At 27.1% G+C, this 576,716-nt stretch overlaps 2 protein-coding genes across 3 annotated transcripts; one reads left to right on the forward strand and one right to left on the reverse strand.

Moving 5' to 3' along the window:
• Positions 1-17,546: 17,546 nt before the first annotated feature.
• Positions 17,547-401,350, reverse strand: LOC122509142. Of its 2 annotated transcripts, XM_043622955.1 has the most exons (6): positions 399,802-401,350; positions 377,775-377,960; positions 288,468-288,570; positions 27,671-28,038; positions 19,155-21,669; positions 18,736-19,035 (listed from the first exon to the last, which is right to left on the reverse strand). In XM_043622955.1, exons 1-6 carry the CDS (start codon positions 400,417-400,419, stop codon positions 18,869-18,871), a joined length of 3,957 nt encoding a protein of 1,318 aa, XP_043478890.1. In that variant the 5' UTR covers positions 400,420-401,350; the 3' UTR covers positions 18,736-18,868. The 2 variants fall into 2 exon arrangements, with proteins under 2 accessions (XP_043478889.1, XP_043478890.1); XM_043622954.1 differs by having other exon boundaries at positions 17,547-21,669; positions 399,802-400,440.
• An 82,546-nt stretch (positions 401,351-483,896) lies between these two features.
• On the forward strand, positions 483,897-489,839 carry LOC122509235. Its single transcript, XM_043623107.1, has 5 exons — positions 483,897-484,093; positions 484,429-484,506; positions 486,352-488,957; positions 489,048-489,289; positions 489,703-489,839. The coding sequence occupies exons 1-4, from the start codon at positions 484,015-484,017 to the stop codon at positions 489,252-489,254; spliced, it is 2,970 nt and encodes a 989-aa protein (XP_043479042.1). The 5' UTR covers positions 483,897-484,014; the 3' UTR covers positions 489,255-489,289; positions 489,703-489,839.
• Positions 489,840-576,716: the final 86,877 nt, after the last annotated feature.

The raw sequence follows: 576,716 nt of genomic DNA on the forward strand, positions 1-576,716 counted from the left end.
TAGTCAAATTCTTCTCCAAAATTCAATTATTTAAAAAAATTTAAATAAAATTCTTATCAAAATTTCAATTATCTTTAAAATAATAAATAAATACATAAAATTCTTCCCCAGAAATCAATTATTTTCAAAAAATTTTTTTAAATTCTTGGCAAAATTTCAATTATTTTTAAAAATAATAAAATTCTTCTCCAAAAATGAATTATTTTCAAAAATTTTAATAAAATTCTTTACAAAATTTTAATTATCTTTAAAAATAATAAAATAATAAATAAATAAAATAAATAAATAAATAAATAAATAAAATTCTTCTCCAAAATTCAATAATTTTCAAAAATTTTAATAAAATTCTTGGCAAAATTTCAATTATCTTTAAAAATAATAATATTCTTCTCCAAAAATCAATTATTTTCAAAAATTTTAATAAAATTCTTTACAAAATTTCAATTATCTTTGAAAATCATCAAATTCTTCTCAAAAATTTTGAATAAAATTCTTGTCAAAATTTCAATTATCTTTAAAAATAGTAAAATTCATCTCCAAAAATCAATTATTTTTAAAAATTTTAATAAAATTCTTGGCAAAATTTCAATTATCCTTGAAAATCATCAAATTCTTCTCAAAAATTTTTATAAAATTCTTGTCAAAATTTTAATTATCTTTAAAAATAATAATATAATAAATAAAATATAATTTTAATCAAATTCCTCGAAAAATGTAATTATTCTTGAAAATTTTTTTAAAATTCGTAGAAAAAATTCAATTATTTAAAAATTTGTTGATAATATTCTTTATGAGGATTTAATTTTGAAAAACATTCATTTATTCAATAAATTATTTATTTTTGTATTTACATAATTGAATTCTCTTAGAATTTTCTAAAAATAATTGATTTAAAAATGAATTTTAGTTAAAATTTAACATAATAATTGAATATTAAAAGGATTATAGCTTGAATTTTCAAAAATAATTGAATTCTTGTAAAGAATTTTTATTAGGTCCATTTTGTTAATAATTAAAGTCTTGTGAAGAATTTTATTAATTATGTCAATAGTTCAATTCTTGCAAGGAATTATTATTAATTTTTTAAAAATATTTAAATTCATTTAAGAAATTTTATTAAAATAGTAGATTTTTGAAAATATTTAAATTTCAGCGAAGAATTTCATTATTTGTAAAATGTAATTGAATTCTTGCAACAAATTTTTGATTATAATTAAGGTTTTTGAGAAATTCATTTAAAATTGTATTAAAAGTCATTGAAATCCTATGAAAAATTTTATTATTTATGAAAATAATTGAATTCTTAATTTCTTAGAACGAATTTTATTACATTTTTTTAAATAGTTGAATTTATGTGAAAAATTTTGATTATTGTTAAAAATAATTTAATTCTTGGGAAGGATTTTATTAAAATTTTTGTAAAGTTTAATTTTTTTTTTGAAAAATTTTATGGAAATTAAAATTATTACAAAACATGAAGATATTCTTATAATTTGTTGAATTTCATAAAGGTTTGAATTTGAAATTTTTTATGATAATCTTAATTCCTGTGGAATAATACCTAATTAAATATTTATTTAAAAAAGAATTTATTGGTGTTTTTAAATAATTTTACAATTAAAAAAATTCTTATAGAATCTAATAATCTTTTTGTTTTGCAAAATGCATATTTCATTTAAGTTTTGCAAAAAAATTGCAATAAAGCTTATTATTAGGACTCTAATCATAATAGAAATGTTAAAATAATATTAAAATATAAAACTTACAGAATTTCCACGGAATTTCTAGGAGATGCTTTCATGGAATTTTCCAAAGTGGGTAATAAGAATTTGTAATCAGGAATTTCGGATAAGTTTAATTGGTTTACTTTTACTATATAATTATATCTTAATTTCAGTAAAAAAGTAAATTATTTTTAAGATTAGATCAATTTTAGAGCGCATTTCTAGTTTTACAAACGAATTAATAAAAGTGGATTATTTGAAAGATCGAAATTACTTGTATTGAACTCCAAAATTTTCAATCAAACTTTTCTGTGTGTGATTAGAGATCGCACTGTTCTCGCGCAATGAACCTAAACGATTTATCCTTTGGTCTGTTGTTTTTATTATCAACCGAGAATTCAAAAGGATGTCTCTTAGTTTATTGCGGCATAAAATAATAAAAAAAAGCCGAAGGTAATTGTCGACTATTCTTCGTGTTTTATAGGCGGTTTTTTCCCCAACCTTTAGGTGATTTCGAGTCTGTCGCTGATGTAATTGTGAGGGATCCCGGGGCGTTTCAGGTGCCAATGGAAGAGATCCTGGATCCTGATTAGTGCAAGCACGCTCCTCTTCTCCTAGATCGTCTTTCTTGCAGCAATTCCGTCAGGAGGCTAATTCAGTTAGGTAGCCGACCGGATGGACTACGACATGTGCACGACTCCAAAATTGCCGTGCAAGATATCTATCTAGTCGAGATACCATAAGCCGATATTCATGGTTCGACATGGAACTTCGCCCCACAGTCTCTGATTAAACGGACCACTGACTACATAATATTGTAACGTGTAGTTAAAAGACCTTAGGTGAAAAGCATATATCCATATAGAAATATGACAACGCCGAAAGTTACTCATATTGCCTTTGCCTAATAACATATTATGGCTGAAATATAGACACGTTCGAAATTTACATATCTACCATTGTCGGCATAAATTAAGGTCCTTTTGTGTCACTTTTTAAATATCGAGTAGGGTGTGTCAAAACGGTGTTACTTTTTCTTTTTCTCCTGAATACTAATTAGTTACAAGTGTATTTTAACCAGAATACAATTTTTTCGATGTTTTAATTTTTTTTAAATTCGTTCGTTGACTGCGTATTATATATATATATTATTATACCTATTTACATATACTCAGACCTTCCAATTCGGAATCATACTATTTCTCGGGAAATTTTATAAAACTTTTTTATTCTTTGCCTCTGTGCCAATTGTGAAAACGAATATTGTAATTTACCAACGTGACGGCGTAGTAACTCATAATTTGTGGGAAACACTAGTAAAGTACTTTTTATTTTCAAAGTATTCCATAAAAATAAGTGTAAAATGATACCAATCTGTGTAAATTTTATTAAATATAACTTTATAATAGCAGTAATCATGAAGTAAATAAAATAACTTTATGAATTTAATTTACCTTAAGTCCTTAACACAACTTTATTTTCTTTTGTAAATTTTTTAAATATAAAGTTCGGTTTATTTATAAATTTGTACATAAAGAAACAAATTTTTTTTGTTTACAATAAACAACATTTCTTTGACTTTCAATTGGCGAGCAGAAGAATTTCTTATATGAAATTAACTCAATTTTTTTAATTTTCTTTATACGTTTTCTGACCTTATGAACTCCAAAATCATAAAAGCTATAAAGAGACGATTTTTTTTAAATTGTAGATCACAATTGGCCGACACATAAGTTTTGTATTTTTTTGAAATATTTGACTTAATAACAACTAAATAAATATGTATTTAGTTCTACTTTCAAAATTTAAGTTTCTCTTTTGGAAAATATTTCAAATTTTTTTCACAACCAAACGCTTTAATCCATCTAAAATTAAATTCACACCAGAAATGATTAAAATAATGCATTTTGGTGTTATTTCACACTATATGAATAGAATTTAACTTCAAGTCAAGCACTAAGTCAACTACTTCCTAGTTACTAGCTACTAGTTATTAAGTAACTAATTTACTAATCTACTAATTTATTACCTAACTTAGTAACTTACTAACTTATAAATTTACAAACTTACTAACTTATTAACTTACTCATTAACTAAGTTACTAACTACCTAACATACTAAATTATTAAATTAATAACTTACTAACATATTAACTAATTTAATAACTTACTAACTAACTTAGTTACTAATTACCTTACTTACTAAATTATTAACTTAATAACTTACTAACTAACTTAGTTACTAACTACCGAACTTACTAACTTACTTAATTATTAATTTACAAACTTACGAACTTACTAATTTATTAACTTAGTATAATTAACTAAGTTACTAACTACCTAACTTACTAACTTATAAATTTATTAACTTAATAACTTACTTACTTATCAATTTATTAACTTACTTAACAACTTACTAACTTATAAACTAACCTAATAACATACTAACTAATTTAGTTACAAACTACCTAATTTACTAACTTACTTACTTATTAATTTACTAACTTACTTACTTATTAATTTACTAACTTATTAACTAACTTAATTACTTACTAACTAACTTAGTTACTAACTACCGAACTTACAAACTTACTAACTTACTAACATATTAACTTACTAATTAACTAAGTTACTAACTACCTAACTTACTAAATTATTAATTTATTAACTTAATACCTTACTAACTTATTAAATAACTTAATAACTTACTAAATAATTAATTTATTAACATAATAACTTACTAACTAACTTATTAACTAACAAACTTACTAACTAATTTACTAACTAATTAAGTAACTAACTTATTAATTAACTTAATAACTTATTAACTAACTTAATACCTTACTAACTAACTTACTAACTTATTAATTTATTAACTTAATAACTTACTTACTTATTAATTTATTAACTTACTTAACAACTTACCAACTTATAAACTAACCTAATAACTTTCTAACTAACTTAGTCACTATCTACCGAACTTACAAACTTACTAACTTACTAACATATTAACTTACTAATTAACTAAGTTACTAACTACCTAACTTACTAAATTATTAATTTATTAACTTAATACCTTACTAACTTATTAAATAACTTAATAACTTACTAACTTATTAATTTATTAACTTAATAACTTACTAACAAACTTAATAACTTATTAACTAACTTAACAACCTACTAACTTATTAACTAACTTAATAACTAACTAACTTATTAACTAACTTAACAACCTACTAACTTATTAACTGACCTAATAACTTTCTAACTAACTTAGTTACTAACTACCAAACTTATAAACTTACTAACTTACTAACATATTAACTTACTAATTAACTAAGTTACTAACTACCTAACTTACTAAATTATTAATTTATTAACTTAATAACTTACTTACTTATTAATTTACTAACTTAATAACTTACTAACAAACTTAATAACTTATTAACTAACTTACTAACTTATTAATACACTAATTACCTAACTTACTGACAACTTACTTACTAATAAGCTTACAAACTTATTAACTTACTAAGTTATGAACTAACTTAATAACTAACTAAGTTACTAACTTACTAACTAATTAACCTACTAAATTAATTAACTTACAAACTTACTACACTGAAAAAAAAAATTTATTTGATTCAAATAACCGAATAATTGACTATTATCAATTAAATATTTACTTGAATCAAATAATATTTATTGGTGTCAATTAAATGGTATTTGTACTAATAATTTCAGTATTTGAAGCAAGTACCATTTAATTGAATCCAAAAAATATTATTTTATTAAATTAAATATTAAATTGATAATAGTCAAGTTATTGGTTATTTGAATCAAATAATTTTTTTTTCAGTGTATCTTACGAACTTAGATACTAACTAACTTACTAACTTATTAACTTACTTACTGACTTAGTTACTAATCTAGTTATTTAGTTAGTAAGTTAGTTAACTAGTTAGTAAGTTAGTTAGTTTGTTAGTTATTGTCTTAAATTGAGTCAGTGAAATTTCACTGCATACCAAACAGTGACTTACTTCTGGCTACCTGAATCAGTCAAATTTCACTGATTAGCAGTGAAAATGACTGCAAATCAGTAAATTTTGACTGATTTAGGTAGCCAGAAGTAAGTCACTGATTCAATTTAAGAGAATAGTAAGTTAGTTAGTTAGTTAGTTAGTTATAGTACACTCTAAATCTGAATTAGTGAAATACTGATTCTCAGTAAAATTCCACTAATTAATTAAAGAAAACTGGGCCACTGAATTGAAATCAGTGAAATTTTCACTGATTCAGATTTTTTTGAAAAAATATTAATTGGTTTGCAATAGGTGTTGTAATTATTTTAAATAAACTGTTAATTTCATAAATAGTTTGCATGTATGTATATTTCAGTAGATGATTATAATCAATAGCACGTGCTTTCTTATTCTACACTACACATTCAAATACTTTCAAACCCAGATAATACAAAACTGACAGTTAAAAGTGTTAGTAATTGTCTTGTTAAAATGCATTTTTTAATAAGAAACAATTTTTCTACTATTCATAATATTTGCATTTCATCTATAAATATTATGCTATAAACTTAAACACTGAAAAAAAATATTCTTGTTTTAAGAGGATTCCTCTTATTTAAATGCATATTTTCCTCTTGTATATGGCTCAAAAAACGTCCTCTTATTTTAAGAGGATTATTCTCCACTTAAGAGTAATTCCTCTTAAAAATAGAGGAATAGTCTCCAATGAAGAGTAATATTCTTAATTCAAGAATAAAATGTAAGAGGATTTTAGAAGAGGAATTGTCCTCTTAAAATAAGAATATTTTTTTTCGGTGAAGAAATACTTTATTTAACAATGATTTAAGATTTCTTGGATTTAAAGATTTCATAATATTTCATCAATAAATTTATGATTAATTTCTATATTGAACGTATTGTTGATACGTCAATTAATTTACTTTTTGCATTTTCAAAACAATCTCAGGTTTCATCAGCTGTATCGTTTTAATTTAGGATAAAAAAATTCTCAAAATCAGTTTCAAAAAAGTGTTGGTTGAAATGATACACATAAAAAATTCAAAGAAAAAACTTGAAAAACAGATCATCAGAAATATACGTGTTGTGCTCTTCCCAAAGAGGACGACTTATGAATAATTCCGGCACACATTTTTTTGAAAGCATTTATTGTTGAAAGTAGTTTTCGTATAGTCTTTAGTGGCACGGCAATTTTTGTTAACGACTGGTCTAGAATGACTCAAGTCGAAAATGTGTGTTTGGAAGCTAGTATGGTGGCCGAAATCGATATAGGCAATCGAGGTGGGTCACAGTTTTTCGGGGTCTAGACAGAAGCCAGGTGCCTTTTTGGACATTTTAGTAAATAGGTAGGTGTATCACACATTTATATATATACATGCGTGACCTATGGAGAGAATGCTCAAGCACGCGTGGACTCACACACATGATCACAATGGTACAAAATATAGTTTTATAGCTGCCTATTCTTTATAGTTTCGACACGCCCATTCACATCATTACAGGGTCTACTCCTAATTTCCAAACAACCGACACGTTCGCTAAAGCGACTCGACCAAGTTTCGCCTCGAGGCGTTTTGTGACTTTATGAACCTGCCATTTATGAATATAGTCGTTGTTAGGAAGAAAAAATTTTTCATTTCTCGCGAGATTGGCAGCCACAGCAGCAGTTGCACTCCCTTTTGTATATATGTGAGTCCGCAAGTTCATATATATAAGGGAATTATTACGTTATGTGTCTATGAAATTTCCTGTCAACTCACCTATATACTTAAATACGTAAAAGTGTTGGTAATAACAGTATTGCCTTATACATTTCTAATATGGCACTTATTGCCTGGGAAAATAATAGGGAACTGACCGATCGGCGAAAATGACGCGCTGAAAGCGAGAGCGAAATGTAGGAAAAGTCTTTCATCTATAGCCGAACTTCTTATTATATACATGCAAGAAAGGAGTTTAGTGAGAAATCAAAAGTAACTTGTTTTCTTTTTTGGAGAATATATATTATTGGAAAATCAACTAGTTGTGTAAATTTTATTATACTAAAAAATATCAACCCAAACAGCATACACAATCTTACGGCAAGCTTGCCATACAAGGTTATCAATTTTGAGGTATGAGCTTGTAGCAAGTTTACCGTAAACACAAAATTTCGCACCTATTAGCATACCGTAAGATTGCATTAAAAAAACTTTGCCATAAGGCAATCTTGCAAAGGTAATCTTGCCACTTATTGCAAGATTGTAAAATAATCTTTGCTATAAGTTTTCAACAAAAAATTTTTTCAGTTTTTTCTATTCTTTTTTAACTCCTTGACTGTGAATGACAAAGATCTTCGTCATTTCGGACTTTTCCCAGTAGACTGCGGCAAAAGCGCCATCACAGTAAATTGTGAGGTATATTAAAAAGCGTTGCAGTTGCAGATTAAATTAACACCAAAAAGGATTAAAATAATTCCATTTCGGTCCAATTTTTTGCTGTGACTGAAATATCATTTCAAATCAAAACCAAGTCAACGATTACTAACTAATTAACTAATTAATTTAGTTGCGAACTAAATAACTAACTTAACAAGTAAAACTGCCCAAGTGTAAAACTGGGATCGACTTCTACCTTGGACCATTTTTTAGGGAATTGAAAAATATTTTATACGTATTTTTGTATTTTGTCAAACATGATATTTTAGGGTTAGAAAATAAAAAAAACTCAAATATGTGTCAAATTTAAGTTTAGAGCATTTTTTTAATTTCAACGGATTCGCTTGATTTTTTAGGGTCTTTGACTACCCGTGTGAAAATCTGCCCAAGTTAACCCAGTTAAAAAGTGGGGGGCCAGTTGGGCTTCCCATTTTTTTTTAAATATTAACGTTAAAATAAAAAAAGTCTTAAAATTAAATATAACTATTGATAATAAATTATTCTACAATTAATTCATAACAATATTAATCATTATATGTTTAAAAACAAATTATTATTGTTAATTATTACCTTTTATTGTAGTACACTAACAGACATTTAGTTTTTGCGAAATTTTGAAAATCCAGCTGAATTTATTTATTTAATAATTAACTTATTAAAGCATAACGGTTTTTTTTATACATTTTGATAATTATTTAAACAAATAATTATTGTTAATTAAATAACTCTTGACACAAACTATCTAGAAACTTGCAGCTTTTTTTCTAATTTTGCAATTAACTAATAAGAAACACATGAAATAAAGATATTTTATGGTTTTAACAAATCAGAAATTGTTTAAACAAATATTTGTTGTTATTTACTAACTCTCGACACATAACATCTAGAAAGATGCATTTTTTTGCTTATTTCCAATTAGCTAATCAGAGTAGTTGTAGTAATAGCAAAATTAGAAAAAAACTGCAAGTTTGTTGGTTGATTGTGTCAAAAGTTAATAAACAATAACAATTATTTCTTTAAACAATTTCTGAATTGTTTAAATCATAAAATATTTTTATTATATACTTTGCAGATTAGTTAATTGCAAAATTAAAAGGAAACTGCATATTTTTTAGGGGTGCTTTGTGTCAGAAGTTAGTAAATTTCAACAATCATTTGTTTAAACAATTTCTAAATTGTTAAAAACATAAATTATCTTTTGTTTAAATAATTTTACGTCCGTTTATTAAATATTTTGTCAAATAAATTATTTTTATTTCATGTGGTTCGTATTAGTTAATTGCAAAATTAAAAAACTTGGGTAGTGTTACTTGTTAGTTACTAAATAACTAGCTTACTAACTACATTACTAAGTTACTAACTAACTAACTTACTTATTAACTAACTTACTTAATAACTAATTAGGTAACTAACTTACTAATCGATTAACTTAATAACTTTCTAACTAACCAACTTTCTAACTAACTTACTAACTAACTTTCCAACTAATTTACTAACTTATTAACCTACTCAATAACTTATTAACTAACTGAACAACTTACTAACTTCCTAACTTACTTACTTATTAACTAACTTTATAACTTTCTTACTAACTTAGTTACTAATTACCTAACTTATTAACTTACTAACTTATTAATTTACTAACTTACTAACTAACTTTCCAACTAACTTACTAACTTATTAACCTACTCAATAACTTATTAACTAACTCAACAACTTACTAACTTCCTAACTTACTTACTTATTAACTAACTTTATAACTTTCTTACTAACTTAGTTACTAATTACCTAACTTATTAACTTACTAACTTATTAGTTTACCAACTTACTAACTAACTAATTAATTAACTAACTAACTAACCAATTAACTTACTTACTTACTTAACTTAGTTACTAACTAACTAACAAACTTACTAACTAACTTTCTAACTAAATAACTTACAAACTTACTAACTAACTAACTTACTAACTAAGTTACTTACTACCTTACTAAGTTAGTTAGAAACGGAGTTTGTAATTTAATAAGTTAATAATCGATACTTATTGTTACTAGAAGGATTTCAGGGGTAGCTGATTATACGAATTTGAAGTAAATTTAATATTTACATAAACCTGCGCAGTATAAATATTAAGTTTTAGAAAAATGTAGAAACTGAATCGTATGCTTTTATCCCGGTATTTTTTCTATACAACGCATTTTACCACAAAAAGTTTCAAGAAAATAAACTGTGAAGCTTTCAGAAAATATTTAATCATCCATTTTCAATTTCTTAAAACTGGCATCAAAATTGCCATCAGTGATCTCGAAAAACTTCGAGTAACAAAAGTTTCGTGTAAAATGGTGAAACTTTTAAAAATTCATCCGCCATTTTTACTTTTTGAAAACTAATATCATATTCGTGATCAGCATCTCCGAAAACTTGCGAATTTTTAAATAAACTGACGTTACTTTTAGAAATTCATTTGCCATATTGGTTCCGCCATTTTGAATTTTCAAAAATTAACCACAAATTTGTAGTCAGCAACCCGAAAACCCCTAAATACAGTCAACTCTCGATAAGACAAACTCGAAGGGAGACCGAAAAAACTTTGAGTTATCGAAAAGTTTGAGTTATCAAATGTTAATAATGCTTATAAGGAATGAACGGGACCCAATAATTACTTTGACTTATCGAAAAATTTGAGTTATCGCGCTTTGTCTTATCGAGAGTTGACTGTATATAAAAAGTTTTATTGTAATGAAAAGAAAATTTTTTTTACGCATTTTAGTCACTTTCTTTGAAATTGTAGCCGCAGTAAAAGGGTTAAATTAATTAGATTAGTTGGTTCTTTTCGACTTTTTAAGTTTATCAATTTTGAGGGAGAAAATAATTGAAAACTTTTCAAGATTTTTGGACAAGTTGAAGAGCATCGAAGATGTAAAGAAGTTCACATATATTAATGTTCTCGCAATTACTGGGAATTTGGTAAGCAACATTTCACTGTCACCATATTGAGTGTGTGCAGTATATTCGAAGGTGACTACGCGAAAGGTTTAGGTGGGGTTGAATGGTATTCCAGCGACGTCGGGGGTAAGAAAGGGTAGGGGACCAAGAGGGGTCGATGGGCGGCCAACGATAACCGAAGACCGCCTTCTCGTTCTCGTGGAACTCTCTCTCTCTCTTTTCAGTCGTCTTTTGCCTTCTATCTCCAGAACTCCCCTCTACTCCCCGTGTAACTCTTCTCTTCTCTCCTCTCCTCTCATTCTATCCATCTTTGTTCACCTGTCTTTCTCACCCTCGTTCTCCCACGCTACACCTGTCGTGCGCACGACGAGAGTCAAGTTAGTAGTGGAGCTCTAGGCGCGAATATATACATATACTCAATATCTTGCTAAGGTCGATGCCACGACAAATCCATTTATCTTTCATGTAAGTTCACATCCATGAGCTTGTAGCCTCTGTCTATAAACTTGTAGAAATTTATACTTCTTTATAAAAAAAGAGAGAGAGAGAGAGAGAATAGAATGCAGAACTGGACTGACTGTCTAATGCATTGTAAATAGAAGGTAATAAAAGAAGGAGAAAGCTTCTGTGGAATTCCGCAATATAGAAGTATCAGTTTTAAATAGTTCTACTGTTTTATTTATTTTTGTTAAAAGTTGGATTTGTTAATAGATTTGCATCTGAATTAAGAGGTACCAATGTTTTGGTATGTTGGTGCCGAAACATTGTGCCAGACATGTTTTAAAATAAATATTATTGAGCACAATGAATTATATTAATTATTCAGTGTAATCCTGATTTTTAATTTTCTTATTGAAAATAATACAATAATAATTACTGGATGGAATCTAATCAGCAAGTTTTATTAAATAGTTTTTTCTAGAAAAAGAAACTAAATTCCTATAAAAGTTTACCTGATGTTTATTTTGAGAACATTTTGCTACTTGCAATCGCCTTGCACTGCAAGTTTCCTGAAAACTTACACTTTTCCTCAAAAGATGAAAAGTGTAACTTAAACTTATTTGGAGCTACATCTTATAAGATCAGTCTTGAATTCAGCACTGTATGATTCAATGTTAAATCCTACAAAATCCGTTACGTAAATTCAGCACTAACTGTCTTAAAAATGTTGCATCTTAAATTAAGACTGTTTTGATGCCTTAAAATAAGACTTTCTGTTTACTGTGTAAAGTACCTTTAGTTTATAAATATTTTTAATACTCCCACAGCACCTAAACTTGCAGCAACATTGACAACATTGCTGAAATTTTCCCAATATTGAGTCTATATCGTCTTTGGGTCGCCGATTATACGAATATGAAGTAAGATTTTTAAAATTCAAAATGACGGATCCAATATGGCGGAAATTTTTTTATATAATGATCGAAATTGCTTAAAACTTGTTATTCAGGGGTTTTTGGGGTCGTTAATAACGAATATGAAGTCAGATTTTCAAAATTCGAAATATATTGCTACATAAAAAAATCTACAGTTACCAATATTAATTGTGAAGAATTTGTCGTCTAAAATGCACCAGACATTTAATGTTTTCAAAAGCTGAATTCATATTTGTAATCAGCAACCCCAAAAACCTCCAATTGTAACAAATTTGAAGTGATTTCGACTAATTTAAATAAATTCGTCCGCCATATTGGGTCCGCCATTTTGAATTTTGAAAATCCGATTCCAGATTTGCATTTAGCGACCCGAAAAACCCACGAGTAACAACATTAAATCGAATCGGTTCGATTTCTAAAAAATAAGTCCGCCATATTGGATCCGCCATTTTGAATTTTTTAAATCTGACTTCATATTCGTAATCACAGCGACTCCAAAAACTGTCTAGACATGATCCTCAAAGTACTTTATATTGTTGGTTAGACACAATTACATTTATTGTAAATAAAAAACGCTTTATTTAATGTTTATTTATTTATAAGTTATAACATTTACTTTATAAACAAAAATTTTTTCTCTTCTTTGTTATAGAAAGGAACTTCCCGAATTATTATGTTATTTAAATAGTTTTTTCCTCAAATACTAAAATTATTCTTTTAACTACATGCAATTTATTTGGTTTAAAAAATTATTTTATTCAAGTAAATGTTTATTTGATAAACAGGCAAGTAATCGGTTATTTTAAATAAAATTTTTTTTTGAATGTAGAGAGAGCAGTTTTATAATATGATTTGGAGAAATTTTAAATATTCTCCGTTTGTTGAATTAAACACGCAAAAGATTAGGGATTATGAACTATTTTTAGTGAGAGTTTTATAGATACAATAAAATTCACTTTCATTTAATGCGGGATGAGACAAAATCAAGTTCCTGTTTCAAAATCATTTCAACTGGAATATAAGTACTTTTTTCTAGAGTTTTTTTTTTTTTTTTTTTTTTGGTCAATATTTCTAATAAGTCGTTATCAATATGAAAGTACAAGAAACTGACTGGTATCGATTTGAGGGTAACACCTGTTATTACTTGCCAGCGAGAGCGGAGGCCTCTCGCTCGAGGTGTCGGATGAATCGAAGGTGCTAATCTAATCTCTTTGGGCGATTAAAGCCCTGGCAATATAAGGGAAAGCGAATTGCAAAAGAAACTGAGGGAGAGAGAGAGAGAGAGTTAACTTACATGTAATTAAGTATCCTGCTCAAATTACTCGTGGACCGAGATTCACTCCTAATTATCGTGGTCTCGGGCCAATGTCAGTGCTTATACTTTTTGTTTGTTTGCAGAAGAATTTAGCAGTGTTTTTAGCGATACACAGCGAGCCACAGCCGCACTCGCTATAGTTGGGTAGGCGTCATCCGAATTCAAGCCCCAAAGGAGATCACTGATAAATGAGCGGTTATTTCTCATTTCCGAAAGACTCTCTCGCTGTGGATCTTTATAAAAATGAGGGCAGGTCCTGGGTCGATTGTAGGCGTGTTCTTTCGATTTATTTCGTTCGCGACCTTGGCTCAGTCCTCTGAAAACTTGTACTTTTCATAGTCATAATAAAATTAACAAACAGAAATATTAACATTTCACAGTATAAATTGTGAGGTATTAAAAAACGAACTTACAGATTAAAATTAACACCAAAAAAGATTTAAATAATCCACTTTGGTGTTATTTTTGACTATATATGTATGATTATTTGCTTACTTACTTATTTACTTTCTGACTTCCTTAATTTCTTACTTACATATGGTTACTTATTTGCTTACTTACTTATTTTCTTTTTGTTTACTCGCTTACTGGCTTACTTCCTTCTTCATCACTTTCTTACTTTCTTTTTGCTTCCTTGCTTACTTACTTATTTACTTTCTTCCTTATTTTCTTTTTGCTTCCTTGCTTACCTACTTTATTATTTCCTTCTTGCTTACTTTCTTCCTTATTTTCTTTTTGCTTACTTACTTGCTCACTTACTTACTCTCTGATTGCTTACTTATTTGTTTACTTATTTTCTTCTTGTTTACTTGCTTACTTCCTTCTTCATTACTTTCTTATTTCCTTTTTGCTTCCTTGCTTACTTACTTATTTACTTGCTTCCATATTTGCTTATTTTCTTTTTGCTTACTTGCTTATTTGCTCACTTACTTAATTCCTTAATTGCTTCCTTACTTGCTTACTTATTTGATTACTTGTTAACTTACTTGCTTATTTTCTTGTCCCTGGTAAAGATAAGTTCGGTGAATTTTAGATAGTAAAATCATTGACTTGGTTATGATTTGTAGTATATTTTCATTCACGATAAAAAATAACATAAAAATAGATTATTTTAACCCAGCTTGTTGTTGATTTAATCCTAGAGGGATTAAACTGTTGTGGATTATTTTAATGTTAATCCATTCTGATGTTATTTTAACACCTTACGATTTTCTATGCTTTTAATCATTAAATATACTTTGAAAATAAACGAAAATTGCAGACAACTATAAAATAACAAATATATAACAAAAATGAAATTAAAAATTATACCAAAAATTTTAAACTTATTTAAACGATAAATACACTAGAAGAGAAAGAAAATAAAGAGTAATTTTCATATATAGATATTTATTTTCATAATGATGAGTGTTCTTTATAATTGTTCTATATAATATACATCGTAGCGTTTCAATTTTTATACATAATTACAATTGTAGACTTTTCGTTCGTTCTTAACATTTATAAGTAATAGTATTGAAGTCGATTTGTTCGATATTATGCGCGAGATAACGTAAAACTCAAGTAAACACGTTTTAATATGAAAAATTCTCGAAATTTGATACAAATTAAAGGCGTATTCCATATTATATAGTGAAACGGAAATATAATATTAAATATATACATTATAATTATTATGTGAATTAAGAATTCTTCGAAAAAATTCTTTAAAAGAATTCCTCTTTTCTTCATATATGTATATATATTGTTAACAAGCTTGGCTCGTGATTCAAGACAATAAATAATAATAATTAATAATAATAATACATAGCACCAAAACAAATTTTGTGTCCGATTTTCAATTCTTGTATAGTACGTGCTACCACAAAGTTTACGATTTTATTTCTAAAAGGAGGAAGTTTTCGCGGCAGTGCCCGCTACTGGCCGCTGGTTTTAATCAAGAGTATCGTGTTGCAATAGGCTTGCTAGGAAACAATAAATAAAATCTATCTATTCTCATTTATCTATAGCGTGAGACGTCCGTCCGTCACTTTGATTCACTGGTAGATCTTTTTCTTTTCTTTTGTTCTAGAAACTGCACGACTTAGGACCATGAAACGATAATATATAAAATAATAATTATATATAATAATAATACATAATTTCTTTCCTTGTAAACTGATTTATTTTGAGAAGCAATATTTAGTCTTTAGAAGATTAAACAAAAAAAAAAGATTATTTTAAAAAAATTTTATCAATAAAATTTAAAAAAAACAAAAACTTTTATTAAAATCACTATTTAGAGATTTTTTTTTTTTAAAGAAGTTTGTTAAAAATTTTAACCTAGGTCACTTTTATTATATTTCATAGGTCAAAAGTTGAACTGTTTCCTTTTTTTCTTCCTCTCAACATTCTTTAAAATATAAACAAAAATTCGACTTCTTAACGAGTACATTGTGTCGTTTTTTATTTCTTTATTTTACAAAATAATGCAATGATCAACGCATTGCATTTAATGGATGTCTAGCCTAGTCTTATTACTTTATAATACGCGGATACATCGATTAGGTAATATATACAAGAGCAGTGCTAATTGTTTTAGAAGGATTAAATATTAACGTATTTATTATTATTTATTTTTTTTTTTTTACTATAACGTACGTTATCACAACGACGATAAATTTACCGCGCGCAAGTCGTGACCCGATGCGGGGAAAGTAACGACGCGTCGCAATTATCGCAATCTTCTTTCTCTCATATATCTCCTGCCTTTTTTTTTCTTCTCTTATCACGACGCGCTATAAACAAACGAGGGAGTCACGAAATCTAGTCGCGAAATTTTTTTTTTTTTGGGGGGGGGCGTTTTTTGGAGAACAAGATTTACATACACATATTTATATATTTGCACCGGAGAAAAAATCTTCGTTTGAAAATTTTTCTTTTCTTAATAATCTTAGAGATTTTTGAAAATAAATAATAATGAGAATTCTTACAGTTAATTTGCTTTTATATAAATTAACTTTCCATAATTTTTGAGTTTTTCTTTTTGATATCATGTATATTGTTGTGGAAAGAAAAATTGCATCGAGAGATTCTTTCAAACGAAGAGAATTTTTTCTATGTATGCAAAAAAAAATAAAATTTTTGATAGGTGGTCACTTTTTCTAAAAAAATATTTTCGTATCCTTTTTGTCTAAAAACAAAGCGATTTCTAATGAAATCTGTTTTCTAAAAAAAGTTTTTCTACCAAGCTTTGATTTCTAAAAAAAGTTTTTCCAGCAAGTTTTGATTTTTAAAAAAAGTTTTTCTAAAAAGTTATGATTTCTAATATTTATTTTCATAAAATTTCTAAAATTTTATAATTTTGATAAAAGTTAGAAAATTGGAAATTATGATTAAGAAATTGAAACTATTTTGCATATTTTCTGTTTCGCAATCACAATTTTGTTTACAAAATTATGTTTCTTTTCGAAAAAGTAGACAAATTTTTATAAAATTACTATTTATTAACAAAATTCTGTTCTTCTTTGAAAAAAAATAATTTGCATAATTTTTATACTAAAATTGATCGTCATTACAAAAATTGAATATTGTTATGGAAATTTTTTTTTTTGAAAATTACCTTTATTAGAAAAAGACATTTTTAGAAATTTACGTTAATTAGAACAAAGAAAATAAGAAAATCACCTTCATTAGAAAGATTTTTATAAAATCACTATAAATAGTGATAAGAATAAAATTTTGTTCTTCTTTGAAAAAAAAATTAATGTGCATAATTTTTATACCAAAATTGATCGTCATTACAAATGTTGAATATTGTTAGAAACAAATTTTAAAAATCACCTTTATTAGAAAAAAAATTTTTTAGAAAATAAAAATTAGAAAATACGTTTTAGAAAAACTGTACCCCAATCAAAAATTTTTAATACAAAAATGTAAAATATTTGCACAATTCAGGAATGGACATTAAATTGCTACTTTTTCTTCCCTTTTTCTTAATAATCTCATAAGGTTAATAACTTGTGTTTGGGGATTAATACCGAGAATTACATCAATATTGAACACAACGATATGTCGAAAGCAATAAATTTTCGGCTGGACAATACATAGTTTATCCATTCCTGATTACAGCGAAAGCAGAAAAATTTTCCCCGATAAAAAGAAATTCTATTAGCTACACACGTCTTTATTTTTGATATTGCACACGACGAGGCGGCTTTTATTTTGTGGAACAAAAAAAAAAAGGTTTAAGCCATTCGGGCGATAAAATTTTGGCATCACAGCAAAGAGTAGTCTTCTCGGCCGAAGGCACGATAAGACAAAAGTGGTCACGAACCACTGGTCGAAAGTATCGGTAGATCTCGATGAGCTTGTGGATCTCTGGAGTGAGCGTCGCGAACAGCTCGTGAACCAAAGACCCTATTGCAACCCGGGATGGTGCACTTGGCCTCCTGCTTCTGATCGTCGGGAGTGGGTGAGGAGATTGGAGAACCGGGTCTGATACCTGAGAGGTTGAGTTGATTTAGATGTTGATGAGTGAGACCATTCAGACCGGCGAGGTGACTGGCGAAGGTTGAGAGACCTGGAAAGCCAAGATGGGGAGGAAGAAGAAGGGGATGGGGCGGTGGAATTCTGGCGGCTAGGTCCATTGTGGATGATAGTCCAGTGAGGGGGAATGTGCCCAGAGCACCAATGCCAGCGTCGGCGTAGAGTCTCGCTAGGAATTCGTTGTGCAGTAGGGGATTTAACTGCGGGTCCTCGATTCTCGGTGAGAGACTTGATGGTAAGGTGGTGATTGGAGGACTTGATGATGTGGACAGAAGTTTTCGGTGGAGATTCAGATTGGCTGAGTGACGGTCCCGGGATCTTTTGGACGGGAAGGCGGCATTGCAACCGTCAACGCTGCAACGGTGCATCAGCTTGAGATGGACATTTTGATAGTGCGTCTTTACCCCGAAGTGATTCTGGAACACTTTGCCGCAGGCGGTGCACCGGCGTGGATTGTCCCGGTCGAGTGGCACCTCCTGAGTGCTGACGAAGCCGCCGTTCTCATAGCGAGCGTAGGTGATTAGGCTATTGTCCGTATCCATGGCCACTGGGGAGGGCGAGCCGCTTGATGAATGAGAGCCATGAGAGGAGTTGTCGAGGGTTGTATCCTGGTGCATCGTAAGGCTGACGGGGCTGGTAGAAGCTCGGCCAGACCTCGAAGGCTCCGGCATTCCCATGTACGGCATGCGACCCTGCGACAAGGACTCGAGTTGACGCAAAGCATTCGAGGAGTCGAGGGAGAGGTCGTCGGCAGTGGTTGGATGGCTGTCGATCGAGCTCGGGGCACGGGGGGGATCATCGGGACGCTCACCTTCTTGATTGCGTAGCGTTGTTGCGACCTCCTCATCCTCCTCGATCTCCATCGGCTCTTCGGCGTCGAGGTCCTCGTCCCCTTCCTGGTCCCTGATGATGACTTCGGACTGCCTCTCCTTGCTGCGGTCAAGGGCGATAATTCTCGGGCACTTTTCCTCGGGTTCTTTTGCGTCCTCTCGCGATGGCTCCTCCCGCGATGGTCTGGGGGAGCTAGCTGCCTCAGGATCGGGAGTATTGGAGTGCTTTGGTTCTGGTGTGGCTTGCCGTTTCGGTGACCTGACACTGCTTGCCCTGGAACTGAGATCTCTGGGTTCGTCCTGAGGTTGCTCGTCGCCATGATTGTCTTCCGAGGACAGAGTTTCACGACGGTGTCTAGCAGTCAGTATATCTCTGTCCCGTAGCTCGGGAGATCGAGAATTTGATTCGTTGTCGAATGAGCCAGATGGATTTCTGGGTGAAGGTGATGTTTTTCTTTCCTCTGCTTCGAGTCGGGACATTGACATGTCCTCGGGTTGATCTTGGAAGACGGCATCGTTAGAAGAGTCGCCGTCAGTGGAAGAGGAATGAACTTCCGCGGGAATGGTACACCTGGTTGGATGTTGTGACTTTCTTTTCCGCACCCCTCGACTATGGAAGTTTGAGTTTATTGTGTGGGGATTGATCGAGAACATATGTTGATCAAACCTGCTAATAGAGTCATTGTCTTCATTACTCTCTGGATTGCTGACTACTTCTTCATCGGGATTTTCTCCCAAGGACAGCTTCGTTCTTCCGGCTAGACTAAAGTCAGCAGGCTGATCGTCATCGTCGGGAAGGGACAGTCTTGTGGGTAAATTGCACTCATCCTCGGCTACAACAACGATACCGCCGTCGTCATTATCCTCGTCGTCGTCATCTTCCATCATTCCGGCTGTTTGTGAAGAGGGCGAGACGCCTGATAAACTTATCGTACTCGTCGACCCCTTTGACACTGAAGACGTTGTCGTCGTTGTCGAGAACGCCAAACTTGTTGTACCCGATGTGGCGTTCATCGACACTCGTTGCTGTAACGCTTCTTCGTAGGACCTTACGTTCTGCGATGGATCAAGATGTTTGAAATCGAGACCACAAATTGAGGCTGGTGAGCGGAGGTCTGGTGGTGGTGTGAGTAGAGGAAACGATCCGAAAGACAGATGATTTAGCCCACTTGGAGGAACGGGAAGGCCCACTTGAGGTGGTAGAACCAATGCGTGTGCCATGGACGATCTTCCGTCATGTGGCGAGATCTTTCTTCTCAAATGAGGCGAGTGTAACTTTGGATTCGGATTAGCACTGTGTCGATTTCTCGATCTTCTGGAACTGAACATCATGCTGCAACCCTTAACAGTACATTGATGCATTTCACGTAGATGGACCGCACTGAAGTGGATCTTCAGCGCTCCCTTGTCACAGAAAGTCTTGAGACACACATTACACTGAACCCTCTTCTTTCCAGTTGCTGGATTGATAAAAGGTGTTCCCAGATTAGGAGGCATGTTGTGAGCAGCTCCCCATTGATGACGTTTCCCAGGAGAGTGCGGTTTCCTGCCATGGATACCGGAGGGTCTTCCCAGCGAAGATGCTTGAAGAGATAATGACGAGAACCGATGATCCGCATGTTTAGATCCAGAATCCCGTCTGCTGAGATTCAAAGCGCTTCCCGAGTTCTCCTCGTCGTCTTCTTCATCGTCGGAACCGAATTCACTACTTTTCTCGCCACCACTATGTGTGTCCATGCCTGAGCCGCTGATGCCGCTGCTAGTGCTGTTTGCTGAAGGTTTGCTCATCAGTGGGTACGGACCAGGAAAGTTGGGCGGCAATGCTCCTGAGGAAACCGCGACTGCCAGTGAGTGGCCGTAGGTGAGAGCAGCGGTGGAAACTGGAGCAACTGGTACAGGATGCCTCAATTGTGATGCGGAGGAGATTTGACTTGGACTCTGTGGACTGTGTTGATGTCTCGACTTTCGAGATTGGTGGTGCATCATCGACTCGGATGGTGGTGGAGGTAGGGGCGGAAATGCAGGCAGACCCAGAGTGCCCAGTTTCCGGAAATCGAAGGGCTGCATGCTTTGCAGTCGATTGAGGGGCGAGGAGAGATGTGAATTTGATTCTAGGTTTCGAGGTGGCGAACTGGCGATGCTCGTCGGTCCGTGATTGCCCGCCGGGGTCGAGTAGTGCTTCTGGGTTGTCGGCGACATCGAGTGGTGAGACACTGGCGGCAGTGGCGGTGGCAAAGGGTGTGGCAACCTCGAGCTGGGTGGCAGGCCACAGTGAAGAAGGTGTAGAGGTGGTGGTAGGTGTGCTAGCGGCATCGTCGGGGGCGAAGGTCGTCTGCTAGGTGACATAGCATCCGAACCTGGCGTTCCCGCGGCCTGTAGCAGATGTTGCACGAACGGACGCGTCTCGGCGAACTTGAGGAACTGCTGAAGGACCAGCGGTTCCTCTTCAGCCGAGCAAATACTCCATCGGTCCAGCACCGGGCCGTTCTGCGAGTCCTGAAACAAAAAATTTAAAAGCACTGTTAATTGTTAATTTCGAAATTTGACAAGTTTGCGAATTACATGCGTAATTCTCTACTTATAATAGTAGAACGTGGAAGTTGAAATAAATGTTTCTTTTTGTTTCTGAAACTGAAGAATCTCACGCGTTAATGGAATTATTCATGACGAAATAATTATTCAATGAAACTTGCCGGACATAATTTTTAATGATAGCGTCTCCTTCGGATTAGAAGACAATGAAACGGGAAATGGGTAATTTGAGGAGTTATATACGCAAACGAGAGAGACGGGAAACTACAAAGTCAAGTATGTAAGGAAAAGATCTGTTATGCTTCTTGGAAATTTAAAAGACTAACTCGTTTTCTAAGAGTTGTATTTAGATCCCCAAGATTCATACTTTATTTTGGTGTGTCTGATGCGTACAGATATAAATTGAAATTATTGCTTTGGGAAATTTTCGCTGAAGACGTGACGCGAGGTCCTTTATAAATTTCGAATACCCTCTTCTCTTCACTTTCTCGCAGATCTCCTCGATGCTTTGTTTATTTACGCATTCCGGGCCGACTCGACGCAACGCAGGACGCCTCGCGCCGCGACGCTTTTTCGTCTCGCTATTGTATATTGCTTTAACGGATTCGTATAAGAAGACCGCACACGATTTTAGCCCGTGCGCGCGTGTTTTGAAACGGAAACTCTTATAATCCCATTATGATTTCCGTTTGCATAAACTATTTCTAGACTCGCGCAACTAATTTCCGAATTGATAAATATAATTGGACGAATCTATATTTGAACAAAAGAAGAAACAAAATTATGAATCTACATTTTTTCTTTTGTTACTGAATAGAAATTTGAAAGGATTGACTTTCCCATAGTGTTTTAGTTATTCTTTTGAGATTTGGATTGATCGGGCGGAGGTGCGTGACGCGCACCCTGAGTGATTCGCAGGCTGAAGAGTTCCGCGAAACGGCTAAACGCCATCGTTACGTAAAGGTAGTGGAGGAACTTAAACGACCCCAGTCTGAGAATGCAAGAGGACTACTGTACCGTGGGACTTGAATTTCAATCTCGCACGCGAATGAGGTTCCTTTCAGAAAACGGCAGCATTCGTCACGCGCGACAAGAGGCTCGAGATGGAATTCGGGTCGCACGCTGTGCCTCTCTGCGCGTATACATTTATTCTCAGCAATATCGAAAATTACGCTGACTCATGCAGGAATATTGCAAATTCAATAGTCGGCTTCAAAATTGCGTCAACAATTAAAATAAACATCAATTCGAGATAACAGATTAAATTAAAACTTTACCAATATATTTTCATTTAAATGCGTAGTTGAAAATTTATTCATTTTCTATAAACTTAATTGCATCAGTGCAATAATAGTAATTATATTATTATTGTAATTCGCAAAGTGAAATTCAATCTTCATCGTGAAAATGGAATATGTATTAAAAAAATTCGAATATTATCTTAATCCAGTTTCGATTTTAATTTTATATAAGCCAGAGTCTATATAAGATAATATTCAGATTACCTAAGACTTATAAAATTGTTATCGTCATTAGGAGTGAAGCTTCCTTTGATCAAATCTGTCAGAATTATATGTTGCGATCATCCAATTAGAGATAAAATCATCCACTTAAATGTTTATCGTTAAGATGAAGTTTGCCGTCGGGTGAATCAATTGACTCATGAACATCTTTGCGCGCAAAGTTTTCTGTTAAGAGCGCATTTGTTATAAGGATTCGCCAAAAGAAAAATTGTGTAAATTTCACTAAAGAAAAAATGTGAGACTAAATTTTTACACATTCCATACTGCGAACATGTTTTTAATTATACATGGTAGCTTTTTTGTATGACAATAATTAACGTTTATCTGCGGAAAAATAGCAACAAGGGAAATACGCAAAATAGAAGTGGTTTAGAGAAATATTTTGAAAGAAAAGAAGAAGAATTTTTTCGAGTTGCATTCTAATATTTGTTGTCACGAAAGTTCCAGTTGGTGGCGCCAACTGGCGGTTCGCGTATGTGACGGTGACTCTAGCGAGCAGAGAGTTGAGAGCAGGGAGCGTTTTCCTTTGCAAGAAAGAGAGGCAATCGAAGGTGCCACCCGTGACTGGACATTGCATATGATTTTACGGTCGCTGATTCTGTCTTATTCGTGTGTAGAAATCGTGAAGATCTTACTTGGATATCCGCCTTTAAATTGGATTGCAACCACCGCGTCCCTCTCTCTCTTCTCTTCTTTCCCGTCATGGTCTTCCTTCTTCATATATTCGTATTATATTTATTCCTCTAGACACGTCATGATTCGTCGCTCATTACGAATAATCAACTGACAACAATTTTAAATTTTAAAAGCAAAAAGAATTCCATTAAAACAAAACAGTTTTGAGAAACGAATTTTTGTCCGAAACGCAGAATATATTATTTAAAACTAGGGCCTCGGAAGCGGAAACGGAAGAGATAGCGCATATTGTACCAAGCGGAGCGAAAATCTGAAAAGAAAAACCTTTCGTAATTTCAGATGATCTTTTCCGCGTTTTAGGTAATAACATATACATACGCGACTAAACGAGGGTATTTCACTTTTTTCCCCCCAACAACCAGCGTCGCACATTGGGAAAGGCATTTAATTCTCCAATGTCATTTTTACAAGAATAATTTTCCGTTTCTTTCCGGTAACCGCACGGCTGTAAAGATTTATTATCCCCGTAATAGCAATGTGCGCGTTTAAATCGTTAAATTTTATTATCCGTTGAGTATATTTTTTTTTGAAGTCAGTTTTCTTCACTGAGTCGCGTTTCTTTCCTAAAGATGAGAATTGGTTCCTTTTCGCACACGAATCGAGAATATGTAGGTATATCTCCGCAAAGAATCAACTTGTACACTTAATATTGATATTACCATGTGATAGTATAATTTTATCAGCCGCGGGCGATCCCTTGATATACACGTAACACCCATAAGACTTGAACGATATAAGGTTCACGTATCGCGCTCCTCTCTTCCCTTGCCACCTAAAAGACCGCGCACCGATCATTTACATATAAAACGCGTTTTTTATTCTCGACCTCTCGCTCTCCCCTATAGGCATATATTCGTTTTATGCGTTTCGATTAAAAACACTTTTTTCCTAATTAGTCCAAAGTAAACAACCATTTATCAATTTTATTCCGTTTCTCGTAAATCTATTTTTAAATCAGACACAAAATTTATTGTGAAAAATTCTTTGCGGATTTAATTAACTTATTAAAAAAGTAAGAGAATGAAATCGAAACTTGAATACCATTGGAAAAAAGTTCAAAGAAGAAAAATGAATAATGAGATGATTGCAGAAATATAGTGATAGCTTATAGTTCTAATTTATCATGCTTATAGAATTTGTCACACAAAATAAAGGAATAAGAAAGTTCTCATGCAATTGGACAATTTTCAAGAATCCTCCCGGAACTGGATCGTTTTTATCTTCATCTTGGATCCGTTATTAGGTTCTCTCTATATAGAAGCAGTGGAGGGAATCCTATTCAAAATTCCTTGGGGTTTTATCGCGCAATGCTGGAAGCACCGCGTCGATTCGTGACGCGTATACAACGAGCGTAACAGAGTCGATACATTCGCTCGTAAATCTCCCCGGGAGTGGAAAACGCGACTCTTCCATCCGCTTCTTGGATGGACCAACTCCAACCGTAGATATATAAATGGCCACTTTGCCGCGTGTAAAATCTCTGAATTCCTTCACCAAGAAGCTGTTACTGATGTTACTCTCGTGCGAAACTGGTTTTGCACCTCGTGATTCCTTCGCATCGACATACCGCGCACCACTTACTTCTTTTCAAATCTTTAAGTTCCGCTTCCGGTAAACATTTTAACTTCCACGAAGTGTAAACTGTGAAATTTGTTTTTTTTTCTTCATCAAGTTCAAAAACAAATGCGCGGAACATTGATTTGGGAATTCCTCTCACGTATATCCTGGACCAGAGAGATAAGATAAAATTGCAGGATCCTCCTACGCTTTTCATTTAGCATTGTAGTACAAGATGAAGGAGATTAAGAAACTTCTTTTTTTACCTTATGGATAATTCTTATCGTCGTACAAATTTTCGACATATATTTCTCATCATATATACTTGAAAACTGGCGAAATGTTATAATCTTGATGATAAATTCCAACCGGCAGGTACACTGAGACAAACCAGTGTATTATATGTACCAAGAAACCGGTTTTTCATACGCTTAATTTCACGCTAACTTCAACGCAATTCAGTTTACATGGATACTCCCCGTTTTCTAATATTCCTCACGTTCCCTCTTGTATATAGTCCTCTTAAGATCGAAGTGCAAGCTTCGAAGGGCATGAGAATCCTCGGCATTCTTTGATCATCTCGCGTATGCGACATCCAATCTTTGACATGCCAGAGGTCTTTTTATGATGATCCAGTGTGCAGCAATCATTTGGCCTTTGCCACAAGAATATACTTTCTTTTTGATACTAAATCGAGTATTTTATGTCCCATGCAGGTGTTGTCACCATAGATTCTAATAAAGAAAACTTATTTTAAAAGACATTCTTGAGATCCTCTCTAGAGAAGATCTCGTTTATCTCAAAAGAGATTTATTATAGTTTCCATGCGGTTCGGAATAACAATACTTGTTTATATTTTTGTTAAGCTTTAATGGTTTGCTTGATAATCTTATGCTCCCTATTGTTTGCTGTCACTAATTTTTCATCACTTAAAGATGAGACACTGCTGACGCGGTATTATTTAGAAGGGTTGATTCTTTATTTTCGTATATTTGTTGAAATCATCCGTCACTCATCTTCTTTAATTCCATCAATCTTTACAATGTTTGCAAATGTGAAAATACCGGAGAAGTCAATTGTCCTTTTGAGTTTCTAATGTTTCTATCATGGTTACTTAATTTCAATTGTGAAGTTAATTCCACAAATAGGCAAGTTTTGCGAATTTTACCACAATATCGAATAGATCAAATATGTCGCAAACCTTACATATTTGTGTAATTATTACTGAACCCAAAAAAACTGTTCCATTAGTGTTACAAATCTGTTCCAAATCTGTAACAGTTATGGAACAGTTTTTTTGGGTTCAGTGCAGACATCTAATTTTTTGCCTTTCTATAGAAACCGAATGCCCCGATTATTGAAAATGACACTAACAAAATTAATTCGACTGTAGAATTTTTGCGAAACTGTTGGAAAACACTTTTTTGATGATTTTGTTTACGAAACGGCAATTTTTCTTTCAAACTATAGTCCCTATTTCTGCAATTTTTTCTGATAATCTCATGACATAATCCTTGAAGAGTTGTTTTTTTCCTGGACTTTTGTCCCCGTCATTAATGTGTCTTCTTCTTTTCCTCGAACAACCAGTTTTTAATCTTGATATATGTAAATCCAACAATTGCACATAATTTTTTTCAGTAATACTTTGAAAATGTTTCAAAACTCCGAAAGGTATAGGGGAAAAATCCTATCAAACTTCCAACATTTGGACTTGATGAAGAAACTTAAAAACAACCGACGGGTGATAAATCCATTAGTTTCAGGTGTTGTCAATCCGTCGCATTTCTTATGATGACACGCGGATTCTCAATTTTAGAGTTTGTGGATTAAATCCCAACACTTGCACAAAGTATTCACTTGCACTGTTTCTGTAACACTTGTGTTATCTTCAGCATGGGAAATGTCACTCACTACACAACACTTGTCCATTTTTGGTCCTTTAAGTCCTTTAAGTTTTAGTTAGTGAAAGTTTAAAGGAAATTAGTTAGTGCACCTAAAAGAAGAGATTAGTATTTGTCGGTGAAGAAATAGAAAATGTTAAAATAGTGAAGAAAGGATAGGATGGGAGTGAAGAAAGGTGTGATAGGTGAAGAAAGAAGTACAAAGAGAGATGACTGTCATGGAAATTTGTTAAAAATGACAAAATTAGAAGAAGGGAAAATTGTGGAAATGGGAAAGCAAAATCTCACCTGCAGTATGTATCCTCGAGAATAATCCTCGTGAGTCCAGCCAAAGGTGGCTAGTAGTCGCGTTACTTGTGCGTGAGGCAATTGGTTGAACAACTTATCGAGGTAGTTCTTAAGCCGTGTGGGTAAAGCGCGCGAGCCGTAGAGAACGAGAGATGCAACGTCAAACGCGGCCGTCGGCTCGACAGTCTCTGAAGCCGGTGGCCTCTCCTTCTTCTCCGTGACATCAGTCGGCTCCCCACCACCAGCGCCACCGGCTGCTTGCCTTACCCTCCCGCCGGCGCTTTTATCCTCCCCACCAGGACCTCGTGGGCTGGAGGCGACATCCCCACCAACGCCGCCTCCGCGGAGGCTTGACAGTCGCGCGAGCGCTGCAACACACAAGAGAGGAAAAGAGAGAGGTTAGGTTTGCGTGTGGATTTGACCCCCCACCCCCTCTCTGAGTCTTCTCCCACGTCCACGCTCTCGACACTGTCTCACGCGGCTCATTCTCTCTTTCTCTCTCCTTTTCTATTCCATTGCAAGTCATACACACACACTCACTCTCTCTCTCTCTCTCTCTCTCTCCCATTCGTATCACTCTCTTTTTCACCTGTTTTCTCTCTTTCTCTCTGCTACTCGGTGCCACCTAGGATCGTCGTAAAGAGTCGTGCCATACAGATACTCACTTACCCCCACGCCCTCGAGATGGCCACCCCCTGGACCCCCACTACCAACACTTTTGTCATCGTATCCCTACCACATGGATTTTCTCATGAGAAGACGGCATCCATCAACCTGCTGCTGCCCCCAACGCCAATGGACCAAAGGAGCACCTTTCGATGCCCCGACACTTTGTATTATTATAACATTTCTTCAGACACACGTCAAATTCATTTCTTTGCAAAGATTTTTAATTCATTTCACAATATTTTTTATATATTTTAAGCAAAAAAACTAATTCAACAATATTTAAAGAATATTTCCATGTTTTTAAAATTGACCGGGATCAAAGACCCACTTTGTGTTTGAAAACAGGTGCCCCAAGTTCAAATTGTCTAAAGATATACTATCGTATACTTATGTTATATAAAGTTATAACTTTTGATTGAAAGTATTATAACTTGTACTTCAATTATTTAATTTTTTTTACACTGAAAGACTTTGTGTTTTAAAATTTAATATGATCATTTCAAACAGGGGAAAACGGTACGTGTTTTTATGTTACTCAATCGTATGAACGTATCAACTATATTAATATAATATGATTCATACTAAAGATTGGTACCGACCATACTAATTTTTTTGTATTATTTTGTCAAAAACTGATACTGTCGTACGGTTAAGTAACGTAAACACATCGTTTTACTCTGTTTGAAATGAACTCTTTTAAGGTTTGAAATGAATTATATTAAATTTTGAAATTAATTTAATTTTTATTTAATTTTTAATGTATTCTTAACCACACTGAAAAAAAACTTCTAGTTAGGGTAAATTTAACACTATACATTTTAGTTAAAACAACCAGAATTCTGATTAAATTAACTAGAATTCTGGTGAAAGTAACTGAAAAAAATCTAGTATAAGGGCGCATAGTTAAAACGAAACTCTATAGTTAAAAACAGATTTCCTGGTAATTCCAACCAGAACTTTTTTTCAGTGCAGATTAGAGTTGTTACTTTTATATGTACAATTTATCAATTAATTAACAAAGTTTAGTAAATATTTTATCCAAAATTAAATCAAATTTAAAGTCCTTACCACTAGCGTCAGTAGTAAAAGTCATGCGTCTGTCTAGCAAGTAGTAAATGACTTTTGTCAGACATATCATATATGATTATACAATTTATACAATTTATTATAATTGTACAACCAAAATCAGTAGTTAAGGTAAATTTTGGTCAGACAGAATTTTTAACAATTATAATTGTACAACCATAATCAGTAGTAAAGGTAAATTTTAGTCAGACAGAATTTTTAACAATTATACAACACCGTCCGACACGATTTTTCACACACAAAAAATCAAACATTTTCGGAAACTAGGACCAAAAGAAAAAAATACCCGTGTCTGGCCGTTTTGCTAGATCAAGTCGTTTGTGGCTTCTAGGGGTGAAAAGAACCCTTAAATGAAAAGTGACAAGTTATATTTTAAAAATAGATTCAATTTGCCTAAAACTCGTTACTCGGGGGTTTTTGGGGTCGCTGATCACAAATCCGATGTCAGTTTTTCAAAATTCAAAATGGTGGTTCCAATATGGCGGCTGTCAAAATAAAAAATTGATCGAATTCGCTTGAAACTTGTTACTCGGGGGTTTTCGAGGTCGCTGATAACAAATATGATGTCAGTTTTTCAAAATTCAAAATGGCGGATCCAATATGGCGGACAACTTTTTAAAAAAATGATTTAATTTGCTTGAATCTACATTTTAATCCAACACTTTGAATTTTGAAAATCTTACTTAAGATTCGTAATCAGCGACCTCAAAAACCCCCAAGTAACAAGTTTCAAGCGAATCCGATCAATTTTTTATTTTTACAGCCGCCATATTGGAACCGCCATTTTGAATTTTGAAAAACTGACATCGGATTTGTAATCAGCAACCCCAAAAACCCCTGAGTAACGAGTTTTAGGCAAATTGAATCTATTTTTAAAATATAGCTTATTTTTACTTTTCATTTAAGGGTTGTTTTCACCCCTAAAAGCCACAAACGACTTGATCCAGCAAAACGACCAGACACGGGTATTTTTTTTTTGGTCCTTTTATTTTTGTGTGTGTGAAATGAAAAGTTAAATTTTGTAGGACGGAATTTATTATTTATATTATAATTGTACAACCAAAATCAGTAGTTAAGGTAAATTTTAGTCAGACAAAATTTTTAACAATTATAATTGTACAACCATAATCAGTAGTTAAGGTAAATTTTAGTCAGACATAATTTTTAACATTTATACAATTTATTATAATTGTACACCCATAATCAGTAGTTAAGGTAAATTTCAGTCAGACAGAATTTTTAACTTGTAACAATTTTCTGATTTCCCCGTCTTGGATCCTCTTACAATTTTTTTAAATGACTTCTAACATTTCATAAAATGTTATTAAAATGTTTAAAATACTCGTTTCATTACGTGAAAAATTCGGAATAATTTACCCCAAAATCAGGTTAAAATTTATACTTTTTTTTTCTTGTGAAAGAAAAATGCAAAATCTGAACCACTTTTGCGAAAATTTAAATTAAAATAAAGTCGACCATAAGTTTTAGGTTCTTTTCATGCGGACGATACGCATATATATTTCTAAAAATTGGACTTTTAAGGCAAAACTTTTAATTTGTCAATTTCTATCAAAAGTATAAAGTAATATTTTGCTGAATTTTTTTTTTATTTTTAGTAGCATGAACCGATTACACGTGCTTATAACATTGAAATACACGCAAAGAGCTGTGAATAGACTCGTGCGCAAATGGATGGATTATTTGTTTTTACAAAGAGCCATCGTATATTTAAAAGTCCAGTGAGGATTTATAAATATACGAGTCTACCAAGAGGAACAAAAAAATATTGCGGATTTTTTTGCAAGTCCTTTAATACCGAAGATTAATTGAGTTATTAACTTGTTCAATTAGAGAGGGGGGAAGAGGGGTGGAATTGATGAAAAAAATTACAAATTTAAAAATTAAATCAAATTTTGCTAAACAAATTGAAAATTAAAATAACAAAGTAAGAAAGTATGCGCGTATATATACGCGCATACTTCCTTACTTTGCTATTTCAATTCATATATACGTACGGAACGTGGCGCCATCTGCTCTGAAAGTTCTATTTAGACACTAGTTCGAAACTTTTCCTCAAAAAAACTATAATATTAATCTGAGTATAAATGTTATAATTACAATTATTTTAAAAATGTCTCGAAAAATAATAATAATTGTATAGGATCTATAAATATTATTTTTCAGTTATATTTCTCTTTAATTGTATAAAAGTAATGTTTCCTATATATATGGTTGATGAACTCATGAGGGGAAAAGTATAATATACATAAACATATGACCATGCGTCCTTGTCTGACGATATACAATATAAAAGTCGTCTTGAAGGCACCTGGACGCTTGAGGCGCTTTCCCTCGAGAACCGTCACGCTTTTCGCGCGTTACGATTCCATCGCGAAAGGCACGAAAGTTTACGGACCCTTCCGCCGCGCGTAAGAAGCCAAGAAGGCGATATTATCGTTGCCGTTATTCATTGCGATGAAAACACCTAATCGGATGCACGCGCTAATCTTTTTCGTTGAATGTTCCTCACACTCGTATCACGCTATCGATCTTTGCCTTCAACTTCGAGATGTTCCTCTGACTAACTTGTTCGCGCATCGCTCCTTTCATCTCTCATTCCTCACCTCTCCAAGTGTTCTCCAATATTTTGATAACAAAATTAAAACATTTTGCAAGGATTTTTTTTTTATAAGTATGCCAAGAAATATTGAGAAAGAGATATAGTTTATAGTTCATATAAGAATAACTGTCAACTATAATTTTAAATAGAATTTCTATTAAAAGAAAAATGTAAAGTCTGAAATACAAAAATGGCTGGCAAATTAATTATTTATAACAAATTAATCTAAAATTCAATTATTTTCAAAAATTTTAATAATATTTTCCTTAAAATTTCAATTATCCTCAGAAATAATAAAATTCATCTTTGAAATTCAATTATTTTCAAAAATTTTAATAAAATTTTCAATTATTCATAAGAAATAATAAATTATTCTCTGAAATTCAATTATTTTCAAAAATTTTAATAATATTTTCCTTAAAATTTCAATAATTCCTAAGAAATAATAAAATTCTTCTCTAAAATTGAATTATTTTCAAAAAATTTAATAATATTTTCCTTAAAATTTCAATTATTCCTAAGAAATAATAAAATTCTTCTTCAAAATTCAATTATTTTTAAAAATAACATTTTAATATTTAATTTAAATAATATTTTAATATTTTCCTTAAAATTTCATTTATCCTCAGAAGTAATAAAATTCTTCTTTGAAATTCAATTATTTTCAAAAATTTTAATAATATATCTTTATTAAAATTTCAATTATTCCTAAGAAATAATAAAATTCTTCTCTAAAATTCCATTATTTTCAAAAATTCGAATAATATTTTCCTTAAGATTTCAATTATTGCTAAGAAATAATAAAATTTTTCTCTAAAATTCAATTATTTTCAAAAAATTTAATAAAATTCTTGTCAAATATTAAATTATTTTCATAAAAAAATAAAAATTTCACAGGAATTCAATTATTTACAAATTTTCTAGAAATTTCTTCACATTAATTCAATTATTTTCATAAACAATAAAATTTTTACAGGGATTCAATTATTTTTGTAAACAATAAAATTCTTCTGTAGTAATTCAATGATTTTCATAAATAATAAAACTCATTGCAGAATTTCAATTATTTTCAATACAATTTTAAACAAGTTTCTTGAAAATTGTAATTATTTTTAAAAATTTTGTTAAAAAAATTTGTCAAAAGAGTTCACTTATTTAAAAATTTATTTGATAAAATTCTTTATAGACATTCAGTTGTAAGACACATTCAATTAATAAATTATTTATTTTTTTATTTAAATAATTGAATTCTCGTACAATTTTCTAATAAAAATTAATTGATTTAAAAATGAATTTTAGTTAAAATTTTACATAATAATTCGTCCAATGAATTTAATTATTTAAAAAATAAAATTTTTTTTAAATTCTCCTTAAAATTTCAATTATCTTCAGAAATAATAAATTATTCTTCTCTGAAATTCAATTATTTTCAAAAATTTTAATAAAATTCATGGCAAACATTTAATTATTTTCATAAAATAATAATACTTATTGTTTAAAAATTTGTTGGTAAAATTCTTTATGAGAATTCAATTTTAAAAAACGTTCAATTATTCAAATAAATTATTTATTTTTTTATTTAAATAATTGAATTCCAGTAAAATTTTCTAATAAAAATTGAATTTCAGTTAAAATTTTACATAATAATTGAATATTAAAAGCATTATAGCATTAATTCTTTAAAATAATTGAATTTTGAATATTTTTGAAAATAATTAAATTTTTCGAAGAATTTACTTACAATTGTATTAAAAATAATTGAAATCCTGTGAAGAATTTTATTATTTAGGAAAATAATTGAATTCTTGTAATTAATTATTAATACCTATAATTATTAATACCTGTAATTATTAATATTTTTGAAAAAGTTTAATTGATTTTTTTAATATTATTTGAAGTTTTTATTTTCTAATGTATATTTAATTGAAGAATTTACGAATAATATTGAATATTGTCAACAAATGGATTCGAAAATTATTTTATTTTTCAAAAATTATTTGATTTAAAGAAGAATTTTAGTAAAAAATTCTTAAAAATAATAATTGAATTGAAATGATGAAAATGATTTTAAAGAAGTACAATATTCTATTATAATATAAAATAATGATTTTATCAATTTAACAAATTTAATTATCATATAACATGAAGACATGATTTCTTCTTGTTTTATAGTTATATGAAAAAATTTAATTTATAGTTTTAAGTAAAATGTTGTCTTATTTGACTTGGACTGATGATTTTTGTCAGAAATTGGTTCGTAATTTTTCATCTTTGGTCCGTAAAGTCTGTATTTTTAAATACTTTCACTGGTTCATAAAAAATTTGACATAGTTAATTTATACAACAAAACTAACAAAATTTTAAAATAAATAATAAAATATAAAACCCATATGCAGTATAAGTATAAGTCATATATGTACACGGACAACTTTCATAAATTGGTTTACTTGGCACATTATTTATGCAATTGTTGACTGTCGACCCTTTCGTACATTCGCTACCTTCTCTCATTAAAAAAAGGGTTTTGATTACAGTCTATTTTTGAGGCTGAATATAAGATGTAAACAGCCTCGCTATATAGACAAGTATAAAGGACGCAGATTTATGATCCCCATCTAATTGACAAGATTTACATAAAATGTACATGTATCATTTCTTTTCCCTACAATTAACCCAGAGACGAACCCAAAATCTATATTATATAACTATACAGCCGCACCTTAATATTTTATTTTAGATGCTTTCGATAATAAAAGAATTGGATCAATATAGAAAAAGTTTTCTGTCACAAACTGTATATCTGTATTATAACCTAAATTAAATAGTTATTATCGTATCAAGGGTAAAAGTACTTTTGCGCCCGCTCGGGCTAGATGAAGCGGGCGCAAAAGTACTTTTGCGCCCGCTTGTGTGACGTCAGCGGGCGTAAAATAACTTTTGCGCCCGCTTCCCCGGCCCCAGGCGAGAATCAGTTACTTTGCGCCCACTTTAAGTGCCCGAAATGACATACTTTTCGTGCAGGTAGGACAAAAAATCCTATTTTTATGGTCAAATATTAAAAATAGAGTATTTGACCATAAAAATAGGATTTTTAATTTAGGTTATAATATAGAATGATACAGTTTGTGACATTATAATGTCATCTTTTCATTATAATGAAAAGATAAAATGTATAAATATCCTTGAGCGCAAAGTATCAAGGTGCTTGTAGTGTCAGCAGGTGTTAAGGGGTTGTGCAGGTAATTAGACTACAATCTTGTTTGGAATAATCATCACATTATGAAAACTTTTTCTGAGTAGAACTGCTGCTCATTTACGCATAGATTGTTTGAGGGGTTCAATATACCTTGAACTACAACATATTACCCTGAGTGTATAGACGAAGTACGTCAAGTTATCTGCGAGGGCTAGTGACGGGAAGAGCATAGTATTATATTTCCTCTGATACAGACAACGAAAGCAAGACTTGTGCTTTAAGTTGTGGAAAGAGGAAGCAGAATCTCTTCAAAAGGAAGTCTTTAGGATTGTGAGGACTTATGAGATCCAAATAGTCTTCATCATAAAAAATTATTGGTTACCTCAAGGCTATATATACTTTAAGGCTAACTCATCAGTGCTAACTTATTGCTATCTTAAAACTATCTTAAGGCTGTATCTCAAGGTTATCTTAAGGCTAGCTGAAGAGTACACCTCTAAGATATTAAGAATTGATCTTAATTGAAAATCATTACTAAAATTTTTGGAATAGAAAACTAAAATTTAATATTTCTTCCTACGACAGTACAAATCATTCAAATTATTTTATACTCAGTCCGAAATCTGTATTTTCATTTTTCTCCATGGATGCGATCAAATTTTATTTGTCACGGATCAGAAATTTACCACTTGTCCAAAAGAAATTCAAGTTGTTCTAAATCTTTTTCTCTTTGTCGAAAAGAAAAATGATTATGCAGCATTGAATTTCTTTTTATTCTTAAAAATATCTTTTGTATATAATAAATGATAGTTTCGATAATTAGCAGTTTTCTTTTGAAATGGGGAATCTCCCTTGTATATATAATAGCGATTGCATGCGTAACGAGCGTGACGAAAGACCCACTTGTGGGATCTATTCAAGTCCTTCAAGTGTCAATGGACCTCGATTTCAGCAGGTGCAACGCGTTATTGTCTAAAAATGCAAAATAACTTTTGGGAATTGCGCGCGATTTGTTGGGACGCGGCGTGACTCTAAGGTTGACAGGACTTTCCAACAATGGACGGAAGTGCCGGTAACAATGGTTCACTCGTGAGACAATACGTCGAGGTTGTCAGACTGAAATCGAGATCCGCATTATATATACACCATAGAAAAGAATAAAAATGAAGAAAAATGCAAATTTTATGAAGAAAAGAAATCCTGGTGACAGTTTATATATATATATATATATATATATATATATATATTTCTTTTGCAGTATAGTGACTTCTAGGCCCATTGCATAGTAGCGCTACACTCGACGAATACAATGCAACCAAAAAGGATGGGTGGTTGTCATTCTTTTCTCAAGTGCACAGTCCATAGAATTACAATGGCTGCATTCTCGTCAAGATCATGCCCTGAAATTCGTCTTTTCTCGGATGTAATGCAACCGAACCTTTTACATTTTCCAAAGACTCGCATTGTCATCGAATAATCACAATATTTCTGCTTCAACATAATGAAATTCTTTCAAGGATTTAAGGGACACGTTTCATTCTTCAAATGCGAACATTTATCTTAAATTTGACTTTAATTCACATATCCTTCGATTCATTTTATGTCTATTAGATTTTCATTTGTCGTAGGTATATCACAGTAAATCGTGAGGTATTAAAAAGTGTTGCAGATTAAAAACTAAAACCAAAAAAGATTTAAATAATAAATTTTAGTGTTATTTTTTACAATCAATGAAATTTTAGTTCATTACATTTTTTTATAACTATAAAACATGAAGATATCAATAACTCCAAGTCTTCGACTCGGAGTGATCGATTTCTTCATATTTTATAATAAACACTGTTCGACAAAATTTTGCTACAAGAATAAACAAAATAAGTGATTCTTACAGGATTTTCAACGTAGATTACGAATCTGTAAGTGAAATTGTCCCATCACTTCTCAATTTTGAGAAAAACGGGGTCAAAGTGCCAAAAAATTTAAATTCAATTATTATTTTCCAAAATTTTTAACTACAATTTTACTTTATATCAATTATTTTTAATAATTTTCGAAAAAGTTCTTTGGCAATTTTCAAATCCATTTGTTTACAATATTCAATCTCACGAAATCTCAATTACTCCTAAATTATTTAACAGCATGTGATTGTTACAGAATTCAATGTTAATTTTTTCGACCACTTTTCTCTTAAAATATTAAATAAATTAAGCTAGTTTTTTGTGAATAACTCTAAAATATAATAAAAAAGGGCAGTGATGTTAAAAAGTTTTAATATTTTTAAAATTATTTATTAAAAAATAACTTTAAAATTATCAGTTCTCAAAATCACTTTTAATCAATTTTTCGTCTTTTCCTATTTCAAAGTATTTTTTTATAATTTATTTTAGAATTATTAAAACTTTTGCACATCACTGCTCTTCTTTATTATATTTTAGAGTTATTCACAAAAAACTAGCTTAATTTATTTAATATTTTAAGAGAAAAGTGGTCGAAAAAATTAACATTGATTTCTGTAACAGTCACATGCTGTTAATTAAATGCATATTAGAAAATAAAAAACTTGAAATAATATAAAAGAAAATTCAATTAAACTTATTCAAAAAAAGTAATTTCAAAATTCAATTATTTCTAAAAATTCACGCTATATTGCTTTTAATATTCAATTATAATCTAAAATTTTAACTGAAATTCATTTTTATGAAATAAAAATCAATTTTTATTAGAAAATTCTACAAGAATTAAATTATTTAAATGCAAAAGTAAATTATTTATTGAATAATTGAATGTTTCTCAAAATTCAATTCTCATAAAGAATTTTAGTAACAAATTTTTAAATAATTAAATTCTTTTGTCGAATTTTATTAAAACTTGCATGAACATAATTATTTTTTTCAAAGGAATTCAATTATAATTGCATGAAAAATAATTGAAACGCTACGATGAGTTTTATGAAAATTTTCAAATTCATTGGTTTACAATTCAATTTTACAAAATTTCAATTATTTGGAAATTCTGCAATTAAATATGAATTAAAAAATAAAAACTTGAAATAATTTCAATAAACATCCTATTAAACTTTTAAAAAGAATTATTTCTACAGAATTAATTGTCAAAAATATGAAAAATTAAGAATTTCAATGATTTTAGTTTGAAACTTTTTCAAAATTTAATTATTTCTAAAAATCCACGTTATAATGCTTTTAATATTTAATTATAATCTAAAATTTTAACTGAAATTCATTTTTAAAACCATTTTTATTAGTAAATTCTACGAGAATTCAATTATTTAAATACAAAAATAAATAATTTATTAATTTCATGTTTCTTGAAATTAAATTCTAATAAAAAATGTTATCAACAAATTTTTTAAATCATTAAATTCTTTGGACGAATTTTAATAAAATTTTTAATAATAATTACATTTTTCGAGGAATTTCATTAAAATTGCATTAAAAATAATTGAAATTCTGCAAATGTGTTTTATTATTTATGAAAATAATTGAATTCATATAAGAATTTTATTATTTATAAAAATAATTGAATCCCTGTAAAAATGTTATTATTTATGAAAATAATTGAATTCCGAAAAGAATTTTATTATTTATAAAAATAATTGAATCCCTGTAAAAATGTTATTATTTATGAAAATAATTGAATTCCGAAAAGAATTTTATTATTTATAAAAATAATTGAATCCCTGTAAAAATATTATTATTTATGAAAATAATTGAATTATTGTGAAGAAATTTATAAAAAAATTTGTAAATAATTGAATTCCTGTAAAAATTTTTATTATTTATGAAAATAATTGAATGTTTACGTAGAATTTTATTCAAATTTTTTTTAATAATGGAATTCTTTTGGAAAATTTTCTTGAAATAGTAAATATTGAAAATTATTGAATTTTAGAAATCTTTTGAAAATAATTGAAATTTTGACAAGAATTTGATTAAAATTTTGTAAAATAATTGAATATGAGTGAAGAATTTTATTATTTATAAAGAAAATTGAAATTTTGACAGGAATTTTTAAAAATTTTTGAAACCATTTTTATTTGCAAATTCTACAAGAATTTAATTATTTAATAATACAAAAATAAATAATTTATTAATTTCATGTTTCTTGAAATTAAATTCTAATAAAAAATGTTATCAACAAATTTTTTAAATCATTAAATTCTTTGGACGAATTTTAATATTTTTAATAATAATTACATTTTTCGAGGAAATTGATTAAAATTGCATTAAAAATAATTGAAATTCTGCAAATCAGTTTTATTATTTATGAAAATAATTGAATTCCTTAAAGAATTTTATAAAAATAATTGAATCCCTGTAAAAATATTATTTTTTTTTTAAAATAATTGAATGTTTGCGTAGAATTTGATTAAAATTTCTTTTAATAATGGAATTCTGTTGGAAAATTTTATAAAAATAGCAGATATTAAAAATTATTGAATTTTAGAAAACTTTTGAAAATAATTGAAATTTTGACAAGAATTTGATTAAAATTTTGTAAAATAATTGAATGTCAGTGAAGAATTTTATTATTTATAAAGAGAATTGAAATTTTGACGAGAATTTTTTTAAATTTTTGAACACAATTGAATTTAGTAGCTAAGTTAGTTAGTAAGTTAGTAACTAACTTACTATTCTCCCTGGAGAAGCTAAATTCATTGAATTTTTACAAATCCTTGACTTTGGTGTTTTATTTAAAGTAAAATTTCATTCATAGTTAAAAATAACACCGCAAAATAGATTATTTTAATCCTTTCTGGTGTTAATTTAATCCTAGAGGGATTAAACTGTTGCAGATTATTTCAATCCATTCTGGTGTTATTTTAACACTTCGCACGTTTTACTGTGATTTACAATACAGCATAATGATTCACAAAAGAAGAAATTGTTTATTTGAAAATGATGACTATATACATATGCCTCGTCATTAAATAACAAAATTCTCAATTATTCTCAAAAAAAATATTTTTTCTACACATTCTAAATTGGTTTTACAACATTTCGTTCACTGCTGGCAAGAGAAAATTGCTTCCAAAAAAATACGCCATTAATTTGAAACATTCTTCAAAAGTCCTGTCAAAAAATTCATCACAGTGCGCGCGAAAATAAAAAAACATTTGTAGAATCGGATTTCCAAATTGAAACAAGACCGTTACACTGCAGTAATTAAAAGCAATGAATTGGAGAAGGGGTGGTAGGGAGTATATATATATAGTGACAGATACTCGAGACACATATATAGAATTTGCAAATCCGATATTTGGTTACAACGGTATGGACGCACATTGCGTTATTCTCTCTACGATGTATATATATATGTATATATATACAAATTGGGAAAATCTGGCTTTTTCTGTACATGAGAGTAAATCCTGAGCGCGCCATCGGGTAACTCGATATTCGCATATGGAAAATTCAGTGTCCTATCACGCCGCAATATGTTCTGGATGCAAACCAAATGAAAAAAACATATACCACAACAAAAAGAAAATACAAACAATTCAGTAAATTGTGGTTGGATGCCTCTACGTAATCCTGTTTGTTTATTACACTGTTCGTGGAATACGATTTTGTCTCCCTCTATTTCAACCCCGCGGCGTTTTTTAATTGGAGCACTACATTTGCCATGGCACGTTAAAGCCATTATCCACCGCTATACAACTTTTACTTCTATTTAACGATTTCTACATTTATATATATATATATGTATCAAAAATATAGTAACGGAAAAAGTAAAAACTTTTGCCAAAAATGTTATAGTGTCATAACAGGCTTCACACTCAATAATTAATTTTAAAAAATTATCAAAAAGTAGGGGAGTGTGTCTAGGTTTTGTTTTTGACCTATAAATTGTAAATGGCTAGACGAAATTGTAAATAAAATATACCGTTCGAAAAGTAACTTAAATTCGCAACTTTTATTCAAAGAAAGTATAGTGTGATTGATTTTCGACAAGTTTTTGGGAATAATTAAATCGTTTTAAAGATTTTTTGTTACAAGTTTTAGAATTATTTTTTTTATTTAAACTATTAGCGAATTTAAAGTGATGCAAATTTCCCCCAAATGAAGAGTAGCTTTTAGTGTCATAAATCTAAAAAAGTATACAAATAGTAACAAATTGTAAAAAATGTAGTAAATAGTAGATATAATATAATATTTTGTAGATGAGTGCGAAGCATATATACATAATAAAAAACGAGATTATTTCCCAAAAAACTTAAAGTATATAAGTACATATTTTTTTTTTGCACGTTTAGGACATTTGTAAATTTGTTCTTTATTTGCAACATGAACCTTCCGAGTGCGTAAAGTAATTATAATAAATATACTCGAAAATGATGCAACGCAAGATAAAATAATTAACAATCTCACCGGAATTTCTTTCTGAAAGCGACAAGGTGCCTTCAAAGGCATACATATAGGTGGCGAGATCGTCATCGCGACTTTAATTAAATCGAAAATCGGAGAGTCATTAATGACAAGTGGCGCCCAATCGGGATGACTCAATGTTTTCTATTAGGAGCGCACGCTGTGACTGTTGAGTGGATTGGGCCCTGAACGGACCCGACGCAACACACCAATAGCACGATGACAATAACAGACGGGCTCTAGCAAAGACCATTTTGTAAGATACACGTACCGCACCTTCTTTCAATATACGTTGTCCAAATTAAAAAAAAAAATAACACACTTTAATTCCTTTTTTTTTTGTTTGTGGAAAAAACCCAATCCAATCTATACAAATCGTAATCGATTTTCTTAGAGATGTCTTACGATTTCTTTTTTTCTTTGCAAAAAGAACCTTTTAAAATGTATAATTTAAAAAAATTTATTATTCTCCGAGTTATTTAATTTATGTTGCACGACATTCGAAAAATCACAAACTTTTGTTTTTTTCTTCATTCTGTGGAAGTACTATACCAGACAATAAAGCTCCGTAATAGAATGACCCTGAGATTTCTCACAAAATAAATTTCCAATTTCGGACATGTGGGTCTGGTTCAATAAACAGACCACTTATTTTTTTGTGTGCCTGTGTTATAGTCAGTATGGGACTCAGTACTAGACTTGTTTTGGACTCGGCCCAGGGAGCCTATCAATATGTTCAGTTTGCTTTGTTTTGCGTATAAGTGTGCATATGAACGAAAACATGTTAAACCTACTGATGTGTTTTTAACCTTTTACTACCGATTTCATACTTTTTCATTTCTTGTATACAAGAAATTTTCGAGTCCAGTACAAGTGATTTCGATCTCATTTCCAAACTTGGAAATGAGATATCGAAATCACTTGTACTGAACTCGAAAATTTTCAATTAAATTTTTCTACATGTATAGATGATGAGTAGAAATTGTACAAAAGACATAAGAAATTATTATATGGAATAAAGTAATAGAAAATTCATAAATATATAGACTGACTGGCGCCGAGAAAACATTTATAAAGAGTGCGGCGATTGATGTGTGGTAATATGAAACGCGTTAACTCATCCTATTCGGGATTACAAAAGTAAGTCGAATTGGATCGGTTGAAAACGCGGTGGACAGAATGGGTCCCCGCATCTCATCTCCTACGAACAATTATTTTGCGGGTCCCTCTCTCGAGTCAGAATCCCGCAGCGCGACTCCTCCGCCAACGCAAGAAGACAAATGGCTTCGTGACGTCGGCGATATTACGTTTTAAAACTCGCCTAATCGTCGGCTTTCGAAACAAGAAAGAAACTCGATACACCGGACAAAATCGGGCACATCGTTACACCAACAGCAGGTTGTTATATTCCAATGCGGATACCTGCGCGCCTCGCGTATATTAAATCTCTCTCTCTCTCTCTTTTTCTCTTGTTTATTTCATTTTTGTCTCATTGTTGCCATTTTTCATTTTTTATAAGGCTACTCGTGTAAATAATCAATTTTTTGACAATTTCTAAAAAAGTAATGAACAAAATTAACAATATACCTAGATTTTTTTTATTAGTCGCATTTTAAGCCCATAGTTTATTAAAAAAAAATAATGTTTAGGAGTAGTGACAAATCAATTCTGGGTGGTATAAATAGGAACGGCCTTATTAACACTCCTTTTACATTAGTTTTAATACGATTGTCATTTTAATTAACGAACCTAATGACTAATGTTTATTTAACTATGATCTATTGTTTGAAAGTAGATATTATTTATTAGAGAAAAAATTAGTCATGAAAAATTTTACTTATAAATATAATTCCTTAACCCTCCTTAACGCCCCTCTGGGACGTTAGAATCCCACCTACAAAAAGCTCATTGTCAGTATAACTATATTTTAATATTTATATATCTATATGTTCAAAATTTTTTTTAAAATTCTCATCAAAATTCCAATTTTCTTTATAAATAATAAAATTGTTCTCTGAAATTCAATTATTTTCAAAATTTTTAACAACATTTTTGGAAAAATTTCAATTATTTAAAAAAATTTTCCTCAATTCAATGATTTTCAATATCTACTATTTTAATAAAATTTTCCAGAAGTATTCAATTATAGTAAAAAAAAATTTTCGATAAAATTCTGGGCAAACATTTAATTATTTTCAAATATAATAAAAATTTCACAAGAATTCAATTATTTAAAAATTATTTATATAAATTTCTTCGCAGAAATTCAATTATGTTCAACAATTTTTTTAAATTCTTATCAAAATTACAATTATTTTTATAAATAATAAAATTTTTCTCTGAAATTCAATTATTTTCCAAATTTTCAACAATATTCTTGGTAAAATTTCAATTATTTTCAAAAAGTTTCGTTAATTCAATGATTTTTAATATCTAGGTATATACTATTTTGATAATATTTTCCTAAAGAATTCAATTAGTAAAAAAGAAAAAAATTTCGATAAAATTCTGCGCAAACATTTAATTATTTTTATAAATAATAAAAATTTCACAGGAATTCAATTATTTACAAATATTTATAAATTATTTCTTCGCAAAAATTTAATTATGTTCAAAAATAATAAATAATTCTTGTCAAAATTTAAATTCTCTTTATAAATTAATAAAATTCTTCTCTAAAATTCAATTATTTTCAAAATTTTTTTAATTCTTGGCAAAATTTTAATTATTTTCAAAATTTTTTAAATTCTTGGCAAAATTTTAATTTTTTTCAAAAACATCCCTCAAATAATAAAACTCATCGCAGAATTTCAATTATTTTTAATACAACTTAAATCCAGTTCCTCGAAAAATGTAATTATTCTTCAAAGTTTTATTACAATTTGTCAATAGAATTAAATTATTTAAAAATTTCTCTATAAAATTTTTTATAATAATTCAATTTTAAGAAAAATTCAGCTATTTAATAAATTATTTATTTTTGTATTTAAATAATTGGATTCTAGTAGAATTTTCTAATAAAAATTAATTTAAAAATGAATTTTAGTTTAAATTTTTTAGAGAGAAAATAATGAGATTTATTATTTTCTGAAAAAAAATTATTGCGACTTCCAAACAGTTTTAGCGGACATGAAACCTCTTTTGGAAAAAGTTCTTTTTTTCATCTAGTAATCACACAAAAATTTTAAGAAAAATAAAAAATGATGTTTTTGAGAAAATTGACTTTTTTGATTTTTCGGAAAATGGCCGCCATTTTGTTAATTTTCAAAATTTTTCAACTTTTCACGTTTGCAAAGAAAAAGTATCAAAAACACTACTAAAATCAAGAAAAAAAATTGAAAAATATTTATTTTTGCAAAAGTTAGAAAGATTTGAAAATAATTTGTTAGCTGTTTAGCTATATAAATTCACGATATGTCCTAAAACTTTTAAACACTCATAAATCAGCTAAAAATTTTTTTTTCGCTATATAAAAAAATACGTGTTTCTTTATTTGTCCTAAAGAACAAGAAAAATTACTTTTAACTTGATTTAGAATTTTTAACCTATTCGCCCTGCATGAATTGAGATAGAGTCAGCCTATAAACAAAATTAATATTTTTTTTAGATTTTTAAAAAGTCCTCCGCCATATTAAATCCGACATTTTGAATTTTGAAAAAGTAATGTCAGATTACTAATCAGACTTCAAAAACCTTCGAATATCAACTTTCAATCTAAATTGAATGAATTTTAGAAAAAAATGTGTTCGCCATATTGGATCCGCCATTTTGGATTTTATGAAACAGACCTTGAATTCGTAATTATTAATTAACGTGTCTAGTCCCTAAATATCTCTAAGAATTTTAAAAGTAAATCCATAAATCTCTCTAGGAATCTAAGGTCTGTAAAAATTTATAATTTTCTACCTCCCTTTCCTGCGGCAATAAAGGGTTAATTTTAATTATTTTCGGGAATTCAATTGTCTCTTTAGAAAAATTTTTGTGAATAATTGAAGCAGTAAATTTCTATAATATTTGTCAGTAACTTATTTGTAAGTAATATTTTTTTCAGTAACTCTAATTATAAAAATTAGTAGTAGTTTACTGATAATTAGTAAAATTTTATTATTTTACGAATACAAATTTAGAGACTGTTTTGTTATATTAATTATTTCGAAAAAAGTAGAAAACACTAAAAATTGTAAATTAAATAAAAAGTACCCTGTATAATTCCTTTTTCCCCTTTATGTAGTGTGTGTAGTTATTTATCAAGTTGTAAAATATGGAAAGTTTGAAGGTTCGTTATTCGTTGGACTAAAACTTAAGTTTAATCAGAGTGGGTTTGAAAAAACAGCAGGCGGTGGAAATTTACTCTCTCGTATATAGAGGCTGCAGCGAGAGTTTCTAAAACAGCCACAACGAGAAATTCACTGGACGAACACAAGAGATGCGAGTAGTGTAGAATGAGAGAGAGAGAGAGAGAGAGAGAGAGAGAGAGAGAGAGAGAGAGAGTGGAAGGTAATATCAATACGTTTATACGAAGGCTTGGAATATACATAGTCGCATCTGATTTTCCGAGCGCATCGGCACGTGCATAATGTTTTAATGGAGTTTGTGGAGCACGCCGCGCCATGCCAGGGTTGAGGCCAAGGGTGAAGTCGGGACGGTTTACATACCATTTACTCGCGCTCTGTAAGCTCCACGGCCCCTGTTTACAGTGCTGTACAAACCGAACCTCCAATTGGCAGATAGATACCTATATATACATATATATCAAGTCTCACGCTCTTCTCCCTTAAATCTTGAATCGACACACCTAATAATTCTACTGTCTTTCAGAGGAAGACCTAAGAGTAAACTCACATTTAGAAAGATAAAGAAAAGGGATGTTTCTCAAATAGTTCTATTAAATTACTTTTACTTGCGTGTATATAAAAACGGGCCTCGACCTTGCACCAAAAAAGAAGCAATTCTACTATTTTATAATAAAATTTTTCAAAAGATTTCAATTATTTAAAAAGAGTGTTGATTAAAACTTAAAAGTTTACGAAATTCAAAACAACCCGTGTAGAAATTTCCCCATTTGTCCCTATCTCTAGTAGGGACCTCGCTAGATTCTGACTAGAATCTCTAGTCTAGAAAAACTAGTCGGGCTTCAATCAAATTCTAGTTAGATAATTCAGACTGGAAAAAACTCACTAGGACCTTATCGATTTCAAACTAGACAAACTAGTGTACAAGTATGACATACATAAATTATCTTTCTATAGATATAAATAATTCAGATTAATAGATAGAAAAACTTACTAGCATTATTTATTAAAAAATTTTGCATATTATTTAATTATTTAATTTTTTAACATTTTTTAAACAAAATTTTAAATATTGTAGAATATTTTTACAAAAAATTCCAATAAAGCAATTTTATTAAATAAAAATCTTTTATTTAATATGTAAATTAAAAGAATAAAACATAAATAAATATTAATTATGTGGGTATAACTAATTTTTATTACCTAAATATTGTAATATTATTCGTAAAAATAATTTTTTTTTAAAAAGATATGTATGTGCAATTATACTTTAAAATGTTTTTCACAATTAATGCAAGTATTTAATAATAATAATTAAAAAGATGCTATAATATTATAATTACAATAATAAATTGAATAATATAATTATAATAATTATAGTAAATATAAAAAGCACTGCAATTAGTAATGTTTAATTTTTCAATAATGTCATAATTAATTATTATTAACTATCATTAGGAATGCAGAGTTAAATAAGAGTGATGAATAATAACTCCCTAAAATTCAAAATATTATGAATTAATTATATCTATAACGTTATTGAAAAATTAAACATAACTAATTTATTACATTACTTTTTATATTTTTATATTTACTATAATTGTTTTAATAAATAATAATAATAATAAATAATATAATAATAAATAATATATTACAATATTTAGTTAATAAAAATTAATTATATCCACATAATTAATATTTATTTATGGTTTATTCTTTTTTAATTTACTTAATAAATAAAAGATTTTGTTTAAATAATTAAAAAATTAAGTAATCAAATAATATGCAAACTTTTTTAATAAATAATGCTTGTAAGAATCATCTAACTAGAATTAGATTGGAACCCGACTAGTTTTTCTCGACTAGAGATTCTAGTCAGAATCTAGCGAGAGCCCTACTAGAGATAGGGACAAATGGCGGAATTTCCAAACGGGATGTACTTTAAGCGGAAGTCCATCCAACCTATCATGGCCGAGAGGTATGTGTATCCGTCTGGTGTCCCCAAGGTCCAAGGTTCGAACCCTCATAGGCACGAGATTTTTCGTGTGCAACAATCATTAATAATGTTAATATGAATGGAGAATTCAATTATAAATAAGTTAAGTTGAAAAATAATAATTTTTAAAACCGGTAGAAGTGAACTAGAACTTCTAGTCGGGGCCCTATCAACTAGAGCGTGACAAAATCGAGTAGAACCCCACCAGTTTCTCTAGTTGGAGCCCTTTTTCAAATGGGGTAAACTGGTGAGGTCCCCACTAGAACCCGACCACCATTTCTACACGGGAAAGTATACTTTGTTTTGAATTTCGTAAACTTTTAAGTTTTAATTGTGTATTTGGAAATATTATGATTTAAATTAGTCACGGATTAATGAAAGAATAAACAAAAATTCGAAATAATAGAAAAGGGTGGATGAGAGATTTAAATAAATAGCTTCATGATTCATTCCTATGGAGGAATTATCATGAAAGGGTTAACGACTGTATATCCTATTAACAGGATGCCTGCGTGCGATTTTTTATGCCTTTTTTGCTCCATTCATTTCGTAACACTTTTAAAGTCGAGGATAAAGGCCATTACGCAAACGGCAGTCATTTAACCAGTTAAGAATCTTCTCGTATATATGTAAACACTGTGATTAACGCTCGTGACGGTCAGAACGATTTGAGTTTCAAATTGAGGATTTCGAAAAGAAAAAAATTATCACTTCGGAAAATCAAGATTGTCTATAACTGTCGCGCATTGCATATAATCGTCATATATGTTAAATCTAGTAAATTTTTTGTAAGTTACATTACTATCTTACAACTATATTAAGTTACATTTACTATATCTTTCTGTCTACCAAGCGATTTTAATATTGATGTATATACACGGAAGCCGGTGTTTCAGCTTTTTGTAAAAGTTTTTGTTAACATCCAAAAAAATTTTCTGGTGCATTGATATATATACAAACAAAAGCGATTGAAAATGGTAAAAGTATGATAATTTCTTTTTAACAATAAGTCAACTAGGTTTGTTCTAAAAAAATTGGCTTCAGGGTATGTATATATTTCTCTCAAACACAGTAGAGGACAGAAGAAAAAATCTAGTGGAAAATCCGGCTAATCCAGATTGTTGATGTTCTTAAGAGTTGTCAAGCAAAAGAAAACAGGAGAAGAAACGCAAAACAGAAAAAAAATATTAGAAACCTTCGATGCAATAAATGGAGAATGATTTTGGTGTAAAGATGTGGAAAAATTGAGAAAGACATCGCTCTATAGATTGTCTGTGTTTCCAGTCAATTTAAGAGGGACATAGTTTGAGCTTCAAACGAAGTTAAACCTGTTATTATCATACTCAATCCCCCGTAGTGAAAATGTCAAACGGCCTTCTTGCATCAACGATTCAACTTTCCTGAGGGGATAATACAACACCAACAGGCGGTTTCATCAAAGCTATGGGCAGCGTTCATCTCGCGACCGTCACGCGACACTCATATACACAAAAAACATGGGAATATATAATATCTACCTGTGTGTCAGTTTTACCAACTAAGTCCAGACCATCCAGAATACAAACGACTTGACTGTCAAGGCAAATTGAGCTTAATGATAATAACCCTTTTAAAGGAGGAATCTTTTCCACAGACCCGCTTTTTGACAATGAAACGTTTTACTTATACATGATTTTAGTTTCACTAAAGACACATCTTTCATTTTTTTTTCTTCCTTCGTTTTTTTATTACTTTCAAATGTGTCTAGACTTTGGAATTTCCGCTCTTTGCGGTTATAAAGATAATTATTTAGAATAATAGAAGAAGCAACAAAGATCATGTTTTTGGTAAAATGAATTTTATATTTGCTTTCAAAGAGAACATTTTATCATGTTGCTGATGGATAAAAATTGCACATTAAAAATGATTTTTGATTATAGTTTGTTCTGCAAAGTAAAAACTTGTTTCCGAAACATTATTGACAACACAGTATGTAAATCGTGAGGTATTAAAAAAGTGTTGCAGATTAAATTAACACCAAAAAAGATTAAAATAATCAATTTTGGAGTTATTTTTTACAATGAATGAAATTTTAGTTCATTACATTTTTTTATAACTATAAAACATGAAGAAATCGATAACTCCGAGTCGAAGACTCGGAGTTATCGATTTCTTCATATTTTATAATAATTAAAGATGACCAAGTAATAAAATCATTATTTTATATTACAAGAATATTATACTTCTTCAAAATTATTTTCATTATTTCAACTCAATTATTATTTTCAAAAATTTTTAACTACAATTTTACTTTACATCTATTATTTTTAATAATTTTCGAAAAAGTTCTTTGGCAATTTTCAAATCCATTTGTTTACAATATTCAATTTCACGAAATTTCAATTATTCCTAAATTCTTTAATTAAATGCATATTAGAAAATAAAAAACTTGAAATGATATAAAAGAAAATTCAATTAAACTTTTACAAAAAAATTAATTTCAAAATTGAATTATTTCTAAAAATTCACGCTATATTGCTTTTAATATATTCAATTAATATAATCTAAAATTTTAACTGAAATTCATTTTTATGAAATGAAAATCAATTTTTATTAAAAAATTCCACAAGAATTTAATTATTTAAATGCAAATGTAAATAATTTATTGAATAATTGAATATTTCTCAAAATTCAATTCTCATAAAGAATTTTAGTAACAAATGTTTTAAATAATTTGAATTCTTTTGTCGAATTTTATTAAAACTTGCATGAACATAATTATTTTTTTCAAAGGAATTCAATTATAATTGTATGGAAAATAATTGACTGCGATGAGTTTTATGAGAATTTTCAAATTCATTTGTTTACAATTCAATTTTACAAAATTTCAATTATTCGGAAATTCTCCAAATATATATATTGAAAAAAAACTTGTAATAATTTCAATAAAAATCCTATTAAACTTTTAAAAAGAATTAATTCTACAGAATTGTTTGTCAAAAATATGAAAAATTAAGAATTTAAATGATTTTAGTTTGAAACTTTTTTAAAATTTAATTATTTCTAAAAATCCACGTTATAATGCTTTAATATTTAATTATAATCTAAAATTTTAACTGAAATTCATTTTTGAAACCATTTTTATTAGTAAATTCTACGAGAATTCAATTATTTAAATACAAAAATAAATAATTTATTAAAAAATAGAATGTTTTTTAAATTGAACTCTCATTTAAAGAATTTTATTATCAAATTTTTAAATAGGTAATTAAAATTTTTTTTAAGAATTTCAATAAAATTTTTAAGAATAATTTTATTTTTCGAGAAATTTAATTAAAATTGTATTAAAAATAAATGAATCTTTGTAAAAAAAATTTAATAAAATTGAGAAAAGTTTTTGAAAATAATTGAAATTTTGCCAAGAATTTTATTAAAATTTTTTTAAATAATTGAATTTTGAAGAAAAACTTTATTGTTTATAAAGATAATTAAAATTTTGACGATAATTTTTTAAAACTTTTGACCATAATTGAATTTCTCAGAAGAATTTTATAACTTTTGAAAATAATTGAATTTTGATAAATTACTGAAATTAATTAAATTTCTACGAGGAATTTTATTAAAATTTTTTTGAAAAAAATTGAATTGTTAAAAAGAATTTTATTAAAATTTTTGAAAATAATAAACTAATTAATTTTTTAAGAAATTCCATTAAAATTGTATAAAAATAATTGAATCTTTGTTAAAGATTTGATTAAATTGAGAAAAGTTTTTGAAAATAATTGAAATTTTGCCATGAATTTTATTAAAATTTTTGAAAATAATTTAATTTTGGAGAAAAATTTTATTATTTATAAAGATAATTGAAATTTTGATGAGAAAGTTTTTAAACTTTTGACCATAATTGAATTTCTGCGAAGAATTTAATTACTTTTGAAAATAATTGAATTCTTGAGACAAATTTTAATATTTCTTTTTAAATAATTAAATTCTTTTGTGAAATTTTATTGAAATAGTAGATATTGAAAATAATTTAATTTTGATAAATTATGGAAATTCATTAAATTTCTACGAAGAATTCTACGAAGAATTTTGATATATTGAAATTTTGACAAGAATTTGATTAAAATTTTGTAAAATAATTTAATATGAGAGAAGAATTCTATTATCTATAAAGAGAATTGAGATTTTGACGAGAAGTTTTTTAAATTTTTGAACACAATTGAATTTATTAACTATGTTACTAAGTTAGTTAGTAAGTTAGTAAGTTAGTAACTAACGTACTAACTTCAATTTTCCCTAGAGAAGCTAAATTCGTTGAATTTTTACAAATCGTTGACTTTGGTGTTTTATTTAAAGTAAAATTTCATTCATAGTAAAAAAATACACCAAAATAGATTATTTTAATCCTTTCTGGTGTTAATTTAATCCTAGAGAGATTAAACTGTTGCAGCTTATTTTAATCCATTCTGGTGCAATTTTAACACCTCACGATTGACTGTGATAATGAAATCGAGTGATTCAAACAGATTTTAATATTTAAATAAACTTTTAACGTTTATCCTCAAATATATAATTAAAATTCTAAGAGTCCGACAAGTGGCATCACTTGACATAGAATGTTCCTAAACACACTGATTGTCGATTCATATGTACACAATTTTTTTTTTTTCTTTTGAAAGAAGCGTATCGACATTCTTTAGATGTGATACAAAAGAAAACAAGACTGTTAAAATACTGATGCCGGGGAGTGAGCCAGGCCAGGCCACTAGAATAGGTGTCACGGTTCTTAATTTCTGCTCTCGAGATTTTTCGAGTGTTCCCGAACGAGTTTTAGATCATTTTCTTTTCTTTCTTTTTGTGCTGAGTCGCTGGCTCTATCGTCACTTATCCGGCAGTCTTCGGCCCCATATATATAGTTATAGTTGGTAGACAATGAGAAACAGGGGCCGAGGAGAAATCAGAACCGAGCCTAATAAAAAGATATGGAAACGATAATGCAGTCCCAGAAGGTCCTTCCGAGACACAATGGGGTGTATCATGCCGGGATGACACGGCTGTTTCTGTCAATGGCTACCCACAGACTTCGCATTGTACTTTAAGTCTTTATATTTCCACTCATCTTAGCATCTCTGATAAATCACGTATCATCCTGCAAATTCTCTCTTTCTCTAATGACTTTCTAACTTTTTGGGAAAATTAAAGAGACAGTTTTCAAAAACTGTAGTTTCACTCAAAGTAAAGGGACTCTATTAATAACAACAAGAATTTAAAAAAGTCATGTGATTATTTATATGAAAATAAATTCTTGTTGTTATTAGTTGAGGCATTATTTTTGTATACCTCCATCAAATATTATTAAAGATCAAAAAACAACGAAGCAATAGTGGATTTTCTAAAAAGTACTTTAAAGTATTTAATTGTTTATAAATAATTAAAAAAATTTCGAAAACGCATTCTCTGGTAAAATAATAACAATACAATGAGAACACGAACTCGACAGTATCTGGGTATGTACATATAGGTAACTTGTAAGTAGGAGGAACTTACATTGGGTCTGGGGTAATAACGTTCCTACATAAGTTTTACTCAGTGAGAAGATCCGTATCTTTCTCCTCGGAGCCGTTTCTCGCTGCGTGCTCGTGTTGCCAGAGAGATGGAACGCCGACAGCTTGACAAATTACTCTCTGATTCGCGTTTTCGCTAAAATCAATCACCCAACGAGGCCTCTTGTCACCTTTGCACTTCCCGAGTCACGATAATTGCTAAATTTTTTCCTATCTTCCGTCATTAACCAATTGCCACTTAGCCTTAAAATGCCGGAAGGCTATTCGCGAAATTCCACACGTTTACGCTATCATTGAATCTCAACAATATTTATCATTAATTAATTCAAATCGAGAAATGTAAATTGTTTTCAAACCGCATTTTCATTAAATTCCGAATTTGCTAATAAATTTTTTTTTTTTTTGGTTAGTTTTACCCCGAGTGTATTTAAATATAGTATATATTTAAAATAAATTGACTTTTTAGGACTATGTTAAAATATTTTAATTTAAAAAAATGGAATTTACAAGAGATGATCAATTAAAATGGTAATTGGAAACAAAAATTACTGTTTGAATATATAATATATATGCGAAATAAGGAAAGATGTGAAATTGGATATATGGGGTAATGAAGTATGAAAAATAAAAAAAGAAATTTCCTGCAGATGGGGTATAGCAAACCCATATTCGATAAATCGACGGTTTTGCTATTAATATCTATTATCAGTGCCGGAAGCAAAGAGCGTCGGTACAGATGGCGTGTGTGTGTGACGTCATTGCCGGTCAACTACAAGTATTTCGCATTAGAGCGACCCCCCGAGTCCGATGGTGCTGCTAATTAATTGGGTTAAAAAGACGTTAGGAGAATTGATCGAAACTATGCCGTTCATTCAAAGTTTCATTTCAAATGTCCAATTCTTTTCAGATAAAGTTATTATTCAGCCATTTCTGACAATTAAACTATATCGATACGCATATTGGCCAAATCGATATTTCTCTATCAGTTTATTTATCCAGAATTATCGTGGGAAAAGTATAAACTTAAATTAACTTGAAGAAAAAAACACTGTTTTTCTGCACATATCAAAATTGAGACAAAAAAACGAATCAAAAGTCGTGTTGTCTCAATTTGATATCTGCAGAAAAAATAGAAAAATAATATTACAATAATTTTCAGTCTATATTTCTTCACTGAATAAACACACCTGATTATTCAAAAAAAGAGGTAGAAACTAGAAAGAATAAGAAAGAATAATAAACGAGAAAAGAAATGAATCGATGAACCCAAAAAGCTGAAATTTCAAGGTGGCGTCTGGTTATGTTTGTCCATTGGGAACCAGTCTCGCGAATAACAAATAACAAAAATGACAATGGAATTAGCAAATTACCGAAGAGCGACCAATGCATTATGCCATACTGGTGGAACCAAAACACTCGGGCGGTATTTCATCTTCAAAAGGCACCCCCTGGGTTGTCGGGACAATTGCAGCCCGCTGCTATGAATTTTGGAAAACAGTGAAGCGCCCGCAAAAGGCCCCTTGGGACCTATAAAAAAAAACCATTGTCTACCTGTCACCGTGCCCAGAGGGATTCAAAAGGATCGAATCTTCCTTCTATCGGCATCGTTCAAAAGAAAATCATATGTCCGAAGTCGAAAACCAATTGAAAACCAATTGAAAAAATACAATTGTTGTAGGTACACAAAATATTACGTGTAAATTGTGAAAACAGTGATTCTGTATAATAATTTTCCATAGAATTACTTCTTTTCACTTATGCTTATATATTCAGTAATTATAATTTTTCCATAAGAATTAAGATTCTAAAAGATTAAGATTTTAAGAAAAAGAGAAACCTTTTTGAAATTAAACAAACTTATAAAAAATTTGTATAAAACATGAAGAAATCGATCACTCCGAGTCTTCGACTCGGAGCAATCGATATCTTCAGGTTTTATAATATAATTAAAAATTACCGACTGATAAAATCATTATTTTATATTATAAGAATATTATATTACTTTCAAAATATTGTTAACTTAAATTCAAAATTACTTTCATCACTTCAATTCAATTATTGTTGTCCAGAATTTTTAACTAAAATTCTTCTTTAAATTAATTATTTTTAATAATTTTTGAAAAATTTTTGTGCAAATTTTCAAATCCTTTTGTTTGCAATTCAGTTTTAGGAAATGTCATCAATTATTCGAAAATTCTTCAGTCAAATATATATTAGAAAATAAAAACTTCGAATAACTTAAAAAAAATTCAATTAAACCTTTAAAGAAATTAAATCTACACAATTTTCAGTTAAAAGTATGAAAAATTCAAACATTCAATAAATATAATTTGAAACCTTTTCAAAATTCAATTGTTTCTAAAAATTCAGGATATAATACTTTCTCTCTAAATTTGAATTAGTAAAAATGTTTACTAATTAGAATTAGTGACTGACTTTTTGCTATTCAATTAGCAGATTTTACTAATAAATAGTCATTTCTACTAATTTAATAGTAAAATTTACTAATTCAAAATCAAAAAGTCAGTCACTAATTCAAATTAGAAAACATTTTTTACTAATTTAAATTTAGAGAGTTTAATATTCAATTATTATTTAAAATTTTAACTGAAATTCATATTTAAATCAATTTTTACTAGAAAATTCTACGAGAATTCAATTATATTTAAATACAAAAATAAATAATGTACTGAAGAATTGAATATTTTTTAAAATTGAACTCTCATTTTAAGAATTTTATCAAAAAGTTTTCAAATAGGTCAGTAAAATTCTTTTGACAAATTTCAATAACATTTTTAAGAATAATTTCTTTTTTCGAGAAATTACATTAAAATTGTATTAAAAATAATTGAATCTCTGTAAAAAAATTTGATTGAATTGAGAAAAGTTTTTGAAAATAATTGAAATATTGACAAGAATTTTATTAAAATAATTGAATTTTGGAGAAAAATATTATTATTTATTAAGAAAATTGAAATTTTGACGATTATTTTTATAAACATTTAATCATAATTAAATTTCTGCCAAGAATTTTATTACTTTTCAAAAGAATTGAATTCTTGAGACGAATTTTTTATTTATATTTCTTTTTAAATACCTAACTGAATTCTTCTGCGCGAAAATTCAATGAAATAGTGGATATTGAAAATAATTGAATTTTTCATAAATTATTGAAATTAATTAAATTTCTACGAAGAATTTTATTAAAATTATTTTGAAAGAAAACGAAAGAATTTTATTAAAACTTTTGAAAATAATTTAATTCTTTCAACAAATTTAATTAAAAATGTATTGACAATAATACTTAAAAATTCTAATAAATAATTGAATTTCTTTGATGATTTTTAATAATATTTTAAAGAATAATTACATTTTTCGAGAAATTCCATTAAAATTTGTATTAAAAATAATTGAATCCCTGTAAAAAATGTTATTTATGGAAAAATTAAATTTGCGTAAAAAATTGGATTATTTATGAAAATAATTGAATTATTACGAAGAAATTTATAAAGAATTTGTAAATAATAGAATTTCTGTGAAATTTTTATTATTTAATTAATCCATTCAAAATTGAAATTTAACAAAATTAAATTAATTTTGAAATATTTAAGAAAAACTAGATTTCTAGAATAAGCACATTAACTTTCTTAAAAGTTATTGTAAAACAATGTTTAAAAAAGCATTTGGAAGGTGATAAACTAACCTTTTAATTGTATTGCATGAAATATTTGTAAAAACCATAAAAATAATGTCTTTTTGCATTTATTTCGGTAAATATTACCAAAAGAGCTTTAAACTATAATTTTTAAGGTTTCTATACCATAGTTTTTACCATGAAAATGATCTAAACGTCAAATTTAACAATGTTTTTGGAATCAGTGCATAAAGTTTCGTAAGTATATACATAGAAAAAAATTAAAGGTTCAGAGCTTTCCAAATTAACAGATTTGACTATTAAAAATCGACTAGGAATTGAACAGTACCAAAACTAGATCAAGCCAAACCTTCCACACTATAGCGATACTAGATGCTTTCTAGCTTGCGCCAGGCTTAACTCTAAACATTCCAAAAGATTTCTTTACACGGGATTTTATATTTTATGCGAATAAAACATTAAACATATGTGTTCCTTTAGTGATGGAATAAGAAACAGAAGTCATAAAAAAAAGTAATAACCAGGATACTGATCAGAGAAAAATAGAAAAATAATTTTACAATTATTAATTTTTTTCAAGTATATTTTAATGTTGACGCGAATAGTGTCGACTTAATAGCGCGAGCTTAATAGTCACTAATAACAAACCTTGCGTTTCCTATTTGATCGTTGAAACATCGCGTATCATGAAAAAAAATTATTGTTTTCCGCGTGTAAATTCAAATTTACATATACGTTCTTGCAATGACGTCTCGGCTCGTTAATTTTCTTGATGTTTAACTACATTCACATAAACGCGCAACTACATATATATGTACGCGTTCAAACACCATTTTGACTGTGCTAATTAAATATCACATATTGGACACTTGTATAGTTGTGTGAGTTTAAGAAACGTTCACGAATCACGCATATAGTAAAGGATTCTTATCTGTGCTTGTAACATGGTGTCAAGAAGTTAGTCGACACAATGGGGGGTGTTTGAGGGTTGAAAAAAGTGAGTCTCTGAACCTTTTTCCGGAAACCCCCTGGTGTCTTCGCCACAACCATTAGCACCCCTATACACTATCTTCAATCAAAGTTTATTAAAAATGAAATGTGATGAAAGGCGACCATATACATCAAATATTGATTGAATTTCCTGTGTGTCTTCGACTGCCGTCTGTCAGAGTGAAATTTATTATTTTTGTCTTTATTTTATAAAGAAAAGTCAGTTTTTCTAAAAAATATTTTCTAATCCTTTTCTTTTAGTCTAAAAAAAACGATTTCTAGGTAAATCTTTTTTCTAAAAAATATGTTTTTTCACAAGTTTTGATTTGTAAGAAAAGTTTCTCTAAAAAGTTTTGATTTCTAATATTTATTTTCCCGGAATTTGTGAAATTCGATAATTTTAATATAAAAGTTAGAAAATTGTTAAAAAATTAAGATTATATAAAATAGAAACTATTTTGCATATTTTCTGCTTCTCAATCACAATAATTCTTTTCACAAAATTACATACGAGTTTCTTTTTGAAAAAGAAGAAAATTTTGTTTAAATTCTTATTTCTTATATCACAATTTTTTAACAAAACTCTGTTCATCTTTAAAAAAAGAGAAATAATAATTTGCATCATTTTTATACAAACATTTCCAAAATCAATATAGTTATAAAAAATTTTTTTTAGAAAATTTTAAATATCTTTAGGAAAAAAATCGAATTATTTGATTTAAACCGAATTATTTGATTGAAATTGTCATTAAAGAAAAGGGAGAATAATAAAATCTATTTTAACGAAAAAAGGCAATAAATCTATGTATACAATATGTATATATATATATGTGTTATATATATATGCGGTGGAAAATTGATTCTTTTTTGTACGTATATAATAAAAAAAAAGAAGTCTATATAGTGAACTCAAGAGCAACGTTGAATTCAACCCCAAAAAATGGTTGGTTCGATGAGGTAAAAAAAGGGAGGAATTTTACAGGGTCCTAATTGGGATGACAGAGACATCAATGGCGGCTGCGATCAAAGCCGCACCGTAAACGTTGGTTACGGGTGTAAACTCACTATTTTTAGTGTCACTCGATTCTTTTCTAGCCCTCATAACCTCCACTGTTTATGACATTCTACAACCGCCCCCGTAAAATCTAATGCGTATTTATTTTATAAAGACCTTCACCTAATTTAGTTCCAGGACCAGAGCTTCCCTAAACCGTAAATACGAATTAACGCACGCTTCCATCGTTGTTGTATTATACCTAAACACACATGTGTAGTAAATTTTTTTTTCTTCTCTGAGAAAGACGCTTGATTTTTAAACCAAAAAATTTGTCCTTTTATTTTCTTTCTGCTCATTTTGTTTTTTTTTCTCTTAGCTAAATTTATATACTGATTACAATTATTTTTTGTGGAAAATTATAAGAGAAAAATAGAATAAAAAAAACCACGTAGAAAAATTCCATGGAAAGTACCCCCCTCTGGAAGTTCCGTGGAAATTCTGCAAGTTTTATATTTTGATATTATTTTAACATTTCTATTATGATTAGAAACTAATAATAAGCTTTGTTGCAATCTTTTTTGACAAACTTGAATAAAAAACGCATTTTGCAAAAAAATTGCAACAAAACTTATTATTAGATTTTAATCATAATATACAAATGTTAAAATATTTTTAAAATAAAAAACTTACAGAATTTCCTTGACTTTTCCCTGATTTCAGGGCAAAATTTTTCATTTTTCCCTGACCCTAAAGAATAATCTGGATTTACTCTAAAAATGATAGATACTCAAAAAACTGTTTTATTATATTTATAATTATACCTATGAATTTTTTTTAATTGTAAAATTATTCCAAAACACCAATAAATTCCTTTTTAAATAAATATTTTATTATTATTATTATTATTATTATTTCATAGGAATTAAGATTTTCAAAAAATTTCAAACTATTTACAAAAATTTCAATAAAATCCTTCCCAAGAATTTAATTATTTTTACAAGTAATCAAATTTTTCACATGAATTCAATTATTTACATAAATAATAAAGATTTTCACAGGATTTCAATTATTTTTAATAATTTTAATACAATTTTAAATTTTAATTAAATTCCTTAAAAAATTTAATTATTTTTAAAAATTGTTTGCAGGAATTCAATTACATTTCACAAATAATGAAATTCTTCGCCGAAATTCAAATATTTTCAAAATCCACGATTTTAACAAAATTTCTTAAATGAATTCAATTATTTAAAAAAAATATAATAAAAATTTGTTGCAGAAATTCAATTATTTTCATAAACAATACAATTCTTTACAGGATTTCAATTATTTTCCTAATTAATAAAATTATTCACAGGATTTCAATTATTTTTAATATAATTTTAAGTAAATTCTTCGAAAAATGTACTGAAATTCATTTTTAAATTTTAATTTTTATTAGAGAATTCCACGAGAATTCAATTATTTAAATACAAAAATAAATAATTTATTGAATAATTGAATGTTTTTCAAAATTGAATTCTCATAAAGAATTATAGCAATAAATTTTTAAATAGGTAATTAAAATTCTCTTGACGAATTTTCTATTAAAAATAATTGAATCTCTGTAAAAAAATTTGATTGAATTGAGAAAAGTTTTTGAAAATAATTGAAATATTGAAATGAAATTTATTAAAATTTTTGAAAATAATTGAATTTCAGATAAAAACTTTATTATCTATAAAGATAATTGAAATTTTGAGGATTATTTTATTAAAAATTTGACCATAAATGAATTTGTCCTAAGAATTCTATATTGTTTTTGAAAATATTAAATTCTTGAGATGCATTTTTAATATTTCTTTTTTAAAACCTAATTGAATTCTTTTGGGAAATTTTATTGAAATACTATAGATATTGAAAATAATTTAATTTTGATAGATTATTGAAATTCATTAAATTTCTACGAAGTATTTTATTAAAATTATTTTGAAAAAAAATTGAATTGTTAAAAAGAATTTCATAAAAATTTTTGAAAATAATTTCAATTCTTTGAAGAAATTTAATTAAAAATGTATTGACAATAATAATTAAATTGTAATAAATAAATTATAGGACGGCTTTATTAAATAATAATTGAATTTCTTAGATGAATTTTAATAAAATTTTTAAGAATACTTTCATTTTTTGAGAAATTCAATTGAAATTTGTATTAAAAATAATTGAAATTCTGCGATGAGTTTTATTATTTATGAAAATAATTGAATCCCTGTAAAAATTTTTATTCATGAAAATAATTGAATTATTACGAAGAAATTTAAAAAGAATTTTGTTTATTGTTAACTGCAGTTATGGAGAGACGCCACTTTTATTTTGACCCCTTTCAATTTTTTTGACGAATTTTAATAAAATTTTCAAGAATAATTACATTTTTCGAGGAATTCAATTAAAATTATATTAAAAATAATTGAAATTCTGCGATGAGTTTTATTATTCATGAAAATAATTGAATCTCGGTAAAAATTTTTATTATTTTTGAAAATAATGTAATGTTTGCTTTAAATTTTATCAACACTTTTTTTAAATAATTGAAATCGTTTGAAAAATTTGATTACAAAATAGTAGATATTAAAAATGATTGAATTGAAGAAAATTTTTGAAAATAATTAAAATTTTGCCAAGAATTTTATTAAAATTTTTGAAAAGAATTGAATATCAGAGAAGAATTTTGGTTGGTTTGAAATATAATTGAAATTTTGACGTGCGGCATTTTTAAAAATTTTTAACCATAATTGAATTTCTGCGAAGAATTTTATTACTTTTGAAAATAATTGAATATCCGCAATCATTTGTAACTTGTTATAAATTCAATTTTTTCCAGGGGGTACTTCAATGGAATTTTTCGACGTTAGGAAGTAAAAATTAGTGATAAACTTCTTTCAACACAATTCCTACAATAAATAAAAAAAATATCGAAGTTTTATTTGGTTTAATAAAAATAAATAACACCATTTGGAAAATATGAAAGCAGTATAAATTAAGATATTGTTGAATTGTTATTTCCTTACAATATATGTATATTCTCGATGAAGAAATTCGTGTCCATATGGACGTGAGAAGATATACAAATATTGTCTTCGAATGGTCTGAAAGCATCGCAGATGAAATACGGCAATAATATAGGATGAGGTAGGACCAACTGAGCGGACAGAAAAAATGTTTCTTGTAATTAGAAATTTATGCACTAGCTTGTCGCCATGTTATTCAAATGTGATACCACAGTTTGGTTATGCCGGGACAACATATTGCAAGAGTGTCATATTTATAACCATAACGACGCGACTCATTAATTATCCTGTTAATGGACCCAGCGACATGCCCTCGACTCCCATTATAAGAGGTAATATGCAGTTCGATGATTTTTTTTAACTTTCATTATCACTTCCTCAACATCTCTCAATTGCATGCATTCGATTTCTTGCGTCAAAATCAATAATAATTATAATAATATACTTTCAACTCGATCATTTCATTAATCTTCTGCCTTATATACACGCAAATGATCTTTTAACTATAACAATTCTGCAAAATTAATTTTTTTGAAAAAGTTTATTTGAATTTTTTTTCAAATTGAGGGCTCGGATCGAAGAACCGACGATTCGCAATGTTCTGTGCGTTTACATTTTTACAAGCGTCGGTTCTTCGATCCGAGCCCTAAATTATATTAAAATCATGATAAATTACTATACTACTTTTGTAGTAAAATATTTCTGGTAACTTTTACTATATACTTTCGGAGTAAATTTTGCTACGTTCGAAGTAAATTTTAATATACGTTTAAAGAACATGTAAAAATTAGTAAAATTTACTTCGAAGGTAGCAAAATTTACTCCGGAAGTATAGTAAAAGTTATACCAGAAATGCTTAAACAGAAATGTTTTACTAAAAAAGTATAGTAAAAGTTACTTAATATTTTTCTCCATGTGTTAAATTAAAAGCAACAGGTACAACGCATGTGCTCAATATCAAACTAAAAGAGTCAACTTTGACCTTTCAGAAAACAAATTATTTTGTTTCAATATATAAAAATAATAATCTCTCTATGAATAAATTTGATATAGAGATATATTCTATCAAGAGTGTATAAAATAGAATAAAACTCGAAAATCCAATTTATAAGGTGTTGCGCGTTGGAGAGAAATTGCAATCTTGTCAAGATTATTGTATTTTGCGAAAAGTAGAGTGAATGTGCGAGATTAGAAATTCAAACGTCACTGTATTCATCCATAAAGGTATAAATATATATATATATATATATGTGCGGTAACCTTTGGAGTGATTTTCTCGCGGCGGCAGGTCGAAAAAATACAGCAAGAATGAATCGCGAGTATACACTGCGGGGGTCTTACCGCGTGCACCAACAGAAAACAAGATCTCATCTAGATAAGAGGAAGCTGTGTATATTGACTATACAAGTATAAACGACGAGCGCCCTGGCCCTCTTCTTTGCAACTGCCATGCAACCCATTAAATGATGAGACACACTGTATAATAAGGAAATTCTGTTAAAAAAAAAGAAGATATATATTTATATACATATATACGATTATGAGCTAGTCACCGTGCTCTTTTTTCTATGCCGGTCGATGAATTTTTCACGAGATTCTTTACCATCGAATACATAATTAGGGGGCTTGGTCTCTTCAGTCATTATCCAGCCAGCTGTGAATCCTAATAATCATAAAAGAATACAAGATCGGAAACTGTTCTTTGTCCTTTTTCGGCTTTTGTAATTAGAGTGACAAAGACCTTTGATAATATCATATATACTCGATATAATAAATTGTGTGAAGAAAATAATAGATGCTTCTTCAAGTTTGTCTTCTTGAGTATATATAGATTTATAGTCGTAGGGTTGCCACGCAACGTGAAAACTTAGAAAATCTGGAAATGTCGCAGGGAATTTTATAAACTTTGAAAAAATCTGGAAAAGTCAGGAAATTTTGATCGAAATTCATCAAAGAAATTCAATTATTTTAAAAGCCTTTCTATAATTTATTTATTAGAATTTAAGTATTATTATCAATACATTTTTAATTAAATTTCTTAAAAGAATTAAATTATTTTCAAAAATTTTATTGTAATTCTTTTTAACAATTCGTATTTTTTCAAAATAATTTTAATAAAATTCTTCGTATATATATTTAATTAATTTCAATAATAATTTATCAAAATTCAATTATTTTCAATATCTACTATTTCAATAAACGTATAATTGTCTCAGAACCAACTAGACTTTTTATTTGTTTTAAATAAAAATTTTATTCGACATAAATAAAACATATATTTGAGCCAAATAAAATTTTATTTAAACCAAATAAAAAGTCTAGTTGGTTCTGAGACAAATATACCATTTCTCTGGGTGCAGAATACATTATTTGAAAATTTATTGGAATTATTTAAGTATTTATAATGTAAATGTAATTTTAAAAGCCTGTAAAAATTCCCTTTTTTAACATATGAAGAAGTCAGGGAATTTGAAATGAGCAAAAGCCACGACCCTGCAGTCAGTAGAGGGAATAAAAGTAATCTATTTTTGCCCTTGGGGAAAAATACACATTCTTCATTTTTTTCCTCATTTCATTTTTCCTTGTTAAAAATATTTGTCAATAATATTTCGAAAAATCGTGTGAGGAAATTTACTGTGACAAAATGAAGGTCTATGCGGAATGATGCACAGAATGGAGTATAAGAGTGAATCTCTCGAATTTATATGAGATGTTATCTGATTTGGTGGGAGGAATCAAACTGATGTGTATACAATATGCTCTATAGCGAGGAATATTACAGCCTTGACAAATTGCTGTGCTGAAGGCCGAGCCCTGGTAATTATGGGGCAGAAGAAGTAGATATGCCCCTATATATGTGGATCCCTATATAGTTGGTAATACACTGAATCTACCGCAACTATATAACCAACGTTCGAAATCGACTCTCAAACGTGTCTTATATATATATATACCTTTTCGACGCTGATTGGCGTCAATTTTTCCTCCTGCGGAAAATAACATTTCATCCCTCTTCAAACTTTTTTCAAGAATTGCCTTTTCTTTGAAATTCCATTTTTTTATTGCAAATCATCGAATTTTGTCGGGAATTCTGTTTTTAAAAATGCTCCCCTTTTTTAACGTTAATATCTTACAAACATATGTCGCAAAATATTTTAATAATAAAAAAATAATATTTAAATTATTTATTAGGCATCTTTCTGTATTAAAGATGAAAATCTGTGTCTTTAGAGTTTAGACTTCGTTTAAAAACAAGTTTTCGAGGAAACGATTAAAGTAAACATGGATTTTGACACTTCTGTTCTCTCTCAAATCTGAATCAGTAAATCTTTTGGCTGATTCTATCTCAATTCATGCAGGGCGAATAGGTTAAAAATTCTAAATCAAGTTAAAAGTAATTTTTCTTGTTCTTTAGGACAAATAAATATTAATATTATTAATATAATAATAATAATAATAATAATAATAATAATAATAATAATAATAATAAAATAATATAATAATAATAATAATATAATAATAATATAATATATTTTTAATTTAGCGAAAAAAATTTTTTTAGCTGAGTTATGAGTGTTTGAAAGTTTTAGGACATATCGTGAATTTATAGCTAAACAGCTAACAAATTATTTTCAAATCTTTCTAACTTTTGCAAAAATAAATATTTTTCAATTTTTTTTCTAGATTTTAGTAGTGTTTTTGATACTTTTTCTTTGCAAACTTGAAAATTTGAAAAATTTTGAAAATTAACAAAATGGCGGCCATTTTCCGAAAAATCAAAGAAGTTAATTTTCTCAAAAACATCATTTTTTATTTTACTCAAAATTTTTGTGTGATTACTAGATGAAAAAAGGAACTAATTTTAAAAGGTTTCATGTCCGCTAAAACTGTTTGGAAGTCGCAATAATTTTTTCCAGAAAATAACAAATCTCATTATTTTGAGTAATGTATCGGCATATGTATATATTTTGCATGTTTATGTTTTTCGATGATTAGTAGTGTTTTTGGTACCTACTTTTTATTTGCAAACTTAAAAATTTTGAAAATTAACAAAATGGCGGCCATTTTTCAAAAAATCGAAAACTAAAAATACTAAAAATAATTGAATAAAAATATTCATTTGGAGGTTTTTGGGATCGCTGAGTTAGAATATTTGGTTAAAATTTTATAATTCAAAATGGCGACCAAAAAATTTAACGGTCGCCATTTTGTTAATTTTCAAAATTTTCAAGTTTGCAAATAAAAAGTAGCAAAATTAACTGATTTTCAGTGAAATTCCACTGATTCAAATCGCGAGAATAGAGTCACTGATTTTTAGTCAAATTTCACTGAATTTCAGTGGAATTTCACTGATTCAGATTTAGAGAGAAAATAATGAGATTTGTTGTTTTCTGAAAAAAATTATAGCGACTTCCAAATAGTTTTAGCGGACTTGAAACCTTTTGGAAAAAGTTCCTTTTTTCATCTAGTAATCACACAAAAATTTTAAGAAAAATAAAAAATGATGTTTTTGTGAAAATTAACTTTTTTGATTTATCAAAAAATGGCCGCCATTTTGTTAATTTTCAAAATTTTTCAACTTTTCACGTTTGCAAAGAAAAAGTATCAAAAACACTACTAAAATCAAGAAAAAAAAATTGAAAAATATTTATTTTTGCAAAAGTTAGAAAGATTTGAAAATAATTTGTCAGCTGTTTAGCTCTAAAATCACGATATGTCCTAAAATTTTCAAACACTTATAACTCAGCTAAAAAATTTTTTTCGCTAAATAAAAAAATACGTGTCTCTTCATTTGTCCTAAAGAACAAGAAAAATTACCTTTAACTTGATTTAGAATTTTTAACTTATTTGCCCTACATGAATTGAAATAAAATCAGCCTTTTATTATATTTGAATTAGTAATTTAGATTTTAACTGCGCGAAACTAGTGGAAATTTTTTGTTCAACTGTTAAATTAGTAACAAGAAAAATCAGTTAAAATTTACTGTTTCATCAGTACAATTTTTTTATTTTTTACATTTATTTATATTTAGATATTTAAGTAAATTTACTGTTTCATCAGTAGAATTTTTTTCTTTTACACATTTATTATTATTTTGATGTTTAAGTAAATTTTAACTGATTTGAAATTGACAGCAAAAAGTTGATCATTGATTCAAAAATCAAAATTAGTTAAAATTCTAATAAAATAAATAATAAAATGAAAACTGATTCAAATTTATAGAGTCAGCAAGAATTTTCAAGTGATAATATCGTTCCATCTGGACATAACTTATGTTTATACAATATGTTTCTGCCATTAAATTCAGATGACCCCAATTTTAGAAGTTTTGCAACTGAAGATATATACTATACAATAATATTTGGGAATTAATATGTCAAGATAATTTTTTGAAGGTTTATTTGTTGAGGACTCAAGGATGGGAAGATGCGAAAAAGGAATAGAATTGAATTCTCGACATGTTTCAGAATTCGTGGAGGCGTTGTTTACACGAAAATCGAACCCGCAAACCGAACAAGTTGAAAGTATATTAGAGGGTGTATATAGCATGCGAAAGGGTCACGGAATTATTACCTGCGCAACGAACCGTTTTTTTTTCTCTATATATACATATATACTTTTCCTATTTTAAGTGCGTGACCTCGTATAGGTCGACAGCTTCCTCTCTCTTGAATTTTCGATTAAAGAAAACCGAATAACGAATTTCATCTGTACAGAAGAAAGAATGTCCTTTCCCACATCACAAAATTCTATGGAAGTACCTCCTGAAAATTCCATGGAAATTTTTTATTTTTAATTTTTTATTTTAAAAATATTTTAACATTTCCAGGGTATAAGTACAATTTATGAAAAAAATAACAATTTAATAAATTGTAATACTTTTTTTCATTCATCAGAAACAATCAAACATTATTTCAATAGGATTTTTTGATTAATTTTCTTAATCAATGACGATAAGAAAAATATATTTTACATTTTTTTTAATAGTTATTGAATTTTTAATGAATTTTTAAAATTCTAATTGTTATTCACAGAGGCATTATTTTTGCATATCACTATCAAATATTATCATACATTTTTCCCAAAAAAAAAACAACGAAGCAATAGTGAATTTTCTAAAAAGGTACTTTAAAGTTTAATTGTTTATAACTAATTGAAAAATTAAAATCTTTAAAAAAGGCATTCCGGGAATGTTTTTTTACCACGTAACGAATTATGTACAGACATAATGCAAATTTAAAAAGTTTTGCCCAGTTCAGAAATTTGGACTCTTATCGATGACTTTTGTATCTTTTGTATCTTTTGGAAAATTGAAAAGACAAAAGATAAAAATTTGAGGGAAAGGTATAGAGCGATGAGTATAGGAAAAACTAATTTCGAATTAGTTTCTGCGAAGACTGCGGATGCGTCTTCGATTCCAAGAGAGCGTGAGGCGGCATATAGTGTACGAGTAAGTTTTCCTAATAAGTTGGGAGGGTAGGGAACATCGCGTGGCAGAGTAACGTTTCCTATGGTGAAACGAAACGCTTTCGCGATAAGACCTTTCGCGCTATTCGTACCTACCGTATATGTACCTTATTTAGATATATACTTTCGAGACTTACTTCCTTTTTTTCTTTTTTTTGCTCCACCTCGAGAGAAGAAAGGAAAAAAGGATGAGAGGTGCGGTAAAAAAAACGAAGGGACTCTTAACCTCCATTCGAAGGCCACAATGACCTACGACTTTGCACAGAAGTTATAACCCAACCGTATTTTAGGAAAAGTATAGAGATCAAAGTTTGTTTCGAACTTTTGAACACCTCATTTGGCTAAGTAAGAGAATTTTGTTTTTTACATCCTTTTCAAGTGGAAGCAATATCTAAACTAAAATTATTGGGGGAAGTAATTTAGAGAAAAGACACTTTTTAAAATTTGTTTAAAGTTCATTGTTTTTTTTCTGTAATTTACTTGAAAATTATTTGTAATTATTTCTTTCATATTCCTAGCCTAGACTAGATATTTGGAATTTCCCCTTATTCTCATTATTTCTGTAAATATTATAATTAACACAAATTTGTTCTTTTTCACGATTTTGTTGCTAAAGAAATTTTCAAACTGAAAATAATTGTTTTGCTCTTTGTAAATTTCTTGATTAGGATCATTCTTACCAAATTAGTAAGAAAGAATCTTAAGAACCACAAAGATTATAAAGAAAAGAATGAGAAACGATAATTTATTTTTAAATCAAATACAAAAATATGATAAAGATTTTAGAATGAAATGGCTGCGAATGCAAGAGCCATTTTCTGTCACCAAACCGAAGGGCTGGGTGGTGTCACATATCGTATTCCTATTGGGTGGAATTCTGAGGAGAAAGCCAGGTGTGTTTTGGATCGTGTGACGTCATTAATCCACCTATATATATATGGGCTTTTTTTCGGGGGAGTGAGGCCATTGTATAACAAGCGGGGGATGCTATTCCATATATACACGCAGCTGCTAACAAGGACGGGTTTCACCACTCTCTCTCACACATACTATATTTTTTTTTGGTATATATACATTGTATCCTCACATACTTATATGAATTGACGAAGACATGAATTTCAGCAGGGATTTCAAGCTCGAAGAAAAATGGCGGTCCTTGCTTCATGATATTAAATCTTCCTCGACTATGGTTTTATCGTTTCATATAAGTGAAGTTTAGCACGTTTTTATTTTATGCAAGCAGCATCTGTAGCCAGCTTCTCATTTTCGGAATGCTTTCAATCTTCATGTTCCCATTGTTTTATATCTAACAATAATACACAAGAATTGTTGCGAAAAACTCTTAAAACGTCATTTGGGATTTTAGCAGTCGAAGCATTAGAGGATTTTTACAGCAATACTTTTTCCCTTAAAAAAATAGCAAACAATATACAATTTAATTTTCATCTGTTGAAAAAAGAAGACCTACAGACCACAGAGTAAATTAATTTTTATATAATAGAAATGATTTGTCGCTTGAGAGAAAGAAGAAAGTTAATAAAAAAAATGGGTCAGGATCACACGGCGCCATATTTGAAAAGATAAAAATATTGTTGTATGATAGTGCATGAATGAAAGAGGATCTGGGATTTATGGGAAAGAATCACGCGCCTTTTTCAGTTGTTTTTCTCTCTATTGAATAACGGAGAGATATAATTTTTAGGACATGGCAGATTGTATATAACGCCATCGTGACAGTGGTCGGTGGGACGTAACTTGTCAGAGAAACTATATTGGGGTGTATTGTGAGGGGACAGCAGAGAAAATATGAGGGAATAGGGAGAGCAAGTGGGAGAGAAAAAGAGAGAAGCTTAAGGGGTCTCTCTAATGAAAGAGAGCTGAGCTCCCACTCAACTACTTCTCATCTGTCTGCTTTCCCATGCGAAATAAAATATCGCTAATCACTCGTACTCGCGGGGTTGTAAGTATCTTCCCATATAGGAAGCCCCCAATGTTCGCGTGCATCTGCTTTTATACACATACACACACACACATATACACACACACATACACATGCGAAAATAAATATATTAATACACACGCGTCTATGGCATACATTCACAGACGCACATATAGATCGTAAGTAGAAATATATACACATAAATACACCAAAGATTTTCATATACGAATACAGTACACATACGATTATTCTTATGGATGTAAAATGTGTGGAGTATTATAAGTCTTTCATTTCATGTCCCTCCGCAGGACGACCCTCGATATGGATGATGGCAACTTTATTAATTCACGATCCGCATCGAACCTTTCGTCTATCTTCACTCTGGATATTAAATATCAGAAGCCCTTCTAGGTTTCTATAAATGCATTGGGAAATTATAGATATCTAGTGCTTCTTCTTCGGTCATGGAATACGCCATCGAAAGATTGATTTATTGAAAGCCTTCAGAACACAAAATGCAATGACGATGCTTTTACATGCTACTTTATTAATCTCAAAAGTCTGGAATCGGGACTAAATTTCTGAACTGGACATAAATTTGCATTACGTCTGTATACATAATTTGTTACAGGTATAGTACAAAAAACATTCCCGGAATGAGTTTTCAAAAATTTTAATTTTTCATTTATAAACAAATTTAAAAAGTTTGTTTTAGGTGACCCCTTGAACTTTTTGCCTCGTAAAGAATTCTAATTTTAGAAATATTTATATACAAATATTTTTTGTCCAATGTTTACAAAATTACTTATAATAGAAGCAGATTTGTCGACCTGAGAAATGGAAGAATTGAGAAAGACCAACAAAAAAAAAAAAAAAAAAAACATATTGTGAAACTTAAGAAATGGTTTCAAAGTTTGTCTGGTACTCTAAACAGTTCCGTAAGCATAAACCGAAGTGTAAATTCGTTGTAAATTGACAATTCGTGTAAGAATGCAGGATTTCGGATTCCTTTTCTTGTTTTTTGTCCTTAATTGCATCGTCGTACCGAAACCTTTCGGTTTTTGGAACACAAGTCCATCAGATTTGTTTGATCAGTCTTCCATGGGGGCACACAATAATTGTGGGTCGCTTTTACGAGTTCATTGTCACAAATGTTCACAATATCGAAAAATCTTCTTCTTGTGACACTTTTATGAATTTATGGCCCTCAGCGGCTTAGGCCTCTCTCTCCTCTGTAGACCTGCGGAAGCTGAACAGGTACCAAAGTTTTTTTTTATATTAGACCTACACATTGTTAAGTTCTTTGAAAGAGAAAAAGAGGAAAAAAATATTTATAGATAAAAAGAAAAAGTAAAGAGTTGGGAATTATTATTATATATATCATACAACCTACGCATCACGATAGGATGTAATTTTCACGTAATTAAGATATATACAAGACCGACCAAAAGCTTTCCGGAGTTGTGAAAATCTTTAGAAAACTTTTCAGTTTGAAAGATGGATGCAGGAAAGAGAAAGGGGTCGGGACTCGTCGACGCTGATGATGCATAAATTAAGTTCGCTAATGGCGAGGCCGAGATAACTCGAGGAAAGACAAGGAAAATTATGCTCGCCCCCAGGACAATTGGTCTGCAGCGTCGAGACGATTGATTACACCCGATTTCAATTTCATCCACTCTCGACTTTCCCCAAAAAATAAATAAATACTTTCTTTACTTTTATTTCCTCTATTCTTCATCATATACAAAAATTTTATTTCAAAAATAAATATTAATTTCATTAGTAAAATTGTTCCTGATACTTTCAAAATGCAAAACCCACGTCGAAAAATCACATGGAAGTACCCCCTGAAAAATCCATGGAATCTCCGTGGAGATTCAGTGAAAATTCTGTAAGTTTTATATTTTAATATTATTTTAACATTTAATAATTTAATTTAATAATTTAACATTTAATAATAAGCTTCGTTGCAATTTTTTTGCAAAATGCGTATTTTATTAAATATTTTCAAAAAAAATTGCAACAAAGCTTATTATTAAACTCTAATCATAATAAAAATGTTAAATGTAAAAATGTTAAACCCTAAAGAATATTCTGATTCACTCTAAAAAAGATTAGATACTCAAAAAACTGTTTTATCACATTTAATTACAAAATTTTTTTCATTGTAAAATTATTCCAAAACACCAATAAATTCTTTTTTAAATATTTATTCATTATTATTATTCCATAGGAATTAAGATTTTCAAAAAATTCCAAATTCAAACCTTTATGAAATTCAACAAATTATAAGAATAATAATTTAAATATCCATAAAATTTTTATAAAAAAATTATACTATTTACAAAAATTTTAATAAAATCCTTCCCAAGAATTCAATTATTTCTAATAAATGTAATAAAATTTTTCACATGAATTCAATTATTTAAACAAATTTAATAAAATTGATTCTAAGAATTTATCTATTTTCATAAATAATAAAATTTTTCATAAGATTTCAATTATTTTCAATACAATTTTAAATAAATTCCTCAAAAAATTTAATTATTTTCAAAATTTTTTTGCAAGAATTCAATTACATTTCACAAATAATAAAATTCTTCGCTGAAATTCAAATATTTTCAAAATCTACTATTTCAAAAAAATTTCTTAAATGAATTCAATTATTTTAAAAAAATTTAATAAAATGCGTTGAAAGGATGAAACTATTTTCATAAATAATAAATTTCTTCACAGGACTTCAATTATTTAAAAAAAAATGTAATAAAAATTCTTTACAAGAATTCAATTATTTTCCTAAATATTTATTATTTATTTATTTTTTTAATACAACTTTAAGTAAATTCTTCGAAAAATGTAATTATTTTCAAAAATATTCAAAATTCAATTATTTTCGAGAATTTATGCTATATAATGCTTTTAATATTCAATTATTATTTAAAATTTTAACTGAAATTCATTTTTAAATCAATTTTTAATAGAAAATTCTACGAGAATTCAATTATTTAAATACAAAAATAAATAATATATTAAATTAATGAATGCTTCTGCTCAAAATTGAATCATCATAAAGAATTATATTAAAAAATTTTTAAATAATTGAATTTTTCGACAAATTTGAATAAAATTTTCAAGAAAAATTACATTTTTCGAGGAATTTGATTAAAATTGTATTAAAAATAATTTAAATTCTATGGTGATTTTTATTATTCTTGAAAATAATTGAATCTCAGTAAAAAATTTTATTATTTTTAAAAATAATGTAATGTTTGTTTTAAATTTTATCAACACTTTTTATTAAATAATTGAAATCTTTTAAAAAATTTGCTTATAAAATAATAGTATAGATATTGAAAATGACTAAATTAAGAAAAAATTTTAAAAACAATTGAAATTTTGACAATATTTTTATTAAAATTTTTGAAAATAATTGAATTTTGGAAAAAAAGTTATTATATTTTTAAATTGAAATATTTAAAATAATTGAAATAATTAATTAATTGAAATATTGACAGAATTGAAATTTTGACGTGGGATTTGAAAAAAATTTTTAAACATAATTGAACTTTTGCAAAGAATTTTATTACTTTTGAAAATAATTGAATTTTTGCTTCAATAATTTGTAACTTCTCATAAATTCAATTTTTCCAGTACTTTAATAAAAATCCCTGACTTTTCCCTGATTTCCTTGTCCTAATGTACGACGGGGATAATTCTATAAGTTTTTAAAATTCAATTATTTTCAAAATATATATTTTCGGAAAAGGATAAAAGTTAGGAACACAACTAAAAATCAGAAAAATTTTTGTAAAAATTCCCAATAATAAACGACTGCTTCGAGTTTTCTCGTACTTTAAATCAATTGAAGCTTATTTTTTTTCTGTTACACTTCTTGAAAAGTTAAGAAATTACGCGTACAGTATAAAAATATTACAGTTACAAATAATATACAACTGATGTATTCTGCCGTCTGCGCACTTTCAAAGAAAAATTGTGCCAATTCTTAAACATTTTCTCAAAAGAACTCAGTAGGGTCAAGAACAATGAAAAAATAAATTATATAGGCGCATATAGTTTTAAATTGAATCCTTACATTTTTTAAATAATGAAAGTGCGCGCACACTGTATTATGTATAATTATATAAATAAAGATCGTAGGTATATGGGAATCCTTTATAGATATAACTATTTCATAAAGCATAAAAATTTCATTAACCCTCTTGAAAAAAAATGGGAATAAAATAAACTTGATTGGTTTTACAAACTAGATCTTAGATTTTAATTAAAAATCCTAATGAATAACGTAGCGATAGCAATTGGGTCGAAGTAATAAATTGGGTACAAGAGTGTATATTGCATGATCGTATAGAAATGCATATATTAAACTGAGTCGTACTTGATTTCGCATTTATGCCTCGATTCTAAATTCATAATGAAACAAATTAAAATGTATTGGGTCGACACAAGGCAGCAATTACTAATTCTCCCGCAATTAGAATAAAATTTATTTCGATCGTTACTCATATAAATATTTCTTAAGTTCATTGTCTGCGATTCATATAAATATTTTTTTCATCACTAATGAAGAATCTGTAATTAGCGCTATACGACTAAAAGTTATGTATTTTTTTTTTAAATATTTTAATTTTTGCAATTAACGTATAAAAAAAATTGGATTAGGAAATAATGAAATATTGGTGATTATCAAGATTTGTACATAAAGGAGTAACAAGATTTGTATTGACAAGCAATTAGTTTTATTTAATATTACATCCATATAGAGAATTTCTATGCGCTTGCAAATTAGAAATTAAATTCATCATTCATTAAAAAGCGCATAAAGTATGTTATAAAGTTTTCTTGTTTTAAAAAAACTTGTCATGATACGACACGAAACTAATTAATTGAAATTTCACTTGTTATTTATTCATTCACTTGTATCAATAAGACAAGAATTTTTTATGAAATATAAAAAGAATAGTTTTTCTTCTTCCAATGGTTTGCCATACTTTGCCCACAGTTCAAAATTTTGACAATTAGTTTTAAAAACATAAAAAAAACTTTATTTTTTCTCTTCATTTTACTTTGCCCATATATGGTACAAAGCTTGAAAATATTGAAAGTTTTTGAGTTTATAACAGTTGATATAATGAAAAATTAATTTCGTTTCCGAAATCTTATTTGACGTAATAGTCACTTGACATGAAACCATTTAACATACATTTCATTTGACATAAAATCTATTTGGTATAAAAAACATTTAATTTAACATTCATTTGACATAAATTTCATAAGACATATATAATTTAGCATAATTTCCATTTAACGTAAAAATACACTTGACCTGACTTTTATTTCAAATAAAAATCACTTGACATAAGTTTTATTTGACAGAAAATTCATTTAAGGTAAAATTTGTTTAACATATATACGTCATTTAACATACAATATATTTGACATAAATTTCATTTTGACCTAAAATTCATTTGTTATAAATTTCATTTGACATAAATTTCACTTGACATAAATTTCATTTGGCATAAATGCCATTTAACATCATTTTTATTTGACATAAACTGCATTTGACATAAATTTCACTTGACATAAATTACATTTCGCATAAATGCCATTTAATATAATTTTCATTTGACATAAACTGCATTTGACATAAATTTTACTTGACATAAATTTCATTTGGCATAAATGCCATTGAATATAATTTTCATTTGACATAAACTGCATTTGACATAAAAGACATTTAACATAATTCTCATTTGACATAAAAGTCATTTAACAAAAATTCTCATTTGACAGAAAATTCATTTTACAGAAAAATATCGGCGCGAATTTTAAAAGTAACTAATTAGATATTATTAACATTATGATTAGCCAATTTTGAAATTCGCGCCTATATTTTTATGTCAAATGATCTTTACGTAAAATAAAATCCATGTCAACTGAATTTTATGTCAAATGAGAATTATGTTCAATGAATTTTATGTCAAATGAAATTTATGTCAAGTGAATTTTATGTCAAATGAATATTATGACAAATGAAATTTATGTCAAGTGAATTTTATGTCAAATGAAAATTATGTTGAATGACACTTATATCAAGTGAATTTTATGTCAAATGAGAATTATGTTATAAGAATTTTATGTCAAATGAGACTTATGCTAAATGAATTTCATGTTAAATGAAATTGATGTCAAATTAATTTTAATGGCAAATGAAATTTATGTCGAATAATTTTATGTCGAATAATTCTATGTCAAACGAATTTTATGTCAAATAAAATTTACGTTAAATGAACTTTAGGTCAATACAAATTTATGTTAAATGATTTTTAGGTCAAATATTGGAATCATGTTTTATGAGTTTTATGTATAACATAAAATTTGTGTTAAATGAATATTATAACAAATAATGTTCATGTGAAATTTAAGTTAAGTGGTTTTATATCAAATAACTATTTTGTCAAAAAAGTTTTCCATTAGTGTTGCTTATTCTAATTGCGTTTTTTCTTTGCAAAGATATTCAACTCTTCGAATACTTTGGCATTGATATGGATAAACTTTTTTTTCAGAGATCTTTATGGAAAAAAATCACAGCCTATACTCTCGCTCTAACTTTTCTTTAATATTTCATTGTGTTCGGAATTCTTGAAAGATTCTTCAAGTATAATACAGAAATTACAAAAAAACGTGTATTACAGAAACGTGCAATTTCTCAATTCTTCGAATCAAAACCACCATCATCAGAAAAGAAAACAATCACCCGCCTTGATATCGATCCGGGTCCAATTTGTCGATTTTAATATTCGACACAGGCGAATGAGAATAGGAGGGACAGTGATTTTACATAATGGCTGAGATCGCGGCCGATTAGCGTTCGCTCTACTTGGCATTGGTGCCCTTTTCACGTCAATGTCATCAGCGGCAGAAGAATCGTTTTTTAAGCCATGTGTCGAGATGAAAAAGGGGCGAGGGAGTTTGCTGAGGTTTTTTTTAGTTTCTGCAGAGACCCAGTTAGTTTGGAGAGCAAAAATAAGAGAGAGAGAGAAAGAGAGAGCAAAAAATAAAGTGAGAAATGGTTTCAATGAAGAGAGAAAGAGAGAGATGATGCTTATATAGTAAAGAGCTTGCTCTGTGATGGCCGCTTTCCTGTCGGACGAATAAAAAATTCAGTATTAAAACGAAGGCAGCAGTGGCTCGACAACCCTTTGTGTAGGACATAAGGGCGCCCCTTTCGACAACAGTACACAATGCAAAGGGCGTGTGTCTCTTCGTGTGCCCTATTTATTCAACGACAGAGCCCACACCCCTTAAACCCCCGCAAGGCCTACTCTTGTAAAAGCACTGTGGACAAACCCATAATGCATTGTGGGACCCCTCGAGCGATCCCAGCCAATCGTCTCTCCTCACGTCGATTTTATTGTATGATGAAAAAAGTGAAACGATATAGGGTGCTTCGAGGACCCTATATATTGCCATGAACACCGTTTTTATGTCCCCACTATATATGTGTTTATGTCGTCTCTGATGCTAAATGCTCCTAACAAGAACTGGAAATAAAAAGAGCTGCAAGATTACTTTCAGGAGTTGAGGACCTGTGTGCAATTTTGAAGATTCTCATCATCGTGACAGGCGTTTTGTTGATGAAATTAAAGCACTTTCTTTGTTATAGGAGATTTATAGAAAATAAGGGAACACATGGTAGAAAAATTCCGTTACCAAAAGGAGTGTCCTTATTCAGACTAGATGCAAAATATTTTTTTCTTGTAACTAAAAATAATCGAGCCTAATGTTGACATTCATCCGACATCTGTTAAAGAGGCATTTTCATAAATTAAAAACTATTTCCATAACTTAACTCAAATTAACATAGACACAAATCAAATCAAATTACGTAACACAAATCAGAAATTGTCGTAAAAATTACAAATATATGTTTTACTACAAGGACATTGCAATTCTGTTGAAAATTTTAAAACAAGCTACTGATCTGAAAAAGCAAAGATCCGGTATGGATCTTGAAAAGGCGGGTATATCGTTATATTAACTGGTGGGATGTTTACGAAAAGGGTTATTGTACCGTCCTGCAAAGGCACCTGCCGCCACTCCTCGCGATCGATGAAGGATGATAAATAATTTCAAGTTCGATGCTTTTCGTCCCTTCTTATTTCTTAGGCACGTACATACATATACACAACACTAATACACTGTCTCTGCAGGAATATTCCATGTTCTTAATGCGCTTCTTACACTAATACAACAATGCATCTTTATAGCGGAAGCGATAGGCATAAAAATAATAACCGGGACCGATTGCCACGTGTCATCTTTCCGGTGACGGTCAAACATTCTTACGCTTGCAAGGTGGGCCGTAAAAAATCAAAACTCTTCATCTTATATTTTTTTCTTTAAAAAAAAACCCATTCGGAGTTTATTAATTAAGAGATAAACTGAAAGTTTCTTTCACTTTTTTTTTCCCGCAAGGTTAAAATTAATGCTAACGAGTTTCCTCCTTCTCGCGCTTCCTTCAAGATTCATAAAAGTTAATTTATAATCGGTTATTTAATTTGAGAGTCTGAATCATCGTTTTGGGTTTCATATATTCGTAAAGTCTTCTTAAATTTAAACCGGAATTTGTACATATTGTCACCATGATGCAAATAGTAATAAATTTTCGACATCTGAATAAAAAACATCAGAAAGAGGACTTTTTCTGCCTATAAAGATTTTTAGCCAGCAATTAAATTTTTTCAAACATTGTAGTGAAAATGTTTTGAAGAAATGCAACTATGGCCTGCTGACAATAAACGATTATCAGTGAAGAAGAAAGACCACAGGACGCCTGTCGTCAGTCGTGCTCTGAAAAAGCAAGCAACCATATGCGCCAAAATACAAATTATTAACTCCTTCGCGACATCTGCTTGGCTTTAGCTTCACGACTCGTGCTTTCCGGTTGAAAAATAACCTTAACTGTTTCAGTCCGGCCCCGCATTTTCGAAACAGATAATTAGAGTCCTGAGTAATTGAGCTTTAAACAGTGCGTTTCAGAAAAAAAAAAACTTTGAGCTGACAAATTTTTAAAAATCTCTTTCAAACGTCCTGCTGTCACTTTTGGAAAAAGAGGAAGTGACTCAATCTTCTCCAAATGATACACATTTTCTGCTGCTTTACGGAAATTACTGGTTTCTTATGGTTCCGCAAACTCATTAAGAATCATGTTGCAACAGTTGAACTTCAGGATATGTTTCGCAAATGGGAATTTTAGAAAAAAAAATTTCTAAGCTGATTTTGCCAAAAGTTGGTGAATAAAAGAATTGTTTTTCCTTCTAAAATACTAAAATAATAAATAAAATCTTTGCTTCTAAATTACTGCAATTATATATGCGTGTCTTATTCAGGGTTGTCACAAAAATATGATTCTGTTTCTTCCTAATTTCCAGATAGAATTTTGACCTTTTTCCCTGATCTTGATAGTATAACTTCACTTCTGACTCTTTTTGCAAAATTCAATTATTTTTAACCCTGTGCGGCAGAAATTACATTTCAACACTAATTTAAAGAACAAAAATGCTTCTGGGGGTTTTTGGGATCGCTGATTACAAATCTTAAGTCATTTTTCCAAAATTCAAAATGTCGGATCGAATATGGCGGAAGAATTCTTAAGAATTAATCGCAATCGCCAGAAAGTCATTACTCGGGGGTTTTCGAAGTCGCCGATTACGAATCTGGCATCAGATTTTCAAAAAGTCAAAATGGCGGATTCAATATGGCGGTCAAAATTTTTTTAAATTGGTCAAATTCCATTGGCAATCGACAATTTTTTTTGTTTTCTTAAAAATCTTCAAAAACTCCCAAGTATAATAAATATTTTTAGACAAATTCATCAACTTTCAAAAAATTAGGTCACCATATTGGATGTACCATTTTGAATTTTGAAAAACGAACATCAAATTCGAATTCAGCGACCCCAAAAACCCCCGAGAAACGAATTTCGATCGAATCGCATCAATCCTGAAATTATCAGCCACATTGGGTCGCCATGTTGGATCCGCCATTTTGAATTTTGAAAATCTGACATCAGATTCGTAATCAGCGACCCCGAAAACCCCTGAGAAATGAATTTTCGTTGAAACGCTTCAATTTTTAAATTATCCGACATATTGGATCCGCCATTTTGGATTTTAAAAAACTGACCTCAAATTCGAATTCAGCGAAAATAATTTTTTTTCAATGTTAATCTTATTCCTAAAAATTTGGTGCGGATAATAACAACAATTATTGTATCTCTTCTTAAAAATATTTTGTTAACTGAAATTCTGAATATTCGAATCTTGAAAAATTCAATTATTTTCAAAACTTTAAAAAATGAGAAATTTTTGTGAAAATTCAATAAATGGAAAGTATACATATACAATTATTAAAAGTCGCCTTAAATTAAATTATTAAATATTACTATTAATAACATTGTTAAATTATTATTTAAATAATTATTTTATTTATTTGAACAAATTATTGACAATTTTACAAAAAACTAACGTTTCGGTATACAAGTTGACTACCATCCTCAGAGTTTTTCTAAATAATAAATAAATAAATTTTGTTTAACATTGTGAAAAAAAGAAAGAATAAGAAACAAAAAATATATTGCTAAAAAACTCACCAAAAGGTCTAAAAAAATATTAATATGTTAAAATATAAGTAGAAAACATAAAAAAGACTATTAAACGTAAAAAACATAAAAATCTTTAAAATTTAACGTAATAAAGATAAAATAAAAATCTAAAAAGATATCCAAGCGTTAATTAACAATTTTATTAATTATTATTATTAGTATATTAGAAAAGCTTCTTATTCTGTAAGTATACTAACTGATTGATGGCTTTCCAGATAATAATCTTTCTTAAAATTGATTCTCATTAATTATGCTTTGTTTGTTCTATTTTGGAACTTAACATTCATAAGAAATATTTTGGAAATAAATTAGGGGACTGGGATTTTTGCACTCGGGTTAGAGGAACAAAATTCAAACACCCTAACCAACAAGCTAACCACCCAAATAATTTGAATTAGGTGACTGACTTTTTGCTTTTGAATCAGTAAATTTTACTAATAAATTAGTAGAAATTACTGTTCATTAGTAAAACTTACCAATTTTAAAGCAAAAAGTCAGTCACTATAATTTTAATTAGAAAGCATTTTTATTAAAGAATGTTCACATCAAGAAAAATATAAAGTAACTTTTACAACTTTTATAGTAAAACATTTCTGGTAACTTTTACTATAATTTCGAAGTAAATTTGACTAATTTTTACAAATATGTTCTTTGAACGTAGTAAAATTTATTTCCAACGTATAGAAAAATTTACTCTGAAAGTATAGTAGAAATTACCAGAAATGTTTAACTATAAAAGTAGTAAAAAGTTACTTTATATTTTTCTCCGTAAGAATTCTGAGGGATATTTAAATTATTTCGTTCATTTGATTCTTTGTAAACTCTCAAGATTTCTTTATTTCGTTTCCAACCCCAGTCATCCCCTATCATTATAAAATTATTTTCCTACTTATTGTTAAAATTAATCCCCATAATTGAATCATCTTAATTCCATGCACATTATAAAATTGACACATTCAATTCGTGTTCTCAAGACATGAAGTTAAAATTATGTTTTGTAATTAGTTGCGCGTTTGGAAGAAAAGACCGCGCGCGCACTGTACATAAAATAATAATTATTTGAATTAGTGACAGGTTGGGGTCTATTTTTCGTTAATTAAATTGTTCGCGGGACGTGTGTATCGTGAACTCGTTGGTAACTTTCCTCCGTACGTATATATATATATATTTTTACATTCATGTGTGTTGTTAACTTATCGAAACAAACGGACAGACGTTTAATGAGTTTTGTTCCGAGGTTGTTGTTCCCGTCGTTCGCCCTACGGGCCCCCGGCGCAAGATATATTCGTGATTGCTAATATAGGAAATATTCTCTGAACAAAATTAACCAAGTCCTACCCGGAAGACACATCACGGCACTCCAATAACGAAAAACAGTCAATCCCCCCGTGAATTATATTTCAAAAGTAAAATTCAAATGAAAATAATGAATCTCATAATTCATTTTTAAGACACTACGTTTTGTATATATATACGATTGTTGTTTTTTCAACTCGGGGGATTGAGTTAAAAATCGATATTCAATGTATTTTTCCGTATAGACTTCTAATATTGAAACTGTCAGGCTTGTATTTTATAAATCACCGGCGAAAGGTCAAGCGAAGATAATTGAAGTTATGCGTCGCGTGAGAGCCTCAGGTTCTTTTTAGGGCGCAATATAAAATTGAAAAACGCGTCATTCGTGGTCGCACGATCCTGGTGGTCGGGTACATGTCACATGTCTTACACAAAAGGGATTCACCAGTTTTTAAAAGATGGACTCAATACCGAGAACGAATTCACGTGGATATATCGAGCACCGCCCATAATCTTCAGGTGACTTTGGGTCAAGGAATGACTTTCTCTTTTTATCTTTGGAGAAAAGTCATCAACGACGACAACAAAGATTTGCTGTTTTTAACTCGAGGAAAAATAGTTTTTACATTCTTTTTTAAATTTAATAATACTTAAAAGGTTTAATCTAGACGTTTTAACTCTTAAACTCCTACAAAACTAAACAATTTATATGAATTGTTATAAATAATGATAAATTTTAAATCTACAAGTTATAAATAATTTAATGAACAATTTTACTTAAAAATTTCAAAATTAATTGAATTTTATCCGAGTTACGATTACAAATTTTCATAAATAGTTGAACTTCAAAAGGTTTTGATTTTAAATTTTATAAAGTTTTAATTTTGAATGAATTTAATTAAAAATTTTAAAGAACTTAGATTTTTGAAAATTTTTAATAAATTCAAATTCTTGTGAAAATAGCTATATTTTTTAACATATTATATTTGACTAATTATTAAAAATAATAGATCTGTAGAAGAATTTTAGTTAAAAACACTATAAATAATTGAGTGTTGGAAAAGTTACAAATGATTGTATAGAAATTCAATTATTTTTAAAAGCAAAAAAATTTTTCGCAGAAATTCAATTATATGTTCAAAAACTTTTTTAAAATTCTCATCAAAATTTCAATTATTTTTATAAATAATAAAATTGTTCTCTAAAATTAAATTATTTTCCAAATTAGCAATATTTTTGTCAAAATTTTAATTATTTTAAAAAAATTTCCTCAATTCAATGATTTTCAATATCTACTATTTTAATAAAATTTTCCAGAAGTATTCAATTAGTAAAAATAAAATTTCGATAAATTCTGGGCAAACATTTAATTATTTTCAAAAATAATAAACATTTTACAAGATTTCAATTATTTAAAAATTATTTATAAATTTCTTCGCAGAAATTCAATTATATTCAACAATTTTTTTAAATTCTTATCAAAATTACAATTATTTTTATAAATAATAAAATTTTTCTCTAAAATTCAATTATCAAATTTTACACAATATTCTTGGCAAAATTTCAATTATTTTCAAAAAGTTTCCTTAATTCAATGATTTTTAATATCTAGGTACTATTTTGATAAAATTTTCCAAATAAGAATTCAATTAGTAAAAAAAAATTTCGATAAAATTCTGCCCATTCATGTAATTATTTTCATAAACAATAAAAATTTCACAGGAATTCAATTATTTACAAATATTTTATAAATTTCTTCGCAAAAATTTAATTATGTTCAAAAATAATAAATAATTCTTATGTCAAAATTTCAATTATTTTCGAAATTTTTTAAATTCTTGTTAAAATTTCAATTATTTTCAAAATTTTTTAAATTCTTGTCAAAATTTCAATTATTTTCAAAATTTTCTCAATTCTTGGCAGAATTTCAATTATTTTCAAAATTTTTTAAATTCTTGTCAAAATTTCAATTATTTTCAAAATTTTTTAAATTTTTGGCAAAATTTAAATTATTTTCAAAATTTTCCCTCAAATAATAAAACTCATCGCAGAATTTCAATTATTTTTAATACAACTTAAATCCAGTTCTTCGGAAAATGTAATTTATTCTTAAAAGTTTTATTACAATTTGTCAATAGAATCAAATTATTTAAAAATTTCTCTATAAAATTTTTTATGATAATTCAATTTTAAGAAAAATTCATCAATTCAATAAATTATTAATTTTTGTATTTAAATAATTGGATTCTAGTAGAATTTTCTAATAAAAATTAATTTAAAAATGAATTTGAGTTAAAATTTTTTTTAAAAAATTTTAATAAAATTCTTGGCAAAATTTCAATTATTTACAAAAATTTTCATTAATTCAATAATTTTCAATATCTACTATATTTTAATAAAATTTTCCAAAAGAATTCAATTATTAAAAAAAAATTTCGATAACATTCTACGCAAACGTTTAATTATTTTCATACCAAACAATTTTTCTATACACTGGTAAAAGGCAAAAAATAAAACATATCATTATATCCGTTAAAATGACAGAACCGTCTTTGCTTCAAATTTATCTTGCGCAAGAGGAGTGCTGCTTAGCAAAGGAAACCGCGTTTTATAATAAATTGCTAATTCCCAACGAAAGACAGGTTTACAAAAAAATTTTGATCCTGCCGCAATATTGAGCTGTCGTCGAAGATAAATGTATTTTGTCATATACTAATATTTAGCAGTGCATCATTTTTTTCAGCTGAAGCTGTTAATTTTTTGTTGCCTCGCTAGTTGCCTACAGTCGTTAAAATCTCATTGTCAGAGTTGCCGTGACAACGCTCCTCGAGTCGTTGACGAATTGCCTCAGGCAATCTTATGTCATACCACAAATTTAAATTTAAATTCGATGACACAGAATTCCAAATGGTTATATACATATACATATATATACTGTATTGACGAAAACGAAACAATAAAAAACAGATGAAAAGAAAAATCTTGAACCTATACCTGGTAAAGATTGATAAACATTTCAAAATATAGATTCAAGGTTCATGTCAATAATTGCTTTTTATATTCATTCCTAGTAATTATTTTTAATGATTCGAATTATTATCTAATTATAGAAAGTTTTTTTTTTTTAATAAAACTAACAAATTTCTTAATTCTTAATTTCCAAAAATGTTGAAAATCAATTTAAATATTAAAATTGAATTATAGACTTGACTATTTATTTTTAGCCTTTATGTCTATTCTTTCTTTTAAAGTTTGGTCAGGAATTATGTTGTTAATTTCTTTTTGAAATTTACATGTCAGCGCGGGATTCATAATTTTTCTTGAAATCCGTCGACTTGTCCACGAGATGAACGCGTGACGAACATTATATACGATTATGAACGGCCATCGTAATCTGCCAGCACGTTTAATGCGACCTTATTACGTTGAAGCTACGTACCCAATACTTTGAGTATATTGATGCTCAGAAGCGTAATTCCAAACTTAAGAAAAAATTAATTTTAATAAAAAAATCACGATATGTCGTATTCATATCAAAGTTATCTGTGACTAAGACGAAATAAATGGAAAATTGTCTCATGACTTTTACCGCTAATATCTGAATGTTGCAATTAACACAATTTTTTTTTTTAATTACCCTAATAAAGACTTTCATTTATTTAAAACTTTGGTCCTGCTATAGTCATATTTTTGGATTTAGAAAAATAAATCCAAAAATAGGACTAGTAGGACCAAAGTTTTCAAGTACAGCGTTTTTCTAACCTATAAAATAAAACTATTTAAAAAAAAAATTTTTTTTAAATTATGATTTTTGGGATTTTTTATAAAATGTTCACTTTTAATTTTGAAAAATATGGAATGATAGTAAAGATTCCATTCGATTGAAGAATTTTATAAATATTTGAAATCGTGAGGTGAGGCGTTTTTTTAACAAATTGGCATTTCCAACAAATATCTTGAGTATCTATTAAATGTTCATTTTTTTAATAATCGGTGAGAAATATTCAAATATATACGTAAAATGTATTTTATCGCAGTAATTTTTCTATACACAGTATATTGGAACTACGCCGTTGAAGTTGTTTATCGATGGACTATGGATAGGATAATAACAGACGGTGGGAATTTAATATATGCGCGATGTGCGTATATGAGACCTCGTATATTTATACACATATATATGTATATACACTCGACATGAAGCATCAATCAAGAAAACTTGATCAAGCGCCGCATCAGGACACATAGTCACGAATAAGTCGCGTAACTTCCGAGCACTTTTGCCGCACACGACAATCTCCATTTTCCTGAGAGTAAATTTTAGAGAGCCTGACTCATTTTATGTCCCCAGTTTGTGCCTCGCTCTCATCATCAAAGATTGCACGTATATGATTTTATTGTATCTCACTTTTGCCATTGAAGAATTTTTATAGATTCAATATTTAGAAATTAAATAAAAAAAATAATATATTATAATAATAATAAAACGCCTATATATTTTGATCTAAAGAGAGTAAAGTAAACTTCTTAATTATTAATTTTCTATTTTTCTAACTCTTCCCTGATTTGCTGAAAATTTTTTAACTTATTCCAATAATAATACTTTACTTCTAAGTTTTTGTAAAATTTAATTATTTTCAAAATAATTTTTTTTTCGTATTTTTTAACATTTCTTCTCAAAAATACGATTATATTTTTCAAAAATGTAATAAAATTTTTTCTAACATAAAAGTTTTAATATAATAAAAATCGTAATTATTTACCAAAAATTGGGACTGCAATATTATTATTCTAAAATGCAATTGTTCTCAACAATTTTTAAATAAATTTATTCAAAAATTTAATAATTTTTAAAGAAAATGTATTTAAATAGGTATTATTATTTAAATTTTAAAAAAAATTTAATTTTGAAATATTCTGAATTATTTCTAAAAATTGCTATATTTTTACTATAAAACTCTTTTCTAAATCAATTATTTAATAATTTTGAGAAAGTTCTTTGAAAATTTAATTATTTAAAAAAACTTCCGTTAACCCTTTGAAACATATATTTTTCTATAGTCAAGGAATTTAATAACCAAGTACACTTTACGGGGGTTTTTAGGGTCCCTAATTCAGAACCTAAAGTCAGATTTTCAAAATTTTCAAAATTCAATTTGATGGACATTTTTTTCAAAATTGCTTATATTATTCGCTCGAAACTTGTTATTCGAGGTTTTTCAGGGTTACCATTTTGAATCTCGAAAATCTGATTTCAGATTCGTAATCAACGACCAAGAAAACCCCCGAGTAACAAATTTTATGCAAATTTGAGCAATTTTTCAAAAAATGTCCGCCATATTGGATCCGCCATTTTGAATTTTGAAAATTTCGAAAATCTAACATTAGATTCATAATCAGCGACCCCAAAAACTACCGATTAACAATAGTTTTAATAAAATCCACTGGCTGGGTTTCAAAGGGGAACGAAAGGGTTAAATGGATTTTGGTTTTTTGTTCTAGATTTTAAATTACTACTTATAATAAATAATTTGATTATTTGAATCTTTTTTAATTAAATAACGTGTATGTTAAATACCAAGCTACAAAGTATTCCACGTTAAATTATTCGTTTAAGATATGACTTTATCGTAATTAAAACAACTCATAATCTTCTTATTAATTTTTAATTAACATCACAGTTTTTTTAATATAAAAAATTTAAATCAATTTTTTATTTAATCCACATTTTTAGTATCAATTAGATGCAATTTTATACTTTTACGTTAACATTGATGAAAACTAATATTGTTGATTTGATCTTTAAACCCTTTTTTCTCTAAATTAGGATTTTGTTATACTTCTAAATTTGAATCTTCGACAATTTTTTTTTCAAGGGGTTTAAAATCACACAAATATTGTTCTAGAATAGGCTAAAATGGGCCCTTCTCATGTGGTCGTTATTAAAAAATTCAAATAATTTCAAAAAAAAAAATTGAAAAAATTGAAAAAATTTTTCTAAAACTGAGTTTTTTGTAATTTTTAATTAAAGTTTATTAAAAATTCCCAATTTGTCATTGTAAAAGTTCATAGTAATGTAAAAACGAGTCTAACTAAAAAATGATATAGGTATACTTGTGCGATTAAAGAAAACCGTTAAGACAAAATAGTAAACGCAAATTAAATAAAAATTTATAATTGAGAAAATGATATGGATCAAGTTTGGAGCACACAATTGAGTATATATATGTACACTGATAATATATTTATGACTTGTTGAAAGAATATTTAAATTACACTTGAACCGAGAGTAGAACATTCATCAATTTATTCATAAATAAAAACATTTATAGCTGATCGAATGAAAAAAGTTGTGCTTACATTTTATGACTTATTATCCGACCAATGTATAAATTATTAACTTCTATATTTCACTGGGTTGTTTTATATATATGATATATTGATCGTCATAAAATTTCCTTTTTTCACACCACACACAAATATATATATATATATATATATAACTTGCATATATGTTGAAAAAAATAATTTTCTCATTATAAACTTCACATGCAATATTATTTTTCTGAAAATTTCTTTAAATGCATAAAATTTTACTGAAAAATTCTTATCCTAAAAAGGGTAAAATTTCACAAGATACTTAAAATTCAATAAACTTTGTAAAAACAAGAGACTTATTTTTTTATTTGAGATAAATTTTTCTGGTACTTAACAATCCTTAACTATAAAACTAGATTTTACGTCACTTTTGACGTAAATTTTGACGCGTAATATCGAAACCTTAGAGGGTCCTCAGGTCAAAAAAAGCGACTTCATTAAGGTCCTTCAAAGGGTTATTATATAATATTATTATTATTATTATTATTATATAAGAGAATACTCTTACGTCAAAATTAAAGTAAAATTTTACATATTTTCCAACCTACAGGTCAAAAAGAGGCCTCTAAAGGGTCATTACCATAGGTTAAAATTTAGGTCAAATGTGACTAATTTTTAATCTATAGGTCGAAGAATGGATCAAATTTGACCTAAATTTTGACGTAAGGAAACAAATCTTTAAAGGACCCTAACGAGGTCGCTTTTTTGACGTGTAGTTTAAAAATAGGTCAGATTTGACATACATTTTGACCTAGGGTAATGACCACTTCGAGGGTCCTTATAAGGCCTCTTTTTGACCTGTAGGTTAAAAAATAGGTCAAAATGGACCTATAAATCGACCAGGAGTTATCTTCAATATACTATAGGGGGCCTTAGAATTTGACCTGTAGGTTAGAAATAGGTCAAAATTGACCTATATTTCGACCTGGAGTTATCTTCGATACACTATAGGGGGCCTTAGAATTTGACCTGTAGGTTAAAATTAGGTCAAAATTGACCTTTATTTTGACTGTTAAAAAACAGGTCAAAGTGGACTTATATTTTGACCTGGAGTTATCTTCGATATATTATGGGGGGCCTTAGAATTTGACCTGCAGGTTAGAAATAGGTCGAAATTGACCTTTATTTTGACCTGAAGTTATCTTAAGTATACAACAGTGGGCCCTTATAATTTAACCTGTAGATTAAAAAATAGGTCAAAATTGACCTATTTTTTGACCTGGAAATATACTATAAGGGGCCCTTAGAAAATCCTGACTCTGCGGCGGCATATATGTTGAAAAAATATTTTTCTCATTATAAACTTCACATGCAATATTATTTTTCTGGAAAATTCTTTAACCAATACATATAAAATTTTACTGAAAAAAATTCTTATCCTAAAAAGGGTAAAATTTCACAAGATACTTAAAATTCAATAAACTTTTGTAAAAACGAGAGACTTTTTACACTTGATGCATATTTAGGTGATGGAATATAAACAAGTAGGAAAAAGTGAGAAGGAATGGGGGAAAAAAACGGCGGCTGCTACTTGTGTGACTTTAAAAACGACGGACAGGTTACAAAAGTGTGGCGCATGGTGAACGCAATATATATAGCCGCGTATATGGAAATGGCGGTCTATATGGCATTGTATGGAAATTGCGTGTTTGACGTAGGAGCAACCACTGTGACCAACTGGTGGATGGCCAGCCTGCCTACCTGTACGCAACACCTACCCATCTACCTGTAGCCTATGCTCGTAATGTCCTTGTCAAGAAAGCGGCAAGCTTCATACTCGCACGAGGCTCATAAAATCGGATGGCTTGTCGAGCATGGCGCACGACTCGCGTATATATATACATATATATATATATCCCACACAAAACTATGAGTTTTCTAAAGTCGAGAAAACAACCGACTATTATATTTTCACGGCTCGCGTCCTGACATTGCAATAAAAGAACATCAAAGAGACCCATAGGAGTGAAGCAGTTACTCTCCGGACATTGCGAGCTGGGAGAGCAATGAGACCGTTTCAAGAACAGCCATAAAGGGAAATACTTTTTCTTGCTTATTTTACTCTCCGGATATGTGCATTGTTCGTTTGGAAGCGCATTCCATTTGAGAATGTATGTTTGCTCTCTTTCTCTTTTCTAAAGGGACAAACTTCTGCGATGTCCATTTCTTCCTTTATAAACAAACTGATACTTCAACAAAATTTTAAATCCTCAACTAACAAGAAATTAAAAATACATGTTTCACACTTTTTCTATAGAAAAGAGAACTTGAGGCGAATAATTTTTCCAAAAACAAAGTGAAGAAAAAATGGCACTTGACTATATACAACATGAAAATAAAGGTAACTAAACAATGTGACCTGAAACTTAATTTATCCAGATGTTTTGAAATAGTTCAGTTCCAATTTTTCCATAATTGCAAAAATTGACTAATTTTCATGAATTTTGTAAAATTTAGAGAATATCAAACATGCGAGGTGAGGGGAATTTCGCACGCACCTAATTATCGTGTGATTTCTCTCTCTAAGGGTTGACACGTAACCTATATGGAAAACCTGGAAATGTCAGGGAATTTTAAAAATCTTGAAAAAACTAGGAAAAGTCAGGGAATTTTGATCGAAATCCTGGGAAGTAATTGTATTGTGTTTATTCTTAAAAAATCTAATTTCACTTCAATATTTAAAAATTAATTCAGTTTTATAAAAGAGTTGCGTTTACAATTTTTATAAATAGATTATTTAGAACACTAAAACAAATTGAATTTTCATACAATAAGAAATGATTGCAGAAATTCAATTATTATTTTTTAAAGTAGTAAAATTCTTCTCAAAAATTCAATTATTTTCTAAAATTTTAATTATTTTAATTAAAAAAAACCCCCTAAAAGGATTCAATTCGTTAAAAAAAATTTTAATAAAATTCTACGCAAACATTTAATAATTTTTATAAATAATAAAACTCATTGCAGACTTTTAATTATTTGTAATACAATTTTAATGGAATTCCTCGAAAAATGTAATTATTCTTAAAAATTTTATTAAAATTTATCAAAGAAGTTTAATTATTTTAGAAACCTTATTGTTACAATTTATTCATTAGAATTTAAGTATTATTTTCAATACAGTTTTAATTAAATTTCTTCAAAAAATTAAATTTTTTTCAAAATAATTTTAATAACATTTCACAGAAGAATTTAATTATTTAAAAAAGAAATTTTTATAAAATTCGTCTCAAGAATTCAATTATTTTCAGAAATTCAATTATGTTCAAAAATTTACAAAAAATCTCGTCAAAATTTCAATTATCTTTAAAAGAAATAAAATTTTCGTTCGAAATTCAAGTATTTTCAAAATTTTTTAAATTCTTGTCAAAATTTCAATTATTTTCAAAATTTTTTAAATTCTTGTCAAAATTTCAATTCTTGTCAAAATTTCAATTCTTGTCAAAATTTCAATTATTTTCAAAATTTTTTAAATTCTTGGCAAAATTTCAATTATTTTCAAAATTTTCCCTCAAATAATAAAACTCATCGCAGAATTTGAATTATTTTTAATACAATTTTAATGGAATTTCTCGAAAAATGTAATTATTTAAAAAAAATTTTATTAAAATTCAGGAAAGAAATTCAATTAATTTAAAAGCCTTTGCTACAATTTATTTATTAGAATTCAAGTATTATTTTCAATACAGTTTTGATTAAATTTCTTCAAAAAATTAAATTATTTTCAAAAATTTTAATGAAAATCTTTGTGACAATTCAATTATTTTCAATGTCTTGTATTTCAATAAAATTCCAATTCTATTCTATTCAATTCAATTCAATTATTTAAAAAGAAATTTTAATAAAATTCGTCTCAAGAATTCAATTATGTATTTTCAAAAATAATATTATTTCTTGCAGAAATTCAATTATGTTAAAAAATTCACAAAAAATCTCGACAAAATTTCAATTATCTTTATAAGTAATAAAATTTTTTTTCGAAATTCAATTATTTACAAAAATTTTAATAAAATTCTTGTCCGAATTTCAATTATTTTTAATACAATGTTCATCACAAATTTCTCGAAAAATGAAATTATTCTTAAAAAATTTATTAAAATCTGTCAAGAGCATTCAATTATTTAAAAATTTGTTGATAAAATTCTTCATGAAAATTCAATTTCAAAAAACATTCATCTAATAAAATATTTATTTTTGTATTTAAATAATTGAATTCTCGTAGAACTTTTTAATATATTTAATTGAAGAATGCCAGAATAATTGAAATTTCGTAAAATTAAATTTGAACGAATTTTATTTCATTTTTTTAAATAATTAAAATCCTGTGAATAATTTTAGGTATTATTTAGGAAAATAATTAAATTCTTGCAAAGCATTTTATTACATTTTTTTTAATTACCTAATTGAATTCATAGAAGAAATTTTATTCAAATAGTAGATTTTGAAAATATATTTGAATTTCAGCGAAGAATTTCATGATTTGTGAAATGTTAATTGAATTCTTGCAAACAATTTTTTGAAAATAATTAAATTTTTGAGGAATTTATTTAAAATTGTATAAAAAATAATTGAAATCCTATGAAAAATTTTACTATAGTATTTATGAAAATAACTGAATTTTTAGATCGAATTTTATTATATTTTTTAAAATAATTGAATTGAAAATTTTTTATTACTTTTAAAAATAATTGAATTCTTGGGAAGGATTTTATTTATATTTTTGGAAATGGTTTGATTTTTTTTTGAAAAATTTTATGGAAATTTAAATTATTACAAAACACGAAGATATCAATAATATCAATAATGATCGGTATCTTCATGTTTTATAATAATATTCTTATATGCTATTGAATTTAAAATTTTTGAAAATCTTAATTCTTATGGCAAAATAATGATTAAATATTAACAAATACCAAAAAGTGGATCAAAGCATAATTCGATCTCAATTTTTGGTATCATTTTGATCCAACTGAGTATCAATTTGATACTTTTAAGAAAACTGTGCAAAGTTTTGTCTGTAAATCAGGGAGTTATCTAATTTGGTAAAATATAAAAGTAGTTTAAAAAATCTTCGAAAAATTACGTTTTTTAACCTGGAAAACCTGGAAAAGTTAGGGAATTTGAAATGAGCAATGAGCAAAAGCGCGACAACCCTGACACTCTATCTCAACAATGTATAAACGCGTGTGTCTAGAAATACGACGACGACGAAGTATATACAAAACTGTTTGGATGAAAAAATGGTTTATGAACACCGTAAATTATCGAGCAGATGTGCGATAAAAACCACCGAATAAAATTTATAGGACGTTTTACGGAGTCGGTGAGATTGGTGTCAGGAGGAATCGAACGAGACACCTCGTTGCCGCGCGAAAGGTCAGGCATCGCGGCGTTTGGACCTCCTGCGGACACATCTACGCAGTTGGATGACTGCGCTCATCGTAAAAGTCCATTTTACACGCCTGGCAATAAGGGACAGGTGACCATGGTTGACGTTGAAAATAGAATAAAAGCGCAAGTGAAGGATATTCTCTCTACACACACACACACACTTGACAGCAAAAAGAATAAAATCAAACGTCTCTCTTTTTAAATGATCGCGAGTGAAAGGTGTGCTCTTTAAACTCTGATTTTCTACGAGAGTTTTGCAGTAATTGCTACTTTTAAGGATGTGCCTTCGATTATTGTGCATTACTTCCAACTGTAAGTCTGTAATAAATAATCCAGTGGGAAATTGTCAGGAAAAATAGCAGTTAATTACTGCGCGCATATTTCCAGTTAAGTTGCGCTAATGATACATCAAGGAAAAGAGAAAATAAGAAAACTGTATATACTGTTCTGATAATAATCTTTCGATGTACATTTTTCATATATGTGGAAACATTTTAAAAATTAAAAGAGATTATTTCTGTAAATGAAGCAAAAAAATATGTTTCAATTAAAATTAAATTTGTCTGACTGTATAGCAAAGATATTTTAAGTTTGATTTAAAATTTGTTTCAATCAAATACAGTTTTGCGCCATACCTCCTTGTAGCTCCTTACGAGAACACAATTTTTCTAAACTGATGGTAGTTTTTGCAAAACGAGACTCGTTTTTGTTAATATCGCAAGTGATTGATTCCTGACAAGGACTACTGACCTTTTCTGTTTCTCTCACAGCTGTAACGTCACGACCCAGAAGATGTGCTCGGTCCTTCGAGTTGTTGGTGTATCATCGAGATTCGAGAACCTGAATTGTATCCTTTTTTCGGTCGCCGGAGAGCAAAAGGCAATAATCTGGATGCTCGCCAATTACGTTCGTCTCGTGGCCATCTGCTCTTTGTACCCAGGAGACCATCATGAGCGTTCCTTCGCTATCATTCTCATCTTTACTTCTCCGATTCGCCACCTTCTGACCGATCGTTATTGCCCAACCGATATTTCCAAAGGGAGAGAAAGAGAATTTTAAAAACACTTTGACAATCTTTAAAGATTGTTGATGATCTTTAATCATTAAGAAAATTCAAGAAACAATTCGAATTCATTTCACAATTTCATTATTCTTTAAAAAAAAAATGCCCAAATGATGATATAAATTCCATAGATGTTTTTTTTCTTTTAATGGGATGTATTTGTGACCGTGGTCGTAGTCGCATCGGGACAGACATTCGGACGTATATAATTATGCCGAAATCGTAGTTGGGGTACTCGTATACCCCCCTATACACACTGGGGCTTGAAAATTGATCACGTATACTTCACCATGTACCGGTCTCTGTTATTATCGGGAATAAAAGTCACCGCTACCAAGAGAAATTTGTGCGGCGACAATCCGGTGATTCTCTCATTCTCTTATTTCCATCTTCTCCATTCCTTCTCTTCTGCGCTTATATATCCTTTCATCAAACTAATTCTCTTTCTCTGTTTTATACAATACAATACTGATGATGCCCTCCTATTCTATACGTGCCGCAGGTGGTAACTCTATATTTCCTTTTTTTTCCACTCTCCTATATCGAAAAAGGTCCTTTTTCAAAGAGAATGGAGAAGAAACGATGATAATCGAATTGTGCGGTTCTACGTGATCTTGTCGTTGATGTTCACGTGACACACACACACATAGCTTTGTTGTAAAATTTTGGCTAAATATAAAATCGAAATTTTCTGTAATGTTTTTCTTTTGTGTACTCTTCAGACTATGATTTTACTTATAAACGTCGAAAAATTCCATGGAAAATTCGAAAAATCCACGAAATTCCATGGAATTTCCGTGGAAATTCTGCCAGTTTTACATTTTAATATTATTTTAACATTTCTATTATGATTAGAGTCTAATAATAAGCTTTGTTGCAATTTTCTTGCAAAACTTGAATGAAATACGCATTTTGCAAAAAAATTGCAACAAAGCTTATTATTAGATTCTAATCATAATACAAATGTTAAAACATTCAAATAAAAAACTTAAAGAATTTCCTTGACTTTTCCCTGATTTCCGGACAAAATTTTCAATGTTACCCTATAACCCTAAAGAACATTCTGCGATTCACTCTAAAAATGATTAGATACTCAAAACACTGTTCGATTACATTTAATTACGAATTTTTTTAATTATAAAATTATTCCAAAACACCAATAAATACTTTTTTAAATAAATATTTTATTATTATTATTATTATTATTATTATTATTATTATTATTATTATTATTATTATTATTATTATTATTATTATTATTATTATTATTATTATATTATTATTATTATTATTATTATTATTCCGTAGGAATTGAGATTTTCAAAAAATTTCAAATTCAAACCTTTATGAAATTCAACAAATTATAAAAATATTATTATAAAACATGAAGATATCGATCACTCCGAGTCGAAGACTCGGAGTTATTGATGTCTTCATGTTTCGTAAAATTTTAAATTTCAATAAAATTTCAAAAAAAAAAAAATTAAACTATTTCCAAAAATATTAATATAAAATTCGTTCTAAGAATTCAATTGTTTTTAATACAATTCTAAATAAATTCCTTAAAAAATAAAAATATTTTCTAAATTTTTTTGCAAGAAATACAAATCTTTTAAAAATCTACTATTTTAATAAAATTTCTTAAATGAATTTAATTATTTTAAAAAATGTAATAAAACGCATTGCAAGAATTCAATTATTTTCCAAAATAATAAAATTCTTCACAGGATTTTTATTATTTTTAATAAAATTTTAAGTCAATTCTTCGAAAAATGTAATTATTTTCAAAAATATTCAAAATTCAATTATTTTTGAAAATTCATGCTACAATGCTTTAAATATTTAATTATTATGTAGAATTTTAACTGAAATTCATTTTAAAAATCAATTTTTATTAGAAAATTCCACGAGAATTCAATTATTTAAAAAAATTTAATAAAATTCGTTCCAAGAATTCAATTATTTTCATAAACAATCAAATTCTTCGGAGGATTTCAATTATTTTTAATACAATTTTAAATAAAATCCTTAAAAAATTTAAATATTTTCAAAATCTACTATTTTAATAAAATTTCTTAAATGAATTCAATTATTTAAAAAAATGTCATAAAAATTCTTTAAAGGAATTTAATTATTTTTCTAAATAATAAAATTCTTCACAGGATTTTTATTATTTTTAATAAAATTTTAAGTCAATTCTTCGAAAAATGTAATTATTTTCAAAAACTGTTTGCAAGAATACAATTACATTTCATAAATAATTAAATTCTTCGCTGTAAATTTAAATATTTTCAAAATCTACTATTTGAATAAAATTCCTTAAATGAATTCAATTATTTTTTAAATAAATGTAATAAAAATTCTTCCTAAGAATTCAATTAGTTTCCTAAATAATAAAATTCTTCACAGGATTTCAATTATTTAAAAAAATGTAATAAAATTCGTTCTAAGAATTAAATTATTTTTATAAAAAGTAAAATTTTTCATAGGATTTCAATTATTTTTAATACAATTTTAAATAAATTCCTCAAAAAATTTAATTACTTTCAAAAAATTTTTGCAAGAATTCAATTACATTTCACAAATAATGAAATTCTTCTCTGAAATTCAAATATTTTCAAAATCTAATATTTTAATAAACTTTCCTAAATAAATTCAATTATTTAAAAAAATGTCATAAAATACGTTGCAAGAATTCAATTATTTTCATAAACAATACAATTCTTTACAGGATTTCAATTATTTAATAAAAAATTTAATATAAATTCGTTGAAAGAATTGAACTATTTTAATAAATAATAAAATTTTTCACAGGACATCAATTATTTAAAAAAATGTAATAAATATTCTTTAGAAGTATTCAATTATTTTTCCAAATAATAAAATTCTTCACAGGATTTCAATTATTTTTAATACTACTATTTTAAGTAAATTCTTCGAAAAATATAATTATTTTCAAAAATATTTAAAAATCAATTATTTTTTAAAATTTGTGCAATGATACTTTTAATATTCAATTATTATGTAAAATTTTAACTGAAATTCATGTTTAAATCAATTCTTATTAGAAAATTCTACGAGAATTAAATTATTTAAATAGAAAAATAAATAATTTATTTAATAAATGAATGTTTCTCAAAATTCAATCCTCATAAAGAATTTTATCAAGAAATTTTTAAATAATTGATTTCTCTCTTGACAAATTTTTATAAAATTTTTAAGAATAATTTCATTTTTCGAGAAATTTGATGAACATTGTATTAAAAATAATTGAAATTTTGCCAAGAATTTTATTAAAATGTTTGAAAATAATTGAATTTTGGAGAAGAATTTTATTATTTTAATATTTTTAAAGATAATTGAAATTTTGACGTGGTATTTTTAAAAATTTTTGAATATAATTGAATTTCTGCGAAGAATTTTATTACTTTTGAAAATAATTGAATTTCTGCAATCATTTGTAACTTCTTTATGAATTCAATTTTTTCCAGACTTTAATAAAAATCCCTGACTTTTCCCTGAATTCCCTGACCTACGACAATCCTGGAAATATTAAAATATTTTAAAAATAAAAAACTTGCAGAATTTCCATGGAAACTCCACGGAAATTCCATGGAGAAGTTCCATGGAATTCCCAGGGGGTAATTCCATGGAATTTTTCGACGTGGGTATATTGTCTGTAAAAGAAGTGAGAGAGAGAGAGAGAGAGAGAGAGAGAGAGAGAGAGAGAGAGAGAGAGAGAGAGAGAGAAGTCTGAACTCGAGAGATTAAAGCAAAATATCTTTTGCTTTGGATGAGAGTAAAGTTGATAGTTTTCTCTATGTGCGATGTTATTGATATATCGTGCAGGAGTGTGAGAAGAGACTACTTTCGAGCGTGTCCGTCGAAATTCGTCGAGCGTGTCTATAAGTTCGATGTCTCAACCGACGTGAAAGTGAGACACGGGTGCAATTCCTTTGGTGCAGCAGTCACCGTCATTATCATCCACCTCATCATCATCATTGTCATTACTATCGTCACGATCATCGGCCGTTTCGTTTTCACACGCCAATGCCCCACGACCAACACTTCAACTCGAAATATCTCCCTCTGAGCTCTTACGCAATTGCGGTAGTCAGACATGCTCCACTTCGATTCGTTTCATACACTAAATTGCGCCACAATACCGAATTTTATCATCTCTTTACTTTATTACCAATGATGGTATTGTCAAATGTATTTTTATTCTACTCAACAGCATAAATGTGACTGTTAGAAATTCAATGTTAATTTTTTCGACCACTTTTTCTCTTTAAATATATAATAAATTAAGCTGAAATTTGTTAAGAAAGTCGAAAATATAATAAAGAAGGGCAGTGATGTGCAAAAGTTTTAATAATTAAAAATAAAAATAATAATAAAACACTTTGAAATCGGTAAAGAAGAGAAATTGATTAGAAGTGATCGTGACAACTGGTAATTTTAAAGGAATTTGTAATAATTTATTTTTGAATTATTAAAACTTTTGCACATCACTGCCCTTCTTTATTGTATTTTAGACTTTCGTACAAAAATTTCAGCTCAAATTATTAAATATTTAAAGAGAAAAGTGGTCGAAAAAATCACCATTGAGAACCTAACAATACATACAACTTTAAACCAGTTCCTCGAAAAATGTAACTTAAAAGTTTTATTAAAAATTTATCAAAAGAATTCAATTATTTAAAAATTTTTCTTCGGATCACGTCACATTTAATGCAATTTCTTTCGCATACAATGTATATTGCGTTCAAGAAATTTTTACACCTCCATCATTTACTGATTTCTAATCATTAAAAAGCACCTAATTTCCCAAAGAAGCTGATCCGTAATTGCAAAAAGGGGGGAAAAAATGAATATTTCATTCCGCTTTAAGTTATAGTAATTATTGACTTTGTAGCAAGAATTGCTCTGGGCTCGTATCTTTTCTTGAAATTAAATCACAGGTACACACGCACTTTGGCACGCGATGCTTCTCGTCGCCTCGTTCCTCCGCAGTGGTCAACTCGAATTTACAATTTACATTTACATACCTACATTAGTAATTCTCATTCTTCTTAAAATATGTTTGCTTCATGGTGGAGAAATATAAACGCAGTATACAATTTACAGAAAGTTCATAAAAAAAATTGTCAATTAAATAAATTAACATCTCATATTCCGTTTATTATTTGTAATAAAAAAAAATTTGAATAAAATTTTTTTCATTTTGTTAAAAGAATATTTTTTGCTTATTAATATTTTACTCCCTGAGAAAATACAATTTGCGATTCAGAATCTGATGATGGAATTTCAAAATATAAAATATTCAAAAATATATTTAAGAATTATTTCAAATCTCTAATAAGAAATCAGACTTTGGAATTTAAAAATACAAAGTGTTGACATGGTAAAAATTTCGAAATATTTTTTCCATGAGACAATTTTGACAAAAGATTGTATAGATATATACGAATCATTACTCTCATCTTCTGTTAGAAAGAATTTTTATAGAAAATAAAAGTAAACTGAACATAGGTATGACAATTTATAATTATACCTAATGTTTCAGTATTTTTGGGAACTCGTGGTATTTTTTGGGATTAAATCATATGGAAAAGTAAAATAAAAATTGAAACGAAGAAAATAATTTGAAATTAAGAAAAAAGTTTTCCAGTATATATATGCAGGTGAAGTAAATTTTCAATTTGCATTACTATTTTTATACTTATATTCGATCCCACGAATCCGTTAAGAGTGCACTTTTGCCCATGTTACTATGGCGCATAATGCACACCTACATTCTTGGAAGCTTCTCACCTATATATGCCGATATGCATATTCATGCAAACGCATGATCCGTCTAAAATGCGTACTACAGTAGAAACGGGAATTGGTTGGAAAATTATAGACGTCAATTCATACGAAGGGGCGTACGAGGAAAAAAACTGATTACAATGTATCGGTCGAATACAATTATCCAAAATGCATATTATAATATGGGAATAGTTTCTTTTTTGAATTATATACCAAGAGAGAGGGAGGGAGAGAGATCCAGTATAAGAAAAGAATCACCATTCAATCCAATTCTAGGTTAATGTCCAGCGAAACTCATTACCCTTTATGGATAAATAATATGCTTGGAACATCTTTTCTAAAACGCGAGAATCAACCTCCCGAAGCTAATTATGAATTAATTGCTTAATGCATATTTCATAACATATATAGTTTATATATGAACATTGAAAAAATGCAGGATTTTTCACATTTCATTTATTGTGAAGTTGTACATATTTCGATACAAGAGCGAAATGTTCCAAGTTTATTTATATTGACATCTTAACGAGGATATTAAAAACAATTCAATAACTATAATCTTGAATTTGTTTTCTGGTCTTTATATTACATATAGAAAATTAACTTCAGTGTTCACGTAAAAGGCAGAAACAATAGATATATACATATATAGCTATGTACATAATAAGGTTTTCAAAATTTTTTAAATTCTCGTCAAAATTTCAATTATCTTTATAAATAATAAAATAGAAAAAGAAATGTTAAAATAAAAAGAGCACTGCAAAAAGAAGCATCTTATAATACATTGTAGTCACTTTTAAGATATTTATTTAAAAATTAAAACATTTCATTTTTCGACCCTTTCATATAAAAGATTAATGCACTTTAAGATGCTTTTGATAACTTTTTCGAAACAACTTATTAGAAGTAGGGGAATGTAGTCAAGGTTGGTCTACTGTCTAGGTAGGCCACTCGCGTTTTTTTGTCAAGTTCACTAGCGCCACCTACGCGCATTTTTGTCGAAGCTTGTCTTAGTGAAACCTAACTTTTTGTTCAATTACATTTTCGGAAAATCGAAAATTGTGTTTTCTGTGACGTCGGTACAAAAAAAGCTCAAAAAAAGTTTTGTGCATAATGTGAAAAACCATTAATAAAAGATAAAAAACAAATTGAATCGTCAAGGCAAGTATGCAGAAAATTTGTGGGACTCATGGTTGAAAGGAAAACAAAGTAAAAAATCGAATCCCGAAACGTATTTCTTTATGGTTACAACAATTCGGTAATGTTACTTACTGTTAAGGTCGGCCACTGTGTGTTTAAAATGCGCAAAGCTGAGGACGAGCTACTTCATTTGCAAAAACTGCAATTCTGTATAACTCATAATATAATTGATCGTCTTATTAATATTTTTATTTAATTTTATTAATATTTTAGTGCAAAATTTTTTTTTATTTATATTTATTTTTTTATATTGTTTATTGTTATTATTTTGTTATTTCATTAAGTTACAAACTGTAAACAATAAAGAATCAATTTTCCGTAACTCCAAACATGATATTTTATTTTTTAAAGATTAATGCCCTTTGAATTTTAAACATGGCCGACCTTGACTGTAATGGCCAACCTGGACTACAAATTTTTTTTTTTTAAATCTTTATAACTTTTTCATTTTTAAACCTGTCAATTTACTTTGTACAAAAAAAATGTTCCTATTAAACAGGACTTTCCAACCATATACTTCAATTGTCCAAATTCATTTTTAAAAAAAAGTTATAAACAAAAGTCAAAAAGGTGGCCGACCTAGACTATGTTCCCCTAACTATATCATATACTATATATATATTGTATCTTAAATTGAAATGCCTTACTTTTACAGTGCGTGAAGAGAATTAAAATAATTTATGAAAAAATTGTAAAAAGAACACAAAGAAAATAAAAAATTGACAAAATTTTAGTGATTTTTAATTAGAAAAATTATAAATTTCGTGAAATAATTTTGTTAACATTATATTATTGTATGATTACTACAGGGCTCAAATTAGATCCGTAAATCTCGTAAAGGTCCGTAAATTTATACTTAAAATCTGTAAAAGTCACTTTTTTGTGCCAAAAGGTCCGTAAAGTCTGTAATTTGATTAAAAGAGGACGAAAAGTTCGTGAATTGTACGATATAATTTGGAGAATTTTAGAGAAATTACAAATGCTTGGAAAAATTCAATTATTTTCAAAAGAAAAAAATTTCTTCGCAGAAATTCAATTAGGTTCAAAAAAATTTTTTAAATCTTTGTCAATAATTTCAATTATCTTTATAGATAATAAAATTCTTATCCGAAATTCAATTATTTTCAAAAATTTTGAAGAAAATTCTTCGCAAAATTTCAATTATTTTCCTCAATTTTCCTCAATTTAATGATTTTCAGTATATCTATTATTTTAATAAAATTTTCCAAAAGAATTCAGTTATTTAAAAAAATTTTGAAAAAATTCTACGCAAAATTCACAAAAATTCAATTATTTACTTTCTTAAAAAAATTCTTCGCAATATAATTCAATTATTTGTATATAAATAATAAAATTATTACAGGGATTCAATTATTATTTTTTTGAATAATAAAATTCTTTCTAGGAATTCAATTATTTTCAAACATAATAAAACTCATCGAAGAATTTCAATTATTTTTAATACAATTTTAATGAAATTTCTTGAAAAATGTAATTATTAGTAAAAATTTTATTAAAATTCGTCAAACGAATTCAATTATTTAAAAATTTGTTAAATAAAATTAATTATGAGAATGCAAATTTTAAGAAACATTCAAATATACAATAAATTATTTTTTTGTATTTAAATAGTAAATACATTGAATTCTAGTAGAATTTTCAAATAAAAATTGATTTAAAAATGAATTTCAGTTAAAAACAAATGAATTTGATAATTCACAAAAAACTTTTTTGAAAATTATTAAAAATAATGGATTTATTGAAAAATTTTAGTTAACAATAGAAAAAAAAATTTTATTTTGGAAAAGTTGCAAATTATTGTAAAATTTTAATTTTTTTCAAGGAGTAATAAAATTATTCGCTTATGTTCAAAAATAGTAAAGTTCTTCTTAGGAATTCAATTATTTTCTGAAATAATAAAGCTCAATGCAAAATTTCAATTATTTAAAAATTTTTTAACACAATTTTAATCGAATTTCTCGGAAAATGTAATTATTCTTAAAAATTTTATTAAAAATTATCGAAAGAATTCAATTACTTAAAAATTTGTTAATGAAATTTGATTAAAATAAAATTGTATTAAAAATAATTGAAATCCTGTGAAGAATTTTATTAATTAGGGAAATAATTGAATTCTTGCAACGCATTTAATTACATTGTTTTTTTTAAAGAATTGAATTCATAATAAATTTCATTAAAATAGTAGATTTTGAAAATATTTGAAATTCAGCGAAGAATTTTATTATTTGCGAAATGTAATTGAATTCTTGTAAAAATTTTTTGAAAATAATTAAATTTTATGAGGATTTTATTTAAAATTGTATTAAAAATAATTGAAATTCTGTGAGAAATTTTATTATTTATAAAAATAATTGAATTCTAAGAAGGAATTTTATTACATTTTTTTAAATAATTGAAATCCTGTGAAGAATTTAAGTATTTAGGAAAATAATTGAATTCTTGCAAAGCATTTTATTACATTTTTGTAAATACCTAATTGAATTCATTTAAAAAATTTTATTGAAATAGTAGATTTTGGAAATAATTGAGTTTCAGCGAAGAATTTCATTATTTGTGAAATGTAATTGAATTCTTGCAAATAATTTTTTGCAAAATAATTAAATTTTTTAAGGAATTTATTCAAAATTATATTAAAAATAATTGAAATCATATGAAAATTTTTACTATTTATGAAAATAATTGAATTCTTAGACCAAGTTTTATTACATTGTTTTAAATAATTGAAATCGTGTGAAGAATTTTATTATTTAGGAAAATAATTGAATTCTTGCAACGCATTTTATTACATTTTCTTTAAAGAATTGAATTTATTTAATAAATTTTATTAAAATAGTAGATTTTGAAAATATTTTGATTTCAGCGAAGAATTTCATTATTTGCGAAATGTAATTGAATTCTTGTTAAAAATGTTTGAATATAATTAAATTTTTTGAGGATTTTATTTAAAATTGTATTAAAAATAATTGAAATCCTTTGAAAAATTTTACTATTGATGAAAATAATTGAATTCTTGGGAAGGATTTTATTAATATTTTTAGAAATAGTTTATTTTTTTTTAAATTCTATAGAAATTTAAATTATTACAAAACTTGAAGATATCAATAACTCCGAGTCAAAGACTCGGAAATCCTGATAAAATATTTTAATTTAATTTTAATTTTAATTTTTTTTTAATTATTATTATAATTTGTTGAATTTCATAAAAGTTTGAATTGGGAATTTTTAAAAAATCTTAATTCGTATGGAATAATAATAATAATAATAAATAAATAAATATTTGAAAAAGAATTTATTGGTATTTTAAAATAATTTTACAATGAAAAACATTTGTAATTAAATATAATAGAACAGTTTTTTGAGTATCTAATATTTTTACAGTGAATCAGAATATTCTTTAGGGTCAGGGAAAAATTCAAAATTTTGTCCCTCTTTATATAATTTTTATAATCAGCAAATGATAATTTTTCTCTATATGAAACATAAGAATAATATATTTAATTAATTTTCCACGAGGGGAATTTAATAAACGTTAAATTTTCCTGAAGCTCTTTTAATGATTTACAACAACACGCCGCGCTCGCCGTATGGATAATTTTCTCCTCTATTCCGCATGTGCAATTCGAAAACGCTTGCGCGCACCTTTTATAAAGTTTATACAGTTTATAAAGTTTATAAAGTTTATCTATATACCATATATCCATCAGAGAGTCTTGGATTTGTGAAATTGGTTCATAGATCTCTATACGCGTACATTGCATACTCGACGTGTATATTATGCGTGTATATGCGCCACGAGTGCGCGGGTATTATAATAAGAGAAAACCGTGTGTGGTCATTTGGGACTTTATATTAGCCGATTAAGCAGGGGGATCATATATATATATAACTTGTACGCGACCGTGCGCGACTCTAACATTATAAATTTATCAGAAAAAGAACATATGGGACGACCAAAAGAAACGCGTTGATCGAAAGATGGAGGTATAGGGATGTTCACCTCTGACCCGCCAAAGTATTTCGATATACGCTCTCGTGCCGCGGAGATATTTACTGGAGATAATTACAAGAGCGGTCGTAAAGTCTTGGACGGGCCTGTTTTCTCGCGGGGCTGATATCTTACACTCCGAACTGAACGCTCATCTTATACAAGGTGTCTACTCGTGTACTTTCATCAAATAAAGAAACAAATTCAATTATTTTTATTCTGAAAGATATATGTTGGACACTGTTGGACACGTCCCTCTATTAACTGATCTTCAAGATGCAATTTCCTGATTCCTCAAATGGGGTTAAAACGATGAAAGTGTTAACGAAAAATGTTCTTCTTCTTTCAGAATTCCGCTACCTTGAGTTTATGGAAGTCCTGTGGCAGTCTGAGAGAATTGATAGGTGTTATTAATTTCCGTTTGAGAATTACACATGTAGAGATAATGATTAATTTTTTTTTTTTGCGAACACCCTGTATAGGTATAGAAATCATTGAAGGCGAAGTGGTTGAAGATAGCACCCGGATAGCAAAAGCAGCCATGCAACACGTGGAATGAAAATCGATCAGAGAACCTGGGTGCGAGGATCGAGATGATGCATCGATATCAAAAGTTGTAGAGTGGTTTCACGCGCTGAGCTTCTTTCACTCACTTCACTCTTCTCCACCTCTTCCTCTCTCGTTATCTGTCCGGCTCCCCTTATTTCCCTCTACTATTCCTTTCCTCTGTCCTTTTATATACCTCTTCTTTTTTTTTTCTCTCTCACGATAACTCTCCTCTCAACTTCCAGTAGGCGATATGATCCCATGCTCTTTGTCCGAGGCAATTTGATTTTCAAATTACATATTCGCAATTTTCTTCTCCTCCACAAGTGCAAAAGGGTTTTTTTTCCCATCAATATAATATATACAAGTTGGGATTCGTTTAATTAAATAGTCTCGATTTCCCCCGAATAATACTTCGTTATGTCATAATTAATAAAATGTAATTTGATTTTCTAAGGGGTTCATTTCTAAACAGCCCTACAGTTTATTGCATTCTCAATTCTCAATTTAGGGTCGAACTGAAATAGAATAGGAATCTCACTACATAAAATTTTCCACAAAATTTATAGGTATAGTACTTTAAAGTTTAATTGTTTGTTGAATGTTCTTTCATTCTTTCATTCATTCACTTTTTCTGTCCCTCACACTCTGAAGTTGTCTTCTATTTATATTTTTGTTTTTGTTATCTTCAGATAAATTGTATATTATAATATTACTAGAAAATCTTACGCGCGGAACGTGATATTCAATTTATTATTGTTATGCAAATTACAAATGTTTTTAATCTTCAAATATAAATTTTTTAAATAATTTCATAATCAAAATTTAAAAAATTCACTTATTATGAGTACAAAATTAATTATTACTGTTCATATTTTCTAAAATTTTAATAAATCCTTTGAAAAAATTCAATTATTTTTATAAATAGTAAAATTCTTCACAAGAATTAAATTATTTTTAATCAAATTTAAATAAAATTACATGAAAGAATTTAATTATTTTCAAAAACTTCCATATAAAATGCAATTTCAACAAGAATTTAAAATTCTCTAAAAATAATTCAATTATTCTCAAAATATTTTTAAAACATTTTATATAAAAATTAAATTACTTTCAATGCAATTATTAAATACATTAGTCAAAAAAATTGAAAGAATTCAATTATTTTCAAAAAAGTAATAAAATTCTTGTGATGAATTCAATGATTTTGAATTATACATAATTTTAATAAAATTCTTTAAAGAAATTCTATTATTTTCGAAACAACTTTAATTGAATTCCTCGGTTGAATTCAAATATTTTTAAATATTTCCATAAATTTCAATTATGTCCAAAAATTTTAATAAATTCTTCGAAACAATTTTTATAAATAGTAAAATTCTCCGCAAGAATTCAATTATCTTCAATTCACTTTTAATAAAATTCTTCTTCATAAAATTCAAATGCTTTCAAAATTTCCAATTAAAATTATTAAAGAAACTCCATTAGTTTAAAAAAAATACAAAGAAATTCTTCAAAAGAATTATTTAATTAGGATTTTAAAAATTTTTAATAAAATTCTTTGTGAGAATTCAATTATTTTCCTAAATAATAAAATTCTTTGAAGGAATTCTATTATCATCAAATTTTTAGATAAAATTCTTTGCAACAATTCGATGATTTTCAATATATTAATTTTAAAATTGAAAATATTTGAAAAGAAAAATTATCAAAAAGTTAATACCTAATAATGCAATTTATTTTGCATTATTTTTGTTCATGAATCACAATTTTAAAAAAAAAATGATTATTTTGTTTTAGAAAAAGGAGAAAAATATTTGCAAAATTCCTTTTTTTTAATCTTATTTTTGGAACAGGATTTTTCACAGGAATGAAGACATTCAAAAATTTCGAATTTAAACCTTTTTTAAATTAAACAACTTATAAAAGTATTTGTTATAAAATATGAAGATATCGTTTGCTCCGAGTCGAAGACTGTTAATGTATTTCATCAAAATTATTTTCATCATTTTAATTCAATTATTATTTTCTAGAATTTTAAATTATTTTTTATGAAAATAATTAAATTTCTTTAAAAAAATTTATTATTTTTAAAAATAATAATTGAATTCCTGTGAAATTTTTATTATTTATGAAAATAATTAAATGTTTGCATACAATTTTATTAAAATCTTTTTTAAATAATTGAATTTTTTTGGGAAATTTTATTAATATCTATAGTAGATATTGAAAATCATTAAAATTAGAAAAATGCATTTTATTTTTGAAAATAATTGATATTAGGACAAGAATTTTTTTGACATTTAGGAAAATAATTAAACGTTGGAGAAAAATTTTGTTACTTATAAAGATAATTGGGATTTTTACAAAATTTTCTTTCAAATTTTGTACATAGTTGAATTTTATAAGAAGAATTTTATTTATTTTTTTTTAAATAGTTGTATTTCTGCAATTATTTGTAATTTCTCCAAAATTGATTTTTTTTAGTGTTTTCAACAAAAATTTGAATTAGAAAGTTTTCAAATTCTATTATTTTTTTTGAAATTATTGCTAATTTTATTTAAAAAAGGCAGTAAGAAGTTAGCCGCGCGCTTTAGCGCGCGAATTGTTGCTAGTTAGAAAATTAAAATTTTTGAAAACGCATTCCGGGAATGTTCACCTTTAACAAATGCAAACATAAAAAGTTTGTTGTGTCCCAGTTCAGAAATTTTGACTTAGTTATTAATTTTTAAAAGTGATGAAATAAATAAAGGGTTTGACAAACTTTATAATTTTCTTCTTGTTGAAGAGCTGCGATGATGATTAGCTGATGCGTGACGTATCATCAATTGAGGTGAATGAACGGTTCCCTCGGTGACAGAAATAATTTAAGTAAATTTCTGGAAGGCAATTTCACATGTCCGTGGAGTCTGCAATTAAAGTCAATGTGAAGCCAAGCCATTTAACCTGAAAACGACTTTTGGATTTCGACAAACGACACGCGATGCAATCCCTCCTCGTATTTTTGTAAAAAAAAAATTGTACGCTACCCATCCATAACTATACGCATTTTCATAATTTCATAATTATTAAATATTAACATAGGCTTTGAACTTGTAACAATAAATATATCCTTTTCTTGCAATTAAAATTGAAATCAAAGCCCTCGCTCGCGTATAAAAAATCCATTATATTTAAATTACAAATTCATTTTTCCACAATTACACCTGAACACGTCAACTTGTCACACACATGATTCTTTATGAAAACGGCTTAGAAAATACAACACTTATAAAGCTCGTTAACGTGATCACCACGCTTCGTGAATTTACTCGCATATATTTTTACTTAAATTCATTATATTACACCTACGTGGAAATAAATTATTGTATATGTGCGCATACATATACACGCACATACAGATGCAATTAAAATATTCACATAAATTTCTGCACAGTTAGAAAATGATGCGAAATTACGTTCACTCCTCACACGCGAAAGGATATGACTAAAGGATCCCTTGAAAGTAGAGTTCCTCTAGGCTCGTACCTCTCTTGTATAAATATATATAGGTAATGTTAAAGATAATAAAAAAAAAATAATAATAAAATAATATTCTCATCATCTCTAAGAGGTATATAGCAGACCTGAAAATTGCCCTTACCAATGGCAAATGGGGAAAGTTTCACGTGCATAAAAGGCCAGGAAAGGTGTACACGCCCTATATGGGTTGTACCCTCCAAGAAACCGTCGCTGAAAACCATTGTCACACAATAAAGGGTGATTGAAACGAGCATGTAAAACACGTTTCAGAATGGCTGAATATGTATAATGTATACCAGTAGGCAAATACGTACCCGGAAAAAAGTACAACTCATACTGGGAATTTCTTTCCTATAACAGCTAAATATTTCATAAAAAATAAACGAGTGGTATTGGTAATATCGCCAGAATAGCGATATTCAATTTTACTGAAAATACGTCATTTTAAAGTGCGACAAATATAATTAAAATTATATTTATTATGTGAAGAATAAAAATAAAGAGGCTCTCTCAGAAATAGAATTAAACAGACAGTTGATTTATGTTATAAAACTTGGTACCCATACGCCCAGGCGGAAAAGTCGGACGAATGTCGGAATTTACAACCGGCTGGGATCCGCGCCCGTACAGACCGCAAGTACCGACGGTCTGTACCGAATCGGATCTGAAAAAGCAACCGGCGCGGTACAGATTATGCTCCGACTGTCGGAACCGTTTTCCCACTATTGTCAGTACCGGCTCGGTACTGGATTTCTTCCGCCGGCGGATCTTATTCTTCTGCGGCGTCGGAAGAATGACGGATATGTTTAGTCTGTACTGGCTCGGTGCTGGGCCGGATCCGACTGCGGATGTCGTCATTTATTGTCACATTATAAATCACATTATAAATTTATTTTCAATAAATGTGTCATAACTAAATAATTATTACAATAATTAATTGCATTATTTTAGAAAATAATGATTAATTAATAAATGAATTTAATCAAAATATTAAGTAATTATTTATTGAGACTTTTTTCAAAACTAAACAATTAAAAAAATTTGTTGTGCACTTATACTTTATAATTATTATAAATAAATTTATACTATTAATATAAATTTATTATTATTGAGATATTATTAATTAATATTATTGAGAATTAATAATAAATTATTAATATTAATAAATATTAATAAATATTAATATTCATGTTAATAATTTATTATTAATTCTCAATAATATTAATGTTAATTAATAATATCTCAATAATAATAAATTTATTATTATTGTGATATTAATTAAAATTATTAATATTATTATGTTCAATATTATTATATTGAGATACAATTATTTAATATATTAAATAATAATAAAAATATAGCTGTAGCATTGACGCGTAGTTATTCGACAAGTTTTATTTCAGCTTGTGACACTTGAGAGTATTTAAGATTTGAGAGTCCCATGCGAGCGTAGCATAGTGGTTAGCGTGCGAGATTTCGGTGCGTAAATATTCGGTTAGACGTAGGTTCGTACCCCCAAGCGTTAGGATTTTTCAAATGTCTATGTAATAAAAAATTGCGTTTAAGTGTATAAAGAAATAAAAAAATGTGTAAAGTGAACTGTCAATGAATTGTCATCCGTATTTATCTTTTGCAATTAATTATTATTTTTTTTATTGATATTTGTTGAAATTATCATTTGGATCCGACCCGGTTGCCAGTCGGTAGAATGCCAGCGCTCAGCTGGCTATTAAATGGAAAATCCGCGGTCGGTAGAGTGCCAGGTCCCAGCCGGTTGAATTATGCACGGAACGGCTTCTCCCGGCCGGTCAGCGGGCGGTAGAATGCCAGTTCCGAGCCGGTTGCCAGCGCGCTCCTGGCCTAGTCACTATTCGGTAGAATGCCCGTTCACATTCGGTTGGCAGGCGGTTCCGAGCCAGTACAGTTACACCGGCGTCAGTACGGGCTAGGATCCGCGCCGTTTGGAAATTTCCGCCTGGGCGTTAAAAAATCCCATGGAAGTATCCCCCCCCCCGGAAATTCCATGAAAATTCCGTGAAGATTCAGCGGAAATTTTGCAAGTTTTATATTTTAATATTATTTTAACATTTCTATTATAATTAGAGTCTAATAATAAGCTTTGTTGTAATAGTTTTGCAAAACTTGAATGAAATACGCATTTTGCAAAAAAATTGCAAGAAAGATTATTTTATTAGATTCCAATCATAATTAAAATGTTAAAATATTATTAAAATAAAAAACTTACAGAATTTCCTTAACTTTTTCCTGATTTCCGGACAAAATTTTGAATTTTTCCCTGACCTTAAAGAATATTCTGAATTACTGATTCACTCTAAAAAAGATTAGATACTAAAAAACCTGCTCTATTACATTTAATTACGAATTTTTTTCATTGTAAAATTATTCCAAAACACCAAAAAAAAATTTTTTTTTCAATAAATACTTAATCAATATTATTAATTGAAGAGGAATTAGAATTTTCAAAAACTTTCAAATTCAAACCTTTATGAAATTCAACAAATTAGGAATATTATTATGAAACATGAAGATATCGATCACTCCGAGTCGAAGACTCGGAGTTATTGATATCTTCATGTTTCGTAATAATTTAAATTTCCATAAAATTTTCCAAAAAAATCAAATTATTTCCAAAAATATTAATAAAATCCTTCCCAAGAATTCAATTATTTTTAAAGGTAATAAAATTTTTCTCTTGAATTCAATTATTTAAAAAAAATGTATAATAAAATTCGTTCTAAGAATTCAATTATTTTGACAAATAACAAAATTTTTCAGAGGATTTCAATTATTTTTAATAGGTACAATTTTAAATAAATTCCTCAAAAAATTTAATTATTTTCAAAAATTTTTCATAAGAATTCAATTACATTTCGCGAATAATGAAATTCTTCGCTGAAATTCAAATATTTTTAAAATCTACTATTTTAATAAAATTCCTTAAATAAATTCAATTATTAAAAAAAATGTAATAAAATATGTTGCAAGAATTCAATTATTTTCATAAATAATACAATTCTTTACAGGATTTTAATTATTTGAAAAAAAATGTAATATAAGTTCGTTGAAAGAATTGAACTATTTTTATAAATAATAAAATTCTTCACAGAAATTAAAATTATTTTTAAAAAATTTAATAAATATTTGAAAAATTCAATTATTTTTCTAAATAATAAAATTCTCCACAGGATTTCAATTATTTTTAATACAACTTTAAGTAAATTCTTCGAAAAATGTAATTATTTTCAAAAATATTAAAAATTCAATTATTTTTAAAAATTCATGCTATAATGCTTTTAATATTCAATTATTATGTAACATTTTAACAGAAATTCATTTTTAAATCAATTTTTATTAAACAATTCTACGAGAGTTAAATTATTTAATAAAATGTAATATGAAATTCGTTCTAAGAATTCAATTATTTTCATAAATTATAAAATTTTCATAGCATTTCAATTATTTTTAATACAATTTTAAATAAATTCCTCAATAAATTTAAATATTTTAAAATATTTTTTGCAAGAATTCAATTACATTTCACAAATAATCAAATTCTTCGCTAAAATTCAAAAAAATTTTTTTAATCTACTATATTTTAATAAAATTTCTTAAATAAATTTAATTATTTTTAAAAAATGTAATAAAATACATTGCAAGAATTCAATTATTTTCATAAATAATACAATTCTTTACAGGATTTCTATTATTTTTAATACAGTTTTAAGTAAATTCTTCGAAAATTGTAATTATTTTGAAAAATATTGAAAATTTAATTATTCTTGAGAATTCATGCTATAATGTTTTTAATATTCATTTATTATGTGAAATTTTAACTGAAATTAATTTTTATATTAATTTTTATTATAAAATTCTACAAGAATTCAATTATTTTAATACGCAAATATAATTAATTTATTGAAAAATAAATGTTTCTTAAAATTGAATCCTCATAAAGAATTTTGTCAAAAAATTTTTAAATAATTGAATTTTTTCGGCGAATTTTTGCAAGAATTGAATTAAAATTTCAGAAATAATGAAAATCTTCGCTGAAATTAAAAATTTTTCAAAAACTACTATTTTAATTAAATTCCTTTAATAAATTCAATTATTTTTAAAAAATGTAATAAAATACATTGCAAGAATTCAATTATTTTCATAAATAATACAATTCTTTACAGGATTTCTATTATTTTTAATACAATTTTAAGTAAATTCTTCGAAAATTGCAATTATTTTGAAAAATATTGAAAATTTAATTATTCTTGAGAATTCATGCTATAATGTTTTTAATATTCAATTACTATGTGAAATTTTAACTAAAATTAATTTTTATATCAATTTTTATTAGAAAATTCTACCAGAATTCAATTATTTTAATACGCAAATATAATTAATTTATTGAAAAAATGAATTTTTCTTAAAATTGAATCCTCATAAAGAATTTTGTCAAAAAAGGTTTAAATAATTGAATTTTTTCGACGAATTTTAATAAAATTTTTCAGAATAATTATATTTTTTGAGGAATTCGATTAAAATTGAGGGCGTGGAACGGATAACTGCGCCTGCAACGCATGGTGGAAAAGGACTATACCAGTCAGACAACAGTGAGCGCCTCTAGGCCTCTCACTGATGTCTGACTGGTATAGTCCCTTTCGACTATGCGTTGCAGGCAGTTATCCGTTCCTCGCCCTCAATATTGGATTAAAATTAATTGAAATTCTATAATGAGTTTTATTATTCATGAAAATAATTGAATCTCGGTAAAAAAAAGGTATTATTTTTGAAAATAATTTAATGTTTGCTTCAAATTTTATCCAAACTTTTTCTTTAAAATTGAAATCTTTTGAAAAATTTTATTATAAAATAGTAGATATTAAAAATGATTGAATTCAGGAAAATTTTTGAAAATAATTGAAATTTTGACAAGAATTTTATTAAAATTTTTGAAAATAATTGGATTTTGGAGAAGAATTTTATTACTTTCAATGATATCACGGTAAATCGTTAGGTGTTAAAATAACACCAAAATGGATTAAAATAACACTTAATTGGATTATTTTAATCCTTTTTGGTGTTATTTTAATACCTAACGATTTACCGTGATTTAAAATTTTGATGTTGCATTTTTAAAAATTTTTGAACATAATTGAATTTCTGCAATCACTTGTAACTTATAAATTCAATTTTTTCCAGTACTTTAATATAAATCCCTGACTTTTCCCAGATTTTCCTGACCCATAACAACCCTGGAAATGTTAAAATATTTTTAAAATAAAAAAACTTACAGAATTTCCATGGAAACTCGACGGAAATTCCATGGAGTAGTTCCATGGAATTTCCAGGAGGTACTTCCATGGAATTTTTCGACGTGGGATATACTGCTATAATAGATGCCAAAAGTTAAAATATGAATTTTCATAGAAGCCAAAGATTTGAGATAAATGAGAATCGTTGAATACTAATAAAAAAAATTTAGGAACAATAGCAGCAAACGCTGATTATTATTTTCCTTGAATATATATACATATATAAAAGCAAACTCCAATTTTACTTGATGTTTTCTTTATACATATATATTTATCCATCGGTTTCAAAATGTTTCGTGCGTGTGGCAGAAAATGGAACGTAGGACGAGATATTTGGTCCAAGCATTATTGTATAGCAGACGAGTAGCCGAATGACTCATTATTTTGACGGTCCTTCATATATTCATATTGTATAGTGGACCTCAATATCAGTCAAGATTCTTTCTCTCTGTCTTTTCACTCGGACCTCCATTCGCGACAGACAAAGACAAAATGCGAATTTTGCCGAGACCCTTTTGATTTGAATTCGGCACTGGTATTATAATTTCAATAATCCTGGCTTCCAGCGGATTAATAGCCCACCAAGAGATATCTGCAAAAAAGAATCTCGTCGAGTATTCTTTTTTCCCCATTGTTCCCTTCTGTATTCTCTACTTTTAATTGTTATGCGTGCTTTAAATAATTTTCAAATTAATTATTAATTTTAAGTATATAATAATAATTTAAAACATAGTTTTATTCTTGTTTCAAATCATTTTTTTGTATTTTATTGATTGTATTTGTAATTAAAAACGAGATTAGCGTTGCTTTAGCGCTGTCGCGTAAGCGCAATCTGATTGGAATTCTTTTTGTTTACATTAATTTCGAAAACTGTATGAAATCAAAGTTTAAATTATTTTAAAATTCTCATAATGAATTTTATAAAAAATTTACTGCACAGTATTGTCACTTTTTTTTAAATTTAATTATAAAATATAAATAAAGTATATGATAATGCTCTTGCAATTTTATATAATAGAGACGCGAGGAATAATATTATATCCTATGCAATTTTCTTCTTATTTACAATAAAAGAAAACGCGCGCATTGTGTTTTAACTAATTCAACGGTAGTAAAAAAATTTTTTATCGACTACTGCGCGAGGAGAATGATATTACCCAGAGCTCACGATCCACAGACGGTAAGTAAATTGTCGTTATTTCGTAGGAGCAGAAGCGTATCCAACGTCATTTTCTTCTGGCTGCAGCTTGTAGGGTTCGATCGTGCGAAACAAGAACTTTATGATCCGCAAAGAGGAATCGCTGAATATAAGTCGCTTATACGAATAGAATGTAACGGTTGAAAACATACTTTTCTTTCGCATTCTATGTATAGGGTCACATAAAATATATAATACAATTTTTTTTTTAAATTTGTTTTAGAAAAATATTTCTTTTGTTGATTTTCGAATTTTTATCGCGACATGTTATTATTTTCATGTTAATAGTCAATAAATTCATAAAGTCTAGAAACATAAATGTCAACTTGTTTTTTTTGTTTCAAATTGATACAAATCTTGAGCTTAAAATCAGCCTTTATAGTCTTAGGTTATATTTTACATAACAGTTTTTAAACTATTTTAAAAATTTAAAAATAGTAAAGTTATGTAACTTTCAGGTAACATTTTTATATCATGGTTTGTTGGGATTAGAGACGACTGAGAAGTGCATCTTCTTTTCAATTTGAAGATTGGAAGGTGTAATTCGGAACAAGTGCATATATTTTCTCGTGGCAGCCGCGGGCAAATTGGATTACGTGCGGAACCCGCAGTGTAACCGCACTTCAAACGCCGTTTTATATGAACTTTCTCTCGACTCCCTTGCTTCCCTCGATAAAATTGACAATTGACAGAATTGATACAGAATACGGTGCGCGGCACGTGTGCGTTAAAATATATAGCTCCAGGGCTTGCCCGGCTGATAAATTTTTCCTCAAAACGCAGACTTCACTTATCAAAACTCATCTTTTATATATCACATAAGTACCGTTTTAATAAAAATCATATATTTCACGAAAGAAAGTTTCTAAAAAAACGCTCTAGTGCGCTTTTCAAAATTTTAATCAAAGGATAATTTCCCTTTTTTTTGCAATGAAAATTCAGTTTATGGAAAAATGGGATTATTTCATAAAATATGGTAAAAAAGCAGTTTTACAGGATCCATAGAAAAAATGTCCTCATTAAAAATCTAAATAACTGGAATTGACGTATTATTTTCTTATGAAATATAATGTATTATAGTAAAAAAAAGAGGTACGGAAAAGTTTGCGTTAATAAAAAATAATATGAAACTCATTCATTCGATCCTTGACCGCTAACGAAGAAGCACAATAAAATTGGCGGGAACACGCTTCAAAAGCTTTTCATTCGAGGGTCATTCGCTCCTCAAGTGCTGCCGCTTCAATGGAAATTGGTCAGTAATTTAATTAGAGGCCAAGACATTCTAAATGAATCGACGAGTGCCATTCGACAAAAAAATCCCCAAGATATAAAAAGCAGTCAAATATTTTCTTCTATAAGCGCATTTTGTAATATGGTGAAAAATTAATTAGGATCTATTTCGTTGGAAATTAAAAATTTCATTCTCTTTTTCTTCTTTTATTTCTATTCAGAGTATATTTGACATTGGCGCGCTCTGGTGATAGCGTCTGTCAACTAAAACCTTTACAAGTTTCCTTTCATCGAAACAACTAAACAAGTTTTCAATATGACCAAAAAAAAATAGTAATTACTGTTTGAAACATCATAAAAAAAATAATTAGAATAATTATTTTTAACATTTTTACGTAACAATAAAAGAAAAAATTTGCAAGAGCGAAAAAGTGTCCCCTTCTTTAAACAGTAGAATGTAGATTATAAAAATTGGTCAGAAAATTGCACTTTATTGTGGATATTAATTCCGAAGATGACCCGTTACACTCGTAAACGAAACTATGGGCGATCATTGGAGCGGCATAAAGGATTCAAAAGAGGGCAGAAATTCCACAACAGCGATAAATAACGCAATTAGAAATCACATAATGTCGATACAGAATCCTAGGAAGGATTTTTAACGACGCGATAAAACCGGGTGACAAGTGTCAACGAGGACAGTGCATAAACGGACTGGTTATTTATTTTTTTTTTCATCCATTGGGTTGTATATACAATAAGGACAAATCCTTAGTTCGTCGGCACTGTCTCGTGGTCATATTTTAACCGAGCCTATGATTCTTCCAGACTGTCAGTTTATTAAACGTATTCCCAGGAAGCGTGATCTTGCTACCGTCCTTCGCCTCGCTGCGATCAGAGATACTTGTTTTATGACGCCAATAAAAAAAATATCTATGTCCTGTAATCACCCCAACTGATGAGCTTCGCCTCTCTCCTTAATAACCGTCTTCGTCTTCGTTTTATTTTTTCATTTTCAACGGAATTTAAGCGACATAAATTTAGGATTTTCGGATCCCATAACAGTTATATATACTAAGTCGTATTTCATTTGTCAAAATTAAATATTAACCTTCCACAATTACAAGTTTCATGCGCAGAGTTCTATTTGGAAAAAAGTGTTTCCTAGTAAAAATTTATTTATTTTTTTTATTGAAATTAGAAATAAACGAAAAAAACAGATGTTAAAGGACTTAATGGACTCTCGAATGATAAATTGAACGCGACATTATTGATATTTAAAATATTCAAATCTACTTGGAGATAAATTAAAATGTAATTTAACATGAAACTCGAGGGATATATGCGCGTCTGATATGCGTCAATCAGGAAACACTTCTCTTCTTTTCAGTGAGCTGTAAAAATGAGATTACCAATATATCCATGCGACTCGGTCCCGACAGAGAATTTTCGATTCACCCTCGAAATTATTATACACGAATCCACTTTGGGCTCGCGCGGCAAAGGACATTTGAGTCCCTAACAAAGTCATCCCACTCCTTCTTCCCCTATTACAGTAACAATTGATCTCCCGCAGAATATGCTTTGCGATTTAAATTTTGTCGCGAGCTAAATTGCGAGGCAAATCCGATTTTCACTCTGATATCAATTCGTTCTTTTTATTTTTTTTTTTAATCTCTCTATTGTATGTTTCATATATATGTATATACCTACATATTTAGAACAATAATTTTACACCGCAAATATAAATAGATCGCAAATAAATAATCAGGATTGCCACAAAAAATTAATTTTCTTTCTCCCTGATATTTCCCTGATTTTCAGACAAAATTTTAACTTTTTCCCTGACCCAAAAGAATACTTTAATTCAGTCCAAAAATTATTATATACTCAAAAAAATGTTCTATAACACTTATTTATAAATTTCTTTAATTGTAAAATACTTCGAAAACATTAATAATTTCTTTTTTAAATAAATATTTAATCATTATTATTTTTTCATAGGAATTAAGATTTTCAAAAAATTCAAATTTAAACCTTTTAAAATTCAATAACTTTTAAAAATATTATTATAAAACATAAAGTCGAAGAATCGGTGTGATGGCTATCTTCATGTTTTATAATAATTTCAATTTCTATAACATTTTTCAAAAAGAAAAAAAATTATTTACAAGAATTTTAATAAAATCCTTCACAAGAATTCAATTATTTTTTGTAATACAATTTTTCATATCAATTCAATTATTTTTAAAAAATGCAATAAAATTCATTGTAAGAATTAAATTATTATCATAAATAATACAATTTTTCATAGGATTTAAATTATTTTTAATACAATTTTAAATAAATTCCAAGAAAAATGTAATTATTTTCAAAAAATTTTTGCAAGAATTCAATTACATTTCACAAATAATTAAATTCTTGTCTGAAATTCAAATAATTCAAAAATCTACTATTTTAATAAAATTTCTCAAAAGAATTAAATTATTTAAAAAAAATTTAATAAAATTCGTTGCAAGATTCAATTATTTTCATAAATAATAATATTCTTCACAGGATTTCAATTATCTTAAAAAGAATGTTATAAAAATTCTTTGCAAGATTTCAATTATTTTCAATACAATTTTAAGTAAACTCTTTGAAAAATGTAATTAATTTAAAAAATTTTTATTAAAATTCTTCGAAATAAATAAATGAACAATTATCAATTAATTTAAAAATATTTTCATAAGTTCCTAGAGAATTTTCAAATCCATTTGTTTACAATTAAATTTTACGAAATTTTGATTATTCGGAAATTCTTCAATTAAATATTTAGAAAATAAAAACTTGAAATAATTATTGCAAACAAAAAAATTCAATTATTAAACCTTTTCAAAATACAATTGTACATCTAAAAAATCACGCTATAATCCTTTTAATATTCAATTATTATCTAAAATTTTAACTGAAATTGATTTTTTAAATTAATTTTTATCAGAAAATTCTACGAGAATTCAATTATTTAAATACAAAAATAAATAATTTATTAAATAAATGAATATTTTTCAAAATTCAATTCTGATAACGAATAAAAGAATGTTATCAACAAATTTTTAAATAATTGAATTTTTTCGATGAATTTTAACAAAATTTTCAAGATTAATTACATTTTTCAAGAAATTCGATTAAAATTGTATTAAAAATAATTGAAATTTTATTATGAGTTTTATTATTCATATGAAAATAAGGAATATCTGTAAAAAATTTTATTATTTATGAAAATAATTAAATTAATGCGAAGAAATTTATATAAAGTTTAATTCCTGTGAAATTTTTATTATTTATGAAGATAATTGAATTTTGAAGAAGAATTTTATTATTTTTAAAGTTAAATGAAATTTTGACTATAGAATTTTTTTAAATTTTTGAACAAAATTGAATTTTTGCAAACATTTATAACTTCTCTAAACTTCAATTTTTTTAGTGCGTTTTTAACTAAAATTCTTCTATAAATCCATGATTTTTAATAATTAATTAAATATATATATTAAAATATTAATTAAAACTAATTTTGAATCCTGCAAATTTAATTTTTTCCAGGACTTTTAATAGAAATTTGTCTAAAATCATTTTTAAATAATTTTTCTAAATAATTTATTCGAAATACATATACAATTAAAAAGAACTGTTCTGTGCGTTTACAAACGTCGGTTCTTCGATCCGAGCCCTGAATTATTCAAGTTTTGACGTTAAAAATCATTAAAAGTTCCGAGAAATAGAAAATAAAATTTTTGTGACAACAATAATTATTTTCTAAAGAAAAAGAAAAAAATTTTTTTTCAATTGAAAAGAATTAAAGTATACACATTTTTATTGAAAATCATTATATCAAACTTAAATTAAAAAATTTACAATAATAATTATCAAAGTAAAATGAAACGCGTTATTTTTATTTGAAAAGAAGGGTTAAATCTGAATTTCGGCAATGTTAATATTAATTACAAATTGTTATTTAATGACCTGAAAGGTATATGATGGGAGGAGAGGGGGGGTTGGGGTGAATGATTTAATTCTGAGTAATTATTCAATTATCGTTAGCCGCAAGCTGAGAGCGATCTTTAACAATCGAGATGAATCTCAGTGTGTATGATGCACTGCTGCGAATATTACTTATAAAGAAAGACGGAGAGAAGTACCCTATTGTGGATCAACATCTGTAATTAAGACCTTTCTCTGACCACAGGCCGGAGTTTGTAATTAGGGAACCACGCGTGCGTGTATATAAGCGTATATTATAAAAATATAACGATACACATTTTCTACAAAATCATATATACATATATATATATGTATAAATGTCCATTATTGTAAAATCTTTTATTTATTATGTTAATTATTTCAGCATCACTTTAATAAATTCTAAATCGCGCGCACGGCACAAGTGCAACACTAGAAAAAACATACTAATTAATGACAAGTTTTTAAAGATGTCTGTTTTTGAATCCTAATTAATTGTTTGTTAGTTTTAATTAACTCTTTGTTCATTTAATTAAGTTTCTTAAGTTCAGTTTTTTTAATTTATTTTCATATTTATTATACGAAAATAAAATCATAAATATTTATAGTTACTAAAAAATTCAAAAAATTGTGTCTTTCATCATTATAATTGATTACAGGACAAAAAATCCAATTCAAAAAATCCAGATTGAAAAATCCAAGAAAAAGAACGAAAAAAAAAACAAAAAATTCAAAATAAAAATATCCAAAATTAAAAAATCCAAAATAAATAAAAACGTCCAGAATAAATAATTATACTTGTAATAGACACGTTTTTACTTTTTACGCTATAAAATCGGAATTTAAAATGTTAATGTAAAAATCGCAGAATTTTAAATATTTACATAAATAATAATTAATAAAATTATTCACAAAAATGCAATTATTTATATAAATAATAAAATTCAAATATTTTCATAAATAAAAAAAAATCTTCACAAAAAATTCAATTATTTTCATAAATTAAAACAAAATTTTTGCAAAAATTCAATTATTTTCGTACCTAACTAAATAAACAAATTTCTAGAAAAATTTCAATTATTCTAAAAAATTTTTTAAACAATTATTCCAAGAAATAGAAATTATTTTCTCAATAATTTTGATAAAATTCTTTACTAAAATTCAAATATTTTCATAAATTAAAAAAAACTTCACAAAAATTCAATTATTTTTGTACCTAAATAAAAAAATTTCTAGAAAAATTTCAATTATTCCATAAAATTTTTAAAACAATTATTCCAAGAAATACAATTATTTTCTCAACAATTTTGATAAAATGCTGTACTAAAATTCAATAATTTTCATGAATAAAGAATATCTTTACAAAAAAATTCAATTATTTTCGTACCTAAATAAAAAAATTTCAATTATTCCAAGAAATACAATTATTTTCTCAACAATCTTGATGAAATTCTTTACTAATATTCAAATATTTTCATAAATAAAAAAAATCATAAAAAAATTCAATTATTTGCATAAATTAAAAAAAATCTTCACAAAAATTCAATTATTTTCGTACCTAAATAAAAAAATTCAATTATTCCAAGAAATACAATTATTTTCTCAACGATTTTGATAAAATTCTTTACTAAAATTCAATAATTTTTATAAATGAAAAAAATCTTGAATAAAAATTCAATTATTTTCATAAATTAAAAAAAATGTGCATGAAAATTCAATTATTTTCGTAAATAAAAAAATTTCTAAAAAAATTTCAATTATTCTATAAAATTTTTAAAACAATTATTCCAAGAAATACAATTTCCAAAGTGAAACTATTTTGTTTCTACTTTTTTGGATTTCAATTAGTTTGGATTTTTTGGTTTAGACTTTTTGTTTATTGGACTTCTTGTCCGGATACCTATTATAATAATTACTCATTTGATTTTAATTTTGTATATTTTTTTAAATTTACTTTTACTTTTTAATTTGTCTTTCCCCATTGTTTTTATAATATTAATGTACAACTTACTCGTATTTTCCTTTACATTCATTTTAGATTATTAAAAAAAAGAGAATAAACAAGAAAAGTTTCTCGAGAGAAAAAAAAAGAATGCACACCAGTAAATAGATCGTAATCAACTTTTCTTCTTTAGGGGATTTTATGTGTTTAGTCGTTAAAATTCTGGAAAAGCCATAAAATTCGTGAAACCATCGAGAACAAGAGAATTGCATCGTAGAATCTCTTTCCGCACACTGTATCCGATTGGATTTGATGACCTGCTTTTGCAAAAGCTTTGAAAGTTTCTTCAAGAGGCTTGAAAAGTGCAACCATATAGTTTGACAAGGAACATTTTTTTTCCTCCTCGCTCTTCTATTTTTGAAGAATTTGACCATGTTCCATAATCCCTCTAATCCTTACCACAAATTGCCACCATCCATGAATCACTTCCGTAATCCAAAACATATTTTTCTATCGTCCCTTTCTCGTTTTATTTTTATTTCTCTACAAACAATTTTTTTTTCGCCATACAAACTGCCGCCGGTTCTCTTTGATGAACTCTGTCGCCGGAAAACTGTTTTCATTCTAGAAAAAAAATGTTTAAATTCATTTTTAGTAACAGATTTTTCGAGACGGAACGTTTTATTGCTTTATTAGAAGGGTCCGACAGTGGGTCACGTTCAAACTATATGTGTGTTTTTTTCGATTCGTTGGAATGTGAAGAAAATTTTTTTTCACATGAAAAGAGTTGATGAAAGGAATTGTCCTTTCATCAACTCTTTTTATGTGAAAACAAATTTTACTTTTCAAAATATCAACTCGCAACTCCATTAAGAATAATCAAATATTATGAATTGTATTTGTATGAATTGTATAAATGCTGATTGCGAGGATGAAATTACAATTTGAATTTATATGAATCGATGGAAGATTGCTAAGTGAAGACACCTTGAAATTCCTAGACGTGATGTCACATTCAGCTGGTGGTGTCTAATAAAAAAAACGCCAGGGATTCGTTGACCCGTTGCAAAGGAGCGTCATTAATAATGAGTATTATAGAAAGACATGCAAAAGTTACTGCAAAAGAGACTAAAGAACCGGAGGCCTTGTACATGAGAAGTAAAGGTATAGGTCATCAGAGTACGATCGTCGATCGTGACTCATTGATCGACGACCCTGGCAGTAGCTCTTCTGCCTCCGTGAAAAGTCCACCTAAGAAGCAAGCGCGATAATCCACTATCGCGCCTTTCCACCCAAAGTCTTTTATCAATGTTATGTTGTTTTTAACAAATAAAAGGGGAAAAAAAAAATTCATACACACCGCAATGGCAATGCTGATTGATAAATCTCTTTCCTTTATATGTCAGATTAATCGATTTCCGAGAAAGATTTACTTGACAGAAATAATTTTTTATGATCAGTGAATTGACTCTGTACAGGTGTGGATATACGTGCGTCTTCAATAAATGAATATATGCGTAAATTGTGAAATACGTAATTTCAGATAAATTAATGTGAAAGTTCTCTTTTGAGATTATTTATTTAATAGATTAACGGCAGTTAGAAGCTTCTGTTTATAATGATTTATTTCTAATTTGCAAATTTCTTCAACAGAGTTCTTGTATGTTTCCATTTTATTGCGATAATTAAATAAAATGTTTGTTTTTAAACTAATTAATTTAAATATTGCTTTAATTTTAACTTTTTCTATGTTTTCAATAATTACAAATATTAATTAATTAATTTTTACTTTTATAAACCCATGTCGAAAAATTCCATGGAAGTACCCTTTGGAAATTCCATGAAACATTTCCATGAAATTTCCGTGAAGTTTCCATGGAAATTCTGCAAGTTTTTTTATTTTAAAAATATTTAAACATTTCCAGGGTTGTCATAGGTCAGGAAAATTTTTATTAAACCTATTAAAGGAAAATTTTTATCAAAGTTCTGGAAAGAATTGAATTTATAAGAAGTTACAAATTATTGCAGAAATTCAATTACTTTCAAAAGTAATAAAATTCTTCGCAAAAATTCCATTATGTTCAAAAAATTTTAAAAATGCCACTTCAAAATTTTAATTATCTTTAAAAATAATAAAATTCTTCTCCAAAATTCAATTATTTTCAAAAATTTAAATGAAATTCTTGGCAAAATTTCAATTATTTTCTAAAATTTTCATCAATTCAATTATTTTCAATATCTACTATTATATAATAAAATTTTTTACCGAGATTCAATTATTTTCATGAATAATAAAACTCATCATAGAATTTCAATTATTTTTAATATAATTTTAATCGAATTCCTCGAAAAATGTAATTATTCTTTAAAATTTTATTAAAATTCATTGAAAAAATTGAATTATTTAAAAATTTGTTGATAAAATATTTTATGAGGGTTCAATTTTTAAAAACATTCATTTATTCAATAAATTATTTATTTTTGTATTTAAATAATTGAATTTTCGTAGAATTTTCTAATAAAAATTGATTTAAAAATGAATTTCAGTTGAAATTTAACATTATAATTGAATATTAAAAGCATTAAAGCATGAATTTTTAAAAATAGTTGAATTTTGAATATTTTTGAAAATAATTATATTTTTTGAAGAATTTACTTAAAATAGTATTAAAAATAATTAAAATCCTGTAAAAAATTTTATTATTTCGGAAAATAATTACATTTTTTGAAGAATTTACTTAAAATTGTATTAAAAATAATTGAAATCCTGTGAAGAGTTTTATTATTTATGAAAATAGTTTAATTCTTGCAACGAATTTTTATTAAATTTTTTTTTAAATAATTAAAATCCTGCAAAAAATTGCATTATTTATGAAAATAATTGAATTCTTGCAACGCATTTTATTACATTTTTTAAAAATAATTGAAGTTGAGTGAAGAATTTTATTATTTATGAAAATTGTTTAATTCTTGCAACGAAGTTTTATTAAATTTTGTTATAAATAATTGAAATCCTGTAAAGAATTGTATTATTTATGAAAATAATTAAATTCTCGCAACGCATTTTATTACATTTTTTCAAATAATTGAATTCATTTAAGTAATTTTATTAAAATAGTAGATTTTGAAAATATTTTAATTTCAGCGAAGAATTTCATTATTTGTGAAATGTTATTGAATTCGTGCAATAGATGTTTGAAAATAATTAAATTTTTTGAGAAATTTATTTAAAATTGTATTAAAAATAATTAAAATCCTATGAAAAATTTTATTATTTATGAAAATAATTGAATTCATCTGAAAAATTTTATTACTTGCAAAAATAATTGAATTCTTATAATTATAATTATAATTTATTATAATTTGTTGATTTTCATAAAGGTTTGCATTTGAAATATTTAGAAAATCTTAATCCCTATTAAATAATAATAAATATTATGTATTTGTTTTAAAAAGAATTTATTGGTGTTTTGGAATAATTTTACAATTAAAAAAATTTGTAATTAAATGTAATAAAACAGTTTTTTTGAGTATCTAATTATTTTTAGAGTGAATCAGAATATTCTTTAGGGTCAGGGAAAAATTCCAACAAAGCTTATTATTATTAGACTCTAATCATAATAGAAATGTTAAAATAATAGTAAAATAAAAAACTTGAACAATTTTATCGGAATCTCCACGGAAATTCCATGGAATTTCCAAGGGGGTACTTCCATTGAATTTTTCGACGTGGTACTAAATATTATTATTATACCCAAAATTTTGTTGGGATAATAAAATAATTCGCTTGGCACACTTTAAAAAATTTTTGGAGTAATTTTACGAAAAAATGTTTTTGAAGTAATTTATTTACACCATAAAAATTTGTGGGTAAAAATACACAAAGTTTTTGGTATAGTTTTATCCAAAATTTCTTTAAAAAATTCCTATTAAGTTGCACAAGATTTTTAGTCATTTTACCCAAACATTTTGAAAGAAATACCTAAAAGTTCTTGGGTAAAAATACAAACATTTTGCTATCTTTTTTTTACACAAGTTTTTGTACTTTTGCCCAAATTTATGTGTAGAAATACCCATTTAATTTTAGGAAAAATATACAAGATTTGCGAAGTATAACGAGAAATTGACAATCGCACTTAACATAATTAAATTTAAATAGAAGTATACTAATAATAATGAAAACTACATTCTGTGATTGAAAAATATTGTTAATTATGAAAAAAAAAAAAATTGTCAGAGAACATATTATGTATTGAATAGTTTTTGCTAAATTATTTGAAACTCTGAAGCTATGACCTTTTCCAGGTTTTTATGAAAATTATTTTATTCATCGAAATTCATTTTAAAGAAGCTTGTGAAACGACAGTAATGAAAAAATTTAACGATGCACTTAATGAATATTAAATAACTATAAATAATGATAATGATTAGACTCCTTGCCTTGTGCCGTGTGTGGAGATGCAATTATTGTATGAAATTTGTTTAAACGCAAACTGAATATTGTTAATGGTTGAGTGTGTGACGTAAGTCATAAATTCATTTAACAGAGAAAGACGACAGTGAGAGGGATAGAGAAAGAGAGAGAGAGGGATGATGACTGGGAGTTGCATTTAGAAAATTTCTTTTCTTTTCGTACCTATACAACATCCTCTCTTGATTAGTCTTTTTGAAATCAACTCTGTATAATAGCGAATCGGTAGCTTAATTAAAATTACTAGTCTTATTTGTGCAATTTTTCACGATTTTTTTTTTTTAATTATGTCATTTTCTCAATTTTTAAAAGTACTGGATTTTTTTTTAAATTAAAGTGTAGAAAACAGATTTTTGTAGTTTTTGAATTTTTTAGTAATTATTCCAGAAGTCACTTAAAGTAATTGTTTAATTAACGAACAATTTATTTTGCATAAATAATCATGAATTTTTTAAATTCTTGTTAATAATAGAGGCGTTATTTTTGTATATCGCTACCAAATTTTAAATTTTATCAAAAAACAACGAAGCAATAGTGGAATTTTCGAAAAAGGTACTTTAAAGTTAAAGTGTTTGTAACTAGGTAGCATAAATTTTCAAAAATAATTGAATTTTGAATATTTTTGAAAATAATTACATTATTCAAAGAATTCACTTAAAATTGTATTAAAAATAATTTGAATTTCTGTGAAGAATTTTTATTACATTTTTTTTAAACAATGAAGTCCTAGGAAGTATTTCATTATTAATAAAAATAGTTCCATTCTTGCAACGAATTTTTATTACATTTTTTTTCAAATAATTGAATTCATTTAAGAAATTTTATTAAAATATAGTAGATTAAAAAAATTTTTGAATTTTAGCGAAGAATTTCATTATTTGTGCGAAATGTAATTGAATTCTTGCAAAAAATTTTTAAAAATATTTAAATTTATTGAGGAATTTATTTAAAATTTTATTAAAAATAATTGAAATCCTGTGAAAAATTTTATTATTTATATTTATGAAAATAATTGTATTCTTAGAAGGATTTTATTACAATTTTTTAAATAATTCAATTTATGTGAAAAATTTTATTATACTTTTGAAAATAATTGAATTCTTGGGAAGGATTTTATAAAAATTTTTGTACATAAATAGTTTTAATCTTCATGTTTTATAATAATATTCTTATAAATTGTTGAATTTCATAAAGGTTTGAATTAAAAATTTTTTGAAAATCTTAATTCCTATGTAATAATAACAAGTTGTTCATTTCATGATCATTTAGCTTCCTCAATATAATATATACCAATTATATAATTTTTTTATTTTACAATAATTATTTAAAGGTGTTAAGATGAAATTTCAAAAAATAGAAAATTTAATTTATTTGTGAAAAATTAAAATATTTACTAATTCTATAAATATTGATAAAGTATACACTTTATAGAATCAATTCGTTATTACATATGTCAGGAATGCAATTTTGACAAGAATTAATGAAAATTTTACTATAGACAAATGTTATTTCAAAAAATACAAAACTTAATATTTTCAAAAATGTGGATCTGCTATTACATTAAAAATTCTCTATATTCTTCAAGATTGTGTATAGGACTCAGTCCTTACTAGAACTCTGGTAACTTTCAGATGATTAGAATTATTAAATTTGTAAGAAATAAATATTTATTTTCGTTCTTACCAAATTTCGATTGTCTGATAGCGTACGGGTGAGGGTGAACTACTTAAAAATTGAAATAAAATTCTCTATTCTTTAGAATTGGGTAGGGTTCAGTCCCTACCAGAACTCTGGTGATTTTCAGATGATTAGAATTATTAAATTTGGAAGAAATAAATTTTTATTTTCGTTTTTACCAAATTTCGATTGTCTGATGGCGTACGGGTGGACCTGCTACTACTTAAAAATTGAAATAAAATTCTCTATTCTTCAGGATTGGGTAGGGCTCGGTCCCTACTAGAACTCTGGTGATTTTCAGATGATTAGAATTATTAAATTTGGAAGAAATAAATTTTTATTTTCGTTTTTACCAAATCTCGATTGTCTGATGGCGTACGGGTGGACCTGCTACTACTTAAAAATTAAAATAAAATGCTCTAATCTTCAGAATTAAGTAGGGTTCAGTCCCTACTAGAACTCTGGTGATTTTCAGATAATTAGAATTATTAAATTTGGAAGAAATAAATTTTTATTTTCGTTTTTACCAAATTTCGATTGTCTGATGGCGTACGGGTGGACCTACTACTACTTAAAAATTAAAATAAAATGCTCTAATGTTCAGGATTAAGTAGGGTTCAGTCCCTACTAGAACTCTGGTGATTTTCAGATGATTAGAATTATTAAATTTGGAAGAAATAAATTTTTATTTTCGTTTTTACCAAATTTCGATTGTCTGATAGCGTTCGGGTGAGGGTGCTACTACTTAAAAATTGAAATAAAATTCTCTAATCTTCAGGATTGGGTAGGGCTCAGTCCCTACTAGAACTCTGGTGATTTTGAGATAATTAGAATTATTAAATTTGGAAGAAATAAAGTTTTATTTTCGTTTTTACTAAATTTCTATTGTCTGATAGCGTTCGCGTTGAGGGTGCTACTACTTAAAAATTGAAATAAAATTCCCTATTCTTCAGGATTGGGTAGGGCTCAGTCCCTACTAAAACTCTGGTAACTTTCAGATGATTAGAATTATTAAATTTGGAAGAAATAAATTTTTATTTTCGTTTTTACCAAATTTCGATTGTCTGATAGCGTTCGGGTGAGGGTGCTACTACTTAAAAATTGAAATAAAATTCTCTAATCTTCAGGATTGGGTAGGGCTCAGTCCCTACTAGAACTCTGGTGATTTTGAGATGATTAGAATTATTAAATTTGGAAGAAATAAATTTTTATTTTCGTTTTTACCAAATTTCTATTGTCTGATAGCGTTCGCGTTGAGGGTGCTACTACTTAAAAATGGAAATAAAATTCTCTATTCTTCAGGATTAAGTAGGGCTCAGTCCCTACTAAAACTCTGCTAACTTACAGATGATTAGAATTATTAAATTTGGAAGAAATAAATATTTATTTTCGTTTTTACCAAATTTCGATTGTCTGATAGCGTACGGGTGGACCTGCTACTACTTAAAAATTAAAATAAAATTCTATAATCTTCAGAATTGGGTAGGGCTTAGTCCCTACTAGAACTCTGGTGATTTTCAGATGATTAGAATTATTAAATTTGGAAGAAATAAAAATTTATTTTCGTTTCTACCAAATTTCGATTGTCTGATAGCGTACGGGTGGACCTGCTACTACTTAAAAATTGAAATAAAATTCTCTATTCTTCAGGATTGGGTAGGGCTCGGTCCCTACTAGAACTCTGGTGATTTTCAGATGATTAGAATTATTAAATTTGGAAGAAATAAATTTTTATTTTCGTTTTTACCAAATCTCGATTGTCTGATGGCGTACGGGTGGACCTGCTACTACTTAAAAATTAAAATAAAATGCTCTAATCTTCAGGATTAAGTAGGGTTCAGTCCCTACTAGAACTCTGGTGATTTTCAGATAATTAGAATTATTAAATTTGGAAGAAATAAATTTTAATTTTCGTTTTTACCAAATTTCGATTGTCTGATGGCGTACGGGTGGACCTACTACTACTTAAAAATTGAAATAAAATTCTCTATTCTTCAGGATTGGGTAGGGCTCGGTCCCTACTAGAACTCTGGTAATTTTCAGATAATTAGAATTATTAAATTTGGAAAAAATAAATTTTTATTTTCGTTTTTACCAAATTTCGATTGTCTGATAGCGTTCGGGTGAGGGTGCTACTACTTAAAAATTGAAATAAAATTCTCTAATCTTCAGGATTGGGTAGGGCTCGGTCCCTACTAGAACTCTGGTAACTTTCAGATGATTAGAATTATTAAATTTGGAAGAAATAAAAATTTATTTTCGTTTTTACCAAATTTCTATTGTCTGATAGCGTTCGCGTTGAGGGTGCTACTACTTAAAAATTGAAATAAAATTCTCTATTCTTCAGGATTGGGTAGAGCTCAGTCCCTACTAAAACTCTGCTAACTTACAGATGATTAGAATTATTAAATTTGGAAGAAATAAAAATTTATTTTCGTTTTTACCAAATTTCAATTGTCTGATGGCGTACGGGTGGACCTGCTACTACTTAAAAATTGAAATAAAATTCTCTATTCTTCAGGATTGGGTAGGGCTCGGTCCCTACTAGAACTCTGGTGATTTTCAGATGATTAGAATTATTAAATTTGGAAGAAATAAATTTTTATTTTCGTTTTTACCAAATCTCGATTGTCTGATGGCGTACGGGTGGACCTGCTACTACTTAAAAATTAAAATAAAATGCTCTAATCTTCAGGATTAAGTAGGGTTCAGTCCCTACTAGAACTCTGGTGATTTTCAGATAATTAGAATTATTAAATTTGGAAGAAATAAATTTTAATTTTCGTTTTTACCAAATTTCGATTGTCTGATGGCGTACGGGTGGACCTACTACTACTTAAAAATTGAAATAAAATTCTCTATTCTTCAGGATTGGGTAGGGCTCGGTCCCTACTAGAACTCTGGTAATTTTCAGATAATTAGAATTATTAAATTTGGAAAAAATAAATTTTTATTTTCGTTTTTACCAAATTTCGATTGTCTGATAGCGTTCGGGTGAGGGTGCTACTACTTAAAAATTGAAATAAAATTCTCGAATCTTCGGGATTGGGTAGGGCTCAGTCCCTACTAGAACTCTGGTGATTTTGAGATGATTAGAATTATTAAATTTGGAAGAAATAAATTTTTATTTTCGTTTTTACCAAATTTCTATTGTCTGATAGCGTTCGGGTGAGGGTGCTACTACTTAAAAATTGAAATAAAATTCTCTATTCTTTAGAATTGGGTAGGGTTCAGTCCCTACTAGAACTCTGGTGATTTTCAGATGATTAGAATTATTAAATTTGGAAGAAATAAATTTTTATTTTCGTTTTTACCAAATTTCGATTGTCTGATGGCGTACGGGTGGACCTGCTACTACTTAAAAATTAAATTAAAATGCTCTAATCTTCAGGATTGGGTAGGGCTCAGTCCCTACTAAAACTCTGGTAACTTTCAAATGATTAGAATTATTAAATGTGGAAGAAATAAATATTTATTTTCGTTTTTACCAAATTTCGATTGTCTGATAGCGTACGGGTGGACCTGCTACTACTTAAAAATTAAAATAAAATTCTATAATCTTCAGAATTGGGTAGGGCTTAGTCCCTACTAGAACTCTGGTAACTTTCAAATGATTAGAATTATTAAATGTGGAAGAAATAAATATTTATTTTCGTTTTTACCAAATTTCTATTGTCTGATAGCGTTCGCGTTGAGGGTGCTACTACTTAAAAATTGAAATAAAATTCTCTATTCTTCAGGATTGGGTAAGGCTCAGTCCCTACTAAAACTCTGCTAACTTACAGATGATTAGAATTATTAAATTTGGAAGAAATAAATATTTATTTTCGTTTTTACCAAATTTCGATTGTCTGATAGCGTACGGGTGGACCTGCTACTACTTAAAAATTGAAATAAAATTCTATAATCTTCAGAATTGGGTAGGGCTTAGTCCCTACTAAAACTCTGGTGATTTTCAGATGATTAGAATTATTAAATTTGGAAGAAATAAAAATTTATTTTCGTTTTTACCAAATTTCGATTGTCTGATGGCGTACGGGTGGACCTGCTACTACTTAAAAATTGAAATAAAATTCTCTATTCTTCAGGATTGGGTAGGGCTCGGTCCCTACTAGAACTCTGGTGATTTTCAGATGATTAGAATTATTAAATTTGGAAGAAATAAATTTTTATTTTCGTTTTTACCAAATCTCGATTGTCTGATGGCGTACGGGTGGACCTGCTACTACTTAAAAATTAAAATAAAATGCTCTAATCTTCAGGATTAAGTAGGGTTCAGTCCCTACTAGAACTCTGGTGATTTTCAGATGATTAGAATTATTAAATTTGGAAGAAATAAATTTTTATTTTCGTTTTTACCAAATCTCGATTGTCTGATGGCGTACGGGTGGACCTGCTACTACTTAAAAATTAAAATAAAATGCTCTAATCTTCAGGATTAAGTAGGGTTCAGTCCCTACTAGAACTCTGGTGATTTTCAGATGATTAGAATTATTAAATTTGGAAGAAATAAATTTTTATTTTCGTTTTTACCAAATCTCGATTGTCTGATGGCGTACGGGTGGACCTGCTACTACTTAAAAATTGAAATAAAATTCTCTATTCTTCAGAATTGGGTAGGGCTCGGTCCCTACTAAAACTCTGCTAACTTACAGATGATTAGAATTATTAAATTTGGAAGAAATAAATATTTATTTTCGTTTTTACCAAATCTCGATTGTCTGATGGCGTACGGGTGGACCTGCTACTACTTAAAAATTAAAATAAAATGCTCTAATCTTCAGGATTAAGTAGGGTTCAGTCCCTACTAGAACTCTGGTGATTTTCAGATAATTAGAATTATTAAATTTGGAAGAAATAAATTTTTATTTTCGTTTTTACCAAATTTCGATTGTCTGATGGCGTACTGGTGGACCTACTACTACTTAAAAATTGAAATAAAATTCTCTATTCTTCAGGATTGGGTAGGGCTCGGTCCCTACTAGAACTCTGGTGATTTTCAGATAATTAGAATTATTAAATTTGGAAAAAATAAATTTTTATTTTCGTTTTTACCAAATTTCGATTGTCTGATAGCGTTCGCGTTGAGGGTGCTACTACTTAAAAATTGAAATAAAATTCTCTATTCTTCAGGATTGGGTAGGGCTCAGTCCCTACTAAAACTCTGCTAACTTACAGATGATTAGAATTATTAAATTTGGAAGAAATAAAAATTTATTTTCGTTTTTACCAAATTTCAATTGTCTGATGGCGTACGGGTGGACCTGCTACTACTTAAAAATTGAAATAAAATTCTCTATTCTTCAGGATTGGGTAGGGCTCAGTCCCTACTAAAACTCTGCTAACTTACAGATGATTAGAATTATTAAATTTGGAAGAAATAAAAATTTATTTTCGTTTTTACCAAATTTCAATTGTCTGATGGCGTACGGGTGGACCTGCTACTACTTAAAAATTGAAATAAAATTCTCTATTCTTCAGGATTGGGTAGGGCTCAGTCCCTACTAAAACTCTGCTAACTTACAGATGATTAGAATTATTAAATTTGGAAGAAATAAAAATTTATTTTCGTTTTTACCAAATTTCAATTGTCTGATGGCGTACGGGTGGACCTGCTACTACTTAAACAAGTTGTTCATTTCATGATCATTAAGCTTCCTCAATATAATATATATCAATTGTTTAATTTTTTATTTTAGAATAATTATTTTAAAGTGTTAAGATAAAATTTCAAAAAATACAAAATTTCAATTTTTTGTGAAAAATTAAAATATTTATTAATTCTATAAATTTGAATAAAATATATACTTTATATACATGAATCGATTCGTTTTTATGTCAGGAATGCAATTTTGACAAGAATTAATAAAAATTTTAATATAGAAAAAAGTTATTTCAAAAAGTCCAAAAATTAATTTTTTCAAAAATTAAAAAATTGTTGAAAAAAAATTTTTTTTTAGATATTTTTGAAAATCCTTTTGTCTGATTTTTGGTATTCGTGACCGTAATACACCTACAAAATTTTATCAAAATCCCTCAAGACGTGTAAGAGAAAATTTGTCCACAAGAATCGGTGACATACACACACACACACACACACACACACACATACACACACACACATACATACATACATCTGGACATTTGTTCCTCTCGACGAATTATATATACTACACTTGAAAATTTGTAAAAATAATTGGTTCTAAAAAATTCGGAAATCGACATCACTATAAGGCTTCCTTTATGAGGAAGCAATAATTGAATATTTATTTAGAATAATGTTATTGATGTTTTCGAATAATTTTACAATTTAAAAAATTCGTAATTAAATGTAATAGAACAGTTTTTTTTTTGAGTATCTAATCATTTTTAGAGTGAATCGCAGAATATTCTTTAGGGTCAGGGAAAAATTCAAAATTTTGTCCGGAAATCAGGGAAAAAAGGAAATTATCTTTTAGAGTTATCCAAAAGCATAACGTGATCCATGAAGACATTCCCCCAACAGTCCAATGAATTCTAATTTAAAATCTTATTATGAACAATTAATTTTCCGTGATTAATTCCAGCTCGTAAGTGAACGTGATTGTTATCAGCAATAATCGATGGAAGACAGTATGTCTATTAATTGCGTGGGATAATTTTAGAGGATAAATTTTTCTCGAAGATCATCGTGGCGCCTCTCTTGTCGGTTGTAATAAAGAGATGAGAGAGCGCGACAATGTTTTAATGCGCACTTTATAACCGCAACGAGATTTCTCCCTGACTTCTTCTCTCAATATGAAGGAGATTTATCCAGCCGAAAGCAGGTTAGCGCCATTTCTCAGAATTTTCCGCCTGTGTCATTGATAGCGGGTGTACATCAGCCAATATTTCTCGCATCAGGTCGTCTGGAACTCTGGAGGATCGTTTCAACACTTTTTTTTTTCCTCTTGTCAGGAATAAATATATATATTTAAACTTTTCTGGTTGGCTTTTCTACGGCATATATATATAAAATTAATAGCCGGGAGATGCCATGGATAAATCCTTTTGATATATATCTTATTAGCATATATACGTGTGCAGATATTTTAACGAGACGCGACGTGTAGATGGCGATAATGCCGCTCGCGCGTATAGATGCAGATAATTGCTCGGATGTTAATGATATAGTTTGACCTCGCGCAAAGAGCAATTGTGTATTAACACGTTACGACCTTCGATCGATATATGCGCAAACGATCGTCGATCCCGCGCTGATTGGAGGCAGATTCACTCGCGTGGGGTGTATCGTTTCCAATTTACCGATTATGGTTTTCAGTGACTTTTTTGGATGAGTGTATATATTTTTTACGTTATTTTATATATTAAATCGATATTCTTATCGGTCTATCGACTATTATATATTTATGAGGATCTTCATACTGTTCGTCAATAGGTGGACTATCCTTTTATTAAGCGGGTTCCAAAGAGTTTACCTTTTATGATTTCTGATGAAAATCTATATATTTTCATTTTTTTTAATTAGTTTTTCTGATTAATTTAGTAGGAACAAAACACGGGGCAGAAAAGTGTAAGAAACAAGCAATGGGAGCCTATCATTATAGGTGCTATCTTCACTTTCCGCAAGTGATGCGCGCGTCTATGCGTTTATTTTATAAATCATTGTAGATCCAGCCTAATTTATGTCTTTACTGATTCTTTACGTTCAAATGGGTTAAAAATGTAAAACTCCTCAAAATAAATTAATCACCATATGAAACTTAAATTTCTTTGCTATCGTCTTCATATTATTTCTTAGATCGCTTCTGAATTAGATCTATAATTCTGAATATGATAATAATTTAAAAGAAGAAAATTGTTAATATTTTGAAAATTATTCCCACTTTCTCAAAATACTATATGATTAAAGAAGAAAAAAATTTATTAGCCTATAACAAAAAAAAAAGTAAAACGAGAGCTTTTTTTTATTATTTTAAAATCGATTGTAATAAAAATCTATATAAGCCATCCTTTACATAAAACATAATAAGCTGCAAAGTCATATTCGTGTTTCATTATCCTGAAGGAAAATTGTTCCTGGAATCGTAAAATTACAGCGATGCAAATTTTTGTGACAAGATTGTGGATGAACGTCAGTGTGTCGCGACGACGTCTTTCGATTTCTACTCATAGCTTCCTTCCGCTAATCGGTCGTGACGAAGAAGTCGTAAAAAATAAGGTCGCTTTATGAGTAACCAGAGATAGGAGAGTGGCCACGTTCGTGGAAGGGTTATTCCTTGTGTCACGGAAGGTGCCGAGTTCATAAAAGTATATATGCATCACGCGAACTCTCCTTGTTACAGGTGCACGTTATGCTGCCAGTTTGATCGTAAAAGGCGACCCGAATCTGTCCCACACATTCAAGTAGTACAGTTCATTTCACGACTTTTAAAATGTCACTTTTTTTTTTTACTTTTTTTACTTCGGGCACTTTACCCTTCTTTCAAACAATAATGTTTGACAACATTTTTTTTTCTTTCACATAATAATAATAATCGACTTCTCTTTTATAAATTACTCTCCCTTTACTCACACAAGAGATAAAATTTCTGAACTGGGGCATCTGAAACAAACTTTTTAAATTTGAATTATGTCTAAACATAATTTGTTACAAGTGGTACAAAAACATTCCCGGAATGCGTTTTCAAAAATTTTAATTTTTCAATTAGGTATAAAATGCTTTTAATATTCAATTATTATGTAAAATTTTAACTGAAATTCATTTTTATGAAATGAAAATCAATTTTTATTAGAAAACTCTACGAGAATTCAATTATTTTAATACAAAAATACAAAAAAATGAATTATTTTCAAAACTTTTTTGCAATATAATTCAAAACTTTTTTTGCAATAATTCAATTACATTTCACTAATAATGAAATTCTTCGCTGAAATTCAAATATTTTCAAAATCTACTATTTTAAAAAAATTTCTTAAATGAATTCAATTATTTTTAAAAAATGTAATAAAATGCGTTGCAAGAATTCAATTATTTTCATAAATAATACAATTCTTTACAGGATTTTAATTATTTAAAAAAAAAATTGATAAAAATTCGTAGCAAGAATGGAACTATTTTTTTTTTAAATAATAAAATTGTTTACAGGACTTCAATTATTCAAAAAAAAAGTATTAAAAATTCTTTACAAGAATTCAATTATTTTCCGAAATAATAAAATTTTTTACAGGATTTTTATTATTTTTAATACAATTTTAAAGTAAATTGTTCGAAAAATGTAATTATTTTCAAAAATATTGAAAATTCAATTATTTTTTCAAAATTTAATCCCCATAACGAATTTTATCAACAAATTTTTAAATAATTGAATTTTTTCGACGAATTTTAATAAAATTTTCAAGAATAATTGGCTGATTCTATTTCAATTCATGCAGAGCGAATAGATTAAAAATTTTAAATCAAGTTAAAGGTAATTTTTCTTGTTCTTTAGGACAAATAAAGAGACACGTATTTTTTTATTTAGCGAAAAAAATTTTTTTAGCTGAGTTATGAGTGTTTGAAAATTTTAGGACATATCGTGATTTTTAGAGCTAAACAGCTGACAAATTATTTTCAAATCTTTCTAGTTTTTGCAAAAATAAATATTTTTCAATTTTTTTTCTTGATTTTAGTAGCGTTTTTGATACTTTTTCTTTGCAAACTTGAAAATTTGAAAAACTTTGAAAATTAACAAAATGGCGGCCATTTTTCGATAAATCAAAAAAGTCAATTTTTTCAAAAACATCATTTTTTTTTTTCTTAAAATTTTTGTGTGATTACTAGATGAAAAAAGGAACTTTTTCCAAAAGGTTTCATGTCCGCTAAAATTGTTTGGAAGTCGCTATAATTTTTTTCAGAAAACAATAAATCTCATTATTTTCTCTCTAAATCTGAATCAGTGAAATTCCACTGAAAATCAGTGAAATTTGACTAAGAATCAGTGACTCTATTCTCGCTATTTGAATCAGTGGAATTTCACTGAAAATCAGTTAATTTTCGTACTTTTTATTTGCAAACTTGAAAATTTTAAAAATTAACAAAATGGCGACCGTTAAATTTTTTTGGTCGCCATTTTGAATTATAAAATTTTAACCAAATATTCTAACTCAGCGACCCTAAAAACCTCCAAATGAATATTTTTATTCAATTATTTTGAGTATTTTTATTTTTCGATTTTTTGAAAAATGGCCGCCATTTTGTTAATTTTCAAAATTTTCAAGTTTGCAAATGAAAAGTAGGTACCAAAAACACTACTAATCATCGAAAAACATAAACATGCAAAATATATATATGCCGATACATTACTCAAAATAATGAGATTTGTTATTTTCTGAAAAAAATTATTGTGACTTCCAAACAGTTTTAGCGGACATAAAACCTTTTAAAATTAGTTCCTTTTTTCATCTAGTAATTACACAAAAATTTTGAGTAAAATAGAAAATGATGTTTTTGAGAAAATTAACTTCTTTGATTTTTCGGAAAATGGCCGCCATTTTGTTAATTTTCAAAATTTTTCAACTTTTCAAGTTTGCAAAGAAAAAGTATCAGAAACACTACTAAAATCAAGAAAAAAAATTAAAAAATATTTATTTTTGCAAAAGTTAGAAAGATTTGAAAATAATTTGTTAGCTGTTTAGCTATAAATTCACGATATGTCCTAAAACTTTCAAACACTCATAACTCAGCTAAAAAATTTTTTTTCGCTAAATTAAAAAATACGTGTCTCTTTATTTGTCCTAAAGAACAAGAAAAATTACTTTTAACTTGATTTAGAATTTTTAACCTATTCGCCCTGCATGAATTGAGATAGAATCAGCCAATTACATTTTTCGAGGAATTCGCTGAAAATTGTATTAAAAATAATTTCAATTCTATGATGAGTTTTATTATTAGCAAAAATAATTGAATCTCGGTAAAAAAATTTATTATTTTTGAAAATAATGTAATGTTTGCTTCAAATTTTATCAACATTTTTTTTAAATAATTGAAATCTTTTGAAAAATTTTATTATAAATAAATAGTAGATTTTGAAAATGATTGAATTGAGGAAAATTTTTGAAAATAATTGAATTTTGGAGAAGAATTTTATTATTTTTAAAGATAATTAAAATTTTGACGAGGCATTTCTAAAAAATTATTGAGCATAATTGAATTTCTGCGAAGAATTTTATTACTTTTGAGAATAATTGACTTTCTGCGAAGAATTTTATTACTTTTGTTAATAATTGAATTACTGCAATCATTTGTAACTTCTTATAAATTCAAGTTTTTCCAGTACTTTAATAAAAATTCTTGACTTTTCCCTGATTTCTCTGACCTATGACAACTCTGTAAATGTTTAATTATTTTTAAAATAAAAAACCTGCAGAATTTCCATGGAAACTCCAAGGAAATTTCATGGAAAAGTTCCATGGAATTCCCAGGGGATACTTTCATGGAATTTTTCGACGTGGAAATAGTGGAAGGAACATTCTAAATATCGGATTGATAAATAAAGGAATAATCCCTCGATATGAAGTATATTTAAAATGTGCATATTCAGATTTCAGATTAATTATAAACAACAAACTCTTTGCAACTCAAAGATATGTTTTTCCATAAAGACGGCGCGCTAGAGCTCCAATCGAATACAGACGAAATAGAAAATGAATCCTGTTTTTGGCGCCAAGAAGATGCAACATACATGAATGGTGAACTGCGAATGCATGTATCTTGAAACTTGTAAAGCAAAAGCGATCGTTGTCGCTAATCATCTTAATTTTTTTTTAAATAGGTATTTAATCAGACGATATTAATAATCGGCAGTCGTTATATTTGCTGAGATTCGCGAGCGAGCGCGCGCGCGCTCGTTTTATAAACGAAAGAGAGATTGGAGAACGTTCTCACCCGTAGCGCGCGTCCTGTTTTATGCAAATGAGACATATCGCGCAGGAGACATTTATCCCACGATATCGAGGCGCCATTAATTGCGATCGTGAAGATCACAAGTCGCTATCACGTAGTCACGACTTTTGTTGCGCCTTACGGTGTCACCATTATCGAAGCAGCGGGCAAACTTTATATACATATAAAGTCTTATCGTAATGGAACCATTCACTATCGATTCATGTAATTTCAAGGACAATTGCCTCCACCATTTGCGCGGACAAATCACAATTTTACCATACATACAATATAACCCAAGAGCCTTTCCCTGTGGGGGTTTGCTTTATGCTCTTTTCGCTTTCATGCAGATTTATCGTATTGATCTTGACATTTTTTTCATCTCTTAAAAAAAAAAATTGTTAATGCAGTCGAGAGATTACTCACCAGTAATTTATGATCGAGATTAAACCTTTCAGATCGTGGCAATTAAAATCGTTTAGCATTGTTGGAATGCAAGTGATACGATTGACACGTTAGTGAAATGTTATAGAAACTTTGAAAGATTTCGAGTTTCATGTTTCTTAAGTGCAATACTTATTGAATTGTGAAAAACAGTTAAATTATAAGAACTAAAGTGAAATTCTGCGTAAATAGAATTTATTTGGAATGGTTTTGATGGGGAAAGGTTTATTAGCGATGGGATGCTCTCATTGTTACGGGGGTTTTGGTTATCAGTTTTGAAGCAGCTCTTGGAGGCATTGGAGATGCAGACTGCAGAGTCATCTCTCCCGGTAGAAACCTCGGTGGCATGGATGTATTAGCATGACAAAGAGACGCTGGGACGCCTTCTCCGCGCTTCTGCTTATACACAAGAGGGCTGCTGCTGCTGCCGCCTCTCAATTCAAATGCGATGGGCGTATGCTATGCTAATATTTCTGATCCACCGGCGTTAATGCATTATCAAACGCGACGAGATGTGAGTACGTACACCATGACCTCATGTAGTAATCCTGTACATTGATGGGATGCATAAACACACAGTACCATGTTATGTAACTATCCGACAAATTCTACTGATTATTGTTCTCTTTCTTTGCATCCTCATATTGCGAACACTTATAATAATAAGTTAGTCTTATATTGTATGATTAATTTTTATGCTATACAATTACTATTGTTACTCTTATTACCCTACACTGTGTAAAACAGGTGCACTTCCCACATAGCACAGAAAGTTTCATGAAAATTAAAATTAACCTGACTGAACATTAAAAAAAACAGTGCAGATTTAAAGAAGTGCTTTCCAGGTGGAAATGTTAACGTTAGTTAACGTTAGCTAATGCTACTAACGTTAGACTAACGTTAACTAACGTTAGACTAACGTTAACTAACGTTAGGCTATACTAATCGTAAAAAAATTGTTTTGTTCGATTGGTAATTTTACTGTAAGCCGCCAGGGGTTCACGTAACTTTCACTTTCACTCAAAAAATTTTCACTTACACGATAGAAAAATCTTTACTTTTAATTTCACCCCAAAATGTTTCACTTTCATTTTCACCAAAACAATTTTTACTTTCATATTCACAAAAAAAAATTTTCACTTTAAAATTCATTTATAAAATACTTTCACCTTCAAACAAAAAATTTTTACTTTCACTTAAAAATTTTTACCTCCGCACTGAAAAAACTCTCAATTCTCTTTCAATTTTGCCAAAAAAATGGCACTTTCAATCAAAAAATTTGGATGAAATGGTGAGTGGGAATTTTTTCAAAGATAATGAAAATATTTTGAGTGAAATTGAAAGTGAACATTTTTTAATTGATGGTAAAAGTAAATTTTTTTTTGATGAATGTGAAAATATTTTGGGTGACATTGAAAATTTTATGATTGAAAGTAAGAATTTTTTGAGTATATAGAGGTGAACATTTTTTAATAGTGGAAATTTTCTTGGTGAAAGTGAAAATTTGGGTAAAATTGAAAGTGAACTTTTTTTTTTAATTGATGGTAAAAGTAAATTTTTTTTTTTTGATGAATATGTGAAAATATTTTGGGTGACATTAAAAATTTTATGATTGAAAGTAAGAATTTTTTGAGTGGAGATAAAAATTTTTTTAGTAGTGGGAATTTTCTGAGTATGAAAATGAAAATTTTTTTTATGAAATTGAAAATTTTTTGGGTAAAATAAATAGTGAAAATTTTTTTGAGTGAAAGTTCGTGAACGCACTCCAATAATTGCTTGCGCGAGAGACGTCGGTAGAAATTGAGTATATACCAATGTGAAACCTGATGATGACCAATGTTCACAAATTTATGAATCTTGTGACTAAAATTAAAATTTACAAATATAGTATTATTTTCTAGTGTGAAAAATCATACGTTGTAGTCGACTTATTTATACGCATAGTTGACCAAATACAAGCATCGACATTATATTGAGTTAATTTTTGCAATCGTAGAATTGCAATGATAAATAAATGTGAGACGTTTTCGGCGCCTTTAAACATTTTGGGTCGGAAATTTCAAAACCAAAGAGTATAATGCAGAAAGACATATTAGGCATCACATTACAAGGTATGGACTTTCTTGAAATGGAAACCAGTATGTACTCAGTTACGCTCCGTTTGTGCCAAAGTTACGTCTCGTCGGTTCTGTGGAGCGTCTCGCCTCGGTCTGCCGCCTCGCGAAACGATCGGTTGACAGTTGACATCACTTTGACACCACAACGCATTGCGCCATTGTTCCGAGTCGTGTAAGCGTTGCGGGATGGCATTGTTGGGGCGTCCCCTCCCCCTTTCCCTCCTCTCTTTTCCACCCTCGCACTTCTCCATCTCTCACTCCTCTCTTGGCAACTATCGTTTCCCTCTTTTTTCGTTCTACACACAACACGCAGAGATGAATAATTTAGCGACATGGAGACTACCACGCACTATAACTTTTCACCCCAATGCACACAAAAAACGGGGAATAATATTGTAAAATGTATATTTCATTCTATTTATATAACCTATGATAAAGTTTCTCTCTCTAAATGTGTAAGATTGCATGGTAATATTGCTTATTAACTTTGAAAATTTTATCTAAAGTTAATACAGGTCTATTTCGATGTCCTTTTAACAACAGTCATTTCAATAGATTTACACTCGAACGCCGGTTTAGCGGACTGTCTGGGGGAGTCGTCTGTTAAAGTGAACAATACCTTAACAATACCTCTAACGAGGCAGGACCAAGAAAAAATCGCAAATCACAACCCAAAAAGTCCGCTAAACCGGTGTCCACTAAACCGGCGTTGGAGTGTATGCCTAAAAATCAGTAGAAGAAGAAACACAGAAAATTGTGAGGTTTTAAAAAGCGTTGCAGATTAACTTAACACCAATAAGGATTAAAATAATCCATTTTGGCGTTATTTTTTACTGTGAATGAAATTTTACTTTAAATCAAAACCAAGCCAGCGATTAATAACAATTAACTAACAAACTCACTAACTAACTTGGTTACGAACTAACTCAGTTACTAAATAACTTACTAACTAACTTACTAACCACCTTACTAACTAACTTTCTGACTAACTTACTAACTAATTAACTAACTAACCTACTAACAAAGTAGCTAACTAACTTACAAACTTATAATTACTAATTAACTTACAAACTTATTATTAATAATTAACTTACTAACTAACATACTTACTTAACTTAGTTACGAACTAACTTACTAACTAATTTAGTTAGTTACTACCTTATTAAGTTAGTTAGTAAGTTAATTAATAAATAAGTTTGTAAGTTAGTTAGCTAGTTAGTTAGTAAGTTAGTTAGTAAGTTAGTAAATTAGTTAGTAAAGGTGGAATTTTTATTATTTATGAAAATAATTAAATGTTTGCGCAGAATTTTATTGAAAATTTTTTTTTTTATAATTGAATTCTTTTGGAAAATTTTATTAAAAGAGTAGATATTAAAAATCATTGAATTAAGGAAAATTTTTGATAATTGAAATTTTGCCAAGTATGTCGTTAAAAATTTGGAAAATAATTGAATTTCAGACAACAATTTTATTATTTATAAAAATAATTGAAATTTTGATGAGAATTTAAAAAAATTGTTGAACATATTACATAATTGAATGAGGCGCATGAAAAGTCTCCAATTTTTATTTTCCGAATCTTTATTTTATCGAAATTCTTTTTATCTAATAAGAATTAATTATAATTTCTTTTAATCGAAAGAATAATTATCAAAAACATTATCTTTTTGAATGACTAATTAACAGAATGTTTAATACTGCGAAAAAAAATTTTTTATAATCTTCAAATAACTGAATTATCATTTCTAAAAATTATTATTTTTTATATTTCTTATTTACACTAATATTTTTATTTTCTAAATGTCAATTTTGATAAATATTATTTTTTAAATTTGTTAATAACTATAATAATTATATTCCCGAATTATTATTCAATATAATTCAAATAATACCGAATTACCAATTCTTAAAAAATTTATTGTTCCTAATAATATTTTTTTAAAATGTGTAAATGTTCTAAATTCTAAAGTCTCTAAATTTTGTTTTATCGAAATATCTTTTGTTATAAAACTTTTTTCTTATAAATGTTTTTGAAAATAATTTTAATTTTTACGAATTAACATTACTCATAATTTTCTTTACTCCTAATCATTCTTCTTTATAATTACTATATTTTCTAACATGTATTTCTTCTAACTATAACTTTACCGAATTGTCACTTCTCATAATTATTATTATATCGAAATAGTATTTTTCAAAATTTTTGTAATATCTAATAATTTTTTATACAAATTTTTTTATTTTATAATAACCAGTTTTTATAATTTTATTTTATTCGAATAATTATTTTGTATAATTTCTTTCTTACCGAAATTATATTTTAAATAATTTTTTATTAATCAATTTTTTATTTTTCCTAATGTTCATTTTTCCAAATAATTCTTTTTCATAATTTTTATATTTCCTAAATCGTATTTTACATAACATCCATTTTTTCTAGCATTTAAATTCTCTAATTTACTCTTTTCCTAACCTATAAATGTCATAATAAGAATTGCACAGAATAGTTATTTCACATACAAAATATACGGTTTCGACGTTTCCCATCTCTGAAGAATATGGCGCCAAATTTGAAAAAAGTTCATTATTTTATTATTTAAAAATTATTAATTATTACAAATATTGTTTAAAACAATTAAATATCATTAGGAAAATTGTTTTAAACAATATTTATAATAATTAATAATTTTTAAATAATAAAATAATGAACTTTTTTCAAATTTGGCGCCATATTCTTCAGAGATGGGAAACGTCGAAACCGTATATTTTGTATGTGAAATAACTATTCTGTGCAATTCTTAAGTCCAACGCACAATAGGTTCGCGAAAGTCGTTCGCGAACGAGACGCATGAGATAGACAAGGACACAAATATATCTCTGTCCTTTTCTAACTCATGCTTTGCGTTCGCGAACGACTTTCGCGAATCTATTGTGCTTAGGCCTTTATTATGACATTTATAGGTTAGGAAAAGAATAAATTAGAGAATTTAAATGCTAGAAAAAATGGATGTTATGTAAAATACGATTTAGGAAATATAAAAATTATGAAAAAGAATTATTTGGAAAAATGAATATTAGGAAAAATAAAAAATTGATTAATAAAAAATTATTTAAAATATAATTTCGGTAAGAAAGAAATTATACTAAATAATTATTCGAATAAAATAAAATTATAAAAACTGGTTATTATAAAATAAAAAAATTTGTATAAAATTTATTAGATATTACAAAAATTTTGAAAAATACTATTTCGATATAATAATAATTATGAGAAGTGACAATTCGGTAAAGTTATAGTTAGAAGAAATACATGTTAGAAAATATAGTAATTATAAAGAAGAATGATTAGGAGTAAAGAAAATTATGAGTAATGTTAATTCGTAAAAATTAAAATTATTTTCAAAAACATTTATAAGAAAAAAGTTTTATAACAAAAGATATTTTGATAAAACAAAATTTAGAGACTTTAGAATTTAGAACATTTACACATTTTAAAAAAATATTATTAGGAACAATAAATTTTTTAAGAATTGGTAATTCGGTAATATTTGAATTATATTGAATAATAATTCGGGAATATAATTATTATAGTTATTAACAAATTTAAAAAATAATATTTATGAAAATTGACATTTCGAAAATAAAAATATTAGTGTAAATAAGAAATATAAAAAATAATAATTTTTAGAAATGATAATTCAGTTATTTGAAGATTATAAAAAATTTTCTTTCGCAGTATTAAACATTCTGTTAATTAGTCATTCAAAAACATAATGTTTTTGATAATTATTCTTTCGATTAAAAGAAATTATAATTAATTCTTATTAGATAAAAAGAATTTCGATAAAATAAAGATTCGGAAAATAAAAATTGGAGACTTTTCATGCGCCTCAATTGAATTTCTGCGTAGAATTTTATTATTTTTGAAAATAATTGAATTTCTACAATCATTATTGTAAATTCTCCAACACTCAATTGTTTATAGTGTTTTTAACTAAAATTCTTCTACAGATCCATTATTTTTAATAATTAATCAAATACAATATGTTAAAAAATTTAGCTAATTTCAAAAGAATTTGAATTATTAAAAATTTTTAAAAATCTAAGTTCTTTAAAATTTTTAATTAAATTCATTCAAAAATTCAAACTTTATTAAATTTCAAAACAAAACCTTTTGAAGTTCAACTATATTTTATGAAAATCGTAAACGTACTCTCTAAATCTGAATTAGTAGTTTCATAGTAAATCGGGAGGTGTTAAAATAACATTGCAGAATGGATTAAAATAATCTGCAACAGTTTAATCCCTCTAGGATGAAATTAACACCAGATAAAATTAAAATAATACATTTTGGTGTTATTTTTTACTGTGAATAAAATTTTACTTTAAATCAACCAATTATTTACAAATTTTTTATAAATTTCTTTGCAAAAATTCATAATTACGTTCAAAAATTTTTTTTAAAATTCTCATCAAAATTTCAATTATTTTTATAAATAATAAAATTTTTGTCTGAAATTCAATTATTATCCAAATTTTTAACAACATTCTTGGCAAAATTTCAATTATTTTCAAAAATTTTCCTTAATTCAATGATTTCCAATATCTACTATTTTAAATTTTAATAAAATTTTGCAAAAGAATTCAATTATTAAAAAAATTTTTGGATAAAATTCTACAAAAATTTAATTATTTTCATAAATAATAAAAATTTCGCAGGATTTCAATTATTTACAAATTTTTTATAATTTTCTTCTCAGTAATTAAATTATTTTCACAAATAATAAAATTCTCTTTAGGAATTCAATTATTTTTATAAATAATAAAACTCATTGCTGAATTTCAATTATTTTTAATACAATTTTAATTGAATTTCTCGAAAAATGTATAATTATACAAGAATTCTATAAAAATTTGTCAAAAGAATTCAATTATTTAAAAATTTGTTGATAAAACTAAAGGTAATACTTAAAAAAGTTGTGTAATGATTATAATTATATTATGAATTATTTTTTTGAATATTTATTTTTAATAATTAAAATAATACAAAATTATTATGTGTAAAATTTTTAGTCATAGTTTTCACTTTGTCTTTATAAGTAACAGAATATTTGGCACTGGCATTGATGTAGTAGATTAGGAGAGTGTTTAGTTGTTATCCAGTGTTCAGTGGTCGTGCGGTTTAAATGCATTTAGTCAGGGGCAGGGGGACGTGAGTTCGATCCCACATGCGAGCGGATATTTTTCATTCTAAGCGTTTTGTAAATTCAAAAATTACTATTTAATCTGTATAAATGTTATGAATAAAAATTGTAAAAATGTTTGTAAATATTGTTAAAAGTCTGTTAAAAAATGAATGTAAAAAATGCACTAATTAACGTAAATTGTTTTTTTTTACTAAAATTATTTTTCAATATTATTATTTTAAATGACATTTATTGTTAGTGTAGTATATTATTTATATGAAAATAATATAATTATTATAATAATAACTTATTGTCATTAAATTTATACACACACATATATGAATAAAAATAATAACAACAATATTTATTATTAATAATAGAGTTCAAGTTATCGATCACCCCGAGTCAGGTGATCACCCGACCTGACTCGGGGTGATCGATAACTTCAACTCTATTATTAAAATTTGCCGAGTGATAGCTTCAATCATTAAATAATATTTATTATTACTATTATTATTATTATTATTATTAATCATTCATATATTCACATTATATTGAATAAACGTGAGAAACGAGTAAATTTGGGTAAATTAGGCATTATAAATTAAAAAACTGAAATATTAAAATCAAACCTAAAATATTTAATATTAGCACTGCTAATTAGACGGTCTTTCTAGCTTCTGTCTAGAACCCAACAATTTTTCTACACTGGGTTATATTTAAGTAAACTTTGCATTTATTCGAAAAATGAAAATAAGTTTTATAACTTTGGAGTTGTGAAATTAAATAAAATATAAAGGCATGATATTAGCATGACACCCGAAACGCTTTGCATGCTTTTAGTGTATATGGTACTTTGACATGTGGTGCTTGAAAATTCACGTGTCTGACGTGCGTGTCGTGACGGCATTCGCCTTTTCGCCTCTTTACATTGTACACATGAAATAACGTCACAAGTCACTCTGTGTCACATTATCCAACGTTCAGAATCACTTTGAGTAGAATTTAAAGTCTATTGTTGCAAAATTATGTTACACGCATCATATATATACGGTTTAAAGTATAGTTATCAAAAATTTTACAAGATATCATTATAAATCATCATATTTCATTGACTTTTTCATTAAGTTAACTCCATGGTTAACTTAACTCGATTGTTGAAATTTATGTAAATTCATTCTACACATTCATGTTGATAATTGGTAATATTTCTTTCATTCATTGCATTTTTTATCCACAAGAAAAAAAATTCTGTTTAGATAAAGAATTTAAAAATTTTAGTTTGAGAATTTAAGCAGTATATGATGTCTTTTCCTAAAATGTTTGTTTTAGATTTCATAAAGTGTCGTAAAATTTTTTTTTTTCTAAAATGCACCACATTTTCTGTTAATTGTATAGACAAAAATCTTCAGTGAAAGGCATGTTCGAGAATATAGGGATAAAAGCGCTTTTAGGAGTAGAATCACTTTGTCAACAATATCTTCTTTAGATAAAATTGAAAAAGTTTACCCTTGTATTAGACACAAAATTCCATAAAAATGTTATACTGCGGTACAATTAAATATTTATCTTAAGTGTCGTATAGTTAAACTATCCCTAATTTTCAAATGGTAGCATGCTATGTAGTTTATTTAAAATGTAACTGTAAATATTACTTTAGGGTTATAATGTTTTCTTCAAATATTACTGACACACTTACTCTGATTTTTTTTATTTCGTCTTTTGTTTGAATAAAATTTCTCGTGTTGAATTGATATTTTTTGTACCCACATGTAATTCACTACTGTTTTAACAATCATTAGGAAATATTTTCATCTTTAAAAAGGCAAGCATCGCACAGTAACTTTTATCCTTAAAAAAGGAGAAAAGGGGAATTTTTTTCATCAAAAAGGGAACAAGAAGGGGACAAAAAATTCACTAAACAACAAATTAAAAATTTAATTAATTTTTTAAAAAATAAAAATTTATGAAATTTAAGAATTTAAATTATTATACATTAAATTATTTAAATAAATAATTAATATTTAAACTAACGTTAGACTAACGTTAATATTAGTGATCAAAAAATGTCGTTAGAAACGTTATGTGCGTTATAGATGTTTATTGAGTAAAAAAATCATAGTCTAAATCTTCTTTCTATGGTATAAATTTTTTTCAATTCAAGAGGAATAATTTCAAAGAAGATGAGAAGAAAGATTAAAATGGTTAAAAAACTTTCAAATATAAACAAAACTGCCTCTTTTTTGTATAGATGAATATTCGTTTATTGGAAATAAAATGTAAGAATAATTGTTAACGGGAATTTTCTTCTCACTTTGAGATTTCATTTTTTTTCGGTGCAGAAGTTCAAAAATCGTATTTTTTAAAAATGTCATGTGTTTGTGTGTAAATATCACATTTTCACAAATATCTCGAGATTATGGCGGATTGAAGTAAACTATTTGGGGTGCAGTATACCCCAGTGCGGGGTCCTAGGGTGTTTACACTTAAATACAATTGAAATTAGTCATAACTAAATTTAATTTTGAATTTGTCACAAAACGTTCTCTGCTTTATTATTTTTAATTATTTTATATTCTATCAGAATTTGCTTCGGAAACAGGAGAAAATTTCACCTGTGGAATTTGAGCGGAAATAAAAATTGCGCTCACTGTAAAAGGTGTTCCTGCAAATAAGACTAGTACTATGTATCATAAAGTGTGCAGTGGAGTGTGATAGTCATAAAATACACACATATGACTCAGTCAGGATTTCTTCATTTTGCATTTCACTTCGCCGTGTGTCTTTCGGCCTGCTTTACCCGTAATATCAGCATTCTTCGCGGAGACAGGCGTGAAACCAGTTACTCGACGATCGTCACACGAGTTTCCCATATAGTTGTTATAGCGATTACAGAGTCGAGACATATAGACGACTCGCTTATCAGGCGGTATTCGAGAAAACGTGAGATCCTCCAAGATCGATTCGATGAAAGTGTATTTACTCTATACGTTAATGTTATAAGCAACATGTTTCTGGGTACAATGTCCGTAAAGTACATCTAATAGAATGGACGATTGCGAGAAGGTCGGTCGTTCCTCGAGGTCTTGGAGATAGTCCTTGTGCACGCGTATTACCTACACCACGGCTTATATGTATATATATCTACTATTCGTAAGGCGAACGCGTACATAAATAAACCGGAGGCGCTCGAGCGTGGGTGTGTTCGGGTCGAAAGCCCGTCGAGTGCGGATTGACCTTTCCAAAGTATCTGTTGCAGTATTAACATCGTACACACCAGAATCCTACATGAAAAACTTGATTACCAATTTCACCCAGAGTCCTAAACTACTTTAGCTTCTCACATTTCTCACTGTATATCTCTCTTTACAATATTTTCCGGTGAAGCGCATCACGACTCTCGCAACTTATTGTAAAGTCCATGCGTCAAATTTGCCAGATTAATCAATGAATATAGTGAATGCTATATAATTTGATTCACGGATTCTACCCCTATTTTACTATCTAATTCTCTTCAACTCACGATCATCATATTCTAAAGAGAAAGTACCATATAGTGTTAAAATCTTAATCTACTAAAGATCAGTAAAATTTACTATTTTTTAGTAGAATTCTATACTAATTCAGGTTTAAAGAGCAGAAATTTAATATCTGAATAACTTTTTATAAATATGGTAAAACAGGGTTGCCACAAGTCAGGGAAGTCAGGGATTTTTATTAAAAGTATTTAAAAAAATTAAATTTTTAGAATTTATAAGAAAATTCTGAATTTTTGTGTCTTTTTTGTTTGAATTTAAATAGAAATTTTAAGAACTGATTACAAAAATTCAATTATTTTCAAAAGTGATGAACTTCTTCGCATAAATTCAATTATGTTGAAAAATGTTTTAAAATCCTCGTCAAAATTTCAATTATCTTTATAAATAGGTAATATAAAACTCTTCTCCAGAATTCAATTATTTTGAAAAATTTTAATAAAATTCTTGTCAAAATTTCAATTATTTTTAATATCTGCTAATTTAATAAAATTTTCCAAAAGAATTCTATTATTTAAACGAAATTTTAATAAAAATTTAAGAGGAATTCAATCACTTACCAATTTTTTGTAAATTTCTTCGCACCAATTCAATTATTTTTAATTTTTCAATAGAGAGAATTGAAAAAATATAGTTCTAAGAAATTAAATTATTTCAAAAAAATTAAATAAAATTATTTTAAAAGTTCTATTATTTTAAAAAATTTTGACAACATTTTTTACAAAACTTAGTTAATAAAATTGCAATTTCAATAAAATTTTCCTATACAATGGAATTATTTTCAATACAATTATTCTTCTTAAGAATTCAATTATTTGCGTAGACATTACATTTTTTTATGGAATTTCAATTATTTAAAAAAATTCTAATAAAATTCTTCGCTAGAAATCATAGACTACAATTATTATTTTCATAAAATACAACATTCATCCTTAGGAATACAATTATTGACAAAAATGTTTGTAAAAATTTTCGAAACAATTTAATTATTTTCGCAAAGAAGAAATATTCTTCGAAGCAATTTAATTATTTAAGAAATTTGAATAAAATTCTTTTCAAAACTAAACATTTTCACATGAATTCAATTATTTAAAAAAAAATTTTTTTTAATTCTTTATCACATTTCAATCATTTTCAATTTTTTTAATGAAATTTAATTAAAATTATTTAAAAAAATTTTTTTTATATTCTGAAAAATTCAACTATTTTTAAAAAAATTTGAATAAAATTCTTCACAAGAAATGAATTATTTTCATAAATAATATAATATTTTCCTCCGGAATTCAATTATTTTCACAAATAAAATTTTTCACGGGAATTTAATTCATTAAAAAAATTTTTAATAAAATTTGTTGCAAGAATTCAATTATTTTCAAAAATAACAAAACTTATCGCAGAATTTCAATTATTTTTTATACAATTTTAAATAAAATGATAGAAAATTGCAATTTATTTTTACAATCTTTTTTTTAAATTTGTCGAAAGAATTCAATTCTTAGGGAGCGTTCACAAATGATGTCACGCAATTTTTGGAGATTTTAGACCCCCCCCCCTCCCCCCTGTCACGCAATTTTTGCAATTTCACATGAGAAAAATACATTGTGTCACATTTAGTGGAACCCCCCCCCCCTACCCCCAAAAGCGTGACATTATTTGTGAACGCTCCCTTATTAAGAATTTTGATAAAATTTTTCATAAAAATTATATTTTAAGAAACATGCAATTATTGAATAGAATATTTATTTTTGTATATAAATAATTGAATTCTCGGGAAATTTTCTAATAAAAATTGATTAAAAAATGAATTTTACTTAAAATTTTAATTTGTAATTGAATATTAAAAGCGCATTATAGCGTCAATTTTTAGAAATAATTGAATTTTGAAAAGGGTCAAAATGAAAATCTTTGAAAATTTGAATTTATAGTTTCAATATTCTTATGATGAGAAATAATGATTTTATCACTCTGGCATCTTAAATTTATTATTATATTCAAATTTTATAAAATAACATTTTATAACACACGATTTAAAATAATATTTAACAAAAATAAATCGGAAAGAAACAGAAAGGAACTAAATTTTTAAATGACGTGGGAAAACTTTGTATGAGATAAAGACACACTACTTTTCGAAAAGGCTAAGCAAATAATTAAGGTTTTTCGTCTCCCATCCATTTTTGCATTTAAACAATAACGAAACTGCTATAGAAAAAGGTTCGTTTAGTACATTATCAAATGACTGTATCTCCGATGAAGGCAAAGATCTTTGAACGCAAAGTGACCCTAATCAGATAAAGAATGCTGCGATCAGAGACAAAAAGAGAACGCATTATAAGGTATTAGGCAACGTTCACTAATTACTTTCCTTTCCATTTCAAAAGTTAAAGGATACACGAGTCTCATACACATTTCCAAGAGTCACTCTTTTTTTTCCCTTACTTTTTAATTTCGTTCTTGAGTCGTTATAATAGAATATTAACAAATCGTGTTAAATTAAAATTATTAAATTGATGTCGCACACATAACATATTCAATGTCTGCGCGTTTATATTAATTCTTGTCACTATAATGCCTATTTGACAGAAATTACGACACTGTTATTAATTTTTAAATTCGGTACACTCATATAAATTATGTGCTTTCCTAAGAATTTTCATTGCGAGAGACTTACTTATTATATCTTTTTTTTTCTATTCCCTTGCGGTGAGAGAAGACGCTTCTATGTTAATCGAAACGTTTTTTTTGAGGACGAACCTCGGGCTTACCTGTAACAAAAAATAAAATTGAAATTAGTTTTTTTTGCTTGCTCTTAATTGATAGGGACATTAAAGAATCGTTAGAATGTAATTTTTTTTAATACTTAATTTAAATATATTTGTCTTACAAAGTGGGATGGTCGTTGATTTTTTGTGAGTCAATTATTTAAAAATATTATATTAAGTGAAATTTAGAAAATAAAATAAGTGACAAGATTTGATCATTTGTAGAAAAATTAAGAAAGTAGTATTTTTTAGGATATTCGCAGAACATCTTATGGAGATGTCCTTAGGATATTTATATCCTTAGGATATTTATATCCTTAGGATATTTCAAGGACATCCAAATGATATTTCTCTCAGGTCACGAAAATTTTATTGTTAATTTTGAAAATAAATACCAGAGGAATGTTTAATGTCACTGTCATTTTTTTTTCCTTTGACAGAACGCAACTTCTTTTAGAATACAAAGGACTGTTTGTACTTCTATATTGTCAAAAGTCACTCTCAAAAATGATTTCTTTCATAGTTGTCGAATTTCTTCTTAAATAATAAACTGAAACTCCTGAAATTTGCCTTTCAAAATAAAATAATTTTTTTTGTAAAGGAGGACTCTTAGTCAAATGTTATTCAAGAATAGGACACACGCAATACAAGTCCAAAGTTTAACCTTTAAATCTCAACTTCCTGTAAAGAGGCGTGACAGATCAGATTCTCGCGGTCAAACTCGCACTTGTCACACAATGCGAATTATGTTTTGTGGTCAGGAGACAACGACAGGGTCTGCAATCCATAATTTAACAATGGTGTCCCCGATGTTATTATTGGGTTAGGTATACTTGAGCCAAGACTACCTGTATACCTGGACAGGTGACATGGCTCGACAGTTTCCGCTTGCTTAAACACCGAAATTCCAAATTGAAGGTAATACTTATTCAATCGTGCATAAGTATATTTTTTCCCTGGATTCTTGATTATATACACATCGGAGGAAAAGTTTTTTTGAATAAAGACTAATTTCAAAGAAGATATCGAAGGGGGACTTCAATATCAGACAGACCCTTTTTTTTTTGAAGACTTGAGGTGAAACGAATCCGAGTCACTGAAGGTTGAATTGAAAAGGCAGTGACATCATGTTACTGCGATTCAAAAGGGCGTAACAGGATTACTTCAAGTGGAGTTTCACTCGCTCTAGTGAATTAAAATGTCCTACTATATAGGATTTTATCGTGTCAACGATTGCTAAGGAGGATTAGGCTTTGTTGATTACAATCTTGACTCTTTACACTTTTGGAGTAAGCGGTTTTTTTTTACCAAATAAGACAGATTCTTGGCAAGTGGTCTCTTGTCTTTCTCATCAGATATTGTACCTAAATTAAGATTTTTAACTATGCTCCACTTGCTCCTACCACTCAAAAAATTAAGAATTTTCACTGAAATTTTTCATTCGATTTAATTAGGCCTTAGAAAATCTTAAAGCTTCGTCCGATTGTAAATCAGTAGATAACTAACATTCAATCAGAAGAAATAGAAACTGCTTAAAAAATCCCCCCGTCGAAAAATCCCATGGAAGTATTAATAATAAGCTTTGTTGTAATTTTTTTCAAAACTTGAATGAAATACACAATTTGCAAAAAAATTGCAACAAAGCTTATTATTAGATTCTAATCATAATGCAAATGTTACAATATTATTCTAATTATTTAAATTTACATAAAATTTTTTTTTTAACAAATTAAACTGTTTACAAAAATTTTAATAAAATCCTTCCCAAGAATTCAATTATTTAAAAAAATGCAATAAAATTCGTTCTAAAAATACAATTATTTTCAATACAATTTTAAATAAATTCATGAAAAAATTAATTATTTTCAAAAATTTTTTGCAAGAATTCAATTACATTTCAGAAATAATGAAATTCTTCGCTGAAATTCAAATTACTTTCAAAATCTACTATTTTAATAAAATTTCTTAAATGAATTCAATTATTTTAAAAAAAATGTAATAAAATGCGTTGCAAGAAATATTCAATTATTTAAAAATTTGTTGATAACGATTTTTTATGGGAATTAAATTTTAAGAAACGTTCAATTATTCAATAAATTATTTATTTACATTCTTGCATTTAAATTTGTATTTAAATAATTGAATTCTAGTAGAATTTTCTAATAAAAATTGATTTTCATTTCATGAAAATGAATTTTAGTTAAAATTTCAGATAATAATTGAATATTAAATGCAATAGAGTGAATTTTAAAAAATAATTGAATTTTGTAATTTATTAATTTTTTTGAAAACGTTTAATTGAGTATTTTTAATATTATTTTTAGTTTCTATTTTCTAATATTTATTTAATTAAAGAATTTACGAATAATTGAAATTTCGTATAATTGAATATTGTAAAGAAATGAATTTAAAAATTGAAATTGTCAAAGAACTTTTTCAAAAGCTATTAAAAATAATCGATATAATTGTTGTTATGAAAAATTAAATTTCTAGTTTTAAGTGAAATGTTCTCTTTATCCAATTCGGCCTGATTCTATTTTTGTCAGTTGATCCCTAATTTTTAATTTTTCGTCCGTAAAGTCCGTATTTTTAAATACTTTCACTGCTTCGAGCCCTGTGTATATTAAATTAAAATATAGATAATTAAATACAGGTACTCTATTCATTAGTACATGGATTTTACTTTAGAAGCAGCGATAATTTATCTTATGACGTATATAGAGTGCGAAAAGAAAAACGAAAAATCAAAGTTATATTATTATTGAATTTAAACATCACCTTCTATATAAATCGTTTTGAAAGATAATAAATCAATTATTAGCCATTATAATAGAAGATTTTTTTGAAGATTGCAGATTATACCAAGGGGAATGAATAGTTCAATGTCTGTAGGCAATGTGATCCAATTTTCTCATGGCCTATAATATTTCCACTGCGTCATGGATGCAGCGATATATAATGAATCGGTAAATAAATCAATAGAATCAATCAATAGCATTTGATATTTGTATATACAGTAATTGACAATTGTATTGTATATCAGTTTGAGAAAACTAATTTGCCTGCTTACAAATTGACCCGAGAGCCTGCGAACTTTCTAAATCGAAATTCAACGGTAACCGCCCGCTTATGGATATCAACGTCCACCCAAACGTCCGCGGCAAATCTCCGTGGATGCCTACGCTATATACTTAATCCCCCCCTGTATATAGCTACAATTAACTATATATATTCACTAGAATTTTGACGGCGAAAAAAGTTTCGAATACATTTAAATATGTATGTACACAGTTATCCGTCACTCGTGTGTCACGAGACTTCGTACACCCACTGAGGGAATTATTATGTCTGCAAAACGGCGCAGCGGTACATTCCGCAAGTAGAGAATTAATATTCCCTATAGTGTGCATTGGAAATTCGAAAATTCTGACAAATTGTTATCTCTATTTAGATTGCAAGATTTCTCAATTAGAGGATAGGAAGTAGCTTTTTCTATTTCTTCTGATTCAATGTATATGAGTTATCAACTGATTTACAATCGGACGAAGCTTTTAAGGCCCAAGTCAAAAAATTTTTAAAATGCCACGTCAAAATTTCAATTATTTTCAAAAATTTTAATAACATTCTTGGCAAAATTTTAATTATTAAAATTTCTTGGCAGAATTTCAATTATTTTTATTACAATTTAATCAAATTTGTCGAAAAATGAACTTGAGGGCGTGGAACGGATAACTGCCTGCAATGCATCGTCGAAAGGGACTATACCAGTCAGACAATAGTGAGCGCTTCTAGGCCTCTCACTGATGTCTGACTGGTATTGTTCCTTTCGACCATGCGTTGCAGGCAGTTATCCGTTCCACGCCCTCAATTAATCTTAAAAATTTTATTATTAAAATTTGTCAAAAGAATTCAATTATTTAAAAATTTGTTGATAAAATTCTTTATGAAAATTCTATTTTAAGGAACATTCAATTATTCAATAAAATATTTATTTTTATATTTAAATAATTGAATTCTCGTGAAACTTTCTAACAAAAATTGATTTAAAAATGAATTCCAGTTAAAATTTTACATAACAATTGAATATCAAAAGCATTATAGCATGAATTTTCAAAAATAATTCAATTTTAAATATTTTTGAAAATAATGACATTTTTTGAAGAATTTACTTAAAATTGTATAAAAAATAATTGAAATCCTGTAAAGAATTTTATTATTTAGAAAAATAATTGAATTCTTGTAATGAATTTTTATTACATTTTTTTTGAAATAATTAAAGTCCTGTAAAGAATTATATTATTTATGAAAATAGTTCCATTATTCAACGAATTTTTATTACTTTTTTTTAGATAATTGATATCCTGTAAAAAATTGTATTATGAAAATAATTGAATTCTTGTATTGAATTCTATCAACGAAATTTAATAAAATTTTAAAGAATAATTACATTTTTCGAGAAACTCGATTAAAATTGTATTAAAAATAATTGAAATTCTGCATTGAATTTTATTATTTATGAAAATAATTGAATTCTTGCGAAGAATTTTATTAATATTTTCAAAAATAATTTAATTCTTGTAAAAAATTAACAGGAATTCAATTATTTTGAAAAATTTTAATAAAATTCTTTGCATAAATTAAAAAAAAACAAAATTTTTAGCAGACATTCAATTACTTTCAGAATTTTTAATAAAATTTTTCGCAAGAATTTAAATATTTTCGTAAAATAATAAAAATCTTTGCAGAGATTCAATTATTATCAAATGTCTTAATAAAATTATTCCTAAGAATTCAATTATTTTCAAAAGTGTCAGAGTTTTAGCAGAAATTCAAACATTTTAAAAAGTTTTGATAAAAATTTTTGGTAGAAATTCAATTATTTTAAAGACAATTTTTAAAAAATGTCTCGATAAAATTCAATTATTTTAAAAATTTTAATGAAATTCTTCGAAAGAATTTAATTATTATAATCTAAGATTTTAACTGAAATCTATTTTTAAATCAATGTTTATGAGAAAATTCTACCAGAATGCAATTATTTTAATGCAAAACAAAATAATTTATTGAATAATTGAATGTTTCTTGGAATTCAATTCCCATAAAAAATCGTTATCAACAAATTTTTAAATAATTGAATTCTATCAACGAATTTTAATAAAATTTTTAAGAATAATTACATTTTTCGAGAAATTTGATTAAAATAGTATTAAAAATAATTGAAATTCTGCATTGAATTTTAATATTTATGAAAATAATTGAATTCTTGCGAAGAATTTTATTAAAATTTTCAAAAATTATTAAATTCTTGTAAAAAATTAACAGGAATTCAATTATTTTGAAAAATTTTAATAAAATTCTTTGCATAAATTAAAAAAAAACAAAATTTTTAGCAGACATTCAATTACTTTCAGAATTTTTAATAAAATTTTTCGCAAGAATTTAAATATTTTCGTAAAATAATAAAAATCTTTGCAGAGATTCAATTATTTTCAAATGTCTTAATAAAATTCTTCGCAAGAATTCAATTATTTTCAAAAGTGTCAGAGTTTTAGCAGAAATTCAAACATTTTAAAAAGTTTTGATAAAACTATTTCTGGTAGAAATTCAATTATTTTTAAGACAATTTTAAAAAAATATCTCGATAAAATTTAATTATTTTTAAAATTTTAATGAAATTCTTGTAAAGAATTTAATTATTATAATCTAAGATTTTAACTGAAATCTATTTTTAAATCAATGTTTATGAGAAAATTCTACCAGAATTCAATTATTTAAATGCCAAAATAAATAATTTATTGAATAAATGAACGTTTCTTGGAATTCAATTCCTATTAAAAATGTTATCAACAAATTTTTAAATAATTAAATTCTTTGGACGAATTTTAATAAAATTTTTAAGAATTTTTTCGAGGAATTCTTTTGAAAATAATTGAAATTTTGCGAGTGATTTTATTAAAATTTTTGAAAATAACTGAATTTGGTGAAGAATTTTGCTATTTATTTATAAATATAATTGAGACGTTGACCTTTTTTTTTAGATTTTTTGAAAATAATTGAATTTCTGAGAAGAATTTTAATATTTCTAAAAATAATTGAAATTTTGACAAGAATTTTTAAAATTTTTTGAACATAATTGAATTTTTGTGAAGAATTTTATTACTTTTAAAAATAATTGAATTTCTGCAATCATTTGTAATTTCTCTAAAATTCTCAAAATTATATCTTACAATTCACCAACTTTTCATCCTTTTTGAAGAAAATGACGGACTTTACCGGACCTTTTTTTAAGAAACAACGGACTTTTACGGACTTGAAGCAAAGTTACGGACTTTTCCAGGATTTACGGACCTACTTCGAGCCCTGTATACATTTAATTAAATTGTAATTAATTACTGTACATATAGCAATAAAAGTAGATTTTATTAAAAAATGATTTAAAATTTTAATCATAATTTTGTTCATGGTTGAGGGTTTGGTTGTTTTTGCTTTTATGAAGCAAAAGAGCGTGTGTTGTATATAAGTGTGGACGAGCGGTTCGTGTTTCCAAAGTTGGAGGAAAGTTGATGGGTCGACATGACAGGATATGAAAGACAAAAAGTTGTCGGATACGAGAGAGCTTGACAGTGATGAAATCGGTGGTTTTAGCGATTATAAGGTAGGGTTCGTACTGCAATTAACTTAAATGAAGCAGGAGTGCCGTGACACGTATACTCTGTCGCCTAAGTCTTCTGAACCTTATGAATCGTAAGAGACAATAGCTTCTGAATTTACCATTAAGGTTCATTATTATCACTGACATAATGAAAATTTGTTCAAGCTATAAATCAAATCAGTCCGAAATGTAATATCGTTACCAATTTTTGCAAAAAATTATATATTTCTAAAACTTCTTCAATTGTTTGGAATTTATAATTTTTTTAACAAAACTTTTTTTGATTTATGAACTGTTATCAAAGACTTTTAATTTTTTATTATTTGGACAATGATTTTTAATTTAAAAATGTTGTAACCGCGATTCTTTGATCGGGACTTTCAATTTTAGACATTTATAATAAAACTATCAAATCAAATATTAATAAAATCAAATAATTATAATCAAATCAAATAATCAAAATCAAATATGAATTACATAAAAGAAAAACTTACATATAAAAATATGAAAACATTTATAACCTGTACAATTTCGTATCTTTTTATTTTTTACGATTTTATAATACAAAAAATATTTTTGTGTGCGTGATTATGTCCGGTAGGACTACGTGATTGTCGACAAATCGAAAAATAAATAACGCTATCGAAGAGTATATATATAGTGGAGGACTATCATTCCAGCTCAGAAGGTATAAAATGAAAAGTCACTAATGTCGCAACTCATACTATGAACATTATCCGATGGGATCGATTCGATCAGGCTGTTCGTCCTTCGATCAAGGTCGAGTTGTAACCATCTACTGTCGATGTTCGTTCCAGCTGCATTTACACTTTAGAAGCGTTTTCTTCTTGTATTGCCAGACATAACTTCACGTTTCAGTGGCCCTTGTAACTCTTCAGACTAAATTGTTGCATTGAAATGATTCTATTTAGCAGAAACTATTTCACGAAGAGAAAATAAATTTAAACTATATACAATACATTGTAGTATAAATTCTCATACTAAAAAATAATATTTTCTTTCCAAAAATCAGTTGAGAAAGTTTCAACAAAATTTTCTTTTTCATCATTTAAGAAAAAAATTAATAACTCAAAACTGTTTTGCTAGAAATGAATGGTGATTTTTTTGGTGGTCCACTCTTTTAAACTGCGGACGGAATGAATAAAAGAATACGGAGATTAATAATTTTATTATAGAGTTAAAATTGTGATATGGGACAGAATTCAATTTTGTAAATGTCTGAAATCAATTTAAATCATTATACCATATTTGATCGTGTGTACACGATGAGAATGTTGAAATAATTTTTTAATTTTACAAAAAAGTTATTTTTTTCCTTTTATCAAGCATCACACGTTATATACAAAGTGAACAATCATTTGTCATGTATTATCTCAACGTATATAAAAGCAGAACATAAATTGCTCATGAAAAAAACGACAACATACAAATGATGTAACAAGTACACTTAATCGACGACTGGCCGCGATCATGTATATGAGGGATATTAATGGACAATCATGACGTTGTATTAATCAGAATCAATTCTTATTGAAAAGTCGCGCAGGTGATTTTAAAAGCGGAACGATAAACGTGTATCTTTTTGAGGCAAAGCAGGCAAAGCAGGCAAAGTGTCGCCGACCATTTGGTTAAAGTGTGATCGTACGCATTCCAAGATGGCGTTTAACGATATATATTCGATCGAAATCAATACCAGTTGGGGTCCTCTTTTAAGCGGCAGATACGTCGTTTAGATAAATGTCCCAAAGATTTTAGTGGTGCTGAGGGGTCGGCGATCGCTTAAAGAAAATCCAAAAAGGTATCGATGTATATATGTATATGCAAAATGGGTGGGGGAGATACTTGATCTTTCGTCTTTTTCGCCATCTCTGCTTCTTCCTTCGAGAAATGTGTTAATCTGATAATGTAAACGGACTGAAGCTGGCGTGGCACAGCATTAAACATAGATTTCAATAATGACAGGTCCTGGCTACTAGCCTCGAGGCATACACTGTATCATCAGTGTGAACTTAAAGACGTCAACCGTTTGGAATATTTTCGAAAAATTAGTTCCACGAAAGAAAAGAACGCGCTTTTAGTGGTGCGGCATATAATTAAATTGAATCGTGAACTCTAAGAGCGCGCTACCGGTTTAATTAACCATTATCAACCTCTATTCACTAAAACTTTAAAAAATTTTTAAAGACGAATACATTAAATATAGAGGAAAAATTGTTAAAGTCCCATCATTTTATATTTATACTGTCAGTGAAAGAAAAAGTGCTTTCATTGACAGAACTCATCTTCATACATAATTATCCCTTTCGTTAAAATATACTTAAAATAAATTCTCTTTTAAATTGATTTCCATCTGGTTAAAAAATAAAATTTCGGGCTAAATCAGGGCTCGAAGTAGGTCCGTAAATCCTGAAAAAGTCCGTTTTTTTTAAAAAAAGGTCCGCAAAGTCCGTAATTTTATTCAAAAAGGATGAAAAGTTGGTAAATTGTATTACGATATAATTTTGAGAATTTTAGAGAAATTATAAATGATTGCAGAAATTCAATTATTTTTAAAAGTAATAAAATTCTTCGCAAAAATTCAATTATGTTCAAACATTTTTTAAAATTCTGGTTAAATTTTCAATTATCATTAGAAATATTAAAATTCTTCTCCGAAATTCAATTATTTTCAAAAAGTCTAAAAAAAAGGTCAACATCTCAATTATATTTATAAATAAATAGCAAAATTCTTCGACAAAATTCAGTTATTTTCAAAAATTTGATTAAAATTTATTAAAAAATTTCAATTATTTTCATAATTAACAATATTTATCACACGAATTCAATTATTTTCTAAAGTAGTAAAATTCAATTATTTTCAAAAATTTTTATAAAATCCATTGCAATATTTCAATTATTTTCAAAAGTAATAAAATTCTTCGCAAAAATTCAATTATGTTCAAAAATTTTTTTAAATTCTCGTCAAAATTTCAATTATCTTTATAGAAAATATTAAAATTCTTCTGTGAAATTCAATTATTTTCAAAAAATCTAAAGAAAAGGTCAACATCTCAATTATATTTATAAATAAATAGCAAAATTCTTCGACAAAATTCAATTATTTTCAAAGATTTTAATAAAATCCATTAAAAAAATTCGATTATTTTCTTAATTAACAATATTTATCACAAGAATTCAATTATTCAAAGTAATAAAATTGAATTATTTTCAAAAATTTTAATAAAATCCATTGCAATATTTCAATTATTTTCAAAAGTAATAAAATTCTTCGCAAAAATTCAATTATGTTCAAAAATTTTTTTAAATTCTCGTCAAAATTTTAATTATCTTTAGAAAATATTAAAATTCTTCTCTGAAATTTAATTATTTTAAACAAATCTAAAAAAAAGGTCAACATCTCAATTATATTTATAAATAAATAGCAAAATTCTTCACCAAATTTAACTATTTTCATAAATATTAAAATATTTACGAGGATTCAATTATTTTTGTAAATAATAAAATTCTTTTTAGAAATTCAATTATTTTTAAAAAAATTTAAATCGAATTCCTCGAAAAAATTGTTAAAAATTTTATTAAAATTTGTCCAAAGAATTTAATTATTTAAAAATTTGTTGATAAAATTTTTAATAGGAATTGAATTACAAGAAACATTCAATTATTCAAGAAATTATTTAGTTTTGCATTTAAATAACTGAATTCTCGTAATAGAATTTTTTAATAAACATTGATTTAAAAATAGATTTCAGTTAAAATCTTAGATTATGATAATTGAATTCTTTACAAGAATTTCATTAAAATTTTAAAAATAATTAAATTTTATCGAGACATTTTTTTAAAATTGTCTTAAAAATAATTGAATTTCTACCAGAAATAGTTTTATCAAAACTTTTTAAAATGTTTGAATTTCTGCTACAAAATTCTGATATTTTTGAAAATAATTGAATTCTCGCGAAGAATTTTTTTTAAGACTTTTGAAAATAATTGAATCTCTGCAAAGATTTTTGTCATTTTACGAAAATATTTAAGTTCTTGCGAAAAAATTTATTAAAATTTCTTAAAGTAATTGAATATCTGCTGAGAATTTTGTTATTTTTAATTTATGCCGAGAATTTTATTAAAATTTTTTAAAATAATTGAATTCCTGTTAATTTTTTACAAGAATTTAATAATTTTTGAAAATTTTAATAAAATTCTTCGCAAGAATTCAATTATTTTCATAAATATTAAAATTCAATGCAGAATTTCAATTATTTTTAATACAATATTTTAATCGAATTTCTTGAAAAATGTAATTATTCTTGAAAATTTTATTAAAATTCGTTGATAGAATTCAATTATTTAAAAATTTGTTGATAACGATTTTTTATGGGAATTGAATTCCAAGAAACATTCAATTATTCAATAAATTATTTAGTTTTGCATTAAAATAATTGCATTCTGGTAGAATTTTCTCATAAACATTGATTTAAAAATAGATTTCAGTTAAAATCTTAGATTATAATAATTGAATTCTTTACAAGAATTTCATTAAAATTTTAAAAATAATTAAATTTTATCGTGACATTTTTTAAAAATTGTCTTAAAAATAATTGAATTTCTACCAGAAAAAGTTTTATCAAAACTTTTTAAAATGCTTGAATTTCTGCCAAGATTCTGATATTTTTGAAAATAATTGAATTCTCGCGAAGAATTTTATTAAGACTTTTGAAAATAATTGAATCTCTGCAAAAATTTTATTATTTTACAAAAATATTTGAATTCTTGCGAAAAATTTTATTAAAATTTCTGAAAGTAATTGAATATCTCCTAAAAATTTTGTTACTTTTAATTTATGCCAAGAATTTTATTAAAATTTATAAAAATAATTGAATTCCTGTAAATTTTTTACAAGAATTAAATTATTTTTGAAAATTTTAATTTTAATAAAATTCTTCGCAAGAATTCAATTATTTTCATAAACAAATAAAATTCAATGCAGAATTTCAATTATTTTTAATACAATTTTAATCGAATTTCTCGAAAAATGTAATTATTCTTAAAAATTTTATTAAAATTCGTTGATACAATTCAATTATTTGAAAATTTGTTGATAACGATTTTTTATGGGAATTGAATTTTAAGAAACGTTCAATTATTCAATAAATTGTTTATTTGCATTTTATTTGTATTTAAATAATTATTGTATTCTGGTAGAATTTTCTAATAAAAATTGATTTTCATTTCATAAAAATGAATTTCAGTTAAAATTTTAGATAATAATTGAATAGTAAATGCAATAGAGCGTGAATTTTAAAAAATAATTGAATTTTGTAATTTATTAATTTTTTTGAAAAAGTTTAATTAATTAATAATTAAAAATAATAATTAGTAAAATGTTCTCTTATCTGCTTCTGCCTGATTCTATTTTTGTCAGTTGGTCCGTTTTCCGTTTGTCAGTTTTTAAATATACTTTCACTGCTTTGAGTCCTGGGCTAAATGGATAAATGGATTGTGTTTTTCTTGAGCGATTTCTCATCCCTCCATAGTTGATAAAAGAGAGAGGAGGGTTCGTGGAATGTCCACGGGAGAATTTTAATGCGTTCTAAATTGCGGGTGAGAGCTCCTTTAATTGATTGACAAAAACGTTGGGGGAAAAGGGGGTTTTAGAGGTTTCCTTGCCTTGACGTATAGATATATCCCAAAAGCCTCACACTATAAATACAAAAGACGTCTCTCACTACCTGCGCGCCTTTGCGACATCGTGACAAATCGAATTTTAATGCGAGAGCGCCGGCGTATTAAAAAAATCATCGAGAGATAACGTGTGTTACCACGAAGAAAACAATTTTTTGTCCCGATTCGATTCTTCGCTCTACCAATTTCAATTGGATAGTGTTATACGCAAATCAATTTAGTTACACTTAAAAAATTACTGTAATTGAATGCATCATTTTTCAACGTCTCGCTTGTTTATGCAATTTTCTTCTATTTATAATGATTTACAATTTTTATTTTCATTATTGTCGCAAATTGTTCAAAATAATTAATAATGAAAACCAAAATTTTTTTTTTAAATTACAAAAGTTTATGATGTTTATGATGACCTTAGAAATAGCATCAAACAAACTGTTTTTATCTCATACGGTTTTATAGCTAACAATTTTTTAAAAAGGGAAGTTTATTTTCTTATTCCGTTGCTATACATGATCTAAATCAGTTCAAATTAATCCAATATGACCACCAGACTATTAATAAAGCATAAAATAATGTATTTTAATTGTTATAAACAATATTAATTAACAAATAGTTAACTTTTCTTCATCTTCACAAACATTTTTTTTCACGTTTACTTTTAAACTTAGGTTTATTAAAAAAATATAAGAATACAAATATAAGTACTGACCTATAGTTTACTAATTGGGTCATTTTTACCTTACTGACTTGATTAAAATTTTAGAACCCATTTTAGTAAAAAAAAAATATTTTTAATTATTTGTTGTTACTTCGTAAAATATAAGCTCGGCTGTGGTTTAAATTCGAGATATTTTTCTGTAAAAAACGAGTTACATTGTAAATTCCAAGAAGATTTTAGAAAAGTATAGCAAAAGAATAAGATAATCTTTTCAGAGATAATCGTAGGTTACGCGACGAATGGAATTCGAGGACTCGATGGTCAATATAATAATCGATTGTTTTTTTGAGACAGTCTCACGAATCGAATTTCCATTCCTAATTGGACACAAATATATATTCGTATGGATAACAGACTGAAAGGCTCATAACGATTCGTATAAAAAGGACACTATGTCACACTGGCCTGCGGTAATTTAAATCTCATTATATTGGACTGTGGTTTGCGGTTTTGATATACAGTGGTTCTCATGATTGGTTCTCAGTATACAATTCCGCATAAGAAAATAAGAATAAGAGTCAAAATAAGAGAAAAAAATAACAGAACATTATTCGTCCAAACATATTGCGAAAAAAAATATTTATTTTACTTACAGAAAAAAAATATTCATATTCATCTGTATGACGTTGAGGCTTGGTTTTTTCTTTTATAAAGAATAACTTATTATAGTTCCGCACATAAGTTCAGATATGTTTTCCATAATTAAAACCATTTCTCAGAATGAAAAATGGAAATGAAAACCGCGAATGACTCGTTAGATTGTTTAATCTAGCGCGACGATATAACGCGTTTGATTTTTATTCCCAAGTAAAAAAAGGGAAACAAGAATTTATAGGAATTGTATTTGATCGCGTCAACGACGACGACTCGCTCGATCGAACACTATTAAACAATTGACTTCCTTTAGAATGTAACGCTCAGTAAACTGCGCGGTTTGAAATTTTCAGGGATTTCCTTCTTCAATGATCCTTGACTATACAGAAAACATATTTTCCTCCTTTTTTCTATCATCACTTATTTAAATTAATTCTTCCATTATATTGACAATTCTCCTCTATACAAACTTACGAAAAAAATTCATCATTTTTAATTTTATACTATTAACCGAAAAAAAAGTCATGGTTTTTTTTTTATAGGATTCTAAAGTAAACACTTATTGGAATAGGATTTATCTGAAAATTTCAATTTGGATAATGATGGTATACATAATTGAGGAATCGCGCATTTAAATTGACGGTGCACTTATAGTTTGCGTGGAGATGAGACGCGCTGTGAATTGGACAAAGTGTTTAACTTGACGTTATTGGCAATCAAGCACCAAGATACACGCGTATAACGACAAAATGAATTACGGTGCTTCTTTGCTCGTGAGTGTAATATACATCTCTTGGTTCCTATATACATGAAAGAAAAATATTGTGAAGAAGAAGAAGAAGAGAAACGTGGGAGATCTTCTCGCGTAATCCACCAAATAATTGGACTCCCCGCTCTTTTACACACAAAAAAGGAGTAATAGTGTTATACGTTTAATCATCCAACGAAAATTGACGCTTAGATCCATAATTTCCGTATTATCATATAAAAATTCTCCAAATTGGTTAAAATCCTTTTTTCCATTGAAATATTAATATATATATATGAAAATTGTGAACGAATTTTTACTGCCAAAGTGATATTATGTTACGCTTACGATAATAGGTTCTTTTTCAATAGAATTTATATCAGGGGGTATTAAATTACAGGGTGTAAGCGAATGAAAGTACTCTTCATAGAAGTGTCCGACAAGCTTATTTTTTTTCCACCATACCACTATATATATATATACGACAAGAATTCGATCAGGACGCGATGAGCAACAAGTGGCTCTATGGGAGTAATGCGGTGAGATCGGCGCGTATGTCAAGTCGAGGGAAATAAAAAAGTCACCCTTATATTCCTCGAGGGGTTCCGGTCTAATAAAGGTCCGTGCGACACAAGAATCGAGAGAGGATGATATCCTCGACGCGCGGTGAGCGAAAATATTAGAGAAACCAGAAACGCGGTAAAACCAGAAGGAGGCTTTAAACGATCTTCAAAAACGACATATTACAAAAGAATTGAGGGCGCTTTTATCTGCATTTTTCACTATAAGCTAATACACGAGATCAATGGGAATAAACAAGAGTGTTTAAGCTGATTTAAAATATTTATATGGCATACTTTCAGGCTGCACAGTCTGTACTCTGTACCCTATTTCCCTAAAAGTCCCTTTTTTTAATTTTGGTCCCTAAACGTACCTCATTTTGAAAATTTCCCCTATTTTTTTCTTTTATCTTTTAATGATGAATTCACATACCAAATTTAGCTTCGAAAACTATGAAACTGCCACTAAAATACAAAACCTTCAAAATTTTTTCTATTTCTGACAAGAATGAATTTTTTAATATTATTTAATTATTACAAAAGCTTTAATGCAATTATCTTGTTAAATAACAAAATTCTTCACAGAAATTCAATAATTTTTAGGAATTTTAATAAAATTCTTTACTCAATTATTTTCATAAGTTACAATATTAATCCCAAGAATTCAATTATTTTCAAAAGTAATTAAATTCTTGGAAGAAATTCAATTATTTTTAAAAAATTTTCACGAATATCTCGTCAAGAATTCAATTATCTTCACAAATAACAAAATTTTTCGCCGAAAATTCAATTATTTTAAAAAATTTATAATAATCTTCGCAAAAGTTCAATTACTTTCGAAAGTTTTTTGCAATTTAATAATCTTCAATATTTACTATTTTCATAAAATTTATCAACAAATTTAATTATAGAAAAAACTTTTTGATACAATTCTATACGAAAAGATTCAATTATTTTCATAAATAATAAAATTTCATTTACGAATTCAATTATTTTCATCGCAGAATTTCAAATATTTTTAATACAATTTTAAATAAATTTCTTGAAAATTGCAATTAATATTAAAAATTTTGTTAAAACTTGAAGAAAGAATTCAATTTTAAGAAAGATTCAATTATTCAATAAAAACAATAAATTTCGTTGCAATAATTTAAATATTTTCATAAATAACATTTAATTCGTCGTGGAAAATCAATTATTTTCAAAAATTTTTAAGTAATTTTGCAAAAGAATTCAAATAGCTTGATAAACAACAAAATCGCATAAATTCTTCCCATAAAATCAATTATTCTAAGGAATTTTAATAAAATTCTTTTTCAAAATTCAATTATTTTGATAAATATTAAAATTCATCACAAGAATTCAATTCTTTTCAAAAGTAATGAATTTCTTCGAAGAAATTCAATTATTTAAAAAATTTTTCACGAATATCTCGTCAAGAATTCAATTATCTTTACAAATAGCAAAATTTTTCGCCAAAAATTCAATTATTTTCAAAAATTTATGCAAATCTTTGCAAATGGTAAATTACTTTCAAAAGTTTTTTGCAATTCAATAATTTTCAATATTTACTATTTTCATAAAGTTTATGAAACGAATTTAATAATAGAAAAAACTTTTTGATACAATTATCTATACGAAAAGATTCAATTATTTTCATAAATAATAAAATTTCATTTACGAATTTAAATTATTTTCATTGCAGAATTTCAAATATTTTTAATAGAATTTTAAATAAATTCCTTGAAAAATGCAAGTATTATTAAAAATTTTGTTAAAACTTGAGGAAAGAATTCAATTTTAAAAAACATTCAATTATTTAATAAAACAAATAAAATTCGTTGCAATAATTCAAATATTTGCAAAAGAATTCAATTAGCTTGATGAACAACAAAATCGTATAATTTCTTCTCATAAACTCAATTATTTTAAGGAATTTTAATAATATTCTTTTCCAAAATTCAATTATTTTGATAAATATCAAAATTCATCACAAGAATTAAATTCTTTTTAAAAGTTATTAAATACTTTGCAGAAATTCTATTATTTTCAAAAATTTTTAAAAATTCTCGTCAAGAATGAAATTATCTTTATAAATAGATAGGGAAATTCTTCTCAAGAATTAAATTATTGTCAAAAATTTTTCAAAAATTCTTCTCAAGAAGTCAATGATTTTCAAAAATTTTAATAAAATTCTTCTCATGAATTCAATTGTTTTCAGAAATTATTATTTAAATTTATCTTGAGAATTCAGTTATTTTTAAAAAATTTAATAAAATTCTTCAAAAAGTTTTCAATTATTTTAAAAAATTGTTATAAAATTCTTTAAGATAATAAATTTCGTTAAAATTTCAATTATATTTCTTAAAAGAAATTAAATATTTTTAAAAGTTGTTAATACAATTCTTCGTAAAAATCAAATCTTAAAGAAACATTCAATATTATTTATTTTTGCATTTAAATAATTGATTTCTCGTAGAATTAAATTATTATTTTTCGTACTTTTAACTAACAATTCTGTAGAATTAATTTTTTTTGAAAAAGTTTAATTGAATAATAATTGATGTTATTCATTTAAAGTATATTTTAGTTAAAAATTCTAGAAAATTTTAATTGAATTAAAATGATACAAATAATTTTGAAGAAATTACAGTAACAATATTTTTACAATAATAGAATAATGATTTTGTCAGTCGGTCATATTTAATTATTATAAAACAGAACGAAACGGATCACTTTGAGTCGAAGACTCGGAGTGATTCATTTCTTTATGTTTTATAATAATATTCTTATGAGTTGTTCAATTTGAAATGGTTTGAATTTTAAATGCGATTTTCTCAGAACTGTGTACAATGTAACTCGCTCAATTTTTGACGGATTTATTTGAAATTTTAACTGTTACTTCTTAGATAAATTATCTAGGGAAGTACACACGCTTTTTAAGATTCATAAATAATTAAGATTGTTATAAACAATTTAAAGTCGATTTTTAGTTAAAAAATTTTTTAAAAATGTTAAAATTAATGCCAATTTGTTAATTTTTCATAAAAATAAATAATCGTGGGTACTTCCCTAGCAAAAGTAATGTAGATTAACGACAAATTTTGTTTTTTTCTCTTGGTGCTGTTTAGAGAATGTTATGTTGTACGCAGATTCGCTTCTAAAAAAACTCATTTTCTGTTTATCATCAGTTAAGGCCCTATTTTGTATCAAAAGTTATAAATAAAAATCTTTTTCTATACCTCAAAACGTGTATAATAAAGCCATAAAATTTTATTTTGATCCATAGAATACTTTCAAAGAAAAAAATTTCCAAAAAAACGTTCATTTTTTAGTGCGTCTGGGTTGTATAACCCTTTAAACAAATTCACTATTGATGTTAAAACAACACAACTGATTAAATTCTTATAGGAATTCGTGTGGCGTTTTGAAACAGAATTCGTTCGTTCAATAATAATTAGGCTTGAATTGAAAATTTTGTCTGCACATTCAAAAAGAAAAATACTAAAATATTTATTTTGTGATTTGTCTGTTATTTTGTACTGTTTAATATTGATTATTTAATATTTTCAAGATAAACTAATAACATTTTCGCGATGAGGATTATTTGAATAGCTTATACTATTTTCTTGGTTCCTTTTACGCAAAGGATATGTGCGGCTGATCGTTCAATTAATTCTCTCGAGACGTTGTGTAGTGCTTTGATCTATCGGAATATCGCAAACCCACCCTGTTGGAAAACAAAAACAGGGACTCGATTTGTGATTTTGTGTTTAACATTACGTAAAAAGCAATTAAGCTGGAATGCCCGAGTCGATCGCGATAAAGTATATATATTCGCCAGAAGACGCCTGGGGCTGTTATTCCATCGAAATGTATATCCAATGTCACGAGGGGTGAGGTCACGTGTCACTTTGTAGCGAATGTCATGTCCCAGATGGAGAATTTTTTTTCCGCAACAAATCTCGTTAAGTTTTCATTTTCAAATGGTCTCTGTGTGTCCATCTCGAAAATCTGACACATTTTAGTTTGATCAAAAGATTGTAGTGCAGAAGAATAAGCATATCATGGAAAAAGAAGTGATAAAGTGAATTCCAACCTTGTGGAGTAATTTAAAAATTACGAGATGCATTTAGTTGATAAAAGTGGCTCGAGGCTGCGAGCAGACATTTGGATGAAAACTGTCCACTATGTAGGATGCGCGTATTATGCTCGAATGCACTGCGTTGTAGTTGGCGTAATGCCGAAGGGAGTCTCCGACGACCTCTGTGATCGGTGGACTGTATAATCGGCAAGTATGCAGATGATTAAATTTGCAACATCATCGCGGCATCCCTAAAGCAATACGCAAGATAAAGGGCCTAAAGCCAACGCGGAGCTTTCCCACTATAGTTTAGATACTCTCGCTAGGATTTGACTCGCGGTCAGGCAAAGCATATTCTCCTCCAAGTTTGTTTCGATTCCACAAACAAAGAGATGTTTGCAGATTGCAATTCGAAACAATCTGCTTTCGTCTTAATTAATGAAGAAAGAAATCCGAATCTCGTGATGCATTCCCAGAAGCATCTGTCATATTTATTATGTTTCTGGACCTAATTTCCTTTCAATCATCAAAATCAGAGGATCTTGCAATGCCAATACAATGCCTATCCTTAACGTAAACAAAAATTCCGAATAATATTTCCCGAACAAGAACCTTCTTTGATTCATAATTTGTCGTTATTGTTGTGGGTCGTTTAACAAACGTATATCGGTCGCTGGCTCTTCTCATCCAAGAAGAAAAAAATATCTCTCCCAGTGTCTCGAATCTCCTATTCTTGTCTACAGGTAACGTCATATTCTTTACGGACCAATCACAATATTTTTGACGAGTTATGTCAGCATATAATGGCGGATGAGTGTATGGCGTAAATATGTGCATTCAGCTGCGTCGAAACACATGCTCGAATCTTTTTTTTTTTTTTTGGGTGATTCGTGGGACACAATGGACTGCGCGAGGTCCTTGAGCCCTTAAAAGCTCAAAGACATTCGCATCCTGCTTATCCCGGTGGCGTGTATATATCCCTCGGGAGAAACCGTGGAGCGTGCGTAACGCGCTCAGCCGCCCGTGAGTTATGAGGGACGCAATATTAATATTTTGTATCATCCTTCCTTCGGGCAGGATGTACGCAGAAGGAGACGACCCTTGTCGCATCTCTTCTCTCTCTATGTCTGAGGAGCTTCTGTCTTTTGTCGTTTCAAAAGTCCGCACACTCAGTAGCGGCACGTCCTTTGAGCGCACGTATAAACATATAGATATATATTTTCGATCTCCACCCTTGGATTCATTTTGATTTCTTCATCCGAATCCAACACCCCCTTGCGCGCACTTTCTATCACAAATCCCCTTAAAATCCCATCAGCCAAAAGCTGGTTACCTTTCAACATCAAGGATCTTACTTTTAAAGTATTTTCAAATTCTCTATTGACATTAGTGTATGCAATAAATATTTTCCAACTTGAAATACATCTGTAGTTGGGAGTTGGGAGCATAAAAGAGTTCAAAAAATCATTGAGACAATGATGTGCCTCAATTAAGATAAAAATGGTGTGCCTTCAAACTTGCGAGACAACTTTTCTTGAATTTTGACTGATACAACTTTTTTAACGAAAATTTGTAAGTATATAACATTTTTGAGGGGCACATGTTGAATTTGACTTTTAAACAATTTTAACTCATTGTAATCCCTTCTCGCACATTATAAAAGTAGGGTAAGGGGCATGCCCCTTACTTTGGTGCCCGGGTACCAAGGTGTCCACCCATTTTTTGAACGACTTTAATTCCTAAACGGTATTATATAACATAATTAATAATATATGCCCTGAAACTGTATCTCAGATAACTTTTTATCAAAAATTTTTTTTTTATTTTACTAAGGAAACTAAAACTTAAGCGACTTTGGAAAAACAGCTGAAATTTTGATTTGAAAAATAGTGGCCCCCAGGTGGCCACCAAAAATTCACTGAAAAATTAAAAAAAACAGTTGCAAAAATTAATTTAAGGTAATTTTATTTGAAATGTATTGTTTTTGGCTTACAATCACAGAATAAATAGTTGCAAACTCTGTTTTTTGCTTATAAGAAGCCATTCTAAAATATTAATTATTTATCCTATTTCATACATTAAACAATAAATTATTTTATTATTCATCATAAAATTTTCCAAATCGATAAAATTTACATTTTCCATAATATATTTTGATAAATATTGCATCGTAAAAAAATTCAAAAGTGATTTTACATAAAAAAAAATCATTTTTATTTTTTTACATAGAAATTAAAATTTTTGAAAATTTTAAATTCAATTACATATAAGAATATTATTATAAAACAAGAAGATATCGATCACTTCGAGCCTTCGACTCGGAGTGATCGCTTTCTTCATGTTTTATAATCATTAAAACTTGATACTATCATTATTTTATATTATAAAAATATTGTTAGGCTGTAATTTTTTCAAAATGTATTTTCAATTCAATTCTTCATTTCTAGAATTTTAAACTAAAATTCTTTTTCAAAAAAAAATTTTTTAAAATAATTTTTGAAAAAGTCCTGCATTCAGAATTTTTAAATCCATATTTATTTAAAATTCAATTTTACCTAAACTTTCGATTATTCTGACATATTCTTCAATTAAATAAATTAGAAATTAAAAACTTTAAATAATTAAAAAACAATTCCATTAAACTTTTTGAGAAAAATTAATTTTAAATTTCCTTAAAAATCTTGTGAAGAATATAATTATTTTTATAGATAAAAAAATTATTCGCGCAGGAATTCAATTATTCACAAAAAATTTTGAATAAAATTCTTCGAAATAATTCAATTATTTTTAAAATTGACAAAATTCTTCGCAAGAATTCATGAATTATTATTATTTTTAAAATTGATAAAATTTTCCGGAAGAATTGAATTATTTTCAAAAATAATAAAATTCTTCGTAAATATTCAATTATTTTCAATATTAATATTTACGTAATTTTGATTATTCTGACATTCGTCAATTAAATATATATACATCAAAAAAAGAACTTCAAGAATTAAAGAAAAATTCAATTAAACTTTTTTAAAAAATAAATTCTACAGAATTGTTAATTAAAACTATGAAAAGTTCAAATTTTCTAAAAGATTTAAATTTGAAACATTTTCAAAATTCAATTATTTCTAAAAATTTACGCTAAATTGCTTTCAATATTCAATAATAATCTAAAATTTTAACTGAAATTCATTTTTAAATCAATATTTACTAGAAAAATCCACGAAAATTCAATTATTTAAATACAAAAGTAAATATTTTGTTAAATAATTGAATGTTTCTTAAAATTGAATTTTTATAAAGACTTTTATCAATCAATTTTTAAATAATTGAATTTTCTTGACAAATTTTGATAAAATTTTTAAGAATAAGTTTATTTTTCGAAAATTTGATTAAAATTTTATTAAAAATAATTGAATTTGTCCAAAAGAGAAAAGAGTTTTTGAAACTTTTTTTTTATAAGTGTTTTTTAAAATAATTTGAAATTTTACCAAGAAATTTTATTAAAGTTTTTGAAAATATTTGAATTTCAGAGAAAAATTTATAAAGATTATTGAAATTTTGACGAGAATTTTTTTTTTCATTTATTTAAATTTCTTTGATGAATTTTAATAGAATTTTTAAGAATAATTTCATTTTTCGAGGAATTTTATTAAAATTGTATTAAAAGTAATTGAAAGTCTGCGCATTGAATTTTATTATTTATAAAAATAATGAAATGTTTGCGTGTAATTAAAAATTTCTTTTTTTTAAATAATTGAATTCTTTTGAAAACTTTTATTAAAGTAGTAGATTTATTAAAAATCATTGAATTCAGGGAAAGTTTTTAAAAATAATTGGAATTTTGCCATGAATTTTCTTAAAATTGTTGGAAATAATTGAATTTTTAAGAAGATTTTTACTAATTTGGAAAATAATTGAATTTATGCAATCATTTTTTTTTTTTTTTGAAGCAATTGCTTCAAAATTCAATTTCTTTTATTGTTTTTAATTAAAATTCTTCTATAACTCCATTTTTTTTAATAATCAATTAAAATTAAATAAATAAATAAATTAATTAAATTAAATTAATTAATTAAAATTAGATCCGACTTCAGAATCATAAAAGAAAACCCTTGGATATCCAAATGCTGTGGAAATCCATTAACTTTTTTTAATTTCGTCCACCATATTGTATCCGCCATTTTGTATTTTTGAAATCCGACATTGGATTTATAATCAGCGTTCTTGAAAATCTGTATGTGACAAGTTTCATGCGAATTTGATCAACATTTAATTGTCTGCCATATTGGATAAAATATTTTTTGTTCTACCTGCACGGAAAGTATGTCATTTCGGGCACTTAAGGCGGGCGCAAAGTAACACATTACGCCCGGGAGTGGGGGAAGCGGGCGGAAAAGTATTTTGCGCCCGCTTGTATGACGTCAGCGGGCGGTAAAGTATTTTCCGCCCGCTTCGCCTACCTCCGAGCGGGCGGAAAATACTTTACCGCCCGCTTGTTAATTATTCGATTTTCTTCATTAAAATGCGACATTTTCGACTTTCTTTTTGTGTTGACTATAAAACTGCAAACATTTTCAACTTGTTTTATTTTGTCTATAAAAATTTGCAATTTTTTTTTATTTTCTCTAAAAAAATAATGAGACATTTGGTTTTTTTCCCATTTCGTTTATCAAAATTGTCAATTTTAAAAGTTCTTGTTTCAGTTTTGTTTAATTATTAATTACTACGTTCTAAATAAATACTATGTTTCCAGAATACATTGTTTTTTATTTCTATTTTAAAACTTCTATCATTATAGACTTCATTCGATATAATGTTTATATAGAGCTTAATTTTTAACTAATATGAGCGTTTAATCGTGCGTGCCCTCTATGCCATACTTTCCATGCAGTTAGGACAAAAAATTATGTTCGCATCATGGGCGCAAAGGTGATTACGACTTTGGCGAAATTTCGGGACCTCGGGGACACTTTCGCTCCCTCGGCTTCGCCTCGGGCGCGAAATTGTGTCCCCTCGCTCCCTTCATTTCGCCATCGTCGCAATCACCTATTTTGCGCCCTTGTTACGAAAATAACTATTAAATTAATAATTCCCAACTACAGCTCAGGTGATTTCCAGATGACAGAATTTAGAAAAAGAAAAAATTTTTAATGTCAGTTTTTAATGATCAGTAACTTTCCATCAATTAATAAAATTAATTTAATGAGATCATTTGGCTTGAATGTATTTTATTGAATTATTAATCGATTGAATACTGTCATTATCTCTCAAAAAAAAAAAAAAAAATGAAAGTTTTCCCTCTACAGAAAAACATCATGGATCCTATGATCCAAGATGTTTTTCTGAGACAATGTTGATAGGTAGGTCTTTTGTAAATATAAATTTGTTTCAGAATAAATCAAGCAAGCCAAATGTTTTTGAAGGGAGTGACTATAGAAAAAGATTTTTTCGATAATTCATTTTTTTATTTCATGCCGACATTTGTTCAAGAGTCGTCGTAAAAATCGAAACTCATTTTAGGGGAATCGTTGGTCGATATATCGCCTGTCCGGCGCGGCGATGCGTTGAAAACGCCGCCCTGAAGATGCGATGCGGCGAATTTGTCATATATACATATATAGAGTCTCCAGGTATAGACGCCGAGAGGCCCGTTCTGTTTCTTTTCTGAGACATAATGCCGCCCAGCGGCAGGCAAGTTATTATTACCAGGTTGCCATTGTCCCGCTGTCAACAATTAGTTTAGATGATGCTTCGGTATCAATGCCACCTGAAGAGGCGCAGGTATTCTCGGAAAGTTGGAATCGTTTCGAAAATCGGAATCCCTCTCTCTCTCTTTCTCTCTTGTTTCCCATTTCCCTTTGTTCTTATAATATACCGGTCGTTCTCTAATTACATCCCATATAGCGTGAAAAAATCATGGTGCGGTGGTGCAAAATCAGCTTCCCCAAAGAAAAACGCTTCCGTATTTATATTTTCACTTTTCAAATGAATTTCTCAAGAGAAAACTGTCTCGTAATTTGTCCCCGAAACCTGCAATTTTCTCACCTTCGAATGACACCCTCCCCCCTCCTCCAAACTCCCCTTTTGAGGTTAAATTAAGGTCTGACGTTGTTTACATTATGTTTTGCAAACGTGTCATAAATGTCATTTGTGTAATTGGAAAGTGAATTTACGGTCAAATTAAAAGCGTGTTTATGTTTTACGGAGAGTAAATTATCAGATTTTATCACTTATAATTAATGTAAAGTCATTTCAGTATTGAGGATCAGCATTTCTCATGTTTTTTTTTCTTTTTCACTGAATATGTCTTTGGTTTAAAAACTATTATCTTTAGATTTTTTTTGTATCAATAACCAATAATAATTAACTACATAAATAATGAACATTAGATTATTTCTCAATAACTCTATACTTTATGGGTGGAAAAAAATTTTTCTAATCAACTATTTTTGAATGTGGTAATATGTGGAATTAAAAAGAAATTAATAATAATAAGAATAGGAAAAAAGAAAATTACTTGTTACATAAGAGCTATAAAAAGTACATTCACTTTTATTTTCAATATTAAGAAGTTTGAATATTGATGTTAGTTTTTGGAAGGCAGTTTTTATCATTGGGCAGCTGGCCCAGATTCGTACATATGTATATATATTTCAAGGCCCTCTATTCTCCTATCTTTTTGGGATCAAATTAATAGCTGTCACTTAACATTGTGAAAAATTATCTGTGCGTGACAACAATCTTGAGAAGCCTCCTGAGTTTTTTTTTATCTCGACGAATTACCTGTCGATGCAGATGGTATTTATTGGTAAGCGTCGATAAGATCAAATACATGATTTCAAGCTGGAATGTAATTAGGACGAATGAGACTTTAACACCGAAAGAGTCAATTTGTTCAACACTCAATTTTTTCTCTTAGTTTTATTTTAATCAATTTTCTCTGGTATCAAATAATAATTGTTGATTTCATAGAATAATAAAATTTTTCAAAAAATTCTTAATTTTCTTTTAAAATTTTCCATTGAACTTATCAAAACGTAAACTGTTAAGTTAAATTTCGCACTAATTCATGATTAGATTCATTTAAGCCTTTCAAACCTCCGGGACTTAAAAAAAATTTTTAAATTCCTCGCAAACATTTCATTATTTTTATAAACAATAAAACTCATCTCAGACTTTCAATTACTTTTAATACAATTTTAATAAAATACCTCGAAAAATGAAATCATTCTTAAAAATTTTATTAAAATTCATCAAAGAAATTGAATAAATGAAAAAAAAAAATTCTCGTCAAAATTTCAATAATCTTTATAAATTTTTCTCCGAAATTCAAATATTTTCAAAAATTTTAATAAAATTTCAATTATTTCCAAAAACTCTTATAAAAAGAAAGTTTCAAAAACTCTTTTCTCTTTGGAGAAATTCAATTATATTTTCAATCAAATTTTAATCATCGAAAAATAAACTTATTCTTAAAAATTTCATTAAAATTTGTCAAGAGAATTCAATTATTTAAAAGTTTGTTGATAAAAGTCTTTATAAAAATTCAATTTAAAGAATCATTCAATTATGTAATGAAATATTTATTTTTCTATTTAAATAATTGAATTTTCGTGGATTTTTTTTAGTAAATATTGATTTAAAAATGAATTTCAGTTAAAATTTTAGATTATTATTAAATTTTAAAAGCAATTTAGCGTAAATTTTTAGAAATAATTGAATTTTGAAAATGTTTTAAATTAAAATCTTTTAGAAAATTTGAATTTTTCATACTTTTAATGAAAAATTATATAAAATTAATTTTTTCGAAATACTATTTGAAATAATATTTGAAGTCTTTAATTTCTAATATATATTTAATTGAAGAATAATCAAAACTTCATAAAATTTAATTTCAAACAAAAGAATTTGAAAATTTTCAAAGAACTTTTTTAAAATTTATTTAAAAAAATTGACTTAAAGAAAAATTTTAGTTGTAAATTCTAAAAATGAATAATCGTAATGATGAAAATAATTTTTGAAGAAGTTACAGTAAGAAAGTAGCAAATTTTAATTATTATAAAACATGAAGAAAGCGATCACTCCGAGTTGAAGACTCGGAGTTTATCGATATCTTCATGTTTTATAATAATATTTTTAAATGTTATTGAATTTGAAATTTATTAAAATCTTAATTTCTAAAAAAAAATAATAATGATTAAATATTTATTTAAAAATGAAGTTATTGATATTTTCGAATAATTTTCCATTTAAAAACCTGGAAAACCTGGAAAAGTCAGGGAATTTGAAACGAGCAAAAGCGTGGTAACCATGAAAAGACAAAACACTTTTTCAAAATGCAACAAAAATAAAAAATATTTTTTTTAAGTTATAATTCATCTCCAATTTTATAATTGAGCTGCCGGATCAAAAAATGGGACACATAACCCATTTGAATTACATTCTTTGATCCGGCAGCTCAATATTTCAATTATATTATCTGAATATTTTTCTCCATTTAGGGGGAAAAAATCTAAATTTTTTGCCTTAGATGGATGAATTCAAGAGTACAAAAAGTTTTTGTATTTGAAAAATACTTTTCTTTCCGTGTGAGGGAATAAGGATTTCCATTATTTTTCAAATCCCAAAATTAAAGAAATCTATTTTGTCTTGGTCAATTGTGTTGAATTGTCTTTTAATTTACCAGTCGATTTTGAAAATGTCCGTAAAGTCACTTGGAGAGTGACAAAGCGAAATTAGTGATTCTTTTATGGAATAACGCCGAAAATTCAGTTTGAAAGACAAAGTAGAATTCACACTGCACGGATCGGTTCGATTTTCCTCGGATCCTTCTGGGCGCACGTTTATCTTGATGAGGTTCTTCTTTCTTTTCTTTTCTACTGCCGACACACATTTTTATATATATATACGATGACACGGAGGTTTTTCTTGCAAAAACAAAGCACGTAGAATGACTGTCAGTCATGGTCGGTATAATATATTGGAAATCGCGCGCCCCTCTTGTGAAAGGTGTGACCATGCCCTGCCCCTGTGGAATTCTTTGGGGGGGTGCCCGTGTCAAGAAAAATTAACAACCAAAACTGTAAAATCCGGCTTTCTTTCTTTATACCAAATCTCACACCCTTGGAACATAATTGTTTCGCCTCCTAATGACTAATTTTCAACTTCCATCATTAGAAGTTTATACAAACCACAAGTTATTTTTCATCAACAGGAAAATAAATCATTTCAAACAAAGAACTTCTTCTGAACTGTATTCTGAACTTATGTGCACAACATAATAACACAACATGTCAGTATGATCATGTGATCATAGTAACATTATTATGTTGTGCACATAAGTATTTCGGATACATATAATATACAACATACATATTAAGAAACCAAAATATATGATTACTTTCAGCAAGTTTTTTTTTGACAAACGCTAATTGTCAGATCAAAAGATTTGGGATTATTTTTTGAACAGCTTAGAAATGACGCTTATAATTTTAGTACATGATGCATATTTAGAGCTGATTGCAATACAGACAAACAGTTCTATGAAAAGTAAATAAAGCATATAAATAGGTAGTCCAGTGTGAAGTACATACATCTCAGCTCGTTCACCATAAACTTTTTGTTGACTCAAAGAAATCCGCAAAATCATTGTTCATTTATCAGCAGCTGACCTGCTAAACAATATTTCATCATCGCTTGGCATTTATTGGCAGCTTTTCACTCTTCATGTTGAGTGTCGATATTCATTTCGTATAATTATTCTTATTTTCTGTCTAATATTTTCTACTCTTGTTCACTTATTCTTTCTATCTGCTGTTATTTATTTTCTGGTTTTACAAACGCGAAACTCTTTACCCACGTCGAAAAATTCCATGGAAGTACCGACTGGAAATTCCATGGAATTTCCGTGGAGATTGCGTGGAAATTCTACAAGTTTTATATTTTAATATTATTTTAACATTTCTATTATGATTAGTATTACTTTAAATTACGATTTTTTTAATTATAAAATTATTCTAAAACACCAATAAATTCTTTTTTAAATAAATATTTAATCATTATTATTATTCCATAAGAATAAAGATTTTAAATCAATTTTAAACTCAAAACTTTATGATATTTAACAAATTTTAAGAATATTATTATAAAACAAGAAGATATCGATCACTCTGACTGGAAGACTCAGAGTTATTGATATCTTCATATTTTGTAATAATTTAAATTTCCATAAAATTAAAAAAAAATTAAACTATTTACAAAAATTTTAATAAAATCCTTCCTAAGAATTCAATTATTTTTAAAAGTAATATAATTTTTCACATGAATTCAATTATTTAAAAAATTGTAATAAAATTCATTGTAAAAATTCAATTATTTTCATAAATAATAAAATTTTTCATAGGATTTCAATTGTTTGTAATACAATTTTAAATAAATTCCTTAAAAAATGTAATTATTTTCAAAAAATTTTGCAAGAATTCAATCACATTTCACAAATAATGAATTATTAAAAAAAAATTATAAAATATGAATATTATAAAATATAAATATTATAAAATATAAATTATAAAATTATTCACAGGATTTCAATTATTTAAATAAAATTTAATAAAAATTCTTTACAAGAATTAAATTATTTTTAAGAGTAATAAAATTTTTCACATGAATTCAATTATTTAGAAAAATGTAATAAAATTCATTCTAAAAATTCAATTATTTTCATAAATAAAAAATTTTTCATAGGATTAGAATTATTTTTAATACAATTTTAAATAAATTCTTAAAAAAATTTAATTATTTTCAAAAATTTTTTGCAAGAATTCAATTACATTTCACAAATAATGAATTATTTAAAAAAAATTAATAAAAATTTGTTGCGAGAATTGAACTATTTTCATAAATAATAAAATTATTCACAGGATTTCAATTATTTAAAAAAAATGTAATAAAAATTCTTTACAAGAATTAAGTTATTTTTCTAAATAATTAATTCTTAACAGGATTTCAATTATTTGAAAAAAATAAATAAAATTCGTTCTAAGAATTCAATTATTTCTATAAATAAAAAATTTTTCATTCAATACAATTTTAAATATCAAAAAATTTAATTATTTTCAAAAATTCTTTGCAACAATTCAACTACATTTCACAAGAAATAAAAAAAATCCTCGCTGAAATTCAAATATTTTCAAAATCTATTGTTTTAATAAAATTTCTTAAATGAATTCAATTATTTAAAAAGTATGTAATAATGTACGTTGAAAGAATACAATTATTTTCATAAATAATACAATTGTTTACAGGATTTTAATTATTTAAAAAAAAATTAATAAAAATTTGTTGCAAGAATTGAATTATTTTCATAAATAATAGAATTCTTTACAGGATTTCAATTATTTTTAATACAATTTTATAAGTAATTTCTTCGAAAAAACGTAATTATTTTCAAAATTATTCAAAATTCAATTATTTTTTAAAGTTCATGCTATGATGCTTTTAATATTCAATTATTTTGTAAAATTTTAACTGAAATTCATTTTTAAATCAATTTTTATTAGAAAATTCTACGAGAATTCAATTATTTAAATACAAAAATAATTAATTTATTGAATAAATAAATGTTTCTTAAAATTTAATCTTCACAAAGAATTTTATCAACAAATTAAATAATTGAATTTTTTCGACAAATTTTAATAAAATTTTCATGAATAATTACATTTTTCGAGGAATTCAATTAAAATTGTATTAAAAATAATTGAAATTCTATGATGAGTTTTATTATTCATGAAATTAATGGAATCTCGGTGGAAAATTTTATTATTTTTGTAAATAATTTAATGTTTGCTTTAAATTTTATCAACACTTTTTTTAAAAGATTGAAATTAAAATTTTGACGTAGCATTTTTTAAAATTTTGGAAAATAATTGAATTTTGGAAACGAATTTTATTATTTTTAAAGATAATTGAATATATGCAATTACACGGAGAGAGAATATATATTAAATTTTGTAAAAATATTTTCAAATTGGGGAAAATGTGCGATAAAGCGAAATTTTGATATAAAAAATACTAAACTTTAAAAAAATTTATGTGAAATTTAGTATAATTATATCAAATATCAAGAATATTAATTAAATTCTAATATAACTTTAATAAATTTCACAAAACTTTTTTTAAAGTTTAGTATTTTCTATATTAAAATTTCGCTTTGTTGCACTTTTTCCCCAATTTGAAAATATTTTTACAAAATTTAATATATATTCTCTCTCCGTGTATTTGTAACTTCTTATAAATTCAACTTTTTCCAGTACTTTAATAAAAATCCCTGACTTTTCCCTTATTTCCCTGACCTATGAATACCCTGGAAATGTTAAAATATTTTTAAAGTAAAAAACTTGCAGAAATCTCCATGGAAAATCCAAGGAAATTCCATATAGAAGTTCCATAGAATTCCCAGGGGGTACTTCCATGGAATTTTTCGACGTGCGGGTAGTGTAAAGTTAATAGTAAACTGAAAAATTAGGATTAATTAACAAATTTAAATTAACAGCCTGATATTATACAAAAAAATAATTCTACAGCTTTAAAAAATTTGTTTATACTTTCCATATATACTTATGTAGAGAATTTTTAATAATCATTGTACAACATTTTAGAAAATAATTTAATTTGGAAATTATAAAAGCAAAGAGAGGGACAGAGTTAAAATCGATTGAATAATTACACAATTCTACTATATAAATTTAACGATGACCTCGATGTTGTGGTTATTAATATTATTTCAACACTCGCTCTGAAAATGTGCTATTGTTTCCTGCATCCACACAATGATATCACGGGTAAGCGGATCCTAATGATCCCACAGCGTCGAAAATCGGCAAAACGAGCCAATAATTGCGGCTGTCATTATCTCATGAAAAGCACATCGTCATCATATATATATATATATACTGTATACCAGTTCGTATCGATTGAATTTTTCGTTAGCTGCTAGCGCTCTGAATGTAAATCGTATGGTGCGACTCTCAATAGAAATTTTGATGTACAAGAAAAAATGTACATATATAGAAATTCCTCTATAAAGTAAAATATTCCTCTGTTTAGAAATTCTATTCTGAATTTATTTAAGGGATTGATGGGGAAAAGGTGGGAAATATTTTCAGAAAAATTCAATACTTTTTCAAATTTTTTTTTTTTTTTTTTTTTTTTTTTTTTTTTTTTTTTTTTTTTTTTTTCAAACTTTTTCGAGTGCCAATAGTAGAAAATTTTGTTAATCCAAGCACAAAAATTTTAACTAACAAAATATGGTTAATTTTATAGTATAACTTTTTTAGTGCATTATAAGAGAGGAAAGAGAAACGAATTGTCTTGAGAATATAACTTGTTCTGAATATTAAATAAAGTAAAATATTGTTCTAAATTGTTGAAAAGGATTAGTAAACTTTTTCCCCCTATTTTGAAAGGCAAAAATCCTCCTTCAAAGTGCTCACGAATTTCTTTTCTATAGGGAGTTCATCCCCCTGTCACGATTCTATTTTTTCTTCAATTTCCACATGGCCCGCTTCTTTCTTCGATTACGGTCGTGTGTTCCTCCCGAAAATAAGTATCTCTTCGATAACACCTACTTATATTTATAACGCATCTCAGAAGCCAGATCCGTGCTATTTTATCTCCTCTTCTTACGTATCTGCCTTTTATATTTCCTATTATTATTATTACTGTTATTATGCAAAAGCAGTTTCTTTTTTCCCTGCGACTGACGAAAATGGAACGTTCTTTTGTTGGGTATGGTATGGAATGGAATGATATCAAGGCCGTCACACGATTTCAATTCAAGTATTTTATTTACCTGATACAGCGGATGTTGGATCTTACAACGTTTAAAAGAATTTAAATGTTAAACGTTTTTACCGAAGATTATAATACAGTGACCGCAATTTAAAAAAACCCCATTGTGCCAAGTGTCGGTGCCAAGTATAGCATATGGACATTCGAGTTGAACTATATAACTCTTCACATAGCGTGTCTATGCAACATTTACTTAAGCAGGGAAACATTAATAGCGTCCGTTTTTATCGGATGCCATCTGCACGGAAATTGTTACAAGGATGTTGACTGTTCCTCAGTATCAATGTTATAATAATCTTCTATTTATTCTTGCAAGTATAATAATTCGGATATGTTGTTCTTTGATCTGGGGCAATTAACACCAAAACAAATATTGATAAAGAGTTCCATTTCCAAATTCAACAAACAAGAACTTTATTATATTTTCGTTCTTGTGGTTTAAAATTTGGAGCTTTGTTAATGATACAAGGAATCAGTTTTTTTTTTAGGAGGCATGACCGGAGTGTGTGTAAAAAAGTGGAACGAAATAATTTGAGACATCCAACCGAAGCGAAGTCACGCTGCTCCCAATGAAAATGGCACTGTTCTGCTTCCTTGTCCCGATGAGACACAGAACAAGTCAACTTTCGTCGAAATTACCCACCTTGGGTGACACCAGCTGGATAATGATCGGTTCCTTCGTGGCATTCTTACACGCAAGCCCGCCAGGCGACACTTTAGGTAAATACTGGGTATGAACCCGGACTTGAACGCTGGTTTTTATTATCCTCCCGAATGGCGTTTCAAACACGCACAGATTTTTCAAATTCAAAATTTTAATCTATTAAAATGTCAGACGTCCAATTTCAATTACTTTTTGAGGCACTGAAACAAACTTTGTAAGAGAGTGAAAAAAATTAGTACAAAGTATTCAGATTTTTAATTTTTTTCTTTAACTGTAAAGTGGAACATCTAAAACAAACTTTTTAAATTTGCATTACGTCTATGCATAATTTGTTACAGGTGGACCACCTGTAATTATGTATAGACATAATGCAAATTTAAAAAGTTTGTTTCAGGTGGCCTCCAGTTTAGAAATTTTGACTCAACTGATATCTTTTATTGTAACATGTTGAAAGCTGTAAAAAGAAATTGAAAAACAATTTTTCAATCGATTCTTTGATGTATTAATTACTAATTTCGGTCGAGAGAGTGGGTTATTCTTTGTGTTAAAATACTGGACTGCAGATGCCAGATATATTCTCGGGCTACGCCTGTCGCTCCTCCAATTTACAACGGCACCTACATTTCTTCGAACCTCTACAGATTATCGACATTATGCTATTCTCGTCATACGTCTGCGCGACGTGACTCTCGATGCCACAAGCCTGCAAGACATTCGTCTTAACATCGTCTAACGTGTATATATATTGGGGCGAAGCAATAGACCAAAGTGTATCCGAGAAACTGCCGTTCGCAAAGAAAGCTCATAAGTCTATGAAAAAGTCTCTTTGAGAAAGGGTGAAACATTGCGCCAGGAAGTTACAAACTTGTCAAGAAAATGGGACACAAAGTCATTAAAATTCTTTCTAATAATTCGCGAACCCTTTCATAGTTTTGCATTCAGCATTTTCTATTTTTATTTTCCTCTGAGTGGAGAAAATTCTTTTTCTATCACTCTTCTCAGTGCGCATCAAAGTCGGCATGCATTTCTGATTATGGGGATAGTATAAAAAATTAAAAATTAACCCCAATAGTTTTTACATCAGGTATTGTATATATCACTTTGCAGAAGCTAATTACTCCACAGAAGATCAGAAACGAATCTTGTGCCTGGAATAATGGATGACTGCTATTGACTAAAAGCAGGCATGACCTTATTCGTTCTGCACGTAAGTTGGAGTTTTAAAATTGCGTCACTGGAATGGGGATTTGCGCACCAGAGTGTCGAGTAACGGGGTAGTTATAAAGTAGTGCATAATGCTTTAGCTTCGCTGTTGGCGATAGATCTCGCGAAGAAACGATCCAATACGTAGAAAACCATCGGCGTATCGAAGAATCGTCTCGTACTTTCCGAGAATCAACCCGTTCTCGCGATATTGTTCGCGAGCTTCCTCTAATTGGGTGGTCCCCATTAGTGGAAGCTATTATCGACTGCTTCGCTGATTTTCTCGTGCAACGAGGCTCTGATGAGCAGATGAACTATTACAGGTGCAACAAGGTGTACCAATCATTCCTTAGCCTCCAAAGCCTCTAAATCCCCTCGGAGCTTCCCTCTATAGCTCTCGTTACGGTCAGAGATCAATTTCAAAGCGACTAGCTACTAAAACTAGTAAGCAATCTAATATTTAGACTTTGTCACAGCGCATAATTCAGTGTCAAACAAAAATCAAACTCCCCTCCTAAACATGACAAATATAATCAACTCTGAAATAGAAGTATTAGATTTCTGAAAAATAGTCGAGGTATTTTGGCAAAGGTTTCCATTGAGGCTGACATGAAAAATATTATTGGTAGCAGGCGTATGAGAAGGGTTCTGAGCTCAAAGTCTGGAAGTAAATAACGAAAGGCGATGAAGGCATGGGTGGTCGTGAGCGCGACTTCAAGGAAACGTTTCTGTTAGTAGTCAAGTTTGTTACCTAAGAAAGTCTTCCAAGAAGGCAGTAGTGGTGTAGTAGTTGCTTTTGAAATGTTGTCACTAAACTGGACTTCTATACAACTATACACTCATGTGTAATTCAACCACAAATCGAAAATAGTATTCGGGAATAAAAATCGTGGCGCTACGACAGATGGCTCGCCTCAAGATCTCACCAGCGACACTTGTATTTCTGTCCAAAGCAGTATAAACAAAGTGACGATCCCCAGTATCCAGGAATAACATTCCTTTTCTTTGGGTTCGCAAATTCAATATCGAAATTTTGATATCCAGATACTTTTTTACAGTCCCATATGACTTTCTTTCTGTATAATAAATAATTCGCAGTAAATGTGATAATGAGTGGATTTTTTTTTTGGAAATCGGAAAACGGCCTGCACCCGCACGAGGTCGACTGCAGATGCGGAGTCAGTTACGGACGGTTGTAATTAACAAGGCTTGCTTTGTGAGGTTTTGTCGCCGGCCGCGACATGCCATGACGAGCGGGAGAAATTCTACCACCGGGAGACCAGACTATAAAACAGTCTTTGTGTTTGACCCCGTCGAACAAGCCACGTCAAGCCTGCCAGAGGAGACAAATGTAAACACTTCGTTGGCATTCCAAGGAGTCCTCAAGAGATCTCGCGCTTTAGAGATTATATGTGTGTAAACTATATAGATCTCCATTTTCCACGAGGCAATAGTCACTTCCGGTGGCACTTCATACTCCCTGATTATATTACACGTATACGATTTTTGATGTTCAGACACTTTTCAAGTACATAAGAGACAAGTTGAAAGCATCTTCATTCTATATTCTTTATATTTTTAAAGTAAACAGTCATGGTACGAATTTGAGGTTTTAGTCTAAGTCTTAGTCTTAGACTTTACTAAGTCTAAATCTAAGTCTAAGTCTTAGTCTAAGTATAATACTAAGTCTAAGTCTTAGTCAAAGTCTTAGTCTTTGACTATATGCTTTTGGCTATGACTTAGACTTAGCCTCACTTTAACCATATAGTTAATCTTAGACTTAGATTCTGTATGATTTTCGTTGACAAATCGTTCACTTGATTTTGATTTGAAGTAAAATTTCATTCATAGTACAAAAAATAACACCAAAATGGATTATTTTAATCTTTTACAGACAATATACCCACGTCGAAAAATTACATGGAAGTACCTCCTGGGAATTCCATGGAACTTCTCCGTAGAATTTCCGTGGAGTTTCCATAGAAATTCTGTAAGTTTTTTATTTTAAAAATATTTTAACATTTTCAGGGTTGTCATAGGTTTGGGAAATTAGAGAAAAATCAGGGATTTTTATTAAAGTATACTGGAAAAAATTTAATTTGTAAAAAGTTACAAATGACTCCAGAAATTCAATTATTTTCAAAAGTAATGAAATTCTTCGCAGAAATTCAATTATATTCAAACATTTTTAAAAATGCCACGTCAAAATTTCAATTATCGTTAAAAGTAATAAAATTCTTCTCCAAAATTCAATTATTTTCAAAAGTTTTGATAAAATTGTTGGAAAAATTTTAATTATTTTCAAAAATTTTCCTCAATTCAATTATTTTCAATATATCTACTATTTAAAAAAAAAAATTCAAAAGATTTCAATTATTTAAAAAAAGTGTTGATAATATTTAAAGCAAACATTACATTATTTTCAAAAATAATAAAATTTTTTACGCTGATTGAATTATTTTTATGAATAATAAAACTCTTGGTAGAATTCATTATATATTTTTGTATTTAAATAATTGAATTCTCGTGGAAATTTTCTAATATAAATTGATTTAACATGAATTTTAGTTAAAATTTTACATAATAATTGAATATTAAAAGCATTATAGCATAAATTTGCAAAAATAATTGAATTTTGTATATTTTAGAAAATAATTACATTTTTCGAAGAATTTACTTAAAATTGTATTAAAAATAATTGAAATCATGTGAAGAATTTTATTATTTAGGAAAATAATTGAATTCTTGTAAAGAGCTTTTATTACATTTTTTTTCAATAATTGAAATCCTGTAAAGAATTATATTATTTATGAAAATAAATGAATTCTTGCAACGCATTTTATTACATACTTTTTAAATAATTGAATTCATTTAAGAATTTTTATGAAAACAGTAGAGATTTTGAAAATATTTGAATTTCAGCGAGGATTTCATTATTTCTTGTGAAATGTAATTGAATTCTTGCAAAAAATTTTTTAAAATAATTAAATTTTTTGAGGAATTTATTTAAAATTGTATTGAAAATAATTGTAATCCTATATGAAAAATTTTTTATTTATGAAAATAATTGAATTCTTAGAACGAATTTTATTTATTTTTTTAAATAATTGAAATCCTGTTAAGAATTTAATTATTTAGGAAAATAATTGAATTCTTGTAAAGAATTTTTATTACCTACATTTTTTTAAATAATTGAAATACTGTAAAGAATTAAATTATTTATGAAAATAATTGCATTCTTGCAACGCATTTTATTTCATTTTTTTTTAAATAATTGAATTCATTTAAGAAATTTTATTAAAATTGTAGATTTTGAAAATATTTGAATTTCAGCGAAGAATTTCATTATTTGTGAAATGTAATTTATTTCTTGCAAAAATTTTTGAAAATAATTACATTTTTTGAAGAATTTATTAAAAATTGTACCTATTAAAAATAATTGAAATCGTATGAAAAATTTTATTAATTTATGAAAATAATTGAATTCTTAGAACGCATTTTATTACATTTTTTTAAATATTTGAATCGATGTGAAAAATGTTATTATACTTTTAAAAATAATTGAATTCTTGGGAAGGATTTTATTAAAATTTTTGTAAATAGTTAATTTCTTTTTGAAAAATTTTATGAAAGTTTAAATTTGAAATTTTTTTAAAATCTTAATTCCTGTGGAATAATAATAATGAATAAATATTTATTTAAAAAAGAATTTATTGGTGTTTTGTAATAATTTTACAATTAAAGAAATTCGTAATTGAATGTAATAGAACAGTTTTTCGAGTATAAATAATCAATTTTAGTGTGAATCAAAATATTTTTTATGGTCAGGCAAAAATTCAAAATTTTGCCCGGAACTCAGGGAAAAGTCAAGGAAATTCTGTAAGTATTGTTTATTTGAATAATATTTTAGCATTTGAATTATGATTGTAGAATCATATAATACCTAAGCTTTGTTGCAATTTTTTTGAAAAATGCATATTTCATTCAAGTTTTACAAAAGAATTGCAACAAAGCTTATTATTAAACTCTAATCATAATAGAAATGTTAAAATAATATTAAAAAATAAAACTTGTAGAAATTCCATAGAATTTTCAAGGGGGTACTTCCATGATTTTTTTCGACGCAGGTAATTTAATCTCAGAGGGATTAAACTGTTGCAGATTATTTTAATCCGCATTCTGTTGTTAATTTAACACTTCACAATTTACTGTGTTTCAAATTTTTGCAAAAAAAATGCTACATAACTGTATTAAAACGAATTGACCATTTTGTGCGAAGAATTGATAAAGATTTAGAAAACTAACTATAATATGATTGTTATTTGTTTACGACCATAAGACCTGATTAGAGACATTTATTAAAGTGAGAACACGTTTCTTCGATAAAGAGGGGTCAGAGCCTCCTTGGGCGGTAATTATCGGACTCTTCGAAGAGCAACTTGCCCCCTGGCGGGCAGGACACGAATTCCGTAAGGTGATCCGCATACGTCTCTGTGAACCGTGCGGCAAATCCAAAAAGTCGAAGGTGAACGGCGTCGGCGGCTTTTGCCTCGTACAGAGACAATACACCACCTGCGGAGCCACCGTATAAATTGTTTTATAGGTGGCCATACGCTGTCACGTGGTCGTGCCGTTCTTCGTTTTCATACTATATCCGCGCGCAATAACCGCACTATCAATCAACAACCAACATCGATCACCTTTTCAAACTTTATATACTTTCTGTCCGACGAATTGTCCTTTTGATTGATTCCTCGTCAAGGCCGCACAAACGTACTGCAAAAAAAAAAAAAATACATCTCCTACGTTTCCCATTAATATTTCTCAATCCAAAGTGAGAATTAAAAGATTGGGGTCTCTTGCAAATCGCATGCACTTGACCTCTTCATGATTGCTTTCGTCATATATATGAAAGAACTAGTCAAAATAATTCGTTTGCCTTGAAGACTTCTCCTTTTTACCTCTTGTTCTTTTCTCTGTCTCCATTTTTTCTGGTATATCTTATCCATTAATGTTGTTGGGGGGATACTTCCTGAGCAATTTAGATCTTTGTGACGTACTTGTGAAAAACTAAGTTTGACAAGATGATAATTATATCTTTCATCGGGTTCAGTTTCATTGCAATTCGCAAATGGTATAAGACAGTGAAGAAAATGAGCCTCCGGATGTGGAAAGAGAAGAGAGAGACTTTGACCAGTGGGAAAGCATTATAATATCTAGTCATAGGTTCATGATTCGAGCTTGGGGGTTTCCTCGTCGTTCTTGTTGCGGAGAACATCCTGGGCAACCTGGGGCGAGCAGACGACGAGGTGGGCTTAACGTGTAATCTCTTTGGTTCGCGACTGAATGTATGCCCTAGAAGCATTATAAGGTCCCGTCGTCTTTTCTGATCCTAGCGGACGAGAGCGCCAAGACCAACAACAAAGAAAGAAAAACGGGAGTGGAACGCGCGATGCATAAAAATGAAAATAAAACAAGTCCTGCGAAGGTAAAGGGGCAGAAAGAGAAGAAAGCGGAAAGAAAACGAGGTATAGGGAGAAGAGAAGAGTTGCTGAGGTAAAGATGTAGATGGTGGAGGAGGAAGAAGAAGAGAAGAGGCCGGGAGCTATGCGTGCTCCGCCCCGCCCACGCTTTCAGAGACCAGGACTCAACTTGTCCACCTTCTTGCAGCAATGCAGCCACATGCAAGAGTGATTCGATTCCACCACCATGTCTTCGTATTGTAACAAAACAATCTCAACCATTCCTCTAATTCTTATCTAAAATTGTATATCTCATTCCTCGAGCGATTTAGTCATATTTGTTTGGTTTAGGGAAATAAATTTCGATTGCGCGTTTTGCATTTCAAATTTATTTTCTTCGTCAAGAAAGAGAGAGAGAGAGAGAAGAAAATTCCGTGACATTTCTATAATCGAATCATCAATTTGACTTTTTACATTCCGGAATAGAAGTCTGAACTGCAATTGCCAAGTAAATTGAAATCTGATTGAATAGTGCACTCGCGCATTGATATTGTTCGACTCTTTTAATCTCTTTTACTACTCAAATGTACTTAGCCATTAGATCATAGAAGAAGCAATCAGCAATTAGATTTTCTTGAAAAAATAAAACGGTAATCGCATCTGTACTCTGACAATGTTGATTTTATAAATTCATAGGTACAACAGGGTTGCCACAGGTCAGGGAATTCAGGGAGAAGTCTGGAATTTTTATTATAAGTACTGGAAAAAACTACCTCGAGATCTAAAAAAAACCTTTTTTTCTATTTCGGACAATAATTTATTTATAGTAAATCGTAAGGTGTTAAAATAACACCTTACGGTTTATTTTATGGATTAAAATAACCTGCAACAGTTTAATTCTTCTAGGATTAAATTAACATTAGAAAGGATTAAAATAATCTATTTTGGTGTTAGTTTTTACTATGAATGAAATTTTACTTCAAATTAAAACCGAGTCCACGATTTTTCAAAGAAAGTCAAAGTTAATCTAATGTTAGATTAACTATGGTCAAAGTGAGTCTAAGTCTTAGTCAAGACTAACTTAAAGACTCAGTCAAAGTCAAAGACTAACTCAAAGACTCAGTCAAAGTCAAAGACTCAGTCAAAGTCATAGTCAAAGACTAAGACTAAGACTTAGTATTCGACTAAGAATAAGACTAAGACTTTGACTTACACTTTGACTTAGACTTGGACTTTGACTTAGACTAAGACCTGGACTTTGACTCTTACTAAGACTTTGACTAAGACTTTGACTAAGAACTTCACTAAGATTTGACTATGACTAAGACTCGCTTTATCTTTCTTTGACAAATCGTTGGCTTAGATTTAACTTATTGAAGTCAAATTTCATTCATAGTAAAAAATAAGACAAAATGGATTATTTTAAACTTTTTTGGTGTTAATTTAACCTGCAACGCTTATTAATACCTCACAATTTACTGTGTTTAAATAACTTAATTCTAATGAAAAACTGACATAAACTCTCATTACTTATTGTAAATCATTTAATAAAGTATTTTTTTGAAAAATTTTAATATCAATTTTGTTGAAATTAGTTTCAATTCAAAAATTTTTAACGTAATTCTTTGAAACAATTCAACTATTTTAGCAAATATCAAAATTCTTTAAAGAAATTAAATTATTTTCAAAAATTAAAAAAAAAAATTTTTACATTTTAATTATCTTTGTAAATTAAAAAAGTTTTCGCTGAAATTCTAATATATTTAAGAATTCGTAAAAAATTCATTAGAAAATTCAATATTTTTTTCATGAATGACAAGAATTCAATTATTTTCAAAATTAATAAAATTCTTTAAAATTCAATTATTTTCAAAAAATCAATAAAAAATTGTCAACATTTTAATTATCTTTATCAAAATTCTTCGAAAAAATTGAATTATTTGAAGAAATTTAAATAAAATTTATTGTAAAATTTAATTATTTTCATAAATAATATAGTATTCATCAAAAGAATTCAATTATTTTGAAAAGTAGAAAATTCAATTATTTTCAAAAATTTTAACAAAATTCATGACAAAATAGCAATTATTTTCAAAAAATTTTCATAATTCAATGATTTTCAATATTCTACTATTTTATTAAAATTTCCCAAAACAATTCAATTATTAAACAAAAATTTTCATAACATTCTACAAAGAGAATTAATAATTTTCTAAAAAAGTAAAAATTTCACTGGAATTCAATTATTTAAAATAGAATTTGCATACGTTTTTTTAAAAAAAATCATTTTTTAAAATTTTGCATTAAATTCTTCGCAGTAATTCGATTATTTTCATAAATAATTAATAAATTCAATTATTCAAAAATTTGTTGAAAAAATTCTGTATAATATTTCAATTTTATAGGAAATATTTAATTATTCAATCAATTATCTATATGTTTGTATTTCAATAATTTAATTCTCGAAGAATTTTCTAATAAAAATTGATTTAAAAGTTAATTTCACTTAAAGTTTTAGATATAATAATTGAATTTTTGAGAAATAAGTTACTACTAATTTCAAATTTTTAGAAATAATTGAATTTTGTAAAGGTTTCAAATTAAAATCATTAGAAATCTTAATTTTTTCATACATTTAATTAAAAATTCAATGGAATTTTTAATTGATAATTAAATTTAATTAATAAGTTATATAACTAATTTTCTTCAAAAAGCTGAATCGGAATTTTTTTAAAAAATTATTTCAAATTTTTATTTTCTAATGTATATTTAATTCAATAATAATTTTTGAATAATCGAAATTTCAGGTAAAATTGAATTTTAAACAAATGGATTTAAAAATTCTTAAAAAGAACTTTTTCAAAAATTATTAAAAATATTAATTTAAAGAAGAATTTTTTATTTAAAAATTGTAGAAAATAATTATTGAATTAAATGATGAAAATATAATTTTAAAGTATAGTGGTAATAATATTCTTATAGGTAATAAATTTAATTTAATAAAAAAAATTTTTTATTTAATAATAAATTAAAATAATGATTTTATCACTCTGTCAGTTTTAATTATAAGTTTTTTTAAGTTTTTTCAATTTTATAAGTTGTTTAATTTCAAAAATTTTGAATTTGAAATTTTTTAAAATCATAATTCCTATGGAAAAATAATAATTAAATATTTATTTAAAAATGAAGTTATTGGTGTTTTTGAATACTTTTACAACTAATCCAATCATTTTTGGAGTGTGTCAGAAAATTCTTTAGGGTTAGGGAAAAAGTCAAAATTTTGTCTGAATATCAGGGAAAGGTCAGGGAAAAACGAAATTAAATTTTTGTGGCAACCCTGTATAATTTGATGTCATTATAAGACTCCAAAAGTTACGGAAATTCATTTTTAACAGCATGCACAGATAAAGTGATAATCTAATTTTAAGAAGCGCCTACTTAAATAGGAACCAAGAATATTCCCTACTTAAATTAAATGGCCTCACTTAAATTAAGTGGAAAATATTCTTACAATAGGAATATCAATTTTATTGTAAGAATATTTCCTACTTAATTTAAGTGGGGCCACTTAATTTAAGTGGAGAATATTCTTGACTCCTATTTAAGTAGGAGCTTCTTAAAATTAGATTATCGTTTTTTCTGTGAACGTGAGTTCGACATCTTTCAGTTATATTAACAAATCAAGTAAATCTGATGGTATAATATACAATTAGTGCCCTGGAAAATATTTTTGGATTCGTATATCCAAATAACACTTATGTATCATTGTATTTGGATATGAATCCAAAAATGTTTTCCAGGGCACAAATTGTGCGACTCTTTGTACCTGTTTCTCGCCTTTAAAATGTTTTAGGCTTGACCACACTCAAATGCCAGAGGCGCCATGCCATCTTCTGGAACGCTTATATCCTCCACTTTGAGGTCCGTGTCCCTAGCGCGCATTACCATAATCAGCCCGCGAGGTCTGACTTGGCGGGCGTCGTGTACAAGTCTCTCTGCGTTGAAGACAGTTCATATGAGGAATAATATTCCCGCGTTGTACAAAAAGGCCATTCTCGCATATTATGCATGCACTAACGCCAGAAGGTTAACGTTACAGTACGCACTATACTGAGTAGAGTCCGCAGCTATAGGGGACCATTGAGTAAATGTTAGAGAGCCACAAAAGCCGGACGTGGGTACTCATCTCGCGTTTTGAGTAAATACTAAAATTTACAAACTGATTCATTCGTATATTAGAGAGTGCTTCTCTCTTTTCTCAAAAACCTTATGTGTGTGTGTGTGTGGGAGTATTTATTTGAAACACTATATGCTAAAACGTCAGGTGTAAATGCAGAGCTTTATATGCCATTGTGTGTCGCCTAACACAAAACGAACTTACAAGAATAACCTAACAATTTTCCGCCATTCACAATGGCAAACGAGTCTTCCACCAAAAAGGCCAGTCCCTTTTGTCTTTCTGTCATCACCCCCTCATTGTTTCTCCTGAACTTCATTTCTCTGTTTTCACACCAGACTTTTGAGACCTACTGTTTTCTTCGTAGCTTTAGATTTTAATTACAGACCGCAAGGATAAAGAAAATAAAAAATTCTTATAATGAAAATTAGTTCGTTAACAGAATTTTAAATTTTGTTTTTATTTTCAATTTACTATATTATATTAGAAAACAAGAATTTAGTCAATTTAAAGAATTGTCCCAAACTTTTTATGTAAAGTCCACTTGACCTCCTACAAAACTAAATAATGTAGGTTTTATATGAATTATTATAAATAATAATAAATGTTAAATCTATTAATTATAAATTTATTTAATGAACAATTTTACTTAAACTTTTTTTAATTAAATGAATTTTATTAAAGTTATTTTTTTAATACTTCAAATTCTTCTAAAATGAACTAAATTTTTTAAGTGGACCCTCACCTGAATTTGAACTGTATCAAAATATAATTAAAAACATACTGTAACTTTGGATAAAATTAAAATTTCATAAAATTCATACCCTTAAATGTAAAATAGAGTATAAGAAATTCAATGAAACAAAAACCATAAAAAAAAATATTTTTTTTTCTCTTTTGCAATTGATTTTTGACTGAAAATAGTGTTAAAAAAACAAAAAATTGTTTTGAACTTTGTTTTTAGATATAGTTGCGAAAATTAAGGTGCGGGTGTCCTTAACATATTATATTTAAAAATAATGGATCTTTAGAAGAATTTTAATTAAAAACACTAATGAACAATTCAGTGTTGGAGAAGTTACAAATGATTGTAGAAATTCAATTATTTTCAAAAGTGGCAAAATTCTTCTCATAAATTCAATTTTTATTCAAAAACTTTTTTAAATTATCATCAAAATTTCAATTATCTTTATAAATAATAAAATCGTTCTCTGAAATTCAATTATTTTCCAAATTTTGAAAAACATCCTTGGCAAAATTTCAATTATTTGAAAAAATATTCTTGAATTCAATAATTTTCCAAATATCTTATATTTTAAAAATATATTTTCCAAAAGAATTCAATTATTAAAAAAAAATTTCGATAAAATTCTACGCAAACATTTAATTTTTTTCATAAAATAATAAAAATTTCACAGGAATTCAATTATTTACAATTCTTTTATAAATTTTTTCGCAATAATTCAATTATTTTCAGAAATAATAAAACTTATCGCAAAATTTCAATTAATTTTATAAATAATAAAAATTCTTCTCAAAAATTCAATTATTTAAAAAAAATTTTAAATTCTTGGCAAAATTTAAATTATTTTCAAAAATTTCCCTGAAATAATTAAACTCATCGCAGAATTTAAATTATTTTAAATATAAACTAAAATCCAGTTCCTCTAAAAATGAAGGTAATTATTCTTAAAAATTTTATTATGTCAAGAAAATTCAATTATTTAGAAAATTTTCCATAAAATTCTTTTTGACAATTCAGTTTTGAGAAAAATTGAATTATTTAACAAATTATTTATTTTTCTTTTTAAATCATTGGATTCTAGTAGAATTTTCTAATAAAAATTAATTTAAAAATTAATTTCAGTTAAAATTTAAAAAATTTTAATAAAATTCTTGTCAAAACAATTATTTTCAAAAAATTTCCTTAATTCAATGATTTTTAATATTTACCATTTTAATAAAAGTTTCCAAAAAATTCAATTATTAAAAAAAAATTTCGATAAAATTCTACGCAAACATTTAATTATTTTCATAAACAATAAAACTTTTACAGAAATTCAATTATTTACAAATTTTTTTATAAATTTTTTCGCAATAATTCAATTATTTTCAGAAATAATAAAACTCATCGCAGAATTTCAATTATTTTCATAAATAATAAAATTCTTCTCAAAAATTCAATTATTTAAAAAATATTTTAAATTCTTGGCAAAATTTAAATTATTTCCAAAAATTTCCCTGAAATAATTAAACTCATCGCAGAATTTTAATTATTTTAAATACAAACTTAAATCCAGTTCCTCTAAAAATGTAATTATTCTTAAAAGTTTTATTAAAATTTGTCAAAAGAATTCAATTATTTAGAAAATTTTCCATAAAATTCTTTATGACAATTTAATTTTGAGAAAATTTCAATTATTTAACAAATTATTTATTTTTCTATTTAAATAATTGGATTCTAGTAGAATTTTCTATGAAAAATTAATTAATTTCAGTTAAAATTTAAAAATTTTAATAAAATTCTTGGTAAAATTTCAATTATTTTCAAAAATTTTCCCTAATTCAATGACTTTTAATATTTACTATTTTAATAAAAGTTTCTAAAAGAATTCAATTATTAAAAAAAAAATTTCGATAAAATTCTACGCAAACATTTAATTATTTTCATAAACAATAAAACTTTTACAGAAATTCAATTATTTACAAATTTTTTATAAATTTCTTCCCAATAATTCAATTATTTTCATAAATAATAAAATTCTCTTTAGGATTTCAATTATCTTTATAAATAATAAAACTCATTGTAGAATTTCAATTATTTTTAATACAATTTTAATCAAATTCCTCGCAAAATGTATAATTATACAAATAAATTAAATAAATTAATTATTTTCTATTAAAATTCGTCAAAAGACTTCAATTATTTTAAAATTTGTTGATAAAACTGAAAGTAATACTTAAAAAAATTGTGTAATGATTATAATTATATTATGAATTATTTATTTGAATATTCATTAAATTACATTTATTGTTAGTGTAATATATTATTTATATGAAAATAATACAATTATTATAATACCTTATTGTCATTAAATATATATACACATATTATGAATAAAATAATAACAATAATCTTTAATATTATTAATAATTTATTTCACGTTACATTAAATAAATGTGAGAAACGAATAAATTTGGGTAAATTATTTAAAATTAAAAAATTGAAATATTGAAATCGAACCTAAAATTTTAAATATTAACACTGCTGATATTTTTCCACACAGGTAAGTATTTATATCTAACGGGACTGTTACCAGAAAAAAAAGCTAATTGTCTAACCCTTTTTCATGGAACGATAATCTTGAAACGGAGCAGCAGATATCTTTAAATACTATACAATCGTGAATTGAACATTTATTTCGTTTTTCATCAAAAACCTTAAAGAGGTACTACAATATTTTTGTTATCTTGAATCGTACTGTTTTATCATATTCTCGCAACCCCAACGGGGTTAAATATTTTATAACTATCAGGCCACGGTTACACGTGTAAATGATTATCGTGCTTCGCCGATCGCAAAGGCAGACTGCAATACAATGGAGGAAAAACAGCTGATCGCCGTGGTTTTCTGCAACACACACACATAAATAAATATACACAAGAGTCGGTTCGCGTGCGGTTCTCGCGATTATGCAATTAACATTTCATTTAATTACTAGCTGTTCCAGAGCCTCGAGACCGGTTTTGGCGTCGACAGGTATACAAGCAGCAACTGTATAGGCAATCTAATTTTTAAAGGAAAATTATTATTAGAGATGTTGATTTGGACTCATTTTGGCATTAGATGACGAATATATCTAGTTAACCTTTCTTTGAACCCATAAACCTAAGAAATCAATTGATAGAAAATGATACACAAAAAGATCAACTAGAAATTTAAGGGTCCTGAACTGTTTCTGGTCGGAAATCGGAATCTACCCGCGGGATAAAATATGAAAAATGTTGTTTTCTAGTTTGTGAAAAATAAGACCTTTGTTCAGGACAAGGAAAAATTCTCTTGCCAATATATAGATACCAAAGGCATAAAGTTTAGTCGGATGGTTGGTTCGTATGGAGTTTCTGCTCCAGTTTTATGAGTGGCGAGCATTCCGTACGTGTCGTTGTTGTGCGAGAGCCTCTCTCATCTCTTTGTTATACACGTAAGTATACCCCTGTTTCTCTCGAAATTGACGATGGAAGGAAGAGTTTTAAAAATTTCTTCGCGGACTTGCAAATCTAGCGACCAATCTTCCAGTACCAACACAAGAATCTTTTTGCCGCGCGCAGTCAAGTTTTCCTTTGTCTCGCTCGCGTCCAAACAACTAGATCAACTTCTTCTTCTTCTTTCAAATGGAGAAACGTCGAGAGAGGCTAATGTTCATGTGTAAAAACAAGCCACAGTTAAGAGAAGTAAAGAGGCAGAAAATTGTTTTGTTATTTAACACTGCGCGTAAAGAATCCACAGGGTTGATACAAATTGCTCCTTGCTCAACAGTGCATAAACTTATAGACCCCCCGATGAAATTGGGTCACTGAAAAACAAGTTCTCGGAGGTGAAAAAGAAACTCCATTTTCGGATGTATTCATATATAATTTCGTCATTTTTGCGGTGGTACGACCGCACTCGACAAATTCACCTCTCTTCTCTTTTTTTACGATTGATGGACACGAAAGTCCGTCCCGAGTATTTCAACTTTCGATCGTCCCATACCTGGGATTATTCGTGACCAATAATAATTCTCGGTTTTGCTTGACCAACTCTTGTTTGGGCAATACTGGAGATGAAATAATATTGTGAAAATCACGAGCAAAAGCGACGATCGCACTACTCGATTCTAGACACAGCAGCAGCTTCTAGAGCGCGGGGGGGTCTGACGTAATCGGACCCCGGGCACCGCCGCACAGGCCTCGGGCAAACAGCAGATCACAGATTAAACAACACTCTCCGAGTCCTTCTCCTCGATAATTACCCCGGCCAGGTAATTGCCGCAATCCGGGAACGGCACGCAGTTACCACGATAATTCAGCGAACGGTGATTTCGAGTCAGATTGCCGGGCAGAAGTTACGTTACGTGGGGCCAACCGCTCCGCCAAAGTTGGAATTGGTTGGAGGCAGAAATTGAGCCCCCTATTGCACCCTGTTTTCTTCCTCCGTCACTCGTCCCTCTCGCAAGATCATTTCAGTCAATTCTACTTGTTCGTCTATATACTATATACGTGCTTGGAAGGTGTTTCCTCACGCATTAACACTCAGCGACCTACAATATAACATCGTGTAGCGAAACGATGAAATCAAACGATAATAATCTTTGCACGATAACGTGGAAGAGCGTTCGCGTCACGAAAACCTCAAATAATTCCTTTCATTGCACATTGGAATAATCGCTTTGCAAAATATAATATACTCAGTATTGAAAATTGACAAAAATACCAGAGTTTGAAATTTTCAAAGTGAATAAATCTCCATTTTTTGTACTTTTTTGGGAAAAATGTAACAACTTTTTTATTTTTGTTGTACAGAACAGTTCCTAAAGGAAAAGTTGTTCGTTTTCACCCAAAATTTAAGAAAAAAAGCAGAAAACCAGATTTTATTGAAAATTGACAAAAATACAAAAATTTCAAATTTTCAAAGTCAATAAATCTCCATTTTTTGTATTTTTTTGGAATAAATGTAATAACTTTTTTTATTTTTGTTGTACAGAACAGTTCCTAAAGGAAAAGTTGTTCGTTTTCACCCAAAATATAAGGAAAAATCCTGGAAAATAGATTTCACGAAAAATTCACAAAAATACCAAAGTTTGAAATTTTGTAAGAGAATATATCTCTATTTTTTCGTACTTTTTTGGGAAAAATGTAATAACTTTTTTTATTTTTGTTGTACAGAACAGTTCCTGAAGGAAAAGTTGGTCGCTTTTACCCATAATATAAGGAATATCCTGGAAAATAGGATTTACTAAAAATTTACAAAAATACCAAAGTTTCAAATTTTCCAAGTGAATAAATAATCATTTTATTCTACATTTTTGAGAAAAGTGTGATAACTTTTTAGAATTTTATTGGACAGAAACGCTTCTAAAGGAAAAGTTGTTCGCTTTTACCAATAATTTAAGGAAAAATCCTGGAAAATAGGATTTACTAAAAATTCACAAAAATACCAAAGTTTCAAATTTTCCAAGTGAATAAATCTCAATTTTTTGGTACTTATTTGAGAAAAAAGTGATAACTTTTTAGAATTTTATTGGACAGAAACGCTCCTAAAGAAAAAGTTGTTCGCTTTTGCCCATAATATAAGGAAAAATTCTTGAAAATAGGATTTACTAAAAATTTACAAAAATACCAAAAATTCAAATTTTCCAAGTGAATAAATAATCATTTTATTCTCCATTTTTGGGAAAAGTGAGATAACTTTTTAGAACTTTATTGTACAGAAACGCTCCTAAAGGAAAAGTTGTTCGCTCTTACCCATAATATAAGGAAAAATTCTGGAAAATAGGATTTACTAAAAAATTACAAAAATACCAAAGTTTCAAATTTACCAAGTGAATAAAGAATCATTTTATTCTACATTTTTGGGAAAAGTGTGATAACTTTTTAGAATTTTATTGAACAGAAACGCTCCTAAAGGAAAAGTTGTTTGTTTTTACCCATAATATAAGAAAAAATTCTGGAAAATAGAAGTTACTAAAAATTTACAAAAATACCAAAGGTTTCAAATTTACCAAGTGATTAAAACATCATTTTATTCTACATTTTTGGGAAAAGTGTGATAACTTTTTAGAATTTTATTGAACAGAAACGCTCCTAAAGGAAAAGTTGTTTGTTTTTACCCATAATATAAGAAAAAATTCTGGAAAATAGAATTTACTAAAAATTTACAAAAATACCAAAGGTTTCAAATTTACCAAGTGATTAAAACATCATTTTATTCTACATTTTTGGGAAAAGTGTGATAACTTTTTAGAATTTTATTGAACAGAAACGCTCCTAAAAGAAAAGTTGTTCGCTTTTATCCAAAATATAAGGAAAAATCCTGGAAAATAGGATTTACTAAAAATTTACAAAAATACCAAAGTTTCAAATTTTCCAAGTGAATAAATAAACATTTTATTCTACATTTTTAGGAAAAGTGTGATAACTTTTTAGAATTTTATTGAACAGAAACGCTCCTAAAGGAAAAGTTGTTCGCTTTTACCCATAATATAAGAAAAAATTCTGGAAAATAGAATTTACTAAAAATTTACAAAAATACCAAAGGTTTCAAATTTACCAAGTGATTAAAACATCATTTTATTCTACATTTTTGGGAAAAGTGTGATAACTTTTTAGAATTTTATTGAACAGAAACGCTCCTATTGGAAAAGTTGTTTGTTTTTACCCATAATATAAGAAAAAATTCTGGAAAATAGAATTTACTAAAAATTTACAAAAATACCAAAGGTTTCAAATTTACCAAGTGATTAAAACATCATTTTATTCTACATTTTTGGGAAAAGTGTGATAACTTTTTAGAATTTTATTGAACAGAAACGCTCCTAAAGGAAAAGTTGTTCGCTTTTATCCAAAATATAAGGAAAAATCCTGGAAAATAGGATTTACTAAAAATTTACAAAAATACCAAAGTTTCAAATTTTCCAAGTGAATAAATAATCATTTTATTCTACATTTTTAGGAAAAGTGTGATAACTTTTTAGAATTTTATTGAACAGAAACGCTCCTAAAGGAAAAGTTGTTCGCTTTTACCCATAATTTAAGGAAAAATCCTGGAAAATAGGATTTACTAAAAAATTACAAAAATACCAAAGTTTCAAATTTACCAAGTGAATAAAGAATCATTTTATTCTACATTTTTGGGAAAAGTGTGATAACTTTTTAGAATTTTATTGAACAGAAACGCTCCTAAAGGAAAAGTTGTTTGTTTTTACCCATAATATAAGAAAAAATTCTGGAAAATAGAAGTTACTAAAAATTTACAAAAATACCAAAGGCTTCAAATTTACCAAGTGATTAAAACATCATTTTATTCTACATTTTTGGGAAAAGTGTGATAACTTTTTAGAATTTTATTGAACAGAAACGCTCCTAAAGGAAAAGTTGTTTGTTTTTACCCATAATATAAGAAAAAATTCTGGAAAATAGAATTTACTAAAAATTTACAAAAATACCAAAGGTTTCAAATTTACCAAGTGATTAAAACATCATTTTATTCTACATTTTTGGGAAAAGTGTGATAACTTTTTAGAATTTTATTGAACAGAAACGCTCCTAAAGGAAAAGTTGTTCGCTTTTATCCAAAATATAAGGAAAAATCCTGGAAAATAGGATTTACTAAAAATTTACAAAAATACCAAAGTTTCAAATTTTCCAAGTGAATAAATAATCATTTTATTCTACATTTTTAGGAAAAGTGTGATAACTTTTTAGAATTTTATTGAACAGAAACGCTCCTAAAGGAAAAGTTGTTCGCTTTTACCCATAATATAAGAAAAAATTCTAGAAAATAGAATTTACTAAAAATTTACAAAAATACCAAAGGTTTCAAATTTACCAAGTGATTAAAACATCATTTTATTCTACATTTTTGGGAAAAGTGTGATAACTTTTTAGAATTTTATTGAACAGAAACGCTCCTAAAGGAAAAGTTGTTTGTTTTTACCCATAATATAAGAAAAAATTCTGGAAAATAGAATTTACTAAAAATTTACAAAAATACCAAAGGTTTCAAATTTACCAAGTGATTAAAACATCATTTTATTCTACATTTTTGGGAAAAGTGTGATAACTTTTTAGAATTTTATTGAACAGAAACGCTCCTAAAGGAAAAGTTGTTCGCTTTTATCCAAAATATAAGGAAAAATCCTGGAAAATAGGATTTACTAAAAATTTACAAAAATACCAAAGTTTCAAATTTTCCAAGTGAATAAATAATCATTTTATTCTACATTTTTAGGAAAAGTGTGATAACTTTTTAGAATTTTATTGAACAGAAACGCTCCTAAAGGAAAAGTTGTTCGCTTTTACCCATAATATAAGAAAAAATTCTGGAAAATAGAATTTACTAAAAATTTACAAAAATACCAAAGGTTTCAAATTTACCAAGTGATTAAAACATCATTTTATTCTACATTTTTGGGAAAAGTGTGATAACTTTTTAGAATTTTATTGAACAGAAACGCTCCTAAAGGAAAAGTTGTTTGTTTTTACCCATAATATAAGAAAAAATTCTGGAAAACAGAATTTACTAAAAATTTACAAAAATACCAAAGGTTTCAAATTTACCAAGTGATTAAAACATCATTTTATTCTACATTTTTGGGAAAAGTGTGATAACTTTTTAGAATTTTATTGAACAGAAACGCTCCTAAAGGAAAAGTTGTTCGCTTTTATCCAAAATATAAGGAAAAATCCTGGAAAATAGGATTTACTAAAAATTTACAAAAATACCAAAGTTTCAAATTTTCCAAGTGAATAAATAATCATTTTATTCTACATTTTTAGGAAAAGTGTGATAACTTTTTAGAATTTTATTGAACAGAAACGCTCCTAAAGGAAAAGTTGTTCGCTTTTACCCATAATTTAAGGAAAAATCCTGGAAAATAGGATTTACTAAAAATTTACAAAAATACCAAAGTTTCAAATTTACCAAGTGATTAAAACATCATTTTATTCTACATTTTTGGGAAAAGTGTGATAACTTTTTAGAATTTTATTGAACAGAAGCGCTCCTAAAGGAAAAGTTGTTCGCTTTTATCCAAAATATAAGGAAAAATCCTGGAAAATAGGATTTACTAAAAATTTACAAAAATACCAAAGTTTCAAATTTTCCAAGTGAATAAATAATCATTTTATTCTACATTTTTGGGAAAAGTGTGATAACTTTTTAGAATTTTATTGGACAAAAACGCTTCTAAAGGAAAAGTTGTTCGCTTTTATCCAAAATATAAGGAAAAATCCTGGAAAATAGGATTTACTAAAAATTTACAAAAATACCAAAGTTTCAAATTTTCCAAGTGAATAAATAATCATTTTATTCTACATTTTTGGGAAAAGTGTGATAACCTTTTTAGAATGTTATTGGACAAAAACGCTTCTAAAGGAAAAGTTGTTCGCTTTTACCCATAATTTAAGGAAAAATCCTCGAAAATAGGATTTACACAAAAATTCACAAAAATACCACAGTTTGAAATTTGCTAATTAATAAAATCACCATTTTTTTGGTACTTTTTTGGGAAAAATGTGATAACTTTTTAGAATTTTATTGGACAGAAACGCTCCTAAAGGAAAAGTTGTTCGCTTTTACCCAAAATATAAGGAAAAATCCTTGAAAATAGGATTTACTAAAAATTTACAAAAATATCAAAGTTTGAAATTTTTCAAGTGAATAGAGAATCATTATATTCTACATTTTTGGGAAAGTGTGATAACTTTTTAGAATTTTATTGGACAAAAACGCCCCTATAGGAAAAGTTGTTCGCTTTTACCCATAATTTAAGGAAAAATCCTGGAAAATAGGATTTACTAAAAATTTACAAAAATACCAAAGTTTCAAATTTACCAAGTGAATAAATAATCATTTTATTCTACATTTTTGGGAAAAGTGTGATAACTTTTTAGAATTTTATTGGACAAAAACGCTTCTAAAGGAAAAGTTGTTCGCTTTTACCCATAATTTAAGGAAAAATCCTGGAAAATAGGATTTACTAAAAATTTACAAAAATACCAAAGTTTCAAATTTTCCAAGTGAATAAATAATCATTTTATTCTACATTTTTGGGAAAAGTGTGATAACCTTTTTAGAATGTTATTGGACAAAAACGCTTCTAAAGGAAAAGTTGTTCGCTTTTACCCATAATTTAAGGAAAAATCCTCGAAAATAGGATTTACACAAAAATTCACAAAAATACCACAGTTTGAAATTTGCTAATTAATAAAATCACCATTTTTTTGGTACTTTTTTGGGAAAAATGTGATAACTTTTTAGAATTTTATTGGACAGAAACGCTCCTAAAGGAAAAGTTGTTCGCTTTTACCCAAAATATAAGGAAAAATCCTTGAAAATAGGATTTACTAAAAATTTACAAAAATATCAAAGTTTGAAATTTTTCAAGTGAATAGAGAATCATTATATTCTACATTTTTGGGAAAGTGTGATAACTTTTTAGAATTTTATTGGACAAAAACGCCCCTATAGGAAAAGTTGTTCGCTTTTACCCATAATTTAAGGAAAAATCCTGGAAAATAGGATTTACTAAAAATTTACAAAAATACCAAAGTTTCAAATTTACCAAGTGAATAAATAATCATTTTATTCTACATTTTTGGGAAAAGTGTGATAACTTTTTAGAATTTTATTGGACAAAAACGCTTCTAAAGGAAAAGTTGTTCGCTTTTACCCATAATTTAAGGAAAAATCCTCGAAAATAGGATTTACACAAAAATTCACAAAAATACCACAGTTTGAAATTTGCTAATTAATAAAATCACCATTTTTTTGGTACTTTTTTGGGAAAAATGTGATAACTTTTTAGAATTTTATTGGACAGAAACGCTCCTAAAGGAAAAGTTGTTCGCTTTTTCCCAAAATATAAGGAAAAATCCTTGAAAATAGGATTTACTAAAAATTTACAAAAATATCAAAGTTTGAAATTTTTCAAGTGAATAGAGAATCATTATATTCTACATTTTTGGGAAAAGTGTGATAACTTTTTAGAATTTTATTGTACAGAAACGCTTCTAAAGGAAAAGTTTTTCGCTTTTACCCAAAATATAAAAAAAAATCCTGGAAAATAGGATTTACTAAAAATTTACAAAAATACCAACGTTTGGAATTTTCCAAGTTAGTAAATCACCATTTTATTCTACATTTTTGGGAAAAATATGATAACTTTCTTGATTTTTGTTGTACACAAACGCTCCTAAAGGCAAAGTTGTTCGTTTTTACCCATAATATAAGGAAAAATCCTTAAAAATAGGATTTACTAAAAATTTACAAAAATACCACAGTTTGTAATTTTCTAAGTAAATAAATCTCCAATTTTTGGTTCTTTTTTGGGAAAAATGTGATAACTTCTTAGAATTTTGTTGGACAGAAACGCTCTAAAATAAAAAGTTGTTTATTTCTACCCAAAATTTAAGGAAAACATCGGAAAAGGAGATTTTATTCAAAATTGAGAAAAATACTAGAGTTTAATATTTTTAAGGTGAACAAATCTTCATTTTTTGTACTTTTTTTGAGAAAAATGTAATAACTTTTTTTATTTTTGTTGTACAGAACAGTTCCTAAAGGAAAAGTTGTTCGCTTTCACGCAAAATTTAAGGAAATCTGCAGAAAAACAGATTTTATTGAAAATTGACTGAGAATCATTGACTCTATTCTCGCGATTTGAATCAGTGGATTTTCACTGAAATTCAGTTAAAAATAACTGAAATTTCTGTCATTTTCCACTGATTTGCCCCGAATGCTCATCTTTTGTGCATTCGGGGATTTGAGTTTTTGAGGTTAGTTTTTCAAAATTCAAAATGTCGAATTCAATATGACGGACAAATTGTTAAAAATTTATGGGATTCATTTGAAACTTGTTATTTGAATTAGGAAATTATTTATCTGCAAAAATAACACTAAATCGAAATTTTTTAATTGTCCAAATAGCACCACATTTGAGCACAATTTTGTTGTCCAATATTGTTTTTCTTTTGAGAGATTTAATTGAAAGTACAAAATGTTTTGTTAAATTAGAAAAATAATTTTTTCTAGTATTCTTAAAATATCTTAATGATTTTCATAATGAATGCAATTTTTAAAATAAAAGATATCAAAATTATTTTAATTCCTTTTAATTATTTTTAAATATTGTAGTTTACGGTATTTAATGTTTTCTTCCTAATACCTATAATAGTCAATTTCTATTTGTTTTAAAAATCCTTTACATTTCTTAGAAATTTATCTTTATTCTACATTACATTACCATCTTCTATTTTTCCCCTAAAGTATTTGTGAAATTTTGCAATTTTCCCCGATCGTAAATTTCGAAGAGAAAATTGGTTTTCTTCTTCAACTTCTTTTTTTGTTTCTTGTTTCTTATCTTTTTTCTCGACAATCATTTTCTTCGTGGTTACATTTTTTTATACACACATATATATATATATATTGTATATATAAACATTTCTGTGCAAATGTTAGCCTGCACTCTTATTTACATTTTCTTGTTATATGTATATATCCTTATAGCCACCTAAATACTGTTATTATGCATGATAACTTTATTATTAAGAGCACTTAACAATTATAGATATTGAGACGCATTTCTGATTTAATCTTCACTACTTTTGCTAACATTACAATTTATGAACACTTGACGTCTTTAGGTCAGTTAGTTACTTGAAATAAAGGTAAAATTTATACATTGCGCGTTATATACAAAATCATGTGCAGTTTAAAGTCATGAATCATGGTTAACATGAAAACTAACCATGACGAAACATCAACATATAGTATTATATGCATCAAAAGACACAATTCATCATTCATTATTCTTGTTAACGCGAGGAGCCTTAAAAGTGTAATGAGGATTTTTATATTTAAAAAAATTTTCTCAATATTTGAAAAAAAGTTTTCTTTCTCGTTTTTTTAATCATTTTTTTAGCAGAAAGGAAATTTTGTAATTATATGTTTTACTTGTTTGAAAATTATATAAAAACATTCATAAAAAGTACAATTATTCTTAAAAATTAATTACTTAATTATTAATATATTCTCTAAAAAATACTAACATTTGCTAAAGTTTAAGAAAAAAAAATTTGGAAGTATTCTTATATGTTATTTGGGTAAAATTTATTTGACATGATTTGATTTCCAAATAAAGAGTATACGTGTAAATTTTGAATAATAAATCTTGTAATAGCTGTTGGAGTAGGTCAAGGTTAAATTGAAATTGGTACTAAAATTGATCTTACACGTTTAACATGGGTTAGGTTTGAAAATAGAAAAAAAATCAAAAGACAATATTTTTCGAATAGGTTCAAAAGTTATCAGTTGGTAATTAAAAGTTCCCTGCGATGGGACTGTGCGGCCTGGTCCGTGTCATTATTTTGAAAAGCAAGGCGCCAGGACCTAGTATCTCATATCCTTCTATATTAAACTAAAATACAGCATTATGGTTTCGCATACCGGGTGTTGAAAACTTTTTAACTTATTAAAATGTGACATTAAAAAGTACATTATAAAAAAAATTAAAATTATCAAAGCTTTTCACTAAAATTATTTTGTGAAAGCATAAATAATATATTTTGGTAATTTTAGATGAATTTTTCATTTGTTTAAACAAATAATTGTTGTTATTTACCAACTTTGTTTACAGTGTGCCCAGAAAGGTTGTACATTATTTACCAAACTTTATATATAAATACAGATTTAGATTAAAAATAAAATTATTATTTAAACAATAATAATTTATGTAAATAATCTTTGAATAGTAGCTATTTTCACAAAGTATTTTATTTTATTTATTGTTTTAATACTGTTGTGAAGCAAAATAATTTTACTTCTCCATTAAGTTGAAGGTTTTTATTTAATTTAAAGCGTTATTTGCATTATAATCTTGCAATAAATGACAAATAAGCTGGTTTATGACTATTTTAAAATTCTTCACTTGTTTATCGTTTATCAAGGACTGTCATTACAGTCAATTACAATTTTGCAAATTGACTGATGTTTTATTAATTATTCCAATGTGTAAACTTGAAATGTCGCTTCTGCTGGATTATAAATGTCATCATAAACGTGATCTTCATTTATAAGATAAAAATTTATTACCTTTTTTTTTCTTTTCTATTTTTCCACTTTAAAGTTATTTTAAAAGTTGAGTTTTTTTTTATATCGTAAATTATTAAAATTATCCAATATTAAATAAAGTATTAGTTATTTAAATTTATTGGATTATCATGCAAATAATGATGCATTTATAATCTGATTACTATTTTATTAATTAACTATATTTTGGGAATATCCGTTAAGGATAATTTCGTCCTTGAGTCTTCCCCAACTATGTACCCATTGTACGTACCGATTCCCCTTCGTCCAGTCAGACAAGCAAGGTATGCACTACTTAAAAAATATTTTTTTTATACAAGTGATAATTTTTGTAAAATTCTCAATATTTATTGGTAAACGAGCGTAATTAGTTAAGAAACTTCCCCCAAATATTTTCCAGTAATAGAAAATTAATTAAAATATGTTTCTTATTTGTTATAAAAATTATAAATAATTTTACACAGCAAATATTTTTTTTTTTAATAACTTTTAATCTAATGCAATATACTGACTTTTTCTTTTTTTAAAATACTCGTAATAAAAAACAAAAAAGGGAATCATAATTGACCAGAAAAAATACGAAATTAGGAGAAGTTTATTTTATTTCTATTTGTTTATAACAATTGTTAATATTCTAACAAAATTATGATCAAAATCTAACAAATAATTTTGTTTGAAATCGCGATTTTAAGTCACTGAACAAAATTTTATGTCATTTCGAAAAATAAAAAAAAAATCAAATTTTTTTTACATTTCTTCTTGTTTATTTATAACAATTTCAAAAGTTTATGTACGAGACTACTGAAAATTGTCCGGGTGTTTATTTTGTATATTGCAAGAAAATAAAGTCATCAAAACTTTTACAGTAAAATTGTTTTATATCAATAAATACAATATATTTTGATGTTACAATGAATTTTTTATTTGTTTAAACAAATTATTGTTGTTATTTACCAACTTTTTACAGAATGCACCTAGAAAGTTGCAGTTTCTTTCTAAGTTTAAAATTTACTAAACTCTATATGATTACAGATGAAGAGTAAAAATTGAACTATTGTTTAAATAATTTTTAAACAAATTATTGTTGTTATTTACCAACTTTTTCCAGAATGCACCTAGAAATTTGCAGTTTTCTCATAATTTTGCAATTTACTAAACCTTATATATGATTACATTTAGAACAATCCACTTAAAGTTATAGTTTCGTGAAACAACTGAAAAACATTATTAATTGTTTGTAACAATTAATTTTTTATTAATTGTGTGTTTCGTTATTAAAAAAATATGAAATTGATATTCATTTTTAGTATTTTAATAAGTATTATAATTCAATATATTTTCTATTTTCTAAGAAATAATCATAATTGGGAAACAAAAAATAAAAGATTTGAATGAAAAAGGGCTTTCTGTGTTAAATTGTTTATAACAAAAAAGAAACATTTTTTAATTAATTCTCTATATAGCTGGGAAATATTTGGGGGAAGTTTCTTATATCTAATTACGTTCGTTTACCAATAAATATTGTGAATTTTACAAAAATTATCCCTTGTATAAAAAAATATTTTTTATAATTTTTATTAACAAATGAAAAATTTCAGATATTATTTATTGAAAATTGGCCTTAAGGAATCGATGCGCAATTTAATAGGCTCGTAATAAAAATGGAAATCATAATTGACCGCAGAAAAAATACGAAATTACTCGGAAAAGTTTATTTTATATTTCAATTTTTTTATAACAATTGTTGATATTTTAAACAAATTATGATCAAAATCTAACAAATATTTTTTTGTTTGAAAGCATAATTATTGTAGGTATTGACTTGTATTGTATTGACTCATAACATATACTTAACAGGTCTCGTCGTTTTCTCCCCTCCTAAATTTTTCGGAAATTGGACTTTTCTTTAAAAATAAAAGTCTTAAAAAAATGTCGACTGCTGTACTTTGAAATAAACAATTATGATTGTTTATATTTTTTTTGCTCAGGAATATGTCCTGAGTAATATCTTACTGGTCTTTGTTGTTTTCTATTTGTTTATAACAATTGTTGCTATTTCAAACAAATTTCTATTTGTTTATAACAATTGTTGCTATTTTTAACAAATTTTTATTTGTTTATAACAATTGTTGCTATTTTAAACAAATTTTTATTTGTTTAAAACAATTGTTGCTATTTTAAACAAATTTCTATTTGTTTATAACAATTGTTGCTATTTTTAACAAATTTTTATTTGTTTATAACAATTGTTGCTATTTTAAACAAATTTCTATTTGTCTATAACAATTGTGGCTAATTTAAACAAATTTCTATTTGTTTATAACAACCCCCACAGCACCGAAACTTTCCTAAAAATTTATTAAATATTTACTTGCAATATTCGGCATATTGCCGAATATTGAATATTTTTAAAATATTTTTAACTGAAAAGTTTAGTGAAAATTATGTAAAGATTTAAATGTCCCGATTAATGATGCGAAATGCATCATGTTCAGGAAAGTTTCGCGCTAAACATTTATTTAATCGGGACTTTCAATAAACATTGCAATTACATATTCCGAACATTGCAAGTATTTTAATAAATTTTTAGGAAAGTTTCGGTGCTATAAGGGAATTTTTGCTACTTTAGACAAATTTTAATCAAAATGTAACAAATATTTTTTGTATCAAAGCATGATTATTTACTTCAGAAATTTTAAGCCAGGTATAGAGAACAAAAAGAGTAAAATTTGTGAAAACTTTTCGTAGGACCTGACACCCGGTATAGAGAACACTTTAGCTGCGTGTCTAGAAGTTTAAAAAAAATGTTTTTTTTAACGTACCCATATTGAGATGGGCGGAATGCCGGCCGCGTTTTATTTACGGCCACTGGGACAGTTTTTAATTTGTTCTCCCTCGAGCGAGGTTGAAGGCGAGAGAGAGAGAGAGAGGGATTTCTTGGGAGATGAAGACTGAGGGATGCCAAAAAGTGGTGGAAGGAGATGCTTCTCTTGGTCCTTAAGGAGTCCTACCCCTGTTATAGTTGTTAGGGCCCCAAAAGAGGCGTTTCTGTGGTCTTGAGACCGTGGGGCGGGCACGGCTACTAATAAATCCTTAATTATAATTGCGTGGACGCGTGACGGGAATAACTCTCTGATTTAATTATCGATCGACGTCTGTTATTGGACAGTCGATTATTATCTTTCCCGAAGTCCTTTTCGGAATCATTCCATAACGGCGACTCTCACTTCCTATATATGCGTACAAGACATATTCATTTTCGTAGAAAGACATCATCAGAGTTTGAGGTATTTTTTTTATTTTTTGTTCTTAAGAAGGTACATTATTATTATCCAACGTATATAGGAAAATGGATATGGAATTAAATGTGAATGAGCATTTCGAATAAATTCCTTAATGGCTTCCGTTTCGTTTTGTTTCGAGTTAAGAGCCTTGGCATTTTAAAGAAGGCAATTACAGTTCTGATCAGGAGCAATTTCAATTTGAAATTGGGCGCCTTGTTATTTGAAAACGCCAAATCGATCCAATTTGAAAATATGATGAATTCAAAAATGCAAATCAATAATTCAGGCGGTGGATTCAAAAACATAAAATTGATCTAGTTACTGCTGTATGCGGTTTGAAAGAGTGATTCGTTATAACGGATATCCAACGGGAGTTTCCTATACCATACTTGGAAGGAAATCTCGGTCAATTTTCATCAAACGGAATTGAACCCCTGGTCGCGAATTACACTTCACCCTATAATGGATGTAATGCATCGATGGGAGGTTTAGGTTTTTTGTAATCGGTCGGCTATTTTTTATCATTACGGAGAATTCGGATCTGTCAAGATGTCCTGGCGAGGCTGTGTTAATTACGGTTTGGGGGCCGCGGTCAGAAATAATTATAATAATTAGGGAGCACGCCTCTTTGCCGGGTGAGATGGATGGACGGGTAGATTTTTTTGGTATTGGAGCTCTTCCAAGAGACGGAGATAAAAAGAAACAGAGTGAGAGTGACCGGACGGAGGGGGGGGGGGGTGAGGAAAACGGATACATAGAGACAAGAAAGAAAAATAACCAGTGCTCTTTTAAACATCGCAATTTGACTTGTGCCAACTGATGTTGTATACTTAATGATGTCATATTTTCAGTCCGACCCGAAAATATCACGAGAGGATCAAGTCCTCAACTCTCCCTATAATACCCAACTGGATAAATTATTTTTCCTCATGTTTTCAGTTTAATGAGTTTTTTTTTCAGGACACCTGCGTTTTTTTATTCTTTACAGCGTGACCAATATTTCACGTTCATAAACGAAATTCTGAATTAACCGTGAAGTTATACGTTCTTTATATTTTTATCAACGAAATTGATTGCATATTCAATTATTGTCAACTCAAAGCATAAGCGACTAAAAGTCAGGGCTCGAACCAGTGAACAAATTTTTTTCTGAAAGTATCAAATTCATACTAAAGTGGATCACAATTGATGCCAAAAATTTGGATCAATTTTTTATTTGATCCACATTTTTGCTATCAATTCGTTGCAATTTGATACTATTAAGTTAACATTTTTGGTCCGTCAGTATTTTTAAAAACTTTAAAGTTTTAAAAAATGACTTTTTGCTTTTGAATTAGTGAATTTTACTAAAAAATTAGTAGAAATTACTATATATTAGTAAAATTTACTAATTCAAAAGCAAAAAGTCAGTCACTAATTCAAATTTAGAGAGTATATAATAATAAAAATGACAGTGTGGTAAAATCATTATTCTACATTATAAGAATATTGTACTTCTTCAAAAATTATTTTCATCATTTCAATTCAATTATTATTTTCTACAATTTTTAACCAAAATTATTCTCTTTTAATAATTTTTAAAAAAAGTTCTTTTTGAGAATTTTCAAATCCATTTCTTTACTTTCGATTATTCGAAAATTCTTCAATTAAATATATTGTAGAAAATAAAAAATTCAAATAATTTAAAAAAAAATTCAGTAAAACTTTTTCAAAAAAAAAAATTAATTCTACAGAATTGTTGCTTTTAATATTTAATTATTATCTAAAATTTTAACTCAAATTCATTTATAAATCAATTTTTAATAGAAAATTCTACGAGAATTCAAAGAAGTTTATTTGAATTTTTGAAAATAATTAAATTTCTGTGAAAAATTTTATTTTTGAAAAAAAATTGAATTTTTAGGCAGAATTCTGTTATTTATAAAAAAGATAATTCAATTCTTTTCAAGAACTTTATTTTGAATGTTATGAAAATAATTGAATTTCTGCGAAGAATTTGATGAAATTTTTGAAAATAATTGAATTTTTGCAAAGAATTTTGTTATACTTATATAGTGCTAATTGAATTCTTGCCCGCAGAATTATATTATATTTTTCAATAATAATTGAATTTCTTCAAAGAATTTTGTAAAAATAATTTTAAAATTTAAATAATTGAATTTCTGATAAAAATGTTATTTTTTTAAAAAAATTTAATTTTTGGGAAGAATTCTGTTATTTATGAAAAGATAATTAAATTCATTCCAAGAATTTTATTTAAAAGTTTTAAAAATAATTGAATATTTGCGAAGGCATTTATGAAATTTTTGAAAATAATTTAATTCCTGATAAAAAAATTTATTATTTTTTGAAAATAATTGAATTTTTGCGAAGAATTTTGTTATACTAATATAATGCTAAATAAATTCTTGTTCAGAATTGTAATGATACCTATCTTTCAATAATAATTGAATATTTACGAAGAAAATTATGAAAAGTTTAGAAAATAATTTAATTTCTGCAAAGAATTTTATGTAGTTTATTTTATTTTATTTTATTTTATTATTTATTATATTTTATTTTATTTTGATATTTATAATGATAATTGAATTCTTCACAAGAATTGGATTCCAATTTTTAAAAATAATTGAATTTCATTGAAGAATTTTTTTAAAAAAATTTTTTAAATAATTTAATTCCTACTAAGAATTTTGTTCTTTATGAAAATAATTGAATTCTTACGAAGAATAATTTTGTTATTTATAAAAATATTTGAATTCTTGTCAAGAACATTATTAAAAGTTTAGACAATATAGGATTTTTGCGAAGAATATTTTGTGATAATTTTTGAATATAGTTGAATTTCTGCAAAGAATTATTTTTAAAAAATATTGAAAAATAATTGAATTCCTCGGCGAAGAACTTTGTTCTTTATGATAATAATAATTTAATTTTTCTGAAGAATTTTGTTATTTATTAAGATTTTTTATTTATTATTAATGAAAATAATGAAATTATTACGAAGAAATTAAAAAAAGAATTATAAATATTTGAATTCCTGTGAAATTCTTATTGTTTATAAAAATAGTTAAATGTTCACGTAAAATTTTATTAAAAAATTTCTTGAATAATTGAATTATTTTGGAAAATTTTAAATAGTGGATATTGAATAGAGGAAAATTTTTGAAAATATTTGAAATTTTGCCAAGAATTTTATTATTTATATAAAAATAATTGGAATTTTGACGAGAATTTTTAAAAATTTGAAAAGCTAATATTTTCAAAGATTTTAATTTGAAACCATTTGAAAATTTAATTATTTCTAAAATTTTATTTGAAATTCATTTTTAAATCAACTTTTTAAAAGAAAGTTCTATGAGAATTCAATTATTTAAGTTTTAAATACAAAATTAAATAATTTATTCAATAATTAAATTTTAGTTTAAATTAAATTCTAATAAAGAATTTAATTAATAAATTTTTAAATAATTCAATTCTTTGGACGAATTTTAATAAAAATTTTTGAAAATAATTTAATTTGTCGAGGAATTTGATTAAAATTTGATTAAAAATAATTGAAATTCTGCAATGAGTTAAAACCATGAAAATAATTGAATTCCTAAAAGGAATTTTATTATTTACATTGAATTGTGAAAAATAATTGAAATAATTGAAATTTTGCCAAGAATTGTATAACAATTTTTGAAAATAGAATTTCGGAGAAGTATATTATTATTTATAAAGATAATTGAAATTTGATGAGAATTTTTTTTTAATTTTTCAACATAATTGAATTTCTGCGAAAAATCTTATTACTTTTGAAAATAATTGAATTTCTCCAATCATTTGAAATTCGAATTTCTAAAAATTCTTCAAATTATATCGTACAATTTACGAACTTTTTTTCCATTTTTAATCAAATTACTGACTTTTTTTTTACAGAAAAATGACTTTTACGGAGTTGAAGCTACGGACCTTTACGGTATTTACGGACCTAGTTCGAGCCCTGCTAAAAGCATATTGGCACCATCAAGTGAAAATATAAAAAATTTGACCCAGAATGTGTTCGGCAAATTCAAATACAGAACTAATTGTGTTAATAACAATAGAAGAAAAAAAAAATTGTGAGACAATTCTCGTCGTGTTTCACGGTCTTTTGTTCATCTGCGCTGGTTTTTCCTTCCACGAAGAGTGAGGCAGGTTGGTCACGCTGATACGCCCTCAGTGAAATGATTTACGACGAGAAATCGATTTGCGAGAGCGAGTCTCTTTTTTTCTTGCGGTGTGTAGATCGATCGATTGGCGCTAACAGCCCTGCATAAGGACCACTAATGAAAACCACTGTCCACGGCACCGATGTCATTAAATTCCCGGTGCTCTTTTAGATGGGTCTCTCGCTCTTTGTTTCATATTTGGCCGAAGCGCGTTTCGAGAGAGAAAAGGTTGGGGGTCCGAAATCGTCTGTCATCTCCCGGTCGCTTCACGCTGCTTCATTATATTTTTTAAATGTAAATTTGTACACGGATATATATATATATATATATGTATTCAAAGCGCAGCCCCCTTTTTTCTTCTTTATAAAACTCTGAACTTCGCATTACAAGAAAGCAGCCGCGGGCTAAAGTCGCGCTCAGCTCTTGATTGCAGGCGACAGTTTATGGTCCCGCTTATTCGTCCTCAACACCAATTAGCCCCCCAAGCTTCCAGGAATCATTCAGAAACTTTCCGATTTTGCTTTTTTTTCACACTAAATCTCACTTTTAGAGTTTTATCGTCTCGTGACCTCTCTACTGATTTATAAAAGGTTTATTGTCTTCTGATCATGATTCATGGATTTTTAAAGTTCCAACCCTTATTGTGGATTTTACATAAATTGGACCAATAGGCAAACAATTAAAATACGCTTTAATAGGGTAGGTACACCAGCTTTCAATTTTTGTTGAATTTTAGTTTATGACCAATGGATCATAAAATAAAATTCAACAAAAATTGATAAAGATTAAAGTTCATCAAAATTTTGATGATTTTTAGACTCTAAAGTAATTCATTACTGGGAGGTTTTCAGGGTTGCTGATAATCCGTCTGACCCCAAAAACCCCCGAGTAACAAATTTGAGGCGAATGCAATCGATTTTAAAAAAACTTGCCCGCCATTTTGAAATTTTGAAAACTGACGTTGTCTTCGAAATCGTCGACACCAGAAACCCATGATTAGTGATTTTAGTAACTTTAGTTTTAAACTTAATTTTTGCGCTACACAACTGTTGAAGGGATTCTAAAAATTGAAAAGTAATAGTTTCGTTCACTTAATCTATAATGTAGAATGGTTTTTTGTAATCCAATCGAGGTCTAGAGTGGCTCAAAATTTTTGTAATGAAATAGACTATCAATTATAACTATATTAATTTGAATGTTCTTTTATTCTTTCATTCACTTTTTCTGTCCCTCACACTCTGAAGTTGTATTTTGTTTATACTTTTGTTTTTTGTTAACTTTAGATAGTAAATAGAAATCATCAGAATTTTTCTTACTTCTTTGCATTAAAAGACTAAAATTTTGTTAAATATTATGTTTTGTCAAATTGAAATTATTTTTGTTCTTTACTTCTAAAAAAAATTAGAACATTATTAAGCAACTGTGATTAAGAAATAGAAAATTTATTTATTTTCCATTATTTTCTTTTTGAATCACAATTTTTTTAAGAAAATTATTATTTTGTTTTAGAAAAAGAAGAAAAATATTTGCACAATTTATATATTTTAATCTTATCTTTGGAACAGGATTTTCGGCAGGAATTAAGACATTCAAAATTCAATCCTTTTTTAAATTAAACAACTTATAAAAGTATTGTTTATAAAACATGAAGATATCAATTGCTCCGAGTCGACGACTCAGAGTGCTCGATTTCTTTTCATGTTTTCTAATAAATTAAAGATGAACGAGAGATAAAATCATTATTTTACATTATAAGAATATTGTTACTGTAACTTTATCAAAATTTTTTTAATCCTTTTAATTAAATTATTATTTTCCAGAATTTTAATATTATTTTTTATGAAAATAGTAATTGAATTCCTTACAAAATTTTATTATTTATAAAAATAATTGAATTCCTTGTGAAATTTTAATTATTTTATGAACATAATTAACTGTTTGCGTAGAATTTCAATAAAATTTTTTAAAATTGAATTCTTTTGAAAAATTTTAGTAGATATTATAAAAATTATTGAATTAAGAAATATTTTTAATAATAATTGAAATTTTTGCTGAGAATTTTTTCAAAATTTTTAAAAATAATTGAATTGATTCGAAGAGTTTTATCAAACTTTTTTAAAATAATTGAATTTTTTGCAACGAATTTTATTAAAATTTTCAAAAATAATTGAATTCTTATGAAGAACTTTTATTAATTTTTTTGTTAAATTATTGAATTATTACGAAAAAATTTATAAAACATTTGCAAATGATTGAATTCTTGCAAAGAATTTTATCAAAAAATTTGATAATAATTGAATTTCTTCGAAGAATTTTATTGTTTATGAAAACAAGTGAATTATTGCGAAAAAAATTGCAGATCATTGAATTCTTGTAAAGAATATTATATCAAAAAATTTTATACTAATTGAATTTCTTCGAAGAATGTTATTTATGAAAATAATTGAATTTAGGAAGAATTTTATTAAAATTTTACATAATCCTATTAATTAAATTCTTTTTAAGAATTTCTTTGAGTTTCTTTAAAATAATGGACTTTCTTTAATCATTTTAATTACAAATTTTCAAAGTAATTGAATTCTGTATGAAGAATTTCTTTCAAGTTTTTATAATAATCCTCTTTCTTAATAATTGAAATTAAGCATTTAATTCTTGAATTTTATTAAAAAATTTTGGAAAATAATTGAATTTTTTTGAAAAATTTCTTTAATTTATTGAATACAATCGAATTTTTTAATAATTGTATTGAAAATAATTGAATACCTGAGAAGAATTTTATTATTTATGAAAAATACTTTAATTATTGCGAAGAAATTTATAAAAAAATTTGTAAATAATAGAATTCCTCTGAAATTTTTATTATTTAATTCATTCATTTAAAATTGTCATTTTCTAAAATTTCAAATTAAAATTTTTTTTAAATTATTGAATTCGTTTTGAGAAATATTTTATAAAAATCGTAGATATTGAAAATCATTAAAATTAGAAAAATTTCTGAAAATAATTGAACATTGGAGAAGAATTTTGTAATTTATAAAGATAATTGGGATTTTTACGAGAATTTTTTTCAAGATTTGAACATAGTTGAATTTAATAAGAAGAATTTTTTTTTTAAGAATTTTTGCAATTATTTTTAAATTCTACAAAATTGTTTTTTCAGTATTTTCAACAAAAATTTAAATTAGAAAATTTTATTATTCTTTTAAAATTGCTAATTTTATTTAAAAAAGGTAGTAAGAATAAGTTAGCCGCGCGATTTGTTGCTAGTAAAAAATTTAAAACCAAAATATTTTTTGCTGTTTGATGGTGAAAAAAATTAGCAGTTTGAAAATCGTCAAAATTTTTATGAAATTTGATCTTTAATCGTCTGTAACTTTCTCAATTTTTGATAAATTTTATTTTAAGATCAATAGAACGAAAAGTAATTTCATTATTATTTAATTTAATATAATTAGGTAATTATACAACAATTTTAGAAGATTTTGAATTATTAAAATTTTTCAAAAATCTAAATTCATTAAAATTTTTAATTACAAAAAGCCGTTCTATGCGTGATTGCTTTTATTTGTTTCCTTTATAATACTTTGAAAACAATAGTCAAAAACACTATGAAGACTTTTAGCTTTATTCAAAATTTTTTTGAAGATTACCCGATCCATCTACGTCTATTAATTACAAAAACTTTTAATTAGCCTTAATTACCTTCTATCTGATTGTCTATATGACATTTTAGACACATTCGTTTTGTAAGAAGTGAAAAAAAATTCCACTCTGGATATTTTATTTACCAACATGAGACAGTAGATATAGTGTAGCGGCCATTATATTGGCCTCTGGTTTTTTTGTTTACTGAGGTGGGAGAGAAAGTGGTAGATCCATTGGTGGACTATTGTCTCGAGAAGATTACAACACGTCCAGGACTGCTTGTAATGTAGGGACTCACGGAGCTGCCTATCATGCTGTGGGACTTGCACAGAGACACATATGGGAAGAGGGCGGGGACCCAAAGAAAAGAGGACCCGGTTAATGGGATCGGATCATTCTTCTCTTCACGTTAGAATGAGATGATGTTATACATGCACTTCTCCTGAGTGACTGAGAGAATGGAAAAAAGAGAGAATATAAAGATCCCCAGCGGCCGACGACAACACCCAATGAACGACCGCAAAAGAACTCAAGCAATTTGAGTCCCTGCTGCTTATTACCAATCGCCTCATCGTCGAGTCTTCAAATTGGTTTGGACCCTGCATACATATATATGCGTTGCGGCAACAGAGAGAAACAAAATTTGCAAGTGAAATTAAAGTTGACGAAAAGTTTCTTTAATTCAAAAAGAATATTCAAATAGAATTGGCAACAATCAGGAATTCCTTCTTCTTTATATGTATTTTATTTCGGTTTTTTTTTCTTTTCTTTTTTTTTTTTTTTTTTTTTTTTGAACGAATTTCTTGAACGAAGAGTTTCTCACATAATTTGACTCCTTATGATCTCACTTACCACCTGGTTGAAAATAAATTTTTACACTGTTTATCAAGTCACGAGATTGCTAAGATGACAAACTAGCGATTGGGACGCTTATTATTAGTTACTGATCGGATATTTATTCAAATTAATGCAAATTACGGTGGCGAGGTTTCAATGCACCGCCAGTTAATATGTGCATTGAATAAATTGCTACCGGGCGTACGCCAGTATTCTCGACTCCTCTTGCTCAATGAATTTCATCAATTAATAAAAAAAAAATGAAAATTTCAGTCAATTATTAATTTATTTCGTAGTAAGAAGAATTAATCTATAATTCGTTAACCCATATTGGACAGCTGTTCCACTAGTCGAACACTAAACTTATATATTTTTTTTACAATAATAAAAATTAGAAAAATATCTTTTATAGTAAACATTAGTTTACTATTCAATCCTAAAAAAAAATCTTTATTGCCGACTCTATCAGTAAAAAGTAAAATAAAATATTTTTTTACATCACAATATTATACATTCATTATTTATTCATTTTGCCATTATTTAATTATTTAATAGTAATTAATAAAATAATTTAAGAAAAAAAATTATAAATAAATAATAAATGTCGTTCATATACCACGTGGACCACTATTTTATTTAATTTTAAAAAGATTTGTTATCAAAAAAATTATTTTTAATAGTACTAGGCCTCGGATACTATATGATTATTCAACTATTTTCAAAAAATGCAAATTTTTTCGACTCTATTTTAAAAACTGCGACTCTTTCGACTTTTCTTAAAAATATTGCAACAAAATTCTACATTTTTAGTATAAAGTGTTACTTATTTCAATTTTTATAGTGTTAAAAATAACTACAGACAAATATACAAAATTATATTTTTAAATAATTTTTTTACGATAATTAAATTTTCAAAATATACGTATAATTAAAAAATAGTAGAATAATTTAAATTTTGTAACACATAATTGAAAATAATTGAAGGGCTACATAAAATAAGGGGACGAACGCGAGGCTTGGAAGGGATACTACCAGTCGGGTAGCAGTGACAAGCCTTGAGCCGCTCGCTGCTACCTGACTGATATTATCCCTTTCAACCACGCGTTCGTCCCCTTATTTTATGTAGCCCTTCAATTTTTTTAAAAATTTTATTACTATATAGTTTTGAAAATCAACTATTGAACAATTTTAATAGAAAATTTTGAAAATTATTTAAGTCATTTCAATTTTTTAAAATTCAATTATTTTCAATATTTTCAATTACATATATTTCCAAAAATCCAAATACATACAACAAATAATAACAAATTTAAATTTTTAAGAATCATTTTTAACATTTTGGAGTAAACAATCATATGATTAAAATTTTTAAATAAAATTTTTCAAAAAATTTATTATTTTCTTTTATATTTTTCAATTTTTTAAAAATGCAATCATTATTGTGAAAGATTTTACCAAATTTTAATTGTTTGGAAATTTTTTAATTGTAATATAAATGAAAAACTATTATCTTTCAAAAATTATTTTAAAATATTTAAAAAAAATTAATTTTAAGAATTTCTTTATTATAATTTTTTGAAAATATTATACCTTAATAATTTTAAGAAAGAATAGTTACATTTGCAATTGTTTTAAAAAATCGAATTTTTTTATTTGAATAATTAAATTCTCAAAGAACATTCAGAAAATTATTAAAAGAAACATATTTAGATATGAAGTTTAATTAAAAATTATAGAAAATAATTGAATTTTAGAACCGTTGTGTTGTAATTTGTAAAAATTATTAAATTTTTTATGTTTTATATTGAAATTCTTTCAATGGAAAAACAAATAAGAATTATTTAAATTATTTAACAAAATTATTCAAGTTCTAAATAATTGAGTTAAGAAATAATTAAAAAATCAGGGAAATACAAAATAAAATTTTTCTAACAACATACTGAATTAAATAAACGACATCTTTGACTCTTTATTTTTATTCGACTAAAGATAATTTTTTTCTGCCTTAAAGTCGATTCGAGGCCTGTAGTATAAAACTAAGATTTTTTTTTGAAATATCGTAAACATATTTTTTTATTAAATTTTAATGTATTTACCATTATAAAATAAGAAACCTTTTTTATAGTTATAAATTTTCATATTCTACCAAAAATATTAATTTTTTATCAAAAAATATTCACGTGGAAAGTTAGGGGGAGGGGGGGGGGTCAAAAATTGACAAAAAATTGTTCACGTGGAATATGAATGATCCCTTATTTACTCATTTTTACAATTAGTTTTTTAAATTACATTTATTTTCATTGACATGTTTTGTAATTATATTATTATTCTTTGATATTATTTAATACTGATTGTTTATAAGTAATTAATAATACAATAGAGAAGAAAATTCATAAATAATTAGTAAATGATAAAATATAGTCCTCATCACCACATCCACACTCACTTTCTTTTTTTTCGTAATATACTATAATTACTTATGTTTCTTTTGAATAGTTTTATGATTTACTTTCCATTATTTTCCTATTTCTATTTTATTATTCAATATATTTATTACTAAAATATTTGTTTACATTTACTATTCGTTTTGTACTGTTTTTTTTTCTTTTGCATTTTTTAATTTTTAATTTTTTTTTTACTGTATTTTTACTGTTTTCTGAATTTTTTTACCACCTTAATCTTTGAAATAAAAATTTTTGACCTCTTTTGCACATTTTACGACAAAAGCTACATCCAGGAAGGTCATTTAAAAATTATTCAATCACTTTATAGATATACTTTGCTCGGGAACGCGGAGAGACAGATTATGTCACTTGTGCTTTATTATTATTAATAATAATTAGTGATATTTAATTTCGAAAAACTATTTATAAATGTTGACAATAATTAATATTATAATTTACATTTGTATATTGTTGCACGGAAAAACAATATAAAATAACTTTTACTACTTTTATAGTAAAACATTTCTGCGGTTAAGTAAGCATTTCTGGTAACTTTTGCTACGTTCGAAGTAAATTTTACTAATTTTTAAAAAATATGTTCTTTGAACGTATAGTGAAATTTACTCTGAAATTAGTAAAAGTTACTAGAAATGCTTAACCAGAAATGTTTTACTATAAAAGTAGTATAGTATCACAGTTTTTCTAAGGATATCAAATTGAGACAAAAAATGAATCAAAACCTTAGAAAAACAGTGATAAGCATAGGTGGAGCTAAAAAAAGAAAAAACCTTCTTACATTGGCCCGTTAAAGAAGTAAAATTCTTTTGACACCAGATTTGGATTTCTTGGTCCCAAATTAGGTATAAAAATAATATCTTTCGATATCTGAGTAAATAATTTCTGTCCGATGTGTGTTAATCTTGTTTTCGCATACTTACAGATTGATTAAACGCAAAAGAAAGACAACTCACCTGAAACAAAAAAAGAAAAAAGTTTAATGAACATAATATCAACAAAAATGCTTTTATTAGTAAGCAATAGGGAAAGTTTCTACAACTATTTATCAAAATAATGTAAACCTATAATTAAGAAAAGAATCTTGTAAATAGCGTCTCTAGCATCATCGAAAATACTTTTCGAACCGCATCGTCGCTTATTAGAATCTAATACCCTCCGGGTCCAGGTGTAATTTGAACGCCACTAAATCGGTGCTCGGACAATGGCCCGTGTAATTTGAAAAAAAAACTAACTGCCACGGGACAGGAGGGAACCAGTATCGGATCATGCTAGAGTCTCAAAGTCTAAATTGTCTAGACATTAGATTGAATTCTAGAACTATATATATACAGATAGAGCATATATAGCGGTATACGGATTCAGGTATTCAACATGACAACCGGCAGACAAGCGAGAAGAGAGATCCTAACTTAGCCATAATTCTTTGTCGAAGGCAATATCTTAGACTCGACAATGCCCGTGCGGTGATTGTGGTGGAAGCTGCCGCGTGACGGATCCCCAGTTTCGCCTCGTTCGAGTCACAACATAGTGTTTGTAACCGGGTCGACGATGGCATTTCATAAACTAATGTTGCCTCATCAGGACCTGGACGAATGACGTGCCAGTTCAAAACAGCACATTTATTATTATGTGGAGTGAAGATGACCGGAGTGCTCGCCGGAGTGTATCTTCCGTGTATGGGATTATTACAAAGATCCAGGAGATGAAGGGAGAAACAAAAGAAGAAGGAAGACCGATGTTCGGGGATAAATCAAGACTAACCAGCCGCGCGCAGGCTTTAATTCAGACGCGTGGGACGCAAAGTACGATACGATGCTGCTTTCGTATCATATGCGTGGTATATATAGTTATAGCCGGTGGAGAATGTTGTTGCCGAACGGTGCGCAAGGTGAGGGATGGACCAGGGAAGGTGTTCGAAGCTTCGCGCCTTCGGGAATAAAGACGACGTCGAGCGTCCTGTGGAGACTCTTACCGCACCTTCTTTGATCTCCTGGTATGAATCGCGTGGGTGCAATTTACGAAGATGTGCACCTTGGACAAGCACTCAAGACAACTGTGCAGGCGGCAGTAGTTTTCGTATTCTGAATTTTGAAAGTATATCTTTATATCTTTCTTTCTTGAGACAGGAGCTGGTGAATTTCTTATTGTGAACGGACAGTGTCAATTTTAGGATTTTTAAAATAGAAATTCAATACTTTAGGATAAACGAAATGCAACTAAATGGATCACAACAGTGAATAGTTTTCTCTAAAATGCAACTAAAGTGATCAGAGGTAGTCCTCATTTCTATCAAAAAGACGCAAATTTTGAAAAGGAGTTTTTGGGGGTTTGTCGAAAAAACTCTTATATTTTCTTTATCCTAAAACATTCAAATTTAATATATTATATCCCATTAACGCCCAAATGTCCAAAATTTTTTACCATCAGGAAAACCAATAAGCGCGCCCAAAATGGAGAAAATACCGAAAAAATCGTATGTTTTTTTTCGAAACACGCTTTTCACATCAAGAAGATTTTTTTGGGCGGGTCTCATGTATGCTGTAGGTGGATAAAATAGTTGTACTTTCGAACTGTGTACTTGACAACTTGAAAATTCAAGATGGCGGATCCAAAATGGCAGAAGAATCAGAGCAAAATACTTGATAAATAGCAAATGCATCATCAATATTCAAAACTTGATTAACAGACAAAATAGTATCTCCAAAAAAACTAGAAATTTATGAATTTGTAGTATTCAATTTTTAAAATTACTCTTTTAAAATTCGTAATCAGCGACCCCGAAAACCCCCGAGTGAGTAATTCCATGCAATTTTATCTATTTTAAAAAATTTTTATCCGACATATTGGATCCGCCATTTTGAATTTTAAAAATTGAACTTCATATTCGTAATCAGCGACCCCAAAAACCCCCGAGTGAGTAATTTCCTGCAATTTTATCGATTTTCAAAAATTTTTATCCGCCATATTGGATCCGACATTTTGAATTTTTCAAATTAAACTTCATATTCGTAATCAGCGACCCCGAAAATCCCCAAGAAGTAATTTTCAGATGATTTAAATCAAGTTTTGAATATTGATGATGCATTTGCTATTTATCAAGTATTTTGCTCTGATTTTTCTGCCATTTTGGATCCGCCATCTTGAATTTTCAAGTTGTCAAGTAAATAGTTCGAAAGTACAACTGTTTATTCACCTATAGCATACATGAGACCCGCCCAAAAAAATCTTATTAATGTGAAATGCGTCTTTGGAGTGGCTGATTACGAATCTGATGTCAGATTTTCAAAATTCAAAATGGCGGATCCAATATGGTGGACCGAAAATTTAAAATTTCATTGATTTTCATGAAACTTGATATCTAGGAGTTTTCGGGGCCTTTGATTACGAATATGATGTCAGATTTTGAAAATTCAAAATGGCGAATCCAATATGGCGGATCGAAAATTTTAAATTCGATGGATTTTCATGAAACTTGGTATCTAAAGGTTTTCGTGGTCGCTGATTACGAATCAGATGTCAGATTTTGAAAATTTAAAATGTCGAATCCAATATGGCGGACCAAAATTTTATAAATTTGATAAATTTTTATGAAACTTTGTATCTAAGGATTTTCGGGGTCGCTGATTATGAATCCGACCTCAAATTTTGAAAATTCAAAATGGCGGATCCAATATGGCGGACCAAAATTTTAAAATTTGATGGATTTTTATGAAACTTGGTATCTAGGGGTTTTTAGGGGTCGCTGATTACGAATCTAATATTAGATTTTCAACATTCAAGATGGTAAATCCAATATGGCTGACCAAAATTTGAAAATGTGGTTGATTTTTGTGAAACTTAATTTGTTGTTTGATTTTGAAAATCTGACATCAAATTCTTAATCGGCGATCCTGAAAACCACTAGATATCAAGTTTCATAGAAATTCTTAAAATTTAAAATTTTTGGTCCGCTATTTTAGATCAGCCATTTTGAATTTTAAAAATCTAACATCAGATTCATAATCAACGACCCCAAAAACCCCTAAATACCAAGTTTCATGAAAATTAATCAAATTTTAAAATTTCGGTCCGCCATATTGGATCCGCAATTTTCAATTTACGAAATCTGACATCAGATTCGTAATCAGCGACTCCGACAACTCATAAACTTTTTTTGACTATACTTTCAAAAAATGCGACTTTTTTCGACTTATTTAAAAAAATTACTGCTTTTTTTACTTTTCTTCCAACTATTGCAATAAAATAGTCGTTAGTATAAAATCCAACTTATTTTAATTTTCATAGTGGTAAAACTAACTGTAGACAATTATTTCAAAATTACTCCCTTCTCTTTAAATCTGAAGCAATGAAAATTTCATTTTTTACGATAATGAAATTTAAAAAATATACGTTTAATTAAAAAATTTTAGAATAATTGAAATTTTGTGTAAAATTTATAGTTGAAAGTAATTTATTTTTTAAAAATATTTTATAACAATTTTTGAAAATCAACATTTAAAGAATTTTAATGCTACTTTTTTACTTTACTTTTTACTTTTTTAATACTACTTTTCTAAAATTCAATTATTTTCAATATTATATATTTCAGAAAACTAAAATACATACAATAAATAACAACATTAAAATTTTTTCAACCGTTTTTAACATTTTGGAAAAGTAATCATGTTCAAAAGTTTTAATTAAAATTCTTCAAAAAATTCAATGTAATTGATTATTTTTTTTATATTTTTCAAAAATTCAATCGTATTTTTAAAAGATTTTTCCAAATTTTAATTGTTTGAAAATTTTTTAATTGTACCATAATTGAAAAACTATTATCTTTCAAAATTTATTAAAAAATACCTATTATTAAAAAATCAAATTTTAAGAATTACTTTATTATAATTTTTTGAAAATATATACCTTAATAACTTTGAAAAAAACATGGACAATTACAGTTAAAATTATTTTAAAAAATTGAATTTTTGTATTTAAATAATAATTGAATTCTAGCAAAACTTTTGGAAAATTATTAACAATAATTATTTTATAGATAAAGTTTAGTTTAAAATTTTAAAAATAATTGAATTTTAGAAGGATTATGGTTGTAATTCTTAGAAATTATTAAATTTCTAAAGGTTTCAAATACAAATTCTTTTAATGAAAACAAAAATAAGAAGTATTTAAATATTTATTCAACAAAATTGGTTAGGTTTTGAATAAATGAATTTATTAATCAGTTATGGGAGGGAGTCCATGATGTGAGTAGGAGGGGGGGGGGGGGTCAAAAAATTATGAAAAATTGTACACGTGGTATTTTGAAGTACCTCTAATCAGAATTTTTTAGTAGAAATAGAGAAAAGGGGATAAAGTATGAATTATATTTAAAAACAGTTCATAAACCAGAAAATTTGTTTAAATGTACAATACTTTTCTGCAAGAGGAAGATAATACTAATTGGCCAGTCATAAACGATAAGAGTGTGACACGCGGTTGACGCGATGGCAGCACAAATGACATGCCGTTAGTTTTGTCTTCTTTGATAACCCCGAACGATGAACTGCTGCGATATTTTTTCTTTTTGAGATCACTGATCATTCGAAAACAACGGCTTGTATCACTGCTTCTTACAATGATACGAATTTATTTTTTATTATCAGAAAAATGTCCAATAGTTGACAATTTTTCTATGCCTATATATATCATACACTGAAAAAAAAATTTTTTTTATTTTCATTCAAAAATAAACGATTACGTATCTCGTGTCAAATAAACATTCATTTGTATAGCAAATAATATTTATTAGTCAATTGAATGGTATTTATTTCAAATACTGAAATTATTGGTTCACTAACAATTTATTTGATTTAATTAAAAATTATCTGACTTAAGTAAATATTTTTTTAATAATGGACATGTAATCGGTTATTTGAATCAAATCATTTTTTTCAGTGTATTTTGTCTTAGATCATTTAATATATATTCATAAATCAAAATTAATAGTGTCATTAAGTTGGTGAAAAATTATATAAATATATATATAAAAATTTATATAAATAATTAAATTCTAGGTTTTTTGTAAAATTTTAAAAAATCCTAATTCCTGTGGTATAATATAATTACATATTAAAAAGAAATTCTTGATGATTTAGATAATTAAAGATATTCTCAAATAAATTTAAATACTAGAAAAAAAAATATTTCCTTTATGTAATCATTTTTTTTTTTTTTTTTTGTAAAAAAGTACATTCTTTGAGGACAAGAAAAAACGTCAAAATTGTGTTTGAAAATAAGGGTAAAAAAAAAAATTAAATAATTGTGGCAACCCTGATATATGATCATTATTCTAAGGATACAAAGAGCTATAAAGAAATGTCTTATCTTGCAATATTTGATTGACAACTGAGGCGGTATCATCTTCGATTTACGTAATTCATTCTCGATAGTATTCAGATTTCACATTGAAATGTAAAAATCTTGAGGGCAGAAAAAAAATGAGGACACGGACTCGTCTTATTGAGTTGTCATCATCACATATTTTCTATCTCCATGTGCTTCAACTGATATTGCGAGAAAAAATTTGACGATGCAAAATAGCAATATTATTTTTAATTTATAACTGCTGACAGATTTCTCACAATTGTTTTTCTTATTTCTAAATGACAGAATCATCATTTTCATCAACTGTGACATGTGCGCGATTAGATATATATACAAATACTATTGTTCAAAGTCCATTTTTCATATTGTGTCAAAATTTCTGAAAACTGGGACAAATTTTTTAATTTTCTCATTTTTTTCAAAAACTGCACTTAAAGGGCTAGAAATATCTAGATTTTTCTAAATACAATCAATTGAAAAATTAAAAACTATAAATTGTTAAAACAATGGGGAAATAACAAATTTTTAGTTTTTCTATTTTAAGTGTTCAAGTTATAAAAAATTGTACATTTGAAAAAAACTAAGAAATTCTTGTTTTAAGTACAGTAAATTGAAAAATTAACAAAATAAATTGTTTAAAGAATGTTTAAATAATTAATTTTTAGATTTTCTTTTATACTTGAATGTTTTAGTTACAAACGAATGGACAATACAAAAAAAAACTAAATTTCTAGCCCGAAGTACAGTTAATGACAAAAATAATAACAATTAATTGCTTAAACAATTTTAAAATAAATAATTTCTTATTTTTTATCATCAGTCGAAATTTTACTCATGACAAATTTCACAAACGAGAAAAAACTAGACATTTCTAGCTCTAAATACAATATTTATGAAAAAAATAACAACAATTAATTGTTTAAACAATTTACATAATAAATTGTTATATTTTTTTTCGTATATTTTTTTATATCGTATATCATATTCAACATTATTTCAATAGGGGTTTTTGAATAATTTTCTTAATTAATGAACCAAAAAAAATATTCTTTACGATTTTATGATTTTTTTAACACTTACTGTTATCAGTCACTAATTCAAATTAGTAATCATTTTTAGTTTTTTACTAATTCAAATATTTAGAGAGTAGTTACTAAATTCAATTGTGTTTAAAAATTTTTTTTAAATTCTCGTCAAAATTTCAATTCGCTTTATAAATAATGAAATTCTTTTCTGATATTCAATTATTTTACAAAATTTTAATCAAATTCTTGTCAAAATTTCAATTATTTTCAAAAGTTTTCTAAAATTCAATGATTTTTAATATCTACTATTTCAATAAAATTTTCCAAAAGAATTCCATTATTAAAAAAAATCCCGATAAAATTTTACCCAAAACATTCAATTATTTTCATAAATAATAAAAATGTTTACAGGAATTCAATTATTTACAAAATTTTTTTCTAAATTTCTTCGCAATAATTCAATTATTTTCATAAATAATAACTTTTTTACAGGGATTCAATTATTTTTATAAATAATAAAATTCTTTTAGGAATTCAATTATTTTCATAAATAATAAAACTCATTGCAGAATTTCAATTATTTTTAATACAATTTTAATCGAATTCCTTGAAGAATATAATTATTCTTGAAATTTTTATTAAAATTCGTCCAAAGAATTCAATTATTTAAAAATTTATTAACAAAATTCTTTATTAGAAATCAATTTTAAGAAACATGCAATTATTCAATAAATTGTTATTTTTTTATTTAAATAATTGAATTCTCGTAGAATTTACTAATGAAAATGGTTTTAAAAATGAATTTCAGTTGAAATTTTAGATTATAATTAAATATTAAAAGTTTTTATTTTTCAATTTATATTTAATTGCAAAATTTCCGAATAATATTGAAATTTTGTGAAATTTAATTGTAAACGAATGATTTTGAAAATTCTCAAAGAACTTTTTTAAAAATTATTAAAAATAATGGATTTATTGAAGAATTTTAGTTAAAAACAGGAGAAAAAAATTTAATTTTGGAGAAGTTACAAATTATTGCCAGAAATTCAATTATTTTCAAGAGTAATAAAATTCTTCTTAAGGATTCAATTATTTTTACTAATAATAAAACTCATTGCAGCGTTTAAATTATTTTTCATATACAATTATAATTGAATTCCTTGAAAAAAGTAATTATATCCATGCAAGTTTAAATAAAATTCGACAAAAGATATTCAATTATTTAAAAATTTGTTACTAAAATTCTTTATGAGTATTGAATTTCAAGAAACATGAAATTAATAAATTATTTATTTTTGTATTTAAATATTTGAATTCTCGTAGAATTTACTAATAAAAATGGTTTTAAAAATGAATTTCAGTTAAAATTTTAGATTATAATTAAATATTATTAGCATTATAATGTGAATTTTTAGAAATAATTAAATTTTGAAAAAGTTTCAAACTAAAATCATTGAAATTCTTAATTTTTCATATTTTTGACAAACAATTTTGTAGAATTAATTCTTTTTAAAAGTTTAATAGGATATTTATTGAAATTATTTCAAGTTTTTATTTTTCAATTCATATTTAATTGCAGAATTTCGAAATAATTAAAATTTTGTAAAATTGAATTGTAAACGAATGAATTTAAAAATTCTCATAAAACTCATCGCAGCGTTTCAATTATTTTTTATACAATTATAATTGAATTAATTTGAAAAAAGTAATTATGTTCATGCAAGTTTTAATAAAATTCGACAAAAGAATTCAATTATTTAAAAATTTGTTAATAAAATTCTTTATAAAAATTTGAATTTTGAGAAACATTCAATTACTCAATAAATTATTCACTTTTGCATTTAAATAATTAAATTCATGTAGAATTTTCTAATAAAAATTGATTTTCATTTCATAAAAATGAATTCCAGTTAAAATTTTAGATTATAATTGAATATTAAAAGCAATAAAGCAGCGTGAATTTTGAGAAATAATTGAATTTTAAAATTAAGTTTTTAGAAAAAGTTGAATTCAATTTTCTTTTATATTATTTGAAGTTTTTATTTTCTAATATGCATTTAAATTAAAGAATTTAGGAATAATTGAAATTTCGTTAAATTGAATATTGTAAACAAATGGATTTGAAAATTGCCAAAGAACTTTTTTAAAAATTATTAAAAGTAATAGATATAAAGTATATAATTGTAATTAAAAATTTTTGAAAATAATAATTGAATTGAAATAATGAAAATAATTTTGAAGAAGTATAATATTCTTATAATATAAAATAATGATTTTATTACTTGATCATCTTTAATTATTATAAAATATGAAAAAATCCATTACTTCGAGTCGAAGACTCGGAGTTATCGATATCTTCATGTTTTATAGTTATAAAAGAATTTAATGAACTAAAATTTCATTCATTGTAAAAAGTAACACCAAAATTGATTATTTTAATTTTTTTTGTGTTAATTTAATCTGCAACACTTTTTAATACCTCACGATTTACTGTGTACCAAATATTATTAAATTTTATAAAAGAAAAACAACGAAGCAATAGTGAATTTTCTAAAAAGGTACTTTAAACCTTAAAGTTTAATTGTTTTAATTGAAACATTAAAATTTTTGAAAACGCATTCCGGGAATGTTTTTTTATCACCTGTAACAAATTATATTTATAGACATAATGCAAATTTAGAAAATTTGTTTTAGGTGTCCCAGTTCAGAAATTTTGACTCATTGTAGAATTATTCGTATACTTATTTTCTATACTTGAATCTAAGGGATAAATGTCTCGTTTATTTGGCTTTAGATAAACAAATGGAAAATTATTTTTAAATTTATCTGAATCTAATAAGAAAAATGAAATATTCTCGATTTCTTGTTTCTAATGTTTATGTAAGTGAAACAGCACTTCCCACGTTAGTGAGTTTCTTGTCTGTAAACGAATCTATGGTCGCTGGGTCTTTGTAATGCAAATATGGTGTGAAGAGCCGACAGTGTCCTGTTGTCTCCGAAAAAATCCAATTCAATTATCAGTGAGAGGGCGTGTCGAGGGCCTCAGAAAGGGCAAAGTACCTCTATACTCTTGGGTGACTCAGTGATTATTGAAATCTTGTCGATCGCTCGCGTCACTATATTATAGATAGGCGCCGCAATTGTTTCGGTCCAAGACGGAGTGTTCGGAGTCTGGTAACTCATCAATATGGAGTAGCCCAATGTCCAATCCCGCGGCAGCCCTCGGGCAGCCCTTTTGAAGGTTACGAGGCGGTCTTTGGACTGTCATTCTTTGATTGGCTTTTAGAGTTTGGCCATCTCCTTTTGTTTTTTTTTCTCCTCTTATTTTTTAATCTTCCCGCGCCTCGGGTAGACGAGGGACTCTTGTTGCTCTTTCCCGGTCGCCTCGTTTGCCGAAAGTATAATCTCGAATGGTTACCAGGAAATCCTTGATTGTAGTTTAGATGATAGAAGGTATATAAACTGTCAAGAAAAAGCTACACTGTTTTTTTTTTTTTTTTTTATATCCAAGATTTGTATTTGAGAAATCTTTTCCGCAAGTGTGATATGTACAGAAGTATGGATAAATAAAAAAACTTGTCTCCAAGGAATGTGAAAGAATAATGAAGTATCTACAAGATCGATAAATAATGCGGGATGAGAAAAAAAATGAAGATGATTTTATCATTTCAAACACTATGGGGATAATATTCATGTTCGATGTCGTTATCTTGGAAAGATCATCGCTTTCAATAAATTCGCTTTGGATTCTCGACCCCTTAGTCAGAATCGATTGTGCGGCGCGCATGTTTACGATTCTGGGCGAGAAACCGCACCACAGCACGAGGTCCATACTTTGGACTTTATTTGCTGGGGCGACAGTTTCTTTAAGGTTTGTGTAGTCATTGACATGGCATGGCTTTTTACGATCGCTGGACCGATCGACGATGCCATTAGGAGAGGCGAAAACATGAGTACCACCTCTTTTCGGCCTAGAGAATTCTTGTAATTGTTAACTTGGACGCGTGCTAAGAACCAAGATAACAATCTAGACATAATCTTCTTCTCCTTCACGTCTGCGCTTCATGGACATCTATTCTATCTTAGAAACATTTTTCTCCTTTTAATTATTCTATTAATTTATTCTATATATATATATATATAAATGTTGACTTACATTTTTATGAATAAAATAAAATAAAAAATACTGAATTATTCTGAAAAAAAGTTCCAGATTTAAAACATCAATTTTCATGATTTTATTAAAATACATTTTTATTACCTGCATAATCTAAAAGTACTGTTATTAAAAAACCTCGTATCACGCGTCGAGTTGATACATCATTTCTTGTTTAATGGACAAGTGATAATGATGAAATGAAGTCGCGCGCGAATTACAACGTATAATTATACTTTTTTTAAAAATATTTATGACAAAAAAAAAGTTTATAGAGAAACTTTGAATGTTCTAGACAAATCGAGATAAATTGTTTAATTGTATGTAAATAATGTATAAAAAAGAAATTAAAAATAAAATAAAAGAATTTACAATAAAAGAATTTACGAACCCGCAGCTTGAAAAAATGTAGAATCACCAAATGAAATAAGTATATATGTCGTTTGTAGTATTAATCTCTAATATTTTTTTAAGAGGACTTTCTGGTGAAGAAAATATAAAATACAAAAACAAATTTTTTAAATGTTTACATTTTTCTTAACCCCTTGACCCAGTCCTGAATTCGAATTTAATGTTCGTTTTTCAAAATTCAAAATGGCGGATCAAATATGGCGCATAATTTAAAAAATTGATGCGATTTGATCAAAATTCGTTTTTTGGGGGTTTCTGAGGTCGTTGAATTCGAATTCGATGCTCGTTTTTCTAAATGCTAAATTGCGGATTCAATATGGCTACCAAATTTTTTTTAATGATGACGAATTTGTCTAAAATCTTTTTAATTTTTAATCCCATTTTGGGCAGAGAAGGGGGGGGGGGGGTTCGTTTTACAAAGAATGCCCCTTAGTTTCTTAAAATCTTTTACCAAGGCTTTGCACTCAATAAATAATTTCAAAAAAGTAGTAAAATAGTGGCTATCGAAAAATTAAATTTAAAGACTAAAAAAACTCGTTTTAGTCGATTAAAAAAATCAAAAAAATTTAATTTCCATATTTCCCTGCCATTTTCCTGATTTCAATAAAAAAATATTCACTGTTTTTATTATCCTTGATGATAACTCCAATTTAAAATTTTTATCGAATGCAATTATTTTCCAAATTTTTAGTTATAGAATTCTTCAAAAATTCGATTATTTGTAAAAATAATTTTTGAAAGTAAAAAAATAAATTTTTTTTCAATCTGAAATTTATTTCCATTAATTTTGACAAAATTTCCAATTAATTCGTAATTTAAATAAAATTTTTTAATTTTTAAGAGAATTTTATAACGCATTTTTAATATTCAATTGTAATCTTAAGTTGTAACTGAAATTTGCATTTTCAAATCAATTTTTATTAGAAAATTACACAAAAATTTACTTATTTGAATATAAAAAAAATAATTAATAGAATAATTGATTATTTCCTAAAATTGAATAAGAATGTTATCAACATTTTGAAAAATAATTAAATTCCCAAATTTAGTATTTATTTAAATTTTGAAATTAATTAAATTTTCTTGACTAATTTATTTACATCTTTTGAAAATAATGTAGTTTTTTCTGATAATTTTAAGTAAAAATTTTTATAAAACTTAAAGGATATTTTAAGAAGAATATCTCTCAATTTCTTCAATAATAGTGTTTGTTAGTTATTGCAATTAAACATTTTATTAACATTTTTTTGGAAATAATTGAATTCTTTTAAAGAATCGTATTAAAATTTTTAAAAATTGATATTTTTCGAGAAAGTTATATATTAAAGTTATTAAAATTAAATTGAAAATTATTGAATTCCTGAGAAGAAATTTATTATTTATGAAAATAATTGAATTCTCTCGCAACGAATTTTATTTAATTTTATTATATAATTGATTTTATGTGAAAAATATTATTAGTTTTTAAAATAATTAAATTCTTGCGAAAGATTTTCAAAAAAATATTTGAAATTTTGATAAGTTTTTCAAAGAATTTTATTAAAATTTTTGAGAATAATTATTTTATTTCAAAAAATATTTCAACTATTAGCAGATTTAAATTTGTGCAAATTTTTAAACAAAAAAAAAAAGAATAAAGTAGCTTTTAGTGTCACAAATTTAAAAAAAAATGTATCTAAATAGTAGTTAATCGTAAAAAAGTAGTAAATAGTAGGTTTTAGTAGATGAGTGCGAAAAACCTGTTTACCAGAAAGACCCTTTATAAGTAAAGTTATTTCTAAATAGTAAAAATTTGATGTCAAAAAAGAAATTGTACAAGTCCAACAAGTAATTTTTCATTAAAATTCAGGATTGTTCCAATGCAATGTTTCGAAGTCTAATTGATTAACAAAAAAATAAATGTAAAAAGTAATAATATTACTTTTAATTATTAATTTATTTAATAAAGTAAAAATAATATTTTTATTATTTTTAAACGTTGAGATAATTATAATAATAAATATGATGACAAATTTAAAAATGCCTTTAAAATTTTTTTTTTTTTTGAAAAAGAAACAATTTTGATTTTTTAGCCTAAACTATGGAACGATAATAATAATTTTAAATTAAAAAAAAATACATTTTAAAAAGTTTAAATTATAAAGGATTGCAAAGCCTCCTTCATAAAGAAGCATATGAAGAGATGATTTCCCTAAAAAATTTCTTGAAATTTGATAAGATTTAGCGAGAAATCGTAGGAAAAGTCAAAGCAGAAGTGAACTGAAGGGAATCCCCTTGTTGCCCATGTGGAAAAGTCAAAAGAGGGAAGAAATGAGGAAAGTGAACTGAAAAGTGGCCTTTTGAGAAGCGACCACGACGAAGGGCATGGACATCCCGCGGGGGCGGCTGCTTTGACAGGGTAATGGCATACTGAGAAGAATGGGAAATGTCGCTAGGGGGTGACCACATCGACCAGTTCGAGTCAACCTTGATTCTTTTTTTGTTCGAGCCGACGTAAAAACCGCATGGGGTTAGATCATTCTCTCGACGTCATTAGTCCACCTGTCGACGTAAGAGCATTCTTCATTCCCAATGGAAATGTTCTCCACAGAAAGAGAAATGCCTCTTGTCTTTTATGCCCCTCCCGTCATCCATATATGATTTCAATCTCACGTAACAAGTGTAAAAAAAAGAAAGATATTTATGTCCCTTAACGTAATTTTTTTCTTCTCACACTTATTATAAGTTATCAGTCAAAAAACCGGTTAACTGGTTATAAAACCGGTTTTTGTCATAACCGGTTAACTGGTTATAAAATTTTATAGCAAACGGTTAACCGTTTACCGGTTATTTTGAGCAAATGGTTAATTTTATAATAACTGAATAAACCGGTTATAAAATTTTTTAGCAAACGGTTAACCGGTTAGTTCATAATAACCGAATTGGTCGGTTATTCGGTTAAAACTGGTTATGACCAAATAACCGGTTATTTATCTGTAACCGGTTAACCGGGTTTATAACCGGTTATTTCAATAACTGGAAACCGGTTACAAAATTCAATAACCGCACATGCTGGTTACTTCAAAATAACCGAAATCGGTTAACCGGTTATTTTATAACAACCGGTTAACCGGTTTTTCATAATAACCAAATAATCGGTTAAAACCAGTTATAACCGAAAAACCAGTTATTGCAATAACCGGAAACCGGTAACAGTATTCTTGGTAACAAAAATTATAATAAATAATAATAATAAAAATAAGAAAAAAAAATTGTTTAATATTTTCTTGTCGAAAGCACGTAAAACAAAATAAATATGACCACCAAAATGGAATGGATCATTTTCATAACATTAAAGGTTGCTTTTATACTATTTGGCATAATATTTGCAGGCATACAGATTTACCTTCGCGCTACCAGCAGGCCACCCGGGGAGGCCAATTAATATATAATGTTTTTATATCTGCTCAACTTTTGTATCAATCGAATCGCCATTTTAACTCACTGAACAAAATTTTGTCTACTTTTGAAAAATACAAAAATAAATTTTTTTTCACATTTCTTCTTATTTATTTATAACAATTAAAAAAGTATGTTCGAGAATACTGAAAATTGACCAAGTGTTTTTTTTTTGTATATTGCAAAAAAATAAAAATAAAATCATTAAACTTTTACAGTAAAATTGTTTTATATCAATAAATAAAATATATTTTGATGTTACAATACATTTATTATTTGTTTAAACAAATTATTGTTGTTATTTACCAACTTTTTCCAGAATGCACCTAGAAAGTTGCAGTTTTTTCCTAATTTTGCAATTTACTAAATCTTATAATGATTACAGATAAAGAATGAAAGTTGAATAAAAATTGAACTATTGTTTAAACAATTTTTAAACAAATCGTTTAAAATTTATTTCTCTTCCTTTATGCTATACTATAAAATTTCAGATCAAAAAGATCAATTTTTATAAAAAAAAAAATGTATATGAAAAAAAAATAATTCAATGAATATATTAGTAATAAAAATAAGAAAAAATTTGTTTAATATTTTCTTGTCGAAAGCACGTAAAACAAAATAAATATATGATCACAAAAATAGAATGGATCTATTATATAATATCACAGGTTACTTTTATACTATTTGGCATAATATTTGCATTCAAACAGATTAAAGATAATAAATTATGAATTAATTTTGAATATAAGCACAATTTCCAAAGTTTAAAAATTTAAAAAAATTTTTTTTTTTTGTAAAATAGATTGCTGTTTTTTTGCAAACATATTAGCTGTGGTAACTAATTTTTACTTTTTTAGAGATTCTACCAAAATTGTGAAATATTACCTAAATAAATTGGAAAATTTTCAAATTTTGTAGATAAAGTCATTTTACACGCAAAGATGTTGCGGGAATTCCACCAAATTTTTGTAATATTACCATATTAAATTGGAAAGTTTCCCAAAAGTTTGGGTAAGTTCTTCAGAAGTTAAAAAATTTTGTTAAGTATAATTTATTATTACCTAAAACTTTTAATACTTTTACAAAACTTGTGTAAAATATTTTCTTTCTTTGAAATGTTTGTCACATTTGATTTCTTCTTAAGATGTTCATAGCTAAGGGTATAAATTTCGGGTATAAAATGGATTAATGGTGATTAATCCATTTTATACCCGAATTTAGCCTGTCAAATTTTTTATAGTATTCTTAGTAACAAAAATTAAAATAAACTCTATTTTAGTGAAAATACTTATAAATAAATATAAATAAATAATAAGAGATAAATAATATTCAATACTCCTTTCGACGAAGACACATAAACAAAAATTAAATAATAATGGAGAAAAAGTGGAAATGGATATGTTATGTAATTTCTCAGACAATTATCACAATAATTACCGTAGCTATAACATATTTTAGAATTGAAATCCATGATAGGTTGGACATATATTAAGTCATTTTTTATAATAAAAATATATAAAGTAGAAAATTTAAAGATCATACATTTTTAAAGTTTATAAAATAAAACAAAAAATTAATTTTTTGCATGCGACTATATTATTTGCAGTGTTATCATCTTATTAAAATTAACTTATATTTATAATAAGAATAAAAACGTCGTTTAAAATTTATTTCTCTTTCTTTATGCCACTATAAAATTTTAGATCAAAAAGATCAATTTTTATAAAAAGAAATGTATAGGTATGAAAAAAAATAATTCAACGAATTTTGTATAGAACGTTTCTGTACTAATATATAAGTAGTGGATACAGACAGATATTCACCAAATGGAGTTCTGTGAAATATAGTCCACCGGAATTTGGGAAAAATTAAAAGAAAAGGCAGGAACTAATAGACCAATCAGAATTTATACAGATTTTGATGTAATGAATTCGAAATTTCATAGCATGATATTAGTAAGTGAACAATAAGAAATAAATAATTGTTTAATATTTTCTTATCGAAAGCACGTAAAACAAAATAAATATGACCAAAAAAAAGGAATGGATAATTTTTATAATATCACAGTTTGCTTTTATACTATTGGGCATAATATTTGCATACATAGAGCTTAATACTGATTAATTAATTATGAATTAATTATGAATGTAAGCACAATTTCCAAAGTTTAAAAATTTAAAAAAAAAATTTTTTTTTGTACAAAATAGATTGCTGTTTGAATAACTTCTAAAATAATGTAAGCTTTTTAATGATCTTAGGCTTATTTTCACGGTCATTTGCTACACTATAAGAATTACTTATAGGCATTAGCGTGTAATTTTTTATCTTAGAAAATGTAGATAGTCAAAGTTGGACCAAAAAAATTCAAAAAATTTGGAACAATTTTTCTGTACTAAAAACTATTCTAGAAAATATCTAAAACATAATGTGGTGTTGATTTTTCAAGAAAATTTAATAAAAAAAATATGTTTGAATTTTAAAAATTATTTTTCTGTTAATAACGATTGTTCCAAATTTTTTGAATTTGTTTTGGTCCAAGTATGATTGCCTGCATTTTCTTAGAAAAAAATTACACGACAAAAGTTTGGGTAAGTTCTTCGGAAATTTAAAAATTTTGTTCAGTAATTTATTATTACCTAAAACTTTTAATATTTTTATAAAAATGTTTGTATAAAATATTTTCTTCCTTTGAAATGTTTGTTTTTATGAAATAAAAAGAATCTCTATAATCTAGAATTATTGTTTAAAATTTTATTATCGAATTTTTTTAAAATGCTGATGAACAATTAACAATTCAACTTCATCACTTAAGTATATTTTCCCAAAATGTTTAGATAAAATTATCGCAAATCTTGTATATTTTTCCTAAAATTTCATGGTTATATTTCTACATATACATAAATTTGGGTAAAATCACTAAAAATCTTTTATCTTTTGTATTTTTACCTTAAACTTAATGAGAATTTTTTCCAAGCGCAGTTTTGGGTAAAACTACAAAAAACTTTGTGTATTTTTAATTTTTTACCCATAAATTCTTGGTTTAAATTACTTCTAAAACATTGTTGGTAAAATTACCCAAAAAATTTTTTACAATTTAAATTTTCTGTATACTCAATTTCAATCCAGAATTTTTCATTGCATGAAGAATCTTCATTAAAGAAGGAAGGATGATCCTCCACTGAAATTAATTGTAAAAGAGGAAAAATGTTTGGCTCGTGCTCCTAGCAAGGTGGTCCGAATGAAAGGAGGCAAAAATAAAAGCGAGATGCTGTGAAAAAAGGATGGGAAATGAAGAGCAAGGAAGAAGAATGGAGAATCGTGTATATTTGATGTGGTGGTAGCGCGAACCTGATAGAGCCATAAATAGCGCTATAGCTCATTGATCCGCATAATCGCATGCATTACCGACTCTTCTCCGGCGGCGTTCTTTCCTTTCTTGGTTCTCGTTCAGTTCGCGGTTTTCGCTTTTCGTGCCGCCGGCTGTGTGCCGTACGTGTATTATTACGCCGGCGAAGGAACTCGAGTGATGCCTTCGCCAGGACTGCGCCATCCCGCAACGACCCACCACGTGTATAGCGCAGAACAATAAGAAATCGATTTCTATCAAATTTTATGTAGAATTACAGCCAACCTCATAGAATTGGACAAATCCAATAAAAAATTACAGAATTACCGCAACTTAAAATTCGGAAACTCTTTTATACTGGTTTTTATTTGTTATCATTTTCTGAACATTGGCATAAAATAATAACACAATAAGCCATACATTAATTTTCTGTACATTAGATAACAAGATTCATAATAATATACTATAAATCTAGTTTATAAACTATAATGAAAATGCGGATAATTGAATTGCAAAGGAAAAGTGTTTTCGTTTTGAAATTGCCTTTGGCACATGTCGCGAGAGTAAAGGCTATATCGTGGTGGTGTGCGTATATTCACACATACGTGAATAAGCGGGCTGTAAACTTGCGGTTCAATTAGCACCGGGTAATTAGCGCAGCGCCGCTCGATTAGCAGGAGACAACGCAATGTCTCGGGATGCTGGCTCGGTCATTGTTGGTAACCGCCAATGATCTCGTATTTACGCCCGTGAGCCTACACACGTGCTAATCATGCCATTCACCTTCTTCATTTTCACGGAAAAAAATATATTGCCCGCAAACAAAGAGGGGTGACCACAAATTAACAGGCTCATAATAAGGAGCTTGCGCTTTGTCTTCTACATATATATGTGCGGTTTCAGAATTGTATAAAGCAACAAAAAGTTATAATATATTATAATAAAAAGAGAGGAATATAATTTTCACCAAAAGATTCAATTTAAATATAGAAAAATTCGAAATATCACACATTTTTTATTTGATTAAAAATTCATTTCTATTAGAAACTTTTCAATTTAATAATTCGTAATTGAAAATATAAAACAATTGGAGAAGGGCTATCTAAACTTTTGTCAGGCTTCGCAGTCTGTCCCCTATTTCCCTAAAAGTCCCTTTTTTAATTTTGGTCCCTAAACGTACCCTATTTTGAAAATATCCCCTAAGTTTCCCCTATTTTTTTCTCTTATTTTAATGATGAATTCAAAACCTTCAAAAATTTTTTCTATTTCTGACAAGAATGAATTTTTTTAATATTATTTAATTATTACAAAAGCAATTATCTTGATAAATAACAAAATTCTCCACAGAAATTCAATAATTTTTAGGAATTTTAATAAAATTCTTTACGAAATTCAATTATTTTCATAAGTTACAATATTTATCCCAAGAACTCAATTATTTTCAAAAGTAATGAAATTTTTCGAAGAAATTCAATTATTTTAAAAAATTTTCACGAATTTCTCGTCAAGAATTCAATTATCTTTACAGATAGCAAAATTTTTCGCCGAAAATTCAATTATTTTCAAAAATTTTAATAAAATTCTTCTCATGAATTCAATTGTTTTCGAAAATTATTATTTAAATTCTTCACATCAGAAATTTAAAAATTTTTAAGAATTTTAATAAAATTGTTTACAAAATTCAACTATTTTCATAACTTACAATATTCATCCTCCAAGAATTCAATTATTTTCAAAAGTAATGAAATTTTTCGAAGAAATTCAATTATTTAAAAAAATTTTCACGAATTTCTCGTCAAGAATTCAATTATATCTTTACAAATAGCAAAATTTTTCTTCGAAAATTCAATTATTTTCAAAAATTTATAAAATTATTTTCATCGCAGAATTTCAAATATTTTTAATGCAATTTTAAATAAATTCCTTGAAAAATGCAATTATTATTAAAAATTTTATTAAAACTTGAGGAAAGAATTCAATTTTAAGAAGCATTCAATTATTCAAATAAAACAATAAAATTCGTTGCAAAAATTTAAATATTTTCATAGATAACATTTAATTCGTCGCAAAAAATCAATTATTTCCAAAAATTTTTAAGTAATTTTTCAAAAGAATTCAATTAGCTTGATAAACAACAAAATCGCATAAATTCTTCCCATAAAATCAATTATTCTAAGGAATTTTAATAAAATTCTTTTCCAAAATTCAATTATTTTGATAAATATCAAAATTCATCACAAGAATTCAATTTTTTTGAAAAGTAATTAAATACTTTGCAAAAATTAAATTATTTTCAAAATTTTTTAAAAATTCTCGTCAAGAATTAAATTATCTTTATAAATAGATAGGGAAATTCTTCTTAAGAATTAAATTATTGTCAAAAATTTTACAAAAATTCTTCTCAAAAAGTCAATTATTTTCAAAAATGTCAATAAAATTCTTCTCATGAATTCAATTGTTTTCAAAAATTATTATTTAAATATATCTCGGGAATTCAATTATTTTAAAAAAATTTAATAAAATTTTTCAAAAAGTTTTCAATTATTTGCAAAATTTGTTATAAAATTCTTTAATATAATAAATTTCATTAAAATTTCAATTAAATTTCTTAAAATAAATTAAATATTTTCAAAAGTTGTTAATACAATTCTTCTTTAAAATTAAATTTTAAGAAACATTCAATATTATTTATTTTTGTATTTAAATAATTGATTTCTCGTAGAATTAAATTATTATTTTTCCTACTTTTAACTAACAATTCTGTAGAATTAATTTTTTTTTTAAATTTTAATTGAATAATATTTGATGTTATTGATTTAAAATAGAATTTTAGTTAAAAATTCTAGAAAATGTTAATTGAATTGAAATGATACAAATAATTTTGAAGAAATTACAGTAACAATATTTTTATAATAATAAAATAATGATTTTGTTAGTCGGTCATCTTTATGTTTTATAATAATATTCTTATGAGCTGTTTAATTTAAAAAGGTTTGAATTTGAAATTTTTAAACACCTTAATTCCAATGATAAAAGAATGATTAAATATTTGTTTTCAATAAAACTTTTGATGTTTTCGAATAATTTTACTTTTAAACATTTAAAGAAATTTGTAAATAAATTTGATAGAACATTTTTTCGAGTATCTAATAATTTTTAGAGTGAATCAGAATATTCTTTAGGTTCAGGGAAAAAGTCTAAGTTGTGTTTGGAAATCAGGGATGAAAAGTCTGAGAAAAATGAAGTTAAAATATAATTCGATTTTTTAAAATTGACAAAGTGGTATGAACTTGTTTTCAACTTACAAAATTGAAATACAGAATAAAATATCGATTAAATTAAACTGTTTGTGAGAAATGTCGTTTTTAGGAAGGGAATTTTCGGATAAGAATTTTAGAGCTAGAGAGCGTGTCAGCTGACAATATCCTCCGATATTCCGCCCACATATTTTGTTGGCCATTTATCGTATTAGTTTGTGCGTATCTTGTAAAGTGCTATCGTGCACTATAGGTCCTCGTCAGCGCTTATGCAAAAGTCTACCATTTTGGTCTCATGGATTTTTGAATAATGCATGTGGCTTTCCTCCGTCACAGACAAAATACACACGCAGTAGAAATACACTGAAGTAACCAAACTGCAGGTGGAACCGCTCGGTTATTAGAATGATTTATGTTACACGTAAACTCTGCAGTATATGCATGTGCAGAGCTAGATTACAAAGTATTGAGAGAAACGCATTATTATTTGAAAATATATATTTCCTGATTTTGTAATTACTATTTATTCAATATTGCTTTAATTTTCCATAAACGAAATTTCATGTTTTTTTTTTTTTTTTTTGTATTCTAATATAATTTTTTCTTTTGAAAACCAAATATATTTTAGTCATGAAAAAATTTTAAACCAGGTTTTAAACCCTTAACTTTAAAAATTGAACCCTTAACCTTGAATATATTAATTATATAATATTTATTCTTTAAAACAATATGAAATAAAAAAAAATGCTACATAAATTGTTTTTCATTCTCACTTTCAGGTAACATTTTGTTCAGGGTCGATGTCATTAGCCCTGACTGTAAAGCAGACTCGAAATAACAGCATACGATAATACCAATGAGGGGTACACACACCTATCGTGGTAATACTTGATAATTACTACCTCTGTCGTTATATATCAAGTTTTAACGTCAACTCAATTCACGTCGGGTCTGCTAATAATGTTCGGTCCCATCCGGCCAGTCGAACAGAGAGCGCTGAAGATTCTCGAAAAATATTGAATTATTAATAGCGATAATTATTCACAATCAAAACGCGTTTCATTACGTCGTCTCTTTACTAGAAATTATTTTATAATCGACTGGTGGTAGTTAGCAGATGCTTATCAAAATTTATATTGATCTTAAAGACCAATTTAAATATTCAATCTGGTCACGTTCTTTTTATTATAACTTTATTTACTGTAATTTCATTTTACTCATATTTAATTTGTCTTTATTTTATCAAGTCTTCGGTTTTAAAATGCCACAGTAAATTGTGAGGTAATAAAAAGCATTGCAGATTAAATTAACACCAAAAATGGTTGAAATAATTCATTTTGGTGTTAGTTTTTTTTACTATGAATGAAATTTGACATCAAATCAAAACCAAACCAACGATTTGTCAAAGAAAGTCAAAGCGAGTCTTATTCTCAGTCAAAGTAGTAGTAAAAGTCTTAGTCATACTCATAGTCAAAGCGAGTCTTACTCTTACTCTAAATCTTCGTCCTAGTCCTAGTCCTAGTCCTAGTCCTAGTCCTAGTCCTAGTCCTAGTCCTAGTCCTACTCCTAGTCCTAGTCCCAGTCCTACTCCTAGTCCTAGTCCAAGCGCTACTCCTAGTGCTAGTCCTAGTCCAAGCGCTAGTCTTAGTCTTAGTCCTAGTCCTAGCGCTAGTCTTAGTCTTAGTCCTAGTCCTAGCGCTAGTCTTAGTCCTAGTCCTAGTCCTAGTCCTAGTCCTAGTCCTAGTCCTAGCGCTAGTCTTAGTCTTAGTCCTAGTCCTAGCGCTAGTCTTAGTCTTAGTCCTAGTCCTAGTCCTAGCGCTAGTCTTAGTCCTAGTCCTAGTCCTAGTCCTAGCGCTAGTCTTAGTCTTAGTCCTAGTCCTGGCGCTAGTCTTAGTCCTAGTCCTAGTCCTAGTCCTAGTCCTAGTCCCAGTCCTACTCCTAGTCCTAGTCCTAGCGCTAGTCTTAGTCCTAGCCCTAGACCTAGCGCTAGTCCTAGTCCAAGCGCTACTCCTACTCCTAGTCCTAGTCCTAGCGCTAGTCTTAGTCCTAGTCCTAGTCCTAGTCCCAGTCCTACTCCTAGTCCTAGTCCTAGCGCTAGTCTTAGTCCTAGTCCTAGTCCTAGTCCTAGTCCTAGTCCTAGTCCTAGTCCTAGTCCCAGTCATACTCCTAGTCCTAGTCCTAGCGCTAGTCTTAGTCTTAGTCCTAGTCCTAGTCCTAGCCTCAGTCCTAGTCCAAGCGCTACTCCTAGTCCTAGTGCTAGTCCTAGTCCTAGCGCTAGTCTTAGTCCTAGTCCTAGTCCTAGTCCTAGCGCTAGTCTTAGTCTTAGTCCTAGTCCTAGTCCTAGTCCTAGTCCTAGTCCCAGTCCTACTCCTAGTCCTAGTCCTAGCGCTAGTCTTAGTCCTAGCCCTAGACCTAGCGCTAGTCCTAGTCCAAGCGCTACTCCTACTCCTAGTCCTAGTCCTAGCGCTAGTCTTAGTCCTAGTCCTAGTCCTAGTCCCAGTCCTACTCCTAGTCCTAGTCCTAGCGCTAGTCTTAGTCCTAGTCCTAGTCCTAGTCCTAGTCCTAGTCCTAGTCCTAGTCCTAGTCCCAGTCATACTCCTAGTCCTAGTCCTAGCGCTAGTCTTAGTCTTAGTCCTAGTCCTAGTCCTAGCCTCAGTCCTAGTCCAAGCGCTACTCCTAGTCCTAGTGCTAGTCCTAGTCCAAGCGCTAGTCTTAGTCCTAGTCCTAGTCCTAGTCTTAGTCCTGATCCTAGTCTTAGTCCTAGTCCTGATCCTAGTCCTGATCCTAGTCTTAGTCCTAGTCCTAGCCCTAGCCTTAGTCTTAGTCTTAGTCCTTGTCTTAGTCTTAGTCTTATACTGTTTATAGATAAAATCGAATAACTCGAGTACATCTTAACCGATTTTGCTCAATTTTTTTTGTTGGATAAAGAAACGTAGAGACTAAGCTACTAGTTAAGAAAAATCCGTTAAGACTACTTAACGGATTTGTCAAACACTCTGGTATAAAATTAATTGGATTAAAATCTCGACATATGTTTCAGAAAATTTAAATACATCATTTCGTATTTTTTAAAAGATTTGAAATTTTCTCAAAAGAATTAAAAAAGAAAAGAAATTTCTAAACACTTTCTCTTTTAATATTACTTTGCATGCTTTTTTTAAAACTTTGAGATGACACAAAAAGTTTTATAATACCAACAAAAACATCTTTGATGCAAAAAATCCCACCAAGTCAATAAGTTTTTGTAATTGTCCAACAATTACTGAAATAAAAAATTTCATTTATAACTAAAGTTTTCATATATTGATTAATTTTATTAATTTTACTAATTACATTTACGAATGAAGTCAATGATTAGATGAACTTGCTTAGAGTGAAGTTACAGTGAACTGGACTCGCGTATACATGATGAGAAAGACTATTAATGCGAGTCGCGCATTTCATCAGTTTATTGTTTCAGATATTTATGCAAGAATTTTATAATAAGAACGATACGCCTCTCTCATCGTTGTGAATACGCCCACGCGACAATAACAGATGGGACATGTTCGATATATAATTCGTTATGAAACGGCCTAAAACAAATTTTATTTTTACACAGAAAATTTTTCTCATGCACTTCTAAATATATTTTATTACATATTAAAATTTTTTTTTTACGATTTTCAATAAATATTTGAATTCATTAGCAAACTATCAGGACCCACCTATATATATGCTTTCTTTTTTCACAAATGGTCATCGTTTTTTAAAGGGTTGTAAAAATTATAATTCATGCATAATTCTACTAATTTATATGGAAATTTTTGTATTTTTGATTTAAAAGTTATGATCGTTTTATTCGGTCACGTTAGCAAAGTTTCGATTTTTCTCAATTTTGACAAGATAAGCTGTCAAAGTCTCTGAAAAGTGACTTAACAGTTTATCTGATCATGATTTCTGACTTTTGACAAGTCACTGACCAGAAATTCTGGTCACAATCGGGATAGAACTTCAGTTCTTAAACTTGAAGTTATGATAAATTATTAACTAGTCACTGTGGCTGCGTGGTAAGGCACATGCGTTGTGTCTCTAGGGTCTAGGGTTCGATCCCACTTGAGTGCGAATTTTTCATTCTTAGATTTAAGTGTTATTGGTAGAGTAATTGTTCTAATAGTCTTAAAGAGCCAGGAAAAATTATATTTTATTCTAGATTTTGAGCAGAAAACTGTCCAGTCACTGGTCTGTACTGAGTGGAAATTTCTACCTGGGCAGCGTTTTGAAATTGAAAATAAGTATACACTGTAGAATTTCTATGTCAATTGTCGGCATAAATAGAGAATCGTGGAAATATTTCGAGATTTCATTAAATCCCTTGGGAAAGGAAAGGGAAGAGGAAAAGAAAAAAGTGGAAGAGGCTTGGCAATCGCTTGAAACTTCCGGTGATTTTCCAGACTGCGGAAAGGCATTCGTGGATAAGTTTTAACGGGCTCTCGCGAAGCTCTCTCTATACTCTCCAGTATAACTTTGGCGTTACCGCGATCCCTCTCTCTCTCTCTCTTCGTCTTGCACGTACGACGTCGGAGTGCATGCCAACTTCCGGGGAACAAAATCAATTATGGAACCCGTCCGTTTTTGCAGCCCGGACGAGTCTCCCTCGATTATCGGACGAACTTGGGAGAAGAAGCAAAGTAATTCCCCCTTCCCTTTGAAAGTGTTCAGGATTACTGAAGATTACGCCAAGATTCCCGCTCTCTTTGAAGTTAAGCACTGCATTTTGATCCATTAGGAAGTCTTACGGATTTTTTTTTTCACAAAATTTCGACGAAATTAAATTTTAATAACTTCACAACTTAACTTTTCTTTTGAAAAAAAAAAGTCAATTTAATATTCAACCGCGAAAAATCCAAGTTTCCTTCGATTAAAACTTTAAACCAAAAAACGAAATTCCATTCAAAATTAATTTCGTTCAAATATCGGATTTATTTTCAAAAGTAAAATTTTTCAAAATCATTGAAATGATGAAAACAAAATTTTTTTGCTAACGCTTTTTATACTAATTTCTAAATGCAAAAATTAAATCTTTCGATTTTGCTTCACCAAAGGTATACTGCGTTTATAAGATTTTATGAATGTTTTCAAAAAAAAAAAATTTATTTATATTCTATAAATTATTGTATTTATTTTCTTTTTTTTCATTTTTATCTATTAATATTAAATCATTCTTTTATAAAAATTTGCAGTTTTTATGGATTTTGAATATACATGTATGCAAAACCTGTGTCAAGTAATAATTTTGCTATCGTTATTACTATAAAGTATATCCATTTCCATTTTCTTTCCATTATTTATTTTGTACTAAATGTATTCGGTAAGAAATTATTAAATATTACTTGTTACTAATTTCTTTCTTATATAATTAAAGTTTGCATCAACAGAATATTTTATATTCAATTTCTACGGTCGATTCAATTCATTTTAGCATTAGTTGAATTTTCTACAATTTTCACAGGAATTTGTTTCTTGACTAAAAATATATTTTATGCCAACACTTTTTAAGATCAAGTGGTCAACGTAATCTACGAAATTTCAGCACTAATTATCTTTTCAAAACTTTTCAAAAAAATTTTTTTTCTATAATAAAAATCCCTTTTATACCAACACCCGTAGAAGTTAAATTTCCAATATTTTATACCCAAATTTCTAAAGAAAGTATCTTTTCTAATTCGTATTTTACTGATAATATCCATTTTCTCTAAGGAATGTTAATTCGAAAACGTTAAAATTAGTTTGAAAAACATTTCTAAAAAAAAAAAATTTATAACAAATGATATTTCGATAAAATAAAGCTTAGAATTTAGAAAATTTACACGTTATAAAAAAATATGTTTAGAAACAATAAATTTTACAAAAATTGGTAATTCGGTATTATTAAAATTATATTAAATATAATAATTTGAGAACATAATTATTAAAATAATTAACAAATCTATAAAATAATGTTAATCAAAATTGACAATTCGAAAATGAAAATATTAATGTAAATAATAAATAAAAAAAATAATTCGGTGATTTTTGAAGATTATACAAAAATATTCTTTCGCAGTAATAAACATTCTGTCTATCGGTCATTTAAAAACTTATAATGTTTCTGATAATTATTTTTTCGATTAAAAGAAATTATAATTAATTCTTATTAGTTAAAAAGAATTTCGATAAAATAAAGATTCGGAAAATATAAATTGGAGACTTTTCACGCACGTAGAAGTCGCTCCCTGGACCTACGCCATGAACTTCCCTCGGAGCTAGTCCGCGAAGTTGACGTGGGGCTACCCTGCGGAGATACCGCGAGGCTACTCCGCGAAGATGCGAGGCTATCCTGCGAAGCTCCCGTGAAGGTAATCTGCGGAATTTCCATGTATTTTCTCGGTACTGATTTCACGTGAGAAGATTGTATTTGCATTTCTGTCTCATTGGTTTCTGTTTTGTTATTCCCAAGAAATTCTACTGCGGTAAATGTATCACATAGAATGATCATAATTTTAATAACTGCAAACATTAGCCATAAAGAAAGTTTTGTCATTTTCTACTTTTTTCCACTTGTTTTTATGTAAGGATATTATTGATCACTAATTTACTTCTTATTATTATATTTGAAATTTAATTTAATGTTAATTTAATAATTATCATGAACTCAATTTTTACTTACTTTATTTTGTAAAAAGTTCAGTTTTCTCTAGTCGCACTATAAGTACGCCGCCATTCCTGAAATAGACGTCGTCATGTTTTTAACGATAATTTTTCTTATCTGCCGGTAGCACATGTTTGGTATTCGCGTGCCACGAATTGCACGCATCCGGCATAGGGTCGTCCGACTCTTAATTTAAGACTGTCAGTGATTCATAACCATATATATATATACCGCCATCATTGATTTCAAAGGCAAAAACTATAGCAAACTATATGCAAATGTCAAGCCCTAAACTGACTCTTTACTTTTTAGGAATTTTCCAAAGAAGCAATTTATTGTTTTTCATTTTTAGGGTTTCATGGCCAAGGTCATTACTGTGAATCAGAATTTGCATTAGCGTAAATAAAAAAAACATAATGGTGCTAATTTGACAAAAAATGAATCAATTCTCTGTATGGTGAACTGATTCAGACCATATGACTATGAAATGTAATAGAAATTTGTATTTATATGTTTTTGAGGTCGCTCAATACAAATCTATAATCGGATTTTCAAAATTCAAAATGGCGGATCCAAAATGTCCGACACAAATTTTTTAAATTTACTCGATTCCCTTGAAACTTGGTACTCAGGGATTTTTGGGGCCGCTGATTATAAATCTGCAATTGGATTTTCAAAATTTAAAATGTCGGACAATATAAACATTTTAAGTAATAAATTTTCTTCTTACAATAAAAATTCTATGAAAAAAGCCACAAATTCATAAGATTAAATTTTTCTCCAACGAATTGTTGTCAAAAATGCGAATCAAATCTATCATAAATTAACCGAAATTTTTAGTATCAATTTGATATTAAGAAAACTGATTTTTTCATCGGTAAGAGTACTAAATTTTTAAAGTTAACTTTGTATGTAGAAATTCAAATTAATTTTCATTGATATTGACATAATGAACTTTAATGAAAAAGAATAATCGTTTATTTATTGAAATTATTTTGTGAAAAGATGCGGAAAAAAACTGGACCTATTTCTTTGAATTTAAAAATCTTATCGCCAACGACGTCGATATCATATATTAACCCTGTGTTTTCTCTCGAAGCGTGTAGCACACGATCCGGTTGCGCGTAACGATAATGTTAAATTTGCTCTTAGACAAACGAAGCACTGTGCACTTTCATCCGTCTGTCCATCCACATGTCTCTTGTTTTTGTCATTCACTTATGCTGACGGGGTCGGTGAATATACGTGAAAGGGCCCCTCTTAGAGCCCAACGAGAACCCGAGATACATGCCTCTTCTGTAATACGATACTACCCAATCACCGACAAAGATTACCCTTTCTTTTAAATTTTTCCTTAAAAAAAAGTAAAGTATTTAAAATTCGTCTTTTTTCCTTATAAATATTGCCACATGTTTTATACACGAATTTTAATAAATTTATTAAAAGAAATATTACTTGACATTATGTTTACTTTAAGTTATCACACAGAAAAAAGTTTGCCTCATTTTAGTTGCATCTCATTTTGAGTAATATACTCAATTTGAACAAACGTCTAATCTTAAGTATTGCTCAAACTGTTCTTTGACAATTTTTAAATCCATTTGTTTACAAATCAATTTTACGAATTTCAATTATTCGTAAATTAATTTTTATGAGAGTAATATCACTTTTCAAGGAATTCGATTAAAATTGTATTAAAAATAATTGAAATTCTGCGATGAGTTTCATTATTTGACAATTTTTTAAATTAAACCTTTTCTAAATTCAATTATTTCTAAAGCTTTATCCTAAAATGCTCTTAATATTCAATTACTGCGTAAAATTTTAACTAAAATTCATTTTTAAATAAATTTTTATTAGAAAATTCTACTAGAATTCAATTCTTCAAAAACAAAAATAAACAATTAATTAATTAAATGTTTCTTAAAATTGAATGCCAGTAAAGAATTTTATCAAATAAATTTTTTAACAAGTGAATTCTCTCGACGAATTTTAACAAAATTTTAAAAAATAATTACATTTTTCAAGAAATTTGTTTAAAATTGTATTAAAAATAATTGAAATTCTGCGAAAAGTTTTATTATTTAGAAAAATAATTGAATCCATAAAAAGAATTTTATTATTTTTGAAGATAGTTAAATTTCTTCAAAAATTTATAATGCAAAAAAATAATTTATGGAATAATTGAACGCTTCTTAAAATAACGAAACCGCCCGGTCCCTTGTAATTCATAATAGAGATTTTTCACTGAAATTGAATTCCTGTGAAATTTTCATTATTTTACAAAAATAATTAAATGTTTGCCAAGAATTTTATTAAAATTTTTGAAAATAATTGAATTTTGAAGAAGAATTTTATTATTTCTAAAAAAAAATTAAAATTTTGACGACAATTTTATTAAAATTTTTGAAAACAATTGAATTTTGGAGAATTTTATTATTTCTAAAAATAATTTAAATTTTGACTAAAATTTTATTAAATTTTTTAAAATAATTGAATTTTGGAGAAGAATTTTATTATTTCTAAAAATAATTGAAATTTTGAAGAGAATTTTCTTAAAATTTTTGAAAACAATTGTATTTTGGAAAAGAATTTTATTATTTCTAAAAATAATTGAAATTTTGACGAGAATTTAATTAAAATTTTTGAAAATAATTGTATTTTAAACAAGTATTTTATTATTTCTAAAAATAATTGAAATGTTTGCCAAGAATTTTATTAAAATTTTTGAAAATACTTAAATTTTGGAGGAGAATTTTATTATTTTTAAAAATAATTGAAATTTCGACGAGAATTTTATTAAAATTTTGAAAAATAATTGAATTTTGGAGAAGAATTTTATTATTTCTAAAAAAAATTTAAATTTTGACGAGAATTTTATTAAAATTTTTGAAAACAATTGAATTTTGGAGAAGAATTTTATTATTTCTAAAAATAATTTAAATTTTGACTAGAATTTTATTAAAATTTTTTAAAATAATTGAATTTTGGAGAAGAATTTTATTATTTCTAAAAATAATTGAAATTTTGACGAGAATTTTATTAAAATTCTTGAAAATAATTGTATTTTAAACAAGTATTTTATTATTTCTAAAAATAATTAAAATTTTGACGAGAATTTAATTAAAATTTTTGAAAATAATTGTATTTTAAACAAGTATTTTATTATTTCTAAAAATAATTAAAATTTTGACGAGAATGTTATTAAATTTTTTGAAAATAATTGTATTTTAAACAAGTATTTTATCATTTCTAAAAATAATTGAAATTTTGACGAGAATTTTATTATAATTTTTGAAAATAATTAAATTTTGGAGAAGAATTTTATTATTTTTAAAAATAATTGAAATTTGACGAGAATTTTATTAAAATTTTTAAAAATAATTAAATTTTAGAGAAGAATTTTATTATTTTTAAAAATAATTGAAATTTTAACAAGAATTTGAATAAAATTTTTTTAAATAATTGAATTTTGGAGAAGAATTTTATTATTTCTAAAAATAATTGAAATTTTGACGATAATTTTATTAAAATTTTTGAAAATAATTGAATTTTGGAGAATACTTTTATTATTTCTAAAAATAATTGAAATTTTGACGAGAATTTTATTAAAATTCTTGAAAATAATTGTATTTTAAACAAGTATTTTATTATTTCTAAAAATAATTAAAGTTTTGACGAGAATGTTATTAAAATTTTTGAAAATAATTGTATTTTAAACAAGTATTTTATCATTTCTAAAAATAATTGAAATTTTGACGAGAATTTTATTAAAATTTTTGAAAATAATTGAATTTTGGAGAAGAATTTTATTATTTTTAAAGATAATTAAATTTTGGAGAAAAATTTTATTATTTCTAAAAATAATTGAAAGTATGACGAGAATTTTATTAAAATTTTTGAAAATAATTAAATTTTGGAGAATAATTTTATTATTTCTAAAAATAATTGAATTTTGGAGAAGAATTTTATTACTTTTGAAAATTATTACATTTCTGCATTCATTTATAATTTTTTCAAAATTTCCACAAGTATATCGTACAATTTACGAACTTTTCGTCCTTTTCTGAATGAAATTACGGACTTTACGGACGTTTAAAAAAAATCGGACTTTTACAAACTTTTAGCAAATTTATGGACCTTTACGGGACTTATGGACCTAGTTCGAGCCCTGATAAAAGTATATGACAAAATATTTTTTTTTTGTAGCACCGTGTTATTTGTTTTTATTATAATTATTTGTTGTTATTACAATTACAATTTATTAATTATTTTGTTATTAAAATTTTTTTTTAAAGCTGACGTACAGCTTCAAGATTATGATGATTAAGGAATTACTATATACAATGTTACAAATGAAGAAATAATATGAAACGCTCGTTACGATAGTGCACTTAAATTGTTTCTATGGGTGCGCGTAAGTTACTGCACTCGTCAGTGAAACACCCCTGGGGCAGACAAGCGGTGCGTAACTATGCTTCACGCATTGATGTGACCGCACACTGCCTCCATTCATAACTCCTTTCGCATGTACGCGTGCACGCACTCATACCTTCGATTCTTCTCATGAATATATGCATGTAGGTACACACACCACACACACACACACCCCGCTCAATTGAAATCGCTAGAAAAATCACTGATTCAAACCGAACAGTCAATATTTTCTGAAAATATTTTCGATATCCTACCCTTCTCACTGTAATTGCTGCCACAGATATTTCCAGTTACATCAAGATAAAATAGAGAGGAAAATGTTGAAAATGGTATCAGAGGTTCGAATATACGTTTTTTATATACGTATTAGAAATTTTTTTTTTGTAATGTTTGTTTCATAATTAAAGGGCTTATACGTTGAAAAAATTATTAGAGAAAATTGTTTAAATTTTCTTTCCTTTATTTGTTTACTGAAACTAAGAAAATTAAAAAGGCATTTCAGATACGTTTGAATGAAATTGGTAGTGTTATATAAGTAATTTTCCTTATGCTGCTCTTTGAACGAATTTAAAACTCGAAAATGAGTCGCAATTCTCGGGAAAAGACGCAAAATGTGACATAACAAAGTATGGACGATTGGCTTATAAATTTATTATATATATATACGGGCCAGTTATCTTGGACGTAAATAACGTTTTCAGCTTGTATTTGAAAAGTGTCGAAGAGGCAATAATAATTAATGTTACGCGATATCGAGTTCACAAGAATGACACAGACTGATCGATGTCATAGGCCGGTTGTCTTTACGATAACCCCTTCTTCGTGACATTTTGACATTATCATTTCTCCATATATACCCTCGCACACAATTTTTTTTCTCTCCATTACACGATTATTTATTTTTTTTTTATTACCCAATAAATATATTCGAAAAATCCACCTTTTTTTATTCGTGTCAATTACTATGCTCCTTCTTTCATTTATCTTATAAAAATTAGGAAAAAAATAAATATCCAGGAAATGATTTCTCAATATTTCATATTTGAACTCAGAAACATTTATATTTCTATAATGTTTATTCCAAGGATGACTGGATGAACAGAAAAAGTTGAAAAGTGTTGGAGAATAAACCAACAGAAAAGGAGGAGTAAATTAGAAAAAAACGATTTTATTGAATTTTGGAGCAGAGTGTACATTCTTCATGTCATCTGGGTTTATCTTGGGTGACAGTAGACATGAAAAAAATGTGTCAAGACAAATAATAATTGTTGCGAAGTCGGCAGATATGTCATATATATATATGAAAGATATAAAATATGGAAAATATTTCAAATTTTCAATACACTTCTAAGTTTACATATTTCACAACTTTGTCAGTCGAAGCTTACTCTTTGATAATTAGGAAAAAATGGAAAATTGTCTTTAGAGTGTGACTCAGGAGTCTTGACTCTTTCCAAACAACGAAATAATATTTCCATATAATTGAAATTAATTTTCCTTAATTCGGATTTTTAATTTAATAAAAGAATCCGAAAAACACGGGTAAAAAAAAATTATCATCCCAAAAGGGTGAGTTCCTAATAAAAGTATTGTAATAAAGGTTTGAAGCTCGATGTTAATAAAGGAGGTAAAAGACGCTCGTTTAGAAGCTCAGTGAAAAGCAGTTACCGGAAGATGGGTTGTATTCTATTAAGCCAAAGGGCTAAGTAGTGTCGCGTCGACGCACACCTCCCGTGAGGATCAACCCTTTGCTCACCCCTTGCATAATCCACGACCCCGTGGAGACCGACGCAAAATTAGAGACGCCCCTTACCCCTGGATTCGACCTCCTTCTGCATTCACTGATGATTTAGGAGAGAATTATCAAGACTGAATCCAATAACGCGAACCGCGAAATTTGTCCCGCGGCAAATTAAGATCAAGGACCATATACCATTTATATACATGTATATGCTATACACTCGAGTCTCTTGAAATACGACCTATTATGTTATTTATTTCATTTCGAGAATGGCCATTATATTCAAGACAAGAGTCATTTTTCAAGTATTAAATTAAAAAGGAACGAATAAAAGATGTTTGTCATTATATATGTCATTTTTACGTCTGCTGTCGAAATTCAAATTTCAAATATTAATAGTGACAATAACGTTAAAACGACATTGCTTTAACTAAAAACACAATTTTCCAGGTGAATTTTAATGAAAATCCACGTCTAAAAATTCCATGGAAGTACCCCCTGGAAATTCTATATATAGAATATCCGTGGAGATTCCGTGGAAATTCTGAAAGTTTTATATTTTAATATTATTTTAACATTTTTATTATGATTAGAGTCTAATAAATAAGCTTTGTTTGCAATTTTTTTTTTGCAAAACTTGAATGAAATACGCATTTTGCGAAAAAATTGCAACAAAGCTTATTATTGGATTCTAATCATAATACAAATGTTAAAATATTATTAAAATAAAAAACTTACAGAATTTTCTTGACTTTTCCCTGAACTCCGGACAAAATTTTGAATTTTTCCCAGACCCTAAAGAATATTCTGATTCTAAAAATGATTAGATACTCAAAAAACTGTTTTATTACATTTAATTACGAAATTTTTTGGTTAAATAAAAAAGTTAAATAAAAAATAAAAAATAATTCTAGAAACATACGTTTGTAGAATAATTAAAAATTTTTGAAAATCTTGAAAATCATTTTAACTTAAAAATATTGAACTAAATGTGAATAATATATCATCTACTTGTGTATGAATTTTTTTTAAAAAGTTATATTATTACCACTTTTTGCTATTTCTTACTATATTTTACTATTTTACATATTCTAGTTTTACTATATATTTTTATATTTTGACAAAGCTGTTTTTTTTTTGCTCTGATGGAAATATTGTCTGACCAAAACAATTTTATCTACTTTAGAAATTTTTCTAACGAAAATATTCCCTGTGTTTTAAGTATATTTTATAGTTGTCTTACCATAGCGGTATTATCTACTTGAAAATTATTTTTAAAATAAAAATATATTGTCTGACTAACACGAATTTATTTACATAGAAATCGTCTTTTAAAAAAAAAAATTACTTTGTCCAATTCAAAAGAAACTCCTTTTCTCAAAAAACAATTTTTTCTGATCTTTGAAAAATTTTTTTTTTTTCGAAAACTGTTTTTGTACTTTAAAATAAATGTCTGACAAAAACAATTTTATCTGCTTTAGAAATTTTTCTATAGAAAATAATCCCTGTATTTAAAGTATATTTTCTATTTGCCTTTATCATAACGGTATTATCTACTTAAAAATTATTTTCAAAATAAAAGTATGTTGTCTGACTAACACGGATTTATCTACTTAGAAATAATCATTTTTGAAAAAATTATTTCGTTTAAATATTTTATTTCAATTCAAAAAATTTTAATTCAAGAGAAATGTTTTTTAAAAAAGGTTCTTTTTTGTTCGAAAACTGTTTTTATATTTCAAGATAAATTTCTTACCATAAATAAGATTTTCAAAAAATTTCAAATTCAAACTTTTATGAAATTCAACAAATTATAAGAATATTATTAGAAAACATAAAGATATCGATCACTCCGCGTCGAAGACTCGGACTAATTGATATCTTCATGTTTTGTTATAATTTAAATTTCAATAACATTTTTCAAAAAGCAATTAAAATATTTACAAAAATTTTAATAAAATACTTCCCAAGATTTCAATTATTTTTAAAAGTACCTAATAAAATTTTTCACATGAATTCAATTATTTAAAAAAATGTAATAAAATTCGTTCTAAGAATTCAATTATTTTCATAAATGATAAAATTTTCAATAGAATTTCAATTATTTTTAATACAATTTTAAATAAATTCCTCAAAAAATGTAATTATCTTAAAAATTTTTTGCAAAGATTTTAATTAGATTACACAAATAATGAAATTCTTCGCTAAAATTCAAATATTTTCAAAATCTACTATTTTAATAATATTTCTTAAATGAATTTAATTATTTAAAAAAAATGTAATAAAATGCGTTGCAAGAATTCAATTATTTTCATAAATAACATACAATTCTTTACAGAATTTAAATTATTTAAAAAAAAAAATTAATAAAAATTCGTTGCAAGAATTTAACTGTTTTCAAAAACAATAAAATTCTTTACAGGACTTCAAGTGTTTAAAAAAATGGAATAAAATTTCTTTACAAGAATTCAATTATTTTTTTCAAATAATAAAATTATTCGCAGGATTTCAATTATTTTTAATACAATTTTAAATAAATCAATTTTTATTAGAAAATTCCACGAGAATTCAATTATTTAAATACAAAAATAAATAATTTATTGAATAAATGAATATTTCTCAAAATTGAATCTTCATATGGAATGTTATCAACAAATTTTTAAATAATTGAATTCTCTTGACAAATTTAAATAAATTTTTAAGAATTATTGCATTTTTCGAGGAATTCGATTAAAATTGTATTAAGAATAATTGAAATTCTATGATGAGTTTTATTATTCATGAAAATAATTGAATCTCGGTAAAAAATTTTATTATTTTTGAAAATAATTAAATTTCTGCGAAGAATTTTATTACTTTTGAAAATAGTTGATTTCCCTGACCTGTAACAACCCTGGAATTGTTAAAATATTTTTAAAATAAAAAACTTGCCGAATTTCCATGGAAATTCCATGGAGAAGTTTCATGGAATTTTCAGGGGGTACTTTCATGGAATTTTTCAACGTTGGAATAAAAATACATAAAGAGAATCGACTGCTAATTACGCTAATAAATGATGAATACTGAAATTATTGATTGCGATGGTATAGAAAGAGTCACAATGGATATGAGAATATGAAGAAAAACGATAAAAATATATGAACTCTTTTGTTACACGAGAAGAGAACAGGAGAGTTAGTTTTATTGTGAAGGGATTATTAATGGGAATAGATTTTTCGCCAATACGTCAGAATCGACGAATCTGAGACAGTGGTTTTTAGGGAGAAGAGAAGTTGTTATGACAGTCAGCAGCGAGCCATCCATCACTGAGATTTGGTCCCGATGGGTCGACCGCGAACCAACTTATCCAATATTTAAGGTTTTGTCCCTCGCGGGCCAGCTGATATATCACCCGCATTAATATATATTTGCGGGGGAGATAACTCCTCGGCGTGATATGGTCAAAGAAAATGGAATCGAGATGAGAGCTGGACTCACACTCTACCTACATACATATATATTACACACAATATCAAACCAAAATCGCCAACCTTTCAAGAACCTTAAATCAGAAACAACTATTCATTTCCTCATCCATCATATGACACGACGAGTTCACCAAATTTACGTTCTTCTTTATTTATTACTCACGTGGCATGTGAATTATTAAGAAAAATATATTATGAATTGCATGAGAAAAGATCCTCTATAATTAATGTGGAACTAATTACAATTTTTTGAAATTGCTTCATTGGAATTTAGTTTTAAAGTATAAAATCAATTGCTCAAGTCTGAACTAGTGCTGCTTTAGATGAAACAATACATTTTTAATAAAGACATTCACGAAGTTGGCCGATGCCCTATGAGCAAAAGTAAAATTTAAATGCTGAACTTAATAATGCAAGATATTCTTGAAAAACAAACTATAATAAATAAGTATAATAAAAGACTACATTTGTGTTTCTTTTTGGCTTAAAAATTGATCATGCTTCTATAGTTTGACTAAACTAAAAATACAAAATAAATGCTTATTCCAATAAATAATACAGCATCTGCAGTAAGAACTGATGATGCTTTTCACAGAAATCAAATTAAACTTTGTGTACAAAATAAAAAAACAACTTCTTTAAAAATACCAAAGAAAGTAAACCTAGAAAACAAAAATATCAAAATAATTGATCAAAGCATTGAAAAATATATTAAAGATCTAAATCAAACTCTTTTTCAAATAGAAGAAATAAAATTATACCAAGTCTCTGCAGTAAAGTTACCACAAATCATGGAAGAAACAATGTATCTATCGAAAAAAAAGATCAACACAAGTATGATCAAAAGCATACTTTTGGAAAATAAAGATAAATACCCTAACTATATAAACATTTATACAGATGGATCTAAATCAGCAAATGGAACAGGCTGTGCAATAATTGTCGAAGAGGAAGAAGAAATTATTACTAAACTTCCCACTGCTTTTTCGGTATTCTCTTCTGAAGCTTACGCCATTCTAAAAGCTTTAAACTACATAGAGAATTCGGAAAAAATTAAATTCATTATAAATACCGATTCAAAAAGTGTTATAAATGCGACACAAAATAAAAAGACGACAAATCCTTTCATAAGAAGTATCCTTGAAGTGGTAACAAAGCTGAAAACAAAACATATACTATTACAATGGATACCATCACATCTTGGAATACGAGGAAACGAACGAGCTGATGCTGCGGCTAAAAGAGCAGCGGAACTTAATAATCCAATTACAATTCCAATTTTTAATAGAGATCCGAAATTTTTTAATAAGACAAACTTCAAATCACATAAGTTAATGAAAAACACAAAAATTTGAATAAGATATACTCCTTGAATCTGAACAAATGCAAATTGATTTTTAGGGGCAAATCCAAGTTGTGAAATGTAAACAAACCAAAGAAAAGTAGAACCAAAAATTAAAGTCTCAATTTTTTGTCAGCCTTTATTTCTATAAAAATTAATAAGTTCCGCCAAGAAAAAGTTTTTGTAATTGTCCAAACAATTACTGAAATAAAAGTTTACCAATTAAAATTTATAACCAAAGTTTTCATATTGATATTGATTTTATTAATTTTGCTAATTAGTAATTACTAATTACATTTCCGAATTGAGTCAATGTTTCACGTTATATTTTGAATTGTAGCAAACAATGAAATTTAATTTCATGATTAACATAAGCAAAAAATGAAACCTAATTATTCGTCTTAATAAAAAATTTCTATTCAAGGCAACTTTTAAATCTTGTCGTTAATACTTTCTTCAATTAGAAATTAGAAAAATTATTGACACCAAGATTTGAAAATTGCCTTAAATAGAAATTTTTTATTAAAACAAATAATTAGTCCGCCATATTGGATCTGCCATTTTGAATTTTCAAAATTTTGAAAATCTGACTTCAGATTCGTAATCAGCGACCCCAAAAACCTCTGAGTAACAAATTTCAACAAAATCCAATCGCTTCCTCGGGGTCATAAAGGGGTTAAAGAATGAACCGACGTCTGCATTTAAATATTTCTATATTAATAATCTTCTTAGTTACGAGTATCACTTTTGAATCCCAAAGAAATAAAGGTACAAAACTAAATTACCTTTCAAATTAAAAACAATGTAAAAAGTTTGGTGACTTAAAAGGGGAGTGTTTCTCAAAAGAAATTACATAATGATGTGGAATGTTATAGAATGAAGAATATGAGGCTTTTTAATGGGATAAGAAAAGAGGACCTAATAGGTATAATTTACTTTTTCCGAAAGGGACTCTTTTTTTGTTTGATAAGCCCAGATGTTTGTTTATAAGAAAAAGTCCTGGGAAAAGTAAGATGCTATATAGTGATTGATGAAGTTGTACAGTTACAATGTAAGCCTATGGACCTGTAATAATCTGTTATAGTAATCTATTAATATCGCAGGGGAGTATTTCCGAATATGAAATGGATCTTTAGCCATGAATAAATTAGCAATTCAAATGTAGAGTGTAAAGTTAGTAAAATGTAAACGCATCTGACAGCATAGTCTGGGGTTCACGATCATGTCGCTAGTTTACTTACACAGACAATTGAAACGAAGAAGATGTTACAAAATCCGTAAATGATATTGTTTACTATTTTTATTCATCTGTATCCTAAAATAGATTTTCTTTTTTATTCAGTACACCAAGAACTATTCGATTGTTCTATATACGGTCATAAGATTTTAAACGAATCACGCAAAAATTTTTTTGGAAATAATGATAAGATGTTTAAATGCATGCAAAGTAAGTTGTTTTCATGCGGTGGGAATATTTTTAAAATTATTTTTGAATAACAACATTGGAAAATAACTATAGCCTAGGAATAAGTTATCATGATGATAACGCGCTATTATTATCGTTATCGAGATGGTGGACGTAAGGACCGCAACACGGAAAGTAGCATGTGTATAGTGTTCGCTCTTCAGTGTTACCACCCACAGGTTAAAGTGAACCAACAATCCTTGCATATATATATGTGCAACATGTATGAATATATACACGTCCTCGAGGCATCGAGTCGGATTTACAAGCGCATGAAAGAGATTTACCGTCATGGTTTAACTCGCGGGCAATTAAACCGTCTTGTCTTGTCCACGGACTCTGGACATCGTCATTCCTGTCCAGAATCGTTTACCTAACAAATTTAGTCCCAAGAACTTTAATTTCAATAAATCCAGAATTGTTACACAACTTTTTTACTTCTTTGTGAAAGATGGTAGGTCCCACAAAAAGTGTATTACACAAAAGAAGAAGAGTAAAAATAATGACCAAACCTTGAACGTTAGCAACGAAGACAATAGTTTTTTTTAAAGAGACATTGAAAAAATAAAATTAAGAATCTGTTGAAAAAAACAAAGAAAATAGAGAAGAGGATTCGGATGCGAATTTTAGTGAGACGAAACCTGCAGTTTGTCTTCATCTGTACTGGAAGGTACCATTTGCTTTTTGGCGGTTCAAGGGAGTTAATATAATTATATGATAGGGTAATAACGACCAATTTAAATAATATCGTCGTATCCCTTTATTTGGGTCGAGGGAAATGGAATAAAAGACAGACAGGCGACCAAAAACGATATCTCCGGGCATCAAATTTCCGGCGCAGTAATGATCAGTATGCCAATTATAGTTTAGTAGACACTAAAGTGCAAATTTTTTTTTGTCACTCTACCTTCTTTTGAGTCATTGCGAGTCATTGTTAAATTAATGCAATATAATAATTATATTTCTCTAATTTAATTTAATTTTGAAAGTAAATTTTCCCTTTAGAGGAATCATGAAAGTATTATTCCATTTTTAGATTTAAAAGAAGGTTAAAATATAGATAAACATAAAAGGCTTAAGAATACCAGAAAGAAATTATCTCTGCTATATACTAGAGGGAAATATGAAATGGCAAAGTCGAACAATAAATTTCAATAATAAATGAGCGATTAGGAATGGTGAAAAAGAAACAAAGCATTCGAAGAGAGCCATTTGGTTGCATTAAGAGAGCAGCCAACTCTTTTTCTTATTGGGCGTCTCGTTAAACTCGCTTTGCATTACGCACGACTAGCAAAGAAGGCGAGAGGAGCGTTGAAAGGGGGCCCCGGATATAATCATAACGCGGGCGCATACAAACGGGTGCTAATGGCGTGGATGGCTTTTGTTGTTTTTAATTAACCCTTTCTTTCGAGACGGCCGAAGGGAACGTTAAAACCGTACAAAGGGCCAAAAGGCCTTCCGCTTACCGGAGTCGCGTCCACGGAATTCGTCCCTCGCCATTCCCAAGGGGGATGTAAATACACCAGAATTGCACCTCCGAGACGAAGACAGAATCATATTCTCTCTTGCTGTTATACGCGGCTCATCTAATTATATCGCGACCGCCCGACTAATTGTCACGACTTCAAAAGCAATCAACTTTTTTTCAATATTCTCCTTTGCATTCAAATTTTTCGCCTTTTCTGAAACATAAGTCTTTCCTAAATATGAATCAATTTTTAATTTTACGGACTACATCTGCTTTTGGGTGAAAATCTCATGTAAAGGGTTACCACCCTTGCCGAATTCGTCAGTCCAGAAATCGCCACCAAGTTAACTAGTTGTCTTCTTCGACTCCAGTTCAGGAAACGCCTTCAAGTTAGTTAGTCCAGAAGTCACCACTGAATCAACTTCGCGTTATCTTTGTGTCAGTCCAGCAACAGCGACCAAGTTAACTAGTTGTGTACTGTCATCAAGTTTGTTCTTCGACTCCAGTTCGGAAAATCTCTTCAAGTACCAAGTGCCTTCTTCGAATCTCATCTTAGTCAAATTCATTCAAGGAGATAATTTCTACTGCGAGTCACATTTCTGTTTTTCTAAGGACTGCATTACCTCGACTTCAACGTCAAATCAATAATTCGGTCACTCCTACGCTGAGGGGTGTTTTATCTAATTTACATCGACACCTGAACTCCGGACCTTTCACTTTGGCTGGCCCGAAAACAATTTGAAGGAAATCTACTGCATTCTCTGTTTCCGCTAGACAACGTCATTTTCTCCACATCACACTGAAGGAGGTATCGCTTATTGGCTCTACGACTCTAACAATAATTTTTGTAGGTAAGTAACTAATACTTTTAAATTTTGGACCCATTTAACTTCTCGATTGATTCCACAAAGTTCTAATTTTGTTTCAGTGTGCCTGAAGACATCTGGATCTACTCTTTCCCTCTGATTCTAATTGTAAAGGATTCAAATAAAAACTTTAATAATTTAGGCTCATTCCAGAATGGACTTGACGCAAACGCAGACGCGTTCCCATTTGATTAGCATTGGGACGCGTCGCGTCTTCGTTGCGTTTTGCCTCATTCTGGAACGACCCTTAATTTCAATTCAATCACAAGGCACTACACATTGTTCTTCGTTTCTTTTCATAGAGCGAACTATGTTCGATTGGTAGAGAAGCAAATTTAATAGCAGATGAATTAAATTAATTTGATAATAACGCATTGAGATTTAACTCAGCACTGCGTTGAATTGTGTTCGGTACTGGTCATTTATGAACTTGCCTAGCGTTTAGTAAAGACTATTGAGCTGTTTACTTTACTTAGATTGTAAGAGCACTTATTGTACGAAAGGGCTTGTCCCTTTTATTAGAAATAAAAAAATAAATAAAATTTAAGTTACTCTTTCTTGAAACATATCCCTTCAAATCAGAATCTTCTGCTCTGTGAATAAATCAGGTTTGAATCACCGATACCGAACAATTTAAATATATAATCTGGGATATGTTGATCTCTTTCTAAGACATAACAAAATACAAAAAAATATTTCGGTTAGTTTTAGAATTGACAAGAAGATTCATAATTTGAGTGGAAATCAATAGTCGTTTTCTCATGAAATGAAAAATTGTGAACATTTCCATCGGTCCTTTTTCTGACTCGTTTGACAATTTGTTATAAGAGGCGTCCCGTAGAGGCATTTGGAGGACGATTATAAACGCGATTATGCGAACAGTGATCTCGAGAAAGAGAGAGAGGGCTCGAAGACAATGTTGACGTCGTAGAGAGAAGCTTACGTAGTATTCCGAAGAAGTAGGGGTTAGACGTCGGTGCTTTGTCGTGGTCACGGCGGCTGTCAATCACCGGTGATAGGAGGCGACACATTAATCTCACCAGAGACCTCGTGACCACATCGTCTCTTCTGCGGTTAAACGGACCTTACGACCTATCTCGCATGCCGACGTATATCCACTCTCCGTACCGATACTCTTATAAGGTATCTAGTAATATTTTATTGCGCTTAGAATGTCCGCGCCATTAATGGCCTTTCGTTGCGGCTTGGAAGAAAGAATTCAACAATGACACGAATGTGTAACCGGTCCCGAGAAGAATTTCGTCACACATGAATCTTGAAATATGTTGTATAGCTATTATTATTTTTGTTTCTCAACGTAATTACTGTTAATAGCATCATCCCAACACCTTAAAATCATCACTTTCTTTCAATAGCCTAATCATGCAAACTACATTTTTCCTTTTAATTACAGGTGCTTCTTTCAATACACTAATGCTGTCGAGTATTGTGAGATACTGTTGCGTGCATTGAGTGCAATAAATTTCGGTCAAAGATTTATCGAGACTGTCGCCGGATTGCAGCTCTCTCGGTAAAGATAGGCGCCGGCTCAGTTGCAGTCACCTCGGGGCCACCCAGTCGGTTTGTGATCTTGAAGCGATAAACGCATTATTTAATTACTCGAAGTAATTACCGATTATTACACGGCGGCCCTGTCCCGATGCACCGTTCGCCATTAATTACGAGAAGGACCGGATGAAACACTCGTTACACAGCAACTCTTTGCTCGCCTCACACCCAACGACCATCACTCTTTTAATTGTAAACAAAGATTATTGAATAACGAAATTTATTCATCATTTACAAATTTACAGCAATTATCAACTAAATACCAATTAGAAGCAAAAAATACCAAGGGGCAGGAAAAATTCGATGCAGTTATTTTGAATTTGTAGTTACGCTTTTTTGCAGAGCCTCATTAAAAAGAAGCTTTATAAGTTGGATTCAAACGGCTATTGCGTTCAATCGATTAGTATCGATGAGCGATATTTCTAATCTCCCGAGCCAATTAAGCAACGATTGCCGATATCGAGCGAAGGATCAATCGGCCGGTGTGCGGATACAAAAGCATCGGGGGGATAAAGAAGGAGAATCGATTGCCGCTTAATCAGAGTCTTTAATCAGTTTTGGAAAAAGCAACCGTGGAACTTGTATAATAGCCCTTAAACGGTACGTGTAATTTCGCGAAACGAAGGCAAAGTGCAGCAGCAACGAGCAAGAAATAGAAAAGACAACTTCAGAACTGGTATACTTATAATTACAGTAGGCAATGCAGAACGTTGATTCTTCAATTACGGGAACATTGAATTTTACAAACATCAATGATGGTAATTATGAAAATTGAGTATAAATAATGTTGAATTAAATGAGAGGGAAACTTGCTTTTATTATTTTTAGCTCAAGTGTAAATAAACTAGTATTCATTTGGGAGGGTTAATAGAATCCCCCGGGACTGTATCTCGGCATAAATGCCTCCCTCCAGCGACACCGTTCATCATATCCAGTAAGCCAGTAGGTAAGACATGAGAGGTGAGGCGAAGGGGAAGAAACAAGGAGAGGAGAAGAAGAAGATAAAGAGAGGAATGGAGAAGATAAGAGGACCGACAATCCTTACGTCCGAGGTGGCAATCAGAAATCTTTCTTCCTTCGCCCTTGCCCCCATCAACCCCGGTGACTCGCTGCTCGATCCTTTCCTTCGTAATTTTTTTTCTATTTTCTCTTCTTTCAGTTCTGTCCTCCTCTATCAATGTTCCCCCTCGTCTTTCCTTGTTTAACTCCTTCTCCTTGCATTTATCTCTCTATCTCCCTTGACTCGTCCTGAGAGACTGAGGGACCTACGACAAGAGACAAATAACGCTCCCACGAGTCAGAACGTAGATCGAGGAGGAAGTGAACGCACATTAATCTGTATCAACAGACGCTATCAATATTTAATCGTAATCCAGTGATTGCCGAGAGTCTGTGTACTCTTGTAATTCAGATACCAATACAAAGTTGAAGCCTTTAAAAAGAGAGTTTTCAATAATCAAAGTCATCGAACAATTTTAGTCTAATCCGAATACTTAAAAGTTAAAAAATCCTTTTGTTTTGTGTTTAATCAGTTTTTTTACGTCCGAAGATATAACATAGTTTTAATAGTTGATAAACAAATAATTAACTTGATATTTGAACCTAGACTAAAAGTCTAGTTCGGGAAACTTTTCATCTTAATTTGATAATAGGTTAAATTGTCTTGAATTGTGTTTGAAATAAATTTTTAAATGAAGGGAAACTAACGAAAAGGGAATTGAAATGTATAGCCTACGCGCTTAATAATGTAAGGTTAGCAACTATACATTGTCAAAACAGCGTTTTTTTTATAGTAACAATTAAAATAATGTCATCATGAAACTCGGATTAACAAGTTTCTATTTTTGACGAAAATAGAGAGTACGGTTTTGTACTTTATGAATTATTCATAACTTCTGAAACTGTTTACTTTTATTGATAAACATAGTGTTTTGAATGCCTTCAAAGCTGTAACGGAAATTAACTTGAAAGGGTTTTCGAAAATCAACAATTAACTCTCGAATCTTTGCCCATTCAATCCTTCTTCCTCGATCATCTGTAGACCAATTTTGATATTTTATGACCTTCTTAATATTTATAATTTGCTCTTTCGTTATTTCAGTTACAGTATTTGGATGCTTCAGAGATTTTTCAGTTCTAGGGACAAAACATTTTTCTTGAGAATAAATTACTTGACACAGACCATTTCTGTCAATTGTGCTAGCATGAGTGTCTTCATTTTGAATGTGTCCATCTTCAAAAAAACGATGGATGATTTCAACTTGAAATTTTACCACAGCCAATAAGTAAATTACAAATATATTTCGATTTCTGTTTGGAGTTCCGCAATTATTTGAATAAATTCTAAATTCCTTGATGCCCATTTTGCTCTTGTGTTCTATGAATAGAAGTAAGCAAGTGGCCACTTCTGTGAAGTCATTTTTTGCAATTGTTTCATTCCATACGTAACAGAAATGATTGACTCGTGCACAATCAAGAATTGTAAATTTATGAAGCGACGGTGATCGCTTGTAAAGAAGGGCAAAATTCTGTACCTTTGGAAAATTCAACATTTTAAGATCAAAGCACGCGGTGCAAATATGTTTATATACTTTTGCATTCAATTTATCCATTTCGTTCAAATTTCGAACAAGTGTTATATTATTAATGTGGTCTTGAAAATTTGTTTTCAATTGTTTCTTTTTTTTCCCTGTTGCATTTTTCCATCTTACACACGAATCACATTGATTGTTTTCAAAATTTTGAGCAGCTGCGCTAAACCGTGTGTTAAATATGTCAAATTCGCATTTAGTAACAGTTGGAATTAAATGTTCCTCGTCAGTATTTTTCTTCAATGACCACCATTCTCTAAACTGTCTATTCTGTCGATTGTAGAATGACTGTAGAGTGAACATATTTCCTTTCGTACAAAAGTACTTATAATATAATGCTGACATTCAATTCACTTAGAGTTAGAATTGAAGATTTTGTTTCTTAAGTTATTAATAAAAGTAGTGAAAGGTACACCGTAGAAATCAATAATATTGTGATGCTCATTAGCTTCTCTGGTCAAATCTAGCGATCACCGAATTTAAGAATTTTTTTAAATTGTAAAATAAAAATGCTATTGAGTGTATGTAATTATAATTTTTGTACAATCGATCTCGTTTAGGAGGCGACATTCGATTAGATGAGTTCAGAGAGAAACGAAGTTTATTGCGGGACATACAGCGTTTTCCCATTTACGAGCGTCACCCATTAAAAAGAAAAGGAGTCTTAATAAGGCGAACCAAGATAAATTGATACATTAGCATCTCGGTTATGATTCATAGTGACGCGGGTCACGGGTTCGAGCCGAGGGGGTGCGCGCGAGCTTATGAAGAACTCGTGATATATCGCCATTAACATTGGTTTCATATTAGAACAAATAGGCTCGTGTTTTAGTCTTTAAAAAGAAGGGAGAGTTCGGCGGCGTCTTAATGGGGTGTAATGCTGCTGGTGGTGGCACATCGTCACCCCAGTTGGTCTGAAATATCGAATGCGACTTTTCGCAGGAGGATATGGGAGCTATTATAATCTCCAAGTCATTGGCCGCGGTGTGTGGGGGGGTTTCAGTAATTTACAATTTAAAAGCGGACGTTTATTAACGCCAGGGCAAGTGTGTCACTTTCGACTACGCCTTTTGTGATTTACGCACACGTTGAAGCCGAAGGGGCAATAGTAGTGTGTTCGACGTCTTCTTCGTCGGTCTTATTCTACAGCTGCTGCAGATGGAGGCGCAGATGGTACGCTTCAACCCTGTCACCCTGACTCCTTTCACTGCCAAAAAGACAATGCTCGCATCAAAGAGAAGAAACGCCATCGAGTACTTTACTCGTCATTCTCGATAATGTGAGATCCACGCTCGTCAAAGTCACGCTTCATCGAAACATCATCTGCTCTCAACATTTACACAGACTTTTTCTTGTTGCAGTGATAAAAAGACAAAGTCAAGATAAGGTGCAAGAACACAAGATATTAAAATCACCTCTTTTGAACCGTCAAGTTTCATTTGCACAAGATTTATTTAATGAAATTCTAAAATTAAGAGCGCACATTCCGTCCAACATCATTTTTCTGATTTGAAAAAATACATTCCCAGTTTCTCGCGCCTATTTTGATTTCGTTGTTAAATAAACAACAATGTGGATGAATTTCAAAGAGCTCGGTTCGGGACATATCGTTGATTATTCTAAAGTCGAGCGTCGAAGGGTGATTCGTTTACGGAAGACAGTGCAACCGGTGTATACGTCAAGGAGACGATGTACACGCGATATGTCGTTATATTGCCAGAGTGAAAATTGCTATAGTGCCAGAAAGTCTCGAGATAAGTTAAACATGCCAGGAGGCGTCGTAAAGCGCCGCGGCGCCTTAGTGTTTACAACGCGACGTCGTGGCCCACCAACCGCGTCACCCTTCTTTTATATACACTAAAGATATATTTCATCCCAGAGCTCTTGTTCTGTCGCTACGTTCGAATTTTCACTTATTTCGCATCTATTTTTACGCATCGACACGCACTCTTTATAGTCGCACACAACGTCTTCAACATGGGTTTTACACGATAAATATATATGATCTTGTTGAGATGTTATAGAAATTAAATTATGTAATGGTAAACAATGCAGTGAGATAAAATTAATTTTTGGAAAGCTAAAAATATATCAAAGAAGTGGATTTGTTTGCAAGTTTTATTAAAGAGAAAAAAAATGTTTGGCGCAAAAGAATAAGAGATAAGAGATTTATTAAATACCCTGAGGAAATTGTCTCAGTGGCCTTCGCATTCTCATATATATGGAGGAGTGTTTACTTAGACGTGCTGATATTGGCGTCAAAGGATGTACTCATTATTTTGCATGGATAATAATGAAAGGCTTCAGCATGCGGGCCACTATAAGACAGGTTCCGCTTGATACTCTTCGACATATTAAAAAGTGCTTAAGCAAACTAAATACTACAGATAGGCCCTTGTGACTGAAAACAAAAAATAAATGCGCCTAATTGCACTGGGCACGTAAAATATAGGAACATTGGAGGCGAACTCTTTAAAATCCTATTTCCCTCGTTATACTCGCGCGCGCGCGCTGCTTAACTGCTCGTATAAAACAGCTTGTAATAAATAAAACAAAAAGAAAGGTCGCTTCGTCGTGCTTCGTGGATTTCAATCGATCCAGGCAATATTGCTCGATTAAAGAGCACTTTGGTAAAAGCAAATTGCAACTCGGTTGCTTCACAGACAATGTTCATCAAACTACTCGACAAATTTTCTCCATCTCTGTAGTAATGCTGTGCTCCCTATCATTACACTGCTTCTCTCACATTATGACGTTCTTGCCTTTTCTTTTAGTAAATTGTTTCCAGTTCCATTTTCTTATTGCATTAGTTCACGTATAGTATGTGTGCCCGTATGATGTTGATAATGTTTTAATTCTGCAACATGTAATTACTAACATGCTGAGGACAAAAAAAAATGAGTGTATGAAATTCAGTTAGCACGTCTTTGATGAATGCAATGAAATTGAAGGGTTGTGAATGATAATATCAGATTTGATCGACGAGAGGACTTGAGAACTTGTGTCAGGCCTGTCCTGAAGCGACATATAAATAAAGAATATAGTATACATATCGAGGGTTATAGACATACTTCCATGCGGCTCTGACACCATGGCAAATGAAAAATGCCGAGACCGACGATCAATGTAAATATATTCATGACGTGGGGTGGCTAGGGGCCATGGCGATATATGGACTTTTATACGGGAGATGGAGTTTGGCGAGAGGACCCGATGGCACTCGGACGGCACATAATTCATTCTTTGGCAGCTCATTACAATTTAAAAAGGCCTTTGTCAGCGCATTACTCGTGTTTTTGCTCCGCGAACACTTTTTTTTTTATTCCCAATATCCAAAGATGACTTTCTTGCAAACCAGAACGACATCCAATGTCACTCGTTTCCCTCCTCGAAGACTTCTTCGAATATCGTATTGACCATTAATCATGCTCCGAAATCCTTCAAGTCTTAAAACTTTTATGAGTCTGCACTGAATATTTCTAAAAATTACTCTTCTACCTCTCAAAAAACTATTAACTTTATGATGTCATTTCTAAATAACTTTTTTTTTATTCACGTTATAATGTTCTTTTCCAAAAAAAATCATTTCAAACAGAATCATTACAAAAAGAATTTTTTTTAAATGTTTCAACATTTTTATAAAAAAATTCCATTTCTAGTAAAATCTGTTTTTAATAATCAAATTTGCCTACCAACGTCGAAAAACTCCATGGAAGTACCTCCTGGAAATTCCGTCAAATTCCATGAAAATTCTGCAAGTTTTATAATTTTAATATTATATTTTAACATTTCTATTATGATTAAAGTCTAATAATAATTAGCTTTGTTGCAATTATTTTCTTGCAAAACTTGAATGAAATACGCATTTTGCCAACAAAATTGCAACAAACTTATTATTAGATTATAATCATAATACAAATGTTAAAATATTATTAAAATAAAAAACTTGCAGAATTTCCTTGACTTTTCCCTGGATACCGGACCAAATTTTGAATTTTTTCCTGACCCTAAAGAATATTCTGATTCACTCTAAAAATTATTAGATACTCAAAAAACTGTTCTATTACATTTAATAACGAATTTTTTTAATTGTAAAATTATTCCACAACATCAATAAATTCTTTTTTTAAATAAATATTAAATCATCATTATTATTCCATAGAAATTAAGATTTTTAAAAAATTCCAAATTTAACAAATTATAAGAATATTATTATAAAACATGAAGATATCGATCACTCCGAGTCGAAGACTCGGAGTTATTGATATATTCATGTTTTGTAATAATTTAAATTTCCATAAAATTTTTCAAAAAAAAAAATTAAACTATTTACAAAAATTTTAATAAAATCGTTCTTAAGGTCATGTTATTCAGTGGTCACGTGCCCCATATACTTTACTATGGAAAAACTTCACACTGAATAACATGACCTTAAGAATTCAATTATTTTTAAAGGTAATACATTTTTTCACATGAATTCAATTATTTAAAAAAATGTAATGAAATTCGTTTAAAGAATTAAATTACTTATTTTAATAAATAATAAATTTTTTCAAAGGATTTTAATTGTTTTTAATACAATTTTAAATAAATTCCTCAACAAATTTAATTATTTTCAAAAATAATTTTGCAAGAATTCAATTACATTTCACAAATATTGAAATTCTTTGCTGAAATTCAAATCTTTTTAAAATCTACTATTTAAATAAAATTTCTTAAATAAATTCATTTATTTAAAAAAAATGTAATAAAATGCGTTGCAAGAATTCAATTATTTTCATAAATAATACAATTATTCTTTACATGATTTCAATTATTTAAAAAAAGAAAATTAATAAAAATTCGTTGCAGGAATTGAACTTTTTTATAAATAATAAAATTCTTCACAGGACTTTAATTATTTAAAAAAAATGTGATAAAAATTCTTTACAAGAATTAAATTATTTTTCTAAATAATAAAATTCTTCACAGGATTTCTATTATTTTTAATAGAATTTTAAGTAAATTCTTCGAAAACTGTAATTATTTTCAAAAATATTTAAAATTCAATTATTTTTGAAAATTAATGCTATAATGCTTTTAATATTCAATTATTACGTAAAATTTCAACTGAAATTCATTTTTAAATCAATTTTTATTAGAAAATTCTACGAGAATTCAATTACTTAAATACAAAAATAAATAATTTATTGAAAAAATGAATTTTTTTCAAAATTGAATCCTCATAAAGAATTTCATCAACTAATTTTTAAATAATTGAATTTTTTAGACGAATGTTAAAAAAAGATTTCAAGAATAATTACACTTTTCGAGGAATTTGATTAAAATTGTATTAAAAATATTTAAAATTCTATTGTGAGTTTTATTATTCATGAAAATAATTGAATTTTGGTAAAAAAATTTATTATTTTTGAAAATAATGTACCTAATGTATCCTTTAAATTTTATCAACACTTTTTTTTTAAATAATTAAAATCTTTTGAAAAATTTTATTATAAAATAGTAGATATTGAAAATTTTTAACAATAATAAAAATTTTGTCAAGGATTTTTATTAAAATTTTTGAAAATAATTGAATTTTGGAGAAGAATTTTATTATTTTTAAAGATAATTGAAATTTTGACGTAGTATTTTTATAAATTTTTTAACATAATTGAATTTCTGCGAAGAATTTTATTACTTTTGAAGTTTTGATTTTTGAAAACAATTGAAACAATTGAATTTCTGCAATCATTTGTAACTTCTTATAAATTAAATTTTTTCCAGTACATTATTAATAAAAATCCCTTACTTTTCCCTGATTTCCCTGACCTATGACAATCCTGGAAATGTTAAAATATTTTTAAAATAATAAATAAAAAACCTGCAGAATTTCAATGGAAACTCCAGGGTAAAATAAGAAATGGCGCACACAAGAATTGACAATAAAGAAGGATTTATTTCATTCTTTTATAGTTAGTGGAAAAAAAATTGAAATACCCCAAATAAAATTTTAAATATGATATGATGGACACATGAAAGAGAAAGAAAATAGCATTTCCTTTAATATTCGTTCTAGGGTTGGAAAATCTCGCTATTTTGAAGGCGCGCGTGTCGATGGTTTTGAGCTACTTCCGCTACCGAATCGGCATTCTACAATGCGCCACTGGCTACTGGTGGTTGCGCTCTGTCGAGTTTGAAAATCAACCAGGCGTGCAGCAAACCACGAATATCAGATCCTAAACCTAAACATCAATATTTACGTATATATCTAAAAGAAGCTAAAAAGAATACAAAAAAATTGAAAAATCGAACGTTCTTTATGTACGTATATTGTTCATGAGAATTCTCACAAACTTTTTCTGATTTTGTCAATTTTTAGAAATTTTATCTTCTGGATTATATTGCTTTTTTGTTTCTTAACTTTTTTAATTTTTTTTTTTCTAAATATTTTCAATTTTAAAATTAATATATTGGAAATCATCGAATTGTTGCAAAGAATTTTATCAAAAAGTTTGATAATAATTATTAATTAATAATAGAATTTCAATCCGCAATGCCAGTAGTGGTTCATGGCGACCAGTACTCCGCCAGTACTCACCAGATGTGAATCTTTTCTTTGGCAGTTATTTTTAACTGATTCAAAAATTGAGAGAGAAAATACAAAATCTAACTGGTATTACTGTACGTGCTTTTAATGCAAACCAAACTGCAGTTAAAAATATCCAGTTCCAATTAAATTTACAGGGTCAGTCAATGAAGAATAATTTTTAAAAAATTGTTTCATGCCAAAGTGCTTTTGAAGGGTTTCTACTTCTTTTCCCCTTTTTTTAAAGAATCGACATTTTTAGATTTTATTTATAGACTCGGACTTTGTATATCGCTCACTAATGTATTGAAAATTTTATGCATTATTCTTGAAAATTAAAACTGGAACAATGGGGACTAATTCTGCTGGAGATTAAAAACCCAGGAAATTCTCTTGAATTAGTAATAAAGTTTACTAATTTGAATTTAGTGTCTGACTTTTGGCTTTCTTAAGTCAATTTTACATTAATAAATATATAGTTACTTCTATACTATAATTCATTAGTAAAATTCACTGATTTAAAGGCTTGCCTTTAAATTCAGCCATTCAAATTAATAAACATTTTTACTAACACATCAGTTTAACAGTTTTTTTAAGGATATCAAATTGAGACAACAAAACGAATCAAAAGCGAGCTTTTGATTCGTTTTTTTGTCTCAATTCGATATCCTTAGAAAAACTGTAAATTCAAATTTAGGGAGTATTTTATTTTTTAAGTTTTATGTTAATTTCGCTGGTTGGGAGGAAAACTATGACAACTCGCTTTTTTGAAAAAAATGACAATTCGAAATTAAATTAAAATGCTTTGAATATAATTATAATTACTTATTTATATAATTACATCACGTCTTAGTATTTCAATGATAAAACACAAAAATTATATACAGAGGTATAAAATTTGCACATCGATCGTAATTAGAATGATAGCTTACAATTTGACGTTGAACGAAATAATTGGCAATATATATTTAAAGTTCGTTTGGCTAGTGGCTATTGTAATAAACGCAAGAAAGGAAAAAAAATGGAGGTTAGAAGAGAGGAAAATGCAGCTAGAACAGAAAAGTTACTCCCAAGGGACATGCCGGACGAAATTGATATGTATTCCACGCTGCCTCCAATCTATCGCGGGTCAAGCAGGCGGAATTTTAAACGCAATACGTTCATGGACGCTTTTACTCGATCCTGTATTTGATGTATATGCTTATATACCGAACAGGGAATATTTTCTGCCTCCGAAAGTCAGGACTGTACAGGGTGACTCGATTAAATAGTTTTTATTATTAAAGCCATTTTTCTGAATTTTTGCACGCACTCAAAAAAGACTTTAATCTAAAAAAAGAACCATAGTCATATCAATAATTTTATAGTATTTATAATATTATAATTTATTTATTTTATAGTATCAAAATATAACCCCAAAGTTGTTTTTGCAAAATTTGAATTTCTTTGAGAATTATTGTTTAAACAATTTTTAAGCGTCTTATTATAAAAAAAAAATGTCTACCATTTTATTTAATAGATTTTGATAAAATTTCGTATGAGTAATAAACAATAATCATGCTTTCAGACAAAAAAATAGTTGTTAGATTTTGATAATAATTTCTTTAAAATAGCATCAATTGTTATAAACAAATAGAAATAAAAATAATGAAATAAACTATAAAAATATAAAATTAACTATTTTTTAAATTAAAGCCTATTAAATTGCGAATCGATTTCTTTAGAACGATTTTTAATAAATAATATCTGAAATTTTTTATTTGTTACTGAAAATTATAAAAAATATTATTTTTATACAAGGGGTAATTCTTGTAAAATTCACAATATTTATTAGTAAACAAACGTAACTAGTTAAGAAACTTTCCCCAAATATTTTCCAGCGATAGAAAATTAATTAATGTTATAAATTAATTAAAAATGTTATAAACAATTTATCTCAGAAAAAATAATTGTTATTCTGACTTTTATTTTTTGTTTCCTAGTAATGTTTCTTTCTTGGAAAATATATATTTAATAAAAAAAACTTATTAAAATACTAAAAATTAATATAAACCATATTTTTTAATAACTATTAATAGCTAATTAATTATTAATAACTAATAGTAATAACAATTATAAATAAATGGAAAATATATTATTTTTTATGATGAATTAAAGCTTTTGTGTTGTTAAATAGCATTGTAATTAGTTAGCTTTTAAAAACGTCTATTTTTAAGTAAAATAATTAAAAACCCTTAATCTTATTGTTTAAATAATCTAAATCAACAAATGGATAACTTTGTTAATGTGTCACATTAAGTGTTCATTCTTTTTACAAAATAGATCTAGAAAAATATTCTTAAAGTTATAGTTTCGTTAAACAACTTAAAAACATTGTTAATTGTTTATAACAATTAATTTTTTATTAATTGTGTGTTTCTTTACTACAAAAGTTATTAAAAATTTTAAATTGATATTAATTTTTAGTATTTTAATAAGTATTCTTATTAAATATATTTTCTAAAAAATAAACATTACTCGGAAACAAAAAATAAATAGTTTGAAAGAAAAATTTTTTCTTTGTTACATTGTTTATAACAAATAAAAAACATTGCCCGGGTGTTTATTTTGTATATTGCAAAAAAATAAAATCCTGAAAGTTTTACAGTAAAATTGTTTTATGTCAATAAATACAATATATTTTGACGTTACAATGAATTTTTCATTTGTTTAAACAAATTATTGTTATTATATACCAACTTTTTACAGAATATACCTAGACAGTTGCAGTTTTTTCCTTATTTTGCAATTAACTAAACTCTATATGATTACAGATGAAGAGTAAAAATTAAACTATTTTTAAACAATTTTTAAACAAATTATTGTTGCTATTTACCAAATTTTTACAGAATGTACCTAGAAAGTTGAAGTTTTTTCCTAATTTTGCAATTTACTAAACCTTATATGATTATAAATTACAATTTATAAACAAATTATTAATTTGTTTAAAAATTGTTTAAATAATAATTCAATTTTTATTCTTTACCTGTAATCATATAGAGTTTTTTTGTAAATTGCAAAATTAGGAAAAAACTTTAACTTTCTATGTGTATTCTGTAAAAAGTTGGTAAATAGCAACAATAATTTGTTTAAAAATTGTTTAAATAATAATTCAATTTTTACTCTTTATCTATAATCATATAAGGTTTAGTCTTTAGTAAATTGCAATGATAGGAAAAACTGCAACTTTCTAGGTGCATTCTGTAAAAAGTTGGTAAATAACAACAATCATTTGTTTAAATAATTTTTTAATAATACTTATGACTCGTTTCAGTAAATATTGTCTTTAATTTATTAATTCAATACCAAGTAAAGTTAAAAAAAAAGTTGTCAAAAACTTTCTAATCTCTTTGTTTATTTGAAAATTAAATGATTTTGCAATAATACTTTGTTTAAACCAACACTATATGCATAAATACTTTATTAAAATACAGAATTTGTATTAACACATAATTATATAGAAAAACTTTGATGAATTTTAATTGTTTTTGGAACATAAAAATAAAAAAACGTTTGGCCAACCCTAATGGTCGATCCAGTATCCTATGTACAAAAATCTTTAGTAGCGCAAAGGTTAAACTCCTAAAAAAATTGAAATTTTGCAAAAACAACTTTGGGCTTATATTTTGATACGAAAATACCATAAAATTATTAATGTGTAATAATTGTGTATAATATTTTATAGAAGAATAATTTAGGCAGCAATAATAGTATTCTTGGCTCAAAACTTCTGAAGTATGCCACTAATTCTTCGATATGTTTATGTCATAAATGTTTGTTTCTTTTAGGCAATTTTCATTAGAAGAAGTATATGTGTAAAAGTAAATATTTTTAACACCCAGTATACGAGTGTCTATTGGAGTTTCGCGAGTGGAACGACTGATCGCCTCTATACATTCTAAAACTTATGACCACATAAAGTCCGTAGTCTTATAGCTTATACTATGGTATCGAAGGATGGCGGTAAGACTATAGGGAATGGCACTGGTCATAGTTGGAAAATTGAATCCTGTCCCTCAGGACAGCTCTAAGTATTCCGGGATGAAGTATGCTGACACTTGGAAAATTTCTGCCCTATACAAAAATATAAGCAAACTTCTGGCTTTATTCAAACACAGAAGAGTTGGAACTGATGCTGATTTTTTTAGGTACCCATCGAACTATTAATTTTTTCCACACCGAAGATTTTTCGGATTTTTAGGTATTGTAACTAATAACCCTTAAAAAATAATAACCCTTAACCCTTTACCCTTTTTTAAATAATAACCCTTTACCCTTTTTTTTAATAACCCTTAACTATTTTTAATAAAGAAAGTGAACCGTACTCACCATGTAGAACCCATCCATGATGACACTTGTCACAGCAGCGCAAATGCCTCTTGCCTGGTACGAACGAATCACAGGAACACCCTTTGAAAGTGCATCTGATGGACTGTAAAAAAAATTTTTTATTCTAAATTACTGTTAATGTAATTAATAATGCTGTTAATGAGATAAAAATGTTATAAATTCAAACTTTTTTTTTCATATGCGAATTTGTATTAATAAAAGATACAAAAATTATTTACGTCTTTTTGTATTAAACGATAAAGGGAAAACTGAATATGATAACCTGAGGCTAGCGGTGGAGTAATAGTTTGATATTTCGAGTGACCGCTTGGCATAACACTACCCTAGAGAGAAAGAAGCCTGTAAGGAAAGGGAGATCTACGGATTTTAAGGAACCGTGAATATTTCCACCCTTCGTCTCGAAATTAACCCCCTGGGAGGCGTCCAATTTTGCCGCCGCCGAGTCGAACAAAAGTGTGTTCTCTCTAAACTTTTGTCTGCATATACATTTCCATAGAACAAAATCTGACATAGCAAACAAATTACAATAGAAATGACATTGCTTTTTGTTCTCTTTTTCATTTTTAAAATTGTAAACTATAGACAATGTTTCATAAAAACGCGGCCCTTTGAAATTTTTACAAAAAAATATATGCATCATATTTGACATATTTTGTCATGTAATTTATTCACATTTCTGCTAACTTATTTTTCGAAATATTAGGAAAAACATAAATGAAGAAATAGAATTATTTTTAAATAAATATTTAATCATTATTTTACCACAGGAATTAAGAATTTTCAAAAATTTCAAATTCAATAGCATGTAAGAATATTATTATAAGACATGAAGATACCGATCATATACGCTTTCATGTTTTATATAATAATTAAAACTTGTTAATTTGTCACTGTAACTTCTTCAAAAATTATTTGCATCTTTTCGATTATTCATTACTATAGAATGTTTAACTCAAATTCTTCTTAAAATAAATTTTTTTAAAATAATTTTTAGAATAATTAAAAAAACATTACAGTAAACTTTTTTAAAAAAATTAATTCTACAGAATTCTGCATTAAAAGTATAAAAAGTTATTCAAATTTTTAAAAATTTTAAATTTGAAACTTTTTGAAAATTCAATTATTTCTAAAAATCTAAACATTGAATATTTAATTATAATCTAAAATTTTTAACTGAAATACATTTTTCAATTAATATTTATTAGAATATTCTACGAGAATTCAATTCTTTAAATAGAAAAATAAATATTTTGTTATATTAAATGTTTCTTAAAATTGAATTTTCATAAAGAATTTTATCAAAAAATTTTTAAGTAATTAAATTTTCTTGACAAATTTTAATTAAATTTTTAAGAATAATTTTATTTTTCAAGAAATTTGATGAAAATTGTATTAAAATAAAAATAATTGAAAATCTGCAATTAATTTTATTATTTATGAAAATAACAGAATTTTTGCAAAGAAAATTATAAAGAATTTCTAAATAATTGAATACCTGTAAAAATTTTATTATTTATGAAAATAATTAAATGTTTGAGTAGAATTTCATTCAAATTTTTTTTTTAAATAATTGAATTCTTTTGGAAAATTTTATTAAAATATAGTAGATATTAAAAATCATTAAATTGACGATAATTTTAGAAAATAATTGAAATTTTACCAAGAATTTTATTAAAATTTCTAAAAATAATTGAATTTTGTAGAAGAAATTTATTATTTTTAAAGATAATTGAAATTTTGACCTTGCATTTTTAAAAATCTTTGAACAAAATTGAATTTTTGCAAAGAATTTTATTAGTTTTGAAAATAGTTGAATCTCTGTAAAAAAATTTATTTTTTATAAAAATAATTGAATTATTGCGAATAATGTTATAAAAAATTTTTAAATATAATTTAATTTTTGTGAAATTTTTACAATTTATACAAATAATTCAATGTTTGCTTAAAATTTTATTAAAAAATTTTTTAAATCATTCAATTTTTTTTGGAAAATTGTATTAAAATAGTAAATATTGAAAATCATTTATTGAATTAAGGAAATTTTTTGAAAATTTATTTATTTATTTTGATTTATTTAGATTCATGACAAAATAATTGAAACTTTGCCAAGAATTTTATTAAAATTTTTGAAAATAATTGAATTTCGGAGAGAAATTTTATTATTGATGAAGATAATTGAAATTTTGACGAGAATTTTTGTCAATTCTTGAACATAATTGAATTTCTACGAAGAATTATATTATTTTTGAAAATAAATGAAATTTTCCAGACGAATTTAAATAAAATTTTTAAGAATAATTATATTCTTCGAGGAATTCCGCATTAAAATTGTATTAAAAATAATTGAAAGTTTGCGATGAGTTTTGTTATTTATGAAAATAATGAAATGTTTGCGTAGAATTTTATTAAATTTTTTTTAAACAAATTGAATTCTTTTGGAATTTTTTTATTAAAGTACTAGTTACTAGATATTAAAAATCATTAAATTGAGGAAAATTTTTGAAAATAATTAATATTTTGCAAAGAATTTTATTACAATTTCAGAAAATAATTGAATTTTCGTGAAGAATTTTACTACTTTTGAAAATAATTGAAATTCTGCAATCATTCGTAATTGCTTCAAAATTCAATTTGTTTTAGTGTTTTTAACTAAAATTCTTCTGTAAATTCATTATTTTTAATAATCAATTAAATATGTATTAAAAAATTTAACTAATTTCAGAAAAATTTTATTTATTAAAATTTTTTTTAAAATCTAGATTTTTTAAAATTTCTAATTAAATTCATTTAAAATTGAAATTCTACAAAACTTCAAATTAAATTCTTTTTAAATTCATCTATTTATGAAAATTGTAAACTCAACTCTTTTAAAATTGAATTAATTTTTAAATATAGAAGTAAATTTAGATTTTAAGAATCAATTATTTACAAAAATGTCTTTTTAAATTTTTTTTTTTAAATTCTTTGGCAGAATTCAATTATTTACAAAAAATATTAGAATATTTTTCAGAGTAATTCAATTATTTTCAAATATTTGAATAAAATTGTTCGTAAAAAGTCAATTATTTTAAATACAATTTTAATTAAATTTTTTTGAAATAATTCAATTATTCTTTTAGATTTTAATAAAATTCGTCCTAAGAATTCAATTATTTACATAAATAATTCTTCGAAAGAATTTAATTATTAAAGATAAATAACAATATTATGACCGAAAATTTAATTATTTTGAGGCATTTTAATAAAATTCTTTGCAAAATTCAATTCAAAAGATTCCGTCAATTTTTGAATTGAAAATGCAGAAATGAAAAGACTTAATACTATACGTAGACATTATAAGTCATAATAATATAAAGACAAATGAAGCATTCCCCATAGCCATGTGTCTTCATATACTTTATACGCTAAAGAAAAACAGTAAAAATTTTGTCTTGTATCTTTTTTAAGTTTAGTGAAAAATTTGGACAAAAATTCGCAGTAGGTGAGTTTTTATTATTATCCTACTGCCATAGTTACTTAGTCGAAATGATGACACATTTAAGAAAAATCGCACTAAGGGGAATATGAGTTTTGAAGGGATGAGCGGATTTCGAGTGAATTAATTAATTCTTTATCTTTATATCGTAAGAGAAATATTTTGAAAAAAATTGTAATTAAAACGAAAGTAATTTAAAGGGAGAAAATAATTTAAAAACAGTTAATCAATTGCTAGGTCACGTGATTAAATATGGCGGTAAAATAACAGCTGATCCATATTTCACACTTGGATATATTCAATTCGAAGCAGGAAGTATAAAGTTATATCATTAGAAATATGGACCGATAACTAAGAGAGATATAATTTTGCAAATTTATAACCATATACTGACTTTTATTTTAATCGATAAATCGTCTAATGAATCCTAACAGGATCGCACGGAGACATCGCTTTGGCTGATGCGTTTTTGTTCATATGTATATTATCTCCGTGTGGGATTTTCATAAACTATCTATTTGGTATCAAGCCGCCCAAGAGGTAATAACATTTTTACGAGTCACGAAACATTTATTACCGGTTATGCCTCCCGGTCAGTTTATTATATATCGTGTGCAGTTTAAGGATGCACAGGTGCCCGAGTAGAGCGGCTTTTCGCGTCCCACCCAATCACTGCGCGCAAAGTGCCACGCGTATTGCTTTAATCAGAGCCGTACACGAAGTACATATATAACGGCAATCATGTTTTTTTTTTGCGCAATGGATCAACAAACGCGAATTGAGCGTCCTTTCGCGATTCCAATGCAGCTGCAGCACTCTTAACGAACTTTTTCACTTCCGGTCGAGATATTCCAATTCTCCGCATACATACTTTCACCTTTCTCACGCTCTCGTTGACAGAAATTACAGGGCATTTAAGTTTTTTATTGAATGTCAGTTAATGCGATAGGATTATTATACAGGTTCGCTCATCAGGAATGCCACAAATATTTAAATTTATTTTTCCCTGACTTTTCCCTGATTTCCAGACAAAATTCTCACTATTTTCCTGCGACCCTAAAAAATATTCTGATTCACTCTAAAAATTATTAGATACTCGAAAAAATGTTCTATTACATTTATTTACAAATTTCATTAATTGTAAAATTATTCAAAAACATCAATAATTAATATTTAATCATTATTATTTTTCCGTAGGAATTAAAATTCTTCAATACATTCAAATTTAAACCTTTATGAAATTCAACAATTTATAAGAATATTATTACGAAATATTATTCGACTCGGAGTGATCGCTTTCTTCATGTTTTGTTATAATTTAAATAACCATGAAATTTTAAAAAAAAAATTAATTATTTACCAAAATCCTACACGGAGAAAAATGTAAAGAAACTTTTACTGCTTTTATAGTAAAAAATTTCCGGTAAAACATTTCTGGTAATTTTTACTACTTTTGAAGTAAATTTTGCTGTGTTCAAAGTAAATTTTACTAATTTTTACAAATATGTACATCGAACGTAGCAAAATTTACTCCAAAAGTAATAAAAATTACCAGAAATTCTTTACCGGGAATTTTTTACTATTAAAGTAGTAAAAGTTACTTTATATTTTTCTCCGTGTAATAAAATCCTTTGCAAGAATTCAATTTTTTTTAAAAGTAGTAAATTTTCTCAAAAAAATTCAATTTTGTAAAAAAATTCAATTTTTAAAAAAAAATTGTAATAAAATTCGTTGCAATAATTCAATTATTTTCACAAATAATAAATCGATTATTCGGTAATTCATTTTTCAATAAATTTTTAAATAATTCAATTATTTTGACAAATTTTAATGAAATTTTTAAGAATAATTACATTTTTCGAGGAATTTGATTAAAATATTGTATCAAAAATTAATTAAAATCCTACGATGAGTTTTATTATTTATGAAAATACCTAATTAAAAATTTTCCCAAAAATGTTATTAAATTTTTTCTAAAATAATTGAATTTCGGTGAAGAATTTTATTATTTATAAAAATAATTGAATTCTTGAAAACAACTTTGTTAAATTTTTTTTAAATAATTGAATTCATGCGACGAATTTTATAAAAATCTGTTTAAATAATTGATATTTTTCGAAAAATTTTATGAAATTTTTTATATTAAATAATTGAACTCATGTGAAAATTTTATTATTTATTAAAATAATTAAATTATTTCAAAGAAATTTATTCAAAATTTTATAAATTATTGAATTCCTTGTGAAATTTTAATAAGAATTCTATTCAAGTTTTTAAAAATAATAGAATTTTGAAGAAGATTTTTATTTTTTATATTCGATAACAATAATTGAAATTTTGACGAGAATTTAAAAAAAAAAATTTTAATAATTGAATATTGAACAATTTTATTATTTATAAAGATAATTGAAAGTTTGACCAGAATTTTTAAAAAAATTTTTAACATAATTGAATTTCTGCGAGGATTTTTATTACTTCTAAAAATAATTTAATTCTTCCAACGAATTTTATTTAAGTTTATAAAAATAATTAAATTTCGGTGAAGAATTTTACTATTTCTAAAAATAATTGAATTCTTGAAAAAAAACATTGTTAAATTTTTTTAAAATAATAATTGAATTCTTGCGACGAATTTTATAAAATTCTTTTTAAATAATTGATATTTTTTGACAAATTTTTGGAAATTTTTTATATCAAATAATTGAATTCCTGTGAAAATTTTATTATTTACGAAAATAATTGATTTATTTCGAAGAAATTTATTAAAAATTTTGTAAATTATTGAATTCCTGTGAAATTTTGCCAAGAATTTTATTAAAGTTTTTAAAAATAATTGAATTTTGAAAAAGAATTGTATTATTCATAAAGATAATTGAAATTTTAACGAGAATTTTTAAAAAATTTTTGAACATAATTAAATTTTGCAGAAGAATTTTATCATTTTTAAAGATATAATTGAAATGACCAGAATGTTTTTTAATTTCTGAACATAATTGAAATATTACGAAGAATTTTTATAACTTTTGAAAATAATTGAATTTCTGGAATTATTTGTAACTTTTCCAAAATTCAATGTTTTTTTAGTATTTTCAACTAAAATTTTTTTATCAATCTAGTATTTAGGAAAATTGTAAAAATTAATCATTAAATAATTTCTAAGTAATAATTTTATGATAGTTCTTGTAAAATTAAGTAATTTAAGAAGAAATTATTGTCTGAAATAGAAAAAATTCAAGGTTTTGTATCAAAATTCGTGGTAGTTTCATAGTTTACGAGGCAAAAAAAAAATCAAAATTCAGTTTTTTCATGAATTTTCAAAATTCAATTTTTTCCAGTACTTTTACTAAAAATCCCTGACTTTTTCCTGACTTCCCTGACCAATTTTACTTTCCCTGACTTTTCCCTGACCTGTGTTTTAATTAAAGTCGATTCTGAAAGTGCATGAATCATGCACTTTCAGAATCGACTTTAATTTTTAATTTTTTAAAATTTTTATCGTAAAAATAATTTCAGTGTGCTTTTTTAATCATTCTAAAGTCTAAACTATATACAGAAAGACCTTTTACATAAAGTTGGTAAGCAACTTTGTATATATACATATATAGAGTGAGCGTAAATTCATGCCAATTGAATCGAGCTTGAATTTTGTATAGTACTTTGCACTGTGCAAATGGGAACGTTCGTGTTTAATGAATGCGAGCTAATCTTCTGATTCGAAATGCAGCACTATTAGCGCCACTGCACCTACTCACACATCGTTTCGAATTAATTTGACCGGGTTGAATTAAACCTCAAGTATAAACCTAATCGCGTAAATACGCGAGGTCTAAAGCCCATTAATGAGATCGAGGACCGGGATCCGCAAATGTGTTTTCTAGTCAAACATTCATTAACTAAGCTCGGAACTTATCACTCTTTGCAAAATGCTGCAAATTATAATTTATATTATAATTATTTTATAATAAAATATTTATTTACTTAATAGTATTTCAATTTTCGTACTGTGGCATCAAACGCAAAATAGTAAATTTTAGAGGACCAATAAAAATGTATTAAAAATAAGTATTTTTCGTCGCGGTCAAAATCAGCAGTTGCAGTATTTTCAAGGTTTTAAAGAATGGAGTATAGGGCAATCGGGTGATATTATTTCATCAAGACCCACGTTAGCATAAGCCGTGACTTAGTGCTCCTGTGGGTGTCGTCCGTCAGCCCTCGAGATCCTTTCTTATTTCGCGATATTTTGTCGCCTCGCATAAATTTATAGCTGTATGTCCCCTTATTCTTCTATCCTTCTCCCTCTCACTCTCACTCTCCTCCTTCATCGGTTTCCTTTTTTATTCTCATACCGAAGGAAACGTCTAGATACATAATCGTCCCGACCACTTTTTTTCTCTTTGCTCACGTATTGCACGGAACACTTAGGTCCTTTATCATCGGGAACAGGGTTTTCTGTTGGAAAGCAACCAGTTAATTCCACTACATTTGAACGTATAGCGATAATGGGTAGGGAATATATCATACAAATTGCCATTGTGGCCGCGACAATATGCTAAACCGGTGGCTGTTAGCATTTCGTTATTTCTGCATAGTCGACACCTTATTGTTAGATGTTTTTGTATGTATGAAATTGCACAACTCTTCCGGCAGTATTCAAATAAATCATCAAGCGAATATATGTGTTATAAATTTTGCTTTATAGAAATCAGAAAAATCAATAAAAAACAGATTTCTAATATACATATACTTTTTCTGTCCCCAAGTCGATAAAATTCCATGGGAGTACCCCATGGAAATTTGATGGAATTTCCGTGGAGATTCAGTGGAAATTCTGCAAGTTTCATATTTTAATATTATTTTAACATTTCTATTATAATTAGAGTCTAATAATAATCTTTGTTGTAATTTTTTTGCTTGAATAAAATACACATTTTGGAAAAAAATTGCAACAAAGCTTATTATTAGATTCTAATCATAATACAAATGTTAGAATAGTATTAAAATAAAAAAATTATAGAATTTCCTTGACATTTCCTTGCTTTCCGGACAAAATTTTGAATTTTTCCCTGACCCTATATTTTGCGATTCACTCTAAAAATGATTAGATACTCAAAAAACTGTTCTATTACATTTAATTACGAATTTTTTTAATTGTAAAATTATTCCAAAACACCAATAAATTCTTTTTTAAATAAATATTCAATCATTATTATAATTCTATAGAGGAATTAAGATTTTCGAAAAATTTCAAATTCAAACCTTTATGAAATTCAACAAATCATAAGAATATTATTATAAACCATAAAGATATCGATTACTCCGAGTAGAAGACACGGAGTTATTGATATCTTCATGTTTTGTAATAATTTAAATTACCATAATATTAAAAAAAATTAAACTATTTACAAAAATTTTAATAATATCCTTCCTAAGAAATTCAATTATTTTAAAAAGTAATAAAATTTTTCACATGAATTCAATTGTTTAAAAAAATGTAATAATTGCAAGGATTCAATTATTTTCATAAATAATACAATTCTTTACAGGACTTCAATTATTTAAAAAAATGCAATAAAAATTCTTTACAGGAATTCAATTATTTTTCTTAAATATTAAAATTCTTCACAGGATTTCAATTATTTTTAATACAATTTTAAGCAAATTCTTCAAAAAATGTAATTATTTTCAAAAATATTCTAAATTCAATTATTTTTGAAAATTTATGAGCTATAATGCTTTTAATATTTAATTATGATGTAAAATAATAATTTTTGTTAAAGTAATAATTGAAATTTTCATAACATTTGTCAAAAAACAATATTAAACTATTTACAAAAATTTTAATAAAATTTCTTATATAAATTCAATTATTTTCATAAATAATAAAATTTTTCATAGGAATTCAATTATTTTTAATACAGTTTTAAGCAAATTCCTTAAAAAATTTAATTATTTTCAAAATTTTTTTTACATAAATTCAATTACATTTCACAAATAATGAATTTCTTCGCAAAAATTCAATTATTATCAAAAATAATACAAGTCTTTACAGGATTTCAATTCTTTTAAAAAAATGTTATAGAAATTCGTTCTAAGAATTGAACTATTTTCATAAATAATAAAATTCTTCATAGGACTTCAATTATTTTTAATAAAATTTTAAGTAAGTTCTTCGAAAAATGTAATTATTTTTAAAATTATATTCAAAATTCAATTATTTTGAAAAATTCTTGCTATAATGCTTTTAATATTTAATTATTATGTAAAATTTTAACTGAAATTCATATTTAAATCAATTTTCATTAGAAAATTCTACGAGAATTCCATTATTTAAATACAAAAATTAATAATTTATTGAATAAATAAATGTTCTTCAAAATTGAATTCTCATAAAGAATTTTATCAACAAATTTTTAAATATTGGAATTTTTTCGACGATTTCTAAAAAAATTTTCAAGAATAATTTCATTTTTCGAGGAATTTGATTAAAATTGTATTAAAAATAATTGAAATTCTATGATAAGTTTAATTATTCATGGAAATAATTGAATCTCGGTAAAAAAATTTATTATTTTTGAAAATAATGTAATGTTTGCTTTAAATTTTATCCACATTTTTTTTTAAATAATTGAAATCTTTTGAAAAATTTTATTTTAAAATAGTAGATATTGAAAATGATTGAATTGAGAAAAATTTTTGAAAATAATTAAAATTTTAAAAAGAATTTTATTAAAATTTTCAAAAATAATTGAATTTTGGAGAAAAAATTTATTATTTTTAAAAATAATTGAAATTTTGATGTGGCATTTAAAAATTTTTTTTTAAATAATTCAATTTTAGAGGAGAATTTCATTAAATAATTTGAAGATAATTAAAATTTTGATGTGGCATTATTAAAAATTTGTGAAAATAATTGAATTTTGGAAAAGCATTTTATTATTTTTGGAAATAATTAAAATTTTGCCAAGAATTTTATTAAAATTTTTTTAAATAATCGAATTCTGGAGGAGAAATTTATTATTTTAAAAAATAATTGAAATTTTGACGTGGCATTTTAAAATTTTTTTGTAAATAATTGAATTTAAGAGTAGAATTTTATTATTTTTAATGATAATTAAAATTTCGATGTGAAATTTTAAAAAATTTTTGAAAATAATTGAATTTTGGAGGAGAATTTTATTATTTTTAAAGATAATTGAAATTTGGACGTGGTATTTTTAGAAAATTTTTTAACATAATTGAATTTCTGCGAATTTTATTGTTTTTAAAGATAATTGAAATTTTGAGGTGGCATTTTTAAAAATTTTTGAAAATAATTGAATTTGGACGTGACATTTTTAAAAATTTTTGAAAATAATTAAATTTTGTATAGCAATTTTATAATTTTTAAAGATAATTGAAATTTGACGTAAAATTTTTGAAAATTTTTTTAAATAATTGAATTTTAGAGAAGAATTTTATTATTTTTAAAGATAATTGAAATTTCGACGTGCCATTTCTAACAATTTTTGAACATAATTGAATTTCTGCGAAGAATTTTATTACTTTTGAAAATAATTGAATTTTGACGTGGCATTTTTAAAGATTTTTGAAAATAATTGAATTTTGGTTAAAAATCAACTCCAAAAGGGAGTTAATTATTAAATTAACTCCTTTTTGGAGTTGATTCTTATTTTCACTGTGTAAATTTTAACTCCCTTCATCCAACTTCCTTTGCTTTAACTCCCAAATGGGTGCGACTTTTATAGAATCCCCTGGGGAGTTAAAATTTAACTCTCCTTCTTTACAGTATAACATAATGTAATAATTTTTACTATTAATAAAAAAACTACAAGTTATTGTTTGAGATAAACTGCGAGTGAAACTTCTTCTCAGTGTAAAAATGATAAAGAATATCATTTCTCATTAAAATAGAGGTCCTAATTGAAAAATCAGATTTACTCGAAAGCCTAAGAATGGTGCAAGGGAAGAAGATGAGAAATAAAAGCGAGCCAATTTAAAAAAGAGGAAAAAGGGAGGAGGCGGAGTTAATCCAAAAGGCTTAGCCTTTTCAAGCAAGTCCGATTGCCTTGTACCCTGACGTTGGGTTTCGGCGGGTCGGGCACGCGTTAGAGATTTTTTTTAAATGCCAAAAGAAGAACAATACGACCCCGTTAACGCGTTAATACGCCGCTATGTCGACGGGGAAGACCTTTTCGGAATTTAATAAACGGCACGGGGCATTTGTTACTCGCATTCGAGCGATATCACCCTCACACACATACATACATATATTTATGTGTTGCGTGTATGCGCCACATAACGTATGATATTTTAATTTACCGGAGCGCGGAACCAACTCCACTTTTCGCTTGCCATATTCACCTCTCCGAATATGTTTATTTTATCAAGCTTGTAACTTGTTATCCGACGTAATCAGATTATTCGAATTACTGACGTCAACAATGTTTTTTCAGAATGCTTATGCGAATCAAACAATTTGAGATTTTTCATTTCAATTAATTTCATGTCATGTTTCAGTATATACATCAAATGTGCAAGACATTATATGAATATACGTGTTCCTACATTGTTATACTAAACAATTTCGGATTTTAATGTATACACTCTTCATTCGATAAATGTTAGTTATGGTCCTAACAATAGAATTATTTTAATGGGGATTTCGAACATGGATGTTCCCATGTCGATTGTAATTTTAGACAAAAGTTATTTTAAACAATGATGAACTCTATTCATAATGAATATCAATTCCTGAACAGAATTTTCTGTTTGTTTTGCAAAAGCCAATAATTGTTATTAGCAAAAAATTGTTCTGGTTATAATAATTGGCCCTTAACCATATTCCAATTTTTCACTTCGGCTTCGATGAGAACATTTGGTAAAATTTTTCGAATTTTAATGCAATTAAATTATTCACATTATAAAAAAATTCCTATGATCAATTCTTATCGCTAATATTGGCCCAAGGTTCACGTCTCGAAATTTTTATAAAGCTTAATAAATTTAATAAATTCCGAAGAACTCTGTCTAGTCCAAAATTTTAAAAAATAATTTCTTAGTTTGCTTGTTTTTGGTTGAAAGTTAATAAAAAAACACTAAATTTTCATACTTATTGAAATAAATTTATTTAATTTGTTAATATTTTCTAAAAATTACTTCCGGGTTGCCACAAATATTTAAATTTATTTTTTCCTGACTTTTCCCTGATTTCCAGACAAAATTCTCACTTTTTCCCTGCGACCCTAAAAAATATTCTGATTCACTCTAAAAATTATTAGATACTCAAAAAAATGTTCTTTTACATTTATTTACAAATTTCATTAATTGTAAAATTATTCAAAAACATCAATAATTATAATATTTAATCATTATTATTTTTTCGTAGAAATTGAAATTCTTTGCAATACATTCAAATTTAAACCTTTTTGAAATTCAACAATTTATAAGAATATTATTACGAAACATAAAGAAGGCGATCATTCCGAGTCTTCGACTCGGAGTGATCGCCTTCTTCATGTTTTATTATAATTTAAATAATCATGAAATTTTTCAAAAAAAAAATTAATTATTTACAAAACTCCTAATAAAATCCTTCGCAAAAATTCAATTATTTTTAAAAGTAGTAAATTTTCTCAAAAAAATTCAATTTTTTAAAAAAATTGTAATAAAATTCGTTGCAATAATTCAATTATTTTCATAAATAATAAATCGATTATTCGGTAATTCATTTTTCAATCAATTTTTAAATAATTCAATTATTTTGACAAATTTTAATGAAATTTTTAAAAATAATTACATTTTTCGAGGAATTTGATTAAAATATTGTATCAAAAATTAATTAAAATCCTGCGATGAGTTTTATTATTTATGAAAATACCTAATTAAAAATTTTCCCAAAAATGTTATTAAATTTTTTCTAAAATAATTGAATTTCGGTGAAGAATTTTATTATTTATAAAAATAATTGAATTCTTGAAAAGAACATTGTTAAAATTTTTTTAAATAATTGAATTCATGCGACGAATTTTATAAAAATTTATTTAAATAATTGATATTTTTCGAAAAATTTTATGAAATTTTTTATATTAAATAATTGAACTCATGTGAAAATTTTATTATTTATTAAAATAATTAAATTATTACAAAGAAATTTATTCAAAATTTTATAAATTATTGAATTCCTGTGAAATTTTAATAAGAATTCTATTCAAGTTTTTAAAAATAATAGAATTTTGAAGAAGATTTTTATTTTTTATATTCGATAACAATAATTGAAATTTTGATGAGAATTTAAAAAAATTTTAAATAATTGAATATTGAAGAATTTTATTATTTATAAAGATAATTGAAATTTTGACCAGAATTTTTACAAAAATTTTTTAACATAATTGAATTTCTGCGAGGATTTTTATTACTTCTAAAAATAATTTAATTCTTCCAACGAATTTTATTTAAGTTTATAAAAATAATTAAATTTTGGTGAAGAATTTTACTATTTCTAAAAATAATTGAATTGAAAAAAAACATTGTTAAATTTTTTTTAAGTAATAATTGAATTCTTGCGACGAATTTTATAAAATTCTTTTTAAATAATTGATATTTTTTTGACAAATTTTTTGAAATTTTTTATATTAAATAATTGAATTCCTGTGAAAATTTTATTATTTATGAAAATAATTGATTTATTTCGAAGAAATTTATTAAAAATTTTGTAAATTATTGAATTCCTATGAAATTTTGCCAAGAATTTTATTAAAGTTTTTAAAAATAATTGAATTTCGAAAAAGAATTGTATATTATTTATAAAGATAATTGAAATTTTGACGAGAATTTTTAAAAAATTTGTGAACATAATTGAATTTTGGAGAAGAATTTTATCATTTTTAAAGATATAGGGGAGAGTGGGGCAAAATGGGGTACCTTTTTGAAATTGGCTGTTTACAGAGAACCAAACGAATAAATCGATTCAGCTAAACTTCAGAATTCTTCTTTGTACACTTAGCTTTGAGGAAATTATGATAATAGCGGAGAAAAAAATTTTTGAAAGAACTTATAACTTATATCGTATTTTCTAAGAAAGTGCTAAAATCCCATTTTGCCCCACCCGTGGGGCAAAATGGGGTGGCATCAAATAACTATACAAAACATTGAGTATTTTTTCAAAATTCATTAAATTCTTGTTGTATGAGATTATAAATACGAACAAAAAGTAGGATTCTTTATTACTATGAAAAAACAAGTAATATTTATTAGAATTTAACAAAAAAACATGGATATTGCAAAATATCGATATATTGATAATGAAACATCAATAGTATAAATGCCTCGAAGCAAAAATATCGATTCTTCTGCAGGAAACCTTTAAATATGCATAATATAATGTTTTTAAATAGTTTTAATGAAACGGCGTAGCTTCCGGCATGCCCCACACTTAGGTACCCCATTCTGCCCCACACTGCATATTAAAACAAAATGCAATGTTTACAAGTTATTGTAAACAATTAAACAATCTATGCTATTGGAAATTACTCTAGAATAAGTACTGAAAAAGATCCCACACTTGTCAAATTAAATGCATTATCCCAAAAAGTTTGGAGAGCACTTTAATTTTGAAAAAAATTCATATTTTTTTTGCTTAAAACTTAAAAGTTGTATAACTTTCAAAAAAAAATTTTCTTTGGAGTGTCTTCATAATTAATAACAGTTTCTTATCAACATGAATGATATATGTCGAGGAAAAAAAAATTAAAAGTATCTATCATGGAAAAACAGAGGTACCCCATTTGACCCGCCTACCCCATTTTGCCCCACTCTCCCCTAATTGAAATGACCAGAATTTTTTTTGAATTTTTGAACATAATTGAAATATTACGAAGAATTTTTATAACTTTTGAAAATAATTGAATTTCTGGAATTATTTGTAACTTTTCCAAAATTCAATTTTTTTTTTAGTATTTTTAACTAAAATTTTTTATCAATCTAGTATTTATGAAAATTGTAAAAATTATCCATTAAATAATTTCTAAGTAATAATTTTATGATAGTTCTTGTAAAATTAAGTTATTTAAGAAAAAATTATTGTCTGAAATAGAAAAAATTCAAGGTTTTGTATTAAAATTCGTGATAGTTTTATAGTTTACGAGGCAAAAAAAAATCAAAATTCAGTTTTTTCATGAATTTTTAAAATTCAATTTTTTCCAGTACTTTTACTAAAAATCCCTGACTTCCCTGATTAATTTTACTTTCCCTGACTTTTCCCTGACTTCCCTGACCTGTGGCAACCTTGTACTTGCAATAAATAACATTCTATTCCTAATATTAAAATTATGAGCATCTAATTGAATAGCTTCACTAATGTAGTCAGAAATGAGAAAATATGTTGTCGCTGATAATTTTTAATGTGACGATGTATAAAATTGAATTTGTAGAATTTTAGTCAATACATTAGACAATACATTAGATTAAAGACAACAGAGTGTCACATTTTTGATTGGTAATTTCCGATTGGATAGTGGAGGGAGTCTTCGATCGTTAATGTCTAGCCGATGACTTTGGTGCGCGACTGCCACACCTTGAAAAACCCCAACATTGATTTATCCGTTGTTAAACTAAAATGAACCATAATGGCACATAATGGAAGGAAGGTCCTCTATTTGTTTCTCCATTGACGGTCGCTTTCCTTCTCGCCTCTTCTATTAAACCCTTTTTCATTACTCCTCCCTCGCTCAGAATTTCCTTCTTTTTCATTCTTCATTATTCGTTCTATTCTTCCTTCCGTGTTCATTTATTATTTCTCCAGTCAAAAAAAATTCAAGTCAAAAATGTCAGTATACTGTAGTACTGACATTTTTTACTTGAATTGTTGTCTTCAATTATTTAATAAAAAGTTATTTTACATTCAAGAATGTTCTTTCAAGCCACTAACGTCGAAAAATTCCATGGAAGTACACCCTGGAAATTCTATGGAACTTCTTCATGGAATTTCCATGGTTCTCATAGGTCAGGGAAATCAAGGAAAAGTCAGGGATTTTTATTAAAGTACTGTAAAAAATTAAAATTTATAAGAAGTTACAAATTATTACAATAATCAAGAATTTTTACAAATGCCACGTTTAAAATTTCAATTATATCTATAAAAAATTAAAAATAATAAAATTCTTCTCCAAAATTCAATTATTTAAAAAAAATTTCAAAAATTCCACGTCAAATTACAATTATCTTTAAAAATAATAAAATTCTTCTCCAAAATTCAATTATTTTCAAGAATTTTCAAAAATGCCAAGTCAAAATTACAATTATTTTTAAATATAATAAAATTCTTCTCCAAAAGTTAATTAATTTCAAAAATTTTTAAAAATGCTGCGTTAAAATTTCAATTATCTTTAAAAATAATAAAATTCTTCTCTAAAATTCAATTATCTTCAAGAATTTTTAAAAATGCCATGCCAAAATTCAATTATTTTTAAAACTAATTAAATTCTTCGCAGAAATTCAATTATGTTCAAAACTTATCAAAAATGACACGTCGAAATTTCAATTATCTTTAAAAATCATAAAATTCTCCACCAAAATTCCATTATTTTCAAAAAATTTTTAAAATGCCACGTCAAAATTTCAATTATTTTTTAAAATAATAAATTTCTCCTCCAGAATTTGATTATTTAAAAAAATTTTAATAAAATTCTTGGCAAAATTTCAATTATTTCCAAAAATAATAAAATTCTTTTCCAAAATTCAATTATTTTCACAAATTTTTAATAATGCCACATCAAAATTTTAATTATCTTCAAATTATTTAATGAAATTCTCCTCTAAAATTTAATTATTTAAAAAAAAATTTTTTAATGCCACATCAAAATTTCAATTATTTTTAAATATAATAAAATTCTTCTCCAAAATTCAATTATTTAAAAAATTTTTTAAAAATGCTGCGTTAAAATTTCAATTATCTTTAAAAATAATAAAATTCTTCTCTAAAATTCAATTATTTTCAAGAATTTTTAAAAATTCCATGACAAAATTCAATTATTTTTAAAACTAATTAAATTCTTCGCAGAAATTCAATTATGTTCAAAACTTATCAAAAATGACACGTCGAAATTTCAATTATCTTTAAAAATCATAAAATTCTCCACCAAAATTCCATTATTTTCAAAAAATTTTTAAAATGCCACGTCAAAATTTCAATTATCTTTAAAAATAATAAAATTCTTCTCCAAAATTCAATTATTTTTGAAAATTTTAATAATATTGATAAAATTTCAATTATTTTCAAAAATTTTTCTCAATTCAATCATTTTCAATATCTACTATTTTATAAGAAAATTTTTCAAAAAACTTCAATTACTTAAAAAAAGTGTTGATAAAATTTAAAGCAAACATTACATTATTTACAAAAATAATAAAATTTTCCACCGAGATTCAATTAATTTCATGAATAATAAAACTCATCATAGAATTTCAATTATTTTAAATACAATTTTAATTGAATTCCTCGAAAAATGTAATTATTCTTGGAAATTTTATTAAAATTCGTCGAAAAAATTCAATTATTAAAAAATTTGTTGATAAAATTCTTTATGAGGATTCAGTTTTAAAAAATATTCATTCATTCAAGATATTATTTATTTTTCTATTTAAATAATTGAATTCTTCTAGAATTTTCTAATAAAAATTGATTTAAAAATGAATTTCAGTTAAAATTTTACATAATAATTGAACATTAAAAGTATTATAGCATGAATTTTTGAAAATAATTGAATTTTGAATATTTTGAAAATAATTACATTTTACGAAGAATTTACTTAAAATTCTGTTAAAAATAATTGTAATCCTGTGAAGAATTATTATTTAGAGAAATAATTAGATTCTTGTAAAGAATTTTATTACATTTTATTTTAAATAATTGAATTCATTTAAGAAATTTTATTAAAATCGTAGATTTTGAAAACTTTATTATTTGTGAAATTTAATTGAATTCTTGCAAAAAATATTTGAAAATAATTAAATTTTTTGAGGAATTTATTTAGAATTTTATTGAAAATAATTGAAATTCTATGAAAAATTTTATTATTTATGAATATAATTGAATTCTTAGAACGAATTTTATTACATTTTTTTTAATAATTGAATTCACGTGAAAAATTTTATTGCTTTTAAAAATAGTTAAATTTTTGTAAAGGATTTTATTAAAATTTTTGCAAATAGTTTAATTTTGTTATGAAAAATTTTATGGAAATTTAAATTATTTTGCAATTAAAAAAATTCGTAATTAAATGTAATACAACAATTTTTTGAGTATCTAATCATTTTTAGAGTGAATCGCAGAATATTCTTTAGGGTTAGGGAAAAATTCAAAATTTTGTTCGGAATTCAGGGAAAAGTGAAAGAAATTCTGTAAGTTTATTATTTTAATAATGTTTTAACTTTTGACATTTGTATTATGATTAGAATCTAATAATAAGCTTTAATACAATTTTTTTGCAAAATGCGTTTTTATTCAAGTTTTGCAAAAAAATTGCAACAAAGCTTATTATTACACTCTAATCATAATAGAAATGTTAAAATTATATTAAAATATAAAACTTGCAGAATTTTCATGGAGTTTTTAGGGAAACTTCATGGAATTTCCAAGGGGGTATTTCCATGGAATTTTTCGACGTGGGCAAATGAACACTTTCATAAATATAAAATTGAGAACTTAAAAATGCAAATCTTTTTGCTTAATTCTGGTGTGTGGTTGTATTGCGGTTTTTTTGACTTGCGTTTTTTTTTCGTGCATTAATGAAAGAACATAAAACTGCGACACTCGGAGGCTACAAACGTTGAAGTGACACATGCGATCGTTGGGGACCGCCCACGATTTGCATTCGTCCTAAAATTTCAGCGATCCCGTTACGTGGCCTGATGGCTTTTTGACACGGGACATCGTTTCCCCACTGTGTCTCCAATTCCGTTTATCGGTCGCTTTTGAAATTTTCTGGTTCATCAAATGAGGTCATACGAATTAAAAGATGAGTTTCAAGCTTGTCTAATTTTTAACGATTCAAGAATGGTGTTTGCGTAACAAATATCAAAAGAAGTGTACCTAGTCCAACAGGACAATAAACACAAGGACTAAGAATATCTAAAAATGGATATCAAAATTAATTTAAAAATTGTTATTTAATTTTAGTGTGAAAGGAGCATTTTTTTAATTCAGCATTTTCAAAATTAAATGTTTTCTAGATATTTGATAAAAATCATCGTAATAAATCTATATATTTTTTGTTGTGAACTCGTTGTGAATAGAACACGAGTTTTACTCATTTTCTCTTTCTTAATTAAGTTTGAACCTTCGTCTGTGAGTTTCTTTTATTTCGTTTCCGAGCACAACGTAGGACGTGCCAGACCTTTGTCTCGGAGGGGAGAAAAAAAATGCTTTCACTAGAACAGAAAACAATAATTTACCGATGATTGTTCCTGTTTCGACTGTTCGTTTCGTGACAATGTCGTGTGACCATTGATGGCAAGGACCCATAATAAATCCCACGAAAAGGGGCGTGATGTAACGATGGAACTATTTCGTGACAGAAGGTCATGATCCTGGCGGATGAATGTTCGAATTTCGAAAGAAGGCGTCAAGGTGCGGACGAGTTCAAGAGAAATAATAAATAATTTTGTCGTTGACCACGAGACGCATTTCAATATTGTATTTATGAAATACCATAAAGAATATTACTATCAATTCACTTTTTTCGAATCATCTTTCAGATAATTTCTTCTTTACTTTCTTGAAGAAATAATTTTAATAACCAATTTCTTCATCTTTAGTTTTAAAAAAATATACAAAGAGTGCCTACTTTCAAGTAAAAACAAATGGATAATAAAATATAACAAGAGTATGCTGAAGAGATAAAATGCTTTAAATGGAAAGTAGGGTAACTAGAGGCAATTTTAGTGGAATTTTGCAATCACAGTGTGTATATATATATACCCTTTAAACTAGGCGATTCATGATGATAGAAAACCGTCGAAACCAATTAGTCTAAAGTACAGGAGAATTGAAAAGGTTGGCGGATATTCCTTTGACGATGACTCGTTAAAAAGCCATGTATATCCAATAAGTTTCCCATAAGCTATATAGGCGTGCGCCTCTGCACTATATTATCTAAAAGGGGTGGTGGGGAGGGTGGAGAACAAGTTCCGAAAGTGAATTATGGAGGCAGCTCTTGCTTCGTGGCACTTATGTGGTTACATACCCCAGAAAGCTCTGTCTGCAAAGAAAAAGAAATAAGGACACGTAAAATAAATAAAAAATGGTGTATATTTTAAAGAAAAAAAAGAGAGAAGAAATAAAAGCCAGAAAATGATACTTCCTCATACATAGGTCGCTTTACAAGAAGAACATCCAAATTTTCATTTTCAACATAAATTACCAGGGTGTCTACTGGTCCTTAAAGTCCTGGAAATGTCCTGGAATTTGAAAAAATCTCCTGAAATGTCCTTAAATGTCCTGGATTTTGAACTTTTGTCCTTGAATTTTCCATATTTTGCTTTTCAATATTCAATAATTTAAAAATTTTACTCAAATTTAAAAGAAAATAATTTTTTGATCCATTAAAAGATAATTTCAATTTGTCATTTGATTAAAGAAACTGGTACTTAAAATATTGATTTTTAACTCTTTTTATAATAAAATAAAATTTTATTTTTGTTTTTCCCTGACTTTTCCCTGATTTCAAGACAAAATTTTCACTTTACCCTGAAGAAAATTAATAACTTTTTTTTTAAATAAATATTTAATCATTTATTATTTTTCTATAGGAATTAAGATTCTTAAATTCAATTACTTATGAGAATATTATAATATCATTATAATATAATAAAATTATTATATAATAGTGATTGATAAATCACTCCGAGTCGAAGACTCAGAGTGATCGATTTCTTCATGTTTTATAATACATTTAAGATGACAAAGTAATAAAATCATTATTTCATTTCATAAGAATATTGTAACTAAAAATTCAAATTTTCAAAAATTTTAATTTTAATTTTAACCCTTTTCAAAATTCAATTATTTCTAAAAATTCACGCTATAATGTTTATGATATTAAATTAAAATTTTAAGTGATATTCATTTTTTAATTAATTTTCATTAGAAAATTTCCCGAGAATTTAATTTTTTATTCAAATGCAAAAGAAATACCTAATTTATTCAGTAATTGCACGTTTTTTAAAATTTAATTTTTATGAAGAATTTTATCAAAATTTTTAATAACAATTGAATTCATTCGATGATAAAAAAAAATTGTAAGAATAAAGGCAATCTTCTATCATTTTATTGAAAATTTGATAAAAATAATTGAAATTCTGCGATAAATTTTGTTATTTATGGAAATCATTGAATTCTTGCAACTAATTTTATTAAAATTTTTTTTAAAGAATTAAATTCCAGAGAAAAATATTATTATTTTTACGAAAATAATTAATTTCTTAAGAAAAATTTTATTCAAATTTTATAGAATTTTTAAAAAATTTTTTGAAATAATTAAATTCCATCTAGAAATGTCAATAAAAAAATTGAAAATAATTGAAATCTGACAAAGAATTTAAAAAAACTTTTTTTTTAATTAATTGAATTCCTGTGAAATTGTTTATTTAAAAAAAAATTGAATTCTTGGGAAGAATTTTATTCAAATTTCTTAAATAATGGAATCGCTAAGAAGAATTTTATTTTTTACGAAAACAATTGAATTGTTTCGAAGAGTTTTACAAACACTTTTGACAATAATTGTATTTCTGGAAAAAATGTTGTGTATTTTACAAAAATTATTGTATTCTATGACCAATTTTATTATAATTTTTCAAATTTATAAAACATTTTATCAAAATTTTTAAAAATAATTGAATTCTCAAGAAAGAAAATTAATTGATTTCTAGCGAAGAATTTTATTCATATTCTTTTAAATAATTGAATTCCCATAAAAAAATATATTATTTGTGAAAATAATTGAATTCTTAAGGGCATTTGAACCTTGATGACGTTACAGATTGTGCAAAGCATGTGTGACGTCATCAAGGTTCAAATGCCCTTAAGAAGAAATGTTTTGAAAACAATTTAATTTTTGTCAAGATTTTTTTAAATAATAGAATTATTAAAAGAATTTTATTTAAATTTTTCGAAATAATTGAATTTCTCAGACTATTTTTTTCAATTTTCTTTATATATTTGAATTTTTTCGAGAAATTTCATTAAAAAATTTTAAATAATTGAATTGATGCGAAGAAATTTATAAAAGGAATTGGTAAGTAATTTAAATCCTGTTAAATTTTTATTAAAATTTTGTTTAAATATTTGAATTCTTTTGAAAACTTTTATTAAAATACATTACAAATAATTGAAATGAGGAAAATTTTTAAAAATAATTGAAATTTTGCCAAGAATTTTATTAAATTTTTTTGAAAATAATTGAATTTTGGAGAAGAATTTTATTATTTATAAAGAGAATTGAAATTTTGACGAGAATTTAAAAAATTTTTTAAACCTAATTGAATTTATGCGAAGTTGTTTAAAAGTTATTTAAAAAGAAATTATTGTCAAAAATAGAAAAAATTGAATAGTTTCCATTGTCCTGGAATGTCCTGAAAATGTCCTGGAATTTTAAGTCCTATTATCAGTAGACACCCTGTAATTACATAGATTCCAGAAATTATTTTCTTCTATTTGATTTTCCACGTCGAAAAAATTCCATGGAAGTACAGCCTAAAAATTTTATGGAACTTCTTTATGGAATTTCCATAGAGTTTTCATGGAAATTCTTCAAGTTTTTTATTTTAAAAATATTTTAACATTTCCAGAGTTGTCAAATGTCAGGGAAATAAGGCAAAAGTCAGGGATTTTTATTAAATAAAGTACTGGAAAAATCGAATTTATGAAAAATTACAAATGATTACAAAAATTCAATTATTTTCAAAAGTAATAAAATTTTTCGCAAAAATTCAATTATGATAAAAAATTTTTTAAAATGTTACGTCAAAATTTCAATTCTCTTTAAAAATAACTAAATAATTAAAGGTCCCGATCAAAGTACATGTTTTTGATTAAAAATTCTCAACGACTAAATAAAAAGATCTTACTTTCAATTCTGAAAGTTATGTTCCATTTTTATCCATTTATTGATAAATACCTATTATCATTTCTGAAGATGAAAAAAAAATTATAATATCAATAACAATTGAGATAATCAATTTCACATTCAGTTTAAGAAAATTACAAGAGCGACAGCATTAAAGTCCATTATTGTCTTTATATATAGATGGCTGTTTATGATATGTGACCGATTATTATTACAGGGATAGTTTTGCGTACTATAACGTGAACTTAATTTCCCTCTGCTACGGTGCACTTCCTTCGGGTCATATAATTATACAAACAAAATTTTCCTTGTGTTTAAAACTACATTTCAAAATGCCAGTAATTTATCATCGTCTATTACTAGAATTACAGATTGATCACCGTGTTTAGGTGCATCGCGGCCTTCGAAATACCGCACAAAAGTTAATCACTCTCGCGGTAAACGACCGTCATTGTTCTACATCAGGGATTTGCGAGAATGGCATCAGTTGCTCTGCCAAAACATTGTTTATATTGAAAATTATGGCAGCTTGAGTAACAAGCTTCGAAAATATATCAGGGTTCTCAATCTTTAAAAACTGTTTTATTTCATCTTTTATTTGAGAAAATTTATAAAAGTTAATGAAATGAATTAGTGATAAGAAGGGGAATTTTTATGAATTGTGATAAACATCGAGAAGATTGTTTAATTATGATAAAATGGAGTATTTTTTTCGAATAAGGGAGAGAATTCGCAAAGAAGCACCACTGAAGGAAGTTAGCGTTGAAAAACAACAAGAAGCGTATAAAATACGGGACTTGTTAACAATGTTCGCACCTCTCAACGGTGTGAGAGGCCGCGTATTGGATATTGTATATATACGCCTATATATATCTGCACTCTCGGCTGTATCGCGGATTCTATATACCTTTTGCAGGAGAGCCCTTTCGGCGATGACGACCTTCGCCCTAAGATCCTCCGGAGATATTTTATTCCCGAGGATTTTAACGAGCCGATATATCACACATCGACTCAAGAGAAACGCGACGGGGTTGGCATTATATGCCCGGTGTGCCAAAAGCCGAAAGGATTAGAGAGTGTGATCTCCTTTCTACCTCATCTCCTTCATTTGTTTTCACTTTCGCTTTTCAAAAATCCTATAACAGTAAAACACTTTAACAATGAAATACTGACAAAGGAATATATTCTTGGTTTTGATAGAAGAATCCTCTTATTTTTATACACAACTTTATACCTCTTGGATATGGTTCGAAAGAATGTCCTCTTAATTCGAGAGGAATATCTTTTACTTAATATTATTTCTCGTAACATATAATGAGGGTTTACTCTTGAATCATGAGGGAGATATTCTTTTACAAAAATAATTTAAAGTATAAAAATGATTATGAAAGAAGCTTTCGACTATATCGGCAAATAGTGACATCTACTGCAATATGGTTGTCGATAAATAATTATCAATTTAAATTAATTTTGATCTGAAAACATAAGCCTTGAAGAAAGTCCTCTTACTGAAAGAGTGGAGGAATATTCTGATCACCTTAACCCTCGAGTAACGATTTTCAAGCGAATTCAGTAAAAAGAAAAATGCGTGACTAAAAGGGTTAAAATTTCCAAATCTTAAAATTATATTAAAAGCAGAGTATAATGATTTCATTAAAGAAAAATTGATAACTCCTGCAGTGAGTCTCAAATTAGAAATCAATTCTTTTAGAACTCAACGTTATTCATTATATTGAAAGAGTAAAAAGAAGGTTTCAAAAGGCAATAAAATTTCAACTATCGAATCTCTTCTGGAATCAAAGGACTCGATATCCGGTCGCCGGTTCACTTTATTTTCCGCAAGTGCTTCCGGACATTCTCCTCACGCGGTGGCAGCGCTGTCAGAAGGTTAGGTTAAGTAACGGGGATGGTGGAGAGTGCATAAATGGTGGGTTGAGAGTGAGTGTGGGTGCGGGGTAGAATGGGGATATGGGGGGGTGACAGTCAGAAGGGCGAAAGGGTTTGGTTCTCGAACGAAGCAGAACGAGTTGGGTTCTATTCGGTGGATATATATACGATTTCGGTGAGACGATGGGGGCAGTGGGAGGAGAAGGGTGAGTTGTGGCCAAGAGAGGAGTCGGAAGAGAGAGAAAGAGAGAGAGAGAGGGTGAGGTGGTTGAAAAGGTGGATGGGTGGGTGCTGCCTCCTGCACACTTGCCCCAGGGGCGGCGTATTGATCCGGAGGCGGCGGGGTCATCCGGCCGCTAATTAAATGCCAATCGCCAACCCCCTTCTACACTCGATTCACCCTCTACTTGCTGTGCACCGGGTCTTCGACGATCCGCCCCCTTTGTACCCACACCAACGCCATCGTCATCGGTATACATACCCCATTTCATATCCTCATACCAGTCTCGTTTCATCTTCGACTGGTATGCGACGAGTTTACCTTTATTACCATCCCAACCGATATCGTCATATTTCGCCTCTCTTTCTCCCAGGGAATTCACTGTTTTTTTCCCTCCATTGCTGATTCAATCATTCCTAGAGTTCATTTCGTCATTAATTTTGCAAATTTTCATTCCAACAAATTTCAACGAGATACCCGTCGCGGTCAACTTGAATTGCGCGCGTACATCTCTTCCAGAAAATTAATTACAAACGTCAGATTATTATTTATTAATTAGATTATTATATTTAGTTTGTCAGATCAATAATTATGCATGTATTAATCTGGTCTCCATTTTATGTCTTTCACATAATCAGAATTGAACGTGTTCAAAATAAATTTCTTAGATTTGCTGCAGGAATACTAAATATTCCATTTGATTGTCATACGCATAAAATGCATGATTATGAAGAAGGACTAACTTTAATGAAAACTTTTGACATCTAGATTTCATTTCTCTGATATGTCTTTCTTATATACAGACTGAAGAACGGAGCTATCAGATAAATTTACCATAGATTAGCCCTTCACTCCTATCTATGGTAAATTTATCCGTTCCTAGAATGTTTACTAGACGTTATACATTATTGTCAGCGACATTTCATAGAACAAACTATGGTAATAATTCATTAATTGATCGTGTCACTAGAGAAGCTAATTTAATTTCTAATGAAACAAATTTCCTTGACGAATGCCACATAGGTTCACAACTAAATTGCGTAACATGTTTAGAAACTGATATTATTCACACACAATAAGGTATGTGTTAACCTAGATTTAAAAATAAATTTATTGTTTATAGAAATCCAACAGATGGAGATTGAAACTTTCTTACAGGAAAAGATTAAACAGGAAAAGATTAGTTTTGACAATTTGTCATGTTGATGCATTATTTGGTTAGGCCAATCCTCTAAAAGGGTTAGTTAATAAGAAAGCTTGTCGTATTGTCACAATGATCGAAGTGTCGGTAAACATTTGTGTTTTCCTTGGCAATGTTGGAAACAATGAGGCTAAAATTGACGTCTATGGAACACGTGGCGCGCAAAAGGGATAAATATCGATGCGTGTTCTGAACTCGGGCTTTTGTCCTAAAACAGAGATCGTCAAAAGCTCACAATCACCCCCCTTCTCGTCGAGTGAAGCGAAGAAAGACTGGTTGATTGACTTCCCATGGGACTTTTGGAAGACCACAGCTGATCCCTCTTGGCTATCTTGGCATCCCGACCCCTTGAGTCCTGCAAACTCTATCGAACGTGACCAGCTTATTTCGTTTCAACGTCTCCGTCCAAATCGACAGAAACTATATATAGGAAAAAGGCTTGCTAATACCATGTGTAATTGAAATACTTTGGGATAAGATAGAAAAAAAAGGAAAGTTCTAGTGAGTTTATTTTGTTTTTCGCCTTTTTTTCCAAACTTGTATTTCTATTAATTAGATGAAAATATATTTATTATAAATTTCGATCTTAATTAAAGCTTTTGCGAATCGGGGTTTTTTTCAAGGGGTTTTCAAACTTTGTCTCGCAGTGAATTAATAATGAAGAGGATGTCGAAAATCATGGAAAACATATAAAAACGAGAAGTGGCTTTAGGGTCGATGAACATTTTTACGAAGCTCAGTCCGCGATTGGTAGTCGCATAATACCCCTTCCTGCAATCGAGGCGGTGTTAATTGGCGCGGAAGTAATTAAGAGATGGCCAACCGCCCCACAAAATTTCTGCTTTACTCTCTCTCTCTGTTCCTTTCTCTCTCTTACACTATATTCACCCCCCAAAGCTAACGAGAAACGCTACTGTTATCCTTTAGAAGATGGAAGCTTCGTGATTAATAATGAAGTTTCGCGAAAATCACAGCACGATTTCGATTCAAGGTTGATCAATATTCTCTCACTGTACATAATTCTAAGTGATCGATCTTAGAACAATCTCTGTCACGATGTTAATTCCACCTAATCCTCTATCTTTCATATTTGACCTCTACTTTTTTCATTACATTAATTCGAAAAAAGAAGAAATTGTAATTATCGATCAGTGTATAAAGATAAAGATGATACCAGGATTGAAATGAATAATGAAATTTCGCTAATTCAGATTTAGAGAGTGGCGAATGGGAATGGAAAGTTACGGATTGTAGGAATTGAGAAAAGTTGCGTAATCGACCACTTGGTGTTGTATAGAGAGACAGTTAGGGGACGGTGTTTTAATCGCCCTCCGTCAGTCGTAAACTACTTTGTCCAGTTGTGTGAGAGAAGGGTGCGGGAAAAATCGCGCCCTCGGGGCTCGACATTTTTTCCATCATACTTGAGGAACGCGTATCAGAACGGTCTTTAACAAGGTGTATCAATCTCTCGGACAATATCCAACAGAATGATCGCAGGCAAGGCATAAAAAAAAGATGGATCTTGGGACGTCATTAGAGGATATATAACTCCGGGGAGGTCACCACCTGGCGCTCCCAGCTATGACTCTCTGACATTGCGGCTCTCGATCCTAAAATGGTGAGGCAGATGCGGATCATTCTTCCAAATCTTCATAAATATCCGAATCGATATTGCCGTGCGATCGAAACAACACAACATAATAACCGTTATATCCATTCTTCGCATCCGATATACCACTTTCACGCGCATCCACGTCCTATTCCCATGGCCCTTATTTTTTAAACCCTCTAAACGCTTAATAATTTCCCAAATATCATTATACATTTTCAAATTTGCAGTCATATTACCTAGTTCATCAAAAGGAATATCAGATAAAACCCAATTTTTAGGACAGACTTAATAGTACGGCAGGTGTTGCGTGGTCTTTTAAAAGGAAAGTTTTCTCTCTTATTCTCGACAGTTGTTTTTCGTCAGCTAAAGGGGATTATCTGTTTTTTCTTCCCGTTAAAGGAAAGGCCGCAGATCGATCGATCGTGGGAGGAAAAGCTCTTTTGCGCAATTACCCGCCTCGCTCTTTCGATGATGTTGAATATGTATATATATTCCAGGGAAGTGCATTGGCCTTGGAGTCCTGCCAATAGATTGATAGCCCCAGGGTGATGCTCAAACTTTTGCCACATATCGTATTACGGGAAATGACGTGACATTACTGGAATGACTTCGCGAAGACGCTTTTGGCTGTGGTTTGCCATTGTCGAGAGATAGCATAATCATCCTGTTCCACGAAGCCCCTATAGCTCCTGTCATCAACTCCCGGTTTCTTATTCACATCGTAAAATCACGAATTCAATACTATACTTATGAAACTAATAAAAATCAAATGTTAATTTGAAAACAAAAATGTTTAATTTGAAAAAAAATCAGTTTTTTTTTTTAAATGTAAAATAAGAAAAATTGACAAATGTTATAAATATTTCAAGCTAATCATACGTTGCTAATTAGAGGTGAAACACACACACACAAAAATCAGAGGATTGGAGGTCAGGGAAAAAATCTTATAAAAAGAGAATTTATCACGTTCTGTTAGACATCCGGTCTTCGGAATATCAGCGTAAAGGGAGACTACGGGACGCATATGTAATTATGAGCAATAAAATTAGCGACACGAAACATTAACGATAAAGTTGTAGGACGACAAGTCATTTACTGTCAGTTTATATATCGTAATCACTGCTTACTTCTTTACTTTGTTATGGAACGTCCCTAATATTTATCTTTCTCATTATACACCATCCCTTTTTAAAAATAACATATGGAAACTATCAAAGTATCACTTTCGCACAATTAGTTCCTGCTTTAAAAAGCAATCAAGTGATTCGATAAAAAATTTTAATAAGCTTGTTTCATTCTGTGCGTAAATTTACCATTTACATATAAACACAAAGAAAAATTCGATTGAAAATTTTAGAGTTCAGTATACAAGTAAATTCGATCTCATTCCCAAACTATAGTCTATAACTTTGTGGCTCCAGGATGACAAAATGATAAATCAGTAGTAAAAGGTTTAACATGTTTTCGTTCATAATTTAAGATTTTGAAAAATTTAAAATTCAATAGCATATAAGAATTTATTATTATAAAACATGAAGATACCAGGAGGTTAAAGTTTTGAACGTTCAAATAAACGAAATTTATTTATTTCTTCTTCAAATTAAATTTTTATTACTATAATTTTGCGTCACTATTAAGCAAATTAATTATAATGTTTCTAAATGTAAAATTTGAGTTTTTAATTTGAATTGTAATCAATAATCTATGAAAATATTTTTAACAAAAAATATTTCGTTCATTTGAACGTTCAAAACTTTTTGTTTATAAGATACCGATTACTCCAAGTATTCGACTCGGAGTCATCGCTTTCTTCATGTTTTATATAATAATTATGTCGCGATAAATAGAAAATCAAAGTAATATAATATTAATTTGAATGTTCTTTATTCATTTCATTCATTCACTTTTTCTGTCCCTCACACCCTGAAGTTGTCTTTTATTTATACTTTTGTTTTTTGTTAACTTTAGAAAGATTGTATACATATTATATTATTATGTTATAATTATTTTTATTTTATAACAATTAATTCAAAATTATAATGACAAATAGAAATCATCAGAATTTTTTTCACATCTTTTCATTAAAAGACTAAATTTTCTTTAAATATTATGTTTTGTCAAATTGAAATTATTTTTGTTCTTTACTTCTAAAGAAAATTAGAAAATTGTTAAACAACTGTGATTGAGAAATAGAAAATTTATTTATTTTGCATTATTTTTTGTTTATGAATCACAATTTCTTTAAACAAAATTATTATTTTGTTTTAGAAAAAGAAGAAAAAAATTTGCACAAATCTTATTTTTAATCTTTTTTTTGGCTCCTCGACTCGGAGCAATCCATATCTTCATGTTTAGTTTTATAATAATTAAAGATGATCGAGAGATAAAATCATTATTTTATAGTTTCCCGTGTAGAAATTTCGCTGGGGCCCTGATCAGGGCCAGATAGGGCCGACCTATTAGGGAATGAAACGCCGCGCCCGATGTGGCCCTGATCAGGAAATCCACATTTTCTTGTCGCCCCGATCTGGCCCTGATCGGGCGCGGCGTTTCATTCCTTACTATGGCCCTAGTAGGGCAATTTCTACACGGGTTATACTATAAAAATATTGTTACTGTAAGTTTATCAAAATTATTTTCATCATTTTAATTCAATTATTATTTTCTAGAATTTCAAATTATTTTTTATGAAAATAATAATTGAGTACCTTAAAAAAATTTTATTATTTATGAAAATAATTAAATTTTTGCACAAAATTTTATTAAACTTTTTTTTAAATAATTGAATTCTTTTTGGGAAATTTTATTAAAATAGTAGATATTGAAAATCATTAAAATTAGAAAATTTGTTAAAAATTATTGAAATTAGGACAAGAATTTTTTTCTTCAAATAATTGAATTTCTGCAATTATTTGAAAATTCTATTATTTTTATTCAAAAATTTTTATTTCGAAAAAATGAATTTTGTTTTTAAATCAGATTTTTTATTTTATAAATATATTTTAATAAAATTTTTTAAAAATAATTGCACTTTTCGCGGAATTCATTTAAAATTGTATGAAAAAATAATTGAAATTCTACATTGTATTTTATTATTTATAGAAATAATTGAATTTTTGCATCGATTTTAATTAAAAAAAAAAATTAAATTCTTCAGAAAAATGTTATTATTTAGAAAATTAATTGAATTCTTGCCCAAAAACTTGATTAAAATTTTTTAAATCATTCAAATTTTGCAAACAATTTTATTATTATTGAAAATAATTTCATTTCTCAGAAGAATTTTATTATTTTTATGAAATTAATTGAATTCTTTCCAAAAAAATTAATTCAGATCTTTGAAATAATTGAATTTCTCACAAGAATTTTCTTACTTATGAAAATAATTGAATTTTTATGAAGAATTTTGTTAAAATTTCAAAAAATAATTGAATTCCCCTGAAAAATTTAATTATTTACAAAAAAAAAAAATGAAATCCCCTAAAAAAATTTACTTATTTTAATTTATAAAAATAATTGAATTTTTTACAAGAATTTTATTATTTTTTGAAATACTTGAATTCGTTAGAAGAATTTTATTATTTTTGAAAATAATTGAATTTTTGTAAAGAATTTTGTTAAAATTTTAAAAAATAATTGAATTACCTAGAAAAATTTAATTATTTATAAAAAAAATTGCATTCTTTACAAGAATTTTGATTAAAATCTTTGAAAAAATTGAAATTTTGTAAGGAATTTTATTATTTTTGGAAATAATTAAATTCTTAGGAAAAATGTTAATATTTTTTAAACTGAATGTTTGAGAAGAATTTTTTAACATTTTCTTTTTTTAATAATAGAATTGTTTTGTGAAATTTTAGTAAAATAGTAATTAAAATTTTAATTATTTTTGGGAAATTTTATTAAAATAGTAGATATTGAAAATCATTAAAATTACAAAATTTTTTGAAAATTATAAAAAATTAGGACAATAATTTTTTTGACGTTTATGAAAATAATTGAACTTTAGAGAAGAATTTTGTTATTTATAAAGTCAATTGGGATTTTTACGAGAATTTTTTTAAATTTTGAACATAGTTGAATTTTGTAAGAAGAATTTTATTTTTTTTTAATTATTATTTGTAATTATTTCAAAATTGATTTTTTTTTAGTGTTTTCAACATGAATTTAAATTAGAAAATTTTTAAATTCTATTATTTTTAAAATGACTAATTATATTTAAAAAAGGTAGTAAGAAGTTAGAAGTTTGCTTGTAAAGATTAAATTATAAGGAAAAGTCAGGGGAAACAAAATTAAATTTTTGTGGCAACTCTGATAAAGTTAAACTACTCTGTCATTGATTAAGGATATGCCAAATTACCCTAATAAATAAAACTTGCTTCCAACTTCAAGGAAATTTGAAGATGAGCTCATTTTCACTTTTACTAAACAAATTTTTATTTCTAGAATGAGACATCGATGAATTATTAAAATTAAAAATTAAAGATTGCTTCAGAAGCCATAAAAGTTGCAGATATATATATATAATGAAGGTAAAAAAAGATTTTGAACCAATTAAAATTTGCATTCGATGCATCAAAAGTATAATAATATTTAATCAACAACTTTTTCGCGAAGATTCTGATGTATAGGACTGAAATAATAAGCGCTGGGTATTACCGAAGAAGTCGTGCCACCGGCGATAATAAAGCATTGAAAGTTGGGGAGAGATGACGGACGACGGAATACCCCTGGGAGTTTCAAGTGGCTGATCCATTGTTGTGCTATCTCTCTATTCTGCTACACGTTTAATGCATAATCTATTACGGGCTTTTAACAAAGCGAACCACCATCGGTGAAGATGAACCTCCTTCGGCTCCTCTCCTCCACCACTGCCTCCCAAGTCTCGGGAATTGATCTTCCGTCGTCCGCATCCTCATATTTCACAAATGTTTTGACGTCTGTTACGTAAGCATATCCTCATCCTCTCCAAGGGTGTCGAATACATACAGAATGCAAATATCATCCCTCGAATCGGTCCACGGGAAGGAAATTGAAAGACAATGACATGGACAATATAACTGAAGTTGACAAGCTTGACTAAAGGGCCTAACATCCGAGATCCGAGGGATTCTGTCATTGTAATTCAATGCAATCTAAACATTGGGGTGACTATTCAATCATTCATAAAACCAAAATTCACTTCTTTTCCTCATTTTATATTTCATCATCGTCTACACTTTATTTTGCGTATACACACGGAGAAAAATGAAAATTCAGATTTCGGACTGAGTATAAAACAATTTTAATGATTTATATTATCGTGGGAAATTAAATTTCAGTTTTCTATCGCAAAAAGTTTAGCAAGGATTTTCAATTAAGATCAATTCTTAATATCTGTAACTTTTCCACTTTCAATTTCCTCTCTCACTTCTAAATTTCACTTCTCACTTTCACTTTCCACCTTCCACTCTCACTTCCCACTTTCCACTTCCCACCTTCATTTTTAGATTTTATATTTAGTTTCAAATTGAATATTCCAATAAAAGTAAAATTATTTTGACTAATAAAAATAATAAAATAGGTTACTATAGAAGATTTGCTCACATTATAGTGAGTATAATTTAATTATGGCAGGGAATTTTATAAACCTTGAAAAAACCTGAAGAAGTCAGGGAATTTTGATCGAAATCCTGGAAAATTGTTAAAAAGTTAAGTTAAGTTAAGTTAATTGTTAAAAGTTATTGTGTTTATTCTTGAAATCTAATTTTACTTCAATATTTAAAAATTAATTCAATTTTATAAAAGAGTTGCGTTTACAATTTTCATAAATATAGATGAACTTCAAAAGATTTTAATTTAAAATTTTGTAAAATTTCAATTTTAAATGAATTTAATTAGAAATTTTAAAAAACCTAGATTTAAAAAAATTTTTTTTTTTTTACTAAAATTCTTCTGAAATTAGTTAAATTTTTTAATATATATTTAATTGATTATTAAAAATTATAAATTTATAGAAGAATTTTAGTTTTAAAAACACTAAAGCAAATTAAATTTTGAAGCAATTACAAATAATTGCAGAAATTCAATTATTTTCAAAACATCAAAAGTAGTAAAATTCTTCTCGAAAATTCAATTATTTTCTAAAATTTTAATAAAATTCTTAGGAAAATTTTAATTATTTTCATAAATTTTCCTCAATTCCATGATTTTTAATATCTACTACTTTAATAAAAGAAACCCTCAAAAGAAATTCAATTAGTTGAAAAAATTTTTAATAAAATTCTACGCAACCATTTCATTATTTTCATAAATAATAAAAGTAATCGTAGACTTTTAATTATTTTTAATATAATTTTAATGGAATTCCTCGAAAAATGTAATTATTCTTAAAAATTTTATTAAAATTTATCAAAGAAATTCAATTATTTTAAAAACCTTTGCTACAATTTATTTATTAAAATAATAATTCAACTTTTCCGAAGAATTTTAAAACTTATGAAAATAATTGAATTTTTACGACGAATTTTATTAAGAAGTTTTATTTTAATAATTCAATTATTACGTTAAATTTAAGTGAAATTCTAGATATTGAAAATAATTGAATTTTGATAAATTACTGAAATTAATTAAATTTCTACGAAGAATTTTAATAAAATTATTGTGAAAAAAATTGAATTGTTAAAAATAATTTCATTAAAATTTTTGAAAATTCTTAAATAAATTAAATAAATTCTTTCAAGAAATTTAATTAAAAATGTATTGAAAATTATGATTAAATTCTAATAAACAAATAATATCAAAATCTTTTAAATAATTAAATTTTTGTTAGATTTTTATTATATTTATGAAAATATTGAAAATAATTAAATGTTTGCGTAGAATTTTATTAAAATAGTATTTAAAAATCATTGATTTGAGGAAAATTTTTGGGAAAAATTTTATTACTTTTGAAAATAATTGAAATTTTCAAGAGAATTTTTAAAAAATTTTAAACATAATTGAATTTTAGCGAAGAATTTTATTACTTTTGAAAATAATTGCATTTCTACAATTATTTCTGACTTTTCCAAAATTGAAGTTTTTTAGTGTCTTTAACTATAAAATTCTTCTATAAATCCATTATTTTCAATAATTAATTAAATATATATTAAAAAATGTAACTATAATTACACAAGAATTTGAATTATTAAAATTTTTCCAAAATCTAAGTTCTTTGAAATTTCTAATTAAATTAATTTAAAATTGAAATTTTCTAAAACTTCTAAAATTTCAAATTGAAATCTTTTCATATAGTTCATCTATTTATGAAAATTGTAAACGCAACTCTTTTAAAATTCAACTAACTTTTGAAATATTGTAAATACACCTAATTATTCATTAAATAATTTATAACCTAATAATTTTGTTGTAGTTCTTCAAGAATTAAGTTATTTAAAAAGAAATTATTGTCAAAAATAGAAAAAATTGAAGGTTTTGTATTAGAATTCGTGGTAATTTTACAGTTTATGAGGCAAACAAAAAAGACACAAAAATTCAGAATTTTACTTGTTCCAAGAATTTAATTGTTTTCAGCACTTTTAATAAAAATCCCTGACTTCTCCCTGATTTCCCTGACTTTTTCCTGAATTCCCTGACCTGTGACAACCCTGTGCACAAACATGGAGAAAAATAAGTTTATTGCTATTATATGGATAGCGAATTTTTAGCTTGTGGCAGCTAATAATTATCTTTCACATAAAAAAAAGCTGTGAGACGTTATTACTAACTGTATATTAATAGCTAGTAATAATTGCTATCCGTATATTATCAATTAAGTTAACTGAGGTAGCCAAAAATTATCTGAAATAATTATATACCTGTTTAAATTTTTGTACCAATGATTGTACTCTGACGTTATTTTTTTTTCCTTAAGGTCCCTTTTCCCGTTGAATTTATTCGAACTGTCAACTGACTGACAGTATTCACAACAATTTTTAAATTCAAAAATTCAAATTTTTTCAAAATCAAATTTTAAATTCAAAAAAATTTTTTTAGTATTCAAAAAAGAATACATATCCTTTTTTGAATACCGAACATTTTCTGCGAGGAACATGAAAAAGTCACCAGTACCGATCTGAAATTTCTACCTGGATTTCTAATTTTAAATGACAGTATTTTTCCCGAAAAAGTTAATTTAAAGATTCCAGCATCAGAGATCGTAATTATATCGGCAAAACTATGATTAGACGCTTGGAATTTGATTTCATTTAATAATAAAAGGAAGAGAGGTGAATTTGTATCAATTTTGATACAGAATATAAGGAGATTCTCTCTAAAAGGTTGACTCGCATTTATATACAATATTAGGATCATCGTCTGCGATTATTACTGGCCATACCACGTCGGGGAATAAAGCGTAAAAATAATGCATGTAATCTGGCGCTTAAAGCCGTTTGACCTCTGGGTCTCGAGTCTATATATATATATATATGTATATAATATCTAACCCTAGCATTACCAAAATCCCTTGGTTGAGGTGGAATGACGAGAGGCGACCATTACGAGGATTACGGCAAGTCGACGTGACTCCACGTGTGGGATACGAACGTGTAATTTCACTATTACGGCTAATCTGTTGACATTAGACAGCGCCAGAGTATTCTCAAATTATTAGGGTCCTCGTGCTCCATTATGGTAAATAGTTTAAACCATTTCAAAAACTGCATCAGTCAGTTAAACTCATCTCTTCCAGAGAGAGAGAGAAGTGCACCGATTATTCTAATTTCTGTCTCTCGAAAAGATGGGCGTTTTTCTTTTTGGAAACCGTTTGCAGTCGTTAAAGATCTCGATTGGTTTCGTTTAGCCTCAGGCAAAAAACAAAAATTTACTTTTTAAATAACTATAAATAGTTTTACATTCATCTGGAAAGGATTTTTTTTGTTATTTATTCAAACTCAAAATCGTTGAGTCTGAATAGGTGTGTCTTTAAATAAACATGACGATTCGAAATGTCAAATTGAAAGTATTGAATTTCTTTGATGAAGAGTACGCTTTTTTGTATTGTCCGATTTTTTCATATGTTACCAAAGAAAGAAATAAAATAAACAAGGACAAGTGTCAATTCTTAATCAACATTCTTTTTCTTTCAATTTCGAAATATATTCTTGTGTCGAGTTTTTTGTGAGATGACTCGTTACGTCATTTCTTGTCACTTGTACATTGAGTATAGAATCATTGTCATTCATTTGATAGCGATCGATCGACGGACACACGAATTGTTATGTGACCTTCGGGCAATTAAGGCATTTGAACTTTAGAAGAACTGCGACAATGTCTATATGTGACCATGCAAATGTAAATATCATTCTTAATATCCATTGAGAGGAGAAAGATAAAAATACGAAATTTAATCGTAAAGATACCCGAATAGAGCAGACAACAATATTGCAGATCAAAATTCTGTCAACAGTTAAAAAAAAATCTATTAATACAAACAATCAAAACGGTGGAGAATTTTATAATCGTTTATACTTAAAAATAATTGTGCGCAAACTAGTTGAAAATTGTCCTAAACTAACGCTGAAAAAACTATCCAAACTGTCACGATATAAGTTGGATTCGCGACATACTATTGATAACAGAATTCCTATCATAATTCGTTCTATGATATTTGCACATAAAATAAGGAAAAATTTCTTAATCGTCGAGTAGGTAAGCAAAACTTCATCATATAAAGCAGCTGAGGACAATTTATGACATTGCTGACAACTTTCAACAAAAGAAGTATGTCATTATAACAAAATCTTGTTTGAATCTTGGAAATGGTGGCAGCGGTGGGATTGGGTAGGATATCTAACATATCCCTCAATTTATCTTCTCTATAAACAAAACTATTACAATTTCAAGTAAAATATTTACATTCTTTAGTGATTAATAACAAAATAAAACAGTTTTTTTCAGGTTCTGATGTAAAAAACATAATTGAATTCAAGTACAAGAAATAAATAAATTTATTAAATTAAAGTACCAAGTAATTATTCACTACTAATTTTAATTATGTTTATTTAACTACAAACATTTAATTTAGTGAATCGAAGTAGCTTCATAATTGTCAAATAATATGAGAGAGGAAATTCATTATAACACAGGCACACAAAAAAAAAAAGTGTCGTGGCCGAGACACTACAGTAGTATATTCCCATGTATTTTTGGCCGCTGAATCCGAATCTGAAGTCCGAATGCTCAAATTGGTTCTTTTTTTTGAGTTATACTCAAAAAACGACTCAAAACACGAATTTGAACCAAAAAAATTAAAAAATTTTTCTGTGACATGACAATAGCATATTTCCATGTATTTTTTCCCGCTGAATCCGGATTCGAAGTCAGAATTGACAGATGTGCTCAAAATTATGAGCTAAACTCAAAAAACGACTCAAAAAACCGAATTAAAATGACGAAAATGAAAAATTTTTTCTGTGACATTGCAAAAGTATATTCCTATGTAATTTTTCATGCTGAATCCGAATTCGAAGTCAAAATTGACAGATTTGCTCAAAATTTTGAGATAAACTCAAAAAACCACTCAAAAAAGACTCAAAAAACCGAATTAAGATGAAAAAAATTTTTTATGACACTACACTACTATATTCCCATGTACTTTTTCCCGCTGAATCCGAATTCGCAGTCAGAATTGACAGATTTGCTCAAAATTTTGAGATAAGCTCAAAGAACTGATAAAAAAAGCGATTTAAAATAAAGAAATGGAAATTTCTTGCTATGACACTACACTACAGTATTTCCATATCGGATCTCGCATTTAAAGTCAGAATTGACAGATTTATGACTGATTTGCTCAAAATTTTGAGATATACTGAAAAAACTGATAAAAATGTAATTTAATATGAATAAAGGAAATTTTTTGCTATGACACTACACTAGTGTATTCCCATGTATGTTTTCACTGTGATTCCAAAGTCAGAATTTTCAAAGTGGCTCAAAATTTTGGATTTCATTAAAAGTGCTCAAAAACATGCATGCTTGTACCTGTAACCAGGGTTTGAGTTCTAAAAAATTTTATGTCATTCTGATAATTCTAACTTCGAATTTGTATTCAGCGTATATAAAATTCATGAGAATACACTACCGAATACCAAAAAATGAACTCTTTTGCATTATATTAAATTTTGAGCATTTTTGGATTTAACTTAAAATTTTGAGCCAATTTAATAATTTTAACTTTGAATTTAGAAGCAGATGTAAAACCATGAGAATATACTAATGTAGTGTACTAGCAAGAAAAGTAGAGTTTCTTGACTTTAATTTTTGTAACTTAACAGATTTTCTTGTGTGTCTCAAAATTTTGAGCCATTAGAATAATTCTGACTTCAAATGCGAGATCCGAGTGTAAAAATATATGGAAATACTGTAGTGTAGTGTCATAGCAAAAAATTGCCATTTCTTTATTTTAAATCGCTTTTTTATCAGTTCTTTGAGCTTATCTCAAAATTTTGAACAAATCTGTCAATTCTGACTGCGAATTCGGATTCAGCGGGAAAAAGTACATGGGAATATAGTAGTGTAGTGTCATAAAAAAATTTTTCATCTTAATTCGGATTTTTGAGTGGTTTTTTGAGTTTATCTCAAAATTTTGAGCAAATCTGTCAATTTTGACTTCGAATTCGGATTCAGCATGAAAAAATACATAGGAATATACTTTTGCAGTGTCACAGAAAAAATTTTTCATTTTCGTCATTTTAATTCGGTTTTTTGAGTCGTTTTTTGAGTTTAGCTCAAAATTTTGAGCACATCTATCAATTCTGACTTCGAATCCGGATTTAGCGGGAAAAAATACATAGAAATATGCTATTGTCATGTCTCACAAAAAAAATTTTTAATTTTTTTGGTTCAAATTCGTGTTTTGAGTCGTTTTTTGAGCATAACTCAAAAAAAAGAACCAATTTGAGCATTCGGACTTCAGATTCGGATTCAGCGGCCAAAAATACATGGGAATATACTACTGTAGTGTCTCGGCCACGAAACTTTTTTTTTTTTTGTGTGCCTGTGTAATTAGTACTTTCAGAGAAGTTATTAATGAATTTAATTTTATAAAATAAATTTCATTATTTACAGAAATAAGAAAAAATCAAGGTAAACTACCGCTCAAAATTGAGAGACCACCCATTTTCAAGTGAATGAAAAACATTTTAAAACTTAAAGTTTATGAGAAAACTAAAACTTTTTTCTTTTTTTTTTTTTAATGATGATAAAATTTTGAAAAGAACATGATCTTTCATAAGTCATTTGGTTAATATTTAATTTATTTATTCCCTGACATTTCCAGATTGCGTTGCAACCCTGTATTATCATTTACTTATTTTAAGATGGAAGGATTAATAGACCAAAATATTCGAAATTATATTGTGGCAATGTTGTGTCCAATTATATACTATAATGTTAAATGCGCCATTTGGTGGTTCGCAGTATATGAGGGCACTATAACGATCGTGTGGATCCTGGATAGCAAGTTTGTCACTATGACGTTGAAAGGGCAGAGAGAGAGAGAGTACACTCGAGTATCCACTCCAAAGAGCTGGGTGAGCTAATTAGCGCGTTGCCGTGGCAACCGGGCGCTACGAGTGTGTATATGGGATTCACAGCACTTTACCCGATTTCTCGCAACTCTCAGAATATAAGCATCTGCCCCGCTTCATTCCTATCCCGGAAGAAGTTGAGTCGAAATCGCGATAGAAGGTCCCTATTTTCTTATACGAACCTAAAGCCACCTGAAGCATTGGATTCCATGCCCGTGGGATGGAATCCGGAATTCGTGTCGCCACTAGGACGATTACGAGATGGTTGCTCACCGACCCTGACGACCCGAATAGCATTCCTGATCTTTTTTTTTTTATTTTTATTTGCAAACTTGCATTACCGTATGACCGCGATAATCCTCCATGTTCACTCGCGTGAACGATAAGCTCCCGCGGACATTGACTTGAGAACATCAACTCGTTCATCTCATTCTTTATGCTGGCTCTACATTGGATGAACGCGAACGTTGACGTGCTGACGTCACCCATTTGAATTACATTGTGACGTCATACGTTCGCGTACACGTTCACGTTCGCGTACCATGGAATGTAGAGCCAGCATTAGATAAGAGTCCGTTTGCGCATCCTTGCATGTTTCTCTCTTCCTTCTGTAAATTAATCATTTGATAACTTCCACATTAGCTGCGAAATCAAATTACGTTATTTTAAATCAAACGTTGATTCAATTAGCTCTTTCTCATCCTAAAATTAGGCTCTTCGTTTTGATGATGATGGGACTATTACCGAAATTGAAATTTAAATAATTCGGAGAAGAACAGGTTTGATTGGATTTAACGTGACACTTTGGGTATTAGGTAACATTTTCAAAAAGAGAAAAAAAAATTGAGACAGGTTTTCAGGCGCCTGTCTTTTAGTTTGTCGGCATTCAAGCTGTGAAATTGCTCCGACTTATCATTCCACCTAACGAGTTCCTAACCGTCTTCACACTTCTTTAGTCTGTTATTCGTTCTGTCTATTCTCTATCTGTATATTCTCTCGTATAGCTATATATCACTGGCGTAGGACTTTCGGATTTGCGATATACTTTTCGATCCAAAAGCAATTAAGAGGAAATTATTAATAATAAATTAAGAGGAAATAATTAAGAGGAATAATTAAGAGAAAATATTAAAAAACAAAAAGAGAAGTTAATTTTTCAATTTCTTTTAGGAGGACTTTCTGGTCAAGGATTTCAAAAAAAATCGATTGTTCTTTTTTTGCTTTATAATCATGAAGATATGAATCAGGGTTGCCACAAAAATTTTACTTTAGTTTTCCCTGATTTTCAGTCAAAGTTTTAACTTTTTCCCTGACCCTGAAGAATGTTCAAACCTTTTGAAATTCAATAACGTATGAGAATATTATTATAAATTATAAAACATGAAGAAATTGATCACTCCGAGTCGAAGACTCAATTTCTTCATGTTTTATAATAAATTTAAGATGACAGAGTGATAAAATCATTATTTCGTATCATAAGAATATTGTAACTATAAATTCAAATTTTCAAAGATTTTAATTTTTTAATCAATTTTTATTAGAAAAATTTTCGAGAATTCAATTATTTAAAAAGGAAGATAAATAATTTAATCAATAATTGAATTTTTATGAAGAATGTTATCAAACTTATTTAAAAAAAATTGAATTCTTTCGGCGAATTTAAAAAGTAATTTTAAGAATAAATGCAATTTTCTATCAGTACCGTCAACCGGGGCTATTTTGTGCACCAAATAGCTTTTTTTTGATTCAAAGATTTATTTAAATTCAGAATTAAGAGAATAAAGAAAATCAACTTTTGATATATGTTGTGGACATCCTTCTGAAGGTTTCCTATAAATTTTGCAAAGAAAAAAAATTTTTTGTCTTAGTTATAGTCATTGAAAGTCGTGAACACAATAACACCCGGGATGGGGCTATTTTGTGCATCGAACTTTGTTTTCCTATAATGTTGCGTAAACAATTTTTTTAATCGTTTCTGCTTCATGAAATCTTTTGTGTATATATTTGAGAGTAAATTAAAAAAAGAATGACCTAGTAAAATTTTTTTTGTAGATATATTATACAAAAAATGTAAAATAAAGCACTAAAATTTTGCTAAAATCTGGATTTACTAAAAATTAACAATCTTTCTTTAAATTGTATATTACGCAGATAGTAAATAAAATTTTTTTCTTTTTTAATATATATTTTATAATAATATACTAATATAATTATAAAATGATCGTTTAAACAATTATAAATAACTTTAAAACATCATTTCAATAGGAGCTTTTTTAATGGTTTTGAATGATATTTTTAAAAAACTTGAAATAAATATTTTTAAGGTTAAATAGATAACAATTTAATATCTAATATGACTTTCAAGTAATTTTAAGAGAAACGGGGGTAATAGTTTTAAAACTAATTTGAAAAACTTATAAATATTAATTAAAGTTCATTTTTTGAGGTTACGTTGTGCACCGGTAGAGCTTTTAATCGTTTTAATGATTTTAATTAACGTATTTACAGTTTTTTGACAGAAAAGTAAGACAAAAATGTATAAAAATGATAAACAGAATCTTCTTTACTTACTAAATAAAATATTTATGAAAAATATTTGATTTTTTTAAGTGCACAAAATAGCCCCATGGAATCCTGGTTTTTCAGTTTTTTCCACTTTTCTCTTAAAATAATGAATAAAAAGTTAGCGCATTACGTATGTATCATCACAACACAATTGACAACAAATAACTAACTCAGTTTATGAGACACATTAAAACTCTAGAAGATCTGGTATAATTTTTCCGAACTTTCAAAATTTTTTAAACAAATTTTCCGTTTTTAGGAATTTTTTTCTCTTAATTGCCAAAGAATTAAATAATAACATTTAGTGCTTTCTTTTTTTTTTTTTTTCTTATTTTTTCTTTTTTTTCTTTTCTTTAATCAAACTTTCATTTTACAAAATAGCAGATTAAAATAATTCATTTTAATAATTTTTTTCATTAAAAAACTCGCGTGCACAAAATAGCCCCCGGATGCACAAAATAGCCCCAGTTGACGGTACATTTAAAATAATTTGAATTCTGCGATAAGCTTTGTTATTTATAAAAATAATTCAATTCTTGCAACGAATTTTATTACAAACATTTTGAAAGAATTGAATTCCGGAGTAAAATATTACTATTTATGAAAATAAGTTATTTTTTGTGGAAAATTTTATTCAAATTTTTTTAAATAATTGAATTTCTTAGAATTTTCTAAAACTTTTTGAAAATAAATAAATTCCATCGACAAAATTTCATGAAAAAATTGAAAATAATTGAAATCTAAGGAAGAATTTTATTAAAATTTTTTTTTAAATATTTAATAATAAAATAATTAATTTTCCTGTGGAAAATTTTATTTTTCAGAAAAATTGAATTCTTGGGAAGAATTTTATTAAAATTTCTCAAATAATTGAATTGCTTCAAAGAATTTTATTTATTACTAAAATAATTGAATTGTTTCAAAGATTTTTACAAACATTTATTTGACAATAATAGTATTCCTAGGAAAAGTGCTATTTATTTTACAACAATATCTTCTATGATCAATTTATTATAATTTTTCAAATTTATAAAGCATTTTAACAAAATATTTTAAAATAATTGAATTCTATAGAAAAATTTTATCATTTCTGAAAATAATTGAATTGTATATAGGAAAATTTTATTAAAATTGCAATTTTATTAACTATATCTTGTAAAGAATTTTGTCAAAATTTTTTTGATTAATAGAATTTTTAAAAAAATTTTATTTAAATTTTTCGAAATAATTGAATATAGGTGCGAAGAAATATTTAAAAAATTGGTAAGTAATTGAATTCCTGTGAAATTGTTTTTATTTGGTTTAAATAATTGGATTTTAGGAAAATTTTATTAAAATAGGAGATATTAAAAATAATTGAAATGAGGAAAATTTTTGATAATAATTGAAATTTTAACAAGAGTTTTATTAAAGTTTTTGAAAATAATTAAATTTCGCAAAAGAATTTTAATATTTATAAAGATAATTGAAATTTTGATGAGAATTTTAAAAAAATCTTGAACATAATTGAATTTAAGCGGAGAAGTTCATCACTTTTGAAAATATTTGAATTTCTGTAATCAGTTGTTTTTAAAATTCCTATTTTAAATTCATTAAAAATTAATATTTTCTAAAATTTCAAATTAAACAAAAAAAAACAAAAAAGAAAAAAGACAAAAAAAACAAACAAAAAAGACAATAAAATTCAGAATTTTCTTATAAATTCTAAAAAATTTAATATTTTCCAGTACTTTTAATAAAAATCCCCGACTTTTCCCTGATTTCCCTGACCAATTCCACTTCGAAGACTCAGAGTGATCAATATCTTCATGTTTTATAATAATATTCTTATTAATTGTTGAATTTCATAAAGGTTTGAATTTGAAATTTTTTTGGTTTTGAAAATTGAAAATTTATTGGTTTTGTAGAATAATTTTACAATTAAAAAAATTAGTAATAAAATGTAATAGAACAGTTTTTTAAGTATATCTAATCATTTTTAGAATCAGAATATTCTTTAGGGTCATGAAAATTTTGTCCTGAAATCAGGGAAAAGTGAAGAAATTTCTGTAAGTTTTTTATTTCAATATTATTTTAACATTTGTATTATGATTAGAATCTAATAATAAGCTTTGTTGCAATTTTTTTTGCAAAATGCGTGATGCGAATGTGATGATAATATAATCCGCGAAGGACACTTAGGGAGAAGTCTCGATTTCCCTAAAATAGAAATATAAAAATTCAAATTATTAAGATGAATAATATTGTAATAATCGTTTCCTGTTTTCCTTTTCTTTTTCATCGACACTTTGAAAAAAACTGGTTTTTCGAGGATAATAAGTTTATTGGCAAAAATTGATCTTATTCATGCGAGTGTACGAGAGTAAAGGATATGTGGAGTCTTGCATCAGTATTATAACGAAAGGGAACTCTCGATTCACAAAGTAACGCCTTCTTCTCACACTTGACTACCAAAGTTATGTACCGACAAAGAGTCTCTTTTCTCGTCACTTTCAAACTTATTACACGAACGTATCGATTCATTTTGAGGTGTGTAATGCGTGTATTTACATGGTCTCAAGCAGCACTCATTCGCACGTAATTGAGACGCTTCAAGATCGAGACCAAAAAGGAAGCTACAGCAGAAGAGGATCAAAAGACTGATGATGATGATGCCGGACCAGGACGCGAGGACAATGAGATGGATCCATTTGGAGTCTTGATTGCGCCATCGTTCGATCCACATTCTGCATCAGCCTGGCGTGTATATTGAACTGAATTTACTGAAAGAGAAAAAAAAACCGAGGATATTGCTTTATGGGACGTGAGATGTGCTTGACGACATGGGAATTTTCTTTGGAGATGAATAACCAAGAGAGAGAGAAAGAGAGAGAGAGAGAGAGAGAGAGAGACCATTGTATGACTTCAACATGACTAGAAGAATTCAAGTGTTGCTCCAATAACACTTTCCGTTTTGCTCATCTCATTCGGCTTTTATTTCGTCAAGAGTCATCTTTTCTTTGTTGTTTCTCGGTTTATATTTCTTCCTCGATGCAAATCTTTTGTTTTGATTAATATATTTTTTTCTTCGTCTATCTGAAATATTACAGGGTTGCTACGACGAATTCCCCGACTTTTCCATAAGTTGAAAAACGGAATTTTTCCTGGTTTTTAAAACTAAGTTTTATATTTTACAAAAATAAATAATTCCCATAAATTTTTACAAATGGGAACTTTAATATAATATACTGTATTCCGCATTGTGATATTCATTTTTTTTAAATAAATATTTAATTATTATTTTTCCATAGGAATTAAAATTCTTCAAAAGATTCAAATTCCAACTTTTTTGAAATTAAACAACTTATAAAAAATTGTTATAAAAATTTTTTTCAAAAAAATTAAATATTCACAATTTTTAGTTAAAAGTATAAAACATTCAAACTTTCAAAAGATTATAATTTGAAACATTTTCAAAATTCAATTAATTTCTAAAAATTTACGTTATAATACTTGCTCTTTAAAATTTCGATAAAGAAACTAAATTATTTACAAAAATTCTAATAAAATCCTTCCCAAGAATTCGATTATTTTCAAAAGTAGTAAAATGTTTCACATGAATTCAATTATTTAAAAAAATGAAATAAAATTCGTTGTACGAATTAAATTATTTTTATAAATAATAAAATTTTTCATAGGATTTCAATTATTTTTTGTAACAATTTTAAATAAATTCCTCGAAAAATTTAATTTTACTAAAAAAAATTTTTTGCAAGAATTCAATTAGATTTCACAAATAATGAAATTCGTCGCTGAAACTTAAATATTTTCAAAATCTACTATTTTAATAAAATTTCATAAATAAATTCAATTATTCAAAAATAATGTAATAAAATGCGTTGCAAGAATTGAATTATTTTCATAAATAATACAATTCTTTACAGGATTTTAATTAAAAATTAAATAAAAATTTAATAAAAATTCGTTGCAAGAAATGAACTATTTTCATAAATAAGAAAATTCTTTACAGGACTTCAATTATTTCAAAAAAAAAAATGTAATAAAATTTCTTAGCGACAATTCAATTATTTTCCTAAATAATAAAATTCTTTATAAGGATTTCAATTATTTTTAATACAATTTTATAAATAAATTCTTCGAAAAATGTAATTATTTAAAAAAATATTCAAAATTCAATTATTTTTGAAAATTCATGCTATGATGCTCTTAATATTTAATTATTATGTAAAATTTTAAATGAAATTCAGTTTTAAATCAATTTTTAATTTATTGAATAAATGAATGTCTGTCAAAATTGAATCTTCATAAAAATTTTATCAACTAATTTTTAAATAATTGAATTTTTTCGACGAATTTTAATAAAATTTTTAAGAATAATAACAGTTTTTGAGGAATTCAATGAAAATTGTATTAAAAATAATTGAAATTCTTTGAGTTTTATTACTTATGAAAATAATTGAATCTCGGTAAAAATTTTTATTATTTTTGAAAATAATGTGATGTTTGCTTTAAATTTTATCCACATTTTTTTTAAATTATTGAAATATTTTGAACAATTTTATTATAAAATAGTAGATATTGAAAATGATTGAAGTGGGGAAAATTTTTGAAAATAATTGAATTTTTGCCAAGAAAAAATTCAATTAAAGGTTTAAATATTTTTCAAAATCTATATACTATTTTAAATAATTGAATTTGAATTGAAAATAAATGAATTCTTAAAAAGAGTTATATTGAAAATAATTGAATTGTATAGGAAAATTTTATTATAATTAAAATTCGATTAACTAAATCTTATAAAGAATTTTATCAAAATTTTTTTAAATAATAGAATTTTTAAAAGAATTTTACTTAAATTTTTTCGAGAAACTTTATTAAAAAATTAAAAATAATTGAATTATTGAATTTGTTTTTTATTAAAATTTTGTTTAAATAATTGAATTCTTTTAGAAACTTTTATTTTTAATACATTTAAAATTTAATTGAAATGAGAAAAATTTTTGAAAACGATTGAAATATTGCCAAGAATTTTATGAAATTTTTTGAAAATAATTTAATTTCGGAGAAGAATTTTATTATTTATAAAAATAATTTAAATAAAGGAAAAAGATTTCTTTTCGAAAAAAAGAAAGTGTAATTTCATAGTTTTTATTTGTTAATTACGATTCTTAACGAAATTATTTAGAAAATTTAAATAACTTCAATTCATCACAATTTTTTAACGAAATCTCAAGTTTTTTTAATAAGTCAAAAAAATTTGCATAATTCCAATTTTTTTAACACGATTTTTAAAAAAATTCTTTTTGCAAATCTTGTTTTATTTCTGTTAATAAGGAAATAATAATTTGAAGGAAATTAAGTTTTGTTTTGATATACTGTATGAATTTTTTGTTTAATAATAATATTGACATTAACAAATAATTTGTTTTATTTTATAACAAATTGAGAATTATTAATTAATAGGCATTATTGTTAATTATCTATATATTGAAATCAGAAGCAGAAACTACTCCCGCGTTTTTTTTTCGGCTAGTAATAAATGTTCCGGGAATTAAACGTTTTCTTTAAATTACGAAACCAAGGGGACTCATGAAAAATAAAAAAATAGTTTCAGAACTGCGTTATTATTCTTTTGACTTTGTTCCTTTCACGCCTAACATTCGAAATGACAGGTTTGTAATCTGCGTCCTCCCACAACATGGGCCTTGTCTTCTCTTCAGTCCTTTATTTTTCTCCTTGACCCTCATCATTTATCTTGGGACTCACTTGCCCCCAAGTGTCTCGAAACTTTATGGAATTTTGAATTAGTTTTGAAAATATGACAAAATTTATATTCAATATATTAATAATAAATTCAGACTTGATAACTAATAGGAATATTTAAATATATACTAATTAATGCTCCGATGAGACTCTATATATCGTAAAACAAATGGTTTTGCCATTAAATTTCTTCTTTCAGCAAATAAAATTGCTTAAATCAGATGCAAGAAAATTTATATTTTTATACTAAACATGAGTTATGTTTATCAAAAATTAAATCAACGAAAGTCTTGTAAAAATTCAATTTTCGAATTGTGCTCATGTAAAAATCTGTCTTATTTTAAGAAAGAAAGACTTAAATTAAGATTCAAAATTGAAAAACTGATAAAATTGAATCAAATAACTGAATTTAGTTGAAATTATGTATAATCGACCCCTAGGGGTCCTCTTAATTAATTACTTTTATAGAAAAGGGAAAGCACTCTTCATTGACATTTTTTCGAATGTATAAAGTATATTGTAGAAGAGAAAAATTTTCCTCATTTCAAATGGATAAAATTTTTCTTCTCTTTGTATTGCAAACATTTTATTATTTATTAAGGCAATATTGATGCGAGTCAATTGCTGAAAATGTCATATATAAGACAGAATTTAAAAAATTCTCACACCATTTTGTGGGTCCATGAGGACCACACAACTCGCACGGTTATTACACTTTGGTTGTCGGACGAGTTTTAAGGGCGCCACAGTGGTGTTGAAGTTGATTAATTATCATTACCATGTCATATATATACAACACATACACATATGATTTTTGTGCGTGTGCACACGACATTGTACTCCCATCAGGTGAGGTTCATAAACCATGCGGCATGATGCGGTACCAAGAATTGCGTGTGCCTGCGCGCACCACGACTGAGTCGGTAATTGCTAATAGAATATTGAGAGGCGAAAGGAGACATGAGGAAGTGAAGGGCTCAGATGGAAGGTTAAAAAAACAAACAAACAAACAAAAAGAGAAAAGAAAAAAAGAATTACATGTGAAGCGAAGAAATAAAGCTGCGCGGAACACGCGGCCTCTGAACGATACACGCACGATTACGATTCGATCCCTTGTTCTACTAATCGATAGACTGAGAAAACAAGCAAACATTATTTTCTCTTCGTGCGAGAGTGATAACATTTCATTCCGAATACATTTCTTCTAGAATCATTTCCTTTTGTTTAAATAATTGTTCTGTTGAATTGAATTTTGATAAAAATTTAACTATTTTGTAATTTCTACATTTCCAACAAGTAACAAACGTATCCCATTACTTATTATAATTATGTGGATGACATAATTCTTCAAAAAAAAAAAAAAAATCAAGAATTAAACTAATAATGCTTCAATGATAATTGTAGAAAAACTTGGAGAATAAATCTGGCTTCACAGTCTGCACCTATTACCCTAAAAGTCCCCTTTTTTAATTTTGGCCCCTAAACGTACCCTGATTTAAAAATTTCCCTTCTTTTTTTATCTTCTATCTTTTAATGATGAATTCACACTAAATTTAGCTTGGAAAACTATGAAACTGCCACTAAAATACAAAACCTTCAAAAAATTTTTCTATTTCTAACAAGAATGAATTTTTTAATATTATTTAATTATTACAAAAGCTTTAATGCAATTATCTTGATAAATAACAAAATTCTTCACAGAAATTCAATAATTTTTGGGAATTTTAATAAAATTCTTTATTCAATTATTTTCAAAAGTAATGAAATTCTTCGAAGAAATTCAATTATTTTTAAAAACTTTCACGAATATCTTGTCAAGAATTCAATTATCTTTACAAATAGCAATATTTTTCGCCAAAAATCCAATTATTTTCAAAAATTTATAAAAATCTTTGCAAAAGTTGAATTACTTTCAAAAGATATTTGCAATTCAATAATTTTCAATATTTACTATTTTCATAAAATTTTATCAACAGATTTAATTATAGAAAAACTTTTAGATACAATTCTACGAAAAGATTCAATTATTTTCATAAATAATAAAATTTAATTTACGAATTCAATTTATTTTCATCGCAGAATTTTAAAAATTTTTAAGACAATTTTAAATAAATTTCTTGAAAAATGCAATTATTATATTAAAAATTTTATTAAAACTTAAGGAAAGAATTCAATTTTAAGAAATATTCAATTATTCAATAAAACAATAAAATGCATTGCAATAATTCAAATATTTTCATAAATAACATTTAATTTGTCGCTGAAAATCAATTATTTTCAAAAATTTTTTAAGTAATTTTGCAAAAGAATTCAATTAGCTTGATAAACAACAAAATCGCATAAATTCTTCCCATAAAATCAATTATTCTAAGGAATTTTAATAAAATTCAATTATCTTTACAAATAGCAAAATTTTTCGCCGAAAATTCAATTATTTTAGAAAAAATTTATAAAAATCTTTGCAAAAGTTCAATTACTTTCAAAAGTTTTTTGCAATTCAACAAATTTCAATATTTACTATTTTCATTAAATTCATCAAAAGATTTAATTATTGGAAAAAATTTTTGATATAATTCTAAGAAAAACTTTCAATTAATTTTATAAATAATAAAATTTCAAACTTGACGATAGAATTCGATTTTAAGAAACATTCAATTATTCAATTAAATAATTAAATTCCTTGCAATAATTCAGAATATTTTCATAAATAACATTTAATTTGTCGCATAAAATCAAAATTCATCACAAGAATTCAATTCTTTTGAAAAGTAATTGAATACTTTGCAGAAATTAAATTATTTTCAAAATTTTTTAAAAATTCTCGTCACGAATTAAATTGTTTTTATAAATATATAGGGAAATTCTTCTCAAGAATTAAGTTATTGTCAAAAATTTTTCAAAAATTCTTCTCAAGAAGTCAGTTATTTTCAAAAATTTTAATAAAATTCTTCTCATGAATTCAATTGTTTCCAAAAATTATTATTTAAATTCTTCTCAGAAATTCAATTATTTTTAAAAAATTTAATAAAATTCTTCAAAAAGTTTTTAAATTATTTAAAAAAAATATTATGAAATTATTTAGTATGATAAATTTTATTAAAATTTTAACTAAGTTCCTTAAAAGAAATTAAATATTTTCAAAAATTGTTAATACAATTCTTCGTAAAAATTAAATTTTAAGAAACATTCAATATTATTTATTTTTGTATTTCAATAATTGATTTCTCGTAGAATTAAATTATTATTTTCCGTACTTTTAACTAACAATTCTGTGAAATAAATTTTTTTGAAAAAGTTTAATAGAATTGATGTTATTGATTTAAAGTAGAATTTTAGTTAAAAATTCTAGAAAATGTTAATTGAATTGAAATGATACAAATAATTGTGAAGAAATTACAGTAACAATATTCTTATAATAATAAAATAATTATTTTGTCAGTCGGTCATCTTTAATTATTATAAAACATAAAGAAACAAATTACTCCGAGTTTCGACTCGGAGTAATCCATTTCTTTATGTTTTATAATAATATTCTTATGAGTTGTTCAATTTGAAAAGGTTTGAATTTGAAATTTTTTGAACACCTTATATGAAAAAAAAATGATTAAATATTTATTTTAAATAAAACTATTGATGTTTTTGAATAATTTTACTTTTGAAGAAATTTGTAAATAAATTTAATAGAACATTTTTTTGAGTATCTAATAATTTTTAGAGTGAATCAGAATATTCTTTAAGCTCAGGGAAAAATGTAAGTCAAAGTTGTGTTTGGAAATTAGGGAAAAGTCAGGGAAAAATGAAGTTAAATTTTTGTGGCAATCCTGTATAAATAAATTATATTTTTATCTTTTTTTAACCAATTTTTATGGTCCCCTAGCTAAAAGTCACCTTTTTTTAAATTTTCACTCCCCTATTTCCTCTAAAATACTTTTTAGGGGCACTGTGAAGCATTAAGATTGTGAAAAGTACGTTTCCAGCCAATATACGGATGTTACTTGAGTCATTTGCATGGTAGTGCCAAATAAAAAAACAGAAGGCTAATAACACGCTCGTCACCTTTGTTTCAGTGACAACAGAACAGAATTCTCGCAAGCACAAGTTTATACAGGTGTTATTTGGAAGAATAAAATTATGTTCACCTGCAGCATTGTAAATAACGTGTGTGGTGTAATTTTTATAATTTAAAAAATGACTTTATAGTGTAAGAGATTCTTCTTTCGCGATGTGGAGCGTTCCTTAATTTCTTATAGTGTATTAACATGCCACACGTGTGATCACGCGAGCCAGTATCGCAGTTTAGAGTTTTGTTTTGTGCCCGAAGGACCCGTGTGGGAGAATGCAGCTGCGTATTTCTGATAATGCGATTTACTCCGAAGATTCGCAAAGCATTGTGCGCATTTAGTCTTGTCACGTTATATCGATATCGCGACGTTTCCAAGTATAGTAAAGCGTCATCATGTCATTTATTCACTTTCAAATTTAATTATTCTTTTTGTTTATTATATTCAAAGAACTAACATACTTTTGAACCATATTATTCAAGAGGGAAAATTGCATAAAAATAAGAGGTATAAATATTTTTTTTCGATGTACAGCCATAATGTTGCTAATATCGCTGCAAAAGTTTAGGCGCTGCACGCTGTAGGGGTTTTTATTTACTCATTGACTTATTGTAATAGCGGTTCAACCGGTTGGCAACAATGTCAGCCAGAGGAGGAGCTATTATTTTCGCAGTGTTACTTTCTTACAAGAAGTTGCATGCCGACTATGCGGAAGGGGGAGAAACCATATCCACCGTAGCCTGAAGAAATAAGCAGGCAGCTTTGTATGGACCATATATACACCTATAGGGTACAGGTGCGGCGTGCTCGTAAAGATGCAAATATTCGCACAGGCGGGATGGACTCGTCAGCGACTGTCAAAAGTCCGATTGGAAAAGGGAGAGAGAGCGGGGATCACGAAAGGATATATTCTTCCCACATCTCCAAAGGCAAACAAAGGGAAATTTTTCGACCACCCTTACTGTTCGAAATTCTCCATGTTTGCTCCATAAACAAAAGTCTACGGATTCTTCAAAGACGTGTGCTACTCAACAACCCTTTCTTTTACTCCTCATGCTACTGTTTAGAGATTTTCGTCTCAAACCTAACAAAGCCCGTCACCACAACTTTTACTTTAGCTAAACATACATCAAATCTACAGCTACATACCATTAAAAAATAGTTAAGGCTGCTTTTCTGTCTTAAAATAAGACTTTATTTACTGAGAAAAGCGTGGCAATCTTGACAATGCTTGCGATTCGAATTCTTACATGAAAAAATGTCTTACAAAGTTAAATAATGATTATTCAAGAATCCTAGCTGCTAATGTGAAGAACAGACAATATTGGACCTGTATGATTGTTTCCGTCGAAGACCTCTCGAATGGACGTGGTCTTTATTTAGGGCCCGAAGGATAAATATCGTGGTGTTGGAAAGATACATTTTTAACGAGTCGAGTGGAGACCCGTTAGCCTTTAGAAGCATCAGAATAAATAAATAAGAGGTTCTTTCTTTCAAAGTGTCCCCTTGCCTCCACCTTCTTCACTCCATCACACCAATATTCAAGGTACATAAGCTAGAAGTCACACGCCTGAGGACCTCATTTGACGACTTGTCAGTCCTATTATGCGGTCCTCTCGTAGTCATTCGGTCATAAGGATGATGTTATTTTAAAGGCGAAAAACATGACAGATGTACAATGGAATAGTGATGCTGCAGCTGCGAATAATGGGAACTGCGAGAAAAACTAAAGGGAATGATGACTTTGGAAATTGAGGTATCGTAAACATTATTATTGTCCAGGGCTATATATGATTTTCTGGCAATCATGTCATTTGACAGTTGTCAGATGGAAATTAAACCGTCGTTTGGGGACTTTGGACTTTGGTTTCTATAATGAGATTCTCGTTCCCATTCCTAGTCTCGTTAAGAAGAAAAAAAAAGGTTAATTGTTAAGATAAAAGACCCATTATTAATAGGCTAACCGAAAAAAATATTTATTTTAGAAAAATAAAGAATGACTTCATTTCCGTGTGCCATTTTTCTTAACGAAGAGTATATGACATTTTGAGAAAAGCCTCTTCATTATCTGCGGTGAAAATTATAGTTATTAAATTAGTTTTCAAAATTTAGGGAAAAGTGTCAAAATGAGGAATTTATAAAAATAATAACTACTTTCTATTAAGAAAAAATAACTATATAGTCATATCTCGTGTGAAAATTTTTCACTTTTAAATATTTCAAATTGCATTTCTATATTATTTCAAGCAGTTACTATATTTAAATTTCCTTCCTTACAGATACTGTTGATGATTTTTTTAAATTCGTTCTGTAAAAAGTAACATAAAATAAAGAGAACATAAATAACGAGTACGAGTTATTTTTTATTAATTTAATATTAATTTCTTTAATTTAATGATATTATTGAATATTTATTTAAAAAAGAAGTTGTAGATGTTTTCGAATAATTTTACTTTTGAAGAAATTTGTAAATAAATTTAATAGAAAATTTTTTTCGAGTATCTTATAATTTTTGGATTGAATCAGAATATTCTTCAGGGTCAGGGAAAAAGTGAAAATTTTGTCTGAACATCAGGGAAAACTTAGGGAAAAACAAAATTAAATTTTTGTGGCAACCCTGTTAATAACATTTTTGAAATAAATTCTATTCCGCGCGTGCTAAGGAAGAACGAGAATAGAAAAAAAAGACAAAATGCAATGGGCATACTTCTGAGTTTATAACGTGTTAATCAAAATTTTTTTTCTACATGTGATAATAATTATCAAGAATGTTGAACTATTTCATATGCACACATACATCTTGGGAATGAAATGTAATAAAAGTAATGAAAATCGTCAAAGTTTATTTCTCATGCACGTGCATGAAATTTATAATCTCCTGAAATGCAACGGAACTAATGTCCTAGAAATTTCTGTTGTATCATATCTTGATTTTTTTCATAAACATATATATATATAAATATATCCCTTTTGGCTCGTATAGAATATCTCGAGTATTAAAATTGATTTTTGTAATGAGCTGGGAGATGTTTGAGCAATATCAGGTCATATGGAGCGATTAGCCACTATCATCTATTAATTAACGCGCGATTAATTCTCAAAGAAAATCGTTGAGACTTTTTCAAGCTCCGATATATACACCTGTGCGAGTATTGCCTATACCTTGTCGAGCACACTTTTGCATTCACAAAGAGACCGCTTTCGAGTTAGTATGTTGTAATTAGTCGTAAATACGATTTTACGAGTGTCTCTCGACTCCGGCCACTCTTGCAAAAAATACAGGTCTTTGAATTAAGTGAATTTTACTTGGTTTCAGGTAGACAGCGAGATTAAGTGCTGATAAATCATTTTGTGCTATCGGTTTCATATGAAAATGGTAAATTAATTCAGTAAATTTTCTTTCTTTGCACGATGAGTCATTTTTCCACGGGAGTCACTCTCTGTGTGTGCATTTATTTACAGTTACTTGATATTCAGTGTAATATCGTTATAAAGAAACGAATATCTTTAGTCATAATTTGCATGAGATATAAAAAGAATGTCGAGAATGTTCCAGAGTTGCCACACAATCTGGAAAATCTGGAAAACCTGCTGGAAAACCCGGAAATATCAGGGAATTTTATAAACCTTGAAAAAAACTGGAAAGGTCAGAGAATTTTGATCAAAATACCTGGAAAATTGTTAATTTTCTTCAAAAGGTTTTAATTTTTAATTTTACAGAACTTAAATTTTTGAAAAATGTTAATAATTCAAATTCTTCAGAAATTAGTTAAATTCTTTAATATACATTCAATTAGTTATTAAAAATAATGGATTTATAGAGTAATTTTAGTTAAAAACACTAAAAAAAATGGATTTATATAAATTTTTGCAGAAATTCAATTATTTTCGAAATTAATAAAATTCTTCGCAGAAATTCAATTATGTTCAACAATGTTTTCAAAATTCTCGGCAAAATTTTAATTATAATTATAAATAATAAAATTCTTTTTCGAAATTCAATTATTTTCAAAAATTTAAATAAAATTCTTGGTAAAATTTCGATTATCAAAAATTTTCCTCTCAATTCAATGATTTTCAATATCTACTATTTTAATAAAGTTTTACAAAATAATTCAAATATTTAAAGAAGAATTTAATCAAATTTGACATACAAAATTTAATTTATTTCATGAATAATAAAAATTTCAGAAAAATTCAATTCTTTACAAATTTTTTAAAAAATTTCTTTGCAATAATTCAAGTACTTAAGAAAAATCAAATTTTTTTACAAGATTCAATTATTTTTAATAAAATTTTAATGAAATTTCTAGAAAAATGAAATTATTCTTCGAAATTGTATATATTAAAATATATTCTATGCAAACATTGAATTATTTTAGTAAATAATAAAAACCTCACAAGGAATTCAATTATATAAAACACAATTATTATTAACAGAAAACTTGTTAATAAAAATCATTGCAAGAATTTATAAAATTATAAATAAATAATTAAACTCATGGCAAAATTTCAATTATTTTTAATACAATTTTAATCAAATTCAATAAATTATTTATTTTTGCTTTTAAATAATTCAATTCTCGTAAAATTTTTTTTTTAAAAATTGATTTAAATATGAATTTTATAGTTAGAAACACTAAATAATTTAATTTTAGAGAAAAAGTTACAAATGATAGCAGAAATTTAATTAATTTCAAAAGTAATAAAATTCTTCTCAAAAAATTCAATTATGTTAAAAAGTTTCAAAAAATTCTCGTGCAAATTTTTACATAAATAATAAAATTTTCACGGGAATTCAATTATTTAAACATTTTTTATAAATTTCTTCGCATAATAATTTAATTATTTTCATGAATAATAAAATATTTTACAGAGGCTCAATTTTTTTTATAAATAATAAAATTATTTATTGAGATCCAATTATTTTCATAAATTAATAATTAATTAATTTTAATATTAATCATAATAATAATAATAATAATGATCAATAAATTCAATAATATTAATATAAATATATAGAAAATTGTTTATAAGAATTCAATTATTTGCAAAACAATTAAAATTAAATTCCTTTAAAAAATTTATTTATTTTCAAAAATTTGTAATACACTTATTCGCAGAAATTTAATTATTTTCATGTAAAACAATATTGTTTGAGAAAGACGATTTATTTTTACAAATTTTAATAAAATTGCTGGCAAGAATTTTTAAATATTCATAAATAATTAAATTTTTCGCAAAAAGTCAATTATTCTTAAAACTTTTTTTTTAGAATTCTTTGAAAGAATTAAATTATTTTTATTTTTAATATAATTTCAAATGAATCCCTCGAAAAATGTAATTATTCTTAAAAATTTTATTAAAATTCGTCGAAAGAAGTCAATTATCTAAATATTTGTTGATAAAATTCTTTATGAGTATTCAATTTTAAGAAACATTTAAGAAATAAATTATTTATTTTTGTATTGAACTAATTGACTGCTCGTAGAATTTTCTAATAAAAAATTATTTAAAAACGAATTTTATTAAAATTTTAAATAATCGTAGAATTTCAATTATTTTTCATTCAATTTAAAATTTTTAATTGAATTCCTTGAAAAAAGTAATTATTTTCATGAAAGTTTTAATAAAATTCGACAAAAGAATTCAATTATTTAAACATTTGTTGATAAAATTCTTAATGAGAATTCAATTTTAAAAAATATTCAATTATTCAATATATTATTTATTTTTTGTATCTAAATAATTGAATTCTCGTGGAATTTTCCAATAAAAATGGATTTGAAAATTCTCAATCAACTATTTAAAAATTTATTAAAAATAAAATTTGATTTAAAGAAGAATTTTAGTTGAAAATTCTAGAAAATAATAATTGAATTGAAATGATGGAAATAATTTTTGAAGAAGAAGTTGCAATAACAATTTTTTTATAATTTAAAAAAATTGATTCTGTCATCTTTAATTATTATAAAACCTGCAGAAATCGAACACTCCGAGTCTTCGACTCTCGGAGTGCTCGATTTCTTCATGTTTTATAAAGGTTTAAATTTGAATATTTTGAAAATTTTAATTCTGTTGGAAAAATAATAATGATATATTTAAAAAGAAAAATTTATTGATGTTTTCGAATAATTTTATAATTAAAAAAATTTGTAAATAAATGTAATTAGAACATTTTTTTGAGTATCTAATAATTTTTGGATTGAATCAGAATATTCTGTAGGGTAAGGGGAAAAAAATTTAATTTTTATGGCAATTCTGATTGAGTAATAATTAATAAATAAATATTATAATAATGCAGAAGAATATAGTATAATATCAAAGTTCCGTGAATTTATAAAAATTTACTAATTATTTAATTTGGTAAAAAATAATTATAATTTTAAAACTTTGAATTTGTTAATTGATTTAAATGATGATTGCTCACTTGTGTGTCTTTGTGTAAAAACAATTAACAAGCATTTTAATAGTTGCGAGAAGTATTTTTTTTTTTTTCTTGTCATTATTTAATATAACTCGATGATATTGCAGGGTTATAATATAATAATTGGACGGTATTGGGAGGGTAGATTATAAAAATTTGCATTTTTGCGTGAGGTGCGCGTTATTCAAATTGGTCGTTCTACAAATTGAATTCTCGAGATGGCGCGAGACTCAGGGAAGACACGTGTCCGTGTGTTTAAGTACGAGGGTCCGTTGTCGTAAAGCTGGATATTTATTGGAGACCGTAATCGCCCGATCACCGTTTAATACCAATTACCGCGACATCCGCATCCGCGAGAGCGTCGAACCGTCGATTTACAACGATCGCACCGGCGAACTGGATTTCCATACTCTTGAAGATTCCCATAGGTCCAATGCACAATGACCTGATCGATTACGTCATCAATTACTGCATCACGTATTCGTAATAAAAAAAAACACTTTTCGAAAGGTTTGTCGTGAAAAGCTCCTTATAATAAAAATTTAAAAAATTTACTTATTAAGTACAAAATTAATTATTACTGTTCATATTTTCTAAAATTTTAATAAATCCTTCTAAAAAATTCAACTATTTTTTTTAAATAGTAAAATCTTGACAAAAATTCAATGATTTTCAATAATAATTTTAATTGAATTGCTCGGATGAATGCAAATATTTTTTAATATTTCCATAAATTTCAATTATTTCCAACAATTTTAATAAATTCTTCGAAACAATTCAACTATTTTTATAAATACTAAAATTCTTTGCAGGAATTAAATTATTTTTGATCAAATTTAAATAAAATTAGGTACACGAAAGAATTTCATTATTTTCAATAATTTCCATAAAATTCAATTTCAACAAGAATTTGAAATTCTCTAGAAATAATTTAATTACTCTCAAAATATTTTTAAAAAATTCTATATAAAAATTAAATTACTTTCAATGCAATTTTTAAATATACTCGTCAAAAAAATTTTAAGAATTCAATTATTTTCAAAAAATAATAAAATTCTTGTGGTGAATTCAATTATTTTGAATATATACTTAATTTTAATAAAATTCTTTAAAGAAATTCAATTATTTTTGAAACAACTTTAATTGAATTTCTCGAAAAAATTTCATGATTTTTAAATATTTCTATAAAATTCTTCATAACAATTTAATTATTTCTTAAAATTTTAATAAATTCTTCGAAACATTTTAATTATATTATTATTATAAATATAAAAATTGTTCGCAATAATTCAATTATTTTTATAAACAGTAAAATCCTTTGAAGGAATTTAATTATTTTCAAAACAATTGTAATTGAATTCCTCGCATGAATTCAAATATTTTTAAATATTTCCATAAATTTCAATTATGTCCTAAAATTTTAATAAATTCTTCGAAACATTTTAATTATTATTATAAATAGAAAAATTCTTCGCAACAATTCAATTATTTTTATAAACAGTAAAATCCTTTGAAGGAATTCAATTATTTTCAAAACAATTGTAATTGAATTCCTCGCATGAATTCAAATATTTTTAAATATTTCCATAAATTTCAATTATTTCCCAAAATTTTAATAAATTCTTCGAAACAATTTAACTATTTTTATAAATATTAAAATTCTTTGCAGGAATTAAATTATTTTTGATCAAATTTAAATAAAATTCTTCATCATAAAATTCAATTGCTTTCAAAATTTTCAATTAAAATTATTAAAGAAACTCCATTGGTTTAAAAAAAATTAAAAGAAATTCTTCAAAAGAATTTAATTAGGATTATTAAAAATTGTATATTTGTAATAAAATTCTTTGCGAGAATTTAGTTATTTTCAAAATTTTCCTAAATAATAAAATTCTTTGAAGGAATTCTATTATTATCAAATTTTTTGATAAAATTCTTTGCAATAATTCGATGATTTTCAATACATTAATTTTCAAATTGAAAATATTTGAAAAGAAAAATTATAAAAAATTTCAGACTATAATTTTGTTAACTATTATGTTTTGTCAAATTAAAATTATGCAGATTTTTGTTCTTTACTTCTAAACAAAATTAGAAAATTGTTAAACAACTGTGATTGAGAAATAGAAAATTTATTTATTTTGCATTATTTTTGTTTATGAATCACAATTTTTTTAACAAAATTATTATTTTGTTTTAGGAAAAAGAAGAAAAATCTTTGCACAATTATTCCTATTTTTAATCTTATTTTTGGAACAGGATTTACTGTAACTTCATCAAAATTATTTTCATCATTTAAATTCAATTATTATTTTCTAGAATTTTAAATTATTTGTTATAAAAATAATAATTGAATTCCTTAAAAAATTTTCATTATTTATGAAAATAATTGAATTCCTGTGAAATTTTTATTATTTATGAAAATAATTAAATATTTGCAAACAATTTTATTAACAATTTGTTTAAATAATTGAATTCTTTTTGAGAAATTTTATTAAAATGGTAGATATTGAAAAAAATTGAAATTAGAAAAATGCATTTTATTTTTGAAAATAATTGAAAGTAGGACCAGAATTTTTTTGACATTTATGAAAATAATTAAACTTTGGAGAAGAATTTTGTTATTTTATAAAAATAATTGGAATTTTTACAAAAATTTTTTTCAAATTTTGTACTAGTTGAATTTTATAAGAATTTTTTTTTTTAAATAATTGAATTTCTGCGATCATTTGTAATTTCTCTATAATTGAATGTTTTTAGTGTTTTCAACAAAAATTTATATTAGAAAATTTTCAAATTCTATTATTTTTAAAATTGCTAATTTTATGTAAGAAAGGTAGTAAGAAGTTAGCCCTTTTTTTAGAATATTGTTGCTAGTTGAAATTTAAAAAAAAAATTTTCGAAGATAACGGTTTAAAAGATATATTATTGTAGATTTTAAGAATTAAATGTTTACTCGACTCTTAGGAATAATTCTGAGATTTATTGTTTTATTGACATGACAAATATATTGAGAATTTTCCCGAAATCTTTATAAAAAGTCTCTTTATGAATACGTCGTGAAAGAAAAATATATTTTTCCTTTCAATCTTATAGGCTCTAAATTATAATTCCTTTCAGAAATATTTTTACATATTCGTAAAAGAATTCATTAACTGAGAAATAATGACAGTGTGTACAAAATTTATTACTCAGCAAGAAAACGTTAATTTTTTAATTACAAATAAAGGTCAAGTCCATGAAACAACATGTAATTAGAAGGGAAACTGCAATATTGAGTTTTTAAAATGACAGAGAGTTGTTGCATTATGCGAAAAAATAAAATTGAATATTAAACTTATTGGTATTTTTATTTTTAATTTTTCGGTTTTTTTCGTTTTTCTATAAAATTTCATTTAATTGAAAATATGAATTGTAAAAAAATACTTTCAAGTTGAATAATGCAAAAGAGACTTCCGAGTTCTGTTTGCGAACCTAGACTAATATTATTCACGAGTCAATTTGTAAACGTTCCACTTTACTTTGTCTCGAGACGTTACAGTTTCTTTTAACGATGAAAAAACCGCACAAGTCGTTTGTGTTTATTGTGACTTATCTAGGAAAGATTTTCCTCGACTGGTATTTAAAGTTAGCCTCGTAAAAATAGAGACACGAGCAGATGCCAAGGTGGCAATTATTGCGAGCCACTTGCTCCGAGTAAAGGGTTCGCCTTGTTGTTTTAATAAATGCAAATTTACTTTTGTATCTGAATATTCATGGATGGTGCTGGATGATTTCTTTTGTCGTCGGGGTATAGCCCTTCTAAACGATATTCAGCCAAGAAAGTTGTTCTGCTCTTCAACTTTCCTACAATAGAGTTATATACAGGTGCCCTTTTTCACAAAACGGACACAGCCCTTAAAAAAAACAACTTTATTTTCCCTACTGCGCGTCTTTTTCCTTAAATATATTCACATTACGTAATCTCCCTCCTCTCTTTTTTTCCATGTACACATACACTTTCTCAACACTTTATGTCTTTTTATAAAGTAAATTGCAGTAAAACCAGCGATATATGAAGAAAAGTAAATTAATTAATCGTCTACTTAATGAGGCGACACGCTCTCGGATTATGGAAATTCTCCTCTCTGAAAGTCTCGAATGACAAAGCGAAAACTTTTCTTTCCTGATTCTGAGATTTTCATTTTACTTAATTTTTTCTGAGAATTTAATTTTACTTGTTAAAACAAATTGTGTATTAAAAAATAACTAGCAATAATTCGCGCGCTAAAATTCAATTTTGGAGAAATTACAAATAATTGCAAAAATTCAATTGTTTAAAAAAAAAAATAAAATTCTTCTTATAAAATTCAACCATGTTTAAAACTTGAAAAAAATTCTCGTAAAAATCCCAATTATATTTATAAATAACAAAATTCTTCTCCAAAGTTCAATTATTTCCATAAACGTCAAAAAAATTATTGTCCTAATTTCAATTATTTTTAAAAATAAAATGCATTTTTTTAATTTCAATTATTTTCAATATCTACCATTTTAATAAAATTTCTCAAAAAAAAATTCAAATTTTAATTACTATTTTACTAAAATTTCACAAAAGAATTCTATTATTAAAAAAAAAAAATGTTCAAAAATTCCTCTCAAACATTCAATTATTCAAAATATTAAAATTTTTCGTAAGAATTCAATTATTTTCAAAAATAATAAAATTTTTTTGCAAAATTTGAATGATTTTAAAGATTGTAATCAATTTTTTGGTCAAGAATTCAATTTTATTTATAAGTAATTAAATTTTTCTTAAGAATTTAATTTTTTTTCAATTAAAATCGATGCAAAAATTCAATTATTTCTGTAAATAATAAAACTCATTGTAGAATTTCAATTATTTTTTCATACAATTCCGCAAAAAGTGCAATTAATTCAAAAAAATTTTATTAAAATATATTTATAAAATAAAAAATCTGATATTTCGGAAAATAATAAAATTCTTTGCAGTATTCGAATTTTTTTAAAGATTTATTTATTTATTTAAGTAGTAAACGGGCTTTGATTTAAATCAAAATTCTTGTAAAGAATTTAATTATTTTTATAAATAAGTAAATTTTTTAGGGGATTTCAATAATTAAATTTCTCAGGAAAATTCAATTATTTTTGAAAATGTTAACAAAATTCTTCATAAAAATTCAATTATTTTCATGAGTAAGAAAATTCTTTTGTGAGGAATTCAATTATTTCCAAGGTTTTAATCAATTTTTTGGAAAGAATTCAATTGATTTCATAAATAATAAAATTCTTCTGAGAAATTCAATTATTTTAAAAAATAATAAAATTTTTTTGCAAAATTTGAATGATTTTAAAGATTGTAATCAATTTTTTGGGCAAGAATTCAATTAATTTTCTAAATAATAACATTTTTCTTAAGAATTTAATTTTTTTTTAATTAAAATCGATATAAAACTTCAATTATTTCTATAAATAATAAAACTCATTGTAGAATTTCAATTATTTTTTCATACAATTCCGCGAAAAGTGCAATTAATTTTAAAAAATTCTATTAAAATATATTTATAAAATAAAAAATCTGATTTAAAAACAAAATTGATTTTTTCGAAAAAATTTTTAAATGAAATAATAGAATTTTCAAATATATGCAGAAATTCAATTATTTGAAGAAAAAATAAAATTCTTCTTATAAAATGCAACTATGTTCAAAATTTGAAAAAAATTCTCGTAAAAATCCCAAATATCTTTATAAATAACAAAATTCTTCTCCAAATTTCAATTATTTTGATAAATCTCAAAAAAAATTTTGTCCTAATTTCAATAATTTTAAAAAAATTTTCTAATTTTAATGATTTTCAATATCTACTATTTTAATAAAATTTCCAAAAAGAATTCAATTATTTAAAGAAAAGTTTAATAAAATTTTATGCAAACATTTAATTATTTTCATAAATAATAAAAATTTGACTGCAATTTAACTATTTTCATAAATAATTTTTTTTGAAGGAAATCAATTATTATTTTCATAAAAAATAATTTTAAATTCTAGAAAATAATAATTGAATTAAAAAAAGATGAAAATAATTTTGATGAAGTTGCAGTAACAATATATAAAAAATTATTTTGGACTTTTTATTTTTGAGCTTTTGAACATTTTGGACTTTCTACTTATTGGACCATTTATTTTGAAGCTTTTGAACATTTTGGTTTTTTCTAGTTATTGGTCCTTTTATTTTGGACTTTTCCTTTTTTGGGCTTTTTATTTTGGAGCTTTTGAACATTTTAGACTTTCTACTTATTGGACCATTTATTTTGAAGCTTTTGAACATTTTGGTTTTTTCTAGTTATTGGTCCTTTTATTTTGGACTTTTCCTTTTTTGGGCTTTTTATTTTGGAGCTTTTGAACATTTTGGACTTTCTACTTATTGGACCATTTATTTTGGAGCTTTTGAACATTTTGGTTTTTTCTAGTTATTGGTCCTTTTATTTTGGACTTTTCCTTTTTTGGGCTTTTTATTTTGGAGCTTTTGAACATTTTGGACTTTCTAGTTATTGGACCTTTTGTACTGCTCCCCTTGTGAAGGTAACTTGACAGACTTCTATCAGTTTCTCTTTTTTTAATTAAAACTTTATTCAATTTTCCTACTCAGGGCCCAGGGCAAAAATTTGTCTACTACTGTTTTAATACTTCGATGAAAAGTTTTGCTCTAAAACTTCCTGCTGTTAGAGAGAAGTAATTATTTTTCTAAGAGTGGCAATATAACATCATGAGTAGAAGACACGGAAGTGGCGTTGAGCGAGAAAGATAGTTCTCGTGGCGGTAGTCCGTCTCGTGGACACCTTGTGAAACCTGATTTCCTGAAGGTGGTGATCCATCTTTGGAGGTCAGTCTTCGGGCCTTCCTCGATAACCACCTACTTGCCTGGGAATGAAAGAAAAAAAGTCGACCACAAGGAAAGCAATAAGGCAAGATGGCGCGGCGGCCGGGAGAAGCTTGTTAATTGCAGTTTAGTGTTCTTGTTCGTAATTAGGTGCACTCGAGCACCTGGGCAACTGTGAGCAGGCTGTCGAACCTGGCTCACTTGCACGACCTGCTCTCTCGGGGATAATTACCACATCGTGTTCGACCGTCATACGTTTCATGCCACGTAGATCATATGCCATCCTCTCATACACCCTCTTGTGGAAAATACACACTGCATGTTGGCGTTCTCAACTGATACGCGAGCACCGCCTTTTCCAAACGAGAGATGTATCCAAAAGAAGAAATTCTCTCACGATATCTGTATACGTATATGTATGCATTGCATACTGAAAATCGCCGATCGTTTTAACACTTCATTTACTCTCATCTAGTAGAAGCCATAATTCGTTCTAGTTAATTCCTACTTAATACTTCAATAACTTTTATGTGAAATTGATTTAGAGCTTTGAGGAAGTTGTAATTATACTATACAGATAGTGGCCTTTTGAATTCTAAATTCATTAGCATCAGCAATTAATTTCGTGATTTAAGAGTTAGAATCTGTTATTAAAACGATTGTGTCTGTTGTGCCACTATGCGAACAATAAATTTTAATCACTCCTGTTAAAAAGACATGCGTGTAGGAGGGATTCTATTTTTTAGCTTTAATATTTTTCTTCAATCCTCGTGAAGTGAACAACCTCTTGCATGGATTTTCAAAAAAATATGCTACAAGTATGTAAAAAGATAAAAACCTCGTCAAAAATTTAATTTTCTAATTTTTGACCATCCTATATATGTTTTTGGTTTAAAACAGGTGGAGGAAAAAAAATATAACTCTTTGATAGTTGGTGCCTCCTCTTAATTATTATAAGTTGTTGAATTTCAATAAGTTTTGAATTTCAATGGTTTGTCGTGAATTTCTTAATATGAAGATTAATTAGACTATGATTTTCTATATAACTGGAGGTAAATTATCCTTCCAATTAGATCTGAATTTTAAATCAAAACACTTTATTTTCATTCGTGACCAGAATGAATAACTATGAATATTGAAACCAGAAGCATTAACAAATTCAGCGTATTAACTAAAACGTGTCGTTTTACATGCGTGTCACAAAAGATGAAACGAGTCGAGGTCCAAAGTTTTGAGATTCGTCTCTTGAACAAATAACAGATTCATTTAGCATTCTTTGAGCCTGGCTACTGGACGCAGGATAAACATGAGACGAAGAATGACAATGAAACTTCTCTCCGTGCGGCTCTCTGAAAATTGGAAAAAGCCATCAACCGAAAAGTCAAAGCCCGGGAGCCACTGCAAAAACGCTAACCGTCGTATGTAGGTGCTAATTGTCAACTCGGCCTCGAAGCTTTCCTTTTTGGCGACGTTTCGATTCAAACTAATGAGTTCAACAAATACGCTGATCTTCAACATGAAAAAGAATGAGGAATTTCAAGCATTAGTGTATCTTAAAAAAAAAAATTTCGTCATATTGTCCCAAAAGTGTCAACAAACCATTTAAATTTTACCTCTTTTTACTTTACCGCTCAATGATTTCTAATTTAAACAAAAAAAACTTCGAAGTAAAAGGTCCAATAACTAGAAAGCTCCAAAATAAAAAGCCCAAAAAAGGAAAAGTCCACAATAAAAGGTCCAATAAGGCAATAACTAGAAAGTCCAAAATGTTCAAAAGCTCAAAAATAAAAAGTCCAAAATAATTTTTTTTAAATAATAATTAGCTGGAGTGGTTTATTGCAGCCGGAAATAAAACTAGTTATAAAAACAAAACGATGATTTGAAATACGAAGGTTAAAGTTCCCATTGAAAAAAAAAATTTATCTCGTTAATCATCATTTTAATCGATCAATCAGCAACAGAGTAGCCTATTTCTCACGGAAGCTATTAGTCCAAACGCACTTTAACAGTCAATTTGTTGGATTTTTTTCTCGATTGAGTGTCGCTACCAAGTATCTTGTATAATATCTCTTTGCGACCGTCTGTCTGATCCTAATCTTCTCTCTCCTGACTTTTGACAAGACGAACGGTCAGACACAAACGGATGGTCTTCAGCGGCATCACAAGGTGTGGCGTCTACAAAGTGACACATGTACTGCCACACATGGGCTGAGTCAAGTGTATGTAGTTTTTAAAGTTTGCGTCACATCAAATCAAAGAAGAGAGAGAGAGAGAGTAGTGCTTTGTGGACGTCGCTTAAATCAACTGGTGACTCTGCAGCAAAATATTAAAGGCTGACATCGAATAGAATCATTGTTCATGGTAACTGTTGCTAAAGGTGCTATTGTTCTGGTGCCCATAACTTCCTTCTTGTTTTTCATCTCTCCTGTCCAAGCAACATCACGATCTCGATAAAAGTTGTAACTTTAGATGAAACAAGTGGCAGCACTCGCAATGGCATGACTCGATTTTTTACAATTATATTCCCCATTGTTCGCGATATTTAGAAAATCAATATTTATAATCGAGCTCGGAAAATAATATAGTAAGAGGTCTAGTGTCCTTTAGAGATGATGCTGTTTATTCGCAGTGGGTCTATTAAAGAACGATGGCATCACAGAATTTTGTGTCAAAGGTTTGATCTGAAAAATATTTTCTCCTAAAAATAATTTGATGCTTAAAAATTGTTTAAACATTAACTCTTAAAAAAATTGAATGTCTTCAAAGTTCAAAAACAATTTTGGGATTATATTTTGATATGAAAATACTATAAAATTATGGATATGACATAGAAATCTCTCCAGCAGGGTAGCCACGCTTTTGCTCATTTCAAATTCCCTGACTTTTACTGGTTTTCCAGGTTAAAAAATGGAATTTTTCCAGGTTTTTAAAACTACATTTATATTTTACAAAATTTTTAATTCTAACCTTTTTGAAATTAAACAACTTATAATAATTAAAAATGTTGGACTGATAAAATCATCATTTTATACCTATTATAAGAATATTGTTACTGTAACTTATTCAAAATTACTTTCATTATTTTAATGCAATTATTGTTTTTCAAAATTTTTCACTAAAATTCTTCTTTATAAAGTTTAAATTAATTATTATTAATAATTTCTGAAAAATTTCTTTCAACATTTTCAAATCCTTTTGTTTACAATTCAATTTGACGAAATTTCATCGATTATTCAGGTATTCGGAAATTCGTCAATCAAATATATATTAGAAAATGAAAACTTGAAATAACTTCAAAAAAATTCAATTTAAATTTTACAAAAAAATTAAATCTACACAATTTCAAGTTAAAAGTATGAAAAATTCAAACATTCAAAGATTATAATTTGAGACCTGCTTTTCAAAACTCAATTATTATCTAAAGTCTTAACTGAAATTCATATTTGAATCAATTATTATTAGGAAAATGTAAAATTTATAATAATTGAATTGTCGTAGGACAATTCAATTATTTAAATACAAAAAAAAATAATTTATTGAAGAATTGAATGTTTTTTAAAATTCAACTCTCATTTAAAGAATTTTATCAACAAACTTTTAAATAGGTAATTAAAATTCTTTTGACGAATTTCAATATAATTTTTAAAAACAATTTCATTTTTCGAGAAATTAGAATAAAAATGTATTAAAAATAATTGAATCTATGTAAAAAAATTTCATTGCATTGAGAAAAGTTTTTGAAAATAATTGAAATTTTGTCAAGAATTTTATTAAAATTTTTTTAAACAATTGAAATATTGCCAAGAATTTTATTAAAATTTCTGAAAATAATTGAATTTTAGTGAAAAATTTTATTAAAATTTTTGAAAATAATTGAATTTCGGATAAAAATTTGATTATTTATAAAGATAATTGAAATTTTGACGAGAGATTTTGTAAATTTTTTAACATAATTGAGTTTCAGCGAAGAATTATATTATTTTTAAAAATAATTGAATTTCAGAGAAGAATTTTATTAAAATTTTTGAAAATAATTGAATTTCGGATAAAAAATTTTATTATTTATAAAGATAATTGAAATTTTGACGAGAATTTTTGTAAATTTTCTAACATAATTGAGTTTCAACGAAGAATTATATTATTTTTGAAAATAATTGAATTTCAGAGAAGAATTTTATTAAAATTTTTGAAAATAATTGAATTTCGGATAAAAATTTTATTATTTATAAAGATAATTGAAATTTTGACGAGAATTTTTGTAAATTTTTTAACATTATTGAGTTTCAGCGAAGAATTATATTATTTTTGAAAATAATTGAATTTCAGAGAAGAATTTAATTAAAATTTTTGAAAATAATTGAATTCTTGAGAATTTTTTAATAATATTTCTTTTTAAATTCCTAATTATTTTTAATACAAAAATAAATAATTTATTGAATAATTGAATTCTTTTGACGAATTTTAATAAAATTGTAAGTATAATTACATTTTTCAAGGAATTCGATTAAAATTGTATCAAAAATAATTGAAATTCTGCAATGAGTTTTATTATCTATGAAAATAATAATTGAATCCCTGTAAAAAATTGTATTATATATTTATAAAAATAATTGAATCTTTGTAAACATAAATTGAATATTTTTGAAAATAATAGAATTATTGCGAAGAAATTTATAAAAAAATTTTTAAATAATTCATTTCTTTTGGAAAATTTTATTTAAATAGTAGATATTGAAAATCATTGACTGGAGGAGAATTTTTGAGAGAAAAATTAAATTTGTTAAAAAGAATTTAATTAAAATTTTTGAAAATAATTGAATTTTGGAGAAAAATTTTAATATGTTTATAAAGATAATTGAAATTTTGACGATAAATTTTTTAAATTTTTGACCATAATTGAATTTTTGCGAAGAATTTTATTACTTTTGAAAATAATTGAATTTCTTTGATGAATTTTAATAAAATTTTTAAGAATAATTATACATTTTTCGAGGAATTCGATTAAAATTGTATCAAAAATAATTGAAATTCTGCAATGAGTTTTATTATTTATGAAAATAATTGTAAATCCATGAATTTTTTTATTATTCATGAAAATAATTGTAAATCTATAAATTTTTTTATTATTCATGAAAATAATTGTAAATCTATAAATTTTTTTATTATTTATGAAAATAATTGTAAATCTATAAATTTTTTTATTATTTATGAAAATAATTGTAAATCTACAAATCTTTTTCTATTATTTATAAAAATAATTGAATTATTGCGAAGAAAAATTGTAAAGGCAACTCTTTTAAAATTCAATTAAGAAAGAATTAAGAAAATTGAATTAAAGAAAAAATCTGGAAAAGTCAGGGAATTTTGATTGGAATCCTGGGAAATTATTGTTTTCTAAAGTTATTGTGCTTATTCTTGAAATAATTTTAGAAAATAATAATTTTCCAGGATTCCAATCAAAATTCCCGGACTTTTCCAGGTTTTTTCAAGGTTTATAAAAATTCCCTGACATTTCCATGTTTTCCAGGTTTCCAGGTTGCGTTGCAACCCTGAGACTACATCGAAAAATTAGTGGCAAACTTTAGAAATTTTGAGCCAATTTACGACATCTGATGATGGTTCCAGGACGCGTGAAATTTTTATGGACGACTGGGTGGCGTTCTAGTAAACATATATAATATAAGTTCGAGATCTTATTTCCCACGGGGTTCAGCATCATTACTTGAGAAGACTACTAGCGATACGAATGCATCGCACAATAATAATTGCGTAATAAGTTAGTGCGGAGTAGGCGTAGTCGGATATCTGTAGGATTTGCTCCAAAGTGGATACCGTGCGCGGCGTGTATATTTCTCTCTCTCTCTCTCTCTCTCTCGCACCGAGCGATTTCTCCCGATCGTAATGCGATTGCGTTTTGAAAAGGTCTCCCTGCGTGTATATATATATATATATATGTATATGCATTGAGGTACGATCCTCTGGTAACAACGAATATGTCCGCTCTAGCGAATAGATGGACCACACCCTATTAAGAATACACCTGCATCTTTCTAGTTAAGACAAACGTGAAATTGCCCCCAGGCTCTTCTGCGAGGAACTGAATATAACGTAGGTGTGTATATGGTGTTTTGCTGCAGATTGGCGCGCCTCTCGAATCTGTTTAATTGTGCCAACTTGAAATGGACGTTGTTAATATATAATCGGTTATTGTTTATCGTACTTTTTTGACCTTTCGGAAGTGAGAGAGGGACTTCATCTCACAGCGAGAACGAGGGCGAGAATTAAGGGTTATTGTTATTTCAGATGCACTATCGATCATCTCATGTTAACCCCTTGAGGCGTGTATATACTTTTTCTTAAAAAAGATATCAAATTTAATATATTCTCCACTGATAGAATATTGGTTCTTTTAATAATTCTTCTGCTGTTTGCAGCAAGTTTTAAGGTGCAGCAGTCCCAGAACTGTCCAAAAAGTAACATATAGTCAAAAGCAGGAGCGAAAACTGTGTGAACGAAAAGATGAAAAGACAATTGTTAGTATTTTGATTTTCAAATTGTTAGTATTATTTTTTATTTTTGTTTTATATTTTAGTCATATATATGTCACTACTCGAGTCGAAATTTTGACTCTCTTTCGAACCTCTTTAACCCCCACTTTTCAGAATTTAGAAGAATCAAAAGAGGTTTAGTTTGCATGCAAGAAAGACCCTCCTCAGTTTAAAATTCCCGTACAGAATCTTCTAAGGATCCCTAACAGAATTCGTTCTAATTCACTTTTTTAACATTTTAATATTATTATAATTATAATAATCATATATTCTGTTCTGACATAGGGAATTCAGGAAAAAGTTTGGAATTTTTATTAAAAGTACTCGAAAAGATTAATTTTCTAGAATTCATAAGAAAATTCTGAATTTCTGTGTCTTCTTTGTTTGACTGAAACTATAAAAATACCACGAATTCTAATACAAAACCTTCAATTTTTTCAATTACTGACAAAAATTTCTTTTTAAATAACTTAAATCTTATACAACTATCATAAAATAAATAAATTATTTAATGAATAATTTTACTTTAATATTTCAAAATTAATTCAATTTTAAAAGAGTTAAGGTAACAATTTTAATAGATAAATGTACTTCAAACGGTTTCAATTTAAAATTTCATAAAATTTCTTTTTATTAGAAATTTTTTAAAAAACTTAGATTTTTGAAAATTTTTAATAATTCAAAATCTTTTGAAATTAGTTAAATTTGTCAATCTATGTTTAATTAATTTTATTGCAAATAATGGATTTATAGAAGACTTTTATTTAAAGACACTAAAGAATTTAATTTTGAAGAAGTTACAAATGATTGCAGAAATTCAATTATTTTCAAAAGTAATAAAATTCTTCGCAGAAATTCAATTATGTTAAAAAATTTTTTAAATTCTCATCAAAATTTCAATTATTTTTATAAATAATAAAATTTTTATCCGAAATTCAATTATTTTCAAAAATTCTAATAAAATTCTTCTCTGAAATTCAATTATTTTGAAAAATAATATAATTCTTCGCTGAAACTCAATTATGTTAAAAAATTTACAAAAATTCTCGTCAAAATTTCAATTATCTTTATAAATAATAAAATTTGTATCCAAAATTCAATTATTTTCAAAAATTCTAATAAAATTCTTCTCTGAAATTCAATTATTTTGAAAAATAATATAAGTCTTCGCTGAAACTCAATAATGTTAAAAAATTTACAAAAATTCTCGTCAAAATTCCAATTATCTTTGTAAATAATAAAATTTTTATCCAAAATTCAATTATTTTCAAAAATTTAAATAGAATTCTTCTCTAAAATTCAATTATTTTCAAAAATTTTAATAAAATTCTTCAAAAAATTTCAATTATTTTCAAAAATTTTCCTCAATTTAATGATTTTTAATATAAATGTATTATTTTAATAAAATTATCCGAAAGAAATTAATTATTTAAAAAAAAATTTATTAAAATTCTACTCAAAATTCACAAAAATTTAATTATTTACAAATTTATTTATAAATTTCTTTGTAATATAATTCAATTATTTTTATAAATAATAAAATTATTACAGGGATTCAATTATTTCTCTGAATAATAAAATTCTTTCTAGAAATTCAATTATTTTTATAGATAATAAAACTCATCGCAGAATTTCAATTATTTTTAACAAAATTTTAATCCAATTCATCGATAAATGTAATTAATGTTAAAAATTTTATTAAAATTCGTCAAACGAACTTAATTAATTAAAAATTTGTTGAAAAAATCTCTTTATGAGAATACAAATTTAAAGAAACTTTCAAATATTCAATAAATTATTTTTTTTCTATTAAAATAATTGAATTCTAGTAGAATTTGCTAATAAAAATTAATTTAAAAAATAAATTTGAAAATTCTCAAAAAACTTTTTTTAAAATTATTAAAAATAATGGATTTATAGAAAAATTTTAGTTAACTTTAAGTATAATTAGATATTAAAAGCATTATAGCGTCAATTTTTAGAAATAATTGAATTTTGAAAAGGTTTCAAATTAAAATCATCAAAATTCTGAATTTATCATCTTTTTAACACATAATTCTGTAGAATTAATTCTTTTGAAAAAGTGTCATTGAATTTTTTTTTAAAATTATTTCAAGTTTTTATTTTCGAATATATATTTAATTGAAGAATTTCCGAATAATTGAAATTTTGTAAAATTTAATTTTAAACAAATGAATTTGAAAATTCTCAAAAAACTTTTTTAAAAATTATTGAAAATAATGAATTTATTGTAGAAGAATTTTAGTTAAAAACAGTTAAAAAAAATTTAATTTTGGAGAAAATACAAATTCTTGTAGAAATTCATAATTATTTTCAAGAGTAATAAAATTTTTCTTAAGGATTCAATTACTTTTATTAATAATAAAACTCATCGCAGAATTTCAATTATTTTTCGTACAATTTTAATTGAATTCCTTGAAAAAAGTAATTATTATCATGCAAGTTTTAATAAAATTCGACAAAAGAATTCAATTATTTAAATATTTATTGATAAAATTCTTAATGAGAATTCAATTTTGAAAAATATTCAATTATTTAATATATTATTTATTTTTGTATTTAAATAATTGAATTCTCGTAGAATTTTGTAATAAAAATTGATTTTCATTTCATAAAAATGAATTTCAGTTAAAATTTTAGATTATAATTGAATATTAAAAGCAATATATAGCGTGAATTTTTAGAAATGATTGATTTTTGAAATTAATTTTTTCGAAAAAGTTTAATTGAATTTTTTTTTATATTATTTGACGTTTTTATTATCTAATATAAATTTTATTGAAGAATTTAAGAATAATTGAAATTTCGTGAAATTAAATATTGTTAACAAATGGATTTGAAAATTGCCGAAGAACTTTTTCGATCTTTAAAAATAATTGATCTAAAGTAGAATTTTAGTTAAAAATTTTTGAAAATAATAATTGAATTGAAATGATGAAAATAATTTGGAAGAAGTACAATATTCTTATAATATAAAAATAATGATTTTATTACTCGGCCATTTGTAATTATTATAAAACATGAAGAAATCGATCACTCCGAGTCGAAGACTCGGAGTGATCGATTTCTTCATGTTTTATAGTTATGGAAAAATTTAATTTATAGTTTTAAGTAAAATGTTTTCTTATTTGACTTGGATTGGTTATATTTTTGCCAGTGATTGGTCCGTAATTTTTCAGTTTTGGTCCGCAAATGAGTATTTTTTAATACTTTCACTGATTCGGGCCCTGCAATGACTTTTATTTTTTTAAATCAAGTTTCTAATTTAGTGCTATATTAGCGACATGAAAACACATTACTTAATTTCTATTTATAAATAAAATTTACTCCTTATAAGTTATTTTCGATGAAAAATGTTTCTAAAGTAAAATTCTTTATTACGAAAGATGGCACCGATCGGATTCAATGGTTGTATACACGAATTTAATGCAGCAATGATAAACCATAAAAGCAAGTAGAGAAAATTAACTTTTCTTGAGCAACATCCAGAGAGTCTAATTAATCAAGAAGACCGGAAAAGTCATGTGATTACTGTTTAGTTTGAAATAGTAAAAACCATCATCATGAAGCGAGACAGAAACAGGAGGCATTAATGGGTTATTAGGTTTTATTCCATTAACTCGGCACAAGAATGTAAATTTTAATAGCAATGTTTATAAGTCGTTTAATCTTGAGATTATTGCAACCCATCAATGTGGATTAAGTTACGGTCTAACAATTCGAGAACGCACGTACATAAATACTGTTTTACAAAACGATGACGACGACTTTGACCTGCGTAAAATATCGCAAATAAATATCAAAGAGTGAAAGCCATATTTCCCAAGAATTTTTCAATTTTAATTTTTTTTTTTTCTTTATCAACATTAGAAGATTGAGGCTCGCTCAAAGCTCAAATGATGGTTTTATCGATTAAATCTTAATCGAGAGTCGGACAATGTAATTAACAACGCTAATTTTCCATAATTAGTGCGAGTAATGAAGTTATTGCTGGGTTCGTGTCCTCGATTACACGGCATTTACATAAAATTGCAGGCGACAATCAACAACGACGATGCGGTCATATAGTCGCGTGAAAAAAGCACGAATAAAGCACCGTGGGTCGTTAGGGGTCATTAATCTAAGAGTTACAAGGCGACATGCGATAAATCGCAAAAGCTGCGTGACAATTACTGTGTTTAATATCAAAATTGTTGGTTGATTACGTAACGATTATTTCAAATGACGTTAATTTGATTACTCAATTTGCATGAGCAATGAAAATCACAGTGAATGTCGGATTTTTTTGAATAAATAATTTTTACAACTATTCAATAAAATTTTGTGTAAAAATATTTTTTTTTTTTTTTTGAAAACTTTTAATTATAGATTTTATACAAAAAATATTTTCAAATTCGTAAAAAATGCAATTCTTTTGCTAGTCGTTTAAAACATTATTGTTCTCCCTCTTTCTTTATATTTTTTGGCAGGGATGCTGAGCACCCTCTTGGCTCGTACAAAGAATTTAAAAGGATTTCCATTGAATATCGATGGCACTTGAGTTAAATGAAGAGGGAGGTTTGTACACTTTTATTGGACTATCGAAATATTTGCACTTCTAAAGATCCTTTCTAATATTAACTCTTTGAATTTCAACTTTATTCATATTTATACAAATTACTTAATTGAATAATACACACCAGTGGGAAATTTACGATATTATTAAGTTAAATAAATGAATAGTAAATTACATTTTCAAGAAAGTATATTTTGGTCAGAATATGAGAAAATAAGGGCATTAAAATAATTATTTCTGTAATAATAATTATTATTATTATTATAATCTGTAGATGTATGTACCAAATTAAATGCCATAGAAAATGTGTTCCAATTAGAAATGAAATTACATTTTATTTAATCGAGTAAACTTGTATTATACCTGGGCAATTCCACGTGAGATTTCAGTCGACCTCTTAAAATCGGCCAAAAATATTTTTTTTCTATTCTGTATTGAAAAAAAACAGATACGTATTTTTTTATTATTTTTTTGGAGGCCAAATTTTTGAGTTATGAATTTTCAAAATTTTCGCTTTTTAAATGTAGGTATATTTTTAATGTCAGATAACTAAAAAAATATTGCTTCTTTTCATTTTTTGACAATAGAAAAAAAGTTTTGTTTTTCTCTCTACTTTTGAATAATCATAACAATAAAAATTTTCTTTCATTTTTTATTAAAAAAATAAAAAAATTTTATAAACAAATTAATTTTTTTTAACTTTGGGTATGATAAATTTTTAATTTTCTTTTTTTAAAACATACCTGGAAATGATAAGAAGGTTTTGCAAAAAGTTTCAGAGTGGGCCTGACAAGTTTGATGGGTCCAAAAAAATAATTAAGCTGTCCGTGCAGGTCGCACGCACGTGGCACAATGGGATTTTTTTACAATTTATTATTAAAAATTGTCTAGAGCCTACAAATTTTATCGGATTTTGATTATTATTGAATTTTAAGGCTCTAAACAATTTTTAATAATAAATTGTAAAAAAATCCCATTGTGCCACGTGCGTGAGACCTGCACGGAGAGCTTAATTATTTTTTTGGACCCATCAAACTTGTCAGGCCCACTCTGAAACTTTTTGCAAAACCTTCTTATCATTTCCAGGTATGTTTTAAAAAAAGAAAATTAAAAATTTATCATACCCAAAGTTAAAAAAAATTAATTTGTTTATAAAATTTTTTTATTTTTTTAATAAAAAATGAAAAAAAAATTTTTTTGTTATGATTATTCAAAAGTAGAGAGAAAAACAAAACTTTTTTTCTCTTGTCAAAAAATGAAAAGAAGCAATATTTTTTTAGTTATCTGACATTAAAAATATACCTACATTTAAAAAGCGAAAATTTTGAAAATTCATAACTCAAAAATTTGGCCTCCAAAAAAATAATAAAAAAATACGTATCTGTTTTTTTTCAATACAGAATAGAAAAAAAATATTTTTGGCCGATTTTAAGAGGTCGACTGAAATCTCACGTAGAATTGCCCACCTATTTTACAATTTGACGTTATTTGTGTTATTTGCTTCAAAAATATACGCGTTTCAAGCGAAAGAGTGTGTGAGTGTGTTAAAAATGCATCTACTGTATTTGTAAATGCATGTAAGTGTAATTAATTACCTGTATTACTTAAAATTTTCTTCTAATTATACCTCAGATAATCTGACCTACTGATTGGCACTCTTCCCTATCATTTTTCCAATGTTAAAATGCGTTTAGTTTATCAGTAATGTTTAATCGATTATATAGGAAAGCTATAATTACATGTCGTATAATGATAATTGACCACTTTTGTAAAAGCGCCTTTTTAAATACCGTTACTATGTGACAGATTAAAAGGTTAAAAAATACATTCATTCTCTAAAGTTTTTTTAAAATTTATTTTAGCGTCCCATGCGTAATTGGTAATTAATTTTAATTATTAGTTTATGGGCTAGATTAAAAGTATAGGCACAGAGAAAAATTACCAATATTGACCAAACAATCTAATCGTATAGCTTCAATAAATAATCAAAATTTGCCTATTGTGGTAATATTTCACAATTTTTTGTAGAATTACCAAAAGTTTTGGGTACAAACGATTTTACCCAAATCCAAAATAATTAGAGAAATTAGGTAAGAAATGTGAGAGGAAAAACCAATATATTTTTTACAGTGTGATTTCTTGTGCGACTCAGAACTTCTGCGTAGCTGCATAGATATGGCGAAAAGGGATGAGGTAAAGATTTTAAGGTAGAAATTTTGCACGGATATAGTGGGGGATGAGAACTTGGTAAGAAACATCTGCGCCCTTAATTATTTTACAGATTTAGTAGATCGTTATGGCTTGTAAAATTACTACCAATTTCACGCCCCTAAACTTATTTTATCCTCGCGTTAGCTGCCTATCGGTTGCATCGGTTGTTGTGAATCCTTCGAAGGATATTGGGCATTCTTCGTGTTAAATTAATGGCACGTTGTTTATGAGCAACCTCGCACTGGACACGCAACAATTCCGTCGCGCATTCCCATAAGTGCTCTTTCGTACATCCATCGCTCGTCTCTTCTTCCAATTCAATCACTACTGATTCATATATTGGAACCGCACTGTCCTTAAACTCGCCTGCTCGCCGCTTGCTCGCCGCGCGCAGGAAGTAATCATATATTTATGAATATAAATAAAAACCAGAAGCGGCAATGTAACAAATTCTTTCCAATAACGGAATTGAATGCTAATGAAGAGAGCCTAGATGGGAGGAATGTTATTTGATATTGTCTTAAAAATGAAAATCGATAGAATATCCAAGGGGAAAATCTTGGTAAAACGACACGCGACTACCGGATGCCAGGGTTGATGGCGCGTCGAGGTAGGAATCACTGTAATTTAATAAATTGCGATAGCTGCTGCCGTCCCGGGGCAAATTGTAGCATAATCATTCATTAGTAGGTCGTGACTCGGAGTTGGCGTGGAAGTGAAGTTTGTAGTAGTGCTGAATACCCGACGGCTCATACCAACCAGTAAAAGTCGAAGGATTCACTTGCTAGAATAAAATAACAAATCGATCATTTTTTACCCATCGATTCAAGAGAATTTTTTTGTCAATACCCTCTCTCTCTCTCTCTCTCTCTCTGGCATTTTTCTCCGAAAATTTTTCTCAATTATATGAAAATTTTATGATTTATCTCTATTAAATTCTTGATTGAGTGTTAAGTGATCTTTATTGCATCCTTGATAAGGATCCAAAACACTTAATAGTTCCCTGCTGCATCGCATAATTTTTATTTCTCAATAACAATATTGCTTACAATATCATTTTTTTCTTTTGAGAAGAAAAACATTAGATATTCCCGTTTCTTAATATTTTTGTAGAAAATTCTCAATTTTCATAAGGAAATAATTTGCATTGATTTTATTTCTTAATTTCAATTGTTTTAATAAAATTCAAAGTTGTTTAAAAAATGTTTCATTGAAAAAATGTTCTGTTAAATTTATTTACGAATATCTTTAATTGCAAAATTATTCGCAAAAATTAATTTCTTTTTATAAATATTTTAAATATTTAATTATTATTTTTCGATAGGAATTGAAATTCTTCAAAACATTCAAATTCAAAACTTTTTTAAATTAATCAACTTTAGAAATATTGTTATAAAACATGAAGATAACGATTACTCCGAGTCGAAGACTCGGAGTGATCGATTTCTTCATGTTTTATAATAAATTATAGAGGATCGAGTGTTAAAATCATTATTTTGTATTATAAGAATATTGTTACTGTAACTTCTTCAAAATTATTTTTCGATATTATTATCTAAAATTTAAACTAAAATTCATTTTCAAATCAATTTTTAATAGAATATTCTACGAGAATTGAATTATTCAAATACAAAAGTAAATTATTTATTGAATAATTGAATGTTTCTTATAATTTAATTCTTGTAAAGAAATTCAATAAAATTCTTTAGAATACTTACATTTTTCCAGGAATTTGATTAAAATTTGATTAAAAATAATTGAAATTTTGTGATGAGTTTTATTATTTCTGAAAATAATTGAGTTATTAAGAAGAAACTTATAAAAATTTTTGTAAATATTTCAATTCCTGATTCCTGTAAAATTTTTATTATTTATGGAAATAATTAATTTTTTTACTTATAGAGATAATAATTTGTAAATAATTGAAATTTCGCAAATATTTTATTCAAATTTTTGAAAATAATTGAATTCTGGAGAAAAATTTTATTATTTATAAAGATAATTGACATTTTAACCAAAATTAAAAAAATTTTTGAGAATAATTGAATTTTGGAGAAGAATTTCATTATTTAAAAAGTTAATTCCATTTTTGACAGTAATTTTATTAAAATATTTGAAAATAATTGAAATTTTAATCGATTTTTTTAAATTTTGGAAATTATTGAATTATTGCAAAGAATTTTATTATTTTTGAAAATAATTGAATTCTGGAGAAAAATTTTATTATTTATAAAGATAATTGACATTTTAACCAAAATTTAAAAAAATTTTAAGAATAATTGAATTTTGGAGAAAAATTTCATTATTTAAAAAGTTAATTGAATTTTTGGCAGTAATTTTATTAAAATATTTGAAATTAATTGAATTATTGCAAAGAATTTTATTATTTCTGAAAAATAATTGAATTATTGAGAAGAAACTTATAAAAAATTTGTAAATATTTAATTTTATGTGAAATTTTTATTATTATTTAAAATTTATTATTATTTAAAATTTTTGAAAATCTTAATTCTTATAGAAAAATTATAATGACTAAATATTTATTTAAAAAAGATAAAAAAAAGGTTAAAAAAGTAGTGTACTTCCAAAACATTTTTGCTAAAATTACCCCAAAAATTTTTTCTTTGCTCACAGTATGATGAAATGTGAAAGATTTCTTTCATATTTTCTATACAAAGTTTAAGTTTTACATAATGCTTGTTAATTTTATTAATTAGAAAATAGATACTTTTACCCAATTAATATGATTATATTTCCTTTCGAAAGGTAAAGTGGAATAATTTAAAATTCTAATCGCGGGAAAAAAAGGAATTGAAATATATATATTTTATGAGTTTGTCAGGAAAATAAATTTTTTCTAGAGACAAACTGACGTATTGTTCTTTAAATAAAAAAAAAAAATTGTAAATTGTAGAGATTTGAGCAAAATCAGATAGAAATTGATTATGTGTTAACAACGAAGAAAAATGTTATTGATTTTGAAGTTTGATCGCACGTCTCACAGATGCATTGAAGCGTGATATGAGTATATATATATATGCGAAATGCTCAACAATGCAAGACGATGTAAACTCGATTAACGACGAGGTGTAATAGCTTATTGTTATAGAGTGAGCATTATTTTAAAATAATACGCGGCACATGTTATTCATTCTGTCTCTAATTGATCCGAACGGCAAATGTACAGCCTTTACAGATATGCACAGATACAGACTATTCCCACGATTTCTCTATCCATTAACGTGATTGATTAATCGACTGCGTGCATGATTAAATGCGGATTAAAAATTTAGAATTCTTTTCTCAAAAATTGCATTTTTTTTCATTATCTTTTGGTACAGTTTTTGAATATGTTTTTTAGAAAAAAGTTCATTTGTATAATTTCTTGGAAATAATTAACAAAGATGATAAAGAATCTTAGGTTAATGAAACGTCGTTCTATGTCGCAACAAGGGAACCCTTATATGCCAGGCGGCGACATCCAAAGCGCGGCAAATGACTTATTAGTAAACTCACTCTCGGAGAGACCAGACCCTAATAAAAGGAAGCAACAAAAATCCAATAGTTATTATCTATCCGATTGCCTGTCTCGAATCTTTAATTGTCCACGATGCTTGAGTGTACACCTCAAATTTGATATTCTGACACAAAAAAAAATTCATTGTTACAAAAAAAAAAACCAATTTTTATTAATGAATTAGAAATACGTTTTCTTCATTTTTTGACTAGTCACCAATCTCACTTTAAATAGTTAATACCCACTTTTTAAGATGAACGCTCAAAGAAAATTGCTTATTAGTACAAGGTGGCAGGAGTTATGAAATAAGAAAGGCCTCTGAGAATGACAATTTGATAGATCGAGTTTTTTTTTGTTCTCAAGAGCGTCGTTAAAGAACCGGAGAATTGAGTTTTTTTTTTTGCTGGCTATAACCAAATAAGTAACACCTTCTGCGTTCACAAAAATTCTTTTGTCGTTCCATATAATTACAAAAATTATGCTACAAAAAAAAAATCGAATATTGCAAAAAAATTGAAGAATTTTTACTTCCTACTTGAAAGCTATTTTTAGAATGAACGGTATATATCTGAAATTATCTATGTGAACAAAAATTTTCAATTTCAATTTATCTTGAAAGATTATAAACACCCAATCACAATTATTTGTAATTTTGTCATTAGAAGAAAAATGCTGTTTATTTATTTTTTTTTCTTCTCTTCGATGGGCAAAACTTGTTAAGTTTAAAATTGACGGAGAAACTTGAGAAGAATTACACAGGAGTTATAATACTTGAGCACCTGCATTAAATGAACATCGTTGAGTGGACATTAGATGGCTCATTTCTCGGTATGAAATTTTTCTGTGACAAAAGTGCGATTCCGTTATGACGACCCGCTGCTCATAATTTCCACTCACATAACATACCGTACCGCAACTGTATTCATCTCGGACGACAAAAAAAAGTGAACCGCTCGTATAGTCATTAGGGCCTCTCTTGGTCACCAATCATCACTGATGGTGATCATTTGCTTTTCTACCTTTCTACTCCACCCAAATGCCCCCCCCCCCCTTCAGGTAGTAAAACGGGCATCTCAAAGTGTAAATATAATGTTACGTAATTTCAGCGTATAAATACATTTTTCACGTCAAGACACAGGCATATTAAAAAAATAAATAATTATATAGTTTTCAAATAATATTTAAATATTAAATTAAAAATAATATAAATGGATTAAAATGAAATATTGAAAATTAGTTTGAAATTTTGAATATTCAAAGCAATTGATTCAACGAATCAATTTTACCGAATGTCGAATTTACCAAAAAATTTTTTACCAAAGGAACGTTCCCCGAATTAATTTGCCCGAAAAATTTGTTACTGAATGATATTATACGCAAAAAAATTTCTACCGAACGCTTTTATACCGAAATAAATATTCTTACTGAATTCAAAATTTGTTATGAAAAAAATTTTTTTTTTTTCATAAAAAATTTAAGTAGAAAATTAAATATTAAATATTAAGGCAATTCTTTTCCTATGAGGAGTATTACTTTGTCTTATGTATAAGTGTAGTGTGCACTAACGAGTACACCAGTGACAGAAGTCGTTTAAACTATAGACGCCAACCTAACGTTATATAATTCACTTCTCGACGCTTTTTGTCGACGTTGACGAACGACTTCCAGCAGGCGCCTTCGTTCCTCGAAACGCAATAGCATTGTGACAAAACTGTAAATTGAATATCGATCAGTTAGCACGGTAAACGTGCCGTGTCGCTGGCCATTAAGGGCGTTACCAACTCACTTTTCGCTATCGTTTCATTTTCAGGTTAGGTACAACTTTTCGCTTCTCTACTTGCATTCAAATTTAACAATGCGTGTGAAAAACTATTTCGAGTGCATATATTTTTGTATTTCCTTCATAAGCGTATAACGCTTTCTCATAGACGCATCGTCTGATAAAATTAAATATTTTTTCTGCACACGTAATTTTAATTTAATAATTTGATAATTATTATTTAATAATTTGATAATTATTATTTAATAATTTGATAATTATTATTTAATAATTTGATAATTATTATTTAATAATTTGATAATTATTATTTAATAATTTAATAATTATATATTGTAGTAATAGTATGGAAGAATTAAAAAGCAATAGCTTTTAACAGCATCTAATGGTTATGTCTCACTTGTAAAGCCCTTTTCTACTTATTTGTAACTTCGAATATATACTTCAGGGCTCGAACCAGTGAAAGTATTTAAAAATTCAGACTTTACGGACCAAAAATGAAAAATTATGGACCGATTACTGACAAAAATATAACCAGTCCAAGTCAAATAAAAAAACATTTTACTTAAAACAATATTCAATTTTACAAATTTCAATTATTTGTAAATTCTCCAATTAAATATTTTTATATTAGAAAAAAAACTTCAAATAATATAAAAAAATTCAATTACACATTTTCAAAAAAATTCATTTCAAAATTCAATTATTTTTAGAAATTTATGCTATATTACTTTTAATAATCAATTATTATCAAAAATTTTAACTGAAATTCATTTTTAAATCAATTTTTATTAGAAAATTCTATAAAAATTCAATCATTGGGTATTTAAAAATTATTTATTGAACAATTAATTGTTTTTTAAAATTCAATTCTCATAGAGAATTTTATCAACATATTTTTAAATAATTAAATTCTTTCGACAACTTTTAATAAAATTTCTAAGAATAATTACATTTTCCGAGAAATTTGACTAAAATTGTACTAAAAATAATTGAAATTCTGCATTGAGTTTTATTATTTGTGAAAATAATTGAATTCCTAAGAAGAATTTTAGTATTTTTGAATATAATTAAATTTCTGCGAAGGATTTTATTACTTTTGAAAACAATTGAATTTCTGCAATAATTTGTAACTTTTCCAAAATTCAATTTTTTTTGTTGTTGTTTACTAAAAATTTTTTATAAATCCATTATTTTTAAAAAAATTTTTAAAAGCGTTTTAAGAATCTTCAAATTTATTTGTTTTTAACCGAAATTTATTTCATTAAATCAATTTTTATTGGAAAATTCGACGAAAATTCAATTATTTAAATACAAAAATAAATATTTTATTATATGAATATTTCTTGAAATTGAATTTTCATAAAGAATTTTATCAACATTAAATAATTATAGAAAGTGAATTTTTAAATAGTTGAATGCTCTTGACAAATTTTAATAAAATTTTTAAGAATAGTTTTCATTTTTCGAGTAATTTAATGAACATTGTATTAAAAATAGGTAATTGAAATTCTGCCAAGAATTTTATTAAAATTTTTGCAAATAATTGAATTTTGAAGAAAAATTTTTCTGCGAAGAATTATATTATTTTTGAAAATAATTGAATTCTTGAGACGGATTTTATTAAAATTTCTTTTTAAAATTAGAATTGAATTGAATTGAAATTTTATTGAAATACAAAACATGGAAAATAATTGAATTTTGACAAATTTTTGAAATTAATTAAATTTCTGTGAAGGATTTTACTAAAATTATTTTGAAAAAAAATTGAATTGTTACAAAGAATTTCATTAAAATTTTTGAAAATAATTTAATTTTTTGAAGAAATTTAATCAAAACTGTATTAAAAATAATACTTGAATTCTAATAAGTAAATTGTAGCAAAGGCTTTTAAATTAATTGAATTTCTTTCCTGAATTTTAATAAAATTTTTTTTAAATAATTACATTTTTCGAGAAATTCCATTAAAATTGTATTAAAAATAATTCAAAGTCTGCGATGAGTTTTATTGTGTATTTATAAAAATAATTGAATTACACAAAAGAATTGCATTATTTAGAAAAATAATTGAATCCCTGCAAAAAATTTATTAATTAGAAAAATAATTGAATTATAGTGCGAAAAAATTTATAAATAAATGCTAAATAATTGATTTTCTAAATGAAATTTTTATTATTTTATGAAAATAATTAAATGTTTGCGTAGAATTATATTAAAAATTTTTTTAAATGATTGGATTCTTTTTGGGAAATTTTATTAAAATAATAGATAAATTGAAAATTTTTGAAAATATATTGATATTTTTGCCAAGAATTTGATTAACATTTTTGAAAATAATTGAATTTTCGATAAGAATTTTATTATTTATAAAAATAATTGAAATTTTGATGGGGATTTTTTAAAAATTTTTACAATAATTTGTAATTTCTCTAAAATTCTCCAAATTATATCGTACAATTTACGAACTTTTTGCCTTTTTTTAATCAAATTATGGACTTTACGGACCTTTACAAGATTTACGGACATATTTCGAGCCCTGATAGAGTTGCTTTATTATAAAATTTATTCAAGCAAGAATTTTATGCTGATTTAACTCTCTATTGGACAAGAAAGAATTTATTATCCTAACCATTATGCAAAATTAATCTAAAAATATTAGCGGATACAGTTTTAATACATCGCACACTTCATTTAACAAAAATCACTCTGAATCAAATCAGACTGAAGTCTTCAATTTTTATCATAATTATGATGACAGAGTGACAAAATTTGTTAATTTTAAAATTGCAAGGAAAATTTATTTCCTAAGATTTTAATAAACTTTTTAAAAATTGAAAATTTTTGAGTATCATTATTCATTAGTTTGTTTTAAAAAAAAATTGCCATTAATTTCTAGCAAAACAGTAATGAGTTATTAATTTTTTTCTTAAATAATGCAAAAATTTTTTATTACAAAAAAAAGGTATAAATATTTAAAATTTTGAAAAACGGTTAAAAGTGTTTTTTTGGTTTGCTGTGAACTACAGATTTTCATAAATGTTTTGACTTTTCCAAAACTATAAAAAAAATGTATTCATGGTTGACGCGATTTGACTCTAAAGTCTAAACTGACTTGGTTTATTAAAAAAAAAAAAAAGACTCGTTCCTATAGTCCTTTGTCGCAGCTTTGCGAATACGTGTGGAATCCACGTTGCATTTAAAAAGGGGAAAAAGGGGATATATTTTTTATAAAGTGCCAAACCATTTCGAAATCTTTTTTCACGGTTGTTTAAACAGCTTCCAGTTGGTCTTCTCGCGCACGATGAGCGCGAAATAAAAAGCTCATTATGTTCAGGGGGGCCTTCGAAGTAAACCGCCCTCGTATATTACACCATTCACAGGGCCGCATAAAGCCGCAAAGTATCCGTAACGAATTTAATATTAAGGCATAAAGCGCTCTTACATCTTATTTTTATGAACTCAGCAAATAGAATTTTCAAAATCAATATATATTAGGTCAAAACCATTTTTCAAGGCAAATTTGCGCTTTGTAATCGTAATAAATTCTGTTCTCGGGTGAAAAAACGAAATATCTTAATTAAATGATGACGTATTAGAAAACATATTTCCGTATTTAAAAAAAGTATCGAAAAAAAGTAAGTAAATCGACACTTTTAATATTTTTAAGTTATGCTTATGAGGTTTGTCAAATTATGAGAGAAACTGTTCCAAATCGATTACTGCTAATTTACAGAATTTATAGAAAAGTTTCTACAAAACTATAAACATTTCAGTAGGGTAACATTTATAGTATCTTTAATGAATTTAAAGAAAAATAAATAAAATAATTACGTATTATAAAATTAATTCACTGTCAATTGCATTTTATTGAGTATTAAATTAATTTTGTCTTACCGAGCAAATAATTGGAGTCTGTCCATGCACTTTGCTGCTATTCAGAGATGACGCTTTAGATAATTTCGTAGGGTCTTGATGATTCCTCGACAATGTTGAACTCGTCAATGTGTAATTGGAATTTGACACCTGATTTGAGAGAGGAACGCTCACTGGGATTTCCGGACGTAAAAACCAGTTTGGCCACTGAAACACAAAAGAATTGTACTTCTTAATTAAAAATTAAATAATCAACGTATTTTTAAAAAATTGTAGATAGTAGAAACATTTAATGCATATCTTCTTTTTAGTTAAACATTTATTTCTTATTTCTTTAATAAATTTAAATTTATTTCTTTAATTGATTTGAATTTACATAACGTAATTCAAGTATAAAAATATTATCTAAAATAAATAATTCAATTTTTCTAACTAAATTCTGTGTTTGATTTGGTGGAGAAGTAAACTTTATGAAAATGAAAGCCGCCGATATTTGCGATAATCATTGTAAATTAGGAATTAACTTCACACAACCGGTGGTCTGCTCATAGTAACGGAAAATAATATTTATGTTTTTTATGACTTGAACGACCGTCCTGTTATCAAATATTTATATATAACTGAAAGAAAATCCACCAAATTCCAGAAACCTATTGAAATGTGTAGGATGCGAATCCTCGGTTTATTATTGTGGCGAGACGTTAATTTCAGCAAAGTGACAAGAGACACTCGCCAGACCACCTTCGACATTTTCTCCGTGTGGTCTGTATATGTATTAAATTTTCACTTATTTTTCTTCAATCGCAAGATCTTTCCAATTTACAAAAACAGGAAATCGAACTAATTTATGCTTTTTAGTCGAGCAAATATTTATACCTGAATTGAGTGTTTCTGCAATTGTATAAATAGACGAATTTTTCAAGATTTGCAAATTATTTGCAAATTATTTAAGAAGTCTGTGAGGATTTAGATGAAAAGTGTATATAAACATTGACAGAAAATTTGTTCCTTTTTTCTGAAATGAGAAGAAAAAGAAAAATTAAGAGCTGTATTTAATGGTTGGGACTAATATAAAAATTTATGTAATGCTTCCAAGAGAAACGCTTTGTATTTATTTTACGAAATGGTAATAATGCGGAGAAAATAATTTGAACATTGTTAAGATCAAAAACTCATTACGTTTCTTTGTGAAGGTCAATCTGGAGTCTTTTTTTTGCTATTACGGAACGCGGTGACAATAGACCACACACATGGCACTACAGCTTCTCTCCTCTTAGGGTCAAGACTTGATCATCTATCTTACGTTAAAGCGAGACTTATATTCAAGCCATGACACTAATGTTTCACTCTTTCTTGTCGCAAGTTTTTATCTCTGTACTCTTTCTCCATAAGAGTGTGATCCAACAGTTTCGAACATGAATTATTGTGACGTAAGTAATGTGTAGTATTCAAAACAGGAACAATAATAAAAAAAAAATCATTTAATCATTTACGACTATATACATGTAATATATAACTATTTTTAATTTTAAAATAATTTCTCATTTGAAGAAGTATTTTTTGTGAAATAATTTCAAAACAGCAAAAAAAGCAAACTGTGAAAAAGAAGAGAAAGAAGACAGTATTTCGTGTAAAAAGAAAAATGAAAGGCTGCAAAGGGATAATTAAAATTTCAGAGTTTCATGTATAAGTAAAATTGTATCCTTGTGTACCGCAAGTAAACTCTACAAGCAAATTAATCTAAACTAGCAACAATTCGCGCATTTATATTTTTTGCAATTCGAGCGGCTGACATCTCACTCACTTTTTTAAATAAAATTAGCAATTTTAAAAATTATAGAACGTGAAAATTTTTAATTCAATTTTTTTTTTTATAAAAATAAAATATGAATTGAAATATATATTTTTAATATTATTATAATTATAATAATCATATGCTCTGACAGGGAATTCAGGAAAAAGTCAGAAATTTTTATTAAAAGTACTAAAAAGAATTAAATTTTTAGAATTCATTAGAAAATTCTAAATTTTTTGTCTTTTTGTTTGACTCATAAACTATAAAATTACCATGAATTCTAATACAAAACCTTCAATTTCTAAGAAAAATTATTTGTTAAATAACTTATAAATCTTGAACAACTATCATGAAATAAAAAAATTATTTAATGAATAAACTTAAATATTTCAAAATTAATTTTCAATTTGAAAAGAGATGCGTTTACAATTTTCATAAATAAATGAACTTCAAACGGTTTTAAATTGAAATTTTATAAAATTTCAATGTTGAATGAATTTAATTAGAAATTTTAATGAATTTAGATTTTTGAAAAATTTTAATAATTCAAAATCTTCTGAAATCAGATAAATTTGTCAATAATATATATTTTTTAATTAATTATATAAAAATAATGGATTTATAAAAGAATTTTAGTTAAAAAAATACAAAAAAAATTGAATTTTAAAGAAGTTACAAATGATTGCTGAAAATAAATTATTATTCTTGTCAAAATTTCAATTATTTTCCAAAGTTTTTCTCATTTCAATGATTTTCAATATTTATTATTTTAAAAAAATTACCCAAAAGAATTAAATTATTTAAAAACACTTTTATCAAAATTCTACGCAAACATTTAATTATTTTCATAAATAATAAAAACTTCACATAAAATCAAATATTTACAAATTTTTTATAAGTTTCTTCTCAATAATTCAATTATTTTCAGAAATAATAAAATTCTTTGCAATAATTCAATTATTTCCAAAATTTAAAAAAATCGATTAAAATTTCAATTATTTTCAAATATTTTAATAAAATTAACTGTCAAAAATTCAATTATCTTTTTAAATAATGAAATACTTCTCCTTTCTAAAGTTAATTAATTTTAAAAAGGTTTAAATTTGAATGTTTTGAAGAATTTTAATTCCTATCAAAAAATAATAATTAAATATTTAAAACATTTATAAAAAGAAATTATTTTTTGCGAATAATTTTGCAATTGAAGATATTCGTAAATAAATTTAACAGAACATTTTTTCAATGAAACATTCTTTAAACAACTTTGAATTTTATTAAAACAATTGAAATTAAGAAATAGAATTGATGCAAATTATTTCCTTATGAAAATTGAAAATTTTCTACAAAAATATTAAGAAACGGGAATATCTAATGTTTTTTTTTCCCAAAAAGAAAAAAAATTAGTTTGTAAACAATATTGTTATTGAGAAATAAAAATTATGCTTAAAATTGGTATATTTCCTACTTCTTAATAAAAATTTTACTAACAATTAACAATTTTCTAGTATTTTTTATAAATAAAAAGGAGAATAATATGCACAATAATTTAGATCAGTCAAATTAAATTTGTTATAGAAAAAGCATATTGCAAACAAAATGGGTATATTTTTATTTGTATAATAATAATTATATAATATTAATTTTTTCTTTATATTTTGGTAAGTTTTTGCAAATCTTACAAAAACAAATTTGGTTATATTGTTATTAATTTATTATTTTATAAAATTTTTCTAAAAAGTTGATTAAATTTCCAAGTCACTTCTGTTTAGGAAACAAGAATATAATTTTAATTTTTGACAAATTTATAGATTTTTGAATTTAAAGTCGTTTCGATCAAAACCACTGGGGAATTAAAGGGTTAAAAAAAATTGCTATTTATACAATAAATATAATTCATAGAATTGAGGTATAGCTAAAGTATAGCTAAAAAGTATCTAAAGTATAACTAACTTTTTGCTCCCAAGAATATTTTCATTCTCTAATAGTTTTAAGTAGGTTATTTCCAAACAAGTGTAAACTATTGATTCATTATAATATCAGGTATAATTTTCTGCGATAGAATTAAAAATTTGAAACTTATTTTTCCTAAGAGATATATCATTAACCTGCACATGATTTAATTCTAGAGAAAGGACAGCGGTTAATCCGAGTAATTGCCGTAGGATTACACCGCGTAAAACTTGTCTTTTATTACACACAATGTTAATTAATACCGTCGACGAACGCCGCTGTGATTATTATCTTCGTCAATTTTAAGGATGAATTGAGCCTTGAAAATATCGATTTCGTTATATTGCAACAACCTTGCGCTGCTGACTTTATATACTATACTATATAGCCAAGTCTCAGTTTTCTGCGACCTCGCCTCGCCATCATTAAAGTTCCACGATGTTCGTCGTGTAATTGCGTATTCGGTACACATACGTCAAAGGCACAACGTACGGTGCGGAACCCTCTTGCATGTGTGCACGAATGGTCCGGCAACCCCGTGGAAAAGATAATGAATAAAATGGTAAATAACGATGTAGCTACACGCTCACGTGCCTCCGAGGGGTTACGCACGCCTCCCCACTCTGCAAACTGACCCCAGAGCCGACCGCTATTTTTTTCATCCCGCGAAGATTTATTTCAGATTGATAATTATTTATTTGAGTATGAATTTTAATTGGATTGCCTTTGCTTTGCTCTCATCCCTTAAATATACCATTGAGGGCTTATTCTTGAATAATTCTTCTATATCTAAAATAAAAAAAAACATTTACATCTATTATAATAATTTTTCTATATTTTTAATTTCTATTTTCGATTCTATTGTGTTATCTATTTTAAGAAACTTGAAGGGATAATTAATATCATGGGGTACGTTCAGAAACACCCATTATATCATAAACATTGTAAAGCAACTCTGTGAGGAATGAACATCTAAAGCGTCTAATTATAAATCACTCGATCATCGTGACCAGTTACTTTTCTCTACTTTCAATTTAAGTGCTTCTTATAAATGGATGTAGAGTTCCCACAGGAAGCAGGCGTTCCTTCATTTTGCAAATGACACTCTTCGAAAGCGCACCGAGTGCCGCTAAATGACAGGTTACACGCGTCTCAGGGTATTGACGACTTTGTACTTTTCTGTACGAATATCCATTTTCCTATAATCAGGAAAACTTGCAAACTTCAACAATCAACTTTATGAAATTACTGCAAAATTATCTTCTCTTAAGACAAAATTTATATAAAATAAGAAACGAATCATTTTACAATTAGTGATTTATTCGAAAACGCAAAAATTTCGCTCCTGTAATTAACTTCAAATGATTGAAGGATGTGGAATATATTTATGAATCCATAAGCTATTGAATATATCACAGAGGTCGAGGGTATGCGATGGGGAATTTACTTGAGATCGAACACAAGTCTGATTCGGTCGTAGGAAAAGGAGTACATGTGGTAGCGTGTCGCCGGTAAATTGATGCCTGTCGCAAAATTGCTCGATGTAAGTGTGATGTTTGGTAAAATGCATAATTATCACTCTCTGCTTTGATGGCGCGCTTGAAACACGGAATGGCACGTCATGGCGCGAATGCAATGTATGCGCGCATATACGTGTCCCTCCGCAACCAAGAAACTATTTTCCCATGTTCCCACGGAAGTCCAGGGCAAAGACTATTCAAAAAACCATGATAATAGCTAATTTATTTTTCACATTATTTCTCCATAATCGAGCTCTTACAATTGACACATAGCCTCGCACATAGCAGTTTTATTATACAAAATATTATTATTTTTGATCATCAAAATGTTTCAAGATGAAAATAATCTCTGAAATCAAGTAAACTCCGACTATTTAAAAATGAAATAATAACGAGCGATATGAGTATATTTTAAAAAATAAGCTCGACAGCGATGTACTTTCACTTAAGAACAATTTATATCCTGCGTGGCACGCATCGTGGTTACGATTACACTAATTGCGAAGGTAATGAAAAGGTCAGAGGTGCGAACGACAGCGATCTATCGATCAATCGGTGAAGAGAAAAAAAAAAAAAAAACTCTAATTGTACGCCGGGGGTGAGTGGTTTTCGTGTCGCGCCCCACCTCCCGTTTATCAGTATGTAATTAATGTTAATTATACATCTTACGATCGATCTGAGCTTAACTTACTGCCGAGGGGCCTTCCGTCAAACAAGCCATAAGCAGCGATTGTTATCGTTTATATTGAAAAATTATTATTACCATTTCATGTGAATATCGCGGTGCAGTTTATACAATAATACTCTTGTTTAATTTTTAAAAACTTGGAAATCATTTCCCATTGCACACCACCTTCTGGCATTTTTTATTTTTATTAGATAACCAAGCTATAACCAAGCTATCGCTATAATATTTTAGATTAAGGAAAATTTTTCCTAAAACTTGTTGTTATTTATAGTTTCTTTTGCGTCAACAGACTTTTTGGAAATATTCCCCAAAAATTTTTTTACATAGAGGGTTATGAATAAAACGAATGTAAAAAAATAAGAAGATAATATACAAAACGACTTACTCGGTTTATAAGTGAATAAAATTCTTATATTGACAGGGCATAATGGAAATAAATAGATATCAAACTCCACCCCAATGTTTCATCGCAGGATGAGAGCTCGTCGCGATATGTCAGTAAATACTTGAAAAATGTCAGGGCAACGATATAGGCGCACTGTTGTTCGGCAAATTAATTGCGAGTAGAAATTGTATATGCGAACAATACTATCAGTAATCTGGCGATGCCCCTCGGGTGAGTTCAGAGGACCACACACAATACGCATTAATTCTCCTATTACGGGCATTGTATGCCAAGTTTTGCGGGACATCGCGTTGTGGCATGTATTGGCATTGTGCGCGGTGACGCCCACGTAATGCACGTTATCGGGTATCACGGCGTCGCGACGCCATTGTAAGCCGGGATGGCGCTAACGAGCTGTCGTCAACCCTATCTTCTCACAATTCCGCTACAGGGGTCCACAATATTTGCCTTCCTCCTTCGATAACGCCCCACTTGCTTCCTATCGATCAGCGCATTTTCCCGCAGCTTGTAATTTCATATATTCTCACGTTCGACGCTTCAACAGGCAGAAAAATAGATGTTTACTCTTTAGACTTTGCGTATATGTTGGCCGTGCCTGCATGCGCTTTGTTTATAAGTTACAAAACATGAGACATTCGATACGAAGAGTTAATGTCTAAGATGTAACTATTTGTCTGAGATAATACCATTCAGTGTTTAATATCTGATATATTATGATTCATTGTCTGTAATATTCCATTAATTAATTCTTTGCCAGATACAAGAAAGAGCCTTTCGCAAAAAAACGCCCCCGGCAGTCTTTCATTGAGGCAATATGTATCGATGAATTTTTCCAAATTGTTTCTGTTGAAAACTAATGTTTTCTAAATGTTGTGTTCTGCCGAGTTTTCACCAGTTATCTGTAAGCAAGGAACCGTTCTTTTATTACCCTCTGGATTCAGGTTTGATTTGTAATTTAGTCTGTAAGAAAACTCATGTTTCTTATTACAGATCTAATTGTCATGAAGACTTTTATATTCAAATAAACATATTTATTAAACAGGGTTTATCTGTGGAAATAACCCAGAGCACAAGTATGTTTTCGATAATTTCTACAAATTAAAAAATGCCTGTAATGTCTCTGCATTATATAAACATTGCACTATAATGTATATTCAGTGAATAACAAAAGGGAAATTATCGAATTATGCGTATTGACCGACCCAGCCAATTAAAGTGCCAAACACGTCCTAATTAACTCCTCAATTACTCAGTTCCCCTCTGATTTCGGGCAAACAAAGAAGCAGGGTCACAGAGCGAGACACTCTCAGAGTTACTTGGCGTGGTCTGGGTACACATTATAATTGCGCATATTAAAATGGCGTCATGGTTCTGGGAGTGAGCCATCCAACCAGCCATCTTTAATCAATAATGGAGCATCAGGGACCATGACAACAGATACCCTTTCCCGGGTTGCCGTCTCACGGACCCCCGGGCAAGGGTTGTCCGCTTGCTTGCCAGGTTTGAATACCCCCTTTTACCCCCCTTCTCCATTGGCTCCGGTTACATCCGCAACGACTCAACTCTATCCCCCGAATCTACCTAACGAAATCCCATCTCGTTCCAGATTCCTGGACCTTACTGCTAGCAGAGATATTTCTCTCATCTTGACAGAGGAGAATGGAAATAGAGACGGATGAGATTTAACAGATGGACACAAACTGCGAATGTTATATATTACTTGCTTTAAGATAATAGCGTTGACTGTTTTAAACATACTAGTATCTTGAAAAGAATGTAAGAAATGAAACTTTGTCAGAAAATAAAATTATTTTCGAATGTAATCAATGCAATCAATCGAGGGGTTGTAAAATTATCAGCTATTCAAAAAGTGTTCTTAGCTCGAGAACCACAGGCTGAACTTTTCTCTAAATCAAGTTTGGACAACTGCTACAATAATTTTAACTTAAAGTACTGTAGACAATGCCACTAACCCTCCAACAAGAAGCAATTCAGCACGTGCGATAATCGCACGCGTATTCCTGCACGCGATCAGAGAAAGATAAACACCGACTGATATAACGAAAGAAGCAAATTATATTCTGTGATTGTCTTAAGGACCTTTCCAAGCAATGTTAATGTCTTAAGAAGTCGCATTAAATTCTGCGTCTAAACACATACAGAACCGAAATAATTACTTAAACTAAATTTAGGTACTTCTATTATGAATTTTGAGTGTGAATTTTACCTCTAACTTTGACTGGATGATCGTTCAGTCAAGCATTCAATTAAAAAGAATATTTTTGATTTACTGCTTTTGCTTAGACTATATATGAAATTCCAGTCAAAAATTAATATCTGGGTCATCCAAATTAATTTAATTCACAATTCATAAAAAGTAACCTCAGTCGATAATCAGCAGAAGATGAAAAATTATTTTTTTAACGAACTTTATCTTCTGTTTACTAACAATTCAACAAATTTTTTAATGGTCCTAAACTATTACTAGAACAATTCCAATTAATATCTGGGTCATCAAAATTAATTTAATTTACAATTCATAAAAAGTAACCTCAGCCGATAATCAGCAGAAGATGAAAAATTATTTTTTGAGCGAACTTTATCTTCTGTTTACTAACAATTGTTAGTCAACAAATTTTTTACTGGTCCTAATCTATTACCAGAACAATTCCAATTAAGCGTAGTTTATTGTTCGTTAACCACAGATTTAATTGTTTTGTTTATATGTTCCTTAATTCTTTTTTTCCAAACTACGTTTTGATTCACCGATGTAAGTGGCAGAACAATTATTACAACTAAATTTGTAAACGATACCAGTTTGGTTCCATTTGTTTGTTGCATCCCTTCCTAGTTTTACAACAGAAGTCAAAGACTTATTAACCGTTCCATTTGTTTGTTTCACCTTTTCCTAGTTTTACAACAGAAGTTAAAGATCTTTAAGAATATTATGAATAGAGTCATGTGACAATAAAATAGCTCTATCTAATAAATTATAAACAATATTTATTTTTTGTTCAATTGGATAGCTCGAAAAGTAATTGATCACTCTATTAGTAGATGACAATATTTGAAAATAGTGGTAATATCGGAGAACCCATAGGGGTATCGTAAATTTGTTGATATATTTTTCCATTAAGAACGAAGATGGTATTATCGAAAAGAAACTTAACACAATTAGTTAGATTGTTGTAGCAATAAGTTAATATTTTTGAAAATTAAGTAGAAGAGTGTATTTAGTATAAGATCATAATCGACAGATGATTATGAAACAAATCAATTCGGTTTAATCCGCTTCTTGTAAATGATAAATAAAGGAGAGTACTAATGTCCATGTGGAAAAGAAGAAAGCTGCATTATAGTGACTCGTTTAGGCATTGGGAGCGTGTAAATTCATGATACAGAGCCGCGGCGATGCGGTACGTTTCAAAGCAACGATCAACTATAGCAGGACACGCCAGGGGCGCTTGAACAGCCCCATGCGAGAACCCCTGTGTTGTCGCCTTGGATCGACTGCAATCTTCTCTCTTCCTTGCTCTCGCATTGCCAGCTGAAAACAGACCTATCCTAAACCTCACGGCAACATGGTGCTTTAATACGATCTCACGATCAACGGCACCATACATGTTGTAAACCTTCGCGCCTACGTGTGCTTGACCCTATCCTTAACTTGTTTCAACTAAACTACAAGTTTCATAAAAAATATATGAATGCCCCAAAAGATAAATTTTCTCATGATTCTATACACTGTCAACAATTCTCTCTTAATCTACGAATCAGTGAATTTCACTTTAAACATTAATATATACCATCACTGTATGACCTAATTTTAAACATACGAACCTTTATTTAATTTTTATTCATTGAAAATGATTTATAAATTACAAACAGTCAATTAGAAAATCAATTTCACCTATCAAATAAATTAACATTCTTCGGTACAATATTTTCGCGTTCATGCCTTGTTGCGACATATCAATAAATATAAATGTACACATGAGAACATCAGGAGTTATGCGTCGTTTAAAAGCGTCCCAGCTATCTTTATGCGGAATAGAATTATTCTCATGTTTCTTGCGCTTAAAAAAACCTTAGTACATGTATCAATTGACTGAAAACCCATCGATAGATCTGATCACTTGATTTACTCGCATTAGTATAAGCGAATGTAAAAGACATCATAATATTCTGTTTCTTCTTTTAATAAAAAAAAAACATTAAATCCTTTCCCATTAAACATTTTAATGTATATATGTACGTTACAATGAGATAATAGGAATTTAATAGGAAGGAATTTTAAATAAATCTTGAATTTTACAAGTTTCAAAGTCGTGTTTGGTATCACAATGGAAGTTTTCTTGTTATCAAAGTTTACGCTTAAGTGACTCTAAGTCTCGAACTTTGAGACGAGATACTCGATCAGGGAGGACAAGTGAGAGGATGGCAGGAGAATGCGGGGAGAAGATTTTGGGGGTGGTATCTTCTCAATATCTTGATAGGATCAGAGATGTTTGCCGATAACTACAGTTTACATTCTCGAGGGGTTACTGAATCTGGAGAAAAGTACTCAAACATAATTCGCATCAAAATCTGATTATACAGAGAATTCATTGCTTCCTGTGTGCTAATTTCACAAAAGTAATTTCACTTGACAGTTATTTTTTTGTGATCAGTTAATGCTGAAGAAGTAGAAAAGTTTGAAAAGAAGAAATTAGCAATCTGCAGTCAAATTTACTATTAATGAGAGTGTTAAATAAAATTTTCAATTTCCTTGAGTTGTTGTTACAACCTCTAAGACCCAAAGTATGTGCTTTATCGAAAGTCATCAACTTGGCTAAACTTTCGTCATAAGCGAACAGAAGCTATGAAGTGAATTCTTAACCGTGACAAAAGCAAGTATTGCGAATATACGAGACAGGTGCCTTGGGAGATTCCTCGATAATATTGGTGAGCGGTTGGCGCACGTGAGTCGAACTTTAGCGGATAAACGTTGTACAGGGACATCGCGAAGACCGTTTTATGGCGGCATCAATTATTTTAATATTCGCGGTCGTAATATCGTCTCTCCGCGTTCCTGGGTCGGCGAGGTGTCAGCAATCGTAAAAGTTCTGACCAAAGAGTCGTTCCATGCTTTCTAACGTAATCGTACGTTCAACGAACACTGGTCGGATTATAATAATGTTTGCTATGCGACTATGAGTTGTTCGTTTAATGGCCCCATAAAGAATCACCGGGTCACGTTCGCCAGCAAGCACACCATTTGCTCGTGCAGGCACAGAAGTCACTGACGATATACGCACATTGTAGTCTGTAAACGGGGACGAGTGAGGCGATTAACGAGTCAATTCGTCAGAAAATCGAGGAGATACCAGATAAGAAATTACAGCTTGGTGATATGCGCCGGATAGTAAACATATTACACTGACGTGCAACGAGGCCAACCGCGCGTTGTAGAAATCGTGTGATTTATAGAACACTGCTCAGCGTCTTATTTCGCTACAAAGTATAATTACGGAGCTGCAAACCTAATCATTATTTAACCAGCAAGACACGTTCATCGGAAAAATAAAAAGAATTCTGATGAGGTACCTGCTATTTTTACATAAGGGATGATCATCAAAGACCTTGTTGAAAAGAGTTCATAAAACCCATTCAGATCATACCGAAAAGAATCGCGAATGGAAAAATAATGAATATAATATCGACGCATTACCGGAAAAGCGGCTTGCTTCCCTTTGTCATAGAAAAGCCGGAGCCATTCATTTGGAACTTTTTGAAATGAAATATTATTGTTTCTGGTGAATGATGATAATAATGCGAAATGTCGATAGATTTAATTCATTAAATGGTTGTTCTTCAAAACTGGACTCGAGCTGAAAGGGCGTCAGTCAGTGACGACGCGTCGACAATCGTCACGCCACATCAAAAACCGAAACGAGGGCAAAACGAAGAATAAATAATTAGCGTGTGGTTTCGGTCTGCGGTTTCGGCGCGCACGCGCCCTGTCGAGTGCCTGTCGACGACTGACATCCTTCCTTTAATAACCTGAAGGCCCGCTTTTTTATTTACCGCCGCGGAATTGAAGGGTTACTCCAACAATTACAATTTCCGGAAGTCAAGAAGACTAATATGTTAGCCTCTACTGCTAATTCTCTAATACTTCAAACCCAATTCTCAACGTAAAAATTAGTTTGGATCATAATCAATGCCTCTGTACTTAGCATTCTTTTATTCGACATTCTTTTATTCGAAAAGGTGAGTAAGTAAACATGAAATTTAAGCAATTGATATTGGTTTTGAAATGATTAGGAAACAAAGGAGTTATTGTCAGAAATATTGTCTGGCGATAAGAGCGTGACGTTTTTTGTAGTCACAGATAGAGGGTGAAATATAAGAAACGGGATGACGAATTTCTGCCCCGAGTCACAGTAACATGTGTTGCCTTTATTGGGTACTGCCCTCAGGTACAAAGAGGCACCGAATTTCCACACCACGCATCTGGCGAGCGGTAACATTCTCTGTGGAAATGTTGTATGATTTAAAAATTAACTGTCATTCAGTCCATAGCAAACAAGTCGACCAATTATTAGTCTTCTGAAACTGTATCACATTCACCGAAAGCCAACAGAAATCATTTTCCTACCACCAGCAATCTATTTTTAGAATTTAGATGTAACATAATTTCTGAAATATTAATCCAATTAGAAATGACTGTGACTGAATATCAAACCAATTTTTCCTTCATTTAAGAATCTATTAGTTTTAGATTATTTTAGCAATCAGGCATTAGGGAATCAATACTTTGTTTGACAATAGTATTTCGATACTTGCTCATACCATATCTACCAAAACACTGTGTTAAGTCAGGAGTCAAATTTGGATTTGCAAATTGCAATATTGTTCTATAGTCTTGATTTTTTTCCCCAACTGAAAAAAAGCAACGTTCCTTGATGAAAATATGTGAAAAGTTGCATTTATTTAAATACAAAAGAATGTAAACGAGGCGCAGAGAGAGATTATTATAGAAATTTGAATACATTATCGAGGGATTCAACATTAAGATGCGCTCTTCTCTTGCATGTTGGCGAATGATGGACGTGCCCTGATGAGAAATAATATCCGGCACATATACCTTCACATATGACGTGGAACCGTTGACGCGCTCACAGTGGGGATCTCCTTGATGGCGCCCCATACGGCAAAGAATAGAATTATTAAGCATATACATTGACCCTCATAAAGCGGCGTAAAAAATGCCACAAGCTCTTTTTCATCGACCGGTGATCGATCGTCTACTGTTTGCTCATTCGAATATATTATATACACATAAATGACGAACCCGATAAATACAAAAATAAGACACTGTAAGTCCAAAAAAAGGCCTCATCTCAACATCCGAAGGTGATGGGTCAAATCTATTCGACAAGGTGAAAGTGACAGATTTTACAAAGGCATCATCTTCGTTATAGTATACAACAAAGAATGAACTTCAACAAAAGAATCATCTAGAGACAATTAGAATCCGATCTTCTTTGTTCAAAAACATTCAAAAATTTCTAATATTTATAAAATTTTCAATAAATCAATATTGAAAGTTTGTATTTCTATACGCGATATAAATTCTATTTGAAAAAAAAAATCGTGACCCAAAGTGTACCAAAATAGTAAAGTATCGGCTTACAATTCAGAATCGAGAAATCTAAATCGGATTGACCGAAAAAGGTAGTGTCTGCAGGTGCAGAGAGAGATTTTGCATATGGGAAATCCATCTTTCTTCTTTAATGATTCGCACCTAAGGGACTCTAAATTTCTCTTACAAGTATAAATCTGTACTTTGAGATTGGCTACAAATCGGGAGAGTGCGGCATTTCTGGTAAGAAGCAGAATGAAATGCAGAGGAACTCGAATCGGCATCGATTCCATGCCCTTATTTGTGGACGGTATACGTTACACTAATGTCACTGCAATCGCGATACAGGTGTGTACATGTAGCAGCGCATGGAAAATAAACAGTTTCTAAAGGAGGCGAAGATGCGTACATAAGCAGTTTTCAAACATTTTTCAAACTGACGAAAACTTGATGCAAAAAAAAGAAATAGCTCCCTGGTAAAACATTTGGACTAATTCCGAATTAAATACAACCAGATTAGTATACGGATTAGTCTGAAAAATGATCCGAAAAATATTTCACTTGAAACTTTATAATAGTCCAGCCACTTTAAGAACTGAAAAACAGGATGAGTCTCGAAAGAGAATGGAAGCACGCTTCTTATACATCTTTATGCTTCAGAAAATGATAATCGTTGAACAAACCGTGCACCATTTTCATTTCCCTTGTATTATGAGGCCATGGGCGTGTTTCCAATGAGAGAATATAGGCCTATATCGTAAGACCTTAAAGTCGAGGTGCCAGGAGTTCCTCTCGGTAGACGCGAAGAAATAATGGAGAAGAAAGGGCAGTAATCACTGTAATTTTGATCCAAGAGTGTAGCATAATTTTTGACCCCTCGGTTTATGCGACACCATCTCGCGCCCACACATTTTATCCCAAACTTAAACTATTTATTTCACATATTTTATATATCCTGAAGATAATTCAAAAAATACATTCTTTTAAATTTAAAACTTTGTTATTTAAAAAAAAAACAACAGCTATACATGTACATTCATTGAATATATCAATTTTGCTGATTCAGATTCAATCAGAAAAAAAATCAGAAAAAAAATAGATCAAACGACCAACATATAAGGAGTATTGTAACATGTCATTCCTTAGATTGATTACTTTAATGGTTCTAGATTTCTTAACGAAGTAATCAATTATTCATATTTCTTATTTCATTGTATAATGATTGAATACATTTTATGAAAGTATGGTTATTATATGTTTCCTTTTTTGAGACACTTTATTTTTATTGCGACCGTCGCGTCTATGAGCGGTAATAAGCACTTTAAAGGTGTTTGCGATGACAGCAACCTTCATTTTTAGGACTTTGCTATTCTAAATAATAATATTCCATTCATTCACACAGAGCTATAACGAGCTTACTACCTTGATATAGTTTGTGCCGCGATCACCGATTATCTATAGCAATATAGGAGCAAAAAAAACTCACAATCAGTTATCGCGATTAGCTGTCAGTCTAAGTCTACCGGTTTTGATATGTTCCTAACGATTCATGCATAGAAAAACTACTCTGACATTATTTAGTCAAGTAGATCAATAATTAGTTAATAAATGAAGATATTTTTTTCCTACAAACACAGTTTATATGAAACAATTTATACATTAATAGAACAATATTTAACAACTTTAATTTAATTAAAAGCTTCATGTTTAATTACAGAAAATTATGTATCTCTAGATAAATAAATTTCAAAAATACTACTTTTTATCCATATTCGAAAAATCAAAATGGCGGATCGAATATGGCGGATGACAAAAATTTCATTAGACATAAAATTTATACAACATATATGTCATTTAATATAGAATTAATTCAACAAATATTTTATTTGACATGAAACTCATTTAGCCTAATTTCCATTTAACGTAAAAATACACTTGACATGACTTTTATTTAACATAAAAATCACTTGACAAGTTTTATTTCACAGAAAATTCATTTGAGGTAAAATTTGTTAAACATAATATATGTCATTTGACATAATATACATTTGATATAAATATTATTGTGTCTAAAAATTCATTTGTCATGAATTTCATTTGACATAAATTTCATTTGGCAAAAATGGCATTTAATATCATTCTTATTTGACATAAATTTTATTTGACATAAAGTTCATTTTACATAAAAGACATTTAACATAATTCTCATTTGACATAAAGTTTATTTAACATAAAAGACATTTAACATAATTCTTATTTCACATAAGTCATTTGACATAAAAGTCATTCGACAAAATTCTCATTTGACATAAAATTCATTTTACACAAATTACATTTGACATAAAAATATCAGCGCGAATTTTAAAATTAACCAATTAATTATTATCAAGAACATTATGATTAGCCAATTTTGAAATTCGCGGAATATTTCCATGTCAAATCATTTTTATGTAAAATGAAATCTATGTAAACTGAATTTTATGTCAAATTAAATTATATTTAATGACTTATCCGTCAAATGAAATTTATGTCAAGTGAATTTTATGTCAAATTAGAATTATGTTAAATAACATTTATGCCAAATAAAATTTGTGTCAAGTAAATTTTATGTCAAATGAGAATTATGTTAAGAGGCATTTATGCCAAATGAAATTTATATCAAGTGAATTTTATGTTAAATAAGAATGATGTTAAATGATATTTACGTCAAATAAAATTTATGTCAAGTGATTTTAATGTCAAATGATGTTTATGTCAAATGTATTTTGTGTCAAATGAGAATTACGTTAAATTACTTGTATGCCAAATGAAATTAATGTCAAATGAAATTGATGTCAAATGAATTTCATGTCAAATGAAATTTTATGTCGAATGGTTTTTTTGTGTACAATGAAATTTATTACAAATAATGTTCATATTATGTGAAATTTAAGTTAAGTGGTTTTTATGTCAAATAACTATTTTGTCAAAAAAATTCCAAAAAAGTTCCAAAATAATTCAGGTGAATGCATTTCATTTTAAAAATATTTGGGCGCCATATTGAAACCACCATTTTGGATTTTTTTAAGTTTAATGTCAGATTCCCAAAAACCTCCAAGTAACGAGATTCGAATCATTTTAATGTGGATCAGAGCGCATGAATAAAAAATCGTTTGATTTTAGATGCAAAACTGTGATTTTATTTTTTTATTAAAAATTATAAATTAATTCAAAACTATTAATTAGTTGGAAACATGCCGTAAATTGAAAATTGAAAAATAATTAAAAACTGACAAACCAATTAAATTGAAAAGACAAATTAATTTAGAACAAATATTAATAATTCATTGACGATATTATCTATACTAATGGAGAATGCATATAATTTAGTATAGAAGACTTATAATTAAAGTGAAAATTTATAAAGTGTAATCAAGAAATAATCAAGATTGCTTATTGAAACTATTATATGCGGAATTAAGAAAAAAAGTTTAATTACTTAATTGGTTGTGATGATACTCGGAACCAATACTATATAAGCAAGTTTGCTAACTTTGTAACCTTGCACATTCGAAATTATTTTTATATTTCAAAAATACTTAATTATTAAAGTCTTCGACCGCAATATTTTTTGCAAGGATTTTATAGAACAGTGTGATTTTATTATCAATATTGGTAAAAATGTTTTTTTCTATAAATTCTTTTTCACAAGCCATTTTTGAGACCATAATTTTTGAATTATATTATACTAAAGCACAACAATTTTAAAGGACCAACACTTTGTGAATAAAAAATGAGTGCTGAGTTATTACCATAAAACTCGAAGCATACACATATATTGGCTAAACTTGAAGACCAATTTCAAGTAGTGTCCCATTAAGAAAATGACACGCAATAACGCGACATTTCCGAGAATAAGGAACGCATTTCACGATCATTCGCACGATTGTAACGACATAACGGGGACCCTCAAGCAGTTTCACGGTAACTGAAACCGAATCGCCTTGACTCACGAGAACGTCGCGTTAAGAAATACCAGGGGTATACGACTTTTAGCACATATAAAAAAAAAGTCTCGCATTTATTTCGGCAAAAATTTAAAAGGGCAGACATTCAAATGTGCCGTTTAAATAATCTTCCCTTTCCTTTGCTTTTGTGTGCAATTTTTGTCTCGTTTGACACACAACTTCACGAACAATCTAATTTTAAAAGTGAAAATCTATTATGTTTGAAGAAAAAGAATATATTATTTAAAATTGAGAGAAATTGAGTTAAAAAAAATTACATAATTATTTGAAAACACAGTTAGTTCTTTTATAATATAACTCAATATTTCTAAAGAGGATATATACCTGTTTGTCTATACTTGGTTCTGTTATTAAGTTCTAGCTATTCTTCTATTATTACAGGAAGTTCCTTTATGCTGATGATCTTGAAACGTTTTCTTTGAGACAGAGTTTTTTGTGGTCATAAAACGATGCAGGAAAATTGGTGGGCGTTTCTTTGAATATTTACTATCAGAGCACCTTTGACAGTTTGCAATATTTTCTTGTTTATTACCATTCATAAGTGCAGACAATATCCGGGTTTTTGCGCAAAAATCTTTCTGAATCTTGGAAGAATGTTAATGTTGCTAGTTTTTTTATAATTAAGAAATTCATGTCCTTCAGGTAGGAAAAGTTTTTTCACGTAGTAACGTTAAAATATATGAACATATACAGAATATGTATATGGTTAAAGTGAAAAAAAATTTTGTTTCGTTTTTATTCAAGAATATATTTTTCATTTTCCCTGTATTGAACACTTTTTTATGTTTATTACTAAGAATTTAAATGACACATGTAGGAAAATTATATGTCACGAATAGTAAGTCTATTAAAAATTGTATTAGTATCAACTAAAAATTGTTACCTACTTATTAAGGTTATTTCTACAACATTATTTTTAAAAAACAAATGAAGAGCAATTTTTTAAATATTGATAAAAACATTTTTCAACAAAAAATTGAGATAAACACATATTCAAAATATTAAAATCTTTACAAATCGATTTATCATTGTTTAATTCAAGAAAAAAAATATATTACCAAAAAATTGTTAATCAAAAAAATATTTTGGCCTAACCTTGATGATTTTTAATTTTAATTTTTTTATTAGAAAAAATTACCAAAACCTTTAAATTCCCTTATTACAACAGATTTTAATTACAAACAGAGCGTTTTAAATAGAAAAAGTATTCAAAAATGAATAATTTATTACTATTTTTCTATACATTAAAGTTAATTCTAATGGTTATGTGAGAAATTTAAAATAACGAAATTTCTTTGTTTATTTTCCAGAATGAAATTTAATTTTAATAATAATACTACAACACATTTAAAAAAAATTTATAAACTTTGAAAATATTCAAATTTAAGTATTAGATTTTTATTGAAGTCAATAATAATTTTTGAAAATAATATTCGATCATTCAATAAATGTTTCAGAATTTTTTGAACAAAGCAATAAATTTACAAAAACTGAATAACTGAATAATATATATTTTTTAAACTTTTTTTAACATGATTTTTATGCGTAATAGATATGAAATATATTTCATAGAAATTATTTTAGAGAAAATAAAAAAAAAAAAGAAAAGATAGATAATAAACGTTTTTGAATGGATTTTCTGCTATAACAGAGTTTAAATTTTTATAGTATTTTTGCTTGGCCATAGAGGAAGTAATATTTAAACTCCGCCATTAACAGTTTTTATCAATTGAAAATTCATTCAAAAACGTTTAATTTCGACTTATCCGCTTTAAAAAAATCCACGTATCTTTTTTCACTAAACGAACAACATAAAATTAAGTAAAAAAGATTTTATTATTTTATTAATATTATCATTACGAATCAAGTGCATTTTTAAAAATTCAAAATGGTGGATCTAATATGGCGGACATATTTTTTGGAATTTATCGGACTTGCTTGAAACATACCTAGTCGGGGGTTTTCGGGGTCGCTGACTACGAATCTAAAGTCAATTTTTAAAAATTCAAAATGTCGGATCCAATATGGCGGACATTATTTTTAATTCATCAAATTCGCTTGAAACTCTTTAATACCTTCGTGGATTTAACACTTATTACTTTTTTTAATTTTTACATTTTTTGTGTTCTTTTTTTCCCTTATAATAATTAAACAATAAAATTGGAATTCCAAACATTAAATATTTTAGCAAATTAAATTTAGAGTTAACTGAGATTTTAATCATTTTAAAAAATTTTAATTAAGATTTATTAAATAATATATGAATTGATTAAAATTGCGGAAGGTAAAAATTGAATAAAATTCAAAAATGTGTCATTAAAAAAATACAACTATAAAAACTGTTAAGTCTTATTATTTATCTAATATCTCGATTGTACTGGTTAACATAAAAATATATTTGTAACATCTTTAATGGTACCTGATAACATTTATACTTTTTACCATCAAAATCTTATCATCCATTTCTCTCAGTGTAGAAACTAAACTTCTGATTAAAAATATTTTAAAAATTTACAAAGTAGATGAAAATTAACGAAATAATAGCTATCAGGACGCAGTTTTTGGTGTCGCTTTATAAATCTGAAATCATATTTTCAGAATTTAAAATGTCCAATCCAATATAACGGATTTAAAGAGGTCAAAATTGGTTTACTGTAAATGTTTTCCATAATTTATTTTCATATTTCAGATTTTCTACAACATAAAAATTGAGGCTTTAAAGTTGTCGACGATGAGTTATATATATTTAAATTTTAAATTGTGACTGTAATTTACTTGTGAACCTTATTATTTTTTTAACCAATTACAAGTAACATTTTTAATTTTAATAACAATAATTTAAAACATCCACGCGGCAATTAAATAATGAAAAAGAAAATTAATTTTCACTCGTTTTCAAAAGTAATAAACCGAAACTTGCAGCAAAAATGACATTCTCACTATAAAAAAAAGGTTCTAAATTAGAGCTGATTTCGGTACTAAAATAGAACCAAATTACGATTTAGTACCAATTTTGGTACTAAATTAGTACCTTTCTTTTTACAGTGGCTCTCAACGAGTCCAACATTGAAAATGTTATCAATATTGCTGCAAGTTTCGATGCTCTGTGGGAATAATATTGTGGTAAATTTGCTGCTTGAAATCAGCTATCTGCATGTATAATTGTCCGACATTGAATCTCGAGTTTGGAGCATCTGAAAATAAAAAATTGAGGTATTTTCTTAAAAAGTAAAACTCTTCTGTAGTTATCGTCTGAACTGCGAACTTTTATATCTCTAATAAAAAAACAACATGGACTTCTTTGTTTTAACTTTTCAACACTTTTTACATCTCGAGTTTTTTCAAAAATATGGTTTAATGTTAATGAATATTTATATCGTTTTACTCTCAGAGCTACTTCTTCATTATATATTATTATTTCAGTTTCTTTAAAAGCTTCATTTTAAAGCGATAGTTGCTATTCTCCTATCACGAATCTATAGAAATTTGCCATCAATTCTCATCCCTATACCATGTGTCTTGTGATGGAAAGGGAAATCCGCCTAATATATAAGAATATTGTAATATGATAATGACTTATATTCTAAGAACGAATTGCTTAGTCTCTCCTGTGCCAAGAAGACAATTCGAGGTTCAAAAAATCATAGGATCATCGATGTGGTCATCTTATCATGTTAATAAGTCTCTCTCGTTTTGTTTATTGTTGAATCGAATTAAATTTTACATAAATACTTTTATAGATGAACGTTGATATTTTATATATGGATTTGTTTATTTATTTAATTTATTTGACGTCTCTTGATGAGTTATAATCTTATAAAAATAAAGATTTGTATTATTGATGATGATTGAATCATCTCTTTTTTATTTTTTGTTTAATCATTTAGCTATAAATACAATAACTCCCAATCCACTTCAAAGACTATTATGAATAACAATAATTAAATGTTCAGCGTCGAAGAAAATGAATTATGATCTTTATTAAACATATACTGCTAAATGCAATGTTCATCACTCATATAAATTGAAGACAAAATTTATCTTAAAGGACTCACCAGTGTCGGTGTAGATTGTAGGGATCTAAGAGCCGAATCACCCCACTTCCCTTGCCTGCTGGAGTGTATATTACTTCTGTGCTCGGGATAAAAGCGTTTTGATGCCGGAGGTGTATTAGAGGAATAACGAAAGCCAGAATAAGAGTTCACTTTTCTCTGTTGAAATTCCCGATCGTATCTAGCATCGAAAAAAGCATCATTTGCGCCTCCTACTGTACCGAAGGGTCCTCCGGTTATCCTATTTGGAGACCGTTCACTTTGGAAGGGTCTGTAAAATTGTGAAAACCCAAAACCCTGGGGAAAGCCAGCACCGACGGAACTAAAAGCAGGATTGATTTGTGAAAATCCGGGAAACTTGGTATAATCAATAATTCCACTTGCAGGTGGAACAGTAGATTTAATGTCTTGATATTCGTTTCGTTGACGATATTCCTCGTTCTTGGGATCGAAAACCTCCTCGTCGAAGACCTCCAGCTTAACCTTGACTTTTGTCTTGCGATCTTCATCTACGCCATCGATTTCACTCTTCACTGTTAGAAAGTGACGGGAAATATTTAAATCCTGCTCGGGAATTATTGACGAATTCTTTTCAGAATTTCCTAAACTTGCAAGCTGCATTTTTCGGAATTTTTAAAATTCCCCGGAAAGAATCATCGCTAAAAATTGTTTGAAATTATATCCAGAGAGTCTGTTTACCATTTGGAAAAAAGAGGTTTCTGGGCTGCAATGTCGATCCTCATTATTCCTTCGTTTACTCAAGCGAGCTCGTAAAACGCGAGTGCATTTCGCAGAGTAAACACTTGTCTCACGAAATACGGGGGAAAATCGAAGGTTGATGATTTTCTCTTCGGCCAAGGGGGGGAGGGAGGGAGGGGGGTCGATAATCGGCCAAAATAAAAACCCGAGTCAAATCACTAGAATATAAACAAAAGAAATTCTTCACTCGGAATATGACCGGAGAACCGAAGTGCCGCTTCGTATAGGATCGGCTCGGTTTTCGGTCGGATGGTGGGGATGGGAGGGGAGGCAAGGGCGGCGTGACAGTTTCCGTGTCACGTGTCTCCGACCTTAGGCCCCGCCTACGAATCCGTTTTTCCCTCCGGAGGATCGTTACCTGGCTGGCCACAATCCCTGCGGAACGTCATTCGTCGCAGGCTCGTGGAATTGGGAGGACGAATTATATCGAGTTCCTATATATTTCACACACTCCTGATGCTCTCTTTATTCTTTTCAACACACTGAAAACGCGAACATTCTCCAGGAACTCTAATTATGAGTTGGAGTCGCACTAATACCGTTTCTTTAAAAATTTTGGCAAGCACAATGCTTTTTGTTGCATTGCCGTGTCGTCACTGAGGGGGAAATTCTCTTTGGACTTGGTCAGGGGGATTGGGATTTGAATATTTTCTGTCGTCAATTTAATCGATGGAAATTGTCGACTGTCAATTTGCAAAAGAAATCGAACGCGAAATGCTCATAACGTTTAAGAAGCAGCCGGGCCCGGTTAAGCTGATCGCGTACGAGTTTCGTTCCACGCAGCGTGAAACTCTCAGTTGGAGGTGCACAGCCAGCGCCAAATAGCGAGAAGCCACGAATCAAACCGAACACTCCCGAGAGCATTACCTTCGAGGATCGCACTACGCCGCCACTGTCGACCTTCCTTCCCGCCTTCCGCGCGCATGCTATAGACCCTATTTTACAAATCTAGTCCTTACATATATATTAAGGCGTCTCGTATGTTTCCTATGCGACACAATCAGAAAATTTATTTCTTTTAAGTGTATTAGTCATTATAAATAATTTTTTCGTAGGAAATTGTGAAGAACATTTCTATCTATAATTATGACAGTATACTTAGTCTTGTTGTGGATCAACCGAGCCAATAGCCTAATAGGATCCAAGTATTTAAGATACACGCAGAAAATGGAATTGTTGTGGTAACTAAAAATTAAGTCCACACAACAGTTCTGGATTGTCAATATAGAACTAACAATTCTAGTTGTTGTTGAGACAGAGAATAAATTTTAAAAAAGAATTGTTATGAAAACTATTTAGATTTGTTCCATGAACAAGCAGAATTGTTATGGATAAGTTGACTGACAAATCTAGATTGTCATTTTGACAAAACAATTTGTTTCATTAATTATCGTTAAATTAATATATAATTTAATAGAAATAATCAAATCGCGCACTTTTTTCCGGAGCATAACTAACTTATAAAATCACTTAATTTAGAATAAAACACTAAAAAAGAAGAGCGGCACATATCTGCAAGATGCAAGACGCTCAAGTATACGGAAATGTACAGGGATGACAACGTGAACAATTAACCTGTTAGTCTAACAAATCCGAATTGTTCCAGGCAGGAGATTTGCTTCTACAACAATATGGAATTGTAAACTGAACAGGCTGATTGTAACTAATTTGTATTGTTGCTAAAACAAGATAAATTTGTATTGACAACAATGCGAATTGTAATTTCAACATTCCTAATTGTATCAACAAAAAATCTACTAATGACAATCCAAAAATTGTTTGCACAACAACACCTTCTTTTTCTGTGCGAGTGCTAACTAATAACAAGAATTAAAACTAATATTGTATGATTATAAAAGTTAATTTTGGCAGAGTTATCATATAAGCAGAGTTGTGTGTTTGAAAAACTCTAACTCTCAGGGCTTGTGAAAAGGATCTTTAAGGACGCTCTTTTTTTCTCGTTAGGCGCAGTTACACGGATGATATATGGGTTGGTATACATATATTCTTCTATAGGGTATATTATTTTATACATCTATAAGGTAGGGTATGTTGCGTCCTTTGTCTCGACAAAAGAAGCTATAGACAAGGCAGAATAGGGTTCCAACTCTCGCGTCTTTCTTCCTTTCTCCTCTCTCTCTCTCTTCTCGTGCAGCTACGTCGATATCCTCTATATTACCGCGGAGGAGAGAATTGGCGCGATGCGTAGGTATATAGGTGCCTTACGTATGTACTTTCGCAGCGGGATGACTGGTGAGAGAATTCAATTTCCGTCGTCGTTATCCGTGCCTCCATCTTCAGTTCGGACGAAGATCACCCGTCGTTTCTTGTTTCCTTACACACACCCCTCGCATATATACGTCCAAAGAGAAAAGATAGAAGTCACTCTCCACAATAAGTAAACTATTATTCTTGTTCCGGATTTCATGGCGCTGCATTTTTAATTATCGATTATTAGAAAAAGACATTACTTCCATAATATTAGAAATCAGGACATTAGTATATACACATAATTCGCTTGCTTCATATAGTGAAATGTTAATGAGCGCATCAAAGTTCAGTTCATATGCGCTCATCTCATTTTACATGCGCGCACTCCGAAAGTGTGTTGAATCAAAGCAATCAGATAAACAGTTATTTCAATATAACAGAGAGAAGATATATATTAGAGAAGGAAATAAATAGGACTTCTGGTCACCACAATCATAAAATGAAAGAGTGACACAATCTCACCAGCGCGGAAATTGCGGAGGCAAATAAGACACGTTTTTGATTTTGCTCTTTAAGTGGGATGAGAGCCAGTGTAGAAATTTATCACATATTCAAACTGATGATCTTCTCAAAAAGACCGTTTCGTTAAACTCGCACTTTTAACTTGAAAAAGTAAAAACTTTTAAGACATTATTTTTCGCTTTTTTAGTAAAGCATTTACCGGAAAATTACATCCCCAGTAGCAGGTAATGTTCCAGTAACATTGACAACATTGAAGCAATATTAATAATGTTAAGGCATGTTCTCAACTATTGTAATACTATATACGTGCTACTGGGGATGTTGTTGTCTGGTATAGATCCTCTAAATTTTCAGAGTTGATAACGGAATTAAAGTATCAATACCAAATTTTTTTCTCATCTCTCTACGACCCTTTCAATCTTTGGAATTCGTTAATACTATTCCTAGAGTTCAATAAGAAGATTCTTCAGTAAATTGCTTTACAAAGACACTGATTAACAAACTTTCTTTAAACATTTTCGAAACGTCACATTTTTGACGATACATTGAATTTTTTATTCAATTTTCACCTTCCCATGATCATTTAATCTATTAATATCAATTAAACTATGGAAGGAATAAATTCTTCAAATATCCCGGTAAGAAGGCTTGAATAGAAAGGTATTAGAAATTATTTCATCATCAATAGGAAGACGCAAATTTTAAATACTTTTGAATTCATTTTTGTCCGCTAGATTTGAATACTTCTATTAAGACAAATTCGTCTGTAAAGCGAATCCTTTTCAATACTCAAAGTGTACAAATATGTATAAAAACCGTACATTAACTTTACGGACCAGGACAGTTGGTTGAGAATAAAATTCCACGACAAAAACTGTCTAGCTGTATTAGGCTAACACTAAAATAGGTAGGCCGCGACAAATTTCTACACGGGGAAGCAGTCGTCAATTGGCATAAAAAAAGAAACACACATAATCAACTTTAAGATTGTGATTACGCTACTGCGAATTGTGGGTCACTGAAGATAGTGGAAGGCCGCAACCCTCGACCGATCAAAATTCGTTTTGACTTAACGCTCCGGCGAATTTCAGCTTCATTACATAATCGACTTGTGCGCTGCCCAGCTGTCTATACGCTTATAATAAAAAGGGAGAACGCAAGATCCGGCGGATATTTAACGAAATAATTTTAAAACCCTCGGGATTTGCGAAACTAATAATACGCGTTTAATTTATGCTAATGGAAATTTAATAAATAGTTCCTAATAGGATCGATAATTTTGATTTGCTTCGATGTCTGAATAGAATCGATTAATTCGAATTGATCTGAATAAAACTGTAACGTCTGATAAGCTAACGTTGCAGAAGGTCCGTTCTAATGTCGTTCTCCGGATAAGAGAAGCGCGACAATTGTCCAAGGACGAGGGGGGCGTGTGTCACCGAAGTTTGGGGACAGATCGAGCCAATGAGAATTGAGAAGGCGTGGATCGGGAAAGTGGAGACACTCCGATGTTTGTCTCAGTTTGCGGGGAGATTTCTCTGTCGCCGATCCAAGCGACGGAGGGGCAAAGTGGTGGGGAGCGAGTGAAGGGGTTGTAGGGGAAATGTCGCGAGGTGGGGAATGAAGGACACGCCTACCAGAAGCGTGGTGGGGTAGTCCAGCGCTGACAGCGCACTGTGGCATCTGGTACAGATACGACATCCTACACAATGACGTGGTGTGCAGTTTGTATTTACACTGATACGTGAATGTGTGGAGATAGCTCACCCGCGCTGTGTGCGGGTGGACGGCCTTTCAAGTGTACTCGTGCGCACTTGCATGCTTCATTCTTGTATTTGTGCCTATTCCTATATACACCCAGAGGCTCCATCATAAATTTTCTTTCAGTGCTTCATTGTCAGGGACAGCGTACCCGGTGTTTAATGCAACAAAAAAAAAAACGTGCGATCCGGATGTCATTCGAGGAGCAAATTACTTGATTTGATGTTCGGTACGTCACACAACCAATAAGTGGTCGTTGAAAGACAAAAGGAGCTTCCATGTGCCAGATGACGGCGCACAGGTTTCGCATATATGCGTGCAGGACACGTGTGTAATTAAGTCTACTTGGACAGGAACTCGCATAGATCAGACTGAAATAGGAGCATTGCATGATTTTTCGGGAAACGAAAGCTTATGCGAGAACCTTAGACTATGTTATTATCCGACTGAATTAGGGAGTCACTTGTCTTGCGCCTGCTTTTTATGATGTCTAAAATTAGGGCACCTACTTCAGTAAAAACTTTATGGGTATAGATACGGCTTGTCCTCTCAGTTATGTAATGTAGCTAAATAAATAGAAAGCAGATGTTGTAAAAGCTATTAAAAACCTTACTGTTTTAAGATTTGAGACTCGAGAAAAATAGAAATAGAGCACGGACAAGGGTTGATAGCAAACAAGCATCGCAGGAAAAGATGAGCGCAACGATTACTTTGGTATTAGTCGATTGACGTCTCTTAATTGTGGGTTTCTTTCTTATCTGCTGTCACCTTATCCTCAAAGTAAAAGTCTTTAGGATTAGTCTCTCTATCACTGCCGACCCACGTCGAACGCTTAATCTTTCCCTGGATAGTTTACTTCCAACTTTGTGTCTATCACCCTATTCGAGGGTGTGACGCGTCCCCCTCAATAACGTTCAAATGTGACACTATACGGTTGTCTTGGGCATTTATTTTCCTATTGTAATTAAGGAGACACCGCATTTTATACCAGGGAGTATAAAATTGTACTTCAAGCATTATTACTTCTGGGAGCTTTGAAATATAATGCAGGAGTTTGTAATTATATTAACGAATTCGATTTCAAGTGGAATGTCATAGTCGTTTACAAAACAAAAAAAAAACACTGCCGATAAATTATAGAAGTCGTCCTTTCTCAGATGATGGATGTCACACACATCAACAACTCGCACCCCAATCGGAGAATCAAGGAAAGATCGCGAAACAGAAAATGATTTATGTTCTGTCTCGACGCATTCTTTTAGTAAATACGAAGGTCAAACCCATGACTGATGTTTCTTTGATTGTTTATCTCTGTTGCTTATTGCTTTTAGGTTATTGTTTTTGCCCAAATTGTTTCTGCATCATCGGAAAAATAAAGTTGTATTCAAAAAAAATTGATAACGATTTTCTGCTAATTGTCGCGTTAGGAGAAAATGATAATTCTCGACCTGGCAGGACACTGTATCGGGTCCATTCTGCCATAAATTGATCTCGATTTACTTGGTTCTTTTGACACTTGACATTAAAAGTCACGGTTTTCGTGCAGCTACGTCTCCGTCACGTCAGGTTGACGGATCGTTGCGCGCACTCAGGAAATTAGGCAATTTCCGGTTTGTGCTTGCTCGTGTCTGCATTTAATAGCACCTACAGTTACTTACAGTTTGGTAAGTAAAGCTAGGACGACTATCGTTAAAGGTGCTCTTGGGGTAGACAGCCATTCTAAGGCGATCGATTGAGGTGAAACCTATATAACGCGTAGGTCTTGTATCGTTCTCCGATCGAGACAGAAACTCGAAAACCATTGGACTTTGTTTCTATATGCGAAGGGTCTTCTGTCAAAAGAATTACTACCTTCGCGGCATGGCACCCACTTTAGAAGGTCTTGTTTTCTTCAGAAAATTCGTACATGTTTTTGCGAAATAAGTCCTCGCGTGTCACGTGATGGGGTAATTATTATTCCTTAAACATAGCTGCTCTACAATTTCGAGAGAGTTCTCTGTTTTATCTTCAAATGCGGCTCAAGGTAACCACCAAGAAAAAATTTTTAACACGCAACAATTATGTTTGTGAATTTTGGTGCCATCATACTTATTATTATTTCTACAAGTGAGAAACTTCCTGTTGCTATTTGAACTTATAGCAAAAAAAAAGTCTACCTGATGTATAGAGACAGGATGCAAAAAAAATTTCCAACAATCTTAAATTATGAATAAATATCTAAAATTCTTCCGGATATCGATTTCTTTTTCTCGCGATAACTACCGACTTGCTTCTCGAAGATCCTAAGTTACATCGGTTTATCTGTTGGACGGTGTAACATTTTCACGGGAATACATTATAAAGGGGAGGGATTTTTCCTGTATATGCGATGATGGGAGCTTATAAGAGGACGGCATTCCAGGGAGTAGTTGACACCACGTGCAATGAAAACCCGGGTGTATAAGCGGTGGTTGGTGTTGATAGTCCGTGTATATATGCGCGCATAGTGAGAGCGAATCCTGGGGTCACCTGTGGGGTCACTAATGACACACGCAGACACACTGGCTGCAGCCTCGGGATTGTGCCTACATGCGCATCCTATATATACGAAAGCGCAAACGTGAATTGGCCTCATCAAAGGGAACAAACAATGTTGGATGCCACCGATGCCTCGACAAACGTGTGGTTAGGCAAATCATCGTACCGAAAATTGTGCTTAACTCTGAGTACCAAATGTCGACAACATCAAATCAACTATAGTATTGGTTGCTCACATATATAAATGCAATTCAAATTTATGAACGCACATTTAGGATGATATTGTTTATTTCAAATACACCTTATACTAATATAGCAAAACTGATGAGACTTTAATAAAAAATCAACTCTATTAACAGCTAAGATGTGCAAAAATTTAGGCGCGAAAACCGCATTTAACTACTTACGAGCTTTTCGTATTTTAAGTCGAATTGAGTATAAAGCTTCCCAATGGGAAGTAAACGATTGGTTCAATAATGGGCCATGCTTGGCGAACTCCGTTCCATTATTGGAACATTAATGGCAACCATCATTGGACCACCAATGGTTTAAACTTGGGATGATCACGCTACTGCCAATGATCGGTAGCCAAGCATCGGGCCAATATTAGTTGCCAAGGAATTGCCAAGGAAACAAAATCGATTTTCAAAAGCTTGATTTTTTATTGGCAGCCAACAAAAAACCAAGGTTTTAAAAATTGGTTTTTTTAATTATTAATTAAAATTTATTTTTAAAAAATATATTTTTCAAAAATTTATTTTTTAAAAATATATATTTTTTTAAATTAATAGAACATATTAATTTAATTTGTCACCTCTGGTAAAACAAAGATGAAAGACTGATAAATTCCCTCACTTTATATCTTACAGTGGAGGGATAACTGTGAATGTCTTTGCGAGAGAGGAGCAGGTACTTATATAGAGCCAGTGAAACAGGTCACAAGCGAGAAGAAATCACTAGCATGCACTCTGGCGGCGCTTGTCGGAAGTGGCGCAACGTTGGTTGCCAAGCGCTGTGTCGATAATGTCAGGATATGCATGCGCGCCAGAAAACAGTTCCGACAAGCGCCGCCAGAGTGCATGCTAGTGATTTTTTCTCGCTTGTGACCTGTTTCACTGGCTCTATATAAGTACCTGCTCCTCTCTCGCAAAGACATTCACAGTTATCCCTCCACTGTAAGATATAAAGTGAGGGAATTTATCAGTCTTTCATCTTTGTTCTACCAGAGGTGAAAAATTAAATTAATATGTTCTATCAATTTAAAAAAAATATATATTTTTGAAAAATATTTTTTTTTTTAAATAAATTTTTGAAAAATATATTTTAATTAATAATTTAAAAAAATCAATTTTCAAAACCTTGGTTTTTTGTTGGCTGCCAATAAAAAATCAAGCTTTTGAAAATCGATTTTGTTTCCTTGGCAATTCCTTGGCAACTAATATTGGCCCGATGCTTGGCTACCGATCATTGGCAGTAGCGTGATCATCCCAAGTTTAAACCATTGGTGGTCCAATGATGGTTGCCAATTGTTTTGCCAAGAAAAAACCATTGGGTACCAAGCATGGCCCATTATTGAACCAATCGTTAACATTGGCAACTTCCCGTTGGGTTGTTGAAGTCGAGTTTGCAAATTTCAAATATTTCGAATAACATTAGAAAAGATTTCTTGAGACCTTGGCTTGGAGTCTAATTGACCTTCTGAACATCTTGCACATTTTGATTATAATTTTTGAAAATAGTTTTTAGAATTCTAAAATTAGCGGATTTAAATTAGTGGGAATTCTTAAAAAACAAAAATAGTAGCCTTTAGTGGCTGAAATCAAAAGAAAAGTACCCAAATAGTAGCATATCATAATAAAAAGTAGTGGTAGTGTATTAGGTGCTCGGACTGTCTGTCGCAACAGCAATATCTACTTCGAGTTACGTAGAGGGGGAATCTAGTCTCCTTATGGGTCAGACAAAGTCTCCGCCGTGAAAATCAAAGTAGATAATTGCGGTTCGGACAGACAGTCTGAGTCAGTTTGAGCGCCTAATGCACTATTGTATGGGCCTCTTCAATTTCTTCTTTATTAATAGAATAAATAAGGTCCCTTTTCTCGTGGAGCGTCACATATATATTTTTAAGCTTTAAATTAGGTTAAGTTTCTTTTACGACTTAAGATTATTAAAAAATATATTTTTGAAATTTTGAGAAAATAGTAAAAAAAAGTTTGGAAATCCTAATTTAATGCCAAAATTTTAATTTTATTTAAATGTAGGTAACGTTTAATTGTTTAAAATGATCAATAATAAATTTTTTACTCTTCAATAAAGACGAATTTAAAATTTGATTTTAATATAATAAACAAATGTTATTTAGTTATTAATTTCTTTAAAAGATGTATATTTTCGGTTTTTTTTTTACTTTTATATAACAATTTTAAACTAATACTGGAGGTTAGAAAACAAATGTTAATTAACTTGTGCTTTTTTTGAACTGTAGCTTTTTTGCTAATTAAAAAATTAACATTATTTTGATTTTCTTTTGATTCTCTTTTTCAGCGTGAATTTCCCTTTCTGCACTTCAGAAGATCAAAAAAGTATCCGCATAGAGTATCAAGAGAATCAAAAAGAGAAGTATAAGAGAGAATATCAAGGGAACCAAAAGAGAACTCAAACTTTAACTCCAGGATGTAATGAAAAAAATTTCGGCAAATATATGTTTCTAAAAGATTATTTAATGCTATTTTTCATTTGTGAATTCAATTTTAAAATATTTTAGAAATTTGACTTTAGTTTTAAAAAATAAAATTGAAATTTTTACAAATTTAATTTAATATTTTCACCAAAATCAGACCGATCAATTTTAAAATAAATTATTGCAAACGAAAATTAAGATTTTTAAATTCAAACCTTCTGAAATTCAATAACTTACGAAAATGTTATTATAAAAATAATTATTTTATATCATAAGAATAGAGTAAATATAAATTTAAATTTTCAAAGATTTTTATTTGAACACTCTTCAAAATTCAATTATTTATAAAAATTCACGTTATAATGCTTTTAATATTCAATTATAATTTAAAATTTTAAGTGTAATTCATTTTTTAATCAATTTTTAATAGAAAATTTTTCGAGAATTCAATTATTTAAATTGAAAAATTATTAATTTCTTAAATAATTGAATATTTCTTAAAATTGAATTTTTATGAAGAATTTTATCAAAATTTTTAAAAATAATTCAATTCTTTTGGTGAATTTAAAAAAAAATTTAAGAATGAATGCAATTTAGAATTTTATACAAAATAATTGAAATTCTGCGATAAGTATTGTTATTTATGAAAATAATTGAATTCTTGCAGCGAATTTTTTTAAAAAATTTTATTAAGGAATTGAATTCCCGTGAAGAATTTTATTTGTGAAAATAATTGAGTTCCGGAGAAAAATATTATTATTTATAAAAATTATTGATTTCTTGTGAAGAATTTTATTCAAAAAGTTTTTAAATAAATTGAATTTATCAGAATTTTTTAAAACTTTTTGAAAATAATTAAATTACATGGAGAAAATTCAGTAAAAAAATTGAAAATAATTTAAATCTGACGAAGAATTTGATTAAATTTTTTTTTTAATAATTGAATTCCTTTGAAAAATTTTTTCATTTAAAAGAATTGAATTCTTGGGAAGAATAGTTTTTATTAAAATTTCTTAAATAATTGAATTGCTTCGAAGAAATTTATAAAAAAATTGGGAAGTAATGGAATTACTGTGATATTTTTATTAAAATTTTGTTTAAATAATTGAATTCTTTTGGAAACTTTGATTAAAATGCATTGAAAGTAATTTAAATGGGGACAATTTTTGAAAACGATTGTATAATTTTGCCAAGAATTTTATTAAATTTTTTGAAAATAATTAACTTTTGGAGTAGAATTTTATGATTTATAAAGAGAATTGAAATTTTGACAAGAATTTTTAAAAAATTTTTAAATATAATTGAATTTATGCAAAGAAGTTTATGACTTTAGAAAATAATTGAATTTCTGTAATTAGTTCTTAAAATTTATGTTTAAATTCATTAAAAATTAAAATTTTCTCAAATTTCAAATTGAAAACTTTGAAGTTCATCTATTTATTAAGATTGTAAACGCAACTTTTTTTTGAAATTTAAATAATTTTGAAATTTTTAAGTAAAATTATTCATTAAATAATTTATAAGTAATAGTTTTATGTTAGTTCTTCAAGAATTAAGTTATTTAAAAAGAAATTATTTGTCAAGAATAGAAAAAATTGAAGGTTTTGTATTAGAATTCTTGTAAATTTCATAGTTTATGAGGCAAACAAAAGAAAACACCAAAATTTATAGAATTTTCTTATGAATTCTAAAAATTAATTATGTTTCAGTCCTTTTAATAAAAATCCCTGACATTTCCCTGATTTTCGTCGCGATAATTCAATTATTTTCATAAATAACAAAACTTATCGCAAAATTTCAATTATTTTTTATACAATTTTAAATAAAATGATAGAAAATTGCATTTATTCTTAAAATTTGTTTTAAAATTCGCCGAAAGATGTCAATTATTTTTAAAAATTTTTGATAAAATTCTTCATAAACTATCTAATACTTTGCAAATGAATTCAAACAGATTTAACAGCATGTGATTGTTAGGTTCTCAATGGTAATTTTTTCGACCACTTTTCTCTTTAAATATTTAATAAATTGAGCTGAAATTTTGTGCAAAATTTTAAAATACAATAAAGAAGGGCAGTGATGTGCAAAAGTTTTAATATTTTTTAAATTAATTATTACAAATGACTTTAAAATTATCAGTTGTCACGGTCACTTCTAATCAATTTCTCGTCTTTACCGATTTCAAAGTGTTTTATTATAATTTATTTTTGAATTATTAAAACTTTTGCACATTACTGCCCTTCTTTATTATATTTAAGACTTTCTTACAAAATTTCAGCTCAATTTATTAAATATTTAAAGAGAAATGTGGTCGAAAAAATTACCATTGAATGTCTAACAGTCACATGCTGTAAACTTTCAATTCTAATAAGATTTGATAATCTTGCTTTGAGAACTAATTGCAATCAACGATTTCTAAATTTACACCTCTAATATATTTTTTCTAAAAGATTTACATTTTTGATATAAATTTTTGCATCTGATAATAAATTATCCGTTGTTGATTTTTTCATTCGACTTCCTTGTAGGTTTGAAAAAGACATGATTTTAAAATTGCTTACATACATACATATACGCCTCGCATATGAGAATTGGTGACCTACGCGAATGCCAATCTCGTGGTAATTTCTGTTTGCTTTGTACCTTGTACATCGTATACAATTGAAAAACACGTAACACGTCTACCTTGCTATTGAACCTACACCGGATTGGCGACCATCATATCACGTTGTGAGAATACTCCGGAAGATAATGACTAGAATCATCCTCACCGGTAAAATAATCTCACTTATATAGAGAAAGAAAGACCTCAATCACGGGTATTGGTGGCAATAAAAGATTAATCTGCTTTCGAAAGTTGTTAATGTTCGACAAATATCGTGAACAAAGAGAGAACGTCTATAAAAGAAAAATGAGAAGAATTATTGTTGAACTTGATTGATAAACTGTTCTACTTAAAGATTGCGTTTATTTTAAAATTTCAATCGCATCGGAAATGGAATAGCGAAACCCGGAAATAAATTTTGGCTTCAATAATAGTAGAAAGGATTGAAATGAGAAAGAAATCGTTTATTAAAAATGTTAATTGCTCGGCTCGTTAGAAGACCCCCTGTGACTTTGGCTAGAAGGTCATTGAGGGTCGCCTTGCAGGGAGTCCTGCAATATTTGCCTTTAGACGGTTTTTAATTTTTTTCTTCGATTATTTATCTCTTCGAGGCACACTCGATATATAACGGTTCGCATATAATGATCCAGATTATCACTAATTTCAATTTTCAACAATTGATTTCGCAATTTTTGATATTTTGCAGCAAAGGAAAAAAGTTTTTTGTCATCAAATGTATATACTTTCCTCGCAAAATAATTTTTATCTCTGGGAATGAAATTTCGTATATACCCAGGTTAATTCGAATAGGCGCATTCGTTGAGAGTCCTTTTGAACACATGAAGAAAAAGAAGTTGCTCGTAAGGGATTAAAGTATATCTCTATGTGGTGGTGCTTCAACACACTCGTCGAATGCAACAGATTTTCTGTTTTTGGGCATTCAGTCGTGCGCTCACTCATACTCGGTAAAACATACATACAATATATATATATATATATATAAACGTGGGACAAGAGGGAAGTGAGGGAGACGGGGAAATCTGACGGTAGCCCTCATTCAGTCCATTGAGGCAGTTGAACCCTCGGCACCGGGCGGCCGCAGTTGAACTGCCCTTTTCTTTTATACATGTTATATTCCCCGGGTTTTAGGCACAGAAAACTAAAAAGCTAATTTACTTTAAAAGTATCCGTGCGCACCGCGAGCGTTTCATCAAACGGACCCGTTTTCAAAGGGGCCTGGATTCGGGGGACAGCGGGGGGCTAATGTAACCAGCGACAGATTGGCGGTGGCAGATTCACTGCACCCCTCCAACGTTGCATCCCAAACATTCTATATACTCTCTTTCTCTCTCTTTTGGTCCATCACACATACACTAGGTGCCTGTCTCTCTCTCTCTCTCTCTCTCTTCATGAATCGTCGAATGGTCATTTCGCTGATAGCTCCCAACCAGTATCGAAAATGTCCAAAAAGGCATACCTTGTTCACCAGCCATGTCCGTAATTAGTAGAGTGAGCGCGTGGTTCTAGAGACAGATGCATGCAGAAGGGGAGCAGGAATTCTCTAAATTAGAATTAGTCAAATGTCCTCTCTTTGAATTATTGCGCAGAGTATTTTAGAGAGTTTTACTTTTATGTTGAAACTCATTATTAACGGCCTTGCTCTTTATTTAATTATGTATAACAAAGAGATGCTTTCTAGAAAAACATCATTTTTATGATCGGAAATAAAAATTTGACCAAACTATATATCACTTGCCCGAATTATTATTTATCATACAACAGATTTGACAGTTGATAGAACTAATATTTGCATGAAAGTTAACACCCTTTAACGCCCAGTGCCAGTGGTACATATATGCATTAAATTCAACATAATTTAAAAAATAATACACATTACTCAAAATTTCAAAATTCCAGCTCAAATCAAACTCTTCCAACAGCTAATGAAAAAGAAACAAAAATAAAAAAAAATAATAAATAAAATAATACACAAACAGCACCGAAATTTTGCTGAAAGTTGAAATGAGCTTGACTGCAACCTTCCAAATCTTTAATGCAAAGCTCATGAAACTTGAAGTTTTTCTTTAATAAAGTATTTTTTTAAAAATTTTAATATCAATTTTGTTGAAATTATTTTCAATTTTTGAAATTTTAACGCAATTCTTTGAAAGAATTTAACTATTTTAACAAATATCAAAATTCTTTACAGAAATTAAATTATTTTCAAAAATAAAAAAAAAATTTTCGACTTGTAATTATCTTTATAAATCGCAAAATTCTATTCTGAAATTCAATTATATTCAGGAATTCGTATAAAATTCATTGGAAAGTTCGATTATTTTCAAAAATAACAAGAATTCAATTATTTTCAAAATTAATAAAATTCTTTGAAACAAATTTTTTTAAAATAAATGCAATTTTCTATCATTTTCTTTAAAATTGTATAAAAAATAATTGAAATTCTACGAAAAGTTTTGTTAATTATGAAAATAATTGAATTCTTGCGACGAAATTTATTAAAAAATTTTTTAAAGAATATTGAATTCATGTAAAAAATTTTATTTGCGAAAATAATTGAATTCCGAAGGAAACTATTATTATTTATGAAAATAATTAGTTTCTTGTGAAGAATTTTATTTAAATTTTTTTAAATAATTGAATTTTGAATTGAAAATAATTGAATTCTTTAGAAGAATTGTATTGAAAATAATTGAATTGTATATAGAAAAATTTTATTAAAATTGAAATTTTATTAACTAAATCTTGTAAATAATTTTGTCAAAACTTTTTTAAATAATAGAATTATTAAAAGAATTTTATTTAAATTTTTCGAAAGAATTGAATTTCTCAGAACTATTTTTTTCAATTCTCTGAACATTTTTGAATTCTATCGAGAAAGTTCATTAAAAAATTAATAAAAATAATTGAATAGGTTCGAAGAAGTTTAGAAAGAAAATTGGTAAGTAATTGAATTCCTGCGATATGTATTTTTATGAAAATTTTGTTTATATAATTGAATTCTTTTGGAAACTTATTAAAATACATTTAAAAATAATTAAAATGAGGAAAATTCTTGAAAACGATTGAAACCTTGTCAAGAATTTTATTAAATTATCATGAAACTTGAAGTTTTTCTTTAATAAAGTACTTTTTTAAAAAATTTTAATATCAATTTTGTTGAAATTAGTTTCAATTTTTTAAATTTTAACGCAATTCTTTGAAAGAATTTAACTATTTTAACAAATATCAAAATTCTTTACAGAAATTAATTTTTTTTCAAAAATAAAAAAAAACTTTTCGTCTTGTAATTATCTTTATAAATCGCAAAATTCTATTCTGAAATTCAATTATATTCGGGAATTCGTATAAAATTCATTGGAAAATTCGATTATTTTCATAAATAACAAGAATTCAATTATTTTCAAAATTATTAAAATTCTTTAAAATTCAATTATTTTCAAGATATCTACAAAAAATTGTCAACATTTCAATTATCTTTATTAAATAAATATCAAAATTCTTTGATAAAATTCAATTATTTCCAGGAATTTCAATAAAATTCATTGTAAAATTCAATTATTTTTACATAAATAATAGTATTTATGAAAAGAATTCAATTATTTTAAAAAATTTTGTATAAAATTCATGACAAAACGTGAATTATTTTCAAAAATTTTTCTTAATGATTTTTCTTTCATGATTTTCAATATTCTATTTTATTAAAATTTTCCAAAACAATTCAATTAATTTTTCAATAAATTATCTAGATATGTTTGTATTTAAATATTGTTAATTCCCCAAGAATTTTTTAAAAAAAATTGATTTAAAAATTAATTTCAGTTAAAGTTTTAGATAATAATTGAATTTTTGAGAAGGAAGGTACTACTAATTGCAATTTTTAGAAATACTTGAATTTTGTAAAGGTTTTAAATTAGAATCTTTGAAAATCATAACTTTTCATACATTTAATTAAAAATTCTATGGAACTAATTTTCTTCAAAAAGCTTAATCGAAATTTTTTAAAATTATTTCAAATTTTTATTTTCTAATGTTTGTTTAATTGAATAATTTTTTAGTAATCGAAATTTCAGGTAAAATTGAATTGTAAACAAATAGATTTGAAAATTCTTAAAAAGTACTTTTTTGGAAAAGTATTAAAAATAATAATTGATTTAAAGAAGAATTTTATTTTAAAATTGTAGAAAATAATTATTGCATTAAATGATGAAAATAATTTTAGAGTATAGTTACAGTAATAACATTCTTGTAATAAATTTAATTTAATAAAAAATAATTTTTTTATTTGATAATAAATTAAAATAATGATTTTATCACTCGGTCATCTTTAATTTCTTTCATATTTATTCGAGTCTTCGACTCGAAGTGATCCATTTCTTCATGTTTTACAATAATATTTTTATCAGTTATTGAATTTCAGTAGGTTTGAATTTGAAATATTTGAAAACAAAATAAATAAATTAAATAAATAAATTCTGAAATAAATTTATTAATTTCAAAACAATGTTCTTATTATGTGAAATTAAAGTTAAGTGGTTTTCAATCAAATAACTATTTTGTCAAAAAAGTTTTCGGGAATAAGCATGCGCCTCAGTTTTTTACTGAACGCTTTGCGTAACAATAACAAAAAATTTTCACTGTGGATGTTTCCTAATATCGCTTCTTGTAATCATTCAAAAATCTTTGAATACTAATAAACATTTTTAAAAACTTGAAAGTAGTCCATCAGACTTAATATTTAAGGAACAGTTAATTATTTAAAAAAAAAGAATCAATTCTCACTGCACGGTCACTGGACATAAGTTACAGTTGAGGAGAGAAAACAATGGCATTTAATTGAAATGTAAAGTTTTTTTTTCTGTAACGTATTTAGACGTTTTATGTGTAATTTATGTTGATTGAGTTTGAATGTGGATTCTTAGGATGAAATTATCAACTTTTACTTTCATAAGGATGGATAAAAAGTGCCGGCAGTGTTTCCCTTGTGTTTTTTTTGTTGTTCGTATGGTACGCGACACGTACGTCTCTGGTTTCTCCTGCTTCTGCTACGCTTGTTACGTAGTCACCATTTAAGTACACCATTATACTTGTAAATTCCAAATAATTAGCCGTAATCAAGTACAGGAAACCATTGCGAGCGGGTGCGTCGCAATTATTTTTAAATAAGATTCCGCGGCGCGCTGGACTCTTTCGACGATCGCGATTATTAATCCTCGGCTCGATTCGTTAACCAGATTGCGCACACCGGACGTTACGGGCGTTATGTTGTCTCCTTTCTTACTCAATAATGTATTCCCAGAAAAATTGGTAATATTCAGCTAAAAAAAATTTTCAATTTTACAATACAATAAAAAATTGTATAACTTTTTAAATGCGTAATAATAAATGAAGCTCAACTATATTTATGAAAAAAGTTGTAATTTTTCCGAGTGTATTTTCGATTTGGAGAAAAAAAGGCAAGAAAAAACGTGGTTCGTCTTAACGGAAATTCGTCATTCCTGTTTGCCGGCGAAACCAATGATCCGAAGACGTCAGCTTAGAAAAGTTTTAATCGGTCGTCGTTCAGACGCCGGCGTCTAGTTTTTGTCGTCTATCACCATTTTTCGGTGTCTAATAGAATATATCTACTTTTTTTTTGCAAAGTTCGTTGTTGGATTCACTATTCTTTTACTTTTTTTGCTACACTTACGAGAATGCATGTTCATTATTGCGCGATTAAATAACAACAATTATTACATCACCATTTTTTTTTAAAGTGAATTCTTCATTTTTCATGCGATTACAAAAAATATTTAGAATACTGACTCGTCTTTTAGAGAAGAGCCTTCCTCTTTAATATCATGTGTTCTAAGCCGTGGACCGAATTATCGATTTGTAGAATGGTACCCTAACGTTGCGAATTACTCCGACATAGGGAAAGTCAGTGACGTCATAAAGCATCCCCTTACTAGGTCACTCGGTCTATTTTCAAGATCCATTGTTTCTACATTGCAATAAATCGGCTGTAATTTATCACTTAAAAATCTTTCTTTATCACTTTTCGAAAATATTACCCACGTCGAAAAATCCTAAGGAAATACCCCCCCTGGAAATTTCATTGAATTTCAATGGAGATTCCATGAAAATACGACAAATTTTATATTTTAATATTATTTTAACAATTTAGAGTCTAATAATAAGCTTTGTTGCAATTTTTTTGCAAAACTTGAATGAAATACGCATTTTGCAAAAAAAATTGCAATAAAGCTTATTATTATTAGATTCTAATAATAATACAAATGTTAAAATATTATTAAAATAAAAAACTTACAGAATTTCCTTGACTTTTCCCTGATTTCCGGACAAAATTTTGAATTCTCCCCTAACGCTAAAGAATATTCTAATTCACTCTAAAAATAAATAGATACTCAAAATAAACTGTTCTATTACATTTAATTACGAATTTATTTGATTGTAAAATTATTCCAAAACACCAATAAATTATTTTTTAAATAAATATTTAATCATTATTATTATTCCATAGGAATTAAGATTTTCCAAAAATTTTAAATTCAAAATTTTTGAAATTCAACAAATTATAAGAATATTATTATAAAACATGAAGATATCGATCACTCTGAATCAAAGACTCGGAGTTATTGATATCTTCATGTTTTGTAATAATTTAAATTTCCATAAAATTAAAAAAAAAATTAAACTATTATTACAAATTTTTTTTATAAAAACCTTCCCAAGAATTCAATTATTTTCATAAATAATAAAATTTTTTAAAGGATTTCAATTATTTTTAATACAATTTTAAATAAATTCCTTAAAAAAATTACTTTCAAAAATTTTTCGCAAGAGTTCAATTACATTTCACAAATAATGAAATTCTTCGCTGAAATTCAAATATTTTCAAAATCTACTATTTTAATAATATTTCTTAAATGAATTCAATTATTTTTAGAAAATGTAATAAATTGCCTTGCAAGAATTCAATTATTTTCATAAATAATAGGTACAATTCTTTACAGGATTTAAACTATTTAAAAAAAAGTAATAAAAATTTGTTGCAAGAAATCAATTATTTTCCTAAATAATAAAATTCTTCGCAGGATTTTAATTATTTTAAAAAAATTTAATAAAACTTTGTTGCAAGAATTAAACTATTTTCATAAATAATGAAATTCTTCTCTGAAATTCAAATATTTTCAAAATGTACTATTTTTGAAAAAAATTTCTTAAATGAATTCAATTATTAAAAAAAATGTAATAAAATGCGTTGCAAGAATTCAATTATTTTCATAAATAATACAATTCTTTACAGGATTTCAATTATTTAAAAAAAAAATTTAATAAAAATTTGTTGCAAGAATTGAACTATTTTCATAAATAATAAAATTCTTCACACAGGACTTCAATTATTTAAAAAAAATATAATAAAATTTTTTTACAAGAATTCAATTATTTTTCTAAATAATAAAATTTTTCACAGGATTTCAATTATTTTTAATACAATTTTAAGTAAATTCGTCAAAAAATTTAATTATTTTCAAAAATTTTTTGCGAGAATTCAATTACATTTCACAAATAATGAAATTTTTTGCTGAAATTCAAATATTTTCAAAATCTACTATTTTAATAAAATTTCTTAAATGAATTCAATTATTTTCATAAATAATAAAGTTTTTTACAGGACTTCAATTATTTAAAAAAAATTAATAAAAATTTGTTGCAACAATTGAACTACTTTCATAAATAATAAAATTCTTCACAGGATGTCAATTATTTTTAATATACAATTTTAAGTAGGTAAATTCTTCCAAAAATGTGATTATTTTCAAAAATATCCAAAATTCAATTATATTTGAAAATCCATGCTATAATGCTTTTAATATTCAATTATTATGTAAAATTTTAACTGCAATTCATATTTAAATCAATTTTTTATTAGAAATCTCTACTAGAATTCAATTATTTAAATACAAAAAAAAATAATTTATTCAATAAATGAATGTTTTTCAAAGTTGAATCCTCATAAAGAGTTTTATTAAAAAATTTTTAAATAATTGAATTTTTTCAACTAATTTCAATAAAATTTTCAAGAATAATTACATTTTTCGAGGAATTCGATTAAAATTGTATTAAAAATAATTGAAATTCTATTATGTGGTTTATTATTCATGAAAAGAATTGAATCGCGGTAAAAAAAATTATTATTTTTAAAAATAATGTAATGTTTGCTTTAAATTTTATCAGCATTTTTCTTTAAATAATTGAAATCTTTTGAAAAACTTTATTCTAAAATAGTAGATATTGAAAATGATTTAATTGAGGAAAATTTTTAAAAATAATTGAAATTTTGCCAAGAATTAAAAAAAATTTTTTGAAAATAATTGAAATTTGGGGAAGAATTTTATTATTATTAAAGATAATTGAAATTTTGAGGTGGCATTTTTGAAAATTTTTGAACATAATTGAATTTCTATGAAAAAATTTTATAATTTTTGAAAATAATTGAATTTCTGTAATCATTTGTAGCTTCTTATAAATTTAATTTTTTCCAGTACTTTAATAAAAATCCCTAACTTTTCCCTGATTTTCCTGACCTATGACAACCCTGGAAATATTAAAATATTTTAAAAATAAAAAACTTGCAGAATTTCCATGGAAACTCCACGGAAATTCCATGGAATTTCCAGGAGGTACTTCCATGGATTTTTTTGACATAAACACGTTTCTTTTCTTTTTCAAATTCCGTCAGAGAAGCAATAAATGAAAAATTCTTTAGAAAATAATTCGCGATTTTATTGGAAAGCATTTTTGAAATATTTTTATTTCAAAAATGCTTTCCAATGAAATCACGAATTTTTGATAAAAAGTATTTATAACGAAATTTCCAGAAGATTACATGACCCGTTTTTACTGTTGTGATGAACTTATTTTTTCTAAAAAGAAGAAAAAAAAATTAAAACTTCTAAGACGAAGAATAATGGTACGAAGAATACACGAGAATCGAGACGATTTTACCCGCAATCGGATTAACAAAGTCGTTCATTACAGGATTGATTCGCAACGGGACGAAAAATGGGCGGAGGACAATTTTGTCGAGTCCATAGCAAAACGATCGATTCTAAGAATTTGCAGATGATTCGATGATGGTAATGTCAAGTCTCGATTGAGTTAGAAAAAAAATTTGACCATCAACCAGAGCTTGAAAAAAATACTGTTGGTTCATAATACACGTGGGGACCGAATAAGTAAATAGCCAGGTAAAAACGGTGACACGATACTTGACGGACAGAGGAGAACGATTCGCGGAATTTTCTTGGTTGCTAATACAGACTACGTGATGCCCTCCTCTTTTCTCTTTCGATTACACAGTTCTTTTTTTTACACATTTCCCAGAATAGCGATTGCAGAAATCTCATTAGGATGGCTATATAACCTATACTCTTAAAATTATATACAGAAATATATAAATGAAAAAATTTTCAAAATCTATTTATGTTTTTCAATTTTAAATAATTAACTCCCTTTTTGGAGTTGATTTTTAACTCGAAAAATTTCACTCCCAACAGTGACCAACTCTCTTAATTTTTTCCTAATTTGAAAATGTTATAATCAAAATTTTGATAATCAAAATGAAATGTAATTAAAATAAAATAATTAAATTAAAATTAAATGAATATTTAAATAATTGATTTTAAATTTAAAGTTTAATTCAATTTGTTAGTACGAGGTCTACTAATGAATTTTCTTCTCATGTCCCATTCAGTTTATATGAGACTTGAAAAATATCCACTTAACAACGAATTAAAAGTTTTAAGTAAACCATAACGAAATAAAAGTTTGAAAGAAAACAGAAAGAGTAATCAATGAAAGATAGAATTTCAAGATAGAGAATCGCGAGCGAGAGTGGCAAGTCTTAATAATTGCTCATCGATTTCGTTTGGAACGTGCGAGAGGGAAGAGTTTGTGAAGTGGGGGCATTTCTTAGCCGGATATCGATTCCAGGCTTTTCCCGGACAGGATGGTGGCACTAAGAACTCGTTGGGGGTGATACTGGCCGCCAGAGGATACCGAATAGGGGTGAGGGTGTGTAGTATCGACAAGCATTACTTTTATTCCGTGTCATTTGAGCTCACACTCGGTACACCCTCCACACTCTCCGACGCAATAGATTTTCTCAAAGTGGTTTCCTCTCTCGTTTCTAGAACGCCACATATACTCACACAATGTGAGCGCGAATCTCGTATTCGTGAAACGCGGCAAATTCTAAAGTAGTCCGGCCTTCCAGCGAAAGACCCATCGTAAATTCGCGAGAGCGCCGAAGGCCACAACTACTTGTTTACGAGTCGCAGAATCCCAGGGAGCCACAACAAAATATACATTTTAGAGCCAAACATCTGGAGTACAAGCAATAGGATATATTTTTTTATTCAGTTGATGCGAAAATTTATGAATTTATCGCCAAGTTCAATACTCTCGCGATAAATATTTGGCAAACTTGTCTAAAAATTAAATTATTATATACCATCCCAGGAGAAAAAGAGGTTTTTCCTCGAGAATGATCTTTAGGCTCCTTTTTTTTTTTCTTTTGTACGAGCAATAATTATATGGTGCAGTTTTGTGGGGTACTTGTCGGAGAATCATATGAGTGGAAATTGTATAAAGATGAAAAGTTAATGCGGATGGACTCGAAGGCGGCATCAAGATGCCCTAACCTTCAATCACTGGGGCTCTTATGACCCCTGCCACGATCCACCAGGGAAAATTCCAGCGATCATGGAGCATGCGACATTAAATATGCAGCGCGGCCGAATCTACGGTTATGTTCTGTATGAACGGGAAACACCGGCACGTCGACCCCCTTCCTCCCTATTCTCTTTATGAGCTTGAGTTTGTCAAGGGATGATGTCCCTGCTTAATTTTTCTCGTGATAAAAAGTATCGTTCCTACCATTTGCATTTGATTATTTTTTCATTTCACATTAGAATAACATATAAGGTTATTGGTTCCCGCGTAGAAAAATATTGGCTCGCTTAAGGCTCGCTTAAGGCTTGCTCAAGGCTCGAGACTTGAATGAAGCTAAAAATTTCCCTAAAGTTCAAGGCTCGCTCAAGGCTTAAGACTTAATTGAAGCTAAAAATTCATCTAAAACTTAAGTCTCGCTGAAGGCTCTCTTAAAGCTCGAGACTTGGTTAAAGCTAAAAAATCCCCTAAAGCTCAAGACTCGCTCAAGGCGCGAGACTCGCTTAAAGCTAAAAGTTCCCCTAAAGCTTAAGGCTCGATCAAGGCTCGAGACTTGGTTGAAGCTAAAAATAATCCTCAAGCTCAAGGCTCGCTCAAGGCTCAAGACTTGGTTGAAGCTAAAAATTCATCTAAAACTTTATACTCGCTAAAGGCAAATTACTTTTAACTGAATAAAAATTTAGAATAATGTAATCTTTGTTGTCCTTATGATTATTTTTTAATTTAACAAAGTCTCGAACTTTAAGAAAGCCTTCAGCGTGTTTTAAGTTTTAGGTGAATTTTTAGCTTCAATTAAGTCTTGAGCCTTGAGCTTTAGAGGAATTTTTAGCTTCAACTAAGTCTTGAGCCTTAAGCGAGCCTTGATTAAATTAATACCAGAAAGGATTAAAATAATCTATTTTAGTGTTATTTTTAACTATGAATGAAATTTTACTTTAAATAAAACACCAAAGTCAAGGATTTGTAAAAAATCAACGAATTTATCTTTTCCAGGAAGAATAGTAAGTTGGTTACTAACTTACTAACTTAATAACATAGTTAGGTACTAAATTTAATTGTGTTCATTTTTAAAAAATTCTTGTCAAAATTTCAATTCCCTTTAAAAATAATAAAATTCTTCTCTGATATTCAATTATTTTACAAAATTTTAATCAAATTCTTGTCAAAATTTCAATTCCCTTTAAAAATAATAAAATTCTTCTCTGATATTCAATTATTTTACAAAATTTTAATCAAATTCTTGTCAAAATTTCAATTATTTTCAAAAGTTTTCTAAAATTCATTGATTTTCAATATCTACTATTTCAATAAAATTTTCCAAAAGAATTATTATTAAAAAAAAAATTGTATAAAATTCCACACAAATATTCAATTATTTTCATAAATAATAAAATTTTGTACAGAAATTCAATTATTTACACATTTTTTAAAAAAATTTCTTCACAATAATTCAATTATTTTTATAAATAATAACATTTTTGAAGGGTTCAATTATTTTTATAAATAATAAAATTCTAATAAAACTCATTGTAGAATTTCAATTATTTTTGATCCAAATTTTAATCGAATTCCTCGAAAAATGTAATTATACTTAAAATTTTATTAAAATTCATCAAAAGAATTCAATTATTCAATAAATTATTTATTTTTGTATTAAAAAAAATTAGGAATTTAAAAAGAAATATATTATTAAAAAATTCTTCTCAAGAATTCAATTATTTTCAAAAATTTCAATAAAATTCTTCTCTGAAATTCAATTATTTTCAAAAATAATATAATTCTTCGCTGAAACTCAATTATGTTAAAAAATTTACAAAAATTCTTGTCAAAATTTCAATTATCTTTATAAATAATAAAATTTTTATCCGAAATTCAATTATTTTCAAAAATTTTAATAAAATTCTTGGCAATATTTCAATTATTTAAAAAAATTTTAATAAAATTCTTGACAAAATTTCAATTATTTTCAAAAACTTTTCTCAATTCAATGAAATTTTTTTACAGAGATTGAATTATTTTCAATTCATTTTTAATATAATTTCTCGAAAAATGAAATTGTTCTTAAAAATTTTATTGAAATTTGTCAAAAGAATTTTAATTATCTATTTAAAAATTTGTTGATAAAATTCTTTAAATGAGAGTTGAGTTTTAAAAAACATTCAATTCTTCAATAAATATTATTTTTTTTGCATTTAAATAATTGAATTGTCTTAGAATTTTCTAATAATAATTGATTCAAATATTAATTTTAGTTAAAACTTTAGATAATAATTGAGTATTGAAAAGCAGATCTCAAATTATAATCTTTGAATGTTTGAATTTTTCATACTTTTAACTTAAAATTGTGTAGATTTAATTTTTTTGTAAAAGTTGAATTGAATTTTTTTGAAGTTATTTCAAGTTTTCATTTTCTAATATACATTTAGTTGCAGAATTTCCAAATAATTGAAATTTTGTAAAATCGAATTGTAAACGAATGAATTTGAAAATTTGCAAAGAACTTTTTTAAAAATTATTAAAAATAATGGATTTATTGAAGAGAATTTTAGTTAAAAACACTAGAAAAAAATTTAATTTTCGAAAAGTTACAAATTATTGCAGAAATTCAATTATTTTCAAGAGTAAATACAATTCTTCTAAAGGATTCAATTATTTTTACTAATAATAAAACTCATCGTAGCGTTTCAATTATTTTTCATACAATTATAATAGAATTCCTTGAAACAAATAATTATGTTCATGCAAGTTTTAGTAAAATTCGACAAAAGATATTCAATTATTTAAAAATTTGTTACTAAAATTCTTTATGAGAATTGAATTTTGAGAAACATTCAATTATTCAATAAATTATTTACTTTTGCATTTAAATAATTAAATTCTTGTAGAATTTCCTAATAAAAATTGATTTTCATTTCATAAAAATGAATTTCAGTTAAAATTTTAGATTATAATTGGGGAGCGTTCGTAAATGATGTCACGTTTTTTGGGGGTAGGGGGTGGTCTCTATTAAAAATGACACAATGTATTTTTACATGTGAAATTGCATGAAATTGCGTGACAGGGGGAGAGGGGTCTAAAATCCCGAAAAATTGCGTGATATCATTTATGAACGCTCCCTTGAATATTAAAAGCAATAGTGAATCTTTATAAATAATTGAATTTTGAAATTAATTTTTTTGGAAAAGTTTAATTGAATTTTTTTTTATATTATTTGAAGTTTTTATTTTCTAATATATGCATTTAATTAAAGAATTTAGGAATAATTGAAATTTCGTGAAATTGAATATTGTAAACAAATGGATTTGAAAATTGCCAAAGAACTTTTTCGAAAATTATTAGAAATAATAGATATAAAGTAAAACTGTAGTTAAAATTTTTAAAAATAATAATTGAATTGAAGCAATGAAAATAATTTAGAAGAAGTATAATATTCTTATAATATAAGAAAATGATTTTATTACTTGATCATCTTTAATTATTATAAAATATGAAGAAACCGATCACTCCGAGTCGAAAGCTCGGAGTTATCGATATCTTCATATTTTATAGTTATAATAAAATTTAATGAACTAAAATTTCATTCATTGTAAAAAATAACACTAAAATTGATTATTTTAATCTTTTTTGGTGTTAATTTAATCTGTAACACTTTTTAAGTTTTTAATACCTCACGATTTACTGTGATTGAAACGAATTGATACAAAAATTCCAAGAATGTTTTTGTACCACATGTAACAAATTATATATATATATAAATAATGCAAATTTTATAAGTTTGTTTTAGGTGTCCCAGTTGAGAAATTTTGACTCCTGAATTTTGTTCGACTTCCATATCTTCTGTCCAACCAATAACGGAATCAAATTAAATTTCATTAATTATTCTATTCCTTGTCGGCTTAATTTTAAAGAAGATTACAAAATCTTAAAAGGATGTAATGTACTTGAAAAGAAGGAAGCAAATATTTACGTGGCTCAAAGGATTTTCGCCGTCATCAGTTTTACTTTTTTTTTTTTTCAAATGAGGAAGCGAAAGCGAATCTATCGAGAAAGTTTGTGAGAGTAAAAGTGTCGAGGGATCGCGGTGGACGCTCGTGTAGGTGGTTGTATGTATAAGGCAAAGGGGATTTCGGGACCCTACTCTTCCGACCGCTTTAAACAATTTTAGGGCTCATTTCCCCCCTTAAAGCGAATATCCTGCGAGGGTGAAAAGATGTTGGCCCGAGGTATCCAGGCATCCTAAGGCCATTCGTAGTCATTCGGCAACCCCTTGGTGAAAACTTGAAGGTAACCCTCGTATTTACCAATTACCTAAGTAATCTGCGGCCAGACTCCACTCTTCCATGCTATCCTTATGTTGTATTGTGACTTGCTTCGGTCGCCTTGCAGTTCCTTTGGAACTTTAACCAGCCCAAGGCTAATGGGACATCTCCTTCCTCAATGTCTTATAGTAGTTCTCTAACCTTTAATAGCAAACTAAACATAATTGCCTCGTGTACATGATCTGCAGATTAGGATCTACTGATGATACGAATGTTCCGCAAAATGGCCAAAGACGTCACCGAATAAAACAATTAGAAAGTTAATTTATATCAGTTGATTTTTTCTTCCGTTGTTTCAAGGTTTATCAATATTCTTTTAATCCTTTATCATTTAATCCATTATGTAATAAATGAAACACTATTTCTGTTGTGCAACGTTTTGGTTATCATCATCATGATTATAGTTGGTGCGGTAAAAATTTTAAAAACGCTCATATTATTTTATTTTTCATTTACATTACGATTATCCATTTCTCTACAACTTCTTCTGAAATATTCATAAAAAAACATGGAAGCATCTTTTTATGAAAGATGTCACTAAAACAATGTTGATGAAAGGTTAAATCCCCTTTGGAAAGAACAAAGCACTTTTGAAAGAAGGCAAAGAATTTGAAGAACGTCCTCGACCACGTACAAATTTCTGTCACAGGGAAATCTAAAGACCGCTTCTCTCAGAAAGGAAATGGAAAATGTCGGTTACATTCCAGAATCACGAACATACCGTGCTCTATAGCAGTCGGTGCTTATTACACAATAAACCAAAAATTATTGAAATTTGAAACTTTGTGTTTTGCAGACTGTTCAAAATTGATGAATGGAATTTTTTTTTCTCATAAAATCGCACTTGAGCAAATTGAAATATGTAGTTGATTGCAGACATCTGGTTTTTACAACGTGACAGTAAAATAAATTGATATGAGTTCTGTTACGTAAAATCACATGTCTGTGTATGAAGCAGATAATGAATTGATGACTAACAATTGAAGGAAATGTTTACGGTGGATATGAATCGGAACAATGAGATTACAACAACAATTGAGAGTAATCGTGGGAAAGGTATAAATTTTTTTTTTTTTTGAATATTTTGAAATAGATGTCCACTGAAGATGGACACCGCGAGTATATAGGATATGAGGAATGAAGGAAATGCATAAAGTTACCGCGAAAGAGACATAATGGTACTATGGTAATCTGCATACATTATGCTGACTTCTCTCTTCAGCGGGTAGTATAGCGCTCTGTCGTTTTCTCACGGAAGCTCACCGATCCCAAGGTCTTCTCGAATAGACTGAATTGACTTCCTATGGATCGTGGAAACGATGTAACTCTCCGTCCCATCACATACATAACCGGATGCAAGGACAAATATATTTTTCTTCTCTCAATATCCGCGGAATTTTCAGTTAATTCCAAAATGTGAGTTATTATTTTCATTTTACTCAAAAACAGACTCGATTCTAATTTCTAAGAAGTGATTTCCGTAAGATTTGTTAATTATGAGTTGGAAGTAGGATTTCGAAATTGACCTTGAGAGTAAAGCTGACACTTTATTTATTAATTAATTAATTACACAGTCGTCGGCCCTGGACGTCGTTTGTCTGACATTTCGAGTGACATGGCAGTATTCCTAGGTAGCGTGACCGTCTCTGTCCCGCGTGCATTTATTATTCACAACTCCAATAGGTTACGTCGTAGTTAGGTACTTGGGAGTTAATGCGCGGAGGCCATCACGCGTCGCATTAAACGTTTGAGCAAATGGACGTGCCGACTTTAATGCAAAACTTGCCATCTTGTCAATGACAGAGATGTGAAGATTCTTGAAATGACGACAATTTTATTTTAAAAATAATAAAAATAATTATTTGCTTCTTGCTAAAACAGTTTCTTCAATTATTTTGTAATATAAGACTTGTAGATAAATAATATGGTAAATATTAAATTAACTGGTCTTCAAATTAGTAACATTCAAGAATGAACATAAATAGTCATTTTAATTAAAAAATTCTGCTTTAACACGGACATAAATCCTAAAAGAAATATAAACAGTTGGACCAAATTAAACTATTACAAAATATTGTAACTGTATTTACAATATTTTGGTAATGGTTTTGAGATATTAGACATATGTGACGCTCCACGAGAAAAGGGACCTTATTTACTCTTGTCATAAGGTCCCTTTTCTCGTGGAGCGTCACATATAATCTGATGTCAGAATAATCAAATTGGCTTAATTGTAAAAAGTTGGTAAATTACAACAATCATTTGTTTAAACAAATAAAAAATTCATTTTTAGCGGGAAGGTTAATTAATGAAGCTAAAAAAATATTTTTTACGATTTTATGAATACTTAATGTTATTAAAAAAATTTTTAAAAACAAAAATTCAAAAATCGGGCTCTTTTGAACCCGATTTCTAAATTTCATTTGCTCAATTTTTAAAGGTGCTACAATTTTTTTTTTTTTTTAATTAAAGTGTAGAAAACAGATTTTTATAGTTTTTAAATTTCTTTCGTAACTATTTCAGAAGTCACTTTAGAACTTTAATTATTTAATTAATTAACAATTTATTTTGCATAAATAATGATGAACTTTTTAAATTCTTGTTGTTATTAATAGAGGCATTATTTTTGTATATCTCTACTAAATATTATTAAATTTTATCATATTTCATATCATATTTTCATTTTCATATTAAATTATATTTTGAAAACATAAGTAAAAATTGTTATAATCAAAAAAATGTTAAATGCATACATATGAGAAATAATGAAAAAAACAAAAGCATACACAAAAGTCTAAGTTCTGGTAAAATAGTATAAAATCTGGTAAAATTAATTGAATTTTCAAAGAATTACGTTTAAAATTTGTATAAATAGATGAATATTGAAATTTTATAAAATTCCAACTTTCAATGAATTTCCTTAGAAATTTTAAAGATTACTTAGGTTTTTAAAAATTTTAATTGAATTTTGGAAAAATTATAAATGATTGCATAAATTCAATTATTTTCAAAAGTAATCAAATTCTTTTTCCAAAATTCAATTATTTTTAAAATTTTTAATAAAATTCTTGTCAAAATTCAATTTTTTAAAAATTTTTAATAAAATTCTTTATAAGAATTGAATTTTGAGAAACATTCAATTATTCAATAAATTATTTACTTTTGCATTTAAATAATTGAATTCTCGTAGAATTTTCTAATAAAAATTGATTTACAAATGAATTTCAATTAAAATTTTAGTTTTAAATTTTTATTATTGAAATTATTCAAATATTCAAATAATATTTGAATATTAGAAGCATTATAGCATGAATTTTAACAAATAAGTGAATTTTGAAAAGGTTTCAAATTAAATTCTTTAAAAATCCTAATTTTGCATACTTATTACCAATAATTCTGTAGGTAGAAAGGTAGAATTAATTATTTTGAAAAAGTTTAATTGAATTTTTTTCTGAAATTATTTCAAGTGTTTATTTTTTAATACGTATTTAATTAAAGAATTTAAGTATAATTTAATTTTTGTAAAATCGAATTGTAAACAAATGGATTTGAAAATTCTCAAAGAACTTTTTCAAAAATTATTAAAGATAATTGACTTAAAGAAGAATTTTATTTAAAAATTCTTTGAAAATAATAATTGAATTAAAAATGATGAAAATAATTTTGAAAAAATTACAGTAAAAATATTCCTATTAAATGATATTCCTATAAAATGATCTTATTAATCGGTTATCTTTAGTTTATTATAAAAAATGAAGAAATTGATCACTCCGAGTCGAAGACTTGGAGTAATCAATTTCTTCATTTTTTTATAATAAATATTCTTTTAAGTTGTTAAATTTCAAAAAGTTTTGAATTTTAAATTATTGGAAAATCTCTTGATTCCTGTGGAAAAATGATAATTAAATATTTATTTAGAATAGAAGTTATTAATGTTTTCGAATAATTTTACAATCGTTTTTAACAAATTGAAATTTTGTAAATTTCCAAAGTAAATTTAAAATTTACTTAAACAAAATTTAGAATATTTTTTTTTTTACTTAAAACTTGTACTTTGTTTATGAATTGCAATCGAGAAGCAGAAAATGTACAAAAAATATTTTCTACTTTTTAATTTTAATTTTCCAACAATATTTAAATTTTTTGGAAAAAAGGAAAAAATAGTTGCATAATTGCGATTTGTTAAACAATTGAGTTTTTCATATTCAAAAAAAGGATAATATTTTTCAGGATTTAGATTTGTTAATTATCGAAAATGTTTGTTACAAAGTGCTAATTTTTTTTAGAAACAAAGATATAATGAATAATAACATTAATAATTAATTTGATCAAAAAACAATGAAGCAATAGTGGATTTTCTAAAAAGGTTCTTTAAAATTTATTTGTTTATAACTAATTTAAAAAAAAAAAAAATTAAAAAAATTTTTTTTTTAATTTTTAAAGACGTATTCCGGGAATGTTTTTGTACCACCTGTAGACATAATGCAAATTCAAAAAGTTTGATTTAGGTGGACCAGTTCAGAAATTTTGACTCTCAATGTAATTCACTCGGTAGAATATAAAAAAAAATTTCCTATAGAACGAGTCACGAAAAGTAATTTTGCTTCCTCGTCCTTTCGTCTCTATACTCTTAATGAATAGTGATTAATTGTCCGTGCTCTGGGAGCGACTCGCGGCCATTAAACCCTTCAAAGTCGATTCCGTCGAAATAATTACCGACAGTCTGTGTACATATACGCACTGTGTTATCCATTTGTAGCAGGGCAGGCGCATTATCATTGGCATTATTATCATTACACTTTCAGAGGAGCGCAACTAATTTTTAATTAAAGATGCTTGCTCTTATTCTCTGCGAAAACAAGAAAAATGTATACATATAAGCGGATATCTCATAATAGGCTTTATAGTTTACATGTAAATATTATAATATCACGACCCACGTGACTTCCTTTTTAAGAGAGTATTAACGACGCTCGACGTTAATGTTGCCTCGGGGTATATTAACATCACAAAACACAGTCTTACGCGCGGTGAAACAGAAGTTGCTTCAAAATACTTCCGCGTGCATCCTGAGTGTCATGTCTGTATGTGTGAGAGGGGTTACACCTACATTGAGAAAGGTGCTATATGGCAAATGTTCAAGTATACGTTTGTAAGCACATAATGCGATGAACATCAGCAGTAGGCTTACTGGTAAGGCGTGTAAATCATTCTTGTAGCGGTTTGTCCGTCTAACAATTGCGCACACGCGCATTAATTGCCGACCAACGACTTTCTCCCTGTGTCTTTTTTCGTAAGAACGTATTTTCTTTTATTCATTAAACGATTCTTCTCTGAATAATGCTCTACTAATGCATTTTTTTTTAGTTTTGTAAAAAAAATTCTAATCTTGCTGTGCACTTTCACAATTGGGGAAGAAAATAATTTTTAAATACGAGAAACACTGCCAAGAGAAGTGGGCATAAGAATAAAATTGTGCCCCAGTCAAATTTCGGACTTTACGGACCTTTTTTTAAAAAAAACGGACTTTTACGGACTTTAAGCAAAGTTACGAACTTTTGCGGGATTTACGGACCTAGTTCGAGCCCTGCCAAGTAGATTTCAGCTGAAAGAATAAAATTCCAGTTTAAAAATTCACTTCCTACATCACCATTCGGAAAAATCGACAAAGAAATTGAACATTTTTTTTTTTCAAATAAATAAACCACATCTGTAATGTGCAAATTCCACAGTCTTGTTCACTTTTAGTATGGGAAGAAACATCAAATAAAAATCAAACGTCGTAGGGGAGGAACCAATCAAGTCTTGAGGTTGCGTGCTGAGGTCGCGCCACGGATGGGAAATAAGACGATCGAGCTTCGCAAAAAGCGAGCAAAATCGAAGCAGGTGCAATTGCAGCAGATTCCAAGCGCGAATCATCAAAACAATTACAGACCATAGTCTCTTTTGCGGAAAAGTTCCGGGGTAAAAAAAAAACATTTACAGAATAAAATGAATTTTTTCAATGTGAGTGAAGCATTTAATGCTCTTCTCGGTTTCCTTGTGAAGAAAATTACTTTGAAATTTTTGAAAAGACTTTTCTCGATTTATTTTCATTGTGAAATCCCTCAAAAGCTTTTCATGTCAATAAAAATGAGATTTCTCAATTGTTTTACAAGTGCCGCTTCGTATTCTAATGTCTTTCTCAAACATCTCGGAAACGAGTCCCTATAATTTTCTTGGAACAGATCGAAATAATTTATCGACAAAGTCCGAAGTATATATCGATAGAGTTAAAGCTCGCACGTACGAGAAATAAGCAAGCCATCGCTTGCGATTCGTGACGCCGCGGCGGGTACCCCGTGTTTAACGACGTTTGAAACAATCTCGTGAAATATACTGTACTTTTCTTTAACTTAAAGTGTAATATAAATTTGTCGGCCGATCTAGCCGGCATGGCACACGATCCGGTTCCGTGATCTTGTTCACTTTGGTCATTATACTTTTATTATCCGCGTTATTTAGAGACCGATCCCCTTTTAGAAGGAACCTTTATATCCTTCTTCAGTCCCAGGATATCGCTCGACTGTGAAAAAGAGTCCCATAAAATTGTGCGACTCAATCTTGCACTTCCGTCATCGCGGGTCATACTTTTGAAAATTTAGTGCGTGACACACGAGAAACATCTTCTTTTAAAAAAAAAGAAACCTACGATAATTTGAAGAAAAATTTCAATCTTGTCAAACGGATGTTTATATGAAGATCAATAAAGTATATTATTTTTGATGGTAAAATATTTAAGTGTATTGTATACGTGTTGTGGGTACAAAGGTTTTCTAAATATAGGGTGAACCGATAAACCGGACATCCCTCAAGTTGGGGATAAAAGACACGCTCGTATAAATCTCACCCCCTATTATCTTTGCCACCCTGCAAATAGTAAATGCTTGTACACAACGCCCTCGTATCAAATACTTCCCTCTAGCAAATACTATATACCGAGTGAGAAACGCGACCTATTGATATTGACATGTCACATCTTTCAAAGAGTGCTTATAATATTTGCAAACGGCTGTATCATTCCTCAAAGCTATTTTAACCCCTAAAATTCACTATTATACTTGTCTCGAATTTAAAATAATATTTAACAAAGTAATCAAAATTGGCTTGTTTCTACTATGATTGACCGAATACTCTGTGTAGTATACAAAATAAATTTGTATTTTTCAACAAAATAAATTATATTTTCAAAAAAATTCAAAATATTAGTGTTCGTTTAAATAATTATTTTTTTTTTTATCAAACACAGCAATCATTTTCTGCTAAGCTTACTCAAAGCTTCCAACTGCAGAGTTGCTATACAAGTCAGGGAAGTCAGAGAAATCAGGGAAAAGTCGCAAGAATTTTTATTAAAACTACTGGAAAAAAATTAATTTTTACAAATAGTAGCATAACGTAAAAAAAGAGGGTCTTACTTGCATGCAAACTAAACCTCTTTTGACTCTCCTAAATTCTGAAAAGTAGGAGAATAAAGGGGTTCAAAAATTTCGACTCGGGTCGTGACGCAAAAATCAATGAAGCGACAATTTTATTGAAAAGATTTATCGAAATTGAATATTGAAAGGCGTTTTTATTTTTCTCAAGGCAGAAAAATTGTGCTCGTCACTGTCTATAAGGCACGAGTTGCGATAAATTATCGAGCGTTCGAAGAGCAAAGCAAGAATTCGTTGGCGATCTCTATATACCTTTTGAAAAGCACGCCCCTGGATCCCTTGCAGACCGGGAGGCCGCAATACCTAACGGAGTTTATTCGACATTGTTGAATGGCGGCAGTTGTAAAAATGATAACGGATGACCCGTGAGGCCGGGGGCTCCTGGGTAATGAAGTACGGTCAGTATGGCCTGCCCCTTCGCAGGATGCCAAGACTACTCCTAGAGCGAGTGATCCCCCTCTGGAGGACGTCTGTTCGAATTTACGTCTGGATATCTCGAAACTCGCTTTCTTATAGTATACACACTCGGAGAATTCAAGTCCCGATCAGTTAGCTATTATTGCCCCCAGTGATACACCGGTAAAGTTCATCCCACACTGCGATTGTTCAAATGAGATAAAATTACACACGCCAACGAAAAGTGGAGTAGGTCACGTTTCTCACCAAAGAAAGAAAATTATTGTGAAAAGAATCCCTTCTGTCTTTTTATAATCGAAAAATCCATCGTCCAGACAACTTCCCTGTAAGTCCATTTATTCCACAATTCAGTTCAATTGTGGACAAAAAATGATTTTTGATTTTTAGAAATCAAAGTTTTAGTTATTTATCACGTGATCCTAACCGAATCGGAAAATACACTAGGGTCACGTGATCGAGAGTGTATATTGCGATTTCACCTCGTGTTGCAGAAATACAAATCGGGAATATAATGAAATCTCGAGAATAAAATTAAACGCCGTTTCTTCACGAAAAGACAATTAAAATTTTTTTTTCCCCAATGATCAAAGGTGGCAGATCCCTCTCGACAAGAAGCTCGCGATCTGAAGTTTGGATCGAGAATGGTTACTCTCGCGAGAAAAGGTGAATCGGTAGGTGTGCGATGTTCACTTTCGATTAGCATGAATCGCAAAGGCAGGCGTAAGTTTCAGCAACACGACTTCAACAAAGAGGACTTCTTGGGGTCCCTATCAGGGTCGATTATTTACGGAGCTCGTTCCGGCGATCAGCAGGATCAAGGCGACCGTGTCGTGCACAGCCTCGGTAATTGGAAAGTCCGATTACCGGGTATGAGCGCAGAAACGCAAAAGCAGAGGGGAAAAAAAAAGAGAGGGCTATAGCTAGGAACTAAACGAACTTGGGTGGGTACGCACTACAAGCTCCATAAAATTCCGGGCTATTACTGGCAAACAACGTAGTCTGTAATTAGCACTTCACGATACATTAGCACTCTCGAGAAGCAGAGACGAAATACGCCCTTGCAATAAAATTTCAAACGACATACACAAACTCCCATCAACGTCCTTGCACTGCGGTCAAACTCTAATGTTCAATCTAGGTCGGGGTTTTCATTACATAAAATAACAAAAAGATTTTTAATTTTTAATTTATTATTCAAGGAAATGAAATGATGTTATGCAGTATTACAATTAAAAGATTTCGTTTCTTCAAATATTTAGTTTCTCATTTTTTTTTTTCACCATGTTTCTTGTGCGCGGATGTGGAAAAGCTATGCGCGTGTGACCAACGAATCGTTTCACGACGGCGCGGCTATAATGGTAATATAAAGAAGGCATTCCGAAAGACGAGAAAAGTGTTTAGTAACGGTAGGCCTCCAAGTCGCTCCCATCACTGGCTCCCGTCATTCGAAGAAACATTTACGTTTATGCAATTGAAAAGGTCGTTGCACCAGCAAAACGCATTTTACTGATGGAACTCAGAAGTCGCTCATTAGCCAAAATGGCGTGAAATTCATTTCACTACACTAATGAATGCCGCTAAGCAAGACTTCCTTTCTTTTAATGGATATGTCAAAGTTTACCTAATTCGAATTGTTACCGACTTATATATGTCATTAACGAGATCATGTAAGACTAACTAAAATATAACCAGTCCGAGTCAAATAAGAAAACATTTTGCATAAAACTATAAATTAAATTTTTAACTAGAAAACTTGAAGATATCGATAACTCCGAGTTTTGGACTCGGAGTTATCGATAAGTCTGGAATTTTGAAAAAATCTATTTTTTTATTGAATTTTAGTAATATTTATTGAATTTGGAAAAATTTCGTTTTTAACTTGTAAAAACCTGTGAGGGGATTTGAAATGAGGAAAAGCGTGGCAACCGTGAAATTGTAGCAGACACTACGAGTTGAGAGTTATTGACAAATAGAAACTTCTTCGCAATATTTTAATGTACTTGTGACATTGATTATTTACACCCTCGAGTTTTATCAGTTTTGGATATAAATTGGAGCGGATGCTCTTTCGGTGTATGCATGTTTGAGTACAATAAATATAATTCTCTCTCGGTTTTCTTCGGTTCGTGACCGTAAAACATATGCCCTCCGACTGCAGTTGGTAGTTGGTTGTAGTGTGGTCTAACCCCGATCTCTGTCGTTCGAGAATTTCCAGGAGGGTGTTCCACTTATAACGCGCGGGTCTTCGTGACGGATGTCGGACCGTAGACCATTACAGAGAATAGAGAGCCATTGGTCACTCCGGTGGAACGTACCTCAAATTGACGAATGGTAATGAGTTCGCCTTGTTAAACGACTACGCAGAGTGCTGCGCGAGTATCCTGCTTGAATTAAACCTTGGTATCTATGACTTCTGTTTTCCTGGGGTGTGGGGTTGTAATCAGATCAATACTGGAATTAAAGATAGAAGCTATAATTTTAAACCCAATGATGACTCATGACGATTGAGAAATTGCAATTCCTTTCTGAGTCGAAATTTAAATTTTAAACCCTCTTTTAAGCCTCCTAAACATTAAATCGAACCTCTTTTACACAATAAAAGTGAATCTTAATTTAAGATCAGTCTAAAAATCCAGCATTGACTGCCTTTAAAATGTTGCGTCTTAATTTAAGGCTGCTTTCCAGCCTTAAATAAAATAAGACTTTCTTTTCACTGTGTAAAGCTGCTTACTTCTCAAAATTCTTCATTCACTCTAATTCATTCTCTTTTCAACCTCTTCCCAAACCTCTATCAAATTTTTCATGAAAATTTGATAAATATTATTATTGATAAATTTTAATAAAAATTTGACCGTCTTTTAAACCTCTGTTCACTTTTTTTAAGAGATCTCTTTTAATTCTTCTAAACCCTTTTCTATAACTTCTGCTTATTTTTAAGAACTCTTTTCATTCTTCTGAACCCACTTGAGCAAATTTTTAATTCAATAACTTATAAGAATATTATTATAAAACTTGACCGAATGATGAATTATTTATTATATAATTTACATTATAAGAATATTGTTATTTTGACTTCTTTAAAATTATTTTCATCATTTCAATTTCATTATTATTTTTTATCAAACTTTTTCAAAAACATTCATTCATATAATTGACAATTGCAATTCATTTTTAAATCAATTTTTGTTAGAAACTTCTGCGAGAAGTCAATTATTTAAATACAAGAGTAAATTATTTATTGAATAATTGAATGTTTCTTAAAGTTTAATTCTTATAAAGAATTTTATTAACAAATTTTTAAAAAATTGAATTCTTTTGACGAATTTTAATAAAATTTTCAGAATAGTTACATTTTTAAAGGAATTCGATTAAAATAGTAATAAAAGTTGTTGAAATTTTGCTACGAGTTTTATTATTTCTGAAAATCATTGAAATGAGGGAAATTTTTGAGAATAATTAAAATTTTGACAAGAATTTTATTAAAATTTTTTAAAATAATTGAATTTTAAAGAAGAATTTTTTTATTTATAAAGATAATAATTGGGATTTTGTCGAAATTTTTTTGTAAATTTCGAATATAAAAATATTTGAATTTCTGCAATGATTTGTAACTTCTTTATAATTCAATTTTTTTCGTTTTTTTTAGTGTTTTAAACTAAAATTCTTCTACGAATCGATTATTTTAATAATAAATTAAATATATGTTGACAAATTTAACTAATTTTAGAAGATCTTGAATTACTAAAATTTAAAAAAATCTAAGTTCATTAAAATTTCTAATTAAATTTTTAAATTTTAATTTAATTTTAATTAAAAATTTTTAAATTTTTTTTTTAATTTAAAAATTTTTTTTTTTTTTAAATTTTTTAATTTTTAAAATGAAACCGTTTAAAATTTATTTATTTATGAAAATTGTAAATGCAACTCTTTTAAAATTGATTCAATTTTGAAATATTTAAGTAAAATTATTCATTAAATAATTTTTTTTTATTTTATGATAGTTGTTCAAGTTTTAAGTTATTATTTAAGAAGAAATTTTTGTCCGAAATTAAAAAAAATTTAAGGTTTTGTATTAGAATTCGTGGTAATTTTAGAGTTTATGAGGCAAACAAAAAAGACACTAAAATTCTGAATTTTCTTATAAATTCTAAAAATTTATTTTTTTCAGAACTTTTAATGAAAATTTCTGATTTTTCCCTGTATTCCCCATGTCAGAATATATGATTATTATAATTATAATTATAATAATATTAAAACTATATATTCCAATTTATATTTTATTTTTATGAAAAAAAAAATTTGAATTAAAAATTTTTACGTTCTATTATTTTTAAATTTCTAATTCTATTTAAAAAGGTTTGTCAAAAGTCAGCCTATTATTTTATACTATTATTAGTATTTATATATCAAATTTCAGAAAAGAATTATTGCGAATATTGCAATCCAAAGGTATTTTGTTAAAAACAAGATTCGAGTGTATCACAATTTTCTGTGAATTTCTTTGTAATTTACAGAAAACTTTTTATGAAAAGCCTTCGAAATTCGAATGATTACGATTTCGTTTTCTAGTATTCCCATCAATATTTCTCATCTCAGTGATCGTCCTTCTGTACTTTAACAGAAGAAAAGATAAATGTATTTTTACTCTATTTTTGCAAAACTTCTCTAAATCTATGATTCTTTTCTTATGTCTAAATAACGAAAAACCACTGTTTTTGTAAACAAATAATCTCCTTCTCGATGATTATCCCTCTATTTCAAAAGTAAAAAGGGTTAAAAATATAGTTATAATTCAGCCTTTGTAAAAATACTTGAAATGTCTGACCGAAGCGTTAATTTTTCTACTGCGGCATGGCAGAACGACTCATAAGTCGTTATAGGGAGGTAAAAACTATAGAAACAGATAGTGCGGTATATATATTTGATGATAAATAGTTTGAGTATTCAGTGCGGCCAATTTCGCAATAAGCCATTCATTAATAGCTGAGAGTAAAAGTATAAAAGCCTTCCGTCGAAGCTCAAAGGCAATGAGGCATCGAGGGTTACTTGCGGGTGAGAATAAACGAGCCTTATCGACGATACTACTTTGGCTCTCTTTCTCTTCCACTCATTCGTTCTCTCGGTGTCTCCACTTTTTTCCGTCCCTCCCTTTCTTCCTTGTCAGGAACAACAACGATGCTGCGAAAGTCATTCGTTACGTGGCTGCGAACAAGAGCAATAAACGTGCACGAGTGATACGTATAACGCGCGGTCTGGCTTGGCCCTCGACCTTCGCTTTATAGGTCTACTTCGGCACGACCCCCCTGAGACCCGATTTGTCAACTCGTTAGTGGAACTCGTTTAACCTCGAGCCACGTTTCGGCCTATGAACAATGACCGTTGGCCCTCTCGTCAATGACAAATGTCATTCTGTTTAAATTCTCACCTCAGATATTCTTCTCCACACTTTCAATTTACTTATTTTCAATTTTTTTCATTTCACTTTAAATTTGCAGGAATATTTACAGAGTTTCCACGCAATCTGGAAAACTGAAAATGTCAGCAGGGTTGCCACAGGTCAGGGAAGTCAGGGAAAAGTCAGGGATTTTTAGTAAAAGTATACTGGAAAAAATTGAATTTTAAAAATTCATGAAAAAACTGAATTTTGATTTTTTTTGTTTGCTTTGTAAACTATGAAACTACCACGAATTTCAATACAAAACCTTGAATTTTTTCTATTTCAGACAATAATTTCTTCTTAAATTACTTAATTTTACAAGAACTATCATAAAATTATTACTTAGAAATTATTTAATGAATAATTTTTACAATTTTCATAAATACTAGATTGATAAAAAATTTTAGTTAAAAATACTAAAAAAAAAATTGAATTTTGGAAAAGTTACAAATAATTCCAGAAATTCAATTATTTTCAAAAGTTATAAAAATTCTTCGTAATATTTCAATTATGTTCAAAAATTCAAAAAAATTCTGGTCATTTCAATTATATCTTTAAAAATGATAAAATTCTTCTGCAAAATTCAATTATGTTCAAAAATTTTTTAAAAATTCTCGTCAAAATTTCAATTATCTTTATAAATAATACAATTCTTTTTCGAAATTCAATTATTTTTAAAAACTTTAATAAAATTCTTGGCAAAATTTCACAGGAATTCAATAATTTACAAAAGTTTTAATACTTCGAAATAAATCAATTATTATTTTCATAAATAATAAAATTTTCACAGGAATTCAATTATTTGATATAAAAAATTTCCAAAAATTTGTCAAAAACTATCAATTATTTAAAAATAATTTTATAAAATTCGTCGCAAGAATTTAATTATTATTTAAAAAAAATTTAACAATGTTTTTTTCAAGAATTCAATTATTTTTAGAAATAGTAAAATTCTTCACCGAAATTTAATTATTTTTATAAACTTAAATAAAATTCGTTGGAAGAATTAAATTATTTTTAGAAGTAATAAAAATCCTCGCAGAAATTCGATTATGTTAAAAAATTTTTTTAAAATTCTGGTCAAAATTTTAATTATCTTTATAAATGAAATTCTTCAATATTCAATTATTTAAAAAATTTTTTTTAAATTCTCGTCAAAATTTCAATTATTGTTATCGAATATAAAAAATAAAAATCTTCTTCAAAATTCTATTATTTTTAAAAACTTGAATAGAATTCTTATTAAAATTTCACAGAAATTCAATAATTTATAAAATTTTGAATAAATTTCTTTGAAATAATTTAATTATTTTAATAAATAATAAAATTTTCACATGAGTTCAATTATTATTTAATATAAAAAATTTCATAAAATTTTTCGAAAAATATCAATTATTTAAATAGATTTTTATAAAATTCGTCGCATGAATTCAATTATTTAAAAAAATTTTAACAATGTTGTTTTCAAGAATTTAATTATTTGGAGCCGTTCAAAAAATACGTAACGCTATTTTTCGGAAATTTGGACCCCCCCCTCCCCCATGTAACGCAATGTTGTATACATTAGCGCCATTTTTTCTGCTGACCTTAACAAATAGCTTGACCCCCCCTCCCCCCTAAAGCGTTACGTATTTTTTGAACGGCCCCTTTTTATAAATAATAAAATTCTTCACCGAAATTCAATTGTTTTAGAAAAAATTTAATAACATTTTTGGGAAAATTTTTAATTATTTTCATAAATAATAAAACTCATCGCAGGATTTTAATTAATTTTTGATACAATATTTTAATCAAATTCCTCGAAAAATGTAATTATTCTTAAAAATTTCAATAAAATTTGTCAAAATAATTGAATTATTTAAAAATTGATTGAAAAATGAATTACCAAATAATCGATTTATTATTTATGAAAATAATTGAATTATTGCAACGAATTTTATTACAATTTTTTTTAAAAAATTGTATTTTTTTTAGAAAATTTACTACTTTTAAAAATAATTGAATTCTTGCGAAGGATTTTATTAGGATTTTTGTAAAAAATTAATTTTTTTTGAAAAATTTCATGGTTAATTAAATTATAACAAAACATGAAGAAGGCGATCACTCCGAGTTGAAGACTTGGAGTGATCGCCTTCTTTATGTTTCGTAATAATATTCTTATAAATTGTTGAATTTCAAAAAGGTTTAAATTTGAATGTATTGAAGAATTTTAATTCTTATGGAAAAATAATAATGATTAAATATTAATTATTAATGTTTTTGAATAATTTTACAATTAATGAAATTTGTAAATAAATGCAATAGAACATTTTTTCAAGTATCTAATAATTTTTAGAGTGAATCAGAATATTTTTTAGGGTCAGGGAAAAAGTGAGAATTTTGTCTGGAAATCAAGGAAAAGTCAGGGAAAAATAAATTTAAATATTTGTGGCAACCCTGGTCAGGGAATTTTATAAACCTTAAAAAAATCTGGAAAAGTCAGAAAATTTTATTAATTATTGTACTGGAAAAATATTCAATTCTTTCAATTGTTTGAAATGTTAAAAATTTAATTGTTCACATCCACAATTTTTCTAAGGATATCAAATTGAGACGAAAAAGGAAAACTGTTGCGAAGCAACAGTTTTGATTCCTCATTTGTCTCAATTTGATATCCTTAGGAAAACTGTGTCTCTGCTAATTTGTAATTAATGTTTTAATAGCGTTTGTTATAATAAATAATGTTATAATTAATATCAATCCTTCCTAGGGGAAACTAACTAGAAGATTTCAAAAAAATATTTTGCTATGTCGTTTCGGACAGAAGCAAAACGTTTTGTTTCTTTTTCAAAACAATACTATTTTATTGTTTCAGGATTCTCTCAGACAAAATAAGACACTATTGAGACAATTAACCTGTACGAAATACTAGATTTTGCTAAAAGCATAAGGTAGAATCGTGTATTCTGCAAACTTGCCTATAGTGAAGTACAAAAAGAAATGACTTTTTTTTGTTTCAGATTCTCTATAGCGATAATAATACCGCCCCTAATAATTACAACCTCTCCAACAATATAAGTAATAGAAAAACATTGGATAATTCAATCATCAGTTTTCTTTGTTTTGTACATGAGTAAAATTGAAGGGAAAAATAAACTTGTGCAGTTGAAATAATTAAATTGGTTTACTTATTGCTTTATGGATGGCAAGTAACAATTCTCCTCAGGACTGAGGAAACACTATTCATTTTCCTAGTATGGAAGGAGAAAAATATTGTGCATGTAGCCAAGAAAGTAATTTTCTTAAAACGTCTCTGAATGCACGTCACAGATAGAAGGTCGTAAGAAGACTACGAGCCATATATAGAAGTTGCTTTAGAAACCTAGGTATGTAAGCATCTTATGATTGTGTGTAGTGGTTGGTATGGAAGTAGCCGCGAAGATGGAACAAAATCGAGTCTCCTCTCTCTCTCTCTGTGTGTATTCGTATGGGTCGTTTCAGTATCGGCAGCAATAGAAGCAGCACGCTGGCCGCGCGGTTCGCACAGCACACACCCTGTTATTTTCTCGAGGGAAAATTATCTTGGTTGCTGTGCTCTTGATGCACTTTACCGCAGTTGTCTGTGCTTCTCGAGGGTATTACCCATAGTTGCATCGAAGAAGTGCCACACGTATCTCTAGCCACCACGCCGCATCAAAGCACGTCTTGCGGCCCGAACGATCTCTTACCATGCTACCAGGCTGCCTGCCTGCCCCTCTATCGATGCCTCCACTGATTCAGGGATACGTAAATACTATATACACGACTTTAATCGCGACTTTCCACGAGATTTACCTGCCGAGAATAATTTTTACTTTTCAATTTCAGTAGTGCTTTTGAGCAATCAAAAATTAAATGCATTCTCTATGTAATAACAAAAAATTAAGAGTTTATGCTGGAAATAAAATTTACGAAACACATGACTGCGTTGTTAGTTGTTACCCAGGCATATTCACTGTAAAAAGAAGGCATCTTATTCTCAAGTACTTTGGTAGTGACTTTTTAAGTCTTTTTTCTAAAATGGAAGATAAAAAATAGGATGTTTTAAAAGTGACTGCAATGTTTGTTTTGCAGTGTGGTCCCTCTATATTCTACCTGTATCGTCAAACGCACTTTTTAATATATTATTTACTTTTTTCAAATAAATAAAAATTGAAGGCGACGTGTTTTATGATATAACTATATAACATAATGGTCAATTTATTGTTTATTAAAAATGAATCTGCAGTTCAAATGGCTCAGACATTTTTAAATAAACATGTTCTTAAAGACCCCAAAATATATCAATAATCTATTAATAATTACAATCTATCACAAACAATACTAAATAATATACCCCGGTTAATGGTATTTAAAATCTGACTTATAGAAACATTCACGGTGAGCTTGAATTAAGTTTAACCCAAAACTGACCCCTCCAACTAATTTTTCACTTAATTCTTATTCTGTTATTAAAATTGATTAGATTAGGCCCGGGAAAGTCCCGTGAAATTTCCGAAAGAGTCCCGAGAATTTCTCGAGAGTGACTCCCTGGAATTTCTCGGTAAAATTCCCGGAAACTTTTTTCACGTGGGTATAATGTTACTTTGTTAATTATTATTGCTCTGAAATCAGAAGTTAGCCTATCAAGTCCCTAGCGAAACTTAATTATATAAAAAAGACGATGGGCAATAATTGTCAAGACTGGAATTCACGTCGCATCGCAGAGTTCAAACGTGACTATGACCGAAAGGGTTTCCTCCCATGGGAAATTTTTCTCAAATAAAGAAAAACTGGACAACAGTCTGATCCCTTTTTTCTCGACATTGGCTTAAGTTTACTCCTAATATTAATTTAATAACGCAGAACGTGAACAATTGACAGGCAATAACAGCCGGGCAATCAAGAGAGACGTCCGCCCCAGTATTTAGGAACCCTTCCCTTTTTTTCCAACTTGCTGAAGAATAAAGTGCGAGTGAGAAGCATAAAACAATGTTCGAATCTTAGTTGCATTCGAGAGAGATGGAAAATGGGATAAGCGTTCAACCCTTCTGTGAATGTCACTCGGGGCCAAGTGCCTTTACTACCAAACAATAGTAGTTGTTCTTGTTGATTTCATCTCACGTCGCTCACCCTCCGGGATTCAAAGAAGGGTCAAACGACATAAGGACCTCGTGAGGGTTCTGTACTTCTGCATTATTCCGTTGAAACTTGACGTTCAATAAGCCGGAAAAGGGTAGCAATAATAATCTTTCAAACTTCTCTAATAAATAATTATCCGTAAACTTTATAAAAAGTATCGTTTTCCAAACTGAAGAAAACATGATTTTTAGTATACATTTCGTTAAAAGAAAATAAATAAGATATACTAAAATAGTGAACAAGTTATTTAAAAATACCGAAGGAAACATGTGTTCGAGTGTTTATAAAATTTTTCTCACTTTTACAAAATATTTTGTTGTTTTAGTTCAAGTGGCACGTGGATGATAATGTTTACAAGCCTTTTACATGCTGGAGATTTATTTGAATATTTCTAGGCTGGTTGACACAAATCACTAGCGGAGAAAAGAGAGGGTGGACGGAGAAAAATAACTCTGGCATCAGCGAAGAGAGATACAATCTAAGGAGGAAGTGAGAGAGAATGGTGCTTGTCGTGAGGTCACCCGGTATAAATATTTAAAGTCCCGAATTAAGCCAAGATGATAAAGCGCTTCCAAGTACGCGACCTGGATGCTCTGGATCCTATCAGAGTGCTGTTTTAGTGGCTCTCTTAAACACTCTATCTCTTCATATACTGTCTCTGGATTCTATTTTACATTGCACGAACAATTAACTTCACTTATAAATTATTAATTGTAAGAAATTAAAGAAAACCGATGATTACTTTAAGTCCAGTTTTCTTTAAGAATCTGTTGGGTAAAAAGTAGTCGGATCTCTACTATTAAATTCCACAAAGCTGTGTGGTGAATCTAATAATCAATTTTTTTCATTTAATTTACAGGCTTCGCAGTCTGTCCCCTATTTCCCTAAAAGTCCCCTTTTTTAAATTTTGGCCCCTAAACGTACCCTATTTTGAAAATTTCCCCTAAATTCCCCCTATTTTTTTCTTCTATCTTTTAATGATGAATTCACACCAAATTTAGCTTCGTAAACTATGAAACTGCCACTAATTCTAATACAAAACCTTCAAAAATTTTTTCCATTTCTGACAAGAATGAATTTTGTAATATTATTTAATTATTGCAAAAGTTTTAATGCAATTATCTTGATAAATAACAAAATTCTTCACAGAAATTCAATAATTTTTAGGAATTTTAATAAAATTCTTTACAAAATTCAATTATTTTCATAAGTTACAATATTCATCCGAAGAATTAAATTATTTTCAAAAGTAATGAAATTCTTCGAAGAAATTCCATTATTTTTATAAAATTTTCACGAATATCTCGTCAACAATTCAATTATCTTTACAAATAGCAAAATTTTTCGCCAAAAATTCAATTATTTCAGAAAAAATTTATAAAAATCTTTGCAAAAGTTCAAAATTACTTTCAAAAGTTTTTTGCAATTCAATAATTTTCAATATTTACTATTTTATAGAAAAAATAATAAAAATAAAATGAAAAATAATAAAAATACTATTATAGAAAAAATTTGTTGATACAATTCTACGAAAAAATTCAATTATTTTCATAAATAATAAAATTTCATTTACGAATTCAATTATTTTCATCGCAGAATTTCAAATACTTTTAATACAAATTTTAAATAAATTCCTTGAAAAATGCAATTATTATTAAAAATTTTATTAAAACTTGAGGAAAGAATTCAATTTTAAGAAGCATTCAATTATTCAAATAAAACAATAAAATTCTTTGCAATAATTCAAATATTTTCATAAATAACATTTAATTCGTCGCAGAAAATCAATTATTTTAAAAATTTTTCAAGCAATTTTGCAGAAGAATTCTAATTAGCTTGATAAACAAAAAAATTGCATAAATTAAATTCTTCCCATAAAATCAATTATTCTAAGGAATTTTGATAAAATTCTTTTCCAAAATTCAATTATTTTGATAAATATCAAAAATTCATCACAAGAATTCAATTCTTTTGAAAAGTAATTAAATACTTTGCAGATATTAAATTATTTTCAAAATTTTTTTAAAAATCTTCTCAGAAATTCAATTATTTTAAAAGAATTTAATAAAATTCTTCTCAGAAATTCAATTATTTTAAAAAATTTTGATAAAATTTGATGTAAGAAATAAGAATTCAACTAGCAATTACTTTCATAAATAATTAAATTTTTACAGGAATTCAATTATGTTGAAAAGTTTTAATAAAATTCGTTTTAAAAATTCAATTTTTTTTATAAATAATAAAAGTTTTAAAAAAAATTCAATTATTTAAAAAGCTTTTATCAAAATATTCTTAAGAATTCAATTATTTTTACAAATTCTAAAAATCTCAGAAATTCAATTAGTTTTAAAAATTTTATTATAATTCCTCTTAGAAATTCAATTATTTTTAAAAATTTTAATAAAATTCTATGTGAAAATTCAATTATTTTCATAATTCTTCCCATAAAATAAATTATTCTAAGGAATTTTAATAAAATTCTTTTCCAAAATTCAATTATTTTGATAAATATCAAAATTCATCAGAAGAATTCAATTCTTTTGAAAAGTAATTAAATACTTTGCAGAAATTAATATATTTTCAAAAATTTTTTTAAATTCTCGTCAAGAATTAAATTATTTTTATAAATAGACAGGGACATTCTTCTTAAGAATTAAATTATTGTCAAAATTTTTTTAAAAATTCTTCTCAAGAAGTCAATTATTTTCAAAAATATTAATAAAATTCTTCTCATGAATTCAATTGTTTTCAAAAATTATTATTTTAATTCTTCTCAGGAATTCAATTTTATTTTTGAAAAATTTAATAAAATTCTTCAAAAAGTTTTCAATTATTTTCAAAAATTGTTATAAAATTCTTTAATATAATAAATTTCATTAAAATTTTAATTAAATTCCTTAAAAGAAATTAAATATTTTCAAAAGTTGTTAATACAAGTCTTCGTAAAAATTAAATTTTAAGAAACATTCAATATTATTTATTTTTGTATTTAAATACAAATTTAAAATTTTAGAAAATGTTAATTGAATTGAAAGGGTACAAATAATTTTGAAAAAATTACAGTAACGATATTCTTATAATAATAAAATAATGATTTTGTCAGTCGGTCATCTTTAATTATTATAATACATAAAGAAATGGATCACTTCGAGTCGAAGACTCGGAGTTTATGTTTTATAATAATAATCTTTTGAGTTGTTTAATTTGAAAAGGTTTGAATTTGAAATTTTTGAACATCTTAATTCCAATGAAAAAGAAATGATTAAATATTTATTTTAAATAAGACTATTTATGTTTTCGAATAACTTTACTTTTAAAGAAATTTGTAAATAAATTTAGTAGAACATTTTTTTGAGTATCTAATAATTTTTAGAGTGAATTAGAATATTCTTTAGGGTCAGGGAAAAAGTCAAAGTTGTGTTTGGAAATCAGGGAAAAATGAAGTTAAATTTTTGTGTCAATTCTGTATAAATAAATTATATTTTTATCTTTATTTAACCAATTTTTATGGTCCCCTAAAAGTCCCCGATTTTTTAATTTTCAGTCCCCTATTTCCCCTAAAATACTTTTTAGGGGCACTGTGAAGCCTGAATTTATCAATTTAAATATTTGATTGAAGTATGTATAACGTTAATATTATGAGTTAATGAGTATTTGTTGTTTTCTCAAGAAGAAATGTGTTCATCATTGTTTAATTAGTAGTTTTCTCCTAATTTAAATTTAGACAGTTAATGGATGCATCAAAAGACTCTTTTATCAGTGGGAGAAATAAATAAATAAATAAGGGGCGACTGAGCGTCGCGTCGCAAATCTGAATCGGGAAGATTAAATGCCACTTCTGGAAAGCTGCACAGAGTCGAAAGACGACAAGAGGAAAGTACTCGTGAGCATCTCACATCACAGTGTCGATAACGTGATGGTGGGTGTGCCTTTAGCAAGAGCAGAAATATCCAATATGTTTCGGAGGTCGATCGTTGTAATTCATTTCGGATGAGAAACTGGCGGCACAACACACCCTGGTGTCAGACGATGATTTTAATGGGGCTCCATTGATTACTGGAACTGAAAATGGCCGAGCACACGGCGCATATACCTATTTTTATTGAAATCGTACTCCGATGAATGTTGATTACAAAATCTCATGAATTTTCCAAAATGATTACATATTCCGACATTATTAGTAAACTAACTTTATTATTCAAAATACAAATTAATTAATTACATTATAAATTCAATATAGAATCATGAATTTCAATTTATAGGAAATATCCAACTAATTTGATGAAGAAAACTTTTTTTGTTAGACGTGCAAGTGCACGTGTTCGACGTTTGACCTAAAAATAAGTAACTCGAGTCATAAAATACGTTACATGGGGTCTGAGAGAAATTCCTCATACGACAAAACATTCTTGGTTGAATTGACTCGAAAAACTCGTATTCTTTTTCATAAAAATGAAATAACAAACTAATCACACTCCTAAGCTGATTTGAATTTATATTGATTTGGGTATATTAGGAACTATATTTTTAGCACACGGTTATTGCGAATCATCGGAAGGAGAGAGAGAGATTCGTATTTAACAATTAGCTATTGTCGTCGTATTGTTCGAGAGAAATTGCTTAGGGCTATAAAGTTCACGTAAAGGGAAGACACAGACTTCCGTTGTCAAACGCACTTAGCTACTACAAACGGGAAGCAGAGAGGACCCCTCCAGGCCACGTCTTCGGATCTTGTAGAGTTTAATTACCGGAATAGCAAGAAGATGGAGTCATCGTTTGATCGGAGAGAATACCGAATCCCCATTCCCCTACAATCGTATAATGAATTCACTTCCGGTTCCATCTTTACTTCTCAATAACCAATTTCATTCTCCTCCACTAATTTCACCACTTGGATAATTAATTAATCCTTCAATCCTAATGATTTACTTTTGAATGTTTAAATTCGTTTAAAGGGTTGAATTTAGAGAAAACGGATACAGAATTTTTATGATAAACTTAAAAAACTCCGTGATGATCAAATCTAATTATTTATTCTTTAGATTCGACGTTGAAAAATTCCATGGAAGTACCCGCTGGAAATTTCATGGAATTTCCGTGGATATTTCGTGGAAATTCTGCAACTTTTATAATTATTTTAATATTATTTTAACATTTCTATTATAATTAGAGTCTAATAATAAGCTTTGTTGTAATTTTTTTGCAAAACTTGAATGAAATACGCATTTTGCAAAAAAATTGCAACAAAGCTTATAATTAGATTCTAATCATAATTCAAATGTTAAAATATTATTAAAATACAAAATTTTCAAAATTTCCTTGACTTTTCCCTGATTTCCGGACAAAATTTTGAATTTTTCCCTGACCCTAAAGAATATTCTGATTCTAAAAATGATTAGATACTCAAAAAAACGGTTCTATTACATTTAATTACGAATATTTTAATTGTAAAATTATTCTAAAACACTAATAAATTTATTTTTTACATAAATATTTAATCATTATTATTATACCATAGAAATTAAGATTTTCAAAAAATTTCAAATTCAAACCTTTATGAAATTTAACAAATTATAAGAATATTATTATAAAACATGATTACTCCGAGTCGAAGACTCGGAGTTATTGATATCTTCATGTTTTATAATAATTTAAATTTCCAGAAAATTTTTCAAAAATAAATTAAACTATTTACAAAAGTTTTAATGAAATCCTTCCCAAGAAGTCAATTATTTTCAAAAGTAATAACATTTTTCACATGAATTCAATTATTTTACAAAATTTAATAAAATTCGTTCTAAGAATTCAATTATTTTCATAAATAATAAAATTTTTCATAGGATTTCAATTATTTTTAATACAATTTTAAATAATTCCTGAAAAAATTTAATTATTATCAAAGTTTTTTTTGCAAGAATTTAATTACATTTCATAAATAACGAAATTCTTGGCTGAAATTAAAAAACTTTTCAAAATCTACTATTTTAATATTTCTTTAATGAATTCAATTATTTAAAAAAATGTAATAAAATGCGTTGCAAGAATTCAATTATTTTCATAAATAATAAAATTGTTCACAGGAATTCAATTATTTTTTATTTAAAAAAATGTTAATAAAATTCTTTACAAGAATTAAATTATTTTCCTAAATAATAAAATTCTTCACAAGATTTGAATTATTTTTAATACAATTTTATGTAAATTCTTCTAAAAATGTAATTATTTTTAATACAATTTTAAATAAATTTCTCAAAAAATTTAGTGATTTTTAAAAATTTTTTGCAAGAATTCAATTACATTTTACAAAAAATAATGAAATTCTTCGCTGAAATTCAAATATTTTTAAAATCTATTTTTATAAAATTCTTTTTATGAATTCAATTTTTTTTTAAATGTAAATTTTTCGAAAAATGTAATTATTTTCAAAAATATTCAAAATTCAATTATTTTTGAAAATACATGCGATAATGCCTTTAATATTCAAATATTATGTAAAATTTTAACTGAAATTCAATTTGAAATCAATTTTTATTAGAAAATTCTACGAGAATTCAATTATTTGAATACAAAAATAAATAATTTATTGAATAAATGAATGTTTTTCAAAATTGAATCCTCATAAAGAATTTTATCAACAAAATTTTAAATAATTAATTTTTTTGAACGAATTATTTTAATAAAATTTTCAATAATAATTACATTTTTCGAGGAATTCGATTAAAATTGTATTAAAAATAATTGAAATTCTATAAATTGAATTCTATCGTTTGAAAAATTTTATTATAAAATAGTAGATATTAAATATGATTGAATTGAGGAAAATTTTTTAAATTTTGCCAAGAATTTTATTAAAATTCTTGAAAATAAATTTAATTTTTGAAAAGAATTTTATTATTTTTAAAATTAATTGAAATTTTGATTTGGCATTTTTAAAAATTTTTGAACATAATTGAATGTCTGCAATCATTGGTAACTTTTTATAAATTCAATTTTTTCCAGTACTTTAATAAAAATCCCTTACTTTTCACTGATTTTCCTGACCTATGACAACTCTGCCTGGAAATGTTAAAATGTTTTTAAAATAAAAAACTTGCAGAATAGTAATAGTAATAGTAAATAGTCGAATAGTTTTTTTTCCCTTAAAAACTTGCCGTACGCAATCTTGAGATAAATCTATCTTGCAACATGCTCTAAATTATTATAATTTTTTTAGAAAAAAAATTAGAAAGATTCGTATAGGATTAAACAAGTTCTTTTACACAAATTTTTATTTAGTCTGTTTATTGAAAATTGAATTGCTAACTATATTTGTATTTCTTTTAGCAACGTCTGACCTACCGGAAAAAGAATAACTTTTCAGTTAACTTCAGTCAACTCCATTATCGGAAAAAATATTGTTTTGAAATGTATTACTATTTACTAATTAAACGAAAAGTAAATGACTATAAAAATTAAAGTGGAAGTTATAAAATGTAGGGACATCCGGTAAGGAATTTACGAGAAATGGTCCAGAGAAGGACTCGACTCAAGTAATTCTAACGAGATATATCGGCAATTACAGCTCTAAATATTCTCACACTGAAGTTCCGTGATCTATAGGCAAGCAGCTCGAGTTAAATTACTTTGGATCGCTATTTTTCAGAAAAGACACGATTGCTTTCGCGGATTGCAAATGGGTCTCCACTTTCACCTTTAAAATTTAAAATCCTCGTATTTAGAAACATTACAAAACACATTTTCGCAAAAAATAATCATTCTAAAATTATTTTAAGGACAAATGGATCAAGATACTTTTTCAGTCTTTAATTTTTTTTTATATATTTTGTTTTTTTACTTCAATTCAGTTTGTATTTTGAGTTGAATTAGTTTTATTTTATTTCACAATTTTGCAGTTCTGCTTTTTTTTATAATAGGAAAAAAAGTGGCTCTATCAATTTACCCCAGATTCTCGTGCAGGAGAGGAAGGGAAAGATGGTTTGATTTATAGAGCTGACGAATCTGAGAAAGTTTTCCTTCTCAAGACAAGGTAAGCCCCTCTAACTAGCACTTCTGAAGGGCTAACTCATTTTTCTAATTAAGCGACCGCTTCTGTCGCGCAGAGAGAAAGAACTCCTTTATAAACTAAGGTGTCAGACCTTTGGAGAATGTGGGTAAGATATATAAATGAGCAAATGTTTGTGTGTGTGTTGAAGGAAAAAGAATGGAGAGACTTTTTCGTAGATCAAAGCGCCCCCAAAGATCAATACACACTCATGCTGATAGGGCGTATGGGATGTCCCTAAAATCCGGGGGCGCACGAAAGAGTAGTGCGATAGCTTGATTGAGGGTATCGGACATTAGTGAGCTCCATACACTCTTCATAAACATGTCACGTACTTCTTTTCTCGAGCAGACCGGAACCAAAGAGGCATAAATAGACGCAATTAAGGTTCGAGTGTAGGGACCACTTCCTGCGACGTGGATGTGACTACTTACTGCTGGCAATATATTTTCTTATCCTAAAAGGAAGTACTTTGAACTAAAGGAAAACGTGCAATTAATCTACCCGAGTAAATGCCAAATAATTGCAAAACTTTCTTCTCTTGGAAAATTTTCAATAGATTCATTAAATTCATTTTCACTTAAAATTAATTTCTAATATTGATTAGAAAATATTTTTAAAAATTGGAGAAGCAATCTGATACATTAATTTTTGATCGGTTTTTCTAAACGTTGTTGCAATTAATTTTAGGTTACTCGTCAGGTCCAAATTGCAGATTATGGGCTGTGTATAGAATAACTGGAGATATTTAGTTAAATATTAACGACATCGTTAAAACATCGCATTTGCGGTTCATTAAACCCGAAGGGTGCGTACGGTTGGGCCGTTAAGTCTTTCAGAGTATGCTTGCTGTTCGGACTACAAACACACGTACTCTGATAATAGGGAGATGTGTGAAAATGGAAAGACTTTCTTCTAACGCTTTTTTCACACTTTCAAAAACCCGAAACACAATTTACTTAGCAATAATTTCAACCTAATTTTATCCTCCACATGGAATAATCTATTAGTTCTAATTATTTGAACTTCTGTTCAAATTCACTATTACCCTGATTCACTATCACATTTAATTATTATGTCTCAGATTGAAACAAACATATCATAATTATTTATATTTAAATTGTTCGGCATCGGTGATTCAAACCTGATTTATTCACAGAGCAGAAATGTCCTTAAATGTCCTGGATTTTGAACTTTTGTCCTTGAATTTTCCATATTTTGCTTTTCAATATTCAATAATTTAAAAATTTTACTCAAATTTAAAAAAATAATTTTTTTGATCCATCAAAAAATAATTTCAATTTATATCAATTTTTTAACGAAACTGGTATCTAAAATATTGATTTCTAACTCTTTTTATAATAAAATAAAAATTTTTTGTTCAAGTAGGTTAATTTAAATTATGTTAATCGTAATATGAAATAATATTACACAGGGTTGCCACAAAATTTTAATTTTGTTTTTTCCTGACTTTTCCCTAATTTCCAGACAAAATTTCCACTTTTTCCCTGACCCAGAAGAACATTAATAACTTCTTTTTTAAATAAATTTTTAATCATTATTATTTTTCTATACGAATTAAGATTCTCAAATTCAATAACTAATAAGAATATTTATAATAAATTATGAAGAAATCGATCACTCCGAGTCTTCGACTCGGAGTGATCGATTTCCTCATGTTTTATAATAAATTTAAGATGGCAAAGTAATAATATAATTATTTTCTTTCAAAAGAATATTGTAACTAAAAATTCAAATTTTTAAAGATTTTAATTTTAACCCTTTTCAAAATTCAATTATTTCTAAAAATTCACACTATAATATTTATAATATTCAATTATAATTTAAAATTTTAAGTGAAATTCATTTTTTAATCAATTTTTATTAGAAAATTTCCCGAGAATTCAATTATTTAAATACAAAAATAAATAATTTATTCAGTAATTGCATGTTTTTTAAAATTGAATTTTTATGAAGCATTTTATCAAAATTTTTAATAACAATTAAATTCTTTCGGCGAATCTAAAAGAAAATTGTAAAAATAAATGCAATTTTCTATCATTTTATTTAAAATTTTATAAAAATAATTGAAATTCTGCGATAAGTTTTGTTATTTATGAAAATAATTGAATTCTGACAACGAATTTTATTAAAAATCTTTTTAAAGAATTAAATTCCTGTGAAAAATTTTATTCGTAAAAATATTTGAATTCCAGGGAAAAATATTATTGTTTATGAAAATAATTAATTTCTTGTGAAGAATTTTATTCAAATTTTTTTTAAATAATTGAATTTTTGAGAATTTTTAAAAACTTTTTAAAAATAATTAAATTTCATTTAAAAAAGTGAAAATAATTGAAATCTGACAAAAAGTTAAAAAAAATTTTGTTTAAATTATTTGAATTCCTGTAAAAATGTTTATTTTTTTAAAAAAATTGAATTCTTGTGAAGAATATTATTAAAATTTCTTAAATAATTGAATTGTGTAAAAGAATTTTTATGAAGAATTTTATCACAATTTTTAATTTTCAATTCTTTAGGCGAATTTAAAAAACTTGTAAGAATAAATGCAATTTTTTATCATTTTATTTAAAATTTTATAAAAAATAATTGAAATTTTGCGATAAGTTTTGTTATTTATGAAAATAATTGAATTCTTGCAACGAATTTCATTAAAAATCTTTTTAAAGAATTGAATTCTTGCAACGAATTTCATTAAAAATCTTTTTAAAGAATTGAATTCTTGTGAAGAATTTTATTTGTAATAATTGAATTCCAGAGTAAAATATTATTATTTATTAAAATAATTAATTTCTTGTGAAGAATTTTATTCAAATTTTTTTACATAATTGAATTTTTTAGATTTTTTAAAAACTTTTTAAAAATAATAAAATTCCATCTAGAAATTTCAATAAAAAAATTGAAAATAATTGAAATCTGACAAAGAATTAAACAAAAATTTTTTTATATAATTGAATTTCTGTGAAAATGTTTATTTTTAAAAAATTGAATTCTTCGGAAGAATTTTATTAAAATTTCTTGAATAATTTAATTGCTTAGAAGAATTTTCTTTTTTACGAAAATAATTGAATTGTTTCGAAGAGTTTTACAAGCATTCTTGACAATAATTGTATTCGTAGAGAAATGTTGTATTTTACGAAAATAATTGTATTCTATGACCGATTTTATTATAATTTTTCTAATTTATAAAACATTTTATCAAAATTTCTAAAAATAATTGAATTCTCAAGAAAGAAAATAATTGATTTCTAACGAAGAATTTTATTCAAATTCCTTTAAATAATTGAATTCCCATAAAAAAATGTATTATTTGTGAAAATAATTGAATTCTTAAGAAGAAATGTATTGAAAAAAATTAAATTGTATAGGAAAATTTTATTAAAATTGCAATTTAATGAACTAAATCTAGTAAAGAATTTTGTCAACATTTTTTTAAATAGTAGAATTATTAAAAGAATTTTATTTACATTTTTTGAAATAATTGAATTTCTCAGACAATTTTTTTCAATTTTCTTTATATATGTATATTTGAATTCTTTCGAGAAACTTCGTTAAAAAATTTAAAATAATTGAATTGATGCGAAAAAATTTATAAAAGAAATTGGTACCTAAGTAATTGCATTCCTGTTAAATTTTTATTAAAATTTTGTTTAAATAATGGAATTCTTTTGGAAAATTTTATTAAAATATTTTTATTTTATTTTATTAAATAATTGAAATGAGAAAAATTTTTTTAAATAATTGAAATTTTGCCAAGAATTTTATTAAATTTATTTGAAAATAATAATTGATTTTTGGAGAAGAATTTTATTACTTATAAAGATAATTGAAATTTTGACGAGAATTTAAACAAATTTTTAAACATAATTGAATTTATGTGAAGTTATTTAAAAGTTATTTAATAAGAAATTATTGTCAAAAATAGAAAAAATTGAAGGGTTTGTATTTAAATTCTTGGCAAGTTCAAAGTTTATAAGGCAATCAAAGAAGTCACAACAATTCAGAATTTTTTCTATAAATTCTAAAAATTAAATTTTTTCCAGTACTTTTAGTAAAAATCCCTGACTTTTCCCTGAATTCCTTGACTTCCCTGACTTTTGGCAACCCTGCTACACATATAAATGTCCTGGAAAAATAAGAAATCTGTCCTCGAATGTCCTGGAATTTTAAGTCATATTTTCAGTAGACACCCTTAAATTAGATAAAACACTCCTCAGCCTAGAAGTGACCGAATTATTGATTTGACGTTGAAGTCGAAGTAATGCAGTCCTTAGAAAAATAGAAATTTGCTTCGCAGTAGAAATTATCTTCTTGAATGAACTTGACTAAGACGAGACTCGAAGAATGCACTTGGTACTTGAAGAGATTTTTGGAACTGGAGTCGAAGGATAAACTCGATGACAATATACAACTAGTTAACTTGATCGCGGTTGTTGGACTGACACGAAAAAGACGCAAAGTTAATTCGCTGGTGACTAGTGGACTAGTTAAGTTGAAGGCGTTTCCTGGACTGGCGAATTAGGCAAGGGTGTCACTTAGGTCAATTAGGTATGTCAATTAGGTTCCTTCTTCAAAGGGATACTACGACCTACCACCCACTTTTATTGTTTTCAGGGTCAGAATGTCAGATTTAATTTTTAACTCCTGTATCAGCCAGGTGGGGCCCAAAAGAAGGATGACAAAACACAGATGACCATATTTGGTATCTCCATCCAGGTAAAGACTTGCATCAATATAGTTTAGATTCCAAGACAATAAGGATTTACGTTTGTTAACTTTACAAAATATAAATAAGTCGCGATGATGTTACAATGTGTTAATGGAAATAAGTGATACGCTTATCCGGTGAAATTTAGTCGATTTAGAGAGAAGAGCAACAAAAATTTCAGAGGAGAGGTAAAACTTTTTTAAAAGCAAATGGAGGTCAAGAGTTCGTCGAGTGATTCCACAAATTCTCGATAAATCGGCTATAGAGCTAATCGAAGTTTGAGTCTTGAAACTCGACCGATTCGCATCTCCTTCTCCCTCGGGATGATCATAAATCCATCAGGCGTTACTTCCTGACCCAGTGTCCATACCAGGCGCTCACACGAATTCGTCGATCGCAACCCAGATCGCCCCCTTTTTTGGTATATATGCACACTAGTCGGCGAGGAGCGATAAAACTGTTGGTCAGTATATATGTAAATTCTAACTCTACATATATCTGACAAGCGAGATTGGTGATCGGCTTGCTTTTAACAAGAAAGAAGCGCACTCTCTTCGGCACACGGACTGATAAAGTCCGCGAGGTGATATTTTAAAGGGTGTCCGCCCCGCAAGTCCTTGGGGTTCCCAGTGAGTAAAGTAAGTGGGTGGACTAGTTAGGATGGTTCTAGGGACAACAAGTATAAATTCTCAGAAAATACGAGGGATGATCACGGTGCACGCGAAGTCCCTTACAATCCCTTACCGTCCCTTCTCATTCCTCCTTCCACTTTTATTCCACCCCCCAAGCTCCGAACCTCTTCTCTCTAAGTGGATGGTATAGTTTCCCCTTCAAATATTCTGTTGCTTTTCTTGCACATAAGAAAAATTGTTTTACCCCGTCCAAATTATGAAATAGTTTGACAATCACAAATAGTAGTTAATAGATTAAATAATCTTTTTTAAGAAGGCTGATGAACTGACTGTCCATCATTCAAAAATGTGAAACAAAGAATGTGAAAAGAAGTATCGAGATTCCTATCGTTTCGTGAATTCTTCGGTCGTTGGTTCGAGGAGACAGTGAGATCAGTCTTGAAGTCGTTACTGCAGAATCTCCGAGGGTCGAAAGACGTCCAAAGGGATACTGAGACACGCTGTAACTCGTCAGGGTGACAGGGCGTTAAAACGTCACCTGGTGGGAATTCTCGGCACATGCCAAGCGTGGCACAAATGCCAAGCAGCAGACTCTGATCCGACGCGTGTTTCCCATTGAACATATTCCGGATTCCAAGATGCTTTATCCTCCCATGGACCTTGACCCTCACATATTAGGCATTTGTCCCTCCTCTCAAAGTAAATTACTCAATTTCATTATAACCACTATTTCCTGAAGTGGGTATCATTTACGAATTACGATTTACCTTTCAGCGTTTTTAATTAAGAGAAAAGCAAAATCTCATTTTCAGAAATACATGTGAAGATTATTAATTTCAGTTTGGTCCCCTTTGTGTCAGAAGAATCACGCACAATCGTGAAATCATGATGATTTTTCTATTTCTTGCGTGCTGCTCGACGGTATAAGATCGCTGAATCCGTCAAGCTCCGTTGTGGAGTGTTGATCGATGGCCACCCGTCAGTTGGTACCACTTTTAATTAAACCGCCCTCAAGATTAGTTCCCCTCTCTTTGGTCCCGGCTTCTTGTAATTGTTTTAAATCTCACCCCATCCCAATGCAGACGCACCCTCGGAACTTTATCCGAGAAAAAAAAACCGCAAACCGTCTGGGTGACAGATTTCACGGCTCAAGTGACATTTATAAGATGCAAAGCAAAGGGTTATAGAAATATTTTCATTTCCCGTCTCTTTAGCAAAATGAAGCAATTTTTCCAAGATGTTGATTTAAAAATGTTCTAATTATATGTAATTACATGAATTACATGAATTAAAATTTTTATCAATAGTACCACAACTGAGTATTATATTACCAGTTTAAACATTGCTTATTGCACTTATTGCTCCTATTGTTATTGTGATTATTTGTAAATAATTTCCTGGCAGAAGCAACTGATAAAGTAAAGCTTCCGTGAAGATGGATTTCTAACAGTCAAAGAGTATTTTACGCAGACATCTCATTTGCCGGCAAAGTTTGCCACATGAATCCTTTTCTGAGAATAGCATCAAGACTTGGACCATTTCAGTGCTACGAGTTATCCGGTACGGAGATGTATGGTAATTGTACATGGCTAAGTTACAGACTCTGAATGGCTTGGGGGCGTTAAAATACCTTCGGCTGTATCACTGGCTGACATACACCTGCGAATTCTACCAACAAACTTCTATAACGAAAACCTCTTGAGTTAACGTTTTGCCAGGTACGATGCTCGCAAGCAAACTTCTATAATATACATCGACACCTCGACATTGTTGAAGTGAAACTTGATTACCAACCCCTCGAAAAAGTTATGCAGAGAAAATATACTAAACAGAAGTTTCATTTGCATACAAAAATTTCTTTTTGCAGTGAATGAGCTTCAATAAACTTTTTTTCATGTTTCTCACAAAACAGTAGGAATGAAATTAATTTAATTTTTCGAAATAAAAGAAAACTATTCTCACTAAATATTAAATAGGTGAAATCTCGATGACTATCATATAATTACTGATTTTAATCAACGTGAATATGATATTAATGAATCAGTGACAAATTAATGAAATTTCTTTAATTCATCAATATTGAGATGTGATGATAACGAATTAAATTCAAACCAACAGAACCGATAGAAATATATATTGCCATCTGTAAAAACTATTTGAGGGGTAACATCCCACGTCGAAAAAATCCATAGAAGTACCCCCCCCCGAAAATTCTGCAATTTTTTTAATTTTTAAAATATTTTAACATTTCCAGGATTGTCCTAGGTCAGGGAAATCAGGAAAAAGTCAGGGATTTTTACTAAAGTACTGGAAAAATTTAAATTTATAAGGAGTTACAATACAAATGATTGCAGAAAATCAATTATTTTCAAAAGTAATAAAATTCTTCGCAGAAATTCAATTATTTTCAAAAATTTTTTAAAATGTTATGTCAAAATTTTAATTATTTTTAAAAATAATAAAATTCTTCTGCAAAATTCAATTATTTTCAAAAATTTTAATGAATCTTGTCAAAATTTCAATTATTTTCATGAAAAATAAAACTCATCATAGAATTTCAATTATTTTTAATGCAATTTTAATCGAATTTTTTGAAAAATGTAATTATTCTTGAAAATTTTACTAGAATTCGCTGAAAAAATTCTATTATTTAAAAATTTGTTGATAAAACACTTTATGAGGATTCAATTTTGAAAAACATTTATTTATTCAATAAATTATTTATTTTTCTATTCAAATAATTGAATTCTCGTAGAATTTTCTAAGAAAAATTGATATAAAAATGAATTTTAGTTGAAATTTTAAATAATAATTAAATAATAAAAGCATTATAGCATAAACTTTCAAAAATAATTGAATTATTAATATTTTTGAAAATAATTACATTTTTCGAAGAATTTACTTAAAATTGTACCTATTAAAAATAATTGAAGTCCTGTAAAGAATTTTATTATTTAGGAAAATAATTGAATTCTTGTAAAGAATTTTTATTAAATTTCTATTTAAATAATTGAAGTCTTGTAAAGAATTTTATTATTTATAAAAATAATTCAATTCTTGCAACGAATTTTTATTACATTTTTTTAAATAATTGAAATCTTGCAACGCATTTTATTACATTTTTTTAAAATAATTAAATCTATTTAACAAAATTTATTAAAATAGTAGAATTTGAAAATATTTGAATTTTACAGAAGAATTTCATTATTTGTGAAATGCAATTTAATTCTTGCAAAAAATTATTGAAAATAATTAAATTTTTTTTATTACATTTTTTTAAAAATAATTCAAGCTCAGTGAAAAATTTTATTATTTATGAAAATAGTTCAAATTGCAACTATTTTTCATTAATTTTTCTTTAAATAATTGAAATCCTGTAAAGAATTGAATTATTTATGAAAATAATTGAATTTTTGCAACGCATTTTATTAAATTTTTTTAAATAATTGAATCCATTTAAAAAAATTTATTAAAATTGTAGAATTTGCAAATAATTGAATTTCACAGAAGAATTGCATTATTTGTCAAATGTATTTGAATTCTTGCCAAAAATTTTTGAAAACAATTTAATTTTTTGAGGTATTTATTTAAAATTGTATTAAAGATAATTGAAATCCTATAAAAAATTGTATTATTTATGAAAATAATTTAATTCTTAGAACGAACTTTATTTTATTTTTTTAAATAATTGAATTCATGTGAGAAATTTTATTATTTAGGAAAATAATTGAATTCTTGTAAAGAATTTTGATTACATTTTCCTTAAATAATTGGAGTCCAATGAAATTTTATTAAAATAGAAATTTTATTAAAATAGTAGATTTTGAAGAATATTTGAATTTTAGAGAAAAATTTCTTTATTTTATTTGTGAAATGTAATTGAATTCTTGCAAAAAATTTTTAAAAATAATTACATTTTTCGAAAAATTTACATAAAATTTAATTAAAAACAATTTAAATTCTGTGAAGAATTATATTATTTAGGAAAATAATTGAATTCTTGTATAGAATTTTTATTACATTTTTTTAAAATAATTGAACTCATGTGAAGAATTTAATTATTTATGAAAATAGTTCAATTCTCGGAACGAATTATTATTAAATTATTTTTCAAACTATGGAAATCCTTTGAAGAATTATATTATTTATGAAAATAATTGAATTCTTGTAAACAATTTTTGAAAAATAATTAAATTTTTTGAGGTATTTATTTAAAATTGTACTAAAAATAATTGAAATCCTATGAAAAATTTTATAAGGATGAAAATAATTGAATTCTTAGAATGAATTTTATTAAATTTTTTTTAATAATTGAATTCATGTGAAAAAGTTTATAATACTTTTAAAAATAATTGAATTCTTGGGAAGTATTTTGTTAAAACTTTTGTAAATAGTTTAATTTTTTTTTCAAATTTTATGGAAATTTCAATTATTACGAAACATGAAGATATCAATAACTCCGAGTCTTCGACTCGGAGTGATCGATATCTTCATGTTTTATAATAATATTCTTATAATTTATTGAATTTCATGAAGGTTTGAATTTGAAATTTCTTGAAAATCTTAATTCCTATGCAACAATAATAATGATTAAATATTTATTTAAAAAAAAATTTATTGGTGTTTTGGAATAATTTTACAATTAAAAAAATTCGTAAATGTATTTGAACAGTTTTTTGAGTATCTAATTATTTTTAGAGAGAATCGCAGAATATTCTTTAGGGTGAGGGAAAAATTCAAAATTTTGTCCGGAAATCAGGGAAAAGTAAAGGAAATTGTGTAAGTTTTTTATTTTAATTATATTTTAACGTTTGTATTATGATTAGAATCTAATAATATTTCTTGCAAAATGTGTATTTCATTCAAGTTTTGCAAAAAAATTGCAGCAAAGCTTATTATTAGACTCTAATCATACACTGTAAAAAAAGGGAGATAAATTTTAACTCCCCAGGGGAGTCTATAAAAGTCGCGCCCATTGGGGAGTTAATGCCAGGGGAGTTAAATAAAGAGAGTTAAAATTTCACACCCAAATGCTAACTCCCCAAGGAAAAAATAACTCGCGCGGGTGTTGAATGAAGGGAGTTAGAAATTAACTCTCTTTTGGAGTTGATTTTTAACTCGAAAAATTTAACTCCTAACTCCCGAGTCCGTTAACTCCCTAAATTTTTTATAATTACGCTGCATATAACAGGAAAATTGAATAAAATTAATTTTATAGTTATTTTCAGGTTGAAATTTTACTCCTCCATACAAACTCCTTCACTATAAATATACAATTGCAAAATAACATGAAAGAACGAAATGAAAGATTATTTTGTCAGTTTTAAAAATGTCAGTCCTCTTGCAATCGGGATTCAAAGTGACGCTTATCGCAACGAGAATAGAACATTAGCCACATGGCTACTATATATATATACATATTTGCGCCCTCTCGACCTACCTGTCTTGTACTTCAGCTAACGACGCACGGACAACAATCGAGAAGCTTGAACATATATAGAAGTGCAGTTTCAAGTTTCGCCGCGGTGGATGTTGCAGCTGCATGTGCAATATTCGACCGCTCCCTGCGAGAGGTCCCAAGGCGATGCTTGTCCAATACAATGTCTATTCCGAAACTTCGCGTGCCACATAGTATTTCCACCTGCAAGCAATAACAGTACTTTGCTTATTAGTATCACATACAAAGGGAATACAATGTTTTTCGCTATATCCACTGAACCGAGATGAGATAAAGGAAATTGATTTAAACTTTAGCACTTATTATTAATGTTCTTAGATTGCTATCGATAATCTTGAAGCTAAAAATTCAATGATTACGTAACAGATGATTTTGTATTATTTAAACTTTCATTTATGTTAAATAAAATGAGTAAAAACTTCCATTGAACAATTGATTTAATTATTATAATTTTAACAACCGGATGTTGCGTTGATTGTTTATATACTCAACTACTGAGAGTTTCAATTCAAGAGTTTTTAATTCAACATTCGTTTTAATCAGTGAAATGTCAGCCTACTAATTCTTCTATTTGCTTGAATCCAAGCAAACAAGAAAATAACGAATAACAAACGTACAAACGAATAAAAATCCGTTCAACATGAAATTTTTTATAAAGTTTTTTATTTGATGTTCCTGGTTTGTGGAATTTTAAAAATTAGTTTGTTCTCCAAACTAATTAAAGAAAATATTTTGACAAAGAAATAAAATATTTTCGGTCATTTAATTCCCTGTAAGGTAAATGTACCTATTATGGAACACTTTTTCAGCTAACTAAACTTCTATGATAAAATTATTGAAATCAGGAGTGTTAATTTGATGAATTTGGGTATAGATTGATAGATTGATATATTATAAACAATATTTATTCCCTAAAATGGTTATTTTCCATGAAATAAAAATAATATTAATTAAATTTTGAAACTCTACACTGCACTCATTATGAAACGATGATTTCCTGTATGTACGGGTGTTCCATATTGAATGCCCCTATTTATGGAACACTTATTTAATTTAATAAGTATTTAGAATTCTATTGACTTATCTCAATAATTTGAATATTAATTATACAGAATAAAATACAATTAACAAATTCTAGTTCAATAGATAATTATAAAACCAATTTTTCAGGTAGAAAATTAATGCGAAAATACTGAAAAGATTTGAGGTTATGTTTGCTGTATATTTCTTGTGTGTTCCATAAATAGGGACATGCAAATAACAAGTGTGCCTAATATGGAACAGTCGTCTGACGAAAATTCTGGCTTACCTTAAATTCAAAGTTAAAATTTAATTAATCATTTCTTATTAAACTAAATACTATGCAGAAATAATCATTCTTATAAAGTATTCAATTTTCTGAAATAAGAAGAAATTTCTTATCACCACTTTTAATTACATTTATATTAATTTTTGTAATACTGTTCCATAATAGGAACGAAGTTTTGAAGTGTTCCATAATAGGGACGTTTACCTTATTTCGTTTGGAAATTATTATTTCAAAAAGGATGCAACGGCATTTAATTAAAAAGTTAACATTATTATTACACTTTCAATTCAAGCAATTATAAATTATTTTTGGATTAAATTCGAAATGGAGAGAAGGAGTGTCCCGCACTTAAGAAAGATTACCGCAGAAATGAAATAAAATCTAAAAATTAAGAAACAGATGGCTCTTTTCCTAATTACAAGCAGAAGGAATCAACAATTTTATACTTTTTCATTAATTTCTATAAGTTTAATTTACAAATTTTTAAGAAACTTGCTATATACAATATAGTTTAGATTGTGGATTTGATTTCTAACTTATCAAACTTACTAAATAAATCTCGATCTTGGGTAACTGATTTTACATTACTGATTTCTACTCTCATAAATAACAATTATCAAATTGCAATAAATTATAAATACAAGTAACGTCGTAACAATGTGCAAAGCAATTTCTAATCTGTCAAATTTATAATCTAAACACTTGTTTTTATTATTAATGAAAAACTAACGCGTTATTGCCCACATTTCTACATAACGAAAGGGTGTTTCCTGTCGACGTCAATATTTAATTTCAATGTAGTTATAAATTATTAGAGAACAGTTTATATGATTATAGCCTTTTTTGTGAACTATAGATTATAATTGTTTTTTTATCTACTACACTGAACCGTCCTTTTTATCACTGCAAAAAATTATTTATTTTTTAAAATATAACAACCTAAATTCTTTCTCTGTAAGTCATCTAAGGCTTTAAATGATAAAATTATGAAATAAAATATATTAAAATTGTTTAAAAAATAAGCCTTAAGAATTATGTTGATTTTCAATAAGTGAGATATTCCAAAATTTGTGAATATTAGCATTATTTCTGCAATAACGATTATTTATCGATGTTGAACTTGTGTAAAATAATAATACTTTTACTAACCTTGACTTTTAAGATTAAAATAAATCTTTGTTAATAAGCATTTTCCTCAGGGCAATTTTAATGTGTAGAATTATATTATTATATGTAGTATTCAATAGTGTAGGTACACTTGGATAGAGTAAAATAATTGCAAACAAATTTTCTTTCGTTTATTATTAATGTACAGGATATTTTTGCTTTCAATTATAATTTTACTTCAATATTTCAAAATTAATTCAATTATAAAAGAGTTGCGTTTACAATTTTCATAGATAAATTAACTTCAAACGGTTTCAAATTGAAATTTTATAAAATTTCAATTTTGAATGACTTTAATTAGAAATTATAATGAAATCAGATTTTTAAAAAATGTTAATAATTCAAATTCTTTTAAAATTAGTTAAATTTGGCAATATATATTTAATTAATTATTAAAAATAATGGATTTATAGAAGACTTTTAGTTAAAAGCACTAAAAAAACTGAATTTTGAAGAAGTTACAAATAATTGCCGAAATTCAATTAGTTTCAAAAGTAATAAAATTCTTATCACAAAATTCAATTATATTTAAAATTTACAAAAAAAATTTCGAAAAAATCCTGATTATTATCTTTATAATAATTAAAACCGAATTCAATTATTATTAATACAGTCATTCAATTATTTTTTAATACACTTTGAATCGAATTCCTTAAAAAATGTAACTATCCTAAAATTTTTTATTAAGATTCGTCAAAAGAATGAAATTATTTAAAAAATTTTTTCAAAAATTCTTTAAAAGAATTCAATTTTAAGAAATATTCAATTCTTCAATAAATAATTAACTTTTCAATAAAACTGTTCGCAAGAATTCAATTATTTTTATAAATAACAAAATTCTTCGAAGAAATTCAATTATTTTCAAATTTTTTCATAAAATTTTTTTCAAGAATTCAATTACTATTTTGTAAATAATGAAATTCATCGAATAATTCAATTAATTTAAAATTTTTGAATAAAATTCTTTTCAAGAATTCAATTATTTTCGTAAATATTGAAATCCATCGAATAATTCAATTAGTTTGAAAATTTTTGATCAAATTCTTTGCAAGAATTACATTATTTTCGTAAATTATAAAATTCTTCGGAGAAATTCAATTATTACCAAAAAATTTAATAACATTTTTGCCAAGAATTCAATTATTTTCCTAAATAATAAAATTCTTCACAAGATAATTATTTAAAAATTTGTTAATAAAATACTTTATAAGAATTCAATTTTAAAAAACATTTAATTATTTAATAAATAATTTACTTCTGTATTTAAAAATAATTGAATTCTCGTAGAATTTTCTAATAAAAATTGATTTGAAAATGAGTTTTGGTTTAAATTAAACTATATTTTATTATATAATGAAAAAATACCTGCATATTTTCGATTAGTCAAACAATATTTTTGTTAAAGAAAAAAAATTATCAATTAAATATTTAATTGAATCAAATTATATTTATTGGAGTCGTCATTTAAATTGTATTTGCTTGAAATATTGAAATTATTAGTTCAAAATTCAAATACCATTTAATTGACTCCAATAATATATTGTTTGATTGAATTAAATATTTAATTGATAATAGTCAATTAATCGGTTATTTAAATCAAATAAATCTTTTTTCAGAGTGTATAATCTAATAATAAAATAATTGTTATTATTTAAAAAAATAAATTTTAGAAATAATTCTCAAAATAGTTTTCTTTTTGTCTAATTGCAAAACGTAATTAAATTACAAACAAATTTTTTAAGGCCTTAAAAAAAAATGTCTTGAATTACGTATTCTGATGATAAAAATTTTTCATCTGCAATATATAAGAAATATTGCTCGTTATTTATTTATACACATTTCGTTACTGGGTAACAAGATTACGCAAGAGATTTTTGAAAAGATTAAAAGAGAAACGACGGAGACGACAAAATTAGACATTTATCTGGCGTTTCACTTTGTCATCTCCGGTTTCTCGACGATCTTCTATTATGAATGTGAGTTAATTTAAAATTCATTACGAAGGTGAAGCACAGAAGCAACCCCTCCCCCCAAGGTCTGTCATTCGAGAAAGAAGGGTAGGGATAATTGTTCGTCACTAAATCGGCCGGAAGGGAAGATTCTCAACCAATCTCTCTCTCTCTCCCCTCTTGTCTTGTTTATTTAAATAATGCAGGGGGTTTTTGTCAGAAAATGGATGACTACAAAGGTCCAAAATCCGCGAAGCAATACTCTAACCCCTGAGATGTCAGTGACAAGAGAGAGGAGCCAGCTGCTTGTCGAGAAGAACATTAGCTGCCACTTTTCAGGTTTCTCGTATTACGACAGTGCGTTGTTACCGTTATTTTGGAAAAAAGGTTTAGAAACACTCAATTGGTAGTATCACAATTTTTTTTAGGGGGGAATTCCCTCGACATCTTCAATATGGAAGAAAAAACTCTTTAGCGCGTTTGGTATTTTCAGAAAACCAGAGAAAGAGTTCATTCATTTTTTAAATATTTTCTTTTTCTAGAAAATTAATTCTATATTTAAAGTAGGTACAAATCTTTAGATTGGTGAGGAAGAATGGGCGTTGAAAATTAATAAAAAGTTTGAAGAAAGATGGTGAGGGAGTTAATAATAAGATTGTATTGGATTGCAAAATAGATCAATCGAGTTTCATTCAGGGCGCTTCTTTATAAATGAGATGGAACAGGGGTTGGTATCGACGTGGGAAGTGTTTCGAAGCAGTTCAGATATTCACCGGTTGATTACCGTCTCATGGCAAGGGCAACACAATTCCCCAGAGTTAAGCTAACTCGACAACTGACAAATTAGCCCAGCGCACCGACGACATTTGCAAAATGGGGCGACAAGAAGGAGCACAGCATTGCTTTGAATTTGATAGGCGGACAAGACTCTCAAATAGTTGTCTCGACTCTATTTTCCCGTTGACAGCACACGTTCCTGTCATCTCTGTCAGCTGAGCCCACTTTTCAATTCATCTCTCTCTCTATATCGGAGACATTCGAAATTAAACTCTCGACTTAAATATAATTTTTTTTTTTAAATAAAATTCTTCCTATAACATTTAATTATGTTATTCTTATAACAGGCTTCACAGTGCTCCTAAAAAGTATTTTAGGGGAAATAGGGGACTGAAAATTAAAAAATAGGGGACTTTTAGGGGACCATAAAAATTGGTTAAATAAAGATAAAAATATAATTTATTTATACAAAGTTGACACAAAAATTTAACTTCATTTTTCCCTGATTTCCAAACACAACTTTTACTTTTTCCCTGACCCTAAAGAATATTCTAATTCACTCTAAAAATTATTAGATACTCAAAAAAATGTTCTACTAAATTTATTTACAAATTTCTTTAAAAGTAAAGTTATTCGAAAACATCAATAGTCTTATTTAAAATAAATATTTAATCATTTCTTTTTTATTGGAATTAAGATGTTCAAAAATTTCAAATTCAAACCTTTTCAAATTAAACAACTCATAAGAATATTATTATAAAACATAAAGAAATGGATTACTCCGAGTCTTCGACTCGGAGTGATCCATTTCTTTATGTTTTACAATAATTAAAGATGACCGACTGACAAAATCATTATTTTATTATTATAAGAATATTGTTACTGTAATTTTTTCAAAATTATTTGTACCATTTCAATTCAATTAACATTTTCTAAAATTTTTAATTTGTATTTAAATACAAAAGTAAATAATATTGAATGTTTCTTAAAATTTATTTTTACGAAGAATTGTATTAACAACTTTTAAAAATATTTAATTTTTTTTAAGGAATTTAATTAAAATTTTAATGAAATTTATTATATTAAAGAATTTTATAACAATTTTTGGAAATAATTGAAAACTTTTTGAAGAATTTTATTAAATTATTCAAAAATAATTGAATTCCTGAGAAGAATTAAAATAATAATTTTTGAAAACAATTGAATTCATGAGAAGAATTTTATTAATATTTTTAAAAATAATTGACTTCTTGAGAAGAATTTTTAAAAAAATTGTGACAATAATTTAATTCTTGAGAAGAATTTCCCTGTCTATTTATAAAAATCATTTAATTCTTGACCAGAATTTAAAAAAATTTTTGAAAATATATTAATTTCTGCAAAGTATTTAATTACTTTTCAAAAGAATTGAATTCTTCTGATGAATTTTGATATTTATCAAAATAATTGAATTTTGGAAAAGAATTTCATTAAAATTCCTTAGAATAATTTATTTTATGGGAAGAATTATGAAAATAATTGAATTTTCACATAGAATTTTATTAAAATTTTTAAAAATAATTGAATTTCTAAGAGGAATTGTAATAAAATTTTTAAAACTAATTGAATTTCTGAGATTTTTAGAATTTGTAAAAATAATTGAATTCTTAAGAATATTTTGATAAAAACTTTTTAAATAATTGAATTCCTTTAAAACTTTTATTATTTATGAAAATAATTGAATTTTTAAAACGAATTTTATTAAAACTTTTCAACATAATTGAATTCCTGTAAAAATTTAATTATTTATGAAAGTAATTGAATTCTTACATCAAATTTTATCAAAATTTTTAAAAATAATTGAATTTCTGATATTTATCAAAATAATTGGATTTTAGAAAAGAATTTTATCAAAATTCCTCAGAATAATTGATTTTATGGGAAGAATTTAATTTATGCAATTTTGTTGTTTATCAAGCTAATTAAAATTCTTCTGCAAAATTACTTGAAAATTTTTTGAAAATTATTGATTTTCTGCGACGAATTAAATGTTATTTATGAAAATATTTGAATTATTGCAACGAATTTTATTGTTTTATTTAAATAATTGAATGCTTCTTAAAATTGAATTCTTTCCTCAAGTTTTAATAAAATTTTTAATAATAATTGCATTTTTCAAGGAATTTATTTAAAATTATATTAAAAGTATTTGAAATTCTGCGATGAATATAATTGAATTCGTAAATGAAATTTTATTATTTATGAAAATAATTGAATTTTTTCGTAGAATTGTATCAACAAATTTTTTCTATAATAGTATTTTTATTATTTTTCATTTTATTTTTATTATTTTTTTTATAAAATAGTAAATATTGAAAATTATTGAATTGCAAAAAACTTTTGAAAGTAATTGTGAACTTTTGCAAAGATTTATATAAATTTTTTCTGAAATAATTGAATTTTTGGCGAAAAATTTTGCTATTTGTAAAGATAATTGAATTGTTGACGAGATATTCGTGAAAATTTTATAAAAATAATTGAATTTCTTTGAAGAATTTTATTACTTTTGAAAATAATTGAATTCTTCGGATGAATATTGTAACTTATGAAAATAATTGAATTTTGTAAAGAATTTTATTAAAATTCCTAAAAATTATTGAATTTCTGTGAAGAATTTTGTTATTTATCAAGATAATTGCATTAAAACTTTTGTAATAATTAAATAATATTAAAAAATTCATTATTGTCAGAAATGGAAAAAATTTTTGAAGGTTTTGTATTAGAATTAGTGGCAGTTTCATAGTTTACGAAGGTAAATTTGGTGTGAATTCATCACTAAAAGATAGAAGAAAAAAATAGGGGGAATTTAGGGGAAATTTTCAAAATAGGGTACGTTTAGGGGCCAAAATTAAAAAAGGGGACTTTTAGGGAAATAGGGGACAGACTGTGAAGCCTGATTATAATATAAAATAATGATTTTATCTCTGGGTCATTCTTTAAATGTTTTATAACAATACTTTTATAAGTAAACTTAAGTTTACTTACTTAACTTTTTTTAACAAAAGAATTTAACCCACGTCCCAGGTGAAAAAGTTAACGTTAGCTAACGTTAGCTAATGCTACTAACGTTAGATTAACGTTAACTAACGTTAGACTAACGTTAGACTAACGTTAGACTAATGTTAACTAACGTTTTAATCTGATATTAGTGATAAAAAAATGTCGTTAGACTAACGTTAACCTAAAGTTAGTTAACGTTAGTCTAATGTTAGTTAATGTTAGTCTAACATTAGTAGCATTAGCTGACGTTAACTAACGTTAACTTTTCCACCTGGGCGTCTCATTCATTGATTCTAAAAACCAGGAGAACTTAAATCAGTCGAAAAGTTTGCTGTAATAGTATAGTAAATGCGGAGCAGAATGAATCTTAGCACCAAAAATTAATTCCAGACTCGTCGACGAGGACAATCGTTTTAAGTCGAGAAACGATTTACACCAAAGCCCGCGAGCTTGGTTAAAGCGTATTGAAAGAAGGGTGAAGTTTACATTTAGAGGGCAACGGTAAATGTATGGGAAGGGGGTAAAACCGCTCGTTTATCAGTAAGCGATTCTAGTGAAAGCGACACCGAGACCCTACGTGGTGCGAATAACAATCCACTTTTCCCTCGAACCTATATTCCACCACCACCACCAACCCCTTATCCCATCCCAACACACCACCACATTAGAGCAATGCGAAAAGTATTGACGCAACGATTTCCCGTCGGAGTCTCCACAAAAAAGGACGTCATTTATTCTCCCGGAATACCTTTTTTTCTTTATTTTCAATTCACTTAAGCTCTTCCGCGAGAGACTATAATATGAAAGTTCCCTAAAGTTTCATTTGGTCGGCGAAAATTCACATTGTTGCTGGGAGATTTCTTTAACACGCCATTTTTGTTCTCGATAGCTACTTTTGAATAAAAAACATTCACATCCGAACCTACAGTAACACCACACGGTAAAACGTGAGGTGTTAAAATAACGCCAGAATGGATTAAAATAATCTGCAACAGTTTAATCCCTCGAGGATTAAATTAACACCAGAAAGAATTAAAATAATCGATTTTGGTGTTATTTTTTACTACACTGTAAAAAATTTAGGGAGTTAACGGACTCGGGAGTTGGGAGTGAAATTTTTCGAGTTAAAAATCAACTCCAAAAGAGAGTTAATTTCTAACTCCCTTCATTCAACACCCGCGCGAGTTATTTTTTCCTTGGGGAGTTAGCATTTGGGTGTTAAATTTTAACTCTCTTTATTTAACTCCCCTGGCATTAACTCCCCAATAGGTGCGACTTTTATAGACCCCCCGGGGGAGTTGAAATTTAACTCCCTTTTTTTACAGTGTATGAATGAAATTTTACTTTAAATAAAACACCAAATTTGTAAAAATTCAACGAATTTAGCTTCTCCAGGAAGAATAGTAAGTTAGTAAGTTAGTTACTAACTTACTAACTAACATAGTAACATAGTTACTAAATTCAATTGTGTTCAAATTTTAAAAAAATTCTCGTCAAAATTTCAATTCCCTTTATAAATAATAAAATTCTTCTCTGATATTCAATTATTTTACCAAATTTTAATCAAATTCTTGTCAAAATTTCAATTATTTTCAAAAGTTTTCTAAAATTCAATGATTTCACAGGCACACAAAAAAAAAAAGTTTCGTGGCCGAGACACTACAGTAGTATATTCCCATGTATTTTTGGCCGCTGAATCCGAATCTGAATTCCGAATGCTCAAATTGGTTCTTTTTTTTGAGTTATACTCAAATAACGACTCAAAACACGAATTTGAACCAAAAAAATTAAAAATTTTTTTTGTGAGACATGACAAAAGCATATTTCCATGTATTTTTTCCCGCTAAATCCGGATTCGAAGTCAGAATTGACAGATGTGCTCAAAATTATGAGCTAAACTCAAAAAACGAATCAAAAAACCGAATTAAAATGACGAAAATGAAAAATTTTTTCTGTGACACTGCAAAAGTATATTCCTATGTATTTTTTCATGCTGAATCCGAATTCGAAGTCAAAATTGACAGATTTGCTCAAAATTTTGAGATAAACTCAAAAAACCACTCAAAAAAAGACTCAAAAATCCGAATTAAGATGAAAAAATTTTTTATGACACTACACTACTATATTCCCATGTACTTTTTCCCGCTGAATCCGAATTCGCAGTCAGAATTGACAGATTTGTTCAAAATTTTGAGATAAGCTCAAGAACTGATAAAAAAGCGATTTAAAATAAAGAAATGGCAATTTTTTGCTATGACACTACATAACAGTATTTCCATATATTTTTACACTCGGATCTCGCATTTGAAGTCAGAATTATTCTAATGGCTCAAAATTTTGAGACACACAAGAAAATCTGTTAAGTTACAAAAATTAAAGTCAAGAAACTCTACTTTTTTTGCTAGTACACTACATTAGTATATTCTCATGTTTTTACATCTGCTTCTAAATTCAAAGTTAAAATTATTAAATTGGCTCAAAATTTTAAGTTAAATCCAAAAATGCTCAAAATTTAATTTAATGCAAAAGAGTTCATTTTTTTGGTATTCGGTAGTGTATTCTCATGAATTTTATATACGCTGAATACAAATTCGAAGTTAGAATTATCAGAATGACATAAAATTTTTTAGAACTCAAACCCTGGTTACAGGTACAAGCATGCATGTTTTTGAGCACTTTTAATGAAATCCAAAATTTTGAGCCACTTTGAAAATTCTGACTTTGGAATCACAGTGAAAAAATACATGGGAATACACTAGTGTAGTGTCATATCAAAAAATTTCCTTTATTCATATTAAATTACATTTTTATCAGTTTTTTTAGTATATCTCAAAATTTTGAGCAAATCAGTCATAAATCTGTCAATTCTGACTTTAAATGCGAGATCCGATATGGAAATACTGTAATGTAGTGTCATAGCAAAAAATTTCCATTTCTTTATTTTAAATCGCTTTTTTATCAGTTCTTTGAGCTTATCTCAAAATTTTGAGCAAATCTGTCAATTCTGACTGCGAATTCGGATTCAGCGGGAAAAAGTACATGGGAATATAGTAGTGTAGTGTCATAAAAAATTTTTTTCATCTTAATTCTGTTTTTTGAGTCTTTTTTTGAGTGGTTTTTGAGTTTATCTCAAAATTTTGAGCAAATCTGTCAATTTTGACTTCGAATTCGGATTCAGCATGAAAAAATACATAGGAATATACTTTTGCAATGTCACAGAAAAAATTTTTCATTTTCGTCATTTTAATTCGGTTTTTTGATTCGTTTTTTGAGTTTAGCTCATAATTTTGAGCACATCTGTCAATTCTGACTTCGAATCCGGATTCAGCGGGAAAAAATACATGGAAATATGCTTTTGTCATGTCTCACAAAAAAAATTTTTAATTTTTTTGGTTCAAATTCGTGTTTTGAGTCGTTTTTTGAGTATAACTCAAAAAAAAGAACCAATTTGAGCATTCGGACTTCAGATTCGGATTCAGCGGCCAAAAATACATGGGAATACACTAATGTAGTGTCTCGGCCACGACACTTTTTTTTTTGTGTGCCTGTGTTTTCAATATCTACTATTTCAATAAAATTTTCCAAAAGAATTATTATTAAAAAAATTTGTAGAAAATTCCACGCAAACATTTAATTATTTTCAAAAAATTTCACAGGAATTTCATTATTTACAAATTTTTTTATAAATTTCTTCACAATAATTCAATTATTTTCATAAATAATAATATTTTAGAAGGGTTCAATTATTTTTATAAATAATAAAATTCTTTTAGGAATTCAATTATTTTCATAAATAATAAAACTCATTGCAGAATTTCAATTAATTTTAATGCAATTTTAATCGAATTCCTCGAAAAATGTAATTATTCTCAAAAATTTTATTAAAATTCGTTTAAAGAATTTAATAATTTAAAAAATTTGTTGACAACATTTCTTATGAGATTTTAATTTCAAGAAACATGAAATTAATAAATTATTCATTTTTGTATTTAAATAATTGTATTCTCGTATAATTTACTAATAAAAATGGTTTTAAGAATGAATTTCAGTTAAAATTTTAGATTATAATTGAATATTAAAAGCAATATAGCGTGAATTTTGAGACAATTAATTCTGTACAATTTCTGTACAATTAATTCTTTTAAATTTAATAGGATTTTTGTTGAAATTATTTCAAGTTCTTATTTTTAATATATATTGAAGAATTTTAGTTAAAAACACTAGAAAAAAATTTAATTTTAAAGAAGTTATAAATTATTGAAGAAATTCAATTCTAGTTTTTATTATTTTTAAAAATAATTGAATTATTGCTTACCCGTGTGGAAATTGAATCTGGACGCTAGCCATTGATTAATTCTAAATTCAACTCCTTATTGTTTGGTAACTGAATTTTAATTTTTTTTAAATCTTGCTATTTTATTTCGAATCAATTCCTTCGTGTTGGGAATAGATTTACTCAGGATTGGAAAATATTATTTAAAAAGATTTACATTTTATTTATAAAATATTTTATTGTTTAAAATATACTTCATTATATATTTTTTTCTAAGAAGATAAATTCATTTAACGAAGTAACTGTATCGAATTTTTGGACCTAACTTTTTGGTTAATCATTGCTGAAACTTTTTCCCCCATGAAAAGCAGATTGACCCTTAGTAAACTTAATGTCATAATGGACACTACCTACTTTTTTCGACTATTCCCCTACTGAAAAAGAAATGAGCAAATGCTCTTTCAAATGCCTAATATAAAGCGAAACTAATTCTTTTCTGTCAAAAATTATTTTTTAATTGTTAAGAATTTTGCTTCAATTTTCACACCTCTAGAGTTTTTCTTAATTTACAAAAAAAGTAAAATAATTTTATTTGTTAAAATTTTATTTTTAAGAAAAAGGAAATGATTTAAGAATGATTTTTAAGAAATGATTTTCTTTTTTTTTACAAATTTTCGTAATTTTATCATTAGTAGATGTTTTACTCATGAAAAATTGCACAATTGAGAAAAAACTAGAAATTTCTAATCCTAAGTACAGTTTATGAAAAAATAGCAACAATAATTAATTGTTCAAACAATTTAATAAATTGTAATATTTTTTTTCATAGATCAGAAACACATAAATATTATTTGAATAGGTTTTTTGATTAATTAATTAGTCAATTTTACTAATAAATAGTCATTTCTACTAAATTATTGGTAAACTTTACTAATTTAAAAGTAAAAAGTCAGTCACAAATTCCAATTAATAAACATGTTTACTAATACAAATTTAGAGAGTAGAGAACAGATTTTTCGTAACTCAGAGAATTGTGAAAAAATGTTTATGGCCATAATGTTTTACTTCTCTGAAAAGAATATATACCGTTCCTTGTTATAAATGGCCTGCGACAATAATTGTTGCTATGACCATTCGGCCCACGTTCCCTGATAAAACGTTAATAAAAGTTTAAAGGGCATTATCGTGAATAAAAACGCACGTGTCCTTTACGGAGCTTTGAGATGCAATTTTAAATAGCTATTCCAACCTCCGAGCAATCGTAGAGGGTGACACATGTCCCCGATGCTGCTACATGTTTCCGTGGCTTATGTTTGGAATACCAATTGCTCAGCATGCCAAAGCCAGCGCAGCGAAGGGATTCCTGCAGGGGAATAAATGTTTATCGCGCTCGACACATTATACTTCATGTGGACGAGATACATTTCTCCTCACTTCCTCTTAAGTTTCTATTTATATTTTGCGCCCAATACATTTCCATCACTACCACTCTACCACATATGGAAAATGACACAACACTTAAAATTCAACAAAGAAAATAAATTAAAATCGCTGCCAAGTTTTACTAAATTAACAATTATTTCTAATGCATTTCTTTTTTCAACATTTTTAAAGCATCTACAACTTGAAGTCTGTTGGAAAATTTCTATCTAGGTTATACACATAATGTGTAATTTTATAATATGATTTTTCCAAACCAAGGAATAAAAATCAAAAACGTATTTTTTGATAAGTTAGTGTAAGTTTGAAACAAAAGAAATTGTAAGATTTTTTTATATTTTAGGTTGAAAAAAGATGTCTATACCGAATTTGAACCGAATGGGTCGGGTAATTTTTTTCCGGAGCAAGAAACGTAGTTTTGGGAAAAAGGAAGTCTAGGGTTCCACATGATATAAACTTTATTTAGAATAAACTAAAAGTAAGATTTTATAAATTTTATTGAACCAAATGGAGAAAATTTTATTCGTCATTAACTAATTAAACATTTATTGTCCATGTGCCCTTGTAATTTCTAATTTCCCAAAGGAGCCGTTCGTCACCTTAAGATTCTGTATATTTTATACATCAAATGGTCTTAAATGACACTTAAGAAGCAGTAACCATTACTCGAGCATTTATCAACGCGTTTCCCTGCGTAATAATAAAATACGATCATCTGTAAATCACGATGCGTGTTTTGACCTGGTCATAACCATTTCGAGAGATTGCGATGGGCCATTTCGGAGCGACACGTCGCATGACAAACTCATAGGGTTTGTATACGTCCTCGAACACGCATGAAAGAGAAGAAGGCGAAGAAGGTGTACGTGTGTCACGTACTTCAGAACTCAAGGGAACAATGTCTCAAATGATCACAGGGGACCATGAAGACATGCACCTATAACTGTGACTTTTCTCATGTGAAAAAAAAATATATATATTGGCCCTCGCGACCTCACGCTGCCGAAAATACAGGGCGGGACAAAATATGTGCCCGAGAGAAAGAGAGAGAGAATCCTACACGTGGTATCGGAACGACGATAAGTTTGTCGTAGCCAATTTATACAATTGGCAAAGGTTTCCTGCTATTTGACACTGGGGACCTAGGAATTTATGACCTAATGTTTCGACTTGGGCAGGTTTTGTACATTTTTTTTTAAGAAAACCTTGCAGTATACCTTTCTAATCGAATCTAAGATGAATTATACAAATATTCGAGGTGAATCTGTATTGATACGTTATTTCAATTTAGTTAAAAAATATATTTCTACCATATTCTAATTTTTCTTTTTAGATTTCACTGTTATAATTGGTTTACACGATAATGAGATTTTCTAACATTTTTTCTAAAACACCTTTGCGACATAGTTACAATCTAGAGTTTACAATCTAGTGGCTAAACTTTTTGACCTAGAAAGCTCAAATTTGGTACAGATACGTATTTTCACGGGTAGATTACAGGAAAAATATAGAGAATGTGATTGGAAGTGATGGCCATAGCGTTGTCAAGAAAACAACAAGATTTTTGGCCAAAAATGCATAAAAAGTGACCATTTCCCCCCCCCCCCCTTAACTTCTAAACTATTCAACATGGAGGGCTAAAATTTGGCATACTGGTGTATTTTAATGCGAATATTACAAAGAAAAATATAGAAAACTTGCTATGTAATAATTGCCATAGCGTTGTCAAGGAAAAACTAATTTTTCTAATTTCCACATTATTTGATCTAATTAACTAAAAATGAGTTTCTTAGTATACTTTTACAGTCTAATCACAAAAAATATATTAAAAAATCTAAAAAAAAAATTCAAAAACAATTTTTTTTAGATTTTTAAAAAATTTTTTACAAAAATTTAAAAATAAAATTAAAAAAAAAAATTGGAGAAGTGCGAGTTGAACTCGCACTGCAATGGCGGGTTCCGTTGTCAAATATTAAAACAATACTTGCAACATTTATCGGTAATTGGTAGAATTAAAATAAACAATTAAAAAAATATATTAAAATCATTTGATAAAAAAAATAACTAAAAGAAATTAAATTATTGTATAACTAATATTGTAAACAATAATAAGTAGAGGAACTTATTTTGAAAATTTTGTTTCTCTACTTATTATTGTTTACAATATTAGATATATAATACTTTAATTTCTTTTAGTTATTTTTCTATCAAATGATTTTAATATATTTTTTTAATTGTTTATTTTAATTCTACCAATTGCCGATAAATGTTGCAAGTATTGTTTTAATATTTGTGTACGGAACCCGCCATTGCAGTGCGAGTTCAACTCGCACTTGTCCAATTTTTTTTGTACTTTTTTGCATTCTTTAAATACTAATTTATTTTGAATTTTTTGATGCGTCGTGTACCGACCGCCACTAGTGGTTTAAAATCAAAAAAACAGTTCAAAATAGCGTAGAGCACGTAAATCTTAACCGATATTTATATTATATTTTTTAAGACACTCGTTATTTAATTTCTAAGAGATTCCTCGAGGACGATTTAAAAAAGCAACTTAAAATTTTTTTGTATCTATTTATTTACACTAGAAATATCAAAAAAAAACTATTCTTTAAAATTATAATCAAATTCTTTAAAACGATTCAATTATTTTCAATAACTAGTATTTTAATAAAATTTCGCAAAAGAATTCAAATTTTTTAAAAAAAGTGAATAAAATTCATATCCAAAATTCAATTATTTTTACTAATAATAAAATTTTAATTGAAAATTCACTTTTTAAAAAAAAATTTAATAAAATTCTACCCGTGTGGAAATAGCCCGAGTTAGCCATGATAGAGTTAGGTTTCTGGTCAGGGGCTAGCTTGTAGTGGGACTCCCCGGACATAGCATGGTTAGTAGAATTAATTAACATGATTTAAAATTAGTAGAATTTAATTTCTGAATAAAACTGATTTATTTTTGAAAATAATTTTTTGTTAAGTCTCGAAAAAATACTTATTAAAATTGATTGTGCATCAATTAAAAATTATTTTTTTAATAAAAAATAGAAAAAAAAATAATTTTGAAAAATGTTTGAAAAACTATTTCTTTAAGGTTAATTTAGAAAAAATATTACAATATTTTATTGGTATTGGAATTTTTTTAACAATATTAGGTAAACTGTTTCAATATCGAAAAAATTTAAATACTTTAAAAGAAATTATATTGTTTTCTATCAATGATTATGATGTTAAAAAAGTAGATTTTGAATAAGTTTAAATATTAATCGATATCGAGATTCAACACTCGCTGCAGTTCAATATGGCCAACTTCTTGACAATCAATTTTTTTTGTAAACACAAATTTTAGCATAGACATGTAATATTATTTATTTTTCATAAATAAAAAAAAATTTTCGAAATTTAAAGTGCAAAACATGTTCATACGTAAATTTATCAATGGACCTCTTCAATTTGTAAAAGTTTTTGACAATTTTACCGGTACGTACAAGTTCTTTTATTGGTTAAAAAAAATAATTTCCCAATTAATATTTATTTACAATTAAATTTTCAGAAGTTACGAAATTAAATTTAGAAACTCGTGTGGTACAAACTAAAATGTGGGATTATGTAAAAAATAAATTTGGTTTTTCACAACAACGTAAGTTAATAAAATTTTTATTCGATTAATTAGTGTAACTATATAATTACATTACATATTAATTTAAATAAATTAAATTAAATAAATAAATTGAAATAAATGAATTTAAACAAATAAATTTAAATAAATAAATACATATCACATATTTACATTTACATTTACAAAACTATATATATTAAAATTATATTCGAAATTTAGTTTTCCATGTATTTTCTACCTTACAAAAAAATTAAAAGCTAATTAATTTATTTTATGAATTTAAAAAATGTTATTTTATTTATAAAATTGTGTTATATTAGTATAGTGAATAGTGTTAATAAGTGCTAAATTAATAATAATATGCAAACAATATAAAAGGTAAAAATTTATTTTCAGAAACGAACGAAAAGGAAGTGACATCAAGTTATCGAGATGAATCCTACATGCATGAAAAAGAAAAAGAATTTTCCCCATACGATGAATTGTATAAACCCGGTTATCGTGGTCGAACCGATAATAAAAGATTTTGACAACTGTAATTAAAGAAATTGTATAAATAAAATAAAAAAATAAAAATCGACAGGCTTCTTCATTATTTTTTAAATACATAAACGGACAGTAAAAATTTATTTTTTAAAAATTGTATTCATAATTCTGTAGCATTTCTAAACCTTTCAATATTTTTTCCATTATTCAATTTTCTCAATCTTTTTATTAGAAATTTTTAAATTAACTTAAGAAATATAGTTTTAAATTAAAAATTTTTAATTGTTTAATATATTTTATGAAATCGCAGCTTTTCAATAATAAGCAAACCAAAAGAGGTCAATAAAACATTTAAATTTAATTAAAATAAACATGAAAAAAAATTTAAATATATTTAGTGTTAAATTATTTTTTTATTAATTAAATTTAATGAAATTAATTAAAATTTTTATTTTATTTTAAACGGGTTATGTTGTATTCCAAAAAAAAGTGAGGTCGAGAAACAGTGAAAAGAGATGGAAAAACATGAAATTGCAGTATGAAACGAACCTTGAACAAAGAAGGTTCGCTTTCAACCTAAAAAAAAAATTTTTTTTGTTTTTCTATAAAAAATTCGAAATCTTTGGTAAAATTAATAAGTATATAAATTCTTCTAGTGATTAAACAGGAAATAAAGTTCTTCTTTGTCGACATCAAGGACCAATATGATTCGACGTCAATATAATTCGGCCCTGAGAATAAAGGGAATTCTATTCCCTATCTCCCAGAGGACATTGTCCACTGGTAAGTTCACCCTGCTTGTCGATAAGAAACCGTAAATAACGTGTCGATCTTACATATTGAATTTATTGAGTCTCGAGTTCTTTCTCGAATCTGAAAATTTCAGAAATTGGGGTCGGATTCTTTTATACAATTAATTTTTTCTCCTTATGTCATTTGACAGTTGTGAAAATAATGTTCAACATCATTTCTTCATTACTCTTTAATATTAAAATTATTCTATTAAAAATTATTTTATTAAATTTTCTTTTAAATGACTATTTTCTGTTAGCTTTAATGTAAATTTTTTAATTATCACATTATAATTTATAATATGCTAGAATAATTATTTTTTCCAGCAAATGTAAGATACGTGGAACAAAAGAATATATATAGTGGGATTCTGTCAAAAATAAAGAAAATTTTCCATCAACCTGGTATGACAAAGTTTTTTTCAATAATACAAAATTATTGTTTCAAAAATATTTCAACCGAAAAATGAATTAATGAATAATATGCATTTTTAAAAATAAAATTAATTTTCGTTTATGCACGTGAATCGATTATTAATTTACTTATTCATTCATCAATAATTTATTGTAATTAGTGATTATTAATGTTAACTTAAAATTATTAATTTACTTCATGTGTAACCAAAACTGTTTATTTTCATAATTAAATATCCGGTTCAATAAAGCAATACAAATTATTAATAAAAATTAAATTTTTAAAAGATATTAAACTAAAATATTAATTGAAAAAATAAACTTAATAATATGACAATAAAAATTAGAAAAAATCATTTTTATTCAAATATGTAATAAAGATCCAAAGGGTTGTTCATATACCACGTGGACAGTTTTTGGGGGAGCAAAGCAAATGTCCACGTGGACCTAATTTTTTTCTTCATTTTTTGAATAAAATTAGCAATTTTAAAAATAATAGAACTTAAAAAATTGTAATTCAAATTTTTGTTGAAAACACTAAAAAAATCCAATTTTGGAGAAATTACAAATAATTGTAGAAAATCAATTATTTTCAAAAGTAATAAAATTCAATTATATTCAAAATTAAAAAAAAATTCTTTCCGAAATCCCAACCATTTTTGTGAATAACAAAATTTTTCCGCAAAGTTGAATTATTTTCAAAAATGACAATAAAATTATTGTTCTAATTTCAATTATTTTCAATATCAACTATTTTAATAAAATTTTCCGAAAATAATTCAATTATCTGAAAAAAACATTTAATAAAATTGTACACAAACATTTTAATTATTTTCAATAAAAATTCGATAGGAATTCAAGTATTCACAATTTTTTTTTATAAATTTCTTCGCAATAATTCAATTATTTTTATAAATTTTTAATTATTATAAAATTAATATTATTATAAAACATTAAGAAATCCATTACTCCGAGTCGAGCAATCGATATCTTCATGTTTTATAACAATTACTTTTATAAGTTGTTTAATTTCAAAAAGGTTTGAATTTGAAATTTTTGAAAATCTTAATTCTTATGAAAAAATAATATTTAAATATTTATTTAAAAAATAAGTGATTGATGTTTTTGGATAATTTTGCAGTTAAAGAAATTCGTAAATAAATTTAACAGAACATTTTTTTTTGAGGAAAATTTTTTCCTTTATTTTCTAAAAATTCAAAAATTTTCATTTTCAAGTAATTGACAAATAGAATTTATAAACATTTTTTTCCTTCATTTTTAAAAAACTTTGAATTAAAAAAAAATTAAAAATTACAAACAATTTTAATTAAGAAATAGAAATTAAGTAAATTATTTCCTTATGAAAATTGAAAATTTTCTAAAAAAAAAAATATTAAGAAACGGGAATATGTAATGTTTTTTTTCACAAAATAAAAGAATGAGTTTGTGAACAATATTGTCCACGAAGGGAGAGGGGGGGGGGTGTAAAAAATTGACAAAAAATTGTCCACGTGGTATATGAATGACCCTTAACATAACAAAAAAAAATTATAAAAAATAATTTCTATTTAAATATGTAAAAAAAGATCCTACTAGAACTTGTGAATTATGTAAATCAAACAAACTTAAAAATTACTTTATTTAAAGACAACTCATAATTAATAAAAAGATAACGCGATTTTATTTTCAATTAAATTATTTTATAGTAATTTAAAAATTGTAAAAAAAAGAAAACTTTTAAGGAATAATTAATTAATGTATATAAAAGTATTAAAAAAAATTGATTTCTATGTACTGCAATTTGCACTAGATTGTCTCTGTTAATTGTTTTTGTAGAAATACGATTTCGAGAAGTTGAATTATTGCCAATCTGTTGCTCCAAACACAAAAAACATTCGAGAACTAAAAATCGACCCCTTCGAAAAATCTTGGCCAACTACAGTATGGAAAATAATCTCCTGCGAAATAATAATAACAATAATTCCTACTTGAAGTATATACGAATCGACAAACTACTGAGCGAGTACATGTTAGCACAGTCGATGCGAAAAAAGAAGATGGGTCTCGTGTCTTTGGGACCAGTCCGTGGAATTATGGGTTTGGCATCTTATACTTCGAAACCGCCAATCACCGAACCCAACATGCCACCGCAACAGGAGAAGAGTGAAGAGAAAAAGAGGAAGAAACCAGTCATCAAAGCTGATGGCAAAACTACTCAAGAATTAGAAAATGATCTCTTGGGTCTGGAACCAGAAAATTATCGATACCAGTGGGGAGTCAAATTAATAGAAACACCTGTACAAGAAGCATCAACAGAAACATCAACACAAGAAGCAGTAACATCAAAATATATTTTACAAAATTCTTGGGGCGTGAAAGTAAAGAAGATTTTGGATAATGATGAACTCAAAACTGGAATCAAAGAAGGCAAAGATTTCAATCATGAAATTTCCAAAGTTGTAGCCAATGAAATCGTGGAACCTAAGGAATTACCTGAAATTAAAGCAGAACTTATCAAAAATATTACCGAACCAGAAAATTTAAAAGTTGAAGATAATATCGAAAAAATCTCTGCAGAAGAATTATTTGAATCTAAAATCCTACAAGCTAAAGACAAAGAGAATGAAACTGAAGCAGAAGTTCCTAAAAATGAATGCGTCAACAATGATCAAACTAAACTAAATTCATCGTTACCAGCACCGGAAGATACAACATCCGATAGTGACTACAATGTTCCAAAAGGACTTCCCCAAAATGCGGAAATTATCGCTTGGCAGGATCTTGTTGACAGATCGAAACCTCCAGTCGATGAAGCGCTTGAAGCCAAGGAAGGTACAGTTGGTCCAATGTTCATTCCTCCAGAACCTCCAGCACCCAAATTGGACGTAGAAGCTGTAAAACCCATAAAGGAGGAAAAATTTGATTTCCGAGCCATTCATAGAAAATCGCCTTCTACTGATTATGCATCAACGAAAAGAATTCACACTGACAGTCATCTCGCAGTCTCAACAACTGTCGACAGTGAAAATCCGGTAAAAAGTTATTTGGTCCTAAATTCCGAGAAAACTACCACTGTTAAGGAGAATCTGGTCGATCCGTTTATGATCACAAAAAATGCAGAAGGTTTAATGAAAACTAAAGAGAATTTAAAAAAGATGAGTTCGACGAGAATGGGACCACGACTTCCAACGAAAGTTTTAACCCTTACGAGAATCAACACTGATGACATGAGTTATTACAACGCTCTGGATGCTAAGAAAGTGGAAGAAACATACGGAAGAATGGTGGAAATAGAACTCTCTTCACCGAGTGAAATAAGTAAAAATATTCTAGATGCTCCCTTACCGACTGAAATCACCATCTCCATGAAACCTTCATCTGAAAAAAGAGTAGACACCATGTCCTGGATTAAATGCGCAAGGAGTTCATCAACCAGCAGTTCGGCATTCAATTCCAGTGGGAATTTCTTCGGAAGTTCGTCCAATGGTTCCTCGGGGTCAAGTGGTCGTAAGAAGTCTACCTATTTGGCGTCCAGTGATACGAGTAAAGGAACTGACCGGAAACCCGCTGTAAAGTCCACAGAAGACGAGGAATCGGATGATGAAGTAGAGAACTACGCCCCAGAAGGAAATTACGTCAGAGTTCCTGGAGATCCTTATCCCTACAGTCGAGAACATTTCTACAAATGGAGAGTTTCCCGGAATTCGGACTATCCTATAAATTCTTTAGCGAACAGTTCTAGAAAACATACGGATTATAGAGAAATTTACAATTCCGCTGGTGATTATTCCAGTGATGGTTATAGAACTTCCAAAAAGTATAATAATGTTGGGTATGGCAGCTCTCTTGATGGTTACGATACTGCTATTTATAGTGGTTCCAGTACCCCTAAGAGTTATAACTCTTATAATACAGCTAACTATGATTATCAAGAATACAGCAATGCTACTTATGCCGAAAAAAGTGATTCTGGTGATTATGACAATGTTTTTCAAGAGGACAGTTATAATGATGCAATTCATAACAATTATGACAATGCCAAAAAATATACCGCAACCACCGAATACTCCAGTCATGAAACAGAAGACCAAGACGAAATCGAAGATGATCAAGGGGATTACTACACAAAAACGTCAATTAAGGAAGCTAAAGATCTAGAACTAGAAGATGGTCCAATAGATACGACTTCCAATATACAGCAAATGAACCAAAGTATTCACAGATCGTTGAAGAACAAAAACTTCGGTACTTCAGAAATTGCAAAACATGACATCAATAAAAGTCTAGCATTATCGAGAAACGTCGACAGCAATTTGGATTTATTTCAAAACAGAAATAGGAGTTCGGGAAAAAGTAGAAATCTGAAAGAAGATTCATCTGAAGTTGGAGAGCAAGCGGGTCAGGACGTGTCGAAGGTTTTTGGTCAACAGAATCAGAGTTTGGTTAGCATTTCTCTTGAATTCCTGATAACAAAGGATTCATCTATATTGGTTGCTTTTAGTGTCACAAATTAAAATCTTCCTTTGTATCAGTGCAGACAACTCAGTACGATAGAGAAGGATGATGGTTGCGAGTTTGAACGGATGCAGTTCTACAAGGGTCAGGGTCTTTTTCACACAAGATTAAGCGATTTGAGAGGGCAAGTCGTGATAACGAGTCTCGATCAGCATTTTCAGCAATTTCTCAAAAGCAATTCGCGTTTAAAGAACTTCGAAAAGATCAATGAACTACAATGCTAATTCAGTGGATTAGCCTTCTGATTTTCAGTTTCTTGGTGAGTATTTATTCCGGGTCCATTTCCTTTTAGTCTTAATAGTTCAAATGTTAATTAAATTAATAATTCTTTTTTTTTGTTGAAAACTTTACTGTTCTGAACCAAATTCTGAAATAAAAAATTAGTTTTTATGCTTCGAGAAAGAAAAATGAATTTCTTATTATCCAGTTGTCGACCAAAACGTGTTTCTCTCATGTCATGAAAACCCGGAATAAATAACTACTAAGAACGTATTTTTATTCGATGTTTGTTTCAAAGGTTTTTAGGGGTCGACAAAAGGATTTAATTTTAATGACTTTCAGAATAAATTATTCGGAATGACAATAAATTATTTTCTAGTCTAAATTTATAAAATAAAAAAATTTTTCTAACCAAACAATTTTACAAAATAATGTTAACAAAATCTGTTGCAGAAAAAGAAAAATCTAGCGTTGAAGGAAAAATGAGGACAATTTCCGAGGAGAAAAATAAATCGGATCAATCAAAAAGTGCGGCTGATGTCGAAGAAACAGATGCAATCAGTGGACGGACGATTCATCCAGAAATTACTCCCCAGAAAATTGCTAATGAAAAATCAATAACAGCCAAACTAAAGCATCGTAAGTGTGAATTATAATTACAGGACAAAAAATCGAATCGAAAAAATCCATAATGAAAAATCCAAGAAAAAAAGTCCACGGTGCAAAAAATCCAAAATAAAAATGTCCAAAGTCAAAAAATCGAAACTCAAAAAAAAAAAACTTCTAAAATTTATTAATGAAACGTGAAAAAGTCACGTTTTTATTTCTTACGCTATAAAATTAGAATTAAAAATTTTATTTTTATAATCGCAGGATTTTTAATGTTTACATAAATAAATAAAATTCTACGGAAAAATTCAATTATTTTTATAAATAAAAAAAAAATTCTTCACAAAAATTCAATTATTTTCAAATAAATAAAAAAATTTCTAGAAAAATCTCAATTATTATATATAAAATTTTTAAAACATTCAAAGAAATATAATTATTTTCAACAATTTTGATAGAATTCTTTAGAAAATTTCAAATTATTTTTTTTTAAATATAATTCCATTCAAATTACTCGATTAATTTAATTATTTTCAGAACATTAAAATGTTAACTTTATCTACTTTCGATTCAGTCGTCAAAATGAGAAAAAATCAAAAAAAGGACAATTTTATTCAAGGCAACCATTTGAATTTTTGTATCTCAATTTTTTTCATTGGATTTTAAATTTCTTTGGACATTTTGACCAGGACAAAAAATCCAAAAAATAAGTCCAAAATGAAACTATTTTTTTCTTACTTTTTTGGATCTTATTTACTTTGCATTTTTTTGGTTTGGACTTTTTCCGGATACCGTGAATTATGTATTGAAAAATGAAAAAAAAATTGAACAAAAGAATTTCAGAAAATCATTCAATTATTTATTAATTCAAATTAAAATGCATCGAGTGAAAAAGTTAAAAAAAAATAAGTGACTAATAATATAACAATAAAGCAATGAAATTATAAATAAAATTTTATTTATTATTAAAAATTTGAATTTCAGAAGTCAGTGAATTCGTGAAGAAGGAAAAGTCCACTGAATTGAATAAAACTGGTCCTGAATCGTTGCAAGAAAGCATTTTTGACATCAGATATCGAGAAATGAAACGTAAGATTCAGAAATTCGAATTCTTTACAAACTAACCTAGTTTAAATTTCAATTTTCTTTCATTTCATTTACAAATTTTTTTTAAAAATTATAATTACAATTTAAAATATTATTATATTCCTCGAAAGAAATGTTCCTAAAGTTCTGAACGTTCAACATGAACAAAATTTACTTTTTTCTTCAAATTAAAATGTTGTTGCAATTAAAATTTTATTAATTTTATGTCACATATCAAAAAATTTAAGTATAAATTTTCTAAATATTAAATTTAATTTTTTTTAAATGTTTATTACAAAGAGAAATTTAGAAACATATTTTTAATAAAAATTAATTTATTTTAAATTTATTAATTTATTTTTTTTAAGTTATACATTTTATGTGCTTAAAATAAATTTAATTTTTATTAAAAAGTAAAATGAATTTAAAAAATGACAAATAAAATAATTAAAAAGTGGATTAATTTTGCAGTGAATAAGGAAGACATTGATCAAATACAAGAGATGAAGAATTACTCATATCTCCGCTTTGATAAACTGAAAGATACTCTGACTCCCTTGGTAGATAGAAAGAAGAAAAAGAAGGGCAGAAATTCGCTAATGTTTTGAATCTATATTTGGCGATTAGTTTTAAATTAATATTTATTTTAATCATTTAAATTGTAAAGTTTACAGTGATTTTACCAGTACTTTTTTTTTATATCTAACAAATTTTAAGTTTTATCGTAAACAATTTTTTATAATAGTGTAAAAATAAATAATTTTTGTTAGTCACTCAAATCTTTTAATCATTTTTTATTAATTATTTATTTATAATAAATTTAATCCGAACAATTCTGAATATTTCAGTAAACAATCAATTTAAATATTTTTTATCAGCTTTCAAATATTTGAAATTTTTGTTTGCTTTTTTGAGAGCTTTAATTTTTCAATAGTATTTCTTGCAAAAATTTTATTTCCATAAAATTCAATTTTGTTAAATAAATTTGATTTTTAATCAATTTATTTATTTTCTTGTTATTAGCAGTACACTTTCATAATCTTGTAAATTTTTAATTAAAATCGAAAAATTGATTTAAAAAATAAAATTTTTTATTTATATTACATATTTAATTTAATAATCTAAAGTTTTTAAAGTAGAAACATTATTTTTTCAAAAATATAACAATTGTAATGGATATTTTGTTCTTTTTAAATTAAATTTTATGATAAATTAATTCCGAATTTTCTTAGTTTCTAGAAATAAATTGACTATTGACAGCGAAGAGATGTTACAAAGTAAAATGATTCGGTAAATAAATTTTTTATTTGTGTATTGTTAGAAATATTTCTTCAAATTATTAATTAAATTTTACACTAATTCAATTCACTTTAAAATTCTTTACAAAATTTACACTGTTTATTGAAATGGGGTTATATTTTTTCAAGATATTAATCAAACTTATTTTAAATATTTTAAATATTTATTATTATTATTATTATTATTATTATTATTATTATTATTATTATTATTATTATTATTATTATTATTATTATTATTATTATTATTATTATTATTATTATTATTATTATTATTATTATTATTATTATTATTATTATTATTATTATTATTATTATTATTATTATTATTATTATTATTATTATTATTATTATATATACCTTATTTTCATTTTATTTTTCCCTGATTTCTAGACAAAACTTTGACTTTTTCCTGAACCCTAAAAATATTTTAGTTTACTTAGAAAATAATTGAATTTCCAAAAAAAGAAATTAATTCGGAAAGATTGTTAACTTCTTTCATCTTTAAAATTAATTACCGAATGATAAATTCCCTTCCCTTAATTTTAATAATAATTGTAATAAATAAATAATTTTAACTATTGACTCAATATGTGGATCACTTAAAGCTTGCACTACAAATTTACATAATGAATTTTCCTGTCAAGCTTGTTGCAAGTTTTCGAGGAATTCCATATTAATGCAACTTCATTGCAAAAGAATAGATCATTATCTTTATTTCAAGTTATGAAAAAAATTTAAATACATTAAACATTACATTATAAATGAAATATTCTGACGAAGCTCGTGACTATCAAAGAGAGATTAAAACTACTCTTAAATCAATAAGTTCCACCTTTTAGCATACATGCCCATTACAAAATTCACAATACAAATTTGTCTAATTATACTCTCCTACAAGACATTAATTTATCACCTTCTCAATAAAAAGCAAATTCCATGAATTATGACTTTAAACTATTTACTTGACAACGATAAATATCATAAATACTTTGTGTTTTATTCACTCCATCCATCATAACGTATAGATAAGCCAAAGTTCTGAAAAGCTATTGAACCAAACATCGCAGTTAAAAAAAGTTGATCGGAAACGAGTATTTCATCTCTTTCGGATTTAAATACCAAAGTGCTCGTGGATTAAATCTTCTATCCTTTTCCTCTGCGCGCTGCTTTTTTTTTTTTACCTCTGAATGACTGTCTAGGTCGGTCACGAACACGGCACCCGAGGGCTGTTATTTGATCAACCGCCATGATTTCCGAATCGTCGACTGTCTAATCATTCAAATCGTGAATGGGGCATTGCCTGTACATATGGCCTTCTAATCGCCATATACGCACACGGTTGTTCACTGAGATTCGGACTTTAATTAAAGAGTTAATGTCCGTAATAACTGCCGGAACCTCCACTCATATGATTGCCCAGTGCGATGACCGAGAGAAGACACACTACTCACGGGCAGCGCTTCCGAAAGCCAGGTTACAGCTGTTACAAGATTCATCCGATCGTTTTTTCTCTCCAAGAGACCAATTGAGAATTTGTATATACCCTGAACGGCGCGAAACCATATACGTTCCTCGGTATTTATTAGCACGGAAGCGAGGGCAATTATTTTAAGTGGTACTTGCACATTGGAGTTTTGAATCCCTAATCATCACTGACAAAGTTTAAGAAATTCTTTCTCCCCAACAAGTAAACAAAATATAAGGTTAATCATCTTCTTTGCATGCACAAATTTTCACGCAGAGAACTATCACACACTTGTTGTGGGTTTTTGATGAAGAAAATAATGTGGAGTGCTTTTCGAGTCGAAATTTTGAACCTCTTCATTCTTCTACTTTTCAGAATTTAGGAGAATCAAAAGAGGTTTAGTTTGCATGATGGTGGTCACAAGTTTCAGTTTATAAATTTCCCTTATAATTTACTGACATTAGAATAATTTTCCCTTTTTACAGTTTGTAATATGTCATTGGAGTTGATCAAGTTGCCGATGTACCTGAAGTGACAAGAGATACAACAGTGCGAGAAGTGGATTGAGAATGGTAGCCAGTCGCATTTATTTACGACTAGAATCGCTGACTGCTCCGGGTTCGCTTCTCCTTGACCCTCTCTTCCTCTTCACGGGGTTAGAAACGATATTATCTCCCGGCTGCTGCACTATAAAAGATCACCCTATGGTTGTATATTACTCACGCCACCGTGTTTTCACTTGGCGCGGCGATCGCTGCCGATATCATAACTCCTTGTCGTACCGCCGTTCAAGCAGCAAATCTAACTCGAGATGCGTCTCATACCTATATATGCACTGGTAGCGATAGTCATTCCGATGTAATGCTGACCAACTAGGACCTTGACGAGAAAAAGGATTATATACGCTATATATTGCGAGGAAATATCTGCATTATCAGTGTTTTATTTTTGTCAAGGCTCTTTTCTAATACTAAGATATAAGTTATTTTTACTCTCAGTTGCAATGTAACCCCGTTAAATTGATTGTCGTTAGCTAAACTGATTGTAAAGATACAGTTAGCAGTTAAGCTAACCACAATCAAGGAAGAAAAAAGATTTCCTTCATGTTTACTTTCAATATATACCAAAAATCTAATCCCTGATTAGCAATAGCTAGGATGTTGCTGAACAACATCCTGAAAGATAGAAAATTAATTATAATTTTTAAAAGCTTTATAATAAAAGTAACCACTGCTGGAAACCAGCAGAAGATCGTAATTGTCCTAAAAAGACGTTTAAATTTAATTAAATTAAATTTTATTTTATTTATGGACTGCTAACATCCTAGGTGGTAGCTCAGATGTTGCTGAACAGAATCCTGAAGGATAGAAAGTTTAATTTTAATTTTTAAGAGCTTTATAATAAAAGTAATCACAGCTGGAAACAAGCAGAAGATCGTAATTGTCATTAAAAGAAAAAAAGATTAAATTCTTTTCAATTTTATTACTTTTTATGGAATGCTGACATCCTAGGTGGTAGCTGAGATGTGGCTGAACAAAATCCTAAACGATAGAAAATTCAAATGTAATTTTTAAGAGCTTTAAAATAAAAGTAACCACAGCCGAAAACCAGCAGAAGAACGTAATTGTCATAAAAAGACGATAAGATTAAATTCTTTTTAATCTAAATATTTTTTATTGACTGCTAACATCCTAGGTGGTAGCTGGGATGTTGCTTAACAACATCATGAATAATAGAAAATTTAATTTTTATTTTTAAGAGCTTTATAATAAAAGTAACCACAGCCGGAAACCAGCAGCAGATCGTAATTGTCATAAAAAGAAGATAAGATTCAATTATTTTCAATTTTATTATTTTTTATGGACTGCTGACATCCTAGGTGGTAATTGGGATGTTGCTGAACAACATCCTGAATAATAGAAAATTTATTTGTAATTTTTAAGAGCTTTATAATAAAAATACCACAGCCGGAAACCATCAGAAAATCGTAATTGCCATAAAAAAAAGGTTAAACTTAATTAAATAAGACAAGATTCAATTCTTTTCAATTTTATTATTTTTTATGGACTTCTGACATCCTAGGTGGTAGCTGGGTTGTTGCTAAACAAGATCCGGAAGGATAGAAAATTTATTGGAATTTTTAAGAGCTTTAAAATAAAAGTAACCACAGCCGGAACCTAGCAGATGATCATAATTGTCTTAAAAAAACGTTTAAATTTAATTAAAATCAATTTAATTATTTTTATGGACTGCTAACATCCTAGGTGGTGGCAAAATTGTTGCTGAACAACATCCTGGAGGATAGAAAATTAAATTGTAATTTTTAAGACTTTTATAATAAAAGTAACCACAGCCGGAAACCAGCAGAAGATCATAATTTGTCATAAAAAAACGTTTAAACTTAATTAAATTAAATTAAATTTTATTTATGGACTGCTAACATCCTAGATGGTGGCAAAATTGTTGCTGAACAACATCCTGGAGGATAGAAAATTAAATTGTAATTTTTAAGACCTTTATAATAAAAATACCACAGCCGGAAACCAGCAGAAAATCGTAATTGTCATAAAAAAACGTTTAAAATTAATTAAATAAGACAAGATTCAATTCTTTTCAATTTTATTATTTTTTATGTACTGCTGAGATCCTAGGGGATCTGCTGGGTTGTTGCTAAACAAGATCCGGAAGGATAGAAAATTTATTGGAATTTTTAAGAGATTTAAAATAAAAGTAACCACAGCCGGAAACTAGCAGATGATCATAATTGTCTTAAAAAAACGTTTAAATTTAATTAAATTCAATTTAATTATTTTTATGGATTGTTAACATCCTAGGTGGTAGCTGGGATGTTGCTGAACAAAATCCTGAAAGATAGAAAATTAATTGTAATTTTTAAAAGCTTTATAATAAAAGTAACCACTGCTGGAAACCAGCAGAAGATCGTAATTGTCCTAAAAAGACGTTTAAATTTAATTAAATTCAATTTAATTTTATGTATGTACTGCTAACATCCTAGGTGATGTTGCTTGTGCCTAAGATGTTGCTGAACAATATCCTGAAGTATAGAAAATTTAATTGTAATTTTTAAGAGCTTTATAATAAAAGTAACCACAGCCGGAAACCAACAGAAGGTCATAATTAACACAAAAAGACGTTTAAATTTAATTAAATTCAATTTATTTTTATTTATGGACTGCTAACATCCTAGGTGGTAGCTTGGATGTTGCCGAACAACATTCTGAAGGATAGAAAATTTAATTGTAATTTTTAAAAGCTTTATAATAAAAGTAACCAAAGTTGGAAACCAGCAGAAGATCAAATTGTCATAAAAAACGATAAGATTAAATTCTTTTCAATTTTATTATTTTTTATGGACTGCTGACATTCTAGGTGGTAGCTGGGATGTTGCTGAATAACATCCTGAAAGATAGAAAATTTAATTGTAATTCTTCAGAGCTTTATAATAAAAGTAACTGCAGCCGAACACTAGCAGAATATCATAATTGTCTTAAAAAACGTTTAAATTAAATTGCTCTCAATTTTATTATTTTCTTGGCTTGTTAATTTTAAGTGAAATTTAAATTTAAGACAGTAAATGTCTATCAAATAAGTTAGAAAATAATTTTCATCTACATTGTTGTTGAATAAATAAATAATTATATCAAATAAATTACTGCACACGCATTGTATTTGCGGGAAACTCAAAAAGTGCTATTTGACCTACTGTGCCTTCTTGTAGTTTCCACTTAGGTGCTTGACAATTTTATGTTGTATGTGTAAAGACTGTTCTTACTTTTCGACCATTTTGACATGTTATAATTATAACGAGTAAAATAGTGAATAGTGATAATCTAGTGACAAATAATATCACGTGAATTGAGAGAGTCAATAAACGATTTACAGTGAACTTTCTCAGACATTTCTATTTTATATTGAATAATAAAAGGATAAAATGCACTCTAGGAATTGAAAATGTGGAGTTAAGGGCAAAAATAGTGGCATAAATCAACGTCGCCAACGATCAGAAAACTCTGCATTGACTGTTACTACTGATCGGCGATTGGTATCGCCGTCTGACACACATGGAAGTAGAAAAGGTCAGGAAATGTCTTACCCGGCCAACTATGCTATGCCACAATACTGAAATGTCTCTATTTACAGAAAACCATTTTATTGATTCGATAAATCTTATTTCTTTAAATTGTTTAAATCGTGAGAAGTATAAAATATTATATTTATCACACGTCACACTAAACTTTATCTTTTCTTCGCTAATTCCAACACTTTGCATATAACAAACTTTATTTATCGCTGTTTCTCATCATTTTTCAGATGATTCATAAAAACCATTTTTAAGGATTCATATTTTAATTATTTGTTTTTATTGTTTACTCAATTTGAATAATTTTTTTAGTAATAAATTTCCCCTTTACTAAGATTAAGAATTCGTATAAAAGAGTAATAAAGAAAACTTTAAATATATCTTTGAAGAAAACGGAAATTTATACATTTTCTAAAAATTGATTACAAAGTATTAACGTTGATGGTTAAAGAAGAGGAGAAACTTTTCATCCTGATGAGCACGTCGGTTGGTCAACCAAACCGAAATAGATGGTTTACAGCTTCCCTTAAATACGTCAACATTTATGCCTGAATTCCCGAAAGTATATCGACGCGACGCCGGAATGTTTTCATACGACTACTGCCGCGGCGAAAGCGGCAGCCAACTTAAACGTTGTAACAACCGAAATTGGTTGCTATTATTAATCCCCCCCTTTCACCCTCCATTATTTATGATCTGAAAAATGCGGAACCTAACGTTAATAATATATTCTTATTTTAATTATTCATTGTAGAAAAAACACTTATTTTGCTCCGAAAAATATTAATTTCAAATAAAAAAAAAGTACAAAATCCATCAAAAGTGGGCAGAATTCTGCCCACTTTTGATTGATTTTGCACTTTAAAAAGTAGGGGCAGATAAAAAATTAACTTTTGTCAAACAGTGTTAGTAGTAAAAAATTACTTGCTCTATATATCATGAAATTTTATTTTCTTATTTTTATTGAAGAAAAAAATATTGACAAACAAAAAGAAATTAATGATCCTGTATATATGTGAAATTAGAAAGTCAAGTTCAGAACTATACGAAGAGAATAAATTTTCCACTTGACTAATAAGAGTATTTAGATTAATTTACGAAACGTAATAGGCGTTAAGGAGTCGTATGCAAGTCACTTTGAGGTCGTTCGTCGCAGAATTGTAGTGACATTACGAAAAAAAGAGGCATAAGAAAAGTTTGAATCACGGAGAGCTTTCCGGCCGGATATCTTTCAATTACCCGTTAATATGATAGGCGGGCATTGTTGCAAGTCAGCGCCACGTCGTTGCCCGCAGCACACGACCTTTGTGATTAATCGACGTCAACCACAGACCTCGCTAGCGACCTTCTCCCAACCGCCAAACCACGTCGCCCCCGCAAATTGTCGAATCCATTGACACGCGTAGATCAATTCGTAAATCACTGGAACTTATGCTGAAAATGGCATTTCTCACCAGGTATTACGTGCAATACGCGCCCCGTCACTATCAGTGAGTAGCATTACTAGGCAAATTACAAATGTTGGAGAACTTATTTTCAAAAAAAAAAAATTAGTAAACAATACACAAATTCTCCTCTTCTTAACGCTGCTTATAGGAAACAAGAATAGTGAAATTTGTTTCGAAAATTAAGAATACTTTAGTAATTATTCTTTTGAGTCAAAATTTCTAAACTCGGTCACCTATAACAAACTTTTTAAAGCATTATCAGGGTGTCTACTGAAAATATGACTTAAATTAATTAATTAATTCTAGAATTTTTCTAAATCTAATTCTTAATTCTAGGACATTTTCAGGACATTCCAGGACATTTACATGTGTCACAGGGTTGCCACAAGTCAGGAAAGTCAAGAAATTCAGGAAAAAGTCAGGGATTTTTACTAAAAGTTCTGGAAAAAATTTAATTTTTCGAATTTATAGAAAAAATTCTGAATTTTGGTGTCTTTTTTGTTTACCTTATAAACATAAATACAAACCCTTCAATTTTTTCTATTTTTGACAATAATTTCTTTTTAAATAACTTTTAAATAACTTCGCATAAATTCAATACTGTTTTAAAATGTTTTTAAATTGTCGTCAAAATTTCAATTATCTTTATAAATAATAAAATTCTTCTCCAAAATTCAATTATTTTCATAAATTTTCCTCATTTCAATTATTTTTAATGTATTTTAATAAAATTTTCCAAAAGAATTCTATTATTTAAACAAAATTTTAATAAAAATTTGACAGGAATTCAATTACTTACCAATTTCTTTTATAAATTTCTTTAAATCAATTCAATTATTTTTAATTTTTTAATGAAGTTTCTCGAAAGAATTCAAATTCATAAAGAAAATTGAAAAAAATAGTCTGAGAAATTCAATTATTTCGAAAAATTTAAATAAAATTCTTTTAATAATTATATTATTTAAAAAAATGTTGACAAAATTCTTTGCAAGATTTAGTTAATTAAATTGCAATTTTAATAAAATTTTCCTATACAATTCAATTGTTTTTAATACATTTCTTCTTAAGAATTCAATTATTTTCACAAATAATACATTTTTTATGGGAATTCAATTATTTAAAAGAATTTGAATATAATTCTTCGCTAGAAATAAATTATTTTCTTTCTTGAGAATTCAATTATTTTTAAAAATTTTAATAAAATGTTTTATAAATTTGAAAAATTATAATAAAATCGGCCATAGAATACAATAATTTTCGTAAAATACAACATTTTTTCTAGAAATACAATTATTGTCAAAAATGTTTTGTAAAACTCTTCGAAACAATTCAATTTATTTTTGTAAAAAAATAAAATTCTTCTAAGCAATTCAATTATTTAAGAAATTTTAATAATATTCTTCCCAAGAATTCAATTTTTAAAAAAACATTTTTACAGGAATTCAATTATTTAAAAAAAAACTTTTTTCAATTCTTTGTCAGATTTCAATTATTTTCAATTTTTTTATTGAAATTTCTAGATGGAATTTAATTATTTTAATAAAATTTTAAATAAAATGATAGAAGATTGCATTTATTCTTACAATTTTTGTTTAATCTTCGAAACAATTCAATTGTTATTAAAAATTTTGATAAAATTCTGTATAAAAATTCAATTTTAAAAAACATGCAATTACTGAATAAATTATTTATTTTTGTATTTAAATAATTGAATTCTCGGGAAATTTTCTAATGAAAATTAATTAAAAAATGAATATCACTTAAAATTTTAATTTAATATCATAAACAGTATAGCGTGAATTTTTAGAAATAATTGAATTTTGAAAAGGGTTCTAATTAAAATTTTTGAAAATTGAATTTTTAGTTACAATATTCTTATGAAATGAAATAATGATTTTATTACTTTGTCATCTTAAATGTATTAAAAAACATGAGAAAATCAATCACTCCGAGTCGAAGACTCGGAGTGATCGATTTCTTCATGTTTTATTATAATATTCTCATAAGTAATTGAATTTGAAAATCTTAATTCCTATAGAAAAATAATAATAATTAATATTTATTTAAAAAAGAAGCTATTAATGTTCTTCAGTGTCAGGGAAAAAGTGAAAATTTTGTCAGGAAATCAGGGAAAAGTCAGGGAAAAACAAAATTAAAATTTTGTGTCAACCCTATGTAATATTATTTCATATTACGATTAACATAATTTAAATTAACCTACTTGAACAAAAGTATTTATTTTATTATAAAAAAGAGTTAAAAATAAATATTTTAAATACCAGTTTTTTTAATTAAATGACAAATTAAAATTATTTTTAATGGATCAAAAAATTATTTTTTTTAAATTTGAGTATAATTTTTAAATTATTGAATATTGAAATGCAAAATATGGAAAATTCAAGGACAAAAGTTTGAAATCCAGGACTTTAAGGACATTCCAGGACATTTTTTTCAAATTCTAGGACATTTACAGGAATTCTTGTTTAACTATAAAATAAAATATATTTGATTTGAATAAAATTTTTCTCTGGGTGTGAAGTGATTGTCATTTTGTTCTTTTATTTTGGTAAAAAATTGATTTTATCAAAGAAATAAAAAAAAATATTTGAGAATATATGAATGTTTGTAGAATCTGTCTAAAATGTAGTAAGTAGCAAGAGGAAGAGAAATACCTTAGATACCCGTGCAGAAATCGCCACTTTTGTTCCCGATTACCGCCCTGGCCCCGGTCGGGTTTTCATGATCTGGCCCCGACTTCGTGGCCCCGACCAGGACCAGGCCGGGTTTGCCCAAGGATCTACAAACAGCGCACAATGGGATTTTTTTTACAATTTACTGTTCAAAACTGTCTACAGCCTACAATTCTTAACCGGTTTCAGTATTCTTTATTTTAAATTAAAGGCAAATAAATTCTTAAGACATCCCTTAAGGTCAATTTTTTAGTTCTTAATTGTTTATAATTTTTATTTTCAATCAAAGTTAACAAATTAATACAATTTTTCAAAAAAGGAGGCTTATTTTCTTATTCCGTTGCTGCATATGATCTGAATCAGTTCAAATTAATACAATATGACCACCACACAATTAATAAAACAGAAAGTAATTTATATCAATTGTTATAAACAGTATTAATTAACAAATAGTTAACTTTGATTTCTTTCCACTAAAAAATGTTTTTTTCACCTTTTCTTTTTAATTTAAGTTCATTTAAAGAATATTTGTCCTTTTTGATTATAAAATAACTTATTTAAATTGTTATAAACAATATTAATTAACAAATAGTTAACATTGATTCCTATTCCACTAAAAATTTTTTTTCACATTTTCTTTTTAATTTAAGTCTATTTAAAGAATATTTGTCCTTTTTGATTAAAAAATAACTTATTTAAATTGTTATAAACAATATATTAAATAATAAATAGTTATGTAACTTACGTTCCTGTCCACCAAAAAAATTTTTTTCACATCTACTTTTTAATTTAAGTTCATTTTAAAAATATGTGTCCTTTTTGTTTAAAAAATAACTTATTTAAATGGTTACAAATAATATTAATTAACAAATAGTTAATTTTTGTTCCTTTCCACCAAAAATTTTTTTTTCACGTTTACTTTTTTATTTGGATAATGTTAAAAGACCACGGATATATAATATTAAATATTTAAATAAGTTATATTATAAGAAAAAAGACATATTAATATTTTTTATTGGAGAGGAATCAAAGTTAACTATTTGTTAATTAATGTTGTTTATGACAATTGAAATATATTACTTTATAGGTTTTTAATTGTCTGCTGGTAATATTGGATTAATTTGAACTGATTTAGAGCATGTGCAGTAACGGAATAAGAAAATAAACGTCCGTTTTTAAAAAATTGTGTTAATTTGTTAACTTTGATTGAAATTTGAAAATAAAAATTATAAACAATTAAAAACTCAAAAATTGGCCTCGAGGGATGTCTTAGGAATTTATTCTCCTTTAATTTAAAACAATAGGACAAACGCACCAATTATTTTTCACACTTAAATTGAAATTCCATGTTTAAGGCAAAAAAATAAATTATTATTAATTAATAATTTTTAGTATTATTGTGAATTATTAATAATAAAAATTTTTTTATTATTTTAAAAAATAGTTAAATTATAAATAATAGAGAATAAATAATTAAATTAATAATTTTTACCATATTATTATGATAAACATATTAATTTATATATATATATATAACATACATTTTTAATAATTTTTCTATAAATAAATATGATACAGTCAATTTATTATGATAATACTGTATATAACGGTCCCATGATTCAAAAGGAAGTTTAAGCGAGGTCGCTTCCAAGCTTGCGTGGCTTTGCGGTATGTGTATTTGACTTGCGTCCTCGAGGTCTAGGGTTCGATCCCCCGTGCGTGCGATATTTTTCCGTCTTAGTTTTAAGTGTTTTGTGTATAATTCTTAATAATGTTACATAAAGTATAGGTTTAAATAATTATTAACAATAATAATAATAAATTAGGCATTAATTTAAATAAGATAGTCTGTCTAAATTAATGAAAGAAAATAAGAAAAATATTTTTTTTAAAAACTTAGTTCAATAAAAGCAATTCTAATAATTATTTACATTTTTAATGACATTCATAAAAGTTTATTTACTACAAAAATAATAATAATTATTAATATTGAAGTAAATACTCCCCATGCTTTAATAATCAAATAACGAGCTTTAATATAATAAAATGCAGTCAGTATTGGATTTCTACCTGGGTAGCGAAAAGATCGGGGGAAATCCCATGGCCCCGACCGGGTCCCGACAGGGCGGACAGATCGGGCAAAGTGCCATGGCCCCGGTCGGTTTTAGTGTTTCAACCAGACCGGGGCCAGGTCGGGTTGCCAGATCGGGGCCCGGTTTGTCCCGATCTGGCCCCGATCTGGCCCCGGTCAAAATTTCTGCACGGGTATGATAAGCTTATTCCACTCTGATGAACGTGCAAGAAACATTAATGCGATTAAATATCTGTGCAAATTATGCCATTACATATTAGGTATAGCCTGACTTGCTTTGTGTTTTGGTTCTTATTTATTGGCAATGTTGCCACAAGAGCGTAAGTTTCTGCTTTAATAGAAATTTAACCATCAACGTCACTCATATTCACTGTAATCCAATATAGTCCATTTTATCATAAATTTAAAAATTTTCTTTGAATTTAGATTTTAGAATATTGAATGAGAAAAAATTAGTTTTTTGGTTGTCATTTAAACCAAATTATTTGTTTAAATTTTTTTTTTGTTAGTACAACAAAAATACTTGATTAGCTATTGGTTGTCACAACCAAAATTGATTCGCAAAACGCGATGATTGACGAAACGTAAATTCGAATAAGTGATAGGAAAATACTTTGTAACCGTTTTTTTCCAAATTAAAATTAGACTGGTCCGTTTCATTTAAAGAAAAAAATGTTTCAAGTATCATATTTTTGTCTTTTTGATTTTAACGAGTCAATAATTTTCTTCAACAAAAGATGGTGGATGAACAATATAAGTAAAAGGTAAAGTCACAAGCACTAGCAATAAGTGAAGGATAAATTACACGCCCATTTAAAGACAGAGCACAGGCGTGGACGAGAAATTTGAACGTCGATTGTACGAAATTTACAGGATGTTTCGGTACCTCCCTAATTCGGCGAACCGAAGATCATGGGAAAAGGGCAGCCGCTCTGGGACATCGAATCGAGAATAAGAGAGGTTCGAGGACCGTAAATTACTGGTTCTTCTTTTATTCGCGATATCAAGAATTACGTTGTCGAATTGTCCGCAGCATTATCGTTTCAAATTTATCACCAAACGTACCATCCTAATTCCTGAAATTTTATCAAAAGAAGAATATACATTTATGACGCAGTCCGGCAGTTGTTGAGTACATTTTCGCGGCGCAAAAGTTATCTTTCTTGAAAAGAAGTAATACAGAAAAAGAAAAATTTTTGCAAAAATATTTATGAAACGTAGAATAATAAACGCAGTGAAACGCAGGATTAATTTTTAATGAATTAATGATTTTCGGTTTTGTTTTTGAACGAGGAAAGCCCTAAATAGAATTGAAGGAAATCATTTTAAGAAGAGAAGTGTATACACGTGGACAATTTGTAATCTGCCTGTTCTCGTGTTTAATACATTGTTAGACGTCTGGTGTTTCTCCCACGCGGTAATTACATAGCTTAACGAACCTAAGTCCTTTAAACGGTTGTCACGAAGTAAGACGTGAATTTATCTCCGTCGATGTCGATCATGCGAAACTTAGAGGAAAATATATTGATTTCATATTTCATGAGAAATTTATTTCTTTGCGAAATAATTGTTTAATGCAAATATGAGATAATAACAATCAACATTAACTTTTTCTTTTTTTTTCTCTTTACGGATTTTGCAGCTGTACATTATATGATTAACATAAAGGAGAGTCTGTTCGTTGTTCGATTAAATACTTTTTTAATTTGTTACTTATACACCGATCATTATAATTTCTTATTGCACTGTTCGATAAAATTAAACTTTTTTTCACACACAAAAAAATCAAACATTTTCGGTAACTAGGACAAAAAAATATGCGTGTTTAACCTTTTTGCAGGCTTCACAGTCTGCCCCCTATTTCTCTAGGCTAAAAGTCACCTTTTTTTAATTTTTGCCCCTAAACGTACCCTATTTTGAAAATTTCCCCTAAATTCCCCCTATTTTTTTCTTCTATCTTTTAATGATGAATTCACACCAAATTTAGCTTCGTAAACTATAAAACTGCCACTAATTCTAATACAAAACCTTCAAAAATTTTTTCCATTTCTGACAAGAATGAATTTTTTAATATTATTTAATTATTATAAAAGTTTTAATGCAATTATCTTGATAAATAACAAAATTCTTCACAGAAATTCAATAATTTTTAGGAACTTTAATAAAATTCTTTACAAAATTCAATTATTTTCATAAGTTACAATATTCATCCGAAGAATTCAATTATTTTCAAAAGTAATGAAATTCTTCGAAGAAATTCAATTATTTTTATAAAATTTTCACGAATATCTCGTCAACAATTCAATTATCTTTACAAATAGCAACATTTTTCGCCAAAAATTCAATTATTTCAGAAAAAATTTATAAAAATCTTTGCAAAAGTTCAAAATTACTTTCAAAATTTTTTTGCAATTCAATAATTTTCAATATTTACTATTTTCATCAAATTTATTAACAGATTTAATTATAGAAAAAATTTGTTGATACAATTCTACGAAAAGATTTAATTATTTTCATAAATAATAAAATTTCATTTACGAATTCAATTATTTTCATCGCAGAATTTTAAATACTTTTAATACAATTTTAAATAAATTCCTTGAAAAATGCAATTATTATTAAAAATTTTTATTAAAACTTGAGGAAAGAATTCAATTTTAAGAAGCATTCAATTATTCAAATAAAACAATAAAATTCTTTGCAATAATTCAAATATTTTCATAAATAACATTTAATTCGTCGCAGAAAATCAATTATTTTCAAAAATTTTTCAAGTAATTTTGCAGAAAAATTCTAATTAGCATGATAAACAACAAAATTGCATAAATTAAATTCTTCCCATAAAATCAATTATTCTAAGGAATTTTGATAAAATTCTTTTCCAAAATTCAATTATTTTGATAAATATCAAAAATTCATCACAAGAATTCAATATTCTTTTGAAAAGTAATTAAATACTTTGCAGAAATTAAATTATTTTCAAAATTTTTTTTAAAATCTTCTGAGAAATTCAATTATTTTAAAAGAATTTAATAAAATTCTTCTCAGAAATTCAATTATTTTTAAAAATTTTGATAAAATTTGATGTAAGAACTAAGAATTCAACTAGCAATTACTTTCATAAATAATTAAATTTTTACAGGAATTCAACTATGTTGAAAAGTTTTAATAAAATTCGTTTTAAAAATTCAATTATTTTCATAAATAATAAAAGTTTTAAAAGAATTCAATTATTTAAAAAGCTTTTATCAAAATATTCTTAAGAATTCAATTATTTTTACAAATTCTAAAAATCTCAGAAATCCAATTAGTTTTAAAAATTTTATTTTAATTTCTCTTAGAAATTCAATTATTTTTAAAAATTTGAATAAAATTCTATGTGAAAATTCAATTATTTTCATAATTCTTTCCATAAAATAAATTATTCTAAGGAATTTCAATAAAATTCTTTTCCAAAATTCAATTATTTTGATAAATATCAAAATTCATCAGAAGAATTCAATTCTTTTGAAAAGTAATTAAATACTTTGCAGAAATTAATATATTTTCAAAAATTTTTTTTAAATTCTCGTCAAGAATTAAATTATTTTTATAAATAAACAGGGAAATTCTTATCAAGAATTAAATTATTGTCAAAATTTTTTTAAAAATTCTTCTCAAGAAGTCAATTATTTTCAAAAATATTAATAAAATTCTTCTCATGAATTCAATTGTTTTCAAAAATTTTTATTTTAATTCTTCTCAGAAATTCAATTATTTTTGAAAAATTTAATAAAATTCTTCAAAAAGTTTTCAATTATTTTCAAAAATTGTTATAAAATTCCTTAATATAATAAATTACATGAAAATTTTAATTAAATTCCTTAAAAGAAATTAAATATTTTCAACAGTTGTTAATACAAGTCTTCGTAAAAATTAAATTTTAAGAAACATTCAATATTATTTATTTTTGTATTTAAATACAAATTAAAAATTTTAGAAAATGTTAATTGAATTGAAATGGTACAAATAATTTTGAAAAAATTACAGTAACAATATTCTTATAATAATAAAATAATGATTTTGTCAGTCGGTCATCTTTAATTATTATAAAACATAAAGAAATGGATTACTCCGAGTCTTCGACTCGGAGTGATCCATTATTCTTTATGTTTTATAATAATATTCTTATGAGTTGTTTAATTTGAAAAGGTTTGAATTTGAAATTTTTGAACATCTTAATTCCAATGAAAAAGAAATGATTAAATATTTATTTTAAATAAAACTATTGATGTTTTCGAATAACTTTACTTTTAAAGAAATTTGTAAATAAATTTAGTAGAACATTTTTTTTAAGTATCTAATAATTTTTAGAGTGAATTAGAATATTCTTTAGGGTCAGGGAAAAAGTCAAAGTTGTGTTTGGAAATCAGGGAAAAATGAAGTTAAATTTTTGTGTCAACTCTGTTTAAATAAATTATATTTTTATCTTTATTTAACCAATTTTTATGGTCCCCTAAAAGTCCCCTAATTTTTAATTTTCAGTCCCCTATTTCCCCTAAAATACTTTTTTGGGGCACTGTGAAGCCTGTTTTTGGTTAAACTAACTTTAACTAACTTTTTGTTTGATTATAATTATTGGATCAATTAGTTTTAAATTTATTGACAATTTTTATTCTTGTTTCTTTGAGAAAGTTCCAAACACATTCAATTTTGAACAGAGCGTCATCGAATTGAAAATAACTAACCGACAGCTAGAAACAGCTGTTGGCACGAGTTCCAAATGTTGACATAACTTGGACAGATTCGTTGACAAAGTCTTGAGTCTCACAGTGCAGTTCTGCAAATTTTTACGATTTGGAAACCATTAAAAGTCGATAAATATCACGACACGGTATAACAAGAATCAAGTAAGAGAGATATATAGAAGCTATTTTCAGCACTAAATGCTCTCTTGTAAAAACATTAGGGAATCGCGTAGAACGACTATATGTCCCCCATGGTTTTTCTCTTGTTTGTCAACTCGTCGGTCGTCGTGTGGGGATAAACAAACCTGCCAACTTCATCTTGGTGACAAGGTATTTACTGCTGGACAGATTCAAAGCCGAAGAAGCATTAAATTATCAAACACATCACGTCTTCCACAACTTGTTTCAAAATTATTACTCTCTATTCAAAATATTTTCAATACGAGTGAGCATTGAGAATAATAAATTACACACCATTTTTCACATATAATTGAAATTTATTCTTTTAGCAAATCAGATTTTTATTTCGATTTTCGGATTATGAAGTTAACATAATACAACATAACATAACATAACATAATATGAAGTGAACAACGTTTTTAAAATGAAAAATTAAACCAAATTTTTTGCTTAAAAAAATACTTTATTTAACAATAATAAAAGTACACTCTTAACTTCAAAGTATCAAATTGCAACAAATTGAGGATATGATACCAAAAAGAGAAGATTTATAAAATAATGTAATTAGGTTATTAAACAATTTTTTGCCACTGAATATTCGCTATATATCTACTTGAAAAATAAATTTTCTCTCTCACAAGCGGTGATTTCGGTTAAATAAAGCACGAAGTTTTCTCTAATTCCTCTAAACAATGTCGAGAAAATATTGAATAATTTAGACATTGGCAGACACAGTTTCAATAATATTAGTGTTACAAATTAGGTGAAAATGAACCTAAATTTATAAAATTTCTACGAATTGAAAGTGTGCTAAGCAGTATTTTTAGAAAGATTTTTCGATACTTGCATATTACTGGTATCACTATCGCAAGCATTTGCCGATATTATTTATAGCTGGAGACGAATTCTTTTTCTGTCCAGGAACGCGATAGGAAGCTTTGTCTGGCGCCAATGAAACTTAAGTGCGACCACGTGTCCCTAAACCAAATACGCTTATGCACACTCTTGACACACGTGCATATCAAGCATTTCAAATAATAGTAAATTATTCTTAAACTTAATATTAGAGGCTCATTCTATTAACTGAGAGTATATCTCATTTGACATGGTCACTGATGATTTTATTGCGCGACACACAAATTTCGAATGCTATAAAATTTATTTTCAAATTTATATTCATGATGATAACTGACTGTGTGGATGTTATATTTTAGAACTGGTAATTTCAAAACTCATATTGCAATATTTCTTAAACAGGGTTTGCACACGCAACCTGGAAACCTGCGGAAAATCTGAAAATATCAGGGAATTTTATAAACCTTGAAAAAACCCGGAAAAGTCAGGGAATTTTGATCGAAATCCTGGAAAATTGTAATTTTCTAAAGCTATTGTGCTTATTTTTAAAATTTAATTTTATTTTAATGTTTCAAAATTAATTCAATTTTAGAAGAGTAGCGTTTATAATTTTCATAGGTAGATAAACTTCAAAAGGTTTTAGTTTAAAATTTTGTAAAATTTGAATTTTCAATGAATTTAATAATTTTTATTACAAAAATTTTAGAAATATAATAAAAAATTTTATTTGTCTACTACTTTTTTTAGTCTGACTATAATTGACCTTTACTACTTTTTTTCAATTTGGTAAAAATTCACTTTAACTATTTTTCTTTGTCTGACTAAAATCGACCTCTACTACTTTTTAGAAATTTTAAAGAACGTAGATTTTTGAAAAACATTATGAATTCAAATTCCTCTAAAATAAATTAAATTTTTAAGTGTTTTTAACTAAAATTCTTCTATAAAAATAGAAGAATTTTAGGTAAAAACACTAAAAAAATTAAATTTTGAAGAAGTTACAAATAATAATTAGAGAAATTTAATTATTTTCAAAAGTAATAAAATTCTTCGTAAAAATTCAATTATTTTCAAACATTTCAATAAAATTCTTGGCAAAATTTCAATTATTCTTAAGAACTTTTCTCAATTCAATGATTTTTAATATCTACTACTTTAATAAAATGTCACAAAATAATTCAATTATTTAAAAAAGTTTTTAGTAAAATTTTACGCAAACATTTAATTATTTTCATAAATAATAAAAATTTCACTAGAATTTAAATATTTACAAAATATTTTCATAAATAATAAAATTCTTTCTTGGAATTCAATTATTTTCATAAATAATAAAATTCTTTTTTGGAATTCAATTATTTTTATAAATAATAAAACTAATCGCAGACTTTAAATTACTTTTTAATTTAATTTTAATGTAATTTCTCGAAAAATGTAATTATTCTTAAAAATTTGATTAAAATTCATCAAAGAAATTCAAGTATTTTTAAAACCTTTGCTAAAATTTATTTATTAGAATTTAAGTATTATCTTTAATTCGTTTTTAATCAAAATTCTCCAAAGAATTGTTATTTCTAAAATTTTAATAAAATTTTTTGTAACAATTCAATTTTTTTCAAAATAATTTTAATAACATTCTTCGTAGAAATTTAATTAATTTTAAAAACTTTTCAAAATTCAATTATTTTCAATATCTAGGTATTTAATAAAATTTAACAAAAGAATTCAATTATTTAAATAGAAATATATTATTAAAATTCGTCTCAAAAATTCAATTATTCTCAAAAGTAATATAATTCATCGCAGAAATTCAATTATGTTTAAAAATTTACAAAAATTCTTGTCAGAATTTCAATTATCTTTATAAATAATAAAATTCTTCTCCGAAACTCAATTATATTTTCATAAATAATTAAAATTTCTTAGGAAATTAATTATTTTTATAAATAATACAACTCCTTGCAGGCTTTTAATTATTTTTAATCAAATTTAAATCAAATTTCTCCAAAAATGAAATTATTTTTAATATCAAAACTAGTCAAGATAATTCAATTATTTAAAATTTTGTTTATAAAATTCTTCATGATAATTAATTTTAAGAAACATTGAATTATTTAATAAAATATTTATTTTTGTATTTAAATAATTGAATTCTCGTAGATTTTTCTAATAAATATTGATCTAAAAAATAAATTCCAGTAAAAATTTTAGATTATAATTCTGAATTTTTTTCATTTTTAATTAATAATTATGTAGAATTAATTTTTTCAAAAATCTTGATTGAATTTTTTTAATTATTTGAAGTTTTTCTTTTCTAATATATATATTTAATTGAAGAATTTTAGAATAATCGAAATTTCGTAAAATTGAATTGTAAACAAAAGGATTTGAAAATTGTCAAACAACTTTTTCAAAAATTATTTTAAGTAGTTAAAAATTCTGGAAATGAATAATTGCATCGAAATGATGAAAATAATTTTTCATGAAGTTACAGTAGCAATATTTTTATAATATAAAATAATATGATTCTGTTAAGCTTTAATGATTATAAAAAATGAAGAAAGTGATCACTCCGAGTCGAAGACTCGGAGTAATCGTTATCTTTATGTTTTAATATTTTTAAAGTTGGTTAATTTCAAAAAGGTTTGAATTTGAATGTTTTAAAGAATTTTAATTTCTACCGAAAAATAATAATGATTAAATATTTATTTAAAAATGAAGTGTTTTATGTTTTCGAATAATTTAACAATTAAATAAATTCGTCAAAGTTTTGTCTGGAAAATCAGAGAGTTATTTAATTTGGTAAAATGTAAATGTAGTTTTAAAAATCTGGAAAAATTTTTTATTAAATAACAACAATTCAGTAATAATTTTATTTTTCAATAGTAGTTCGACTTTGGACGAGCAAATGAAATCTGCAAGAATAATAATAATAATAATTAATAATATATAAAGCAAAAGAATTAAAAATTACATCACTGAGTGAGTAAAAAAATTTTTAAAATAATGAATTATTTATAATAAATAATAATTGATATAAGGACAACGCAGAACTAAAAGAAAGGGACTAAAAATCTTTCTTGTGTAAGGCGACAGTCTTACACTGCCGTTAATTCAAAACTAAAGTATAATAAATAAAATTTTAGTACCAGTGCGAGATAAATTGGCAACAAGAAATAGAAATTCGTCAATTCATTTGAGTTAGCGTTTAACTAACTCAATGGTAAAGGGTTACAGTGAAGTAGCCATGTCCAATCATCCTTGCTGCCTAAAGGCATTTCTTGATTACTGGTCGAGAAGGGCCACAGGATTTTAATTAGCGAAGTTTGCTCTTCGCAAACATCGGTCAAACTACTCGTATATATGAGTTGTTCGCTTTATAACGTTGATCAGAAAATTAAAAATATTGAATGATGTTGTTTACAGCGTCCTGTTTATTGTAAACAAAATTGCATAATAATTTATTGAACTTTATTTTCAAACACAATTATTTTTGTTTTAATTAATTACCTCATCATAAAGTTACAGACCACAAGAATGAGAATTTGACATTTGTTGTAAAAAATGGTTTTTTTTCAAAAATCAATAATATTAAAAAATAGTAGTTACTGTAAAAATTCCCTTGTTTGTAGAACTTCCCATATAATATTCATAAGGTATAAAATTAATCATAAACAGTAAATGAATTAGGAACTTTGTGACTAAAATAGTAAATTATATTTACCTTGAATAAATTATTATTAAATAAAAGTGAAATCTTGAGTTGACATCAAATAAATTTCTAGATGTGTACAAATAAAGTAAATAAATAAAATAAATTGAATCGTCAATGAAAATAGAAAAATCGAGAAAAATTCTAATTAATTTGATATTGAAAACAATTTCAGTGGTCATTTGCCATCAATACAGAAAGCATGACGCCTTTCTATATATTTATCACCTTAATCGTTAGCGTCTACTCAAAAAATGCAAGCACGGACAATTGGATTAGAAAACTATCCACTAATATTGAAAAAAATATTAATATCTATCAAATAGTAACTTTAACTTCCGGTACAAATAGTAAAATCGTCAATGAAGTGATTTTGAATATTGGACGAAAAGTTCCCATTTGGAATGTTGACGTTAACGATCCAAATGAATCTCTGAAGAATTCTATATTCCTCCAAAATCCGGCACCAACAACTTTGTTTGTGATGATTCAAGAAACCAACGCAAATGCAGACAATATATTATTAAACTTCATGAATGGATTCAACTTTGTAGAAGAATTATCAGGAGCACGAATGCGACCTAAATGTTTAATGATTCACTTAACACACCAAAAACATGACATTTATGAAGATTTTCTAAAAAAATTGTGGGACAAAAAATTTTTAAATGTCAGTGTTCTTAAAGTTTTGAAAAGTAACAGGCGGCAATTTTCGAGCATTTCTAAATCCTCATTGGATGAAATTGTAACATTGAACAGTTTTAACCCTTTTACTAAAAACTATTCTACGCAAAACTTTTCTATCAGAACAGAAATTTTTCCTGACAAGCTTCACAATTTGCACGGTTATTCATTAACAGTTGATGAAAAAAGTCCTTTCTTGAAAAGTAAATATACATACACCAGAATTATTTCTGAGGCATTAAATTTTTCAGTAACAGAAGATCCTTTAAGGAGAAAAAGAACAAAAAATTCCACTAATTTATTGCTTCAGTTAAAAAATGGTACTTATGATTTTCTGAGATATTTTCGTAGAATGTTAGGCAAGGAGGATACAAATAATTACGAAACTAGCATTCTCACTGAACCAATGGAACTGGTGGTTGTGGTGCCAATTTTTTTGAAGGAAATTGATTTTGTGGTGAATATAAATTTTATCATTGCTATCATTGTCATATTCGGTTTGGTCCTCTTGCTTTGGATTGTTTCTCGACTATTGAAATTCAATGTTAATATTTCGAATCCAATGTATATATTGCAATTATTACTCGGATTTTCAACATCCTATTATCCTCAGAAGTTACAAGAAAAAATTCTCTTTGTCTTCATATTCTTCACATGGTTGGTGTATTCCTCGTGGATTTTTCTGGAGATGACGCATATTTTTATTCAATTTCAAGAAGAAGTGAAATTTTCAACAATCAAAGATGTGAGTTACTCAAAACTTGTACCAATCTTTGCTAGTAATCATACCAAATATGATGCAAGAGAAGGAGCGAACGATATTGAACAGATTTTTATCAACAAGTCCATAGTAAGTAAAGATTGTTTAACCATTTTATTTAAACATAAGAATGTGAGTTGCGTTGTTTTGGAAAATTATGCTAAAAAGCATATTCAGATTAAGATGAGCAAGCATTCGCGACGTCAAATGAAAATTGTAAAGGAACGTTTTCGTCGATATCCCGAGTCTTATAAAATGGCAAGTGGATCACCTTTCGTTGAGAAATTCAATAAATTAATATTGAGAATAAGGGAAACTGGTTTAAGAAGATCAATAAATTATCGATGGGATAAAAAACTGTCTTCGAAAAACATGTACGATCATCAACAGGAACCTGAGGCTGTCGAAAACATTAAGTTTCCCATCTTCATTGTAATAGGATACATGGTTTCAGTAGTTGTATTCATTGGAGAAATATTATATGCTAAATTTTCTTGCAAAAGGAAAAAAATTCGGAATAAAAATAAGAAACGAAGGACCAATAGGAGGCAATGGTAAATATTTCATCTTTCAACACTTTTAATGAAACGAGGCGCATGAAAAATCTTCAATTTCTATTTTCCGAATCTTTATTTTATCGAAATATCATTTGTTATATAACTTTTTTCTTAGAAATGTTTTTCAAACTAATTTTAACATTTTGGAATTAACATTCCTTATAATTTTCTTCACTCCTAATTATTTTTCTTTATAATTTCTATATTTTCTAACTTGTATTTCTTCTAACTATAACTTTACCGAATTGTCACTTCTCATAATTATTATTATATCGCATTAGTATTTTTCAAAACTTTTGTAATATCTAATAATTTTTTATACGATTTTCATTATTGTATAATAACCAGTTTTTATAATTTTAATTTATTTTAATAATTATTTGGCATGTAATTTTTATTTTTCCTAATTCGTATTTTACATAACATCCATTTTTTCTAAGATTTAAATTCCTTTAATGTATTATACGAAATATAAAATTCCTTCAATTTACAGATAACAATTGTAGAACCAGCTCGAACAACTATTTAAGGTCAAGCATCTTCATACCAATATCGAATCCAGTCGATTTTAAATTTCCATGTCCTCCATATTGGATCCGCCATTTTGAATTTTTAAAAACTGACCCCAGATTCGTATTCAGCGACCTTCAAAAACCCCCGAGTAACGATTTTCAAGCTAATTTAGTAAAAAGAAAAATGCGTGACTCAAAGGGTTAAGGAAATGTCAAAGTAAATGCTATTTATACATAAATAGTTTCAGTGGAAAAATCGTATCTACTTTGACATCCCCTTAAGCACGACTCACTAAGAATTCGCTCTCTCACTCTGAAAACATGCCTTGTCATTTAGATTACAAGAAAAGTTTTATTTTTTTATATTTTGTTCCTTTTTTATCAAGAACTATGTATAGATTTTTTTGAACTTAATATTTCTAAATAGAAAGTAATAAATAAAATATTTATTTTAATAATAAATAAAAATTTATAATATCATTTAAATTGTAAAACGTTTCATTAAGCAGTTTTTAAATATAATAGGTATTGTTTTTTTTTTAATTAACAAAAAAAGTATTTGAGTGATAGCGTGTAAATTGTGTCAACTGCACAAAAAATGCATTTAAAAAAAACACTTTTTTTCACTTTTTTTAAAAGTAAATGTCGGTTGACACAATACTAAAATAAAGGTCGTCTACAACATTTATAAATTAATGATAATAAATAAATAATTTTTTACAACAATTTTTATTGTTTATTTGTAAGTTTTAGAACATACATGATGTTATTTAAATATTAGCCATAGACATATTTTTATTATTATTATTATTATTATTATTATTATTATTATTATTATTATTATTATTATTATTATTATTATTATTATCCTAACATTATAATTATATAACTATAATATATTTATATTTATTATAAGTGCGTTTTGTAAAACTTGCTTATAAAAAATTTATAAGCAAGAAAGTTATTAATGTTTTTTTTAATAAAAAAGTCAAATTTTTGTTTAATTTTCAATTTTTTCTACTACGAAATAGCAGAAAAATAATTCCAAATGTTGCAAATAACTTGACAAAAATAATATAAGCTTCAAGATAGGACTATAGAGAAAATTAGAAATTAAAATGGTGGCTTAAAAATGGAGACTGAAGTTCAAATATTTTTTACAAAATTTCACCCGAAAGTACGAAATTGATTAATTTTTGGTGTTTAGATTAACTTGACACTTGTTACTCGGGGCCATATTGCATCCGCCATTTTGAATTTTGAAAATTGGACTTCAGATTCGTGATCAGCAGTTTATGAACTGTCCCTTATTTTATAATGTACATGAAAATCCATTTAATTTTCATTTGAAAAAATGTATGACTTTGTCGTAAAATGCTATATGGATACTTTTTTATAAAATAGAATAAATATATTTTATGAATTTACACAATATTATTAATAATTGTTGCCAATTCTTAAAAAACGAACTTGGCTATAATGTATTTCATCTTATTCTAATAAATATGTAAAAGACTTCATTTCATTGTGCACTTATAAATTAATCGTGTTCACATAAAATTATTATGAATTCACTGTTAACTAAAAAGGATCAAATTGCAACTTTATCTCAAAAAGTGGATCAAATCAGAATTTGATCTCAATTTTTGGATCATTTTGATCCAATTGGGGATCATTTTGACATTTTTAGGAAAACAGTGTTCTGGAGTATATTATTTCAACGAAAAAAATTACAATTCCAACTAAATAACTAATTGAAAAGTAGAAAATTATTCCTCCCTTTAAATTTATCACATCTTCAGGTTTTTCTTCTGCATCATAGGAATGAATAGAATTTCGCATAAGAAATCTTTGCGTTTTTATGTCAAGACCCGCTTCAACGATTCTTAAAATTAATTCATTGAATTTTCTCACATATGGTGAATTGGATGTCATCTTTGTTGACATTGGAATTTCAAATAGCACATCACTCATTTTTATTAAACGCTGAGAACTTTTTTCCAATTGTTTTTGTATCTCAATTTTTGCGTCCATTTTATAACTAAAACAAATCCTATCTTTATTTCTAATAAGACGTACTATACAATCGGTTCTATTGCTATTAGTTTCAATTCTTCTTTTTTTTAAACGTTCCATTTCTTCATTCCAAATTTGTTTTCGAAATGCTTCACTCGGAAAATATAGAGATAAGTTTGACTGAATAATATTATCAAGTTTTGAAAATGATTGTTCTTCTTCTAATTTTAACCCTTCCGTCAGCAACTCCTCAAAAATCCATACAGAATAAACTGTCCATGACAAAAATACAAAAATAAATAGAATTCGTTCTGAATTATGTTTTGGTTCCTTCGACACTGTCATTCCAAATATCATTTGCGCAATGTTTAGAATGCTCCAAAGTGGATGAAACTTTAGTAATCTGCTAACAATCCATATTATGAATATTAAAGAAACTATGAATATTACAGGAATAATGAAGTTTTCCCTTCGAATCTGGTATTTAAGAGTTTTTGAAATTGGTACCACTGCCACAACTTCCAAATATTTCATAATATTTGTGTTTTCATGTTTCTCTCTGTCCTTAAAGGTATCATTCACTAACTGTGGTTCCTTATAAAAATCATAGCTGTCAAAGTAAGAAAAATCTTTATTCAACATTTTGAAACCAATTTTCTTTGAAGTGTCTTTTACTGAAGTATTCATCACCTCAGAAATTAGTGATGTTATTTTATCTGCAAGTAAGTTATTAAAATTTTCTGCTTTATGCTGTATTAGAGCCCTAAGCGTATAACCGTGTAAGTTACGAAGTTTGTCTGGAAACAAATTCGTGTCCCATGTAAATTTTTGGTGAATAGTTGTCTTAAGAAACGGATTGTAATAATATAGTGTCACATTTTTTTGAGGAAATGCCTCAAGTATCGAGTATTTTTCACTGAACACTTCAAGTACACTAACGTCTAAATATTTTTTTCTCCAAAAAAGTTTAAATACTTTATCGAAAACAATATTTTGTGCGAATGTTGTTAGTATGATTAAACACTTGGGACGAATTTTTGCACCGGATTTATAGTTCAAAGGTGTGATAATTTCAGTTAATCTCTCTTCGAATTCACTAGAAGTTTCGTTCACGTCTATTTTCAACATGATAATGAATAATGTTGATTGTCTAAGATTTAAATATTTTATATCAGGTAATGCAAATTGATCGGTAAACTTTCTAACATCTTCATACCAAACGGGAGTTTTCTGTTTCACTGCCTTTATCACATCATTAAAAATTCTTTCATTATTTTCTCGACATATGACAACTGTTCGATATGGTTTATGTTTTTCCGCAATAATGGTCGATAAATGTTGTATCCAAATTTCATGTGCACATTGACTTTGTACCATGATTAGAATAAGAATAGCGCAGAACGAGAACATGATTTTATGGCAATCGACAATTGACTGAAGAAAAATAGTCACTGTAGTTTTACTTGTGCCTACTGTTTAACATGACAAGGCATGTATTTAAAAAATCAATTGTTTGGAAAAAATATTAATTAAATGGATTTCTTAATATTTAGACCTTTCAATTATAATATAACTTATGTTGTCAGAAAATGGACTTATAAATTAATTTGTTTTGTGACAATATTCTTTTAGCTTTTACAGAATTGACAAGGTACCAATATAATTTATTAAATAGACACATATTAGGCAGAATTAAATTGATTTTAACTCAAACCAACCTATCAGAATTAAAATATGTACAATTTTGTCCAAGAATTGAAACAAATAATAAATGTGACAGATTGTATATTATATTATTACTAGCAAATGTTACGCGCGAAACGTGATATATTCAATTTATTATTTTTATGCAAATTACAAAATTTTTTATTGTCAAATATAAATTAAAATAATTTCATAATCAAAATTCGAAAAATTCAATTATTAAGTACAAAATTAATTGTCACTGTTCACATTTTCAAAAATTTTAATAAAAATTTCAAGAAAAAATTACATTTTCTAAAATTTTAATAAATCCTACTAAGCAATTCAACTATTTTTTTAAATAGTAAAATTTTTACAAAAATTCAATTATTTTCAAAACAATTTTAATTGAATTCCTCGGAAGAATTCAATTTTTTTTTTAAATTTTAACATATTTCGAAAAAATTTAATTTTTTTCAAAAATTTTAATAAATCCTTTGAAAAAATTCAATTGTTTTTATAAATAGTAAAATTCTTCGCAAGAATTCAATTAATTTTATAAATAGTAAAATTCTTTGCAGGAATTCAATGATTTTCAAAACAATTTTAATTGAATTCCTCGGATGAATTTAAATATATTTAAATATTTCTATAAATTTCAATTATTTCCTAAACTTATTTAATAAATTCTTCGAAGCAATTCAACTATTTTTATAAATACTAAAATTCTTAGCAGGAATTAAATAATTTTTAATTAAATTTAAATAAAATTACACGAAAGAATTTAATTATTTTTCAAAAATTTCCATAAAATTTAATTTCAAGAAGAATTTAAAATTCTCTAAAAATAATTCAATTTATTATTCTGAAAATATTTTCAAAAAAATTATATGAAAAAATTAAATTTCATTTAGAGCAATTTTTAAATATGTTCGTCAAAAAAAATTGATAGAATTTTAATATAAATAAAATTTTAATTTTAATAAAATTCTTTAAAGAAATTCAATTATTTTCGAAATAATTTTAATTGAATTTCGAGAAAAAATTTCATTATTTTTAAATATTTCTATAAAATTCTTCATAACAATTTAATTATTTCTTAAATTTTTAATAAATTCTTCGAAACATTTCAATTATTTTTATAAATAGTAAAATTTTTCGCAATAATTCAATTATTTTTATAATTATAGTAAAATCCTTTGCAGAAATTTAATTTTTTTCAAAACAATTTTAATAGAATTCTTCAAAAGATTTTAAATTTTCAATTATTAACATAAAATTCAATTATTTTCTAAAATTTTAATACATTCTTCAGAATAATTCAATTATTTTTATAAATAGTAAAATTCCTTGCAAGAATTCAATTATTTCCAATAAAATATTAATACAATTCAATTGGTTTTAAAATGTTCAATTAAAATTATTAAAGAAAGTCCATTAGTTTAAGAAAAATTCAAAGAAATTCTTCAAAAGAATTTAATTAGAATTTTTAAAAATTTTAATAAAATTCTTTGAAGGAATTCTATTTATTATCAAATTTTTTGATAAAATTCTTTGCAACAATTCGATGATTTTTAGTACATTAATTTTAATTCAGTACATTAATTAATTAATGTTATAATTATTTTTATTTTATAATTAATTAAAAATTGCAATGACAAATAGAAATCATCAAAATTTTTTTTACTTCTTTTCATTAAAAGACTAAAATTTTGTTAAATATTATGTTTTTGGCAAATTGAAATTATTTTTGTTCTTTACTTCTGAACAAAATTAGAAAATTGTTAAACAACTGCGATTAAGAAATAGAAAATTTATTTATTTTGCATTATTTTTGTTTATGAATCACAATTTTTTTTAACAAATTCAATTATTATTTTCTAGAATTTTAACTTTTTTTTTAAATAATTGAATTCGTTAAAAAATATGTTATTATTTATAAAAATAATAATTTTGATAATTTTTAATTTACTTAAAATTTCGCTAATTTAAGTAACTAATAACTTTTTTGAATCTAAGAAGGATTTTTAATCTTTTGGATAATTGTCCAAAAAGTTAACTAAATTTCGCAATTTAAAGTTTAGGCACTTGAAGAAACGTGTAGAATTACTGTTGATATAGTTGTTTGTATATAATAATTATCTACTTGTAACTGATGAAAAAACAGGTCATCATGAGTATTTTTGGACGACCGTGTCACTCACTAGTCCTGACACCTACGTGACAAATGAGACGTTGTCGTACATTCGTTCAAATTACACTATTCCACTTTTACTGCTTTGAAATATTATTCTTGCATTTTAACAAAATCGCTTGTCAAAAAAAAAGTTTCAAACCTTTTTCAAGGTCATTATTTTACATACTTTTTTAGTTTTTTCATAAAAATGTTTTGAAATTAATATATATGATTAAAAATTAGAGAACTACATTTGCTTCATAATCCATTGATTAGGAATATGAAGTCAGTTTTTGAAAATTCAAAATGGCGGATCCAATATGGCGGACTTATTTTTAAAATTGATCAAATTCACTTGAAACTTCTAACTCGGGGGATTTTTGGGGTCGCTGATAACGAATATGAAGTCAGATTTTCAGAATTCGAAATAAATTAGTATATATAAGAATTTGCTACAAAATACAAAACTTTTTGCAAAGTGTTTAATCGAAGACCATGAAAAGTCTCTAATTTTTATTTTCCGAATCTTTATTTTATCGAACTAACTAAAAAAATTAACTGAAAAAATAAAATGAATAAGCAAAAATATGAAATTAGTTTTAGTTATAATGTTATAAAGGAAATAAACAAATTCCAAGCAAAAATCATGATGGTCACGTGTCGTTCTTTGCTTTTTTCTTGACGACAAGTAATTAAGAATCAATTTTCAACACGTACACGTCAGGCAACAAGAAACTCGCCGAGTTCCTGAAATCATTAATCACTCGCTTTTTAGCCGAAAATTCCCTCGCGCCTAGTTTACAAAACGAGGGTTGTCAAAATTGCCCCGTCACCGACGACAAGAGGGCTGCTTTTTACATTCACTTCAGGACAGAAGCAATCTTGTCAGGTAGATCAATTCCTTTCCGATACACGTTTTTTTTTAATAAAGAATTTAACAGAAGTTGATTTAGGTTATTTTTAACAGCAAAATGTCCTTTTTCAACCTATATTAGTTTTTTTTTAAGACTAAACAGAGTAATTATCTTATCATTAAGATAAACAGTTGTTTATTCTAATCCCATAGTAGCAGGGCTCAAACTAGGTCCGTAATCCCCCGTAAAAGTCCATAACTTTGCTTGAAGTCCGTAAAAGTCCGTAATTTGATTCAAAAAGGATAAAAAGTTCCTAAATTGTACGATATAATTTGGATAATTTTAGAGAAATTACAAATGATTGCAGAAATTCAATTATTTTCAAAAGTAATAAAATTCTTCGCAGAAATTCAATTGTGTTCAAAAATTTTTTTAATTTCTCAACAAAATTTCAATTATCTTTAGAAATAATTAAATTCTTCTCCGAAATTCAATTATTTTCAAAAACTTTTCTCAATTCAATGATTTTCAATATCTTCTATTTTCAAAAAATTTTTTAAAAAAATTCAATTATTTAAAAACAAAATTAAATAAAATTCTACACAAACTTTTAATTATTTTCATAAATAATAAAATTTTTACGGGGATTCAATTATTTTCGTAAATAATAAAATTCTTTTTAGGTATTCAATTATTTTCATAAATAATAAAACTCATTGCAGAATTTCAATTATTTTTAATTCAATTTTAATCTAATTCCTGGAAAAAATTCTTAAAAATTTTATTAAAATTCGTCAAAAGAATTCAGTTATTTAAAAATTTAAAAATAAAATTCTTTATGAGAATTCAATTTTAAGAGACATGCAATTATTCAATAAATTGTTATTTTTGTATTTAAATAATTAAATTCTAGTAAAATTTTCTCATAAACATTGATTTAAAAAGGATTTCAGTTTATAATTGAATTTTAAAAGCATTGGAGTGTAAATTTTTATAAATAATTGAATTTTGAAAAGTTTTTAGACTAAAATCTTTGAAAATTTGATTTTTTTATATTTTTAACTAACAATTCTGTGGAATTAATTTTTTTGAGAAACTTTAATAAAGGATTTTTTTTTAAATTATTTAAAGTTTTTATTTTCTAATATATATTTAACTGAAGAATTTATGAATAATTGAAATTTTGTAAAATTGAATTGTAAACAAATGAATTTGAAAATCCTTAAAGAACTTTTTCAAAAATTATTAAAAATAATGTATTTATAGAAGATGTTTAGTTAAAAAAACGAAAAAAAAATTCAATTTTGTAATTTTACAAATTATTGCAAAAATTCAATTTTTTTTAAGAGTAATAAAATTCTTCTTAGGGAATCAATTATTTTTAGAAATAATAAAACTCATTGCAAAATTTCAATTATTTTTAATTTAATTTTAATCAAATTCCTCGAAAAAATTCTTAAAAATTTTATTATGTAAAATTCGTTTAAAGAATTCAATTAATTGAAAATTTGTTGAGAAAGATTCTTTATGAGAATTCAATTTCAAGAAGCATTCAATTATTCAATAAATTATTATTTTTGTATTTAAACAATTAAATTCTATAGAGAAATTTTCTCATAAACATCGATTTAAAAATGGATTTCAGTTAAAATTTTTGATTGTAATTGAATTTTAAAAGCATTAGAGTGTAAATTTTTAGAAATAATTGAATTTTGAAAAGTTTTTAGATTTAAATCTTGAAAATTTGAATTTTTTATATTTTAACTAACAATTCTGTGGAATTAATTTTTTTTGAGAAACTTTAATTGCGGAGTTTTTTTAAAATTATTATTGTTCAAAAGTAATAAAATTCTTCTTAGAGATTCAATTATTTTCACAAATAATAAAACTCATTGCAGAATTTCAATTATTTTTAATACAATTTTAATTAAATTTCTCGAAAAGTATAATAATTATTAAAAATTTTATTAAAATTTGTCAAGAGAATTCAATTATTTAAAATTTTGTTCATAAAATTCTTTATAAAAATTCGATTTTAAGAAACATTCAGCTATTCAATAAATTATTTAGTTTTGTATTTGAATAATCGAATTCTAGTAGAATTTCCTAATAAAAATTGATTTAAAAAATCAGTTAAAATTTTAGATAATAATTGATTATTAAAAGCAATATAGCGTAAATTTTTAAAAATAATTGAATTTTAAAATTAATTTTTTTTTAAAAAGTTTAATTGAATTTTTTTAATATTATTTTCTAATATTTATTTAATTGAAGAATTTACGAATAATTAAAATCTCGTAAAATTGAATATTGCAAAAAAATAGATTTTTTGAAAATTGTGAAAGAACTTTTTCGAAAATAATTAAAAATAATCGATTTAAAGAAGAATTTTAGTTAATAATTCTTGTAAATAATAATTGAATTGCAAATGGTTTTTCACTCGTTCATCTTTAATTATTATAAAACAGAAAGAAATCGATGACTCCGAGTCGAAGACTCAAAGTTATCGATGTCTTCATGTTTTATAATTATAGTTATGAAAAATTTAATTTATAGTTTGAAGTAAAATGTTCTCTTATTTGACTCGGACTGGTTATATTTTTGTCAGTAATTGGTCCGTAAATGGTCCGTAATTTTTCATTTTTAGTCCGTAAAGTCCTTATTTTTAAATACTTTCACTGGTTCGAGCCCTGCAGTAAAGAAATACTGATCTTTTATCAGCCTTAAGAAGAACAATTGCCTAAATATATTTTCAACCTGTAATAAAATGGAATATTTAATATCTAGGTGAAACAATTTTTTTTACATTCAATTAAATTAACTTCTTAAGTAACTATATAATTTATACTTAAAATACAAATATTTTTTTTTTTCAAGTGACATATTTTTGTTACAAAAATTTCTTAGAAATTGAGTATATTTTGAAACCGGAAAAAGCGCGTGTCTTTAAAGTTGTCGTCTTTCATAAATCCGTGAAATTCATAGCAAGGTGTCAAATTAGAGTTGACAAGGTTACGAGTACTGAAATAACAAAGACGCATTAGCGACGATCGGTTAGGATCAAAGAAACGGGAAACGTGGTATGAAACTCCCTCCCCCTAAAAAAAAAAGAAATAAAGAGAAAAGGTACAGAAATAGGAAAGCCACACGCAAGCTGGTCTTGCGAGTTTCACACGTGCTTCAATGTCTTTCTATAATTATTAGTTACTTGAAGAAAATTGTATTTCATTAAAATCAAATGCAATCGCAAATTGAAATAAAAAGATAAAAGTTGTAATAAAATAACGAATCTTATGTTAATACAACTTCTTTTATTTGAAACAAACGTAGTATTAGTTTTTTTTTATTTCTGAACTTTGTTTCCAAACAACTAGAAAAAAGTTTTCTTTGACTTTTCCATGGTGTGGGTGAGAACTTTTCTTTGTCCTTTAGCTCAGATATTCAGGAAATTATATTTACATTGTCCCCAAAGCAGTGGGTGGAATAATAGTAGTCAGAGTCTTATCTCTTTTTTCGCTCCTCTCTCCAACGAGGGAAAGAATTTCTTTTGAAGATCAAGGCACACGGAAAGTATTTGGACTTGAAATATTTCAAAATACCGCATTTAAATTAATTTTACGGAAAGAAAATTGTTTTTGTTATTTTATTAATCTGTTTCTACTCATTATAATAAATATTTACTATTAAAATATTTATGATTAAATATTTATGATCTAAAAAATTACTATACTATTTATTCAACTAATTTGTTGATTAACGTTTTTAAGCATGTATTATTTATAAACGTCATTATGGAATTCGTGTATGTAATATTTTCGAAAATATTGCAGTACAAAGACCTTTTTATGAGATCGTCATGCACGAGCGACCATGCATAATATCCAGAGATAATCTAATTTGTTGGTAATCAATTTTCAAATTTTTTTTTGCACTTTTTAGTTGTTTTTTTTATAACACATAATTTTTCATATGGTAGACAAAAACAAAATAAGATCTCTAGTTTGCAAATAATGTTTTATCACAATAATTAAAATTAAATATTTGTTTAAATTAAATTAAAGAAAAAATAAAATTAATTTTTAATTAATTAAATTTCGAAGTCATGTCATTTGAAATTTATTCATTTCTTTTATAAATAACCATATTCTTGTAAGACATTAATTAGTCGAAAAAACAATTACAAATGTTTCTTTTCACACCAAGTTTATTGCTTTATAAATGATTTTAGCTAATAAAGACATTTTAAAAATCGAAATGATAAGAAACGTGAAATTGAGATTTCTATCTGTTTAATATTCCGTTCACTTTTTTTCTTATAGTGGGTAATTAATTTAGAGCAACTTGCAGGTAAAATTTCTTATCTTAGTTTGTAGCTTAGCGCAAATTGTTACTTTGATATTAAACAGAAAATAAAAAAAAAATTGTCACTGAAAACTCGTTATGAAAATTAAAATACTTTAAATTTTATAATTCATAACTTTTATGTATAGCTTCCTTTATAGGTAGCTTTAGTGAAAATTTGCGAATTTTATGTACTTTTTATTATTTAAATTCAACTTTAAAGTAATTTTTTAGAAAATTCACTATTTCTTCGTTGTTTTCTGATAAAATTTAAAAATTATTGGGCAGAGATATACAAAAATAATGCCTCTATTAATAACAACAAGAATTTAAAAAATTCATCAGGGTGTCTATTGAAAATATGACATAAAATTCCAGGACATTTTCAGGACATTCCAGGACAGATTTCTTATTAAATTTCTTTTTAAATAACTTTTAAATAACTTCGCATAAATTCAATTCTGTTCAAAAATTTTTTTTAAATTCTCGTCAAAATTTCAATTATCTTCATAAATAATAAACTTTTTCTTCAAAATTCAATTATTTTCAAAAAAATTTAATAAAATTCTTGGCAAAATTTCAATTATTTTAAAAAATTTTCCTCATTTCAATTCTTTTTGATATCTACTATTTTAATAAAATTTTACAAAACAATTCTATTATTTAAACAAAATTTTAATAAAAATTTAACAGGAATTCAATTACTTACCAATTTCTTTTATAAATTTCTTCACATCAATTCAATTATTTTTAATTTTTTAATGAAATTTTTGAAAGAATTCAAATATATTACAAAAATTGAAAGAAGTAGTCTGAGAAATTCAATTATTTAGAAAAATTTAAATAAAATTCTTTTACTAATTCGATTATTTAAAAAAATGTTGACAAAATTCTTTGCAAGATTTAGTTCACTAAATTTCAATTTTAATAACATTTTCCAATACAATTCAATTGTTTTCAATACATTTCTTCTTAAGAATTCAATTATTTTCACAACTAATACATTTTTATGGGAATTCAATTATTTAAAAGAATTTGAATAAAATTCTTCGCTAGAAATCAATTATTTTCTTTCTTGAGAATTCAATTATTTTTAGAAATTTTCATAAAATGTTTTATAAATTAGAAAAATTATAATAAAATCGGTCATAGAATACAATTATTTTCGTGAAATACAACAGTTTTTCAAGAAATACAATTATTGTCAAAAATGTTTTGTAAAACTCTTCGAAACAATTCAATTATTTTCGTAAAAAATAAAATTCTTTTAAGCAATTCAACTATTTAAGAAATTTTAATAATATTCTTCCCAAGAATTCAATTTAAAAAAAAACATTTTTACAGGAATTCAATTATTTAAAATAAAAACTTTATTCAATTCTTTGTCAGATTTCAATTATTTTCAATTTTTTTATTAAAATTTCTAGATGGAATTTAATTATTTTTAAAAAGTTTTTAAACATTCTAAAAAATTTAATTATTTAAAAAAAATTTGAATAAAATTCTTCACAAGAAATTAATTATTTTTATAAATAATAATATTTTTCTCTGGAATTCAATTATTTTTACAAATAAAATTATTCACAAGAATTCAATTTTTTGAACAGATTTTTAATAAAATTCGTTGCAAGAATTCAATTATTTTCATAAATAACAAAACTTATCGCAGAATTTCAATTATTTTATTTATTTATTTATTTATTTATTTATTAGTGTTTACGGGCACAAAGCCCTTTAGTACAAAGTACTTAACAATATTAAAACTAATCAACAACAAGTTAGCATAAAGAATGTTTAAATGTTATTATTGTTTTAAAAGACTGCTAACTTTTTTATTAAAAAAAAAATTAAATTAAAACTAATTTTTATAAAATTTTAAATAAAATAATAGAAGATTGCATTTATTCTTACAATTTTTATTTAATCTTCGAAACAATTCAATTGTTATTAAAAATTTTGTTAAAATTCTTCATAAAAATTCAATTTTAAAAAACATGCAATTATCTACTGAATAAATTATTTATTTTTATATTTAAATAATTGAATTCTCGAGATTTTATTACTTTCGTCATCTTGAATGTATTATAAAGCATGAGGAAATCGAGTCGAAGACTCGGAGTGATCGATTTCTTCATGTTTTATAATAATATTCTCAAAAGTTATTGAATTTGAGAATCTTAATTCGTATAGAAAATAATAATAACGATTAAATATTTATTTAAATTAATCTACTTGAACAAAAGTATTTATTTTATTATAAAAAGAGTTAAAACTCAATATTTTAGATACCAGTTTCTTTAATCAAATGACAAATTAAAATTATTTTTTAAAGGATCAAAAAAATTTTTTTTGTAAATTTGAGTATTTTTAAATTATTGAATATTGAAAAGCAATATATGGAAAATTCAAGGACAGAAGTTCAAAATCCAGGACATTTAAGGACATTTTTTCAAATTCTAGGACATTTACAGGAATTCCAGGACTTTAAGGACCAATAGACACCCTGAATTTGTCACTGTAAACTCGTTATGAAAGTTTAAATACTTTAAATTTTATGTACATCTATAGGTAGCTTTGGTGCTTCCAAAAAAAAATTTTAGTACGTTTAAAAATTGAGTAAATGTCATAATTTTAAAGAGCGACGTGCAAGCGCTCCACAGTGGCAAAAAATAATTTTGTTTTGTGTAAATAAAAGTAAAATTCGACAATAGCAATCTTCTTCTTTTTTTTTGCACACGAAACTTAGTAATAATGTAAGGTCGTATCCCTTTGGACGATTTAAGGAGACATTGTTCCTCGCGGTAATAAAGTTGCTTGGTTGGGTGAAGTAGGTTTTGTCCTGTACCCGATAATGGCCACACTTCATCAACGCGTTCTCCTTTTGCCCCCCCCATCCTGAGGGACGAGGTCTCTCGTAGCGTCTCTTTCCCCGTTCTCACTTTACCCTCGTCCCAGTAAAAGACCATCTGTTTCGTCATTACCGGGCTGGCAGTAAACCACCTTTTTCTCGGTTCTCGTCTTCTGTGTCGTCTCCCCCGGGTGATACATCGTGTTTCCTTATTTGTTGGACGTGCCGCGGGAAAATCGTCCGAGAAAATCGAGTGATTTGTCCATGAGGTGTTAATGGCTATACCGCGGCCTCTTCGTCTTACTTCGTCTCCTTTTTTTCCTGCCCGTAGAATTCGCTCTTGGAAAAATAAAATCCCCAGTCAGGAGACCATCGTGGCTCGAAGGTGATTTACCGCTTCTTCACTGGATTGTAGCTTTGAAAGAGTTGGTTCTTTTTTTTTAACGAACAAAATTAGTTGAGGTGGACTTACATCCATTTTATGGTGCTATCAAACCTGATTAGTTTAGAGAATTCACCATCTCGTCTTATTCTCGCTTTAAATTATCTCCGAGTTATTTTTCGAAATCTGACAATTCTTAACATTTAGAGGTGGCGAAAAATTTAGAATTTGAAAAGACGCTTTGCAAACAAAACACTTAAAGGTTTTTTGGGTCACCAAATCTGCAAAGCTGCAAACAGAAGATTAAAATTCAAAATGGTCCACACTGATCATTTTTTCAAAAATTCAATTTGTGTAGTATTGCCGTCTTCTGATCGAACTATCTCATTTTGAAAATCGAATAAAGATTCACTGTCGAGGAGATTGTGTAATAAAGTCATTAAACCTAATTACGAAAAAATTCACAAAACTGACGATATCAGGTGACAAGATTAATTCTCCTCACCATGGCTTTTAATGGAAATGCTGAATGCATTAGTCTGCATCGGCTTAATAAATTCTTAGAAAAGCAATTTGCATCGGTTTCAAGATTTCAATTAAACGTAATCTATATAAAAAGTAGTTTGTAAATTTAAGGCAGTTTATCACAGATCGCAGAAAGATTCCCACTTGGATACGAAGTGTTCTAAATTCCATAGAATAAAAGCAAGAATAACTTGTTTACTAATGATATTTACAAGGTTTTGTGCAAACGCTATCAGGAAATTGCACTGTGATTCTTCACTTGACTAAACAATCTATAGAAATCTATCTATTATTGAAATGTGCGCCTTTTATCAATATGAAAAGAAAAAGAAAAGAAAAAAAAATGTATAACATCGATATAAATGAGAAGCGTTAGTCAGAAAAAGGACAATGCGCTTTTATTAACGACTTCCGAATCGATAAAAGCACAAGCAGCACAAGCTTCTTAAGATTAATGTTTGCTCTGCTTTCGAATAATGACAAACGTTTGCGAATGTTCGCGCAAGCAACCCTAGGTGAAAAAAGCCTGAAGGAGATAAGAATTCTTCTTCTTCTTTTTTTTCTCTCATTGTCGAACCTGCTGTGAGACATGTTCTAAATTACGGTTTCGATTCCGCACAACTCGGGCAAGTTCTGAAAGTCATCGGTGCATCGTTAGTCGCAGGTGCGATGCATGTTGATGTATTTACGTGCCCGCGGCTCTTGCCCGATCGTTACAAGATCGCTTCTCCTTAACGAACCATTCATACATATCCTCTATGTCAACCTGTCGTGCTTTGACAGAACATTTAAAGATATTATACATGTCAGGAAGTGCGTCTAATAGATCCTAAGAGATTCATCTTTATACTCTACATTCAGTCGTCTTTCCTTAAAGTCCACGAGGAAACTAAATTCAGAATATTTCCTTTCGATACAAGGAAACATTAATCTAACTATAGAAATGAATTGAGAAAATTAATTCAAACCTACATCTGTTTCCGATGCGAGACAGAACGATTGTTAATGGACAAATGATTTCTCTACACTAAATGATGTTCATATTACTTTGTAATGTCTATAGATGTTTAATCAGACAAGTTTTGATTTCTCATTTATCTTAAAGGACAACCGACAAATGAATAAATTTTAATGGTTATAGAAGGTACATGCATAATAAACCTTTCTTAACGAGGATATTAATTTTTTTTACTTTTGCAGTCTTTTACCTATATAGGAGAGAAAAAATCTTTAATTTTTTTCTATTACTCCCCGAGTTGTAATTTAGGACCTAAGAATCATTTTTCAATTTACTCAAATGAAATTTTTCCATGGTTGACACAAAAAAATTAATTTTGTCTTTCCCTGACTTTTCCCTGATTTCAGGAAAAAATTTTGACTTTCTCCTTGAGCCTTAAGAGTATATGATTCACTCTAAGAATTATTAGATAGTCAAAAAAATGTTCTTTCAAATTTCCTTACGAATTTCTTTATTTGTCAAATTATTCGAAAACAATAACTTCATTTTTAAATAAATATTTAACCATTATTATTTTTCCATAGGAATTAAGATTTTGAAATTCAGATTTAAACCTTTTAAAATTCAACAAATTATAAGAATATTATTATAAAACATGATTACTCCGAGTCGAAGACTCGGAGTTATTGATATCTTCATGTTTTATAATAATTTAAATTTCCATAAAATTTTTCAAAAAAAATTAAATTATTTACAAAAATTTTAATAAAATCCTTTGCAAGAATGCAATTATTTTCATAAATAATAATATTCTTCACAGTAGGATTTGAATTATTTAAAAAAAATTTTAATAAATATTCGTTGCAAAACTTCATATATATATTTTCCCAAATAATAAAATTTTTCACGAGAATTCAATTATTTAAAAATAATTAAATAAAATTCTTCGCAAGAATTCAATTATTTTCATTAATATAATAAAATTCTTCCCAGAAATTCAATTATTATTTTAAAAATTGATAAATTTTTGAATTCTTTTTTAATTCTTCACAAATTTGCAATTATTTTCCCAAATAATAAAATTTTTTTACAAGAATTCAGTTATTTAAAAAGAATTATATAAAATTCTTCGCAAGAATTCAATTATTTTCCTAAATAATAGAATTCCTCACAGCATTTCAACTATTTTCATAAATATAATAAAATTCTTCTCAGGAATTCAATTATTTTTTTAAAAATTGATAAATTCTTAAAAATTTTTTTTAATTCTTCAGAAAATAATGCAATTATTTTTACAAATAATAAAATTTTTCACGAGAATTTAGTTATTTAAAAAGAATTATATAAAATTCTTTACAAGATTTCAATTATTTTCCTAAATAATAAAATTCATCACAGGATTTTAATTGTTTTTAATAGAATTATAAAGTAAATTCTTCGAAAAACATAATTAATTTCAAAAGGTTCATTAAAATTCTTCGAAAGAAGTAAATGAACAGTAAATTATTATCAATTATTATATTTAATAATTTTTACAAAAGTTTCTAGAGAATTTTCAAATCCATTTGTTTAGAATTCAATTTTACAAAATTTTGATTATTCGGAAATTTTTCAATTAAATATTTAGAAAGATAAACACTTGAAATAATTTAAAAAAAAATTCAATTAAACTTTTTCAAAATACAATTTTTTTTTAAAAATTCATGCTATAATATTTTTAATATTAAATTATTATTTAAAACTTTAACTAAAATTCATTTTTAAAACTGATTTTATTAAAAAATTCTAAGAAAATTCAATTATTTAAATACAAAAATGAAAAAATTATTGAATAACTGAATGTTTCTTAAAATTGAATTCTCATAAAGAATTTTATCAATAAATTTTTAAATAATTTAATTCATTCGACGAATTTGAATAAATATTATTTCAAGAATAATTACATTATTCGAGGATTTTGGTTAAAATTGTATTAAAAAATTTAAAAGTAATTAAAATTCTATGATGAGTTTTACTATTCATGGAAATAATTGAAAATCGGCAAAAAAATTTTTATTATTTATAAAAATAAATTAATAATTGCGAAAAAATTTATAAAGAATTTGTAAATAGTTGAATTTCTGTGAAATTTTTATTATTTATGACAATAATTAAATTTTTGAGAAGAATTTTATTATTTTTAAAAATAATTGAAATTTTGACGCGAATTTTAAAAAAAGTTTTGAAAATAATTGGATTTCAGCAAACATTTGTAAATTCTCTAAAATTCAATTTTTTTATTGTTATTAACTAAAATTCTTCTACATAAATCCATGATTTTTAATAAATAATTATGGAATTTAGAAAAAGATATATGAAAAACCTGGAAATAGGATGGAATTAAAAAAAATTTCTGAAAGTTCGCCTGTTTTTAAAGATTTTTGAAAAAATATTATTTTAGCTATTGTTCAGGACCAGTAAAAAATTTTATGACTAACAATTGTTAGTAAACACAAAAGATAAAGTGCGCTCAAATAATAATTTTTCATCTTTTGCTGATTATCGGCTGTGGTTACTTTTTATGAATTGTGAATTAATTATGATAAGCGTTAAATCCTTTCATAGTTTAATTGTTAGTAGTAAAATAAATGATCATTGGAAGGTGAAGAATTGAAAAATTCATGATCATTTATTTTACTACTAACAATTGTGAATTAAATTAATTTTTATGATTCAGATAATAATTGGAATTGTTCTAGTAATAGTTTAGGACCATCAAAAAATTTTTTGACTAACAATTGATAGTAAGCAGAAGATACTGTTCGTTCAAAGAATAATTTTCATCTACTCCTGATTATTATCGGCTGTGGTTACTTTTCGGTTTTATGAATTATGAATTAAATTAATTTTGACCAATTTTATCTCTGTTTAAAAATTTTTAAGAAAATTATAACTTAAAATTAAAAAATGTTTTTATCTTATTGGTACTTTAAAGTTTAATTTTGTTTATAACAAATAGAAAGATTAAAATTTTTGAAAACGCATTCCTGGAATGTTTTTGTATCACCTGTAACAAATTATTTAAAAAACTATGTTTTAGGTGGCCCAGTTCAGAAATTTTTATTTAAGTAAGTGGTCACGTTATTACATAACAATTTCCTAGACGAGAAATTTCTATAAAGATTTTAATCAGAATTTTCAGAAGCTGTGTGGCTGTCAATAAGATCTTCTACGGTAGTACAAAATTTAATGTAGTTTAAAAGAGGTTGTTAATAGATTATGTTAAAAGTCAAACTAGAAAACAAATACTCGACATATTCTATAAACTATAGATCATGGTCTGGAGTTTATAACCTCTTTTTAACCTCTCGGAAGCTTTGAATTGCCTCAACAACATGACTTGCATGATTCGATTTCAGGTTAATCCCCATATATGCCTACTTCAACAACTTTTTACGAATGCCCTCTCAAAGAAAATGTTCTTTTAGTCATTAGCTCCTATCACTTCATTCTGATCATCTAAAGTAAATCAATGGTTGATGTTCGATCTTGATTATTAAATATTTACGCCTTCTTTTATGACATAAGAACTTTTTCTAGTCAAGCAATTCCTAAATTTTTATATACCAATATTCGTTCTGTTGTAATTAAAACAATTATAGAAGATTTCATCTGAATCTGACTATTCAGAACAAGAAATATTGTTTCTTGATAATAAGATTCTACTCGATAATAAAGTACCACAATCGTTCATAAGTAGAAAAAATCTTCAGAATTCGAAAGAAAGACTTTGAACAATTCTTTGTGGCTCTCTTATTGCTGCCGCCACATCTTTAACCCGAGAGATCGTTTAGCGCAATTACGACTCTTGTCGTTAGACCCTCAACGAATCGGAGTATTCTTTTTTCACTCGCTCACTTGAGAAACACAAATTATTCTCGTCAGGCGAAGTCAATGGCATTCCTCTCAAGGACCGGCGGTGAGCTTACATTGTATTATTTTGTATTGACCGCATTACAATACTAAGTTTAACGAAGAAATAAATAAGTGAAAAATACTACCCAGGTCACAATTTTAATATCATTAATTATGACTTTTGTATTAATTTATTAAGCTTACAAGCTTCACAGTCTGTCCCCTATTTCCCTAAAAGTCCCCTTTTTTTAATTTTGGCCCCTAAACGTACCCTATTTTGAAAATTTGCCCTAAATTCCCCCTATTTTTTTCTTCTATCTTTTAATGATGAATTCACACCAAATTTAGCTTGGAAAACTATGTAACTGCCACTAAAATACAAAACCTTCAAAAATTTTTTCCATTTCTGACAAGAATGAATTTTTTAATATTATTTAATTATTACAAAAGTTTTAATGCAATTTATCTTGATAAATAACAAAATTCTTCACAGAAATTCAATAATTTCTAGGAATTTTAATAAAATTCTTTACAAAATTCAATTATTTTCATAAGTTACAATATTCATCCGAAGAATTAAATTATTTTCAAAAGTAATGAAATTCTTCGAAGAAATTCAATTATTTTTATAAAATTTTCACGAATATCCCGTCAACAATTCAATTATCTTTACAAACAGCAAAATTTTTCGCCAAAAATTCAATTATTTCAGAAAAAATTTATAAAAATCTTTGCAAAAGTTCAAAATTACTTTCAACAGTTTTTTTGCAATTCAATAATTTTCAATATTTACTATTTTATAGAAAAAATAATAAAAATAAAATGAAAAATAATAAAAATACTATTATAGAAAAAATTTGTTGACACAATTCTACAAAAAAATTCAATTATTTTCATAAATAATAAAATGTCATTTACGAATTCAATTATTTTCATCGCAGAATTTCAAATACTTTTAATACAATTTTAAATAAATTTCTTGAAAAATGCAATTATTATTAAAAATTTTATTAAAACTTGAGGAAAGAATTCAATTTTAAGAAGCATTCAATTATTCAAATAAAACAATAAAATTCGTTGCAATAATTCAAATATTTTCATAAATAACATTTAATTCGTCGCAGAAAATCAATTATTTTCAAAAATTTTTCAAGTAATTTTGCAGAAGAATTCTAATTAGCTTGATAATCAATAAAATTGCATAAATTAAATTCTTCCCTTAAAATCAATTATTCTTAGGAATTTTGATAAAATTCTTTTCCAAAATTCAATTATTTTGATAAATATCAAAAATTCATCACAAGAATTCAATATTCTTTTGAAAAGTAATTAAATACTTTGCAGAAATTAAATTATTTTCAAAATTTTTTTAAAAATCTTCTCAGAAATTCAATTATTTTAAAAGAATTTAATAAAATTCTTCTCAGAAATTCAATTATTTTTAAAAATTTTGATAAAATTTGATGTAAGAATTCAATTACTTTCATAAATAATTAAATTTTTACAGGAATTCAATTATGTTGAAAAGTTTTAATAAAATTTGTTTTAAATATTTAATTATTTTCATAAATAATAAAAGTTTTAAAGGAATTCAATTATTTAAAAAGTTTTTATCAAAATATTCTTAAGAATTCAATTATTTTTACAAATTCTAAAAATCTCAGAAATTCAATTAGTTTTAAAAATTTTATTATAATTCCTCTTAGAAATTCAATTATTTTTAAAAATTTTAATAAAATTCTATGTGAAAATTCAATTATTTTCATAATTCTTCCCATAAAATAAATTATTTTAAGGAATTTTAATAAAATTCTTTTCCAAAATTCAATTATTTTGATAAATATCAAAAATTCATCACAAGAATTCAATTCTTTTGAAAAGTAATTAAATACTTTGCAGATATTAAATTATTTTCAAAATTTTTTTTAAAATCTTCTGAGAAATTCAATTATTTTAAAAGAATTTAATAAAATTCTTCTCAGAAATTTAATTATTTAAAAAAATTTTGATAAAATTTGATGTAAGAAATAAGAATTCAACTATCAATTACTTTCATAAATAATTAAATTTTTACAGGAATTCGATTATGTTGAAAAGTTTTAATAAAATTCGTTTTAAATATTCAATTATTTTCATAAATAATAAAAGTTTTAAAGGAATTCAATTATTTAAAAAGTTTTTATCAAAATATTCTTAAGAATTCAATTAGTTTTAAAAATTTTATTATAATTCCTCTCAGAAATTCAATTATTTTTAAAAATTTTAATAAAATTCTATGTGAAAATTCAATTATTTTCATAATTCTTTCCATAAAATAAATTATTCTAAGGAATTTTAATAAAATTCTTTTCCAAAATTCAATTATTTTGATAAATATCATAATTTATCAGAAGAATTCAATTCTTTTGAAAAGTAATTAAATACTTTGCAGAAATTAATATATTTTCAAAAATTTTTTTAAATTCTCGTCAAGAATTAAATTATTTTTATAAATAGACAGGGAAATTCTTCTCAAGAATTAAATTATTGTCAAAATTTTTTTAAAAATTCTTCTCAAGAAGTCAATTATTTTCAAAATTATTAATAAAATTCTTCTCATGAATTCCATTGTTTTCAAAAATTTTTATTTTAATTCTTCTCATGAATTTAATTATTTTTGAAAAATTTAATAAAATTCTTCAAAAAGTTTTCAATTATTTTTAAAAATTGTTATAAAATTCTTTAATATAATAAATTTCATTAAAATTTTAATTAAATTCCTTAAAAGAAATTAAATATTTTCAAAAGTTGTTAATACAAGTATTCGTAAAAATTAAATTTTAAGAAACATTCAATATTATTTATTTTTGTATTTAAATACAAATTAAAAATTTTAGAAAATGTTAATTGAATTGAAATGGTACAAATAATTTTGAAAAAATTACAGTAACAATATTCTTATAATAATAAAATAATGATTTTGTCAGTCGGTCATCTTTAATTATTATAAAACATAAAGAAATGGATCATTCCGAGTCGAAGACTCGGAGTAATCCATTTCTTTATGTTTTATAATAATATTCTTTTGAGTTGTTTAATTTGAAAAGGTTTGAATTTGAAATTTTTGAACATCTTAATTCCAATGAAAAAGAAATGATTAAATATTTATTTTAAATAAAACTATTGATGTTTTCGAATATCTTTACTTTTAAAGAAATTTGTAAATAAATTTAATAGAACATTTTTTTTGAGTATCTAATAATTTTTGGAGTGAATCAGAATATTCTTTAGGGTCAGGGAAAAAGTCAAAGTTGTGTTTGGAAATCAGGGAAAAATGAAGTTAAATTATTGTGTCAACTCTGTATAAATAAATTATATTTTTATCTTTATTTAACCAATTTTTATGGTCCCCTAAAAGTCCCCTATTTTTTAATTTTCAGTCCTCTATTTCCCCTAAAATACTTTTTAGGGGCACTGTGAAGCCTGAACTTATTAAAAGTATTCTTTATTTTTGTAAAACAATAACCTGATTCTTTTCCTTTTTTTAATGAGTTGAACTTTAGTGCCAGGGCTGGAGAAAGGACTGACTGGAAAGACTAGTTGCAACATTCTGGGTCAGTGGGATTTTTCTGCTCTTCCATGACATTTATTAATAAAATGTCGATGGTAGATAAGAGCTTTGGAATGACTACCGGCACATCCTTTTAGATGCTTCATTAGCCGGCTATAATTACAAAGGGGAGATGAAGATCATTGTCGCGAGGAGGTTTTTGATGTCTTTGGTGAATAGAGTCTGGCTCTATTCCAGAATGACACGTCCGATCATTTATCATCGAGCAAGCAATTATCGTAATTAATATCAGTGGCGTGACACAAATGTACCTCTGCACTGCTCTGTCACTGGCTTTTATTCTCCACGAGATCTTCCCTTTCTATTGTTCCAATTGATTGCGAACATCATGGTGGTCTAACATATAAGACTTTTGTGTACCACAATGACAAAATAAATTTCTAATCAAAGCGATGATTTATATTTCTCACAGATACTATATTACCAAGTAATATATTTGCAGACTCATTAACGCCTCTGTATCCGCATTGTAGTGTTTATTTTCCAAGTTTACTTATTGGATGAGTTGTGTAAATTAGAAATTAGTTTCTTGCATAATTTTGAAAGGGAATTTCGCGACAATAACGACCCTTTTGGTTTGAGTTCATAGACAATAAGCAACGTCTTGCCGTTAATCTCGCTTTGTCTGTGAAGTCGAGGGAATCGGCAAAGCAATAACATTAATCCTGGACATGGCTCAGAGAGAGCCACTTCCTCGTGGTTGTTGTTAGACGTGGCATAGACCTCGTAGAGTAATTCCCGGTGGTCAACGTTTTGGATGTCCGTATAAAGCAAACATACCACCCTTCTGACTTGGAGAACTCACCCTTGTCTCACCCTGTCCTGCTTCTGTCGCGGTTTGTCCCTAGACGGGATGCGGTTAACGGTCCGCGACCCTCCGCCTACCATTCCTGTAATTTTAATAAGCCATATTACGAGAATTCATCCTGGTCAGAAACAGCTCTCTTTAACCTAACAACCTCGATTAGAGACACATCCTTCATGCAGTGGAACTAAATTTGAGAAAACATACATATATTCTAAAGAGAATTTTCTACTCATTTTAGACCCTATAATTATCGAAAACAAATAGTTTTAGTTACTTGAAAGCTTTATTAACTACGAATCAATATTCATATTTTCTCAACATTGAAAATGTTAAGGAAATGTCAAATATGATTTCCCAATAATATTGACATGTACAATTCCTCTAAATAAATTCTAATTTTCTTATTTCTAAATCTTTTTTTTTGTTAATAGAGTTCAATTTCTGAAAATCTTTTCTCAAATAAAGTTCTTAGGAGGCAGGTGAGTGTCAGTAAAATAACAACAACAGGGTGTCTACTAAAAATGTGACTTAAAATTCCAGGGCATTTTCAAAACATTCCAGGACAGATTTCTTATTTTTCCAGAACATTTATATGTGTAACAGGGTTGCCACAAGTCAGGAAAGTCAAGGAATTCAGGGAAAAGTCAGGGATTTTTACTAAAAGTTCTGGAAAAAATTAAATTTTTAGAATTTATAGAAAAATTTCTGAATTTTGGTGTCTTTTTTGTTTGTCTTATAAACTATGAACTTGCCAAGAATTCTAATACAAACCCTTCAATTTTTTCTATTTTTGACAATAATTTTTTTTAAAATAATTTTTAAATTACTTCGCATAAATATAATAATGTTTAAATTTTTTTTTAAATTCTCGTTAAAAGTTCAATAATCTTTATAAATAATAAAATTCTTCTCCAAAATTCAATTATTTTAAAAAAATTTAATAAACTTCTTGTTAAAATTTCAATTATTTTCAAAAATCTTCCTCATTTGAATTATTTTTGATATCTACTATTTTAATAAAATTTTCCAAAAGAATTCTCGTATTTAAACAAAATTTTAATAAAAATTTAACAGGAATTCAATTACTTACCAATTTATTTTCTAAATTTCTTCGCATCAATTCAATTATTTTAAATTTTTTAATGAAGTTTCTCGAAAGAATTCAAAAATATAAAGAAAATTGTAAAAAATAGTCTGAGAAATTAATTTGTTTTGAAAAATTTAAATAAAATTCTTTGAATAATTCTATTATTTAAAAAAATGTTGACAAAATTCTTTGCAAGATTTAGTTCATTAAGTTGCAATTTTAATAAAATTTTTCTATACAATTCAATTGTTTTCAATACATTTCTTCTTAGGAATTCAATTATTTTCTCAAATAATACAATTTTTATGGAAATTCAATTATTTAAAGGAATTTGAATAAAATTTTTCGGTAAAAATCAATTATTTTCTTTCTTGAGAATTCAATTATTTTTTAAAATTTTGATAAAATGCTTTGTAAATTTGAAAAATTATAAAAAAAATCGGTCATAGAATATAATTATTTTCGTAAAATACAACATTTTTCTACAACTAATACAATTATTGTTAAAAATATTTGTAAAACTCTTCGAAACAATTCAATTATTTTCGTAAAAAAAAAATTCCTCCAAGCAATTCAATTATTTAAGAAATTTTAATAAAATTTTTCCCAAGAATTCAGTTTTTTTCAAAAATAAACAGTTTCACAGGAATTAAATTATTTAAAAAAAAAAATTTTTATTTTTTGTTAGATTTTAATTATTTTCAATTTTTTTAAAAAAAATTTTTTATTTTTTGTTAGATTTTAATTATTTTCAATTTTTTTAAATAAAATTTAATTATTTTTAAAAAGTTTTTAAAAATTCTGAAAAATTCAATTTTAAAAAACATGCAATTACTGAATAAATTATTTATTTTTGTATTTAAATAATTGAATTTGCGGGAAATTTTTTAATAAAAATTTATTAAAAAATGAATTTCATTAAAAATTTTAAATTATAATTGAATAGTATTAAAAACATTATTGCGTGCATTTTTAGAAATAATTGAATTTTGAAAATGGTCAAAAAGTCCAATCCAAAAAATCCAAAGTAAATGAAATCCAAAAAAGTAAAAAAAAAATTAGTAAAAAAAAGTAAATAAACATAACATTTTAAATTTCTGAAAATAATTAAATTAATCGAGAAATATAATTGGAATTATATATTAAAAAAAAATAATTAAATTTTTGTAAAGAATTTTATCAAAATTTTTAAAAATTCTTGTATTTCTTGGAATAATTGTTTTAAAAATTTTATAGAATAATTGAAATATTTTTCTAGAAATTTTTTTATTTATAAAAATAATTGAATTTTTGTGCAAAAATTTTTTATTTATGAAAATAATTTAATTTTTCTGAAGAATTTTATTATTTATGTAAATAATTAAAATCATAATTAATCACAATTAAAAATTATCATTTTAAATTCAGATTTTATAGCGTAACAAGTAAAAACGTGGCTTTTTCACATGTTTCATTATTTATTTTCGTCATTTTTATTTATTTTGGATTTTTTGTACTTTTGACTTTGTTTCTTGGTTTTTTTTGGATTGGATTTCTTGTCCTGTAAACAAATAATTGAATTCTTGTAGAATTTTCTAATAAAAATTGATTTTCATTTCATAAAAATGAATTTCAGTTAAATTTTTAGATTATAATTGAATATTAAAAGCAATATAGCGTGAATTTTTAGAAATAATTGAATTTTAAAATTAATTTTTTTGAGAAAGTTTAATTGAATATTTTTAATATTACTTTAAGTTTTTATTTTCCAATATTCATTTAATTGAAGAATTTACGAATAATTAAAATTTTCGTAAAACTGAATATTGTAAACAAATGGATTTGAAAATTGTCAAAGAACTTTTTCGAAAATTATTAAAAATAATCGAATGATTTTGTGGCCTTAAATTTTCCATGCAAGGTGAGGCAGTGTAATATTGCCAAGCTTCCCATGTAAGAAGTTGTATCATCTGGGTTAATTTATTCATTTACAAGCCAAGTGATGGGAAAATTTTAAATTAAAAAAAAAAATTATTGGGTGAATTGTATTTTATGTTTTCTATATATATGTATGTATAGCGATGAATCTGAGAAAGATATGACTTGATGTCGGAACGTGAAAGCTAATCCAACAGTATAATTCGCCTATTACTCGCGCGCAGCAAACTCGACTTAATCGCTGCTTTGTACATTTATTATATTATTTAATTAGAAAGCGGAGGGACGGTCGCGTTACAAATGCGATGCCACTTTAATGAATTCCTAACAGAACATCACGCCTCGTCATCCCCGCACAAGAGCCTCTCTTGGGCGAGGATTAAGTGGGGAAATCTGCGGCATTTTTTTCTCGACCACCCGGGTTTTTATGCCTAATTAATTGTCATAAATCTGGCCCAACAGTGTTGGATTAAGGGAAATCTCTCCCATAGAATAACATGACTGATCTCATTCAACATTTTTCAATTTAGAGCTCTTTCAACATTTTTTTTCTCTCAAATACTTTTGATGATGATGAACAAAAATTATTTAATGTTTTAAAAACGGACGTAACGTATAGTATGTATGCTCAACTTATATTTTTATTTTTGAATGTCTTTAAAACTTATTTCTGAAAAGAAGATTGAGAAAAATTAAAAATTTTTAGTTGTTTAAACAAAACGGCTCTCTTTGAGGATTATAAAAATTTCCTTCTCATCATTTTTAAAAAACACGTTATTGGAATATTCGGAGTATTTTTTTCCATGTTTTCAAAGCAAAACAAATAAAAATTAAATATCTGGTATATCATAATTAAATAAAAAAATTAATTTCTGAAAAATGCTTTTGAAACTCGTTTTGAAAGAAATTCGGAGTGTTTGTAAATTAGAAATTGTTATTTGCAAAAATAGACTTCTATATAATGTAAAAATGAAATGTGGAAAAGATTCATTCCTTTCACCTCGTCGGACGCCGCGCCACTTCTGCTTTTTTGAGACGCGGAGGGCAACTCGCTGTGGAAGCTCGAAGTTATTCCAAGTTTCGAGTGCAGAGGCAGCTGATTTATCGGGCTCATTACTGCCATGGCAAGAGGGAGGCTACAGAGCAGCAGCCACCCTAGCGGCGTGTTTTACAAGACGGCATTAATTGCTCGAATTAAATATGCACCTCTTCCTCTCTCTCGCTCCAGCAACCCTTGTCGTTTGTCTCTTTTTCGCTCGACGCGATGCAGCAATTTATTTCGGCATCCTTAAAGTACTTTCAGTCATCAGGAAACTCATCGGAGCTTTCTTTTCAATGATAATAGCTCCCATTAAACGTTACCTGTGATATTTAAGTTCCAGTTGAATTTATCATTAAATGTAATAATGAGTGTAAGTTATTTAGTGATTTTCATTCACCCATAAGAATTGTATCGCACTGAAGTTTGTTAAAAACTAGGAACAATTCGCACGCTGATAAAATCTTATGCATACATTTTTTTAAATAAAATTAATAGAATTTAAAAATTTTTAATTCAAATTTTTCTCATAAAAATAAAATGTGAATTGTAATATAGTTTTAATACTGTTACAACTATAATAATTAAATTTTTAAAATTCATAAAAAAATTCTGAATTTTGGTCTTTTTTCCGTTTGCCTCAGAAACTATGAAATTACTACAAATTCTAATAAAAAACCTTCAATTTTTTCTATTTATGATAATAATTTCTTTTTAAATAACTTAAATCTTGAACAACTATCATAAAATAAATAAATTATTTAATAAATAATTTTACTTAAATATTTTAAAATTAATTCAATTTTAAAAGACTTCCGTTTACAATTTTCATAAATAAATGAACTGCAAACGGTTTTAATTTGAAATTTTATAAAATTTCAAAGTTGAATGAATGTAATAAGAAATTTTAATGAACTTAGATTTTTGAAAAATTTTAATAATTCAAAATCTTCCGAAATTAGTGAAATTTTGTCAATATACATTTAATTAATTATTAAAAATAATGGATTTATTAAAAAATTTTAGTTAAAAAAAAACTAAAAAAAACATTTAATTATTTTTATAAATAATAATTTTTTTTTATGAATTCAATTATTTTTAAAAATAATAAATATGCTTCATAGGAATTCAATTATTTTCATAAATAATAAAGCTCATCGCAGAATTTTAATTATTTTTATGAGAATTAAATTTAAAAAATCATTCAATTATACAATAAATTATTTACTTTTGTATTTAAATATAATTGAATAATTTTGGAAAGGTTTTAAATGGCAATTCTGAAAAATTAATTTTTTTGAAAAAGATTAATTTAATTTTTTTTAAAATAATTTGAAATTTTTCGTAAAATTGAATTTTAAATAAAAATGTATTTGAAAATTCTCAAAGAACTTCTTCAAAGATTATTAAAAATAATGGATTTATAAAAGATTTTTAGTTAAAAACACGAAAAAAAAATTGAATTTTCTAAAAGTTAAATTCAATTATTTTCAAGAGTAATAATATTCTTCGCAAAAATTAAATATTGTTAAAAAATGACAAAATTTGTAAAATTTGTATTCTCAAAAATGTTATTAATGTTCATTGATAGAATTCAATTATTTGAAAATATGTTGATAACGATTCTTTATAGGAATTAAATAAAATAATTAATTGAATTATTCTGTCCATTCTGTCCAGTTTGTCCAGTCTGTCCACACTTGAAGTTAGAATATTGTGCATGCTTTTGTTTTTTTTTATATATTCTGATAGATAATATTATACGTCATTATTTTTTCACTAATTTTTTAATTTAACAATATTATTTTTATTTCTCAAATAATTCAAACATATTTTTATTAATTTAAAAAAATTATTAATGTTATTATATTATTCATTATTTCCTTTGTTTCTAAAAAATAAATCCTGCAAAATATTTTCTTTTTTTTATATGAAAAACTTAATTGCTTGACAAAATTTTGACTTCTTCCCTAACCCTAAAGAAAATTCTGATCCACTCTAAAAATGATAAGGTATGACAATAATTGCTATACAGTATAGCAATCGTTACTATACAGTATGGGAATCATTGCTATAAGGTATGGCAATCATTGTTATACAGTATAGCAATCATTACTATACAGTATGGCAATCATTACTATACAGTATAGCAATCATTACTATACAGTATGGCAATCATTACTATACAGTATGGCAATCATTCATATACAGTATGGCAATCATTGCTATACAGTATAGAAATCGTTACTATACAGTATAGTAATCATTACTCATTGCTATGCAGTATGGCAATCAATACTATGCAGTATGGCAATCATTGCTATACAGTATAGAAATCATTCCTATACAGTATAGCAATCATTACTATACAGTATGACAATCATTACTATACAGTATGGCAATCATTCATATACAGTATTGCAATCATTGCTATACAGTATAGCAATGATTGCTATACAGTATAGTAAAAATTCAATTATTTTCAAGAGCAAATATTCTTTGGAAAAATTAAGTAAGTAATGTTCAAAAGTAATCAAATTATTTTTAGGGATTCAATTATTTTTACACATAATAAAAATCATTGCAGAATTTTAATTATTTTTAATTCAATTTTAATTAAATTTCTCGAAAAATGTGAGTATTCTTAAAAATTTTATTAAAATTCGTTGATAGAATTCAATTATTTGTAAAATTGTTAATAACGATTCTTTATGGGAATTGAATTTTAAGAAACATTCAAGTATTAAATAAATTTTTTATTTTTGTATTTAAATAATTGAATTTTAGTAGAATTTTCTAATAAAAATTGATTTAAAAATTAATTTCAGTTAAATTTTTAGATAAGAATTATTGAATATTAAAAGCAATTTAGCGTGAATTTTTTAAAATAATTGAATTTTTAAATTAATTTTTTTGAAAAAGTTTAATCGAATTTTTTTAGTATTATTTTAAACTTTTATTTTCTAATATTTATTTAAGGGCATTTGAACCTTGATGACGTTTCAGTTTGTGCAAAGCATGTGTGATATCATTAAGTTTCAAATGCCCTTAATTGAAGATTTTACGAATAATTGCAATTTCGTAAAATTGAATATTGCAAAAAAAATAGATTTGAAAATTGTCAAAGAACTTTTTCGAAAATTATTAAAAATTAATATATAGATAATCGATTTAAAGAAGAAGTTTAGTTTAAAATTCTTGTAAATAATAATTGAATTGTAAATGATTTTATCACTCGGTCATCTTTAATTATTATAAAACATGAAGAAATCGATGACTCGATTTATCGATATCTTCATGTTTTATAGTTATGAAAAATTGAATTTATTTAATGTAAAATTTTCTCTTAAGCCTTTGTGACTCTCCCAATTGTTTGGCATTGGAGATAGTTGTCTAACAATGTTACCACAATCAGTTTTACATTAATAAACCCTATTGAATATGTTGTAGAAAATAAATTGTTCTGCATCTTTGCTGTGCGTTCACCAGAAAGTGAGAAACTTTACGGCAGATGATTTATCCGGTGTAGGTCGAAGGGTGCCAGCCAGACGTAATTACCAAACGACGCCGATTAAAATTTTGCGCCGTATTCGTGTTCAACATCAATTTCAACTAATTACATGCATTTTCATGTCCATGGTCATGGAGAGCGAATATCCGCGGAAAAATCGACCATACGTGCTGGGAGATTCACCGGTATCGGTGTAGACCTCAGTGCGGTTTATATCTCGCAGGTAATCATTTTCTGCCATTCAGGGGAAGATGGACTCGCGCGAAAGTGCTCGTAACTTTGGCCGATTAAGGTGTCGGCCGTTCTTTGTTATCGCTCTGCTTTTTTCACGTTCCCACTATATCCCTGCCATATAACTGATGCCCGATGAGATCGACATTGCGAGTTTCGTAATTTTAAACCGATTTCAATAAGGATTTTATGGCAATTGGATCTACTAAAATTGCAGAATGCTGCTATTTTTTTTCCAGTTGGAGTAAGAATTTGTTCTGAGACTGTAATTGAAAGCCTTAACCCTGTTGTTGACCGCAAAGTAAAACATGATCATTTTTTGTTATTTATCATCGGATAAAAAATAAGAGTCAAGAAAAAAAATGTTTTATGATTTAACTATACAATTTAAGAACATTATGCAAATGGTAAATTTTTTTTAAATTCCTAAATTATTCCTACAAATTTTTCTAAAATAGTGTGGTTGTTAGTAAATAAATGTAATAGAACATTTTTTTGAGTATCTAATAATTTTTTGGATTGAATCAGAATATTCTTCAGGGTGAGGGAAAAAGTCAAAATTTTGTCTGGAAATCAGGGAAAATGGAAATTAAATTTTTCTGGCAACCCTGGTGAGCTTTTTTATGATGAAAAATGTTAAACCCTCCTGACGCTTGGAAGACGTTTTCGAGCGTCCGTCCCAAGTCTGGAATCCACCAAAAGTTACCACACTTTTTTCTGCGGAAGTTGCGCTTTATTCGGATCCAGGGCACGCTGGTTGAAACCCTCGCGGGAAACATGGAATGCCCTTTAGTTTGCGGAATCACGTACGAACTCTCCTCGAGGTTTTTATTGCCAGATACGTCATTGATCGAGGATCCCTCGTTATGTTCCCAAGAAGCATCTTTGGGTCGAAATAGAGCGGGTGTATTGACGACCAAATTCAACGAATTTAAGATACACTTTCGACTGTGAAAATGGATTCATTTTTTTAAAACTTTAATATCTAATTGAAAATTGAATTATCGTTGAAATAGAGTATTTATTTCTAGGAAAGGAAATTACACACACGTTTGTGTTTTAATATTTTCGAATCATTGCAATTGGTCAATAAATATTCATCGAGATAACTTTTGATCATAAAATATCGGATTGTTGGATTCCGAGCTCTCAAAAGAATCGCCTGTGCTTTCTTCGAAGCATTAAAGTGAGATAATTCCTCATTGTGATCAGCACTTTTAGAATTCGAACTTTGCACGAAACTTCTCATTTTTGTTTTGTTTAGAACTTTTCAACTTGTTGAAACTATCTTTTGTAAAGACTATGCGTCTGGGGTCGAGTAAACGTCCTGTTCAGTTGAGCTAGATGCTGACGAAGTTGGAATTTAAAATTTTTTTCATTTTTCTCTCTATAGATAAACATGTTCGCGACTCTAGGAATAAGTTTTCTAAAACAAAATTAGCCTTGGATTTATTTTCCAGAGCTGTTAAAACTTTATTTGTTTGATAATATCTAAAACAGCGACCCTTGTCAGAAAGTTCAATACTCGATGTTTCTGACGGTTGTTGAAGATATAGTGTCTGCATTCGAGGAGCTGTACCTATTTTCAAGTTCTAAACCCTTCCAATTCAAGTATTTTTTATCTTTGGCTTTTTGAAGAATTAATGCTTTATAAGTTCATCTGCATTCGTCATCCCGCATAATATAAGCGTTTCTATAACAAAAATTTTAGTCATTGAAAATTATAAAAAAATTTATAGGAAAAACCATAAACAGTTACAGTTCAAAATTATAAAAAAAATTAAATTTTTTTAATTAAATAATAATAAGACACCTTTAATAGAAAACAGGGTTGCCAAAGGTCAGGGAAATCAGGGAAAAGTCAGGGATTTTTAGTAAAAGTACTGGAAAAAATTGAATTTTAAAAATTCATGAAAAAACTGAATTTTGATTTTTTTTTGCCTCGTAAACTATAAAACTATCACGAATTTCAATACAAAACCTTTAATTTTTTCTATTTCAGACAATAATTTCTACTTAAATTACTTAATTTTACAAGAACTATCATAAAATTATTACTTAGAAATTATTTAATGAATAATTTTTACAATTTTCATAAATACTATATTGATAAAAAATTTTAGTTAAAAATACTAAAAAAAACATTGAATTTTGGAAAAGTTACAAATAATTCCAGAAATTCAATTATTTTCAAAAGTTATAAAAATTCTTTGTAATATTTCAATTATGTTCAAAAATTAAAAAAAAATTCTGGTCATTTCAATTATATCTTTAAAAATAATAAAATTCTTCTGCAAAATTCAATTATATTCAAAAATTTTTTAAAAATTCTCGTCAAAATTTCAATTATCTTTATAAATAATACAATTCTTTTTCGAAATTCAATTATTTTTAAAAACTTTAATAAAATTCTTGGCAAAATTTCACAGGAATTCAATAATTTACAAAATTTTTAATAAATTTCTTCGAAATAAATCAATTATTTTCATAAATAATAAAATTTTCACAGGAATTCAATTATTTGATATAAAAAATTTCAAAAAATTTGTCCAAATATATCAATTATTTAAAAAGAATTTTATAAAATTCGTCGCAAGAATTCAATTATTATTTAAAAAAAATTTAACAATGTTTTTTTTTCAAGAATTCAATTATTTTTAGAAATAGAAAAATTCTTCACCGAAATTTAATTATTTTTATAAACTTAAATAAAATTCATTGGAAGAATTAAATTATTTTTAGAAGTAATAAAAATCCTCGCAGAAATTCAATTATGTTAAAAAATTTTTTAAAAATTCTGGTCAAAATTTCAATTATCTTTATAAATAATAAAATTCTTCAATATTCAATTATTTAAAAAATTTTGTTAAAATTCTCTTCAAAATTTCAATTATTGTTATCGAATATAAAAAATAAAAATCTTCTTCAAAATTCTATTATTTTTAAAAACTTGAATAGAATTCTTATTAAAATTTCACAGAAATTCAATAATTTATAAAATTTTGAATAAATTTCTCTGAAATAATTTAATTATTTTAATAAATAATAAAATTTTCACATGAGTTCAATTATTTAATATAAAAGATTTCATAAAATTTTTCGAAAAATATCAATTATTTAAATAGATTTTTATAAAATTCGTCGCATGAATTCAATTATTTAAAAAAATTTTAACAAAGTTGTTTTCAAGAATTCAATTATTTTTATAAATAATAAAATTCTTCACCGAAATTCAATTGTTTTAGAAAAAATTTAATAACATTTTTGGGAAAATTTTTAATTATTTTCATAAATAATAAAACTCATCGCAGAATATTAATTAATTTTTGATACAATATTTTAATCAAATTCCTCGAAAAATGTAATTATTCTTAAAAATTTCATTAAAATTTGTCAAAATAATTGAATTATTTAAAAATTGATTGAAAAATGAATTACCGAATAATCGATTTATTATTTGTGAAAATAATTGAATTATTGCAACGAATTTTATTACAATTTTTTTAAAAAATTGAATTTTTTTTGAGTAAATTTACTACTTTTAAAAATAATTGAATTCTTGTGAAGGATTTTATTAGGATTTTTGTAAATAATTAATTTTTTTTGAAAAATTTCATGGTTATTTAAATTATAAAAAAACATGAAGATGGTAATCGCTCCGAGTCGAAGACTTGGAGTGATCGCCTTCTTTATGTTTCGTAATAATATTCTTATAAATTGTTGAATTTCAAAAAGGTTTAAATTTGAATGTATTGAAGAATTTTAATTCCTACGGAAAAATAATAATGATTAAATATTAATTATTGATGTTTTTGAATAATTTTACAATTAATGAAATTTGTAAATAAATATAATAGAACATTTTTTCGAGTATCTAATAATTTTTAGAGTGAATCAGAATATTTTTTAGGATCAAGGAAAAAGTCAAAATCTTGTCTGGAAATCAGGGAAAAGTCAGGGAAAAATAAATTTAAATATTTGTGGCAACCCTGGAAAATAAATTTGACGAACCAGTCTATCAAGCAAAAAGCAATTTTTATATTATTTGTGGAATCTAACCTTTTGACCTTCAATCGACAGTATATTTCACTGCCCATGAAAATATTTGTAGTAGATCGGTCTTCCAATCACTTTTGGTCCTGGCCCGTAGCATTTGATGCATTATGTGCCAAAGATATCTGGCCGCAATGCAATCGCCGCTAATGGAATCAATTAGGTGTGAATTAATATTGACAGATTTATTGACTTTCCTTTTGTACGCGTCATACTGCACCGATTACACGTTGAGCGATTCATAATTGAAAACTGTATCGCGATGCCTGAAGCGCAAACTTACATTGGGTGAGTCTGCGCAAATGAAATCTATTGTAATATAATCTTCTCTCTAATCGTTGAATCAACTTTTAAAGATCATAAACTCTTTGAGTCCAATCTTATGCAAATAAGATTTTTTTGTAATCATTTCTTACATTTTTACTGAACCTTACCAAATATTTTTTTTCTAGCAAAAGTTAGATTCATTTACAAATTTTTTTTTTGTTTTGAAAAAAATTGGTGAATTTATTGAGTCCAATTAGCTTATGTTCTTGGCACTAGCATGAGGCATAAAAAGAGAAGCGACTTGGACAGAATGACAAACCTAACGGGGACTCGAGGGCAAGGCACGTCCGGCATCTGGGACTTGAAAGATTCAAGTGAGTGGCACCCCACATGCACGTTCTTCTGCACTTTGATCGTTTACTGCACCGATCCGACAATTAAGATTCAAAAGCATCGATCGATGCAATGAGAAAGTAGAACGATGCAAATCTTTTTCACCTTTTTTTTCCCCCCCAATAACAAAATCCAACTAAATTGACACAGTCAAGGCAAAAGTAGTGCCTTCTGCTTCATCACTTTTACTTTCGAATTGAATTGGTTTTACAAAAGTTAAAATACAATTCTGCCTTTCAACAATAAGTGTTTCGTGAAACTTGAATATTTGTCAATTACCTGAAAGTGATTAATAAATAAATTAAAATTATAATCCACGTATTATTTGCAATTAATTTCCAGTCAATGAATGCTTTAAAATTTGCTTAAATCTATAAACCTGTTCTTGTTATGATAAGGGGAGATTTTTCCACGAGTTGGAAAAAATCTTTGTCACTTGATACTATATTTACTTGATACTTCATGACTGCGAGGGTTTTGATTAATTTAATAAATCTTGAATAACATGAGAATGAAAATTTTCGGTACATGTGATAATACATCTTTTATGTTCTCTATGAAATAGACATAATAAGCTTTTACGGTCTTAAAACCTTGGCTCGCTTTAGCTGGCTTTAGCCACTGAAGTAGCTCATCTTCAATGTCATGATTCTTCTAAAAGATTAGCAATCTTTTGTAGGGTCTTTATTCACGAAAACGACTTGGCGAAAAGTGATTGAGGTGCTTTTATCGTGTCCACACACTCTCTTCACCTGAACAATTTGCATACTTGCTTGAGATGTACGAGCTCGTCTCTCTTCGAGCATAATTTTCTTTTTTTTTGTCACTTATTTACTTATACCTTCAAAGAATTACTGCAATTTTATCGATTTATCGACTTGTCTTTCAAATCTTTTTCTTTTCTATACGCACCTCAACTTTACAAATTACGTATCATTCATCCTTTTATGTTTCTAATCATACGCTTTTGCATTAATTTATCTTTTTTCTTTCTTTTCGTTTTCTTTTACATTTCTTATCATATTGTGGCTCAGTTATCCATTGAGTAATCAAACACTTTGAAAGAATTAATTTATATTCATATGAGCAGTCTTCCTCTTATTGACTATTTATTTATTTAGATACACTGCATTCATTATAAAGGCTTTTCATATCAATTATTTATCAATACAATTTACACAATAAAAAAATTTACTAAAGTAACGGAACTTTCAACCCTAACCGACTTTGACTTTTTATTTATAATTAGAAGATCTGGTAAGAAGAAGCTTTAAGCTTAAGCGAGTCTTGATGTACCTTTGAGGTAGCCAACATTTTTTTACGCCAACATTTTATATCTAAGAATAACATTTCTTGTAAGATTCTTCTTTTTTCAATGTAAAGATGCTCACCTCGACTTGATATCTAAAAGAAGTTGAGCACAACTACTCAGTAAAACGTGCGAAGTGTTAAAATAACACCAGAATGGATTAAAATAATCTACAACAGTTTAATCCCATTAGGATTAAATTAACACCAGAAAGGATTAAAATAATCTATTTTGGTGTTATTTTTAACTAAGAATGAAATTTTACTTTAAATAAAACAACAAAGTCAACGATTTGTAAAAATTCAACGAATTTAGCTTCTCCAGGGAGAATTGTAAGTTAGTAAGAACTAACTTAGTAACATAGTTACTGAATTCAATTGTGTTCAAAAATTTAAAAAAATTCTTGTCAAAATTTCAATTCTCTTTATAAATAATAAAATTCTTTTCTGATATTTAATTATTTTACAACATTTTAATCAAATTCTTGTCAAAATTTCAATTATTTTCAAAAGTTTTCTAAAATTCAATGATTTTCAATATCTACTATTTCAATAAAATTTTCCACAAGAATTCCATTATTAAAAAAAATTTGAATAAAATTCTACGCAAACATTAAATTATTTTCATAAATAATAAAAATTTTTACAGGAATTCAATTATTTACAAATTTTTTTTTATAAATTTCTTCGCAATAATTCAATTATTTTCATAAATAATAACATTTTTACAGGGATTCAATTATTTTTATAAATAATAAAATTCTTTTAGGAATTTAATTATTTTCATAAATAATAAAACTCATTGCAGAATTTCAATTATTTTTAATGCAATTTTTTATATGAATTTAATTTCAAGAAATATGAAATTAATAAATTATTTATTTTTGCATTTAAATAATTAAATTCTCGTAGAATTTACTAATAAAAATGGTTTTAAAAATGAATTTCAGTTAAAATTTTAGATTATAATTAAATATTAAAAGCATTATAACGTGAATTTTTAGAAATAATTAAATTTTGAAAATAATTTTTTTAAAAAAGTTTAATAATTTGAATTTTTTAAATATTATTTTAGGTTTTTGTTTTATAATGTTTATTTAATTAGAGAATTTATGAATAATTTAAATTTTGTGAAATTGAATTATAAACAAATGAATTTGAAAATTCTTAAAGAACTTTTAAAAAAATTATTAAAAATAATGGATTTATAGAAGATGTTTAGTTAAAAACAGGAAAAAAAATTCAATTTTGTAAAAGTTAAATTCAAATAATTTCCAGGGGAAATAATATTCTTCGCAAAAATTAAATATTGTTAAAAAATAACAAAATTTTGTCTTGGGATTCAATTATTTTCACAAATTTTCCTTAATTCAATGATTTTCAATACCTACTATTTTCATAAACTTTTCCAAAAGAATTCAATTATTTAAAAAAAAATTTTTAATGAAATTCTGCACAAACTTTTAATTATTTTCGAAAAGTAATAAAAATTTCACAGGAATTTTATTATTTACAAATTTTTTTTATAAATTTCTTCGCAATCATTCAATTATTTTCATAAATAATAAAATTCTTTTTATAAATTCAATTATTTCCATAAATAATAAAACTCATTGCAGAATTTCAATTATTTTTAATGCAATTTACATCGAATTCCTCGAAAAATGTAATTATCCTTAAAAATTTTATTAAAATTCGTCCAAAGAATTTAATGAATTAAAAAATTTTTTGATAACATTTTTTATGTGAATTTAATTTTAAGAAACATGAAATTAATAAATTATTTATTTTTACATTTAAATAATTGAATTCTCGTAGAATTTACTAATAAAAATGGTTTTAAAAATGAATTTCAGTTAAAATTTTAGATTATAATTAAATATTAAAATTATGACAACGTGGATTTTTAGAAATAATTAAATTTTGAAAAAGTTTTAAACTAAAATCATTATGAAATTCTTAATTTTTCATATGTTTGACAAACAATTCTGTAGAATTAATTCTTTTTAAAAGTTTAATTAGGATTTTTATTGAAATTATTTCAAGTTCTTTTTTTTCAATATAATATTTAACAGTAGAATTTCCAAATAATTTGAAATTTTGTAAAATTGAATTGTAAACGAATGAATTTGAAAATTCTCATAAAACTGATCGCATATTGAATTCCTTTGAAAAAAGTAATTATGTTCATGCAAGTTTCAATAAAATTCGACAAAAGAATTCAATTATTTAAAAATTTGTTACTGAAATTCTTTATGAGAATTGAATTTTGAGAAACATTCAATAATTCAATAAATTATTTACTTTTGCATTTAAATAATTAAATTCTTGTAGAATTTTCTAATAAAAATTGATTTTCATTTCATAAAAATAAATTTTAGTTAAAATTTTAGATTATAATTGAATATTAAATGCAATAGAGCGTGAATTTTAAAAAATAATTGAATTTTGTAATTTATTAATTTTTTTTGAAAAAGTTTAATTGACTTTTTTAATATTATTTTTAGTTTCTATTTTCTAATATTTATTTAATTAAAGAATTTATGAATAATTGAAATTTCGTGAAATTGGATATTGTAAGCAAATGGATTTGAAAATTGCCACAGAACTTTTTCGAAAATTATTAAAAATAATAGATACAAAGTAAAATTGTAGTTAAAATTTTTTGAAAATAATAATAGAATTAAAATAATGAAAATAATTTTGATGAAGTATAATATTCTTTTAATATAAAATAATGATTTTATTACTTGGTCATCTTTAATTATTATAAAATATAAAGAAATCGATCACTCCGAGTCGAAGACTCGGAGTTATCGATATCTTCATGTTTTATAGTTACAAAAAAATTTATTGAACTAAAATTTCCTTCATTGTAAAATGACTTGATATCTAAAAGAAGTTGAGCACAACTATGTGTCAGATTCCAACTCCCATAGATCTTACAATTTAAAAAAAAATCAAGTCTCATGATATATATAGTTTCTTTTTAAAATATGCATAGTGAAGGCAATATATGTATTATACGGCTCCTCGAAAAATAAAAAAAAAATAAAATTCTCCTCGAAACGCATAGGAAAGTATTCTATTTGGACACTACAACTACCAGTTGAAATCATATCTCTGTGGCGATTAAATCTCGAGGAATATATATATTGACGGCATAATAAATTACGGGACATATAATGGTAACGTGGAAACTCGTCTACAAAGTAATAGTCGAGTGTCCAGATGTCTTGGCGCATTAATGCATAAATGTCTCGCATTATTTGTTTATTATATCATTAACCCCCTGGTCCGAATAATCGGTGAAGAATAATGCGGAAGTCATCGCGGTGTTGGGACGATTAAAATGTCAAGCCTACTTCAAATAGTATATACGTGGATATCGCTTCGATAAAATAAATATATAGTATAATATAACACGTCTGAACCATTACCTGTGACTCATGACGCAATTACGTCAAAGCCACCTGAGTTGTTAATCGTGCAAGTCGTTTTAACCTATCGCACTTAATGTTTCTACTCGTTGCACTAATGTATCTATTTATCCAATAATCGACAGGTGTATTTATTAGCACGGTCGCGAGCCTAACACGTATTTGCTTTATCACACTGTCGCCATCAATTCCTCTATCTTTTTGGGATCTGCCAATATAGTCGCGGCAATGAGAATCCTTTGAGAATAACTGAGGTTGCCTCGGTTTGCCTCGGTTTGCCTCGAAAGAACAGAAATGAGTAGTATTGTTTGACCTTTACGAGATCATTCATATGAGAATGTTCCTGACACCATGCTTGTTAGATTAACACTGACAATTTTTATTATTAATAATAATAATAATAATAATAATAATAATAATAATAATAATAATAATAATAATCGAAAGATAAATAGATTTCGAGTCCTTTATTCAATTTCTCGCACATTACATGAGACTCGTAAAAATAAAATAATAATCGAGGACAAAAAATACAAACACGACAGATTTAATGGTCCTATTCCTCATAATAATTAGATGACTGGATCAATTAGAAATGATAAAGAATCTACATTTCCTTATCTGTGACGTGGACGGTGATTTGTGAAGTGAACTAAATTGTCGTTTCTCCAAGCTTAATATTAACGATCGAATGTTTAGATAAGTTGAATATGTAACTACTTCCCACTATTTCTCTTTATCGTGCTGCTACTTTATCAAGAATGTTTGATATTTGCCCAGAAACAAATGAGCTTCCCATACTGACAACATTCGCATCCCATAACGGTCCCCCGATCTCAGAAGAACTTGAATAATTTACTTGTTTATAGACTAGTGGCAAAACTTCCACATTTCTTAAATTTATATCATTATTAATCGAAATCATTTCTTATTTATTTTTTTTTAAATAAAATTAACAATTTTAAGTAGTAGGTCGACAGTTTATTAAAATTATGTTATTTATTAATTTATATTTTTTATAAAATATATATTATATTATATTATATTATATTATATTATATATTATATATTATTATATATATATTATATATTATATTATATTATATTATATTATTATATTATATTTATATTTTTTTATATTTTATATTTCCTTTTGTTTTTATTATACCAACCTCACATAACCTTAGAGTGCAGAATCCAAGGTATCTGTAGGCAGATTTTCCAAAATTCCCTAAGCAAAAAAAAAAAAAATCTACTTATTCTTAATAACATTTAATAAAATTATTTTCATTAATGATAAAAATTCGACTGAAATTTGGACCTAACGTAACAGTCCTTATGAACTGGTTAATTGTACCAAAAGTTTGATGGCTACGCCTGATGAAGCGAAACGATCACCAATCAATTCACTTTAGGGTCATGAAAACTTTCTCTAAGTATATTTATCGTAAATTAGCTATCCACAGCTTTCTCCTAAAAACACGCTTGTATTCAATATCAATATTTATTTTATTTACTATTTACCCAACGCGTGGGAAACTGCTTTAAAGGAAAGGAACTGATATCATAGGATTCAGGATCAAGTTCAACTCTAATCCTTTGAATCTTCAGTTCTAAATTTACACGATTTAATTCATTCTCTTCAATGAGAATAGATACTGCAGCCTATGATACTTATTTCTGTTATATATTTTGAAATTTTTAATTTTTCAATTTTAAAACAGAACAATATTTTTCTACGAGATTAAAAAAAAATTTAATGACAATTCATTTGCTGTCTAAAGAAATAATATTAGTGGAACGTCATATTGACGTTGATTCTTGAAGATAATGGCTATCGCGATCATCTCAGAGTCGAAAGGTGTGACTTGACATCCCAAGGAAAACACTTGGTGCTCCTCGAGCATTCGCTTTCTCTACAGGAACATACTGCAAAGTGGAGATCGTTATTATACTCTATGCTCCTTTATCAAGTGCACACTTTTAATTGTGCGAGAAATAGTTTAAAGTTTAAACGACTTGGTCATTATAGTACAGAGGCGATTTACCTAAAGCACATTATATGCAAAATGATCACCGCTCCTATTTTAAATGAAAAATGTTAACAATTTAAAATTGTAAATAAAGAAAAGTTTAAGTTCTCCATTCATCTGAAGAAATTGAAATTGTTCCATTTTCCACGAAGTCAATCACAAAAATCTTGTAGTTATGATATTAACACACAAAATTGAAACTAATAGGAATGGTGGAGAATGCATATGCAACATATATCCATATATGTATTCAGATTTAAGGAGCACTTCGTTGGCTCAGTGTCATTAGTGTCCGAGAGAAAATTCCGGAAGGAACGCAAGTCTTCTTTTAATGGTCGGAAGCGAGGCATGGAGCAGCATGATTTATTGACAACCGCTCGTTATCGTGAAAGTCTAGCAACGAACGAATATTTCAGAAAAGTCATACTTGACTGTTTTCTAGCTGAATATAGATTTTGGTTCATCGCGCAATTTATGGAAGAATATTATTACGAAATTCCTTTTCAAAAAAATAGAAAATTTTACTTTTACAAGGTTGCCACGCTTCTGCTCATTACAAATTCCCTGACTTTTCCAGGTTTTCCAGGTTAAAAAACAGAATTTTTCCAGGTTTTTAAAACTGCATTTGTTGCCAAGAAAAATTTAATTTTGTTTTTCCCTGACATTCTCTTGAATTTCAGACAAAATTCCTACTTTTCCTTCACTCCAAAAAATATTCTGATTCAGTTCAAAAATTATTAATCAGAAAAATGAATATTTTTCTTCTTCTTTTTTAAATAAATATAATATTTAATGATTATTAATTTTTCCATAAGAATTAAGATTTTCAAAAATTTCAAATTCAAAGCTTTTTAAAATTAAACAATTTAAAAAAAATTGTTATAAAACATGAAGAAATCGATCACTCCGAGTCTTCGACTCGGAGCAATCGATATCTTCATGTTTTATAATAATTAATTAATTATTAAAGATGACTGACTGATAAAATAATTATTTTATATTATAAGAATATTGTTACTATAAATTCATAAAAATTATTTTTATCATTTCAATTTAATTATTTTTTAAAATTTTTAACTAAAAATCTTCTTTAAATTAATTATTGTTAATAATTTTTGAAAAATTTCTTTGAAAATTTTCAAACTTTTTTGTTCACAATTCAATTTTAAGAAATTTCTTCGATTATTTTTAGTTGGCAATTCTTCAATCAAAAATATACCATTAGAAAATAAAAACTTCAAATAATTTCAAAAAAATATCAATAAACTTTTTTAAAAAAATTAAATCTACACAATTTTCAGATAAAAGTATTAAAAATTCAAACTTTCAAAAACAATAATTTGAAACTTTTTCAAAATTCAATTATTTCTAAAAATTCACGCTATAATACTTTCTCTTTTAATTAGAATTAATCAAATTGTTTACTAATTGGAATTAGTGACTGAATTTTTGCTTTTGAATTAGTAAATTTTACTATTTAATTAGTAAAAACGAATATATATTAGTAAAATCTGCTAATTCAAAAGCAAAAAGTCAGTCACTAATTCAAATTACAAACCATTTTTACTAATTCAATTTTAGAGAGTTTAATATTCAATTACTATTTAAAATTTTAACTAAAATTCATATTTAAATCAATTTTTATTAGAAAATTCTGCAAGAATTCCATTATTTAAATACAAAAAAAAATTTATTGAATAATTGAATGTTTCTTAAAATAATTGAACTCTCATAAAAAATTTTATCAACAAATTTATAAATAATTAAAATTCGAATTTTAATAAAAATTTTTAGAATAATTTCATTTTTCGAGAAATCAGATTAAAATTGTCTTAAAAATAATTGAATCTCTGTAAAAAAATTTGTTTGTGAATTGAAAAAAGTTTTTGAAAATAATTGAAATTTTGAAAGGAATATTATTAAATTTTTTGAAAATAATTGTATTTTGGAGAAGAATTTTATTATTTATAAAGATAATTGAAATGCTGACGAGAATTGTTTTAAACTTTTGACCATAATTGAATTTCTGCGAAAAAATTTATTATACTTTTGAAAATAATTGAATAATCTTGAGACGAATTTTAATAATATATTTCTTTTTAAATAATTAAATTCTTTTGTGAAATTTTATTAAAATAGTAGACATTTAAAATAATTGAGTTTTGATATATTATTGAAATTAATTTAATTTCTACGAAGAATTTTATTAAAATTATTTTGAAAAAACTTGAATTGTCATAAAGAATTTCATTAAAACTTTTGAAAATAATTTAATTCTTTTAAGAAATTTAATTAAAAATGTATTGGCAATAATACTTAAATTCTAATAAATAAATTATAGAAAGGCTTTTTAAAATAATTGAATTTCTTTCATGAATTTTATCGAAATTTTTAAGAATAATTACATTTTTCGAAAAAATCCATTCAAATTGTATTAAAAATAATTGAAATTCTGCGATGAGTTTTATTATTTATGAAAATAATTGAAAACCTAAAAAGAATTGTATTATTCATGAAAATAATTGAATCCTTGTGGAAATTTTATCAATTATGAAAATAATTGAATTATTGGGAAGAAATTTATAAAAAAAATTGTAAATAATAGAATTGCTGTTAAATTTTTATTATTTAATTAATTACCTATCTAAAAATTGAAATTTCAAATTTCAAATTAAAATCTTTTGAAGTTCATCTATTTATGAAAATTGTAAACGCAACTCTTTTAAAATTCAATTAATTTTTAAATATTTAAGTAAAATTAGATTTCAAGAACGAACACAATAACTTTAGAAAAGAATAATTTTCCAGGATTCCGACCAAAATTCCCTGACTTTTTCAAGTTTTTTCAAGGTTTATAAAATTCCCTGACATTTCCGGGTTTTCCAGGTTTTCCAGGTTGCGTGGCAACCCTGATTTTACACTAATTTTAAATTCAGAATGTAATTTTTATTTTTAAATTCTTTTTTAGGCATGTCATTTTATTTTGAAAAAAAAATTAGAGGAATACTGCAAGGCGACCAATTTATCAAGTCTTTACACCTGTCGTGGTCACTTTAAGACCCTATGATTCCTATCTTGATCAGTGACCGGTTTCCTTTCCATAGTGCTTTATCTTTGCGAGATATATCGCTTGAAATAATCAAGCATCACCTCAAGAATAGCCGGCCATTGTCCTCGAATTACCTAAGTGGTAAGTTAAGGTGTACCATTTGAAGTGCTGGTCCTGCCTATCTGTACTCCGACTTGCACATTAGATTAGAGCTCAGCAAGATCCGGGGTATATTAAACCGTATAGTGCTTGTAGTGATGAACTAAGACCGTCAGACTCTGGTGTGATTAGTTCTCTGGCTGGTTGTCGTCTCCACGGGATACAGCTCCATGCTCTTCCTCAGACTCGAGTTACTACTTCTTGACTTTGGTTCTCACTAGCCTTCACTTCTCAAAGTTGGCGAATCTAGAAGTTGGTAAACTAGAAGAGCTTTAATGTAATTGCCTTATTGGAAGTCCAAGTATTTATGGTTCATGATTCCCAACGGGAGGATACTTGACCCCTGGGAAAATGGTTATTAGTGCTGCACGAAAATTTACATCTTATTTTGGAATATCTTCGACAATTGTGTGTTTGATTTTCGATAAGAAATTTGTACCGACCCACGTCGAAAAAAAAGTAATAAAATTCTTCACAGATTTCGTACAAAATCCGTATACCAATTCGTAACAAAATTCCAAACTATAAAATCGTACGAATTATTTTCACCTGGAAAGCATTTATCTTAAAAATAAAACGCAAACGGTATTCGACAGCTAACTCGCATACATTGTTTAAAATAAATGATCAATAAACTTAATGAGTTTGATCATTAAACAATGTATTCCTCTTTATCAAAAATTATTCTTTATATTCAGAAAAGGGGTTTCAAATAATTACGAACAAATATATACCATTATATGTAATTTTTAAAGTCATAAATGTATTGAGTTTCATATTAGATTTCAATTATTATGCAATACAGGTTTATTTACACACATGTGAATTCAGTTTTCGTTTAAATTTGTGTGAGAGATCTCACGTCATATTATATTACAAGCGCATAGTGTTACATTGCGCTGGTAATTGATTCGGCGCATTTAATTTAAGGTAAATTGCAAAATGGACAATTCGATGATCGAGCAGCGCGAATATAAGTGCTTCTAATGATTGTAATTTAGTGGAAATAGAATTGGTTAGTCCGCTTCATAATGCAACTGAAAACATATGCTATAATATTGTAGTTGAAAGTCTTCTTTAAATATTTATTATCATTTCCTTGTTAAAAAAACTGAAGCTTGAATGTAATTAATTTTTAGGCTCATAACAAAAAGGCGATAAATTTTGAAATAATTTTTAATTTAATTAAAACTGTTTATCAAGTAGATTGCGGATTGTATTAATTAATTTTCAAAATTAATTTTTAGCGTATTAGGACTACTTAGTTTCTGTTTCGTATAATTTAAGATTGAATGCGTTGAGTCAATTCCAGACTTCATAAGTAATAGAATAAGGGAACTGTATTATATTTGATAAATTTTTTAGTTGATTGATAGAATTACGCCACTGTCTTCGTCATGTCTTGTATCTCGTGATTGAACAGGCTGTTTGATTTCTCGCAAATGGCTTTGCTTAATTCCCTTCGTCACGATGTATTTTGTACAAACTCCAACTTTATTTCATCCCAATAGACTGGAGCACGTGCTCGCAGGTATCTTGATTTAATAACTGTTAATGTCATCCCAGTCAATCATGGGTACAGACCAACCTTCCGATGAGATTGTCGTGGTGAACGAAACATGTACCTTTGAACAATTGCAATTTTCTTCGTGACGTGTACAACCATCGAGAGATCTCTTATTTTATTTAAGAAAAAGAAATTCATATATGAGATGAAGAAAATACATGCATCGAATCTTTCATCAATCGATGAAGTGAATGTCAGATGTCTTCTATTTATACTCGTCATTTTACAATGATTTAAAATTTTAAATCGTATTTAAAAAAAAAATAATCACAATAAGAATTTAGAATTAATGTACTAAAAGGAATTCTATTTCTATTTTTATAATCTCGCTATTAATAATGAAATATTTCTATATAATAAAAATTTTGCAAAAGTGATGATTTAATTTGTACCTTTATCACACAAAGAAGGAAAGAAGAACATAAATCAGATCCAAATCGGAAATAGAAACATGATCCTATAATCTATGCTCGAGGCTACAAATCAAGATCTATGTCTCTCTTTGCGCAAATTGATGTTTTTTAGAATCGCATGAAATTGTTGCGATGTAAATAACGGTCAATGATGCGGAATTAAAATACATAAAATTATTGTAATATCTAAACTCCGAATATTATAATGTCTATAGTTGGGAATAATTTTTATGATCCAATGACTATGTTCTTAACCTACATCTTGTTAAACAACACGCTAGACACTATCAACAATCTCTTGTTTTCGAATTCTATCTTTATACGTCTGATCGATAATCTCCTGATTCTCTGAGGCGATAAAAACCTCTTCTAACACTATTCCGACAAAATTGGTCCTTTAAAATAAAATTAGACTCTTTGGTTTGTCGGATCTTCATCTTCCTCTCTGTAATTTTGACAAATTTTGAAAGAGAGAATATAAATGACAAGTGAATTTGAAAAGTACATTGTAGATATGTGCAGGGCTCGAACTAGATCCATAAATCCCGAAAAAGACCGTAACTTTGCTTGAAGTACGTAAAAGTCCGTTTTTTTTAAAAATGGTCAGTAAAGTCCGTAATTTGATTCAAAAAGGATGAAAAGTTGGTAAATTGAACGATATAATTTGGAGAATTTTAGAGAAATTACAAATGATTGCAGAAATTCAATTATTTTCAAAAGTAATAAAATTCTTCGCAAAAATTCAATTGTTGTTAAAAAATTTTTAAAAATTCTCATCAAAAATTCAATTATCTTTAGAAATAATTAAATTCTTCTCCAAAATTCAATTACTTTCAATTTTAAAAAATTTCCCTCAATTCAATAATTTTCAATATCTACTATTTACATAAAATTTTCCAAAAGAATTGAATAAAATTGTACAAAAAACTTTTAATTATTTTCAAAAAATAATAAAAATTTCAAACGATTTATTAAAATTCGTCAAAAGAATTCAGTTATATAAAAATTTATAGATAAAATACTTTACGAGCATTGAATTTTAAGAAAAAGTCAATTATTCAATAAATTGTTATTTTTATATTTAAATAATTAAATTTTTGTTGAATTTTCTCATAAACATTGATTTAAAAATGGATTTCAGATAAACTTTTAGATTATAATATTGAATTTTAAAAGCATTAGAGCTTAAATTTTTAGAAATAATTGAATTTTGAAAAGATTTCACATTAAAATTTTTTATATTTTTAACTAACAATTCTGTGGGATTAATTTTTTTTTAAATATTTGAATTACGAATTTGTTTTTAAAATTATTTAAAGTTTTCATTTTCTAATATATATTTAATTGAAGAATTTACGAATAATAGAAATTTTGTAAAATTGTACGATATAATTTGGATAATTTTAGAGAAATTACAAATGATTGCAGAAATTCAATTATTTTCAAAAGTAATAAAATTCTTCGCAAAAATTCAATTGTGTTCAAAAATTTTTAAAAATTCTCATCAAAATTTCAATTATCTTTATAAATATTAAAATTTTTCTCCAAAATTCAATTATTTCAAAAAAATTTCCTTAATTCAATAATTTTCAATATCTACCATTTTCAAAAAAATTTAAATAAAAAATTTAATATAATTCTACGCAAACATTTAATTTTTTTCAAAAAATAATAAAAATTTCACAGGAATTTTATTATTTACAAATTTTTTTTATAAATTTCTTTGGAATCATTCAATTATTTTCATAAATAATAAAACTTTTACGAGGATTAAATTATTTTCGTAAATAATAAAATCCTTTTTATAGAAATTCAATTATTTTTATAAATAATAAAACTCATTCTAGAATTTCAATTATTTTTAATTCAATTTTAATTGAATTCTAGTAGAATTTTCTGATAAACATTAATTTAAAAATGGATTTTAGTTCAATTTTTAGATTATAATTGAATTTTAAAAGCATTATAGCTTTTAAAATTATAATTCTAAATTTTTAGCAATAATTGAATTTTGAAAAGATTTCAGATTAAAAACTTTGAAAATTTGAATTTTCCATATTTTTAGCAAACAATTCTGTGTAAATAATTTTTTTTTGAGAAACTTTAACTGCGGATTTTTATTTAAAATTATTTACAGTTTTTATTTTCTATAATTTATTTAAATAAAAAATTTACGAATAATTGAAATTTTATAAAATTGAATTGTAAACAAATAAATTTGAAAATTATTAGGGAACTTTTTCAAAAATTATTGAAAATAATGGATTTATAGAAGATGTTTAGTTAGAAACACGAAAAAAGAAATTCAATTTTATAAAAATTCCAAATTATTGCAAAAATTCAATTATTTTCAAGAGTTATAATATTCTTCGCAAAAATTAAATATTGTTCAAATGTAATAAAATTCTTCTTAAGGATTCAATTATTTTCACAAATAATAAAACTCGTTGCAGAATTTCAATTATTTTTAATGCAATTTTAATCAAATTTCTCGATAAATTCTTAAAAATTTTATTAAATTTCGTTGATAGCATTCAATTATTTGAAAATTTGTTGATAACGATTCTTTATAGGAATTGAATTTTAAGAAACATTCAATTATTCAATAAATTGTTTATTTACATTTTATTTATATTTAAATAATTGAATTCAAGTAGAATTTCCTAATAAAAATTGATTTAAATATGAATTTCAGTTAAAATTTTAGATAAAAATTGAATGTTAAAAGCAATATAGCATAAATTTTTAAAAAGTAATTGAATTTTTAAATTAATTTTTTTGAAAAAGTTTAATTGAATTTTTTTAATATTATTTTAAGTTTTTATTTTCTAATATTTATTTAATTGAAGAATTTACAAATAATTCAAATATCGAAAAATTGAATATTGTAAATAATTTTATTAACAATATTCAATTTTTGAAAAAAATTTGAATGGATTTGAAAATTGTCAAAGAACTTTTTCGAAAAAATTTTAGTTAAAAATTGTTGAAAATAATAATTGAATTGATAATGATTTTATCACTCGGTCATCTTTAATTATTATAAAACATGAAGAAATCGATGACTCCGAGTCGAAGACTTGGAGTTATCGATATCTTCATGTTTTATAGTTATGAAAAATTTAATTTATAGTTTTAAGTAAAATGTTCTTATCTCTTATTTGACTCGGACTGATTCTATTTTTGTCAGTTGGTCCGTAAATGGTCCGTAATTTTTAATTTTTGGTCCGTAAAGTTCGTATTTTTAAATACTTTCACTGTTTCAAGTCCTGTATATGCTAAAAGTATAGTACTGTACGGTCATTGACAAGGAACCTTATCATCTCTATCTTTGGTGCAGAGGATCGGGCGGTAACAATTTGTTGTCCCTTTATCACACGTCATCTGCGATGGCGACCCGACACCTTATACTGAATTCACTGCTACCTTGAAATGACACTGGAATATAATAGGAACAAAGCGCGTGGCGATCGTAGTTTTGTTTCATTCCATTGAGGACACCCCCGTTATTTGTCATGCATTTTGACCCAAACCGATTTCATCTTACTCATTTTTCTCTGTCTCTTCTTCAAAACTCATTCTTATGAATTAAGAAAAATTCAACTGTATAAACTGCTATTTTTTACTGTCCAAAAATTGCATTTAGTTAGCAGCATAATAACTCTAAATACAACATAATAGACATAATCTTTATACATAATATCCTTAATAATCATTCAATTTTTAAAATAGTAAAATACTAAATTCTAAATATGAAAATAAAAATGTGAATATTTAAAAATAAGGATTTAAATATTTGTGCTATTAGAAGTAGAGCATTGGGCGCAGAGTATTTCAATTTCTATTTCTAGACAAAGTTTGAAGGATTTCAAAAGAGTTTTAACACTTTATATGTTTAGTGTATATAAAGTAGAAAGTTTCTGATGAAATAAATGGAATTGAAGGCGATAATTGTAGAATGCGACGCCAGGATGGCTCTAGTATGGGAGAAACCAGTGTCGTGAGAAGTAAATGAAGCAACCGGTTGTTAGGGTGCTCGTTGCTGGTCCGTTAAAACATAATCGCTTATCGGAGTCATGCGACGGTCGAACTACCTATTTCCAAGTTTCGCTTAACTTAGGGTGAAAACTGTTTGTTCGCCAGGTACATCGAACGGCCCATTGCAAGTAACTAACACCTTCAGCGTCGCGTGATACTAGTAATTACTCAAAAATACCGCGATAGGCGGTCCTGTTCTCGCTTCAGCTTAGCCAACAAAGCGCCTCGCAATCGGTCGTTAAGCTATCGTGCGTGTAAACGCTTTACGTTTCACCCACTTACTTGTTAAACACCTGGTAATATTGCCTTCGCGATCCTTTATGCTCACTCACAGACCTCCGTGAAAAATCTGATATCAGATAACAACCGTGTCTTATCACCTTATCAGCCTGTTTATTAAAATGATACTGTAATTCATAGCCACAATATATTGTTTTATAACATATAAAGGAAGCAGTTATCGTCTTTTACCGTGAAATTCTCCCAGGTGCTCTCTCAACTCCTCGAATGCTGAAAATCTCGAAAACTCAAATCCCCGAATGCAGGCTTTACAGTGCCCCTAAAAAGTATTTTAGTGGAAATAGGGGACTGAAAATTAAAAAATAGGGGACTTTTAGGGGACCATAAAAATTGGTTAAATAAAGATAAAAATATAATTTATTTATACAGGGTTGCCACAAAAATTTAACTTCATTTTTCCCTGATTTCCAAACACAACTTTAACTTTTTCCCTGACCCTAAAGAATATTCTGATTCACTCTAAAAATTATTAGATACTCAAAAAAATGTTCTATTAAATTTATTTACAAATTTCTTCAAAAGTAAAATTATTCAAAAACATCAATAGTTTTATTTAAAATAAATATTTAATCATTTTTTTTTCATTGAAATTATAATTGCAATGAAATTGCAATTTGAATTTCAAATTCAAATCTTTTCAAATTGAACAACTCATAAAGAATATTATTATAAAACATAAAGAAATAGATCACTCCGAGTCTTCGACTCGAAGTGATTCATTTCTTTATGTTTTGCACTGAAAAAAATTCGGTCGAAATCTTTAACTACTATTACCTAGTTGAGTTGAAAGTTGTCAAATTAATTACTTTTTTAGTTTTACTAACAATTTTTGTGTAGTTGATTTTACTACTTTGAATATAGTTGAAGAATAATAGTTTATATAACTAAAAAAAGTAGTTAAATTGCAAAAACAACTACAAAATCTAATTACATCAACTAAATTCTTAGTTCTTTTTACTACTTTCGGTAGTAAATATAAATTTTTAAATTCAGTTGAGGACCTATTGAATCACTCAGGGTAGTTAAAAAGTAGTCAAATCTACTAGTTTTTTTTTTGAGTGTGCAATAATTAAAGATGATCGACTGACAAAATCATTAGTTTATTATTATAAGAATATTGTTACCGTAATTTCTTCAATATTATTTGTATCATTTCAATTCAATTAACATTTTCTAGAATTTTTAACTAAAAGTCAATTAAACTTTTTCAAAAAAAATTATTTCTACAGAATTGTCAGTTAAAAGTACGAAAAACAATATTTAATTCTACGAGAAATCAATTATTTAAATACAAAAATAAATAATATTGAATGTTTCTTAAAATTTAATTTTTACGAAGAATTGTATTAACGAATTTTGAAAATATTTCATTTCTTTTAAGGAATTTAATTAAAATTTTAATGAAATTTATTACATTAAAGAATTTTATAACAATTTTTGAAAATAATTTGAAAACTTTTTAAAGAATTTTATTAAATTTTTTAAAAATAATTGAATTCTTGAGAAGAATTTAAATAATAATTTTTGAAAACATTTGAATTCATGAGAAGAATTTTATTAAAATTTTTTAAAATAATTGACTTCTTGAGAAGAGTTTTAAAAAATATTTTGACAATAATTTAATTCTTGAGAAGACTTTTCCTATCTATATTTATAAAGATAATTTAAATCATGAAGAGAATTTAAAAAAGAAATTCCAAAAGAAAAAGAATAAAAAAAGAATTGAAAAAGAATTGAATTCTTGTGATGAATTTTGTTATTTATCAAAATAATTGAATTTTGGAAAAGAATTTTATTAAAATTCCTTAGAATAATTGAATTTTATGGGAAGAATTTATGCGATTTTATTATTTATCAAGCTAATTGAATTAAAAAAATATTAAAACTTTTGTTTAATAATTGAATTCTTTTGGGAAATTTTATTAAAATAGTAGAATATTGAAAATCATTGAAAATAATTGAAATTTTGCAATGTATTTTATGAAAATTTTTGGAAATAATTGCATTTTATAATTGTTGAAAAGAATTGAATTCTTGTGATGAATAATGTTATTTATGAAAATAATTGAATTTTGCAATGAATTTTATTAAAATTCCTGAAAATAATTGAATTTTGTCGAAAAATATTTTGCTATTCATTTATAAAAATAATTGAAATGTTGACAATTTTTTTTAGATTTTTTAAAATAATTTAATTTCTGTAAAGTGTTTTTTATTACTTTTCAAAAGAATTGAATTCTTGTGATGAATTTTGATATTTATTAAAATAATTGAATTTTGGAAAAGAATTTTATTAAAATTCCTTAAAATAATTGCGATTTTATGAGAAGAAATTATGCGATTTTGTTCTTTATCAACCTAATTGAATTCTTTTGCAAAATTACTTAAAAATTTTTTGAAAATAATTGATTTTCTGCGACGAATTAAATGTTATTTATGAAAATATTTGAATTATTACAGCGAATTTTATTGTTTTATTGAATTATTGAATTTTTTTCTCAAGTTTTAATAAAATTTGTAATAATAATTGCATTTTTCAAAGAATTTATTTAAAATTGTATTAAAAATGTTTGGCATTTTGCGATGAAAATAATTGAATTTTATTATTTATGAAAATAATTTAATCTTTTCGTAGATAATTGTATCAACAAGTTTTTTCTATAATTAAATCGGTTGATAAATTTTATGAAAATAGTAAATATTTAAAAACATTGAATTGCAAAAAACTTTTGAAAATAATTAAAATTTTGCAAAGAATTTTATTTAAATTTTTGAAAATAATTAAATTTTTTGTCGAAAAATTTGGCTATTTATAAAAATAATTAAATTCTTGGCGAGATATTCATTAAAATTTATAAAAATAATTGAATTCGTGCAAAGTATTTTATTGAATTTTGTTTAAATAATTGAAATTTTGCCAAGAATTTTATTAAAATTTTTGACAATAATTGAATTCTTATGATGAATTTTGATGTTTATCAAAATAATTGAATTTTCGAAGAGAATTTCATTAAAAATCCTTAAAATAATTGATTTTATAAGGAGAATTTCGTTTGGTTATCAAGATAATTGAATTCTTTTGCAGAATTACTTAAAAATTTTTTTAAATAATTGATTTTCTGCGACGAAAATAATAGGGGAAATTTAGGGGAAATTTTCAAAATAGGGTACGTTTAGGGGCCAAAATTAAAAAAAGGGGACTTTCAGGGAAATAAGGGACAGACTGTGAAGCCTGCGAATGCTCATTTCAGTTGATGAAAATTTACTTTAAAGTGCATTAATTCCAAGAGTCGAAAATATTACTTATGCAGAAATATGTGGACCAACATGCGGTCCAATCTGGCTCGGAAAACGCCTGATTATAACGGCTTAATCCTTGACCTGAGTCTGGTCAGAAAGAAAAGGCAATACTAATTGTACATTTAAACATTTTATTATTAATGTGTGTTATGCACAGTTATAATTGTATAAACAGTTTTTCTTTTTCTCGTTATTATATTTTTTGCTAATTTATCTTCTTAACCAACTACAATTTGAAGTAGAGAGAAAATTCCTTGACTTGGTAGTTTGTTGTGATTTATATTCATTCCATAACCAGACTGGGATTTGGACAATTCTCTCTCTCTCTCTCTCTCTCTTTTTCTCTCTCGTACGATGAAAAATGATTCTTTTTATGATTTGTGTCTCCTGAAAGTCATAATTTTCAACTACTTGTAAATTAGTAGTAAAGAGTGGAGAATTAGTACTGGAAATAATTAACATTCGTTTAGCGAAACTTGGTTTAAACCTCGTTGACTCGATCGCGTGCGATCTTGTCTACACGCATTTATTATAAAGTCATTACAACACTCGCGATTTTATAGTATATATCGATATGCATATATGCGTATGTCGCTTTTTGCAGATACTGATCTCTTCTGCATTACCCGATGCAATCGAGCGCGCTCGACATTTATAGTCGGCGGCTTGATAGTAATTCTGATTTTACAGAGCAAATTAATCGTTTCTGCATTTTCTTGCCAATCCACAATTTCTTTTCCCAGGATCTTGATTCAAGGAAAAAGAATGCCATTCTCTCTTTTTTAGTTTTCGAAAATTTTATCTCTTTGATAGATAAAGATTATAAAATAGTGTGAAAAGGTTAAGCGCAATGTGCAAATAGAATAAAAGAAACGTTTTTGTTTTCTTTGGTATAAAATCGGCTATTGTATTCGCAAGTGGAAATTAATAACATAAGATTTATTTTCGGAAATTAAATATAGTATTTTCAGTCCCTCTGAGGCGGTGGAATTGGATGTCATTCTTTTTGATAGGCAGAGAAATCCTCGACTTACAGGGCAGATGTTGGCTTTATTAACCTGCGGGACCTTGCATCTCTTGTGTGCGGATATCTCGCGTTTTCTTTCGCCAATTAAGTTGTTCCCCGAGGCGCTCAAGTCTCTCGAGAGCGTCGGAGCCACGCGTCTGCTTCCAGAACTGCTTTTTTGCTCTTATCAACATAAACTGTTCCCAGTAGTGGAACAATCGAAATTGACTCGTAAACCACTGACCAGAACTGAACTTCATATTTTATAAAAGTAGTCGTTAGTATACAAAACGATAAATTATCATCTGAAAGTTAAATGCAAATGTCTCACATTCATTGTTGCCTTCCAGTTAAAATTCAATGATCATAACTGTTACTGTTTACATTTTTAAATAAATAATATAGGAGTTTCTTCATAAGATATGTGAAGGAACTAAAAATATTCAACTACAGAAAAAATAAATGTTCTTTGATTGTAAATGTTTCGTTCAATATTCTCTCAACTACAAACTTCGAAACCTATTTTCACCTCATCCTCTTAGATAGTGTTTCTAAGTTACGAAAAACCATATCTAATTTATTAATTCTCTTCTAAGAGCAAATAAAAACATGTAAATTATTATTAATGCAGAGCTCGAACTAAGTCCGTGAATCACGTAAAAGTCCGTAACTTTGCTTGAAGTCCATAAAAGTCCGTTTTTTTTTTACAAAAATGACCGTAAAGTCCGTAATTTGATTCAAAAAGGATGAAAAACTCGTAAATTGTACGATACAATTTGGATAATTTTAGAGAAATTTCAAACGATTGCAAAAATTCCATTATTTTCAAAAGTAATAAAATTCTTCGCAGAAATTCACTTCTGTTCAAAAATTTAAAAAAATTCTCATCAAAATTTCAATTAGGATCTGTAGAAATAATTAAATTCTTCTCAGAAATCTAATTTTTTTTTAAATTGTCCTCAATTCAATGATTTTCAATATCTACTATTTTCATAAAATTTTCCAAAAGAATTCAATTATTTAAAAAAAAAATTAATAAAATTCTACACAAACTTTTAATTATTTTCAAAAAATAATAAAAATTTCACAGGAATTTCATTATTTACAAATTTTTTTATAAATTTCGTCGCAATCATTCAATTATTTTCAGAAATAATAAAATTTTTACGAGGATTCAATTATTTTCGTAAATATAATAAAATTCTTTTTAGGAATTCAATTATTTTCATAAATAATAAAACTCATTGAAGAATTTCAATAAGTTTTAATTCAATTTTAATCGTATTCCTCGGAAAAAATTATTAAAAATTTTATTAAAATTCGTCAAAAGAATTCAGTTATTTAAAAATTTATAGATAACATTCTTTATGAGAATTAAATTTTAAGAAACATGCAATTATTCAATAAATTGTTATTTTTGTATTTAAATAATTGAAATTTTTGTAGAATTTTCTCATAAATATTGATTTAAAAATGGATTTCAGTTAAAATTTTAGATTATAATTGAATTTTAAAAGAATTATAGCGTAATTTTTTAAAAATAATTGAATTTTAAAAAGGTTTTAGATTAAAATCTTTGTAAATTTGAATTTTTCATATTTTTAACTAACAGTTCTGTAGAATTCATTTTTCTTTTTTGAGAAACTTTAATTGCCGATTTTTTTTCGAAATTATTTAAAGTTTTTATTTTCTAACATATATTTAATTGAAGAATTTACGAAGAATTGAAATTTTGTGAAATTGAATTGTAAACAAATTAATTTGAATATTTTTAAAGAACTTTTTCAAAACTTATGGCAGAATTTCAATTATTCTTAATACAATTTTAATCGAATTTCTCGAAAAATGTAATTATTCTTAAAAATTTTATTCAATTTCGTTGATAGAATTCAATTATCTGAAAATATGTTGATAAAGATTATTTATGGGAATTAAATTTTAAGAAATATTCAATTATTCAATAAATTATTTATTTTTGTATTTAAATAATTGAATTCTAGTAGAATTTTCTAATTAAAATTGATTTAAAAATTAATTTCAGTTAAAATTTTAGATAATAATTGAATATTAATAGCAATATAACGGGAATTTTTAGAAATAATTGAATTTTGAAAAGTTTCAAATTAAAATCATTGAAATTTTGAATCTTTTATATGTTTAACTAACAATTCTGTGGAATTAATTTTTTTTTAAATTATTTTAAATTATTTAAAGTTTTTATTTTCTAATATATATTTAATTCAAGAATTTCCAAAGAATTGAAATTTTGTAAAATTGAATTATTTTCAAGAGTAATAAAATTCTTCTTAAGGATTCAATTATTTTTACTAAGAATAAAACTCATCGCAGATTTTCAATTATTTTTAATGCAATTTTAATTGAATTCCTTAAAAAAAGTAATTATTTTCATGCAAGTTTTAATAAAATTCGACAAAAGAATTGAATTATTTGAAAATTTGTTGATAAAATCTTTATGAGAATTCAATTTTGAGAAACATTTAATTATTTAAGAAATAATTTACTTTTCTATTTAAGTAATGGAATTCTCGTAAAATTTTCTAATAAAAATTGATTTAAAAATTGAATTTCAGTAAAAATTTTAGATTATAATTGAATATTAAACAGCAATATAACGTGAATTTTTAGAAATAATTGAATTTTGAAATTAATTTTTCTGAAAAAGTTTATTTGAATTTTTATAATATTATTTTAAGTTTTTATTTTCTAATATTTATTTAATTGAAGAATTTACGAATAATTGAAATTTCGTAAAATTGAATATTGTAAACAAAATGGATTTGAAAATTGCCAAAGAACTTTTTCGAAAATTATTAAAAATAATTGATGTAAAGATGAATTTTAGTTAAAAATTCTTGAAAATAATAATTGAATTGAAATGATAAAAATAATTGTGAAGAAGTACAATATTCTTATAATATAAAATAATGATTTTATCCCTGGGTCATTTTTAATTATTATAAAACATGAAGAAATCGATCACTCCGAGTCGAAGACTTGGAGTTATCGATATCTTCATGTTTTACAGTTATGAAAAATTTAATTAATAGTTTTAAATTAATAGTTTTAAATCTTTTTTGATTCCAATTGGTTATATTTTTGACAGTAAAATTGATTCGTAAATAGTCCTTAATTTTTCATTTTTGGTCCCTAAAGTCCGTATTTTTAAACAGTACTACAGTAATTTTGTTGTTTTTAAATTGAAAATTCTTTATTAATAGAATTTTCTCCTTAAATTCAATAGTGACAGATGGATTTGTACTGTTAAATCTATGTTTATCTTCAAGTTTTAAAAAATATATGGATTTATCATCGTTTGAAAACTTGCTCCTCAATTGCGTTTATTATGTACAGTCCCTATATTTATCTACTCTCTGATACTAGAACAGTAATCAAATATTAGCTAAGGAATTTATTTCAAAACGTTTTTGATCCTATCTGTTAAAGTTTATTTATTTGACATGTC

Source organism: Leptopilina heterotoma, unplaced genomic scaffold (assembly GCF_015476425.1).
Source record: "Leptopilina heterotoma isolate Lh14 unplaced genomic scaffold, ASM1547642v1 Lhet_6, whole genome shotgun sequence".
In the NCBI taxonomy this organism is placed as follows: domain Eukaryota; kingdom Metazoa; phylum Arthropoda; class Insecta; order Hymenoptera; family Figitidae; genus Leptopilina; species Leptopilina heterotoma.

What these genes read in the sequence shown, in the direction of transcription:
- LOC122509142 (XM_043622954.1), bottom strand. Translation starts at nt 400,419, where the DNA reads ATGCAGCTTGCAAGTTTAGGAAATTCTGAAAAGAATTCGTCAATAATT. An exon ending in TACAATCTACACCGACACTG is followed by an intron (nt 377,961 to 399,801) that starts GTGAGTCCTTTA and finishes TTTGTGTTTCAG; the next exon opens with TGGCCAAACTGGTTTTTACG. An exon ending in TCATGGATGGGTTCTACATG is followed by an intron (nt 28,039 to 288,467) that starts GTGAGTACGGTT and finishes TGTGTGTTGCAG; the next exon opens with CGCTCGCGCGACTGTCAAGC.
- LOC122509235 (XM_043623107.1), top strand. Translation starts at nt 484,015, where the DNA reads ATGATTCGACGTCAATATAATTCGGCCCTGAGAATAAAGGGAATTCTA. An exon ending in GAAAATTTTCCATCAACCTG is followed by an intron (nt 484,507 to 486,351) that starts GTATGACAAAGT and finishes TTGTTTTTGTAG; the next exon opens with AAATACGATTTCGAGAAGTT. An exon ending in GTCAACAGAATCAGAGTTTG is followed by an intron (nt 488,958 to 489,047) that starts GTTAGCATTTCT and finishes CCTTTGTATCAG; the next exon opens with TGCAGACAACTCAGTACGAT.